The sequence below is a fragment of the Tubulanus polymorphus genome, chromosome 5, assembly GCF_964204645.1.
Source record: "Tubulanus polymorphus chromosome 5, tnTubPoly1.2, whole genome shotgun sequence".
In the NCBI taxonomy this organism is placed as follows: domain Eukaryota; kingdom Metazoa; phylum Nemertea; class Palaeonemertea; order Tubulaniformes; family Tubulanidae; genus Tubulanus; species Tubulanus polymorphus.
In genome coordinates, this window is record NC_134029.1 from 22,366,801 (window position 1) to 22,905,009 (window position 538,209).

Below are 538,209 nucleotides of genomic sequence, written 5' to 3' on the forward strand. Positions count from 1 at the left end.
GACAATGTTGGATATTAGCCCTGACGAGCTGGAAGCTATCGAAATGCGGCGAAAAAAAACGTTCGGTCCTATTTACGATTCGATCGATGTTAAATCGAATAAACGTATCAAATCGACTAGAATTAGTCGAGAAGGAACTCCGCCATTGCCTCAGAAGTCAGGAGGAGGTTCTCCCGAACATCGCAGCGTAATAACTGAGTCGATAGAGCCAGTGCCGATGGAGCTTTGTTCGCCGCAGGTATCGCCGAGAAGCAGTCGAGGATTACACTCGAGAACTAACGACGACGGCTCAAATCAGTATTCTGATGTATCCAGTCAGGGAAGCTTCGATTCATACCAAAAAGTCCCCGATAACAATGAAAGACCAAACCAGTATTCACCTATTTCTAGTGTCTCCTCATCGAGTTCTGCTGTCGCGGAAGTAGATTCTGCTAACTTGGCAACAGTCGGAAACAATCCTGGTAATAGATTTGAGAATGTATATCTTACTCAACCAGTGCATCGTGGTTGGGATGGTAATGGCAACTTCCAGCATTTTCAAGCTCCATATACTACCGCACCTGCTGAATCGTATTATTGGCCTCAACAGAATACATGGGGGGACTATAACCACCAACCGATGTATCAACCGTACAGATGATTTTATATGTGCATGCCTTTTTGATATCGATAATTCAACTGAAGTTCATAGTCATATTTCACTGCCCGAATTTACTTTAACTGCGAACAACTCACTGTAAATAGTTTGTTATAGAATGATGTAGAGATACTTCTATAGGGGGCCATCATTAAGTAAGTACGCATCCATGGGGGAGATGCTAAAAAAAGGTTGCATTTGCCTATGGACGTAATGTTAAAAAAATGCACATTAGTTTGGAAAATCAGCAATATTTTACGGACATACTTCTTCATGTGCGGCCCCATATGATAGTTTTTAGATATGAAATAGATATATTGTAAAAAGTTAAAAGTCACTTGTTACTTGTACATAAATTGATGAGTTTATCCAAAACAGTAGGAACAATGAACAATACATGTGTAGTCTTACATCTGACCGATCCTTGGTGAGGTTCTTTGAGGTGCCTTAATCTCTGCTTATGTAGACAAATTCGGATTTTAAAAACCTTTTTTCGTCCCTTCGAGTCAAGCCGAAGCACTGAATAAGACAAAGTATAAACGATTTTGATTTGAAGGGTTTGAATTACATGTTCACCTTTAAACTTGTATAGTTCATTGTTGAAAGTTATATATATATATATATATATATATATATATATATATATATATATATATATATATATATATATATACATATGTATTGTGTGTGTATTTTGTTAACCAGAGTTTTACTTTTTATTTTATGTATAATCACTAATAAACCTGGGTTCAAATAATAATATTTCAACCCGGGATTATTTGACCCCTTCGCTTTGAAGGGTTTATTAAACCTGGGTTGTGATCTCAACTCGGTTCCAACTTGAAGTGTATGTAGTATTTTGGTTTGAAAATCCTGTAGACACGCGGCAATAGTTTTTCAAGTAATGCTTGTATCATGAATAATAGTGGACTGTGCCTGAAGAAGGTCGTTATATGCAACAACAATGCCCTCTGTAATATACCGTATGTTATCTAGTGAAAGAAATTCTTATACAGAAATATTTTTATAACTGCGATAAAAGTGATTTTTTAATGATTTAAACAGTGCCAGTATTCTTTGATTTAAGACATTCAGTAGTGCTTTTCCTAATATAATGAAATATGACGGGCTTTATTTGTAGAATGAGCTATCGGTACTTACAATGTAATATGTAATATATGAAATTAATTTTGTAAAGCTAAAAAAAACAAAAATTGATACCTTGTTTCTCATTTCTGCTGAGCTTAAAAGTTGACCCGGCTGGCCACCTATAAACCCTGTTCAGTGTACATTACTTAATAAAAAATCCTGATCAAGCTAACAATATCAGACCCGGCAGTTTAGAATTGCATTTTACAAAGTGACCCGGTTGATTAGGAGAAACAAGGTATCATTTTTGTCTAGCCTAAAATTGGGAATTATCGGTAAGAAATGATTTCAACATTCGAATCTACATCGGGAGTAATTTTTGTTCGATGCATTTTGTATTTCATTTTCGAAAACGAATTCACGCTTCTTGTACGTGAAATGGCTCTCAAAACAGAATACAATTACTGGCATTAGAAACAAAACGTTGCAAGTGTACGTGTGCATTCATAATGAAATAATGTAGCGCAGTTGCAGTTTCCTATCTCAGGTCATTGGAAATGTTACCTAATGCTATGAGATGCGTGTATTCGTTTTATTTTTTTAATGATTTTCCCGCTTATGTTATGTAGATTAAAAGCTAATTCAAATTAGATAATTCAATATGATGAGAAGTTGTGTGTAAAGTTTTGTATTAAACACACACGTATTAAGTAGTAAAGTAGTACATGCGCATAATCTATCAAGAAAAATACTCCATCGTTGACCGACTTGATGTACGATACTTCCAGCGCTGTGTCAGCCGGTCACAGTTGCGCGGTAAAGCCTTAGATTTAGTCTCTCAATATCTCTTTTTTAAAGCCAATCTATAAAAAACTGTTTTTATGGAATATTACTGTAGCTTTCAAACCCTAACCTTCCTGTTAGTTTTTATCTTAGAAAAATTCTTCCAAAAACATATGTTTTGGGCTTGGATTTTCTAAAACTCAAATAAAGATCAATTAATTAAACCAACTGCTATGTATTTATTACATGACATATTATCAGAGTCTTTGAACTGTTCTCAACTTTGAGATGTTTCAAGTTCTTTACTTTTTTATGCATACACCTTCACATGTCGATGAGATGTTCATTTATTCAACAATATGATTTTGCATTAAAACAAAATAAAGATCCTTATATCATATACGGAGATGTTAAATGGATTTCTTTGATCGCATTCAATCAAGAAAGAAACAGTAGTCGGTCCTTCTGTTGCACTTCCATGATATTCAAGCTGCTTTTCGCTATGGTATATTTACAAATACAACGGTCTTGATCTACGTGGAAATTCTCTGCTTATATAGTTTGTTGCAAGTCTACCTAAGTCTACTTACTTCGTAATTGGATGCTCGGTGTTGATCAAATAATCAAAAGCTAAGCACACATCACTTCGCAGCTATAAAATATTGATTACCATAATTCAAGTTCTGAAATTCGTGGGGGATTTAATTTAATTTGTTTACCAGAGAGCACCTCCCTGCCATAAATCGAGGATTTTATAGCGTGCTCATCATGTTCATCAGTCATCTTTCTGTGGATGTATGATAGTGTCATGATATATATATATGATACGGTATATACTTGATATATATATATAGTAACTGATCTGTGGTATTAACTGACTAATGGTTTGATATCATCAAGGAGGTGTCACTTTAGTTTCACAAGCGGACATTTACGGACCAAAAGCTCATTCCTATGACCTGGATCCATGATTGGTTAAAGCTTTATCCCAGTTGTCAGATGCGTTGGTTTGAATTAACCATCCCAGTTGGCGTCCGTCCCGTCCTAACTAAGGGTCAAAACACTAGGAAAATCTCCACGACTGAGTGTATTCTACTTTTACTGGAAAATATTCTATCGCAATAAGATTTTGTGAATTTTACAAAACTGATCTTTTTACACGCAACAGCCAATGAGCGATGAAATGAAGGTCAAGGCGTTTAGACTTTGGCAGACGAAATGGACGCAATTCATAGACAAATTTTTAGCCGAAAATCGTTTCAACTAGCAAGACTTCCATCTAAATAGAGCAGCTCACCACCGACACACAAACGCTCCCTATAGCACAGGGATTCAGAAATATCAAACCGACATCGTCATTCGATAGAAAACATTCAAGATGGCTGACCGACGGGATTCTAAAAATGTGCATTTTGGCCGATAGTGAATGCATTGATTTCAGCGCATTTTTCATTTGAGAATGTACGATGCCTAATCTATCAGTTGATGAATCTCGGCCATAATGCCATTCAATATGGCTGACTGGCGGCAATCTTTAATTTTTTAAAAATGTTTATTTTTGCCTTATATTGCGAGTGAATCTTATATAGAGCATTGATTTTTCACATGTGGATGTTAGATGCCATTATGTATCAGAATCTAGGTCGTATACCAGCGACGTGAATTTCTAAATTGCACATTTTGCCTCGAATAATTGTGAATGTATCTTACTAGGACATTGTTTGTTTTTCAGTCATAATGCCATACACTGATGGCTGATAATGGCCATCTTTGATTCTAGACTACGTTATCTATCTCAGTTTCATTTTGTGATTTGGTACCGTGTAAGCAAAACTAAGAGAAGAAAATAAGAAAGTTCGGAACTGGGACGATATATTTGACCGAACTACATCAGTCGATCATCTTTACCAAAGGGTCTCACTATTAAGCCGGTTTCCGACTGGTGGAAGCCAGAGTTCGGCAACGATACAAATTGCCGTGGTTTATGAAGATTTAAAATATTACCGGTGGGCGGGCGGTAGTTTTAACCCAGAGTTCAAAACTCCCCGGCCCAAGTGCCACCGGGCCAGCCGCAACATTCCCACGGTTTGACGAACGATTGAAGAAAAATTAACGTAGCTTTCACCCCCAGTAACCAACTATTTGGACACCCTCCTATTTGATTAATGGTTTTCCTTATCATTTCTGCGCGCAAGACTAGGGTTCGGCGTCTTGGCGTTCGTACGAGTCCGAAGCCGTTAGATAGCGTCAATTCTATTCTCAACCGGTTTATAGCGTCACTCGTATTGCACTCCGCGATATCCTGGTCGTGTGGATGAGGAAGTAAAAAGTCTTTTCGCAGCTTCGCGCTTTTGAAATCTCATCAAACTCAACATTTTCAGCTGGCTGTCAATTCGCATCAATTCGTTCTAGAAGAGCCCGCGTTGAAGTGTTTTATTTTTTTTTATGGTGAGTGTTTAATGATAGAAAACCGTAGATGTAGGAGGCTTTTAAGAGGAAGAAAATTTACCACCTTCGCCGCTTCGGCATTATTATTACGCTTTCGCACCGCACTGACTGACTGTTCCACTCTAACGTCTGTCCAACTTACGTCACTGATATTATTTTTTGTATGATGAATCTAAAGGTGAAGTCTGTTCCTCATATTTTTTCAAAACATTTCCTTTCCTGCAAGAAGTAGGCCTAACAATTCGCGCCCACACAATTCGCCATGTTTGATGTTGGGATTCTTCACTTTTTTTCTTACCATACCGGTAAAGTACACTACTGCATGACTACTAAGTGATGAGTGGTGGCTGCTGTTGGTATTCGGCCTACTAAAGTCTGGCCTTTTATCTGACATCAATTTTTTGAAAATATATAGAAACATACATAATAATATGCGTTTCGAATGAAATACAATGTTCTAGAGGTTTTCTGAGGATCGTCGAGCACATTGTAACTATCTTTCTACACATGTTCTTAAGAAAAACTCACAACTGAAAGAAACTACACAAATTATCTTCCCCTGATATCTTTAGTAGAATACTAAGCCACTTTCAGACCCGAGTTGAAATGTTGAGGTGTTTCTCATGTAGTTCCATTTCATTGTGGTATTTCTCCTCAAAAACTTGGACAAATATTATCTAACAAGCGGCCTTTTAGCCTACAAACTTTGCGTGCGGCATACAAGCCACAAGTCAATCAAGGCTAGACGTTGGACCACTTTTTTCTGGCATAATAGGGCCTATAATACTAAACCTAGAACCAGATAGACTTAAGAAAATATTTCAAAATATGATGATATTCAATAACTATGTGCAGCAATATTAAGTGGAGTCTGACCTTAATCCTAACCCTAACTAGTTTTACGCCCAGATAAATACATTTAATCCTCTATAATACCACTGTTGAGACTGATGAAAAATATGGCGCAATACCGAATTTGGCATTATAACAAAAATTTCATAAAATTTTAGTTAGATTGAGCAAATTTGTTCTCTGGAAAATGTTGGTAATTATAGAGCAGTGGCATTGAGAAAGATAGCATTATAACGAACTTCGACTGTATAGTCACTATGATTTTAAAACTGCTAGTATGTAACATGTATCCAATAGCAGGGTGGCTCCAAGTATATCCTATACATGGTAGGTGATCAGATGACAGGTAAATTAATTAACTGTGGCATGATACATATTGACAACTGTGTCAATAGTGGTTTAGTACTTATGAATAGACAGATATTTTCCTACCCTGCCACACTAGACCTGGTACTGCATGAAAACTAAAGGCGCCGATCAGATTGAACCTGCGCACTTGGTCTAGTGTGGCAGGGTTTCGATGCTATCAGGTTTGAATCCCTGCCGGTGGAGGATGGCATTCCGATTCATATTCCGTCTTACAGCGCTGGCTTCTCGAAATTTAAAACGGTAAATTCAAAGTGATGATAGATCGAATTTGAGAATCGTCGGATAAAACTCATCGTTCAATCAAACATGAAAGGTCTGCGGCCTCCTCGCCGAGTCTTTGCGACATATCCGGCTTTTCCATAATCATTCAAAGTTCCGTAGGTTTTTGCACAAGATTAACCTTCAATGCTGTCTAGACGTAACCAAATTAGTGTCTGTCTGTTGTATAAAACGCTATCTGTCATTCTAAAAGCCATTAATTCCCTTATGCTAGACGATAGTTCTTTTGACATCAATAAATCTTCTCTTGTTTTATGATTACTGTGTTTTATCCTCTGTTTTGTCGCCGTTTCGCTGTTTCCTGGCTGTATAATCCGTCATCATCATTCGCCCTGCTGTTTACTGTTGCGCCGATTCCTATAAAATCCTTTAGAATCTATAAAACGCAGAGACCGGGGATTAAACCAACTTTACAGTCAGTCTCTGCTCTAAACGACTAGCTGTGTGTACGTGGTTTATGGATTCATGGACTGTTGATTCAGCTGAGCGTGTGCGTCCTGCATGACTGAGATTGTCTTTCATATTTTGATATTTCAATGAAAAGCGACTCGAGCTCAATGCCAAGGGAAACTAATTCTACGGTTACTATTACTAGTAAAAGCTTCCGTGTTTTTTTTTATTTCCATAGAGCTAAACCAAAAAGATCGATGAATTTTATGTGATGGAAATATTGTGTAAAACAATATTCTGTGCTTCCATGCAAATGAAAATAAAGAAAAAATTGGCTGATGAATTTCTTGCTTCAGAGATTTTCCTGATCGAATAGCTAAAAAATCTGCAGCTTGTTTTTGCCTCTTGAGCTTCGACGCTTCAAAGGAAAATATCCCTTGTCACGGAGCGAAAACACCTTTTGAAGTGAATATCTCGAGCTTAAGGCAATTCAGGCCGTTTCTTAACGATCGATTTAATTTGACCATAAGGCTGAATTTGACGGTTAACGCTTCGTACACACTACGTAACATGTACCACGCGTTGCCTCTCCATTACATAAACACAACTAGTCAATTTATATCGGTGTCGCTGTATTGAATATCAATGATGAACTGTCTGGAAACTGCAATTGACCTCGGCCTTAATCTCTATTTATAGTGGTTTCGTCTGTTATTCTATGGTGACTGGACCGGCAATCCACTTTCCAAGTCCGATTCTATCTACCGCTCACTCTCTGAATCGTTGTTTCCATTGTCGACGCGGATTGGATTACGAGTTCCCTCGTCGATTGTCGTCAAAAACGACGGGTTAATAGGAACGACTAATATCCGCGTACACGCGGGTCTCTGATCAAATAATAGCTGACATTTCGAGTCGCTTTACCCGCGACGACGTGGAAATGGAAAGATCAAAATAAATTTCGCGTTTCATTTTGATGTCGCGCTACGGGTTTGATCGTAGACACGAAAGCTATCGATTGATTTTTAGCCGCATTCCCCGGGGCTCGGGCATTCCGGTTTCTTTCTCAAAACCGGTGTGACGTACTTTTTCCGATTTCAAAGAATTTCAACGAGCCAGCGCCGAACGAGCTAGTATCTCTACATTTCTACCTACATTTTCGTCAATTCAGTTTCCTGGCGGTTTCAATCAATTTCAGAAAATACGTCATCGGGAATGTGTATTATACGAAGATGTCGATAATCAGGGCACTGTCGACGTCGCGTCATTATTGAACTTCACAAGTCTTACATTGCGCGCGCGCGTTGTCGTCGGTGAAAACCTAATAACCGGTTTTTTTTATCGACATAATTTTTGCGCAAGGAGATGTCAGAGAGAAGAAATTAGATGCACATTAGTACCTGAATGTGTTATTACCGTCGACAGGGAATCAATAGTTATCAGCAAAGAAAAAGTAATGCATTTCAGCAGAGTGCTGTATCCACTGCATATTATACCCTTCCGCGACTAATTTCAGTTCACCTGGAGAGAGGGAGAGAGAGAGGTGGAGGAGGGAGAGATGGAGGAGAAAGAGAGAGAGAGCTCTTTGCGATCGATTTTTCTCGTACAGTTCTTCTAGAAATTGTGCACTCCCTCTGGGTACCACGGTCAATAATAATCTCAGGGCCTCTTTTCTCGAGGGTTAGCTTTTTTCTAAAAAAATTAAAAATCTAGCGACGCACCTAATGACTACTTCTATTCGTACAAGAATCTGGTCAAGTATTTCTGGTCTGGCTATAAGTGATCTTGATATAGTCTAATGAGTATTATATGAAGGATGGGTATAATGATGAGTGTGACTATGTAGAATTACTAACAGATTTATGCAAACCCAACAATTTCATCTCTAATTAATTTATCTTTAATATTCTTCCTTTCAATCAGGGAGTACCAGTATTTCTAGAAATATAACTGTTACATGCAAGGGGATCGAGCCTCAGTTCCAGACTACTTCTCAGTGCAGTATCACAGCACCACAGAGCGATGTGTCCTGTACTATCAAAAACTTTGAATTTTTTTCACTAACAGATACAATCTGAGCATCTGTTGGAAATAATCTGTGTATATATTTGAGCTTTGTTCATCGGAGACCAGAGGCAGTAACAATAGTTCATAATCTACGTCATGTTGGGTTCGGGTTTTGAAAAAAAGATTGAGAAAAGTTTTTTTGTGAGTGCCACGTCGAGAACGCAGTGTAGACCGCAATGCTACTGGTGCTGCTGCTGCTGCGTTGGTTTTGTAATCAAACATGGATCCGATGCACCCGCCATAAGCTATCGATCAATAAAACGTCGTTGGGTTACTGCATGCAGTCGGCTCTCTCTCAATGAACGGCGACGAGACTGACGACGACGTCACAACGCGACAGACACGCACACAACAACAACAACAACCATCTATTAAATCACATTTTCATGTTAATTCCATGTTTTAACGGATACACAATCTATCATTGTTACAAATACCATCGATTTTTCTCCGATTCATTGCATAATTTAGGTAGGTCGTCATTGTTACTACGTAGGAGATCTTAGATTTATATATAGAATTGCTTTAAATGGTATTACATGATGAAGTGTATCGTCTATAAGTTTCTGATGTACGAATTCTGTATTTATCTATAAGTAAAATATCTATAAATAAGACTCATATCAAATGTTGAGATTTCGCTTTATCTGTTTTTGAGTAGAAGGTTTCTGAATAGAAAGTTATTACCAAAACAAAATAAGATTTTTCCATTATTTTCCAAACATTGCACTTAGGATATTTATTTCACCTATGCCATGGATACTTAGTGAACTCTTTCAGGGTCTTGTTTGGATGAAATGTGTCCTGATGATTTTTAAAGCCTATCTCAGGAGGCATCTGATTAAATATTGATGTTTATTATTTTTAGGAGTGATTTTTGGACTAATGAAGAAATCACTGATGAGATCCTTTCTCTAAATCATCAAGTAAGTTTCGTATTGTAGTACTATTCTCTGTAGTATGTAAGTGTATATGTTTCCGTGACTATGAGAAAACTCCATCATTTTCCGAGGTGTGAACTATCCACCCTTGGGCCCAGTATTTCAATTAGCTGATGCTGTCTCGGGGCACCAATTTGACAGCAAATAAAAATCATTTGTGGAAGCTGGTAAATGATTTCCGCATTACGTGTTATGGCAATGATGATCTTGATCTTTTGACCTTATCACTATCGTCGGCTAATGTCCATTAACGCAGTTCAATAGCAAGGTTTGTGTAATGACAGTCTTACCGGTAATGATACCATTACCAAAACATTTTCGAACTCTCATCGAGTCCAGCAGGGATTGTATCATGTTTGTCTTGCCTGTGATTAGGTTTTCTAGGAGTGATGGCTTTACGTACCCCTAAAAGATTCAGAAGTTTTGCTGTTTTGTCCCCACCAAATTAGGGCCTATGAAATTTCATGATTAATGATACATGCCTTTTTACCTCTAAAAAATATTTGGCCCCAGACACAACCCATACCGACCAAACAACTTTGTGCCTCTGGTAATTTTTGTCTCCTTATGGCTTAAAAAGTTTTTATTTAGGGTCAATAGTATTGTACCAAACCGATACAGGTATTCCTGTGCAGCTACTGCGGGTAATAAGAAAGATATTTCTTAGTCCTTTGATGGCTAATAACGTGCACTGTTACACGTACTGTGTCAGACATGATTTGCAGCACAATATCCGTTGATTTATTGGCGATCATTAACTTTATTAGTTCTGTCTGTCTCCGAAAACACAATAGGTATCCAGGGTTTTACCTGGCGTAGATATTGCTGTTGTGTCTGATCTATAAAACAGCAGTTGTCTCACAGTGTCTAGGATATTTTCTAGAAGATCGAATAGTTTCTTCATGAACTCTAAAACGGATTTCTAACTTCGGTTTTTGGGTTCGATTTTTGTTTGAATATGTCATTTGAAGAGAGTTTATCTGTAGGTGAATGTCACAATTGACAGCCATCCGACAGACAACAATACGACAGTCAAACAATATATGAAACCTCTCTATTAAATACATTTTGGTATAGAATATGAAATAAAAGGTGATAAGAATTTTCATAATTTTTCGCGACATAGTTATGTATTTTGTATATGAACACGTTGAACAGAAAGTTCTGTATGCCACTTATCCTTAGCCCGATTAGAAATTTGCTCCTTAATATTCAGTACCCAGTCTTATCTCTTGGAAGAAAGAACTATGTAGTTTCTTTTGCCGGTTTTGATTGGATTCTCTCTTCTTTTTGCGTTCATTTTGACCGGAATATGCTCTACTTATTGCGGAGTAGCATAATCTGTAAACCTGATTGAAGCGGCCGGTAGAGAATTTGTAATCCAGAATTGCTATTTCTAAAACAGAGTGAGTTCAAACGAAACCTGGATAGATATAATGAAGTCATACGTCGAAGCAGCTTTGAATGTGAAAGTCGAATCTACCTTTAAAATCATCGCTGACTGATCCGGACCCGGGGGAAAACAAAAATTGGCTTAGTCATCTGTGTCTCATGAATGTTTGATGATTAGCGGAATGTAACTTTTGAGATCTCTGCGCAACAAGGCAGAATATCAGTCGATTGCAGAAAAACCAACAATAAAGAGGGTAAGCATCGTCGATTTCGTTCGTCTTTGAAGTAAAAATCAACCGGCAACCGTAGAAGAAAGATTAGTGGGATTTGTTGATTTTAACAACGGCGGAAAAATGTTAGCCGGTATTAAACAGGGATGGTGTATTATTATTGATGGGCTAAAGAAGCATCAAAAGACGTCGAGGATTATCAACCGAGTATCAACTATCAATCATTCATCATCAACTGGACCTGAAATGATGAAGTATTCTTATCTTCGAGTAAATCATTTTTTCGATTGATCGCATTTCTTTGCGGGTCAGTTCATGTATCGTTGTTGCCAATCATGGAATTAATTCTGCCTCGTCGCGAGGGAAATGCTCCTTCAGTAACGCGTCTAGAAACTTGCTCATCTTTTATTTAAACTTTTCTAATCGTATTTGGTCTGATTTAGATTAACCAAGTCGGCTAAGAATTTATGTTATGAATTTTGATTTCATGTTCATGGTGATACAGAGAAACCGTATGGTTATCTCTTGAATATTGCGTAATAAGTACTGGAACCTATGAATTCAATGAATTGACTAATTTGATGTAACAAGCCTAGAATGTCATCCGAAATGAGCACATTTTAGATAATTTTACCTGGATGCAATGCATTATTGATTATGATGAACAGATTTGCCAGGGGTGCGTTGAGGTTTGTTGTTAACAAGTTACCGCTATAGTACTATTTCGAGTAAAAGATTATTTCTTTATTTCGATAGCAAGAACCAGGTTTATTCATCAACATCATTTTGCAGTGAGATACAAGCGACGATCATACAAGTATTTTTGGCTGGGGCGAAATTTGGAGCATTTTGAGCGATTATGATTATGGGCAGTGAGTGATTTTTCATGTGTGAACGCACTCTCTATATTTCACTAGGGTTTTAGGCTGAATTGCCTCTGTGAGATTGCAGATACATGTTAGTCCGGTATACATTAATACGGCTGCAGTGAGAATATTTTGCTAATTCGCTCTCGTGCTGTAGCCGGTAGTTCTTAGTATAAAAAGTGTTCATTGCTTGACGAGGCGTTATTAATTGTGTAAATTGAGCTGGTGAATCAATACTGATGTCTAAGCCAGATATATTAGATGTTAAACGTTCATCGATGTAGTAATATAATATTGATCGATTGCATGATTGATAATAGATTCTCTAGAAGAGAAAGGCCGAAAATGTAATCAGCGCGCGGAAAGTTATTCCCCCTTATTAATAATTCTTCCTAGTTAGAATACTAAGCTGAAGCTCTAGAAAACACTGGAGTGTATCATGCATGATTTCCCCCAACCCAGTTTTAAGTTGTTGAAAACTGACGGTTTAGTGTTCTCAATGAATTTGGTCAATGTTTCAAAACTTTTTGGTCTCTTCATTGAGCTGTTGACATTCACGTCGATATTGCGTAAGACATTGCGAATTTCTACCTACAATTCATGAGAAAACCGGACAATATCTAAAACAAATTTTTGAAACGGTGTTAAATTTTCTTGATTTTTTCTGGGCAAAACCCTGACCTTGATGCTAATGTTCTGGGATAAGATATGACTCCAGAATCACATAAAAATTTTGGAATGAACAAACAACTCAGGAGTCCACAAAAACTGTTGTTGGAACAGTTGTATTCTGATCTGGCTGCCTTCCCAAATTTGCTCAACCACTCAAACCACGATCAATTTTATCTTTTCATTTGCTTTGTCGAAATATCTGTCTTTTTTGAATGAAATCAAACTTTTGCTCGTTCGTTTTTGCTAATCATTCACCGATGCTGTTAGTTAAAATAAATTGATCGGATCTCGAGTGAAATTGATGATAGTTTTCCGTCTTAACGAAGTTTAGTTTTGAAATAATTGAAAGCGATCGTGTGTTGAGGCGGCGGCAGCAGCAGCGTGCACCTGACATGGCGGGACACGTTCCAAATCATCATCAAACGAGAGACTAAAACCGCATCGGCTGATCGATCAAACGGTTTTTTCCGGTCATCGGTCGTCGCGTCGGATTTATTCGTCGGATAGGGATGTAAAAAAAGAGCAGGGCTTCGCGTTCAGCGATGGCGATGTCATCACGGTGTATACACAGACGCAGTCGTCTCGGCGGTAAAAATAGCCTACGTGATTAGCGTGAATTACAATCAGCGAGCGCGCCCGGAGAGTTCACGAGCGCTGGGAAAAATTAGATGAGCGATGATGTCTCTTATGTTTCCTTAAAAGGCAGCCGTTCTCGTAGAACGATGTCGTCTTTCGGCGGTTTTATTTTCGATGACAAGAACGAAGCAGGTGCAATGAAAATAATGCAGGGAATAAAAAAACTATTTGATTTAGCGCGAAATTGACGATAGAAGGAAATCTGAAAGATAGAAACTGACGCTTGTTAAAAAGGTTTAAGGTCTCGTCAGTCGCGATTACACGGAGATGATTTGGCGGAGAGTCAAACTGGCCCGGCTCGGACCTGAGTTCAATTTGGCCCGTGTCTAGTAAGAAAACGTGTTCACGTTTGAAATACTCCCTTGTTACTAAAATGGTATCCAAACGCTGCTGTGGCAAGTGAAGTGCGTCACTTGCAGAACCAGTAAGCATTCACTTGCAATAATTTGACCCATTCTAAAATTTGGCTCGGGCCTGGTCAGGTTTTGGCCAAACAGGAACAGACTCAGTTGACGTGGAATGTGAATGGGTGGCCTGGCCTAATCTGGCACTAACCAAATTTGGCCCAGGTCAAAAACGCTTGTGTGATCATTGCTTTTGTGTGGAATTAAATCTACGTAACGAAATTGGAAACGGAACGTGAGTTAGAAAAATGAATCTCTTCAACTGAAAGTGAGCGATTTCCAGTTTGTCGCCGGAGCAATCCATCACGCCCGTCTGGGGTAAGGTTAACCCGGAAAACATCATGAAAATAGTCGATGGAAAAATCAGATGTTCGCAATAATGGCATCATTCACATCAGCAACTTGGAAGATGGAGATAAACGAGCGCGGGTTTCACGTTGACGCTGTATCTTTTCCCGGCCTCTATTTCCCCGTTGGCACCTATTTTCAATTTGGAAAATGAAGCTTTATCTCAGATGACTACGAGTCGTAAATCAACTTTATGATTTTTGTCGGCTAATCTTCTCCCATTGTGGGTTTACATAGAAATATGACTGTGTCGGAAAAAATCCACTGTAATCCTTTAGAGGCAAATTGTTTTCAAAATTTGAATTTGAAATCAAATCTCCGAATAAGGATTTATTTCGATGTGAATTTGAATTTTTTCTTGTAAATTCCATATATGGAAAAGTGCGGATTTTCTTCAGCTTAGGAATCTTTTTAGATATGATTCCTGACAAAAACCTAAACTCGAATTGCGCTTTGAGTTTGGTTTACTTTCATGTTACATCATGTTTCATCTTTATTACTGGAATCTTCATAAATGAAAGAGATCACGCTTCTTGGTATTCTGCAGCTTGGGAATCTATTCTAAATACTATTTCTGATACAAAATCACACTTAGGTGCCATTTAGTTAATATCAACATTAGACGCCCGACAACGACGCCCGAGGCTAATGAAATAAAGCTCTTGTATCCTGAATAAACAGGAGGCTGAAAATCAATCGACGGCCTAAAAATAATCATCCGTTCTACGGAGAGGAGTGTTTCGGGTAAATCTGGAATGAAAAACGATTTTTTCCGGATGACACAACAAGTCAATTTATCGGCGATCAGCGCGTCGGTAGCATCAACGACGGTTGCTACTGGTGACATTGAGAAAAACATGGAAAAGGTGTATAAAGTTTAAATGATGATTTGTATGCAGACGACGAGGTTACCGTTAAGTGAATTAAAATACAGTTCGTGTCGGGATAAAACTTACAATGTCTTCCAAATGTTGATTTATGGCTTCTCCTTCTATTGACCTCATAACAGATTCTAGACGTTGAAATATCATCGGAAAGCAAAAATATATCTTTCGAACTTCATAGTGTTTACATGAATCATAGTCATTTATGTTAGTCAGTTCAAGTGAATATCGGAATTCTGTTTATTAGGGTTATCTGCACGTTTGTTCGACAGAAAACCCTTATTGTTATTCTTGTGATTTTGTATTTCTTATTTTTTTTCATGAAACTCAAATTTGACAACTAATCATTAAATACACGCTTTATGAACGCTGTGAAAAATGAAGCGGAGTTATGCACTTTTTTAGAATTTTCTGAAGTTTTTCAAAATATTTTCCATCAAATATTTTGACTCTGATTCAATTGATTGTCTCGCCAGAGAAATCGATTCAACTTTTTGTCCCGCAATAGGACCTGATTCGATCCTCTGAGAGGACCCAATGCCAGGATTCCCTTCAGTTTGACTGTGAAGGCTGTTGCTCGGCAGAAAACCCGTTATCGCTGCCTCCGCTATATCTGATGCGATGTAACTGTGTATAGAAATGTATACGTGTTTTAGCGCAAGGTTAAGAATTCAAATCGAATCACCGGTGTTGTGTTTCCCCCTTCGCGAGAGAATCTCCATGGCAATAAATCGACCTCGGGTATTTCATCATTCTTACTCTTAAAAACTACCTGATTGATCAAGAGCTTAAATAACTACTGATTACAGTCAGAAAACAACGTCAAAAACTGAGCACAAAAATTGATCAGCTTGTTCCATTCAATTACCCTGCAATAATAGCAGCAAATGTACTATTGATCGCAAAATTATTTGTTTTTTTTTCTATTGTGTCAGCGAATGCCACTTGTGATTTTGAAACGGCATTTGAAGAAAGTTACTGCATGTATTCTGAAACCAGAAAAATATAAAGTCTGAATATGTTTCCTTGAGCTTTTTCTAGTAGTTTATTCGACGTTTGGACTTTATCCTAATAGTCATCTTCAGAAATACCGAGGTATGCAGATGATGTTTTTATTAAGGTCGTATCTGAACTGGATATTTTATGGGGTATAGTCCTATCTGAACTGAAGACGTCGTTTGGATTCGGATTACATCGTCAGTTCACTGGTGCTACCCGGTAGCGTCAGTCATGTTTTACGAGCGCTCATTAAAATTTCTTGTCGTCGTCACCTTGAAAAAACATAAATAATGTAATCAAACATCGTTACGTCACAGGAAATCCTGTTTCTCTCGTTGAAGATTTATGAAATTTTAACCACACAAATATAGGAAGTAAAATGTGAAATATGGGAAATTATATTACAAGAAAATGATTGTGTTTGATGCGATAAATTTTGTTAATCGCGCTAGAATTGACAGTGAAATGTCTTTATCGATGATTTCAGTTGTAGTTGGAAAGACTTGTTTGCATAACTGATAAAATCAGGAACAACACTTATAGAGTCCAAGATGTGAAAAATATGAAATGATTTGACTACCAGTTTTAAAAAGACCCATCAGGGGTATCGTCAATTACATTCTGTATTCACTAGCCACATTCATACTATCGCAAGTAAGTTCGTTCTCATTTGGCCTGTACCTGGGACGCACCAATTTAGAACTGACTTTTCATTGGTGTGAATGCTACGTCTATTCTAGATTGGAATAGACTAAATTTGTAACTAGTCTAGATAACGTAGTGTGTACGCGGCTAATGAAGCAACTAAATCGGAAATTGTTACGAGTAAATTAAGGGGTTTGTTATAAGAAGGCTGTACTGTATATACATCATTGACGGAACCCCTTTTGGAACGCGGCAATGGCGTCATTTACTACAATCTTCCGAGACGACGACAACGGCTAGACGAAAATGAAAATGTGTACGGAATTTATGACGGCTTTTTATTGCCGGTTATCAGACATTTCTCATGGGTATTCACCCCTAGAATTACGCCACATTAACGTCCATTGACGCAACAACTTCGGCTTCTCGATCATTACCAACAATGAATAGCGTATAGTCAAACTGTTTATTACGAGCTGCAGCTAGTTCCATACTTGATATATATTCAACTCCTTCTTATCATTTGTGACAATTAGGACCATATTTGCTCGATCTTGAGAATATTCTTACATATTTCATCAGTTTTCATCATAATATTCCACTAGCAGTATCTAACAGACTAATTGGCTTAAGTTCGGTATGTTCAACATGTTCAAATGGCCTTGGGTGCGCAGCATGAAACCTGAAACTGACTTTCAGTCATTGCCAGTCATTTTATGACGTTTCGTCACTGTGACCAGCAACGGAAACGAGTGTTTCACGTTTCACATTCGGAAAAGCGTTTACATTTCATATTTCAATTTCAGGAAATGCATCGTTAGTAAATACGAGTTTGAAAAAGTGATGATATGATTCAACGTGTATACGTCGGGCGTTATAGGAAAACACTTGTGTTATTGTGTAGACCCGGGTTGTATTATCGTCTATCTCATATCGGGCTATTAGCGAATGAATGAATGAGTGTAAACTGAATTTTTCGTCGATGATGTTTTAATGGGTTTTTTTTTTACGTCATTTATTGACGGTATCAGATTTCTGATGGTTATGATTTCAAGCGCGTATACATTTACACTAGTCTATACAGCCGGTTGATTCTCATACGCAACCTTGTCTGATTATCAGGTCTTCTAGTTCAGCGGTTTCTACATTTTCACCTTCGTTCTTGTGTCTTGTTTTAATTATTTTAAGTAGACATTTTTTTCCGTACGTGGAACTCATTTGGCAATTGGGAGAGACTCTTCGGGAGGTGGACGCTCCCAAATTTTCGGGGGTTTGTAATGGATATCGAATCAAAATAAATCGAACGAAATCCTCCAATCAAATGAATAACAGGGTCAGTCCCTATTTTAAGATCGAAGGACCTATTTGAGTATGAAAATAAAACAATTAAGCGGTTTCAATAGATACTAATGAATAATTCTAGTCAAATTGACTCATTGTTACGAGTCGTTTTCATTCTTCAATTTGCGGAGAAATGTTAACTTCTCCCGGTCATCGCTGTTACTATGGAAACTGGGCCTTTCTTTCGACTTGTTGCTTACTACTTTTATCGCCATCGCTCTCTACTCCGCCGCAGAGTGTAGTATGCTAAAAGTGCGTTATCAAAGTCTGGCGGTGAAAAAAAAAATTAGCGCGTTACGCAATCAGAGCGCGAGAGGTTGAAAGGCCCCAATTACAGTTGATTGCAGCGTTGTCATAAATGGCTCGTCGGAGAGAAACGGGCGAGAAATTTGCACTCGTACGATGTGTCAAAATAACCTGATTTGCGAACACGGAAATCTCTCCGAAATGTCACGGAACTGTCTTCGTATCAGATGGCGATGTCTTTCGTTCGTATTAAAGATTTATACGAGAACCGTCCTCGCCGATGTCCGTACAGACAGTTTCGCCAAAAAAAAAAAACGACGTTCACTTCGCTTTGGTATTCTAATGAATAATGCTATTTGATGTAATGTCATTTCTGGGTTTTATTTCATTAAAGAAGAACTGGTTCAGTAAAGTCGTCGCCGGCTGTATTTCAATTAGATAGCGATTTCGCTCATTTTTCAATTCCGTGCTCGAAATCAATTCGATGCGGTGGCTTTGGGAATTTTCTGTCACATTTGTCGGATAAATCTGTGCCGCTTGGGTTTCTTCATTTGAAATCGATCGCGATGTTGAAATCGTTCTCGAGGTCGGCTGCGGCATCTTCAAATCTCTCACGCTTCGCTAGACATGTATATATATATATATATATATATATATATATATATATATATATATATATATATATATATATATATATACATCAGCAAGTGGTATTATTGATGTGTTTTGATTTTCAATTTAGAATCCATTTGCGTTAGAAAATTGTTATTTATAGCTCAGTGGTATATTCTGCATGATGAATAAAGTAGGAAAGTTGAACAAGTCAACCAGTTCGAAATTGCAACTTTTTCATCAAAATATCAGATTTGTTCTGCTTTAAATTTGTTTAGTTTTTAACTGTTTTCATGCTAAATTTACCCGTAATTTTCATTACATCTCTTTGTTCCGCACAATGTTCATCCCATACTTTGTTATAACACTAGTATGATGACTACAAGGATGTAGATGAAATGTCAAATAAATTAAAGCTCATGGAAAAATTTCGGACTTCTTTCGTTGTGTGGTATTACAACACGGACTCAGCATTTCACCAATTGTTAATGAATATTTCTGATTACTTTTGAGTCTAAGATCTGATGAATGCGGTAATTTTTTCTGATCGATGGAGCCTTAATTAGTCGCAGTACTCGATTGCAGACTGCTAGACAAACATCACCTTACAATGTACGAGAGAGTAAGTGTCTGTACCCGGTATATACGAGAAAAGCATAGATTTAATGTAAGTGAAAATCGATATTCGCGACGACGTTAGCCATTAATCGGATGTGTGATGCAATTTCTACGATCAATCGTTGACCCACGTATCACCACTACTTCAGTTTATTGCGTGTCTTGATCTGATACTTTATAATCTGTATACAGTAATTATGAAACCAATGTTCATCGCGCTCTTGGTATTATTGATGTAATGATAGTCTCTATCTCTGACTAGTGCATCTCTAGTCAGTATCACTGACTACTATATCACTAGTCAGTATCGCTAACTAGTACATCTCTTGTCAGTATCACTGACTACTATATCACTAACTATTACGTCACTTTTAGATAATATCACACAATTCTTCACTCTATGCTGTTTACTTTCTTCAACTAGTCTTTCAGCGCTCCAACTGAGAAAACTGATATCTTATCGGATTGTGGATAGCGAAGAGCGACTTTCTTTCGACACAATAACATAATTCCCAAATCATCTCAACTATACACGGAATCAATACTTATACAAATAATGAATCACCATGATACATAATTCCGATATCAACGTGATAGTTTTTCTACTCGTCAATATTTTTGTATATCGGTTCATTTAGCATGTAACTATCCCTTGAGATGTCTCTTATTCGAGTAATCTGTTGTGCAATCTTTGCAATTTTCTGCTGCGGCTGTAAATGTTTGCCGGTCTGATAAATAATGTTGTTTGTTTGAAAATTTATCGCGGTCTTTGATCAAATTCGTTCGGTTCAAAGCGAGTTCATGTTTGCCAGTGTCTGAGATGTATCCGTCGGTTGCATGGGTCAAATTATTGGAGTGTCTCATCTTCAACTGGACACAAAATCGTGTTTGTGGCAAGAACTAGGAAAAAATGCAAATGGCGCCACTTCTTAGATTGATTATCTTTTACTGTCTTGTACGAATATGGTTTATCTGCATAATTGGATGTCCATTCATTTGAGGGATTTCTACAGCTAACCTAAGGGTCCAGTCAATCGCTCATTCGGCGTATCGAAAATGGTCGAGGATAAAATGATAGCATGAAATGGTGTTTACCATAAAAAAGAAAAACTGTACAAACTGCAGGCATTTGTTATGCAGTATTCAACAATCTGTTGATTGAGCCATGTAAATGTGATTGTCAATGTCATGTTCTCAAAACTCCTCCGGTCACCTTTCTTTTTGTCGATAAATATGAGGTTTATTACGATGGCTGAGAAGTTGTTGATTGGTGAATGCGAGTTCAGGATGATCTCTATTGTTTGTCAGCGATAGCGTGCTGGTTTTTGTCATCGATGGTACCTCGGCTGATAAATAATAAATATCTAGTTGTCGTGTTAGAGAACGACGTACAAAGCGATGATTACCGCTAGCCTAATACCGACCAACGAGAAGAAATCGAAGGCAGCTCGAAAATGCATTAGGTATCTCTACAATATGTGCAGTGGCTCTTACCGAGCTCCACATTGCCATCAGGGACATTGCTGCGCATATCTTATGATTCGTCTTGGGTAACCGCGATGTCTACTCTATGCTGGGAGGTCTGTGGCCGGAAAATGTGCTAATGATTGATGAAAATTGAGGGTCGGTTTAATTCCGCGTTTGATTTCCTCGGACGAACTATTAGCCGCCGTCCGTTAAATAGATCTGTCGGATTGAAAACACCGAAAATCACTTAAAAACTGTTTGCTATATAAAATAGATCGCTACGAGTCGATGTTTAGTTTGTCGTGTACATGTTCTCGTGACGCTGTCGGGAAAAAATACGCGTGCGCAATTAGAACCAGGGACACGATGTCGCCGGGCTCTCGGGTTACCAGGGGTAACAAGAAAAAACATTCATCGGATGATGAGTTCAAGGAAAATTACAGAAATTCACTATCGATATTTCTGTGAATTCTCCTCGGTATGACGCATCCATTATTTCAAATGAAATTCTCCAACAAAAGTTTCATGAATATTTCATGATAGTTATTTTTTGATAGCGTTCTAGGTATCTTCTTAATCAATGACAAATCTGGTTGCTGTATACTTATATCAAGAAATGTCTATGATTAGACTTTTAACTTTTACAGGTATCCAAAGAACTTGTGCAGGTATCCAACAAAAATGACCCCCATTGAAAATACCTTCGCGCATTTATATGCCTTGAATATATCTCATTCCTTTAACTTGTCACTAACTTTGTGTCCTGCATTCATATTATGTTGTTTAAAACATTCTGAATTTTTAGTAAATTCCAATTTAGTTGGGTCGAAGCATTCACTTGAAAAGCCAGTAAATTAATCCGTTCCATTTTACATTTGACCAATTTATACTGACCAAAAAGACCAATCCAGGTCCATTCTCAATTTAAGAACGGGCCATTTCTCTGTGTGAATAGAAACTTTGCTTTGATATTGTCTGTCACATATTGAGTCTAGCTGGACCAGTGATAACAGTGTGCCACCAGCATTGATTTGGTCTGTTCTAAAATTGGTCCGTTCCAGGTACGGGCCAAATTAGAACGGACTAACTAGCAATAGTGCAGGTTTTTATCATCACATTCCGATGAATATGGAGAAAAAAAGAATGATCAATTCGATGACGTAATTCTGGAGCCAAACTCTATAAATCTAAAGAGAGACTGATCTGCATCAGTTTGACAGAGTCACCACGCATTCAATCACCACACATTCACCACGCATTCACCACGCATTCACGAAATATGTAGATGAGACTATAATGGTAAGGGCGCGCAGTAAAGTTAATTACAGATCTTGCTCTTCCCGTGTGTTGCGTGACCTGTTTATTGTGTGTGGGATTTGCGTATGAACTCGTAGAATACCGATAGATCGAATGATATTTAATTAACCAACGGTATTATCGAGTTCGCAAAAATTGATTGCATCAGTTTCTGATATTCTACTCGCTGATAATGAAAACTGCTGATTGGAAGATTTTACGCTATTTTTGAAAAGAATCTGAACCGTGTATGGTGTGTGTGTGCGCTACCAATAGTTTAAACTCAATCCCAGGTGAATGTTTGTGGTGTTATGTATCAAAATCTCATTAATGAAGTATGAATCAGTATGAAATAAAATATCACGATATGTGTGTGTGTGGTTTTTGTGTATGGTAGTAATTTTCTGTGGGGAAAGTGGAAAAAATAAAACGACCCTGTATCAAATATTTCTATCTTACGCCACAGCCTTTTTTGCTAGTGTGAACAGTGGTTCCATTCTATATTGAAACGGACTCAATTTGAAAAGTTTTGAATTATTATGTGAATGTGGCTTATTACGACAATGTAGAAATCCCAGTAAAAATGTAATTCATCATAAATTGCAGTATTTGGACTATAAACTATGTCTAGAATAGATGGATCTAGAATTAGTAGTTTCTGATGTGAGACGATATATGATGATATATGTATATATATTAATGATTTGTATATTTTTTTCTATTTCTGTAGGTTTACTCAGTCATGTGGTAGATACAATCTCTATACATCAGGTATGTTAATATCTAATCGAAATCTGGGTGAATGTTTTATGTGTGAACTGGTGACTGACGTTGGAGTCGTGTTTGTAATTAGTAATTACCTCGTTGAGACTGGTTTTAATTAATGATTAATGAATCCGTAGTAAAATTAGAGCCTGAAGTAGTATTGGAAATTGTATCGATGCATTACTACCACCCAACACCCAAACCTCCCCCTCCCCCGGAAATAAATACGCAGAACTACTGATTCTCAGTTAGTTGGGGCATTCTACGCATGTTTGAAGGTGCTAAATTTAAGTAAATTTAAATGAGCTTCGAGAAATTTGGAATTTGTAACTTAAGTCCAGCTTTTGTGAATTGGTGGCTGGAATCCCCTACCAACTGAGCCATCAATGCCAGTTAACCTAAAGCTAACCTTCATAGTCAAGACATAAGTCCAAAAGTGGTCTTAGATATTAAGATTGTTCTTAAAGTTGGGTCCAATTAGAACCAATTGCTACAAAAGGTTTTTTGATTGATATCATACCTGCTAAGCTGCTAGATAGGTAATAGAACTAAGATGGTCTAAGACTGATCTTAAGTCTAAGCCATTGCTGTGGAACCAGCCCCTGAACCCTAGACCCTAACCCTCTAGACTCTAAGCCTAAGCCTTACCCAATCCAATGCCCAGCAGATGGCGCTAGTAGCAAATTTTATGGATAGGGCCGTAAGAATGTTGTTTCATTAAAATGCGTGTATAGGTAAGTTCATTAGATATCAATTCAATTCTGAAAAGCTTGATTTATTATTTTTCCTTCTCTTTCTCTCTCGTTTCAATTATTGGAATTTTCAGATTGATCAGTTTCTTGTTATTTGCCTAAGAGCGTTCGGCGTATTTGAAACGAGCAAACAAAATATCCACATACGCGATGACAAGTCAACGACGACTGTAATCAAACTAATGTATTAATGATTTTTAGTGTTGACGCGGTCGTGTTTGTTTAGAACTATTTAACCGTTTAGATGAATTTATTTCTCCTATTGTTTGCATTGTTTTATGCGTTGTTTTACCCAACGTTTGTAGAGTGTTTCTGCCGTTTGCCGATTTGCAGCGTTTATAGCTACGTATAGAAAGTACTCTGTAGAATTTGTAATGGCAGCTAGTAATAAAACAGCTCGACTAGCGCTGTAATGAGTATAGTGGGATAACAGTTTCAGAGATGTACTGATCAGCCAAGTCATACGCGGTTTTGACCTGGGGCACATTGGGCCCGTGCTAGATTAGGCCTCCGCCAACCGTTCACATTGGCACCAAATTGTTGGACCACTATAATGTTGGACCACTGCAAAGTTCTAGCACTGATCAAATTATTCCTGATGCTTGAAGAGACTCAACTCACTTGCCACAGTATCAGCGAGTGAGAGCAGAGGAGAAATTCGACTCGGGCCTGTTCTGGGCTAAATTGTCTCTGTGTGATAGCGAGTGAGGTTACAGGAGAGGGCTGTTTTAGGGAAAGATGGGGGTACCTTCCGTTCAAAGGCCACCCTATACAATGTGGAAAGAACTAAACGCATCAGGCAAACAAGATGATTTGAGTTATGCCACTGCTAAAGGTCATTTATTTACTAACTACAACCACTATTACCTTTAGGCTATTGCAGTATTCAATGTTACTAGTGTTACAGATATGACAATGATTTTCAGCAAAATGGCTAATTCAGTGTAACCGATTATTAGCTGCGAATTGATTCAGTCACGAGCAGCTCAAGTTTCGGGGCTAGAGAACAGGGTCGATACAGCGTCAAATAGTCATTGATAGTACGATGAGAGAAAGGAAGGACGGACTGAGGTGGAGTCATCGTCGGAGGTGCAGCTAATCCTGTATATACACACCTTCATCATATTCACATCCAGTCGATGTTGAACTAATAATATAAGAATTGATCGGAGATTGTCGATAACCCTTTGATCTTATCATCTACGTTATTAAATCTGATAGATCGGCTCTTTGAGAAAATGAGAACTGTAACGACTAGCGTTTTTTTTTACCGGCGCATTTAGATCCATGGGGAAAACGTAGAGCTCGATAATAGAATTACTTCAAGGTCCAGTTTTACTAATAAGTCTATCTCTCAAATCGATTTAATTTGCTCATTATTTCAGTCTATTGGTTTAGGAGTTTGCGAATCTGGAACCTGATCTTCACGGTCTATTAAACCCACCACTCAGGACAAAGGGAAATGCAGAACAATGTTTCATCTAGGAAATGTTCCCGAAACCATGTTCTCATTCTTGTAAACACAGGGAAACATATTTCTCTCCTCTGTTTCCATGTTTCCACTCGTCGTGTGCGTTTGGCTTAACAGTCTAAACTGTGAAAGGTGTACCTGACCTTTTGATAGAATATGTACTTTCAAAATGCAGATGATGTCAGAGTTTTCATTATTATCTGCATCATTATTTCCCTGGTTTTTAAGTGGTTTTTTCACCGATATTTCAAGAATCTCTCTACATCACAATTCACGCTGTTCAGACGTTTTGAACAGTTTCAAGTGTTGATACTGCAGTTTACGTCATTATACTGTCCACTTGACGGGAAAAAAATTGTACAACGTCGAAACATGTTTCGTATCAATTTTCCCGTCTAGAAATATTTGCGTTCAGCGCTTTCATGTGAAATGGAGAACCTAGTTCAGAGCAAAGTAGCGAGAATTTAATGGAACGAAGTGAATGACGAGATCACTTGATACGCAGTACTTTTATCGACAATCCGCGCTGCCGACTAACAAACGATTAAGACAATAGAAATGAAAGCACGGAGGAATAATCACTGAATCGATCTTTTTTGTCTTTGTAGAATTCAAGTACGAAATTTCACGCAATTTCCAAACATTTTCCGGGGTTGGACCACCAGACCCCCTATATTCCGAAAAACGAACTCCCCCAAAAAATTCCTGGGGACGCCTATGTATAAGATAATATTGCGTAGAATTCAAGTATACGATGATATTGTTAAACTCGTTAAGAGGGAGTGGTTCGGGATACTGCGTATTGCAGCCTGTCTACTGCATCGCCGGTGTATACCTTCAGGAAATTTGTTTTCATACGTCGATAAAAATTCGGCTACATTTGTAAATCATGTTTTGTGAGCTCGCTCCCCGCGGAGGTGCGTCAATTGATCTCGCTGATTCAAACACCGTCAGACTCGGTGACCGGTAATACATTCCCTCTTGTTGATTTCCGCGTCTGTGAATGGTGCTTCGAAACGATGTTATTTCGGTCCGAAAAAATCGCGTCTTGTGTCTCGTAATCATGAATATTTAAATCATGTATTTTGCGATGATAGCGGATCCGGGCAGCGAGTCTCGTTCCGACCGGGAGAATTGCGCGGTATTCAGTCTAGGCGAGATACTTGGTCTACTTCGTCGAAAGCCTTTGAAGCGATATCAATCGGAAGACGTCACGATACCTCGTGCCGCTGCAATATTGTCCGCGCGATTCGCATATCAGACGAATATTTCGAGACACGACGAAAATTATCCGGTATCGCGAAGAAACGAAGTCGCTTCAGGGGATTTCGTTCCGAGATTTTTTTCTCTCGTTTTATCCGATATTCTTTCATCTGATTGTGCAATGTTGTTTTCAATTCGCGCAGCGTTTTCCGACGACGTCGCTGGAAAATCCTTCGAGATATATCGTTACGTCATACGTCGGTCTTGGCAACCGTATTTTTATGCTCGATGAGCGTGATCTTTAAGACTTTTCTTATTTATCTTCGGCTCAATGATAGAAAATGGCGGCGCATGATGTCGAGAAAGTGAAAATAATTTATGGCTTCTGATGTCTTCGCCGTGCCTATAAATAAGTCTTTGACTGTTTGCTGTTGACATCAGCAAAAGGGCATTTGGAAGATTGTATCTCGGATGAAAAGAACGTACACAATATTTTCGCTATTATTGGGTCGTGTTGTTGTCAAAGCTCTTCTGTTGAAGCCATGCGAAGTTATTGGTTCGCTGATTTATAACGGCTCGAATTTTTTCATCATCATCATCATCATCATCATTGCCAGTCAAAACACAGTCGTCTATGATTTCATCGTATTCAATTTCTTTCATTTATTTTCAATTATTGCGTTGTCATCTTCCTCGATTAGTTGTTTCGAAAGCTATCATAATGCGATAGAAAATCGTTCTGATTTTTCGCGAATGCGTTCATTAAATCATTCAGCGAAGAGGAAAAATTCAATTGCTCCTGTTTTCGCTGTTTGTTATTGCAGTTCTATGGTGATTACTGACTAACTAATATTTGATTCGCGGAAAGTCTTCTGAAGTAAATAATACATTCTACACGAAGGGTCGAAGATGTAATTGTATGACCAGTGCAGTGTTTACAGTGGTAAAACTCCGCGACTCTCCGCGCCGGTTCAACGGCTTCATTTCCTTCAGGCGCGTTCTACCGGCATACGGCATACAAACATTTACTTTTTATTTAGAAAAAACTGCAAGCGGTGACATGCACTTGATCCAGTATTATCTAGCAGTCTCCTATTAATCCATTAGTGCCGATAAAGAGAAACAACTTTTATGTCTCCGTTTCTTACAGTATAGAGCGTGATAAAGCTTCGTGAAAGCGATCGGCATTAGCCTTCGTACCATTAATAGAAACATTTACAAATCATGTCGTTTCTCTCTCGGAAATGGAAAGAAATCATGCGATTCTCTTCATCTCTGTTGAGACTGTTAACAATGCGTTTGTTGATGTGTCGCACGAATTATCATTAGAAAAGCAGTTCTAGGAAATGAACATGGTGACGTTAAGTCAACTCGTTCTGTCGCTATATAGATATCATATTCATATATTTTGTAGTCCATTTCCATACAGTAATTTTTCGCGCTTGCAATAAATTCTATCACTAGGGAATTCGATGAAATGGCATCGATGAAATGACATTTTATTGTGTGATTGTTTTTTTTCATTCACCTCTGGCGGAAAGCATTCTTCTGTAACTATTAAACCCGCTGCACTCGCACTCTGCTGTATCATAGCAATGCCAGCATCACAACGTACAACTCAATGTTTGTGGTCAATTATGTCGACATTTCAAACATGATCAATGAATGATTTTTCGTGTTTGTCAGATTCATTGATGTCTGATGTATCGATCTGTTTGCAATTACAATTACAATCACAAAAAGCGACTTTTTCCTGTGTTAGTAATTTTTCAGGCCTGCTTAAAACTCTGAAATCATTGTCCCAAAGGACGCTCTTAAAGACTCTTCCTGTTGAAATTTCTAAAATGATTTCCAATTACTTTTATTCTGGAAAATCTTATCCTTTAGGTATCACGGTCAAATTCTTATTTCGAACTATCGTTACAGTGAGATATTGCCATTTTTCATTCTTGTCCTGTTCAACAACTGGTTTTGGCTGAAGAAAGACTTATTACTTATTCATCGACATTTCAGCCTCTTGTGGTTATGTACTGATGTCTTTTTGTCATATTTAAGTTGTAATGAAAGGATATTCTTCGTGCGAATGGCCATCGAGCGTCCAATGACATTTCACGGTGCCTACGCGCGTATATTTCTGAGAAACAAACGAAGTCGACCTGGCAAGTGTTTTTACATAAGAACCGACGTTCGAGCTATCGGATCTCTCGTTGTAAGACTGAAATATGTCACCGTTAGTTGACGATAAAGCGGGCAACTGGGGCTCCTTGAAATGGGTCGGGTTACCGGTTGAATCCGATATAAACGTGATAATTTATGCATAAGATAGCGGTCAAATGAAGTAAGATTGTGAATGTAACGTGTATACTGTGGCTTTATTACCAATTCTCTAGTGAATGTTGATGATGAAATATGCATAAATAGAATATTGAGTGACGATTTACCGAGAGATTCTCTTCTGAATACATCAGAGGCGACAAACACTATTCCTGACCTGTTGGCTGCGTCAAACATCGCGGCCGAATATTTGTCTCTGTTTTGGTATCCATAGATAATTAACTGTCTATGTGTATATTATAGAAATGCCTACAATAGAATGAAATACTATTAGAGTTCTCTTTGACTCAAATACCATTCACCATTTTCATGGTTTTTGGAAAAGTGCTAATTTTTGGAAAAACATTGTTAAGGCCCTGATATGTACTTACCAGTACTTTTCACAAAAATATCAATAAGTGCTGAAAAAGTGCTAATTTTTTATTTTTAAAGCTAGCTGAAAATCAAATAATCACACGTCACTTCTGGATAATTTGTCAAAAATGATTTCCAAATCAGTTCTAACAATAGTTGTTAAGACAAGACCTGTAGCAAGGATATCATTTGAGAGCCGCAGTTAATTTTGAGGGATGAAGTTAGATGTTCAAGTCTCACTCGATAGTTTCATGCGTATTCTAAATTTCGATTCCCGACCATGTTTCATCTACAAACAGAAGAATGAATGAGAATTGTTCTTCTCTCGAGCGAGATTTCCTGCCATTTGGGATGTTTCTAAAAGTAAATGAGATATTAGTTCTGTCCAACATCAGATGTGGATTGAATGTGAACTGTATCAACTGGTGTCTGGAATGCTTGTTGACACTGGTTTCAAGTCGCCGGTTTCGCCGGGCGATTCATGCCAATTAGGCGCAAAAATGTTATCGCTGTAAAAGAATCATGTGGCAACTTTTTAACGGACGGACGGACAAAGCTTCGTAACTTGATGAGATGTGTCAGGCGATTCGGTCGTTTTTCATGAAAAACATCACTTGTGGCAACGCGATTTGCATAACCACGTCCGATCTCGGTAAACAAAACATCAATAATCGAGTCATTGCTCGGTGGCTTCCTGTGTATCGTTATAACTTTACTGTGTCTATACGGAGAGAAAAAAACTGATTTTCCATCTTCGCTCTCATTTCCAAATCATAAAACATTCTATTGACGTTTTATTCCAGCCACCGATGTTATAGAAATCAGTGTAAACTTACGTCAGCTAACAGCAATAAATATATGTATATAGTTAGAACAAGTTTTTTACTAACTCTGTCCACCGAAGTACAATATGAAAGCCGCGATCACATGAGAGACGATTTTGCCTAGGCCAAATTGGCACAAGATCGGGCCTGCGTCAAGTTTGGCCCGTGCCTGATAAGAGAGCCAAAATTGCCCATGTGATCGCGGCTTATAGTACGTACTAATGCAAAATGACCCCATTCTTTATTTTCTATATAATCGTCCCTCTTATTTATTTGATTGGAAGGTTTGATTTGGGGTCCCTTACAAACCCACGACACAGGGTTTGATTTAGTAATCAGAAATCAAAGTTCATAAATGGTCGGGTGGTCGGTCCAATTTACAAAAATTTTTGTTTTAATCGAAGGACATGATTGGAAATTTCAAGAGGGCGCACCAAGCGAAGATGAATACGTAACCTACTTCCATATGTAACCTTTACCTAGTTGCGGTGACTGCGGTTTGAAAGCGAACACTTTTTACGAATAATCAGCCTTCTACTTTTTATTACATTCAAATTTATTCCTCGCGAAAACACTGACGACTTCTTCATGTTTATACACCTGTACACAGTGATACCTCTCCAGGGATGTCGATATCTTATGCTCTGTAACTTATGCTGATCAGCAGCTGCCTTCCGGGGAATGAAAACTGTCAGAACTGTGAAAACCCCCGACTGTAAACAAGTCCCTTACCTCGGTTTAACAGATTGCGGAAACGAATGTCATCGCGTTATCGGCAGAAAGGGATTCGATATCATATCATGATTAGATAGATACATATCGTGTATTAATGCATGGTTTGAGACGAGACCCATCCCTGTTTCACACACACGAATACACAGATTCGAAAAATTCATTTTGATAAAAGCAGTTTTCATCGGAATTATCTATACAGTTTATGATGATTTATAGCAGTCACGTCGAGGAGACATCCGGGCGGTGCGCGTTCGATGTAGCTAAATTTAAACGATGTTTGCGCCGCGCGTCGTGGTGTTATATCAGAACTTCAAGGTAAAACCTGATGGAGTAGAATAATGATATCGTACACCCACACACCCGTGCCATATTATTACGACTTATCATCATCGCTGGCGCTAATTCGAAACAGACAATAAACCCGATGGTTATATGTCACTTTTATATTAATGCGCTTTTAGCTAATTCTATCGTTTTATTACGCCGTAGAATCTTCGCTGACATTTTCATATTGAAACGGTGCCAGTGGGCAGTCATGACTCTATTTCTATTTTCACCGATATCTTTTTCACTCGGATAATATGATTGCGCTGTATAGATGGCACACCCTGATAATCTTTTCCATAAAGTGTCACTACGAAAAGCAAAACATGGTATCTGTAGCTGTGTTCACATTATTAATAGTTTATCTGTTCTAATTCGGCCATCCCTGGAACGGACATATTTAGAACGGACCAAATCAATGCTGTGCGCTCACACATGATTTCAAATGAGGTTGTTTTTACTGGTCCAGCTAGATGCAACACTATAATTGACCAGCTGATTTAAGCAAATCCCTATTCACAGAGAAATGAACTGTTCTAGAATTGAGAGCGGACTTGAATCGGGCTAAGTCGGACCGTTCTAAAGTGGAATGGACCAACTTAGGAGATAACTATCGCTGGTCGGTTCGAAATTGGAACGGACTTAATCTAGAAGTTCCAAATAATGAAGCGTGAACGTGGGCTATTTTACTGCGCCCTCGGTAGAAGTGAACATCAAGTAATCTTTGGCAGCGGATAAATGCATGTAGATGTATATATACTTGTTATTCTATGACCGCCCGGTGTGTCATTAGTCTAACAATCTACTGTAATTGTCTAGCAGACAGTCTCAGAATTGCCGATCATCTAATACTATTCAGGTGATTATGTACTTCCGTGGTATATATGTATCTCTCGACTCGGAGAATCATCCCTGACAGGAATTATACCCCTTCACATCTCGAGAAATGTGATACGCGATTAGACGATACCATATTTCATGTCTGCGCGTGTTACTTATTCCTGACGTTGCGTGACGGCGAAATTGAAATTCTGTCTTGAAAATGATTCGTTTTGAAACTGAAATGTCATCTTAACCCGCTTGAAATAACTGTATATCATCAATGTCCTTGGTCGTTCAGTTTAACAGTCCCTGGTATTTTGTCGGATTGCTTTGCGATTAGGAGATAACATAAGAGATGCTGGATATAAATATCTGTCAGCTTTATCTGACACTTGTTACTGATGTATCTCCAGCATAGAATTTATTATCATGTTGTCCAATTTGTGGATGCTGTTGACACAGAGCTTGGACCTAATGAACAGAAGCATATTCGGTTTATTGCGCTATTCTGGATATTGCTCATACTGAAATATATGAGCTTAAGTAATCCGCACCGACTTCATAAGATGACCAGAGAAGATAGGACATAGCTTTCTAGGATATAATGCATAGGTGTCAGATAGAAGCCTCTCCAGATTCCGAATGCAGTAGCCGAACATATGTTTTTCCCCTCCCCAGATAAGTCTGAACCTAGATATTGTGTTCTTATGCGTAACATCAATGTCATGAAGGCTTATTGGACCTACCGGTAGTTGATTGGTTTAATTGTGTAGTCCGTTATATAAAAATTGAAGACATATTTCTAAATGAGCGACACTTTGGTTATACTGTATATTGCTGGCTGTCATTCGAAAATCTATACAAGCTGGGATAACCCTAATGTAAGGAATAAACGAGTGGACTTGGACACGTCATAAATAATCTCGTAGCCCCGAATCTGAAATGTGTTCAGACACCTATGTAACAATCATGGAGCATTGGAGCAGGTGTACTTAAAGCGTCAATTCCAGAGCTTTTCGCCAATTTGCTGTTATCGATTGTCCGCGATTAACGGCTGGACAAAACGAAGTTTAATTGCTTCACCGACAAAACTGGGAATGTGTTCAGTATCAACAACATCGTCATCAGTAGCCGTAATCATTATCGTTTATATTACTTAAGGTTTGTGTCTGCGTCGTCGAAACCGGTCGTAGTTCGGGGGCCATTTATCTGCATCAAACAACGATAGCGAATTACCGGTTAAAGAGGTTTATTTCACGCTTCGTCGACGGCCGTTTCTCGTATGAAATAACGACGACGACGACGATGATGATGATGACGATGATGAAGCGATTGTTCTGCGTGGATTCGATAAGATTTGATTACGACGACGAGGTCACCGTGTCGGCATGACGATACGGTCGTTTATACCAGCGCCGCTCAGCCATCCTCCCTCGACTCGAGGACTCGAACCTGATGGCATCATGAGACTCTGTACAAACAGTACAAACCCCTGCCCTAGTAGACACATCCTCCCTCGACAGGGATGCGAACCTGATGGCATCATGAGACCATGTCACAGTACATCAAACCCCTGCCCTAGTAGACACATCCTCCCTCGACAGGGATGCGACCTGATGGCATCATGAGAATCTGTCTTTGTACAAACCCCTGTCCTAGTAGACAAATCCTCCCTGGACAGGGATTCGAACCTGATGGCATTGTGAGACTCTGTCACAGTACAAACCCCTGCCCCTAGTAGACACATCCTCCCTCAGCAGGAATCCAAACTTGATGACATCATGAAACTCTGTCACAGTACCGACCCCTGCCTGGGTTGGTACTGTGACAGATTCTCGTGATGCTATCAGGATGGAATCCCTGTCGAGGGAGGTCGCGTGCAACAAATGACCGTCATCAAGCATTCTGATTGAAAAAAATGGGAAATGAATTAACCAGTGCCAGAGAGAAATGATGTTGTAACGATGATACGCGGTTATCGGCGATAAAGAATGATCGGTCGTGCTACACCTGAAGAATATTTCATCATCTTTGCGGCGTCATCGAAGGCATTCTATTCTGATGCGAGTGAATGATAGTATCGCGCGTTGACGTCGTCTAGTGGTTCATTAACTGCGTGATCAATCACGTGTTCCGTTATTCCTCCTCTCTTAGAACGGTTAATGATGTTTACAAGTTTTTGATCTGCCGTCTGATTTCACACGATCCTGTTGCATTTCGCTCTGTCAGCAAATCTAGCAAATCTTTTCATTCCATCGGTTAAATGAACAATGCATTTAACTCGATGTACAATCGCGGTGACATTTAAGGCATGAACTTCATCACGTGTTTTTCAGCGTCTAAGCATAACTTTCAAAACTTTAGAATGGTAAGTTAGGCGCTTAGTATAGAACTATTGAAACTAAAAAAAAGGACTAAAATTCGGAACTTTTTTTTCTGATTACTAAAAATCTACTCGATTTTCATCTTCTATTGTCTGATTCTCTAATTTCGCTACAAAAATGCTGTTACTCCATTATTGAAATAGTTTCTTCGACACTCTTCAAATATTTGTATTTGCAAGAAGCGACCGGTTCCCGGTGGCACCAGTTATTGTGAGTTTGCTTACCAGACATGATAATAATGCGCGTTACGCTTTCGTTAAATTGATTATCGTGAGTTTTATTACATAAAAGAGAGAGAGGGTGTAGACACTTGAGCCTTGTGAAATTCGAGTATGTTTATCTAAATCAATACAGTTTTGCAGTTCATTCATCTTCAGATGATGAAAATGATCAATTGTAAAAAATTACATAGTATTCATACATTATTTGATCTTTTGTCTATGGATTAATTGGATGTCATACTTTTAGATATATGGTAATGGGAATCCGCAATAAAGATGAGAAAATGATAAAGTCCGAAAATGTTTCCTTGAGTCGGTAGTTTATTCAACGTTTCGACCATAAACTAATAGTCATCTTAGTTCATAGTCGAAACGTTGAATAAACTGCCAGCTCAAGGAAGCTTTTTCGGACTTTATTATTTTCTCGTCTCTATTGTGGGATTCATGTGAATCCTGATGAACATCAATATTAGAATACGTGTGGCCAATGACGCAGCCACTTAAAACTAGGAATATTGGAATTAAGTGGCTTTAGGAAGCGATCGAGGCTGACGGAATATGGAGTGAAAACATTTACCAACAGTTAGATAAAATTCTGATGGATTGAAGAAGTCAGTAATGTCCTTGAGGCTTCCACTGTTACTCATTAATCTTCGAGAATATATCGCTATTCACAACCGCTGCCATCACAGTATGAAACATCTACTCCGTGATGGAGCTCTTGCCTCGGGGAACTACGTCTATTGAGGAAAAAAATTTTCACCGGATATTGGCCTCTATAGAACTAGGGCTCCCTGAAATCTATATTGCTATATAATCCCGATGGTATTTTATAAATATGATTATCGTCTCATAGCCATTAGCGATCAGGGCGCCAGTGCGGATATTTTTACGCATTTCCCTGAGCGTGCTGACAAGATTAATCTATGATAAATGACCTTGTAATTTAGTCGTCTGATGTCTGGAATCAAAATATTCATAGTTTCATCGTTTTGCGTATAAATCACTCTATTCAGTTCATTGATAGCGTTAGAACATGTCACGACTCCAGCAGCCATCGGTTCAGACTCTCCATCAAAATATCAACATTGTAACAAAAAAGTTTTGAATTGATCATGAATCATTCTTATCACTATAGCTGCATTTACACAAACATTTTTGGCCAATACAAAGTTTGGGCGCGGAACAACTGTTCACAAGGGTACCAAATGGGAAAAATTTGGCCTGACTTAGATTAGGCTTGAGCCAAATTTTAGCACGGGTCAAATTATGGCAAGTGAATTATTTCAACTGGTTCCAGAAGTGATTCACTTCGCTTTAAGTATTGTTTATGAATGAGTGATTTACATGTGAACGCGCTCTATAATTAGGCACGGGCCAAATTTGGCTTTGGCCTGGTCCGATCCAATCTGGTCTGGGCCAAATCGTGTGGTGTGTGATGGTGGCTACTATCGCTAGTTACTCGATTCTGATATGGTCCGTACCTGGAATGTACCAATTTAGAACGGACAAAATCAATGTTGTGCGTTCATACACGTTTTTAAATTGATCAGTTGTTATCACTGGTCCGGCTACACAACTCATTGATTGATGGACAGTAAATCGAAGCTTCCATTTACCTTGGAGTAATCATTTGACAAGATTACTCCAAGCATTTACACACACAGAAATGTTCCTTGTTAGATTTAAAAGAGAGCTGATTTGTTCTTGTGGTCAGTCTAAATTGGTCCATTCTTAAATGGAACAGACTAAATGATGGAATGTGAATGATGCTTACATCTTCGACATCTAAACATCGTGCGCCATCTACTGGAATGAGTAACAGAAAGCCGATGATACTGGTATGGGTGACATCGTGATTGGCTTTTCGCCAAATTATAAGAGATCCTCCAGGACACAGTTTCACAAATGAATCTTTATTTGTTGTCGATGAAAATGCCTTTAGAGAAATGTTCTAAAATTTCCAAACCACCACAATTCAATTTCGAGATTCCGATAAACGGTGTGAGAGCATAGAACGATAACCACACTCAAACGTGGATGACGGATAATGAGATAAAGTCCCACTATTTATGTATTTGTCTTTTATGTATTTTAGTTTGAATAAATAAATCCTGGTTTTTAAATTCTTTTAATCTGTAAATAGTGGGATTTTATCTTGGTGTTAGCGCATGTTGAAAAGTCGATCTGTTGAATAATCAGTTTCTGAAATATTGTTGAATTATGTTTTGATTAATGAATCTAATTTTTCATGAGTAACGCAGTTGTTTGTCGGTATATTTTCAGATTCGGTTGAAGAAGAACCTACATTCCGATAGTTTGTCACATTCCACTTGTTCGAATCATATCATCATCGACGACAATGCAAGCTCAATCCTCGCACAGACTCGACCAGTTCGCCAGTAAGTATGACTACCCTCATAAACTGGCTGATGATTCATCAGTGATCCGAATTAAACAGGTTCTACTGTATTTTGTAGGCCATAGTTGTTTGATATAGGCCTAGTTAATGTGATTCTGTTTCGGAAACCTGTGATTTATTTTGCACGGCATTTATTTATTTTTTCGAAATTATCTTTTCTTTTATTATTGCATTGTGTATATAGGTTTTTCTCGTGTAAGTAAATGGAACTATTTTCTCACAGAAATGCTTCTTTATTTTATCTTCGTTATTCTGGTGATGGTTGGGGTTTAGAATTCCTTGTTTTCTTGGTTGAAGTTAGATGGCACTCGATCAGTTCGGCTTCAAAAGGTTGCTCTTTCTATTTCCTCTACTGTCTGGTAGATGGCGCCTGATGCTTGAAAGTGTGATGAATACTTTAAAAAGGATTCTCATCATTATGCTTTTTCAGTTAATCCAGGGTTTTTTCAAAAGTCCATTTTATGGCATTATAATCTTGAAAAAATATGTGAAAATATGTGAATGCACTTAACGAACTATGAAAAAAGAAAAATGAATTCTTCTGATAAACTGATGATGTATTCTCAAAGATGAAGCGAATGAAGAATAAGATGACTGTTTCTCTAAGGATTGGATTGAGATAAATCTCGAATTTTTCAGATAAATAATATCTGAAATATGATCATCGCCGAATTATTTATTATAAATTTGTTTCTGTTTAGGCCCAGATCTTCGGCTTTTTAATTATTTCTCAAATCTAGTACATTAGGGCACCCTTGGTAAAAGACATGAATAGCTTTGGTTGATCCTTTGATTTGTGTTTATCGCTCGCAGTAAGAATATCAAGTTGCAATTAAAAATGACACCACACCCTGCCATAATATACTATATACTATACTACATAATGCATGAAGTCTCTTCTATCTGTTGAATAATTTCTATCCTTGCCAATAAATCTAAAAATAGAATAGTTCATTTCAACTTGTTGGTTTACGAACATTAACTTTTATGTGGAACGAAGTATAGAAAACGAAAACTCTATTTTATTGATTTAAAAATCTGTATTTTATATAATTTCAATTTTTGCGCCGAGGGACATAATGTGGAAAAGTTGATATTTGAAAAAGATTTGACGAACATTACAAATGTTTTGCTACTGAACATCGTTATGGCTAAACAAAAACAAACTATCAACTTTTATTGTCAAAAGCGAATTTGTAGTAATTCATGCTATGGACTTGGTTGTCTATGTTTATACAATTCATCACTGAATTTCATATTGAGGAAAGGTTGGTCTGATATCAAAAACTTATCCCTAAAGATAGATTCTTAACCTAGCTGATGATTTCCGTAATTACAATTTGAAATACCTGTATAATTCGAAAATTTTCCCTAAAGTATACCCCGATCTTTTAAACTGAGCAGGCTCTGCTACAGAGCGCTATTGAATATCATCAGTTTCAGATGACAAACTTCACAATAGAAGCTTTAGTTTTCCGATGAAGTTCATTATTTTGTGATACGCATTCTTCTTCCGTCTTATTACCCGTGTTTAACAAGCCTTTGATGATTTTAATCACATCTTATTTGACTAAATCATCAAGTTAGTTCACACGCGCTCAGGACTCGGGGAATGTGTCTACTCCAATGCAAGAATGTCGAAGCCGCTTCAACTATCTTTGCATCGGTGTGAATGGAATGTGATATGAATTTATATGAATGCTGAATATCCAATCTAATTGAGACCGGTACTTTTATGTCAGGGAATGCTATCGATGTCGTTCGCGTTCTGGAGCACAAAGTGCATATTTGCTTCGACAATCTCGTCGCAAATGAGACATTACTGTTTCAATAAAGACGGTTTTATACGCAATATTCTCATATTTCTGCCCTATCTTGTCATTAATCCTGTCGATTCTATGAACTTTGACTCTCCGAGCGTGTTGTTGATAACTATCTACTGACCTGATATTTTTATTCCGGAAGATGTCTCTCTAAATGAATCATCTAATACGCTTTTTATCGGAGATCATAAAAAGAAAGAAAGAAATTATAGTCCATGCAGGGGATCCATGTTTTTGCGACAAGCTCTGCTATTGTTTTGTTCAAAATCTATCGAGTGACCATTAGTTCGTATTGCCACTTGTAGTAAAGAAATGGAATAAGTCACTACTCTTTTTATATGCTTCTTATGACTGTTTCCAGTAGTCAGATTATGAAACATCTATAGCAAACGCGAGTAATAAAGAATGTGGTGGAGCTGACGAAAATGGCCACCGAGCATTATCGCTGTTCGCATTGAGTGTATATCATTTTTAAGACGAACTATGAAATATTCATGTCGCCTCGCCTCAAACTGTCAACGAGTACTGAAATGAATATACCCTAGTCATTGCGACAAGTTAGAAACTTTCGTTAGTTCTGACGTCGTCGCGGTGTAATATTTCTTACACTGATTTGTTGTTTCGTGTGTAACTTTGTCTGTTCTTGAAGATACCATGCATTAACCCGGGCTAATATTACAGTATTCATCGTCCTAGCAGATTTGTCTTAAGTTCCAGGCCTTGAAGCAGATTTGTTGTGGCATTTTAGTTTAACAAAGAGCAGTATTTTGATACAACGGTTAATAGGTTTAAAGACTGTATCCTAATCCGGTTGTATCGAGGATTTCTAAGGGCAGAGGTCCCACAAAAAAGAGAAGAGCAGAAGTCGATTACAAAGCAGCCAATGCTTTCGATTTTTCCGAAGACACAAAAATGGTTTGTTCTAAAATTTTGAACGCACCTGGATCAGTCTTTCTGGTTGGTCTGAATTCTAAAATTGAATAAGCGTGAACGCTTGGTCCAAACTACAAAGACAAACTAGATGTAGACCGTTCTGATGTTGATAACGTAGTCTGAATGCAGGGCTTACGTTAGTATTGAGGGTCACACGTTGTCAAAAAAAGGGACCTACAAAAAGGTGGAGAATCAGAGAAAGGGCGTGCACAATCATGTAGAGATATTTGTATAGTCGCCGCCACTGCGAGTCTCTATTTGCAATAGCCACTTTTCATTTCACTTCAGCGTTTATCGAACGCGCATTATTCTCGCGACGAAATGTGTAATTTAATCAAAATCGATTAGACTGAAATGTGTGCGTAGTCATAAATTAATATCAATCAATTTCTCAACTTTTCCCTCGATGTTGAATTGATTCAGCGCCGGTTTTGATTCTGTTTACCGACGACGTCGATTCAGTTCGTTTTTCTCGATTCATCGAAAGTTTTTCGTCGATTTTTACGCGATATTTCCTGCGCGTATTCGACAATGTTTATGCCTAGTCGGGAGAGTAGTAAATTAACTTATATTTCAAAGGAGAAAAGATTCGTACACACAGGGTCGAATTCCCTTCGGGCTCGACTACGGAAATTAAAATGGATGGTTGACCTTACGCAACGCAGCCAGAACGGCCTAATATTATTACATACGATGGTTTTTAATTAATCAAATAAGTTTGATAGACAGACATTGTTTCTGGACTGGAGTGTTTGTATAGGGGAGATTTGCTGCCAGTCTATATTGCCAATAATGAATCATTTTGCCAGCAACCTTTTAACCCAGTTGATGATGAAGGTTTAATTCACTGGAAGAGAAACTGATTAGTCCGTTAAAAAGCGCCGAAAGTTTGCGAGAAATTTACTTTCACTACTTATCCGAAAACGAAAGAAATCGTTTCAATCGTTCTTCATGATTTTTGCGTCGGAGCATAAACCAGAGAAATCGATGATATAATTGAAAAAAAACATCATATTTGGAAAGCCAAATCAAATTCAGAAGTACTGATAGTTTGCAAGAAATTTACAAGATTATTATAAATTTACATTTATTTTTTATGTGTGTTGCGCTGAAGCATGAACCAGAAAAAACAATGCTGTGACAGAGACATTGGTTTCATACGTGGAAAGCCAAATCAAATATGTATTTCCATCGGTCATTCTTAGAATGGGTCAAGGCACCGATAATGGTGTCTGAATGTTGTGACAAGTGTCTCGATGTAGCGACTAAATCAGAGGATTTACAGTCGAAATTAAATAATCGATAGAAATTTCAAACGGCTCGCGATGAGATGGTTATATTAATGTGTGGTTGATAGAGCATATGTGAAGGGAAGCGTGATGCAAGCCCAGTCTCGTGGAATGATAGGCTTCGTAGAGCATGGCTAATAGAACTTGAGAAAGATGAGCAACAGGCTATAACTTGTTAAAGATGAAATCCTCGAGAGGAAAGCAGCCGCAAATGACTAGAGATGAACGAACAGCTTTTCTCGTGGTTGACTTCGTTGAACTGACCAATCAATGTCATTAGGTTCATTGAAAGTTGAGTCATTTATGCAAATTATGTAATTGTTATTCAAAAATCCTAAATTCTGACTGCATAAGTAAAAGTATCTGTCAGTAATGCGTGATAAGTGGTTACATTTTGTATAAATGTTAAGTCTTTATTTTTGTGAGCTTTTCGATCCACATGTTTCTCCATTTTGCCTGATCCAATAATTTATAGATTGATCTAAATCGAATGTTGTTTCATTATTGTCCGGATCGAGTGTATTGGGAAAAAAAAGCTTTCGACAATAAATCTATTACCATAAAATTGTTTATGTTCACATCAATGATTTATTCGTCCAATTAGATTTCAACTGATAGCGTGCGCGCGGGTGCGGGCTGCGTTTTTCAAAGCGATGCTTTGATTCCCCATGACTGGCATCGAAATAAATATATCATTTTGATTGGTTGACTGTGGGTTGATATCGTCTATCCCGGGAATCTGGATGTCAACAAAAACCTGAAACCTTTGATCAGTCGCTTGCTGGTGCAGGCTGTATGCAATATTGTTTTCCGAAACTGGAACTGATATTTCCATTTATGTGTTTCGATTTGAAATTCTGTGAATTCGTCCGGCTATCCATCTTTATTTCGTACTTAGAATTCCGATTTCGAAAACATATAGCCCCTGTTATATTCCCGGCAGGTATGGTGGGTTTGCAAGTGCCACGCTAAACAGATAAGATCGTAAAATCACCTATACCCAGTAGTGAAATCAACACGCATTTTAAGTGTTGTAAACATCGCTTCAGGTGTTAAAGTGTTTTAAGCTTTAATGCGAACCTAAAGTTGATATAATGGATTCATGAGAAAATGGGCTCGTTTCATTTATGAGGCCAGCGTAAACAGTCGTACGCGGGTTTGGTCCTGTTGCGTCAACAGTCGTACGCGGGTTCGGTCCTGTTGCGTCAACAGTCGTATTTCAGTCTCGGTTGTCTGGGTTAAGTAACGTCGCGTGGCTGTACATCATAACAAGAGGAAATAGCCGGACGCTTCAATCTAAAACGCTACGGCTGGCGGTGAATATGAAATGACCGTTAACCACGCGTGTATACGGGGATCGCGATAAGTTTGTCATTGTTATGCCGACTGGTATCGGCCATTATGAGATCCAAGCACCATCCACATCATCTGTCAACATAACAGACATGAGCAAAGAATGTCAACCGTTTTCCTCAGCAATAACTGTTGTGACATTCTTTTTTTCAGCTTTGTCCAGAAATCTATAATAAAATCTGTCGTACACTTTTTATCATTAGATGTACATCGAACATGATATAAGCATAACTAGATTAATGGCGTCTCATCTCTATTTCAGTTTTTAGATTAGATTCGGGTATAAAAACTAGATATTCATATATGTGCAGCTCGTAATGAACTGTAAGATAGTCCTACTGTAATTAACTGAATGATATACTTCTACAAATACTGAAGCCTTTGCACTGATATTTTTATATTGACCAGTGTTATGAGCAATGTTTTGGTAAAAACGTCGTTCCTTGCGATGGCTATTAATCAATGGCTATTCGTGCCGTAGTGCTGGCAGGCACGTCGTCATCATCGCCTTGTCAGGGCGAAGGAGGAATTTCATTTTAAGATGACCGATATAGCCCGACGTGTCCTGGGAGTATTTATCTTCATTATACCCTCATTAATCTTAATGCTTCGATACAAAAATATTCACTTATCATCCGAATGTTGACCCAAAAACATCCAAAAAACTTTTGTGAACTTGCGCGGCTTTTTACAGCGTTTCTAGAAGATGGCAAGAAGTTGATGTTTCTTTATTCTTGCACAATAACGAACGAGCTCTTCAATACATTTAGGTATCTATTTTTCATTGTGGAAATGTCAGATTTGCCTGCGTATAGATTTATTTCAACGAGCCATTAGCTTCATTGAAATATATTCGCCTTCTCTCGCGCGCGTGCGGAATAACGTCGAATAATCTTTAGAATTCTTGGCGAACAACAAACATCTAAAATCAATCTGAACTCGTATATAAAACGTTCGAGAAGTCTGAGATTCCACTGATAGTTCATAATTTGCTTGCTGTCAGGCACTTTCACTGTCGCATTGACAGCTCGGGAGCAATAAATTTCATTGCAATTATCCGTGGCAGCAAAGCGACAATTTTCTCTGAAATATGGATTTTTGCGGGCGTGAAGAAGCCGGGAGGATGCAGAATATCCCGGTAGCTAAAGCGTCGTCGCGAGGCGTGCACATGCTCCTTACTGATTGAAAGGCAATGAATGTAATGGAAATTCAATATGCGACTTAAATGAGAAATATTTTCTCGATCAAGTGCAGTCTTTTGAAGTATCGCGTCTAGAGCGTTGTGTAGCGTCGTCTAGCGTTTTGCTCGTGGGGTGGATTTTTTTTAACTCGAGCCGTCTCACGTGACCTCAACGTTGACTTTATTCTAAATTAACTTTACGTCCGTCCGTGCTATGTTGTTTTTTAATACCGCCGTGTAAAGCTCGGCGTATCGCATTTCCCTAAGCGCGCGCACGCCGTTCGGTCCCTTGAGAATTTCGCGCGAAAGAATATCATGTCATTTTTAATTCGAGGATTGTCAGTAGTAGGATGCTGCAGCTAGCTCATCTATCTGTTGCTTGCTTACATTAGTTACTTTGGTGACTGTGTCAAGGAGATTAGTGCGCTGACTTATGCCGTCGACTTGATGGCCGGACAGACATTTTATGGGCCACCCGTGTTTGGGGAAGGTAGTTTTACGAGGGTCGTAACTCGCGTCGTTTTTCCGCCGGCAGTCGTTGGCATATTTAAGAGTCGTCTATATTCACCTCTGGTTTTTACTGGTGAAGTAATGATGATTGAAGGACCTGAGTCAGTCTTTATCTAACGGACTGTGACTGTGACATTGAGGTTATGTGTGTTATAGGTGCCTATAAAATCGACATAAAGTCTGCTTGCTAACACAATTTAGTGATTGTGTTCAATATCCGAACAAGATTTTTTCGATACGCCCCCAGAAAAAGATGATTTAAGTAACTATATCTTGAAAGCGAATCAAATTTGGAGATATTTTTCTTGTATATCTTTGCATACTTTTAAGAAAGGGTAAATCCATTACCAGATCCATGTGAAATGTCATGTCAAAATGCCCCTACCCTTTATAGATGAATGGCAGAGTGTATTTATTTTCTGCATCGGTTTTCTCTTTTATTCCGAACGCAACTGGTCGGAATAAAGCAGCGGATATTTTGTTCGCCGAGGACAAAATGGCGGAAAAATCCGGAACTCTTCTCATCTCTCTCGAGAACTAGTTGTATGAAGAGTGTGAACAACTGACCGATGTCACAGCCTCACTCTAAAGTATTTAGTTCCAGTAAGATCAGTATTACCATCAATGTGCAGGAAATCTTTCATGTATGTCTGAATAGAGTCATCAAGCATGCCTTACAGCACATGCGAACACACAAGTGCTTCACGAGCAAAAAAGATCTTGTGACAATACCGTTGGTGAAGTGGAAGATATGTTTTTAAAAGAAATGCTGTCAGGACGAGAATCGTGGTATATTCTGAATAGATTACGATATATTGTAAACCCGAAAGTAACCAAAAACTGACTCGTTCGTTATTGAAATAGGAATGGCAGCATAAGTGAAATAGGCTTTAAGGTATAGCAGGGGAGGATCCCAAAGGAGGAACTCATCACATCCCTAAATGGTGATTTGATGTCCAAAAAGTCAGTATCAGGCATACCCCTACTAAATGTGCCAATTTTCTTTGTTGACAAAATGAAAAAGGGGGTCTCACGAGTCCCCCTCGATCCCCCTCTAATTGTCTGATGTATGAATCTGGCAGGGATTTACTTTGTGGCTTAAATGCTTCTGTTTAGTGGATGACACTGTTTTATCTCAATTCGGAAAAACGTGTTGGAATTAACCTGTTCATACGATATTCAGATATATAAGTAAAGAGTCGTGTATGTAGAGACAGAGCCACGCTGTGAGATATCGAGAAATGCCTAGATTTATCCGTTTCTAGGAGTGGCTGGCTGGCTGATGTCGGTGAGGTATTCCGAGGTAATCTGCTTATAAGGGGTGACAGTAGCGCGATGCGATGGCTTGATTTGACTTTTTCAAACCACTGCCGATAAATAGTCACCAGGTGTTCAATTTAATCATACATGGTAGAAAATAGTGTTTGAATAGATGTGAATGACAATTTCCAATTTAAAGCGATGCATCCAAAAAATTATTCATTTTCTGAGCTCATTGCTCATACAGTGAACAAGAATTGTTTCAATTCTGCATTTTTTCAAAGATATTTCGGATGAATTCGTTCATTTTTTTTTAGGGCTGAATCCGTTTGAAAAAGGCTGCGAGTGAGAATTGGGGTCAGCGCGCCTTTGAACTTCCGAGCGAAAACATCGGATTGCTTTAGTTCGTCGGTGCAAAAGCAATTACACGAAAGATCTCAGAAAACTCGATATCAGTGCCGGCGAGATTTGTCCATGAGGATTACGATAAAATACTATCTTGATTAAGTATCAGTCAGTTCTATCTGATGACTAGATAAACCACTGCGTGTATATGAACTGCACTAATAACCTAGTTTTATGAGAGAATTTCTTTCCAAGGGTTTTTGGTTGGGACCACAATTTGGACCCGAGCACCATGGTCCAGGTTCACTAAATGATTAAACTTTTGAATCGAATTGATTACTTCATTATCTTAAATCCATTTAGGACTTAATAGCCGTGATCGCGCGGAGATGATTTAGCCCGGGCCAAATTGGCACGGATCAGGGTAGAGTCAAATGTGTGCCTATAATTAAACAGCGCAATTCACGCCTAATAATTTGAACCATGCTGAAATTGGCCCTGGCCTGGTCCAAAGTTTCTGGTTGGGCCTAACTCGGCCCTCACCAGACAGGCACCCGTGTGATCGCGGCTAATGCTTTTTGTGAAACTGGGCCCTGTGTCGATGAAAGCAGCCAGAAATTTGATGATTTTCAATAGAATGAAACATTGCCGAAGAATCCGATATTGTGTTAATATTGAATATTTAACTTGCTTCGCTCAATGAAAGTGTTGTGTTTGTTTGTGAACCTTGAACTGTGATTAAACGCGATGCTTTAGAACTAATAATGTCGGCCGCCCGTCGCTACCGCGTATTCTCATTATGTTCTCAGTCGGGTTCAGACGAAACGCTGTTCTTTTCAACGTCGGATAATTACTTGACAAGTTTGCGATTATTGCGTGTACGAGGTGACAGGATGAGGCGTAAAGACGCAGATCTACTGCACACTACTTACCGGCGTGTAATCTACCTTGTAACCTCCGGTCCAAATTGATTCGACTCCGAAATCAAGGATATAACTAGATTTGTGCGTGACCTTTTTGAACTCTTCATCCTGAATGCGATGAATCGTCGAAAAAACTCAAAATATTGCAATTTGCTAATGCATGGTGACCACTTACCTGGAGATTAGGAAAAACTCGGGAAATTTTCTCTTTCTTCAGAAAGGTCAGGGAATAGTCAGGGAAATTTGTAAAAAAAAGCTGAAAATCAGGGAATTACTCAGGGAAATTAGTTGAGATTGCGTCTAGACCCTGTGTAAAATCATACAGTTTCCGTCTATGTCCTACGTATTTTACTGTGTTAATTGATTGAATTCTTAACAGATCAAGTCAGTGAAAACAATGGGCATCATATCAGCGATAAGCCACGGGTAAAGCAATTCAAAAAAAATTGGCCACCCTGTAATTATTGTAAGAGAAAATTGCTCTTAAAATCCAATTCAGGGCGTTTGGAGCCATCCCACTTTATAGTTTGGAGGGAATTTTGATCATTGAAACTTTGTTCATATAATTCACACATTAGTGAATTTATTAAGAACATGTGAAAATGTTCCGAGAGTCATTTTGAAAGTACTTTCATCAATTTGTCCGGTCCGGAAAAATAATAGCTTTCTATCCGTGGCTCGTGAATTACTCGCAATTGGTCGTTAACTACATAAAAACCGGGAGTTGACTAGAAATCAGAGATGAAACAGCGAAACATCAAATGTTATGTAGATTCAACAGTTTCGTTCGATATTGAACGAAAGAAGTTGATCATGCAACTGGCCACTTAAATAAATCTGTGATGGGATTTCGCCTCATATCGAGTATCCGCAAATGAATCAAAGATTGAGGAGATCTCTTTGACGCAAATCCTATTTTCGCTGGCATTGTCAACGGGCGGGCAATTTCTGAAGTGAATTTGTCGCCCATTCAGCGTAGAGAGAATATCATATCAATATATCGACGAAGATGAGAATGATGAGAACGACGGTCATCGCGCGAGCGACAACCGACTTTTTTTCGTCCGTCGATGAATCGTAGATTGACGTATTTCGCAATCGGTCGTAGATAAGGAATCCGAAGATTCATTTGTGTTTCCGACGTGTTAATACAAGATTATTTCGCTGTAAAAACTGATTGTCGATTCACGGCTGATTCATTTATACAAGAAGAAATTATTTTATTGTGAAATAAGTTCTATTTTTGTCATGAGAAGTTTGCCGTCGACACCGTGCGCTAGTGTCTGCCAGATAAAGAAAAATGATCTGTACGAAAAATTCCAATTGCGATAACGAGAAAAGCTCTCAAAGATCTCCATCAACTGGGACGATATGGCATAAGTAGATGAAAAGTGGTCTTTCATTTTCCTCGTGTTCCTGAATATTTGAAACCCAGACACATAATCTTTTTGTCATAATGCAGATTTTAAGCCCATCGAGCACATGGCACTGTATATTCTTTGTCTCTAGCTTAACTGTATACTCATTGTCTCTAGCTTTACTGTATACTCCTTGTCTCTAGCTTTACTGTATACTCCTTGTCTCTAGCTTTACTGTATACTCATTGTCTCTAGCTTTACTGTATACTCCTTAATAAGATAAAATCCCACTATTTACAGATTAAAAGAATTTAAAAACCAGAATTTATTTATTAAATCTAAAATATTTAAAAGACACGACGTTTCGATCTCACCCTAGAGGTCATCGTCGACGATGATCGCTAGGGTGAGATCGAAACGTCGTGTCTTTTAAATATTTTAGATTTAATAAATAAATTCTGGTTTTTAAATTCTTTTAATCTGTAAATAGTGGGATTTTATCTTATTATCCGTTCACCACGTTTGAGTGTGGTCATCGTTCTACCTGTATACTCCTTGTCTCTAGCTTTACTGTATACTCCTTGTCTCTAGCTTGGCTGTATACTCCTTGTTTCTAGCTTTTCTGTATACTCCTTGTGTGTAGCTTTACTGTATACTCATTGTCTCTAGCTTTACTGTATACTCATTGTCTCTAGCTTTACTGTATACTCGTTGTCTCTAGCTTTACTGTATACTCGTTGTCTCCAGCTTAGCTGTATACTCCTTGTCTCTAGCTTTACTGTATACTCGTTGTCTCCAGCCTTACTGTATACTCGTTGTCTCTAGCTTTTCTGTATACTCCTTGTCTCTAGCTTTTCTGTATACTCCTTGTCTCTAGCTTTACTGTATATTCCTTGTCTCTAGCTTTACTGTATACTCGTTGTCTCTAGCTTTTGCTTCATTGTTATTCGCATGCTACGTCTTCATTATCTACTTAAGTGGACGTAACTAATTTAGGAAAATAACCAGGTTTTCTTCATCAGTTATTTTGTCGCGTGACAGATAATTCCCATCCTCGGAGAGGCATTTGTGTAATGACCGATGGGCAGTTAATTTCACACTCGATGTCATGCGTTTTATAAATTACCCAGTTACAAACCTACACTTCGTCTATATATAGAATCAATTAGGATCAATTAGGATGGTTTTAAGATTTTGGGACTAAGATGTGCAATCGCAAGATCAACAGTTTCTGTAGCCAAGGCATTTCTTTAATTTCTAGAAAGGCGTCTTTTAGGCAAAACTAGAACATGAGTGCTGGGAAAAATTTGTTTTTTGATTTATATGAAGGGGTAGAAATTTCACTGAAATCATTTGTAACTTTTGATAATCCCTACCTCACAGAGTCTTGGTGATTTGCAACGTTTGGAAGTTTTTCTTGTATTATGAGATTATGGTCAATGAAGTGAACAGTTAGCTAGGTATGGGAACCAGTCAGGCGTGGTGAAGGCATACTCATTAGTTGCACAACTCTCATCATTTCTATGATGAGAAGAGTTTCTTAAGGGTTCCTAATCAGACCTATTCCAGTTCATTATTCCAAAATGACAACTTCTCCATCAATAGATTCATCTCTTTCTTTTTTTACCTTCAACTACATTTTGAATGACAAAAGTTTTAAACACAAAGTCCTATGAAAGAGGAAGAAATGTTCAATTTGGACTCATTTATTAAACAGATTAATCGGCGTGGTTGTGTGGATTATACCGATGCATAGATCTGTTTAATTTAACGACTGTTCACGACCGTTTCAGCCAGCGATCCCGTGATTAATGGAGACACATGCAGGTAGCAAGACTATTTCCACCTGAAAACACCCGACTAATAAATGTCAAGTCAGTTGTTATTTAGCGCCGATGAAAAGGCGCGAGAAGTCATAGATATAACTGTATTTACAGCCGGTTTCTCGCTGGTAATCAAGCTAATATATAGATAGCTTCTCCAAATGGTCATCTCGGGCTGTTCATAATTGTTAGTAACACACATCGGATAAATTCATTAAGACATGACATGATTTTAGAGGTCGAATATTCGTCCATGACATATAAACGACATTTTTCTAGTTCAGCACAAGCTGTAGTACACTGGGCTGGTCGTTTCACTCTGCAGAGTACTCCGAGCATTGCGGGAGGCTCCCTGATAACTGGACAGAATCAATGAAGGTATTTTCAAATGACGGTGCAAATGCACAAAAAGGGAGCAAACACAAGAAAAAACTGATGATCAACTGTTTCCAAATATAACCATTAAATGCAGACTGTTTCTAAATCCACAATGTGTAAATCTAGATGCAGAACTAATGGTCATTTTCGCAAATTGAATTCTGCTGTTTCCAATTTTTATTAAACTTCTGATCTGTTTGATCGAACACCTTGATCAATCGACACTCCCCTTGTTTTCAGTAAAGGCAGTATAGTAATCAGTAACATCGGTTAATCTGTCTACGGAGGACCCACGTTCCGGGCACAAATTCAAATTAATCCAATTTAACAATGACAACAGCGATGCTACACGATGTGACCTGACTCACTGATGTTATAATCATTTCTAAACGGTACAAGTTTGATTTGAAGTCGTCAGAGATGCGATGAGTTAAAACAAACTGGTATACACTGTATATAGAGATTAGTCTCGCCTGTACGCTTGCTGCTCCTACCTTACTGCCTCATTTGTCAAGTGTCTTAAGTATTTTTTGATCAGGCTGAGGCATCCTTATTGTCGCCGATCACTGCTTAAGTTCCCGTAGTGCTAATAAACTTCATAACAATCGATGAAGCACTCCGTCCTTGTTGTTGCAGTAATATGAAATCCTGCGCTTAAAACAAATATCATCAGATTTCGCAATGTTTCCTTCGTTATCCCTGACTCCTATTTATTAACTTCATACCAGTAATATTCTTTTAACTTGACCAGTATACACTTGGAAATGGTGTTTTCACATTCGTAACGTGTAATAGTTCTAAATGCAGGTATTTTGATGAAATATTTCCATTATCATCTATCATTTTTCATGTGTAAGACTTGTATTTTGAGGTCAGTGAACTTGTTGCAGTCCTTCATGATTATTGACTGCTGCGTATAAAAAGAAATTGGCATTGGTGGGATGGTTTAGTATTCGTGATGGTATGTTTTATAACTGTCGTTTTGGAATGATTTATGGCCCGATGTGAGGTCTACTTGAATTATGTGTACAGGTGGGTCAATATTGGGATTGTGTGTCACGACTTCTAATCATCTTATTACAGATAGATGGGAAAACCAATCGCGCGAGCCGCTGGTCCGCTCTGATGCAATTTCGCAATCATCGCTAGCAAAACCAATTCATTTTTAAAGAAATCCTTAATTGAGCAAAATCAATTTTGCGCTCCCGCCTAGGTCAATAGCCGGATTGATTGTTTGTATTAAACATACATTTGATTAGCGTTTTAGATTACGAATTTATGAAGCCCAGATTCATAATGATTTACTATTCATATCGCAGTCCTCAAACATCTTCACTGATTCATCTCGCATTACTTGTCATTATCACATTTCAGCTTCCTCTACTGGCAACTCATCATCCTGACTTATCCACTAAAGCATCGTTTACTCTATTGCTAGTTATAGTCTCCTCCTGTTCCTGCAACAGACCACTATAGAATGGACCAAACTGTTATCACTGGTCCAGCTAGACGTATGATTGTGAAAGTTTCTATTCACACAGTGAGAAATAGTTCTTTCTTGAATTAAGAATGGCCCTGGATCAGTCCTTTTGGTCTGTCTTAATTGGTCCACTTTGAAATGGAATGGACCAATTTAGAACATAGTTTTTGCTTGTGGGAATGCTTGGTCTGTTCTAAATTAGAAATGACTAAATTTAGAATGTTCTAGATAATGTGGTGTCAATGTGGCTTATGTTCACGATCCACTGATATTGTGAGGATGAGCAATTTCCAACGTTTCACCTATGCATCTTTCACTCCATTCTCGAGCGGCGCTGCTGAAGAACAACGCGAAAAAGACAAGTTTTCACTTCCTGACGTCTGTAGCTAACTGCAGTGTTCATTAGGGCCAGCCTTTGAACTGTATTACATCGGTTGATAGCTCATTTGGTCGCGCAAATTTCGTTTGCCTAATTGCATGTATCGAATTCTTTCATGTTTCAACGAATCCTATAATTAAAATGTCATCAGATTGTACCCAGATTTTCTCTGCTGATGATAGATTTCGGGATTAGACTCTTTATTCTGCATTCACTATCTAGTAGCTGTTATGCTTTTCTGCCCGTTATTTGGGTTTAATTTTTTAATCCTGCTCACCAATGATTAGTATGCAGCAGTGTGGTCTGTTGACTTCACCGAATGATTTCAGTCATTTAAAAGTCATTACTGTAAATCTTATCCATGAGTCGTAATCTTCTATTAATGATGTGCTCGTGCACGTCATGGATACTGTGCATACTCGGCATATTCTGTGCGTTGTTTCTTAATAGAAAAATGACCAACATCGGCAAAGATTAGGACTTATTTAACAAAATACAGATTCTTTAGTGTAATCAAGGTGTGTCACAATTTGTAGAATGAAGTGATTTTAAAATGTGTCAGTTAGCATTGTGAATGTCAAAATGCTTTAAATCTTGGGAGCATGCCAAGCGAAAAGCATGAAGACTTGCAACACTAACTCCTCACCTCAACCTTCAACTAAACCACAGGGGCTAAAGATGTTATCTGTTTCTTACAACTAGGGACTAGTTTATAAGTCCATGATGAATCTAACTTAACTTTTGGCAAACTATTTCAATAAACTGTTGAAACTCATTATCGATGCGTCCTGAAAATTTATGAAGACACACGAAGAAAAGGGATAGTGATTCGAAGCACACAGTTGAAAGAAAGTTCAATGCTGAAATTAAGTCTCCCAAATGTGGAAAATGTCACAACTAATGGACATAACATTATTGCTTTCGTTTTTAGAATATATGAATAATGTTGCCTTCATGAATAACTGCTTTTACTTACAAAAAATTGTCCTGAATAGATCTTGGAAATTAGATATTCAAGTTTTCAGGGACATAGAAATAATGTTTATCCTGACTTCTAGGGACCGTGAGTTACCTATAACCTGTGGTAAGTTTTTCCCCATCATAATGCGCACCAGACCGGTACTTGTCACTGCAATTGTATACAGTTAATCAAAATTTACAGAAACTCCCACATCTTATGGTTTTTCTTCTAGTTCATCCGTTGTGTAGGCGACATTTGTGCATGTCGAAAATCTAATCTTGATTAACATTGACTTTGCTTCGGAACAAGCAAAAAAATCTGCCAAAGACAGTTAGTCAACGGAAAGGTATTGATGATACCATGTAATCTATTATCCTTGGATGGCATAGGTATCTTTTTCTCTGCTTTCATGCAATGAATATTACGTTCATTTTCTTGCCATTTGCAGAAATTACCGTTTGAATTTCTTTCTTTGTTTCATCCATTTTCTCCCAACTTCATAAACGTGGACCTATAATGAAGATAAACACATTCTATTGAGCCTAGCATAAGGAGGTACAAGCAATTCGCTGTTCCTTGAACTAGGTCCAAGCAATTCGCTGTTCCTTGAACTGCAGTGCACCTTCAGGTTAAACAACGGTAAACCATGTGATATACTTCAATTACATCAGTAACAAAATGACAAAATTAGCAAGAGTTTTATACCTTTGATGAAACATCAAACATAAGAACGTCTTATGCGATAAATATAGACAATGAACTTCTGAGTGACCCGCACAACCAGGAAGTGACGAAACATTGGACAGTTTTGTTTACAGTCGCAAGAAAATCGGCATTTGTTTTCGCTTTTGCCGACGCAATTTTCTTAAAATCATCATTTTTCGATTCTTCAAAGCGTCGAAGCCGTATTTGACGCTATCATATCTCGACGTTGATCCGTCGTTGGAAGTTGATGATCTCCGGGGACTCGACGAGCTAGCACGGTAATATCCTGTTTCACGCGGCTCATCATCGATCGCGAATGAAATCGCGAGTAAAACGCCAGATATCGGATCGATCTACCCAGTGATTATAGATGGTAATTTGAAACATTGTTCCATAGGACCGACCTCTGATTGATTGTCAATATGGCTTCAGAAATTCATCTTCACAGGTCAATAAATTCATGACGTACAACATCGTTATTCTTTCCGCACACGGCGAACGTGTGAAATAATTGATTCATCAAACGCCTGAAGCAAAAGTTGACTCCAGGTTTCTAATTCAGTATGATAGCTATAGAATAGTGTAGATTTTTGCCCTGGCACATTGTTCAGTTGGATGCCAAATAAACCCATGCCTGTTTGGGTGGCCTGACCTAAACTTTTGTTAGCCGGGTCAAGTTTATTGGTGTGAATTGTAACTGGTTCTGGAAATGTTTCACTTGGCTTTGTTTAAGCATTGTTTAGTATAGAGTGGTGGTTTACCTATGAACACAATCTTTAATTAGCACGGGCTAAATTTAGCTCGGGACTGATCTGTGCCATAAAGTCTCTGTGCGATCTCAGCTTATATTTACATGAGGGGCTTTTCTCAGTTTGTTTTCAGTTTCAGTTTTTCAGTTTGCAACAAGCAGCGCTGAAGGTTCACGGGTCTTATGAATTCTACACTTTTACCCGGACCAATTGCAGCTTTTGTATCAACTGCCCCATACTGTTGGACTTCGTGTGACCTTTTCTTCAATTGTTGAAGATACCGTTTGGCTGATTATCATAAGGATAATTGAAGCTATTAGCGGACCGGTTCGTGATTAAGTAGTTATCTCTCGGTGTTTGGTCTCTGTCGTGTATTTTCATAGATTTGGTCATCGTTAATGATCTGTATCTGATGATTCGATGTCCCGGGTGATGGAACTAGACAGCGAAAAGTAAATACTCAATAGGACGGTTTATAGCCGCAATCGAGTGATGACCGATTCAAACTGGCCCTGACTAGACGGCAGTCTAATTTAGTGTGCATTCACACGTAAATCACTCACTTGGTACTAAAATGCTCCAAATTTTGCTGAGGTCGAACTGGGCTGGAGCCAGACAGAGTTAAATTTGTTGTCTTAACGCAAACCACTCACTTGATACTAAACAATGCCGTAACAAAGAGAAGTGAGTCACTTCCGGAACCAGTTAATAATTTGACCTGTGCTAAAATCTGGCATAGGCCTCATCCAACATTTTTCAAAAGTGTCATCGATCAGTCACGTACCCGTTTGGGACCGGTGTGAATGACTGACTCGGGCCAAATTAAACCCGGGTCAAAAACTGTTGCATGATGGAGGCTCTTACTGGTTCTCCAGTGTAATACTGCTGTATCTAACTGCTGCAAGTATTCGAATCTGTGTATGTGATCGAAATTGATTCGTGTTGCCTGTTTAGTATTCAAAGCGTTTTATGGGTTTTGATTGTTTCGTTAGACTTTTCAAATCCTCCAGGACGTCATATCAGATTCAGACTATTTCAATCTCCGGTGTTGGGTGAAAAATTTGCGAACGTCGTCGACGTCGTCGTTGTACGGTAACCTTTCAGCGAAATGACACAATGTAGGTCGACGTGACATCGATGCAATTCGTCGGCAATGTATTTCAATGATTGCTTCACACATTCATGCGAACCAATCTGTTTGTCTAGACATGTTGTTTTTTCTCTAAAGTGACACCGACTTCTCGAATTTATTCAAGTCGAATCAGACTAGCGGCGAATTTCATTTCATTTCGCTGAATTCTTCTATCTGATAACACCTACCGAGAAAAGCATTTGCATAAATTCATCGATTTATCCATTTAACAATTATTTCGTATATATAACTAACTCGTATATATAACTAACGGGTAATGAATGAACGTTTAAATGTCATCGTTTTCTGCTATTTTCTAGAACTGAAGATGAAACCATCTCCTATCGATTCTACTGAACAGATTTCCGGTGAGTTTTTTGGTCGCATGAAAATCGTGGATACTCTGCAGATCTTCAGCCGTTGCTTAGATTTGAATCACATTCATAATTAACGCGTTTCCAATTCATTATGTCGCCCTGCTGGGGGTGACATTCTATCTTACACCAACGTGCGCCAGCAGCTCTTCCCTCCCCTTAGCGCTCTGCACTCTTCAAATTACGCGCAATTTTTCAATAACTTGCTAGGTCTTATATGGAAAGTCCATTGATTACAACAATTTTATATCAAGTTACACAATATGGCTACCACAGAAAATATTTTGAATATCTTATTACTGCTCTAGACGCTATAAATGATGTGTGATTTTCTTGAAGGTCGGTAGGTATCAATAATGAGCTAGGTCCATAGATTACACCTATCAAAAATCCAGTTTCTCACTCTTTCAAAATGGCCGCCATGGTGGAGATCATTAGAATATTACTAATATACACAATACAAATGACCTGTGACTTTCTAGACACTTTGTAGATGTGATGGGCTTTGTCCATAGATTATATCTATTGAAAATTAAGAAACTCCCGGGGGGGGGGGGGCAAATCACGTGCCAACATAACTGACTCTAAGCGCTGTATTTCGGGAAATTCGCCATCACACGAGTACGCTACTTCAGAAGCCCAGGATCTTGTGTGAACGCCGCTAATGATTCAAAGTTTGAATTCAATTTTCCCGTAGCGAATGTGTTATAACTGCGCCCGTTTTGAACATCGTTGTTATCATAGAATGTGTGATTAAAATTCAATATAAGCACATGCATTACTGTCTTACTGGGCTGTAATTGGATTTGCGGAGCGTGCGTAACGGCAGGGGATTCCAGCGCCAATCGGGAAATCATTAAACATGAAAAAATCCAATATTACCCTCGTAATATGAATTTTAGTTTGGTGGTGTTTTGTCGTTACTTGAACCGATCCCGCGGCGTTACGGCTAAATAGAATCAAACATCAAATAGCTTCATCTTTTTGAATGAAGCGCCGCGCTTTGAGAAACGGTGTATTTACATATTAACACGCGCCCCGGGCCATAGTCATATACCGGTTTAAAGTAACAAGTCATTTTATATGTAGTCGACCAGTTACTATAAGATATCGATCAATTCAGAAACCGGTTCAACGGTGCTAAGTTGGATCAAACTTAACAGTTCGAATCCGTTCATTTTCAGAATTCAGAATCAAATTTTTATCCATTACTATCACTAGGACACATGTGGACGCCTTACGTGGTATTGGGGTTTCCCAGTTGTTTTGTGTTCTCCCCACCAGGGGGAGTTAAATATTGAATATACAATTTTTCTATTGATATTAGTTTTTATTATTGAGTATCTGTATTGCAAAATGTTTATTTTGGTCAGTTTTAAATCACAGTTTGGCTCCTTGGGCCAGTTGCACTGCCGTTCATAAGTGGTCTTAAATCATAAGACTGGTCTTAAGTTGTTAGATCGGCTATAGCACTAAGTTGATCTTGGACTGGTCTTAAGTCTAAGCCATGACTACGCAACTGGGCCCTGGTCTCGTATGGTCTGAAACTTCGTGAATCAACGCTATTCCGATAATAGTTTATGACGCATCGTAAATTAAGAGAAATCATTTATCCTGCTCTGATCGTTTCACATGCACACACGCTGTTTAGCACTGATAAAGAAATCATATTTCAAACATGAGACCGATGAAACAATAGTAATCTTTGTTTATTAGTCAGTTTTTGTAATTAAGTCCCCGGATTAAGTTGTTATATTCGATGCTGCGATGATAATCGGGTTTTTATTGCCGATTTCGTCCAATTCGTCCGGCGTTGTTAGAGACGACTTTCTTCGAATGATATGCCATCGTTTAAGCGACTGTATGCAAATTGATTTTTGCGTAATATTTAGATCGAGTGATCCATCGAAAAACTCATCTCACATATTTTGCAATCAACTAGAAATATAAATTTTATTGATACAGGGTTCACTTATCAGCATTAAGGAATGGGGAGATGGTTAGTGAAACTGCATTATGTATTGCGCTAAGAATACTGGCTGATCATGTTACCAGAGAAAAGTTAAGATTTTCTGCATATGTGATATATGAATGATCCCGATGCTTGTTCCATTCATAGTGATCATAGGTGGTGATTGTCTGTCTTGAGATCAACCATGAATTCTGAAGGGAATGGTACATATTTTCACATCAACAAAGTTTTTGACACAGAATGAATCTTTTAATTTCGTTATAGCTCACGATCGCACAGAGGCGATTTGGCCCGGGCCGAATTGGCGTGGGTCAGACCCATTAGAGAGCGCACTCTCATGAAAATTACTCACTCGATACTAAACAATGTTTAAACAATGTGTAAACAATGAGTCACCAGAACCTGTAGCAATTCACACGCGATCATTTGAGTCACACTAAAATTGGGCCCGGGCCTGGTCCAACATTTTTGGTCGACCCATTGGGAAACCATGTGAACAGTTTTTCCGAGCCTAAAATGCTCGTGTGATAGCGGTTATAGTTCATATATTTGATAAATTTGTCTTCATTTTGTGGTATGTTTATGTGGTTCTGTTTGATATTAGTGTTTGCCCCCGGAGGATACAGTATGAACTGGAGGACATTTAGCTTCGTATCTCATCTAATTTCAAGCGTATCGCAATACAATGTATGTAGATATTTTAGAATCATTCATCAGAGAATTTGAACCTCTGTTTATATGTCAAACATACCAATCGCGAATACGACAAATCATTGCTGAATCGAGAAAAAAAATTAACTTTATTTACGTGATACAAAATAACTTTAACGAGCTGATTCTTCAGTTTTTACGACAAAACACCGAAATATATAGGATTGAAAATTCCATATACGGTATTCTTGGCAACTCATTTAGTTACTGGTTTATAGTGTCAAGAGTGACTATTGAATACTTTAAAATTGAATAAAAGTGTACATTGATTTCTAAAAATTGCACAATATATTTCACTGATTCAGCCTCATCAGGCATATCACTGGCCTGGAAAACCTGGAAAGTTCAGGGTCCAGTTCCACAGTTCTGAGTTAAGATTTGACTCTCTGAGTTAACTCATCGAAAATGAACTACATGTATCTTTAACTCAGAGTTAACTCAAACTCACAACTGTGGAACTGGGCCCAGGTAATCAGAAAAATCTAGAAAATAATCAGGGAAAACTCTGAGAATTTGACAAATTACCAAAAACCTGGAAAAGTCCAGTGAAATCGATCATATTTTTTGGAAATATTTAGGCGATTATTCAATTACAAAGTTTGTTTAATTGACGGGATGTTACAGCAGTTTTTTCTGGTTTGCGATCAATGCCCACGCACGCGTCGTGCTTGTATTCAATAACACGCTATTAAATCTTATTCACAATAAGCATTTGTAAGTCGGAATTAATGCCTACGTGAAGCGTGATCATTGCCCGAGGAAGAAGAGAGAGAGAGGAGAGAGAGAGAGGGAGACGAGGGAGAGAGAGGGAGACGAGAGAGAGAGAGGTATCATCGATGTGTTTCCGATCTCGTCTGATCGAACACGACCGACGACGACATGTAGCTGGCTGCTCTTCGCTCGATCCGCAGCATCGTCGCATCAGTTGCAGACGCATCTCGACGTTCATTGGATGCGAGCCGTCCGTTTATCGCCGGATTAATAGCTACTATTACGGAATGTGTTACCGGTGGTAACTCGTCACCCGGCTCCAATCGAGTTTAAATAGAACTCCAATTAGAAAACCGTGCGAGATTTTTTTTCGTTTTTTTTTCTTCGTTCGTCGCCGATGGCTTCGAATCGAGACGCGTAGTATATGAGGACTATCATAGATAAAACGGGACTCTCTCTCTATCTCTCTTTGCATCTACGGAGTTCATCGGAGTTCTTTACTCGCGAGAAGAAAGAAGAAATCAAATCGACTCCGAGTCTAGGATCGTACGCTTGCAGCGAAGACCAGCGGTAATCGTCGAATTTCCAGTTGGTTTTATAAATAACTCACCTCAGAAAACGAGTTACACCTGAACAACAGAGTATTTGATTTAGCCTATAGTTTAAAGGTGATACGCGCCGTGCCGTGAGCCGCTGCTGATATACATATATATATATACGCAGTAAACTGGATTGTATTCGTAACTAATGGATGAAATAGCTGTATTTTGTTCACATTGCTGCCGGGAAAATCATTACGCATAGTGTTATTAGTAGCAATCTGCGTCGGTAGTTGTTTCGTTAATGCGAACAAATATCACCTCTTCTATACGCTGATTTCTATTCGCATATTCCGGTTGGATTTTTTGTTCGCTCGTAAAAAAGAAAAAACGTAAAGATCGGCTGCAGTCGTTCTGGTCTCGTCATCGTGGTCGATGAGGGTTGATGAGTGTCGGACTCGCTCGGACCGTAAACACCGGCAACAACAACGTTGTTGAGATCTGGGAAGGAATTTTTTGACTCATCAGAGAAACACTTGTTAGAGCAGTTTTATACGGCTGTGAGGCAAGGCAGGGGATACAGCGGCTTCACCGAGTGTTGTGCATATGTGTATGAGAAAATTATTGCGTCATAACCAGACCTTCTACTCATAGTTAGACCTTCTGCTGATAACATTGAAGTTAGACCTTCTACTGTTGAAGTTAGAACTAGCGTTAATTCGCTGCCAAATAAAGGATTAAGCATTTCAAAAGGGAGGAATATTTTAAGAACAAGTTTTCTCGATTTTTTTCGGAATATCGAAGGACCATTTTCTGTGTGAGAAGGACTAACCATTCTGTAGGTTCACCACAAGCCGATTTGGGTCTTACGATCCGAACGCTCTCGTAGATAAGACGAAGATTATCGGATCAGCGAGCGACGAAGCGACGATATTTTTGTCGAAGCGATAGAAGCTTCCTAGAAAAATGACACCGGAGTTGGCTGAAACGGTTAATTGCGGCTGAAATTCTTCAGACGTGTAATATTGACTCACTACTCCTGTGTGAAGTCTAGTATACAAATCAGGAATTCACGTCGACACGACGACATATTTTTAGTCAGGTGATGATTGCCGTTTCATGTTCGTATGAGTACTCACCGCCCGACGTTCAAAAGTATCAACTCCACAAACCGGCGTTTTATCCACCTACAACCCGAAGCCAACGCCTTTTGGTGACTTTCTAAAATTGGCATAAAATCAACTCAACGCAGGAGAATCAATATACACTGAAACCGCTGTAAGAAACAAGACAATTGTATAGACAGTAAATGAATGTTCAGATATTGCAGCTGATAACTAACATCTCGTTGCTAAAATAAGATTGATATAAGCATTACTTATCTTTTATGATAAACCTTCATTCTTATCGTCTTAGCATCATCCGTCTGCTGTTAGAGAGAATAGTTTCGTCGGAACGCGGGGACGATAATAGCGACTGGATCGGGTACAACTGACTGGGAATAATCATCTTCTGATTCGTGTAAGGATTCTAACTTCATCTCGGAGCGATTTCGAAAAAGGAATTTTCATTAATAAAGAAAAACCGCCGAACGAAGGTTTAACTAAACGCGAACTCGAAGACCGGATACAGAAACACCCGCAGACACCCGAGAGATCGATATCAATAATCACGTAAAGCAATATGACCTTACAGAATCGTAACTATCTGATCGCGAAGGCTAGGTACCTTCGGTTGACACGGAAACTAAACTCACAAATGAACAACCTGAACAACATGTTCTGGAACGGAACTCTTTATCGAAACCGACGCTGGGAACAAGGATGGGAAATGGATAATAATCCGCTCTACGGTGAGTTTTTATATATATATATGTACCATTTTTTTCTATCGAAGAAAGGTGAAAATCTTACGTGAAGAGCGATTTTCCAACACTCGAGAGAAATGTATAGCTAGCAGATTTCGTTGATGAAGGTTAGCGGTGGTTGCTGGCGTAGTACTTCACTTCGCTGAGGTTGAAAGCTACTTACGTCTGTTGACATTATTTCAAGGTTGCGAAATTCCAGCGAAGAGCTTGAAATGTTTACTCTGCAATACTGCGCCAGTGAAAATTGGTGTTTTTCAGTTTCTGTCAAAATCGATGTTGTTTTCGCTCAAATTAGATCTGAATGTTTTTCTCCGAGATTTCCCATACTGAAAATCGACTCCAGTGGGTAATTTCTCTGTTATGTATAGTCTAGGCTGGTTGTGAGTTATGGAAGAGGTTTTTTTCAAGGTTATTTTCGATTCGTAAGGATTTGGCACAATATTCATGAATACGCTATTGCGCCATACAGCTCTGTACAGCTACGATCCATCGACGGCGTTTACCACTAACCGCCCATTTTGTGTGTTAGCTCTCCTATTACATTTACCAAAAAACCACTCGCGCTCGCAGGTATTCACGAAAAAATCGAACGACATCAAATGAACAATGATAAAATGCATCGAGCTCCGAATTTATTCATACCACATTTCAGACTTCAATCTACGTCTATACGTATGATGTTATTTCGTCTTGCTTTCTAGATAGTTATTGCCCGTATCAGTGACACAAATTGACTTCTGATGAATATCGTTGGCTGTGTATGAAATCGTACCCTATCACCTCGATATTTTAAACGTCGCGGTGATTGTTTCATTGATTCGTTATTTTCTGATCTTTGATTTGCTTCCTCTGAGGGAGGGATGATTCGTTTTAAGATATTGATGGGTGTTGGCGTACACGGGCATACAGCCAAACCCGAGCGAAAATATAACCCTACTATATTTGGCTTTTAGTGAATGCTTTGAATGATGAAATGGTATGTCTCGTCTCGACCATAACGAGCTTTCGGAAGCAGCGGGTTGCGGTTAGCTCCTTTGATCGCTGATGTTTGTCAATAAAAATCGCAAAGGGCAAATTGAGAAAACACGACAAAATTAGAATTCCATTCCTGCCGGCGGTAAAAATTCAAATGCTATTTCGAATATGAAGAGACGGCGATATAAACACGATATAGTCATGATTTGACGTGGGAGGTGAGATGGTCAAAACAACAAGTTGCTTTAATATTCTACGATATGCATGTATGGTCTGATTTCGGCGTGAGAGCTGTCAGTGGTTACATTATGCTAACTATTCTCTGCTACTAATGGACAAATAATGGCATGTAGATAATGATGAGAGGGATATATATCCTACATCTAGTTCTTGCTCTTCTTTTCTCTTACCAGCAATCATAAAAACTGACTTCAGGAGTTATATTATTTATTGAATCAAAATGTAGTCATTAAACGCCACTTGACAGAACAAAAAATAAATTCGATTTTGACAATTCTATAAATAATCGATATATGTAAAGAGATATCACAGTTTGACATCATTAGATATGGGCAGACAGTAACCGCGATCGCGATGGAGACAATTTGGCATTGGGCTAAATTGGGACGGATCAGGCATGAGTCAAATTTGGCCCATGCCTAAATAGAGAAGGCGTTCACACATAAATCACCCGCTAGATGAGTGCCTTAAACAATGCTTAAACAAAGCGAAGTGAGTCACTTCCCGAAACGGTTATAATACAATAATTTGACCAGTGCTAAAATTTGGCCTGGTCCAAACTTTTTTGACGGGCCAAAAGTGCCCACTTGATCACGGCTAGTGAATTAGGGTGACTTATGACAAACAATCTATTAGCTTTAGATTAAATGTAGTAGAAATGAATTGAGTGACATTTTCGAGAAGTTTTATTAAACTTTCCAAAGCGAAAAAACTAATTCGCGAGCATAAACGTATACCACCGAATACCTTCGGATTCGGTGGCTCGGTTTTTACGTAGTCATTTAGTCATTAATCATTTATTTCGCAATAAAAAAGATCCGTGTTGAAGCGAAGTCTGAGAAGCTGAAAATGGATTAGCTATCGTTAATTCTACGGGTTTCGACGTGCGGTAAAATGTCAGCGACGCTTAACCAAGTGCGCGTGTAATGTATCTACATCTCGCCGTTATTAAAAATCAGCGCGTGATTAATTATCGACGACGATGTTTTCGAGATGACGACATTTCGTAAAAGGTTAGTGTCATCGATTTGATGAATCCGTGTTTAGGAATCCGTTGAAATTCGTGTCACCCGAACGCGATGACGGAACTGATATTAACTCATTACAATTCAATCAATCGCGATTGTTTTTTTTTTCGTTGATAAACAACACAACGACAAGATGATGTAAGGTTGTTTTCTAATTGAAGTTGAGAGTTGTCTGCGCGAGGAGGATATTTGAGAAGTACGACCGGTACCCGGGAACATCTACCAAACAGATTTTTGCTTTTAAGTAGTTACTATCGGATTGAAGTGTTATGTTCATTGCATTCGAGTCCCTCGAGTCTTAAGAACTCTTTTGACATTATTTGGGAAATTGCATAAATAGGCCATATTGGTTCTCGAACGTCCGTAAGGAACCTTATTCTAGTACAGTCAGTCTGTTTGTATGTGTGTCTGTTTGTGAGTCTGACTTTCAGCATCTTCGCTTCATTTATAGTGGGTCGATCTTGATGAAACTTGGGTACAATGTTAGTACGGGGGTCTAGCTGTGCAGTGCAAAGAATGGGCCCAGTGTACCACCTAGCGTCGAAACTAGGCACTAAAACTTATCCAGCAACATGACCTCGAAGATGACCTAGTTACTGAGGAACAAGGTCAAAAAGTTGTCTTGACAGAATCGGCCCTAGATACAATTTATCTAAAATGCAATGGGAACTAATGCAGGGCAGTTCCGGATTTCGAGTCTGAGCCCGAGAACCGTTGTCACCTATGGTTTGTTTGAACTAGTATTCGTATATGAATGTTGCTCGGTTTGTATTGTATTACTAGGTGATGAGCAATCCCTGGCGGTTTCTTTGAATTTGATTCGTCTTTGATATGCGTGTCTCACATCGGCGTTATATTGCACTCATATATCCGTAACCTTCTTTGTATTCATGAAAACAAACTGCAGTTGACATGTTTGATTTGGACCCCTTGATTGAAATCGAAGACGCCACCGCCGAGCCCCGGTGCTCAGGTGACGATCGAAATTTAATGACGGCTGAAATCTGATATCTCCTTCATTTCATATTTCATAATTTGAGCATTTGAACGAAATCATGAAAGTAATGCGTATGACATGTGATATAATTGTTTTTCTAAAGGCGCCGTAGGATTCGTATATAAAGAAATCGCAATTCCCCGCGTCACGATTGCGTCAAGAATGTTCTCCTGTTTAGTGAAATATTAAAGATCCCTCGATGATGGCTCGCTATAAACAGTCTGAACCCTGATCTAGTTATAGATGTAATACCATATTCCCTGTATGTATTACGGAAAATACTATACATCTCATGAGAAATAACTGGCGTAGACGTCGGTATATTTCAGTCTCTGGGACCCTGCACTTGTCTGTCTTCATCTGTGTCCAAACATCTCGACGCTGTTCGCTCTACTCTCTCCCGCAGCGACTGCTGCCGAGACATTTTTGCCCGTTAACGAATTCGTTAATTCGACGACTCGCGTTTGATTAGAAAGGCGAACGACATGAAATATTTACCGGACGACGTCGAGAGTTAAACCAACTACAGCTGCATACCGATGTCATAGTCGTCGTTGTTGATGTATATGTTAAATACACTCATTTCATGACCTGCGGTCGTGTCACATGAAATTTAATATCACTCTGCGGAGAAATTGCTGATGGTAAATGACTGACTGGGGGTTGTGTGTGTAATTGTGCAGTTCAGTGTTTCAGCTGTGAAACTGTTCATGCGGTTTATGGTTAGCAATAACGCTCGACGATACGACAACCGATTTGATGTCCGTTCTCTGAAATTCTTAAGCCGTCGTTCGTCGTTGATCTGAACAACAAGTGATTCGAAATATTTCTAGTAATAATTCTTCGACGAATGTTTATACTGATTTGTGATATGACTTTTCGCTGTTCGTAACATATTTTTATCCGCGCGAGGTTCTTGTACTCGTAATGCATTTCTGAGAATCTTGGGTTCTCAGAATGGTAATAATAAAGTGATCGGCTCTTGATAATCCCTCTGAAATTATTTCTTGAAAATATTTCTATGCTAGATAGATGACAGTCGTCAGAACAAGTGGATGAATCTGAATAGCTGCATTCACATTCAACTTAGATGGTTCCAATTTGAAATGGACAAAGTATTCACACTAGTAAAAGTCCATTCCTAATAGGCTAACAAAAAAGATTCATCTTTGTTTGTTCAAAATCTCAGAACGGACCATTTCTCTTTGCTTGAATTGTCTGTCAATCACATGGTTGTGTCTAGCTGGACCAGTGATAACTGCTGAATTAAAAACAATGTGTGAATAAATGCACATCGTCGTTTGGTCTGTCCAAAAGTCCATTCCAAGTTCTGAGAACGTTGCTCATCTGCAGGAGTTACTTCTGCCGTTATGTGTAATTCATTTTCATTAATTCGACATAATAAAACTTCTTGCTCTAGGAACTGGACCCTGTTAATCAATTTCGTTATATCTCACACTCCTGAGGATGAAGTTTGGCTCTAATTCATCATATCAATGATATGGCAGAATTTCAAACAATAGATGATGAATATAGAAACAAAAACAGTTGTTATTTATGTATCAATGTATGGTGTGTGTGTTATCCCATCGTCTGGTCTCGTACGGTGCTTATGGCGGATACGTTATGCATTGTATCTGTCTAATACTACTCGATTCATAGTCGATACATTTATCTCCGAAAACAATTAGTAGATATTGATGATTTCTCGTAGTTATACGGTCGTCCATAGCGCTGCGTGCGATGCGAGGAATTGGTAGCGTGATGCGAGGACATTGCGGCGAAAACTTGTCATTTCACCATTCACCGCTTTCTTCTATTTGATATCAAATGAAACGTGCAACGTGCGCTACTCGAATTCATCCTGAATGTCAAAGCGTTAGTTCTCACTTGCGGAAATGTTTACTTGTTTTATCAAGGATTGTCGTCAGACACCTCGACGTATTGAGTTTCAAAAAACAAGAGTTAGTCATTGAGTTCACGGAAGCTCCCTTTATTTCTGTCCGGCATTGTCATCATGAATCTTTATACGTTGACTAAGTAGACAATATCTGTTTTATTCTCGTCACTGATCCGTCGAATTTGAAAGAAAAGCCGCAATTCGGCCTGATTTTAATGCAGGATTTGGCCAGAATCGAGACAAATTTGGCTCATGCGTGATTAGAGAGCGCATTCACATCTAAGTTGCTCACTCGATACTAATCAACTCTGTGGCAAGTGAGGTGAATCACTTTCAGAACCAGTTAGCATTCACACGCAATAATTTGGCATGGACCTGGTCCATTAGTTTGGGTCAGGCCACATTTGGCTATACTTTACAGACTTTCCATTTCTGATGCAAACGACCACAATTGATGAGTAGTGTTTACATGGCAGCGAATGTGTTATGAATCATAGATTAATATTGTACCGGATGTCATTCATTTTGATGTGTAGAGAATCCCACAATAATAACGAAAACATGATGTTAAGTCCAAAAATGTTTATTCAACGTTTTAACTATATCCTAATAGTCATCTACAGGAATACTGTATTCCTTGAGCTAGTGTAGTTTATTCAACGTTTCAACTATATCCTAATAGTCATCTACAAGAATACTGTATTCCTTGAGCTAGTGTAGTTTATTCAACGTTTCAACTATATCCTAATAGTCATCTACAGGAATACTGTATTCCTTGAGCTAGTGTAGTTTATTTAACGTTTCAACTATATCCTAATAGTCATCTACAGGAATACTGTATTCCTTGAGCTAGTGTAGTTTATTCAACGTTTCAACTATATCCTAATAGTGATCTACAAGAATACTGTATTCCTTGAGCTAGTGTAGTTTATTCAACGTTTCAACTATATCCTAATAGTCATCTACAAGAATACTGTATTCCTTGAGCTAGTGTAGTTTATTCAACGTTTCAACTATATCCTAATAGTCATCCTCAAGAATACTGTATTCCTTGAGCTAGTGTAGTTTATTCAACGTTTCAACTATATCCCAATAGTCATCTACAGGAATACTGTATTCCTTGAGCTAGTGTAGTTTATTCAACGTTTCAACTATATCTTAATAGTCATCTACAGGAATACTGTATTCCTTGAGCTAGTGTAGTTTATTCAACGTTTCAACTATATCCCAATAGTCATCTACAGGAATACTGTATTCCTTGAGCTAGTGTAGTTCATTCAATGTTTTAACTATATCCCAATAGTCATCTACAGGAATACTGTATTCCTTGAGCTAGTGTAGTTTATTCAACGTTTCGACAATAGCCTAATAGTCATCTTCAGGAATACTGTATTCCTTGAGCTAGTGTAGTTTATTCAATGTTTCGACTATATTGTAATAGTCATCTTCAGGAATACTGTATCTTCAGGTGTAAATCTGAAGATAACTATTTGAATAAAGTCGAAACATAGAATGAACTACTAGCTCAAGGAAACATTCTCGAACTTAATATTATTTTTTCGTTATTATTATGGAATTCTCTATAGATTATCGTCAATAGTTGTCAATAGTTTCGTCAATGGTTGTCATTCACTTTATTGCAGCAAATTCTAAACCTCATGTTTATTATTCATTAACTACTGATAATTGATCATTTTCTTGCTGCGCAGCCATAAAAAAAAAAACTAAACTTCTCGATGAACCAGATACGCGCGCTCTCAATTTACTGATTTATGCCTCGAAGCCGTAGAATTCCGAATTAGAAATGATTTTCCGTTCCGATATCGATCGTGCGAAAAATATGCGGTCCATTTCAAATAAAAACTCGCAAACACTTTAACGACACGTTTTAATGGGCTGCATGTTCCGAATAATCTATCGATCGGAATTTTCTTGAGAGTCGGAAATTGCCTCGAAAAATCGTCGTAGTTGAGAAGCGTATAGTGGCGGCGTTAATTATAGCGCTGAATGCGCGCAATCCGATTTCTTTAACAACTTTCAATCGTCCGATTTCGTTATGGAAATATAGCCTGAAACAGTAATTTCCTATTCGCGACCCGCCGCGTTTTATTTGTGACGAAGTCGCGATTGACAAACCGAGCAGGTCGCGCCGCGGTTCCCGTCACTTCGAACGGCGCGCATATGAATTAATGACACGTTCGAGTTCGTCGTTGCTGTGTAAACATAACCGTCTTCAGTTCGGGTGGAAGTTTGGGTTTTTTTTGGTTTTTTGGGTTTTGAAAGATGTTACTGAGGGTCATATTGTATACTGATTGATTTGAACGTTTTCTTTCATATTTCAATAAAATGTTCCTGAAAAAATTCAATGTGTTACTGATAGCACTTGTAACAAGTTGGCAGCCCTGGAAATGTTGAGGCTAAGGTTTCGATACGAAAGTTCGGGCAACTTTCGACGCCGGGCTAAGAATCCATAATTGAATCGATGAAATTTATTCATTGCGCAATAAGCAGCAACAGCCGGCAGTAAAAAGTGCCGTAGAGCTGTGAAGTTATTTCGTATGCGCGACTCGGCGCGCGCTCGTTGTTTTATAGCCGACCTCTGCTATCTCTCGTTCCCATTCACTCTTTAAAGTCGACTTTATGGCGCGGCAAATCGACTAAGACGTCATCCGTTCGCCTGCTATATTACACCTGACTGGATAAAAAGAGATTATCCACACGTCGCTAACGACTTTCTCTGTACCGGTGGTTTAATGATAACCGGCGCTGAGGAAAAAAATCTCAATTCTCGCCCATCGAAGTTCAGCTTTAGAGATGTTTTCACTTTTACAGTTTTTTTCGCGAGTGTTTTGGTCGCGTGCCAAAAGAAGCGAAAGGTGAAGTTCTCGAGGCAATTAGGATAAGATTCACCATCGGAAAGAACATTTTTGTGGTGTATATAGAAACTACTGTTGTACTGAATAACTGCTGCTGAGAATATTTTAAAAAAGTAACTTTCTACTCAAAAATTAGAAACCGAAAAGAAAATACGGGAAATATGAAAGTACTTTCAGCAAAAGTTGTGCTGTTTATAAATTTCGGTTTAGACATTCAAAAACCTTCGAGAAGCAGAGATCAAAAACATCGATCTCTTTTTATTCATCAGGGTCGTTTTTAATGAATAGTTAATGCACTTCTCGCTGCAAAAAAACAAAAACGAAGACGAGACAAATTTCGTTCAAAAGCTCATTATTTCGCGAATTCATCTTAAGAAAATCAGTTTGCGTTCGATGACGTAAGATAAATCTGTAAATGGAAGTTAGACTGGCGCGTAGTTTTTCGCCCGTGGGGACGCAATATGTAATTGTTGTGCGGCGTGTACCCGGCTCGCGTCGCCCGGCGTCGCCCCGCGATCACGATAATAAATGGGATGTGATTTAACCGGGGTTTAAGATTTATGTGCTAGGGGTATACGAGTCAATAGGATTAACATTGACTGCTTTATTAGCTCGTTAGTATCCGTGCGCAACGTTCATGAATAATTCCTACCAAAACACGTAAGGCGTTTACCGAGACTTGTCTTCTCGGTTTGTGTCATCGTTTTATGGCACGACGATGATACATTCCTCTACATCGCTCAACGTTCGACGATATCGAAAAGGGGCTCATTCAACTTTTCAGCTCAGCGTAAATCGAGATGGTGCTAGTTTCGAGGCAGTTTTCATCATTAGAGTAAATATATAGACAATCCGACAATATAATTTAAATGTCTTAAAATGTTTCCTTGAGCTAGTGTAGTTTATTCAACGTTTCAACTTTATCCTAATAGTCATCTTCAGGAATACTTATTCCTGACAATTAGAGTCGGAACATTAAATAAACTACTCAAGAAAACTTTTTTCGGACTTTATATTACTTTTTTCTCATTATTAACATTTTACCATCACAACGCAGATATAGTGTTTTATCAATGATTATTAGGCAAAATCTGATTGCATATATACAATCAGTTGACTGATAAGATACGTTCTATCCCCAGTTGCAGCTAGTGGCTCATGTTCTACTTTCAGGCCTAAAACATTGGACCAGGGGTGTAACAATTTTTACCTTGGGTCAAATTATTGCATGTGAATTTTACCGGTTCAGGAAGTGACTGACCTCACTTGCTCCTACGTCTTTTTGATAACATTTTAGTAACAAATGAGTGATTTACATGTGATGATTATATATATTATCGTCTGAAAATGTTTCCTTGAGCTAGTAGTTTATTCAACGTTTCGACTTTATCCTACGTGTCATATTACATCTTTTTGATAACATTTTAGTGCTCAGGCCGATTAGGTTTGGTCCGAGCCATCCTCCCACGGCAGGGATTCGAACCTGATGGCATCGCTACACTCAGCCAAGGCACGAACCCCTGCCACAGTAGACTGGGTGCGCAGGTACATGCGCAGCTTTGCCGCGTGAAAAAACTTGCGGCACCAATCAGATTGCTTGTTGTATAATCGCTGAGATCAATTTCACGGAAGAACTATAAATGGTGAAACCCGTGCTCAAATAAAATGGGATATCTAATTGGCTGATAATGACATCATCTAAGCTGCGCATGTAGCTGTGCACTCGGTCTAGTGTGGCAGGGTTTCGTACCGTGGCAATCTCGATGCCATCAGGTTCGAATCCCTGCCGGGGGAGGATGGGTCCGAGCCAAATTGTCTCTATCACGGTCTCCTTTTTATCTTCAAATAGAAAAAGCCGTCTTACGAAATCAAAAAGTAGTTGCTGTAACTGACCTATATCTGATGCCGGAATATACTGGTAATGTTTAATTCATTCAAATGAGCATTTTAAAAAGAAATCTGCTACGTGTGAATGCACGTATGCATTATTAATAAGGCCCGGATTTTGACGTAATTCCAAGAATTTCTTCCGATATATCGTTACATTTTTCAAAATTCCATAGAAAACGTCGTCGCAGTCGTTGAATGAACAGATTTCTTCGATTTGTATAACGAACTAATTTAGTATTCATCGTGTGTTGAGACGCCATCGATTGTTTAGTCAATCTAAAACGAACATTGACGATATTTTTTTTTCGTATGGCTCGGCTGTCGGGCGAGAAATCGTTACCGATCTCGTCGGGCTATCGGCAAAAACAACCGAGGTCGATATCTGAATATCAACGACGAGTAGATATAGGTTCGATAAAATATGGCGCTACTGTTATTAATTGGCATAAAATGATCTGAATCGCGAGGCAGCGAAAGCCGGGATATTAATTGGTCGATCTGTATCTAGAAAAATGGTGTATTTGCACCGAGAGGCGAAATCTTACTGTAATGATGTCATTAGTTACAGCTAGAAAAATAGAAAGAGCATTGATTAATGTCCGCGTGACAGTCATTTGTTTCAGACATTGGAAATGTTTTAGACTTGACCTAGTTTCGAAGGTTTCGAAGACATGCCTGCTTGATTTATCATAAGCCACACATAAGTTCAAACTGGTGGCCCATTTGGTCCATTCCATTGAGAATGGTCCAATTTAGCTCAAAAGGGCCATTCTTAATTTTAGAATGGACCATTTCTCAGTGGGAATAGAAACTTTGCTTGTCTGTCAATCATAGTGTTGCATCTAGCTGGACCAGTGAAAACAGCTGATTTAAAAACATGTATGAACGCACAACATTGATTTGGTCCATTCTATATTGGTCCATTCTTGGTGCAGGCTAGAAATTAGAGTGGACTAACTGGCGATAGTGTGAACGTGGCTCACTAAGTCATCATCACATTTAGTACATCTGAAATGCTCTATCCCATTATATCTACCATCCAGCTGTTTGGTTGGTATATATAGACAGTATGGAGGGTGGTATAGACAGTATAGAGGGTGGTATAGACAGTATAGAGGGGGATACAGACAGTATAGAGGGTGATATAGACAGTATAGAGGGTGGTATAGACAGTATAGAGGGTGGTATAGACAGTATAGAGGGTGGTATAGACAGTATAGAGGGTGGTATAGACAGTATAGAGGGGGATACAGACAGTATAGAGGGTGATATAGACAGTATAGAGGGTGGTATAGACAGTATAGAGGGTGATACAGACAGTATAGAGGGTTGTATAGACAGTATAGAGGGTGGTATAGACAATATAGAGGGTGATACAGACAGTATGGAGTGTGATACAGACAGTATAGAGGGTGGTATAGACAGTATAGAGGGTGATATAGACAGTATAGAGGGTGATATAGACAGTATAGATGAGTTAAGACAAAGACTGCTGGTATAGCTGATCTGATTAACAGCACTGTTTCAGACCGAGCAATCTACCGCTGTATTCATCTAATGCTACTTGACTCGTGACTGTGGCTAACTAGCCGGCGGTCATTCGTAACTCTGTAATGACCGATCGCCGCTAAGTCAACAATATTGTCACTGACATTCATGGCAACAGCGATCGCTAAGCTGCTGTTTGTAACGGAGTTATCGAACCAACTGAATCAGTTTCCGAAACTTTTCTCGTTGAGGTGGCTCGAGATATTCTGAGGTCGTATAAGTATCTTTCGCTCCGTGGTCTGATAAACCTAAGTATATTTATTACATGTAATTATAGATATGAAAATATGACGAAATCCGTGGTTTTTTGGCGAATGTTTACTTTTGATCAACATCCAATCAGGCTTAGATCGATGGATACTTATTTGATGGTTCGGTCGATTAGAATTTGCCCAATTACATATAATCTAAATGGACCGATATTTGGGTTATCGGTTGTCTGAGATCGGGAGTCTAATGAAAAAATGTCTCTATTACTATCGCGAAATATTTGATGAAGGAAATACCTCGGGAGCTCAGTTTGAATCTGGGTGCATTCAATCGACATCGCATCAAGGATTCTCTTAAATCTTGTTTTTAGCGCTGTAAGCTTTAAATAATTCACACGCTATTAGCATGATCGGTAGAGACTTATGAGTGGGTATCATCATCGCTGTCGTCCTTGGAATGTCTCATAAATTCACTCGTACATCGCGTATTCGAGTCTGATGCGTCGAGGTACTCGGGTATTCGAGTGACGAACACGGCGCAATTTTCGATGAGCTTTCCGAGTGAAACAACGAAGGATTAGGCATTTTTTAGATACCTCGGATGACAGATTTTAACGACGACGTTTCCAGTTTAGGAGGGAAGAAATTCTAAAAAGAAAACATTTTTTAAGTGACGTAAACCAGCGGACAAAATATCTCGGGAGAAGGGAAAATATTTCAAAAATATTTCAAAGAAATTCGGATGAAAATATTTATTTTAAACAGAATATGTATATAGTTGTGATTGCTCTCATTTGTCCGCAAGTTGCAAATTCCTTTCCCACGTCAATGCGTATCTGGCACACGGTCAAATATTTATATATCGACTTGAATGTGATGGATTTTCACTGGCGACAAATGTCACATTTCCAAAAGATCTTGGTTCATTGATTCAAAAATTGCCAGCGGCGTAAATCGCCGGATCCAAGCCTTAACTGGTATTTGATCGAAGATGCATTCTTTTCTCTAGTCTGCACTTCCAAACGTAGCCATTGACGTTATCGATGTGTTAACTAGAATAATAGATTTATGATATATTCTAGACAGACTAAAGTGTAATGACATTATTGAATTGTCTATTTATGGTGTTTTCGGTAAACGTAGTGTTTACGTCGAGAATAGATTTTTCGCTTTTTATCATTTGTAACAAGTGTTTATACGGTAGACAATGGCTTTACTACGCGTGGTTTCATAACTCTGCCCTCGGGTATGAAATCATCCGATCGAGTTCCGATAATCAGTACGTCTGAATTAAATTTAGAACGTTTTCCGAATAGTAAACTTGATGTTAAACATAATTTCGTTAAAAAGAGGCGCACACTTCCATTTTTGGTAATAAATACATGCATAGTTTTCATTGAAAAATCTGCCAATCAGTTCTGATTTGGGTATTGAATAATGAGGAAGTGAGTGTTATCAGCCTCAGCCATTCAACATGTGGTTTGCTTCGTCTACAGGTTAGTTTCTTAAGCTGCATTCACGCTCTTGCTAGTAAGTCCGATTCTAATTTGGCCCATACCCGGAACGGACCAATTTGGAATGGACCAAATCGATGTTGTACGTTCATACACGATCACTGGTCCAGCAATACGCAAATTTGTGATTGACAGGCAATTGAAGGAAAGTTTCTTTTCAAAGGGAGAAATAGTTAGTTCTGAAATTTCAATCATACCTAAATTGGTCTTTTTGGTCAGCCTAGATTGGCCCTTGAACTTTCTTAATAACATAGTGTGAACACGGCTTTTATTTCATTCTCTCATTTGATTACAGAAAATTTTAAGTCGGTTTGATAAATTTATAGACCTCGGACAAGTTGACCTTTTCATACTTTCTTTCTGTGACATATCCATAATTCAAACGGCATTTAGGGATAAAAATGGCAACTCTAAGAATGAGTGAACACACAAAGATTGGTCTAAAAATGCCACATTTTATAATGATCGTTACAATGATTGGTTGTTTGAACTGTGTGATCGATCTGATGTTTATTTGAACGGTCTTCATGCACTACGCATCGCTCTCGAAATCTAAACGACCATCTTAAAAAAGAGCTTAACTACATGACAGTAGTTTGTGATGAATCGGCGAATGGCAACTTCACAGGACGGCGAGATTGTGCTGTTGCATAAATGGTTATCATTTCAGTTTATTTGAAGTGATGGCAGAATGAGATTGGTTTAGAGATGACGACCTATGTCACGGTCTGTTAGTTAGGCTGGATGGAATTCTTATGCCGACGTGGCTGACACTTCCACCGCCTAGTATAACAACCTACACTACTCTTCCATGATTCGTATGATTAGAATATCGGAATTGTTTCAGATGATTATCACAAAACTTTCAAATGTTTCCGTCGTTGTCCTTTATTCTTTAATAATTCAGAATTTTAATTTCCCTTTCAAAGTTTCTCTTCCACTTGAAATATGGAATACTTCACGAGACGAAATGAACAATGGTTCGTATTACGAATGGCGTGATTCCGATTTCAACGAACATCGGGTTGAGTTCTTTCGATTAAAATCGCATGATTTTCATGTGATTAATTTCCTGAAATGATGCACGTCTTTAGACATTCTATCTTGCCCCAGTACGTTATATCGTAGGCAGTTTTATCAGTGGCATTTCCAGAACAAATTGTCCTTCGGCGTTCGAAGGTAATGTCTCAACACGGGTTCCATTAACAAAAATCTGGAAATGTCTCCGCGTCCAGTGAAATAACGGAGGAAGTGAAACAGAAGACATTCCCAATAGCCGAAAGCCTTTGTAATTTGCCTCCTGAATGGATGCGTATTTTCTTTTTTCTTCAATCATCACCTGCCGTGTCAGTACTTACTGTAGCCGTATAAGGTTCATACATGCAGCTGCGTTTAGAAGGTTTCGGTTTATGAAGCGAGGATTATAATGATATACATAATCAGATTTTTCCTCTCACGCCGCCGTGCATCGGCTCAAAACATTCCCGATGTATCGCATTACTTCTTTACAGCGTGTCACCACTCACACGGTATTCGTACTCAGCAAATGGCTTTTTGGGACTGCTGAGGATTTGAATATACAACTGGGTCGCCAGTTACCTGCAAATCGGGAAAACTCAGGGATTTTTCGCTCAAAAAGTCAAGAAATTTGTCAAGAAAAAGCTTAAAATCACGGAGAAATCTGTGGGATTTGTTGAGATTGTTAGATTTCCACCTAGAATCAAACAGTTTCCTTCTATGTCTGACCCATTTGACCGTGTTAAATGATTGAATTCTTAGCAGATCAAGTCTGGGAAAAGAATGTGCACGTCAGAGAATAGTCTGGGAATAGTCAGGAAGAGAAAGGCAAGTCAATTAAAAGTGGCCGTTCTGAAATGACTTTTTTTACAAAAAATATTCCAAACACAATTTTCCATGTGATGTTGAAGATGGCGTACACAACCTCAAATGGCTTCACATCTCACATCAAAGACTCGCTCGGCGGTTTGCGTCTGAGCTGAGGAAATAAAAATTGTAGCGATTAGAAAAATTGATGATGAGATTTCGCGATATTTCGTGTCGGGATTAGCGCGGTTTATAACCGACCGACGATCGGCGATCGCTTCATTCTTAGTTAGTGTCATCGGGTTTATATCGTTACATGATCGTAGCAGACAGTCTGGCATCTTCGCAAATACGCACTGATCGTTGAGTTTTTTCCACGCGAGCCCATCATAATCTCGGGTCTTAGGCATGTAATGTCATTCAGGAAATGATTATAGAGCTGACCGCCGACATAATTACGTAATAACTTCCTCCCTAAAGAAAATGTTTCTCATTTTTTTCTCATATTCAGCTATAACGTGTATGTACGCGGAGAAAGATGAAAAGTCACTGATTCTTATTAATATCTCATCAAAGCGCGGATGAAAGGATCAAAGATCGGAATATGGAGAAATACTGTCGACGAAGAGCTTTTTTCTACGGTTTAAGAACTTTGCAAGCTGTGGATAGGATCATCCCATCTTTGATACTTGACATTAATTTCGCTTTAGATGATGTCATACTAACCACTGATGAAACACTCTTTGCGTTGTAACGAACTAGGATAGAAAAAAGAATCTGAAAAGATTGATTTGCAACGTTTCGACTTTATCCTGATAAGCATCTTCAGGGTAAACGGAATGTTGAAAATAAATCATTTACTTAAAGCCCAAACGACCCAGGAAAACACGGAAACAGGAGACAGAAACATGTTTCCAAGCATTTCCATGTATGATGTGCATTTACGAGATACGAGACACGTTTCCGAAATCAGCACTGCTTGATTCCATGTTTCTCTGTTTACCTGTATTACGTGTGTCTCTACCTTTTCGTACTCTTGTTTCTTTCTTTCTATGTTATTACTAAAAGGAGGTATTTTCCGGATGTTTACAGTATCGCCCGCGCCGGCGGAGATTCAGCTCGTAAATGTTATCTACGATAGCAATCTTAATCAGAGTTTATTCAATGTTTAACGTCGAGCATCTGTATCTATGCGAAATTATGAACGTTGTTTCGAACCGATTACGGACTATGATTGGTTTTCGTTGGAAACGGATTTATATCCAATTTCAGCGGGATGTTTTCAGCCGGGGCCGTTTTCCGTCCCAAAATAAATATATCGCGGAATCACGGTCGGTATTGGAAATAGATAGACGATGTAAGCGACCGGCTGTCGGGGGACAAAAAAACAAGCAACAAGGTGTAGGGAAAAACGACGTGGAATCGGCGGAATATTTCCCTGAAGGATTGCAGATTGATACCTGTTTCGAAGAACAACTCATTATCGAAGACAAAACCCGGAATGACGAAATAAAACTGATAGAGGATTTCGACATTTTGACTCAAATGCCATGAGCCGCTTTCAAAACATCTCTCGCCTCAGCAGCTTTTTACGTATCAGTTTAAACACATCCAACTCACGGAACATGATCACGGTATTGTCCGAAGTCATTTGGTGGACGTGCATTTTGGGACTTAAGTATCCATCTCATGCTCAACTCCTCCATGATATTGATGCATTCAATGCACTACACAAGACATTTCTGTTCAGTTTTGAGAATGAATCATAGCATTTGAGTTTAAACGTCATAATCCTCTCATTAGTTGAAATTATTGATTATGGATTTTTTCGTCAATTCGAATAAGACAGTCAGTGTGTCTATAGTAAACATTGCATCATGTTCACCAACTTTTCACGATTCAGCAGAATTACGTCAATCTGGGAAATGAATATTTCATGACATTATCGCCCATCCGTGCACCATTCTCATGAAAAATATAAACGCTTCAATTGGTTACTACCTTGACCATTGGTTCATCATACCAGAGAGGTTGGACCTCCGTGTGTTTGTACTAAACTCATTGATTCCGCATGGGGTTTTCAGTTACAGTCGTAGTCGTACTCATGGCTATTCTCCAATTTCAGACAGTGACAGAATTAAAAACACCACGTTAAACATCGCTCATTAATAGCTGAACGAGGGAGGAATAGTCTCTCTCACATTCTGAATACTAATCAACAGCCCTTCCCTTCAGAAATTTAACTCAGTCGTGGATATCGCCGCTGATTTTGTGATGTTTGACTTGCGGATATTTTTCGTCCGTAAAATACGATGCTTGAAGAGATGCTCGAAGAAGACGGTGTATGTCGGTAAACTGGTTTGCCCATGAAACGAGAGACCGAAGAAACATTATCCGTAGCTATAGGTCGTTGAGAATAACTACGTTTGCTGAAAGATAACATTCCCTTCTGGAAACTTCCAGCTCCCAAACCAATCACGAAATCCACTATGTTGTGCTCAGGGTCTTTTTCGTATCCGAGTATATACAATGACGGGCCGCGTAGAGACAGTAGTTAAGTGTTGATAGATGTTGAAGAAGATGCTTTTCTCTCATTGCTCTTCTATTGACTTCATTGAGCAATTTCTCCATATTGACTAGGGAAAACTAGGTTATGGCTGAAAGATGGGCTAAATGGTCGTCGCTAATAGCGTCGCTGTTTGCCGCGGCGGTGCAGTGGTGTGCCGTGACCATTTTTCCTGATGAACAAACATCGATTTGACCAGTTTCCGATTACGTACATAACATAATGAGATTGCGTCATCGGTTGTTGATATCGGAAAGTGTCTGAAGCTCTGAAGCTACGGACATGGCGCAGCGGTGGAGCGCGTGTCTACTGGTCGGTATTTTTGCCCACTGGCTTCCGCGTCGATGCGTTTAGCCTTGATTCGATTTGACGCCCGTTTATAAGCCTCGGTGCATTGAATGATGGCATCAAAGCCTACATTAATCACTTCATCGATGGATATTTCATGGGCGCAACGAGTTACATCGAGTGGCCATCGTAAATTTTACAATTTCACCGAAAATGATTAACGAGACAGGTTTAGGAGCTGATGAGACGAATGATGTTTGTACGACGATGACCGCTGATGACCGTTTCGCCGGTGACCGTCACGTCCATCTTCCACGTCACGCCGCATTTTATTCACACTGATCTCGCTTATGATAATGTTTTCTGTTTGTCTCGGTGATTGTTTTTCTTTGGTCCGACGATAAGCCAGTTTTGCGTTTCACCGGTCGTGTTCAATCTGGCCGTTCGCTTGCTACGTTGTCATTTCTGGTCCCGACGCAATTACACGCTTGACTTCAGCGCGGGCGACGAGTTGATTTTTCACCTCGCGAACTTCATTTCATCCCGTGTCGATACCTTTGTAGAAAATCTGACATAGATGCGGACGCCGCGTTAGAATAAACAATGATTCGCTTTATTCATTTCGTAGATGATCCTACGAAATTGGTGTCAGTACAAGGACATCGGTAATGTGATTGCTGTTGACCAATGTTACAGAGCCGACGAGGTGAAGGGCTTGCATGACTCGAATCGTAATGGCCGACAGCACGGCCCGCAGTTATCGCTGGTACGCTAACCGTATTAGTGCCTGTTTATGTTGTGTACCTCTCTCTGGCACATCATGCAGAAGATTCCTCGATGAGCATGTTATAGGCATCATCAACCAACATCACCATATTGAAATTGAGTGTCTTTGATATCAAAGCGATGGAACCACTGTCGTTGGCTAACAAGTGTTGCCGGTAGCCACGCAGTCAACGCGGCATTCTAGAGGACATCGCATTCCTCGTATGTCTATTCCACTCCTCAAAGATCGTACAGGCTGGCAGATAACCGCGACAAAATCAATCATCTTCATGTTTGAATACTCGATGAACTTGTGCAGGACAATTCTCCACTCCATGAAGTACATTTAAAAAGAAAATCATCTATCATTTATGAATTTATTACTAGTTGTCTGGGAAGATTGTCAATATTGCTATTATTGCTGGATAAAGCGGAGGAGTTGGTTGCGTAATAGAATGTCTGCGTATTCGTTTAATTAAAGATGCATCTCTGGCGGCGCTTAATTGATCTCTAATAGACATTGATAGATCTGAATCCTATAAACACTGATTTTATCTGTACGCAGTTTCCCCGTGTTATTTATCTACGAGCTTCATCAGTGAAACGTTCTTTGCATTTCGCTTGTCAGAAACAAGTTTTACCAGATTTACGCATTGATCAGCGCCCATCTACATAAAATGATGAAAAGATATAATTCTACTATCAGTTTTCTATAAAAAGAACTCGCAGTGATTACTGATTTTGTAGTGTTTTTTTCCTGGTGAATGTTCTGTTGGTGTTTTTAGTGAATTCTTCGGTCTACAGTTCGCAGTTGGCGTTTCTCACAGCATCTTACCGATGTTCAACTGCTAGTCGTAATGTAAGCAACTGTCTCTAAGGTGTAAACACCGGTCTAAAACAAGGTGAAAACCTAATACCGACAACTAGTCTTTTTGTAACAGCATAAAAGTAAACCAGTTGAAGATAAATTTCAGAATCTTGAAGAAGCAGCAACTACACAAGCACGATATAAACTATAAACTATAAACTACGAAATGAGCTTAACATATTCCATGTTGTTTACATAATTCAAAGTTGTTAACATATTCTCCCTGGCGGTTCACTTCCAAGCAACTGTGGTTGCCTTTGCTCTCCAAATCAAAAATCGATCCCTTCCTAGAAATTCTTCACGTTTTGAAAACACCTCTATTTCCAAAGTCTATGGTAAAAATTCAATCTTTTACTAAGCAATCAAGAGGAGTATATACTACTTCTTAAATCATTGATTTAGCAAAGGCCTTCGAACTGACACTTTCTGCACTCAAAATATCTTGCACCTTTTTGATGGATAAAGAAACTAATACAGGACCCTTTTTGAAAATCACAGATATTACCCGAATTTTTACCCCATTTCGGGTGAACGCGGATGCATCCTGATAGGAACTAAACCGCCCAGGCGTATTCTATATTGTAGCTTCATCTCAGTCGTATTCTCTTCTTTTCATTTATGACGATAAACGGCTAGAATTACATTAGAAACCATTCGCAAAGATGATACATCATTAATTATTGAGTTTAAGATTGTATCATCGGTATAATTGTATTGACCTGTGGATGCGGGAGATATCTTCCATCCCAATCATTCTCAGATCAACCCGAAGATCTACGAACCGAATTGCTGAGTCATTTTCAATTATCTGCACTCGTATAAGACGCTCAATTTTGAAGTGTGTTCAGGGAGAATTCGTGCTTTTCTCCGAGAGATGCGACGACCATCAGCATCAGATGAATCCGGTGTCTATTAGTTACAAATTGCTGACTCATAATCAATTTTAGAAGATGTTGCACACGCTGTTGTCGCTGTCGTCGAGGACTGCAACATCTGATGATGTGCTGCAGCATGTATTTTTATGAAGTTATACAAGTTTGCGCGGAGTTTTGCCTGATTTAATTTTCGTTCCGCGCCTCGATAATAGAGATAAACCGGTTTATTCATGACTCATCATGTTTTTTGCATTCTGATGCAGCTGAAGGTGTATTATCACACCGATAACTGTTGGACAGGTTTTCGATGTTGCATCGATGTTTAATTCCGACTAACAAAAACATATTGACTGTTTTTCCAGCAGTTTTCCAGCGATATCCAGGCCTCGACGTTTTTCCAACGCTTTTAAGATACTATCAATTTCGTTGCTTTCCTCGAGTCTTTCAGCAGTTTTTCTAAGTCTTTCAGTAATCATGAATACTTTTGTACCGTTATCTCGGGTTCAGCCGACGCTCTCATGTCATGAAATCCTGGTCAAGTCGTTCTAACGACGACATTTAGAGTCGTCATGTCGTGGGGCAGTTGACCGATACAAGTGCAACATAATCTTCAAATTCTCTAACCTACACAGACGACAGTGAGTGAGTGTGAGAGAGGGAGAGAGAGGGAGGAAGAGAGAGAGAGAGAGGGGGAGGAGAATGAACCTAGAATAAGGGGAGGGAGGAAGGGAGTGGAATGGGAGGGGAGAGAGCAAGAAGTGAGGGAGGAAGAGGTAGGAGAGGCTGAGATAGGGAGAGGGGACAGAGAGCCTAGAGAAAGGAAGAGGGAGAGAGGAATGGGAGAGATGGAGAGGGAGCATGTATATATATATATATATATATATATATAGCTTGTAGGATGTCAAGTAATTTGTGACAGTAGTTTTTTCCGCCGGTGCTGTTTTCCCCCTGGATCAGATAAACGAGTTACAACAATCAACGACAACGCGTTCGATTCTGCTAGAAATGTTTACAGCTCATCTCCCCGTCGTCGTTGATAGACTCTACTGCCCGGGCGATGATGATGATGATGATGATGACGATGAAGATGATGCACACGTTCCTCTTTTTTATTTCTCTTCGACTCATTATCTAAGTCTAATTACGTAGTTGATTATGTATAATTGCCCGAGAGAACGAGTCGGATATAATCAACTGATTATTCGCAGGATTTGGTAAGGTGCTGTCACGCGTGTGCGTAAACTACTGTGCACCACCCCGCAACCTGCACTGATTTAATTATTATCATCACCACAAATATAGACTCGCGCTGCGATTTACTTCTTGTACGGTGAAAATAATGAATCATAGCTTCAAAATCTGTATGCAATACATTGAAAGATGACAAACCCCAAAATTGTAAATGCCTGATAAAATCCGTAGTACATATTGAATAGTAATACTGATGTTAATATTGTATTTCTTTTTTACATGAATTATTTTTCTTGGTTTTCTCTCAAATTGTGAATATTACAATGTTGACCCTCTGCTGCACCAGCTATCCCGCTAGATGGCGCGCCTATCAATAGGACGATTCAATCGAAATCATTTTCGATGAACTTTCATCCAGATTTTTAGCCTCCCGCATCACGTCTCCAGATAAACCTAGATGGATCCTTAGGGTTCATATGTAACACGATTTTCATTCATCATTTATAGAATTTAAGAAATATTGGAGAGATTTTGTTTGAATGCGGGAAGAAATCCAGGCGTCGTTGTCTGAATGTATGCTAGCGACACCTAGTGCAATTTCAATTGCCACAGTCAAACATTTTGTCCCATCTTTATATTATCATGACGCATCAAAAAAATAAACATTGAGAATTGAAAGAGAACTGGATTGAATTCTGTAATTTCAACTTCAATATGATACATAAAGGTATAAGGGAGCTGGAAGGTGTCAAATTAGAAATCAGATGAAACAAAAATCTTGATAGTTTGCACATTCTCGACTGGATTTTTTTTTCGAGAAACTAGAACCACTAGAACCCGACACATTTGTCCAGACGACGACGGCGTATAATGATATGAATATTTGATACTAGTAGAACTAAGAAGCTATCAGTTCTCAGCCGGCTACTGCTGTTGCTGCTGGTGCTGCTGCTGCTGCTGCTGTTGCTGCTTATTCGCTGTTATAATCACTGATACTTGCCGGTCACCAAACGCACTGTTACACATCGCGTTGACATCGACAAAAATGAAGTTATCCCCGAGAGACAGATATCGATATATCGTTGAATAATCTCGCTACAGCCAGCGTCGTATTGGATGCCATGTGGCACGGCTGAAGATGAAGTAATAAATAGGTTTTTGACTGAAACGTTCAATAACGCGATTCTTTATGCGCGTCGTTCTTTTTATCCGTAAACGATTTACTTAGAATAGAAAATATGCCCGAATAATGACATGCGCTTCTAAAGACGACGCAAGATTTTTCGTTTTAAAGCAATTTCGTGAAGGGTTTTGTGAGAAGTGTTTCGCAGGTAGAATATTTTTTATGATAGGCCTATGTAGTATGGTAAAATCCCAGAAAAAAAGGAAATATGAGTTGGTAAAAGGTTTCCTAGTGCTAGTTCCCTTATGAACTAGTTCAAGGAAACCTTTTCGGAGTCATCTTTCTTTTTGTATATTGTACATTTTAACATTTCGTCGTTTCAACACGGATAGTGTTTCATCAAGATTATAATGACATGGTATATTCTATAGAATACGCAAGATCTTCATCATAAATAAGCTTTAAGGCAATTTTGATAAGGTCATTTTTTCCAGAGCTGATGATGCAAAATTTTCATTCTAAACGAGTTTAAAGGCAATTTCGATACGTGTTTTTGTCGGAGGCATTTCACATTTCAAAATCTGTCATCGTGAAATTGTCCACGACTCCATGAACATGACATGGTGCGGTGACATGACAGTGACCTGTCACCATTTCTATCCCTAACGATGACACCAGCGCTAAGGATAAGTGGCTGATATGTTTCTAATCACGGGATAAGTAGCCATTGATTGATACAGTATCCTACGGCAACTTACGGGTCTGTAATATGCCTCCTCACTGCTCGGCGGTCGGTACATTTGTTTGCGCGGAATACATTACCACGGAGATGAAAGACCACGACCACTGCTGCTGTGGTACCGCGCACGTTTCCAACCACCACGGTTTCCTCCAGCAGCGAATATTTGTCCTGTCCTCCAGAATTCTTTTTGCAGATTGATAAACGCTTGCTTTCCAGATTTCTAATGGCAATCACTTTAGAAATCGAATTACGTTTCTAACCAACAGAACTTTGAATCTGTCTTTGTATACTTATTATAAATCACCTACCCTTAATAAGATGAAATTTCTCTCTTATATTTTCAGGTAAGTGTAATATGAACGCGAGTGCTATGATGTCTAGAGGTGGTAGGTCTTTTCGAAATTATCATTTTAAATGTTGAACTCGAGTGGAGACCTGTTTCCACACCAGCTCCAGTGAACCCTGTTTAAATTGCTAGTGCGTGTGCATCCTGCGCGTAATTTTCGAACTAATGAAGTTGTGATTTCCTATTAGTAAATCGAAATCGAATGTGTGACAAGTCGAACCGTCGAAGGTTCAGGATAAAATCTTATCTGCGCGTCGCAGTGCAGCTCGGTCAGCGCAGCCAATATTGACCAGCCACGGCCATTGGTCAGGACCCGTGGGACCGCTAATAGGGTTAACGACTTCCACTCTCAACTCGACTGCCAGTGTATAGCATCGCGATATATATATATATATATATATATATATATATATATATATATATATATATATATATATATATATATATATATTGATATCTGTACGTAACGCGCCTGTGATTATTATGAATGGTGATGGACTTTGAAGATTGATGTTCCCTCTCCGCCGGATTAGTAGCAGTCCTGGCGTATTCGTCTCGAGTGAATTTATCCCTGAGTTAGAACTTATGCAATCTATATCACTCACTCTCACTGATAACGATCTAAAAATTCAGCGATAAACAATAAAAACATCTATCTAGTTCTTACTTAATGCCTATTAATGATAAAAAGAAGATATTTCTGAAGCGTAGGTGTAAAGCACTTACGCGTTCCAGACATTCCTTTGGATGTTTCAGCCATCCGATGTGAAGCTTATTACGTAAAGCCTTAATCCTTATTTTGAAGATAGATTCATTCTTTAGCTGATCTTCATCTCGTGATCGATCTGTCTAAAAACCTCTAAGATTTAAACGGGCTTAAAGAGGCCAATATCAGCGTTACCAAAAACACCTGAGACTTGAAAGTTTTTTTATCAGATTTCCTCATATTTATGTTAGTTGCCACTTTTTTATCGGTCCAGCATCCACAATGGAAATTCAGCGGGGACTGGCTGCGAGTAGATAACAGTTATCTGTATAGACTCGTATACAGTTGATTGGACTGTGTTTCTTCGCTGCGAGTCGGTGAAATGTTTCATCGCCGAAAAGCCTCTATTAATTTCCTTGGCGAATCGCGCGAAAACGACCGTCGTTTCCGTAGATTCGATTGCCGCTGTCCAGTCGAATCAGCAAAACTGACCAATTGTAGAATGATCGATTAGTTTACACGGTTCTCGTATGCATACACATTTTGTCTTTGATCGATGGTATTCAATGTTTTGCTATGTATTTTTCATTCCTTTCCTAGTTTTTTTTTTTTTATGATAAGACGGAATCTCCAGTATTTCTGTATAATGGACGTAGATGTCATTATTTACTCCGCCGCGCTGCTCAGCGTTTTCGCGTAGAAAAAGGTTTTTTTCGTCGAATAAAGAAAATGCACTTATTAGTGAACTTGTGAATTTATGCGTGCGTCTACTTCGGTCGTCGAACATACTTCGCGGTAATCGCCTGTTGTCTTTTGATGATAAAGGGAACTGCTCTCCAGCGCAAGGCTTTATGTTTCGGACTTAACTTGCAAATCAGGCAAGAACACTTAGGATAACGTGGTCAATCCCGGGAGTAGCGGCCTGTCTACAGCTAGAGAAGTACAAAAAACAATCTCCAAACAACAGTTAAGAGACTCTAGAGCCACGGTCGATGTTTGATCCAACGCATGAGAAAATACCCTCGTGTTAACGCGACAATATTTAATCTGTCTGGCCAGATTCGTATTGCCGAGTTAATATTTTTTAAGGGTGACTGCGATGGATATAATTTCCGGGCAGTCGAACGTCGTCTCAAATAAAGACATCTAATTTGGTCGGACGGGAAGGAAGGCATTACTTCTATATGAACAATGATCCTCGCTGGCTATTTGTCAAGATCACATGGCCCGCTTAACGATAAAAAAAAATCTGTGTACTTGTTGCGGATGATGACTGCATCTACAATCCTGTCAGCCCTTTTATTACGAGGTTGTATCGAAGGTTTGCAGTCAGAAAGGCCCTGGACTCAGGGTAGCCTTTGACCACACTCTACTTGACTTCACCAAAATATGAACGTCGAATCATATGTTTCATTGTGTCCAACATAAAAACAATTCACACTTGTCACATTTGCATATAGAGAGTATTGACTGTGTAATAAATGTGCGCAATCATCGAACCTGCCACTAGGAACCGACCGCTATTGTCTCTAAGTAATGTTTCTCTTGTCCAAAATGATTAATTTTATTGCAGCTCCCTTGATTAAAATTTTGACATCGCTCCGTAACCAGTTGGTTGGCGTTAAAGGTTGGGTGAGAGCGATGATGCTGGCGATGGATTTCAGCAACTATTTACGTATTGAAGCGAGGATTTTCTATCGAGCATCGCGCAATATTCGGATACATGTAACCGTATACCCTGTGGATGTGATCTTTTCAGCTGTCTGATCTTTACGAGGTTTCACAGTATTCAGTTCGTTTTGCGCTTGGACCGTCGCGACGGGAATTTTTTTTTTTGTTGAAGGATCCGGTTCTAAACCTTAAGCAAACGACCGTTAAAATGGCTAATGTAAGCTGGGACCGGCTGATAGATGGTGATTTCTGATTTATGCGGTTTTGATGACCGCCGTAATTCTTCGGATGCACGAAGCTTCTCGCGATCATCGTGTTCTATACGTGAATGGTAAATGCGTCTCTCGTTAGATTAGGTATTTCCTACCGACGACGAGACCGAAACAATAACACCCTCGGACCCCCGCGAGACTCAGACATCGAAACCTAAACCAGTCACGTTCGCTTTGTCTCTCCCGTACGCAATGAGTTGACCTAATGCGCTGGAAAGTCTCCGTTATTTATCTTCATTGTCGGCTTACCTCGGCGTTCGGCTCCCGTGAGATGACGCGATGTTAATGGTTTAATTCTATACGTGATCCGTTGTACGGTTTATCACCTTGCGACGATTGGCCATTAGTGAAGTATATATCGCTATTACCGCTGATGAAACCGTCCCATTCAACAGCCGAGATGCCGTCCCCAAGGCTCTGTTCGGCCGATCCCCGTACCTCTTATACGCCTTCATTACCCTTCCAGTAAGAGTGAACTCCGTGAACGCGATGAATAAAACAGTGCCAGTTCTACCTGAGGAAATCGATATGTTTATTTGAATCACGTCTTTATGCATTTCCAACACTATCCCATCCAGTAAGTAGCTACATTACGATAAATCATACCCTTTGATTATCATGCAGTTATTTAACAGCATTTTCTTGAAGTAACGACTCTACATTTTCAACCGATTGAGGTTAAATCAAGTTCCATTTCATCTGAAGGTATTGCTTTAGCCGCAATCACACAAGCAGATTTGTCTCAGGGCCTGATCAGTGCCAATTTTGTACAGGCCAAATCGTGATCGCAGCTTTTTTGGAATCAAATCTATTAGTACCGTGTATTTGTATACGCGGTCGAAAATGAATAAACATTTCATCAGCTTACTAACATCGTGTGTACATTGCCGCAGTTTTGGTGTGTATTTATCCTAATAGGTTTCTTTCATATGTTATCTTAATCATGCTTCGCTGGAGACGTGTTATATTGCCAATATCAGGAAATTACGGAGTTTGATATGTAATATTAATTTGTATAGTTTCAGCGCTCTCTGTTAGGTGGCGTGTGAGCTGTGCGTGGACTTCGGTTCGTTTGCTACGTCGTTGCTTAGCTCGAAAATCCATAAAATCTGATAGCCGGGAAAATAGATTCTAAAGATACCTTCCAGCGTGCCAAACTATAATAGAAAGTTACCCGATACTAACCATTAATAATCAAATAATCAAGTAAATCTAAACCCCAGGATTCACAGGCATATTGTATAGAAAGTATCGAAGTAAGGTGATATCATCGTAGACGGTTTTTTCTTCGAGCTTTTAAGTGATACCCTGCTGTGTCTTTAATTAGCTTTAGGCTGAGGATATTTCCACGACACTTTTCGCTATTCCGAGTTATCAGTAGCTTCTGATATCAGACGCAGTTTCTGTGAAGAGCCTGCTGAAAAACTTCCTACACAGTATGTTGATGAAGCAAAACATATAAATTGCCTGTTGGCTTATCAGATAATTGCTTACAGACATCGGCTTACCTTAGCTTACCTAAGATATGAATACTTCAGTCTGAAAGCAAAAGCGAGCTACAAGTGGCCCGCGAAAATCCCATTAAAACGTCACTTGGAATCAAAAAAATAAAGCGAAGTTGTGGCTTATATCATATTATCTGTGTGCAGTATTGAAGTTATAATCGGTTTGTGAAGTTTTCAACCTGTTTATCACACCTGCGTGTATGTTTATAGTGAAATTCGATGTTTTTCTGTTTTTACCTTTGAGGTAAAACAACTTTTAAACATCTGTTTATGCGTTTGTTATCTGTTGCATCGAGATCGGCTGTTCGCGATTGTCGAGTAACCCCGATGATGCCGGAAAGTTCGCCCGGTGTTGTTGCGAGTCCAGACAGAAACTTCTATCAGATATTCAAATATCCGACTTCTGAAGGTTTTCTATGTATATATTCGAACAGTTCTGACTCCCGACGTATTTTGGTGATGGTCCGATGAAATCCCTAAGAGGATTAACAGTCACGCGAAGAACCGCTGAGGTGGGAAGTGAACCCGCTCAGGACGAATATGAAATTTGTTATTTTTTCAGCTGGGAATGGTGATTAGTATGCTTTCCACGCGAGCATCTTTAATATCATCCTATTTATTCATGCGGATGTCCATAAATCTGGCTCGGTGAATTATTGGCTTTTCTGAACTAAAGCCTATCTCATCTCGGATCATATCTTACTGCATGATATCTCGAGGGTTTGATCAACTCGTGCGAGGGTCGTTTTTTTTTCAATCCGCTTGTTACTCGTCATTCATGTTTTATGAGATATCGTCGCGTCGTCGTTAAGATAAAATCGTCGATGGAAATAAATCGTCCATTAGAAGAAAATTAATAGCCGATGAAACTGTAATTAATGACAGGAAATGCAATAATTCTTATCAGGTGAAATCTTCATTTGTTAGTCTTACTGAAGTAGGATCACGTGGAAATGATCAGAGTTTTCTATTATTTCCTATTAGCTTATTTAATCAAAATTCATTTAGACATAAAGATTAACAAATTACACTATTTTCCATCGATATAGCTGCATCACTATATTACTAGTTAGTCCTTAGCATATACCCCTGGCGCAGACCAATTTGAGAACAGACATTTTGCTAGTCTATACATTTTGGTCCATTTTGATTGGAACACAGGAAGAGTCTAACTTCAAACATTCTAAATTATGCTGGTGAACATAAGTCAATGAACATAAATATACTTATTAAAACATGAAAGTTTGAATCAATGTCGAAAAAGACTTGTAATTTGAAACTATTTTCACCTGTCTGAAAAGTTCTTTAATAAACAGCCTAATAATCGACTAATTTTGGTGTGAGAGCGAAAAGTTCAATTATTTATGATATCGAATCGGATATTCTGGATGAATCAGATCAAGATCCTGAGGAAAAAGAAAAAGAAGTTACTAATATTCGTGATTCAGACTTTCCTACGCGAGATTTGTCATCATAAGCTGCGAGCGAGAGAGAAAGAGAAGAGAGGAGAGAGGACAATGTTGGTAACAGCAGTTACTGCGTTCTGTCACCCGAGCATCTAATGACGCATCGATCTCTCGACTGACGTATGACTAATAACAGCGCCAACTACACGCATGATTTCCATCAGAGGATAAACTCTGATGAACATTTTCTTTATAAGTAGAATCGTGTTGTCGTAGTATCGTATACTACACTGCGCAAGTGCCTTTCAGTCGTGTGTACGCACCAGCTACGAATCCCGAATCTCATCGACTCCTCCTCGTGCGCAACGATGACGAAAAAATATTTGTACAAATTGTTCGCAAATTCGTCGGTTGTGTGTAAGTAGCTGCTATAATATAACGTATCATTACTAATGTACGCGAGTTCGGATGTGAAAAACAATTCAGAGCGACTGCATGTAACACTCCCCCGAGGAATAGAGTCCGTTTAAAAAAAGTGTTATATCCAAATTGAATCCCAATAGATCCGACCCTTCCTCACTTTGATGAACTTACACTGTCTCGCCTAGTGTCAGTTCTTGTTAAATTCAGTTTGAAAAAAAATTATTTCCATAACTATAACGTTAGCGTTCAGTAAAAATAGCACTATATTTCGAAGCGCTTGTGAATGGTTGTGTTGTACATTATAAACTACTAGCCACATCTGATTGATTCATCATCTTAGTAAGTTATCTATGGATGCAGGTGCGTCTACACTACCTACCTATGTACAACTCGGCTGGCTACCGTTAGGTCGAAATAGAACTTCAACTTTCAATAGTTTATACAGCTATCGATCAGACTACATTTCATCGCCGTTTTCTGGGATTGTTCGGGATAATTTCGTCATCGTCGCTCATGGATTCAACGATAGAAATCTCGCAAAAATGAAATTCATTTCTGGATTATCGTAATGGATTCGTTCGTACGGGGAAACGACGAGGAATAAGAAATTCGTTAATGAACATTTTTCAAAGGATGGTTTTATATTGAGAAGCACGATTCGGGATAATATTGAGAAGCATAATTGAGCGCTTCGAGGTTGGAATAAGGGCGCATACAACATAAGTACGCGATTAGATTCTGGCATGTTACAAGTAAATCAATTAAACGCTGATGACTTCCTGGAAATGTGCCGCATGCATAAATGAACTTATTCCATCGTCAAACCATGAGAGAGATTTCCATCGGATGATTTGCTGCAAAAGTGAATTACTGCAGAAATGCTGCTGCAGCAGCTGCAATCACCATGGTTATCTGTACATCATTGACTCATCACTAAAAACAGCCTTGTATCAAAATATAACTAGTGCCTGGAAAATTCAGAACGGTTTCTGATTCCATCAACTGTGGCCTTTTCTTTTTGACGTCTTCCATTTTCTACTGATTTTTTGATACGCACATAAATCGATGTTTTACTTCGGAAATATTTTTGATATTTGTTTTTACGATGAAACGATGAATTCGCCGTCGATTTTTCAAACTTACGGAAAGTTTTTTTATAAGTATTAAACGACTTTGTCGATATCAAACATGGACGTCGAAACTTCAAACTTACTGTTTAAAGTGCTCGGATGGACTAAGCTTCCGGGATTTAACAAGAAGGATGCCGATCCTATGGAACCGGGACCTGATATGAAAGGTAAGCCGGTAATCAATTATTCAAGATCAGGCGAATGTTCTATGATTCATTTAGTACATTTTGGTTTATTATCGCTGGACAATCGGTCATGAATTCTTATGAGCCCGCTGTCCCTCACTGGTCATCTCTCTCCTCTTCTCTCTCTTCTCTCTCTCCTCTTTCTGCACTCGTTTTTTTCACCTGCCATTACTTCGCTCTCCGCCATTATGAATAAAGGATGAGCCCCGTACAAACACCGGCAGGTTTTTCTTCCGAGAAGAATAATAACGATCAGAGCTTATCGGGTCGGTGTTTGTTTGTGGTTTGTATAGTTTCGGTCAGTGTTGATGCTGGAATTTTCTCATAAAGATGGCAACACCACAAACACTATGTAGCTTACATTCATGCGTCTTGTATCGCGATGTTTATCAGTCATATTCTCACATTATTCTAGCTCAGCAGTAACATGTGAAATATGTTGCTTCATCTAGTTCACTAGTTTCCCATACTGTGATCGTTCGGGGAAAGTCTGTTTCGCGATTTTTCAAGATCAACATCATCCAGAATGTGCCGAGCTTCATCTTACTGAAGGTCGTTTCAGATGTAGGTCAGCAAAAATGACCTTATCATAAGAATGGTTTGGGACCGATCGAACATACTGAATTAGTCGAGGTCGACTGCGGTTGAAGTGATACAGTTTCCCGTCGGTTCTGGCCACTGCTAGAATAGATTAGCTAAGGTTGAGTTGACATCGTCAGGAGATATTAATGAGAACTGAAGGATGGACAAAGAATGTATAATGCTTTGTATGTACGTCATGTACATAATGTATTAGTTTTGTGCGATTACGGATTCTGTACATGTTACTTGTGTAAACCAATCTTCTTTACCATTCGATCGATAACATATGTACGGGGAACCGGTATAGTCCACAGAGCTGGTCGGCGTCCGGCGATTAGGTCTGATGCTGCTTTTCCCACTGGATATGCATTATCATATCAGGGAACGGCCTCTAATGCCACAAACTTGTCCGATATTCTTCGGTTGATGGTCAACGGAGATTTCGATGACTAGACGTATCCAAGAAGTTGTATACATCTAAATCGCTCACTGGCGTATTAAGTAGTCGATCCCGTCATAAACTCTGTATATATATATATATATATATATATATATATATATATATATATATATATATATATATATATATTTAATATATATATATACATATACATATATGTTCTCATGCGTTGGCAGACGAATTAGAAATCAACATAATTCATACATATGTGCTTATCCAATATTTTCAAGGCTTAAGTCAATAAAGTCGTTCTTCCTGAAAGGAACTATTATTACCCTCTGAACGACCATTTCACATCGTCTTCGGTTTCTAATGGCACTCTATTCTCCGCCTCGGTTTTTCCGACTGTAATCTCCAAGACAAACATTCGGTATTCTATGACCGTTTCGAGCGGCTATCAACCGCGCGTTATTACCAACCTGGACCTAGATAAGTAGCAACTCGAATGATCTTTATCGCCACGTTCGGCTTCAGATTTCCGATAGTTCGGACGTCTAAGGTGGCCACTAGATTGGTTAAAGAATCATATAACGAACGGTATAGATGCGGTGCAGCTTTGCAGTAATTTCCTGCGCGCGCTGCGCCGGTATATTACGACGTCAACATCACGTCTTAAATCACGGTTTACCGTTGACAAACTGATACAGAAGAACTTCTTTTTTTCGAAGGTTATTGACCGACGAGTTTCAAAACTTTCCACACTTCGGACGTTGATCGGAAAAGGTCGAAACAACGTTGGTTCCGAATGATAATGTTAAGCTGTAAACCGTCCAGCAATCTCCAAATGCTGAAATCACCAGCTCTGTTGACAGGCATTCTCAGTAGCAATTTCACATTTAGATGCATTAAGATTATTGCGAGATGCTGTAAGTAATGGCCGTGATTTACTCGAGTAATTGATGCGAATAAATCATGTAATTGATATGCCCGGAATTGTTCTCATGGCAATGATACACATTTCATCTAGATTTCCCTCTTCACGTGTCATCTACATACAGCTCATTTCAAGTCTTATGATGAATGTCTCTTATATGTAGCGCGTTCGGTGCTGAAACTAGCTCGACATCGTGCTTCAGATGATAAAGTTTGGGCAGTCGTCGCTGATGAAAATGTGTCGATTGTTTGGTACGGAAGTTGTGGGAAGGGATATTGATATCTGGAGGTAATGGGCGATATTTTTACGACTTACGACGAAACCCGGCAGAAAACGGGCTGAAAATCATGATTAATAGATTAATGATATTCGCGTGTGTCTCGCATCGATAAATACGAAATAAAGCACGCACTGAGCGGACAATAGTTTTATCGCTTGTATTTAATCTCTCTGGCTCCATATGACTGCGTGTCAGTTCCTCCAGCACTTCCTACCCAGGTAACTGTAGCTAATACGACGAATAATATTCCATCCGATAACAATATGTTGATAAATGGTTATTAAGTCGAGCGCAGCTGGTTGTTGTTAAGCTCGTTACTAGGGTTATCCGGGGGCGCCTTTATCTCTCTTTACGATACGTTCGAGATTTATGAAATTGGTTTTACCTCCGATGATTATCGATCGATCGTCGGAGGATAGAAAACTGGATTGAAGCCAATTTAACGATGATTCAATACGTCGCTAGTCGGAGCGGGGTGAGTCAAATCAACAGGTCACCAGCCGTATATCAGCCGTACTCAGGACTCGCTGATGACTAAAGGTAGATTCAATAGTCTGGGATAAGCGGGTCGTACGGGGACCTGTTGAAGCAGCAGCAGCAGCAGCAGTGATGGCGGCAGCTGATGAATCATACCTCTGCATTATTATTACAAGACGAAACCGACATCAGCGACGGCGGGACAGTCGCTGATTCGAGTTTATTGAAGGAAATATCAGAGGAGCATTAATTGGGTACTTGGAAGATAGCAATCTTTGAATGGGTAAAGTGGTGGAAAAAGGGACCAGTGGAATTCTCAACGACGGAATGAAAGCTGAATTCGGCCGCGCTATGATGTTCTAATGAAACGAGCAAGAAGAAACCTGTTGCTTGATCATCGACTACTAAGCTGTGACTCAGACGGCGGATAATCTTGATTCAGGTTGACGTCTGACTGTTTTTAGTCGCACAGACAGGAGCAGACGGGGCGTTCTTCATGCACTAACACTACTGCATCTAATCTACTGCTATCATCAACACCATCTTCATCCAAACCATTTTTCCTTTTCTATCATCATCTCGGTGAAAATCTCTTCTTCACAAAATTTTTCATTTATTCACGAAATTTCTTTCTTTTACATCCAAATATTGTCTCGATAATTCATTCACGCGTGACAGGGAGATATTCCTCGGGGAATGAAAATACTGCAAATCATTGAAATTCCGGTATATCTGCGCGTGCACAAACGCGCCACCGCTGTCGAGGTTTTGCGTATTTTCATTCCCGAATAATTTTCATATGCGTAAAATCATAAGGAATTCGCCCCGAGTGGAAGGATAGGCGTTGAACGCTATTACGTGTGGACTAAGTAACCAATCAGCTCGATGTGGCAAAGTACTTGTAATTTACAGTGGAACTTCATGATGGATAACAGAAACATGTATTCAAATGAACGATGCGGTAAGGACGAATCGTGAGGACTTTTTAAGGTCCCGAAATGTTACTTATCTATACTCGCCTTTCGAATTATGTTAAATGTGTTAATTAGGGCGCCAGTTCTAGAGTGGCTGCGTTAAAAGACTTTTTACTGCTTTCGCATTTATTTCTACTTCTTTCCGTCATTTGCATGTTGCAGCTCGGTATTTTAATGTATTTAGATTGGTTGTATATCGGTGACACGCGTCGCGGTTGTTGCTGTTTAATGAACTCGTTCAGTAAAGCAGAATTCTGCGCTAATTGATTTATCCGAGATACGAGCCGGGTTTATTTTGTGACAGATTTTTAAGGCGGGGTAATTAATTTAATTATCTATAATTGATGAAGGTGGCAGTTTTTCTGCGGGAGACCGGCCGAGCAGCGTGGCGGCAATGAGTGTAGACAGCAAGAAAGCAGCATTACCTGCAAGATTTATTGATATTGGTCTGGGCCGGGGAGGTTTATGACTGTGATTCGCTGTCTAGAGTCAGACTCACTAATCACTGAACCTGTCTGACTATGTCTGGTCGCGCTGTGCTGATAAGACACGGCATTCTTTCACCCGGTACGTGGGGACCTGCGCTGACTAATTAATGTGGCCTTCAAAACTTCCATGCGACTGGCACAGTTCGCGCGCGGCGCGTATTGCCGGCACGAATAAGCCATTTACACCCGGTAAAACATGAATAATTCGTGAAATCATGAATATATCTGTGACCGCACTTTTTTTCGCGTTCCCCGAAGAATCGGGTATCCGGTTACTGGCGGGTTGATTCCCGATTCGTCATGTGATGAGTAAACGCCGCAATAAAATGATCAACTACGACATGTTCGGCGCCCACCGTGGCGAACGTGTCGGATTTCACACCACCTTCAAACCCGCTATGACACTGATAATGTCATAGGGAATTTCACCGGAAAATCTCCGAGCGTTTCGAATTTCCGTGAAGCTCACTGATATACAGTAGCGGAATTCGATAATATAGTGGTGTTTCGGTATTGGTGCTAATTGCAGTTTTCACGTGTCCAGCTGCCGTAAAAAGCCCCGTTTAGTCGCAGTGTGACATGAAGTAGCAGTAAACAGTGCCATTACTCAGAACCTATACGGTATTCAAGTGGTTGCAAAGTTAAGTGGTTTCTCGTGATTAGCCGTTGTATGCGGACATTCAACAAATGACACGGCATCGCTATGATACCAACAGGTCTCGAGGACAGTCTGTGATATCACCATCAGGACACAACTGCCGAGACTATTTCCAGTGCAAAACTATAGACAATCCCGCACTCAAATAGAAAAACGATTCCAAAAAGGTTTTATTTCATTAAAGATTTATTCTAAACGTTTCTGCTTTAAACGAATCTTCAGGAATACAGATACAAAGCCGAAACACTAGAAATGAATCATTTACGAACGGAAACCTTTTCAGACCCGTTTTTCCTTTCTGAATGAGGAATTTACTATATTATCTTTATCACGGACAGAGTGTTTCATCAACGGTTTACTGAATTCTGAGCCTTCTTTCGCTTGATTCGAATGCTGTAATGGTCAACATGAGGGATTTTTTACTTCAAAGATCGAAGACAGGTACGATTTTAACAGAAATATTTACTCCTTTTCAGAACTATCTTACTATATAGAAGAATTCATTGTTTTGATTTATAAAACTCGGTAGTCATTTAGACGTAGGATCGGGTGTATAGCGATAATGATTTGTGACGTTATTACATCGCCGAGGCATTGTTTATAGCGAGATCTAAGCTGTGGATTTGATGTCGGCGTTATTACAGTCTTAGTCGCGTTCCTGACCCGGTTACTAATCTCTCGCAGCGTGTCCCTGCGTCATCGTCGTCTCCGGTCGGCGTCCATTTTTCGTCGCCCGTTTAAATTTACGAAAACCCGTTTCGACCCGCACGATCTTTCACCGCGTCGTCGTTAAACATTATTTACATTTCATTCCGCCATCTTTTCGTCGAGTTCGCTAATGAGATTTCGCGCCGTTCACCGCGGAGTATGAAACGAAACTCGTGAAATTTGTTTCTCTCCGAGAGACGGCCGTTTCTTATCGCCTGTTTAGGAACATCGCCGCGCGTTAGGTTCTATGTTATCGTTCGGTGCAGATATGGATTTTCTTCATGTCCATCAAAAACGTTGTTTCGAAATCTTTCGCGAATGAGGCGCGCAAAAATAAAGACTTATTACACATCGAAGGAAAGATTTATTGCGGCGATTTGTTGATTGATGATATCGAATTGTTCAGTTGAGAAAGTTTCAACTCATCGATCATTTTTCAGTCGGAAATACAGGTAAATTTTGATGAATCTAGTTTTCCCGTTTTCGGATAGCGGAAAAGCTCAATCAGACGTCTGCTCAGGCTAATTCGAGCAATCGGAACAGAAATGAACAACGAACTTATTAAAAAAGACATTTTTCAAGTCTGCAAAATAGCTGATATACATAATCTTTAGTTGATACTAGAAAATTTCATGACTATCAAAACTAGTCCATTTATCAATTGATAAAACTTATTTAACTGCAATATTTTGCTTAAATTTTTGGGTAATTAATACCTCATTCAGGTCTTAACTTGACCCCAAAAACCACGAACACCTTGACTGAATATCCAATATTATACCAGTTCTGTATGGATTCGAACAATTGCCAAACAGTTCTAGTGTTCAACTTGAATAAAAAGATTTTATGCTAATTCTTCAAATCAGGAGATAACTTGTATGATATCAGATGATGTCTGCAATTTTCTTCTGGGTCAACTTAAAAACTAGATGAGATATGTACCCCGGAAATTAGAAAAAAAATCGTAGAAAAAACAAGTCTCACTGATTAACAAATGGTCTGTCGAAAGTAATTTGCATATGTTAATTAAGGCAAGCGCGGGCAATTTGGAGTTATTTAGTAATGTTCGATTATTACTGACGCCGGTTTCTGTATGGCTTGACGAGGGGAAATGTTGTGAAAAATTGATGCCGACATAATCAATGCGAACTGCGGCCGCGTTCTAGTGATATCCAGACTAACTATACTCGAAGGACCTCCGACTGGCTGCAACAGTTCAACAATGTGAGCCGCGACAATCGCCATAGTAACAGGTTGTTCTTGTTTCGTTTTTTTTTCAACGAAACTGCTCGAATCTGATTGGACGATTCGTCCTATAATTACGCAAGATTAGAACGTTGAAGTATTGTTCGGAATCGGGTTTTTTAAAGCGCGACTGAGATTTTCACGGTAAAATGCGTGAGAAGGATTTTCAGCGAACGAATGCTCGTCGAGGTAAGTTACGAATCGCGAGGTACATGTTCCCCGTGTTTTCTTTTTTCGAAGATAAACGATATTACGTGGATAATGCATGAAACGCCGCGGTACGAAGGGCTTTGATTTATCAGTTTCTCGATTTGCGAGATTTGTTTTGATAATATACGACCTCTTTAAACACGGAATTGATGACGATGTTTTATGTAAATTCTATATTTGATGAGTATTTCTCCTTCATTCTTCGTCGTCGATAGATTCGTATTTTCCGAGGAAATGAGGCGATTAATTATCATGTCATTATCCTCTATTTATCATATTTTCACATGATATTCATTACCAGCAGTATAAATATTATTCTGATAAATCTTCTGTATCGTTACGATGAATGATGATACAGTTTATTCTGACAGTATCGAAATCTATCTTCCGAGAAACGGAAATGAATGATATTTTTAAAAACGGAATGATTTCGTCGTATCATCAGCAGATCTGTCGTGTCATCAGCAACAAGTTTTTAACTATTCTGTATTGTTTTTATTGAGACCCATTTCATTCATAAGAGGTCATTTCTATTGATTATGATGGGATCACATTTTTATTGGGATATTGACTGATTTTCTTAATGGTGCAGCTGTGATTGCGCTGTCTGTACCCACGCCCTCCAGACTATTACCATCCGTTTACAGAGCTGATTGTCAAGACCGTCTCTACTCAAAAGGCATTTCTATTTGACGCAAATTTAAGTTTTAACCTGACTTCAGAGACATTAAATCACCAGATTAATCCCTGCTTGAGATTTTAGATTTGATAATTTCACAAATTAGAAGTTTTTTGGACAGTTGAAAAAACCTAGTCAACCACGTTGATAAAGGTACACGGAAAATTTGTGAAAGCTTTTTAAGACTTTTTTAGAAACTGAGACTTCTGACTTCTACATTAGCGTTTGAGATAAGATTGGTTCATTCACAATCATTCCAATTCTAGGGAGGAATATATCACCGGTGGAACTGACAATCCACCATTGAGGTGGAACTGACTATCCACCATTGAGGTGGAACTGACTATCCAATATTGAGTTGGAACTGACTATCCACCCTTGAGTTGGAACTGACTATCCACCATTGAGTTGGAACTGACTATCCACCATTGAGTTGGAACTGACTATCCACCATTGAGTTGGAACTGACTATCCACCATTAAGGTGGAACTGACTATCCACCATTAAGGTGGAACTGACTATCCACCATTGAGGTGGAACTGACTATCCACCATTGAGGTGGAACTGACTATCCACCATTGAGGTGGAACTGACTGTCCACCATTGAGGTGGAACTGACTATCCACCATTGAGGTGGAACTGACTATCCACCATTGAGTTGGAACTGACTATCCACCATTGATAGAACAATACAAAAGCATTTTTCTCAGTTACTATATTATTGATACATGTATTGTGTATCGCGATCCTCGTCCTCCGTATTTATGCAAGTATGATGATAAATACCATCACCGGATACATACACCACTCCGGTACAACAATTTGCATCGATGAAATCCCTGTTCTAGATACGAGACACCGTCCATAGAATGGGTTGAAAGGAGAGACGTCGACGCAACATTTGTCATCGTTCGTTTTCTAAAAACACACATGAGACGTCGCGGTTGTGCATCATTAACGTTAAGTATATTAGATTTCACGGGTTTACGTCGCGGTGAGCTAACTTATAGCAAAGCCATCTATATTCACTATCTGCATTGTTAAATGGAATGGATTTAGATTTGATTAATGATCGCTATTTATTATGATCGGCTACCGAAGTATCTTCGGTTTATTTCACGCGAAAGTCATCGGAATCTTATAGATTGCCGCGTTGTTGACGCGATGACACTTTCGTAATTAGTTTTCACAAAACTTGTTGAAGCCGGAAACACAGAAACGCAACTTAGATTGATCGCGAAACATCGACTTAAAACATCGAGCTGTTTTAGATTTCCTCGATCGGATCGGATTATGAATTTGTATAGCGTCTTGTAAATTGCTGATTTATCAAAGTGCTCTCAGGAAACAGGTGATGACTTGAGCTGTCCTATGAATGCCGTGAAAGAGTCGGTATCATCGGCGAGGGGTTGGGTAGGGAATTCCACACGATAGGTGCAATGCAAACGACTCCAGACGATACGATCTAACCGAGGGAAGGTTGTCTGACTCGAAGAGGTTATGCATTATGATAATGTATTTCATAACTAACAGAAGAGTTTAGTTTTTTCTTTAGTTCGTAGTTTCAGTCTGAAGTCGTTGAGATAGCGCTGTATCGATGATGTACAAGTCGTATGCCAGACACGAAACAGAACCTGTCATCTTGTTGCGTTCGTCTTCCCGGATCCGATCTTTACTTACTGTTCTAAACAAATTGTCTCGTGCTCGGCCCGTGTTTTTCCACTCGCTTCTACAACTAATAAATTAGATTTGCATCAATGATTAGTAGTTTTCCTCTGCTCGGTTACTGATGACTAGAATTCTAAGATTGGGAGTCTCTTCGGAAGGACTGTTGTCCGTAATTTTCCGCATTCTCATATCATCTCATTGCAGAGTTTTTCAACTGCTCGCGTTTCTGGTTGAGTGAAGGGTTTTATGCGATTTCCGAATCGCCAATCGAACCCGATTTAATATGATGGCAGTTTGCCGTGAAAGTGCACCGTCTCGATGTCGTATCGTCGGAGCCAACCGGTGTAGAAGATGTCCGAGTGTAATATTCTGGATCATGTCCACTATTCCGGCAGGACGGAGTGGCTCATAAATTCTGGCCATTAATAGCGCGCATACGAATTCTCATGACGGTTTTGTCAAATAATGCAATCATCTGCAAACCTAGCAGTCTCATAAATTACAGCTCGACAGACATTGCTGGGATGCACACTGATTTAAATAGCGCAGTCCTACCGGTAATGAGTATACATTCATCACAGCCGTTGTTAGCTGTCAGTTGATATGGTGCTCGCGGTCCAAGGATATTATATTTTTTTTTTCAGGAAAAAAGCGCCGTTTGATGGTTTATTTCGATAGTCTATGAATGAATGTCTCGACCATTTATCTAAAATGCTTATTGATTCTCATTACCGACCATAAAAGCTTCGACGCTTCGCTTGTCGGAAGTAACACTTCCCGAAATTCCTCGTTATAATTATACGGCAATCGGATTCCAACTATCGGATAAGTTATTCGTTGCACACACATGCGATTGCCTTATATTACTTCAACCCATATTTTCTTTCATACCTCGTCATAATTGCCCGCAATTTCATATATACCGCGCGCTGTAAGTAGAAATTATTACTGCAAGTAACATTTGCATAATTGGCCATGAAAATTCCAGTTGGACAGCGCTTACATGAAAAATAAAAGCTGTTATCAGTTTATCCATATGATGATTAGAATATTGGCTCGATAGGATTTAGGGTAGATACCGCGCAAATATTTCAGCCAGTCTGAGCTGTTTAAGAACATTATACCCCTCTATTGTGTTCATATGTGTTCATTTAAGTCCGGTGATTTCAAGTGTAATGGAGGGAGGTTAGTGTATAGTCTATCAATATATGTTCTGTTTGAGAGCCTTAATTAAATTTTTTGTGTTAAGCCCGAGCCTAATCCGGCTCGGGCTTAACACTAAAAATTCAAACATTCACACTGGTGCCAAATGGGCCTTTGCCTGTTCGACGCAGGTCAAATTTGGCCGACCTAAACCAGGCCGGTGCCAAATTCAAGCACAGGTCAGATTATTGTGTGTGTGAATGTGAATAAGTTCTGGAAGTGACTCACTTCGCTTTGTCACAACATGTTTAGTATGGTCATGGATGTAAATACGTCCATGGTATGGTATACATGTAAATGTGCCCTCTCATTAGGACTCGCGCCAAATTTTATCCGGGCCAATTTGTTCTCACTGTTTTCGTTGTCTTGTATTTTCAGACAACGAAACGTTCACCAGTTTCTCGAATCCGAACTACCAGTTGAACGAAGATGACGCCCTCAATTCGAACATCGCGTCCCCGATCACTCCAACATCCGTTCAGTATTACGAGGGACAGCTATACGACGATATCAGTCCCGATATTCTATCCACAACTCGGACATCGTCGTCGACCACTTCGAACAACACTTCAAAACGTCGCCGAAATTATGCACAATTGGACATTAAATCAATGGGAATAAACCTAACGGATCCCTCGTCACGACCGACGAACTGTAGCCGTACGAGATGCGGGGATCTGAAAACCCCAGATAGTGTGTGTTCCATAGATAGTCAGCGATCGGATGACGACTCATTACCATATGCGGATGATAGCTCATTAGCATATGCAGATGAGAGTGCCAGCGATCGCCAGACGGTTGAGTGTTCGAACAATCAGGAGACCGACGATGACCTCGATTGTAATAGTCTTACTCCATCCTATGCAGAAACGAAATCTGGGTTCTTGGGATATTACGCGAGTCTGGAAAAATCTCTGAAAGCCGCCGAGACGGAGCGCCATCGCGAGGCCGTTAGTACGGACGAATCGGAAGGTGAAGATGACGAAGACGTAGATGATGATGATGATGAAGATGAGGTGGAAGAGCAAGAAAAAGAAGAGCGGGCTGATGAACGAACTCGATTGTTGCCTCCCGAAACAAACGTGAATCAGACAGATACGGATAAATCCAATAATCCAGAAAGGTGGGCATCAATTCACTTTTCAAAACAATTTCCTTATTATTTGAAATACTATGAATTAAAGTCTTGCCGAAATACAAAAATTAACTATAAACAGAAAATAAATATTCAAGCAACATTAAGATGGGTTCACCAGTGAAACAAAGTCATCTCATTATCGTAGTGATAATTCTTACGCAACCTTAATAATGATAATGATAATGATAATGATGTAATTGTTAAATGAAAAACCTCGTTCCACCGCTTGCTTACTACCTTTATCATCATAGTCCATACCGGTTTCAGCTATTTTTCTATCATTACCTAGATTGTGATGCCTATTCTGTACTTCTGAGATATTGTAGATAGTTTTCCTTATAGCTTTCGCTTATTGGTGAATTCCATGTTTGATGCTTTGATAGCAGTCTCGTGTATGTTGCTTAGCCGTATATCTGATGAGTTTATTAGATTGAACTAGGAGGCTTTGGTGGTTGTTTATTTTATGCTTTTTGTAGAAGGTTATCAATTTCCACTCAATTAAACAAGTTATTGTATGAAATCCATGAACGGAAATTTCCAACTATGTACTTACTTTCGATTTCAAACCCTCTGTAAGGGAAAGCAAATAAATAACTGTAGAAATGAATGAGGAATATTGACAGGTGCTGGCATCTTTCATTATTGATGAAAACTAATTACCAATTACATCAATACACCACGGTGCAGTGTACTAGCAAAGTCCACAATGTTTACACAGCACTGAAAGGGTTAATATGATTATAGGTTATAGCTTAAAACCAAATGTCAGCTTTTTGATGAAATGTACTTTATTTTTGAGTGGAGATTGTACGGTTTCTATAATTTCTATACTCTACACAAACTTACACTGACACAAGCGCATATCACTGTGTTCCTTGGTCGTCTCCAATAGCTACTGCTTCACTCTTGCATTGTTGCTCCACTTTTGGTGTTACAGTTTCTCGGACAAAACAAAGTGTATTAATTCTCCCGACTCCAATGATAGTGGTATCCAGGCTGACCACCAGGGGGAGCAGCGCGAACTAAGCAGCCATGATCTCTACCAACTGTCGTTGAAGTCCGCATCGACGGCCAAGGTGAAATTGCGCAACCCGGCGAAGACTGCGACCAACAACAGCAACAAAACAAGTCCAACTGAAGATAATAATTCTGCTGAGGTAAGATTCAAGTGTTTTGTATAATAATTAGCTCATTATTAGTCTGTCAGTACAAGACAATGATCTATCACTATCGTACATATCTGTTGATGATTTTCAAATTGAATATTGAAATGACTTTTTAGATTAAATTTTCTAAATCGATATGTGTTGTTTATATTGCTCTGGTGAGGCAGCAGCAATAGAGGCTTTACGTGTGTGTATATCAGTCTTCCATCGGTATTCCTGATATTAATCGCAACTTCTTTGAAGATCAAAACATTTTGCACTGTTTACTATTGACAGTATTCTTTACATCCACAATGTTTTCTTACTCGATATTGGCATCGGTATGCGGATCATCGTGCTTTAGGAATTCCACTTGACTCTTTGATGCCACTTCGTCGGCTTGGCCAAGGTCATTCACCATTTTTAATACATATTGAGCCCTTTTATAGGTGTACTCCATTAGAACCGTGGAATTTTAGTGGACATATCAATATTATACATTGTTCTGAGGGTTAGTAACGAATTTACAAACTATCGAAGTCAATTCAAATGAATATTATTAAATTGATTTCACTTGGTTCATACAGACCAGGTATGATATGTTTATCTGGCGTATTCTAGGAATTTGTACAGATGTCTACGCATGTTCAGTCAAGTCGATGCTGATGAACACGTTTGGTTGAAATATAGGTTGTTTTTATCCCGACGTAGAGTAAGAGAGCTACTGATGCACTCTTGAGATACTAAAAGCCTCCCTGAATACGAAATGATCTCATGAATTGTGGTGCTGTAGGAAAAGTGACAGAAATTGATACAGAGATTGAGAGTTGGTATATGTTTTGCTCTCTTGTAATAAGATGGTTTGGACAGTTTATGGATGTAGACAGTGTTTATCCATTGGAAGCATCCAGGACGTTAGCACCTGAAATGGAAACCTTTTCACAATCTGATGGCAAATTGTGATGCATTTCTGTATTCAATGAAAGGAGGCTATCGGTTGCATGGCTTTGAATACGAATGAATCACGAACGAACCTGCGTTGGGTTCTGGATGCAAGACATCAAACGGAATAATCTAATCCAGCTAAATTGATCAGGACAGTGCAACAAGGTTCATAGAACCCACAAATATTATTATGTTGAATATCATCATTTGATTCATCAGACTCAGTTAATACGGAAAGCCTCTCGGCTGCTAGGGTGTAATTACCACCAGTTGTACAACTGTCTAGACTTTACACATAGTCTATAAATATTGAGATAACTCATCTTACAATGGAGCTTTACTGAATTATATTGAAGCGTTACTTCATGCTGAAACAACCTTCTGCTATTTCATACTTCTTCAATAAACAGCACTGCCAGCTCTACATCTGAATGTGGGTTATCGTTATATTGGCCCATATGGTTCAATCGTCTTAACTCTGGAGTTTTCTTATCCTGGTGGTTTCGGAATGTATTCACTATAGAGGCACTAGGAGTTCATAACATGGTTCTAATTTGTCAGCTGTAATTGTGCTGATGAACGACAATTGATGGATAGATTTAGAAAGCGAATTGCTGACGCTCCGTATTTCAAGCGCGAAAGGATTTTTATTATGTATTTTTGTCGATGACTTATTTGGTCGGGGATGAATTGGATACGTATCAGTTTTGCCGTTGTTCAGTATCAGTTCTGGTATCTGTGGTCTAGTATGAACCAATTGGATGATCACAGCGAATGTTTAAATTACACTTGAGATTTGAGATAAGTATCTGTATGCAATATAAGCGATACATATCATGATGCTGCAACTATGAAGGAAAGCTGTTCTGGATTCACATACGAATAAAGATATCTCTTTCTCCAGATCATAAAAACTCAATCTTTTTTCGTGCATATAACATTTGTATTTCGGAAAGATGTGGTTGCGTATCTTTGTTTTTATCATGGGATTATGAAATCATTACGAAAGTCAAAAATTAGGATGGGATTTCCAAAATATACTTACAAGGTATATAACATGTACACTATCGAATGCAGCTTATGTAGGCATTATAACCTACAGTTGTGTGTTTTTTATATTTTCAGCCTGAAGCAAAAGAAGAACTGCCCCCTGGATGGCAGAAACATGAAGGTAAGATTGTTCTACCAGGTTTTTATTTCTGTAAGGAAGATTTACCAATGATATTGCCTTCTCAACATGCTCATTAGAAATACCTTGCTTAATACTTATAAGATTGTGGCCGTATTGCATTTATCAGTGAATAAGTTTCGTAACTTATTCAGAGATCAGTAATCTGTACCGTAACTTGAGTGTTTTAGTAGCGGTTTGTGGTTCATATCCTCCCAGGAATGTATAAACAAAAGGGGAAGGCGAAGTAATTGCGGAATACCTAAGTACCCTGACAACTGACTTCGCAAATGTTCATGAAACTCTTCTGACGTAACAAACGTCTGCATTTCTTCTCACGTCGACTTAAAAATTTGTCGATGATGAGTGTTTCAGTATTTAGAAGATGGTACTGTTGTAGCTATTGCTGCGATACATAAACAGCTGGTTAATTTATGAAACTTGTCCAAACAGTAAGAAGTCTCTCTGCTTCTAAATTGATCTCACGGGTAGCAACAATGTAAATTCACCTGTTGCTTGCTGTAAATCATGTATGAGGATTTACGGACAGTAGATTCAGGTAATTCATAAATGCGCTCGTGTGAGTCATAACTTTACTCGGATAGAAGTCAGAAATTGTGACGTTTTGAGGATTTTTGAAGTAAAGATCCATAGACGTCTCAGCTTCAGAGATGACTGAGGACCTGTTAGAAGTGGTGATGTCTTTGATTATTTACCTATGTGTTCAATGCGTATATATTTTCAGATGAGAATGGTCCTTACTACTGGCATATCAAAAGCGGTACTATACAGAGGGATCCACCATCAAAACACCAGCGACCACTTTCCATAGCTAGTGATATTTCTATCGTAAGCATTTCTTTATCAATTCACTCGAAAAACACGTCTGCAGTTCATCAAAAAGTGGTAATCATCGATTCGTTTCTTTTTACAGAGTTCAACATTCAGTTCTTTGACATCTCCGACATTCCCCGAAACTCCAGGCAGTTGTACGTCTGGTCTTTCTGAAGATGAATCCGATCATCTCAATGCTTTAAAAGAACACGCTTTCAACTATATGTACGCGTCGGAATCATTGAGAAATCTGTAAGTATCTTCTCTTCATTCGCTGCCATCTTACGACGACTTCGTGAACCAATAACCATTACACCTCGGATATTATCTCTAGGTATACCCCATCAGATGATTCCGATGCAAGTTGCGGTTCGGACAAAAGCGAGAAGAACAAGTTTAAGATCAGATTCGCCGTACGTTCGCTCGGCTGGGTGAAGATTGCCGAAGAAGATTTAACTTCCGAACGTAGCAGTAAAGCAGTGAATAAATGTATCGTCGATCTGTCATTAGGACGTAATGACATCAATGATGTGGTCGGCAGATGGGGAGATGTAAGTCTTTGAAAACATTTTAGATTTAGACTACGTTCTCGATCTTGAAAAAAAACCCACCACAACTGCCAGAAACCGGAAATTGAAGCATAAAGTCGGATGAACAGACGAACTTACAGAATGTTTTGCTTTAAATCGAAGAAGTAGATCATAGGAAATTTCAGTAGAATACTCTCTTAACTATTGATTAGACGAACTCGATTTGAATTCTCATTGTTTCAGGGTAAAGATCTCTACATGGATTTGGACAACTCATGTCTGACGTTGATTGATCCGCAAGACGAAACAGTTCTCAACAAACAAGTCATACAATCTATCAGAGTTTGGGGAGTTGGTCGAGACAATGGCAGGTCAGTTGAATTTATCAGATCACTCGCTTTCTGTGATTTGGGTTTTGTCTGCTATATGAAAACTTTGAGAACTTCCGAGCGCGTGTGCGCAACTTCTCAATATTTTCATAGGCAGATGGGAAGTATTTGTGAGTGAAAAGTAGATACCTCGTGTTAGAACCATTGATAACTTTCTCGCTTCGGGAATCTGTGTGGATCATGCTCTTTGAATCATTCTGTTTCTTCTCTTCATGCTTTCATCTTAATAGAGAAAGGTAACGATTAAATACTAATCATTTTTCATCGCTTTTTGTAGAACTTTTTCTATTCTTGTTGTCGTTATCGTTGTGTTGTTTATTCGTTAAGTCAAGATTTTCCTATCTATTCAAGTTTTTGTTGTTTATTGTCGTAAAATGGCGATCATCTCACTGAAAAACTACTTAACACATTTTACATTCTAGACAGCAGTTTTCTACGATGAATTACCGAATGATTTTGTGTCCCGTGCAGTCGGGCGGTTTATTATTACGTAGCTGATGACCATTTCCTATGTAGATTCGCGAGATGTCTCGTTTGTATCGGCGCGAAACTGGATAAAAGCACCAATTACCGTCTCGGGACAAATGGATACAAATAACCGCCCATTGTCCAGTTGATTGGGTATTGTTGTAATTGGTAAAGCTACGTCTAGAATCAGCAATACTATTTCGCGACTAAGTTCGCTGATGGCCGTGCCCTAAATGGTGAAAGTTTTATAGACTTGCTCGCTAAATGAAGATTGATGATGTCTGGCTTTGCTCAGCATGTTGTTCCTGCTAGCATCGAGAATCGGCCAGACAGTGTTTCTTGACACTGAATCTATCAGCAATCTTCATTAACTACAAAAAGATATTTCAGCATCTACACAGTTGATACTGCATATTGTACAGTTGACATGATGTCGTATTTACCAATGATACGTTAAATTCATGCGCGTTATGATTACTGGATCACTACCGCCATCTATCAGAATTACTGAAAAGTTATCGCTGCAGCTTTGAGTATCTGTAATGCGATATAACCGTTTCTACAAGAGCGTAAAGTGATCTTTACTTTTTCCCCATGTCATGAAAACGAAACTAATGCATTTTTGAATGAATAGCTTGTCTCGCGTTAATTCTTATCAGCTTACAGAATACGGGCTTTAAGCTTCCATTTCGGAAACATATAGATTTCATGAAATGTCATCAAACGCGTGCAGCTAAATCACTATTTAATACACCGTATGTTTATCAATGTTTATTATCCTCTTACCTGGTGTCGTGTGAGTGTGGGGGTAGATACTGCTGTCTGTTGTGGCTGCTCAGCAACATGCTCGTATAGACATATACATTTAGATGAATTTTGTCAGTTGCGGTAGCAGGAAACGCAAGCATTCTCTTCAGTTTACGGGTCGCTTCGTATCGACAGATTGTTCGATCATTAATCTATTTATTATTCACGGAACGATTGATCCCGTGCCAATATTGATCGATCAAAAAGAGCGAACGTTTCATAAGAGACCTGATACGCGCTGAAATAAAGCGGATAATTAGAACAAAGAAAATATTAGACATCGTCTAGATTCGAAAGCACGATCGCCTTTGGTTAACGGTATAAAGACCTGTTTGAAAATCGACTGTTTTGAAATATTTGTAGGGATTTCGCGTACGTCGCTCGTGATAAGGTATCGAGGAAGCATATGTGTCACGTATTCCGATGCGACACGCCTGCCAGAGAAATCGCCAACACTCTACGAGATATCTGTAAGAAACTGATGTACGAACGAAGTATGAGACACGGCGACCCGTTCGCGTCTGCTCAGCGCTCGTCAACGATACGTCCGAATAATCTACCGAATCTAGAGAAGAACAACGAACCAAACGGACAGAGTTATACTTTCCAGAGTTTATACAAAAGTAAGTAGAATCTTTTCAATTCGCGATCGGTTCTAATTAAATGGTTTCATTCCAATTACATGTTAGATTTAGATGTTGTGCATTTTGTTGAAACTTCCGTATCATGAGTATACGATGTTTGCTTGTGGTTCTCCTGTCAACCTGATCAAGTTATGCATTATAATCTATAATTTGATATCGAAATATTCATAATGCTCTATATATTTTACTACATGAAATACATAATGATACTGGCAATCATGATAATAATCATAATAATAATAATATGACATCGTTATTATTATTGATATTAGTATCGTAAAGTATTTCATCTATTAAGATTTATAAAGTGTTATGAATATTTCGACATTGAATTATAGATTCATTCCATTATAATTCGTGCGACTCGATCAGGGTGACAGTTCTCTTGACGGATCGGTGAAAGTTTTCGAAACATGTCTGAGAACTGTTCTGCAATTTCAATTCTCTTATCGTTCATGTTCACTGTTGCCGACACTGAACTAATTTAACGGATACGTTGATCTGTAATTAAGATTCAGACGAGTACGTCGCGCTCCGTCGCGATGTAAATCCCGTCATGCCGTCTGAGAGATCGTCATCAGTAATTATTCCGAGTCAAAGTCAAATGATTGCTCGGAATCAATTAGACTTGCATATCTCGATATAGCCTTAAGTCGCGGCATTCTATCAGTAGAAATATCTTAATATTCTCATGAGTAAAGGCAGATTTGTGCATCCAAGGATAAGGTGCATACAGTACTTTGAATATCCTCAAGGTTGATTGTCTAAAACCTGTAAGATACGTATGATGTACAATCGATCATCAATGTGAGGTTTGACTTGTTCTCAGTCCCTAGGTATCGGTGAGATATTTCAAACTTTTTTCCAGAAACTGAATTATTCATGAATCTGCGTTGTTAGTGCTCTTATGAGGATGATTTTGTCGTCGGTCGTTTTGATCAATTCGGTGATTAGCTCCCTATGAGCTTTCTGGATCGTTTGAAACTACCTGAGCGTTTCGCATCTGGCTAAGATTGCGGCTCCGGTTCTGTCTGCATAATTCATCATCGGAGTTGCCTCCTCCTCCGCCGCCGCCAAGCTGTCGTCTCAATCCCGCGTCCCTGAGTATAATGAGTCATCGCTATTTCAGGTGGTGACTCCTCATTAACCGAAGCAATGAGTCACGAATCGCTGCAACAAGTGTCCCCTCCCCCCTGATAGACGGTCACATCGTTTATTTGACTGCACAAAAATCACACTCGTGGATAGACTCATCGCGTTCTCTCTAAGTCAATATGTCAATGTCGATTGAATGAAGGAATAAAGACATGTACTGAATTGAATGATTACCGATTGAAAATGGATGCGAATTCTTTTTCGAGGAGACAAAAACAATCTATCCAACTCGATTCGGCGCGAGGCTCGGTCGCGAGAAGATAAAGCGCGAAGATTTCACCGTCATTTATAACACGAAGTTAACGATGCTTTATGAATTTGAGAGAGAGCGAGAGAGAGGGCTGTAGATGATGTTCCGCGAAAAACAATGATGCGTGGAAAGTTAAAACAGATAGATCGCTTTTGAATGGGAACGATTTATGCGTGATCGGTCGATTTTCATAATAAAAGTGCAGAAAACTCATGAAACGACGTGACATTTTTTCGCTAACAGGAACATGCGAGTGGGCGTTTGTGTAGGTAATATCGTAGAAGTCATATGTCACAACTGAGTCGCAACTGATCGCATTAGAATCGGATTTCGTTGATTAATGTCAGAGACATCTCAAAAACGCCTGCGTGCGCGTATATACCGTCGCATGAGAAATCTCACAATAATTCAGCCAAAGATGTAGAAATTTCTAGAGTAATAGTTTTATATATTTGAGCAACATTTCAGCTAGAGATTATTAGTGGTGTGTCTGGCAAATATTGTTCAGTTGAAATGTTGCTCAAATATATTAACCTTTTACTCAAGAACTTGATACATCATTGGCTGAATTATTGCGGCAATTTCTCTCGTATTCTTCGCCGATTTTGTGCGTCTTGTCGACTTATACCACAGCAGTCCGCAATATATCGGTTATGCAAAAAGAATTAGATATTCAGTAGGCTTGTCGTCCAGTAGGCGGTCTGAGTGCGAATAAGACAACATCTTTAGTGGGACTAACAACACCGGCGGTATTGATCCCGGGAATGGTAACGTCTTCGTCGCCGCCGACAACTGGCGCTGTTTTGTGAATGATAGCCGAGCGTATGCCCAGATAAAAAATGATAAAATATTTCCAAAACCTGAAATATTTTGACGAGATCGATCTAGAAGGTAAATATCTCTATTGATTTATCACTCTGGAAATTTCTCAGTCGTGGCTCGTTCGTCTCGCAAGAAGACATCGATAAAAGGAGGGTTTTTATGTGTGCAAGTGTGAAAGCGGAAACCATCGGAAATGTTTGTATGTTCCCCGCCCGATGTTCCATTGTGAGTCTCCTAAAGCGAGAGGCTCAACGTGTCTGCTGATTTGAAATCAACAATACTGGAGGAGACATCGTGTCTGGTACTGCTGCAACTTACTGCAGCTGAGGGACATCAGTAACACACACTATATGTATCGATACTGGTGCAGATACTGGTGCATCATCGGGATGATGCTGATGAGGTTGATGGAACTGTATTATCACGTATCAGTTGTCCTGGCAATTTTATAACAGCAAGCTGGTAAATGCGACACTTATTTTCGCGCTCGCGCACAGGAGTTACCATACATACGCGATGTACGATGAACGCATGCGGACAAATCAGCACCGTTAAAAAACTTTGGCGCATCGGCGGCTAATTCTCAGTCAGTCCTAGAGGATCATGGATTTATATCAGTTCCTACAGGCAACAAGCAGTGAGACGTTTTTCATACATTTATCTTTTTTTTTAATTTCACGAACACTCTATCGGGTATCAGCTAGATGCTTGCGTTTCACTGGCAGTATTTCAACGATTATTCAGTTTCAGTAGCTCTAGTGATGTTTTATTCAGTTACGCAACGATTATCTAAAAAATTTGCCTTACTTTAGATATGTATAAATTGCGTATATCGTGCTTTCTATTCATTTAGTAGAAAATCATGCGACAATTTCCCGATATTTGAATGAGGCACTTCACTATTATGCGCCATTCATTATAATTTCGCTATGATTGGAAAGCTTCCCCGTGCTCGGGATAATTTCTGTCTAATTAGGTTTCTTTATACCCTGGGAATACTGCAACTTCTCGCAGACTTGTCAATTATTTAGATGCATTTACAATTTTCAAATCCCTTCGGTGGCTGTAACATAAAACGTAGAGGATAACATCGAGAATGCTTTGGATTTGCAGTTAAATTTACTGAAAAAGTCAAGACTTATGATATATAACCTGCTGTCGCTGTACAAATTACAGAAAAAGATTCGAATTTGATAAACATCGTTTGTTGAGGTGACAAGTTATGCAAAATTGACGAAAACTGTTACCATAAGCGATGAATAATGATTTCCTGTTTTGAAAGCTGGTGCCTGGTATCAAAGTTAGCCCCTGTCTGTTTCGTAGGGTCCCGCATTCTAAATTACCATGATTGAAATTTTTCCGATGTCATTTCGGGAACGACGCTATAATACAGAAATCTCATTAAGCGATGAGCTAAAAGGCGTAATAAAACATTACACGAAAATCCCATTATGATAAAAGCGTCAAGGTTGAGACCGGTTTCTATGAAACGCCTGCGTCCTCGTCTTCTAATCAGTTTTTCTGCAGCCGCTTCGTGCAAAACATTCTGGCTATCGGCTAATGTTCATCTTTGCTATCAGCTTTCCGTAAGTCTAGCATAGCAATCGCGACAGCCAGTCTACCGGGGCTTTGAATACATAGCCGCCAATATCGCTTTATGCTCCGCAGTCGTCTGATCGCGCTGCGCTTTCGTCGTACCTGAGAAAATAGTCGGCGTCGCCACACGGAATAAATCTAGTCTCATTTCACTCAACAGGTATCAATTTTCAACAGTCTGAATGTAATATTTATCATGTTTGATTGTCGCCCTCAACCCACTGAGCGTCACATACGGCATTATTAGCGGGTTTGATGTTCATTTTTCCTAATCAAGAGGAGAGAAGAAGCTTTTGATGATTGTCACCAGTGTCAGGTACTGTTTTATTACAATCTGATGATATTCGTGATATTGAGGAGAAAATCATTTATTGGTGTGGTTCCAGTGCCTCGATGTAACATCAGTACGGAGGTTGATTTTATGATGCACATGATATGAATAACACTTAGTCATCGCATATAAACAGTTCTTTGTTTTGTTTCGCAATATCGTGAATCACTCAGGTAACAAAACAATCAGTCTCACCTCGACAATTTCATTTACGATATGATCGCCTTCCAATAGTTCTTCTATTACATGTGTGGGCTTTTGAATCATTCCGTGACATTCAAATCACTTGGACTTTTTCTGTCGAAAACGTTTTCAAACAATCTCAGATGCAGTCGGATGAACCTCGGAGTACTCTAAGGATGAACTGAGTGCTTAGATTTGTGTCGTCAATTCTGGTCGAGTGATCAACAGTCGGAACGAGAAGTGCCGTGAAGACATCCGTTCAGTGTCTATTTTCACCAGTGAGTAATTGGCTCGGATTAGGCGTCGTATCGACGACAGGAAATTGGTTTGCTCCGGGGAAAATGGATCGAACAGTTGTGACCGGTAGTTTATATGCGTATCCGTCAGGTTCGAACGGTTATTTATTCTGCCACGAAAATCTGGCGTGATGTCTGAGCATCACTGGGTGTCATAGTCATGTAGTCGACTTATTTCATGTTTGAAAAACCGACTTCGTAAAATCGTGTGAATTGATATATTTCTTCGGCTCAGTCGGGAATATCAGTTTCCACGCGTTGCTCTTGTTATGAATTTATCTTTTAAATTGTATCTTTTACTCGTCTAATGCTGTCGGTATTAATCTCTCATCCATCACGATGCGATCGAGCTCAGCGGCGGATTATCATCGGTTTTAACTCGGTCTTCGTGCGGCGGGATAATTTTTTCCGGAAAGAATGTAAATCGTTCTCCGCGTTGGTAACGATTAAATGATTTCGGTTGTCACCGATCCAGACGGCTGTAACAAATTATGCATTAGCCGATGAAGCCGAGCCAGACTGGCGCTTTTCTGATTGATAATGATGTCAAATCATTTATATACCAAAGAAAACTTGGATAACTTATTCCACAGGCAGCGTTGGGCATATGTCTATATGTATTTTGTCGTTTTTCAGTTCAACTGATCGGAACTATGTCAATTTGATTGTCATATTTAATGTTTAACCAGTTTTTGTACTTCGATAGTAGTCAAATAAATCAAATCAAATCAATCAAAGGCTTAATTGTGGTTGGCGTACCGATCATCGATATCGTACTAAAAACCTTCGATTTCATTCTCATTTCAGAAACTTCATTCCCGACTCCGATGGAAGAACCGAAGAAAGTCATCCGTGCGCATTACGTCGGACAGATGCAGGTGTCCAAACCGACTGGAGTCGATATACTCAACGACGCGATGCAGTCACTTTACAACACAGTTCCACCCGAGGAGTGGGTCTTCGTTAACGTGGGAGTGGCACCTTCCACTTTGACCGTTACCGAAAATGCGGTAAGACCACTTCTAACTGATCCATACGATAAAATCCGGCAATATGGAAGAAAGACATATCAGAAAGGTTTCCTTGCTGTAGTTTAATTTTGACGTTTCGACTATATCCTAAAAGACATCATCTTCATGAATACTAAGGTTACAACAAAACTACGAAATATACAATCCTAAACAACTTTGAGGCAACAAGTGAACTGTATACTATGATTATGTGTATATATTTCATAATCTTGTTGTAACCCTAGTATTCCTGAAGATGACTATCAGGATGTAACGGTAGAAAGATGGAATTAGTTGAACTGCAGCTCGAGGAAACATTTCAGACCGGTGAAAGTGGGATAAAACGAGACAAGAGACGGTTACCAGACAGAGTGTTTCATCAAGATTACTCGTAACCGAATTAGGACGAAGATGAATTTTTAATTCGTGCTACCATCGAGTTAATCATTTCTTTAATAATAAATACATCTCCGCCGGCGCTGTATAACATCCCGCCCGCGTTTTACAACCAACAAAGTTACCATCACCATGACAACCAGTTGAGTATGAAGCTACGGGGATCGATATCATCGCCGACTGCTAACGCAGATGAAGTCGCGTTGAATTCCCCTCCGCTTTAACCGCGGTCTGTTTTTAAGCGGGTCGTAAATTTTTTCTCCCCGCGCGAGTTCTATAAATCTGATAAACCTCTGCGAGCACCGATACATTAACCCTTTCACTGTGAAACGCGTCGTGAATGTATGATATATTACGCGGTTATTGATTCGAAAGATGTTGTATATTTTGTAGAATCCTGATAACCAGATTTGCGAATGTCGTGTGCGATTCCTATCGTTCATGGGTATAGCCATGCAAAATGTGAAGTGCGTATCAATTTTTCGAATCTTCAAATCTATCAAATTTTCGTGTTGGTTTCAAGTTTTCATTTGAGTCTAAAAAACACGACTTTTCAATTTCAGATTGTGTGCTTTCATCATGCACAGCGCTCAAGGATCGTTTGTTGCTCATGTTTTCCATTGTGAGCCTTCAGCAGGTGCTTTATGCAAAACCATTGAAGCTGCTTGTAAGGTAAAGACCATTTGAAAAAAAATACAGTCCACCCATCCTCACAGTTGTCTAGAAATTGAAATGCTCTTGGAAATGCATCACTACATTTCCCTCTATCCACCCCTGTCTTATCGTAGTAAGTTTAGCAACTTTAACCCTTTCAGTGCATCTACACTGCAGTGCGGTGTATAGATTGGTGATCGAATTTGCTTGTACACCGCATCGCAATGCATTTATGTTATCAGTAATTAGTTTTTATCTCTGTTGAAAGATGGCAGCACCTGTCAAACATAGTTAAATCGGTAACTAACGATACACCACACCATGGTGTAGCACACTGTCTTAAGCAGTATGCCCATTATTCCACAGCCTAGGGTGTTTTAGGGAATTTTTTTAAATCTTTGAATTATCCAGCACTTTTGGGTATTTATTAGTCGGTACTGGAAAAGGGTTGAGAATTTTAGTCCTCAGCCAGTTGTTCATGTCATTTCTAGAAGCTCTTCGCAACTAGACTCGAGAATTATTTCTTTATTTGCAGTTACGTTATCAGAAATGTTTGGACTCGCATCCGACTACACCCGATATCAAACGACAACAAATGATGCAAAGCAAGGTAAAATCGAAATCATGTATTTTTCTAGATATTGTGTTAGCATATCCCACAGTGGCTCATCTGTTATAAATAACAAAATGCCCGATTTTAGCTTCGATGTTGATTTAAATCCGTTCATTCAGAAATTCCTCTTTATTCAATTGAATAGCTTTAGTTCGTTAGTATATAGATGTTGTTCACGACAAATCATTTTTTCGAAATTTTGCAGCAACATTTTTTATTTTGAGATATTGTCACCGGTGTGAAATTTGTTTCGATAGCCACTGTTTTTGTGTAACCTTTTATTTGATTGCGTGGTTTTATTAACAATCGCAAATTGATTCATTTATTTCGAAGCATATTTCACGAGCAGATACCGAGAATTTGATTTAATCGATATAACATCTGCAACTTATATGTTTATCAGGAAATTTTAGACCAATATAAGTAAGAAAGATATTTCTATTTTTTTGCTATAAGCTGAAGGCAGCATTCGGCATGTTTCTATCATCCTAGATATACAGTATGTTCTCGAGTACAGAGCCTGAGTGGATTGCTACTAATCCATCTGAATCTATTTCTGCTTCAAAAAGAAAGTTTGCCTAGAGCATCGGGCGACTAAATTCTTTGATTAAAATTGAAGAAACCTTACTATCACCTTCACCAACACACCGCTGATAGCAGAAACTTTAGCATGGGAGCAATGTATTCAGTTTCTTCTAATGAAATCTGTCAATGGATACTGATTTTGAAACTTACTTTCTATAATACGCCAGATTAAACTATTTTCACTGAGACTTGCTTGAATTCATTACTAGGCTGTATAAGTTCGATTCTCCGACTAAGCATTTATACGAAATTTGTTTCAATCTCAGAATCGACTGAAACGATGGAGAGAATTGTTGACGAAAGTTCCCGCATGTCGATGTCTTATTGTGCATATTTCTGTCCACTACTTTTTCAGGCCGGTCTAAGGGCTAGTTTAAAAGCCGGCGTGCAGAACGTGTTCGGCATGTTCAAATCCCGAAAGACGGAAACATAACTGATCTGTGTATAATAAACCTGACCAGGTAACAGCCATCGATGCGAAAACAAACTTCCGAATATGCATCATTGTTTTATAGATAAACTACTTTATTCATTCATTCATGTCTTAATTTCTTATCCCGTCATTAATTTTTATATAAGATTTTGTTCTCATCCGTAAAAAGAAAACTTACTCATTTTCTATTCATTGTATATATATATATATATATATATATATATATATATATATATATATATATATATATATATATATATATATATGTCTTGTACCTTTTCGGTTATCGAAAAAAAAATCATAATCAAAATGTCACATATTCTCCGAAGGGCTAAATTTAGTATCTAACCTTTAATGAACGTATATAGGGCGTCGTCATTGTAGCTGAACATACCTATCGGTACATGCATTGCATGTTAGCTTCCTTTGCGTTCATAAGAATATGCTTTACATAAGGAATGCGATATTGAGTTCTATCGAATTTGCTTATGATTTTCTATCAATGCTAGTTAAAACACTATCTATTTAGAAATGCCATCCATTCTGTTAAAAATCATATTTGCATGAATGGTGACAAGAGCTTTCGAAATAATCTGACCAAATTCTCATAATTCTATGGCTCATTCACTGAATGTTCGGATGACACCTTTTTTTCGTATGGTTTTTTCAGGGTTTACGTAACAGCTTGAAGAAAAGTATGGCGACCGTTCTCGGACTGCGAACTCAACGCAACGGCGGTAAACAAAGTTAGCAGACTCAACGCTCGGAGATCGCAATCTCTCCCTCTGTCTATATATCGACTCTTTCGTTCTGATGGTGCCATACTCAATTATTATTGTGAAGAAAAGACTATATCGCGGATGTTCATAAACCGAAAATCAGCCCCTGGAACTTTTGTTTACATTATACGATTTATATGATATGTATATGTATGTATATGGGCAGATTATGTGAAGCTTTATGTCAATGAGATACTTTTGTCGAGAACGAGTGTGAATACGTACTTGTATTTATCGAGAATACACGAACGTGTATTCAAAAAAAACTTGAATGTAGTTTACTATCGAAAACTCCTAAACTGTGGGCAGTTTGTCGTATTATTTGGTGTATATTTCCGATCGATGATGATGTGTCGGCGTCTTTACAAAAAAAAAAACCATACGTGTGGTAAACGAACTCCTGTATATAAGCCATTGATGTAAACGATGTTGTTGTCTCGTGTAAATGGACCGGCAGATATCTTCTTTCATAACGCTTTGAACGCATGAGATCGCTTAATTTCGTGCGCTGTGACTAACGCGGCGAGAAACGATGTGCTGATACGATGTTTAATATGTCACTACTCGATGGATGGTTTTGATATTTCCTTCTTCGATAAGTTGATCGAATCGACAGTCTGAACATGAGAGGGCGTAACTATATATTATATCTACTAGTGTCTATTGTACAGATTGCGAAATATCAGTATTCAAACTTTGAAAGAAAGAAAAAACTAATGAATTTCGTGTGTAGGTGTATAATGAATTTCCCGGTTTAACTTTTTTCTTGTATACATTTAAAATGGTTGTCATCGTAGTACTGAAAACTGCCTGTAAAAATATATATATATATATATATATATATATATATATATATATATATATATATATATATATATATATATATATATATATATATATATATATATATATATATATATATATATATATATATATATATATATATATATATATATATATATATATATATATATATAATACGCGACTCTAATACATAGCAATGCATTGGAATTGATACGAATTGATGTAAATATTGGATAAAATATATAATTGTACGTAACATAGATGTTTTAGAAGCGAATCGAATGGACAAAGATTTCTCACGTTTTCAATTTTGCCGTGTCGTCAAATTTGCAACGCGAACGAGACGTGAATGGAGATATTTCGGACTCGTATCATCTTTGCCCGCGCGATAGTTTCTTCAGTTGCATATCATCGTCACATTTGAAGCAGTTCGTCGCAGAAGATTCTGAATTCACGCGTTGTATCTCTGAGCACTTCTTCGATTTTCGTCTTTTCCCTTTTTCTGAACGCTTCCACGCACCGGGGACATCAGAACCGGGTTTTCTAATGCGTCTATCTCGTAGACGAAGAAGATTCACTTCTTCCTTAGAGATATTATTTCATCCATAGCGTTGTCCCTGACAACATATCTGATAGAAATTTGAGAGAACGCCGTGGAAAATAATGGGGTGTGTCAGATTGTATTCAAATGTGAATTTAGTCATGTAACGTGCAATATTTATTGTGGATAGTACTTCCAAGATACAACCACTTCTATATACGAAATATGAAGTTCATCAAAATCGATGTATACTGAAGTTAATTGTATGCGGTTTGTACTGGGTACGATGTACATTGTTATGCGTGAGCTTTAACGGATTGATATTTGGAGAGACCGCTTTTTTCAAAATTGTGTGCGTGTAATAAAAATTGCGGCAAATTCTGCTGTAGCATCATCACATAGGCTGCTGAATATTTAAATATTGTGTAGTTTGATGAATAAAAGATTGGTTGCCTTCGTCTAAAACCTTTTAATACATGTCGGCTACGATGAAAAGAATTTTAAAATTTTCAAACTCGCGGAACTGTTTACATCTAAAAAAAAAGGCAATCAATCTGAATAACTGATTTCAGAAAGGTGCAATAAAACTGAATGCTTACAAATCTATTGATTCATCTTGGGGACATTTTTTCTTCGAAATAAGACTAATCATGGACTATTTTCGAGTCCATCGTCGAATCCATCTCCTTCCCACTCGGGGAATAACGTTTCAAAAAATCAAATTATAATGGTAAAAAGAGAAAATGTCGCCCGGTGTTTTCTAATGAATTTGTACAGTTTCACCAGCTCGGTATTGTCTGGGTTATTTTGTGAATGTTGAATTTATGCAATCGTGAATGACATCATCATGCGTGTAAATACCCATCATAACAGTGGCAGTGAAAGAGGCGTGTTGTCGTTGATGTTGGGAGGGGGTGGTGAAGCTTGCTCAGGTCGTCGTAATTGGGACCGTCGTTCATTATGTTGACTACTTTGTAAATTGAATTGGAATATAAATTATGACTCAAAAAATAGAGTTTAATGACGTGATCAGCCGGGTTGGATCCAGGGGTAGTCTTCGACGGGAGCACGAAGAAATGGATAGGGCATATATAGTGAAAAAGGGCAAGTAAAGAATCCACACAGCTATAACAAGGGTCTGAAAAATTATGAAACTTCAGCGCATTTTCATACTATTTCTAGGCACTTGAGGGGCATTTAAGGGAATAAAGGGTAAATCTTGGGCTGCAGATTATGAGGTGTGGGTGGAAAAAGTGCCCTGAAAGATATTGCCGTTGTATTTTTAAAAAGGGCGTGGGAAGATTACGATGGGAGCGCGTGCTCCTTGTGCTCCCATCTGGATCCGACCCTGATTAGCCTATCTGAAGGCGACTTAAGCGAGTTTGAATGTAGTTTTTCATAGATTCTAATATAAAACTAAATGCGTCTAGCGTGGCTGTGTGTGTTCTATTAGCTATATGTAGCACAAGATTAACTTAGCACTATTAGTGTGAACGAAACTGAACTATCTCGGTTTCGTCATCGTAAAATGTCGTCTGGTGATTGAAATTGTTCGTTTTTTGCTTCGTTTCTGTTTTGTGCCGTAATAATTTCACGCGCCAGATGCGACATTGATTGATAAATAAATACGCACTAGCTTCGACGATTATGCGAAAACTACTTATCCGATAATACTTGCCAATTTAAACATTCCTGTCATAATAATCAAATACATTGATACAAATGTTATATATATATAAATGTAGAAATTGTTCGCGCCCGTTATAAACCATTGAATAAAATTCTGTGCCGTAGAAATTTTATGGCTCTTCAAAAACAATACTAAAAAAATATTCTTTTCTTAATTGAGAAAAAAAGATGACAATGTTTCCTTTTTGACAGTGTTAGACATCTATGTACATACGCCTAGAATGTATGAAGTTTAGAAGTTACATTTATGAAATGTTTTCTTTTTTGTGATTGCGGGATAAGCTCGTCTTTGTGCCGCCAAGTGGGGATTATCTATATGGGGATTATCAAGCCGCAGTTATCGAACCCTTGATAACTTCTTGACAAAACATTCAAATGAAGACTCGAATGAATTTAGAAATATTTGAAAATCCTGTTCGGGACAGTATATCCAGTATATCTTTCACCGGGTGATTTTTGCGAGGGTTTTTCTCATCAACTGCGGCTAAAACAAGAATGTCATGACAATTTTACTGTAAAAAAAAAACAAACATTATCGATAGACTCATAATAATCGTCATAATCTGCCATTTATTAAAACTATAATTATATCATGACTATTATTATTATTATTATTATTATTATTATCATTATTGTTGTTGTTGTTAAAAGCCAGAAAACTAGCGATAGAAAATAATAGAAAATAAGAAACTTCGTTGTACGTGTTTTTCAATTTGTTTTTCAATGAAATTAATGGATTACTCGAACGGCTTCTCAGCTCAAAATGCTTCAAATGAAATAATATATGTAGCCATAATTTGTATATAGACAGAGACACACACATATATGATTATATTGTAATATAGTTGATGACTTTATTTGCATGTAATGCATCCCGTTACAGACACATTTCTAAATCAGCACAACATCAGTAGTTTTCTATTTTGAAGGGCACGTATTATTTTCTATGTATTTCAAATTTGTGTTTAGTCGTTTATATAACGGAAAAAAGTACCATGATTTCTTTCGTTCGATGACGATGACGTTCTTGATTACAAAATTGAAAATGATTTTTTTTCTGATCGGCATTTATCTAAAGCGAGCACGCTTATTTCGAATCCAATCCTGGGTAAGAAGAGCTTTGATACCAATGCAATTTAATACGGCCAATGTTAGAAATAAAAACAAACTTTTTGCTGTTATGCAACTTTAAGGGCAGGTGACTTTATTCGTTTAAAACTGCAATAGTTTTTTTCTAAGACTCAGTTCTTGAATACATATAAAAATGTACATGTATATCATGATGATTTCTTCAAACACTTTACACAGTTGTACTTACAATCTTACATGTGTAATTTACTATTTAGAGCAAACTAAATGAACTATATTAAATATGATTGTTTCAACCACTACTATACTACTACCAACAAGAGTTTGCAAGTAGATTTGCTGATAGATCGCCATTTTTGTGGTGAATACTGACCATCGCAGAATATATTATGTTTGTTATTTGCAATAAATGAATATGATGTCAAACAGCATTCTGCTCTCATTGTTCATTTGTCTTTTGTCTTCGAGGAATTATTAAGTAATTTGTGACGGTTTTGGAACATGATTTTAAGAAAATTGACCAAATGTATGGGTCCTTAAAACCCATTCGGTGGGGAATGAAAAAAATAAACTTCTATCGTCCAAAGAATCCCGCCACCTATCAGTGTTTGGGCATTTCAACGACTGTTAGACAGCCCTACTGCATGCCAGTAGTGCAGTTAGAGCAGCCATCTTCGACTAGTTCGCCATCTAGCGGGCAACTCGGTCAATAATGGTCAGTCACGCCTGAGGTGACCACGACCATGCCTAAATATTTTCACCGACACGCCCAACGTGACCACGCCACCGAGTGGTTTTAAGATGGTGGATGTGATACCATTACTATAGTTCCCAGCTACTGTGGTATATGTGTACATTAGCTATTTGCACAACTTCGCCATCTATTGGAATTTTTCTGAACTATCAAATTCTTTTATCGCCAATAGCAAATAATCTCAATGAACGACATTTCACATACGCCATCTATCGAAGAATATGATTAATGCCTTTCATTTTGAATAAATGGGTATGTCCCATGTTCGAATTTGGTCTATTGTTACTGATTCTGTGTAACCTGTATGGTGAATAAGGAATAAATATGGGTGTCCCAGGTACTGGTTCTGCCCTCATGCTGAAGAGAGGATGCGTCAGGATCGAACAAATAAACAAAGAGTCTTAAGGCTGGCTGATGTCGACAAGCAACGCGACGCCTACCGACTCCTACCGACGCAACTGAGGGCAACCGCGATCGCAGCCCAGCTTATGTCGACTGCGCTCCGATTCGCAGCAACTGAGGCCGACTATCGGGATACGAGATCCTCCCAGTTGCTTTCCTGCTTATGTCGGTTACGATTACTGGCAACTGCAACGGCTCAGATGGTCACGTGATAAGCATTTTGAGAATAAATTTGATTTATTTTGAATTATTGGGAAATATATTTCTGTTAGAAAAGCTATTTCTTTAAGATCTTTATCTTTCTGATTCTGTTTTGAATACAATGTGCTAGCGACATCATATAAAGATGGCCGCTCACACCATAATTCTACCAATTTCGCTTCTAGATTTTCGGTCCAGTCATCTGCCGTGCTGAAAGTTTCGTTAACGTTTCGAAATACTTTAATTTGAAAATTTATGACTAATTACGAATGACGCTAACTAGCGGTCATAATTTGTATTATGTATATGCGGTCTCTTATTGGCTGGAACCCTTGCGCTCAGTTCCGTCGCGTCGCAGATGAGCTTATGTCGGTTGCGATCGAAAGCAACTGTCCGCTTACCGTAGCCCGGAGTAGAACATGGGCAACTATCCGGATACGGCTTGCGACGAGTCGGTAGGCGTCGGGTTGCCGTCGCAAGCCGGCTTATGTCGAACCGATAGAGCAGCAACTGGCGGCCTCTCGTAGGCCGCTAGTTGCCGCTAATCGGCGATAAACCGAGTTGCATCGGTAGGCATCGCGTTGCTTGTCGACATAAGCCAGCCTTTAAAGGCGGGCGTAGGTCGGCCTTGCGACGCGACGCGATCGTCGCAAGTGGGCGCGTAAGTCGGTTGCGACGCGATTGTCAGCGACTGTGTGCGGCTAGTTGCTGGCAGTCGCAAGGTAGCGTAGGTCGGTGAGTCGTTGCGACGCGATCGTCGCTGGCGGTCGCAGTGAGTCGCGTCGCAGTGAGTCGCAAGCCGTCGCAAGGCCGACCTACGCCCGCCTTAAGTGACCACGCCACCGAGTGGTTTTAAGATGGTGGATGTGATACCATTACTATACTTCCCAGCTACTGTGGTATATGTGTACATTAGCTATTTGCACAACTTCGCCATCTATTGGAATTTTTCTGAACTCACAAATTATTTTATCGCCAATAGCAAATAATCTCAATGAACGACATTTCACATACGCCATCTATCGAAGAATATGATTAATGCCTTTCATTTTGAATAAATGGGTATGTCCCATGTTCGAATTTGGTCTATTGTTACTGATTCTGTGTAACCTGTATGGTGAATAAGGAATAAACATGGGTGTCCCAGGTACTGGTTCTGACTCATATGCTGAAGAGAGGATGCGTCAGGATCGAACAAATAAACAAAGAGTCTTAAGGCTGGCTTATGTCGACAAGCAACGCGACGCCTACCGACTCCTACCGACGCAACTGAGAGCAACCGCGATCGCAGCCCAGCTTATGTCGACTGCGCTCCGATTTGCAGCAGCTGAGGCCGACTATCGGGAAACGAGATCCTCCCAGTTGCTTTCCTGCTTATGTCGGTTACGATTACTGGCAACTGCAACGGCTCAGATGGTCACGTGATAAGCATTTTGAGAATAAATTTGATTTATTTTGAATTATTGGGAAATACATTTCTGTTAGAAAAGCTATTTCTTTAAGATCTTTATCTTTCTGATTCTGTTTTGAATACAATGTGCTAGCGACATCATATAAAGATGGCCGCTCACACCATAATTCTACTAATTTCGCTTCTAGATCTTCGGTCCAGTCATCTGCCGTGCTGAAAGTTTGGTTAACGTTTCGAAATACTTTAATTTGAAAATTTATGACTAATTACGAATGACGCTAACTAGCGGTCATAATTTGTATTATGTATATGCGGTCTCTTATTGGCTGGAACCCTTGCGCTCAGTTCCGTCGCGTCGCAGATGAGCTTATGTCGGTTGCGATCGAAAGCAACTGTCCGCCTACCGTAGGCCGGAGTAGAACATGGGCAACTATCCGGATACGGCTTGCGACGAGTCGGTAGGCGTCGGGTTTCCGTCGCAAGCCGGCTTATGTCGAACCGATAGAGCAGCAACTGGCGGCCTCTCGTAGGCCGCTAGTTGCCGCTAATCGGCGATAAACCGAGTTGCATCGGTAGGCATCGCGTTGCTTGTCGACATAAGCCAGCCTTTAAAGGCGGGCGTAGGTCGGCCTTGCGACGCGACGCGATCGTCGCAAGTGGGCGCCGCGTAAGTCGGTTGTGACGCGATTGTCAGCGACTAGATTGTGTGCGACTAGTTGCTGGCAGTCGCAACAGCGCGCAGGTCGGTTGCAACGGGTGCGACGCGTCGCAGAAAGTAGAACATGTGCGACTTATTGCGCTGGCAGTCTCAACCCGTCGCTGGCAGTCGCAAGGTAGCGTAGGTCGGTGAGTCGTTGCCACGCGATCATCGCTGGCGGTCGCAGTCGCGTCGCAGTGAGTCGCAAGCCGTCGCAAGGCCGACCTACGCCCACATTTAAGCCACCTTGCGATACGTCGTGTGGCGTCGCAAGTGGGGGCTTAAGTCGGTTGCGACGGTTGCGTTGCGTCGCAGAAAGTAGAACGGTAGAACGAAAGTAGAACGATCGCGTCTCAACGACTCACCGACCTACGCTACCTTGCGACTGCCAGCGACGGGTTGAGACTGCCAGCGACTGCCAGCGACGCCAGTCGCAATAAGTCGCACGTTCTACTTTCTGCGACGCGACGTGACCGTCGCGTCAAACATCTTCTGATCTCAACACGTCTGACGATGTCTTTTGGCGGAATATATTTCTCTCGGTTGTTTATAGATGATGTGAGCTGAATGTAACAGTGGCAGTCAAGGGATTCTACCTTCTGGCAATCGAGGATCTGAGAATATATCAGGATCTAACGTACAATTCTTTATTGATTATTTGGAAAAAGATAGTTGTCCTCATTTAAACAATACATATAGAATAAGCTGAGGTGTATCAGGTTCGACCCCGGTCCATTGACGCTGATTCAGGAGTCTGCGTGTAGATCAGATGTCAAACAAGGATGTCCTGGGTTCGATTCCGGTTAATTGATACCGATGTGAGCGGTTTAGATGCTGAATAGAAGACACTAGGACCATTATCAATTTATCATCTATCTTCTGTAATCTTCACAAAGCGTCACTGCGATCTTTAGTTCAGGGAGACAGAGCTAGGGGGCTAGAAGTCAAACTATAGAAAATTGTTTTGAAGAAACGAAACGAAGGGTGATATTAAGATGCACCCATGACTTCATAACATATCAAATTACTTCTAAATGAGCTAATTATGCATTATTCATCTAAAGCCGAGCGTAGGTCGACTTTGCGACGCGACGCGATCGTCGCGTTGCGTCACAAGTGGGGGCGCAAGTCGGTTGCGACGCGATTTCCAGCGACTGTGTGCTACTAGTTGCTCCCAGTCGCAAGAGCGCGTAGGTCGGTTGCGACGGTCGCGTCTCGTCGCAGAAAGTAGAACATGTGCGACTCATTGCGACTGGCGTCGCTGGCAGTCGCAACTCGTCGCAAGGTGTAGCGTAGGTCGGTGTCGTTGCGACGCGATCGTCGCTGTGAATCGCGTCGCAGTGAGTCGCAAGCCGTCGCAAGGCCGACCTATGCCCGGCTAACGTCATTGAACTTCTGTGGAAACGACTGTCTTTTTCCTATTCGCTCATCTCCAAGGGATTTTACCCCCTCTGGTAGCATTTCCGTGAACTAAACTCTTAAAGGTCTTCCTCGAGTAACAGCGACTGTAGAACAAATTCCGTCGTCGATATCAGTTCTTTTGTTTTCTCGTTTTTTGTCAGTAAAAAGAAACACGTAAACAAACTTGTAAACCATAAAAACGCTTTATTACAAGGAATAAAATTCAATCAAAAAGCGAAATTTCATAACATGAACTTTTAACGATTTACATGATATCACTAATTACGGGTACAGAATTTGATGTCAAACTCCACCGAAGTCGGATTTGACGTCGAGCTCATCCGATATACGAAGTATTTGCCATCTAACTCCGATAGTCAGACACATTTTCGTAATCCAAAATGATCCCCGACTTGAGCCAAGTCAATTGTAATGTTTGTTCACGGGACGGAATTAATCGAGGATATTTACTGTCACTGATATCCGATCCTGAAATTGCCATGTCTCTGATTCGATCATTCGATGGCTGGAACGCTGTCAGTTTGTTTACTTGGCGAACAAACACAATTGTATAATCGGTATGACGTTCAATGTAGTGAGATCCGCTAAAACAGCCTGTTTAGAACGAGAGAGATAGAAAAAAAATACGTCGTAAGTTATTTTCTACAACAATAGAATCTTGCACAGAAATATCGACGGATTTCCCGTCCTAGTAAAAGATATATGTAAAAGTTGACCACATAATTACACAATTGGAACTGAATGAATGCATCGTATAAAAATGCCTTTCGGGCAGGTAGGATTGGTAGGAATACAGTAACAGAGGAAGGTAGGGTGAAAATTGCAAACGCAAATGAAACTGTTACGAGCATTATTGTTGTACGTTTTGCTTTCGTAGTTGTCACATGGATGAAACCAATTTTGAGCCCCTGAATAACTGAACTATTATAACAGAATTCGATATAAAAATCAATGTCAATGGTAGAAGATGAACGTATGAAACGTATATGAAAAAAAGTAAGCACATGTCGGATAACTCGTAGTAACATCCGTGATCGTTTGAGAATTGCATCATTACTGCCGGGTGAATACCTATCAGCGATGCATTTATTGTGAAAATGATTACAATCGCGCATCGGGCGAATCTAGGCGTACATATGAAACGAGATGTGAACGGGTAGAGCACAACTGCCGAACGTTCTAGAGATATCGCTACTATTAACCAGCAACTATTGGCGCCCAAAGTATTCATCAGAGATTCGTAGATTTGACAACTGATGACGGAATTCATCAAGAATATCGCACCGCCAGTATTAACACGCAAGAACGGGCATCAGCGCAAAACTAATACCGAACACAAAATCACATAAGGATAAAACGATCAGATCAGTTAGCGTAAGATAAACTGCGGAATCTGCGACTTATCATTATCAGGAAAGTGGCCGAATTTCCGAAGGTCCCCATCAAAAACAAAACCAGTAAAATCACGAATGAAATTATACGCTAGCTTCCAGACTTGTTCTCGACAGACATGATAGTGATGTGACTGGTGTAAGTCTGAGCGATTTGTATCGCAGTGTAATTCTTCATCATTGTGTACATTTCATATTCATTATCGAGTTTCTTGTAAGCATTCAACTTTTATTCACTTCTTTAAGCTTCACCGGAATTGACTGTAGCAAAAGAATCTTTATAAGTTATTATTCATCTATTTGAGATTGAATTGTCATTTCAACTTACAATTTGTAAATTCGATTCCCGCAAAAAGATCAGATTTGTCAAATTTTTATCGCACAAAATTTAACTGAATAAGATGTAATTTCCGGAGAGAAAATAACAATAGATACTAAAATATCTAGAGAACAGGTTGTAAATTTGATTAACGAATCACACAACTGCATGTTTATGGAGTCCTTGATACTGTGGGTTTAGGGAGTCCAAGGGCGGACCAGAAGCGGGGCAGTTGTGGGTTTAGGGAGTCCAAGGATGACAAGAAACGGGGCAGTTTCACAAACAGCTATTTCTTCCTAAACCGCAATGAATATCAATATCATTAAAACTGACCCGAGTCATAGATACAATAGAAACACATAACTACCTCTGCTGCTGCATACGACTGAACTTGAATCAGGTTGTTCTTCCGGAATGAGAAGATAGCGTAGGCCAACACTGAATAGTGAAAAACATAATTGAATTCATGAAAATCTATGAAAAAACAAAAACACACTTATATGAGGCTACTCTAAATGGATTCAATTTTTGTCACTGTTCATCGTCTAAAAGGAGTTTTGGAGGGTTTTGAGATGGTTCACTAACCGGGTAATAACTCCATACTGCCGTAGGCGAGAATTCTGTCCCATAATAGAAGAACCTGATCACTCGACAAATATCCCGAAAATGCTCTTATCAACCACTTGAACGCCATCTTCAGACTGAAATTGGAACAATAAAGAAATTAGATCAGTCTCAGACTCTTCAGATTTTTCAGACTCTTCAGTTATACGGATTGAATACTGACGGCTGGGCTCCGACTGATTTCAGATGCGCGAATAACTGAGGTTCATAACACTGTAACAACGACTCGAACAGTAGACACAAGCTTACTATACCCTGAAAATAATCACACTTACACGTCACCGAACACTCGACTGCCTCAAGCGTCCTCAAAAAATTTTTTGGGGAAATTTTGATTAACGTCTGCCCCAGAAAATGCGTTGATCCGGTCAGTATTAATTCCGAACTGATCCGTAATTTGGAATAAGTGTCATCAGGGTTCGTGTTAGGTTTTGTTAGGGATATGTTTCGGTTTAGGAATAGGGTTATTAAAGGATTAAGTTTATATCATGATGAAAAGATTTGTACCCGAAAGGGCCTTGGCAATTCTATAATGCTGGGTTTTAGTTTTGAATCCAAATTTTCTTGAAATTCGCTTTAACACCACTTTGCGCACGCACAGAATGTTATTGGATTTTTAACAATAACCCGTCAGTCCCACGAGATCCGAGACTAGTGCATTCTATAATGCATATCCTTTTCAACTAGATCAGTCAAAAATACGAACACCGCGTGTTTTGATATGAATTTTTCATTACCTGCGGATGCGATGAAATGCAGTGCAATCGACAGAAATATCGCGTGTACATCTCTCGAAACACGTAATACAGTTTAACAACATCGTTGTATATGAAACACAGAGGTGCAACTGAAAATAGACAGCAGAACAAGGGTAGGGTAATTGACGAGTGATAGTCTATAGTCGTGTTCACACTATCGCTAGATAGTCCTTTCTAATTCGGAACGAAAAATTTAGAAAAAAATTTAGAACGAACTAAATTAATGCGGTGCATTCACCGCTATTTTTAAATCAGTGGTTATTACTAGTCCAGCTATATACAACCTACGAGCAATCATCTCAACTCTTGAGATAGTTATCTCAACTCTTGAGATAATCGCAACACTGAGATTGACAGCAGATTCTATTCACACTCGAGGAAATGGTAATGATCCATTCTGAAATTCACGTAAAAAATGGACCTACATCGGTCTTCTCGGTCGGCCTTAATTGTCCGTTCTAAAATGAAACCAATCTAAAATGGACTTTTCGCTAGTGCCTAGTGTGAACACGTCTTAGTCAGTTGTGAAATTGGAATGGACTAAATTCAGAACGTTCTTGATAATGAACGTTTTTAATATCTTATGAACGCGGCAGCTGATGAAACAGATCTCCGCACAGTCGTCGAGTTAACCCTTTCAGTGCGTCTACACCGCAGTGCGGTGTACGAATCAGTGATGAATTTTGCTTGTACACCGCACTGCGGTGTATTGATTTAATTAGTAATTACAAATTATCTCTCTTGAAAGATGGCAGCACCTGTCAAACATAGTGAAATACTAGTAACTAACGATATACCGCACCAGGGGGTAGACGCACTATAGTGCTATTCCCTTTATTCAACACACAAGGGTCGAATTTTTCAGAATTTTCAAATTTCCTTCAGCACTATAGGGTATTGATTAGCCAGCAATGAAAGGGTTAATATTCGAAATACATAAGATTCTCTCAGCCGATCTATTAAACCGTTATACACTCACCATACATTGAGAATCCATGAAAAGGAATGACGCCATTAGGAGGATAATTAACGGCGAATTCATTGATTCCCAGTTTGCCTCGGATGTAAGACTTTGCCGGCGTCGCGCTCAGATTCGCGAAATGTTCCAGAACGTGAGTGTCACGAGAAAATGGCAGCAGAACCTGAGACACAATGAATTACGTAGTAAACGAAAACAATTTTTGCAACTTTGAAATAATCGCTTCCACGAAACCGCTTAATTCGAAGCCCTACCTGATAAATATAATCTTCAAACACAAAATACTGGTCGTCGTTTGAAGCGGTTAATTTCACATCCTGAAAAGTAATTTATCAGATCGAGTATTGATAAAAATTCAGCATTTTTTACTCACATTTGTTTTGAACACTACAGGCCAGACAGTATTGATGAATGGCTAATACGCAATCATTGATTCTCGTCAGAATTCAGTAACTGAAAGCTGTTGTTATCATTAGGAATAGAACAAAAAATATCGCGCGATCAATCATAGAGGTGTCAATGAACTTAAAATCTACGGCGGAAAAGAAACAACATCAGGGATATTGTTTTCTTGTTCAGGTAAGCAAACTTTATGAGCGCTACAACTGTTCGGTGTATGTAATATACCTTGAATATAAGAGCATCGACTAACAAATCATGTTGTAAAAAGTAGTGCTTCAGTTGTTCGTAGTACAGCCGATCCTGAAATGAAACAGTTACAAATCTATTTATTAGTTATTTTTTTCAAGCCTTTTCCGCTTTAGATACCACAGTACCACACGGGCACGCTCCTAACAAGGTTTTTATGTGATGCCTTGATTCAAGGTGATTATTAACCCCACATCATTGAGGAGTCAGCTAAGGAGTCTTAATAAATTGCCCATGGGCAAAGTGGTTTACCTTGAATAACTGGAGCTCATTTGCCTATGAGAAATCTTTTTAATTCTAGAGTTCTAAGGTCTTCTTTATACTGTACTTTTTCTGTCAAAGAAGGAGTCTTAAAAACTCTGATTTCACAGTGAATTCCAACCTACCAAAATCTGAACACTCTGATCAAAATCTGGCACTCCTGCCTCCTTTACTTTTACAAAAGACTGCACAGTTTCAGTGCTCCTATTTAGATAACATTGTGTTGCAAAAATTAAGAGAAATATTCTTTCAAAAAATCGATCCCAGACAAAAATAGATAGACCAGGGATTAATTAATAAGCTAGAATTTCAGGGTGACTTTGATGACAGTACAAGCACATACATGGCTTATATTATAGGGAAAACAGGAGACTTGGATTCAATCCCGAAATTGGTAGACAGACAAAATTGACAGACAACTGCTGTAGAGATGCATATCTGAAATGAACCAACTTGAAAGTCCGATAATCTCACTTTTCGCAGCTCGATAAAAGCAGAAAATGATGATGAAAATCTACGACATCGTGACAGCGATAGATCACGACGACGACGGCGCTCATGAGCGATGATTTTTCAGATATTTTCGAGGCGCCCCCGACGACATACCGGAATGATTCATAGTTTTCCCAAATGTCAGAAACCGAAAAAATTGTTTTTACGGAATAGAACGAAGATAGCGCCAGATCAAACGCGGTTTCGATCGATATTTACGAGCCGCGTAAAACGACTTGATTACAGCTGGTTATTCAATAACAACACTATCAATCCGAGGGAACGCGTATTTTTAACCGTAAAAATGATATCACCCACTGACCGAGACGATGACACGAAAACAGAGCAATCATTTTTTCACGGATGTAATCATAGCGAAAACATTCAGCAAATCATTTCTGGTTTTATGAAAGAATGAGAGAATTGTAGTTGGATATTATTACCCTGGGACGCGGGTTAATCGGTGCACTATCCTTCGCACGATCAATTGATATTTCGCAACTTCAAATTCATCATTGCCGGTGATCGATCACGACTGTTAGTGATATGGGCTCGCCAACGGCAAAATAAGGTTTATGACTAGGGATTGGCCTGCAGCACATATAGACACAAAAGGAGACAAGCGATGGTTACGAGATGGTATAAATTTTACACAACATTTAACAATTTCATCTATGAATAATGAATGAAAAGTATTCCTTCATTCGCCGAGTTTCTTCAGCCGGGATTTAAATACTCAATGAATACAAAGCGTTTTTTAAGCGAGATAAACTTCTGAAAGCCTTTCGCGGTTTGTTGTTTGAATAAAAAACCCTAACCGCGTCTAGTTTCGGCTTAGCTCAGCGAAAAAGATTTTTTTTCGGTTTCCGGCGAAGAGTAACGCAAATTTCTATCGACTGAAGCCGACAAGTTCACGCCGCGAATGTGACTAAATATTTCAGCTTCATTCGTGGACAAGGGTGATAAATTATTTCTGTTTTCATGCTGAAGTCGGTGTCTGAAATGAAATTTTTCTGAATTATAGAATTATAGAAACCGTTGCGTAGTGAAGAAAGCGCTAGCGTGAGAAATCGGGTTCTATTAAATAACGAAATTGGACAAGTAACCCGTGGTTGATAACCAGTTATTTAGTGGATTTCCAAGCAATAACCGTTTCGACATTTCACCGTTAATGTACGTTTTACTTGACTAATGGCCGATTTAATAGAAATTCTGCATTTTAATTCACGCATTTCCTACGGCTACCCCGCAGTCTCCACAACGCCAGATTTACATATAAACTTCTGAAAAGTAATGATAATTCACGCGTGAAATAGTAAAACGCCTAAAGCGGCCCTGAAATCCGGCGCGAGCGTAGAGGTTCATTTCGATTGGGGGTAAGACAATTAGTTATGAAGAAAGATAAAAAGGATCGAATTATGACAAGTGGATGAGAGCGAGTTTAATGATATCCACCTGTTCAATACCCGGTTAAACTAATCAATTATAAACAAGAGAATGAATATTATATATTCATACTAGATAAAGTTCGTCTGATCGTGACGAACTGCATTTAATCTAATAATAACTAAACAAAGATGAGAATAACAGAACAAATGAAAACTAGCTTCAACCGAGACGGGAAACGTACCGGTATAGAGTTTTCGATCTGACACGCTCGAATTCAAACTGACAGAAAATGTCAACTCGAATTTGTCAGATCGTTACGAATAAACCGCGTCGATCAAAAGACGTATCGAACGGCGATCGAATGAAGTCCGGTTTATATTCGTCGAGCTGATCGCGTGGCGCGGGCCGGATCTCCATCTATCCGATTTCCTATTCGAGGAGATGAGTGAAATAGAATGCGACTGCCACGTATTCGATTATGACAATCTTATTTACTTGTTGCCGCGTCAACGAAATGGATTCAACGTCTGACGACGACGACAACAAAATTCACGAAATGAAATAAACGTAAAAGCGGATTTCGATATCGCTGGCGAATGAGTCTGTCGAGACCCGGCGTGTGATCCGAGTGAAAACAATGCCGTAAGCGGAATCGACGAAGAATCAACAGCGAATCGACGATGAAATGCTTTTTCTCGAAGACATGGAATATTCATCAGACACATTCGTACCGACAAGTTTGTAACACCGCCTGCGAACTTGTTCGTCGATTTCTTACGATAAATCTATGCGGAACTAGCGGGCGTGAGAAGGTCAGACCTACGGCAATAAGGAACGAAAGTAATTTGGGCGTCATATTGAAAACTGAGTCTCGAGGTGCAGTCGTGGAAAAGCTATCCGCGAAGTATAGCCCTTTCGAAGATAATCCCTTCATCCGACGTTAGTCTCACCAGAAACGAGTCTCTTCGCATGATACAACAGTTTCATCATCAGACGGCATAAAAAACTCGTAAGGCCGAGTGTCAGCATTAAATCATTTGGAACAATTCCAGACCGACAATGCAACCGGAGAAATGATCAATGACGATCCAGACGCAGCAGCCTGATCTGCGTCTGACATTTTGATAGATTGATTGACCAGCAACAAAACCTGATCAGTTCAATCTACCATAAAATGAGCCGATGATCACAAACGGTGGAACGGTTGATCAAGTATTTTCTCTACCTTTTGCAGACACCGGTGAAGATTTCGGTCGCAGTGCTTGGCATACAGGTGCGGATCTAAGAAATTTTGAAGGCCAGGGAGCGAAGATAAAGCATTTTCAGATAAAGCTGCCATTCCGTAATCGGGGTCCCACCCTCGGTATTAGGTATTTTCTAAGAAATAATCGGGATATTTGCAACTTCCTAAGGGGTTGAGTGTCAAACTTGCAGGGTTTTAATGATCTTTCTCTTGACGAAAAGGGCAACCTCAACGGGAAGGCAAGGTTCCGGAGCCCCTAAATCCGCGCCTGATATATCCTGTAACTCTGCGAAATTTAGCCCAGCGATCAAATTCATGCACTGGCAACTTGTTATTCGCATTACAAAGGGTAAATTGATCATAACAAGGTCAACAGAGCCTTAATTGCAGTGTTAATCATTAACGCCTGTTGTAAGGTGATAATCAGTGGATTTCATGTATACGGCATCTCACATTAGACATTAGAGAATATTCTTTATTTTATCAGAGAAATTTCCTTCTAATGAAAGCTCAAGACCTCAAACGGTCTGAGAACACATCAGCCGCAACGCCGGCGGGGCTTTATGCGAAAACTTGTCTGGTTTCTTTGTCGCGCGAAAAACAGCATCATCGCTAGTTTTTAAAATTCACGCGCAGTGAAGAATAAGAAAACCAAAAATCAAGTTCTAACGATCACAGGTCTAGAGGAAGCCGTAGTACTACGTTTGTGGGCTACGATAAAAATCCGTATTAAGGATAATCTTTTTGGTGTATTTTCGTGGCTGCCGACATCAAATAATCGATTGAGGTTCGAATTTTCCAGTCGAGACCACCTCATCCGGATCGGTTGAATCCAAATGTTGCCGTAACGTGGGGATCATTCCCAATCTGTAATATGATCTTATTCCCAAATAAATAGGCTACCGTATATTTTAAGTAAATAGTAACGAAATATTCTCAGGGTGCATCAATTACCGTGAATATATTTCAAATAATACAACTCTAGTAATAACACCAGTATTATTTCTATGTAATTTTGGCTTCAGTTTATGTTAGTTACACTTAATCGTAACTGATTCATATTCGAGTTGTAAACCTGAAGAGGATGTAATGTGTGAACATCGAAATTGATTGTTACGTAAAATAAAGCATCGTCGTATATATTTATCAAAATTGATTGCTGCATTTTCATGGATCCTCAAATGCGCGCGAAATCTCCACTAAAAAGTGTATATTCTAATTACCTGAGGCTCGAGTTTAGTAATGCATATTTATGAACACTTACGATTTCATCTACCGTAACACCGAGAATTTGACTCCATATTTCTGCTCGGTGCGACGTGTTGCAGCCTTTCTTTGCGAATTCCTGCGCCACGGGTCCGTGGTTATGGGCAATAACTAGAAATGAAATTCGAATAAAAAATCAGATCGTTTATCAAATACCGTTCATTCCGAGGCGAGTTCTTCGGCAAAGCTTTTTGTTTTTATACCTTTCTTTGCGAGCTTTGATCGTTCCGATTCGAACAATTCTTGCGGGATAAACGAGCAATCATCAACCCCCGCCTGACATTGATTTATAGACATTTCGCTGTACTGCAGTCTCTGAAACAACAACAAGACGATCATTATTCAATAGATATCGCCGAATTTAGTAAAGTGACCTCAGTTGATCCGATCAGGGAGGTGGGAGTGTGACCTCCCTGATCCGAAGGAGTACTCTAAAGATCTGGATATTGTACGGGCGAATAATATGCATTTACAGAACTGGGACTAAGTGGATCGCATCAGATTTCGCTTATGTTCGTGACACGGAAAAAATCCCTCACTACGTTGACCAGAATACCTGATCACTGTAGGAGTTTTCACCGAAAATCAGAGTCATTTTACATTAGAAATAGTAGTTTAATTGAAAATGAACTAGAAATCATTCTGATTTTGAGAGTATTTTTGGGAATGGTTGAAAGTTAAACTACTCTCTTAATTGAAAATGAACTAGAAATCATTCTGATTTTGAGAGTATTTTTGGGAATGGTTGAAAGTAAAACTACTCTCAAATAGTAGTTGTTGTCACGTCTGTTCAGGTGACGAGGAAAGGAGTAGAGAAAGGTACAGCTACATGATCAACAGTGAATCGAGCCGAGAACCACTGAATTCATGAATCTGAATGGATAAAATGCTCTCTGTTCCCACAGTTTTAATTGGAATTGATATGAAAATGAAACACGTCAGTCTAAACGGATTACCGCACGGAAATCATGAACGAATTTTCATAGCAAAACAGACTCGTTAGTTTATATCCCTTCGATCCCTGCAGGCGACTTTAAACCGAGACGCTTCATTCAGACGTCATCGATACAAAACTGATTTCATATTTCTATCGATGAGATTTGTTTATCACGTGGAGGAATATGTCCTTTAATACAACACGAGCTAATTCAAATCCTGAATTATATGGCAAAATATGTGTGATCATGCGCATAGGCTTTTGCTTGAAAATTAAAATTGATGGGATTTGCTATCGTTTGAATTCTAGACCAAAATATAAAGCCTAGTTCGAAAGAAATAACTATAAAGTCTTTGCAAATCTTACAGTATAAGAAATCTCAGTTGATTAAGCGAAAATTTCCGGGACTTCAGTTAATTGTTCGAAGTTTTCTATGGCTCTGCATTTGATCGCAACGAGGTTCTATTCCTAATCAGACTATACGTTTCAACCGGCGACCTTTCAAGGTCTTCTACAAATTACTGCAATCGATAATAGAACGAATATCAGTCGGAGAGAACAACAAAACCGAGAAAAACAATTCCATAAGAAAATCAGAGCCATTTGAAAAGTTTTCCGACAATCGATTTAAAAAATTTTCTTTGTAATTAAGAATCTTAGATCTTCATCCGTCGACAAACAATTCATAGCTTGCGGCAGAGTAATCTATTTATAAAAATAAGATCGTTTAGAGTTCAGATCCGTTTGCATCACTTATCTTGAGACAGAACCTATACCAGCTACAAATACAATATATATATATATCACCGAAATAAGTGATTCACACCTGACGATGGTCTTTAGAAAGTTTCTAAAATGTTGTGTATTTTGGTTTTAATTTCTTGAATAATAAAACTTGATTTTAATCTTATAAATTTTGTATATCGTGTGGGTTTTATACTTCGGATCTGTTCTCCACGTCAGAGTTTGATTATTCTACCGCAATGATCGATTTATTTTCTAATTTGAAAGGTCCGCGCAGTTTTTCGAAGCCCTCATCATAAAACCGTTATGCGACTAATATTTCAGTTCACCAATACTGAACAGATTTAGATACGGCGTTCATTTTCATAAAGCGACTCGAGATTTCAAATGAAAAAAAATCAAAACTACTCCAGAAACGACGATGATTCTCATTAAAGGTTGATTTCATATTCGCTTCGTCGAAAGCTTTTTTCTGTAGTTTTTATTGTTTTCTTTGGAGCTTCTGAGAAAACCGTCGGCTGTACGCGCGATTTAATATCGATTACATAGGGGAAATACACAGCCAGCTGATTCTCAAATTTTATCAGAATAATTGAAAAATAGAATTTATTTTTATTGCCAATATCGTTACAGTTGATTCAACCGTATCACGTATCAGCTCGCGGCAGGGCACGCATTGATTTCACTAATGATGATAGTTTGAATCGGAACCTTTAAAACCTGGATAATTACGCGTAGTAAGCCCAGGAAATACGCATGTTGTAAAAAACATCGGAGACATAAACGACATTCCAGTTTCAGTGATTTCAAAGATTTTTCTTTGACCCGCGCATACTGGTTCAATGTACTTAGTTTGATCTTGTCCAAAATATATTTGCAGTAAAAAAACGATACAATGCTGTGTAGTAAGAAAGACTAGTTTAGTAAAAGTAATTCTAAGAAACAAATTAACTGAACGTGTTTTATCATCATTTAATGATGGTACCTGCTCTTCAACTGGTTTCGAGTGCCTTTAATTGTGGAAATTTAAAATCTGTATTATACGGGGTTATGCACTTAAATCATAGTTTTTTTTATGAATAATAGTTAATTTGTAGAACTACAGATTATCTGTTATCATATCCATAATTCGTTATCAATACTCTGCAAAATCATAAAAACATTTTCTACTCACAAGTTCATGAATGTTCTTTATTTTAAGCGGTACTTGAACCACACCCCAGAAATGCTGAAAACTAAGGGAACGAAATAACATTAATGAGAGCACATGAATAATACTCTGACGTTGCGTAACATATTTTGCAGAAATACCTCGGTGCATCAGCAAATGTACAGTTAGGGTTTTTCACACCGGCTAAAACCTCTAGAAAGTCTTTCGGCGCGTACACTGGGCGAAACTTACTTAAATCCACTGAAAATAAATTCAACAGAAATGAAGAGAAATTGTGATAAAATTTCAGTGAATAGAGATAACGGTGTTAGCACTTACCGGGCAATTCTTGGCCTAATTCAGTCCATCTACCTAACAAATCTCTTTGCTCCCTTTCAGGTCTCTATAACAAACATGTCATTATAATGAGAGCTCATTATGCTACTATAATCATCCAACACGAGAATGAAGAATATAGTCTTGAAATGTGTCCTTTAGCTAGTTGTTTGCACATACTTGATTAATGAATTAGTCTCTTTGCCCTTTATGATTTCATAATTCAGAATTCCTGAAGATGAATACTAGGATACAGAGGAAACGTTGCATGAACTACTAAACATTTCGGACCTTACTTTTCATTCTAATTGTGGGATTTTCATCGATGGTTGTCATCATGCTGTTTCTACTAGAAATCCTTTTCCACAATGCATGGACTAACTTAGTTACCTTTTTCGCTAATGGAATGTTTAATTCAGTACACATTGAATTGAGACTTTTCAGTATTCGTTTTTCCCAGTTCACTTGCGCTTTTCTCATGTACACAAGCGGTTCTTTATAATGTTCAACCGGTATGAGAGGTTGAGGAATCGTCGCGTTTTTCTGCACGCATTTATAAACTTCATTTCGTAGTTTTTTCTCCCAACCTGAATAAAAAACCGACGCAGGTGTCGCAGTGAGATGACCGTAACAAGTACAGCGGCGAGCTTTTTAGGATTTGATATTATTACCTGCATTGCTGAGAGCAGTCTTTACGCCCTGTTTCAGATCGTTCAATTTTAATGACGGTTTCGAGACTTCGAACTGGAAAAGCAAGAACCGCTTTCATTAGCAATTCTGTTTAACACCTGTGAAATTCGCATATTCAGCGCGTTACTTACTCTGGCAGCTTTCTGTAATTGTGAATAAATCGGCAGTTTCTGTATATCCTGAACAATCTTTGATATAAGAAGAGTCAGATGTTCCTCGTTTGAAACACTCATGTTTCTTAAACGACGTCGGCGAAACTGTTTAAGCGAACTATTAAAAAGAAACCAAAAGATATAATTGAACAGGTTAGGTCTTTATCAAAGCAGATGTACAATACTAACTATCTGATAGGGTAGGAGAAACGTGAGAGACGTGTAGACTACTGTTGACCCTCTACACTCTATACTGGCTACCCATCTTCTCGACATGGAGACTGCCACACAGAGGTACGAGACCGTGCAATGACTGACTGATTAGGATCCACTGATTGGTGGCACAGGGACTCGTATCAGAGTTGTAGGTAATGTAAAAACGATAATCTGTTAATCCAATGTCTATATATATACTATATACATTGGATTAAATAGATTATCGTTTTTACATTACCTACAACTCTGATACGAGTCCCTGTGATCGGTGAGGTTTCTATATTAAAGCATCGTTGATGATAGCACAGTAGTGCGTCAGCAGAGATGTAGGCTTCTAACTTCTAGGCTAATAAACTAATCAAGGAATAATACCTAACCTAGGTCCTGTCCTATCCTAGGTAATATAAAAATGGGTTTCGACTTTTCTAAAATTCACACATCAAATTTACCTTCTTATCTTTCATCTGCAAATATAAACCTAAGATCAGGATCAGGGTTTGAACGGTTAAAGATTTCGAAAAAGCAATCAAAGAATTTTGACATTTCTCGTTGTTTACTTCCTGCTCCACACGTCCTCTATCGCGCGACACACATTCACATACTTCCCGCCGTCCACTGTAAACCAATCAGATTCACGACCACGCCCTGACTGAATTAATCCGATTGGTTTAGCTTTTCGCGGTAAGCCGCTGATTGGCTATTAGAATTTACAGAGATAAGGTTAGGGATATTTCACAACCTCACCTTAACCGCAATGCGCTCTGTATCGGTTTCGAATCCCAATGATTGACCGTTCGATATGAGGCCGCCTTTCGCGTGAAATTTGGCGCGGGCGTATCCCATCTATTGTCAACCAAACAATGTTGTTTTTGCATTTTGTGGAAATACTTGCGAGAATACACTCTAATCCAAAATCAGGGGATCAGTACACGCGGGGTGTAGTTATAGTTAGAACCGCCCGTAGCTCTGGCACTGAGGCATCTCATTTTGATTTGGGAACTCTTCAATTGTAATTGATTATCAATTACAATTAATTCTAGTTACCGAAAAGCCGGGCCTTCTCATCGAGACGTTTTTAAATTTGGCTCGAATTTGTCTAGTATTTCCCACTAGTGCGGCCGATTTAATATCATTATTCTCCCCATATCGCGTTACCGCTCGTATTAACCCAGACCTCTCGTAATAATTGCCGCATAACTGTGTTTGTTGCATGAAATAAATCAGCTGTCAAATGAATAATGATCGTCCTCAAAAAATTGTTTCTAATTACACTACTAACATAGTAGGCCTCCTCATAGGCGCGCTCGCATCAACTCGATGTAAAATGATACGGCTGGAACTCGGCAGTTGGTAAGTAAGTAGGCCTATATTGATTCCTCATATTGATGAATCGTGTACGAAAAATAATCGATAGATCAGCGATCAGGAATCCATCATCTAGAATATCATCTGTTTGACTCTGAAAGGGAGGAAAAAACGTAAGAAGACCTGGCGTTACCATTTTGTTACCGTCGACATGTAGATATTCCAATCAGTTGATGGGAAAAATGAACTTGATCGATTCGTTGAATGAGCATTCAGTCTCCGTGTCGGGTAATTCTTTCATGGGCCCATTCTGTTGTCACTTCTCACAATTTCTACATGCTATATATATGCCTATGTGGCAAATATCTGAAAAATGATACTGGGAAAATTTGCGGGCTACGTGCAGAGAAAAACATTTCACGTCAGACGCTCGTCGATGAAATGTTAATGTAATTTTTCGTGAACGCAACGTCAAGCGGGCCGTTAACGTAACATCGTTACTCGATTAGAGGTCCTGTCTTTAAATTCACGCATAATCAAACATCTGGCAGGTGCCCGTTTATGAACAAATCATTGACAATTTCGCAATATATCTTCTTGGAAAATTCTCTTTCGCGCCTCGCTAGGCGTCGGTGACAAAATCCAACCCTTACAGGGAAGAATAAAGCGTTCTGGGTCCAGTTCCACAGTTCTGAGTTAAGATTTGACCCCGGGTTAAAACATTGAAAATGAACTAACTTTAACTGAGAGTTAACTCTAACTCACAACTGTGGAACTGGTTCCTGGTCTTACTTGTCAAATTTCTTAAAACTCTACATAAAAAACTGTAAAACATTATAAATATTATTTTTCGATTTTCTGTACTTTTTAAGCACGATCAATTATAGATAACCACGTGGCTCTTATCGGCTTCGTTGATCTCGGACAGTCGAATAAAAGGCAGGTCTTACCAAATACGAAATGATTGATCAGATATAGAACGTAATACGCTGAACATCAATCATTTTAGCTTTTTTTAATCAGTTATTGTATACGTATCGCGCGTGCAAACTGAGTTCGGGATCGATTCTTTATTTATTATGCAACGCAACGTTAATTTTTAACAAAAAAAGAATCAACCGACGTCACTTAGCTCGATTGAGCTACCAGGCCATTTTCAGAAAGAAAAACAATACTTGTTTACATGTAAGGTATATACACAATTTCAATTATCAATTGCACGGTTTAATGAAATGACAGGCAGCAGGAAGTGTTCCTATGGGAGATTACGTTTGATTTGTCATCGTTATTGGAGGTTTTTATTCCAGTGTGTTCCGAGCGAGGGACGCGACCAAAGTATGGTCGATGCAATATTCATCAGCAGTCTCTATCCAGACATTAAGCGTTTAGATTCACAATCGAGTGCGGTTTTTAAATTCTAACTAAAGCCTAGCGCACATCGACACTGCGATCGGAGACAACTAGTTGCAAGGCAGTTTTCGGCGCATGAGAGGAACTGGCTGGATACGATCAGTTGCTTGAATGTGTCGATGTGAGCGAGCTTACGATTGGTAAGCGTCGATCTATCTCCCAGTTCCAGCCAGTTGCCCATGTTCTACTTTTGAGCAACTGGTTGTACTCAATCGCAGTCATATCCGTCGATGTGCGCGCTCTGGATCTCGACGATCGACACGCGCCATGCAGTTGCTGCAACTGACCGGTTGTAACTAGATTTCGATGTGCGCGGGGTAATCGTTCGGTAGCAACTAGTTGTCTCCAATCGCAGTGTCGATGTGCGCTAGGCTTTAGTCTTACATATACCTATAGAGCGCACAGGGGCTCGTATTTGAAGTTTGGGTATAGAGTGGTTCGTGCAGTTGGTACATTGATTACGTGTTCTAGCAATAGGCATGGATCATTTGGTCAATAAAGGATATTTGAACGCTTAGATCAATACGGCGATGTACATATTATTTCATAGGCTATATTTCAAGTTCTACCAGTACTTAATTCTTACGTTTACAAAAAGACAAAAGATACAAATCATTCATGATGATATGTATACACTATATCTAACTTTATGGGGAACATATACTATCTTACGTTTATTGTCGAGCAGTAAGTGAAGTTACGCCGAAAGAAATAGAATACTTATAGATAATTTACATCGCTCCATCACGCGTAGATAGGGACTCCACCATCTCCTAGGTTCAGTAAATTTTGAGATTATCTTGACTTCATTTACACGTTGCGGTGGATTGTACTGAGGATAGTCGCTCGGCGAGTGACGTCGTTTTGCAGCGGCGTTCACTGCGCTATACCCCCACACGCGAGCACACTGCCGTGGAACTATTGCGGTAAGTCGAACTTTCAACAAGTCTTCGAACGAGCGTGATTTGAGTTAGATCATCCCCCAGAACATCGGGCTATCCTCATCATCTCTTCGAGGATCGATCAGCGGATTTATTGAATCTTGTACGGATGGACATAATCTGTAATATATGTATATATAAAGCTAAATATTGACGAAGCGAGACTTGATAAAAAATCACGAACACTAAAATCACCTTACGATGTTATACAATTAAGGATCTACTTGTGTTTATCCAAGCACGAGCTTTTTGATGTTCAAACACAACTGCGTAAAATCATTATTAAGGTAAGATTGATTGAATTCGTTAATTAAATGTGTACAATTTGTTTTCTTCGCGCCGTGGAAAGTATTCAGTGAAATCTCAATTAGTCAGAACTTCCATTCCAATCATAAAACCGTTCAATGGATTTCATACATGAGAAAAAAAAAAATTTTGTCATCTTGAAATAGGATATTGTTCGAATTATATCGAAAAGTTAAAATTCATCTCCACACCCGGTCACAGACCTTGCCAATATAAATCGGAAGTTTTTCTCTCTGACAGGATATCGAATTTATCGAACCATGAAAACTAAATCATGGCTATAAATTAGAAAAACAAAGTGATTTTATTGTTTAACGATTAGACGTATATAACATTGGGAACATTAAAGCTGGTTGTCGCCAAAAATCGTTTAACTGTAAAAGGCTGTTTAAATTATGTCATACGACTGTAGAATTTATAAAATATTATAGTTTTTTGTAGCAGTTTTTCTTCAACATTTGAAGCCTAATCATTTATCAACCCGTTTTGTTATGAATAAACCTAACAATCATTAGTAATGAAAATGATTAATTCACAAGAAGCAGTTTGTCAGTAACTAAGAAGCTGTGAGTTAGGAAAACTAAGAGTTGAATTTATAGATGCCTTGAAAAATGGTATTTCTTAATATTGTCGAGAATGACTAACTCAATAATAGAATAACAAGAAGAATTTAACGAATATGATTCCTTGACTCATCCCGCGCCTTCGGTACATTGCGTACCACTGTCATTCAGGTTTTGGAAGTATCGATAATTCAATTGGATTGCCCCAATATTGATTACGCAGTGCACATCGACATTAATGATATTATATGGAAAGATTCATGAAATTTAATTGATTAAAAAACAAACGCCGATATACACAATCGTATACGTTATTTTGAAACGCCAATATTGATGACGTAGTGCGCATCGACTCGCACACCAGCCTTTACACAACGTCGAGTAGTTAGCGATGAATAAAAAAACGTATTCGTAATGGTTTTTATTTTAGTTTCTTCAATTATTAACTGTTTGAATATTTTCTCTAATCCAAATGAAAAACAACATAAACTGAATGAACAGAAGCCAGATAAATTGAAAAGCTATATGAATGTGATTACAGCGCGAAATGTCCGTCAGATTGGTGCTATTTGACTAAGGGAAGGGTAAACTTGTTGACACTCGTTAAATTTCCTATTTGACAAATACGTATAAACAGTCGACACGACAGTGGCATAACTATCGATGGTATACAATCCGGTAATCAAAACGACCATCGCGTTTAAAACTGCACGTGTAATGAAACTGACCGTTACAAACAGACAACAAAAATGTGTCTCGTCGGCACGAAACCGGTAGTTTGACGAGAAAATAAGTCCGATGTAGTCGAAAAACATAATTATCGAAAAACAAACTCTGATATGTTGTTTTTCGAGTTATTCCTTGACGAGAGTTTTAAGTTGAAAACCGAAAATTCGGATTAAAAAAATTCTAACGTTTCGCTATTTTAAGTTTTTCGACTTCGTGATTGTGGGACTTTTATTTTACTCGTCTCTCGCGACTCGTCAACATAGTTTGAATATACGGCTTCCTGGAAAACTGTTTTTCCATATTTTCACACTTTCCGAATTTCTCATTTTTTCTACCGGTTCATAACGAATATATCATTTGATAATTGCTTTTGATGAAACTCGATAGTTTTCCCCCGGATACTCATAAAGAGAATCGTTTTATATCCTCGTCAGCCACAATTGATAATTCAATAATAAATTACGGTCCATTAGCGAATGAGATCTGATGTGAAAATTACGAGTCTCGCTTCGGAAGACACTGTCAAGTCATCGTGTTACGTACATTTTAAGTTTATTGAAGTTCGTTCTGAAATATCTTTCGATACAGGTTTGATCATCTACGATGTGAATCATTTAAACAGATTTCTCTAACTTAAAGATATTAGGCTAGCCTTAAAGGGGTCTATTTACACCTTAGTTACTTAATGAAACTATGATTTCCTTGAGGAAGTGACGCACATGCGACGAATTTCCGTTCAGTTCAATCAGTGCCGTGCGCTAAACGTCCACCATTTTTCTTAAATTCCAAATAAAAAATGATTCAAGAATTCTAATCACGTACACATCAAGCTGAAGATATGTTTGAGTTTGAATCAGGTGGATTAGAAAATCATTACTACCATAATTGGAAACGGTAGTGAACGCACGTCTATAAAGACTAACATTTCAGTTATTATGAATTGCATCCTGTCTTCATACAGCTGTGTAATTTGAAAGGAATGATAATCTTTATTGATAGGTAATCAAACAGCTGTCGGATCAATAGTGTACGTTTTTTATTTACTGTCCCGCGTGTTTATCAACTGCCGACGTGTTGTTAAAATCTGAATACTTCTGAGAAACCACATGATGCTAATTCATCATCACAGCCGAACATCGCCGGCTCGGAGTCGCTTTTAATTTCGATGGGTTTATTTTCGTCTGCTTTGCCGATGGGAATTTTACGTACGCGACGTAAGTTGTGTTTTGTCGGTAAACATTTTGATAATCTGTTTCCTTATTCCAGTTGATCCTAGAAAACCCCGCACTAGATTTACGAACACTATATTTCTTCCCGTTACTGGAGCTAGCGTTTAAATTGTTTTTGATTTGTTCTGCCTACGCTTAATAATACACCCCAGGAGTGTTACTGTTCTCAAAAAAATATTTTGAATAATTCATTTCCTTTTTTGGTGTTGCATAATTCATGCCGAATGAATTAAGTTTTGAATCTTTCCGAGTAAAATGACCTCTGACTTGTTTAGTCAAAACACGCGAATTAGATCAAAAAGGCATTAAACGTAATTTACGACGGCGATATTGAATATGATTGAGTTCTTGAAGTATATGTAATCAGCTTGTTTGAACTATGTATTAACTTGCACGCTTTTATTTACCCAACGTCGCCAGATATGAGATAGAAGTCAACAGTATTATTTGATAAAAAGATCATTATTTCGATGTCAAATTCAAATTACTTGACGGGAATACATTCTGGAATAAATTCTGCATTAAATGTGCGTTATGATTTTTAGATTGTATCTGAAGGTATCTGAAGCATCTCTTATTGACTTTCCGCTATGATTACAAAAATTCAGTTAACTATATAAATAAAGAGTTCTGTATCGAGAGAGATTATAGTAACTATTTATTATGATATCTAGGTGGCATAGATAAAATGTTGGCTTTGGAATGATCTAGCTAACATCCAACAACCCCTTCAAATCTTCCTTGAAAATATCATATGTCAATTATCATACATTCGACTATCAACGGAATTCAAAATTGCGCTGCCTGTAAAGGTTTAACTGCAATTCGAAATTGAACGCTTAGTTTCATCTATATACGTGTGAAAATTAGCACTGTGGCCTTGATACGTTTGTTAATGGAGAGAAACTGCGGCTTACATAACGTGCAATTAACATAACAATAATGACTTCAAAATTGATGGCGATAGACTTTAAATATCGAATATTTACGAGTTTCACTTCTCTTTGCGCTGCGGTTCCTAATAGTAACCTTACTCAATTCGAGTAATATTCAACCAATTACATTGATTTCTTCTGACAGGAATTCTCTAAATAATGCATAGCTGTTGAAACTCGCATTACGATGTGGCTCTTCTGAGGCATATTTCACCGAACACAAACACAATTTAATATTCTTTAATATTTAATCGAAGTGTGTACGTTTTAAACGTGCGATTTGAAAGTGCTAATTTCGTATTTGGTTACTTACACTGGATAAATCAATGGGTAACATGATATTTTCAATGGCGCGCAAGACCGCTAGATTTTGGTAGAATATTGGAATATCTATAGTTGGTGACTTTTATTTCTAAATAACGTAATGACATGTATTTGTGATAATTTTTTGCCTTTACAATTTCAGTTCAAATGAAAAGGGGAGCGACGTGAATTGAGGCGATATTGTCTATTCACGATTTCATCCAAAATTGTTCGGATCTATGATTGTATCATGTTGACGCTTTTGGGAATTTAAACGATTGAAAAATCGTAAAGGAGTTAGAAATGGCTGCGTTGTCTACTTCGAGTACTTTGATGCCTACGCTTTCAGACATAGTCGACGAGAAAGGAAATGTTTCCACTAACTTCACCCGGAAGCGGGTGCCGATTTCGAATATCAGCGACGAATTACTGTTAACGTTCTATAGCCTGATATTCGTGTTGGCGGTCGTTGGAAATTCGTTAGTAATCGTGACATTAATACAAAACAAAAGAATGCGTACGGTTACGAACGTTTTGCTGTTGAATTTGTCGATCAGCGATCTGTTGCTGGCAGTATTCTGCATGCCGTTCACATTAACCGGATACTTACTGAGAAATTTCATCTTCGGTCCCGTCATTTGTCCGATGATTTTCTACTTACAAGGTAAGACTTAACCTCTCAACCTGTTTATCTTATAAAGCCCCGTCTTAGTTCCCTAAGCTCCGTTTATAAGTGGAAAATGTCGATAATTACGACAAGCAACCGAGGCAAATTAGCACTTCGGTGTCTGATGTTTGGCATTGAAATTACTTGTTGGTAATAGAAAAAACAATATATCAATCAATATTCGAATTTTTTTCGGGACTACCGTTAAAGCATACTCGGATGAGGAATTTGTAACATTTTTCCTATTTGGATTGAGGGCTTTTTTCCGTAAAATTGCGATGCTTTGATCGAAGAGTAAAGTAAACAAAATATAGATGAATATACTTTCAATTGGTAGATAAAACTGAAAATGTTTGGATGGTTCGGCATCTCGGGGACCATGCGCGATGAAATATGTATGTGAAAATGATACTCTTGCCTGAAGAAAGGATCGATGAGTTTGTATTTCAAATCCCCCGAAGGATTTTACTTTTACTCAAACTTATAACGAAAAACACGTGAACTGTAAACGTCGGCGATCAGCGAGTCTGCTAGTATTACCCCCAGACAGAGATTCAGCGATATCTGAAAATCGAGTTGGATTCGTAATTGTTGACGTACAAATCGTACACATAATCTATGTGTTATCGAGAAGTCTCCGAGCGATTGATGCGATCATTTTTCTATTCGCAGTTCAAAATTCGAATAAATCCCACTGAATAAAAATATCCTCATAGCCAGAAATTCGAGAATTTAAAGTTAGATTGTCATCATTTTGCAAGTAGAGAACACGATACATACAATAACGAATTACTTTTAGCGTCTATAGAAACGTTTTCGTACTTTTTATCATGTAGGTGCCGTATAGGTTTCCCTATGACGACTTATGGAATTGAAATATCTTAGATCTCCGCGCAAACTGAATAGCTCAAAATCGTTATAAATGCACACGTTCATATTTCACTAATAACGGCAAAGAACTATCGTCGTCTCGTTTCTTTCTCTCGATAAAACCTCTCGAAAACGTAAGAAAAGACTCTTGCCTTTTCAGCGACTGCCTTTCCGTCCTTGATATTGATTCGAGTAGAATATCATTTCCAATCCGCATTCTATTACACACGGCGCGGTGATCTGTCGTGTTTCTGTCTCGGGCAGGTTCGTTGCGAGCGCTGGGGGTTTTCTTTATCCCGTAGGCAGTTGTGTATCTGGCATTAATTCAGTGAATCGTTTTCCATACATGATTGTCGAATTATCAGAAGGTATGATTTTGTAATTTGGCGCGTTATTCTTAAGCCGGGCGTAGGTCGACCTTGCGACGCGACGCGATCGTCGCTGGCGGTCGCAGTGAGTCGCAAGCCGTCGCAAGGCCGACCTACGTTATATGAGTTTGTCGCGACAACGGCTTCCCTGAGACAGGCGAATTGTTATCATTCCCGTTACATTAGATGTGTGAAAAATGTCCACAATAATTAGGTTAAAGTGCGATATTGCCGTGTCTGAGGACCATGAGACACTTCCTCCGTCGGTTAAGTGCTTACGCTGAATGGATTCTCCATTTTCTCACGGGAAGTACCTCGTCAATTACTGTCACGGTGAATTGTTTTTATCGATGCTGTAATTACCTGTTCACCTTACGAACAGGTAACCCCTACAAACTGGATCCCCGAGGTATTGAGTAATGACGCCCCCGAGGTTCTACAATATTTGTTTATCCGTCAATATCGCTTGAAATCCTTTCTACTCGGTCCGACGTCGTCGATCGCCATATTGGACCGTGGAGGAAAAAGATCATTAAGATCTGTCATCATCTTGCGAGATAAAAAGTTGAAGAAAATCCTGTCCAAGCCAAGCCAATATACACGCACGTCGAGCAGACGCGATTCTTTATATATGCAATGGATCTAAATCCACCCAATTACGTTTTGCAATCAACTGGTGCGTGATTATGCAATTACTCCGATCGATTGAAAGTATGTCTAGTTCCCTGATTTCACCGAGTCCCGCGAGGTTCATCTACATCGAAAACTTATTTCGACGAAACGGCGCGCGGTTTCCGTCGATGCAGGTGATATGGACTGAAAAGGTCAATTCTCGCAGTCGATCTCTTTGCGTGCGATCGCGAATAACGCTATCTCGTTTTCGCTGTTCATTTGAGCGTATACACGTGAGACTCAGTAAATTTTTCATTAGCTTTTCCAGAATATTCAAAACCAACTCGTACTAATTGCGATGGTTTTGTAACGACTCTTAAAGAGCGCAATGATGCAATACTCGGTGCATGGGAAACGACTGCTCGAGAAATGCACTACTGTAAATTGCCACGCGCGGAGAAAAGAATATTGTTAATGTTTATAACCTCTAAGAATACCTACTATTCCCGATTAACTGAAACGAACAGGTGGTCAACGAAACTAAAAACTTCTACTGAGATGTATCGGTTCGCTTGTTTTGTATCAATAAACGACTGAACTTTCTCTGAGAGTTTCAAAGAATTTTTCTCACCCAACCGATATGCGCGACGACCTACAATTCATCTGAAATTTGTCCAAGGTCATAGATTCGAATTTGGTATCGTCTACTCAAATTATTCCCAGAATCTTTGTAATAGTCACGATAATCTAGAGCGATCCTTCGTATTCATGTAAATTAGCGCTAATGCGTGAAAATTAAGTTAACAGTTGTCGACTCGTTTGACCATCCTCCGGTATGTGTACTTTAACCAATCGCCTACATCGCGGGTTTTAAAAATCAACATGTTTTTCTTTTTCTAAATCTTTAGTATTCATCATTTCATCATTTCGTTTATTGTAACTTTGTACAAAGTACAGTATACAAATATCGTTCATGTAATACATAATATAATATAGTGGCAATACATACATACATATATATATATATATATATATATATATATATATATATATATATATATATATATATATATATATATATATATATATATATATATATATATATATATATATATATATATATATATATATATATATATATATATATATATATACTATATTATATTATGTATTACATATTACATATATTATATATATTATAATATTTATAATATAAATATATATATTTTATATTATTACATATTACATATATATATATATATATATATATATATATATATATATATATATATATATATATATATATATATATATATATATATATATATATATATATATATATATATATATATATATATATATATATATATATATATATATATATATATATATATATATATATATATATATATATATATATATATAGGGGGATACATCATGGAGGTTCAAAGGCTGCTTTCAGAAACTTACATAATTTGACAAGAGTATATTTTTTAAAATTTAGTATTTTGTAAAATCTCAAATAACAAACCATTTTCGAGCCGGTATATCTTTTTAAATGTTTGGAACTAGACTATAGTATTCTGTGTTTCATCCAATAAGAAGTAGGCAGTAAACATTTCAACGTGTTTAGAAAACAAAGCTTTCAATGCATATTATTCTTTTAAACGGTATACAATATATTGCTGAAAACGAACGTTTGATAAAAAAAAGAATTATCTATAGCTCGGATAACTCTTTGAACGCAGTATGAATATCAAACACGCCAGTTTTTATAACTGTGGTTACGAGATTCGATATAACTGCAATCATTCAGCATAAGCAAGGTAAGTCCAGCCACACGCAATATAACGCTGCGGTAATAATGGAAAAGAGTCTCGCCTGAGATCTCCTTCCGTCAAACAAACGCTTCAAGAAACCTACCCCGGAGCTTTTCGCTTCTTTCTTAAAATCAGCCGATGGAATGCGCGCATTTTCGTAAACTATATGTTATGCGATGATATACGTACAGCCGTATCCGGTCTCTAACTTCGAAGAAATCTACCAGAAATTGTGTATTATTTTTACGAAATATGATTACAACATTTCGCTTTTATATTTTCGCTCTTGCAGATTACAAATTCGTGTAGTCAGTTCTCTTTGGAGATTTCCCGTGACAATAAAGAATACTAGGAACGACGCTGTAATAAGCTAATTTGCATTATTATTTTAAGGTATGCTAATCCTACGACTAGACGAAATATAAAACTAAAATTCATATGCGACGACGCACGCTATAAACAACGTAGCCATCTTTGATTATTTCTTCATTTGCATATAACGTTCACACAAGCGGCGCTAACAGTCAAAAGACGTAGTGAAAATGAAATCTATTTATCTGTTCGTCTGAAAAGAGATACGTGACATGGACCAGTTCATCGTGCGAGTTCGCTTATTTCTTTTATCAGTTGCAACATCTATTTCATCCATATACTTTTCATATCATAAGCCAGTTGATGCTACCTTACCTTGTGTGAGCTGCAATATTTCATTTAATGCCTTAATGTTACACTTTTAAACGAGGGCGGACTTGTAAAAAGTCCTAAAACCGTGGTTGCAGTCGCTCACCAGGTGGCGAACATGTTGAAAATATGCTATAAGGAAGAAATAAACTTAAATCTAATTAAATGAAATGTCTAAATCAAATCCAATTGAACTAATCGACTTAGTATTGCTTGGTATTATCTTAACTTCTATCAAGGACAATCAAAGCCTTGACTTAGATTTATCCGACTATATATTACACTTTCCAATATGGCAGCTTTTAGGCCGCCGGTCAACGAGAGTCATCATGATGTTCAGCCGTCGATACACATGCCATTCAGACCCATTACAACGCACCGATCTTCCATCACAGCGTCCTCTCTTCATTCAATGGTCTCCCCCGACAAAAATTCAAAGCCACGACCAGGGGCCGTTCTCGATAGCGTTGCGTAGAGCTATCGGATTTATATCGTGTTAAACGCATCCCGAGTGCTGCTGAGGGACGCCGTATTTACTGCGACCAGGAGGAAACAATCGTCGCCCAATTGATTTACGACGAATGAGGTCTGATGAAAAAGAGAGTGACGTATTGAATATACGATTCTGAGCACAGGCAACAGATTCCCTAAAACAATTGGCAGTTTCCTCGGTGCTCAATTAATCCTATTGAAAGTACACGCAGAAAATCCAACTTCAACCGAACGAACGTCTTAATGTTTCAGCCATTCTTTTAAAGTTGAAAAGCTATAATGTATAAGTGAATGTAACAGGTCGAAGGTATGATAAATACTTCGACACGAAGAAGTGATGTGTTCACAATCGTTTGCCAATTATGTCAATACATGTACTGTCTTTGCCGGCTAGATACAATTAGATGAGACAACATCAGAACCATTCATGCCTACACATAAATGAACAATCGCTCCTGGCGATGCGTCGTTATTTTACTGTTCTTATCAAAGGCGCGACGGTTACACAGAGTATCGAGCATTCTCGGAACGTTTCAAGTTTTACAACAACTGCAAAAACATTGGTTTGGTTATTTAACATGGATCCGAGAACGTGAGATGATTTTCAATTGTCGATATTGATCATGATAGGGGGTGCATTGGGAATATAAAGTCAGTCGTGTCTGGCAGCGAAGTTGTTTTTCTATATTAGGAAAATATACCGACGACAAGTCACGACAAAACAAAGACATGTATTCCAATTAAATATGGCGTACATTTGTTACTGTTCGACGATATTCTCAGCGGTTGTGACGAATGCCGTAAGTGGCCCTTTAATGTACCGTCTGACGTAGAAGTTGTTGTTGCCAGCGAAGCCGTTTTTAGAAGTATAGATCCGAAAATACGTTACTTGCAGAAAAAAAACTGTTATCTATGAAGCATTGTATTATACCTGAACAAACAACTGGACGGCGGCTACACAGGAAAATGTGTTATCCTTATTCCGCTTACCGAATGCTTGTAAATCGATATTCTCCACTTAACATTTGCTGCAGGGTCTGTTTGTTTACCGAAAAATATCGATGGATGTGTAATTATGAATGTCTTATCAGTTCTTACTGTGTTAAGCATACGATGCGTTTCATCGCGTCGAAACACATTTAAATGTCTTTGTGTCCCTTTTGCTTGAATTTGCATGTATTGATTGTTCGTGAAATGAACAATATTGTAATCCTCTTGCCCTCCCCGCAACCCTGGATCACTATCCAGACGCACTACCGAGCAAAATTGAATTTATAGACTGTGGAATATTTTAGCGCGCAGATTTCATCGCATTATCAGGCTAACTAAAAGGCTCTAACGATACTGCCCGATCCCACGGGTCGTCTTTTATCAAGTTAGGTATTCCGTCGTGTGACCTTCGTGTCAGTGTCATTTAAAAGAAAAATAAACTGTCCCTGGTCGTGGCTTTAAATCTTTGTCGGGTAGACTATCGAAGAGAGGATTCTGTGTTGGAAGATTGTTGTGACGGAATGCGTTTGAATGGCATATGTATAACGTTCACCTCAGAGGCTGCAGCAAATCGAATAATGACAAATGATCGCGGGTGATTACGAACGCACAGACTAAACGATTACTTCTCTTGTCGGCCCAAAGCTACGAGAGAGCTCATGGTCATATTTAGTATACAACTAAATATGAGCCTTTGCAGTTGATTCACTTGAAAAAATCTCCGAAACGATGTTCGGAAATGGTGCCAGTTTAGCGCTGGTCGGAATCAAAATATGGACTTAATGCGTAGTTTGTTTAAAAAAAAAGCTAATCACAAATTACTTCATCAAGTTTGGCTGTGATTCCTTTGTTATTCCTAAGCGTTTTTATTTTCGTCATTACTGAAAGCGACGGAACCGACGGAATTACAATATTCTCCTGTACAAACACGTCATCTGTTATTCCAGCCTTTGTTGCGTTACGAAACTGATACCGCAAAATATGGACAGAGAAGAATATCGTGTTGAGATAGCGTATCGTCTAAAAACCGTTGATCTAAATATCGTATCGGAAAGAATTCTATCCAATAGATAAGAAAGAACTTGATGAAAAGAACACACGTGCGAAACCTGTAAGGGGAGAACTTATGTTTCTAGAATTACCGAGTTCGGCCGCGCAAACCATTCATAGGAGTGCAATTGATTCGAAATCTGTGAATGTTGTTACTGAAAAATACACTTTAATTTAGATTAGTTCGTTGACATGTAAACAACCTGTCGTTTTGTAAACTGCGTTTGAAGTTTATCGTTTCTTCGCTTCGATAAAACATATCATAGAACTTCGATACCTCGTTAAATCCCATTGATTATAATCGCTGAAATTATAACTATCTTTAAATCAGATTTTCATTAGATGGCGACAGTTTGGTCCGGAAAGGTCATGTTTTGCAGGAGGTTTAATTGCTTTGACAGGTAGAGATAAGTTATCGATATGGAACTGTGTCATCTGCGATGTGGGCTTCATCGCCTCCATTCGTTCGAAACTAAATTTCAAGGTTTTCAGAACAACCTTGAAAACTAGATTGAAATTCAAATATTTCGACGTGCCTTTTTAACCTTGAGCGATTACTCACACGAGGAATTACTAGGATTAATTGAACTGGTTTAGAAGATGTTTCATCTCTGGAATGTCTCAATGTTAAATCACCTTGTCACATATCGGCGTGCATCAGACGAGCATGGTGAGTGACAATAATCCCGCCAATATTTTCCGTTATATAAACAGGTTATAACCGGTTATGGCATTTTAATGGCATCATTTGTCAAGACGTACCGCACATTTCTGTCGCTATTGTGACATTCCTGCAAAGGTTCGACATAGAACAAGAATAATTTGTATTTCTTCAGATGACGCACATTGTATCAGATTGTCTCGAGATATAAGCCCGATGACAACAAAATCCTTAGCACGTTTGTATTTTTGAGTAAATCCTTTTTGGTGATTATTTCATCGAAATAAAACGTCCGAGTTTGCATTATGAAGCCAATTCGTGAATATTTTTAGATATTTTTCTTCACAATTTCAAGCGAGATTCATCGGCAGTGTCAAGGTCACGCAGTAGATGCAAATCAGCCAAATTTCCGCGCCGAGTACTCCAGGCGAAACGAAACGAGACTAGTAAAAATAAGTCTTCCGCTCATCCTTTGATATCTAAATGAACCACAGCAGTCTTGTATCTCGATCCACGCTAATTTGAATCAGAAATTACCCTTCATTTGCTTTTTTTTGTCTCGGATTGAGCTTTGAATAGAGTGTGACGCAAAACGTCTGCTTGCTTTCAATGAGTTTTTTCAAGAAAAATTAGGTACGCAGGTTTGCATAGGAAAATATATTTTCATGAAATAAGGATTGCCTAGCGCGCAGCAAGTCTCTGCTGGGCTGCTAACGATTAACCGTATTGAACTTCCCGGAACCCCACCCAAGTTTACGATGGCTCCGTAGAAGGCTTTACTTCCTTGAAACGTTATCGAATCATTATTTTTTTTTCATTCGTTCGTTCGTTTTTCTAGTTCGCATCACACGACATTGTCAACAATTCACGAAAATACTTCTTACTACGCCGTTGATGGATCAATCACTTTAGCGTTTCGTTTTTCTCTCTTTGAGAATCGGCGAAATACGTGTTTTAAAGAACGAATGAGATTAAACGTGAAAGTGATTTACGCGCCGTGAAGACTACTGAAGACTACTGACGACTACTGACGACTACTGAAGACGACGAAAGAAGCCGAATCAAGTGTGTTTTACTGTGTCGTCATAATCTTCAGCTTTTTGACTTTATGAAATGTACGACGGTTTTGATTTTGCACGGTGAAGATTTCATCGAAACGAACTCATTTTCAGGTAACGGTTCGCGATGATTCGGTTACTGCAACAGTCGTATATTTCTGTACCGAACCGAGAATCGAATAGAGAGTTCGGTGACATTGTAACATTGTACATGCAAAACGTCGCTTTTTTATAGCATTCTCTAATAGAAAACAAAATCCAGCCCGTAATAAATTCATCTTTATGGCTGAACGTGGTACCTTTAATTAGTCAACTGGGATTATGGCGCTTTATAATCGATCATAAATCATTATTTTTGGTATTAGTTCGTCATTGATATTATGGGTCCTGATGGAAACGCCGGGTCGGTATCTTCATCCGTGACAAATGGCTCTTAACAAGCGCGTTAACAACGGTGGTGTTATTTTGACTTATCACATATAATCATAGCGTTCTCGCCGACACTTTTCTTTTTAAAAAAAGTAGCCGACATAAACAAAACGTTAATCGCCCTTAGTCGGAGTCGTGCGTAATGGGCCACGGGTCGATATGGACAAAATGACTACAGAAATATCACAAATTGCAGTGAAATTTCGGTTGTGGTTCTCAGTACGAAAGCCGTACAAGTAGAAATAGTTTTAGTTCGTATTTTCGAGTAGCTCATTAAACATAGACGCTAGCCGAAAAGCTGCAAACAAGTTTATAGTTTCACCAGGCGGGTACTAAGTAACTTACACGAAACCCTTGTCATAAAATGTCTGAAAATAAATCTGACTTTCCCAACCAGCGACCACTGAAATACATATATACTTATTCAGTTTAGGTTGATTGATTCGGGACAGATGGTGGATCCATTATACAATGATACACGGAATAGCGCGGAACTAGTGTGATAGATGTATATTCTATGGTTGTCTGAGCAAAAAAAAATAATACGCGAAAACCAGCCACCAGTAATAATATTTATACCGTAAATACACGAGCTATTGTACATATGTACCCCGGTGTTTTACATCGGTTGCATACGCTTCGTTTATGCGCGTACATCCTCGTCCATCGTTGGTAGAACATGATTTTCTGGACAACACTTTCATGTCAGTTTTAACAGATCAATCGCTTTCGATTACTTGAAAGTTAAAATCTGACGACGTTCATGTTCAAATGCATATGCAGTCCTACTCGCTGAAGTTGTTGTGAGACGATCATATGTCGACAACTTATCCATATGACGATTTACATATAGTAACTTGAACTGGAAATACAAATTAGGACTCACAAACAGATGGAAAAGCGACGACTTAATCGAGTTCGACTCATTGATAGTTGAATATTCTTTTCAGCTGGCATTAAATACGGGGAAAAAAGCATTGGAAATTTCTACTTCACTAGATAGATACTGATAATGATGGTGTTGACCATATTCGTCCCTAGCGAAAAGAAAATAATTTTCTTTTTATCGTTTATCCACGTTCAGAGAAATTACTTTTGCCGACAACGAGTTGTCTGGTCTGGGTCTCGTTGCGTACTTGCGTTCTCAGTTATTGATATGCTACGCGGCGTCGCGAAATTTCCGATAAGCCATAGAGCACACCATCCCATCCCGAGTTATCCCTTCCAGATGAATAGTCTCACCGGAGATTCCCACTCACATAGATTATGCACTACGATGATTGCCGAATGGGTATAGGACGATTTCAAGCGAGTCCGGCGAGTTCCGAGTTCGAGACCTCCCGGCGAGTTCCGAGATCGATACCTCCAGGCGAGTTCCGAGGTCGAGACGTCGTAATGACCGCCTCTAAGACGGGTTCGTTTTGATCGGGTTTCATGATTATCTGTTAATTAGCTCTTTGGAGTTGACGCAATTTAATTGATACAATATACAGCATGTCGTCTGGCCATATTTCACTAAAATTTCGAGTAACCGTTCATGTTAAACTACTGAAGTTTGAATACCGACCGCGCAGTAAGATGACGACGAAATAAATCATTTTAGTCGATGCAATTTGAATATCATTATAATTTCGTCACGAAAATTAGATCAAGTCAATAAGCTAAATTGCGTAATTTGAAAACTACAGCCTGTACGTACTCAATATGAAATTTTCCTTTCGCGTTGAATGATCGAATTTGATAATTTGTCTATCATCAGTGTATTTTGAAAATAATTCAATTTACTTGTCGTCGAATCACGAATTTCACGACGAACGTTCGTTACCTCTTATCTCAACTGATTTGTTTCATGATGAGATATTTCCCTTTTTTCGCGATTGTGGGATGCTGCTGCGGCTGCTGCTGCTACCGCTGTTCGGTTGTCTGCACGTACGCCACTTTTCACGTGGATCTCGGGGGAAATTTTATCATTTAAAAATGTGTGCATTCCTTTCAAAACGAGCCGAATTATTCTTGACAATCTTCTGCAGTCGCTATCTGTGAAATCCATTGTTATCGATGGCCCGATAAGTGGCGAATTTATTAATCATTCCTTCTGAATTGAAGTTCTTGTATTTGTAATTAAGGACAATTATTTTTTTTTTCAATTGAATTGATAACGCTTTCTTGCAATGTAGAGATGAGACAAAGATCTAAGAACTATACTGCTGCAGAGCAAGTTTATATACAACGAAATTATACAAGATTTCCACGAGGCTTTGATGGAGATTTCAAACCCATAGTGATTAATCAGTGATTAGTGGATTTATGTTCAAATTCGTGACCTTTGAACGAGACAAGCCCGCGCTGAATGTGACTACACGAACCCGAGGCCAAGGAAGCAATAAGCTTAGCAGAATGTATCCGATTCATTGCCAAACGCCAAAATCTATGACTAGAGCTGTATTGGTTGCGGTGGAACGCTTTTGGAAGCCAGGACCCAATGCCTGAATCTTGATAGTGTCTGAGGCATCTTGATTTACAGTCGATTTCGGCATCGACAACATGCTCGGAATATCGAGAAAAAGAAAGATGCGTGATAAAGTTTTTTTCACAAGATTGCTTGTCTTCACCAGAATTTCTAGTGGATGGTCGACAAGTTGCGTATGTCGGATGTCCATCAATTGCCGCACGCTGAAGTGGCATTTCACTTTCGCTACCGGTGTCTTAAACAGGATTACATCCTTAAGTCGGGCACCGGAGTTGAGTAGTAGACAAAAAAACATTACAAATCTCATTGCTATTTTAGTCTAGTATCCAGCGGGCTGAGATAACGCCTGACGTGACCAGAAGTTCAAGTACGCGTATGCAGTACTTTACCTATTTGCTATCTGACAAGAAAACGACGATAACGTGAGATACATTTAAAACAAAAGCAACGAAAAACCGATGCCTCTAAAACCAATGAAAATTCCATCAAGACGTATCAATATCGCAAAAACTATAAAACAATTTGGTAAAATGTTTGGTAAAATTAAAAGTTATAGAGGAATTCTATGTCCTTCACTCTGCACCAAAATGAGCAAATTGCTTGACTTATCGACATTACCGACTGGACAATGAAATAGTTATGATAGTTATCAGGAAGGTGCGCTATATTCTCTGGGCTAGTTCGGCAGTGCCAAGTTGGTCGGCGCATCCTGACATTTTTGTCACTACATTCCGTTGCACCACGCATCGGGGCTCATTGGATCCTTGGAGTAATCAGGGTCGCTCGTAACCGTATTTTGAAATCGAATTCGTTTTCATGGATATTGCGTAATATGTATTGGTCGCGTAAAATAGATATACATATTCATAGATACTTATGTCGATTTGGTACCGACTAGTTTAACATTCTGTGGACAATTTCCCGGTGAATGGCCACGCACTTGTTAGGACCTAAAATGCAACACCGAACAATCTGATCATCCATAAAATTGAGTTGTCCATCCTTACACGTAGAATTTACGCCATCAATTCAGGTTTGAATATAGAAGACGTATAGCTATCGTCTAGGGTTGGACTGGTCTATCAGTTTGCAGGCTACACTTTGCACCGTAAATTCCACATGGTTGAACAGATGTGACCGACATGACATCCCCTATACTGTCGCTGCTGCCGGCAGTGTTAGCATTAATAGACGCAGTAAGAGGTCGGCTGGTAAGACGTCTATTTTCCCTTTATAATGAGGGCCTGGTGCGAAGAGAGACGGAATTCCGGCTTGCTGACAGCTTTTCAAAAATGTTGTCATTTCCCAAAATATTGTTCGTTCTCTCGACACGTGGCTCGCCTCGAACTACAAACAAATCCGACAATACTTTGAGGCAATTCTATCGATAGAGCGATTTCGTTTTTATCTGAAATGTATATTTCTAAGCATTTTTCTATTTTTGAATTGCGTTGGAATATATTTTTTGAAGTTGTCGATAGTCTACGCACTGAGATACAATTTCAAACGGGAGCTGCATGCGGGAAACGGAGACAATTCTAACCGATCGAAATCGACAAATCGCTTGGGAACACTAGATCGTTCCCTTACACTGTTTTATCAAATATTAGATTTGCAGAAATCGTTGAATTACGGCGAACAAAAACCAACGATAACAAATTACTGATGTTATCTCAGCTAAAGTGTAGAATTCTGTTTATTATTTGTTCAAAACGAGCGATATTTCCAAATGAACGAGTCGAGGGAAAATCATACAGTCAAATCACGGAGTTGTTAGTGTATTTCCCCCATATCGAAATTGTTGCGACACGACTTCGGGGAGGCATTAAATCTTAAATAATCTGATTAATGGTTCTCCTTAGGTGGTTTGCATCAACTGATAAGGCCGTTTAAGGCCATTTACTGGGGACTGTAAACATAAGTTTTATTTCGTTAATACGCGAAATTGATTTCTTAGCGCGAGAAAATGATAGCATGAAAAATGAAAAATGTCTATAGCTCATCGACGAATAACGATGATTAAGCGACGCATGAACATCTACAGAACCACGCACAACAAGCAGATTCTTGTACAACAGAAAGATCAGCGATTTTGATATTAATAACAAAGCTATACATGGCCGGGTATGAGATTCTAAAATTGCAGAGGGACTGAACGGATTATTGAAACGAACATTTAATCACTTAGCGGGCAATGTCTTCCATTATTCGAAGATTCTGTATTCATGTCTTAGATCTTGGACAATAAGAAATCTCGAGGGATTGAAGTTCGATCTTTATTATCACCACTATTAGCAACTACTGAAAGCGCAATAAGTTTCCAAGAATCCGATACTATAATTGGATATCTGAGACGATATCCGTATAGTCAGTACGTGTAGTTTATTGTGTCTCCAGTGGTTTGAGCTGACCGGTACAGGCTAATCACCAGTTTTCCATCAGTCGTGATACGGCATAATTGGCCCCAAGACGATATATATAAATATGATTGTGCACCGTGGCGTGACATGAACGGGCTTCTGAATTTTCCGATGCCGGGACTATAACGAGGCTAAACGTCCGACCATCCTACTGCAGGTTCGTGGCTCATCTGTTGAAAAATATTCGTGACCTGTAGAACGGGGGTAAATCTAATTCATCGACGCAGTAACGTAATATCCTTAACCACGGCTAATCAAGTGAACGGAAGGAAGACTTTCTGGTGTTGATTCAACCGGAACTGGTCACTCGTCTAATTTGATTATACACTGCGGTGCAAATAATAATTCGGACTCGAGTTTGCATCATCCCGACACGATATTCTATTTGTATCATGTAAATATAAGGATAAACGAGACTCGATTATTTATACAAGGATCCACACTCGTTTATACTGTCTGGCTCTGGACGTCACAAAAGACAGTATCTTAATGCGGCAGGATATTGGCATGTGCTTCGCAAAAACGGCCAATAGCCATGCGCTAATTGAAATCTGATATATCGGGTTTGGTATAAATCGCGACAGGCGGTTAGAAACATCGTCAATCATGAGAAATACTTAAAAATCTAAAAAGAAATTCTACAATCGAGATCTATGAATGCGCGTATATTCTTCAATATGACAAATATCTAGGAATGTTTTAGCGATTTTTCTGAATCAGAAGTTAGGGAGAAAACATTAAATATCCTACCAATTTTGTTCTTTTTATTTCTGATTATTAAAAGGAGAAATAACGAATGATTGTCTCCTTGGGTTCATATAAATGACATAAATTGACGACATACTCTATGGTGGTCAATGGAGTCCGGTTTCTCGAGAGTCATTATGCACATCCAGTTTACAAGCCGCCATCAATCTTATTTATAGCCCATAAACACTTATCTGCTTACACCGGCACTAAATAACTTTGTAGCCCGGTAGCATTTCGCATTTCGGTTCAATATTCGCACCGTTGCGTCAAAACACATGTAACACTCAACGCCGTTTACTTAAAACGGCATGAAAATATTTTGCCGCTGCGATGATTCTATTGGTCAAAATGCAGTGACGTCATCTGGCATCTTATTGAATACGAATACTACAGGTACGACTTTTGTTGTTAAATCAGCGAGTCGACCGGCGCTGATATGACTATGTGTCCTTGCCTGAATAGCATGGTTTCAGTAGGACTTGAACCCGCAACCTCTCGATTTTGAGTCGAATACCGTATCCACTAAAGTCACAGCACAGAGTTTATCTATACTTCAACCATTTTCATGATACATGAAGGGAAAATATATAGAGTAAACATATATTAATATTTACAAAACAACACTTTAGCGATAAAATTTAAAGAATAAAATCATTACAAAATCATTAACAAAAAATACATTAACTACTTACAATAAATACTATTGGAGGGATCTAAGCCTGTTTCAATGAATTGAATGGTCAGAACTGATCGGCGCTATCTGTACCGCAGACGAAAACGAATATGTACATTTTTATGTCAGCTTGCTTCGTTTTGAAATGATTCAACGCAACCTAATTGCAGTTGAAGTCGGCTTTAATTACAAAAGACTCCCCTGAGAGCGGCCAGATTCGGTAAATGTTTTTAACGTAATTAGCTCAGGGATACGCGGCAGTTTTCTGAGAAGAGGAGGAATGTAACGTTTTTCGATTATTCAACCAAATCAGCTTCTATTGATGAAAACTTTTAAAGTTTTTTTGCATCGATTCAAAAAGCCTAAAATCGTGATACGAATCTGGATTGCCAGCAGGATTCACAAGAATTGAGTTACGTAATGTTGATGAAAGCACTTTGCGTGGGCGAGCGAAGTGTAGAATAACTCGCTTCACGTTCAAATTCGGAACTAGCTTTAAAAAAAAAACTAGAATTCATATCTAAATTGCCTTTCAAACGTCGTTGATCGCATATGAAATTTAGTTCGCAGATTGATATTTTTGAACGAATACTGCGTAACACAATATTACATAAACAATAGGTATCAATCTCGTTCGTCAAAGTGATCATTCGTTCCACAGTCTGCTGCCGATACCTAAACGAGTCCCGCGGCTCGACACACCTCGCTACACGTTGTATTTCATCCCCATTTTGCTACCGCGTTCGTTTATTCGGTGTTTCGTTCGGCTTATAATCCTGCAATTCTAGAGTCTTTTTGTTTCAGTAAATTGTTATCTTTACGGCAATCAACGCTGCCTATTTGGTGTCACAGTACACCTCGATATCTACTTATTGCAGCATTTCTGACGGCAGTTACTTCACTAATAGTATATTATTTGAGTCTCCAACGCGATGGGGCTTATTAATCATCATTGTTCAGTTCGATATTTTCTCCTGGGCGGTAGGTAATTGCTCTACCTGCAAGTATCCGGTGTTCTATAGAAGAAAAATGCATCTTAAAGAATCGTAATGGTATCAAATTCTATATCAAGCTTTTCACACCGACGCGCGAATAGATAACACCATACATACAAGTTTCATATTTCCTCTTCCCTGTTTATATTTTGAAATGGACTCAAAACTATTCAGAGTTGATCAGTAATTTGATATTTCTTAATTCCTGTTAATGAATATTCTGTTTTGACACGAGGTACCAATATCGGGTGATGTTATCACGTGCAAGTGATGATATCGAAATGAAAATCAAAGCCCATCATTTTCGTGTGCATTAATTCACGGATTGAATTCTCAACCCACGCACGCGTGACCCTTCAATCTAATTTACCGCGACTTTCTTCAGATGTACACCGTTCCCTAGATGACCGGGCTGGATACGTACGAAAGGTTCAGATATGGCTAATTATCAGCGCATAGAACATTTGTTTCCGCGGTCGATCGTGTTTAAAGCGCTTGTTTTATACCCGCACCGTGAACTGCTTTAATGACCAATTAACCGACCGACGGACATTTGTAATGTCGTAAACGTGACTGCGACTGAACTGTCGTTGTCAGGGTTTAACCCAGCGGGAAAACTACAAATAAACCTCATGATTGAGATGCATTGATCGACTAAACGGGTTCCCGTAGACACTATACGCGTCATTGCGTTTTGTATTACCATCCTTTCCGCTGTCTCTGCCGCCGCCACATCGTCTCGCTGCGTGTACCGCTCATCGAGCATCAGTACGTATGCGGACATTTTTCATAAAGGTATATCTTTTCAAAGGTTCCCTTTTGATAAAAGAACACGTAGCGAAATCTACCCAGAAAAATAATACCTACAAACAATTCTAATCCTTTTATAATCTGAAATATTCGCCAGACGTTTGAAGTTTGTATTCCCGCGATAAGGCAACAATTCCTCGACGCTGACGTATAGTATTCTACAAATGCTTCGATAAGTTACTGACATCGAGAGCGCACTTGAAAATGCGCTTAACCTTTAAGCCATCGTTCTTTCAAAATATATCTTAACTTTCAATTTAGCAAAAAAGATCTGGTGAATTACTATTGTATCTGTTAAGTCACGTAGTCTATAAGAGTTGTTCCTTTCGAATGTCCTTAAATTAATCAGACTGAAATTAGGTTTTTTCCATGTGGACATGGATATTTTTGTATTTTTCTATTCTCGTTTTGCTCAACTAGTCAGTACTTTCTGTAACGAAACAAAGACCTCAAAGAAATCAAGTATCCACATTCCTGACATTCCAACGTCCTTGTAGAAGGCCTTTCAGCATTTTGGTCGTTATAGAGAATCGAAATCGCTGGTTCCTTTTTGGAAATGGGGCTTATCATTGCAAAACTGAAACTGCCAAAATCAGAGGCTCATCAATCTCAATACGAGTTTCTCAATTTGTCGAAGGATTGATAATATTGAATAAACAAACGTCGCATATCTCCAAAGAGTTACAGAGCTCTTTCTCATCGATCGGTGAATTCTATGAAAAGAAAATATTCCGATGATGCTCGTATATATACTCGTCTATTGATCAAATATGGAACCTACTTCAAAGTTACTGCAAGCGCTTTCTACATCAAGTCAATTGCATGAAATGAATTAAAATCAATATTACGATAATGAGAAGCCGTATTTCAAATGCAAAATGTCTATAACTGTCTGTTTGTTCAAGAAATTGCCGAGGCAATGTCGTAGAGAGCCGTCCCTACGTCTCGAATACAGTTCGAAAAGGTTACACCCGGTTATAATCGGAGAGTTGATAGGTATTTGGAGTATCGCGTGTTACCGAGTCAAAGATGATGATTATCCTATCAGAATCTATGACAGGACGGAAATTATCCGAATCCCCACATGGGTCTGAAATAGGAAATCGTTTCGGTATGTTGTCTTCTGGTGAAGTCTTCTACAAATATTTCATTGATGCGAGCCAGTTTTTAACTGTGCGTCGAGTTCGATACTTATTCACCTAATGCCTTCTGATAATTATAGGGAATTATTCTATTTTACAGCTGTGGTATGCTATATTTACGAATGGTTTTTTCGGTCCGTGTGAAAGTGTCTTAATAAAACAGCTGGGAAACCACAGCTTATCTAATCTATATGAAACTCATGCAATCTTATTGAAATATTGATGAAAAGGTTCTGAACTGATATAACCCAGGAGATTGTACGTGTTCAAATACTTGCAACTTATTAGTTCATACATTTAACATATTTCCGTACAAGAAACTGCCCGAAGCGTACGAAAAGAATAACAGTTGTTCAAATTGATTTTGTCGGTTTGTCTTGTATGAATAATATGTAGAAAATCCCACAATAAATAAAGAGAAAAAGACGAAATGTTCGTCGTTTCGTCGTCATCATCAGGTTCAGTATGACTGATGATAGCTGAAACGTTGCTGCAATAAATATATAACAGAACATTTCGTCTTCTTCTCTGGACCAATCATGATATATTTCTACACTTTCAACTTGTTCTTTTGGCGTTCGCTATAAGAAACTTCGGCAGCAGTTCTGGTTGCAATTAGATCGGCTGTGTACAGGTAAGCAGAAGCAGAAAAATTCGGCCTGTCTTTTATTGGCTACCACATCGACCTGATAATTCTTAAGCCACAAATTCTTGAAATCCCTGCTATAGTTCGCTGAAGGATTTACTTATGTCGATGAACTTTCTAATCTGACGGGATCATACCGAGGAGCGCAAAGCCCGGAGGGACGCGTAAGATTAAAGTGGATGCTCTGTACTGTCAGAAACAGAAAATAATCCAACCTGGCAGTAAGAATTCCCGGTGAGCGCTGTTCATCTATTTGAATCATTAGAAAGATATCAGGCGACTCTAATCAAGGAAATTACATATCGAATTACGGCTAAGACGCGGAGATGTTTCAAACATCGCGAATCTAATGAAGTCCTGATACCATCTTCTTTCGCCATTTCGCTACCTTCCGGACTTGCCTGGTGAGCAGGAAATCAACGGTCGCCATATTGTAGAAAATTTAATTTCATATCATATGATAATCTGAGGCGTTTACCATCGAGCTGAATGTGCACTATATCACCCTAAAGCACTCGTTACATGGCTCAATCAGAGCCAATTGCTCGTAATCCATACAATTTTATTGTTATTGCGCCGAAGACATCAATTGAATTAAATCCTCTGGTAGAAATATATTGTCTCGACGACACACTGAGGCGTTTGTAGTTTCCGCGCAGACAGCTATACCAGTGCTTATCAATCGCAATAAAAATGGATAAATGCCGATTCCATCACTTTATCTATAGTCCCCACGCCTCCCCAGTTCGCCATATTTGCACGCGCCTTAACGTCGTGTTTATTGCCGTAAGTGGGTATTTACTAGCAATCATGGAGTCAGGAAATAGTGCGATAATCGCAGCCAGACTACGATCGACGCGCCAAGCGATCGAATCAGCCTCAGCTGGACACAGCACCGTTATTATTTACTTCTGCAATAAGCTTTCACTTCGTCTTGCCAGAAGTTAATCAGAAACCTGACTGCCATACCGTTGATGCACGCATTACGGCGTCTCCCACTGGATCGAGCACTCGAGTTTATACCTCAGCGACGCGTCGTCGTCACGGCGTAATCATACTGCAACATTGATTCTCGTCGTTCGTAAAACCTTGAAGCAGTAACGCCACAACCCGCTAGGTCGGTGATATTGCCAGTCACGAAAATATAAAAGCCGATTTTCTTAGTCTTGATTCAATTAGCTGAGGTCTCTACATCCCAGGAATACTAATAATAAGACAATTAACAAACATATTCGTCTTCCATATACTATTGTTATTTCTTTATCACTGATTGTATCCGCGAGGTGAGTTAGCGTGGAGAGAATGTAGGCGATGAGAAAAAAAGGCTGCAGCTTTCACCGTCGAAGATTACTTATGACCATGTTTTGAAAGCTGATCAAGACCATAATAACATATGATGAATGAGATTATAGTTGAAATCGATTATTGCCGAAGCGATTCGTGTTAATGATCACGTTTATTATAGACTACGATCTTCGTAAGTCGAAACGAAACAAGCTTAAAATGCGTCCAGGATGATTCGGCCGGTAAGTCCTGAGTCGCATGAACATATCTGAAAAGCCAACAGGCTCTGTCTGTATCGAGAGTGACGTTCGGTTCTATTACCCAAATCGTGTTTCTACATGTAAATTAATTGTATTAGCGCGCCAATAAACGGAACACTCCGAAGATATGACGAACTGATACGGTGGCCTGTTCTATGATTCGATATCTGCGGTGATGTAAAAAAAAAAGCGATACCGCGGTACGAACGAGCTGTAACTGGAAATTGCATTAAGCTCGTACAGCCAAGTATTGTCAGCATCATTTGTTTAAATCTAAATCGAATGCGACTTCGCATTCGTATTTTCATCAATTCGTGTCGTTTTTATTTTGATCGTTGCCCGATGTAAAATTGAATTAATTCAATCGCGCAATGATGAATATGCCATTCCGACGTCGTAGACGCCGCAAATGAGCATCGACCTTTCAATAGGCTAAAACTACAGAACTGCTTCATACGTAGAATTAGTTATTGAGCGGGATGACATTTAATGATAATTTAGTCCTGTGTTAAAAAACCAGATGAGAAACAAGGAAACGCGCAATCAACGATATTTCGATCTCGGAAAATTTTTTATCCGAAATCATCTTGCTCGTTTCTCGTAAACGCACACGACACAGAAAATCGCTGGGTAACATGTTTTTCTGTCTTCTGTTTCCGTATTTTCCTGCGTGTTCGTTGACTTTAGGCCCTACTTTACAAGTGAGCCCGAATTCTCCAACAGAGAAAGATGCTACCCGCAGACCTTTCAACGGAGAAATATTTATAAAACATCTTTTCAAGTTCGTTTTGAAATGAATGTAGCCTATCCTTTGTTAGATTTCCATAGTTGGATATCAAAAAGTGTCTCTGCTTAAGAATGCCGGCGAAAAAAACAGGCGAATACCTTTAGAAATATAGCATTCTTTTTCATACATTCAGCAGATTTTTACCTTTCGATTAATCCAATTCCGATTCTCACAATAAAGAACGAAAGCCTTTTTGCTGAGATGAAGTATTAGGGGATTATGTATTTTCGGCGATAGGTTTTTTGTGCATTTGTGGTGCCGAACAATGATCGGATTACACGCGGAAATTGGAGATGATTTCACGCTAGTTGCTGCTGCGTCTATCAAAAGACTCAACACTATCGGTGTTCCTTCAACTCATAAATGTCCATTTCAGATTAAAAGACTGGACCTGGTGCATCGCAGCAATGAAACGTGGGCCGAACATTTTATCTTCTCGCTACCGGTTTCTTATTCGCTTTTGATGGTATTTACAGGAATACGGACGGTGTTACAGCAGTATCTTTGCAAGTTGTTAATGGAAACAAAATCCCCAGTAATATCCTGGTAGACCTATGATAAATGACTTTTCATCAATCGCCAGAATGGGCAACGATTACGTTCATTTTATTTACATTGAGGACCTGATTCGCTACTAGTTGTCCGCAGTTAGTCACAGTGACAAGCGATGTATTTGTACAATTCTGCGCTTTTCCTGCCATGAAGGACTACATAGATGTTCAGTAAACAAACAGGAAGGTTCGGTCGACCCAATAACTCATCGACTGCATAGATATAGAAGTCGTTAACCAATTATGAAAGTTTCTTTTTATTGAGAATGATGAACCTCGATAATTTTGTCAAATTTGCTATAAGCGTCTTCAGAATTTGTTTTATCGCATTTTCTCAAACAGTACAAACTACGATGAACTAATGATAAAATCGAAATTATTCATTTATCTCGGAAACTCCGTTATGCCTATTTTGAATGACGACTTTTGAATGTTCAAATGCGAAATAACTTTCTAGAATTATTTTCTTATTCTGTACGTATCTACATACCATTCAAAAACAAACACCTGCAGAAGCAATGTAACCTTCATTAGGTTGCCATGTGACTAAATGGAAATATTATCACGTCATGACCGAAGGCTACGACCGAGATAAACTAATAACCCCCGAGAAACTATTATGATGAAAACTACGTCAGTAATTCCAGAGATCTGGCACAAAATGCGGTCACGAACAGGTGGGCGGAAATAATCTATTGACAGAATTCAGACGTCGTTCTGTCCCGATGTTCCTGGGCAGTAGCTGAACTGCACCAAATCATATGATACGCCACCAATCCCACGAAGTTTGATTAAGTCTAGACAATGATATCATTAAGAAAAACTTCAAGCATAGAATGTACTGTGCCTAATACTAAAAAACAAGACGGGGTATTTTTACGGCGAGAAAAATCTAATTAGTCGTGGATGAAGTTTTGAATGAGTCCGAAAAAATGGCAATCAGTCCGGTAATGTTACAGTGTAAGGAGAATCCGAATCCTTGAAGAGAATTTGAGAACCTAGGCCCGTTGATTAATAACGTAAATAGGAATTCGCTGTTTAATTATGTGGAAAGGAGGAATCAGGATCTGCATCATAAAACTCGGCCGTAGATCATGTGATCGACGCATTTTTAGCGTGACTGTAAACTACGACGATGTAGCGTGACTCGAAATAACGTAATTTGAGTCCTGTCGTATATTATTCGATAACGATTCGAATGGACTCAGCATGCGTGTACTCATTTCGGTAATCTTTATCTTCTATACCTCACTGTCAACGTACAATTTGACGCCATATAAGTCCCCGTAAGAAAGAGCTTAGCTGCACTGCGTCAACTCGTTAGCGTCAAAGAATAATTTTCCAAATTGATACTTGATCTTTCTGGGTAGGTAAACTTTAAAACACGTATACCGAAAGATTCTTATCGCGTTGAAACACGAGTATGGTATATCAGATTGGTTTAAGATTATGCGTAGTGTTTCACCTTCTTTTTCTTAAGTGCCACTTACAGGCTTCAAAGTCGGGTAGAAATGAGTCGCTAGAAGCAATATTACATATAACATCTTTCCAATCTGTATATCAATCTGGCGCGCGAGGAAATTGGATATTTTGAGATTTTTTCTTTTAAAGCGCGTTCAAATCTACATTCATACTTCAAGTGCGCACTCGGCAAAAGTCGTTGCCGTGATCATTATCATCACCACTAAAGGCAATTATCAATCGCGACGACGTTAAAGTTAAAGACGACTTCTCGCGAGCATAACGACTGAAGAGGCTTCTCTCGGTTATTTTCTGCCAGTTCATAAAATTTCTAACGGCTTCAGAGAAAAGAACGAAGAAGGAATATCGACGACGATGAAAAATAGATCTACGAAATAAATAGGATAAATTTGGCGACAATTTTTCATAGTTTTCTTAATCAATAATAATTGTAATGTAATAATGTTAATGCAGATAATTCGAAAATTATTTTATCTGTAGCTTATAAGCGAGAAGATGTTGACTTTTTAACGCATTTTTGGATGTGTTCAAATGCACTCCTATCCTAGTCTGATATGACGAATATAGAAGTCGTTTGATTTCACAAATCTCCGAAATATATATCATACAGGACGAGCCATGCATACCGGCTCATCACCTCTAGTCTGTAAGCTGCGCGTGCGGTATATTTCGATCATTAATTCGGATATTTTACTTATGAATAAGAAAAAATGTCTGGTGTCTGAATGTCTGATCCTTCACGGCTTGTTTTGGATTTAGATATTCATGAATTCAATATCTATTCATCCATTATATAGATCATTGCATAAGATTCGATCGTCAAAAGCTTAAATAGATTTTGCTCGGATTTCGAGCGTCAGAAAAAATATCCGATTGTAAATGAATGATTTGATTCAAATTGAAATCGCGCAGTGATATCGATAGAGATCGTGTGCAAGCGAGACTTTAACTTTCCGGTTTCAATATTTCAACACGGATGCTTTATCCAGAAAGTAACACAATCTATAGCGAGCGGGTTCGAATTATAATCGCTTTAAATATTGATTCATTAATTTGTTCGGCAACAGAACGAAATGACATGCGCTGAGCTTTTTAACCGCTTCGGGTTGTCGGATGTGATTTAACGTTTTTGACACGTTTAAACCACCTGACAACGAATATGCAGTGGGAAATACGTCATCAATGAAATTGTCACTTCTAATTAAATATAATCGAAACTCTAACTGTGAACAAATTCAAAAACCATCAAAAATTGCTTCGCGTCATTTTTAATGTTCGATTTGTTTCTCATCTTAGATTTGTGAGTTTTTAATTACCCACGTCCGATTGCGGTTATTCAACTACTGTAATTACTTGTAATACGCGCTACTGTTAATTACGATGCGTAGGTTATATATTCCCATGTGGAGGACCCTCTCATTTTCCCTGAACGAGATTCCTCTCTGGTGATCTATTGGGAACGTGTTTCGCTAGGTATAGAAATAGCAATAAACTCCTATTCACCTCCCGGCTGGACTATACCATTAATTCGCAATGGCCGTAAAACGAACTATCGCTTCAGATCAAGTTTCTTATCGTTTGATGATGGAGCTAAAAGGCGTCAGTGAATGGAGCTGAGTTGTGGTAATGTCACGAGCTTGCATTTCAGCTAATACCCATTCAATAAATTCGCCGACCCTGCAACTGTTATCTAACGAGAAAAAACCGACTGGTGACTATTCAGATTGGACTATTCGTCGACACGTTTTTCATATTGCGCCGCTAATAAAATGTCCAATATACGACCGCTGAATCCTCTTATCGAAGAAGAATTTACTAAGCCAGGCTGATGTTTATTACTGAGTTGTGCTGTTTTCTTGTTGTCCTCCGGTTATCGAAATTGTCACAGGGGAAGTCGACATTGTCGTATCATTAGATAATGATAATACTGAGATTTTTTATCCATCAAGCGAGTCATGGTCAGAAGACAGTCAATGTATATCTATGTTCTATCAACCAATGTGCTGACACTCATTTCATTTTCTCATCTACATCATTAATGATGAAAAGATCATGAAAGTTTAAATATTCCCTGTTTGGTTTGTCAGTTATACTTCTATCGGTTATATTAGGTAAATGCACGGACGTCTGGTCGACGAAATGACAGTCAAACTTGACTGCTAACTTCGGTTAGCTGCTTGCGCTTGACGTCCAAGATGACGCGCTGTGACATCAGGTGTATACCTTTCCATACGATCCGTAAATCAAAGTGCGTTGGAATTTGCAAAGTGCGCTGTGAATTTGAGTTGGAAATGCCTCCCTGAAACAAAGAGCGAAGATCCATATCGAAAGTGGATCTGTGTAATAGATACACCCTTTAAAAAACTGAAGCAATATTCATGTCGAACATGAATCAATCCCCGCCTCGTTCAACTAAACCCTGTAATAAATCATAAACATGCTGCATTCAAAGACTGCCGTAATCTGGTATGTTTTATTAACTTCAAACAGATCCTTTGTGACATTTTGTTAGCTTTCAGCAATTCAATCTCTCCAGCGCCGGCGCCGCTGTTTACGCACCAATCAAACCGTGTCTTTTCAAGGACGGACGCATTACGTCATTAGGGAAACTTTTTCGCGCACGAATCTGTCCGTAAGGTAAACATCGAAATAATCGACGAGATCCCGCGAGAGTAGATTTTCATCTGCAGATAGCTTTCTTGAATGTGAATGAATGCTGAGAAAAACGCACACCCTCATATGGAAAATTAAAACCGAAATAGATGACACAGAAGACTGACGCAATATTGAAGTTGATATCAGAAAAATTCTGCAGTCAATGTATGGGAAAATCAACCGAAAGGTCTATTATTATTTATATGTATAAGTGTATATTTATGTTGATGATGGTAAATTGAAGAAGATTTGTCTAGGGATAACATACACCAGGCCCTATTAACATGTTTCACCATTCTTTCAATTTGCTTATTGAAGACGATACCTCGAGGTAATTCAGATCTCGAAAAAAGATATATTCCCTATTATTTATTCGATTGATTGATTAATTTGATTTGATTTGATTTTGGCCGTGTCGGATCCGACTTGTGTGAATAATTTTCCTGACGATTGGGGTTGCATTTTGTTTGCTGCTTGAGAACATAGAAATTTGTTGGAAAAATTTAAAAAAGACCATTGTCCATTTGTACATGTTCCGTGGTCGATTTATCAAGTTCCAGACAAACAAACATAAGTACTCGCACCACTATTCCGTGAATCTATTGGAATTGTAGATTAACGACGTTCGTCTGATCACGATAGTGAACGGCCATATTGTCTTCCAACATGGAAGTCATTTGTCTTCGTTAATGATTCTCAGCCAGCATTCTTTAGTTAAGGTTTTTGGTTTACCACCTCATAGAAAGGAGATTCATTTCCTTCTTCATTTGCAAATCTTAATTTACTTCTTTTCCAGTCGCTTCTTAATTCGGCGGAGTTTTCGATCGATTGTCTTTGAACCACTTATACCTTGGGAAGAGTAAAATGAGCAGTTGACTGTATAATCAAAAAGGTTAAACGAATATTCGCAGCCAGCAATAGACTTTACTCAGGATCTTTTAGACCATAATTATAAGGCTGTGAACAACTACAAATGAAGAAATCTTTACTCAATTCAAGCTCAAGTGTCCAAAACCGCTTCGTGATTTCTTTTTTCATTATGGATTCGGTAATGAATTTTCTACCAGTGAAAAAACAACGGGTAAAAGCGCATTACCGCCAATTGTGGTAATTAGTTTCACCACCTGCAACATTTCTTGTTGAGAGAGCCATTGTATCATAGCGAGGCGGTATAAAGCCAGTGCGCACTCCCGGCTCATAAACTGCGTTTAGAGCCATTCGTAATAATCTGATGCGACTAAACCAATACAAGATCTCTGAAAAAAAATCTTCTTAATGAAAAGAAATATACCGGGGTACAATTCTTTGAATTATTAGGTTAGTACATGATAAATTATCTTCGGAAAGGAGAAGAATGCTGATATCTCCTACGAAACATGATGATAACAATAAATTCTGAAAAATGAAATTGATAAAATGATTTGAAATAAGCTTTACCATTTCCATTCAAATTTGTCTAACGACAAGAAATATACAACAGCGGTTCATTGATGCAGGCCGACTATGTTCATAGCTGGGGAAAGCCAAAAAGCACATTTCGCATCATAGAACATACGACTCGAGTATATTAACTTGGATATCATTACTCTAACGACAACGGCCCTGACCCCGATGTCAACAAATTCGCCCGAAACCGAGCTCAAGATTTTCCTCCGTGGTGTATATCATGTTCTTATCCTATCGCTTATCATCGAAGCTCGGTTGAATTGAACCTTAACGAGAACACGACGAGGGCACTTTATTCGTCGGCTAGAAATCTCATCGATAAGCGTCTAATTAATTCTCAGGCGCACTTGTTAAGTCGACGAGTGAAAGCGTATCAGGGTGCAGAGTTAAATCAATGGAAAATGAAGGGCGGTTATCTGAAAACAAGAATTTAACGACGAAACGTGCGCAATCGTAGTAGAAACACACGTCGTCTGATGATCTGCAGTGTACAATCTTAATTGGATATAACTCCCCTCAATTATTCGAGACACCCGAAATCTTGAAATAAACAACCCGTATAATCAATAATCATTAGTTCAATCAAGTCACTGCCGTTTCTAGGAAAACGATGGTCAAAACAAAACTTTCTTCGACAATCCTTTCTCGAATTTTGTTTTGAGATACGTGTCTATACACCGATAAATCTGTGTAAGAATAAGAGCGACTGGAGATCATTTTACCACGTCAGGCCAGAAGCTCATAAGATTATAATTAGCGCCGCTGACGATAGCTGAAAAATAATCCACAGTATTTGAAATTTCTAACTTATTGCCTATAATTAGAACTATAAAGCAGTCAACGTACGGATCCTTAGCGGTTAACTGGCTAAAATTGATATAACAGTGGATGATTTGGATTAACATTTATGACACAGTCTGAACTGGCAGGTCCGTGTTATCATAAGATTGCATCCACGTAGTTAGATATTTTGGAACTATCATTCGTATCCGTCTGATGCACCGAAAAGAAAAAAATGAATTTAAAATGAAAATCAATGCTGGCAGCATTAGATCTTCGTCGCCTCGGGAAGATGTTACCGATTAGTCGTAACAAACTGATATTGACGCGCCGTTAAAACTGAAGCTGACAAGAACAAGAACATTTACGAGTGAAGTTCATAGTCAATATAGCGACTACTCGGAGCCGTGTTGGATTACTTCATACGACACGACATGTGATACATTTAGCGTCAGGTAAACTATAAAAAAAAAGTTACAAAATTCACGAAGAGCAAGAAGATAATGTAATTCTCAACGGTACAAGTTTTTTTAACATTTGACTTATCGGAAGCTTTTGCCAGGCGTCGATCGATCATATATTCCGCATATTGACCGACAGCCGGAAGTCGATAATCTAGACAAATCGGCATCAATTCAATGTGACGTCATGGAACGTCTTTCAAAGTTGTCTTTTAGGCGTCAATAGCGCGTACAAGCATTGATGTCCAGCTAAATCCCTGTGCTGTCATCCGCACCTATCATTTCGGCTGGTAATTAACGATCGCCCGACGCATGTGGCTGTATGAACGAAACTCGAATTGACCTCGTCCCTTTATCACATTCGTGATGGAGGTTGCGATGCGCGAATATGGCACTTGTGCTTTTTTAGGATCCACAGCGAGTCTCACAAGTACGGAAAGTGCTTACTTACGAAAGAAAAATTAGCATTAAAAACTTCCTAAATACTTCAAAAAGCTTACTTTTGACTTCGGGTATATCCCGAATTATTTTTTGGACATGACTCTGGGCTTCGACGATGTATTTTGCGGACTTCATTACTAAAAAAGTGTCCTCTTGCCTTACAAAAGTGCCCTAGAAGTGCTTCATTTTGCCTCAGTCTTACTGCATGTACAAAGAACCCTGCTTTTGTCAGTTGACGTATTTGACATTGCATTTGCCTCTATTGACATTTGTTCTAAGAAATGCCATGTCAATTCATCTACATGGTTTTTGTCATAATACTAGAAAACGTACTGTAAACAATAATTGTCCATATCCTAATTCGGAATATCCTTTCCTGGAAAGCCGATCGGGAATTCGATTGATCGTGAAATGATGTTTCGTGACGCGAACCTGATCGGCGACGATTTGGTGTATAGGTGAACTGTCACTCAAACAGTATTAGATCCGATGATCGAACGATGTTTAAGCTCTGGCGAACGAATCCTTACTCGTCCTGAATAACATCTGCATTTTTGTGCGTTTCGTGTAGGATCCCGTGAAGCCTTGATTCCACGTTCGCTTGCCAAATGTGAACGTATAAATCTATTAGCGTTTCAATAAATCCTCGGCTTAGACGTGTACTGCATACTAGTCGGTGTGAATTAAAACGTCGCCAGTTCTGGGGTGAATATTTTTGTCCCATTCCACGTTCTTAAATCCTATGGCAAGATATTTCATTCTTAATATCCCATATAGATATACGCGTTATTTTCGTACTAATTCTAATGAGTTAACGAACTAATAATTACAAGTCGATTCACCTTCATCTATCGATATATCAGGATTCAATAATATTCTAAAAGCGAGAGAGGAGTATAAAGATTGATGGGGTGTAGTGAGAAATAAAAACTCATTGTACAACGCCAACGTCGTGTATCTACGGAAATGGGGTTTCGGGCTTCTATGATATCCTGTCAACAATCTTATTAACTTGGCTTGCAGCGTAATGTGTTCTCAATAAGCTTCCGTCTACTGTCGACATCGGCAACGACGATCACAGATAGTTGGACGTCAATACGTTTCCGCAACAACGTTTTCTAGTTGCCGGTACACGGTGTTCATTAGGGCCTGCCTCGGGGTTCGAACAGTCGCGCCAGCTTTTTACGCGTCGAAGCTATTCGAGTAATTGTCTTTACCTGTAATGAGAGGTGGAGAATTCGTTAATTTTTCTAGAAAAAAAGTTCAAGCGGACTTCTTTTCTTGTGAACATGATTTAAATGTGGCGTGTTTCGCCGATTAAATGCAGCCCTGATGCAGTGTTTTGTGTCAGGATTTTAGCGATATTCTAAAAGCGAGGGGGTGATGTGTGAGTGTGTAATTATCGACTTTGCCCAGAATATCAAATCGCTAATAGACACCCGCGAATAATTCCTTAATGGACGCTAACCAGTCGCATTAGAGTATCAACCCACTTGAAATCTGTAGAATTGTTAAATATGAAATTTAACCAACCCACCCAACTGCAATTTGAATTAAGTTCCTATAAACAACATGAACAATTGGTATTTAATGTTATTCTTATATATAGTTGTACTTTTTGTATCTATTTACAGCTGTTTCTGTTGGTGTGAATGTCATTACGCTAGTCGCAATCTCACTGGAGCGTTATTTTGCCATCTGTCAGCCTTTGAGAAGCAGAAGATGGCAGACACTGTCGCATTCGTATAAAATCATCGTCGCCAGTTGGATCTCGTCTGGTTTGTGTATGATACCGATAGTTATACACACTCGACTCATCGAACTAACAAACGGCAGTCACAAATGTCGTGAAGTGTGGACCGACTCCGTTTTCGAGATGTTCTTCAGTGTATTTTTGATTCTGGTCCTACTATTGATTCCGTGTCTGGTGATGTTTCTCGCTTATTGCATGATATCCTGGACGCTGTGGAAAGGGATCCGTATGGACATGAAATCGCAAGCCGGTACGTCATTTAGCGTTACCCTATATGTTTCGAATAATTCACAAAAATATGACCTTAACCATATCAGACGAAATCAGCCATCCATATTTAGTAATATATGTCAGTTTCATAGATTTGGAGGTCATTAAAAAAGATCGTATTCAGGGCTGGGTTTCATAGATGTGGAAGAAAAATAGTCCCTGGGAACATTTTGAAATTTGACAGTTATAACCATGGTTTCTCATTGTTACTATGGTGGTTGTCACCCAAATTGTGGATTTACCCCTAGGGATTACTTTGAAACCAGTCTATGAAACCGGGCCCTGGAATTCAAAATTTGTCGGAGTATCTTTGCAAGATTCTCTCGAAGATTAAAGAAGTTTGAAGATTAAGAAGAAATTAAGAAGTTAAATATAAGTCTCATATTGCAAATGAAGAAGTCGTGAGTAAGAAATCAGTAATCTTTCAGAAGCAGCGGAAGCGAAGAACATGAACAGCAATTACCAAGACGAGGAATACGAGATGACTGTGGATGAAGAAGATGAATACAGTCCTAGTAAAAACACGCTGATGACCAATGGTCGCATGACCAGACGACAGAAATCTCGTTCCAATATGCCAACTGTCAGATGCACCCAAAGTGAAAAAACTCTGGCTGCAAAGAAACGAGTTATAAAAATGTTGTTCGCCGTAGTCTTAGAATTTTTCATATGTTGGACCCCTCTTTATGTAATGAACTCGTGGGAACTATTCGACTATAAGACCGCCCATGAGCACATTAGCCCCACCGGTAAAAACTTCGTGAATTTGCTATCGTACGTCTCAACCTGTTGTAATCCTATCACTTACTGTTTCATGAACAAAAAGTTCCGTCAAGGATTCATTGCCGCGTTCAGGTGTTGCAGTCGTCGACGATCGGGCGTGTCACGGAAAACCAGCGACTACTCGTATAGCCAAACGAACAACTCTCGCACAGGTAAACACGTCAAACTTATCCTTACCAGAAACGGTGCGCATGCGCATGTGTAGCACGCATTTGACAATGACAATGACCTTGCTTTTTTACATCACGCAGGACGTGATTCTGAGTTCCAGCTGAGATAAATATAGATCAAAATGAAGGACATTGCAGTTTTCAGTGTTTGTGTAATAGTTGATAGGCGAAGTACTAATATGAATATGTATACGTATATATAACTACTTATCTCGCACTTGCATGGATTAGAAATATTGCACATTTTTCTGAATCTAGGTATATATATGTATATATACGTCTAAAATCAAAGAAATATTGTGAAACAAAAGCGTATCGAAATTGTCGTATATTGTCTTCCAGTTTTGCTATATGTACCACATTATGTAGACGTTACGAAAAAAAGTATGTCTCGATTTTCATGAATACGAAGAGAATACCGACGAATATCCGATATATTTTAAACAAAAAGAAAAGCATGCTAGATTTCTACATTCATACATAGGAAATTCATTATCAAATTCGTTCATAACATCTCCATGAGTTATTCGACAAGAAATGAAGAAAAAAATATTATGAATTTTTTTCTATAAACGATGAAGATATACAAATATATACACGCAGTTAAATGTCAGTAGGCCTGCTCCCCAAAATTCTATCCAATCGATGAGATTTTACATGAATCTTAACAAGTCCCATATCATTGTCGTTAGTGTAGTTTTTATAACAATTTACCTAAGATTACTATGATTCCTAAGTATTTTGGGGAATTACTAATCAAATCAGGAAGGATGTGTTGACTAAATCTCGCATTAACTTCAATACGAGCTGAAAACCTTTATCATCGAGAAAGAATAATGACATATCATTAACGGGAATATTATACACTATACGGTTTCTCAATACTCAGACACGCTTATTCCATCTTCTGATTTTGTCGTCTCGTGGCAGTGTTTTAAGCTTTCATGAAGTATCCCCGTCTGTTTAATTGCCTCTATTCGGTTCGGTTTCTGCAGCCAATTTCTAAATACCTAAGCTGAATTCAATTATGCGAACACCGCTGAGCCCCACGGAACTCGGCGAATATGTACGAAACGTGTGTAGTTGAACATCTTGTGTTGATTAAATCATTAACAACCTGCCCAAAACGGTCACGTAAACCACGCCGCATGCAAACAACATGGCGACGACGACTGGTGGTAATGCCAGTGACAGGGGTAGTATATACATACTCAACTGATGGGAGATCAATGGGGTACTGTCACGATTACGCAAATCTCATGTAACATAAAGTTTCAACGAGATGCCAATTCCTGGGGGTGACTACCTGCGGGTGAACCTTTTTATCATTTCAGTGTTTTTATATGTGCGAACAAGCAACAATGTTTTCGCCTTAAAAGCTAAAATTTATTGCCAAGAATATTTGAATATAAACTTCCAAAATAATTGATCGGTTTCAATTGTAACTCGATTCCTCTTCTTTTCAATAAGAAAACGTAGCTGATTACGTGTAAATGACATCACAGAAAGAATCGCCTTTCATAACAAATTTATTCGATCATTTTAACCTCGTTAAACCAATAAATTAATACAATTCAATATCACAAAAAAATGTAACTGACGGAATTCATAAAAAGTAGCGATTTTAATGGACGAATCTGAAAGAAATCCGCATAATAAGACTTGTTGTGTATCAATAGTATCCATAGATTCGAATAAAACTCGCAGATAACCGAAAAATATGAACTAAAATTAAGTACATGATTATATTAAAAGTATTTCTATTAAAGCAAAGATATATATTATGGATGATTGATAACGATAGAGTGGCTGTGATCTACCCTATCATTAATGTTAACATATTTATCATTATTACATAATGTTAAGCTGTCAATAAATTTTTTCGAATTGAATAAGTTAAATAAATCGATGTTTTAAAAAAAATACCAAAGTCTTTCTTCTAAAGTTTTGAGCATCTTCAGCTCCTCAAAGATTTCCCGCGTTTATGTTTTAACAGTTGAATGGCAGCACCGTCTGGTCTAAAAAAAAAAATCGGCGGGTTTTACATACAGAAAGGCTCCACGCGGATAAGCTTATTTTTCTCGCACAATCCACGTCAAAAGCATAACGGCTCGATCCATTTGACTAATACAGTCAATTCCAAAAAAATCTTATCTCAAAGCTATGTTCAAGCCATTAATTTCATAATTATCAGATCATAGGTACCCGAGTGACTACGATCCCAAACCCACATTTTCTTTTTTGATTAATGTCGTCGTTTTCATTAATTTATAGCTTTGTATGCTTACTGTGATTTTTTTCTCTCTCTCTCTCTTTCCTCAAAACTCCTGGTCACAGCTGGCAAACTTCTTACACGGATGCATCGAGTTTTAAGGGAATTCTTTGCCAACAGGTATAATATGTTTTACCTCGAAACATAAGCAGGAATGTTGCTTTTGTTGTGCTGAAAATCCCCCCCCCCCAGCAGCTGACTGTTCACCCTATTACAACCCTCCTGTCTTTAATCGCCCGACGGTTGTCTATTCCATTCTTGGTCGGTATTTGTGAGTACCGGACTATCTTTGATTTCAATAAAACTACAAATTAATAAATGGATATATTTTCGATCTCTACCTTATCATCATGAATTTGTGCTGTCATTGCCCGGAAAACCTTTCATGTCGTGTTCGTGTTCTCTAATGCTTAGTCGCGCAATCTTTTTATAACCAGTTTATACACGTAGCCTGCTTGTATATACATATTTACATCATTTGAGTGCAATAGAAATCGCAACTACATCACAATTAAGTATTTTCACCGATTTTTATTAAACTTTTTCAGCACCTTGATAACAACTTATTCACTCGTACGTTTATTAAAACATATCTTATCAGATGCAAAAAAATTTGGGCTAGTATCCCTTTTGATCTCATACAAAGCAAATGCTTATTTCCTGCCCAGTTATTTGCTATAATGTAAAATTGTGTTGAGATCGGGGAATGGTAATCATTATTCTTCCCTGTTGAGATTTAATTCAATGTTTTGATGGGAATACAGTTTTTCGTCATTCTATGTTTTCAGTGTTCACGTCGATACGAAGTCACAGCCCCGGTGAAGCATCCACATCCGACAAATCGGCATTTCTATAAGAAGGCCCTACTTCCACTTGAAATTTCGCCAAAAGCTGCTTCGTCATACCGTAAGACAAACGACTGATCTTAGTATCTGTCTTAGCGATCTTAATACGGAAGTGCTGATGACGTGATTTTCACATGGGCATATCAAAGGGCGTAAGGCGAGCAGCATGCGTCGAATCAAACTTGATAATGAAATATATCACGTGTGAAATGAAATATATTAATTACGAAGTCGTTTTCATCGGCAGTATCGAAAGGCGAAAGTTGTCCCCGATGTCAACCTAGTCTTCATCTACAATATCAAAAGGCGTGCATGAGTCAAACTTAGAATATGCGATATGATACGAATCACGCCGACCTGCGTAAGATGTTGACGAGACACTCGGATACATCCTTAGTATCATTTCACAAAGTACGTAAGTTACGAAGTAAACGGTATGATATTCGCTTTGTAACGTCAACATAACACATTGTCAAAGAAGACTCCTCTCGACTCGGTCAACAGGGTCAAATCGTTCCTCAAGTCAGTGAATCTTATATGAAAAACAATTGATGCACATATTTGGAAAGCATTCTTTTTCCCTCAAAAGTCCAAACGCTACCGAGCGCACGTTTAGTCATATTACCTCGATACAGGATACTAAATTGTATTTTTTTGTAAATATGAAAAGGCTACGCGAAGTACAGTTTATCATTGTTTCTAATCTATTCTAGTCGATTCCACAAGAGTTTTGTGAAGATTGTGAGTCGTGGTTTTCAAGCCATACATAAAATAGTCGTAGTGTTAATAATGAAAAATATTGTGGTATTTTGTGAAGAGTCGTTATCTATCTATAATACATATATATTGTTGATTAACGAATGCATAATATTCCCATTAGACGGAGATATAGATTGTTATGAAGAAAATTAAGTCGTCGAATTTTGGGTTACAGATATTTATATGGTATTCATATTGTATTATACATCTATTGTTTTTAATTAGTGTATAGTATCAATAAGTCGTAGAATATACATATGTATTGTAACGCCAAGGTTGACATGTTAGTAATAGGCTCCATCATTTAATCGTATTTATCATGATTTATTGAAGTGTTATAGATTGATCGTGAAAGATGGACCGCGATAATCTCCCAATTAACAAAGTGATAAAATGGCTACTTATTTCACTGTTTTATTATATAATGTGCTGTACATCGTGTGTAAATTAAGTGTAAGTTAAGTGTAAATACGTAGTTAATAAAGCGAAACAAGATTTGTTCAAGCCGTGATTTTATCGTGAAGGATCGGTCGGTATTTGCAATAACATTTCTCTCCCACACACCTGCCTGATCTGACGTCTCGACAAACGCTACAGGTAGAACTACCCCAAATGATCGCCATCAAGATGACGAGGTCCGCTATTGATATATGTGACGTCTACGGAGAATTCGATTGTGTTAGCTACTGAAGAACCTCCATTAAAATGGAATCTCACGGGTCCTATGTATGTGAAACCTTAAACTGCCTGTTCCTTTTTAACTTTGTTAATGGAAAGTTCCAGGATTAACAAGTTTACCCTGGCTTTTATCGAGAGACCGGATAAACCCTTTAGTCTGGCATTGAAGAGGATTAACCATCACGAGAATATACTTTATCAAATAGTAAAACCTTTGAAGCGTTCCATTTTCAGAAACTAAGACATTAGTGATCTGTTAAGAAAATTGAGTTGGATCTTCGAGTACCCTCCCCCAACGACCATAAGGTCACCAGGATTACGACAAACTAGGAGACTAGAATAGCGTCCTCAAAGAATAATGGATAAAGATGTCATCATGTACTGATATGGACTTTATTTGTTTTGAAGACGATTTCAAGATACAGTGCATACAAATACAGTTCGATTGAAATATCCTATAAAAATATGACACCTAACTACGATTTATAAATGATATCAAAAAAGCACTACAATACTATTAAAACAGTCTCACTTTCCACAGTCAAGCTTCATTAAAAAAGTAAGAAAAGGAACTCTATCAATTTATTTTTTTTACAATATATCCTACGTTTATCAAATCAGTTATCATAAAACACAACTTCTTAACATTCTGTATCAAAAATTTGTGTACCTAATCTAAAATACAATTACAAGAAAAATCAAATGCAAAAAAGAATACATGTAATTACCGTGATTCATATTCAAGAAAACGGTTTTTTAAAACATAAGAAAATAAAACAAATCGAAGATCGTCTACACTACCGTGCATGTGTATAACCTACGAGCTATTATGATAACAGGTATTACATACTTACATACCACATACACGTCGTACCGATATAACTTGAAAAGCACAGAACTTTCATTAGCTTTAACAGTGGTTCATTATACACAAAGAAAGTCATGTCGATTACAGGTAATAGATAAAAACATACATCGTCTCAATGACTGGTTCATGATTAAACGTATTGATTTGGAAGGAATCCTACTACTGCCAAACTTTGAAGCTCATCGTTATTGTTAGCAGCCTTTCTTTGACGGTATTTCACGAGTTCAGGATTCGCGACCAGCGTACGACACAACAACCATAACTTCTTTCCTTGAGATGCTGAATATAAAATAGCGAAATTTTTCATAAAACAATCTCAAATTGAATCTGCCAATCTGATAAGGAAGCTTTCATTTTAGCGCTGTACTTTAATTATTATATCCACCACTAAAGTGCTCATTGAAAATAATGGGCAGAAAGAAATAGACGTTCTAGTTAAGATGTTGTAATAATAGTTTTAAGACGTTTACCTGGATGTAAGACAGGAGGCTGCTGCAGTAGATGACAGAAAGAACGCATTATAGGATTCGTGTGTGCGTGGTCCAACAACAACATGCATACATATGAGAAGTATCCTGAAATTATTAACATTTACAATCAGCAAAGAGAAATAGCCAGCGACCTTCAATTTGGAACTAAATTCATAGGATGTAAACTTCGAAGAGGTAGAATTCCCCAATAATCACTGCAATGTCAAACAATCGATCAACCAACAAGTTTTAAAACATCGCAAGTTTTGTGAAATTTGTCGAGGGGTGGGTGACAACTTGACGAAATTCTTCAATTTCTAAGGTGAAGCATAGAACTCGGGTGAAGTGACGATTCTATGAGATACACAACGATATTGCACAGGGTTAAAGATAAAAGTATTTTTCAACACCTCCGAATTTTCGGTAATTCACTAAAACCATTCATTTTCAAGGAATGAAAAATATGCATGATATGAGAACATTACATACTATTGCATACATGACTGCAAAATGATTAATAAGAGTTGCAATTAACTGTGACAAAACTACACAACTCCACATATAACCTAATATATATTCACCTCGATCGAATTTCTCCATTCCTCTCATTAGAACAGATCTATGAAGACGCGAACTGAAAACTATGCCGATTACAGTTCCATACAGCAATCTCTTAACACTCGACACCAAACCGATGTTCACATTGAAGAACGTGAAGTAGAAACTAGCGTTATTGTACCACATCCTGAAAATCAAAACGAAAATTGAAATCGATTTCAAGAAACATCATCAATTCAGTAGTAAATCAGTACGAGCGAGAATTGACTACCTGTGCCGAATAGCAAGTGTCTTACGGTCGTCAAGCAGATATCTGCCCAATATGTTTTGCAGATAAAACAGTATTATCAAAATCAGAAATGGAGCGCTGAAAAGATTTATTGTAAAAAGAAAAAATCTTAAAATGATATTTTTCTAGCCATTAAATATTCATATTCATGAATTCACATTGTAGACCAGTTCAATGGGGTAATAAATTGGTACTTACAAGGACTTGGTCATTACTTGTTTGAAATATTCAGCATCTCCCAGAATGATCGGACGGATGACACCGAAGTAAAGCAAAGAAGCAAGAACTGTCATCGATACTTGGAATATAAGATATCCTACGAAGAAAAATTATGCAATTCACTAAGAACATCCTTATTCCGGAAATAAGATGAAAACACAAAACTGGGAATTTTAAAACTTACCCCAAATAATACTGGCAACTTGATATCCCGGAAAACGCATGGAGGCTGCCTATAAGATAAATACCTAGTTAAATCTCAAAAGTTATTCAACCATTGCATCAGAATTTTGCTTGTGTTTTTGCTTACGACAATTGCTGCTGGATTCGGTATAAGGCGTTGTTGAGGTAGAAATGATCGATCTCCGCGACTGATCTGTCCGAAATGTCTCCTATAGATGAACATCAAATGAGCCAAACTGACCAGAGTAAGCAGAAAACCGATTCCGATACAAATGAACAGAATGCCTGAAATCATACATATTTCTTCCATTATTCATTCTAAAAACTATCGCGAGAAAATATACATCGAGAATCAGAACTACCTGCAAATTCTTTCATAATAGGAATCCACGTCGGCTGATTTTGCAGCAATATAAGACATTGTTTGCTGAATAAGTCAATAACGTAGATATCCAGAAACATAACCTACAAAACATGTGTTTTTTAATCATCAATATCATGTATAATATCAATGCCAGTATTACAGTATGTTTTCATCATTCAACTTACTTTGTAAAGCATCACTAGACTGAGGAACAAAGTCACCAACATCTTCGTCGAGTAGCGGAAATTCTTGTGGAAATATGTCATCTTCAGTTGTCGAATTTTAGCATCGATTAAGAGTCGGTCGATCTTCCGACCGATATTTACATGTAAGCAAGAATTGTTAATCGATATGCAAGGTGCGGCAACTGGTTCAACTAGATGTTCACTATCGATGTCATCATCACTGAAATATAGCACAAATTTATAGAATAAAATTTCCTAAGATTAGTTAGACACGTGTGGTTGATGATATAAACTTTACTTTTTTACAATTCACTTTGAAGATAGCATTTCCATAGATTATTAGGTTCTGAATGTAATGTAAGCCCTTATATATAATTATAGGTTTCATCATAAAAAATAAGCCATAAAATAGCAACTATTCACCGTTTGGCGCTGTTTAGAAGACTGCCCACATAACGCATTTGAAATTCACTGGTTACATGAGAAGCCTGAAATGCAAGTAATGGGTTGAAATTACGACATACACCGGGATGAAAAACTACAAAGTGTGAAGACATTGATTTTAATTTGTAACCTCGTCATCTCTGCTGTAATTCTGAGACATAATACAACGACACAAAGACATCAGAAAACCGATGACAACACCTCCATAGCAGATCATGGTTGGGATGTTACTTAATGCGTCCATCAATGACTTATTCTGAAAAGTATGTAAGATAAGTTTAATCAACCAAATAAAATCAATATATATCCACCTCTTCGATTTATAGATCATATAAATGATTTTATATCAATACATGTAGTATTTGATTATTTCTTAACGTTTTTTTCGCATATAACAGTTTTTACAGTGAATAAACCTTATATTAGCAACCATAGTCCTTGATAAATGAGTTCCAAAATATTCAAAATATTGGTCTTCCAAGTCGAATTACGGCCATGTTCGACGAAATTGTCGGGTACAAATTGATCCGACTTAGGCAGAGTTTACTGTACAAGATCTTACCAACATATAATTGCTGACTAATGGGTTGTTTGTAAATCGAGAATCAGTATGAATGTCATCAATTGGCAGTTCTTTATTCGTGATCAAACTCAACAGATAATTCACCTACAGATAGACAAAACTCATAAAAATATTTTAATTACAATTCACAATATGAATAATGTATAAAAAGAATATTTACCAATAACACAGGACGACAGCTGAACTGCATCATACTATAGACAAGTACCCTGAAAGAAAAATAGATTTCTATCAAACAGCTGACAATATAAGCTGATCAATTTCAGTTGTAAATGATCTGAAAAACAAACCTACCAAATTCCAGAGTAGAATATTCCAATAATCGAACCCAGAAACTTGTACGGTGTGTTGATGCATAGGAAGATCGGATACATGTATATTGAAATAATCAACATAATGATCGGAGTTAATAAAGCTGAAATAAAGAGATATAAAATACATTCAAAGTGTAATTCAAGGTATCAGTTATTCTATTAAAAGTCAGATTGCGTGTATGTTGAGAATTCAAGAGTAAAAGCTGAAATCGAAATTAAGCTAACGCTCATTTCTGTAAAATATCAGATAAACGATGTCATTCAATGTTATAAAGAATCGAATATTTGCAAAAGTCGTACATTCCTAAAATAAACAAAACGGAATTCAGCAACGGTTTTGATACATACCCATACCCCAATTAGGGATATTAGCTATACGAACAGATGTTGAGAAGAACAACAGCTCCGTAATAACATCAGCTACAGCACCAAACGCAATCGCATTCCTCCAACGGTTGTGCACATCATCAATGAAATTCAACGCACTGAAAATCAATTTCAACATTTTCTCGTGCAAACATTTCATTTTATATGACTCTAAAAATCTTTTTAAACACATGTATCTAAAAATTCTATGAACAACTAACTAATTAAATTCTATTCTTAGTATCTGCTGTTCTTATCGATGAACTTACATAATGATTCTTGTCAGTCCGATATCACCATCATGTTTTCCATTTCGCCATTCAAGCCAAGAAAATACTGATATGATCAACAACTGAAAAAAAAAACAAAACATGAAAGTTTTTTTGAAAAAATCTTGATGTATAGCGTTAAGTTGTATATTTACCGATAAAGTTAATATAGGGAGTAAAAGTGGCGTCCAGTTTCTGATGACAGGGTCGCATTGAAGACTCGTATTGAATTCCATCTCATCAGTATCTTAAGTATCACGACCCTAAATAAAAACAAACTGTGTATTATAGATTGATTTTGTAGATATGAAATTAAGAATAGGTTGAGCCACGGGGGGCACTTCTTGTTAACTTTTTTAGTAATATATATCATAAAACAGCGTAATATGTATCATAATACATGTGGATTAAAACTTGAGGTCTCTAGCGAGACTGTGAAACGCTATGTCTTTTGGTTTTAATTTTTTGACCCCATCTGCCCATCTTATGCCACAAATGTTTTGAATAATAAAATTTGCTTTTAAACTTATAAATTTTGTATATATAGTGAGGAGTTTAAACAAAATGTATTCAAGTAAAAGTTTTGCTTACCTAAAATCAACGATGATTGTAACACAGAGTACTATAATAAATACACAGAGACACCAGAGCAGGTTTTGTACCACACAAAATCTCAGAGCCAAGTGAAGATCAGATAGACCCTGATTCAACAGGATGACTCCAAGCACCTGCTGAAAATCCTGTGATTTCATTGGACACAATACGTCTCCTTAGGTGAAAATGCAGGTTTTAGGGGCGAAAAACAGGAAACAATGGATACCCAGACAAACTGTCTCAAGAATCTTGACAATAATTCAATACAACCGATCCAACACATCAGCACTTCCACTAATCATCTGATTACACATTTAATTGGCTGATTAGTTGCTTTAGTAAAGTTACTATGAACGTTCATTAAACAAATCTTAAGTGAACATATGGAAGTTTATTATGAATTGATATATTTACTAAGTTCTTAAATATCAAACAAATATCTAAATAATGTACCAATAAAAATAATAAATTACTATTTATGTTTATTTAACTACGTACATTACAAAATAAGATATTACAAAATAATATAAATATGATCATCATTTTTCACTACACAATTATCAGTCCACAAATAACTGATGATATTTGTGATATTTGTCTGTCCGATGTTAAACTGTTATGAGGCTGGATATTTTTTCCCAACTTAGAAATTAGGACATTTTTGCGCGTAGTTTCACTAAAAAAAATGTCATACCAAGCATCTACTAACATCATACATGCCCATACAACAACTATGGTCTGGGCATGTGAAAGGCTAACATCCTTCCATTCTATTTACTATTTGTTAGAAAAACACTACTGTTGATCTGAAGTGTTCTTTTGCTACAACTAAGATTAAGAATTCTCCAAAATTCAAAATTCTTTAAACCTAATGTCCTATACAAATTCAATTGTTCATGTGACATAACCACTTCCTTTATTGGAAACTGATTGACATCTAGCTGCTAAGGTTTCAGGGCATCGAACATATTAACTGCTGTCAGACAATACTAATCTGCCTGTTCTACTTGTAGTCAGGGCTTCAAGATTTTGGACTAAGCAAACTCTCTGTTGTTTTTAGACCCGTTATATTTTATCATGTGACCAGTTTCGCCTTTCAGAGTAGCTCAAACCCGAGTAGTCCACTATCAGTTGAAAAGCCTTAATTTCAAACTCGAAAATGTTCGATGGATACATGACGATATATGAAACCTTTCTTTTACCTTTACAGATATTCAACTATTTGAACAAAGAATCTACTAACATGACTAATGACGATTGGGGTTCGACGATTGGATACCTGGTCTTCTACCTATTGTTCCAGGGCCAGGCGATTCGAACCAGTACGTAGTCAGTACGCCTGATGATGGCTAATAGTCTTTAGCCGAAACGTTGCGCAAATATATATATAACTCTTCTATTCAAGTTTCTCGTTTTGGCTGAACTTATTGTGGGATTTCTCTTGTTATCAGTACGTAGTCTGTTATTCAGACTACTGGGCCCCTTTTCTAATCAGTATCTGTCTATGTTAGTTTTACTTTTACTATCAGATTTTTTAAGTATGATCGCAAAATTTGTCTCAAACGTCATAATTTTTATAGATGAATTTTACCTACTAACCACGCTGCTGCCAACTGCTCCACTGTAAGATGCATCGACCTGTATTCACTAGCACATCTGCCTAAGCACGTGTTAAACATGTGGGGGATTTCCAAATATAAGAACCGCTATTAACTACAGGAAACATTTTGATCCAAAACTAATCAAAAACAAAAATGAATTTGTTTGACAAATAACATCCATCAGTTTATTTTCTTAATACCACAATGCTGGGTACATACAAGCTAATAATCATTGGTAAGCTTAACTTTTAAGCGTTGTAATTTTTCAGGATGCCTAAAAACTAACTGAGTCCGATCGACATTCGATCCACCTGACAAATAGCTAGATGTACAAATAATTTCAAACTTACCAGACATACATCACATACATGTACTTGGCACTTGATTTTTGTGCAATTGGAATTAAATGCTGAACGGAAAAAAGCCCACCGCAAGAAATGCCACCAAATTTTGTAAGGTACGTAGGAAAAGATACCACCGGCAAAATTTCACTTTTGCACATCGGGTAAAAGATACTACTAGGAAAAAGAAAGTAATTTCAAAACATAAATTTATGTTTAACGGCAACAATGATAATCGAGATCTTCAATCTCCAGTCAATAGTTTGTTGTAATTAGGTTTCAATGCAATGACTACTAATTTCGATTAATTACATAATCTTCAATTAGATAATTCATTATGGCAACATAAAGTGAGTAACTGACTACTGGACAGAGGGTCAAGATGTCCTAAATAAAGTCCAGTAATATCTGACAGCATAAAATTTGCGTTAACACTCATTGTGAAACAAATAAAGATGATATGCGCTTATTTGGATCAAATTCATAATCTAGTTAATTATATTTTGAGCATGTATAGAATCTGCATGGATGTAGTCTGCAAGAAGTCCGAAAATGAACTGTAGCATTTCTCACTATTTGTTCATTTTAAATTGAAGAAAAACTCATAGCTGGCATTTTTTCCTACTATCATATTATACAGTGGCATTCTTTATTACATTTGAAATCAAAAGCATTTATATTTCTGGCTAGTGATTTGATTGCATTTTGGAGAATTACACTAACTCCAAGTTTGAGCGTGAGAGCATGGTAGCTTTTAAGGCCATATCCAATCCGGTGTCACTAAAGATGGAAATGCTCTTTTGTAATACTAGACTAATTTACACAGAATTGATGGTTACGAAAGTCAACAATCAGTATTTCTACAAACATTTTCGAGGAATTTCTTACAGAATGAACTTCATCCTAATTTTTATCACAGGTTAAAATAACACATCTTGTATTTTCTAAACAGACTTTTGTCATTAAATGACGCACCAGTCTACGAATAAATTAATGTCGGGTCCCGCAGTGCTCAAAACACCCACGATCACGTGGCGGTTAGAAAATCTAGTGCTTCATCTCTGTTGTTGCTATGCAGAACAAGCGCTTCTCTTATTTTATCAGATTCGAATCCGAGCTCCTCAAACTGTCTGACCATCTCGATATATTCACACGCCTGTTAAACAAGAAATCAAAACTAAACAGCCAAATCTGGTATTAATGATGCTTCACCTGGTCGACAGCAATTTGGAAGAATGAATGCCTGAAGAAAAGGTCGATTGATACCTGCATAGATGAGTTATGGTTAAACCGACATATTATTTACCTTCGCGAAATTATTGTCAAATAAAGCAAGGGAAAATTCAGCTTGTTCATCTTTGTAGCCTTTTTCAACAATTCTATTCACAAGACATAAATGATCTATGACCTGAAAATAATGCGGTAAAAGAAATAGCTTTTACTCAAATAATCACGAATACAATTTGAGACAAAGTTAATGAATGATATTAATTACTGACCACTTTGTCATCGGGGCCAAATTTTTTAACAGCTCTCGCCACTTGTGAACGAGGAAAGCCCATATCAGCGAGTGCGAGTACGAATTCCTGTTGACCGATCGGCAGACTACAGAATGGATCTACAGGAGTTGGTGAACACGGTGTCGACGATGAATCGCCGGTATTCTGTTGTTGCCAGTTCGGTAGAGGAGAATGTCTATTCCAATCCTAAAATACAAATTATCGATTATGAAATGCAATTAGTAGAAATTAATGAATTAATTCTATACAGTTAAGTATAAGTAGATATATGCAGGTACCAATCTGTCACAACTCCTCGGGTGTTCAATACTTTATCGTCAACTCAATCTTCCCCGATGTTTTATCATCAAGGCTCCGTCCTTTGTTCAGGATTTTGCCTGTGACAATATCTGGCATTATCTGTCGATTAAATTCAATTTTCAATTGAAAATAGACTACAAATGCCAGACATTAGATAACCATATTTTCACAAAGTTGCCATCAAGACGGCTAATTAATGATTTATACCTGCATATATAAGTTGATTGAAGAGGTAGAGGTACCTGTGTACTAGAAGGACGAGGTGGCGGTGATGGTGATAACGGTTTGAACGGCGAGACAGAACGATTATTAAACGACGCCGACGAATCACGCGTAATATCCGGCGTACTCAGAGCATTACGCAGCGGATTCAAAGTCGGCCATGATTGATCATTCACCGATGAACCGTCCGTGAATTGAGAGTTTTTATCGTGCGTAACGACGTCTAAATCGACCGAATTTAGTCCGTTTATATTCACCGACTCTTTATTGCGCTTGAAATAACACGAATACGGATTGAAACTATTATTCGTCGTTTTAATCTGATTAAATGAACTGTGTTTTGGATCTTTAACGTAATTCTCCAGTCCGGCGATGCTGTGTCGCCCCTCCGGGAATAAAACATGCTCGCAGTTTGTCGCGTTGGATTTTTTTGAACCGATAGGGGGCAGCACGCTACGAGCGCCGAGTTTTCTACCGATAGAATTATCACAAACATTTTCATTGTCCGATTTCAGCATTGGATTGTCCGAACCCCCGATAGTGATAGAACCGTTTGGTCGATTTCTATCACATACGTTTTCATCGTTCTGACCAGTGGTGGCGCCGTCTAGCGACTGAGATTGAGCGACTTGCAACACGTTTTTCAGTTCTTCCATCGTGTTGATTGTTTTTAATTCGAGTTTGTCGAACGGATCTTCCTCGCGTTCGAAATCGGTGAGATCGATACAGACGTGTTCGGCGGCGGTCGGCGACAGTTTACGAACCGGTTGTATCGGGGTCGGTAAGAGTATTTCGTTGCCGATGTTGAACAGGAGATTATGCCGCGGTTTCGCGACGTTTTCATGACTAGAATCACACTGATTATCAACAGTAACAGCACCGGAATCTACAGCGTCAGTATCACAGGTTATATCGTTATTTACAGCAGCAGCAGCGCCGGCTGCCGCGTCTACGCTTGCGCGAGAAAAGTCTTCGATTTCGGCACCAACCGAACGAACTTGAGCCTCTTGTTCGGCGAGTTGCGCGAGTTGATGTTCCTCGTACGACTGAATAACTGCATGTTCCAGACTGAAGTCAATCTACAAGATTTAAAACACAGGGGTGGATTAAGCGGGGAGGGACCTTAGCTAAGTTTAACGGAGATAAAATTTTCAGAAACATAAGCTTAAAAAGGTTACACAAACAGTGGCAAATTATTTCCAGTCATTTTGGTTTCAGAAACACTCCCGAATCCTGATGTTCAGAAAATGATCAATGTTTTCAAATTTTCTTTGAGGACCCTAAGCCCTCGAATAAGCTTTGCACCTACGCCACTCCCTCTTCATAAGTTTTGCCCTTCCCTATTCTGGATTCATCATCTTTTATCAACCTATCACAGCTTTATCGCGAATTTGAACGGCAGAGTTTAGTTCATCGAATCGGATTGTATATCCTCATAAATCAAAACCTAAAAGTTTGAATGAATCAAACGTATTTTGTAAATAAATTTTTTTCCTCCCAAGGGTGGAGGACATTTTTTTTAAATTCAGCCAATGGTGTTTCCTGTGTCTGTATGCAGTCTATATATTGTTACATATTACAAAATGGAAGTTAAAGCGTTAAAAAGAAACCTTGGTTATTAATGGTACAATAATGAGAGTATGATGATAACGAGAGAAATCCCACAAGAACGAAGCCAAGATTAAAAAATTCTATATCAGAATGATTATATTTGAGTAGCGACGTTTCGGCTAACAACCGTTAGCCATCATCAAGCGTAATGACTCAGTGTGTCGCTCCTCAAATATAATCATTCTGATAAAGAACTTGAAATTTTCACTTCATTATCGTGGGATTTCTCTCGTTATCTTCATACACGGATATTGTGTATCTTCTCGTCTTATTATGGTACAATCTTTATATACTTACATCTTCATAAATAATACGAGGAGGTTGTGCATTTAATACACTAGCAGGTAACGATACCTGCGGCAGTTGTTGAAACTTGTTGCTGATTACTAATGGTATTCCATCAAGACTTGAAGTTGCAGTGTCTGACACTGAAAAACATTTTACAAACAAAAACATTAGGCCTACCTCATAATAACAACACTTACTAGACATAGACATACTTGTCTAAAATAAGAAAAAATTATCTTATGACATTTACCACTCCAAGTCCTGTTAATTCCACTATGGCCATAGGACATTTTCAAATCTCACTGGATTCACATTTTCCGATAAACTGAAAGCAGCAAAATAATATTAATATAACGAAGCATATTGTAAGAAAACGAGTGAGTGGAGTACACACAGAGTATTTCATTCCAAAATCGAACGCGTCTTCCAGACTAATTCAACCGTTGTAATAATCCTATCGACAGTGATTTTAATGCCTTCCACTTTAAATATCATAGATGTACACATTAAATATTGTCTGAAAGGACAAACTTACACTGGGAACGACTTATTTACTTTTATTTAAGGAAAATCGCGTCATCTTCAGATGACTTACTTCCTGGTTAATACGCGATGACACTACCAGGTGGCAGCAGCTTCGCGGCCAGTTTAGGCTATGGCGACGAATGACAGGTTTTTACATTTAAATCAAGAAATCAGCGAAGCTAGAAGAGAAATCGATATACTCAGGTGTGTGATTAATTTGAAACAACCTAAACAGTCGTTTAATGGGATTTTATTATGATATTTTCACTTGTCATACGTGGAAATGTGTGTATCAATTCAAGCAAAATATTATTTTATTGTTAGAATTGTCTTTCAGAGAGATGATAGATTAGAAAATTGCATTGTTAACGTATCATCACGATAATTTCAGGAAGCAGATCACTGGATTAAGAGAAACCAACAAGAAAGATGTCCAAAGATTGGAAAAGCTTGTAAAGCAAATGTGCAAAAGTAGTCTGGCGTCTGATAAAACCACTGAACCATTTGGTAAAGCCTTGATTTAGGTTGTAAGGATTTAGCTGAATCTAGTTACTTTGATGATGACAATATGCTTGCGTTTAATTTTAGTTGATCTGTCATGTAAACCTATCGGTTATTTGCGGTCGATATTCAAATTCAAGAATGGAATTCCGAGACAACCGAGTGTTTGTCAACAGGCTCGAGGATGGTTGACCATTGAATCTACAACTTACAATCCAGAACATTCGCTAGAAGGTCTTGAGTCATTCAATTATCTGTGGTATGTTAAAGTATCATATCTTGCATTACAATTGTACATTTCAAACTTGTATTGTCATTATGAGTGATTGAAGATTAAACCCACAATATGAAGTAATGTCGATATGACGTTTTGATATTTCAACTCAAATGCTATTTTCAAAAACATTTTGGGCTTTTGAAATGTACTTCTGAGTTAAAACGTTAAATTCCTCTATCAGTTTTACTTCAATTTGTGGTTTTTTCTTCAATTGAATTTAACGGTCACACATCTCTGGAAACCATAGTCAGTAACCTGACTGTGGTTTAGTTTCACGATCGGATATTTTCACAAACCACAAGGTTGGTATAAGCCCATCCGATTATAAAAAGCTTACCACCAACGATTAGGTAACTAACTATGGAAACCATTGATTATGAGTGGTATATTTTTAGGATCATATTCGTGTTTCACAAGAACAACAATGAGTATACTAAAGCTAAAGTGAAACCGCCGCGTTTGGATGGAGTCAAAGTCGGCCTGTTCTCGACGAGATGTCCCTATAGACCCAACCCAATCGGTTTAACATTGGCCAAGATTGAAAAAATTGAAGGTATATCCACTGAAACTTTACATGAAATTATCTTATTTGAGAAAAATGACTAAATTTCAGATCCAATATATTTTCTACAATAGGAAGTACTGTTTACTTGTCGGGTATTGATATTTTGGATGGAACGCCTGTTCTAGATATCAAGCCATACATCTCGGATTATGATCAGCCAAATCAGCTAGCATTTACTATAGAACCTACATCGACATCGGACATCGGTGGCAAACAAAATCAGGATGATCAACTGGATGTGAAAGCTTTGAATGATCAAGAAAATGGAGATAAAACAGAGAATTCTGTCGCTGCATCTTGGATTAGTCAACCACCGATAGATGAACTCGATATCAGGTTTACAAACTTTGCTGAAGAACAATTGCGACAGTTCGATGCCGTGAATGACAAACCTTTTCATCTGGAACAGTTAAAAACTTCAGCCGAATTAAAAACAGCAATTATCAACATTTTAAAAGCAGATCCGCGATCTGTTTATCGGCGAAATCATTGTCAAGGTCGTCTGTATTTTTTCTGTCTCGATAACGCTCATGTTACTTGTTGGTTTGATAAAAACGTCGCTGAAGTTGTAAGAATTCAGCCTATGGCATTTAGAGACTCAAATTTAAAACGAAATGAATAAACTTTCACCTGTAAAATGAATAGGTCTTGGTTTTGATTTTTGCCAGTAATCTGCTCTTCATTCGGATTGCAGTCAGTTATTTCTCAGGGATGGAAAACTAAACCTCAAAAAAGCTTTAGCAATCGCCATAAATCACAACACTTCATATTTTACACAGTTATCAATTTATATTATCTTTTTTAAATACAAAATAATTTATTTTCTGTACAATAATTCATCCTTCTATTGCACGTGCTTTCAAGAAAGTATTAACAACATTCTATTCCTAGAATTGTTCTGTTCCTAGAATAATTGAACTTTGTTAATACGAATCTTGTGGTTACAGTACTGTGAAATTGGTTTTGTATTATCAAAATCTATCGCGGTAGACGTTATCATAATCAACAGTTATTTTATGTAAAATGAATCGTATTAACAAGGTTCAACTACATATACATACTTATATATTTATCTAATATCCCAAAATTGAAAGAAAAACTTTTAATGGCTGCAGCCCTGAAAATTGTTACAATTACAGTTATTTCTAATTCAGAAACCTGCACGATAGCTAATAAAAGTTTCAGCAATGATTTGAGGATGCATAAGACCCCTTCATACAGGTCTATGGCCTGATATCATTGTGCAAATTATCAGAATTCTAACAAGTACAAGTACTGTTCGTATCCTATTTTTGTTGGCAATCATTTTTCGATTCATTTGAAAAAGTTTGATTCGATATCGGTTTCCATTGACTGGAAAATTTCTCAATACTGAGTTCGTAAGACTAGCATTCCTAGTACATTTGTATTCCTCGATATTTGTAGTTCACCAATTCCACAACAGTTATTATAACTATTAATACTTTAAAAAAAAAAACATTCATTATTTTATCACAATTCAAGTAACACATACACGCCATAAAAAGAAGGATATTTTATAGAAAAATTAATTGCAAAATAATCAATAACAATAGAAGTGAAAGTATCCGGTGAAACTGTGACCAGTCTTTTTTAATATTCCATAGTTGATAATCCGCTTCTCTATAAGGGATCTTTCATTTATAGGCCTTATGTATGCATAAAACTTGAAGTTTCCGGCCCGTTTTTCCTATACTTTTAAGCATTTAGTACGCAATTGCACCTCCATCTCTCCTTTCCCTATCCCTTAATGCATAGGCCTACATAATAAATGAATGAACCCGAAATGAAATATAATTGTAGCTTTATAAATTCTATTCATTCATGCGGCTGCTGAATTTGGATAATACTGAATCATTTTTTTTCAAAAATATCTACTTGCTAGATAACAAAGTCACTGATAATAATGATCTGGGCATCAGTCACATTCCAATTGTTATTTTCAATTAAAGTCGAATAATAAGATATAAGCAGAACAATCAATTTCTACCGACTTGATCTGAATAAAATATGCCACGTCTATTGAAACAGTGTATAAATCTATACGATGTAGACAGATGTACCTGATTAATCACAGTCAACTGATATACAAGAAACTGCACTATACCTAATCTAATATACATAGAAATGCCTCGATTTAATGAAATTGGATTGAACAAGCATATTTGTCCAGTGTCCTGATCACACGGAGACCTGGGTGAAATCGGCCTGGACCAGACAAAAGTCACATTTGGCCCATAATTAGAGTGTGCATTTGCACGTAAATCATTCATTCGTTGTCAAAATGCTATAAAAAGATGCTGTGGCGAGGCATAAACCAGATAGCATTTACATGGAATAATTTCACGCGTGCTATAATTTGGCACTGGCCTGGTCTGCCAACATTTGGTCTCGGTAAAATACACATGTGTGAACCTGGCATTATTTCAATCAGGTTCCACCGTACTGGCTTTAAGATCAAAATAAGTAGTTGAAAAATGAAATTTCGAGGAAATATACTTTTTACCTCGGGGAACAATGTCAAATGTTATCACTAATTCAAAATAAGTAACAGACTTTCTCCGGAGGCTATACAAGTAATAGTCCGACGTCATGGTAACGCAGAAGGCATGAGACGTCAGTTGGAAGACATTATTTCTAAGAGTCTGCTTTAAAGCCAAATACTATACATGCAACTAACACGCATACGATAAAATATTCATATATACCACGTATACAAAATACAATGAAAACTCAATATAGTGAAGCACAATATACTAGCATTTTAGAGCAGAATGTAGGCACATTTCAGAGTGAATCAGCTCAGATGTGATAACACAAGGAGGTCGTTCGAGCTCAGATCTTTAATCCGCAAAGCATCAACTTTCACCACAAGAACGCTGAATGCAGGTACTGAATTTGCTATGAGCGCGACATTATTTGCAGAGTCGGACAACTTCCAATTCTTCGCGTCTTCTCAACTTAAAATAGGAGATGCTGGAGATAGGCAGTGATTTTGTAATCAAACTCTTTCAAATGTGTCGACGGCTAGACTAGAAATACTCCTTATCGAATATGTACGAATGAATTCAGCGGTCGATATAGACACTGCTCAATCTCACACAGCAACAAATCTCATCTCGATAGCGAAATCTGGGTAGGTGTTTCGTGTGACCGCCTCCCGGTACGAGTTTAAAATGCGCAGTACAAACAAGTGTAACGACGACGCTGCTATTGTATCACACATGACGCTGTATTCGGGTTGCAACATACGCAACGTTCGTTGAATGATTTCGGAGGAATTAGATCCAAGTCTTCATCGTCCGGCTGTAAATCTAAATTATATCCATCTTTGATCAATTGTTGCGTAATATCCTGATTGGAGATTTTACTGAATATCGGCGATTCAAATTCATCCTCGCTGAAATGAACAATTCAATATTTTCAATGCAGTATAAGGAAAAATGAATTATGCTTGACTTCCTAACACAACCATGTTTACACGCTAGAATGGGTTAGGGTTTGGGATGGCGGGGTGAGATCAAGGCGTGGATGTGAAGATTACGGTGTATGAGGGATTGAAAAGGTCGACGAACAAACGAAATAATTTCGATACACACCTATCATCTGATTGTATGGCAACTAAAGGCTGTATATCGGAATGTAGTAATAACGTGTGGCCACCTTTCTGCGGAATCTTTAATCTGAAAAGATAATATCAAAACCATTTCATTGAATCATAATAAATCAACCAATTGACTTAGTATATTTGAGTTAGAATTACGTGCAGTGAAAACCCACCTGCTCATTGATAGTAAGCCAGGTTTTCTGGTTGGTTGATCAATGATTGCTGCCGATTTTCTAGCAATTTCCCTTTGTTTTTCTAGAAAAAAAGGTATTGAGACAATTCAAGATTTGAAGAAACTACAAAGAATAAGACACAAGGATTTTTCGGCATTCCAGAATTTATACGCACCAATCTTCTTCTGTAAATCCGATGGTCTTCTAATATTGATTCCAGTTCCTTTATTGGATCCTTTCGGTGATACTGGGCTGTGATGCTGAAAATGAATCGTTATAAAATGGCTATTATTATAAAAAAGGAACCTTCACCATTCGAAGTGTATTTGTCCATCAGATGGTGGAGCCTTAATCATTTAAATCTAACACTAGAAGTTGGTATAAAGGAAAACACAAAACTGAAGAGATGCAGATTTTTGACTCGAAAGATGTTTACCCAGACTACTTTTCATCATTTTTTAGTAAAACATATGTTAATTCTGAAAATACCTTAACAGTTGTTGAGCCATTACTGGAGGTTTTAGGATCGCTATCGAAACCGCTATCTTCCATGCTATCCATGGATACGATCGGTCCAGATACAAACTAAACATTCATGATTTTCGTCGAAATATTGGGTTTCGGCGAACATAAGCAAATCAACCGGACTCCATTTCGTTCCGTGACGTCAATCGGGGAACCCGTTTAGAGGACACTCGATTCTGTTCCGTGACGTCAATCTGGGAAACCTGTTAGGAAAACTGAGAAACTGAATGACGAAATATGGAAAATAAGTTTATTCAAATTATGATGATTAGATATATAGTTGTATCGTTTTTTGAACAAATATCAAATAAAATAAACATTTTATTGTTATAAACTAAACATTTTTTCACAAAGCTTAAGATTTTTAGAGTAAATTTATTTCCGACGTGCCACCAAGGTGTTCTACCTTTAATGAGGAAGTATCAGTCGCCTTGGATACACAAGACGCCATATCACAGGCAGAGTAAATTCTGTCGGTGTTCATGAGTTTCCAGAGCAGAATTGTATCGAAATAAACTCAGCAATTATGCCACCAGCAAAGCAAACAGTCCGAATAAGACAGGTAAATGAGGGGTCAAAATTTGACACATCAAAATCGGTAGTTTGTCGCTGGAAAAACGATAAATTCCGTTGCTAGAAACTGAGTTTATGTTTTTTTTAAGTCAAATCAATTGATTTTATTTAGTCTTCTTAAATTCTTAATATTTTATACGATGCAGATATATTGTATATCTATTTATATAGTCGTAAAAGTTAAAGAAGCCCAACAAATAAGTTAAGTAGGTTTCAAGAAAAAGTAGTGACTATAAAGATTAATTTTCAATCAAACACAATTGTTTCACAACAAAATCTCTGAAAAAGAATACCTCGCTAATGAAAATTGTTGATGATGTTCACAATAAAGTTTTTTGCATGTTTTTAGTCAACAGTTTTAACCAGCATTCTTCAGATTGACATTTTCAGGATTTGAAACGACCATCTCTTATTGATTGTCAGTTTAAAGTAGAATTTTGCTCTTTTCATTTCATTCAATTGCAATTTGCACGATCATTTTTCAAGTTCTAGATTTAATTTCTTATTGAGAAAGAGGGATGCGTTTATTGAAAAAATATTTTATTAGAACCTTTTCTGCCCAATGGGATTTTAGTCGCTTTTCGCTGATAAATTTCAAAGTAAATAAATAAGTAAATGTATGAGTGTACTTTGAATTTTAAAGCAGCCAGGTACTGGCGCTCCAGTAGCCAAAGGGAAACCTAAAAGAGTAAGTAGAACCTGTGATTGAAATTATGGTTGAAGGTTTTGTTGATTCTGTACTTCTGAAATCAGTAGTGGCTTTTTATTCAAGATGGAAAGAAGCGTTTGCTTTGAATCCCTCGTAGGCTTCAGATCCTCTTAGATACCATCAACTTCTTCTGTCAAGATGATTTCAGGGACATGGAATCGGTCTCAGTGTCATTTAGATTAACATGAAACATCACGGTTATTAATTCAATTCAAAAATTCCCGAAATAGTGATGCGTCATTTTAAACTTTTTGACCGTTAATGTTTGGTGAAGTGAAACTCAATGATGTATAGGCCTATTGAGTTTCACTTCGGTACCCATGGTAACCAGGGCCTTGTTTCACAAAATCAGGCTATAATTGTTGAGATTGAAAACGTGAAACCGATAGCGACTAAACCAAGAATTTGAGCTTTTTGTGAAACTTGGCTCAGATCTAAGACTAACCTGCATATTCTGGTTGGTGTTGGAAAACTGTGTTGGTACAACTTGCACAAACTTCCCTCAATATGTTCATCTTGAATGTTAAATCAATAGACTTTCTCGGCATTCATAAGAATATTGAGGGTAAGTTTTCTCGACCCAGCCAACTTATTATTCATAATTCCGCACTAACAATTAATTCTACCTGAATTATTTTCATCTTTAGCCACCTTCCGGTGCAGGAGGTGGCCCGCAGAGGATCCACCCCAGTCAGGCAAGAGCTCGGCAAAGTATAGCTGCGCCGCGACTAAGCATAGCCCCGACAAGACTGGCCAGGGTAAGAAAGGTCACCGCCAGTTAAGCAGAACGCGAAATCCTGGCAAAAATACTTGATTTCAAATGCTAACTTAAGTTTTTATCAAAGCTATTCTTGTGGACTGTAGAATATTTCACCAATGGTAATGTAGAGTATGACATCAAGAATCTCTACCATACTTGTATCTTGTACATGTTCCCACTCTTGCTTAGAAAAAGAAACAATTTAGCTTTCTCCTACTAACCGGAAATGTATTTATCCAAAAATATGCACCAATTAAAAACTTATTTGTTCTTAAGGGTTACAATTTCCCTTCCAAATCATGTACTAACATGTTTAATGTAACAGTTAAAAAGATAATGTACTTATTTTAAACGCAATCACAATTAGATGGAAAAGGTAGCTCAGCTATCTAGCCATGCTGAGGTAAATTTTAAGCACTTCTTTGTTGAGAAAAAGCAGTTCTTTATTTCTACTAACTCACAATTTATTCTTTACGACACATATTCTTACAGATTAAACTTCACATACTATTTTTTTCTGAATTTTTACAAAAATCTTCAATTTCTTGGACTAATAAAGATCGAATTTGCTGATTAGCAGATTCATTACTTTTAGCATTTCTTGATAGATTCACCAGGTATAACTGCTAATCTATCTGCGGGTTATGGCACGTATTCTGCCTGCTACATCGTGCAATTTATAAGTCTTCTATATTTCACTTAATTTCAAAGATTCTTTATCTACCCTTTATCAATAACTTTTATGAATTCAAATTATCACTTATGAAATAAATTGAAAAAGAAATATATCTTTTATTGCTGCTAAAAACTATGAATGGCAAAAATCTGATATTTAGTCCATATCATAGAAACTACAAGTTGATTATGTGTAGGACGTATCTGTCAGATTCTTGTCATGAAGGAAACCGATTTTTATAAAATGCTAATTTGATATTGAACAGGAGGAAGATGATGCAACATCGATGGGTGAAGCTCGTGAGGATGACTGGATGCAGGTATTGAATTCATTTTCGTGGATTTTAAAAAGATGTCTTTCACGTGCGTCGGTTAAAACTTCATTTGTCTATGTTTTCTTCTGTAGCCACGAGCGCTTATTAAACCCGATGACCAGCTACAGTTGAGTGAAGCTGTAAGTTTCAATTTTCGTTTCTGAAAACGTTTCTGGTTTGTAGGTTTTTGGAATAGAAATTCCATATAAATTTTGTTTCTCCAAAGATGAAAGGAATAGAAATTCCATACAGGTATATGCTTTATTTCTCTATTTCTGTCATTATGAAATTCTTATTCCGTTTGCAGGAATTGAAAGAAGAATTCACACGTATTCTGACCGCTAATAATCCGCATGCTCCTCAAAATATCGTCCGATATAGTTTCAAGGTAAGGAAATATTTCCAAATATTCATGAAATCTCTATCCATTAGCAAAGTTTGGTATTGAAATTTTCTTTTGAAAATGTACGTATTTGCAGGAGAAACAATATAAACAGATATCGCAGGTCGATCAGTTGGCAATTCACTTTTCTCTTGATGGTAACATGCTACACAAAGAATCAGATGAGGCCAAACGTCAATCTATGCGTTCTGGTCAAGCTGAAGGTATGGCAGTCGAGAAGAATACATTATAATCATAATTAGCTTTAAGTTCTGCGGCCTAAAAAACGTATTTATAAGCATACTGAATGAACAATACTTGTACCCAGATCAAACTACAATAGATGATCTGCAATCAGAAGATTTACATCATAAAACAGATGAAGGTATCATTTTGATAGTTCTAATTTTTTATTGAGCTAAGATAATACACAAGCTTACACCTAGGAGATGATTTTCAAATTCTTCTGTAATTTTTAGATTGTTGGATTTTTTGATGCATCACGCATGAACATCTTTGTTTAGCTTTGACTTTTTAAGCTAATTTCAGGACACAGAAATACGATTTTCAAGCACCGTATCATTCAAGATTCTACTGGGTTAGTTTTCATTAGGCTTAAGTCATGAATGAATATGTTTCTATTACTTTTTAGCTGCTACAAGTGACCAGGCGATCAGTGAAGATGATGAAGCCGGCGCAGATGCAGAAAAACCTGCTGAAGAACAGAAAGAAGGAGAGGTAAAATTCACATCCGATGAACGATGTTAAAAATTTGCCTATTTTTTACTGGTATTTTTTCGGTTCCTAATCATTGAAAAAAAAGTTCGTAATTTTTAACGAAAATTGTCGCAAAGATTTTGAAATAAATATAATCTATAAAATGTGCAGCCATCGCGACCAGGATCACAGTTAAGTAAAACACAGAGCACTGACAAAAATGAGAAGGTAATTTTACACAATACTCACCCTTAAACAAGTACTACAAGCATTTAAGGACATAACACGAAGTGATATCTTACATGCATATAAATCATTGCATGGTTTTAAGTCCCAGGTAGTTAACTCGTCTGCTTTTGGTTTCAAAGTTGGATGACCATGAGCAAGTTTCTCATGATGAAATTGATGATGATGATAATGAAATTGATGATGATAAAGAATCATCACTGAAAAGTCATGCATCATGTAAGAGCTTGACACCGAGTCAGGTCGCTGAGAACGAGGTAATGCATGGAAAAATGCATGAAACAGTAGAGAAATTAAACACATCGGTCAAATTATGTATATGAGTAGTACTTAAAGATGACATTCGTTCGCTTTAATATGAAGCTTACAATCAAATCATCGCTAATCAAAGGTTTACCATCATAGCTTGAACTCCTTTCAAATCTCTCAAGTTACTCTTCAGTTGAATTTAGTTTAATATCTACGAAACTGTTAGTCAGTTATAAGAATGAATAGAAGAAGGCTTTGAGCCATCGAGATTAGATAGAGAAAGAATTGATCTTATAAACATTTTACGAACAATTTTCTAAAAATCCCCGCTGCTATGAAGGTGACAGTAGAAGATGTAGCTCAGTTCAAGCCACCGCCGGTGGTTCAGAAAACTAAACAGCGTCGGCGACGAGCTGTTAGCGTTGATGACAGTGACGATGAATTCACCGATGAGGTATAAATCAATCACACTTTTACATCACGCGAACTCTTGCATATCACGCATACCGGTACAAACACTTTTAAATGCATGTCGCGAAGGGAAAATATAAAACAGCTTTCGAGAGCTTTCGATTTTCACGCATTGAAACTTTGGAACTGTTGCAAGGTAAACGAAAATCTGGTTTTCTGTTTCAAATAATGTTAAAAAAATGAGACAAAAAGGTAAACTCGGACACTTCACCAGTTCATCAAATGTGTAACTTATAGAATCACTGTAGGAAGTTAGCGTGTATTGCATTGCAAGTAGTGTACTTTCTAGCTTGACACGGTAGGCTATAAAGTCGTATCACCTCGAAATGATATATTGATTTCATTCCTAGGATGAGGGTCAAAAGGAAGAGGCTACTTCAAGTGATGGTAAGAAATTGACAAACCAGTTCAACTTCAGTGAACGAGCTTCACAGACGTACAACAATCCTTACAGAGTAAGTTATTCATGAAAATCATTTCAAGAAAAAAGGTGTTAATATTTGTGTAGGCCGGAGAATTGAATCTAATTTCTGTGATTATTTTCAGGAGCGTGGAACAGCTACTGAACCGCCGCCGCGAGAGACATTTTCTGGAAATGTGACACAGTGGGAAATATATGACGCTTACCAAGAAGATTTCGAGAAACAAGTAAGTTAAAACAGTGGCTAACATATCCTTTATCGTTATGAATGTGAGATTTCTTTGAGTAATTTTTGTTCCCTAGATTTTCTATTTCTTCTTAACTTTTCTTATGTTTCTTAATCATTGCCAGAAAGACAAGGATATTCTTGATATGAAGTTTCAAACGTACATTCATAATCCTAAATATCGGCCAAAAACTGTTAAACGTTTGAAACCTATATTTGCCAGAACGGTAGGCCCTTGTATCGCATGCCTCTCTTTTTCATAACCACCTTGTATGTTTACAGATATACACACGAAATACAAACCAGTTTCAGCATTTACTCTGTACATCGATAAATAAAACATTCACATTTACTTCTTTCACTTAGGAATAAAATATACATTCCATATTGATGTATTCTTAGGTAGCTTTTATTTACTGCAAATTTTTATTTTAAGCCGATATTTTTGACATAGTGTAAATGATCAGTGAAATTCTTTTATTACTTCTACGTTGTTTCTTTCAAATTAAGCTGAGCGTTTTAAGTTTGCCTGGATCAAAACCAAAGGAGGTAATCAATCATTGCGGCCTGATCCAAATTACTACGATATACATCTCTTCTCTGTCCTATCCGTGTATTTGAGTTTATTTCAACGTTTTTCTACTTTTTTTTATTTTTTGCCGTCAGTTTTTGAATGAGGACTGTGATGAGGTATTGATCAATGCATGTGCATATATTCAAATAGACTGTTGTGTCAAAAACCATTCAAAATCCAAGATTGAAATCTGTTAGCAAACACTAACGTTTTCAGCTGTATTTCTAGGAGAAGAATAAAGAAAAGAAGGTCGTCCCTGGTAAGAAAGACGATGAGAAGATGAAAAAGAGATTGACAGTAGTAGACAGTCAGGGAGATGATATCAGCAGAGTTCAAAGAGCCGCTCAAATAGTTGAGAGAATGGTAAATCAGAATACTTATGACGACGTAGCACAAGGTACCTTTCCTTCCGATTAATTTCACTAACCAGCCGAATGAGAAAGCTTTTGAACGATGATAATGTGTGTTCTGTCTGATTCCAGATTTCAAGTACTGGGAAGATATATCAGATGAATACAGAGACCAAGAGGGTACATTATTACCGCTATGGAAATTCCAGTACGACCGCGCTAAGAAACTCGCCGTGACAGCCGTCGCCTGGAGTCCAACTTACAAAGATTTATTCGTCGTTGGCCACGGATCTTGTAAGTTGTCTAGAATTGCGTTCACATCGTTCAGAATTTTTCATACAATATCCGATGTTTTTTTTTCTGTTGCCAGATGATTTCTTGAAGCAGACGAGAGGAATGATATTGTACTATTCGCTGAAGAATCCCTCGTTCCCTGAATGGATATATTCGACTGATAGCGGCGTAATGAGTTTAGATATTCATCCCGAGCATCCGTATTTAGTAGCTGCAGGTTTTTATGATGGAAGCGTCGGTGTATTCAACATCATCGAAAACAAAGCTATGCCGATTCAAATGAGCACAGCTAAAAATGGCAAACATACAGACCCGGTCTGGCAGGTAGGAGAAACACTAAACATGAAAATACCTTCCATCGAACATTTCAGACTCGAAAACATTTTCTAAATGTATATTAATGCTGGGTGTTTGTTGTTGTAGGTGCGATGGCAAAAGGATGATATAGATAACAATATGAACTTCTATTCAGTTTCCTCAGATGGAAGAGTTGTATGTTGGACCTTAGTCAAAGTACGTATCAATAGAAATAGAGAGGCTGTGTACTGCTATAGTCAAACACTTGTTTATACGATGAAATTTGTTTTGTAGAATGAACTTCACTACACAGATATTATTGCACTAACACTAACTTCTGACCCATCTGAAGGTCCAGACGGAACTAAACTTACCACATCAGGTTTGTTGAATATCTCATGACCTGGATCAATTTCAAATGATCAGGAGATATCTGTATATTTCTATGTAACAAAATTTTGTCTTCTATTTTACTTTTAGGTTGCGGAACTGCATTTGATTTCCATAAGCACACAGACTACCTGTTTTTGGTCGGCACAGAAGAAGGCCGAGTGCACAAATGTTCGAAAGCATATTCAAGTCAGTTTTTGGATATTTTCGAAGCACATCACATGGCCGTTTATAAAGTAGCCTGGAACACGTATCATCCTAAAATATTTATCACGTGCAGCGCTGACTGGAGTGTGAAAATCTGGGATCATACCTGCAAGTAAGTGAAACACTCCAAGAATATCTCATCTCGGTCTTAAACCAATTGAAATTCTGTAACTCACTTTTTTATCTACGATCTTGCAGGGATCCATTGTTCACGTTTGATTTGAACAGTTCAGTTGGAGATGTAGCCTGGTCTCCATATTCGTCAACTGTTTTTGCAGCAGTCACAGCCGATGGCAAGGTATGTTAACCTGATCTTCCCTATGTTTACTTTCGTATGGGAACATGAACTGTAGCGATGAAATATTATTCGATACTAACTTTTCTGATTTCGAATCTTTATCATTCAAACTATAGGTATTTGTCTATGATTTGAGTGTGAACAAGTATGAACCGATTTGTGAACAAGCTGTTGTGCAGAAGAAGAAGACAAAGCTTACACATTTAGCTTTCAACCCGACGCATCCTATTCTCATTGTTGGTGATGATAGGTAAGCATTGCTGCCTAGAAAATTCCACCTTATACTCGATTATGTCTGATTACATGCCGGGTTATCAATCTATCTTTCCAGGGGGCACGTTCTAAGTCTGAAGCTTTCTCCTAATTTACGGAAAATGCCAAAAGTGAGTAGTTTACTAAATGTATGGAAGTGAATTCATGGTTGATTTGTGATAGGATTTTTTTAGTTAATCAGTCAAAATACAAGCATTTTTAACAAACATTTGGTGTGTGAAAACCTAACCTTTAAATCCGCCTTGCTTTGAGTTTACTAATGAGGTGGGATTAAGATGTGTTTTACTTATGCAACTTGTTAAGTACATTTCTAGTACCGGTAGTTGTCACTGAAATTTATATTTTTCTAACCATATGCATTTACAGACAGGAGGATTCTTTAGTGCAGGCCAGGTATAAATAACAAACACTTCTCGAGTTTAGGAATCAACTACAAATTCATAGCGTATTCATATAAGAATGTTAGAAATTTTAGTTGAACATAGATGAAATCGTTTTGAATCATTGTTTTAGTCTGTATAATACGGACTAAAACAATGATTCAAAATACTATTAGATTCAATTTCGATGTATGTATCTATTGAAATTATAGTCAGATTCTATGTAGTATAATAGGATAGAACCGTAGAGAACAATCTAGACATTTAGAACTTAGTTTGAGATAAACATTTACCTTTCACTGGCCCTGTAGAAAAAGTATCAGGTAATCCACTTTTATCATAGAAAATTACTGTCGCCTTCTATTTTAACTCAAATTTCTTTGACTCTTTTCTCTTGCTGACACAAAATAGCAAGCACCTAGTTCTAGTCTTAGCACTGCTGGAAAAAAGGTCCAAAAACGACTGGACCAGGTAAGATATCACCACAATAGCTTATCCCCTTCTGTCTATATATAATACTACCCGGTATATACTTCTTCATCGATGTTGTACTATTATACGTCATTCTAAGTAACATTTGGAGGCTAAAAAGAAAAAAAGATGCACTGATCATGATTAGGAAAAAACAGTTTGAAGACTTTGCTAAGTTCGATATTTTATTAAAAATCGTAGTACTTACCGCACTAATTTATTTAGCCAGCATCTCTACCTGCAGTTAATGATCAGTCAACAGAAGAGGTATGCGCAGATGGATATTCACAACCATATAAAGTCTTCACTGTGTACATAAACATTTATAGGACGATTTACTGATTACTGAGTTATTTTCATAAAGAGCAGTGTTGTTATACTATAGCATGAATTGTACACCAGTTGAGAGTACTTTCAAATGAATGTCATACGTATCTAAAGCAAATGTAATTTCAAAATCTTTTTTTCATATGTTTTTCTATGAAAAATGCATGCATCGCGTTCAGCTCTATTTATGTGTCATTATTTTATAGGCTAAAGTCACTGTCTTTTCATATCAACTCGGTAACACTGGAAACATGTACAGTGGAACCTCGTTATGACAAACTTCGGGGGACCAGAAAATCAGTTTATTTTAACCGATAATTTGTTATATTGAGTACAAAGTTATTTGGGATGAAATTCTAGGTTTCTAATTACAACCAATAGATCGTAATATCCAAGGTTGTTATAACGAGGTTCCTCTATGAATGACATGTAAAATGTATTTTACATACCTGTATCTGTTTATTATTACTGCGTTCATATTGTGTCCCTTTTCGTTGATTGTCTACGATTTGAACATTTTCAGGAAAAGAAAGGTGCTGAAGCGACGAAAGGACCAGAAGTTGAAATCGCTAAATTGGATAAGATCTTGGCGTTAGTGCGAGAACCGGAGAAAAAGAACTAAACCGCTAAATGAATTGAAAACCGACGAGGACAATTACAGTTTGAACTGATGAAGTCTTTATAAATTTATGCATCGAGATACAAAATTAAACAATGGCAATGTTTTCAGTATCGAAAACCTTGCTTACCTGAACGAATGTGCATTGAATTGTTCATTAATATCCGTCCAACTGTTATTTACTGTTCAGAGCCCGTGCTGTGAGTATTGTAGAATTGTCCACACAGCCCCAGTGTTGCGTACATTGTAGTTGTTCATTTGTTAAATACTACGTAAAATTTCTACCAAAATCTGTTTCGTCCTCTATTGATCAGATAATTATGTTTTATAGGATATTCTGAAGAAACTTTATTTCTATTCACAATGATTAAATAGAATCTATTTATTGTTATGATGAATTACATGTATTTTGTATGTTGAATAAATTTATTCATATATGACACGCATTTTAAGCAGTTGGATTTTATTATTGGTTCAGTCAAAATGAAGGCATCTTGTTCTTTTTATTGGTCGACTTCGTGACTGGGAGTGGTTAGTTGAATACAAATTCCGCTCCATTGTCCATTGATTAATTCTCAACAATGTCAGACTAGCGACGCATAGTCCCTGTTGGCATCACTATTACTTCGGCCAGTTGCTCAAAAGTTGGGTTAAGTTAACCAGCAGATAGATACGCACTTTTAATTTTCACCGTGTCAACTATATTCACTGGTTAACTGCGACCACCTTTTGAGCAACTGCAGCCCCTGGTCCTTTTGCGTTTCACACTATCTTAGTCAACTATCCACTGGTTAACTGCGACCACCTTTTTTGAGCAACTGCAGCCCCTGGTCTTGTGTTTTACGCAATCTTTAGTTGACGTCACTAAAATTAATTTCCTAATCAAATGCATCAAGTCTGTAAAGAACAGGACTGATCAATCCCTGTGCATGTTAACAAACGTATCATATCCTAGTAAGCTGACCACAATAAGACTGAACTTACTTTTACTGTGTAGAAAATTCATATTAACAACCGCATTTTATTCAAACATGCACAAAGTAAGAAATGTACAAACCTGATCAACAAATAGATAAGAGATAAAAGAGAACAATATAATTACATATCTCGGTATCTGACAATTCAGCCAGTGAAAGCGGCGCTTCTTTTAGTTATTTACATTTCAGTATGATTATAATGGGTAAAAGAGTCTCTTCAATATGATAAACACATTATATTGACGAATAAAAATCATGATAGATTGTAGAAATTATCATCTAAAATACAATGAGATAAAATTTGCTGACCACTGATATGCAGGTTTGATCAAAATGTTGACCGTATTTCAGAAAGCACAACAGAGACTAGGAACGATTACAATAAATGGAATGCTTCTCATCTCATGGCACATGTTTTAAAAATCTCGCATTCCCTTAACCCTTTCAGTGCTGACTAATCAATACCCTACCTTTAAAAAAATTCCACCCTAGTGTGTTGAATAACAGGAATACCACTATAATGCGTCTACACCGCGGCGCGGTGTATCGTTTGTTACTAGTATTGCACTATGTTTGACAGGTGCTGCCATCTTTCAATAGAGATAAAAACTAATGACATCAATACACCGCAGTGCGGTGTACTAGCAAAATCCATCGCCGATTCATACACTGCACTGCGGTGTAGACACACTGAAAGGGTTAACCAGGGTTGGTATAAGCATATTTTATACGTTCTAAAATCTATGAATTAATATCCGTATTTTCAGTGATACGTATCTACTTGTTTTGAATTCGGATATTTCGGGTTTTCGATGACGCCGGCGCCGAATTTATATTCGAGAAACTCGCGTACGTTGTTCGGCGCGCTGGCTTCGATTCCGGCGAATTTGATTTTCGTCATCGGCTGTAAAAACTTTTCCGGAAACTCGCGATCCTGCCGATGCGATTTAAACCAGTATTTCTTCGTCATGATTCCGTTTTTCGAATAAAACGGAAATATGTCGACGTGCAGGTGATTCGTTTCGCTGTACTGAACTCGGAAAAAATGTCCTTCTTTCACGTCCGACCGTTGCCAGACGTAATCGTTCTCGTCGACGATACCCCCGTCGTCTTGGACCGATTTCAAATTTTTACACTTCGGAATATCTTCGAGATAGATCCCGATATCGACGTCGTAATCCCACGGAATGATGTCCTCGTTGCGAGCCGCGCCTAACAAACTTCCGCCTTCGAGCCAGTATCGAACGCCGCTTTCCTCTAAAGCGCGTATCACGTAAGCGGCCGTTTCGCGTAATCCCTTCAGACAGCACGGCGGCGTCCACCGATTCGCGTATATATATTCGGGCATGTCGTTTATGACGGTTCCGAAACAACGAGCCGTCGTTTTACCGCAACCGAACATCTTCTCGTCGCCGCCGACGTCGATCACTTTTTTAACGCCGAACTCTTCGTAAACTCTTCGCAGACGTTCGGCCTCGCGAGTTTCGTGTTTCCACTTGACGTGCGAATCCGCCGCGTACAGCTGCCTCGGTTTACGTTCGAACTCGATTCCGTCGGCGATGTAGACTTTCCAACGATTCAGACTCGTTTGAATGAACAACGCGTGTTTAATCGGTCTCAGAAACGGATTCGACAGAGCGAGGAAATCTTCGCGTCGCATCGCGAGAACCGCGTCGCTCAGAACGCTATCGCAAACCGAACGATGACACAACGAATGCTGCAGCGTCCATCTCTGTAAATCGAACTTCGTTCCGGCCGGAGTGAGAAACCCGGGCGTGATTCCCGCCGCTGCGATTCGGATATTACCGAAACTATCGACGAATTTATCCCTCATTATTCGTACGAGTTTTTTCAGATTTTCCCGCGTGTCGATCCGGACTCCGTCGGGAACGAGAACCACGTTGCTTTTATGGATGAAATTTTCGGGTCGCGTTTCGAATAACGGTAATCCCGGCGAATCGGGCTTCAAAACGACGACTTTCACGTTTTTAAACAGGTGTAAATCGATAGGCGGGTACGGAAGTTTGTCGGCTACGACGAGGATATCATCGCGCGGAAATGTAGCCGCAATATTGCTGATTATCGACAAAACTTCATTATCAAATTCTTCGAATTCTCGAATAATAAATGTGACGCTGTCGCTATTTCTGTCGGAAAGCGCCCTCTGTTGGTTATTGATGGCTTCGTTTTTATCTATCTGCAGCTGTAGATGGTATAGGTAATAGAGTACACCGACGTTGATGAGTAAAATTGCTGCCAGGAAGATTCGCAGCGGAGTGATCTTCATTGTCTTCAACAATTGATTCTCATCAATCCTGAAAATCGTACGAAATCATTATTAATAAGCCAACGAATAGGCCAGTGAGTGCTCAACCAAATAAAGCTTAGCATTTACTGGTCCTATCTAAAAGCCACGGGTATGGCGGCCCCGGCACAGCTTTTTTTGCCATTTAGGATTTGGACTGGATGATGTCGATGACGATGCCCAGTTCCAAGTATTTAGTTACAGGTACCTAATCGTGTTACCGGTACCTAATCGTTGGTGGAAAGCTTTAATCGGATGAGCTCAGTGGTGGTTTGTGAAAATATCCGATCGTGAAACTAATTAGCCACAGACAGGTTACTGACTCGAAGCGCAGTCTGCCTGGTTTTTGGTAATAGGCTTAAATTAAAGATCATAAAGGAGAGAGGGCAAGAAGTCAAGTCTTACTTAATCTTTTTCTACGAGGAATCGAGTAAAAAGAATGCGCATCCTATGCATAGTCTGTTCTATGGGATATGTGAGCACTGCCGAGATATGGATGCCCAGATTTGGATATTCTCGGAGCTACCCGTTATTGGTTTGAGCGGAGCCATCCGCCTCTGATGCTGCCACCAATGTTACCGAAAACTCAAGGTCGTTGCGCTTAAAAAAAGACGGGAAATTTTAATTTACGATCTTAGCTGAAAATGTCAAGTACAATCAATGAAAGTGATTGTGATGCGTCGTGTTCGAAACTTCAGAACGATTCAGGGGTGAATGAGTCAGGAATTCAATCCCGTTCTCGAATGAGCTGTCTGAGAAACGCTGTGAAACGGACTAATTCTAGATGTCTCAAAGAATACAAGTAATCAACCATTGCCAGATTTGACTTTTATTCAAAAACATATACAAATTTGAATTCCAAGAAGGACTGGGGGACAATATGGATGCAAGGCAGTTAACAGAAATCAACCAAGTGGTTCAGAAGTTATATGGGTCGAACTTAATTATTAGATGTCAAATCAATTCATTCATATATAAATTTATTTTTCCAGGTTTTCTGTCATGGCTAAAGCCTTTAAACCGATTTACAAGAAGAATCCGACAAAATTCAAGGAGCAACATCAACAGTTTCTAGATGACGTTATAAAGGAAGTCGATGTAAGCTTTTAATTGAGTACATTTATTTCAAGAGGTTGTTCTTTAACTCTCAAAAACCTTACTGTATTATTGATATGTATTAATAATTTATCATTTTGCCTTTTTTCTAGCGAGAAATGGACAATGTTTTAGCCGTGGAGAACCTGCCAAATCTAATGGATGGATTGGAAAAGATAATACAGGAAACATTTCTAAGCCGTGAAACAAAAGCCTGGTACAATAACAGGGTCCCTACAACTTCTCCTTGATATCTTAAAAACTCCTTCTAAATACTTTTAAAGGTGCTTGAAACTCCTTCGATTTGAGAAAATGCGTTTACCAAATTACCCAATTGCAGTTACCAAATAGAAACCAGGTTTAGTGTAAAGGATAAAAATTGCTTACATAACCAATGATTTAATTAATGGTTTACCGAGATGAACTGTACTGATTTAGGAGGAGGAAGGAGTCAATGTAATTGAGATATGAAAGTGATGCAGATTCTTTCTCAAAATTTTAAATTTTCTCCTTAAAAACCCCTTGAAAACTACTCATATCCAGGAATGACTATTATTTAGACATCCTGTATTTTGCTGGAGCCAAATATATCTGTTTCAAACGTTCCTAAATTCTTAATTAGCAGTATATCGCTTGTTTCTAGGCGTCCCACAGAACCGTCGAAAGATGTGCAAGCACACCTCGTTCCCTTATACAGGAAATACAAGAACTCGTTAGAATTGATGCTTAATCAAATGGAACGAGAAAATAAACAGCAACAAACAGAAATTCTTCATAAACGCAAATACATTAATAAAATTGAAGATCAAATGCAACAACATCTGGATATGTTCACTGAGGTAAAACATGTTGTTAGTTATCATATATTTGTTTCGTTTAAGAAATAATTGTTATCAAAAATGTTAAATTCAAAATTTTTCAATTCAAAAATTTCAGGCTGTTGAGGTATTTGAAGAATTACCCACTGAAGAGATGGGAATTGAAGAGAAGAATTGAATTAAGTCGAGAATATGTTTATATTACTGTTTATTATCAAATATGTGAAGTTGTATATTAAAAAGAAAAACTGAGAAGGAATGTGGTCAATTATAGTCTTTAGTTTAGTTTTTCCTCTATCTTAGTTTGAATTATCTTGAACTCAATTGAACTTTTATTGTCTCCCCTTTGTTCTTTTGGCTCCTAGAAGGATTTACAAGAAAATGCCAAAATAGAAATATCACAGTGTATCAGATATTGACCATCAAGTGCAGTTTCCCATGCATAACGTTGGTGGTAATTACAGGAACTCGCATGCCAGAGCCTATGAATTGACGTCTCTGTAGTCAATTGCTGTTCAACTATAGCAAACAAGTAATTAAACTATCTCTGTAAGATGATTTCAAACTCGCTCATAATGCCGCACTTCCAGAGTAACTTTCCAAATAAAAGCCTCAGTTCTCGGAGAGATTGAATTGATAGACATACAATAAAATTCAGAAAAAAAGATTTTGTGTAAAATTCTTTATTTTTATTACCAGATCAAATTGCGTAAGGTCAATATATGAACAGTATAACCCTTAATTGTGACTAATGCCTTTCACACTCACACAATGTGGAGTTCTATACAATAGATCTCTACAAAAAATGTCATCATTATATGTTTTTAAATATTCTACAGTATATATAAACAATATAATGGGATAAAACGAACCACTACTCTCCTCGACTCTCGTGTCAAAGTTCACGAACAATTTTCATAATATTTTTCCTTCATTTCAATGATTCATATATTTCATCAACAGTAAAATATTCAGCGCTGGCAATGTATATAAGTACACGAAGAATTGTAGCCAAACTAATTGCCATATATTAAAATCCATTCATTTTCTTATTACATATGATAGATGGACTAACTCAAATTTAAGCAACATAATATCTATGAACCACACTCACTGGTGAACACTTCTCAGGCCTCACCATGGCATACACAAGTTTATTCAAATAATCTGATGGTAAAATTTTGAGAAAGCCTGCAATCATGTACCCTACATATTGTATATATCAATTTGTGTAAATAAAGTATACCCCTGGTGACAATCGGGGAGTGTTTGAAGGAGAATTTTGGAAATATTCCTTTTGACAACTAGTTTTATTGTAAGCATTGATTTCAGCTTGACGTGATACTATTCACAAGTACACCTTACAGAGCATTCAAAAAGCAATTACAGATGAAAGTGTGGCAATCATTCCTATAACAGAAGGTTCACTAGTGTAGAATGTGTGGAAACCATTAACACTCACAAATCTTGTGGAAGTTTCCTGAAGTAAAGACTAATTGAATGTAGACACTATTGTTATTTAAGGTTGCCGGAATATTTCCTAAGAGAATGGCGAATCAGTCGTACCTAATAGAATATGCCTTGTAAAAGGCGTGTATATATATGAATAAACGATGATAGAAATTTCAGAAAATGATTCACATAAATCAGCGACAAAAATAACGATAAACCATGAATAATACTAACTACATAAACACGAATACTATATGTCAAAGTGTCTGTCGTACATATCGAATGTATCAAAGAATTAAATAACAGGATATCAAGTTATAACAGTGGCAAGGTCAATGTATAGAAAAAGTTCACAGACATCATTCATTTATTGCTATTTATCAAGAGCGACCCACTGGGTCGAAAATAATGTCATGAGATAATAATCATGGCAGTCAAACTGAGAAGGACAATAGTAACAGATTGTCAGAGATGAAAGCAGAAAGGAAATCAACAGAAATTGCTTAACCCTTTCATTGTCTACGCCACAGTGCTGTGTATAAATCAGTGATGGACTTACGGGACTACAAGCAATTTTAATTGCTCGGCGTTCGGAAGTACACCAGCAGTTATTAATTTTTATCTCTATTAAAAGATGTCAAGTACTGTGAAGTATTAGTAACTAATGATACACCGCACCACGGTGTAGACACTATAGTGGCATGCCCATTATTCAACACACCGGGGTCGAATTTTCAAATTATCATCAGCATTTTTGGGAGTTAATCAGTCCGCACAAAAAGGGTTTATTACTCTCTTAAATTTCCACATTGAATTTCAGTAGCTGTTGTTTTGAAAATACAGCAAATACGGTAATTTTTGCAAACTGGTAGCTGTTTTACAGAAGCCTTTCTTATTTCTATTTGTTGTGCAAAATTTCGGATCTGAAGTATCTCAAGCTAAAAGCTGCTGGTCACTTAGGGATCATACATTAAGTTTTCACCTCTATAATCATTTCATTTAACCCCTATGCTACACAGCGAGATGTACCTGCTAATGTACATAATAAATGGATGTGGACCCTGTATTCGTTCTGACACTCCTTACATTTTCGTGTACTACTACAGATGCAGAATATGCCAAGTTTTATAGGAAAAATATGATTCCAGGAAAATGTAATCAATAGACAAGTCGTATGAATGATAACAGGTGGTCTCTGCGGACACACTATAATAGAACTCTGAAGCACTCTACAAATAACGTTAAGCAAACATGTTACAGCCACCAGTGAATGCGCTATATCTATATGAAAATGCATATTTCACTATATTTGCATTTCATCTAATCATTATTCCAGGACTGTTTAATTTCAATACGATTTACTACTAGTCTAATAGCACATATCATATCGGATTCAATTGGATTCATTTTGCTGTGGAAGACAATCTGTGATGATCATATGTTACTGAACCATGTCAAACTTATTCACTGAACAATTTCACACCCGAAGTTAAATAGCTTGATAGGGCTTTAATAAATCAATCTTACATTCGGAAGAACAGAGAACAAAGAAGAAGTTTTACAGCTTGATATAGGGATGATAAATCAGTCTAACAATCAGAAAAACAGAGAACCAACCGACTTGCAGCTCCTACCAATGAAAGAAGTATTGTCCTTGATCAATTACCAGTGTCTTCAATGAGGAGACACTGTCTATGACCATTTATACTTTCAGTAGGTAATCATAGCCACTGATTCAGTTCATCAGACATTCACAAGCAGACATAGAGATACAATAGGCAAGCCCTTTATGACCAACTGATCTTGTCTCAACAAGAATATTCATATTATAGAATTCTGTTCTATATAAACAAGACTTGTACGGTCAACTATGCCAATGACTAACTTGATGAAACGATTTCATATATTCTTCAACATATCGTCATCATATCATAACTTTCATATCATCTACAATACGTGAAATAAATTACTACAAACTAATACAAATTTTCACAACCTTCAAATTCCAAGATTAAATACACATAACAATACGTATATCCTCGCGAGTTCAAATATGAGAACGGTGTAAGATAACATAACAACATTTCTCATATTCAAAGCAGTAAATTGATTTAGTTCTATGTAGAAGTTTAAACATGGTATGAGTAATAAGTGCTTCGTTAGACAGGCCCATGTGGCACTGGTTTATCGGATTTCAAAGAATATCAAGTTTTTAAGTATATTTTCAAGTGAACACTAGTGTCCTAGTTTTGTATATATATATATATATAATATGAAGGTTCCATGCAACAAAATCAATGAAATAATCAATTCTGATATCAAACCACTGCACAATATGTACATATGTACTACCGGTATACCAACCCGTACAATACTTTAAATACAATCAGAGAATAGGAGTTCAAAGGTGAATTTCAGAAATGTTCGTATACCTTAAATAGTAAAACGATTTTGGTTATATTGTTTATCATATTGATTCAAACTTTAAAAGTAGAAATGTATGGAGTTCAATAAGTAAAATTCTAAAAATGTCTAACATGTTGGTTCGGCAGCAAAACTTACAGAAACGAATGGCATATATCAATTATTGATACAGGAATGAACCTAAGCAGCAGAGAAAAACTTGAGGTTGACCTGAGGTTTTTTAAATTCAACTACGCCTGCTTTCAATCAAGGATATCTATTATCAAATTAACGCGTTACAACAACATTCCAAGATCGCAAATCAAAATTAAACTCTTGATCCAAACCCTAAAACTATGCACGCAAAACCTTAGAAAGATGTTATATTTCATATTCATATGTATGACCATCCCCACTTTGATCTAACCCTAACTGTCATGGTTAAATTGTCTATTAACAACAGTAGATTAATAACTGAACTGAACTGAACTGCAATGCTATACAATTTCAAGATTAATCATTAAGACTCTTATTTATTCATACATATACATGTTGAAAATGGAATGTTTTATATCATACTTTGAAATACATTTCTGCCGTATTCGCTCAACGTCATAAAAACTTTTTTTGGTGAAATTGCGATAATTCCCGAATGTGCCAAGATAGAACAACAGGTACATCTGATTCGGTCGAACTTACAGCCTTAATTAGACATGAAATAGAAATGTACGAAAAACCAACAAGTCCCACCTACAAATAAGTAGAGGAACGTTTGAAAGTTGAACGTGTCCTCGAAACAAAATTTCTAACGGAAACAATTTTTGCACAAGAATTAGATACGAAAACAACACCGATTTGGCACAATATGCACGGTTAATATTCATCTTTGTCAAAGACACGGTCAACATTCTAAATTAGCACCATCCGGGAATTATCAAATTCTTCTAATGACAGATAATACAACTTCGCCTGCTTTTTAATTTTCCATTGTACAAGGATAGGAATGAATCTTTTAAAATGTACAGTAGCTCTACTGGTAATGTATATCAACCCTAAAACCACTTGTCAAAGTATATAATCATTGGAATGGTATGACGATAGTATTGACATTGCACGCAGTACACTTAATCCACAATCAGTAACTCATTCAAAACTCTGCCGTGTCGTTATTCATCTGTATATCTGAAATCCTGGTTTTAAGAATCAATCTACTGCAGCTGCTGTTGTCATCAATGATGCTGATTTGTATATTACTATTTCAGTACGTTTTCTGCCACCGTCTAAACTTTTTATTTTCTAATAATCCCGTCAGTCATCTTGCGCGACGACGACGAATCACAATAATTGCGTTGAGATATACACTTTATTTTCAACATAACAATAATCAACAGGGTTCAGTTCCGCAGTTATGAGTTAAGAGAGTTTGAGTCAAATCCTAACAACACAAAACTGTGGCACTGGGTCCCGTAATTTTCTACGAAACGATCGAGTCCGATCATTTCTCGACCATGGCCGCCTCCATGCCTTCGACGTCGCAGTCCTTTTCCGAGATATTACTCTCATCTATTGAGTTGTCTGATGATAAATCGAGTGATTGAATATCTCCGTCTTTCATTAGTTTTATGATTGATACAAATAATTCCGGATTTAATTGGTCCGGATTTAGCCACGGTTTCCAGTGAGGTCTGTTCACCGCCTTCCACGCTTTGTAATCTCGTGCTGCTTTATGTAAGCGATTTGTCACCTGAAATGAATCATTTTGATAAAAAGTTTAGAATGATCACTAAATTGGAGCACTGACGAACACGCATCAAAATAGATCGAAGGAATATGGATGTTTAAGCAATAAAACGTGTAGCTCGCAACGTAGAATGGAAGATATTTCGTAACTCATGTGGACATTTATGCTAAAACAAAAAAAATCAACTGTCATTTTGTTATCATTTGTTTTGTATGTGTACTGTGACTTATAATTCCTATTGTGGACCGGGCACTAATAGTAGAGTCACGTATATAATCAAATGAATAATAGTAATATAGTTCCTGGTAATATATGTCATTTCTAGTGAAATACTCCGGTTATCTGAGTCCAGACTATTTCTGATGTATCGTACTGATACTACAACAATTACTGCTGAAATAACCAAATACTGCGAGGCTAAAAGACGGTTTATTAGATTATTGTTGCGTGCCGCCAACGAATGGTTTCCACTCGAAGCTATCTACAGAGAAGCCGCTTCCACTGAATGCAGTGCAACGAAGTCCTATACACAAAATCGGCGAAGATGATGGAAGATTTTTAACGGCTAAAGGTTTGCAGATTGAAGCAGGTTTAAACTGCGGACCGGGCTTACCTTCGGAGCTACAATTGTCGAACCCTTATCTACTATACGATGCGGAAGTTTGCCTGGGAACAAAAATCGAAAAAATTACAAGATCAGTAACAATAGAAAAATAATCAAAAAATGCTTTCGTAGCGATGCGGGAAGGTGCAGTTTTTAATCAAAAGTGTGATGGATTTCGACGTCGAGAATGTGGGAGTCATTTCATACAATATCGGATAACGTCACGTGGAACACACCTAAAAAAAACCTGCATATCGACGTGTTTAAAGATCGGATTAACGTCTGCCACTCCTCGGGAAGAAGAATGGATTCAGGTAACCGCACGCACACCGGTGCAGTTACCTTCATTTATCTTAGCCTTCGGACAAAAAGGGCAAGTTGGCGAAACACTCCTTCCGCTGTTGGGAGTCTTACCCAAGGGAACTGATACCGATCACGCGCGGAGTCTTACCTTTTAGATCGCATTGCGTAATGTAATACATTTTAGTACCGGCGCCGTCTGCTACTACATAGTAACCCGTCAGGTACGATATTCCGCGGATAAACTCTTTGGTTGCGGGAGCTGCCTGTAAAAAAAAAACAATAACAATGATATTTATCAGTCACTGATCCATGAAAAATTATTGAAGAGTAAAAATGAAAGAGCTTTTTCATGACGCCGCAACATTATTGCTGATTTAAACGTGTGCGAACGCGCATGATTTGGTACATTCTTAGGTTGTCCATTCCAGGTACAGACAGACGAATTAGAATGGACTAACTAGCGTTAATCTGGTAGCATTGCGACCGATATGAACAACCGAAATAAACTCTTCAATTGCTTTCAACGAAAATATGATTAATCATTCAGTACATTGTTTAAAAAAATATCATTCATTGATTTCCCTCGAAGGGGTTCTTCGTGGATTTCCGTTGAATCACACAAGATCTATCGATGTTTTCGATCAGTCCAGCCCCCGCCGACCGATTCACGTTTGATATTTTCTCAGAATTTTGACGATGACGAAGCGGAGAGAAGAGTTAATCGACTCGACTGCCGTGACATTAATCCACCTCGTGACGGCCACCAATCCATGACGCGCGCAGATACGCAGCAGCTCTACATATATGTATACTGAATTCTCGATCTAAAAATAGCTCGGTCATCGCCTACTCATTACCAGCAAGCATGACTCCCACACACAAACTCAAAATGAAATTGATTATTAATATATTATGGTAGTATAATAAGTGTAGATAGCGTATCTAAGTATCGCCTATCGCTACAAGTATCAATCGTTTCGAAACTACGATCTCGAATAGTTTCGAAGCGTGGGAGGCGACTTCAAATCATTAATCAGAAACGAATCTCGAGAAAATATCTAATTTCCAATCAAGTAAATAGAAGAAGGAGTGGAGTCTGATGATAAGAACGTAGTTCGCGCGTTTCCGCGAATATGTTACGATATCGAAGCCTCTGAAGATGTACCGGTACCGACGCGCCTCACAGACCAATAGAATCATAATGATACAGGCAGTCTAGAAAGAGTGAATCAATATCATACAACGACGAATCGTGTGAATAATATAGTTTATTCGCGGCGAGAGTGAAATGCACAAATTATTATTCTCGCTCATTATTAATCAAGCGTTATGAAATATCGATTGTATTTCTCTGATCACCTGGCGTGCCGATGCTGAGAGCTTGTAGCTGCCATAGCGCACTCAATATTCACCGCAGTCAGCGAGATGAGCTCAATTGATGTAGCAAATACTAATATATATAAGTGAGAATACAATCAGCTGCTAGTACTACGCGATATTCTTCCTATCTGTCCGCGGTTTATCGACTAAATTAATATGATTTACCAACCGCGAAAAAGACATTACTGCTATGTATACTGACAAAATGAATAGTCTGATATCCAGCACTTGAACATGTGTTTATATGGTCTGATGGTCCTTTTCTGTGGCAAAACAAATTTGTTGACCGGTCAATAACCTCTAGTTCCATGAAATATATTCCGATAATATTCGTACTAATCGTATCATAATACGCTTTGGAAATTAGATTCCGTGAGATCCCTATTGGGGTTTCGACCGTTGCTCCCAATGCCATGTCGGGCCATTTACAGTGGACCTCAGCTTTTAAGACTTAGTATAGATGCTGTGATGGTCGGTGCTAGGTTTGTCAGTGAAGCGTAGTCTTTATATCGAAATCGCTGTGATTAAGCGCGCGGCCCGTGACTCTATACGGATTGAAAGAGCTTGAAGGAATTCTTTGTAATTGCTGCAATGATGATAAGAGATGGACTCGGCGTGAATACTTACTACATGATTGACGGAGTGATTCATTATGATAAACTCTTCTCTCTCCGTGTATAGCCATGAACGTTGCGTTACAAAATCTCGATTCTTCAACGGAGTTGGCGCCCGAACTGAAAATAGAAATATACGACATGACGCTAGTAAATCTTCAACAGAGGTCTGTTTTATATAACCATAACTACGCAAGGTCTCTGTCGTAGAGAACCCACAAGGGAATGCATATCTTCAAATGTATCGTTTAAAATCATGTAGTGGGTGACTATAAGGATTGTGGTATCATCTCGATACGGCCCCTTACGAATGTCTTCAGTGACACTTATAGTATATCAATAAATACCAGTCTTATCACTAATGGAACACGAATTTCGTTTTTTTTTTTATCAAACAGCCATTGATTATGAAGAAAGTTAGATTAATGGCCTAAAAATGAAAAATCTGGCGACGTAGTGCAATCTCCAGATCCAGATCGTATTGATCTAATGATGAAGATAAATATTAGAACCAGTCACTGGGAATTTATAGTGTTCTGTGTTTCCCCTGAGAGCTAAATCTTAAGCCAGACAAAGCAAATCTCTGCGCAAAACAATTCAATGTATAATTCACAAGCGAATGGAGACGAAGGTTGACACATCGAGGTGAATTCAGTCCGAAGACCAATTCACCGATCAAATGTTTGACACCGGGCGATTTTGGCGGTGATCACATTTGGCATGTTCGATTTGCTGCCTAGAAAATTTGCGATGCGTCTCGTCGCACATTAGGCAAAATTTGGCGAATCAATTTAACGAGTAAATTGGCTTCGTCTGTGACAGGTTTTAGCCGGAGTTGAATAAACGAGTGTAGAATCTATTTGCAGTAACATTGCAGATATATATATATATATATATACATATATATATATATATATATATATATATATATATATATATATATATATATATATATATATATATATATAGGCTATATAGCGTGACCGATTGAACGGAAAATTTCGCTGACGTCATTCAGTTATCACCAGTATATGCACAGATGTTCCAATCGATATTTAATCGTTGATGTTGAGGCCTAAACTCCATCATTTGCTACAGGTGCTGATTTTACAACTCATTTCAAAAAAGACAATAGACGATAGGCCTACATAGTACAACCATTTCTCAGTTAGCTATTAACAATCCTATCACTCATCTATCCAATAATTCATTCAGATAACCAGGGAAGAGATAACTTATCATTATGCCCAACTGAAAATGGGGAAAAAATTATGAGATTTTTGTCATATTGTGCAGTACTAAGTAATCCTGGAGATGATTATCAGGATAGAGGGCCTAGTCGAACCGTGGAAATAAATCGTTAGTTCAAGAAACCGTTGTTTTTCGAGGTTCTTGTTTTCGAGTGTGGGATTCCTATCGCACAACTCCGACGGAGCATTTCATCAGTGGTTAATACATTCTTCATTGTTCTTGCTGAGTTTCATCAGGATCATAGTTTCAGAGCCAATTATCATTCCTTCTTCTAAAGTTCCCTTAGATGTCAAATAAGATTTTCTTACATAGTTGCCATCAAAACGGGACGAAATTAAACCAAAACAGTACGATTGATTCAGTTTGTTCGGCCAATAAAGCAGTACCATGATCATACCCTTATCTACATCTCGTATGGCGTCTTATTGTCATTACCTAATCCAACCACCAAACACACAACAGCTGCACAGATGAGTGAATAAAGTCAAGAATAGTAGAATAACTATAATTCATTAGGTCTACCGGGTATACAATATTCTATTCAAACAGGACCAGTTTTCATTGGACATAATGGAGAAAAATAGTTTTTTTTCAAGATGTTACAAGTAAATGTGTAATGAGTCCGTGTTCCATGTAAGACCTATCCTTTCAACTGGATAAGAATGATGGATGTGCCTCGCATATGCTCAAAAAATCAAAGCCATTAGGGAGAATTTTCCGCCGTGACTTTTTGACATTTAAGTATTGAAGCATCAATCCATACGCCATGAATGTTATTGGTCTAGCTGTCTTCGATCAACTGATGTACTGCTGGAGACCGCGTTTACAGAACGGCGGTCAACAGAGAGACAAGCGAATACAAGCCAATACTTCAAACTCATCGCTTAACAATTCAACGCATCAATACACATCGTTCTAATCATCACATTTTGACACTGATGTCGAATATGTATCAGGAATCGCAGTAGCCCACACCTTCTACAATACGATATACTCGTTCGAAGTAACCCCATCCGTTACCGACAATATAGCCATTCAATATTTGTCGACTTCAGATTCATTTTGTCACTAGTTTACAATAGACAATCTAATATTAATCAGCAGTGAAGCCTATACTCTCACATCAATGAATACGTGTGAAGCCAGGATTTGCGGCTTACCCTAATTAAATCTAATTAGCGTCGCCCTGAAATCTAATAAATCCACGGAAGACCGAGAGAGTCGCTACGCCGCCGAGTAGAAGCCTTGAAGGATATCATCACAGTTGTAACGAGTATGTTGAAAATGGTAAAACCGACACTAACCGGGCGTACTTGTGAGCAGAAAATGATTAACCGCTAGTGTGGTCTTACCCGCCTGGGGAGCTACTTTACATAATGGTACTCTGCTGCCACTAATCAGTTTTTATTCATCAATGTTTAAACATATATTCGCTATATGTATGTAACAATGCAACCGGGTATACATTGCCATCGGCATGTCGGCTCTATTGGATAAAATTAAAACTGTTTTAATACGCTAATAGACTATTGAATATTTGACGGATATGATAATTACTGCGATAATTGCGTTCAAATGTATTATTGATATCGATCATCGAAAAAGAAATTAGATTTTCAAATTACATCGTCGCGTTCGCGAGACGCAGCCAGCCCGACTTCATTCTGGGCGAGGACGACAATTCGAGCAGCTGCTACTTCGATCGTTCGATATCTTATATTTAATATTATTCCATAACAAGCGGTCGACGTTCCATACATTGAGAAACCTGCTACACTACATTAATGTAGTAGAACTAAAATGTTCTATTCTGTAGGCGTTTTTCGTCTCGTAAGACAATCGAGGCTAAATAGCCTTAGATTTAAAGCTTACGTATTTATTAATCAAAAGCGACGTTCATAGGATTTATTCTTATTAACATTTTTATGGCGAAAAACTGAATAAGAATTGTGAACAGGGACAAGCTGTCGCACGTATCGGTCAATGTGAACTATAGTTTGAATAATACTGCCTAGACATAGGCCTATATCAACTTTGAAAACACGGTATAAAACCGCCACAGTTCAGAGAGAAACAAAGTCAAAACTGGGAACACTTTGAAATGAATAATGTTTTTAATAATTATGAAGTTACCGGTAGGCTAATGATTTCTGCAATCGCGTTAACATAGATAAAAATACTGCGACTTGTTTAATTATTTAATTCATCGCATGACACGCTCTATGAGAGGGCCATGCAAATGAAACAACGAAATTCTATATATCGGAATCGATCGGTTTTTTATTTCTGTATTACGAACGCGTGTGTATGATAAACTGTATTGCTGTATGATGGAAGTCACGCGGTATATCGTCGCGAGGTTCTCGCCGGCTATCCTCGCAAGAATTCAATTGAATTATCAAACGACGAAACTATCCGATTAAAACATCACGTACAACGATGTCCCGATTTTGAAAGGAGAATTGATTGTGAATTATGAAAAGCCTTCCGAACGAGATTCATGAAAGACTCGCCACAATAGGCGTATATGTATATTTAACAATATGAAGTACTATGATATTGTAAATGATGAGTCATCTAATAAGAGCTGGAGTATAATAATTAATACTAATAGATGGATAGATATTGAACGGCAGACATTTAAACCACTCGTTCACATTCATTAACCTGCACGCTCCTATCGTAGGCCCCTATTTAACTCGTTCAATTCTGTTGCCTGACATGTGATGGCTGTTAAAAATCTTCCGGCTGAACGCGACTAATTAGAGGCATATTTATTACTCATATAATCATTTCACTTTACCGGATTCGAAATAGATTTTTCTGTATAGATTTTAATGATAATTCAACTCAGTTCAGAGTTGGATCAAGTGGATACACGAGGAAGGCCTCGAGCCAGGAGTCACTGAGCGCAAAATAGACACGATAACATATATGTAATTACCTGCATAATATCCGATGTCATTATTTGCGTTAATGTAGCATATTTCTCGGCCAGAGATCATGTGTTTATCCCACACCGCGCGGTAATCCGGATCATGAACTACATCGTACAGGACATCGAGTGATATATCAGGGAATGTAGCTAGCACCTGAAAAAAAATCGTTTAGATTTTATACGATTCGAAGGTCGGTCCGAGACACGATAAAAAACGGATCAAAACACGTTCGAGAATATTCTTGGTGTTTGGAATGAAGCCAAGTTTAAGGGCATTAGATTGTCTCTTAATTTCAGGGGGTTGGAAGAATTATAGGTCCTATATTTTTGTGTTAATTATGATGCAAGGCAAAACTGTTAAGGAAATGGTTTCTATTCGAGAATCATAAACAAACACAACACAGTTCACCAGGGTTCACAGTTTGAGAGAGTGTATGAGTACTGCCAACTCGAATAGCAAGCATCACATCTACTTTACTTATTACACCATTGATAGCCTAGGGGCCAGTTCAGCTGTAAACTGGTACAACCTTTAACCCTGGGGCTAACTCAATTGAGAATGTATTAGAGTAAATACCAATCCATAAACCGGGCCCCAGAGCATGGGTTTTTGATACATACAGCAGGGATGAAAAGTTATCTTAACGACTTGAATTCGAAGAAGGATTAGAGACATTAACTTTTCATCTGCAGATATAACATCAACCAGGAGCATGTCCCGACAAAAACATTCTTGCGCTTTATCGACTTGACACTTGTCAGTTGGCTGCTATATGACCAGCACTTGCCAAAGTATAGCAAGTCAGCAGCACCAACCAAGCCAAGAACGAAATGACATTTATTTTTGTTTTGGATCGATAGGCCCTATTCTAGAACATGATAACAAGTGCCTAATTACAACACTTTTCAGTAGACATGTAGTCTTCTAGGGTTTGTTAGAGAATATGCCTGTGGTCTGTGGTGACACGCGTTGCCACGACGTCACCCGGTTGGTTGTAAATAGTTACCTTGATTTGTTTCATGTGAGAGTTTTCGGTTTTCCTCGTCCAAACCTTCGTACTCGATTTCTTATACTCCTCTTTCCAGTCATCGTGCTTAACACAACTGTTCTTAAAATATGCAAAATCGCTATCCTCCGCTATTTTTACCTTACCGACCTCCATTCTGTTGAAATAGCGACGAGAACCGTATGAATAGCTACTATAAACTGAAGAACGACTGAACAATTAGGAAGGGCTGCTCCGAGAATATACTTTTCGCGGAAGCGGACTTCAATTCAATTCAACTTCATCGCCTGGCATGCCACAGTAGGAACCCGATCCCATAGGTTCGAATCCGACGTTTGCCAGTATTTAGATTTGTTTATTTCACGAAAAGCGATAAATAGAAATACATACAAAAAGTAAGAATACATAGATCTTTCATGGATCCTTTGGTTATTGAATATAAAGCGATTCGTTTTGAACGTTTTGAATTGGTTTCGAAATGACGCGTTTGAGCTACAGAAATCCCGAACACCTCCGGGTTTCCCAAATATTAAAGAATTGATCAAAATGGAGTTCGATACAGGAAATGTCATTCTAGATTCAAAATTGAAAGAGTGGATACTGTGGGACAAGGTATGACTGAATTCATTTTCTCTTTAAACAATTCCTAACCCAGGGGTGTAACGTGAAAAACCTGCATTAGAAGCCAAAATATTACACTTCATCAATGGCAGTAACAATAAGTATCGACGAAAACCGATTTTCATGTTATTCGTTACTACAGATTCTTTTGAATTTTCAGAGCGAAAAAAGCTTGTCGGAAATACAGCAGTTATTGGAAGGTAAAGAATATGAAGAACTTGAGAAGAGATTATGTAAACGTATGGAATTTGGGACGGCAGGTGAGTTATATAGAATTAACTTGGTCCTGGTCCTGGACCCTGGTCAACTGCTCAAGTCACTAGTAATGGACTGTGCACAGTATTTTCACATTTAGATGATTTCACAAACCACTTTGTTGGAATAGACCCATCCAATAGCTTATTAACTAACAACAATCGGAGTCACTATAACAAAACTGCTATAACTAACAAATTCTTGTTCTATGAATTTCTAGGCCTGCGAGCGAGAATGGGTGCGGGCTACTCAATGATGAATGATCTGACGATCGTTCAAACTGGGCAGGGATTGGCTTCATATTGTGAGAAAGTTTTCCCGGATATTCATCAAAAAGGAATAATTATTGGATACGACGCGCGTTACAACAGTTCAAAGTAAGAGATTAAACAAAACTTTTCTAAATTCACTGCGTATTTTTCTGAAAATCACCGACCGAAATACCTTTTTCTCATCCGTTTAGATTCGCTTGGCTTACTGCAAGTATTTTCCTACAAAAGAAAATTCCAGTCTACTTATTTTCAAGTATAACTCCTACTCCTTTCGTTGTAAGTATAAAATTCAATCTCATTATCGACTATTTTCTTGTTCTCTGATAGGCCTATATCTTTCTTTTCCGTTCTAGCCTTACGGAGTTCTTCACTATGGCTGTAAAGCAGGCATCATGGTGACTGCTTCGCATAATCCCAAGGAAGACAATGGATATAAGGTAAGCTCTTAGGCCCTATATATATGTAGTTATTCAATTCAGCTTGGGGATATTCTTTAGTCTTCATATCATTATGTAAATCGTTTTTTCTTCTAGGTTTATTGGGACAATGGTTCACAGGTAAGAATTCATTCATTTATTCGTGTATCTCGCTTTATGTCATTTGGATCTTGGTTTCCTTAGATAAACCATTTGTGGCTGTGAGGAACGATAAAGAGATGTTTGAAATGGTTCTGTCAAAACCCTGTCGTTGTAAGTTGTAGGTTTAATCTCTCCGCATAATTACAGATAATTCCTCCACATGATTCGGGAATCTCTGCTGAAATACTCGCAAACTTGGAACCTTTAGAATCGTCGTGGGATACCAGTATCGTGGAAAAAAGCCAACTTTGTAAAGATCCGTACACTACGATAAAAATCAATTATTTTACCGATGTCACAAAACTCTGTCATCACAAGTAAGTATATTCATGTTGCTTTCAGTGTTATCAAAAATTCATAATAGTCTTTATGAATTTTTGGTGTTATTCATGCCAAATTGAACCTGAAAACCTTTCCTTTTACTTAAGGGGGCTGAATGGAATGACAAAGGTAAAATTTACCTATACCGCAATGCATGGAGTTGGATGGCATTTCTGCGAAGATTCATTCAAAGCTTTTGGGTTGCCTCCGTTTATTCCAGTAACTGAGCAGGTAAATAGTTAATCGTAATCCTCTCTATTTACTGGGGACACATGATTTCTTATTGACTATTCACTTTTCTAGGTAGAACCAGATCCTGAATTTCCAACAGTTCCCTTTCCAAACCCCGAAGAAGGGAAAAGCGCATTGGTAAATAATGAATGAATTTTAGGAACTCAACTTCACTCCTTCTGTTGGGATTTCTTTCGATTAATTCCAGTATTTTTTTCAGAATTTGTCGATATCAACTGCTGATAAGCATGGAAGCACTGTTATATTAGCTAATGATCCAGATGCTGATCGTCTTGCAGTCGCTGAAAAACAACCGGAGTCAGTATTCATTGTCATTTCATAGAATTTAGACTCGAAAAACGATATTGATGTAATTCATTGAAAATGTATCATTTTAGTGGAAGCTGGAAGGTATTTACTGGCAATGAAATCGGAGCTCTTTTAGGATGGTGGATGTTCAGATGTTTCAAAGAAATAAATCCCGGTTCATTTGGTATGAAACATTTTAAACGAAGAGACAAGCATCGTGTTTCATTGTCTACTCGATGATGATTAAAAATACTTGCATTCTAGGACCTGATGTTTACATGTTATCGAGCACGGTATCATCTGCTATTCTGAAGTCTATTGCTAGTAAGGAAGGATTCAGTTTTGAAGTAAGCATGTATAACAAGTTGTCAGATTTCTTAGTTTCTGCCAAAAGTTTCTTTCAGTTGGTATTTTGTCTATTTTCAGGACACGCTGACAGGTTTTAAGTGGATGGGAAATCGAGCCGATGAGTTGATCAAAGATGGAAAAACGGTTCTGTTCGCTTTCGAGGAAGCCATTGGTAAATGCTTTGAGGCAACTACAGTGGAACCTCGTTATTACGGACTTCATAGGACCAGATAATCTGTTTAGATAGTTCGTTATATCCAGTATAGAATTTATCAAATTTTCTTGGTAAAAAATTCTATATTTGTTATATCCTATGAATTCAAGTTTGTTCCAACGAGGCCCAAATCAAATCTGAATTATTCCCGATAAGATAATCTAAAGCTTCAATTCTGAACTTGTTAAGGTTTTATGTGCGGAACTAATGTGCTGGATAAAGATGGCGTCAGTGCTTGTGCTGTTATGGCCGAGATGGCTACATGGTTAGAAGATAACGGGTTAACGTTAACCCAGAAACTGAATGAAATTTATACGACGTAAGACGAATTTCCTCTAGCACACCCCCCGAGATTTCCGTAGTTGGTTCCATCGACAAATTTTAAATATTTTCAGTTATGGGCACCACAAGAGCAACAATTCTTATTTCATTTGTCATCATAAACCAACGATCGACTCATTATTTAGCCGCCTTCGAAATTTTAGTGGAGAAAATACTGTAAGGATATAGTATCCCGAATTTTGAATCCAATCACGATATTTTTGTGGTTCTTGCGTGTAAATGATGTTTGTTTTATTCTTCAGTATCCCACGCACATGGGAAAATATGCTATTAAATCCATTCGAGATTTAACGACTGGTTTCGATAACAATTTCTCTGATAATCGTGCTGTAAGTTCGACCACATATTTGGTAATAGCTTTTCTACAAATGTCTTCCAACTCACTGAAATTCACTATTGATTATATTTTTGTAGAGATTACCTGTTAGTAAATCCAGTCATATGATCACATTTCAATTTGAGAATGGATGCGTACTGACCCTACGTACGAGCGGGACTGAACCAAAAATCAAATTCTACACGGAGTTCTGCGCCGATCCCAGTAAAAAGTAAGTCGTATGTCGAGGCGAAAAGCGATTCGAAAACAATTCGTAATCCGAGCCTGATTATATCTTTATCTCGTATAGTTTAAATCCTGATGACGTGGTACAAGAACTGGAACTAATGGTGAAAGCGTTGATCGACGATTTCCTTCAACCGGAAAAGAATAATTTGATCTGGCGAAAATCTTAAAATATATACTGTATACCGGTATATGTATGTGTAGATAATTATGATCTCAAGACTATTATCCTCAATGTGCTATAAAGTCTATACGTTTCAACATTTTCGCTTAACCCTTTCAGTGCTGACTAATTAATACCCTATAGTGCTAGAGAAAATTTGAAAATTCTAAAAAATTCCACCCTAGTGTGTTGAACAATGAGAATACCACTATAGTGCGTCTACACCGCAGTGCGGTGTATTGTTAGTTACTAGTATTTCACTATGTTTGACACTTGCTGCCATTTTTCAATAGAGATAATTACAAATTACATCAATACACCGCAGTGCGGTGTACTAGCAAAATCCATCACTGATTTATACACCGCACTGCGGTGTAGACGCACTGAAAGGGTTAATGGAATGTGGTGTTGTTGATATTTACATATATCTTTGTGGTTGTTAACTGTTTTTGATTTTCTTACATACCGTATTATTGTTGGTGTAGATTGCATTTTTATAGATTTCCCCGGTATAGTATGATCGATACACGACAATCTTATGAGTCTCAGCCTCGCTGCACTCCTAAAAAAAGGCTACCGATGATTCTATTTTCATACGTACTTAGTCTTCCGTTATATTTATTAAATGCGATCAAATTTCTTAAACTCTGAATTTCCATCGAAAAGTATACACATCAGCAACATTCCTTTAAAATGAGTTTAAGTAAATAACAGTATTCTTAGGAATAGATACGTTGTAATTAACTGTACTAAGATAACATGTATCCTAACAAAATGTTTTAACTTCTGTATTATGTATCCTATGTCACCGTTAGCCAGGACCCGGTTTGCCTGTGAGGAGTTTAGATTTGACTCGGAGTTAACTCACTGATAATCGTAGCTCGCGGTAAACTCCTACTCATTCCTGTGGTACAGGATCCAGTAGGTTTGATATGTGGTTGTTTTCAATTCATGCGATGTGATAATGTTAAATCATCTTGAAATGTTATTTATTTCATTAGATATATATATAAAAGTTTACAATTCATCAACGAATGCTTTTGACTGTCAGTATTCTCTGGCAGTGATATGTGAAGTAAAACTATAATTTCAATCAATCTTGCGACATCATTTTTTGCTGCTGCTGTTTTTGTTGTAATGACTGCAGAAACCTTGTTTTATCATATGTCCGTTGATAGGCTGAAATGTGAAATAAAATTCTATAACTTAAGATAAAATTTGTCAGTTTTGAATCAATGGAAATTCATTCGTACCATAAGGGAAATACCTAACGATCATTTCTATGTTCGTATTCATCTTTAGAATTCGCACAGCCTAATAGACAAAATAATGTGATTGAATATATTATTCTAATCATTCTGATTGATCTCTTGATGAAATGGTTCAGTTATTTTACCTCTGAATGTGCGATATTCTCAAAACTCTGGTCGTTCACTGACATTATCTGATCACCTTGTCTCAATCCAAGTTTTTCCAGTCCACTTCCCGGTACGACTTTAGAGATGAAGACACCGCAGTGAAATTCTTTTCCGCCTCTTACATTAAATCCCAGCTGGAAATAAGAGAAGTTGAGTTACAGAATCTGTATCAGTTGTAGACATAAAGGGAAGCCAAATCGGCCTACATACCTGGTCAGATGCTTTGCTCCGTTTCAAAAATACTGTCCTCGGTAAAAACTGATGTATGTTGCTCTCATATGTCGGGTTATTTTCACGCTTGAATTAAGATGGATATGATTAAGAGTTTTTGAACAGTAAATTAAATACTCATCGAGGTGAAGTCGAGGATGAATTGATTTTGTCAGCTTTTCTCCCAGTAATTACCTGGTGCGATGGAATCCATGCAGGTGGATGCTCATACGGTGGTAAATCAGCTTTAATCAATTCTCTATGTGAGGGATACATTTCAATTAGTCAAAGTTTTAGCAGCGCTTCATTTTTGACAGCTGTTTGTTTACAGCGGAAAGGGTCTTATTTCCGGTAACATACACGATCGCCCTCTAGTGTCGAATACAGATAGCACTAAAGGTTTTTCTAAAAATATTGATCTCAAAACGGAAATTGTATACATTGATATACCGGTAATATACTCTTCGATAAAAATTAATTTCATAATAGCCAAATGTGATGACTTTGTCTGAATAAATCCTACTTGGATTGGATTGTCCCCATTCTGCAGCGCCCTCCAACGGACTTTCTCTTCACTAACCGAGTCAATCATGGCTGTGGGCAAGCAAAAAAAGACTGGAAAAGGTGGCAAAAAAGGTGGAAAGAAGAAGATGTAAGTTGACGCTTTTTACTTTTTTATAAAGAGCACGATTTACTTATTTATTCGAGTGACGTTGAAATATTTTGGAACAATGGTTCGATCGATGTCGGCCGATTTTCAATACCGGAAGTATCGTTTCTGTACATATATTTTTGGGTGTAAGCATTGGTTTTAAACTGCAATGACGATCTCACATATATTTTTGGGTTCAAGCATTGGTTATAAACACCATGTTCGTTTGAATATAATTAAATGAATTAATATGACCCACTGGTACTGTTCTTTTCAGTGTTGATCCCTTCACCAAAAAAGATTGGTACGATGTCAAGGCACCGTCCATGTTCAACATTCGCCAGATCGGCAAGACTTTAGTCACCAGAACCCAAGGAACAAGTAAGACTCTCGTTATTGCTTAACAGTTTCATACATTGCTCAGATTCAATTAATCATTTGATGGTTGCTAATTTTTAGGAATCGCTTCTGATGGTCTGAAAGGACGTGTATTCGAAGTTTCGCTGGCCGATCTTCAGAACGATGAGATCGCGTACAGAAAGTTCCGACTGATCGCTGAGGAAGTTCAGGGCCGAAACGTATTGACCAATTTCCACGGCATGAACCTAACTACTGATAAGCTGAAATCTATGGTGAAAAAATGGCAGGTATGGAGTCTAGCTGTGTTAGCGTTAATGCATGTATTTCTTATGTATCAACTTAGACAGATAGGATAGCTATATTATACCTGCTTAAGCACCATCTGCAGGGTCACCACTGACCTGAAAAACCTCGCATATTTGACAAATTTTACCAACAACCTGGGAAATTCAGGAAATTCGGATAATGCTTCTGACCATGTCATGTTTCTTGATCAGCTTATGATTCTAGTGTTTCTGTACAACAACGATGAGTAAATTGTAACATTTTGAACCAGGAGATTTCTCTTATTTTCTCTGGGAATTCTATATAATCACGTGGAAAATCAGGCCATCCTGATCTTAAATCTGTACGCTTTTGCTGAAATAACGCTCTTCATGAAAAATGAATTTATCATGTTCTTGTATGGAATAAAACACTAGCTCAAGTAACTGCCAGTTGTTTGAATCTTGAAATATAAGAAAATTGTCGTATCGAAATTACCTGCCATTGATTTAATAAATGTTTGAATATATTTTCAGACTCTCATCGAAGCTAACATTGATGTCAAAACTACTGACGGATTTTTACTGCGATTGTTCTGCATTGGATTCACTAAGAAAAGAATGAACACAATGAAGAAGACGGCTTACGCTCAGGCTACGCAGGTTGGTTGAACTACAAATATTTGAATGTCAATTGCATACATCGATTTTTCTCATCATTATTGTCGTCATTTATCTTTTGTTAATAGGTACGAGCTATCAGAAAGAAGATGGTGGAAATCATGACCAGAGAAGTTTCTGCCAACGACTTGAAGGAGGTTGTCAACAAATTGTAAGTGAACTTTTATATATAATGAACTTTTTGGGAAGACGTAATTGAATGATTCGACAAAATGAGCTCGCTTATTTTTTGTTGTCTTCAGGATTCCAGACAGCATCGGAAAAGATATCGAAAAAGCATGCCAAGGAATCTACCCACTTCATGATGTATTTATCAGAAAAGTTAAGATCCTCAAAAAGCCCAAATTTGATCGTAAGTAATTAATGATAATTTGTTAATTTCATTTACTAACGTTCTTATAGTTACTGACTAGTCAAAGTGATAATAATCATAGTGAGGCTTGTATCAATGTGCTGTCTGTGCCATAGTGGCGATGCGTCCTGTTGGGAGGGTAAAAGCTCAGGGGTTCTCTCAGCAGTTTACAAACCTGACTCCCATTCTTAATCAGTGGGTAAATAATCCAATATTGGTAATCAGATCTGCTTTGTGTCTTGTCTTCATCTGTTATAGGTCTAACTTCGGTAACAAAATATTAAATGCGACTTATGCAGGAATTTGACTGCTTTTGACTGGCTTAACTTATGGCAGCCTCGTTCATCACCATTTCTGAAGGTGTCCTCTTAAGAAGTATTATATGAAATTTGTTTGTCTATATTTCAGTTGGAAGACTGATGGAATTACACGGAGAAGGTTCATCTACGACAGTTAAACCGACTGGTGAAGCTGGCGAAAAAGTCGAGAGACCCGATGGTTATGAACCTCCTGTATTACAAAGTGTATAATTTGTCAATGGGAAATAAAATGTTTATATGATTCCCGTGGAGAAATTTGTTCTTGAATTTTCTGTTGATGATGATGATGATGATGATTTCAGAAATTACCCAGACTTGGTATATATCAATCTCTCGACCTGTGTCTAGAATGGTCAAAATCCTGGATGGGAGCTGCAAACAATACCCTAGGCTCGAAGTGGATGGAAAATACCCAGTAGGTTGGATCTCAATCAGTTTGTATAAAAATGTTATCATTTTTTTAGATCCCAGATGAATATAAAAATACCATGCAGGTTATTTACTAAGGCCAAAAAAAATTGATACCTTGTTTCTCCGCTCTGCTGAGCTTAAATGTTGACCCGGCCGGCCGCCTATCTACCCTATACATTACTTTTTTTAAAATCGTGATCAATTTCACCATAACAGACCCGGCCGCTATAGAAATGAACTGTTTATAAATTTAATCATATTTTACAAAAATGACCCGGCCGCTGCGGAGAAACAAGGTATCATTTTTGTTTAGCCTAAAGGATCATGGAAAAATAGAAGTGGGTGTATCGATCTGTGAAATCAATACATGTACTAAGCAGAAGTGTTTTACTCCCTCTCTGACCAAGTATTAGTATGTAGGATTAGGACATTTTTACACTCCATTTCTATGGTACATGGAGGAAGACGTATACAAGTCTAAGTATACAATATTTGCAATTAACAAAGTATAAACGTGTATGTCGGAATCACATTTGCGTGACGTCCTGGCGATACATACTATAGAAATGATCCCTAGAATCGGCAAGTGCTGCCCCCACACACCGATGACGGTGAATACGTGAACTAACTTCATGAATCGCATGCCAGAGTAGCGATTTCATTTTTTCAGTAGACCGGCATCAGCATACCGTATACACACATTTATCGTTAGACGTAGAAGATGTAGTCAAGAGAATGGTATTCGAATGCCTTCGATTTTCAAATGAATGAATTTACAACAAATTATCTGTATTACTAAAAACTGTAATGAACTGTATTCATATTTGTATTGCTACATGGATTTCTAGGCTTTTGAGCAATGAAGGCATAATTACCCTACCCCCCCCCCCCTAGACTAGTTTTAGTCAGAGTTAAATGGTTGTTAATTTCCAGGCAAGTCGCTGCATTTGTTACGGTGTGATTTTCATTCACTTAGTATACATACGGATACTTGTGTCAGCGGAAGGCAATTGTAAAAAGATCATTACACCGCGCAACCTCGTATAACGAACTCGGATATAACAAATAATAAAGATTTTCGTCCCAAGTAAGAAAACTTAATTAATTTCATACTGGATATAACGAACTTCGGTTATAAGGACTATATTTGCTGGCCCCGTAAGCGGTTCTTAGGTTCCAGTATCATGGCCTTGATAATTGTGACAAAGAAATAAGATACGGATTTCGCCGTTTGACTGAGATAATCGTACAGAACTACCGTAGCGATTGGGAAATTAGAGTGAAAATATAGCTGCAAAGCAGCGATAACGGGTTTTTAGAATCCTTTCAACGGTCAACACGCAAGGTCGACAAACAGTCAATTATACCTACTTGAAACGTTATCAGTAGACCAATGATCAAGTGGTGGACTATGGTTCTTGCATGGCATTGGTCTACTGGTAAGCACGATAACGTCTACGTACGAGACGCGGTTCGATCCCAGCGAGTCCTATATGCGTAAACAACCAGTCGAGTACTAATAAACACTAGTTTCAAAATAAAGCGTTAATAAATTATTAGTTTATTGTATCTAAAATAAAATTGACATTGTATCTAAAATACAATTGACACACACCACAAGCACACGTATACTAGTCAGTAACCTGTCTGTGGTTTAGTTTCACGATCAGATATTTTCACAAACCACATATAAGGTTGGTATAATCCGATTATAAAAAGCTTACCACCAACGATTAGGTAACGTATGGCGGATACCCGAACATGCTGAAGATACACGTTCAGCCGGATGTGTGTGATAATGGTACGTGAATTGACAAAACATTTATCACGTTACATTGTTGTGATGACTAATTTCTTCAATGATCTTGAAATAGGGAATCATCCTCTTATATTGATAAATTTTGACTATATGACCTGTCAAAACGTCAAATAAATATATCAGTTCAAGGAAATGTATACGCAATCGTTTTTTCTTCGTATTGATTTTGTACTTTCATCTGATATTCTTTTCTTATGTATGAACCTTATTTACATTATCAGTTTGCATGATTTTCTAGAGTTCAATAACCTTAGATGATATTGCAATACAGATGCATGCATCACCGGGAGACTGGTAACACTGCGCTATTGACGTCGGGGCGGCTCCAAAAGTTCACATACTCCCTCGGCAGGGATTCCAACCTGATGGTATCGCTACCTGGCCACAACACGAACCGTGGCAATCTCGGTGCCATCAGGTTCGAATCCCAGCCGGGTGAGGATGACTAGGGAGGAGCACTAAAGAAGTTGGACCCACAATCCCGGGACAAGAAGGAGAACATTATTCCAGAAACAATGCGCTAAAAAGGCTCGGTCCAGAATTTCTCCCTGACACTTTTGGGGAGCACGTGACCCGGTGCTCTAAATCCGCCCCTGCACGTCGTACACTTTGTTGATCACAGTTGATATTTTTTCACCATACGTCAATCAATCTCGAACTGAATAGCATCAATATATCATATATAAAAATCTTTATTCGGTACAAACAATTGAAGTGGATTGATTTGCACCAAAGTATTATCAAAATCACAGTCTTCAATCAGTGCGTCATACGCAAAGTTACACTGACTCAACACATTTTTGAGCGCTTTTCGTCAAGCTAGAATTAACGCGTGCATAAGTTAATTGTTTAAGCCGACGATTTCGGGCCTAACCCACTGACACCGGGATTTATTCAGAAAATAAAAGAATATATACATGTATGTCTAATCACAACATTTTGGTCATGGGTGGCGCTGGTTGCGTTTTCTCCAGCTTACTCTTATTCTACGAAAATAGATTATTTATGTAGAATTACTTAGTTATGTTGGTTTATATAACAGCGTTCAAAATATACAATGTCTGTGAGGTCTTATCTACACGGCCGGCGTAACTTGTGTTTCCTCGGAACTGCCGTAGTTATGTTTCGCCTTCTTCTCATTTATAACGAGAGTTTCCTCGGATGGCTTGCCCTGAAATATAGAATCGTCCCCATTGTTGAATAATACGGATCGTCTAGTTACATCAGAGGCGCATTTGTTTGAATTCGGTTTGAGTCAGCTGACCGCGGAAATCTGCTTACGGCCGTGTTGAAAAGTCTGTTTGATGTTGCAAACCGCTCGCAAAGCGGTTTAGACGGTTTGCGCGAATTGCGCCTGAACAAAGACGCCGGTTTACGCAAACCGGCTCAGAAACCGGTAGCGTCAAAGACGATTTTCCCACTAACCGGTTCCAAACAAATGCGCCTCTGGGTTTACAAAAGAAAATATTTCATGTTTTCATTTACCCGACACCAGACTTTGCGCTTGTAACCATAAATGATTCCGATTGTAGTTATTACGAAACCAATACATATCATACAGATTTTCACCCAGAAACCGATAGTTAACGGTAATACCAGTTCATTTCTCATTTTACTGGCTAAAGCATCTGTCAACGTAGCACTCTGTGGAAAGAATAGAAAATCGAATTGAAATATGAATGGAGATAAAAATTGTGAATTATATAACATCGAAATAAATATATCTTGATCTAAGAACCTAATATACATGATTATATAAATTGTATAAAATCGGAAAAGTTATTTAGTATCAAGAAATCTATGTTGCCAGACAATCTCTCGCGTGAAGTGGTTAGATAGAGCCCCATGTTTATTCACACGCAAATCGAAAGAAATACCCTGAACTTGATGATTTTTATCAAACATTTGCACACAACTCAGGAACACGTGAATCAATTTCTGCGTCGATTCTCGGAAATATATTTTGAAAAATACTGACCGCTTCGAACCAGGCCAGTGGATAAAACGTAGGTCGTAGATTCTTCATCGAACTAAAACGAAATTATCACTTGGAAATGTGCACAATCGTATCTGATCCACATCTTTGCGGTGCATGGATTGAAAAATTCGACTTTGGCAACTGAAACTTACTCAATGCCTTTGTAGTTCTCATAATAAATATTGATTTGGAATTTCATCTTGGCAGACATTCCTACTCCAGTATACTAGAAAATATTCATAGAATAGGTTGTTGCCACATGACGTGATCATGAAATGATAAATCGTGTTTGGATATATTTTTTCACTGACTGGCTCGACGTCGATTCTAGTAGCATGGTTCTCCTTATTCGGATGGATACCGATAATAGCGTCGATGTATTTAGACGCGGCATTGTAAAAATGCGGTTCCGACATGAACACCGGAGCGCCTACAATAAATAAATTAGTAAATCAGGCTCGTATAAGATAAACATATGATTTATGAAATTAGTCCACTCATTGATTTTTATGTCTTCAGATATGTGCGATTATAATTCACTTCATGGAGCAAAGTTAAGATTAGGTCAATGCCACGTCTGAGTGGTTTAGAAATTTGAAAATATGTTTGAAGTTAAGTTGACAATGATAACCTTGTCTACAGTGGCTGACATTCAACACTCCTGAGTCGAGGCAATGACCGTCGTCAGGCATACAAAATCCTATATTATCCGGATTTATCGTCGCGTTGGCGTAAACGCTCGCTGGCTGGACAAATCTTAATAAGTCGACCCCCTTCAATTGAACTCGGCTGTCGAATTTTATATAAAATGACCTAGGAGAGAATTCAAATCTTATCACGTGACCTGCTGTGGTTTCTTAGAAAAAATACAACCTTAGTGTACACGAAAATGAACGAAAAACAGTGAAATGGCTTTTTAATTGAAAAGAGCACTCATGAGCGCGCTTTTTGGATGTTTTTATCCGATATATTAAAATCGATAACGAATTCAAATGAAAAACAAGAGCGCAGCAAATAAGAATAAGATTTTTTGTTGTAAATTAAGAAAGATTGTAGGCCTACAAAATTTATTTCCGACCTACCTGCAAACTCCCGAATTGAAAATATAAAGTGTTTCCGATTCATCGATAAATGGATGCCACATCGTTCCATCTGGTAAATTTGAAAAGATTAAATCATTCATATTAACAAAAAATTCATGATTCACAGCCAGCATTTTAGTCTAAGATGAAACAGGCACCTGTTGAACCTTGTATTCGGTTACAATACGGTGTCCTCCAAAAAGACAACTCGCTGAAACAGACAATAAATTCCAAATTATAGGCGGAAATTCGTTAATATTGGATGGGAATAAGGAATTACATCAAATCACCTTTGACCATTATATCTGTCCAGTGTATTGAACTTCATGATATCTTTGACGCCGGTGTATATATTATGTACGCCATCATCAGAACCATTTTGCTAGAATAATAAAACACTTGAATGATATTTACGAATCAAAAGTCAATCAATCTAAAGTGGTTTCTCTGTACTTAATAATCTTCCGATTTCTGTTTATTACTTTATTACTCTTTATCTCTTACTCCGATAAATATTCCTATCGTTTCGGGAACATCGACACCAATCGCTTTCATAAGTGGAGCGATTTTCTTCAAAAACGGATCTTCGTATCCCCAGATCATATCTTTAACCGTCAAAGTTCTAAACATATTCTCTCCTGCCAGCTTCAGAAATTCCTCCAGAAGCAATCTTGCCGCCGGCCCAAGTTTCTCGAAAGTTTTTTGATATAGATCCGCCACCGTCTAAATTATAATAATGATAATCATCTATTTCCTACATAGTATAATCTATGCACCCTTACATAAGATAAGACACTTTTTTTAAATTAATAAAAGTACAATACTCGGTGAAATGCAACACATTAAGAAATTTGAAATTGGCCCTTTAAATTAGAAATTTGACGAGAACATACGGGTATCGTCGCTTAAGCAAATGACAGAGAAACAAATATTACCGCAAGGACCATGTTGAGAGCTGTGAAAGTATCATTTTCTTTTCCGCCCGACAATTCAGGAACGAAAACATATGTAACTGGTTGTGTATAGGATACCGTCGAATTAGGATTAAACGTCACATTCGCCTTCGATATCAACTGCCTGAATTCAAAAGTAATGCATACATCCGCGGTAACTGCGGTATCTTCTTTGAAGTTCACGGCAGCTGATTATTCAGTCATTTTCTACAACTTTTTTCTCGTTTTTTTTTTTCATATCAAACTTGAACTTCGATGCTAGGCGATGTAGTGGTAATTGAGTTTAGAGTTCAAAGTGAGTCTAATTGAGCCTATCCAAATGCCTGATTAGTTTCAAACAAATATTCATAATTTTTTCTTTAGAATGGAGTACCAAATCTATATATACACCACGTCTTATAATCACCTGTAGACGTATGGCCCTTTCTCCAGCACGCTCGGCTTCGCTCCTGCCATTGTTTCATCTTTATTCAATAGATCGAATACGTAAAAATTCATATAAACCGGAACAGGAGGGTATTCCCACGTTTTGACCGCCTCGGATCCTTCAGCGAACGGAATATCCTGATGATCAAGAGAATATCATCGAATTGTGAACAAATGCATGCGACAAAGAACGTTTTAATAATAATCGATGGCAAAACAGAACTAGCACAGAGAAAAGGTCTATATACCTTATCCATTCCGGAGCGTATAACAGCTGGTATTACTGGGAATAGAATTACGCCAAACGCTATCAATGCAATCCCAACAATAACAACTACCACAGCCTTAGCCAAAACACTGAGAACCATCTTTTTAGACATACGAACGATCGAATTATGCGTGTCCTATATGTGCGGGCTACATACATATAGTCTGTGATGAAGGTATAGTGCCGAATGTTGTGTAATCGCGGAAGTAGTCTATCGATTAGCCTAATAAAGCAACGAATAGTACAAATAAGTAACGTCGGCCTTGGCCCCCTTTTTGTATGTTGAGCTTTGTCATTCACACGCTCGCACGCACGCACGCACGCACGCACGCACGCACGCACGCACGCGCATACACGGAGTCGATGTGCACACGACATCAATATTGGCGTTTCAAAATTGAATTTTGGTGTTTATTTTTTAATTCGATATATTTCATAAATCTCATTTTGTTTTTGATAAATTTTGATAAATTATAACAATCATTTTTGAATATATAATTTGTTGTCGATAACGATAAGCAATAACGGGTTATTTTTCAAAACGTCAACAAACTTTAATCTTAGTCGTCTTATTTGTGCAACCAACGAATCTGGGTGTAGGAACATGGTACATACCTTGGCAGTGTATCCGATTTCCGTCTGGCCGCCGTGTCACGCTTACTGAACAGACATAATCATAATGACGTCGCAAGTTTGAAAGTAAAGTTGAAAATTAATGACACGAATTTACCACTCATAGCGACCCCGGAGAAATGAGATTACAATTGCGTGCGTGCTTCGTTTTATCTTGTACCAAATCGAAATCGCGGGAAAATGGTTTCATTTTGTAGCGTTATCTTTATTTTACCAATCGTTACTTTCCGTCACCTGCTACATGTGCTTCATTAATCGGTATGGCCCGAAATTGAATCATAATCATGATCATGATCTCGTTGACACGTGGTAAAGAGCCCGGTCCTTGTGGAATAAATCCTTAATTTCCCATCCTCCGAAAATTAACAGGTCTTCTAATGAGAGAGTCATTCATTAAACGATTTAAAACGAAATGAATGGCGCCTGCAATAATAAACAACACAATTCATATATAAAAATTCTTTATTTGCATAACTGATTGGTCTGCAATATAAAATGTGAGGACTGTTAGGAGACTGAGATATATTGTTATTAGGAATTTGGGGTAAAAAGCTGAAAAAATGCGGTCGGCAGTGAGTCCCGGTTTTACTCTACATTCGATAATTTCAATTGCAATTTCAATTTATTCATCATAAATCCATATGTCCCCCTTATATACTGTGGTTTGTTTTGACTACAGCTGATGACCAAGTTTGAACACATTTCATTAATAATCCAAGTATTATGTAAAATATCAATCCACCCTATTTGAACAACTAATTCCTCAACTAAATAAAATTATGTGATCTGACGTGAGTGTTACCTAATACGTCACATACTCACATGAACTGTCATGTGTAAATTTATATAATAATTAAATGACCCAGTGACCTAGTACCATGTTTCAGCTTTCTACCCCAAATTCCTAATAACAATATATCTCAATCTTCTAACAGGATTACGGGTCCTTTCTCTTTAAATCATCTATTCTAATAATTCTATCTCATTTCAGAAAGGAAAAATATAACACTATCTATGTTTAACCTTTAAGAAGTATATCCTGAAAATTTGATCAATGACAGGCGCCATTAAGTAACTGCGCCACGGAAAACACGTTCTTGACGCGCGAGTTCTGGGGGAATTTATGAAACCGGACTAAGAAAAGTAAGTGAAAAATCGGGAATTGAAACATGGACTTCGTTTTTGAGTCCATGTTTGATCCGATTCATTTACCCTCTGCCAGGAAAATGCACATTGGCGAATCCGTTTAAGAGTTAATCATTTTTGAAGGAAAATATCATGCATGGCTAAAAATAAGGAGGCCGTTCTGACTACTCATCCGCGCCTGATCTAAATAGGAACTACCAAGTTTTTGTGTGGTGGAGATCTTTCCCAAGGCGGGGGTTCCTGCCAAGCAGCAACTCCCTCGGCAGGATGCCATCAGGTTCGAATACCGGCCGGGGGGATGGCCAAGGAGGTCAGCCATCAATTTGCGATAAGTTACGTATCGTAAACTGTACAACGTACGGTATCGACCGACCATATGTGACACTATTGGAATGACATATTGTTTTCAATTAAATCTATATGGTCTAATAAGGAAAGAATTCAGTTGAGAAAAGTTTATTTACCAACCACTCAAAAAAAACGAAGGCGTGCTAAAGTCTACTCATTATTTGAAGATGAACTATATGTTCATAAGAGGGGCATCGATTCTTGTCGATGTAGCACATAATTGAAAGATAAAAGCCGCGTTCACACTATCACTATAGACCGTTCCAAATAGGCCCGTTACTTGAACGGGCCTATTTGGAACGGACCAAATCAGAGTGTGCATAAACACATGCGTCAGCCTATACATTTATCTTTATAGGCAATATAGAGATTATATAAAATTTGAAAACTTTATTAATCAGCTTGATGACGAATTAGTGACAAGTTTATTACAATTGAATTCATACTGCAGGGTATGACTTAGAATGGTACCAGTTTCTGTCCACAGGTATTATTTACACCGAATTTAGACCGGCCTAAATAACGTAGAGTGAACGCACCTATAGATAATAATAATAATCATAATGATAATCGATCACATCACAGCAATTTGAACTTATTGTTGAACAGGTCTTTCTTCTACTGGTGAACTTATCACAGGTCAGGTCACACTTCTACTGGTGAAGAGTTATGATCTTTGATCGTTCCGTTTTGTATATTTTTTTCTCCTTTTAATAATGATACTTTTTCTTCATCCTCAGAGCCCTAAAATACAAGCGGATGTGTTGTTAAACATAAATTGAATATTGGTATGTTTGAAAAATCTACTCTTTCGTTGAATTCATGCAAAACTTAAGTAGACACAAGTGACTTAGGTTTAGTATATTATATATACATAGGTATCACTAAACCATAGATCCACAAACTTAAGACCTAAAACCAAATCGTGATTTGTGTACTAAGGACAGTTTAATATACATAAGTAACGAGACGAGTAGTACTGTATAGGTTAACTATTTATTTGACGCACGAGCTTTGGCTTCTAATGAATAGAAGCTTCATCAGGTGAATGGAAACTTGATGAAGCTTCTATTCATTCGTAGCGAAAGCTCGTGCGTCAAATAAATAGTTAACCTATACAGTACTACTCGTCTCGTTTCCTATTTTAAGCCTGGTTAACACGGCTACTCTACGAAAATTCTAATATACGTGTATCAGTTAAAATGAGCCAGCCATTTGATAGCCAATCTCAATTTGGTTTATTTATGAGAGACAAGATATTTTGGGGTCTAAGGTTTAGTATATCATATAGGTGTCACTAAACCTATGACCCCCTAACCATAAGACCTAAAGGGTCTTAGGTCCTCGGTTTAGAAGTTAGTTTGGTTAAAAACCCTTAATCAAACACATATCATCAGCTTCTTACCCGATTGAAAACACCCTTCACACACCCATACATGAAAGCTGCCATCATTATGACAAGGCCTAAAAATATCAAACCAAACTTGATCCATTGGAAGATCATCAGTGGCACCATCAATTGCTGTTTGAACTGGTTAGCAGATGGATCATTGAGTGAGGCACTCTAAAAACAATGAATCAACTCTATAAACTATAAACTTCACTGTAGTTTTAGATAATGAATGAGAATAAATACACGATTCATAAAATACCTCTTCAAGCCACAATACCGGATATATGGTGGCCGGCAGCTTTTTCATTGCACTGGAAAATGCAGAGACACATATTGCAATTAAAGCTACATGTATTCAAATCCAATTTTCAACATAAGCGGGTTCCAGAACAACTTACTCCAAACCCGAGTAGTTTTTATAATGAATATTGATTTGAAGTCTTTTTGCTGCATTCATTGCTGCTCCAGTATACTGAAACGAGAGATATACCGGTATTCAAAGATTACAACTTGTAGTTCAGTATTCATGGAGAAGAATCTGTTCAGTAAAATTTGACTCACCGGTTCAACATCTATAAATGTAGAATGATTTAATTTATTTGGATGTACTCCATCAATTGCGTTTATATACTCAGGAGCTGCTTGGTAGAAATGTGGCTGTGAGACAATAACTGGGGCTCCTTAAGGAAAATATTCATGAAAAGACATCAGTAAAAATAGTTATTTAGTAGAAGTGTATTTCAATGCTTTTATTCGAACCTTGTTTGCATCTAGTGATGTTTAATACTCCAGCTCCGAGACAATAATTAGCGTTTGGCACACAAAATCCAATATTACTGGGATTAAACGAAACATTGGCAAATACATCGGGCGGAGGAACGAAACGCAGAAGGTTGATTCCTTTTAGCTGTTTCTTACTATCAAATGTTGCATAGATAGATCTGCATATATCGGAGGAGAAAACATACAAAGTTTCCGACTGATCTATAAATGGATGCCACATTGTTCCATCTGTAATTATTAGAATAACAATTAGATATATAATCCACAGCACCTTTCGGTTTCTATTTCCATTTATTGCTCTTAATCTAAGCTACCTGTTCCTTTTATTTCATTGCTGTAAGCGCTATTCCAGTAAGGTAGGCTCCTAAATACAAAAGTCATATTTTTGGGTACTAGTTAAACAAAATTACTTAAGCAGAATTATACAGTAAAGTAGGTTTTACCTATTGCCTCGATATGTGTCAATCACATTGAACTTATTCAAGTCATTCACACCAGTAAAAATGTTATAGAAACCATCATCAGTTCCATTTTGCTGAAGAAATCAAAACAAAATCCATGCATGAAAACATTGCAGAACAATAGTGCCCTATTTATTGAGAGAACTCCCATCTAAACTTACACCTGCGAATATTCCCACCAAATCAGGAACATTAATGCCAAATCTTTTCAGTATAGGACCGATCTTGGACAATATCGGGTCAGGATAACCCCACAGTATCTGATAGACTGTAAACTTTTGGAAGATTTTCTCACCAGCCACCGCAAGTATTCCATCGACGATTAAACGTTCCGCAAAATTTAGTTTTGAAAATAGATTTTGATATTGAAATGCTAATGTCTGAAATATACAGTAATAAACAATTGTTAAGACAAGTCAATCCCTTCGGTAGAAATTTTACCAGGATGGAATCTTACCGCGAGTGCTAAGTTGACAGTTGTAAAAGTATCGTTTTCAGTTCCCGCTGAAAGCTCAGGAACAAAAACGTAAGCTTTTGTTTGCCTGTAACTGAGAGTCGAATTGTCATGGAATGCCAAGTCTAACTTTGGTCGAACCTCCCTAGAAAAGTATAACGTATTTTCATCAAGGTTGGTAGCATAGCGCATCGCATGAGAATCAATGCAAATGCCTACCTATAGACGTAGGGACCTTTTTCGACAACCTTAGGTCTGGCCCCATTGAGCGTTGCGTCCTTATTTTGTAAGTCAAAAACACGGAATTTCATATATACAGGAACTGGAGGGTCTATCCAGTTTTTAAAACCCACCGAACCATTTCGCAATGGTATATTCTGCAAAGAAAATAGCAATAGTATTTCATCTGTCAGTTCTGCAGCGGAGGCTGAAATGGCTGTATCATGCTGTTTTGCATAGCTTACCTCAGCGACTTGGCTGTGTATAATTTCTGTGGATACGGGGAAGAGAATGCCACCAATAACAGCAATGACTAATCCGACAATTGCTGCAATTATTACTTTTGTTAGTTGAGAAAGGGCCATATTTTGACAAATTAACACGTATAGCACCGATTATTACGACGTAGAATAATTTGAATCGTCGCCAAAAATTACTATAAAAAACGGGCTGATGGCAAAGACGACGCTTGATTAAGAAGGGGTCTAAAATAATGAATCATCACGTGAAACGAACGCAAAAATGAACTGTGCACTTCAACCCGGAAATCAACAAATCAACAGTAAACACATTACGCAATGTCCTTAGCGTTCCCTAAACAGCGGTTCAGGACTTACGAATTTAATTCGATTCTTTATTGATCTTTGCGTTACAGGTTACATATCGGATTTCCAATTTCAATAAAGTCATAAATTTTGAAATTAATTAGTAATCAAGACATAGAAACACCAATTATCTCGATCCGATCTATGCCTTTTCCGTATTTTAGATCAGCCGTAACCGTATTTTACCGGCACATTCTAAAATGGCGGCGCCCATGAATCGAAATAAATCCCATTTTCGTTAATTTGTCGGGGTGTATTCATTAGATATGGCCCATATATCCTCGTCACCGAATTGGTATTGTAGCAGAATCAGTGACTGTAGTCTAGATGGAGTTTACGCATACGGTGCACAAAATAAAATCCATCTTTTCGTCGCAAAAGGCTCGAAATGCGATGCAAATTTACTTCCGGGTTTTCTAGGATGTTTCGAAGCCCACTCAGAACGGGTGACATCTGTCTGTTTCTGTCCAACTGACAGTTCAACCTGCTGTAGTGGTAGTGACGACGGTTCTGTTAAGATATGGGACATCAATAAGAGAACTAATTTGAAGGGGCATGTCAATCACCAGGTATATTTTTAAGGGTGAAGAAAAACAGATTACAGATTAAAGGCTACTAATTTTGGGCTAATATATTAAATATTTTAGGTTCTCTGTAGCTGCTATGGATGATCATTTACTATTCATCAATAATGAGATAATGCAAATCAGGGTCAAATAGAATATCGTCTTGAAAAAAATATTCTTCACAATTTTTCATATTACGACAGCCCGGCAAAGTGACTTGTGTATGCTGGTCTGCAGTCAATGAATCACTGATTGTTAGCGGCGATGATAGAGGAGATATAGTAATCTGGAGAACAGATTCCAACGAACCAAAAATATTCTCACCAGAAAAAGGCCACATTCAGGCTTTAAAAACTTCACCTCATAATGAGAACCATGTAGCAGTCGCGTAAGTTATTGATATTTTTGTAAAGTGTTACTCATAAGAAAAGAAATTTGGTGATATTCAACAAGAAGAGATTTTTTTCAGGTACAAATCAGGGTTGGTTCTGTTGATCGATGTTGGCAATAAACTGAGCGTGATTTACAAATTGAAAGGTCACGATGATGAAATACACTGTCTCTCCTGGTGTCCATCAATGGGTGAACAACTGCTGGAAAAGCAGTCGTGGAGAAAATCAGGTACGTTGAGTTACGTTGTGTTTTGGCAAATATTTCATGCTGATACAAATCTTTTTTCTTGCTAGTATGAGATAATCTCCCTGAATACAAAAGAAAAATAATTCCTCTGAAAAGTTTCCTTGTGCTTATATTTCATTCAATGTTTCTCCACTATAGTCTAATAGCCATCATCAGGAATAGCACGAATAGATGAAGATAAGAATATTATCTCAAGGAAACTTTTCAGACTCCTTTTTCGTTCGTATCGCAAGATTTCATCCAATATCATTGTCACAAAACGGACAGACAGTTTCAAACTTTATTCTCGAATATTTTGTAGAAGATGATTGCTTTTCACCGGCCGACGATGATAAGGATAATACTGGAGGTTGTTTACTCGCGTCGGGAAGTAAAGATAAGACGATTCGAGTGTGGAGTTCTTCGCTGGGGAAATGTCTGTTCGTGTTGCGTCTGCCGACGAATACGAATAATCGTCGCGATCGAAACGACGAGAGCAGAGCGAGAATTTGGCTGACATTAGAATGGTTGAAAAATAAACCTAAACAGTTTATTTCCAGTTCCTTCGGGTAAAGTTTCCGATGAATAATTCTATGACGCTTTAAGTAACTGACCTTACTGCTTTCATATTGAAAGTTCTTTTTCTTTAGGGGAGAACTTCTTCTATGGGATTTGACAAAGCAGACCAAGCAGAAGTGGCAGGTATTTGGAACGAACGGAAACAAGGGACACAATCGAATTGTGTTTAGTATTTGCCCATTGAGACCATCAGAAAGTGGCCTAGCCACAATATCAATGAGCCGACAGGTACTTTTCTGTGTATTATTCATAAACGTTTTTGTAGTTTTTCAATATGCGAAGATTTTTTATGTTTTGCTAAGGTTCTGTTTTGGGACATCGATACAATGACATGTCAATCTGCTCTACCAACGTTGGGAGGTTTTCTATACAGTATCTCCTATTCGCCTATCAATCCAGGTAACGTTCGTATAGAAAAAACCCTCGAATCATTTATTTCTAATCCTACATTTTAATAGATGTTTATTGTGACAGGTTTTTTGGCATTCGGCGTCGGAGACAATATGATCCGTGTATGGAATACTGGTAACCCTTCTAATCTGTACGATGTCACATCTCTGTGGCAGGGGATTAGATCTAATGTAACAACAGTTTGCTGGCATCCCGATAAAGAAGGTATTCTGGCCTATGGCACTAAGGATGGACGTGTTGGCATCTATAACATTCTTTCAAACAAGTAAGAATTCATTTGATAATGATAATTAAATTCTAATTATTATGTCCAGTGAGTGCCTCAAGGTTTATCAGGAATGCTTTTAGAAAATCAATTCTAGTCAATATAGGTCTTGCTTTGCTTGAAAATTGATCAGTTTATTAACCATTTCACTATGTATATCAATTTTTGATCACCAGATCACCAGAGATCTCGGGTACTTATCACAGAGATACAGTTTATGTTGTAACCTGGGGGCCCTGCTGTTCGGATGAAGAAGGTAAGAATTTGTCTCTTACAGTACTTAAATATTTAATGTCAATTTACTGGTCACCGTTTTCCTGATTTTTTGTGAAGGTGAAGATTCAAGTGAAATGGATTTATACAGCGTCGGTGATGGAATAATTTTCCAGCATAGAAGATCTCAGTTTCAGAAAGAAGCTTCAAATATCAATGATCTGATGAAAAGAACTAATAGACTCTCTGTAAGTAGATTTCATAATAACTGTGCTAAAAAACATCTTTTTTCGAATTGTGTGTTTTAATTATTGTCTTGTATTTCGGTATCAGCATTGTCCTCAAAGGAGTGAATTTAGTTGGAAGCCTGATTGGTCAGTTGTAGCTATTGGCAATGAAGATGGGTCAGTTATTACTTGCTCACATTACTTGAATGCGCCTTAATTCTTACAGATAATATTATGATTGTATGGGTTCATTCCATTCTAGATCAGTGGAGATCTGTAGAGCACCAAACCTGCAAATATTGTGTACGATATGCGTTGCTCGAAAATTAATCAACTGTCTGCGTTGGCATCCAAAGTATTCAGGTTCTTCGCCAGATGGTTCATCACTCCATTCTTGGTTGGCTATTGGTTCGAATGAGCCCGCAGTAAAAGTAGTCGATACAATCTCTGCATTAGGTAAGAAACGTCTTCATAGTTTTACTTACCAGCAGTTCTCTATAACAAATTTCTTGCTCAGCTATCTTTGTAATTTCCTACAGATAGGGAGGCTTCTCAAACTGCCATAACATTGACTGACTGTGCACACGAGCTGGTCGGACACACCGCTCGAGTTACTAGTCTATCCTGGAGCAATCACGTTGATGGTATGTTAGTGTCAGCTTCTTACGACGGAACAGCTCAGGTGTGGAATGCTATGCTTTGCGAGCCAGTTGTAAACTACCGGGGTCACACTGAAAGGTTGCTCGCTGTGCAGTGGAGTCCTATATCTGACAATGTTTTATATAGTGGTGGTTGCGATTTATCATTGCATAAATGGAATATTTGTGATCAGCAGTTCAAAACACCTCCGAAAGGTAGGCAGTCATTCTACGCAGATTTGTTTCTTTACCAAACATACGCACTGCATCAATTACTCGATGTATTATCTCCTAATTGTAGAAGGAAATACAACCTATGCTTGGAAGGAAAAGGATGCATCGAAGAAAAATAAAAAAGGAAAGAATAAGAAGAAATCATCAGCCGAAAAACCTAAAGAGTTGTCAGCGAATCCCCCACCTGTGGACGCTGCTTCAAATAGTGAGATTAATGAATTGGAAGTGTTGTTAGAGAAGAAAAGGCAAGAGTTGCTAGCAAAGGCTGAATTGAAACAGATAAATAGAACCGAAGAAAGTGTAAATACTGTGGTGCCAGATACAAACAAACATTCAGATGGTGAAGGTAACGTCAAAACAAGCTGTACAAAACAAGCCTTATTTTTGCAACATTGGTAACTCAGTGATCATTGATAGGATCGATATATTTCAGTTATACCTGATAGAGATGAGGTTATTGATGCTGTCTCAAAATCACCGCAAATTCCTGACAATATCCAAGCCATTTTACAGAAATCATTAACCGGGGCAGTCATTCATATTCCCAGACGAGGTGAAAACATTTACGGGTACTCTTTATTCGATCTCTTTCTATCGTTACCAATCAACATTTCATTGATGAATAAGGGATTGTTTATTCTAGAACTAAAAGATAAAAAGAAACGTAAAACGAGAGCGTTTCTGCCAGTTTGTAGTTCACTGGAGAATAGAGGAAAAGCATTTCACCTGCAGGACTGTCTCGATTTGACAGATATCCTGTATGGGTCTGACGGTCAGTGATTAGTGCACAATCTTGTGGATCGATGGAATTTATTTATTGTTCATTGATTGGAATTTTCTACTGTCTCTTAGATGAATGTAAGGTTGGTGGAGTTGGAGAGTTTACACACCTTGGAGTGTTCCTCGATTACAGAGCGATGTGTCGCACTCTGCATACAGAAGGTAAGTGGATAATAGTTTGAAGTGCCGGAACTGAACGTTTTGTGGCCATAATTTGACCTTTGTGACGGTTTATTTACAGCTTTGTACCAACTACAGTATGGTTTGTTGGATTATGTATTTTTGATTGATATCTGGAAGGGTGATATCGGCGCTGTTCTGAAAAAAGCTGAAGAGAGCCAACAATTAAATGATTGGCTCATTGCTCTTGCTTCATTTTGTAAGTTCAACATGTACCAGTACCATTAAATTTCTTCATGGCCTGCCAGCGATATCTTGTTTCATGTTTGTTTGTTCCTCTTGTATTTCTCCAGCTACCCATCCAAATTATATCAGTATTTGTCAGAAGTATGCTTATCAATTGGAATTTGATGGTCAGATTCACAAGGGTGTCGCATTTCTATTGGCTAGCGGCAAGATCTACGATGCGATCGAAGTTTTAAAAAGGAACTCAATGTTTCGGTGAGATAATTGACTGTTCTTTCACAAACGATACTTTTCAACTGTCAAATGGTTTAATTTATCTTGTATCTTGTTGATCCATAGCGATGCACTGTTATTGGCTAAACTGCAGTTGTGTGAAGATGATCCATTTATCGTGACTATCATTCAGACATGGATCGATTACTTGATAAAGGAATCCCACCTGGAACAAGCAGCTAAGTGGCAAGTTACTTTTTATAAAACGTATGTTATATAAACGACGAATCAATTAATGATTTCATTGTTTTGTAAACACTTGGTATTTGTAGCTATCTTTCGATAAATCATCCTGAAGATGCGGCTAAGCTGTTGATGAAACGAAATGATAAACAGGGTCTAAAAGTCGCGTTTCATATAGCGATGAATTCACATTTGACCCGCCTCGCTAAAGAACTGATGTACAACTTGATACAGAAGTGTTTGTTATCGTTTGACTGGCAGCTGAGCTGGGAAGTAGTTGACAAAGCAAAGCAACTGCAGGTATTTCATCGTAGGCATATTATTTGAGTATATTATTCCGAACCATGCCCTTTCTAAACTTGCGTTTCATTTACAGATCGAAGAATTGAAACCTTTTCTTGTCATACATGAGTTGTTAGCTACAGAATTGGAATCGTTTGGAGCGATCAATCTTCCAGATGCAGTCTCTCGATCTAGTCAAGCTGAAATACCTCAAGAAACCTCATCGAGGCCGAAGTTTCTACTGGATCTGACGATCGCCGATGATCTTACTCCGTGGGAGTTATATACTGTAAATGGTCGCAGTTTTCTCCATAGCCTACTCGATCGTCTGTACGAACGCTGCGGAATATGTACAGAATCTAAAAATCTCAAGGCTTGTTATTCGGCTTTACAAACTGTTCCCTTGTCTCAATCGCCCCAATTGAAGATGCCTTTACCACAAGTAAGAGATAAGTACATGTAGTATCATCATTCAACGACTCATGAATTCATGGGAAATCTGATTCAAATTTCAAATTGATGAAATCGTCACTTCTATCTTTTTTCAGACCTTGTTTTATGCCGGTTATCACCTCACCCTGTGCTTGGTTCAAACGTTGAGAGGTTCGTCGATATCTGCCGGTAAACACTTGTTATCCGTAATGAAACTATTCTCTACACAGAGTCCTGTCTTACTTCAAGCATCCTGCAGCATTTTATTCCCATTGGGTGAGAAACATTTTCATAAACGTCTTATTGTCCTAGTCGCTTTGTCACTCAATTTTTGTAATGTTTACATATGGGTGTTGATCTCATTACAGGACCTGGTTACTGGACGAAGTTTCAGCGTGAAATAATGGCGCGAACTATTGCCAGACGACTGTCACACGACTATGTGGATAGTGACCATGAACGAGATGCCGTTTCAGCTTCAATCCGTCACGCTTTGAACGCCTGGTATTACTATGCCGTTCTACATTGCATTCTACTTATCATAGAGAAACTGTCTCCGTTAGTCGAGACAAAACAACAGTCTAATTCTAAACTCGATATCGATGAAATATCCACCGGTGTAAAACTCGAATCTGAATCTGAGAACGAACCCGACGCTACTATTTCACATCAGAGTAACCGAGAAGCTAGTGAGGGTTCTGATGTTATACGCTTTCACCGAAAACAACATATCAAATCTGATATAACCGTTCTATTCAAAGATAAATACACGTTGAATGACACTAAGCTCGTACAAATTTGCGCAAATTTGTTGTGCGATACTTACACCGCCGAGACGACTTTGACGAAGTGTCTCGAAATTATATCGTCTCGCATCAAACAGTTAAGAGACTCGTCTGTTTCGCAAAAGCCCGGCTGTTCTGATATCGGCGAACAACCAGTTATTGCCCAAAAATCTTTGCCTAATGAGAAAGATTCGGTATTCGAAACGTTAAAGCAGCCAACTGAAAATCTTTCGTCGAGTAGAAATGAAAGGTTCGATGAAGAACAAATGAATGGAAGCGGAGATAAATTGATGGCAACTTCATCGAGCAGTGATGAAAATGAATACGTCGTTATCGATGAACTGGCAAAAGCGCCGACGGTTCCGTGTGATGGATGCTTCGAATGTCAGCCACCCGAATTTTCGGCATCCACTGATGAATCAACGAAACAAGATTCGGCACAACAGCGATCGCACTCGGATTCCTGTTCACTGATGGATGAATTCGATATAATTCTCGCGAATAATACGGTGGCACTTCGTACCAGATATCCAGATGTCGGGAGCGCTTGGTGTTCGTTAACACTACTAACGCGTTACCACGATGAGAATGTGTCGCTGTCAATCTTGCTAAGTGAGGAGAAACGAATTAAAGAGGAATTGAATGAACTTCCATCAACGCTACGGGTAAATGCATTGTAACTGGAACTCAATTGTCCGCGCTCTTGATTTGATTTCAATCATTCATTATTTTCTTTTTCAGGAAACAGAGTACCCTTCGATGGAGGATATTTTGGACAAGCTTTTCTATGCTGAAGAACACTTGTGTGCAGTCGGAATCAAAACAGATCTTTTCAAACAAACTCTTTCAGCTTTTTCGAAAAGAAGTGCTGTTCATCCTCAATAAAGCTATACCAAAAAATAAAAAACTTAGAAAAATGCAGTTTGAATTTTCGTCGCTTTTTATGTAGAGGATATCGATAAGTCTGCATTTATTTCTCTATTTACAATAAATTGAGGTGACCCGATAAAAGATTATATCTATCAAAATATGACCTGGCCCAATTGAAACAACTATCATATTCAAATACATGTAAAAATGAAAATTGCAATCATATCTGATTTTTGCCGGAGGCCTTCTCTTCGATTCAGGAGCGTATATAATAGCAAGTCGCAACAAAAGGTTTGCTTAAAATGAAAATTCCTTAGTTTCTTTTTTTAGTTACCGGTTTTCATAAAGGTTGACATCGGGGTTTTTTCGCTTAGACTCGACAGAATATTTCAGCTCCGTAGCCAGCCATGTCTCTGCAAAGTGGACTGCTTGTCACGAGCACAAAAAAGGCAGAAAAGTTTTGATGCATTGCGCAATGAAGAGCAATTTCACGACTTAAGTAATATTGGGTAAAAACGGAAGAAAACTTCGCTTCTTTTTCCTGCAATTTCACCTCGAATCACGTAAGTTTGAATGAGAGTTAAAGTGTCACCAATGAATTAATCTTTTTCGAAATCGATGATCAAATTGCGTCATGGCGGGACCTTTGTCAATTCATTCAAAACCCAAAACGCCCTAAATACGGGCCTAAGGTTAAATCTTATAAAGTGGGCCTAACGTATTGATAAGTCCTGTTATCATGTATCACTATCTCAGGCTACTGTAGACCTAGTTTCTCAGACTTTCAAAATCACTTGATTGATCTGATAAAGGCTGATGTTTTATTTTGGAAGTTTATCAGTATTGAAATGGAATACCTTCAAACCTTTTCGAAATTTGATCCGGCTACGTCTTTTTTATTATTGGTATACTTAATAGAAAATAAAAAAAGATCAAAACAAAATCACAATTCTAGTGTCGCTACCAAATCAATTATGTTTTATGATTTCTGGTACCTGGGCGAAAACTCTCGCCACCAGCCGGAATTGAGAAAATATATTTAGTTTATCTACTTAAAGATATCTTGAAAGCAGTATTAGTCAATTTATTGTGTATAGACTGATGCAATCTCCTTTACCTAATCCACGCCCCTAGGATTAGCATTATTGTTTTATAACTCGGATTTTGCGTCGTTAAAGATTAGCCTACATGGGTCAGTTAGCATTTATGTTCCAGGAGTCCGTTTCGAAGAACTAATCGCTTTAACAGTCGAAACTACGTTCCCTCGGCGTCACATAGTGTCGTCGTGTTAGTACTTTACCAACTTTAATCAAACGTGTTCCTGGTTCGTTTTTAGGATTGATCCTTCAGGTTTTAACATGGCTGTGAACGAAGAACATTCGAACCAGGAGGAAAATCTACTCGAAAAAGCAATAACTAAAGAAGCTCTGGTAAATATGGATGAAAGCGGATATAAAGACTGCGGTTTGGGACCTTTTCGACCGACTTGTTTGAAAAAAAGACGCAACGTTTTATCGTTTACGATCGTTGTATCTATTATGCTTATAATCCAAGGTGGAGCCGTAACGTACTTGAATGCTTCTTTAACAACGTTAGAAAAAGCTTTCAAAATAACGAGTGCCAAATCTGGATTCATCACTAGCGCTAACGACATCGGGTTTCTTTGTTTCGTTGTTCTTGCCAGTTATCTCGCTAGTCGTTCGCACAAACCTCTAGTTATCGGAATTTCGAACATAATCGTCGGATTTTCTGGGATATTTTGTGCCCTACCTTACTTCATATTTGGTGGTTCTATGGAAGATATATCAACAAACGATAGAGAGACATTTCCCATCTCATATAATTCATCTTCGCAAAATGTTTCGATATTTAACGTTAGTAACATTGATGCTGAATCTTGCGATATTAAGCAGAGTAACGAGGCTGATTTCAGAGGTACCGCTAGCTATGGTATGATGATATTTGGCCAGGTTGTGGATGGTATTGCTTCATCCCCGAGATGGTCTCTCACCATGTCATTTATTGATGAAAATGTGAATTTGTATGCAGCGCCATTTTATTTGGGTAAGCTGGTCGAAAACAATTCATATATTTTTTGACAGATTTACCTTTTTAATGTATACATATATGATTCGCTTTGATAAATGACTTTCCCATTTGATCTAGGCATCTTATTTAGCTTAAGAACATTGTCTCCAGTTGTTGGGTATGGATTTGGTGCTATTTTCACCCTTATACCAATTGATTTAAAAGGTAATTGTAACTGATATATTTACACGTACATTTTTCATTACAGTAAAGTTTCCACGTCCTAACATCCAAAAATCCACTATGCTAATTTCAGAACATGATATTTCTCCGTATCATCCACAATGGATTAGCGCATGGTGGCTCGGATTTTTGGTCATAGGAATAGCGGTCGTCACCTCTTCAATTCCGATACTCTTCTTTCCGAAACATCTTCCAGTGGAGGCTTCGAAACCGAAGAAAAAGAAAAGTAAACTGATGATGATATTGTGCTCGTCGGGAGAAGCTGAAACGCCTGCAATTAATGCTGAAAATGATATTGATTCATCACCAGCTTTACTGACAACAAAATCAGAAACAGAGCATATCAACATTAAAGGTTACTTGTGAAACATCTATGACGTTTGTCAGGCTAAATGAAGGTTTTCGGTGTCCCGTTTTAGAATCATTTTTACATACTCCGTTTCGTATTTCAGGATTTCCCAAGGCTTTATGGCGCCTCTTCTCGAATCCAATATTCATATTGAAATTGGTCATAGGATTTTTCAACGCATTGTATTACATGGGTTTTCATGCATTCCTACCAAAATATCTGGAACGTCAATTTGAGTTGACAGCTTCTCAAGCAAGTTTGATAGTTGGTGAGTTGTCCCGAAAAACATTTTCTAACTCTTTCTCTCTCACTGGTGATATTGATCGAATTCATAATTCGCTATTTCAGGTATCACTGCTGGAATTCCTACCGCTGTCGGAACTATTCTGAGCGGTTATTTCACAAAACGTATGAAACTGACGCTTATACAGATGGGAAAAGTTGAATTCTTTATCTTCCTCGTCGCATCAGTAATATTTACAGCGTCGATTGGTATATCTTGTCCAAAAAGTCCCGTGCATGGTGTCAACAGTGATGAGAGGTAGGATAAAGAGAGACAAGATCTCTGTTGTATTGCAATCTCTGGTTTGTACTCTTACTCTTGCGATATTTTACAGCATCAATATGTCAGAGCCATGTAACATTGACCTCAACTGCCCAAAACTTACGTATAATCCTGTATGTAGCGTATCAACTGGCGAAACATTCTTTTCACCTTGTCAAGCTGGATGCCGGTCATCTCCAATAGATAAGGTATACATCATATCTGGACATTTTTTGTCGTCCTGAAGTTTTTTGAATAACTGTATTGTAAACTTCTGTTTCAGACGTACTATAACTGTACCTGTATTCCCGATGGAATTGTTACTCAAGGAGTTTGTAAATCTGACTGTAAAATGATCTACGCATTTTCTGCATTGCTTATGGTATCTACGTTCATCATCGCGTTGGGTTTAATGCCTTCTATCATGATACTGATGAGGTAACAATACACATTTCTGAATTTAACTCTGCATCCAACAGTTCACAGTTTTCCGAATCTACGTTTTCGCATATCATTTACAGAGGCGTGGAACCAAGAGATAAAGCATTATGTATAGGAGTTTACACGTGTTTTGTCAGTTTGCTTGGTAAGTTCACTTCGTCCTTAAGTTTAGAAAAGATTTCTGAAAATTCAGTTCTCCGTCTTCAATCTTTTTGTCAAATTCATTTACCAGTAGATTGTTTTCTTTGATTTTTTTAGCGAGTCTTTTCCTTAACATTGGCCCCCAGATATTAATCTAATAATGCTATACATAATCTATACATTTTCAGGAATAATATCTCCGGTTATGTTCGGTAGCGTTATCGACAGTTTTTGTTTTCTGCACGATGCGTGTAACAAAGATGTCTGTCTTATTTATGACATGACTGATTTTCGTTTGAAGTATCTCGGCATGGCGCACTCGTTTCGGTTACCGCAGCTAGTGTTTATCGGAGTGTTGTGGTACGTTTTCGAAAAACGTTATAAAGGTATCGTGCAAGTCGGTTTGGATAAGGAAAAAGTCGCCGACAATAAAGACAACGAACCTGAAAAAGAACTACTGCCAATGTCAAATATGTAGTTAAAATGTAATTGTCCTTACAGTCCTTAGTTAGAGAACTTGTACAGATTGTCAATGCAGATCATAATATTTATATACATTATAAATGGAACTAAGTTATTTTCAAAGATAATGAAAGAATTCCCTTTCCATGAACCATGCAAGAACGTGGTATCTTCAAGCTTACTTAAACACCGTGTACTAGTTTATGTGAGTAATGTTAATAAAGAAAATAATTTATCAGAAAATAGTGGCGTTTTATTCGTCTTTTATGTACACGATTTTCTTCACGAGAAGTATTGTAAGATTCTGTTTGCCTCTGGTCAGATCGATGCACAAGCCAGAATTGATAAATATTGCGCTCCACCTCAGCCAAATAGAAAAAAAACTAGGATCATTTTTGTCTAGGTCTTGTTTGTTGCATGGTATAGGTTTTCGATTTAATTGTTGTGGATTTAGAATTGATTGATATTCAATCAATCAATAAACTCTTTCTAAAAGTCAAATTACCTAAATGGCTCGTGGTCCCCAAGGTGAACAGAATCGTACTGTATTTTTGTTATATTATGGTTTCTTTTCTACGAACCACGACTGGATTGTCAATTCCTTCTGCGGAATCGTTTATCAACGAGTTTGATATTATAGCGATGTTGACGGATTTAGTATCGCTATCCTCCTCATCACGTTTGTTCGCTTCGTCGTCTTCCCCGTATAACGGCTGATTTCTACTGATATACCAAGCCAAAAACATGAATATCGGCGAAAAGAATTCGATAGCGAAAGACAATATGTGAAGTGTAAATCTAAAACTGGAGTTATCGTAAAGGAGGCATCGAGTTTGATCTGATCCACACGTCTGCTCCGGTCGTTGAACCATACACGTGGCGTCGATTGAAGCGCCATAAAGCGCCGGAACTGGGATCACTACAAAATAAAGATATGACAATGAACCGTTTGTGAATAGTTTGTAGTTTAGTACGGTAGATTCCAGCTTTCTACTCGGTGTCAGATATGGAGCAGCCGAGTAAGATGAGAAATAAGGGTTGATAGAATTGCTAGGGGAACCGCTGTTTAGGAGGCCACTGCATCTCTTAATCCACTGAGAAAGAAAAAGTTGCTTAAACTTACGAACGATTGCTACCGCTAATGATATTATACCCATCGCCAACGACTTGTCTCTTGGTTCGATGCAACTAAAAATAAACGAGATTACGGTAACTTCAAGTGAGATAAAACAGTCAAAGTCCCTCCCAGATACATTTAGATTGGACAAAGTGACAGCTCATTGTACCGTCGAATACAGATATTTCAAACTGATGTGGTTTTTACTTTTTTATTTCGTTCAGCAATCACTGCTGATTACATACCGCAGAGAAAACATGATCCAAGGCATCGTACCAAAAGACGTAGTAAACACGAATAGAAACACGATGAATAGATACGGAGTCAACGTGTGACAATTCGAAACACACACATCACCAGTAACGGTTCCATTTCCGGAAATACAGTTACAATCTGAAAAACCCTGCCAATCGAAAATAAAAGCACTTGCAATCAGAAGACAATATCGCATAATCAATTCATGAAACTGATTCCATTTTCCGTGAATATGAAGGTATTTATTACGTTTTCAGTTTTTAAAGAACATCCAGCGAAACAGGGCGAATAATAAATCTGTCCATTTCCGCACACTGGCTCATATATATTTATTGTACAATCACAATTCTGGTTACACCTCGAATTGCTAAGAGCGCCAACATTCGGGATGAAATTACGACTGAAAGATATTTAATAAGGTAGAATCAGGCAATATTTTAATTCTGGAAATTATTTCTGTAAATCGTTTAGTCAGACATTTAATGAGAGTTACTCAGACACTTACCTGTTTGGTTGAATACCTGACATCTGTTCATTCGGGCATCCGAAAAAGAAAAGCAACACGGAAAACACGAGTCCAATAGTCGAAATGATACAGCCCCAAAATGTTGTCCTCCTCAAACCCCACGGTATTCGAGAGGTTATAAAACCGCTGAGAGCAACTCCTATCGCAGCCGTCAATGCCAATGCGATACCTGTTCATTTACGATACATATACAATGCATATGCATATATCACAAACTTCATATGGTTTATGATTCTGATCTAAGCACAGTGAAATTGAAGATTCGTTTACCTGTAAGGAAATTAGCCACGTTGCTTGGCTGTTGAAACTGCACTTCTATATATTTTGGTAGGTAAGCAGAGAAGCCGTGTCCAGCCGCTCCTTCTAGTGTAATTGCTACAGTTATCAACATGAAAGCGGGATTCGTCAACAGTCGCCAAATCGCTTGAAGCAACCCTTCATAAAATAACATTAACATTGAAACTTCTTGATTTGTTGTTTTGCAGTAATTCGGACACTTTACTTTACTATACGAACCTGTGACAATTTCTTTCAGCGTTTTCCGAGTTTTATCCGGTGTAGATTCGTCCGCTGCTCGGGAACCAGGGTATTTTCTCGGGAACAGAAATAGTGGAATAGCGGACAGCATGGTCATGGTGCCGATAATGATAAACCCGAGCCACCAAGCGCCAAACCACTCAGCATCGCCAGGTTTATAATCGGTCGCTATAGAACAATCGAAGATACATTTCAAATATATCAACTGATCGATTGTGAAGAAGCCTTTGTGAAGAAATTGAAATAGAGAATTGTTGAAAACACTTACATGATAGATCAATGTATAACGAAGATGTCAGACTTCCAAAAAGAAATCCGGCAACAGGAGCCAACGTTCTCAAACTGAACATGATACCTGCAATAATCGCATATCAAATTACATTCACACGAATAAAGAAATGTTGATTAAGTAGACATTCTTGCCGTGTATACTTACTGACATAAAAGGACGAACTTTTACCGATAGCATTATCGTCAATGTAGGATATACCAAGAGTCCATAGAGTTGTTGGTCCAACTCCTGCTATCGCGAATGCAGTTGCGAATAAAATGAATGCAGGCGTGTTGTGTGAACCACGTGCGAACAGTGAAGACATCTCCGGACATATTCCCGTCTTCCCGTCGTCACTGGAAACGTTTCTATCCGCGCATATGCTCTGATATGTGTAAACGGCTGTTCTGTTGTAGGCTACTTTATCCTCATCGGGACGAGATAATTCAAACGACATGAAATTCGGCAAAGCCATCAGAGCACCGCAGGCTCCGACGACCAACGCGCCGATCCCGAGTAATCTCGGCCGATGCGCCGTGTGCCCGAAATACCCGACAAAAACAACGGCCACTATATGACCGATTTCGTAGCAGCTTATCATCCAGCCAGTTTCCTGACTGGAAAACCCGAATATCTGTTCCAATGTGGTGAGTTGCGATACGAAATATGTCAACAGCATCCCGTAGGATAAACCGAATGCTCCCAGACATAACGTGAATGCAGGTAACGTGGACAGAGGCTGCAAACAGTTTATCATACATCGATGATCTAACGGAATTTCATTCACCTCTTCTTCGTTAGTTTCTTCGGAATTCGCAACCATTCTGTCTCTAGCATTCGGTAGCAAATTAACCAGTAAACTACTTAACAACAATTATATATCTTTACGTATATTCTTCTAGAGTGCTTTTATGTTAAACATGGTGTCCCTTAAGGACTGATATGAATGATATCAGATCGAATGATCAAATTTACCTCTGGTCACTGTTCAAGTTGACAGGGCCTCGATTGATTTAACGACCTGAATTGAGGTTTTGATGAGGGAAAGTACGGCGTTGATTAAATTTCAAATCCTTTCGGGCGGACCTAAGCTATTCGAAGAAAACTATTTTCTTTAACTTATCGATGAAAATAAACAATTTATGATAAAGCTCAAATTGCGCCACCCCGTCCAACGAAATCGACGGTCACATTAGATTGGAGATCGTGGTTTAAAAGTTCTAATGTTTTCTGTATATGTATTTACCGTACGCAGTTTATTATTGAAGATTATGGAGGACAATTTTCTACTTCGTATTATCTGTCATCATTTTTAACGCATTAGAAGAAAAAGGAACACAGGGAGGTGAGGTTTTCGCAACTCTTCTAACCACGCCATCTAGTGGCGAGGGAAATTCTCGAATGACGTCAATGGGCGAGACCCTTTTGACAGCTGGGACAATTAATTTCTATAAATTAGCGAAATTTTTGTCCTGTTGGAAACATTTGAACGATATCTTGGCATGGCTTACTTCGTAAAATGGATATTTACAATAGTATGATATCTAAGAATGATGAGAGTAAGAGATGCGTTGTTCGTCCAAAGCGTTATATTCCACGAATCGATGAATTATTTTCTTCATGCGAAAATGACAATTCTCGACTCTCATCGACATCGGCGCCTACTACAAATGATAATGATAAGTCCATTTCGGGAAAAAATCCGCATCAACAAAAAGTTGACTGCGATCTGAATAACGCGTCTAATCATTTAACACGGAATTGTGCAACGCGAAAAGAAAATTCAGCCGTGGATGGAACTAGAGTAAATTCAATAACGACAGAATTTAAAGCGATGGAAATTAGGGATAATCGCGACCAAGATTTACCGGTATACGCGCAAGGATCAGTTTTGGACGATGAACTTCTTGCGGCGAAGTTGCAGCAAGTTGCCTCGGAACAGGATAAACTATCGGCCGCCAGATTTCGACATATCGATTCACGAAGCTCTTTAACGTCGAGTCTGAACGAAGACGGCGAACAAAACACGTTCTACGTTAACGAAAATTCGCCGTTAGTTTTGAACGGTTCGGAGAATTCGAGCGTCAGAGAGATAGACACGACGATCAGCAGCCCCGACGTCGTAATCAGAGGTACGTTCGCCGGACGACGAGATATTTTGAAATGTGGCTCGACGTTCAGTAATGGAGAATGCGAGATACGCAGCCCGAAAGGAACCGTGCGTGGGTTCAAGAACCGCGTAGCTGCTGGTATCGCTACATTTCATTTCGCTGCTGAACAAGTAGCTGGTAATGCTCAGGAGGTAAGATACATTCCGTCTGAATAGTGATTTGTTCGAATTTTGTCTGTTGTCAGTTAAGGTAGATTCTATAGAGTTGAAATTAGCTCATTTCAATTTATTTTTACCCCGCCAAGTCTTAACCTACATCTGTGGACAGCGACCTGGTCTTTCTTAATCTGAAAGTCAATTTATCCCGGAGAATATACTTTCAAAGACTCATGAATAATAAATTTCATCATGAAAATTAGTTTAGAGGCTCAAATGCACGTATACTCCGCGTGAATGTGATTTAGGATTTTGGGGAGTATGCCTCTCTGTACTTGTAAAACTATGATTATGACTTGTTCCAAGACAAAATACAGATGTTCTGTTCCCAAAAAAATGCTGGGCCTAGCTGCACAGCGGTGACTTGAGTCCAAAAGTGGTCTTTAAATCTTATATTGATTGACTATAGAACTCGAAGTAGAAGTTCGTCTTTGCCATGGCTGTAACACTGGCCCCTGGGGCTAGGTGTAGGATGTTGGTTTATTGTGGGTTGACTGTTGTTATAACTAGCCTCAGCCATATAATTGACTACGATTTCTGGTTTGCATTTTTAGGTGGATTACGCTGCCATCGAAGACGGCAAAATAATCATATATTCTACGAATCTAACGGTGAATCGTAAAGTACATCGAGACTGTCACGTTGTTCGCAGTATTCTACACACACACATGGTTCTCTACGAGGAACGCGATTTATGCATGAACAAAGAATTGCAGAAAGAATTGAAGTCTCGTCTGAACGGGGAAATCATTCTTCCCGCTGTATTCGTGGATGGAAGATTTTTGGGGGTTAGTTCATTTAGCTAATGTAGTAAACCTAGCAAAATTAGTCTTTAGTTTTAGTAAAACTAAGTCCAAAGTTAAGGATTGGAAAAATATGAGATGATTATCGGAAAATGATTTCGATTTTTTTCCTTAGTCAAAACTCTGATTTACTGTATTGAATTTCAAAATCTCATTGAATCAGAAATGAAAGTTTCCCAAGACCTTCAGTATTCGAATTTTCTGTTGCTATCTCTAGCTGACACTGTTTCTAAGGTGTTTCTAACAGTAGGTTCCCTATCATGTTATACAATACCAGGGTGTGACTAACATTATCGAAGTGCCGTCATTAATTTGTCCAGTTGTCACCTGCCCTGACAATTAAACTGTTGTAGGTAACTGTTGAAGGATTTATCACTTCTATCTGACGATATTCATAATTAATCTACGCGGCAAGATCAGGAATAATCTGCGGTAATGAGATGTGTGCGGTTTTTGACTAATTCGCGATATTCTCTAATGCGATAGTTGCCAGCCTGATGTTACACGGAGGATAGCCTCGATACAGACAATAAGATTATTGTGTCATTCAAACTTTCAATGTAAAAACGCACCCATCTTCTTTTACAATAGAATGTGTGTGTAACAGCTTTGATGGTGACGAGTATCAGTCATATCTGAACCACCACAGGGAACTGTTTTTCAATTATTCCTGTCTCTCAAAAGATCACAATATCACAATAATGCCATTTTCACGGTTTCTTTAATGTGACTGCGTCATGTAATATTGAATATTTCTTGCGCGGTATAGATAAAATTACAGAGGATTATTGCTATTAATAGAATGATAGATTATTCATCCGATTAGTTTCTGATTACTGGCGCAAATGACTTCCTCAGAAATTATCTCCTTATATTCCATACTAAGCCTACGTGAGAAATGTTTCCCCTGGTGACCGTTCTAACCTCAAAACAAGTTCTCCAACTTTCTTGTTATATCCTTTTCCACGGAATCTCCAAAGCTTCTTGTTCTATACTTCTAACTCTGGTGAGTTGAGATAAATCAGGAGCGGCGATTGCTTTTTGGGACATCGAGGTGTCCTTTTGGGATGTGACAATTCCTTCAAAATTGGCCTCTGGATCCACCCCTGAAAATTTGACAAAATTGTTGATCAATTCAATGTATATTTCCACCAAAAATAAATAAAAATGTTACGTCGGGTCTGGTGACAAGGTGTCATACATATTACACTCAGAAATACAGGCTCGATTATATTGATGAATAACAAATTTGATATCCGTTTTTTGTTTTCACGCGCAGCGCGATATTGATGCTGTTTATGATTTTTTTTCGCTTTGTTTCAGAGCGCTGAAAAGCTCGAAATACTGAATGAAACTGGAGAGCTTCGTAAAATATTCACTCATTTTCCGGTAAGTGTTTGGTTGCTATAGTTACCCAGTCTCAAGTGTCATCGCACATCCTGTTCAAACAATTGTTGACCTGTTTTGAAATTTAATCTTTTTTTTCAATGATTCTGAATTGAAATTCATTATTTCTGATTGTATTAGCGATTTCCAGTGTGTGCGCTGAAAATTCGATGATTTCATTTTGAACTACGTATACTATAGATTAGGGATTATAGATTTTCCAGTGCTGCATTTTTTGCTCTGTCCAGGGAGGTGGGAGTGAACTACCTCCCTGCTCTGTCAAGTGTTTGTTTTAAAAAGAAAAACTTTATAAAGTTTAATGATACCTTAATAATACTTTGCCAATTTCGCATAATTCTACTTAGCACTTTTTTTTACTAATACATAATAGTTTTAGAAATTAGTATTTTGAATTATGGTTAACTTAAAAAAGTGCTTAATAAGCGGATTACTTTTGCTTCAGATTTACTGCTATGAACTCTTTTATTTCATTGGGATACTTTTGCTGTATTTTAGCTATTTTACTAATCGATTATCTGTTTATTTGTTTCAGTGTGTCAGTGTACGGTCGGCCTGTGAACGTTGCGGCGGCTATCGTTATGTTCCGTGCACGATTTGTCACGGAAGTAAAAAATCGTTACACCGCAATCACTTTACGGAAACATTTCACGCGCTACGCTGCACGATTTGCAATGAAAATGGTCTCATTCGCTGCGTAGTTTGTCACAACCAACCTCGTTAGATACTTAAATCTAGTTACAGTTTGGTAGATGATTTCTCATAGTTTTTCTAGGGCCTAGAAGCCCGTATTGATATTCATTTAGAATCTCTTTATCGTGGTGCGAACTATTTTGGCATTTTTGTTTATTTTTTGCACTTGAAATATTTTATTTATTTTATAATGTTATATTAATCGTATTCGTATTCATTATCAAGATTTCTCGAATGTAGAGTTAAGTGTTTTTTCGTCACAAAACTGTGAATCCAAATGACAAAAATAGGTCTTCATCGGGTCAAATCAGATAGATTTCAAATCATTTTTTCGTTTTAGTAGAGCTTCGTGAATATTCCTAAATAATACGATACATGTTAAGATGATTCTATGAATGGTCATTTCTATGTATATGACCCTTATTCCGTATGTGTTAAAACTAATTTGTGGTTCTTTGATTTGTGATAATCAATTGCGTTTAAATCGTGAAATAAAACATTCACTTTGTTGGCAGTTTATAGAAATATTTATTCCGCGAATAGAATAGTGAATCATGTATGAAAAATATGATTTCCAGAAAAGGTTTTCTTGTTTGTTCTTAGTCTTTTCTTGGAAATCATTTCATTGAAATAAATCAGTCGATATCGTGTTCATTTACTAGTCTTACTTTAAAAGTATATTGTATGAATATAAAGCTATTTTGCTCCATGACGTGCCTTTATCCCTACTCTAAAAACATTCCAGTATTCGTTTCTTGACGTTATTATTATCTTTACTGTTATAAATAATTAGGAAATAGTCTAAAAACTGTTGAATATGGAATTTCGTGGTATATAGTTTGTAGATATAAATATAGCTCAAAGTAAACGGTTGTTTCACATTCCGGATTTGCACCGTCCATTTGGAATATTTAAGGGAATATAAAAACATTATTCATAATAACAAAAATATCATTGTATGTATTTCTTAAGAGGTTTGTTCGCATGCGCAACTTTTACCTGCGCTGTGACGTCACCTTCCTCGATTGAATGGCACTTCAGTGGAACTTTGTTACAACGAACTTCAAGGCATCGGTAATTGTGTTGGTTATAATCGATAGTTCATTATCTTATGAAGGTATTAGAATTGTTCTATTTTGGCACAAAATGCAAAGTTTCCGCTGTAATCGTAATGAGGATTTTTTAAGAACATCCGCCCAATTAATTTCTGGAGTTCAAGATCTCAAGCCTTTTTGATCTGTTTTTTTCTCTCCTAGTCAGTATGTTTCAAAAAGAGAAAGAAAAATAATTGACGTTTGCGTATTTTAATTCTAATGGTAGGAATATATATATATTGCCAGCTTATGTAACATTTCTATTGAGAACCATACATACATATCAACGCGATTTTGATGTAAATAAATGAATATTTATTTGTCATTTTGTTGTTACCTAAAGCGAGAATAAAGAATATGCAATGTATACAAAAACCACTATTTTCTTTCATTTGGCTGTTGTACTTTAAGCGCTCGAGTTCTATTGGTGACCGACAGCTGAAAAAAGTCCAATTTCTTTTGAATAGACAGATTCCATCGATAGAAATGTCCGTGTTCATACGGATAAATCGAACTGATGATTATCTACATTGGAAGCGTTAATGATTAACCTCTATATGAATGATAATTAGACACTTGTCGATGAGGAATGCTGTATATTATATCGATGAGTGTTTTGTTCGATTGCACTCCGCGATTGCGGATCATACTGATGGTGACAAAGATGGAAACATGCCGGACACAATCGCGTGTCTAATAGATGACAGGAAAGACAATTCAACACGTGGAAACTGGGACAACTGTTGCAGCGATGATCGTTGCGTGATTACTTTAAGAGTTCGATTGATGTCCAACAGATACGGATGCAACAGGCTACCAAAACAAATTCCATTCAGTATCTATTCACTCAACTAGATTGTCGAATGTACCTAGTAGATGCCTAGTAGATGCTCACCGGCAATCTGCGTGTTCATGAGAAATAAGGCGAGCTATCAAAGCTAGTGAATTCTACAAAAAAAAATTGGAAAGGATAAGCATACGGTGATAAAAATGAATTCCGGGGTGAATATGTCGTCATCTAGTACTACGATGATCGCACCCACGTCTTTAAAGTATGGACCACAAGATCAAGACTTGCCGAATATGACATGGGACGATGCCACGTGGATTTTGACCAGTTCATTTATTATCTTCACTATGCAGTCAGGTACGTAAAAGGATACATAAAAAGTATTTGTATTCGTGCATCTGAGAAGCCGATCTATTTTCAATACGAATTATTTACCAATTTTAGGTTTTGGTCTTTTGGAGGCCGGTGTCGTTTCTTCAAAGAATGAAGTGAACATTATGGTGAAGAATGCTGTTGATGTTGTATTCGGTGGTATCACGTATTGGTTGTACGGCTATGCGCTCAGTTTTGGAACGGGACCTCTGAACAACCCATTCTGCGGAGCTTCCTATTTTCTGGTAGACGCCTCTCATTCTGATATGGGTATCGTTTTTTCGACGTACATTTTCCAGCTCTCCTTCGCTACCACCGCAACTACTATCGTCTCGGGTGCAATGGCAGAGAGAACTAGACTAAGCGCTTATATCATTTACTCACTTCTGAACACAATAGTGTACGTACTACCTGCCCACTGGCTTTGGGGTAAAGATGGCTGGTTGAATGATTTAGGAGCAGTAGATATTGCTGGCTCTGGAGCTGTCCACTTGCTAGGTGGTGTATCTGCTCTAGTCGCCGCCTGGATGTTGAAACCACGGATGGGAAGGTACGACAACGAAGATGAACCGTGGCCTTTGGGAAACCCGTCCAATATGATGATCGGTACATTTATGCTTTGGTGAGACATTTGCAAAGTCAATCTCTCTCAAAATCAATGTTTGTTAATTTGTTTCCATGATTAACACGATATTTTAATTCAAGGTGGGGCTGGTTGGCGTTTAATTGCGGCAGTACGTTTGGTATTTCAGGGGGCAAATGGAAATTGTCTGCCAAGTAAGTTAATTTTTCTCATTCCAACAAAACATACTTTTCGACAAAAACTCAAACAACAATTTCAACTGACAAAACGGATTAGGAGCTGTCCAAGCAATTAAAGACACTCCATACATTATCATTAAAAAGATATATCGGAACTGTTTCTCCTCTAATTCGAAGCAGAAGAAATCAACCATGTGATGCATTAAATGATTTTCCAAACACCCCTTCCCTCGTTTACTAAAGTCCAAAGTTGACTACTCCCCTCGACCTGAACGTCTAACAGCCCCTTATATTATCTTTTATTGTTACAGATCAGCAGTTACAACTATAAACGCCTCAGTCGGTGGAGGTGCTGTAGGAATAATATTCACGTTAGTATTCAAATTGCTGATATCGATATCCTTGATTTCCATGCTTGTAGCACATTCTGACGATCTCTTGCTTTTATTTAGATTTGTAAAGACTCGCAAGTTTATGATACCAGATATAATAAACTCGGTGCTTGGCGCACTGGTTGGTGTCACGGGTAGGTCCGAATTGTTATCAACGTAAGAAGAATTACAATTGATACTTTTCGTAAGTCTTTATCGCAATCATTCTAATTGATCCATTTATAGCTGGCTGCGCAGTTGTCCGACCATGGGAAGCTATCATTATCGGCGCAATTGGCGCTTTGTTGTCATTGCTTGCTGGTCCTTTGCTTGATAAATTTCACATTGATGATCCTGTCGGTGCCACCGCTGTACACGCAGTCGGGGGACTATGGGTAAGTAATTTCTTTTTGCTCCAATCAGAAGCAATACTTTTAGAAAATGAAATAAATGATTTATAAAAATTCGATTTTTAAGGGTATGTTAGCTGTTGGTATTTTCGCTGATTTCGACCCACTGGAGGACATGACAAAAGGCAATGTTGGGTTAATCCATGGTGGAGGGTTGAAGTTTTTTGGTATCCAATTAGCAGCATCATTGGCCATCATGGTCTGGAGTGCTGTAACTTCATTTTGTCTCCTCTTCGTAAGTAGCTGATAATGATAATGAATATAATAACAATAATAATGATAATAATTAATTTCCATAATTCCATCTAAAATCTGCTCTTTGGCTTACGAAATGAGATGCATATGAATTTGAATTGGTAAAACAGCATATAAGTTAAGAATAAGCTATGGTAAAAAGTAGCGTCTTCAATTGAGATGAAAAAAACATCTAAGGATGGACTAAAATGTAATTGGTAAGGAAACTGATCAGTTCAGAAGTCTTCAACATTACCATACGTTATTCTGGACGATTCCCTAAGGCATCTTTAATTACGACCTTTGAAAGAACCCTCAAACTCACAACATTCATTCACATTATACATAGGCGATAGATAAAGCGGTTGGTATCAGAATGTCGGAGGAAGAGGAAGAATTAGGAGCAGACTTTGTAGAACACGGTATCGGTCAAGGCAGAGACATTCTCGTCGTGAAAGAAGCACCGCAGCCGGGAACCTCTGATGATAGGCCAGTGACTGCGGTTTCGTTAGGTCGTCACGCTTTCAATCTCGGCCGAGGAAGTGTTGTACATCTACGAACACCATCCCTTCAAAATGTCAACAAAGACAATGTAGTTCATATCGAGGTGAAACCAAAAGACGAAGGTCATGTTAATAAATTATTCGTTAATGATGATGTTAACAAAGATACATAAATAGTATTTATTCATTTAGTCGAATGTATTGTGTTAAAATATTGATATTCATGAATCCCAGTTTTCCCAACACTGTTAAAAACATTTTACTTTCATTATAAGACAATTATTTAGAATAAATATCAATTTACCATTTTACACACGTGTGTTTTCTTTTTGTAAGAAAAATAAAGACAGATTTATTGTTCAAAATATTCTTCTTCAATATCTCTTTCGAAACACTGTAAATTCTTTTGGGCGAAATCCAATTTTTGCGACATGGATGCACAGAGAACGTCACATCCGATGGAGGTCAAAGCCCCAAGTTCCCATCCTGGGCGGTTTGATTTCTTATTATATACGAGAAAAAAATCATAATCGGTAGCGGATCCAGGATTTTTTCTAGGAGGGGTTCAAAAAAATGTTAGACTTCCGACTAAAATCTCTAATGATAGCCGGGGCCTATAACATTTTGGTAGCTGAGCGGGGGGTCACAACCCCTGAAACATCCTCTGGATCCGCGCCTGATGATACGTATACTAAGTTCTGTTTGGTATGCAGTAGACACACACAAAAGGTACAATAGCACTCACAGAATGTTGGGTGTAAACATAGGTGGAACCTTGTTATAACGACCTCGGATATAACGATTTATCGGTTATAACAAACCTGGGATTTCATTCCAAATGGGACAATTTTGACAATTTCATACTGGATATAACTCTCGGTTTTAACGAACATATCGCATTCCCTAAAGTTCGTTACATAACGAAGTCCCACTGTAATCTCGCGCCCTTCTGCCATCTCCAATATTGATCGCAACTCCAGGATTGAAATGTTAGTTTTTGTGGATCTGATGGTAAAATTTGACAACAATTCTTACAATTGTCGTATAGTGAAGTATAACATTTGAGAAATAAAAGGAATCAAATTCATAAGATATATACACGTAATTTTATGATAATGAAATAACGATGGGATAACGTCACGACCATTCGATTAGTAGATCAACAGAGATGAGGTTAACCGAACTATCCTATACATATATACGTAGATGACAACCATTCACAGATCAAAAAGCTTTTATGTTCGCATGGGGTAAAGTTGATGCTGCTATCTATTCTGTTGTATACTAGTCATCGAAGTGATAATTACTGAAGCTGTAATCACTTATCGATATTTTCTCTTGAGATGATAAAGATCAGGTCGATATAGCGATGGACATTGCGACACACTCGATTAATCACCTTTCCATATTTCCCGGAAACATTTAAACATTGGTGATCGGAAGGGGAATACCTCTGTAGATGGTTGAATCTCGATTCATAGTATCAGTTGGAGTAAACTACTAAAGGTATATAGAAATTTGTTTATCTATCTTTAACTTGACAGGAAAAAAAACGATTACCGAACTTAATTCTCGTTTTCTACGAGGTCCAAATCGAGCACTTGCCAGTCGGACTAGAACTGAGTGAACGAGACAGGTATGGCGTCAAGAGTCTAAAGACAAGAAAACTAGAAGAAAACAAGAAAGTCTAAAGATTCGACATTTTTCTATCCTATTGTTCCATTAAGAAATGCATAATCACCTTTTTCTAAGTTTGTAATTCACCGTTTTTGTAAATGTTATAGGACAGTAAGATGGTTAACAGCAATAATTCCACGATGGTGACTACCGCTTACAAACCACCGACGATCAACACTGCTTTAGCAGATGCGATGTCTTGGGACGATGCTACTTGGATTCTAACAAGCTCATTTATCACCGTGCATTTATCATTTTCACCATGCAGTCAGGTACAGTCGTAGGTTAACAGTAACCCATGCACACCAATTGTTAGATTCCACAACTTGTAGTAGTCGAATTAGTCTAATGTACATACCAACATTTGCTATTTCTTTCAAGTGCTATATATATATATATATATATCTACATGTATCTAGGTTTTGGTCTCCTGGAAGCTGGAGCGGTAAAGTCTAAGAATGAAGTGAACATTATGGTAAAGAACGCCGTTGATGTCGTATTCGGCGGTATCACGTATTGGATGTACGGTTACGGACTCAGTTTCGGAACCGATCCGGGAAACAATGCATTCTGTGGTGTCGGTAGCTTTCTCGTTGACGCCTCGACTCTCGAGATGGGGAACACTTTTTCCACGTATATTTTCCAGTTATCGTTCGCTACGACAGCTACGACTATCGTATCCGGTGCGATGGCCGAGAGAACGCAACTATCGTCGTACATCGTCTTTTCACTTTTAAACACGATCACTTACGCGATTCCAGCCCATTGGATTTGGGGAGAGAAGGGATTTCTTTATGAATTAGGTGTCCTCGACATCGCCGGTTCCGGAGGTGTCCATCTTCTTGGAGGTGTTTCGGCTGTTGTGGCGGCAATGCTTCTCGGTCCTCGAAAGGGTCGGTATGATAAAGGTTGGGATACTCCCTGGGAACTCGGCAATGCTACGAATTCCATGATCGGAATGTTCATGTTGTGGTAGGTAATTTTTGTATCTATTTCAATCTGTTTCAGTTTGCTGAATTCACTAAATAGTTTTATCAACTGATTCCAGGTGGGGCTGGCTCGGCTTCAACTGCGGTAGTACGTTTGGTATATCTGGTGGAAAATGGAAACTCGCTGCAAAGTAGTTCTTTTTTCTAATTTTCTATTTTCTAATATCAATATCCCATCACTTTCGTTAATATCAATGTTAATAAGATATTGAAATGATTTCATATTTATCTGTTTTCATCCAGATCCGCTGTTACAACAATAAATGGTTCGGTAGGTGGCGGACTAGCTGGAATTGTTCTCAGGTTTGTCCTTTGCCAAACAATCTGTCTAACTCGTGTAGCTGTGTATATATATCATCAACATCGATCATCCATGTTGTTTCTTTAACCTAGAATTATTCCCACCAGAAATAACTTTAATGTATGTAAATTTCTACTTGATATTGAAAGAAGTCATTAATTGTAATTTGGATATATTCTGTAGTTATTTCCTACATAAAGGAGTTTATGATATTGGAGATATAGTGAATTCAGTACTTGGTGGATTAGTTGGAATAACAGGTAAACCCTTTTTCAAAGTTTCACTTTCAGTGTCAATTTTGGATCGTCTTCCATGGATGATTATTTGATATATATATAATGAAGTATATCTGTTTTATATTATAGCGGGTTGCGCTTTAGTCCGTCCATGGGAAGCATTTATAATTGGTTTGATTGGTGGAATCATCGGAGTATTGGGAGTTCCTTTGTTCAACTGGTTTAAAATCGATGATCCCGTTGGGGCAATCGCTGTGCACGGACTTGCCGGGTTTTGGGTTCGTACATTGACCAATAACTATTACTTCTCTCGTAGTAAACCATCGACTCAACGTTAACCATTTAACTATGCATATCAATGGTAACATTCCGATTCGTTTTTCTTCTCTAAAGGGAATGCTGTCGCTTGGATTTTTCTGCGATGTTGATCCTGTGATTGACGCGAGTGGTGGACAGGCTGGATTGTTCCACGGAGGAGGTTTTCGTCTGTTGGGCGTACAAACACTTGCGTGCGTTTGCGTCATCGCTTGGAGTGCAGCTACGTCATTTATCATGTTAAAAGTAAGTGATTCATGTCCAGGTTATTCCGAACTTGTGAAAGTTACTCGCGAGTCACAGTAAAAAGTTGTTTTCTTTATAAATCATTTTAGTCAATAGATATGGTAATGGGTTTGCGCATGTCCGAGGAACATGAACGTTTAGGAGCGGATTTCGTCGAGCACGGACTGGGTCAAAATTCCGATTTGGTTATTCTCCAAGAAGCCGTTACCACTAAAACAGCCGAAAACCGTAGGAAATCTATGGGTGGGGGCCGCAAGCTGTCGGTGTCGTTTCGAAGTCCTAGTCGCCACGGAGCGTTCAGTTTTCAGAGAACCGTAACGATGGAAATTGATCCTGATGTCGACGAAGAGGAGCCGGCAACTTTATTCGAGAAGGTTCCTCCCAGTTACACGCGGCCAGGTCTACTCACTGTAGATAATAATCACGCAAGGGATAATCCGAACTATGTTCCAGATCCACATGAGGACAATGTGAGTAACAGCGTTCGATTCTGAAGACTGGATCAAGTGATAATAACGAATAATTTCGTTCGTAAAAAAGTGAAAAATTAGTCGAGAAATCATATTACAACGTATTGTTTGCACGACTTCATTAAAACGTGAAAAATTAGTTGAAAAATCTTATTCTCATTACACATCGTATCCTCACGACCTCAACACGCGTTCAATTTTAAAATGCATCGATAAAATTGATTTTTGTTCAATGTTTTTGCTCTGTTTGAAATGATTGCTTACATTCCTCCGCTACGAGTTTTACAGCACTGTAGATTTGAAATTGTCAAATAAACTGGGAAATGCTTTTGATACAGTTGAAAAAGAGTTGTTTTATACAGGGTACTACTAAACCGAAGAGAAAGTAGGATAAATGAGAACATATTTTACAAAAGAAATTTACGTATATATAGTATATGTACTGTACATTTATATATTGCATATTGAAAATTCGGCACATACTGTTTCGAACTTTATATTGCATTATGAAGCTCATAGTCTCAGAATTCATACGTCACATCCTCTGATTAATAAATCTCATGAAAATACTTGTTTCAATTATAATTGATCCCGCTTAGAGAATGTGACACTCTTCATCTTTCTCTTTCGTTTGAATCTGTTTCGTTTTGATATCCGGATCCTTGTATTCCCCATCGAGATATAATCTGTAATCGAGAAACATAACACGATCTAACATACATTATCTACCAAAATGACGTCACTGTGGCTTCTTTCTATTTACCTGACGTAATATAATAGTTTAGTAGGTCGTGGCACCTGGTCAATTACTTCTTTCTTGTTTTTACCAGTTGTGCGTGTAAAATACCATTCGCCTTTGCATTCTGTCACTTCAACCCCGATGGTTAACGCGACGCGTTCAGCTACAGGTCCAGCCCATTCACTACACAATACAACCGCATCTACAAACGCAAAAAAAATGTGCTGATTTTATTTATTGAAATTAAAAACGGACCTGGGTTAGTCATAATGGTGGGTCTAAATCGGTGCGTTCTAAAAAGAGAGGGGTCCTATTTAAACTGGTATCTACGCTTGGTCGAACATTCAAAGACAAATTCTGAGGGCGCTCTACCTGTTGCTTCGAGCCAGATTTTAATCCGCTGCATCAGATCGCTCATCGACTCGAAGTTTTTATCGCCAGCCGTTTCACCGATACATTTGGGTACGAATGTTTTGTGAGTGAGAAACGGAGCCCGTAAGGACGGTCCACCTCCGTCTGCCCCTCCTTCGCTATCGTCCCTCAAATACGTTACTCTCAGGAATTGTATATGCGTGTACCTAGATATCTTATACACGAACATATTACCAGACTCAGTATCGTGCTCATCTGAAAGACATGAAAAAATTACTTTAAACTTCTACCAGAGACGATATCGAATGCAGAAGGTTCGTATAGAAATTATAGATTAGATTATTCACCTAATTTTGTCTTTACAAGCGGAGTCTGTAATGTTTTCATGTTTATGATATTTATACCCTGAAAAACATACGTTAATACATGTTACATATATATATATATATATATATATATATATATATATATATATATATATATATATATATATATATATATATATATATATATATATATATATATATATATATATATATATATATATATATATATATATATATATATATATATATATATATATATATATATATATATATATATATATATATATATATATATATATATATATATATATATATATATATAGGGTTTTTGTTTCAACATTTTCCACAGGCGAGTAAGTTCAGTATGAAATCGGAATATCGTGCTTTCGGATTATTTGGTAAAATCTTTTTTTTTATTCACGACTGAGGATTCTAGCGTATTCAAGTTACCTGCTTCTGATGTTTGATCCAATCGCGAGCTTGTGAACAAACATTATGGAATGGACAAAATAACAGTGGATTGCCAGCACAGTTTGCTGAATTCTTCGAGCTAGATGTGCGATCGGGAACGAAGTCTTTAAATCCTGATATAGAAATTCAAATACGCTTATCTATAGCACAAAAGCAAAATATTCGAAACGATTTGCAAGTAAAAAAAATAAAGTGATTATTTTCTTTGTAGAATATAATAGTGTTGTACTTTGAAAGAAATCTAATTACAGGAAGAAAGGGGACGTAAAATCGCTAACGTCGAAATTTTTAAATTATCAGCATTGTCGGAAATCGCTGCCTGCTCCAGAATGTTGAAGCAAGAGAGAGAGAAGAGAGAGAGAGAGAGAGAGGGAGGGAGGGAGGGAGGGAGGGAGGGAGGAGGGAGGGAGGGAGGGAGGGAGGGAGGGAGGGAGGGAGGGAGGGAGGGAGGGAGGGAGGGAGGGAGGGGGGAGGGAGGGAGGGAGGGGAGGGAGGAGGGAGGGAGGGAGGGAGGGAGGGAGGGAGGAGGGAGGAGGAGGGAGGGAGGGAGGGAGGGAGGGAGGGAGGGAGGGAGGGAGGGAGGGAGGGAGGGAGGGAGGGAGGGAGGGAGGGAGGGAGGGAGGGAGGGAGGAGGGAGGGAGGGAGGGAGGGAGGGAGGGAGGGAGGGAGGGAGGGAGGGAGGGAGGAGGGAGGGAGGGAGGGAGGGGAGGGGGAGGGAGGGAGGGAGGGAGGGAGGGAGGGAGGGAGGGAGGGAGGGAGGGAGGGAGGGAGGAGGGAGGGAGGGAGGGAGGGAGGGAGGGAGGGAGAGGGAGAGGGAGAGGGAGAGGGAGAGGAGAGGGAGAGGGGAGAGGGAGAGGGAGAGGGAGAGGGAGAGGGAGAGGGAGAGGAGGGGAGAGGAGAGGGAGAGGGAGAGGAGAGGGAGAGGGAGAGGGAGAGGGAGAGGGAGAGGAGAGGAGAGGGAGAGGGAGAGGGAGAGGGAGAGGGAGAGGGAGAGGGAGAGGGAGAGGGAGAGGGAGAGGGAGAGGGAGAGGGAGAGGGAGAGGAGAGGGAGAGGGAGAGGGAGAGGGGAGGGAGAGGGAGAGGGAGAGGGAGAGGGAGAGGGAGAGGGAGAGGGAGAGGGAGAGGGAGAGGGAGAGGAGAGAGAGAGAGAGAGAGAGAGAGAGAGAGAGAGAGAGAGAGAGAGAGAGAGAGAGAGAGAGGAGAGAGAGAGAGGAGAGAGAGAGAGAGAGAGAGAGAGAGAGCTAACGTAAATAATACTGTACCTATGTGGTGTCTTTGAGGTTGGCCTTTGATGTAAAAGGCTCGTAAGAAATAAAGAATATGTTTATCGTAGTCGTCTTACCAGCTACACTGGTCCGGATTGATATTACCGTCACAGGCCCGCCAAATATATTTGGCAATCCTTACCGGTACTTTCTCCACGGAAAATAAGCGACCTACAGTGGAGACAGAATAAACCCGAATTTCACAAATGATTTAGAGGCCTGAACATCAAATATAGAAGGCAGAAACAAGATGAACGCCAAGAAAACAAGATTCCATCACGTCTAAAAATGAACTCAATGACAAGGCGGAATGATAGAATTATATATTATACGTACATATCATTTCAAAAAGGTTATGTAATGTTCGCTCCGGTGTGAAAATATAACGGAAATTATTTCAAACATCGGATCTGACTCATATATTACAAAGGCGTGTTCTAATAAATGTATTGTATTTCGACAAGCAAACTTAACCATTTACCACATGATTGAATGCATCAATTTATACCTGGTAAAGGTTGACTTTTCAGACAGCTATTCAGTCGACTCGTCATCTCTTTCCAGACTCTCGTATCTGGGATTTTTGTCGCCTGGATTCAGACGTAACGGCATCACATTGACAAATGCCAGTTCCGTGGGAGTTCTCGTGTTGTATCTTTCGACTGAGCACCAAAGCCTAAACGAGGGGCAATTCAATTTCATAGCATCATCACGACAAATTATTAACGAGATAATTTTTTCGCTACATAATTCGAAACAAACCTCAGGCCTTTGACGTAAGCGGCTGGAGAATCTCCGTTGCGAAAAATGCATTCGTTCGTTGTAAAACGTGGTGAATGTGCGACACTTTCTTCTCGACGGTTTCGCAGCTTCTCATTGTTACATTCGGATGCGATGAAATCCAACTATTCGCTCTTTTGACAACTTCGCTGAAATAATTCATTACGTCATGGTATAGATATAGATTAAAAAGCGAGTGATTTAATTTTTGAAAATGAATCGCCTGAAAATACAATATCGTTGTTATACTACTTACTCAAACGAATCGAACGGGGCCTGTTAAACTTCTTCCGATTTATTGTAACAGCGCGGCCACACGTCGACGTACGCAAACCTGTCAGTAGGGGGCACTACCGATTCGTACGCAGGGGGCGCGCTGGTAGTTACCTCGCTGAGACCCTCGTGAACGCTAGATTTACCACCAGATTTTCCGCAATATTTCAGAGGTGATGAACTGTTTCGGCGTTGAAGTAGTCGGTTTCCTCTGGTCGGAGATCTGTTCGGAGAACGGTTAGCCATCGCTCACGACTACTCGAGCAAAAAATAAAAAGAAATTTACACGCTATAAATTTTCAAACGATTCTTTTCGATTGCTCTCATCATTCGACCTGAGGGACTGAAGCAGGTTAACAACGAGTTATAATATAGTGTACACCACGCTTGAGTTGATTTTTTTTTCGCTTGTTGAACCAAAGTCGTCTATACACTTATTCAGCAGGATGCTTAAAATATTTACAGTCTCGTTAAGAAGGCTAAATACAACAATTTCTACAGCAGTTTCTTACGTCGGTTTATTCAATCCAGGCGCCTCTGCTTGTGCCACTAAATTATCCCCTTCGTTAAGGTAAAAATGACAGGTGAAAGAAGAACTAGCTAAATTCTATTTCTAGAGTGTGGAAATTATTTATATAATTTGCCAATTGGTCAATTGCTTATTTGATCGAAATACACTTTTTTCTCCAAAACTGTTCAATTATTTAACAAATTTATCCAACAGGAAGGTGGTCTCGTGCTAGCCACTGATCCGTATAACATATTGAAACCGTTCGTTGTCAGATGATGGTTGAAGGCTTGTTAGTTCAGCTTGCTATAACTTATAGAAAAACTTCGTTCGCGGAATCCGTTATAACAAGATTGGGATCTCGTTTAAAGCGTGCCAGAATAGCTGTAACTATGATTCGCGCTCGATGATGGTTACAACATGTTCTTATTCCACGCGGAGTTGCTGAATCTAAATATCAGACGTTTTATATATGAGCATTATTGCGGATTCATTCCCGGAAAAGAGAAATAAATAGCTACCGAATCTCAGACACGCGTCAAAAAAGCCCTCTTGTTTATATTTATATATACATGTATTTTTTATTTGAATGCACGTGAAAACCTTAAAGTGTTTTGCATGTCTCTCCGGAAGTCGAATAGCCTACGTCGCTTTTAGACAATTTTTCTGATAACTGCAGTTGACTTAAATTGCTGTAAAGGGAGATTAATGCTTACGGGTTTAGATCTTCCAGTAAATGATTTATGGCTTTTCAGACTATTCTAAAAATACTCGTGAATTCTATCGGTCATTCTACTATTCTAATGCATACGCTAAACAGATAAAAGCAATTGGCGATGATTATAAAAGAAACGCTACAAATCTATTTTGGTTTATGTCGTTATTATTGGGTTTTTGGGAAATTTGGTAATTTTTGAACGTTTAGAACTACTCAAATTACAAACCGATTTCGAAAAAGTGATCATTTGAAAAAAATTAAATTTACCTTTATATCACCGGGTTTATGTCGCTGCCATCCAATGTTTTCACAAAATCTAAGTTGGCACAAACGGCGGTTCGTTATCCATCTGCGCGGGGATGGTCCTTCGATGTAGAAATCTTTGTTTCCTGAAGTTCTTGACTTAGAGGCTCAATATATTCTCCTCAAGACCTTTCTGTCTACTAAACTAAGCTCTATATCAAATATTGTTTGATTTCTAATGCTCCGATGTATTTGTAGGCCGTGATTTTCAAGATGTGAATCGGCAACGCGCCTTCATGAGCAGTTTACTTCTTTACAGCTGATAATACTGTTTATCCGAGAAAAGATCCTATTCCCCTCTCCGCTCGCTAGCTGTGATACAACCGCTGTTTTCTATATTTACTGGATAATCGGAGACCTAGCTTACCGTAAACTTCACCTGTAACATCGCTACACGAGTTCACTTGCAGATTTAACAACTTATAACCTTCAGGTGCATCTATATACATCAACTATCATTCAACCAGTCTCTATTATCTTAGCTGAAGATCTACGTACCTCCATAACTCAGTAGCCGCTCCTCATTCGGTTCTGGATATCACGCCCTTTGGCAGTTTGATTTTAACTTGAAATGGTCTAAATTATTCATAAGATATCCTCTGTAAATCTCAGACAGATGAGGCAAAAAATAATTTTCAATTCTCACTGCTATGAATCATGCCAAGGAAGCAATTATCGAGAAAATGAAAAAGAATATATATTATTATATATACATATATATTTATGGAGACATTTATTGAAGAAAGCTTTCTCAATTGGTTATCATAAGTGGTGATACAATTGGTAAGTATAAGTTCGTATCTGAACAAGGCGTTGTCAATTAGCGTAACATGATTTCGTGCCCTTTGGTTTACTTGTACATATGTGATATGTGTCTATGATTAATCTCACGACGAGAACTGCCCTCTGCAACTCAGCAGCAGCAGCAGCAGTCGCACAGATAACAAATTAAACAGGATGCTCACGACATTGTTGTGTATCATCGTGACAAACGCGTCACAAACGACATCTCAACCAGACGAAAAGAACCGAAAGCATGAAACGCAGTACGAATACGTTTTGAGAAATATACAACGAATACACGCTATATAAGCATTTTTCAAACTCACAATCGCGGATTATTCGTTCATTTGTTCGAAAATGGAAATATTCAGCATGTTAGATAAAGCTGGAGTTGGGATGGCGGTGGCGATTTTCGGAATTAGCGCTGTAGCCATCGTCGGGAATATCATCGTAATCGTTGTCATTACCAAATCGAAAATAATGATGAAGAAAATCACGTCGATATTTGTGATTAATCTAGCCGTCTGCGACTTGTTGCTCGGCGCGTTTGTGATACCGTGTATATTGTGGAATATTGTAAATAATATCAAAGAGATGGACCGGGTAAGAAAATAGCAATCATTTTCTTGAATGTTTTCCTGCGTTTCACTGTGTGGCCATGTACGTATAAACATATTTGATATATAGATTTATGAACTTTAAAAATTCAATATTTTTCTACATTTTTCGACTCAAATGGGCCTACGAGCAATTATTTGAGATGATTGCTCGTAGAATGGGCTTAAGATACGAAGACATATTTAACTGGAGCTGTTATGTATATATACATGATGTACTAGATTAATTTCGAGCCATTGTCAATGTTCCTGTTGATGCGGGCGTTGTCAACTCAAAGATTACTTTGAAACTGCGCGTTCAGCATGGTGCTAAATCCTTCACACATACACGTACAACGCTTATAGGATCATTAAATCGTCATCATCGATACGTAAATAAAACTCTAATGAAATGTTTGTATTCTTTGTATTCTAGGCGTTTTGCGTTGCACAGGCGTTTCTGTTGAATTCGTTACCGGTATGTTCAGCTCTGACCGTGGTAGCCATAGCCGTCGACAGGTACCAAGCTATTATTCATTGTCTTGAATACACGTCTAAGAAACAAATACCTTACGCGATGAAAAAACTATCGTGGGCTTGGTGCCACGCGGTGGCCTGCAGTTTACCGCCAATTTTCAACTGGGGCCACGTTTCTTACAAAAGGAATCAATTCGCGTGTTTAATGGAATGGACCGGTAGTTACGGGTTGTTTATGGTCCTTGTTTGTTTCATGGGGCCGGTGGTGATTATAGTGTATTGTTATATGCGAGTGATACGTGTTGCCCGTCTGCACGCCCGACGAATAACTGACATCAATCTCCAGTTACGCATTCATCGTGAACGCGGTAGTTCATCATTAACGCTTGATGGCGCACTGGCTCGGTCTTGCATCGATGGACCATTACGCAGTGCCGGACTATTTGATATCGGGCCCCTGAACGTGCTTATCCAACAGGAAGCCAGTTCTAATTTGTGCGCTACCTACCCTTGTGAAATGAACGCTAGAATGACAGAAACGAATCAAACTAAAGCTATATTACGTTTGGTGATTTTGGTAATTGTTTATCTTGTTTGCTGGCTTCCATACGTGAGCGTTCATCTTCATCTTATCATACACGAAAGTGTCGAAGTTACTAAGGAATTAGAGCCGTATGTGACGGCGTCGTTGTTGCTTATTTTAGCATCGAGCGCTGTAAACCCGATCATCTACTCTGTCGCGAACGACAGACAGTTCCGACACGCGTTACGCAAAGTGTTTCGCGTGCGACGGTCGCGGACGGCTACGGTTACACCGCGATGTGTTACCACGACGAGTCAGCGTGTTCAAAATTCGTGCGGTCGCGGAATTACACCCGCTGATCCTGCCATCACTGAGAGTAACGACGTCGTTCATCAAGAAGCGGCGGCCACTGCGCGTACGTTGACATTTTCAGAAAATATCGTCCATCGTTCAACCGCGCCGAGTAACCGGCGCCTGACCAAAACAACAGTTACCGTTGAAATTGATAATGAACAGCGCGTAGATCACGGGCGTGAAGAAGTCGTATTGAATCCGTGCTTACTTCTACCAAACACCACAAAAACACACGTGAAAGTCGTTCATTTCGCCGATGACAATCGAAGTGACGCGTAACATTAAAGAGATAAAAATCATACATATGCGTTAAACTAATCTTTTATTTTTGAGACCTATCATGATGAAATTACAAGTGATATTCAACAGTATTCAAAACTTCGAACAGCTGCTCAAAATGTGCATTTAACAATCACACCCATTTAAACCTGACGGGGGTTTTAGCCCTGGCGATACTGTTTGCGGTCGGTATGCTCTTTCTGGAACCCATGAATCGTGCGTGTTGTTGACGAGACAGTTTAGGTTTAGGTTTTATTTTTGGAGATTGCGGTTCATCGACGATTTGCGAGACAGATTCGGACGGTAACTCCGGCTCTTCTGAGGTAGACCGATGTTGTTCAATACTGGTGTTGATTGATTCCAATATATTGTGTTTATGGGAATTACGTCGACTGGCTGCTCTTGACTTGACCGCTTTCCCGGGTAGAGACATTCTCCGTTTGTTGATGATCGCATTCTGAAGAGACTGCGCCAACTGAACCGGTGATTTCTCTTCGTAAAAATCCTCAACTATCTCCGGACTAGTTTTCACATTGTGAACAGCTTCTAGTTTTTCAAGCGTGCCGTGAAGTTCGCTGAATTCGGTTTCTAAACTATTCACATCGCTCGTAAGACCGTCGAGTTCTGCCTTCAACTGCGCGTACGAATTTTCACTTTCTGCACTTATTTCCAATAGCCGTTGTCTTTCCGACTCTTTCGTGTTGTAATTCTTCTCGGCGTTCGAGAATTGTTTACCGACGTCCGTCAGTTGGTTGTCCAAGTAGCGAAGCTGATTTAATATCTTCGAACGTTTCGATTGAAGCGAATAATTCCGTTTAAGTTGTGAAATGCTGATTTTCAAGAAATCGGCCATGCTTTCTTTCTGTTGTAGTTCTACGGATTTGTTGTGTTTTTCTCTCTGAAATATCAGCAGTTGTTGTTCCAAGACCACCAGATCTGTCTCCATTTTGCGCAGTTTATTTTTGTTCGCTTCGCAAGACGCCTGGGCGGTTTTCAGCGCGTCGGCAGTTTTAATCTTCGTGCTCCTTTGATGGCGAAGATTTTCCGCTTTTTTGAGACTAAGGGAGCGCACTTCGGCGATATGCAAATTAATCTCGTTGACGTACGTCTGATCCCTGTTCACCCAATCACGTGATATAGCGCACATACATTCCAACTTGGAGACGACTTCGGGGAAAATCCGCACTACTGGGAAACAGTCCCATTCGCAACCGTTCATCAGCCCGTCGAGTTTAACATCGTTCTGCCTGAATAAATTCGCTTTTATCCCGTGATTGAAACTTTTAATCAGAATCTGCACTTCCATGATCTCCGTACTTAAATCCCCCATGAATTTGAATGTTTCCTCTCTGTATTTTTCCGATAATTCGACCGAACTTTCGTCCAGACTACCGCTGAGACACCCGCGTTTTAGTCGCCGGAAAACTCTCGTTTTAAACTTGTTTTTCAACGAGTTCGCCTCGTCCAGCGAGTTTTTCAAATTCTCCCAAAATTCGGTAATAAACGCTAACGACTTCTGGTCCGGTTTTGGGTCGCCTTGACACATTCGTAAGTTGTTCAACATTGTAAGGATTTTAGACTCGCTGTTTATCAGTTCAGGTTCCACCGAATTCACGAGCAAGATGTCGGAGCATTTAATGAATTGGTCACTTACAGTTTTGAGATATTCGCGTTCTTTATAAACCGGTTGATCGTTAGTGTCGTCACTGCCGATCGCTGAGTATGGCGACTTATCCGTTTCAACCCACACCGTTGTCAACATGCTTTCCTCCCCTACCATGTAGAAATGGGTTTTCAACCGATAGATATCCGCTTCTATGTCGCTGATTATCTTTCGTAGGTTGTTCAAAGCTTTCGTATAGTCAGTTTCATCAGCGAATCCGCTGTCTACGGACATGCTCGGCTCTCTGCTGCCTTCAGTCAGGAAAACATTGTACACGGGACTGCGACTCATCGTTGCGTCGAGACGACCACACTTCCCGTTAATGGAATTAATCTGCGTGAAAGGAAAAGCGAATACGTGTTAATATATTGGATGTGCTCTCCTGTCGTGTCGTTGAAAGGTGTATTTCCGATGATGATTAATGCAAATTTAGCGTGCCCCCTCAGTAAAAATCCATCCAGAAACATTAAGTATACATACTGATATTCTATGGTATGGTATACGTAATTTTATACAGATATTTTCAAAAGTACATAAACTTTATGTATTTTCGATATCTTATATAGAATCTTTGATGTTTTTCTTTTCGATGTATCGATTAGAGACTTGACTTCATGTTTGATTTCGTACCAACTCATTTAGGAAATATCACGTATTGGTATGGTATGTATGTGAAAATATCCGCATAATTCTGTCAAAATATAAAAGTAAATACACGTTCTTTATGGTTGCTAATGATATGGTACGTACCTGCGAGTTGTATGTTTTTACGCTTTCCGTTGTCTCTGTTAACGAAGGCGTTTATATACAAGCATATGCATATAAACACAAGAATGACTTATTTCGAAATAGAAAATTCGCAATTATTTCGTATCAAAATCTAAATTAAACCATTTTCCAGATATATGCGTCACCGATGAGTTTCTGAAAATAAACTCCCGAGACAACGCGCCTTAGAAGACAAACCGCAAATAGACCAATACACCAAAACTCAAGTTATATATATTGTGAATAGATTTTAGCTTGTATACCGGAATCGAAGAAAGTTGTACTGGTTTTGCTTGTGTCACCCGGGGTATTAATTGTGCATACTTCATTAGAGACAATATTTGGTTGGCGTTCTACCGTTTGCCGATGTGGTTAGAACGCATTCTTTCAAACAAATACGGCATTCTTCTATTCACCTGTTGTCCCGGGCGGAGATCTATAGCACTACGTACTTTCAATAATATTCCAGATAATATAACGATTGAAATTCAATAGTTTACTTTCCTGTTACCCGGCACCCACAAAAGAAAGGGCTTGATCCATAAAAAAACCCATTTCATTCATTAGCTGTTTATATAAACTGCACGTAAACTTTCAACTCTTGTTCTTAGATTAATGGTCAAAATGTCAACAGGTACTTTTTTCAATTAAAAGATCGCCAATATTGTTTGATTCGGCTATATTTGTAAATGTTAAAAAACAGATTTTGGAGCAGATTGCGATTTAATGATCAATAAATTCCAATTACTTTCTTTCAATCGTTAGTCCTTTCGATTTACATATTCGGAAGAGATTCCCAGCACATAGATGCAGCGTTTTATGCTACGCAGTATTATGGGCCCCTTTGTGAAATAACGTTCAGGTGTGAAGCCAATGTGGAGGGCTGTGGAAAATACTTTAATTCTAGGACTATTTCACAGCTTAAGTTTAGTCTGTTTAAAGACTAAGGTGGTGAATTTCAACGTCAAAAACCTGATCGGAAAATATCGTAGGGCACGCGAGATTTAGACCGCATTGGGGAATACGGCCTGGATCCACTCCTGTAACCACCCACAATTAAACACGAAAACTTAAAACACGTTTAAGAATGCAACAGTATACATGTTATTATTTTATTTGTCTTTATATAAATAACAAGGTGTCATAATTATATATATAATACACTATAGTCTAATATTTGAAATACTACACGATGTAGTGTGTATCATTATGATGCGATAATATATTCATATGACGTAATAGTAGGTAATTTACATACGTAGATATCAAGAGTAAAACAATCGATTGAAAAACCCGACCAAAAAAAAAAACATAAACGTTCTTTCTTCCCCGGCAACACCTGAGAGATAGGAACCAATCTTAACAACAATTCATCGTTTAGAGATTAAATTGGACATCGGAAATTCAGCCAGGTAAATATGTTACCCGAACATTCGTGATATCTGAGGAAAATTCCACAATAAATGAATTTATCTAAAAAGTCTATTTGAAAATTAAGAAATATTTCGGGTGGTTGCTACCACCCTTCTTCAGTCTACGATGACAGTCCAAATAAGGGCATATTTGGCAAGTCATTTTAGACAAGAAGATAGCGACTATAAACTTTTAAGATCAATTCATTTATTGTGGAATTTTACTCATCGTTTTATCGCGGATATCGTGATCTACAACTGATTTATTCGTGATATCTTCTCCTTTTTGTATGAATTTCGTTCATGATCTAGATTAGTGAGACATGATATGCAAATCACTCGAATTTCTCCGGTTCATTCTCCACGATTAAACCAACAACAGCGTTTTCAACTAATCATAGAAACATAAAACAATGACACTGACGCCGCCGTATCCGTAAACAACGCCGTAAACAATCACATTACACATTATCTCGAAACAATCGAGAGAAAACAATATTCAACACGTTATTTCATAAGCAAAAACCTTCTTTAAACAATAAGTAACCTGTGGCTTAAAATATCTATAGTATAAAAAAATGTTTATAAATTAACAAAAATCCACAATAACATACGAACCGACGAAGTACACAGATTATAGAAATAACAATAGACTCTACTTAAAACCAGATATCAAGGGCAGTGGATAGTGGTAAGAAATGATGAGGTAATGGGGTATGCACATAATTTGCGTAAGTTTCATTGAATTCTATCAACTCTGCACGCTCCATTTGACTAGTAAGTAGTTTAGTGACAGAAAATATCTTGACAAATGACTATCGCATCACATTACATTCTACCGAAAAAACGGTATTTTGTTACATCGTAACAAAATTTTCATCGTAACATTTATGAAAATGTTTCTGTTGCTTGGAAGAACGGGAACAGAATATCAGAGAAAAATCTATGCGAGCTGATAATTTTACCAAGTAAGCCTAAATTCCGACAAACATGTACAAAACATCGCAATTAGATTTTTAAAGATGAATTTCAGTTGTGCGCGTGTCACGATACAAAGCATTTTTCACTTTTTCAAGAGCTACCGATTTCAAAAACGTCATACATGTATTTGTATTGCTATTTCATTCTGAATACGAACGCGATGACAGGTTTAAAAAGTACTAAACGTACGTATTAACAGAACTCTCTCACAGATTGTAAGTAAATGCAAAATAAAAGCAGTTGAATCGAGATAGAAACAGTGACTAGACTCTAATAATCACAACTGTTAATTAAAAGTTGAACACGTTCTACAAAACGAGCATAAGGATTTACACACACACACACAGATAAGTTTCTAAGGAGTATGTTTGACTAGGATAACAATATAATCATCTTAAATACGATAAAACTTTCTTCGAGAAATACCGATATTACATTCTTTCCTTGAAAATTACAACTAAGTAATTTTGCCCCGAGTTAAGCCATAATCGCTTCTTTTATTTCATATTTTGATGTTTTGTTGAAATGACAACGTGCCACGCAATAGCGACCTCGAAACGGAAATATGTGACGCGATTGCTTATTCAGATATTGAAATAAGCCTGAATTTGTATCAAACAATGCGGTTAATTGATGAGATTATTCAACGAAGTTATGTATTATCATTCACATTTCAACAATCCATGTATTTTTCGTTTAACTCAGTTCAATCTAATATTGAGTTACGACGGAGGAATGAACATGGTAATAATTTGACACATTCAATAATTTCAACCCAGAAAAAAATTTCATTAATTGAACTTTAAACTTCCTCATAAAGAATTATGTATTGTACGATAAAAAGTAAAAGGACATACGTGTACACAGGAAAAAAGACGTCACAAATTTTTGGCCTTTTCTTCGAGAAGACTTCCCAACACATTACAAATCAGAATCTTTTAAAAGCATTATACGAATTACTATATCCGTTCATCTTTGAAAACATACAGTTCCAAATGAGTTGCCAAAACTTACCGGAATATCTTAAGCCAACGAAAAAAAAAACCTTTCCATGCACGACTCAATCATTCCACCACAATATCATATTCAAATTCAACACGAAAAGAATTCAAATCGGTAACAAAACTAAAAAGGATCTACATTGATAAGACATCGCAAAAAAAATCATCCCACCAGACAACGAGAGAAATTTGAACATTCGACGCCAACACGATACGAGAATGGATTGAATGAGATCTAAAATCATTGATTAAGACAGGAGCGTAGTTTGAGACGAGATATAAAAAATGTTTAACAATGATGAATATGGTACATACGTATAATTCATACATACATATATATATATATATATATATACATATATACATATATACATATATACATATATACATATATATATATATATATATATATATATATATATATATATATATATATATATATATATATATATATCCATCCAATCAAAAGGTATATATATCGTCATAAAAGACAATGGCCACCTTCTTCATTTAATCCAAATAAAATGATGAATTAAATCTTTTCTTTTTTTTAGTCCATAGGCGAATTCAAGTTCAATGCTGGATTTTTGATACAAATGCATTCCTATTCTCACTGCTGTTAAATGGAACGAAGACAGAATGTGTGCTAGTAAAATCTCCGTGGCCGAACACCGCCTCATTTCATACGTTTACACGTAATTAGTTTTCGAAGTAAATGCACATTTCTTCGAAAGCAATAAATCAACGATGACGATAGTGACACAGACGTGGAAGTAAAAATGTCGAATTTGAATACCTTACACGACGTATCTCTTCACATAACCCGGTAACGCAGTAGTATCTACATAGATTGTCTTAAAAGTACAAGAGCATACGAGTCAGTAGTAATGACGATGATTTACTAAGAAGCAGCCCTTTAAAATGAATGTATAATCAACCACAGTTTCACCAAAGACTGGGCTTTTTTCTTGTTTAAGATAATGCCCCGTACACAAATCAATCAAACAATACCCTAGCACATGTCTACATCGAGATTCTTCCGAATATTCAAGTAAAGATTCTTGTACAAAATACCCATATTCATCTTCTACCGTGATCTGATGATTCATGGCGACAGACTTCATCGTCAAATTGCTTCATTCCGCAGCCTACAACCGCGACGTCTTCCACGTCGGGTTACATGTTTCGTTTTTCGTCTTTCGATGTTGAAATACGGATGAAGCCAATCTCTCGAGTAACACGCATACATTAAATATACCGCAGTGCCACGTATAAGATGACGAATGTTTGTGCAATCGGCTATAAACAGCCTGGTAGTAGTTTTATATATGATATATCGTTGGTCAGACAATACACTAGATATGACTAGTCCCTGGAAGATTTTATGCCCAAACCTGCAACATGAAAATGAAATAAATGAAAACCTCTTTACAGTCGACTTAACATCAATCATTGATAATGTAGACGCTAATATTTCACTGAGTTACATATCAAGCAATTTGAAATAGATCTAATATTTTTAATTTCTCTAAATTACTATCTTAATCATTCAAACTTCTTTGTTCTGTCTGATTCTTGTAAAAATATTCTGTTATTTCATTTTGTTGTCACAACGCCTGATGATAGCTAATAGTACGTTGCTCGAAATATATATCATTTTCCATAGAATTCTTTTTTTTTTGTCTGTATTTATAGTGGGATTTCTCTCGTTACTGATATGAAATAATTTTGCAAAAGTTAATTGGCACCACGAGAAATTCGTTTACAAAGCAACGATCATACGTACTTCTTTCTTCGAATAAATTCGACATAGACGCAACTTACCCGTAAGGTATAATCCCAGCTTCCCGTGCATAGAGCAGTACCGTCAGGTGAAACAGCTAAACAACTCACTCTGTTATCATGGCCGTAGAGTATAGCTATACGATTGCCTTTCAATACATCCCATACGTTCACTGTATGATCATCATAACCAGCAAATAGAAGACGACCTTAAAATAACCAGAATCCTGGTGTTAAATTTCGCTCGCGGGGACGGCCTTGATGAAACTTCTCATATTCATCGGGAGCTAGGGAAAATTTGAAAGCCAGGGTCAAAGGCCTCTATCAGTTCCACCCTCGGGTTTTAGACATTTTTAATACATCCAAAAGATTGCAATTTCCGAAGTGCTAAATTTACAGGCTTTTATGATCTCTGTCTTGATGAAAGGGTCACCTCAATGGGAAGGTAGAGTACTGAGCCCCTGGGACCGACCCCTAAACCCGCAACTGACCCGTGTACGTAGTTCAAATGTTGTATGTAAATACACTCACCACTAACGGAGAAATCTACAGAATTACACGCGAATATGATACTCTCTTTTTTGTAATGTGACACTTCACGATCGGCTCGAAGATCAAATAAACGACACTGAAAACAAATTGAAACCAACATTAACCCGACATTCCCTGCTGACTACCGAGATATCTCGTATTTCCAGTTCTGCCATCATAACCAAATACGAGTTAATCTTTCCTATTCACTTTTAGATATTTGCACTCAGACAACTGGAATGACACAGTTTCTGACAATGTGAACAAACTCTGCTTTCTTCATTCTCAATAATCTGTGGTCAATTTCATACAAAGGCTGACTATGTAATTATAGCTCTATTGCCAACTACACGATAACTCCTAGCAACAATTCGGAAGAAACACGGCGACAGGCAACATGTTAGAATTTGTAAGAAATCATGTTTACTAGGTGCACAATGAAGCAATGACTTTATAGACACTTACAGTTGAATCATCGGATCCAGAAGCGAAAGCGTCTCCACTCGGGTAATATCTTACACTGTTGATATCCGATTCATGACCTTCGAACTGTTGAACGCATTGACCGGTTCTCATATCCCAAATATTAGCTGAACGATCACAACCCTACAATAATACATTTGATCATTCATAAACAACAATATCTACCACTATTGACACCAATGTCTTCTTGGCAAATAATCTTATGGATAACTGAACATCATTCAAATTAACCATGAATTAACAAACTTTTTGTATGCAAGAAGGTTCCTACAGATAAGTTATTCCTGGCTTTTGAGGAGTTTTCAAGGAAATAGAGAAAATCTTCAATTTCAAGGAAGCATCTGCATTTTCATCACAATCATTTCATAACGTACCCCAGAAACAAATGAATGACCAGTTTCAGCCGGTGACAGGTGAATACTCATCACATCACCCATATGACCGTGGAAACTCTGAATCATCGTCGAACTCTCCACATCCCAAAGCGCGCACGTACCGTCGCCGCTACCGGTAAGTATCTAAATAAATAAACATCATCGTTCGAATCAAATATTCACGTCACAAAAGACGTTTCGATTGTTCAAACGCGATGCAACCCACGAACCTGTTGATCCGAATGAGTGAATGTGCAGCACGATAAATAACTAGTATGAGAGGCTACCGTCTTCTTTTTCAGGGCAGGGTCTTCGTCTAAGCTAAGCGGATATAACGTGCATTTATTATCCAAGCCCCTAAAAACCAGGAAGAAAAAAGAAATGGAATTCGTGTATATGTTAAACCGATTGAAAACAAGGCAGTTTAATAAATGAAGAAATCCCAAACTTCGAATTTAAAATTATTCAAATTTATTATAATGAAACCTCAAAAGACTTTTTATTGCTTGGTCTGTTTATCTTTAGTTTTGACACACTGCTTCTATTGTAGATCCTGTGAGTTTATATGCTTGGTTACTTGTTTTTCTGGTCATTCCACCTGATGATGGCTGTTAGTCAACAGTCGAAACGTTGTGGTTCCATTATAACAAATTTGATCGTATAATTTTAAATTCGAAGTGTGGGATTTCTTCATTTATCTACAGTATACACGGATTATAGTGTTCATTCGACAACTAAGGCAGTTTAATATATATGGATTTGAAACGTATCATTCTCAGATATCTAACAAGCATTTAGTAATGATATATGTAAAATGTGCGTCATAGGTAACTGGCTTCCTCCGGACGATAATACTAGAAATTGATCACTTCTATTCTGTCTGGATAAGATTATACAATATCCCGATGAAGTCAGATAAGTATCAATCATATCACAGAATATCAATCAACACTACTCAATAAATCAATACATATATCAGTTACCGTGGTTACTACATAAACTACGCTACACTAACGGTCAGGTAACTGTATTAACGATAGATAATGGGTCGGGGATAGTTGGACTGCTGAAATATTGATCAACTCACTATCGATAGAACACTTCGTTATTTTCAATTTTGACTTCACAAAAAAATAACTGATTTTAGTTGCACTATTGCCGAAAATAAGACGTTTAAATCAGCCATTTCATGGAAGTTCAACACCATTCTCTCCATAATTACATACATGCATCGCGCTACTAAAGATTAACATCTTTCCGATGGGCTCAATGAATATGTGTACATCAAGCGATAGATTAGGAATAATATACTTATAAAGAAATATTTAGTAGGGCATTTGACTTTCAAATGCCAGTTATTTCAAATGTTAAGTGTACTGATAATGAAAATGCATTGTTCGTGCGATTCATACTAACCCGCAGGCAACTACAGATCCCGATGGTCCATACGCACATGCCATCACCCATGTTGTTGGTATAGTCACTGCATGTTCCTAATAATAGAGATTAACATTTCCATAGAATACGAGTAATGAAATTTACTGCGATAACGCGCGAGACCATTCATCGACATTAAGGCAAACGTCACTTTATCACACTCACTTTATTGGTTGTAAATGCATCCCAAACGATCATTTTCCCATCCTAATAAATAACAAAAAATGTTATGAAAACAGTTCACAGTCCACTTTCACTCATTATCTACATATGGATAAAGAAATGCGTCGTCAATGACATAACTGAATCCCAGAGTTTTCTAGGTTTTTTTTTGTTGAATATTTGTAAAATTTCTAAAGTTTTCCAGGTTAGTTGCTACCCTCCAATTATTCCAGGTAAAAAAAATTTAAACAGAAATTTTGATTACTCGAATGGTCAACCTGAGATATTCTGATGAAGGTTTACCTGAGAGGAACTGACAACATGTCGTTTGTCCTGACACCAGTCCATACACAGCACCTTGCCCTGATGACCTTTCAGTGCTCTTCGTTGCTTGATATTGAAGTTGCTTAAGCTGTCCAACTTTTGAGCAACGCACGTAACTGAAAATAGATAGAAAATAGATGAAAAGATTTTCAGCAGCATCTTCTCCAACGGACAACGGCTCGAGTAACTAAGTGATCACGGCGACGCTATTGATTCATTATGATAATGGAGTGACAAGCAAGTTAAGAGTCCTGCTGCTCTTTATGACATGTTGTAATTTTATTGTGGAAATAAATTTATTACTATTTTATTATAAAAAAAGAGTCCTGCTGTATCATCGAGGTAAAATTACCATTTCAGTATTATCCGAATGACATAAGGCAAAACTGCAGTTTTTAGAGGTGTCCAATCAATGTAACATAATATTCCATTGTAGAAAACAAAAGGTGACTTAAAACTGCAGTCTAACCCACTTTGTCGTATATCACACATCACCAAACCAAAAGGACTACACAACATACTCAGATACTAAGGATGACAGAAGAAATGTCATGTCAGCTAGGCTTGTGCATACACTGAATTCATTTCACTTCCGGGTTGATGTCGAGCAAATATAAGAGATTAAATCACGATTTTTTACAGATTGAATTCAAAACGAAGCCTTTAATTCAAACACCTACGATCTACATCGTTCAGTTTCCTCTTTTCCTCGTCTAATTTCGCTTTGAGGGTCTCAGCTTCGCGACTCAGAGCTTCGATCGTGTCTTGCTGATGTTCGACCCTCAAACCCTCGGCAGCCATGTTTCCCGTCATGATGACTAATGAGATGTCAACATGGAGAAATGTATGGGAATTCGTTAATCAGGCACCCGCATTGAAAACCGTCTAGAAGATTTATTCATTTCATCGAGATAGTTAAACAAATGAATAATAACTGAAAAAAAGATATCGATTCTGAAAATGATTTTTTAATAAGTATTTATTTCTCTCGTGTTTAATTGCCAATTCCCAATTTCACGGACGTTGCACGGGTTGCTCTGAATAGACTATGGTTGAAAATTCTACTCGAAACGGTGGTAGTATTATGATTATACAAAATATCCTCATGCATCTTAGATCAACCAAAATATATACTTTACATTATATATAGATTTTTAGAATTAGTTTGTCCCATGATATGGTTTAAATCTGCATATGAAGTTACTTTAGTGATTAAATTTTCGATAGCTATTTCGGGTTGCGAGTTCGCAATTTAAGCATTGCCTAATTGATCACATGATCACGTGACCATTTACTTCCGTGTTTGCGATTAGGGCAGAGACGATCCATTTTCTGCAATTTTTGGGCTTATTGTGACCCTCTAAAGCATCGTGATGGGTTCATTTAACGGGTACGCTTTACTACCGGTCTTTGTGCTTGCAAGCGTGTGTGCTGGACTCGGCGAAGGTAATTACGATGTTTTTAATCCAAGCTCAAATATTCGGGAACTATTGAATTTTTGTTCTCTACTCACATTCAGTTGTTGAGGAAATTTCATCATAATCATTGAAGGTTGAATAAAAGCTGATTTATTTAGTACGATGGATCAATTATGGGAAAAGTTTTATCCAAAATATCAGAATATATAGGGTGTATTTAAGGCTATTAATACTGGACTGAGTCAGTGTGTGTGTACTGTGTGGTGAGATGAGAAGACTGCACTCACAGTCACTGCACTGCGAGGTGGTGGGATCTACCAGCAGGTTTCTCCAGGGGCTATTCTAGCATAGGCTGCTCTTAAGATCTGGGGCTGATAGAAGTAGTTCACTGAATATTCATATTCCAATAAGTCGAGGCCCTTAGTTTAATCAATTTATATGAATTATTTAAGAATTCTGAAATGCTAGATATTGAAATTTCCTATTCGTGAATCATGGAATAAAGAAGCATAGAACTATAGGCGGAACCCGCTGATTTTTTCTATCCTTTGGCATATTTTATTCTCACAAGTTTCAACACAATCTGTACCTAATGCTTTCTATTTCAGGCTTATTAGATTAGTATATTATTGTCTAGCCTATAATGAATGACTATTATTCGGTCATGTGAAGCATGCATGATCCAAATCATAAAATGGGAATTAATATCCTTATATTTCCTAAAGTCAGCTATTTCTTATTAATTCCCTTTAACTATTCTTTATAAATATACTTATCCATTAGGCCTAAGCGAGCAGGGACCAGTAGCTCAAAGATATTTTATAATCATTGAATAAAGTGAGGGTATTAAAGGGTATTATAAAGTAAAGTATTAATAAAGTGAGGGTATTAAATCAGGGTTCATAGCAGTCCTTAAATGGGAAAGGGTCAATTCAAGGCCTTCAATATCATTGATCGGGGTCTTAAGTCCTCAAATCATTGTCACGGTCTTTGTATGGCATTGCCTCACCACACGATAACATTTTGAAGCTTCTGGTCACATATCATCTGTTTCAATTATCTGTAGATGGGCCTAATGTAAATTGGAAATCTTCATGAACTATTCAAAAGAGCCCTGAAATTGGGAGTCGAAAAAGTCCTCGAATATGAAAAAAGTCATTGACAGTTATGAAATTGGTCATGCGAACTATGGACCCCGTTAAAAATTACTTTGCATTGAAATAATTTTTGAGCGACTGGTCGCCAAATATGTTCAGTCTATCTCGATATGCGTTGTACATCCAATTAAGACAGGCCTTCGACTATTAACTAGACAACAGCTGTCTAATCTGACTTTCCCAATACCTTTGTTCAGTTCTAATGAAATCTACCTAAAACACTCTGTGGTTGAGCTGAGAGCTTTTTCATTTATTCCTTTAATTTATGACAACGTTGCCTTTGTGCTATAGTGCTAGCTAGATCTGTTCTTTGTTATGATATGTGTATATCCAAATACATATATATGAATTAAATGAATTTTCGTTTTCAGCATGTTGTTTTTGCATGTTCCTGATCTGTGGAACGAACTGAATTTGTAACAACCTCTATTTCGCCTGTTACTATGACACTAGTGCATGACATACCGATATTTGACTAATTTAGGGCATGGGAAATCGCTGATCTTCATTAACAATCACTTATTTCATTTTTGCCTTAAGTTATTCCAGTTTTTGCCGAATTATTGAGTGAAAATACCAGCCAGTGTTCAGTTTCGAATTTCTAATGAATCTCTGATGATTTTGATTTATCTAATTTGAAGGGTACTCGTCCAATAAATGAAACATTTTGGGTTTTTTTTTGTTATGTCATGCACAATTTGTTATTTCCCCCGGAACCCAGTTTTAAATGTTGTCCGATGAGCTCTGTTTCAGTTTTGAAGTATTTTCCTTTTATTTCGTTGATTCCGAGTCTGTTCTTATTCTTTAGAAAAAAAAAACGCGACGTTGTTTATTTTTCAAAATTTATTACCATCTCGCAAAGTTCTCAGCTTCTGTGGTTAAATTTCAGAATGTTGAATAATGGGTGACCTCTCAAGTCGAGGCGCTTAACATAAGCCGTATATAGATCGGATTAGATGATACATATATATATATATATATATATCCTACGAGCTGAGCATATTTTGATATTCAACATCAAACTATAAATAGGATCATTTCATGATAGATACGATCCGACCAGCTAGTAGTTTAAGTATTCCCCATTTGGTTATTTTCAGCTGTGTCATTACTTCCAATTGGCGGCCAAATAGTGGTTAAAAATGGTACAGCCTTGGATATCATTTGTTCGGGCGATAAGGACGTGATTCTTAAACACTTCATACAAAAAGTTACGCTAGATCAAAACGATGCGGGTTGGAAATGTCCGGGCAATTGTAACCTGAACATTGACTCAGGTGCCCAAGGTACCAAGTACACTCTGAGCATTAAAGACGTTCAGGTTGATCACCAAGGACAATATGTTTGTGAAAGTACCCAAAACCAGAGCGATCAAAAAAAGATTATGGTATATGTTGCGTCCAGTAAGTATCTTGTAAATTTACTGGAAATTTTTGCTGCAGGTGATAAAAACTTCTTTATAAAGAAAAACAAACGTCTATTTGGAATTAACGTCTTGATATTTCTGTGCGCGAACGTGACGATCTTACGGTTTGGATTCGAACCCGAACAAGTTTTTCCTGCAGCAGATCTTTCGACTAAGTCTCCTCTGCACATTTGAAACCATCTTTGATTCTTTAAACTGTGTTAAAATACAGCCAAGCATGCACGTAAATTTTCCGTATATATTTTGTCCATTAGGTTAAAAGAATCGAACAAAATTCAAATACAGCAGATTTAGATATTCTCAACACTTTGTCGGCGAACTATTTCGATGGTTCGATGAGAATTGAAACTCTGTATTCCAATCTTAACTTGAGTCTTGTCGGTTAAAAGAAAAAACTCCATGTCAGTGTGAAATTCTGAAATTTAAATCACAAATTTTTTCACATTTTTTATTTTATTTGATGTCTTTTTTAAATGTCGTTTTCGATGCTTAGCTTGTCTGCTTTTTCTCCTACTTGAATATTGTTGTAACCCCTTTGCTTCGCTGTTTGCGTCCACGTTATGTTTTTAACACGATCCCCAACTCACCAGCTTATTAAATTCACCAATTTGTGTGTTTCACTAAATATTCATATCGTAATTTTGTATTTTAAATGCACACACTATCAAAACTTCATACAGACTATGAATTCTTGGTATTGCGTGCGATAAGCTTCCAGCTCAAGATTAAAATTGTCAACGTCCTACTCTAAGATAGGATGGTGTCTTAAGAGATAAACAGACCAGCTAAGATCCTGATGACTGAAAAACATTGTGAAAATGTTCGTTTCAGAAGATTGGTTGGTGACAATAATCCAGTCTTCGGATAAAATAAAATATTTGTGGGATAGGTTTGTTCAAGGACGTTTGGGTAAACATCTGAAAGGTTGAAAATTTCGTCGAATGAATCTTGCGCTGGATACTTAGGAAATCTCGTGTGAAAAACCTCGACCATCGCCATATTTAAAAAAAAACAAGAAAGAAATATGACTTCAATTCGTCGATCGATTGTTTGTACGACTCGATCGTGAAGAAAAAATTACCAAATTTTATGACTACCCAAAGAAAGATGCATAAGAAACTTGTTGGACTTGAAATGTCCATTGACATTTGGTATTGCGATTAAATTTACTTTGTTGGTTTTTCACATCGAGTTTTAGTACAATGATCACATTAGTTGAATTAGTGCACATGTATACATAGATGAAGAATCATGTGATTTGTCAAAATTGATGGATATCTTTTAGAACATTTTCGATCGCGTAGATTACCTTTAAGATGTCCTTTGTCCATCCTCCGATCTCGTTAAATGATTATTGATTCGTCTAATTTCAAAGAACAACATCAAATATCAGTAATCGATGCACATCATTAATTAGACATCATTTTAACACATTATGCACCTTTTTTACTGACACGATATACCAGTCTAGACGATGGCTTTGCCAGCAACTATATATTATGTTTTCTCAGCTAATCGTTCTAACGATACAAATTTACAACCGACTGAATAAGAGTATATCGAATCGAGTGAATTTTCCGACGGATATTGACTATGAATTTATGAATTTATTTCAGTTATCCCTCATAACGGTACGCTGGTAGACGAAAGCGAACCGGTGACGATATCGTGCGATATGACCGAGTTGAACGGCGTATCGGTGCAGTTCGCTCGCGACGGCAAGATTCTAGAGACCGACGAACACTACAATTTCTCACCCATAAATCAGTCGTTGACGTTCCTTAAACCAAGTAATTTTTGCATTTTCGTTCGAAAAAACAAACGATTGAACCGCCTTCGTTTAACGATGATCATCGTCGAAAACTGTTCGTTTTGAATTTTTCAGCGAGGAAAGATGTCGGTCCTTACGAATGTATATTCACCAATGATTTGATCAAGTCGACCGGAAAGGAAAGCATCAACGGCACTGTATTTTTATTAGGTAAAATATAACCATATTCTAGCAAATAATTAGTAGTAAACCTTAGGTTGATTTGTCCCTTCTCAGGCCGTTCTACAATGTGTTGAACTATTCTCTCAAATCATCACCCCCGAACCCTTGATATTAAACATAATTGCTAAAACTTTTCAAGAATGACGACTATTGTAACATTGCTTATTGTTAAAAAAGAAAGATTATTTCAAAGTCTACAACGCAAGCAGTAAATTCCCTACGTAAATTTAATAAACAAAGTTGCGTACATAAAAAAAAAAATGAATATAAGTTTGATGTGCAGCTGCAGTAGTCAAATTCAAAGTCTATGAAATTTCTGCGCTTTTTGGTCTTAAAACACCTCTTTGAAAGATATCAATTTAGAATATATGCACGCTATGTAGCATATATGAAAGACCCCCAATATCAATATGATTGAAACGTATTGATTTCTGAGGATGGTTAGAAGCATTCTACCTGAAAGTGTAACTCAGTACTCTGGGTCTTTTATACACAGCTCTTAGTAAATGCCTTTTTGAAAGTTTTAAACTGTTTATCCCATAACGCGGCAAACTTTTCTTCGATAGGAGGACCATTTGTCGATAAATTCGAACGTCCGTCGAAGAACCTGGTCGAAGAAGACAGCACGGTGATTAACTGTAAAGTATTCGGTAAACCTCTGCCATCGATCACCTGGTGGAAAGACGGAGTGAAACTGACCGTAAACGGCACGTTCAATTTCACCGCGTATCAAGGAGTTCCGAACGCGACTCTCGTTATGAAAGATCTGAAACAGCACCATCGCGGCGACTACACGTGCGTCGCTGACATCGGTGGAATTTCAGCCAATGCGACTCTTCTTATTCGCGTAAAAGGTGAGAGTTGAAGGACTGAACTTTACACTACAATGTGGCTGGCCACTGATCTGGAAAACTCAAGGAATTGGAAAAATTGGAAATGTTGGCAAAAGCCTGGAAAACTCGGATATGCTATCGACCACGCATTTCCATTCTTTATTATTCATGAAAAAAATTAATATTGCAACGTTTTGAATCTAGAAACTGTTCGCCTGCAGATTTTGTGTTCTAACGAGGAAAGCTCTGGGAATTTGTGTCGGGAAAGTGGCCACTCAGTGCAAGAAACGATTTTGGGAGTTTCTTCCTTCCTTTATACACAGATTATAATGAGAGATATATGTCTCCCTGCCCCATCTGTGTACATCACAAATGGATGGCCCTTAGCAAGTGAACTCTTGATATTCTGATATCGTGATTTAACCTTAAATCTTCTATTTCAGACAAATATGCAGCATTGTGGCCTTTCCTAGGAATAGTAGCTGAAGTGGTGATAGTTTGCGCTATTATTTTCATTTATGAAAAGAGACGTGGAAAGCGTACCGATGACGATGATGTGCCACCTACAAAGTAAGCGGTCATTTTACGTAGTTAGATTTTCCCGTTCTCTACAAACATTCTGAATATATGTATATCGCATATTTAGTCGATATGAGCCACGGTCTGTAGAGGGTTTTTATCAACGGCTATACTGAATAATGTATAAAGTCCGTCGAACTGATTTCGGTTAATTATAGCATTCTTTTGTTGTCTGTTTATAAGTGTCGAATGTATTACGCATAGATATCGCGTATGTTGAAATACATATGCATAATCAGCTGTTTCCAAATGTTCATAATAATTATTCAATGATTAATTCTAATTGAAAGCTCGACGTGTTTTGCTTCATCAAAATACCGTGAAATTCTGCTGATTTCACTTATATCTTTATGCTGAATGTATAATATAACCAGCCTAGTTCGGTTTCCACTGGGTTTAGTAAAAGCTATTGTGCAGTATGTGCTATTTTGAACTTTGTCACTGCAATGACGTCAACCAGATTACCTACATACATACTGGTGCTGATATTTTTCTATGTAAACGGGTCAATCCATTTTGCATGAACAGTGAAGATCAATTCTGTGGTTTGGTTAAATTCTAATCCAGTCCAAGTTTCATAAACAAAGAACATACCCTTAGTTAAATTTGTTCTTCAGAATTGTGTAATATTTATAAAAAGTACATCAACTATATTTTTAGTGTTTATTATTTGTATTTTCTATTCTCAGGACCAACGCGCATGATGCAAAATCCGAAGAAGTTCGCCAACGCAACGTCAAAACATAAGGAGACCTCAGTAATGTGATGAAGTTTTTTTTGGACTGGACATAATAGATGAATATCAAGATCATCCGGGCTTTTAACCTTACATTATGAGAAAAATTGATAATAGAAATTTCATTCGGAAAATTTAGGACGAATTTTGGATAACAATACTCACAGACGAACTTCGTGGTCTCACACAAGCTGAGATCATTTGTATATAAACACAATATATATAAATGTATATTGCGCAAATTATTTTGCGTGTTTTTGAAATATGACTTCCATGTTTGTTTTTTTTCTATACATTGTAATAATACTAGTAGGCTGCATACAAAATAAGCGTGTTGTTATGCTCATCCAATATATATAGATAGGTATGATTGAATGTGTTGGATGCGCAAGTGAGTTTTTCTCTGTCTATGTACAGTACAGGATTTGATTCTACTAGGCTAAACGACGGACACGGGTTCTTTGTGCAACTTGCTGTTGGGCACTGGATTATACAGTTAGTTCACTGTGAAAGTACTGGCCTTGATTGTGTGTAAAAAGAATTTCTCAATAATACCAGTATTCATAACCGATTAGGCCAGTATTTTATTCCTGTGAAAAAGTGTTGCCTGCTAGCGCTTCAACCATGGTTAGAAATGAACGTACGTGTAAAGACTTGATGCTAGTTTCTCCTTGGAATGAGGAAGCAATTTGATAATTCAAAATTTGGATCCTGACATTCAGAATAGATTCTACTACAATGACCTCATGACTAAAACAAGTTTTATTTTTGATTTTACTGTCGAGGATCCTGTAGAATCTTTGAATCTAATGATTGGATAAATGATCTCAGTATGTCTGCGTGATTGGTGATTAACTCTATCATTTACATTAATGAACATTTGTCGATAAACAAACATGCGCATGTTTGATACATATATGTATATGCTTGATAGAAACATGTACATGTTTGATACGTACATGTACATGTTTTATGAAGTTTAAGAGCTTAACAAATATTTTTGGTTTAATTGATACAAAACAAACAATATTTCAATTTAATGCATGCATATCGATTAATCTCTTAGTATCGATAGATTAGTGTATAAACAGCAGCTCTAAATGATACAGTGGACACTCGTTATAACAACCTCAGATTTAACAATATATCGGTTTATTGCAAACCTGGAATTTCGTCCGAAATAGGACGATTTATTGATTTCATACTGGATATAACGTACATATTTTCTCCCCTTGAGGTACGTTGTTTGAGGTTCCGCTATCACAGGGTTGTGTTAAGTCTGCGATGTTCTACTCTTAATAATTTAAGTGTTTCTGTTTGTGAAAGATTATTTATCCAAAACGCTTTATTATTTAATAATTAGATTTTACCTACTTGGTATTATATTATAGGGCTTGCACATTGATATGTTTGTACTAAATAATACGGTGAAATTGACGTTCAATATTGAAATTGAGTGAACGATTTAATCAATGATTTGATTCATTCAGTGGCATCATCATCGTTATTTATGGGGTTTTATTTCGTATTTTATTATTATTGTATGACGATTAATTTTGACTAAAGAATTTCTGAAGGTGCCAGCGTTTATGTTGTCATTATGGAGTTATCAACGTTTTGCTTTTATATCATTATTCACTTTACGCAAGCATATTAAAGTTAAGTCTAACTATGTGTGATATGATATCTAGTTTAAGACCATTTGACTTCATGTAGATAGTTGTTGGGTAATCAATTGATTGAACGTTGATAGAAATCAAGATTTAAACACCAATAAAAAGAATCGCAATGTATATTCTGTTGAACCAACCGTTCTATGTAGTTAATGAATGTTATTCACTGAAGGGAAAAATCGCGCCCAGAATTTGGTAATTTATACACTGAGAACTAGATTTATGCATATATATGTTCATACTCTAGTGAATCCTACTAAAAGGCCGCTATTCCATCTTTGTCGATCTTATAATACAAAGCTGTTTTGCGAAGTAACGTAGATATAGAACAATTGCTGATAATCGTTTTATACATAGTTGTGTAAGAAGAGAGTGAGCCGGGTGCTGGGTATCATCAGGATTGGCTGTCACATCGCCTTATCTGTAGTATGTGTATGCTGTCGAATGCTGCTACATAATAATAAAAGTTTTGTTGGAAATTTAATTCAAAATATGTTCGTTTATCTATTAGTCTCTTTGAATTAGGTAATCGATCGTTTCTACCTTTAGTGGATGAAGTAGATATGACTTAGAGACCCTCGCGACTGGTTCAACATACGCAGTGAGAATGACGTTTTATTGGGATTCGAACTCACTTATTTGACAATCCCATAGCGACTGTGATTAAATATCGTAAACACAAGTAGTTGCGCAATGTCAGGAAGCGAGTTTTGTGATGGATTTTTGTTGTGTTATTGCGCCACTAGATGACAATTAGCAGCGACATTTCTCTATATTTAGATTATAAAGGGCCCACTCAAGATTCCTCGCCTCTGCTTTCAGTTGATTTGAGCTTAGTTTAAGAGGAAAGTGTTTTTACTGTCCCAACTCCAATCACTTCCTTATTTATCGCACTATTTACCGCACTAAAACGTTGGTTTCAATTGATTTCTACATTATTTACTATTGACTGATTGATCGAACATGGCTGATGAGGAAGAAGGGATGCAAGATTTGATTAAGCTTCATCGTAATCGCCCGAACTATGCGAGAATGATATCATGGGAGTTGCTGGCAGAAGAACAGACTGAAGAATGTGAAACTGAAGGGATTGATGAAAAAGATTCAGGGGTGATGACTGGACTGATTTTTTCGGTGAGTGGTGCTTCCATCCATGAGGTGGAGGTATGAACTGTCAGACGGTCGATGTAAGAAACAAACATTAGTATTCATTGAATTTTTCAGAAAAGCGACGCTGAATTTACATCTGGTGATGAGTATTTTTCTGCAACTGAAGGAATATCCGACCCTCGCGGGCGAGGAGGGGCTGCTCGGGATTCCGTTCCTGAACCCGCTCGCAGCGAACGTAAATCGCAATCGAAAAAACGTCGCAAACAGAATAAACTTCGTCGCCTTCAAGAACACGAGTTTTCGGCGCCGTTCCAAGATATTCCGTCGGACATTCTGATAAAAGATGGCGACGATGTTCGGATCTATCGCAACGTGCCGTCGTTGTCAGAGTTATGTTTACACGTGTGTAATTTCGGTCGTATCGAAACAGTGCCGCCCGGATTACGACCAGCTGTCCACACTTATAGACAAAAGAAAGCTTTTCAAAGTCGACATCTGAAATGGCTTCACAGTATCCTCGCGCACTTACAGAAAGAACACGAAGAAGAAAAGAAAAGACAGATGAAGAGTAAAAAAGAAAAGAATTTCGAAATCGGCATATGCGGCAGTATAGATTCTATTTGGAAGCCCTTTGAGGGAGATGATGGATATGATTTCCCGATACGGGCAAATGTTTATTTGAGATCAGATACATTCCCGTATGATCCTTATCACTACAATGATTGGGTGCCTGAAAGTAAGGATATTTCGTGCATGATTATAATAACGATCTTTCTAATTCTCATGAGCTTGACAAATTTTTTTTCTGTGCGTCATTCGATTTGTAGTTTTAGGACAGTGTATTGAACTTATGTTACCGAGCACTGTCAGACGCCGACACGCTTCCACCTCTAAAAAGCCGACCAATGATGAAGATATCCTCACTGAAGCGATAACAGCAGCTATTATCTCTGTGAAAATGGCTCTTATGAAGAGGTGATAATACTGTAGATGTGTCTGTAGCATATAATAATATGGTGGCCACGTCCCTGGAAATTAGGCCCAACAAGTATATTCAACAAGCCCATCTAATTATAAAAAGCTTACCACCAACGATTTGGTAACTAACTAGAATAATGATTACTTGTCAAATGTATATTTCTCAATACCACTACAGATATTTGTATATTTGGACTAAGCTTTTTTTTTAATGATAATTTAGGTATCCTGCGCTAATTAAAGATTTCTACCCGGTCGCTTTGGGATATGCTTTATGGAGTCGAGGTGTTATTTACGGAGCTGCTCAGGCGTTTATACTTGCGATTGAATCGAAGTCACCTGCTTTAAACCAAGGTGATCTATCTGTAGCCGGTTTGATTTACGGTATATGATAAGGATGCACTATTTGTTGGTATGTTGCATAACAATGTTACGCATTAAATTTTTCAGAATCGAAAGGTTTTCTACATTGTGAAATCGGTAGAATGTATGCAATGTTTGGTGATCTGGAAGAAGCTGGTAGAAGCTTCATGGATACGGCATCTGTATCTGTGCTGAAGAATGATGCCGAGCAAGCTTATGATGAAAGATACAGACCAGTTGGTTTTCTCTTACAAGCTTTAGTAACTGAATCAGGGTAATTGAATTAATATCTAAATTGTTTTGGAAAACATTTACAGTTTGGTAGATTTTCAGCTATTCTTAGTGGAAAATGCAATACCGGTATTGCTTTCCAGAACTCTCGATGAACACCGAGCTTTGAACGTGAGATTGGCATGGAATAGTATGATTGAGAATGATTTCTATTTGATGTATGAAGATGAGGCTGGTAATTCACAGCACTCCTTTTATTATAACAATGGACATAAGAATGTATTGTACGCACATGCTGCCAGTTCTCTGATCAAATATACAACAGGATACGCTGACAGTAAGTTGACTTAATCATCTACATTCTCTCAATATATTCTATAAATGGCTCATTATTTTGTAGCCTCTTTTTGCCCTATCTCGTAGATGGTAAATTTGATATGGACGAATGGTTCCATAGCGTTACAAAACTGCTTCTGAAGTGGGCTGAAAGAAGTGCAGTGTTCAGATTTTATTTGACTTTCATCAACGCATTGAAAGGTCGAATACACGAATGTACACATCAATTTGAATACTACAAAATGGAAAACATGTAAGCTTACGATATACTCTTGACTGAAGAGAAGGGAACAAATACGTACTTAATTCTTAATTGGTAAAATTGATTTGAAAATCTGAATATAATTCTTTGTTTTAGATATGAAGGCTTCGATGGTAGTGTTTATTCTCCATCAGCTGCTTCTTCTGGAAATAGGATTTCAATAAATCCATGGCAAGCTGTTCTTGATCAAGCTGTAGAGCAAAAACGCACTATTCGTCCCATCAAGTTATTGTGGCGTAAGATGCTTGTATTACCAGCTCAATTAGATAGCATTGAACATCTGTAAGTAACCATTATTTTGGAAGACAGTACCAGTACGATAGTCTGTTAAACTTTTTAAGACATTTTCAATAACACCATCTCTTTATTTAGCCCATCTGATCTTTGCTTAAACTTAATCGACATGCGACTGACCGAAGAAGGGCTTTTGACTGGTAATATCAGTTTGCATCGACCAGCATTACTGTCCATACATTTTGATCCATATACTGGGTACGTTTTTGGTCTGAATTTAGTTATTTAGTGCTTATTGGAATCGTCTGTTAGTTCCACTGATATGAATGCTGTTATAATGAACTTACTTTCTTCATTATTACAGAAGACTCATTTTTCCCAGTATACCAGCACATAGTCAACCACTGCATGATTTGCCATATTTGTCATACTTTCATGGCATGTCATATAGCGGTAAGCCATCATTCATATGTCCATTCGAAAAAACACCAGTGTTTGCAGTACAGATGACTAATTTTCGAAAAGAATTTGACGGTTTAAGCGTTGGGATGATTTTTTTCTTCAGAATATACGGGTCCTCTTTGGATAAGGTTGATTGAAAGTAGTAATTTCTCTTTTGATTTCTACTGCGTTGTATCACTTGACTTTGGCCATCGAATTTCTAAGTGCATCGAACTGATTTGGTCGACTCCAGACGGACACAAAACGACGATTGATCTTCGAAAACTTTTGCGTCTCAAACAGAAAGAGGTATTCTATCGATATACAGAAAACCAAATCAATTGGAAATCGTTTTCAAGCACCAAATGTTCATGTATCAACCAAATTAATGGCTTTTTGTATACCTTTGTTTAGTGGAGTTTGGAAAAATTACAGAAAGCATGCTCAAAAGCGCTAAAACATTCGCCTTTCCGTCCTGACAATGAAAAATACCTTTTATCCCTCATTGAGGATAATTTTGAAAATGGTTGGTCATGTGCATTGAATGATATAAAAGTAGGTATTCTTAACCAATTTGCTCCTACATGGCACCTGTTTTCAAATGTAATCATTACTATTTTTTTTTTTCAGAACGTGGCAATGTTCCTGCCTAGCTTCGAGAAGGAGATATCTAATCCTAAGCTGTGCACGAAAGAGAAATTAAAACTAAAAAAGCAGTATCTTTCACGACACAGAAAACCGTTTAGCGCTTATTTACAAAGATGTGTAACCTACAGAACGAATCATATAGTTTTAACCTTTAATATAGCCACTGTGGTTAGTTGATATCATGATTCTGCGATCGATTTACAGCCAAAACTTGTTCGGTGAATTTTGTATATCACGATCATCGCTTTTTCCAGATAATTGACTGTTCCTCGCCCGAAACTATGCAACAAATAATTGTGAAAGAAGATTTTGGAAGTGATTTTACGGGGCCTCCTACCACCCGAGTTCTAAACGATTTCGATACAAGTTGTCCATGGTCCGATATCTACTGCGTTCTAAGTGGTAATAAAAAAAGTGATACTGTGTAAGTATTGTTAAGGTACATGTATACGAGAGATATTTACTAGGCTCTTGCACATGGCAGTTCATCTTAGTCTTTGAAATTTCAATCAAATGTTTTACAGATGTGAGATGTTTGACATTAGAGGTGACAGTTGGTCGGTGATGAAAGAGGTTGATCCTATCATATGTCATGGTTATGGTTGTATAAATTGGAAGGCTTGCATCAATAGTACAATCTATGGATGTTGCTCGAAGAATGAAAGTAACATGTACGTATCATGCATATCGAAAGTCGATTCGTTCTATTCTGCATTTGAACCTCGGATGTGTTACCAGTAAATGTTAGAACACTCGTGCTGAATTTGATAAGTTCCTGGTAATGATTGATAGTTTTACTTGTAGGGTGTTTGCCGCTAATAGAGATGGCTTACACACAAAAGCGTTTGTCGGTGATATCTGTGATCTTCGGCAAGTTGAAGATTTTTTCATCCTGGTGACGCAGAATGGATTTCATGTCATTGATCCGACATGGATCCAGGCAGCTCCAGTACACTGCACTGACTTCAGGTATGTATATTGACGAGGAATACTAGGGTTTAACTGTATCTTCACTGTCAAAGTCCATTTTTGCCCCAAATCTATTGGGTAGCATTCAAATCTTTTAATTCTCGTATTATTTTTATGATTTTCAGCAAACTGAGCATGAAGGTCGATACTGATGATATGTTGATTCAGAAACCTCAGCATCATGAGATAACGGTAATAAATTCTAGATTGAAAAATCAATCGAGCAATCGAGTAATCAGTATGGGAATTGCCTGGTTTGGTCATGTTCTGTTGCTGGAAGCACCGTACGGAACCTCTTTGACATCAACGTAAGTAAATTACTTGATACTGATAGATTGATCATTGTGTGCCAGGTGAACAGTACATTTCAATTGTTTGATTACTGAATTGAATATCGTTTCTAGTGATAAGAAATTGGAGGTAGATATTGTATTAGAAGTAAAGGTTGTCGGATATCCACGAGAATTATGCTTGATGCCTAATGAAGGTAAGACACTGATGTTGATGGTAATTCGGAGTTAGGTGCTACATCCAACATTTCTGTTATTTTCAGAAATATTGGAAAATTCAAGAAAAGTATTTCAATTTGAATAATTTTTAAAGGCTGGGGTTAATTGGCACCTAGCAATTTTCGGTAAAATATTTCAGTATACCATAATTACGGAAATTTTCAGTCTCTGGAAAATATAACAGTTGATGGGGGCCAGGGTGACTTCGTAATTCCTGGGTTAGGGGTTTAGAGTGGGGTGATTACCTTGCACTAATTTATTAATTCTACATTTGTTACATATCATTCCAGCTGGATTTCTAGTAACTACTACTCTAGTAGAAGACATGTTTGCAGAATTCTGGCAAGATCTTTATCAGTTTAACTACGATGGTCAACTTTGTCGTGTTTTAACCGGTCTTGGAGGAGAAAGCTGTATGTTCAAAACTGTTTACTTGGAAGAAAATTGTCAACTGAAAAAAGACAACGATCAGTTTGGAAATGCTGGTTGGCATGTATATTTCTGTGATCACGCAGGTGCAATTGCTTGTTTTAATGCAAGCGACCGATTCTAAATTTAACTGAATTCGTGGAAGAAATAAAACCGTTATAGTTAATTGACAAAATTAAGGTCTACATCCTGAAAATGAAATTTTCATGGAATGAATGCATTAAATAGAAGTTTGTACTGATAAATCAATATTATTGAGTTGGTACTGAAACAAATGTATGTTCAAACCTTATATCAAGGAATGTACATGATTTTTGATGGATCAGAAATAGTATCTGTGATATTTCAAATTATCATTTTATACACTTTGTTGATTTATAAAGCTTAAAGATTTTAACAAAGTTGAAGTTTCTAAGAATAAATTACATTTTCTTGATAATCGATGTGTGTTTTTCGATTATTTCTTTGCAAAATATTCTGCAACAGATTTATCATTCGTCGCTATTGAAAGGGGATGAGAAAAATTCCCACAGGATGAGAAAGATCTCAAATCAGTTAATCAACAGATTGCTTACCACGGAGTGTCACATTGATTCGTTCGCCATCTATCGTTAATGGACGGCATTACTAGATATCGGGTCCTGAAATACATGGTAATAGGAAAAACCCGTTTAGGCTAAACGCTATCATCAGAGAGCGAAAGATGTTGGTGTTTTTAATGTTGATGGCTATTCTAAGCAAATTTGGCTGTTGTTATTATCCAAAATTCCCAATTCTCGCAAAGACTGCTGTCACTCCGTATAAAACATGGAAAACTTACTACATCCCGATGAAGGTATGAAATATTTGTGAGTCAGAAATTTCCGTTTCTATTGACACCCATCAGAATAAGGACTTCTATTCATTTTTTTAAATTAATATTTTAAAAACGGATTTTATGACATAATTCTATGTCTTCTTGTTGGGTAGAATTACAGCAGAAATAATTATTTGTGAAAATTAAAACGCGTAGGTAAATTTCTGTGAGTCGGATATATTTGTCTCACACCTGCCTTCAGAAAACCCTTACTTTTACAGAACTGTAACTAATCTAACATTGAGATGATATTGTTTGTTTGATCATGTCTATTGTATGGAGAAGGTCACTTGAAATATATACGAAATCATACTACTGATGGATATAAGTTCTCAGCGAAAATTAGATAACCGAAACCGCGACCTGGAAATCCCTCACATGAATTGAATTGAATTGTTGTCACAAGACTGAAATCAAGTGTTGGTTTCAGTCCGGGACCCTGGTAGTGTCTATTTGGATGAGGAATCAAGATGCGAGCTTTCTATAATTGTGCAGTGGTGTTTATACTGAGTGTTTGTTGTGTAATTTGTCGATCAGGGAAGGCATCGCCACATTTCATAAAATATGCTGCTTCTTCGACTTCCACCGATGTCAGGAATGACATTAGATATAAAACATTATATCGTGAAACCAAGGTTAGCAATACACAAATAAGGATGTCGGTTTGAACATTTTCAGTGATTGGCTTCTTCGGGGTAGTCTTAAAGCTAGATAGTGCTGTTTTTCATAAACGTCACCTTTTTAAGGAGTTTTCAGTTGGGCGACTCGGTGTAGGATATGAAAATCTGTCTTGGGAAAAAAATGATTTCCATTTTGGTTACTTCACCATTACTTAGTCCGGTGCCTGCGGATTTAAATGGAATAGATGCAATTAATGTAATTAATTGGCCTAATCAATTTCAGGTGGACCATTTTGGATGGTCAAATCAACACCGCTTCAAATTGAGATATCTGATAGCTGATCAGTTCTGGGACGTCGGTCATGGTCCTATATTTTTCTACACTGGCAATGAAGGACCAATTGATACCTTCTGCAATAATACTGTAAGGGATGAACAACTTCGCAATGAAATTCTCTCGATTAAAAAAAAAAGTTTTTCACACTCCTACCAATACTACCAATACTTTTTTCAGGGGTTTATGTGGGATATCGCTCCTAAATTTAAAGCACTTTTAGTCTTTGCTGAACATCGATATTACGGTGAATCTCTGCCATACGGGAAGAAGGCTTACGAGGTAAAAGTCTGATTATTACATCTTCAACTTGAAATAGAATTCAAAGTGAATGAACCTATAAATTATTCCAGAATATAGAAACTATGCAGTATTTTACATCGGAACAAGCTCTTGCTGATTATGCCGAGCTGATTAGATATTTGTGGACTCAGTACGAAGTGAAGAGCCCTGTGATATCATTTGGAGGCTCGTATGGTGGAATGCTGACTGCTTGGTTTCGTATGAAATACCCTCATATGGTCGCTGGGTAGGTTTCTGCAAGGTTTCTGCCTCTATCTAGATGTCAATTCACGGTTTAACTTTGGAATTGTTTTTCATTCTCTTACAGAGGTATTGCTGCCTCCGCTCCCATATGGCAATTCACAGGCTTAACCAAATGCAACGTTTACAACGATATAGTCACAAAAGATTATGCTCTCGCCGATAAGAATTGCCCTGATAATATTCGCCGAACCTGGAAGTTACTAAACGATTTATCAACTACTGGTAAGAATACATTGATTTGTCAGCCTCCCTTGTCAGGGATTCAAACTTGATGGCATAGTTAGAGTGCAGGGGCCAGGAGTCGGACTGGTCTTAGTCTAAGCCATGACTATGGAACCAGCCCCTGATGTCATCTTAGGTTTGAATCTCTGCTAGGAGAACATACGACTTCAGGGGCCAGTTGCACAGTCGTGACTTATGTCCAAAAGTGGTCTGAAATCTTAAGACTGGTCTTAAGTTGTTAGATTGGCTATGAGTTGGTCTTACAACTGGTCTTAATTCTAAGCCATGACTATGCCACTGACCCCTGGACATTAGACAAAATTTGCTATGTATCTATATATAATACTTGTGCAAGTCAATGAACTACTATCCATTTCAGTTGCTGGACGAGAACTGATCAGTAAGACATTCGGTCTTTGTAGCCCATTAGAAAAACCTGCCGATATCAATTCTTTGAAGGACTACTTGAATGAAATCTGGGGCAATATGGCTATGGTGAATTATCCGTATGCAACTAATTTTCTTGCTCCGTTACCGGCGTGGCCAATCAAGGTACATCTCATTCATCCAGCCATATCTCAAAGTCTGTCAGTCACTTGGAGGTCTGGTGCTATTAATTAAATCTTAGTTTTATAGAGCGTGATTTCTCTGTATTCAATGTATAAAATGTATAAACGCGTTAAATATTTATTTGAAGGTTGCGTGTAAGCCATTGAGCACTCCTAACCTCGATGGACCCGTGTTGTTAAAAGCTCTGTCGCAAGCTGCTGCTGTTTATTACAATACTACCGGAACGGTGAAATGTCTGAATACCAGCCATACGTCAAATATTGGAGATCTGGGCTGGGATTTCCAGGTAATGATCAAAATCTGATTTTAACATAACATAACATAAATGTTCTTATATAGGGTACGCTTCCAACTTGTTGTTCAATGCAACAGCTCCTGAAAGGCCACTCTAAATTTCCTCCTTGTTTACGTCATTTATTTTCGTTCTTTAATCGAATCGGTTTCGCCGTTGTGTGTATAGGCTTGTACTGAGATGGTGATGCCGATGTGCGCGGATGGTAAAAGCGACATGTTCGAACCGAGTCCGTGGGATTATAACGCGTTCTCAGTCGGCTGCACGAAACGATGGAAAACGGTTCCCGTATCGACGTGGATTACAACGCATTACGGAGGCAGAAATATTAAAGCAGCCAGTAACATTGTTTTCAGGTACGGTATACACTAGTTAATGACTTTTGAAACATAAAAACCTTTCTTCGGGGTTGACTCCCAACTCGGGAGCTTCTTCCCGAAGATTGGCAGATGAATGCAATTGAACCATACAGGACTATGAAAAATATGTTTTTTGGATCTTTTTGTCTCTAATTAGGATTTTGTTGAAATTTTTTCGAATGAAATAACGGCATTAAAAATTAGATTATGTACAAAATGTTTCATACTAATGAATTTCAGTAATGGTGAACTAGACCCGTGGTCGGGAGGTGGCGTGCACGTGAATGTTTCATCCAGTGTTTACGCCATATCGATATCGGATTCGGCGCATCATCTCGACCTTCGCAGTTCCAATCCAGCCGATCCTCCATCCGTGAAACAAGCGAGGTTATTCCACGAAGCTAGAATTACTGAGTGGATTAAACAGGCTCGACAGACGGACAGTCAACGTGATATGAAATTGCGATTCCAGCGAATGAGAAAATTTGGACATTTGTAAAGTAACGAGATGCATTTTGTATATGATCTTGCTCAAACGTGGCATGTAATATGGAAGTATTTATAGATTATGATTGTACTGTGGTGGTTTTGAGGACATTCTATAACTGTACGTAACATATTTATGAGTATTCATGTTTATGGAATACTGTTTATCCTTGTAATTGAAATACATGTATCTGTCAATACCAGGTGCTGTATATTAGTCAGCGCTGTAAAACAGTTCGTTGTAGCATTATGATGATCAACTTCCTACATTCAGCACTTTTGTTGTTCACACATTTTGTACTGATTCTATTTATCTACCAAGTATTCAATAAAAAATGTAGTTGATAAAACTGCATGAATGTGAACATTAATCGGTTTAGTTTCCTTTCCAGTTCAATCTGAACATTTCATGTGGAGTTGGTGTAGTGAGGAATCTACTCAAATCTGTGATCAATTGCATCATAATAGAACTAATATTGAAAGCATTGTCTGGCACTAGGCTTAAGTCAGCACACAAAAAGTGGTGGCACTTATTTATAAATTGTGCCTGTGATAGACATTGTAACTGCTCATCATTTATTTAACCATCATCATAATCTTTATGGATAGACTATGAATTGGTGATTGAAACAATTTACCCACCACATTAAAAATAGTGATCTCGACTATCTGGTACTGCGCTCTAATGATAGTAGTAGTTGGCACTTTCTTCAGATCTCACTGGACCATGCACTAAGTGTACTTATAGTGGACTTGCTACAAACCATGGTAAGGAAGATGAAACGAATTTGATATACACACACGGGAGTTTATTGACCACAGCTTTAACAATCCTAGATCAAAATCGAATCATTAGAGGATGTTTTAGAAACGTTTGCTTGATCTAAGCTAATTGAGTAAATTCATCGGCGAGTCGTGTAGCTTTCAAAGTCCTTTCACTCCATTGTTTATACAATTCTGTATTTCCATTAACCATCTCCATAAAAAGGAGAAAGTCTTTGAAGAATAATCCTAAAAGTTGATCAAAATCAAAATATATGAAAGAATCAATATAAAAACATTTAGGGAAAAAGGAAGCGTTCTATGTTTACCTGGGGTAGAAGGTTTGTAAGGAGGCATTTCATCAAGGATTGATCCATCAGTGAATTTGAAATTGATCGATTTTCCACGTGATAAACCCTCGGCTCTCTCAATAGACAGGTGGACGGGTCTGCAAAATAGATGTGCAAATTGCACCAATGAAGTCAAATCAGACATTCGTAGAGGCTTTGTTCTCCTTACTTGTTACAAGAAGTCCTCATTTCAGCAGTTGCTTTGAATCCTTTGCCTTCAGTCTGGATAATGCTCGACATCACAGGTGTCAAATCACTAAACCATTCCAGAAGAGTGTGAAATAAGTTTATGTTACAAATGAATGGACTTCCCGAAGCTTTGAAATCAGAAATCCAGGCATGACTCAAAGATGCTGAAAATAACCAAATGTTTTGCATAACGGAAAAAGCTGACACAGAGGAACGCCAATGGTCAACTCAACTCCAATTTTACCTGTAAATTTATAATAAGCAATTTCAAGTTCCTTTTCTTTCAAATGGTCTTTGATAATGTGCGTTGAGTCCAGTAGTAAACTGAGAGACTCTTCTTGGCAGATCACATCTATAATTTTGGATATGTTTATGAATTATTGTTTGTCGCTAAGAATGACAAACTAGTGAAGTGCTGAACGAAATTCTGGCTTACTGTTCTCTTTTGCCAATTGATGAAGCTGTTCAACAACAGGAAAACTTCTACCCAGTGGATAATCAACTAAAACATGCTTTTTTGCGCAAAGGGCTTTTCTGTAAAGTTAATAGAATCAAAAAATAATTCCAAAAAATTGATTGCCAGGGCCATGTTTTATGGATACAAGCTTGTAACTTCTCCTGGTGTCCGTCGATTTGAATTACGTACGTATTATCAATTTATTACCTGTAATTTTCTTGTGTAATTCGTGAATAAAAAATAAATACATAAAAAACGAATAAGAACTACATGTACAATCCCTTATTTTTCAAATATCGTACTACCTGGCCAGTTCTTCGTGGCGTTCATTTTCTGTTGATATAATTATGATATGAACATCAGCACGTGTAAATGGATCATCGAGCAAGCGTTTAGCACCTTCAATCTCGAGTTCCTGTCTAAATGTTTAAGGTGTGTTGTTAATCATTTTGCAGATAAATGAAAATATAGAGATGGTCTTGAAACTGGACTATGAAATGAAATCGCACAATGAAAATTCATACCTTGTAACGTATCCGATAAGTTGTACATTTTTCATCTCAGGAATATCTTTGTAAGCGATAAGGTCTCTAACACGAGCCTTTCCAGCTATTCCCATTCCTATCACCACTACACCTAACTTCTCCATTTCTCACTTTTTGTATATATTACCGGTATCTAAATTAGGAGCATATATTGTTATCACCTTAGAATGAACTCATTTCATTTTCTATTAAAATGACTAAAAAAACGTTAACAATACTCAAATTGGCCCGATATGTAAAGCTCAAAATACAGAGTGAAAACATGGAGTTTTCACGGTGTGAAGATCAGTTTTAATATCCTAATGTACAGTAAACATAACTTAAAGGATATTCTATAGAATCGGGCAATTTGCGATTCATGCATGAGCACGAGCTGAATAATCATTTATATCCAAGGTTTATTATTATCATAAGGGGGTTCAAGTTAAAGTTATGGGGTGCATTAGTTGTAGAGTAGCCACAATTGTCGTCCTGGCGATGGTCTCTAGATTTTGAAACGCTGCCCCTGATATTTATCTTGGATACCAGTAAATAAATCTAGCTTTCAACCTTTCAAATTTGTATTTCAACCTTTCAAATTTGTATATAGTGGGTTTGAATCTTTAGGGGTGTATATCACTCCTGGAGGAGAAGGGGCGTGATGAATCCCTTTTGGCGAGACACTGGTTTTCTCGCCACCAGTAACCATTATCAGTAGTCTCTAATCTCAACTCATTTGCTTTTTTTTTATTTTTGGACCCAGTGGAACTTTTAGAATTAGTTTGACTTTGACTTTGTCAAATCTCAACTCGCAACTGTGGAAAACCGGATCCTGTTCACTACTCCACTCAATGCTTAGTAAACATTGCCAGTTTATTTCTTCTATCACGGAAAGGAATCTGAGGGAAAAAAAAACTCCTTGTCATGCGATTAGCTTCGATTGATGCTGCAAAGATCAGGGCTCAGGATAGAAACAGGATGCCAAGACATGCTCCATAAGTGCGAAGCCAAACCAGAACATGCTCATAAAATCCTCGAAACAAAACAAAGATAAGCATCAACTTTTTAACATATCAAGGAATATATTGTATATTCATATATATATATATATATTTATATGTATATATATATATTTCCTAATGCCAGGTCAATCCATACATGATTCATATATACATGTACATGTACATGTTACTCACACATCACATGTACATCACTGGAAGCAATGGATGTGATCAAAATAAAATTACATAATAAAATATTATCATACACAGAATTAACGACTTATAATTAGATCAACATTGATTTATAATCTTTTTTTTCGGAAAAAGTAAAGTGCCATTTCGTAATATCTATAATATCTATCTATATGCATTTTTTTCGCAGTAAACTTAAAACGTGAGAAATTACGAGTTAAAACAAGTGAAAATTCGATATCCTCGAAAATATACATACTTTGAAATACGACTAAAATTTCAAGTCTTTCGTAAAACATTTGTCTCGAATCTCGTACACTTTACAATATCAATGTTTGTGAATACATATAGATTTTCCATGCAGTGAGTGGGTTTACAAAATATTTTTCAGGGTAACTAACATATGTCTTCTTATTTTTTGATGAAGGGCATCAAAAATACGAAAGCAAGGGATCTTTGACAACAAATTTGTAAGGTACATAACATTTAGGCTTCGGTGTTCTTTTTTCGTTTTCAGTTGGAAACTGAACAAAGCAATACATAATTCATTTTATGGTAAAAAATTTGAAAATAGTTACGCAAATATTTCGATACAGAAACTCATTTCAGTTATAGAAAAGAATATCGTCCCAAAAGAAATGTATAAGTACTACAATTAATGAAGTACTGTACATTCTGAGTCTTATGCGTTTGATTTTGTGTTGATAACTGAGCCTTGCAATAAAACATTGATCAAACAGTTTTCAGGGACAGGTTTAATAAAGAGGGCGCCACAGCAGCCCTCCTTATACCTAGTTAACGAGGTGAATCTTGGAATAACCGCAGAGGCCGATGTAGGAGATGGTCTCGGGGGTCCTCATGGATTTCTTCAATGGATGGACCCCGCCGGTGGCCTTTGGCTTGGCTGTTTTAACCTTTTATTTTCTTCTGGAACCTGGCCTTTCAATTTTCCTAGAACGGCCCGGAACAGTTAAATCTAGTTAACCCATCCCGTGAAAGCAATTAGTGCGGTATGTAACAAAATCTTAGGGGAACGAAAAAGGTGAAGAAGTTACACTGAACTCAAATCGGTACTGAAGTAAATCATTTCATCACTAGATTGTGAACACGCTTAGTGAGTACGTTTCAAAAAATTGGAAGATATACAATATCATTAGTAGTACAATATCATCCAGCGTACAAGTCATCTAAACGATGTCTTTTCTGGTTATAATCAATTAGACATTATAAATAACCATGATCGGATGATGATGATGATGATGATGATGATGATGACAATGACGACAAATCTTAACAAGAAAGAGCTAGAAACGGTTTTTCGTACGACCGATAAGTTGGTATATATTAATCATACTCGGTGAGGCATATATGGATCGACTGTAGGGTAAGTTTCAACAGACACACGCGCACGCACATACTCAAACGGGTTGATGTGGTCAGATCATCAAGGACGGGTAATCATTATTATTATTATTATTATTATTATTATTATTATTATGTTTCAAACGCATACGTATCATACACGCGATGAATAATTCAAGGTTGGGAATCGGTCTCAACTAGCGAACATACCCTACGGGTGACGTACACAAGTGATACAAGCGACAAAAATACTGTACAATATCATTTTTAGACGGCGCGAACGTCGAACGAGGTTGGGTCGAGAAGAAAATGATTCCCGATTTCATAAATTAGCGCAAAGAAAAATGTAAGCGGCCAGTTGAAATGTAAACGAACGCTATTCCGTTGACGATGGAAACCGGAGTTTTTGATGTTTTTTACGAACGGAACAAAAAACCATTATCAGAAGGTCGTAAAATTGAAATTTGAAAAAACCGTAAGTTTGGCGCACATAGTAGAATCCTAATTCGCAGTGGAGATGTCAATATGTTTCTATGTAGGACACCGTACTGAGCGAGTGAATGTTTTTGAAGTGGCATTGTCGATCGAGGTGGTGGTGGGTAGTAGCACAGTTGTGTATAAAACGGCGTGTAATTCCTGCGTTAACGCCACGTTTCTGCGGTGCGTGTGTATGTAGATGTCACTACTGACAACGACATGCGAAAGAATACCTTGACAACAACTTTCACCGAAAACGCACGTACAACAACGGTCGGTGCCGCGGATACTGTCGCTTAGCAACGCATTACACCGTTCAACTGCAGTGTTGTTGGTATCACATTTAGACTAGGGGGAGAGAGGAGCTGTTATCCCAGCGTTCCTGTCCTGTTTGTCACGTTTTGCCGCCCATGTACCGTTTTTTGTGGTCGGTTAAAATATCCGTAACCGTTATGAGTCGTTTGAGATTAGGCTGCAAAACGAAGGAGAAAAAAAAAACCGATATCGTAAATGAAATATTCGACCGAATTCGACCCGATCGGTGAAGTAAGTAACGGTAATTCTTACCCGTGTTTGAGACATGTTATTGAGCTGTTCAATTTGTGATACACATATACGATGAACCGTAGCGAGGTCTCGCTCGATTAAACAATTCTGAGGTTCGTTCTGTGGACTTTCTTTGATATTCTGAAACGAGAATCGACGTATATAAATTCCGATGCTACAATTCGAACGAATAATTGTGGAATTTCACTACTGAATTGCGTAAATTCACTTACTGATAAATCATCGATGAATTTTATCATCTTATCTTTATTGTTCTTTATGAAAGGAAGTACGGCTTGCATCGTAGAATCCTGAAATTTTATGTTAAGCAATTATTCCACTGAATCTCAATGAATAAACAAATGCGTGCAGAATGTATTACAGGGTATTTGTATTACAAATCCATTTCCCCCCTAATTTTCCACGTGATAAACACAAAGTTCCCGGAGTAAATCGGAGAAATTTCTAGGTTTATAATGTTACAATGCATTCAATTTTCATTGAATCCCATATTGATAAAGAAACACGTTGCCAAAAGCATTATTCGAATTAGCGAGTTTTCCAGGTTTTTGGTAAAATTTGTCAAATTCCCTCTGAGTTTTCCCTGATTTTTTAATTCCCGGTGTTCCCTGCATAAGAGATGAAACTTACGTGTACTTTCCCGCAGTCTACAAGGTTACCGAGATTGAGCAGTGATTTGGCAACGAGTTTAAGAGTGCGGACTGCAACTTCTGATGGCGTTTCTACAAAATTGAATTCATTCGATGTCGATGAAGCAAATTCTTACATACAAGAAATTGAGAAGATCTTTGAACAAGCAAAGTCACGCGTACCTGTTAGTATATTGAACATCTTTGGATTCAGGATAGCCGGGCAGATCAATCGCAAAAAGATAAACCCACTGAAATAAATACATTAACTTTAATATCACAATCTATTCGCACTTCATCTCTATAATACGAGTAATCGTGTTGTTCAATTGGATTTATTGTACTACGTACCTGACAACCCTTGATCGAACATTTTCGTCATTTGGCCATTTAGCTTGAGCACTCTCTTGGAGACAACCACAAATATAACGTAGCACCCTAAAATATAAATACAAGCAGCATATTCGGAGTGAACTTAATCACGATTCCGGGCACGCGTGTCGCTCTGATGGGCTCGTACCCGCGGGTACTTGCTACTTACTTGGGACATTTTTCAGCGGAAAGGAAAATATATTCAACAATTTCATTCAAAAGCGATAACAAATATTCGGTATTGGCACTGGCATCAGCAGGATTCTCTAAACTACCAGGATTTAACTGAAAAATCAACATTGGAAAAATTGCGAAACTCGAATGATTGATGGCGGCAGATTGATAACCGGAAGGACTATAAGTGACTAGTTTTACCTCACAGACTTGCTTGCTTTCATGTATTCGATTGATTGTGTTTGTTAATGTGCTTTTCACGAAGTCCGAAGCCGTCATTTTCATATATTCTGTCATCAGAGTCGTAGCCAATGATGTACCGCGAAACAGACCAGGCGCCGTTTCTGAAAATCAACCGATCATCAAATAACTATTGAATGGGCAGAAAATACACATAAAAACATTGAACAATAATCTATCAGACGTTGAATGTTAAAAATACGCAATTTTTGAGAAAACTCAACAGCGCTGTCGATCCAAATCCACGGATTGACATCAATGAGTTGTCTCAGAAACTAACATCTAACAAACAAACTTATTTAAATAACAATTGAATACCTTCGCGATGAATCTCTAGATCGTTTAAAGTCTTCATGAGTAAAGCTTCCTGACCGTGATATCTGAATACCCGTAGTAAAGCCTTAGCGAGCGGGATTCGATCGTGGCCACAAGATGGTAACAATGCATCCAGCGCAAATACCATATCGAAATCCTTATCCATTAGAAGCTACAATTAGAGAATGAACGAATGAAGAAATGTGTCAAATTTCAGAATCAGAAATTCTCGGAATATTTTCTGTTTTTTTTTTTACCTCGGTGAGTGCCGAGTATTCCGACAGCGGCATTATAATCTCGTGCAAATATCGACATCGCAGACGTATCGTGGCGCCATCTACGCGTATCGTCGGAACTACGGAACTGAGATTGAACCATTCGTCGATCGTTTCGCCTTCCGGGAGATTCTCTAAAATCTGTGTTACTTGAACTGAAATGAATCGTATGTTGCTGTCATCATTACGCCCCTATTGATATTAGAATCAAGAAGACTGGACTATGATTGAATTTTCTTTAACATTCTTTTTGAACTGGCTCTAGTTCGAATCAACCAATTTTTAACCTAATTTACCTAAAACTACAAGTTTTGACTTATTTTACGGTTCATTTAACAACCTGGAGCCACTCGCGGAAAAGTTGGTTGGAGTTAACCAGTGAGGATAGTTGACATCGTAAAAGTTCATTGTTACTATGGTATGTATCTGCAGGTTATCTTTAACCAACATTTGAACAGCCGGCCCCAGGTTTGTTAATTCATGTTCCCTATTTTAACTTTCGACGATTCATCTTATTTCTAAGTGGTGCCACCAAGCATCATGCAGGAAATGATTAGTCTTACCTATTTCTGTATCTTTAGATCTGCGATTCTTATTATAAACTGTTATCGTAAAGCTATCAATATCTGGCGGTATTTCCCTGAAAACAAAAATTACATTTTAAAAATATATCAATACATCTTAAGAGATCTACGTCTGCACCGTCCAAAAATACTTACTCGATAACGAATTCTTCCTCAAACACAGGGTCAAGGCCATCTTTGATTGAAGTCCGACACACCTTGATATCGTTCAACATGATAATACAGTAAGGATGTGGAGCCGATTTCGGCAGACGATGTATCTCAAGAATTTCTATGTTCAAGCTTCTCAATTCTTTCAGTTTTGAAGACGCTGGTTTGTTCTTGATCACCGTGTTCACACAAAATGGCTTCAACGCTTGAATCCAATCCTATTAACAGATCAAATGATGAAAAATTCAATCTTGGCGTAAAAAGTAAATCGATATTTCGATGAAGGGACATCCTCCCTCGGCAGGGATACGAACCAGATGGCATCGCTAGACTCAGCCACAACACGAAACCCTGCCTGACAAGCCCAAATGCACAGCTTTGATGATATCACTATAAGCCAATCAGAAATCCCGTTCTATTTTAGCCCAGGTTTTTTCCAGTTATAGCTATCTTAGAAATTTACTTAAGCAATACACAAATCAGGCAATGTGATTGGCGCTGTTTTCATGCAGCAAACCTGCGCATGAACCTGCGCACTTGGTCTAATGTGTCAGGGTTTTGTAGCGTGGCGAGTCTCGATGCAATCAGGTTCGAATCCCTGCCAGGGGTGGATATTGAGGGACCGCTGTACTTACGTTTGCGAAATCGGCATTATCGGCAAATAGATAATACTGTGAGACATGATTTAATCCACGCATCAGTAACTGGAAACAATTCGGTCTCTCAAAGAAACTGTCATGGACTGGATACATCGAGGTATAGCTCAGATCAATAAGTCCTTTCGGACGTGAACGCTACAACATAGAAACAAGTATTCATTTAAATCACTCGTCTAATTCAAGCGAAAGGATACGAAAATTTTGTTAAAAGCTTCCACGTACCTTCACGCTCTCGAAGAAATAAAGCTGCTGATCAGTTTTATTGAGCATGAAATAAAAATTCTTCCACTTTTTGGTTTTTTCGCCTAGATTCAAAACAAAAGTAACGACTCAATTATTGCCAAATCCATTTTTATCGATCGTAGAGATTCTATTTCATACGCGATTTCAAACTTACTTCTTTTGTTTAGATATCCTCGCATAACAATAGTATCATTACGACTGGCTAAGAAATTCGGGCCGCTGCTCTGACGAAATGACGCGTAGATTTCACGACCGTTGAAATCGCACAAGTCGGCATTTTGAATATCGTAACAATCCTGAAAAACATTTACAAAATCCGATCGCGCATCAGAAAACATTGGGAATTTGGTTTCCGTTAACAGGGCCACTTTGCGGCCATTTACAAATCCCCCGAAATTCCCCCCCCCCCCCCGATTCTGCTGTGTGATTACACTCAAAGAGAAATTTCTACGTTTAGAATGTTACAATTTATTCATTTTCATTGAATCACATATAGCATTATCCGAATTCCATGAGTTTTCCAGGTTTTTGGTAAAATCTGTCAAATTCCCAGAATTTTCTACGATTCGCTGAGTTTTTCAGGCCAGTGGCCACTGTGGTTAATGTATAGACACTACAACATCTATCATTTTAATGAACGATTCTATTTAGACTGTTGAATAGAAAGCAAAAGGGCTGATGATCATTCTTAATTCAAATGAGTACAAATATAATCTATTGAAATTTCGACTATGCGATGAATTGGCAACTCAGTGGTCATCGAAACCAAGCGTGTCATCGTATGGTATTCACATTATTGTCTATTGTGGTCAGTCAATATGGTTCACAGAATGGCAAGGTCCAATTCCGCTGAATTTATAGATTATTTCCTAGAAACCTGGCGGCGTATCTAGTTTCGCGTATTATCGCAGCTTCAGTTGTTCGTATTATTCTGACATTTGCATTCTGATTACAACTCTGTAACTTTCACAGAAAACCAGCCATAAAAGTGGCGTCATAACGTATACCCGGTACCCTCCCTGGTGCCCTTGACCGACGCATCGCGCACTCAGCTACTTGTGACATTTTTCATGACACGACCATACTATATCCATCGCCATACGTAAATAGACTCGAAGGACAACGAACTAGTAACATTTTAACCTTGCGAATTACTTGAGATGAAATACTTATATCGTGACGATGTAAAAATCAGAAGAAAAATGCTATCAGGAAAAATGAATAGTTTCAAGAACTCCGAAGAAAGCGTTTAATAAGAGAGTTGACTAATTTTTGGGATTAGTCTATCGTGACCTTAAACATTCTAGTTCTAAAATCTTACGCTTGAAAATTGCGTCGTCTAAACTCTAACAACTGTTTTTCCACCGTCCATCATAAGGTATTTTTCCTAACAGCACTCACCGTGCAGCAATTACAGATCTTGCGAAATTTTGTTGAAATCATATGAAAATCATATATACATCGTCATAATATGAGATTTTAAGATAACGAGCAATTTACAGCCACTACATCGAACATCAAACATGTACCTAATGATGAGTCATAGAATTGGTCCCACTCCACAATATCAGACCATTCACCAGCTCCTCACCACCGTTATATACAATTATTGATTTTTTGGGATTTTCCAAAAAGTGAAAACATAAATCTTTTTATCAAAACACCTTTGTTATTGGCAAATAATTGCAGGACACGTAAATCTGGCTTCTTCAAAGTTTTCAAAAATTTCCGAATGATCATGTTTGTATATGAGAAATAGGAAAGACCTATAATGAGGTGTATGACAGAAGTAAAGGTGAAGCTTAATATTGTCAAATCATTACGTCATGCCCTCTACTTATATACAATATGAAGACAATTAACACGTAGAACAGCGTAGAATATATGAAATGCGATAAACTACGAAATGTACTTTTATATTAATCTCGGGGCATTGCTCATTCCTCTATTATAGTTTAGTTGTAATAATCTTTCATAACCGACGAGTAGTTAGTTCATAGTTCATGGTTCAACGTGACCATGATGCAAGACAAGACACTCCTTCCCTCCCTCCTTCCCTGTTAATTCGAAATATTTCGAAAATATTCCCAAAAAAAAAAAAAAACTTCAGGGTGACCAAAGATTCAGTAAAGTATTAATAGCAATGACTTCATTATGATTAATTATGATTTTTCTGACCTAAGTTCAACCATTCCGAAAGTTGAACAATGTTTACACAAAGCGGTCGATGTCCATCTACAATAGCGGAACCTCGTCTCAACGAACTTCAGGGGACTAGAAAATGTATTCGTCATATTCGATAATTTGTAAAATAATTAAAATTGTCCCATTTGAGATGAAATTCTAGAGGTTTTGAATAACCGACAAATAATTATCACAACGGCGGTTTTACTACTGTATTTACCTGATAGAATCCCATAACTTGCAATCCGCGATCGTTCTTCATATTCCGTAACAATAATTTGCACGATTCGATAAACGGCGATGATTTCTTACCGAACGCGCATAACATATTACAACAATGAGATACACGACGATAGCGTCGTCATGACGCGCGCGCGATACGACCTCTTATATACCCGCAGAGATCGCGCAACAATGTCCACGTTTACCGGGACTTCCAGTTAAATGCCATTAACGCGTTAAGATGAAATGAGTTGACCGATCTAGGATAGTATCAATTCCTAACTAACACGAATAATTCAACATACACATATATGCATACATTCCATGAACTCAAGACCTAATTCGCGCAGGACATCTGGTCAGTGGTCATACGCGGCTGGCCACTGGCCAAAAAACCTAATTCTATTATTCGAATATAACAATTTTCAGCGTTAACAGATTTATAGGCTCGTAAAATTTTGAATTCCGACTAACGCGCTGTGAATGCAATTAACGCTTTCGTTGGTTTCAAATTTACGCATATTGTGCCCCGATCGAAATTAATATTCATACGCAATTCGTAAATTGTCATATATTAGCACAATAACTAGCATTTTTAAAATTGCACGATAAAAATGTAACCGGTGAATAACCCTGAATAAACGGGCAAACAATTCACGCAAACGAATTGAAAATAACTGAAATTCTAGAATCACAAAATCAACTTCATCGGTCGTTGAACGGTTTGAAAGGTAAATATGAATCAGTCTTCATTCAGCGGGCAGAGACTGATTTATACGAAGTACCATATGGCTAATATGCTTTTTCGCGAGAGTTTTTAAATACTTCACAATTTCGATGAATCGAAAAAAAAAGAAACGCTTCAACTTTATTGTTAAAGGAATAAATCAACTGAAGCTTTTTAGCAGTTATTCGATACTAATATCTTTTTTAATGTTAATCGAACATCAATGAAATCGGCTATTTACTCGATAAAGCGCACATTTACTCTGTAGAATACGAAATAGTTACGAATACTGAAAGGTTTTCGATTCGCGTATTCACGATTTTTTACCTCAAACTTCATCGGTGAAAATTGATAACTCTAATCCGCGTATCGGCATACAATCCACAGGTAGCCGTTTTTGTAGAAATTCAACTATTCAGTCGACGCTTCGATGAGTTTTTCAATGAAAAAACCATTGAAATTTTCGCGGCTGGACATTGGATGCAACATGTGTCGATCTAAAGAGGATCTAATCCCGTCATTCTACACTGTAGTATCAAATCATGAAGTCACCGAGTACGAATGATAGCGAGAAGGCGAGTTCATATATAGAGAGGTCACTCGGTGCAAACGTCGCAAATTGGAATATCTTTGACGAATAATGTTATTATTGCCATTACAAAGTCAACATTGATTTGTAGTAGATGGGCGAGAGTGTTAACCCGAGCAGAGAAAATTGTTTAATTCATTCATTCATTCACGCGCTAGACATAGAATTGTCGCGTGTCAGATCATCCATACACCTACGAGACTAAGATCTACACTTCGTAATCTTTATTTCGATTAGAATTAAAATACGCGGTAAAACTTCATTCCGAATATTTTCCAAACGGATATAAATTCCTGGTTTTTTTTTTTGCCTTTCAAATACGGCGCAATAATTGATTTTTGATCACTCGTTCAGTCGCGGAAATAAAGCACGTGTCGTTTTAACGATCGAAAATGATGATAGTTAACACTTACTTTTAATACGGGATATTGAAGCGTAAAGCCATCTAAAATCTCTTCTTTTTTGTATCGCTCCACGATGTCATTTATACTGCAACAGATGACGGATAAAGTTGACTATTTCATGAGTTTATATTGATTGAAACCGGTGGCGCACCAGCTTACGGACATGAGTAATTTACACATTTTTGCATATTTATTCAAAGATCAGATCAGTTTTAACACCTGATTGAGAACAAACAATTTCGTTCATCGGTTAACAAACAAAACGAAAAGAAATAACTATATTCAGCGATTTTAGAATCGAGCTGAATTTTGTCGCAACTCTGGGGACCCGGTCCAACAGCAAACATGTGTTTATTCAAAACCGTAGACCGAATTCCATCAAAATTGGTTTAATAAAAACTGGATAAATCCCTAGGATTACTTCAATCAGAGTAGAATTTTAAATCACTCAACTCCAGGCAGCTGCGAATATAAAACTTAATCCAACAACCGTATTGGACTGGTTTGTGGTCGTTTTTAGCACATTAAGCGCCGGCTATAATCACTTAGCTGTACCTGTTGAAATAGCGTCCTCCCATCATAAACTGGCGACCTCGTTTTTCGATACGGAACTTCTTTGGTTTGTTCCCCGGTAAACAGTACAGCGAATAATCTCCCGGGTTGCTGTCGCTGGGCCGCACCAAAAAGCTTCCCAAACCGGCTGAAAACATAGACACGAACGCAAATATTGATTTCGACGGGTTGATGAACCGTTATTAAATAATAAACCAGATATCAGATAACTGAGTGGCATGAATTTAAAATTCACTCCCGATTAACAATGATTCTGAGATAAACGGACGAGATTGATTTCAATCTGGTACACTCGTTTATTTCGACACAGTGAAAATGGTAAACTGTCCGAAATGCGTGCCAAAAACTAGAAACGTCCAATAACATTCGAGTAAATACTCAAACAATTCATTCTTTACAAAAGCAGCTTTCATCAAGGATGTCAAAACAGAATAGCAAATTTCAAAGGCAACCTGTGTCATATATGCACCTGCATTTACATGTGCAGAAAAAGAAACTGCCACATTCATAATAGCTGCTTTTTTTGAAAAAAAAAAACACTTCTCCCTCACCTTCCTGAGCACTCTGAATAGGGCATGTATATATATATATATATATATATACGCATTTATCGGAAAAAAGTCAGACACCATTTAGAAATAGACAGATGCAATTAGCTTTTTCAATGACGACTTTGTCCATGTGGTTTTGGGCTTCAGGCGGCTTAAGTCATACAAAAGCCGTCTGCTTTTTCTGTGGCGGTTATATACTCGTCAATTAAAACACCCAAAGGCCAATTTCGTTCGTTATCTCATTTTGCCCCGGTAAATAGAATCGTATTTTAACGAAGATAAGAATCGCTGCGAGAAATGAATGTATTGTGATCTGAAGCGCACGCGCGTGTCGGGCGATATCAGACAAAACGAAATCTGCCCGAATTAGAGAGAGAAAAAACATGTCGATTCGATGGATATTTCAGTAAGAATTTGAAATTTGTCTACGTCTCGTGGGGATCAGGGGATTGGTTGCTAGAAACTAATGAATGATATGATTGCGACAGATTGACAAAGTCAATGAACAATGAACTTGAACCCGCATTTCACCGCAAGTGAAAACTGACCGAGCCATTCATCAGCATATCGTATAAATATTATCTATGAATTCTGTTTAATCAGAGTTTTTGCGGTATTTACTCAGGTGCCTTGTCGGCTCAGTGTTCAACACTTACACGAGTATAACTTGTTGCTCGCCTGAGCTTTTGTAATGTTACTATGATAGAAATCGAGCACTTCCACCGGGTCAATCTTATCCTGAAAAAGAAAGAAACAAGAAAACTAACTTGAAAGTTTAATTGACGCCTTGAAAAACAACATATTTATCACTTAATATTGTCGACAATTAGTCTTTAATATTTAATTATATAATTAAATATTAATGACTATAAGTCCTTTTAGATTTCAATACATCAATAATGTAATTGAATTGACGGGCAACCAGTCTAGCCCTGATATATTGATAACGTAGTCCACATCCTCGCAAAAAAATAATTATCAAAATCTATCAAAGATAGATCTCGGGCAGCACGAGATAATGACCTTCTAATATTACTGCTCTGTAAAATAGCTTATAAATGAATGAATTTATTTCGACTTTGAAAGATCGTTGAGTTTGCGAAGACCAGGCCCGGTTAAGTATTCTAGCTACGTACAAGTAGCCTCCTCTCATATTCAAAAGCTCGCACATGTACCACACACAGTAATAGGTTAATTATCACGAACGTTTCAACGATGAATTAATCAATGATAATTGATTAGCCCGCGCCTTATTTAGTACGTTTGACTTAGATTTGCAGGCTTTCCATACAATTCACAATGAAATGAAGATCGTTCGTATACACTTCATAAAACGCTCTACGCAGATCTGATATTTCATTTATCAGTTCTATTCAAACATTTTTACGAACTATGGACATTGACGTTATTCATCAAAACCAATTCATGAAATACTCATCGAGTCTCAATCGGAGAACTTTACCATACTTCAGATTTAAACTGGAACAATTTAAACATATACATGTAAACACCATTGGGTGGAAATCACTGATTTACGCACGCAATTTATGACGGACGGACGATCGGTGAATGGGTTACATCACTATATTCATAACAAGTAAACTGAAGCAAAAACGACTTCTATATTTCACAAACAAGCGATCACCACCGAAAACAGTCATTATCTTCCAACATTGAATTCGTCAATTTCGTCTTTCAGTTGAGCTCGGGTAAATGTCAGTCATCTATAATTCAATAGGCTTCTAAAAATGCTGCTTTTAAGTACGATGAAAAAGCAGTATCATGTCAAATATCTCTACAGAACGAGTACGGAGTCTCAGGTCAAATGAACTGTACTCTTTGCCCCTTGTATTTGAACTATTCATTCGATTCAAGGTTCTATTTCTAAACATTAAATCAAGATATGAGAAAATTAATACGCTTTGCGGTTGGAGTAAATACCGCGTAATCTGATAATCAAATGTTAATTATTGATGAATATACAAGGTCGAGTTTTATACGAATATTTTGTTAAGTCGCAGGGGGATGATGTCTCCTCAGTACCATTATAAAGCTTCGATTAGATTTTCTTATTATTTTAACGCAATATCCAATTGGAGGCATTAGATGTTAAATAGCTGTCATGTACCGCCTTCAATACGGAGCAGGTACGCACTGAATTCAACATTACAATATATTATGTGCTAGCTTACACACGAGTTGACGTTTGTTTGACCATGAATATCATTTAGGGTTAGACTGTAAGCATTAAGTTCACAACAACTGGTTACCTGTACTTGTCTGGCAATGCTTTCTGATGATAAGGCCTGGTAGAAACACCAGCAAAATAACATTTCAGTATTCATTCATACGGTAAAAAAAAAGATATTTGATAAATACAAAAACGACGATAAAGAAGAATATTCCCGGCTTAGAAAAACAGCCTGTACACTTTGAAGAGGAGAATAGATAATTAGATTAAAACCCACGATATACATATTTGAAAGATTTAAAAAAAACAGAATCTATTTATCAATAATTTAAATAAAACGATATAACTGTTTTTGTCTTTGTTCACACCGGATGTCGGTCTCTAGAGACACTGACACGCCATCAAACAAATAAACTTTGTTGTCAATCTTTTAAATTTGTAAATAGCGTCTTTCGATCTAATTCCCAGCTTCATCTCGAGCCAGTCGAATAATCTTCCGACTTTTTGTATTTGATCTCTAGAATTTGAATATATCGACAGCGGAACCTACCAGATCTTCGACGAATCCTGTATATACGATTCCACTCTGACCGGTACGCTCGGACGTCACCCATAACCAACCGTCACCGAGCTCGTTCCGTACGACAAACTTCTCTCCTTGCGGAAAACTAAAAACGGAGAAAAGTATTTTTTTTTACATAAACACTGGCTGTCCGAATAGCGCGAGTGCTCACGAGTGCTCTCGACTCGCGAGGTTCGAAATATAATAAACAAAGTACATCTTATAACAACCTGTTTCGAGGATATGTACCAGATGTCAAACACATCTGCGAATGTTCCACTTTATTATCTCAATGACACATAAACTGCGCTACCTCTTCGAGCGTTTAATCGATATACGCGTCCAGAAAAACTAGATCTCATCAAAAACTATTCACTTCGACGATGATGAATTCATCAATTTTTTGGTAAAGAATCTATTCCAGTGCGAGAGGAAATTCTGCGTCAAGCCGAGCCCTTATACGACGTACCGGTGTTTAGCACATATAACAATCAATATATATTCTATTCGCCCAGAATTCAAATATCCTCGTTTTTTTTCCGCAATCATTCGATTTAAAATGAATAACCGATATAAATTACTCCCCCTATAATTGCGGGGAATCCCTGATAAACATGAATCATTAACAAAAATTGATTTTTGTCTTTTGTACTTCGAAACTGCAATTAACTTTATATCTATAACAACTAGGACATTCATATCAATATCGATTGAATTGGAGTAAAATCTTAACAAAATTTTTCAATTAGTTTATCAAATTACAACGGTACGAATAACGTTTATATATGAAATGTTCCATTTTGACGCGACAGGTCGAAGACCGTTGAATGACACACGATTTGAAGTTCTATGTCAAGCACTACTCAACATTATATCGTAGACTATATGAAGACAAGTCTCTTCACTGGATGCCCGATGGTGAATACAAAAGAGCTTCAGTTACAATAGCCTTTAACCCGATGTTTAATTATGCGTCTAGGATGACTTGACACGCGTTAATAGAATCGTCTCATGAAGGGAAAACCGAAAATACATTTATTTTTGGGAAAACTTATCAACGAATTCATATTTTTATTCAACCAGGAAATACTTCACTGGTATTAATCTCAGTAGTTCAGGGTTAATGAGTACAGTTGACGAATTAACAATTCATTCGGACAGTTTTCCAAGTTTTCGAAACTGTCGGAATAAATTGTTAAATCATCAACTGTGGGTTTAGCTCATTAACTCTGAATGAAATACTTTATTTTGAATTTTTTACCTTAGTTCATCGGTTTCCGCCATTCCGCGATACGACAACTGGGCTATCACCCGCCTTCTGCTATCAACAGGCTGCAAAACGAAACAGAAATTCACATATGAAATTTCCAGCGATAACCGTCACCTGAATTCATCTCGTAAACAACTCGACTCCGCGATAAAAACATTTCCAATTATCGAAATTGTGTGATTATCTCGAAATATGCACAATCATCAACTCGAATTCAAACTAATCTCAAAACTGTGACGATAAAACATGGCAAAAGTGTCCACAATTCGACATTGCGAAAGAATTGAAGCTTTTACTGGTAACTGTTGTTGTGATGAAAACATGAACTAACTTAACCCTTTCAGTGCTGACTAATTAATACCCTATAGTGCTGGAGAAAATTTGAAAATTCTAAAAAATTCCACCCTAGTGTGTTGAACAATGGGAATACCACTATAGTGCGTCTACACCGCAGTGCGGTGTATCGTTAGTTACTAGTATTTCACTATGTTTGACACTTTCTGCCATTTTTCAATAGAGATAATTACAAATTACTAATTACATCAATACACTGCAGTGCGGTGTACTAGCAAAATCCATCACTGATTTATACACCGCACTGCGGTGTAGACGCACTGAAAGGGTTAAGTAAATTCTGTAAACTGAAGATTACGTTGCCAAACTGGACCAAAATTTTATGATAAAACTCACAAATTGGCGTCATTTTCATCATAAATTCGGATTACGTTAAATTGATTTAGCATTTACCGACTTGAAATGGACTGATTTTCCAACTTTTGGGTGACACTTAACCAGGAACTGTAGAACAGGGACGAATTCTGAATTTAATTTGAATTTAATTAGCTGTTTTTATACTTTTGCTAGTAATAGTCTGTACTAATTTGGCCCATACTTGGAAAGGACCAAATCAATGCTGTGCGTTCAGGCACTTTTAAATCAGTTGTTATCACTGTTCCAGCTAGACTCAATACTACGATTGACAAAATTCAAAAGTTTTTATTCATACCCAGAAATGGTTTATTCTTAAATCACAGAACGTAATCAGACAGACCATTCTAGACCATTCTTTTGGCAAGTGTAAATAAACGCTTGTTTCGTTCTAAATCGTACCGGACTAAATTTTGAACGATCTAAATAACCAAGTGTGAACTTTCGCCACTCTCGGTTACTTACCTCTGGCGGTGGACATGGTACGGTTAGACGTTCTCCCTTCAGTAAATCAGATACGCGTGTATAATATCCGATTAGTTCTGATAACGAGCTGAACTGACGACCGCCGATGTAGAAATCACCACAAAGTGCAATTATCCTATAATTCAACAAAATATAAATACCAATGAATATACACGCTAAGGAAATCAGAATTGAAAGTAAAGTGATCATTTGTCGACGTGCGGCTCTTTAGTTTTTATCGGTTTATTATCAACTGTTAGAAATTACGTAACCGAAATCGTTTTATCAGTTAGGGCCTACACAAAAAATATCTCGAGTGCGTGACACTAAATTTAGACGAAACTCAGATTATGAGTAATCAGGTCACCATGTATAAAACCTGAGCCTCTCCTCACTGATAGGAATCGATATCGCGACAAGAAAACGAAAGTCAACTTACGACGACACGATTTGAAACATTATCGAATTGAATATAGAACTCGTGGTTTCGCGCCCGACTTGAAACGAGCGCAGATGATAAGCCCAGTTTAATATCGAAAGCAGGAATGAAGACGATATCGTCACGAGACGATTCTTCACCACCTGCGAATCACGATAAATCATACACAGCTGCATTTCAGTGTTTAACATTATTACGAAGATAACGTTTATTTTCGAAATGCGTATTACCAGCGAATAGGAAGAAGGAAGTTATTTTTCAATCAGTGGGCGTTTTGTCAATTGCTTTATCATTTGATTGTTCGTTTATGGGACAGATTCGCCAGGACTAAATACGTAATTGCGGACCTCAGATAACCCTCCCACAAAAAATGGGAAAAATCGAAACACATCAGTATAGTTTGTAAAACGAACTAATTATTGTTAACTATTAAAAAAAATTGATTATTCATTATAATGTATTGTTCTAAAAATAAACATTTTCATCATCGTTAAAGAAACTTTCAATATTTTGGTTTTCTAATTTATAATAGAAATAAGGCGGCTAGCAGTTTATTTCTAATTTCCAATTCAATTCATTAGGTAAAAACTTGTTAATGTCACGAATAAGGCCGGTCGGATGCTAGGCATGAGATTTGGGATATGCCTGGCATGTGGAGTCATTCAAGTGCTTAAAACACATGATTTCACGATTCAATTCATGATTTCAGATCCTAGAATTTCTATTAAAGGTACTTAAGTCTAGAACACTCCGCACATTCAACCAAAAACATAAACTCACATCTAGGCCTATGTATTCATGATTTGACCCAGAACTTACTCAAATATTCGGAAAGTGCAGAGAGTTGAGGAATTAATAATCACATATATAAAGCCTGGATACTGGTTGTTGTGAAGATTACCGATAGCTTACCTAAAATGGCTCATGCCAGTTTTACCGCAAAATGAGAGTACAAATGAACCAGGCCGGCGGTCACTTTCTCTGATTAGATAAAGACCTGGTTCTCCTTTCACTCGCAATCGTTCCTCTGTCGTTTCTCGGTCCAAACGTCCGTGAAACCATCTATAATTAACAAACATATTTAAATTCTAGCAATTGACAATTACATCAATAGGCTACATGTGTGATCTGTACATGAGTAAGGTGTAGAATATCCACCCCTGGCAGGGATTCGAACCCGATGGTGATGAGACTCTCCACGGCGGCACACAAGACCGGATGTGCAGGCACACGCGCTGATCTAGTGCGGCAGGAGTTCGTGTCGTGTCTAAATTTACCGACATTATTTATATATATATAGGATAGTAGGCTAACTAAAAAATCAGTAAGTAGGCCCTAAAAGACCGCAGTTTAAAGTGTAACTATGGGTTCAAGCAATAGTTAGGTTAGGATAATTACTATTCATTAATTAGGGATTATTTAATAAACTGCAGTCAAATCAATAAATCAGGAGGAGGGGAAAGGTACATTTAGCTGTTTCGTGATTGGTGAGTTTTGAGGAGTGGTTGAGCTGGAGGAAGCGTTTTTTCGATAGAGAAACTCACTCTTTTTCGGGAGGTGCATCCAAATCTACGTTTACAGGTTCATCAACGAGTTCTACTTTAGAAGAGAAAGGGTCGAATTCATCGATATCGTTCGTGATTAAGGTCGTATCATCTAAATTCGTCGAGCACAATTCGCTCAATTCCGCCATCATCCTGCCATGACAGTTTTGTCAAAAGTTAAATCACGGATAGCGAACTGTATGCTGGATGCACCCTCGCGTGCCAGAGTCTGAGTTCAGACCCAGAGAATAAACCCGGAAATGATTTCAGTGACAGCTCCCCAATGCTTTGTTGTTTTCTTCATTAAATTGATTGTTTACATGGTTTAAAAAGCACCAACTTCACGTTTTAATGGAAAGAAAATTATTGCTAGTGAAATAAAAAGAAATTTGGGGTGTGTATTCTTTTAAATCTTGCATCACAATCACTCAAAATCTTTCTGTTTTTAATCTACACCTTCGGGCTTCTGGCTTCTTCAACAACAAATTTAATTCAATTTCAAATATATTTCATTGACATTGGACATTGTTGTATTGACTTAATTTCCATTTTCAGGTTGATAGTCGATAGAAATGGATTGTTGTAACGGATGGCGAGGATGGATACGCCCTCTCGTCGTATCTATATACTTCGTTATATTAATAATCGCTTTACCGTTGAGCGTTTGGGAACTCACACGGGCCGAAGCTCCGCCGTACGTCCTGGCGTGGTTCATCGGTGGAATATTTGTCATGCTCAGTATCCCCATCTCTGTATGGGGCATTCTACAACATCTTATACACTATACTAAACCAATTCTACAGAAACCGTTAATTAGGTAACAATCCAGCGTAACAGAATTTAAATTTTTCATTTTCTTTAGCCATCCATTTTATTAGTTAAGTGATTTCCTTTGTATTTTAGAGTGCTTTGGATGGTTCCTATTTATGGTCTAAATTCAGTAAGTTTTTGTCGGGCCATTATATTTTCTAACATAGATAATTTGTAAGTTAACATTGTCTATAGACTTTCACATCAACTATACGCATTGTTATTCTAAACCCGTGTCATAATCTAAGCTTGTTTTTATTTTCAGTGGTTTGCTTTGATGTTCCCCTCAGCTGCTATATATCTAGACACTTTAAGAGAATGTTATGAAGCCTACGCTATTTACAACTTTATGACATTCTTAATGAATTTTCTACACTCGGAGTTTCCTAATTTCGAAGATGTCATAGCAAATAAGGATCAAGTTAAACATCTGTGTCCAATTTGCTGGTTTCCCCCTTGGCCGATGGGAAGGTATGTTGTGAGTTGAATATCTCGAAATACATCTTTCATTCCTAGAAAACCGTTGAAAAAATGTTAGAGAAAATATCTGTTTCAGAACATTCATTAATTATTGTAAACATGGCGTCCTACAGTACACAGTGTTGAGACCAGTGACAACCATCATAGCATTGTGAGTCTGCCACATTTCTGTCTAAAGTCCTGTAAATGAATACTTGAAGTAAATGTGGTAATATCTCCATCGCCATTCTTCAGATGTTGTCAATGGGGAGGTGTTTATAATGAAGGTAGATTTGGTATTGATTCTGCCTGGAGTTACCTGGTCGTCGTAAATAACATCTCGCAAATTGTAAGTCTTCAAAAAAAGTTAAGATACTACAAAGAACACATAGAAAAGTTTCTGTAACTGCAGTCTGTTTGTATGTTTTCAGTGGGCTCTCTACTGCTTACTTTTGTTCTACACCGCTACTAAAGAAGAGCTCAGTCCTTTGAACCCAGTATCAAAGTTTTTCTGCGTCAAGGCGGTTGTGTTTGCAACGTTTTGGTAAGTTCTAACGGTCACATATTTGGTCCAATTCGTCTTATCGGAAAAAGTTGATTATTAATTTGACATGTACCGGTGTTTTACAGGCAATCAGTTTTAATCGCTATATTAGCCAATACCGGTGTTATACAGTCAATTGATGCATTAAAATTATACAGTGTGCAGGAGATTTCTTTAGGATTACAGGTAATTATAATAATGATGATAATATGATTGATAGGTACTCATTAACGAGCTTACGTATATTTGAATATTGAGTTACGATTCATTGATCATTCTTTGTGATATTTTGACAGGATTTATTGGTCTGCATCGAGATGTTTGTGGCGGCTATTGCGCATTATTTTTCATTTTCATACGAGCCGTACGTCGACCCATCAGTTGGTTCAGTTCCGTGCTGTTTGTCATTCATGGCTATGTGGGATATTTCCGATGTACGCGCTGATGTTGTCGAACATGTTCGAGTAGTTGGTAAGCGGAATACAAATAGTTTTCTTGCATTTCATTTTCATATGATGAATACACGGATGTTTCAATTGGTTTTAATAGACCAGTGACCTGTTACTATTTTGAAAATTACTCGAACGAATCGAGGATAGGTATTGAGTCAAAAGTGTCTTATGAACCTTTTATTTTTTCAGGTAAAGGAGTGTCGAAGCGGGTTCCAGGCCGAGCCCGACGTTTGGATGGTATTGAAGAACCCGTCGAAGAGACTGAACGAACGCCCTTATTGCATTCAATTAATGTCAACGATGAATTCACTTACGCGCAAACTTCGAATCTACTAAACACTAGCAGCGATTCTATAAATCGCGATTTATTGTCGAGTACGAGTTCCCTACAAACGGGAAGAGCTTCGATAAGCGACAGCATGACAAACTTTTTAAGACTCGGATCGAGCGTTGAATCAGGATCGGATACAGGGATCTCGAGTGGATGTACGAATACAACAACACCTCAAACTAACAACGGTTCATTTTCACCTCAAACGACTCAAAGTGGTTTATTGCTCACTCATCACAATGTGAACGATATACCTGTAACTGTGGTTCGTGATCCGGCCGGGCAGAATCATAACAAACAACACAGCACTTCATGATAATACTCATGTGTAGCTTTTTATGTGCGCAGTATTTTATACAGGGTGGCCACTTTCCATCCATTCCCTGAGTTTTCCATGATTTTTCCATGTGATTACCAGTACTCAAAATCTCCTGCGTGAATCGGAGAAATTTCCAGGTTTAAAATGTTACAATTCATTCAGAATCATACGTACTGATTAAGTGGTCAAGTGGACAATACAAATTCCCAGAATTCTGCAGATTTTTTTAGTTTTTCTAGATTTTTTCTGATTCCCTGAGTTTTCCAGGTCAGGTGGCCACCCTATTAAAGGTCAATTCCAGAATATGATGTACTAGTATGAACTTAGTACCAGTAAGTAGCAAGGGACCATTGCGCCGGCTCAATTTGTTTACTTAATTTAGGTACCGCAATTGCCTTAATTGATATAATTTTTACGAGTTGTGTTCAACTAATAGATTGTTTTAAATGTATTGAGTGGGTAACTGCTTGTGAATGACTGCACAATGTATCGTTTCATGGAATCATTTAACTAATTGTGTAACCTTAAGCTTAGCTGTGATATGAAAGTTTCCGTGGAAATTCTGTCATGATTTCTGATTATAAATATGAAATTTTTTGTTTGGTCAAACCGAGCAAATAAGTTTCTTGATAAAAATTGAGATGCAGAGTGCCATTGAAGGTAAAAAACCTTATTATTCAGGGATGAATTGATGAGATATAATATTATCGTCTTTTTTGTAATTCACCATTCAAAAACTTGTATTTTTAAATTGCATGTACGAACGTGTTTCTATGCGAAATAAAAATTTTGATGTTTGAAAAGTTGGTATTACTTCCATTCTGAAAACTGGCAACAACTTCGGATTTCTTACAACAAAGTTCTTGTGGGTTTTGGAAAATGTGAATTTTTTTTTTTCAGGCCCATGAAAAGCTATGGAAATTCAGAAAATGTTCCCGATATAACATTTTCCGTACTTTTGAATTCAAGGCTTTATATGGAAAATCGTCTTAACTATTTCAAAACGGGGAGTTGCTACTTTCCTTCATGGCCACTACATATTTGGTGAAAATCTTTAAAACACTATGTGAATGGTATAATTTATGGAAGCCCTGAGACGACATTGCCAGTTGCCAGTTGCCAGTTGCCAGTTGCCAGTTGCCAGGTGCCAAATGCTTCTTGTTTGCTAGCTTTCCTTGCTTGCTTGAGTGCCTATTCTGTCTTCGAAAAGAAAGGCTCAAATAAATTTTTTCCCTTACCAATCTTATCCGTAAACAAACATTTACATGTTAACGCCATTAAAATACTTTGGAGAAAAACAGATACTATCATTTTAAGACTGAAAACAAGAAACGAAATTCTTAATATGGACTTTCCTAGATTTACATGATGATGTACCGTTTAATCCAGTATCAAAATTAAAGAAAGAAATTTGGGTTTTTCAAATTATGAGTGGTAAGCGCAATGAAGTTGTTGGCAGAATTTCCAGAGGATCCACGCTGCAAGTAATCTAAAAAGCCTAATAATATGTCTCCACTCAATTGAATAAGAATTTTTATGAATTAAAATCTGTCTATTGACGGGGTTTTTGACCCCAGTATCCTTTGGTAGGCCTACTATGTATAAAAAATAACCCAGACTGAAACATCCATGCTGGGCTAACCAGGATACAAGGGATACTTTTGCAGCGAGAGATACAAAAACAAAGAAACTCCATCGACAATCTCCTTGCCTTGAAGTCTGCTGAGGAAACCACCAATTAAGCATTCAAAACGCTAAGAAAGCCTGGGTATAGACAAATTCGAGAAGTCAGCATGCAAACCCAGATGAAATTTGGTCAACCTTCCGAACAATGACTAAACAACAGTCTAAGACGAAAGACCGCAGTCATCAAAAATCTTCTTAATAATGAACAACCAGGGCTCATAAACATAGGGCTGACCGGGGACGTTAGTACGGGACGTTTGTGTTACGAACGTGAATTGACTGAATTGAACTGGCGTATAGTAAATTCCCTGAGATACCCACCCACGATCAATCGACTGTGACCATGTGAAATCTTTACAATCGCGTCAATGTATTACGGCATAGGCTACTGAATGAAACAATGTGATTCATACCTTCCACAGCCAAATCCCCACCCACGATCATTCGACTGTGACCAGTGAACTCTTAGCACAATCGCGTCAATGTATTACGGCATAGGCTACTGAATGAAACATAATGTGATTCATACCTTACACAGCCAAATCTCCAATAGTTTACAACAAATTGCAAACCAACCTCCTTTGGAATATATCTTTCAGGGTCGGTTTTGGTTTTTTAATGAGAAATATTGTAACAGGCATACTTTCGATATTATTGAAACTAATGTTCAAAACATGTTTTTCTTTTAAATCAGATGTATTTGCCTTTATCCATCGCTTCCTCAACGGATTTCTTCCCAAGATTCTGATAAAATGGCCACCTGTCCTTGATGTAGACTTCAGGTGCTCATTTTTATGGGACTGATTGAGTTTGATGAATCTTGACGTGAACAAATCTACGCAGTGTGATTTGAACTTCTAGACATTCCCTGAGATGCTATACTCTCTCATTCGACCACACTGTATTAAGTCTAGCAATTGAAATTCGGATTTGCATAGATCTGACCTCGTGGTGTAATTAGCTTCAAGCCCAAGCTACTTCAGGCATGTGATATCCTGCACTTTTGATATTTTCCTTCTCGATTTTGTTTATGTTGCGTCAAGGCTTTTGTAGTTGGATAATGCATGGACGTATAAACTAGTTTATACGTCCATGGATAATGTAAGCCTAGTGGTCAGGCCTACGATCCTAATTACTTTTTCCATTACGGTACGGTAACGCAATTAACCAGGCCCTGAGAGGATAACCTAATCCTTTCTAACATTTATTACCCGAAGATTGTTTCGCTGCTATCTTTCAGTGGGCCAACGAGTTGTTGTTTGTGAAATCTGAATTTGAACATAATTTGTATTTTGAATTTTCAAACTATTAACTTTGACGTGGAGAATAAATAGAACAATCTACTGTTCGGATAATAATCATTTAATTATCTAGCTCTACCCCTGAAAATGGATCCAATATGATCTATAGTCTTGGGATGGATATCACAAGACACGAACGACGTAAACTAAACAAGATAAGTAAACGGTAGGCCTCATGTACAAATACGGGTAGAGTATATTAATCGATTAGTTTATGTATTCGCCACAGTATTTAGGGGCAGCACTAGACGATTGAGATTTGACAGAGCTGTGGCGTGCGAGCACGAAATTTATCCGCGATCCTTTTATCCTACCCTCACAATTAGATATTAGTCAATAATCCTAGGTCTTAAATCTAATTTGTATTTAAAATAAACATTAAAACATCGATTAAAACGGGTTTTCAACTGACGTGGACTGAAAATCAATTCCGTTCAATAAAATATCTACATTTATGTTTGCATTTGATAATGTAAAATGCGGAATTTCTCCACAATATCGTTCAATCGAGTACTAGTCTTTGACACGATCAGATGGCGTTCTCTCGAGCTCTTCAGCTTTTGCTGTGTTTCCTGGCGATCTTGTGGCGCGGTGTTTTTCGGAGTGGTGGCGTGGCGCCGGTAGCGGTGGATGGAGTTATGTGTGCGGTGGATGGAGTTATGTGTGCAGTGAATGGAGTTGTGTGCGCGGTGTGTGCAAGAGGAATGAATGGAGTTTATATGTGTCGTATGAATGTGTGGTATATTTTATATCTTATTTTTTTCATTATTTTTCTATATTATTTTTGTTTTTTCATTTTTTTTTCTTTCATTTCATTCGCCCCCGCCCTCTCAATCTCAGGGTTTCAACTGGCAGCGGCAGAGTCGGAGTTCTCTAACGTGGCCTCGCACCAGCTAGTGGCGGAGTGCTGGTGATGCAGATGTTACTACGGGGGACCTACAATCAGAATAAGATGGGGGCGGTAGCAATCTTCGACTGAGGGGGCTGTTGGATCTTTAGGTCCCCAGTTTGGTCCATTCTAGTCTGAATCTGCTGGTTCATTGCCTAAGGCTACCCATTGGCATCTTGCTGATGGGCTCCCCGTTCACCCAGTTTTTCCTCTGTCATCTGGGTGTCGGTTGTCTTAGGTGGTGTGCTCAATTCTCAATTGGGTCCCCAGTTAGGTCCATTCTGGTCTGAATCGGCTGGTTTCTTCGCCTAAGGCTACCCATTGGCATCTTGCTGATTGGGCTCCCCGTTCACCCAGTTTTTCTCTCTCATCTGGGTGCCGGTTGTCTTTTGGTGTTGATGCTTGAAGATCGGATATCCCCCGAAGTTGAAGTTGTTTGTCGCTTCCCGTCTTACTCTGATTGCGGGTCCTCCGTAGTAACACCAGTGTCATCGGCACCCCGCCACTAGCTGGGACGAGGCCACGTTAGAGAACACCGACTCTGCCGCTGCCAGTTGGAACCCTGAGAACCGGACTTTGCTGTTATCAGCCAGAAGTTCTGTGCTGACTTCTTTCTCTCGGGTTAGATCGAATATGATGTAAAGCCGTTAAAACTATGTATTACCAGCGTCTATATGGTTGTACTTCAATTTAAGCCGTAAAACTGTGTAAATTTTATTTTTCATCCAAGGTTCTTTCCCCTTCCATCAAAATCTTTCCCAATTTTTCTTGTCGCAGCGGATGATATCGTCTATATTGTTTTCGTGAACTCTGTAATCTCGAGCATCTTTTGTGTACTTCAAATACATCGTAAACTCTGTATCTTCGATTTCTGATTCAGACACCTCATCCTGGCCTTTCATCTTTTTCATCATCCACTAACAAAGTTAGATATAGTTGCAAATTTTGTCTTGTTAATTAATGATTATGTACTATTTAATTTCAGCTCATTTTAAGCAAACTTGGGGAATAGTGGTATATCAGGGGTTGATTTTTACTAATTCCAAAATACCGGTGTTTGATTCTCAGAAAAAAAATCCTGGCATTAGGAGGGGCTAGTGGTTATTTGGTGGTCATTTCTTACTAGCCTTAAGGCAAAAAAATACGGACATTCTGTTCTCAAAAAACACTTATTGTGTGGGGAAGAGGTACATGGTTTGGCTGTATATGTACCTAACCCAGACACGAACGGAGCTGGCATAAATCTGTGGCACGATAATAGTTAATACTATTAACGATAGGGATGGTTATGAGATAATTAAAGTTTTCTCAAACCACAGTGGTCAGGCTCTGTCTGACAAACATTTTGACTTAATATATAATATGCTCTCTTCATCTTGTCATTTCGCTAGCCAGAAGTCAAACTCCGATGATGAGAAGTCTGGTGATACCAACATCCATAATCCGACTCTGGGACTCAGTCCGATGGCACCATTGGACGTTCCAAGAACATCATTACCTAGTCAAAACGCGGGACAAAAAACTTGGAGGATGAGTAAGGATATAACTAAGGTGAATTACTCGTTAAGGTATTACTTAGATATCTACAATTAAGGTAAATTCAATGATGTGAAATTATTTTTCATTCAAGTACATAGACATCAAAAAATGTAGCTGATACAATGTGTATCTGAGCACATTACTTATTTATCTGTATCTAAGTGAACCTATTGTGTCTTCATACAGCTGTATTAGTTTTGATACATATTGCCAAAATCATTTAATGCAGATTTACTTCTGATGGAAGGGAGATAAAACAAATCTGTGCGTGCACAAATACATTCCTGAATTTGTGAGGGGGAATATTTCAATTTCACTGTGTATGTCAGATTGAGAGCCTTATTCTGACAGGATATCCTGAACTTAGGTCTTATTCCTCTCGCTAATAGCTCTCTTTTACTAACCCCTCTCCTTCAAACTATATTCCAGCATCATGTCTTGCACCGCACCAGGGAGGTCCGGTCATAACAAGGTCTTTTGATCCTTATACACAGTGTACTGTAAAAGGGAAATAAAGATTATATTGCAATTCGGGTAAGGGAATTTCTAATTTACCACTAAAAATGATTTTATCTTAAGTTCTGATCAATTCAAATAGTGATGAATTCACCACATCTGAAATTCTACTCGTGTAGGTTTTCAGGCTCCATATAAATGTTGTTCGACTGACAATTAATTGTGGCTAGTATGATTACTAATTAATGGATCGCTTAGATATCAGAAAATTAGTTAGAATTAATTCAATATAACGAATTTAAATTTATTAAAAATAGCGCAGTGGATGAGACGACTGTATCGTGCAATGTTGTCTGCGTCTAACTGGGCCACATGTGTGTCGGATCTGTTGAATCAGTTAGGTTTTGGGGAATTCTGGGTTCGTTAAGCTAGTTATATTATCATAATCATAAGATCATTGTATATATTTTACCAGCAATATTTAAAATTACTGAAATGGATTAGAATACCATTCACTGGGCACAGATGTCTGTGGGAAGAATACATATCTCTTAAAAGTTTATTAATTGGCGACGAAGTTAATTTAATAATACGAACATAGTTTAGCTGGGAATCGAAATGTATATAGGGGCATTATTACTAGCAGGTTTGCACTATATGATTCTATTAATCAACTAGTCATAAAATTTACAAAATGATCTTCAACCTTGTAATATAGATATTCCAAATCTCGATGTATCAAAATAGGCAGTCCCCAATCAGACGCTTGCCAGTTCAGACTGGTTGGAAGATTAATTGAAGGCACCGGAACCGAATTTCCCGTTATGTGCTTGGATTTCAAGAAAAGAAAATTTATGTAAAATGAACCCCCGATCACGCAACTATATCTGTACTTCGATTTCCGATTTTGAAAAAACTTTACACGGAGAAAGCAAAAGTAAAAAGTAAAACTTAGACAAAATTATCTTAACCTTGTAAACTTTCGGACTATTTACATGAAAAGAAAAGCAAAGAAATGTAAAATTAGACAAAATTCAAACATTGTAAACTTTTGGACTATTTACACAGAAAAAACAACAAAAGATATGTAAAATTAGACTACCAACTTAGGAGACCCTCGCCGATAATGAACCCGGCAATCATAAAAGGTAACTTAATATAGTTGAAATTATTGCGATAAATTCTAAATGAAATACTTTGTCATTACAGGATATCTTCTTTTAATCATTGCAGCTAAATTTCAACTATGAGAAAAACCCAGTTTGAGATCAACTACTCGTCCAAAATCGACCAACTGGAACAGCGCTCAGCCAACTAGAATCAACCAATCAACTAAGATGATCCACGCCGATAACGAATCCAGCAATCATAAAAGGTAACTTAATATAGATGGAGTTATTTCGATTCATTCTCAATGAAATGTTTTGTGATTACATGATATCTTTGTTTACTCTTCAGCTGAATCCTATCTTCATCAAACTGCCCAGCTTGAGATCAACAACAAATCATGAATCTACCGATAAGAACAGCCCACAACAATTCAAGCTTAAATCAAATGCATCAATGAACTTAGAACATTTTAACTGATACGGAACCCAGCAAACTTGAAATGTAAGTTGATATTTTATGGAAATGATAATGATGAATTCTAAATGAAATAATTTGTCATTACAGGCTATCTTCTTTTAATCATAGCAGCTAAATTGCAACTATAAGAAAAAACCCAGCTTGAGATCAACCACTCTTCCAAAATCGACCAGCTGGAACAGCGCCATTTGCCAAATTTTTGTAGTCTCTCCTACTGTAAACAGAGGGCGCATGGGTCTGCTGGCATAGCCACTGACTAGAGACAGCCACTGTTGTCACTGTTGATACAGTACGATGTGACCTGGCTACAAAGTCAAACGAGCGCTTGAGGTCAACAACTCATCTAAAATCTACCGATTAGAGAACAGCGCACAGAAGGGGCCAATTTGAATTGATCTCAACATCAACCAACCAACTTAGGAGATCCTCGCCGATAGCGAACAAAGCAATAATAAAAGGTAAGTTGATATACATGAAATTATCTTATATAATGATACTGAATTGTTGTACCGACTGCTCCATCGTTACTGGATGTATTGCCCTGAAAATTTGCCCGGCGGTAGATCTCGACGTCTTTTATCGCTTGGACATGGTTTCCATTCAAAATTATTCATTTTCCAAATTTTTGTAGTCCTTCCTACTGTTCACAGAGGGTGCATGGGTCAGCTGGCATAGCCACTGACTAGAGACAGCCACTGTTGTCACTGTTGATACAGTACGAGCTACTGCTGCCTTTGTGACCCGGCTGCCGGGTCACGAAATTCATACATTATGAAATGATCATATCGGTACTTAACATATTTGTTTCTATCTATAGTTCTGTAACCTTGGGCCTCCATGGGCAGAAGGTCAAGTGAGTCCTGAGATCCCGTATGGTCTCTATATGGGCACAGCTGATCACACCACATAAATTAGGCAACTTTGAAATACCCAAATACTCAATTAACATGCAACGAAATAATAAGACGGAAGTTCTTCGTTTAGAAATCACCCGTGGTTTCCACTTGCTTTCCACTAGTTACGATTAATTCTGAATGAAATATTTGTATTTACAGGATATCTTTGTTAACTCTTTCAGCTTTATCCTATCTATGTGAACCAGCCGCGCTTAAGATCAACAACTCGTTTGAAATCTGCCGATTAGAGAACAGCGCACAGAAGAGGCATTTAATTACCAAAATCTATGCAACGGTCCACATTGCTGATCTTATATATATCCGGCCGTCATTAGTCAGTGATGAACTAATGCTACTACTACTACAAATAATTAGGCAGTTGGGGTTCGAAACTAATGTCCGAACACACCGAGTATCCAAGCCAATACCGAACAAAGCAATCGTTAAAGGTAAGTTGATATACATGAAATTATTACGATTAATTCTGAATGAAATATTTGTATTTACAGAATATCTTTGTTAACTCTTTTAGCTTTATCCTATCTATGTAACCAGCCGCGCTTTAGATCAACAACTCGTTTGAAATCTGCCAATAAGATAACAGCGGAAAGAAGAGGCATTTATTTACCAAAATCTATGCACCGGTCCACATTGCTGATCTGATATATATCCGGCCGTCATTAGTCTTAAACAGTGATGAACTAATGCTACTACTACAACAAATAATTAGGCAGTTGGGGTTTCGAAATTAATGTCCTAACACACCGAGTATCCAAGCCAATACCGAACCTAGCAATCGTTAAAGGTAAGTTGATATACATGAAATTATTACGATTAATTCTGAATGAAATATTTGTATTTACAGGATATCTTTGTTTACTCGTTTCAGCTAAATAATATCTATATGAAACTGCCGCGCTTGAGGTCAACAACTCGTTTAAAATCTGCCGATTAGAGAACAGACTTAGACAATCCTAGCCGACACTAAACCCAGTTATCACAAATCACATCTATAAGAAAAAGCCCATACTAAGATCAACTAACCATCTAGAATCTACTGATTAAAACAGTCGACAGAAGAATGCAACTTGAACTTAGAACCAACTTAGAACTCAACCAACCTAGAACTCCTAGCCGACACTAAACCCAGTTATCTTGAAAGGTAAATTGATTTACATGGAATTTATTATGATTAAAGCTATATGAAGAATTTTGTATATTGTAAGATATTGTATAATTACAGGATATCTTCTTTTATTCATTTCAGCTAAATCACATCTATAAGAAAATGCCTAAGATTAACTAGTCAAAAATCTACTGATTCGAATAGCCAACAGAATACTCCAACTTGAATTGAAATCATCGACTACCACTGAACGAATTTAACTCATGAACCAACTTAGACGATCCTAGCTGATACTTAACGCAGCAATCTTGAAAGGTAAGTTGATTCACATGGAATCTATTATCATTAATGCTATATGAAATATTGTGTGATTACAGGATATCTCCTTTTGTGCATTTCAGCTATATCACATCTATAAGAAAAAGCCCATACTAAGATCAACTAACCATCTCGAATCTACTGATTAGAACAGACAACAGAAGAATGCACCTTGAATTTTACTAATTAACTAACTTAGAACTCCTAGCCTACACTAAATCCAGTTATCTTGAAAGGTAAGTTGATTTACATGGAATTTATTATGATTAATGCTATATGAAAAATGTGTATATTGTAAGATATTGTATAATTACAGGATATCTTCTTAAAACTGCCAACAGAAGATTCTAACTTGAATTGAAATCATCAACTACCACAGAAGAGTCCAACTTGAATTCAACTGCGTAGGCCTAGAAGTCCAGATGAGAAATTCAGCCAGCAGCGGTTAATCGCCCAATGACGGCTTTCTTCTACAGGTGGAGCAGAGACAATGCGTGTGTTATATATAAACAATTAATCAGGAGCAGCAGAGACAATGTATATATATTGTGAACATTTATTCAGGAGCAGCACAGACAACGCGTATCTTATAAACACTTATTCAGGAGCAGCACAGACAATGCGTACCTTATAAACACTTGTTCAGGAGCAGCAACGTCAGTAGAATATGTAAAGTATTGATTTATTTTGTGTATTACCTTTTTACAAACCAGTCTGATGTGTAACATGGGTTTCAAAATGCGTCTTAAAATGCACTGTCTATTTGAAGAGGTGGAAATAAAGAAATAGTTTTAATGTTGATTAACGAAAATTGAAGTTAGATAATTAGGGCTCTTGGCCTGAGAAGGAACTATTCATATTTGAATATTTCAATAAAATGGCATCCTAATTCTTTCATATTGATTAGGCAAACTGTTTTCGATTTGTAAACAGATGTGTCATGTCCTTTGTAATGTGACAGAAAGTTCCTTCTTGGAGTCTCATGAAATCTACGCTCCATTAATTGATGGTATTGATCGCATTCAGCGTCACGGTTCTACTTAGGTCCGTTGAAATACACCTAAACTGAGATATGATATCAACAGGATAGTTCAGATAATCTTCATACTTAAACATAGCTTTGCATGATTTGTAATAATGACATAGTTTGGTCTCTTAGAAACAGTCATTCATTTTATATTCCCTGAGAGTGAAAATGATTTGCATAGCCTGAATGTTCAAAAGGGAGAGGGTAGTCAGTTAAACGGTTGAAACTTTTAAACACAATAAAGGAAGTTGATACCTGATTAGTTAAACTCGCCCAGCAAGTTTATGGGCTTTGAATAAACATGTTTTGAAAATGATTCCTTGGCCAAAAAGTGGGCCTTCAGTATAGACTGGCTACGCCCTTGAATATCATCACGTAGTTAAGAAAAATATAGACTATAATGTTTGGCAGTGTTCTGTGTACAAATACTAAGTTTATATACCAAAGTGTTGATGTATTTGTTGATGCCATAATTTTTTTCCAATGCCCATAAAAGCGATTTGACTAATGAGTAGAACATCTCGATATGGAAGGTATATGAAAACTTGTATCTTAGTACATTGTATCCACAGAGGTATAAGAGAGGTATAGCTAGGAATAATGTGATATAAAGGAATAAATGATAATGGCCAGCAATAATTTTGATCGTTTTAATTCTGTTTATAGCTGTTTAAACTTCTTTCATCGTCATCCATATCATAAGGTTGAGTTGCTTTCAATGATCGCTTAACTCCAAATCGGGGTTTTTAATGATAAACGATTATCTAGGAGCAGCAGTGAATTTGTAGCACTTTTTAAAAGTGAGCCCATATTTCCACCGGTAAGAAATTCCTGATGATGTAAATAGTAAAAAATAGTACAAAATACAAAATACAAAATACATAGAACATAATTAAGGAAGTAAATAAATAAAAAAAACAATGAATAAAAAAAAACAATGAATAAAAAATACATAACAAAATAAATATTTAAAAAAAAACAAATAAAATCATAAGTAATAAAAAAATAAACAAAAACGAACAAACAATTAGTTTACTTCTATAATTATAATCATCATCAGGAATTTTTTTAAAATAACTTAATCTAATCATTAAAGGTTCTTCTTCACATGGAACAACCTTCTCTAGAGTTTCCCAAACTCTTATGATCATTTCTGTTGTTGTTTTAAGCATTCTATCGGACAGTTAGTAATAAACAAAACAAATAACCATAAACCTTAACTAAACCAAACACACTAAAAAAATAACTGATTTGATAGAATGCTTCAAATAACTGATGAAAGATCACCCGCCCTTTTACCTATAGCACACCCTGTCACTGCTGTTACTGTTGATTGTTTTAGGGATAATATCTGGGAGATTTTACATTTTACTCTTTTTTAGAAAGAATGTTAAACAGCTTTAAACGTGATTAGTTATCGATAGTTAAATTATTGTCATGTTTTCAAATAACTTTGTATTAAATGTATTAAATGAGCGAACTGATAATGTTTGAAAATCATAAGTTAAGACGAGGGGCAGCGGAAGCGGGACTTTGTAGGTTTTGTCTCTTGTTTAAATGCTTTTGTGTCTAACTGTTATTAAAATACAGTCCATTTGTTAACAAGGAACTTACATGATAATTCCTCGAGTACGTAAATACCTGTCATTTAGCAAGGTTTTGTCATGAGAATAAAACGACACATGTGTTCATTATTCATCTTAAAATTTTTCGACTGTTTAGTTAGGTTTATAGCAACTATCAAACTGAGGTCCTATCGAATATAGAGGAGCATTCTTTTCTATAAATGAGGAAATATGAACAGTGTTGATTAGTAAATTGTCCTAGCTATGTTTTGATAGCTATATTGTCAGTTTTACAATATATGGGGCCTGATTCAAATCTGCGCATGATGCATTTCCGATCTCGAAAAAGTTATCGAATTCAGCTTAATTGTAGATATCTCAGTGATCTGTTATTTATAATTTACCTAGATATATGGATAGATGAAATATCTAAACGATGATACTCAATATATCGTAATTAAAAAACCTTCAAAATACTTTGCATTAAACATAAAAATGTTGAGAAAATAACATTGATTATGTTTGAAAACCTCAGGCAAGGTTGGCAAAACTCTAGCTATCTTACTTAAAACTCTAGTTATCTTGTAAAATAATGTTAATGGACATGAAAAAATTAAGATTGATTAGTTAATCTCAAGCTTTCCAGTTTGAATCTGTAGGTATTATTAGTTTTAATGCTTTTATGTTGAACTGTTTTTCGAATACAGTTTACTCATGTGTTAACGAGTAACTTACAATTCCTAAAATACCAAGCAAAGTTTGCGAAATTTCGGTTTTCTTTTAAGAATAATGTTTAATGAAATGAAATTAGAGATTGATTATTTGAGAGAGCGAATTTGTGGATTTATGTAGTTTTAATGTTTATATGTTGGAGATACGTTATGTAGTTCTTTGATGATTGATGATACATAAACAGAGTATCCTAAATATCTCTTACATTGTCATTTGAAGAGTTGATATGGTAAAATGCTTCATATTTCATGAAATAGCCAAATGTCACTTATGCCTGGTGACTTCATGAATTGTCAAATTAATAGTCTTAGACATTCAGACTGGTCCCAATTGTCGGTGTTTTATGGATCAAAATTCACAATTCTTTGTGTTATTTTATTATTATCCTATTGATTCAAATTTTCTGAATCAGTTGTAGTCGAAATGTTTTTGGTGAATAAAAACCTTGAAAAACCTTGCAGTAGCAATTGTGATGTTAAAGGCTAGAACGGTAATCTTATTTTTTGGATAGCTCATTATAAGGCTAAAAATGATACCTCGGCCAGCTGTCATTTTGTAAATAACAATGATATTTGTAATCAGTTAATCTCTATAACTGCCGAATCTGTTATGGTTAGCTTGATCATGATTTTAAAGTAATACCTATAAGGTAGATAGGCGGCTGGCCGGGTCAACTTTTAAGAGCAAAAATGTAAATCAGATTGGTTCAACATTAAATCTTACGCTTTCCAGGGTAATTGGCCAGGTTTACCTCTGGTTTTAGTGCGGGGAGCCATGGACTCTTACAGTTTAGAGCCCATGGTTGTGGCCCATAGACATTTCCGTTTTAGAGTCTATGGTTGGACCATGGTTGTATAAACTCTAGTTTATAGTTTATGCATCCATGGTTGGACTGTTTATGAAATACAGTCCACGTGTTTGAGGAACTTACGGTATAATTCCTCGAGCACATACCTGGCATTTTGTATAATTGTTGTATGATAATGAATATGTTTGTTTGAAATTCTTTATTTTATTTGTTTAGTTAATTAGCTATTCTGAACTTTGCTAGTTGACCAGTCAGTGGTTTTTTTTGCAATCTACCTCTTTTTTTCAACCCAATATTTCCACCAGCATTGTCCGGAGACGAGGATGTGCGGAAAACATGATGGTGCGATTATATCAATGGCAATACAGCTTAAACCGGACACACTGACACTTGTTGACCGGTTAGAAGCAAGTGTTTAGCTGCCGAAGAGTATTGTGAAATCAGCAATCTTTTTGATTGTCACTATAGCCATTCGTTGACCAAACAGGCTTTAAAATATTTTGGAAAAAAACAGATACTATCATTTTAAGACTGAAAACAAGAAACGAAATTCTTAATATGGACTCCTGGATTTACATGATGATGTACCGTTTAATCAAGTATCAAAATTAAAGCAAGAAATTTGGGTTTTTTCAAATTATGAGTGGTAAGCGTAATGAAGTTGTTGGTAGAATTTTCAGAGGATCCACGCTGCTGCAAGTAATCTAAAAAGCATAATATGTCTCCACTCAATTGAATAAGAATTTTTATTTCACCCAGTTTTTCTCTCTCATCTGGGTGCCGGTTGTCTTTTGGTGTTGATGCTTGAAGATCGGATATCCCCTGAAGCCGAAGATGTTTGTCGCTTCCCATCCTACTCTGATTGCGGGTCCTCCGTAGTAACAACCGTGTCATCAGCGCCCCGCAACTAGCTAGGACGAGGCCATGTAAGAGAACTCCGACTCTGCAGCTGCCAGTTGAAACCCCGAGAACTCTGACTTTGCTGTTATCAGCCTGAAGTTCTGTGCTGACTTCTTTCTCTTTCTCAGGTTAGATCAAATATGATGTAAAGCCGTTAAAACTATGTATTACCAGCGTCTATATGGTTGTACTTCAATTTAAGCCGTGAAACTCTGGAAATTTAATTTTTCATCTAAGGTTCTTTCCCCTTCCATCAAAATCTTTCCCAGTTTTTCTTGTCGCAGCAGATGATAAACGTCTATAATGTATTCGTGAACTCTGTAATCTCGAACATCTTTAATGTACTTCAAATACATCGTAAACTGTGTAGCTTTGATTTCTGATTCAGACCCCTCACCCTGGCCTTTCATCATTTTCGTCATCCACTATTAAAGTTAGATATAGTCGCAAATTTCATCTTGTTAAATTTGTATTTTTTATCTTTTTTTCAAAATACAGGTCATGTTTTTGTAAATGAGGCACTTCCTCAAGTACATAAATACCTGTCATTTAGGTATAATTGTTGTTGTTGGATAAAACGACATGTTCATGTCAATTGAACCATTACATGGGTGTATAAACTCGTTTATAGTTTATACGCCTATGGTGGTTGGACTAGTTGTTTTTTAAAGTCGACGTGTTTGAGGAGCTTACATTATAATTCCTCGAGCACTCCTGGCATTTTCTAAAATTGTTGTACGAGAATAATTATGATTGATTTTAAAATTTTTCATTCTTTTAGTTAAGTTCAATATAGCAAATCCTGGATTGAGGCCTATCGTTTAAGAAAAACTGATTTAATGAAGAAATTAAATCGATTTAAGAGTTAAACCTTTTTATGAAACTCCTGTGTTTTATTCTTGCAATCTACTTCTTTTTTTCAACCGAAAAAAATAATCCCACCACCAACTGGTCTTCCGACAAGCTTAGATGTGATTTTATCTACAGCACAAAAACCATACATTCCGACACTGCACATTAACATTGGGCCCGTTGACAGTTGTTGACGCTCAACTCGCAACTACTAAAGCAACTGGCAATGTCATCTCAGGGCTTCCATAATAATTGACACTTATTTATTTTGATTGGATGGACTACATTGGGTGTTCCAGGTTTTTGATAGGTAATTTAAGGGTATGGCAAATTTATAATCTGGGTATGGAAAAGGTTGGAAAACGATATCCGAGACGAAGCGACCTCTACCAGAAATTAAATAAATGAACTCTTCGATTTCAAATAGATACTGATTTATTAGCCATTTGTATATCGTATATACACGTATTTCATTTATATATTATTTTCATCTAAACTTGAAAGAAAAAAACTTTATCATCAGCACGATGAAACTAACTGGTTGTTTACACATATACAAATACACGCACACGTTGTTGGCACAAATAAATCTAATCGCACAAAAATACACGTCGAGTCTAGTACGAGATTGAAGGTGCGGTATTTTCTCCGATCATGTGAGGTTTGTGGAAAACTTTTCGACGCAAACTTTATAGATAGTCGATTACTACAGTATCTAAATCTTAGCCTGCTTGCCTTGATTCGATGAGAGCGGAAAAATATGATAACAAGCAGTGTGTGTCATGAGAAAGATGGCGGACGAGTGACTATACAAACATCCACGCGCAGTATTAACAAACAGGGTATCAAAATTACCGGTTGTATACCGATGCCTTACATAGCTACTACGTACCTATATTCAAACAATTTATATAACCTTAAAACTTTATCTACCCAGGAAATACGATAATTCATCATTAAAAGTAGTTTTAAAGGTAGCGTATCCACCTCAGTCGTCAATATCCTATTTATCAGAAACAACTTAAACAAACGTACGAAGGAACTGAGCAGCAGGAAATAAATATACATGAAAATGCTTCGAGTTATAAAACAGTGAGAATCAAAATCAGTTTTGAATCATCGTTTTTTAATTCCACCTATTAACACACTGTATTCAGATATGTTTGTCTAATACAATCGTCGAGGTGGGTATAATCGAGTAAAATAAGCAGCTGATCTGATACGATACACCGTGCGTTTATAGTAAATAATTACAACATGCCAAAACCTTTAGCGTAGGTAATAGCTTTCAGCAAGCGTTCGCGAAGTTTGTCCTTACTCGCGTAGCTGGGTAGAAGCAGTACATTGAAACACGTGTGAGACGTAGGCAATCTGTAATTAAAAACAAATCTGCAATCAAATTTTCATTCATTGACGATGTAAAATCATGTATTAGTCTATTCCCTTTTGAAAGTTTTTTTCCCTTGAAAACTCTTTATATCTAGGAATGACTGATTCGTAGGGATCCCGCTGTATAAATACCTTTCAGAGTCGGGTCCATTTTTTGAGATGATTAGTTTGAGTTTAGATAAACCACCGACCGGTACTCGATCGCTACCCGTAGTGAATTGTAATAGTTTACGTTTCTGTTCATCGGTGAAGTCGTGTACAACACTCCAGAAATCCCTACGTGAAAATAGATACATCGATATAGAGTTACAACTGCTGTTAATCGTTCGGACCCGTTTTACAAGCGTTGAAAATCACTACAGTAAACCTTGCCTTACTCAGACATGACCAACTCGTACATAAACGGAATTATTTTTTTCACTTCCTAATGTATTTTCCTATCCTCGGACTTCCCTTACCTTGGATCAATTTTACGGGTCTCAGTTTGTTCGAGTTAGGCCAGGTTAAATGTATATGACTTAGGCAGAATTTAAATTAAAAATCCAGCTTTAAGTGTTATTAATTTTAACTAGGTTTACTGTATAAACTACTTTTCTATAAAACTCACGTACTTTATTGTTTGTGAATCAGCAGTAAATCCACCATCGTACTCGGCAGCATTTTCCAAATCGTAAAACTCGAAATCCTACAAAATTAACAATCCCAAGTCACAGAGAATCGAACAATAACCAATATCGACATATTCTAGTTACAGTACCTTGCTTCCGCAGACTAACAATTCAACTTCTTCGGGTCTGAACAACATTTTTATCGGGCTTTCATCGGTCACCATCGCGAATCCACGTTTAAATGCTCCGAACTGGCGTTCAATAGACTTGTTTAATAGAAAATCAGCGTACAGGTCAACAAATTCCTTAAAAGTAAAAGAGATATCTTATGCCATGAAATTTCTCGAGATTTAAATTTCTAAACTCTTTAATTTTCACACCCTCACTATTGGCTTTTTCAAAACGTTTTTTTCTTACAATTTTCTAGACATTTCAAATCAAGGTATAATATACACAGGTAATAACCTAAACAGTTATGGACCACTATCTGGGACAGATAAAAGTAAAATTTCTCGATCTTTTACACAGCGTGTAGTTGAGTTCTGAGCGCCATGGGATCAAAACATTTTGACAATTTTCTGGAATTTCTCGCACATTTTTTGTGATTTTTCAAATTCATTTTACTAAAAGAATTTTTCACGTCAATCTGAGCCCTGCTATATATACAAACCTGTCGATTTTCATTTGTGACTGGTATTTCATCTCCGTTCTCTTTGAGGTCATGAGTCAGATTATTACCAAACACGTCTTGGTATCCGATGCGGTAATTGTGCATCACCGTCTCTTCAACGTTGCCCTCATAATCGAGCAGTTCTTGTAAACCATTCGCTAATGACTGAAACCAGCAGTAAGTAAATTAACAAAGTGGCTAAACATTTCACTAGCTTTTCCCCCCCGACTATTCCCTGACACGCACATTGTTTTCCCTGACTTGATCTGCTAAAAATCCAATAAATTAACACAGTCCAACATGTAAGACACAGACAGAAACTGTTCAATTTTATGCGCGATCTAGCAATCTCAGTAAATTTCCCTGAGTTTGTTCAAAAAAATTCAGACTATTCCCCGATTCCCAGGTAAGTGTCCAACCTGTGGAAATAATGTCCAGATTAGATCAAAATCCAGATTAATCTCAACCAAATCATGCAGGTTCGGCTGTAATCGTTTAGTCAATCTAATGTTCTCAATCACTTACAGGGTGGGAATCTTTCAAATCTTCGAACGTTCCAATTTTACCGAGCAGTTTACGATAAACGACCATCGGAAAATGAACGTCGAGGATGACGTTGTTGTAAATCGCGAGTCCTAATACGATTCCGATGAGAGTAAATTGAGCGTCGCTTTCATACGACGTAGAATTAAACCAAAACTGCTGCAACTCCTCGCTAAATGTGAACATGCCTGAAATTATAACAACCAGTGACAGATTTTATCTATTTCAGTTTCCATAGCCATTGTATTTTGCTTACGATTACTTATTGCTTACGTATTATTCATTGAAGGATAACCCACAAAATGAAGAAAAGTATTAGTAATCTAGCTCCTTCAGGCATCATATAAGTTTTACCAGTAGTAACCTGGTTTTTTATTTACAACTGCTTTCGCATTATGAATCAATTTTGAAAATGGCTCATAGAATTGAGTCACATACTCTCATAGCTTTTCTACATATTTGTGGGTTGTTCTTTAAACTAATCCCATTCGTTTTCGAGTTAAATCTATCGGACGTTACCTATATCCGGATTGAAGATTTCTTCAACGATGAGCTGGAAAAACTCTTTTTGCACACCGCCCTCATCGATTCCCTGTTCGCCTTCAAATTCGACGTAGAGTTGTTTTTTTAAGTCCTGAGGGTTATCGGAAGCCACCATTTCTAACTGCATAAAAACACCCGAGAAAATTAAAAACTGATCATTTTTAATCATCCCAAACCAGGCATGGACCTAGGGGGGCTAATAGCAGAGTTGCCACTTATGTAAAGCTAAAAATCGGGAAAATAAGTCGGGGGTCTGGGGGCCCTCCCCCAAAAAAATTTTTGAAATTAGAACGCCAGCAGATGCGTGGCAGCACAATACGGCTTTTTCGAACCCTCTACGGAGCCGTCACGTTTTGATGTTTAGGGTCGAATCCTGAATTGATTTTATTTTTTTTGCGATGTTTTCTTTTGTGGTTATTTGACTTCTCCCGAAAATCCGGAAATGAAATTGGATTTTTTTTAAATCCGGAATTCCGGAGAAATCCGGAGAAGTGGCAACACTGTAATAGGCTTTGATTTTGGTCCTTTTCAGAACTCTTTACTGCCTTATTATAAGGATTCTTATCCACTTCCATTGCGCAATTGGTAATGACAAGTTTTCTTCTTTATGCTGTAGAAATGCATCAAACCTAGATCCTCAGATTTTCAGAGGCAATGCCTTTAACGCTTATACACGTCAAATAATGCTTTTTCAATGACCAAAAATAACCTCGAATGTCACAAGACCTACAAAAGGAGACCTTGGATCCACCTCCGTGAACTGATGTAAAACAAACAAAAAATTTGATAATAAATTGAAACCAGCATTTGACGCCGATAAAAACTCAACAAATTTGTCTTGAAACCGGTAGGTATATTGAGGATGATGTTTACTTACGCCGACTAATGCGTCATCGATGATGTGATCCCTTCGTATTCGCAATCTCAAATACGGCATCATCGGAGCGCCGGCCGCGTGACTCTGATACATCGACCAACGACGTTCGTTAATCATACGAATCCGATGATCAAAGTACATACCCAGATTTTTAGTCGCCGTGTTCAAAATGAACGAATGCGTCATGAACGAGAATTTGTCAGTTTCGCTGCGATAATTCGTGTAATCGCGGTCCATTTCGATTTGATCGTTTAACGGATCGTTCAAGAACTCCTCGTACGCGATCAACGGTTTCCGACAATTGATCGCGTGTACGTTCAATATTTTTTCGATCGGATCTTCCGCCGTTTCCTTGCGCTCTTTCGGCTCGCGCGGCGAACCTTGAAAGAAGTCCGTTAAATTGTTGCCGACGTTGAGACTGAGTTCGCGTTCGGCTTGGATAACACTATTGGCGTCCATCGTTCCGGCCATTAACGACGCGTAGAAGACGCTCTTCATTAATTTCGTGGCTCCGGTGATCGCGTGATCGTCGTTTAAACACTGTATAAGACCCCACTGACCGGTTAAAACGCGCACCGTAATCAACTGATGAAGAGACTGCAACATCGTGCGTAAACGTTCCTCGCCGAACGTCGACCACGTTCGCGCGAGTTCCGCGAACGCTTTCATCGGCAGCGTTCCGGCCGCCTTGCAATACGCGGGGAACGCGTCCTCCAGATATTCGGGACTGCTCAATTCGGGTATTTCCATCACGATCACGAACGCTTCGAGCATTTTCGGCTGACGTTCGTACATTTGATGGTATTTCAAATCCATTTCGAGACTACGCGATAAATAGAGCAACGCGTTGATCAACGCCGAATTGAACGGCAAATCGGGAATACTGAAAAGTTTCGCGTACGACCTTCGTAAACTGTCGAAATCAACGTTTATATCGGTGAACTGTATTTGCTTCGATTGCGTTGTTGTTTGCGAACTCGGTTTGATGACGTCGACTTGTGAAATATCGACGTCGTCGTCCTGACTGTCCATACTCTCACCGCGACTACTAGACGATAAACAGATGGCGCTGTCATCCTCCGTTTTTTCCATCGAGTCGCAGCACGCGTCCAATTCCATCGATTCGTCTTTCGTTATTTTGAAGTTTTTACTCGCGTCGTCCGACTCCTCCCCAGACGCGAGCGATTCCTGTTTTATTTCGTCGCTCGGATTTTCCGTCTTTTTTGCATTTTTCTGAAAACTTTTCATCAACGAATCTGAATTATTGTAAACCATCCCCAACGTTCTTATCAGTTTTGACCAACTTCCGCAATTTTTAGCATCCTCAATGATCTCGGTGACTTTTTCCTCGTCCAAATATGGGATTTCCTTAACAGCTGAAATAAAACGACGAAATTCATCAAATTGACAAATGCCTCAAGAGATATTTGGGACACACATGGGCTTTAATCCATCCATCCTAGCTTTCTATGGATAGAGTCAGTATTGTCCATATGCTGTGACTTTAAAGGGGCTGCATTCATTGTTATGTGTATGACAGCATCACCGCTGAAGAAGCAAGGCTTCCGATCCCCCACAAAATACAGACAATTAGGCTTAATTTTAGTGTAATCTTCTATTTCTGCTAGGGCCAGCAGATATTTAATACAAGCGGTAGCTGATTTTCAGAGGAGTGGATGCAAAAACGAGGAATGGCGGCCACTCTAAAACGTGTCGAGGAGAAATAACATTGAGAGTTGTGCAGGAGGAAACTAAACCCTAGCAAGCAAGGATGGAACCCGCCATCCAAATACCCGACCCAGCAAGCTGCAAGATTCAGAATCTTACCTGGTTTTATATTGATATCTATGGCAGAATCTGACAGCGATGTTGACGCAGCACCAGATGACGAAGTCGCACCAGATGAAGAAGATGAACACGCAGCTGATGTATCGCTACTAGTCGGCACCTGTTTAGCGACCTTCGGCGGTTTCGAATCGCACAACTGCGCGTGTTCCTTCAGTAATTCGAGAGCTTTGATCGCTGCGTGGTTCGGGTCTAAGTCCGATTTAAAACGGAACTGAGCGCTCGACCGACAATACGGATTCAAACATCGATCCTGTCCGCAACCGTCGATTAATTGATGGTAATATTTTTCGATTAACTGTTTAGCAGCTGTACGCTTCCTACAGAGATATAATACGGGTGAATGATCTTACGATACATATTTACGTATTAAAATGATTAACCCTTTCAGTGTGTCTACACTGCAGTGCGGTGTATGAATCGGCGATGGATTTTTCTAGTACACCGCACTGCGGTGTATTGATGTCATTAGTTATTAGTTTTTATCTCTATTGAAAGATGGCAGCACCTGTCAAACATAGTGAAATATTAGTAACTTACGATACACTGCGCCGCGGTGTAGGCGCACTTTAGTGGTATTCCTGTTATTCAACACATTAGGGTGGAATTTTTCAATATTTTCAATCACTATAGGGTATAGATTAATCAGCACTGAAAGGGTTTTAAAGAGATGTTGCCAAGAGGCGACTTACATTTCGTCTGAAGAACTCGAGGAGGCTGTAGCTTCAACAGGAATAAAACTGCAAAAACAATAAGGAGCCAATGTCAAACAAGTGGTTATTCGTAATCTATCAGAAACAAGGCTTTCTTCAAATCAAGAGCCGTCTTTCATTCGATGCTTCGTTATTTGAATTTGATAACTCGACTCAGAAAGGGTAATTGGATGTATTAGGCAGGCCTGGTAGAGGGAGAGGCTCATTAACACTCGACTCTACATTAGTAGCAAAGAAAAGCACCACGAAAAATATTTTGGGAACCACGGTTTTTCGCATATTCAATTGTGAAACCGTCATTTATTGATTTAAATGAAATAAATTTTGTGAATTTGATTGACTAGAAATAACTTACTGATCCACCCCTTGTCCAGCTCCTCTGCCTTCTGAACTGTCTTCGTTAGAACTCATAAAGACCTCCGAACTCTGGTGAATATTTTTTTTGATTGTTCAATCGATATTTCGATCTCTAACGACTGAAATGGCGAAGTTTTAGTAATGAAGTCGCTGAAAATATTCGTCAAATCGAATAGTGGCCATGACAGAAAACAGGAAGTCAGTGGTGGCGCTACTAGACGGTGGTGATACTGGCTCAATAAATACGAATTGAATTGAAATATGTTCCCGTCCCACGTCCGAACTGTTCCGCACGAACCCGGAAATAAATATAGATTTATTCAAAAATCTTCATAAAAACCTTTAAAATCTATCTGTTCGCGATCCCTGCACGACTAAGATTGATATATATCCTCAACCTGTTTAAACCATGAAGATCGATGTCAAAAGTGAGTGATTTTTTCGCTTTTAACCCGAGATATTGCAAATAAACTAATCGATGATTTCACAATTCAATACCAATGTAAATGCGATTTTATTACATTATTTCCGTTATTTTTTATTTTCATGATTCTCATCGATTCCATTCATATTCTAATCGCTGTGAATGATAAAAACTAGGGTAGGTGTAGTTTTCTGTTCATATAGGAATGTTGGCTTTTTAGTGTGCACAACTCATGATAATTCAATCAGTTGTATTTTGCCTGCAAAATATATTGTAGTAACTATTGGTTCCATACTTTATTTTCCAGTTGGACCGCTGTCGCTACCTGGAGATGGGTCGCCAATGACGAGAACTGTGGAATATGCCGTATGCCATTTGATGGATGTTGCCCGGACTGTAAACTCCCAGGGGATGACTGCCCATTAGGTTCGTTAAATTTTCATGGGCTTACAATAATTAATTTCTTTGAACTGTTTCATCGTATTTCAATCAGAGAAATGGTTTCGTTTTCAGTGTGGGGTCAATGTTCACATTGTTTTCACATACACTGCATCGTGAAATGGTTGAATTCACAGCAAGTTAATCAACAGTGTCCGATGTGTAGACAGGAATGGAAATTCAAAGAGTGATACAGATTATTCATAAACTGCCTGATAACATAGTTTTCTGACGACACTCTTCAGTGACGTTTTGATTTTTGTAATGAAACTGACCGCATTTATGTACATATATTTGACGATTTTTAAATAAAGATATTTTCATATATAAGTACCGGTATTCTGAAAAGTGCTGTCTTTTTTTCGAGGGTGTGATTAGCTGTTATCTGATGAGAGGTCCATATAGTCCATTGGATTACTGAATCTGGATTGAATATACCGTAGTTGGTCATTTTAATGATATGGTATCACACCGTGAATGGAGCACACCGTCCCTGACTAGTCACCAATTAGTTTATGATTGACATGCAATACAAACCATCGAAATCCTGATGAAGTTGTCAGCGCATTGGTTTTAAACAGAATAATATCTGAATGTAGTGCGCCGACAGGAACCAATTCTTGCGGGTGAGGGAGGGTTACTCTACTGGGTTAGTAACACGGAGCCTTGCTCGGAAGGATATCACCGAAGGTGCTGTAACGGTGGTCTTAGGTTGTTTCCATTCAATCAAAGTTTTGATTAACTGCCCAGGCTCAATGAAGACAACCTATTTTAGTATTGGTGTTATTAAGGTTTAGTTTTTGTTAAATCGATGGTTTTATCGCTATCAATAAAAAATCTTTAGTAATACCATATCCCACCGCCAGTGCACCTTACCATATCTCGCACCACGTCCGAGCGCGCAGTCAATTTCAATTTGCATTTTGCTTATAATTCACGTTGATTTCGCGTCACTTTTTCTTATTACCGTATAAGCAGCTAAATTTCTATTAAGTTTGCCTTATTTTCCTGTCCAATCTCATTGTTATCATCCCAATCTGTTGCGAATATCAATTCTCGGCTGTTTTTATCGAATTATTCGCATCGGTTGTTTTTGAGTCATGGATTTTCATTTACTATCGCGGTTTGGCAATAATCAAATATAACGCCAATAACTTGCCATAATTTCAGTTAGGCCAAAACGCTGAAACTGTTCTGATAGAAAAACTCTGCGATACCGCTGTGAGTTCAAATAGAAACCGCATTGAATTGTGTGCCTGTGTATTCATTCAGCAAGCAATTGGACGTGGTGATACTTGCAAATATTCCAACCCTTTTTTCATATCGTCAGAGTAAGTTGATGACAACATAATGTTTTCAAAAAAGCCTTGCTTTCGAAAGACGTTTTCATGTTATGTAATGCATACGTTTGCAATTTGCAAGGCATGGAATTAGCGGTAGAAGACTTTATCTGAAATAGAATCCCCTAGAATACTTTCATTGGCGTTCATAGGTTCCAGGTTCCGCATTTTTTTAGTTCAAAATGTTTGGTTTTTTCACATTCCGGAAATTTCATAAAAATCTTGCCTTAAAAGGTCCAGAAAATACCCTGCCAAGCATCGAATTTAAAAAATTAAGACTATTTAAGAACATGCAATCAATTTAAAGGATTTAGAAATGCTCGTTTGCCTTCGGCGCTCGGCGGAGACGGTGCAAAGTATGGCACGTATATAGTTCCGCTTGTGTTAATTCCGACCCCCTTTAGAAATCCCTAGGGACACCCGCATGAGTTCAGTTCATTACAGTAAAGTAAAGTAGAAACTTTGATTTTCTTTTTCGCGCCTAAAACTTGGTTTTCTACATTGTCATCGCGATCATTTCCAGTTTTATGAAAGTATGATGGAATTAACGCAATACAGAAATTTCTGCTACGGCGTCTTCCATTCATTTAATAATAATGCCTTGAGGCGCCTCGGTAGAAATTTGCTTTTAGTTTAGTTTTTCTGCTAGGCTGAAGCTCGTGTCAGGAAGGTTTCTCGTAAATGAATTCGATTCATTTCTATCAGATTTCTATCTGCTGATTTCTGTAACATAACGCGATATCATCTCTCGCATAATCTGACAGGTATACGCGCCCGCCGTGTTTGAAAATCGTGTCCCAAATACTGCCCGTATATAACATAATCGGAAGAAAACTTATTGGACGATGATATTAATGACATTAATTGCTTCGTCTTATAACATTGAGAATCTGCATGAATCCAGGAAATTGAAGATATACCACAAAACAACCGATAATTCCAATTATAGTGGGTGATTTAAAAAGTCATAATTGGAAAACATCTAATGAAATATTAATCGTTAATGTACACAAAAACGCAGGTAAGTATAGTTCCCAAGAACGATGTCGCTAGGTTGGTCGTGTTTTGCTTGGTGAATAATTATTTTCCGCTCGATCTAATTAGGGTAAATTTGTGTGAATTAAGCGCGCTTATTTGACAGATCGGTGTATCATCAAATCGTTATTTTGCGGCTAATATGAATTTTCATGCAGAGCGCCGCGTAATCCATCTAAAGTTGAACCATCACCAGAATCTTCGAAGAAAGATGGACCATTGAGGTAGTTAGCCGAGGCCTCCAAGCAGACAAACTTGTTCAATCCATTATTCTGTAACACTCATTATTTTCAAAGATTTGCAAAAACATGAACAAACCTGAAAACCATCGATACCATGAAAGATTCAGATTTCACTTCTTAGATCGACACGATATTAGAAAAGGAGATAACCTCTTCACGGTATCGTTGAGATTATTAGAAAGATTACGGGAATTCTGTGACTTATTCAGAAAAACCGAGGCTGTGGATAACAGGTGATATGATTGATAACAGCCATTTCTGAGCACAGTAATGACGCATTAATCCAAAACCAACCTTTTCTTCTCGTTTCCCAAACAAAATCACATACTGTCTTAATCAATCTGCGCTTATCAAATTTATTATATTAATACGTTCGTTTTGCGGCGTGTTAGTGGAGTTGATTGGCCACTAACAAGCTCCCCGGGGATATTCTTTGTAGCTAGTTAGCGGTAAGGAGTTGTCATCAGATAGTTGAACACTACATCATCGTAACACCCGACGTGTGCGTACGTATGTGTGCAAGATTGATCAAAAGTCTCCTGATTCGAGGTTATCTGTTTGTCAGGTGTTGATAAATTCGACTTAAACAAACTTTCGACCAGTTTTCTACGTTGTTGTTGTTGTTGGCAGTTTCCAAGGATCAGTGGGAAGGTCGTCGACATGCTCTCTGGTAACTGCGTAGTCCACGATCCACAATCTGACCCCCCTCCTCATCGGCACACCCAGGACATCCTTGGGGGTTAGCAGCCGATGCTTACCTCTTACTGCGTCTCCACTGGAGGACTCAAACGCAGCATTACTTTTCTAATGTTTCCCCCGCAAAGAATCATTTTTGGGGATTTATATTTTTCAGAAAAACCACATAATTATCATCATGCCCGCGGTGTCCGATGTTTCGGTCGTGGTCACTCCTCAACATCGTTATAAAACCGAGATTAAATCAAACTAATGAACGCGCTATTATTAAACATTAATTTGAATCTGAAACTGAGGAGGAGCTGCTGCTGACTGAAAAGACGACACTTTAAGATCGCGCACTGATGGCTAATCACATAAAGATCAAGTAAACCACAGCCGTCTGGTATCCGCAATTAATTATAATCAACAACACTCACCGGGGTCGTATCCGACGGAACTCTGATTAAGATCGTCGATTCTTGAAAATCGCGAGTGTCTATTGGTGATTTTGTGAAACGCTCCCTCGATGACCAGTTGTCGTGGGCTCAGATGTTAATCGAACATGATTACTTTCATTAAATCTAATCAAATCTGATGCAATCTTAGTTTTCGTCTTGCGTCCACCTGGGGTTCACAGATCTACTATTGTTAGGATCTAAAAAAACTAGTATATTTCCTCGATAGTTTTGGAAATGGTACTTTCATATATTGTTTTTTGCCCAGAAATCTGTAACTATCGAAAGTTGATGAAGATGACCTTTTTTTCGAGCAACGTATGAAGCCGCGTGCTGCGATCAAACTGTGAAAAGCAAAAAAAAAGAAATCCAATTTCAATTTCGAAAAAAAAAACGCTCGGAGGCTTTGTCGTCGTTTGCGGCGCGATCGTGTTCAAAACTGCGTTTACACCAAAACGACCGCACTTAGTATAGATTAAAATATGAATAATTAAGCGTTTAACAGTTACTGATTGGTGGACGGATATAGAAATAAGCACCGTTTAATCATGCAACCGTGAGCATCAGATGAATTAATTCACTTGCAATTAAAACAAATTGTCTGGCTCAACCATGAGCAAAACGAAACCATCAATATTGATACGCACAAAAGCAATGATCTCATGAATCGTAAACCGTCGACGATGAATAAATTATAAAGCTCCGCTAGTTTTAGTTGTTTTGGACAAAATTTTAATAAAAGCCTATACCATTACGGTAACGAGGACCGGTGAGATGAGGGCTTTATGAATTATACATGGCCGTATTAAACGACGGTTTCGCCGATGAGTATCCCGAAATCGTTCATCGCTACTGGACACGCTTCTATGAATAAAATGCTCGTAAGAATCGTAAATTTTAACGACATTTTTACTGTTTAAGGTGCAGGCGTCGTAAAATACATTCTCCGAAGTCACGTTTGAATACATTGCGTTATTTCAACATTCGCATTAGCTTCATAAAACTGGAAACCACTAGTTGAAATTGAAATCATCGAGTCTATAGCAATATCTCAGCGAGCTTGAACATTTTGAAAAATTGTCGAATCTAAAGTCGAATTTACAGAAGTTTTTGTATAAATCGATTGATTCGAACAATCTTCCAACCAGCCTGAAACTCCTTTTCAGCCTCAGTGCAGATAAATTAAAAACATCAATATTTTCGGGGGCATCTGCCGGCCGAATTGGGCATGTCGGAGTCAGTGTGAAATAACTGGGTGATATGTCTATTAACGAGGCAGATGGGTTTGCATATGATGCTTAATTCGATGGCATATTCATATTTAGAACGATTCAATGATTTTGCGACTGCAGCGGCGCAGGTACTCTATAGAAAGTCATCACCAGGGCACAATAGGTAAATTCTGATAATCGGTGATTAGTAATTGTGTCTATCTCATCATACATTTATAACTCTTGTTCATGTGTGGTCATTGCACACTCTCTATATAGATGACTTTATGTTATTAAATAGATTCAGTTGTTGATTATTAATTAATGAAGCCACTACTGGCCGCGGCATTCGTCCTGGAGCTATATATATCTCAACCACTTCAAGTCTTATGAGGTTGAAAAACTTGTTTTTCTATTTGCAATAAACGCTACAGCTTTAGAGGTACACAACCAGACACATCGCATCACATCGAGATCTGAATCGCGAGACTTTTGTTTCCCTTTTCGATGTGTTTTGTTCATTTAATTTTGATACAATAACTAATAAAAGAATGGATTATTTGTGAAAGAGGGAATAGACGTGAATTACATACATACATTGACAGAAGGTGATCTTTTGTGTAAACCCCTCATTGGAAACTGCAATTAAGACTACATTATATTACTGTATCACAGATGTAATTTGATTTATCAAACCAGTTTGGTATCATTTCATAGCATAACCATTGCACGTGTCCAACATCCAGGTGAACGTGTATGAATGTCGCGACCGGAACATGGACAGGAACTGCCGCGTGTCACCCCGACACCGTTCAAAAGGCACCATCTGTTTTACAACTGTTTCCAAAACATGACAGCTTCTGTCCGCATCTCCGAACCGAGCTCCGAAAGCGGAAAAGTGAACAAGTTCTCGTCGTTCAATAGATTTTCGTAAGCGATTCACGCTTTATCTCTTTGGGCGGAATTCGCGAAAGGGAAAGTGTTAAATAATGAAATATGACCCCTTCGGGCAGGTCCAGAGACCGTCTCAATAATTAACCGGTCGTCTTTATTGTTTCTGATAATATTGCACCTGATCTTGCTCCTGAGGAGGCGTGTTTTCTTCCTTTGATAACAATTGATTTGCGTGACGTCAAAACGTATTAATCATTCTTCGGTTTATGTGTGCGCGGGCTGACAATAGATAATCGCAGTGCGCTTATTAATTCAAACAATTGAGATTTCCTGGTGGCTTCAGCTCCGCGGACGCGATGCGGGAAGAATAGACAATAAAGCACGAGACTAATTGGGTTTAATTAGCCGCACTGAGTAATTTAGGTAAACAAGAAGAAAGTAACCAAATTCACGCGTTTGAAGTGTTAAATATTGTACTGGCGCAGCGTGAATCGTTTTTCAGGTCGTTGTCACCTCATTCCCAATCGATAAAAGGTGATGCTATTCATAAGGTTTTCCTTTTTGGTATTTTCAAAACATTTCAAGCTTCATTACGATATGTATGAAATATTTGAGAAATACCGGTATCGATTATTTCCATAAACCCCGTGAATGAAAACACCGTTAGTATATACATTTGTATATTAGGCTATGGTTTTCGCATTGTACTTTTCTCCTTACTTCTGGATGAAACGAAATCATAATTCGCACCGGAATATTCAAGATATCCAAAAGAAGTCCAGAAACCTTCGATAAATAATGTATGATCGTCGATACTTTATCATTCGTACAAATACTGTTACACCTCAGGCGTTATGGTATAGACCCGATCTGCGGATACGATTCCGCAAAGTCAAGGGTTTATTGAATTTGTAATGATTACTATTTAGTAACGCGTGGAGACATGCGTTATGACTTTGTTTGCGATAATTATATATTTGCCATTAGTTCGGCGGTTTTGTAGAGGAGGAGGTGGTGACACACGAGGTTTGAGATATCGTGTTGATTTTTATAAAGTGCAAAGCAATCTATAAAACTGAGTGTACATTTTAAACGATGATCGGGTATTAATCATTAGTAAAAACTCTACAGTTGATGATTAAAACATCTGTTGTCTGAAAGTTTCGGAGTTTGTAGAATAACCACACTCAAACGTGGAGAACGGATAATAAGATTAAAACCCACTATACATGCAGATTAAAAGTTAGAAATCGAAAATTTGTTCTAGAAAACTTATTGAAAAAACGCTCAGAAGAGATCATCACCAGGTGTCTCTCGATTTCGGAGTTAACCTAAACTCCAAAACCTAAAATGGAGATGAGATAAACTCCGAAACTATCAGACAATAAACGTTCTAATCATCAACTGTGGGATTATACTTATTAAATCTGAATACTGAGATTGATGTCCCAGTCATGATGGTATCGTCTTGAATATCGTTATCCCCAGTTTGAGCGTGTACTCTAAAACAACCCGTTTTGTAGTCCATGGTTTGAGAGATAAAAGATATAGTGTGACTCTGGCGTCGCTTTCTATCATATTTTTGCCGTTAGGTAAATGTATGCCCAATCTATGGAGTCATCGCGGTACAGAAATGTATAACGTCCCCTAAAGCACTGATAAGGCCTATCCCGAATGAAAAAATTGTTTCCAACTCCGAAGATCTGATGAAGAACATAGAGACAGTGAAAGACATCTCGCTGCATCTAAAACTGATGCTGGGATGATGGCGACGATTACTGTTGTCGCAGCCAGCAGGCGGGTAGGCGTGTCTGCATAATCAGCTGCAAGTTAGTTATTGGATGGATGTCTATTGAATAACGAGTAATTGTAGTGCTATATAAACCCGCTTTAATGTCCACAGGAAGCCACAGATCATCAATACTAAATACCTGACACTGGCTCTTTCAATCTCGCACATAACCGATAGGAAATTCTCGTATCAGCTTTTTCTCAAGTTCATGTAAGTAAATATATGAATTTCTGATACTTTCAAGTAATTTCTTTGCTAATAAATACGTATGTTTTTTGGTAACTGTGTTTTGAACAATGTAAAAGTATGATTGATATCATCGATAATATTTATCTAAATAAAGCTCACTTAAATTTGAATGAAATCCATGCTATGCATACATCCTGTAAAATGTTTTCTTCTTTAAACATTGCAAAAAATTGATTTAGAATTAAAATCTGATAGAATGAGACTTAAATCCTGTTCAATTGTCGAGCGGTGTAGTTTGTAAATGATTTTTTCGCTCAAATATTGTTTTACTTTCATACAAATTGTGAGATGAAGAGTTTTGGGAACATTGGAAATATATGTTATTTTCATTTCAGTGATAGTAGAGAGTTAACGATGGAAACTCCGCCACACATGCTCAGTCGATCGCGATCCTGTAGTCCGGATTCGTCTGGCTCGTCGCCGAGACCGACGAACGGCGAAGATTACCGAATATCCGCGAATCAAGGGGTTCTCGGCAACCAAGCGCAAGAAAACTGCGGCGGCAACGAAAGCCGTCAGAACCACGTATCTACAGTCGTACTTCGTCGGGTTCCGATCGTCAGTCTTTTCATCGACGGAAAAGAACGACTGTGTCTGGCGCAAATATCCAATACGCTTCTTCGAGATTATAGCTATAATGAAATACACAATCGTCGCGTAGCGTTAGGCATCACTTGTATCCAGTGTACCCCTGTTCAACTGGAGATATTACGGAGACAAGGTGCGATGCCCGTATCGTCCAGACGGTGCGGTATGATCACTAAACGCGAAGCCGAACGACTCGTTAAATCGTTCCTCGAAGAAATCGCACCCCCGAAGTTACCGGAAAATTTTGCTTTCGACGTCATCCACACTTGCGGCTGGGGATGTCGCGGTTTCTTTCTGCCGTCTCGTTACAACAGCTCCAGGGCAAAATGCATCAAGTGTTACTACTGTAATATATTCTTTTCGCCGAACAAATTCATATTTCACTGTCACAGGATGCCGACATCGACATATCGACCTCCGGACGCGGCAAATTTCAATTCTTGGCGTCGACACATCGTACTTTCCGAAAAGGACGCTAGCGATGATTTGGCATACGCGTGGGAGGACGTGAAAGCGATGTTTAATGGTGGAAGTCGTAAACGGGTGGTGAGCGGAGGAGGAACCGCGACAGAAATAACAACTACCAGATCTCCAGTAGATGACGAACAACCCGAGGATAGTAAGCGACCCTGCCTGGAGACAGTTCCCGCATTACCACAACGTGCAACCTACCCGTATCACATCTTCCCGATGGCAAATCCAAGTTATGGTTTTTATGGGAACTTTTTCCAACGACAACCATCATCACACCCAGCGTTTCCGTACTTAACGATGGAGCGTCAAAGTTTCGGTCACGCCGCCTCAGCAACATCTCCGTCATCACCACCGCAAGAGCGATGTAAGTTCAACATGGCAGATATACTTCGAGGTTCGACTGCTGCTGGTGTGTCGCCGTATTCGTTATTCTGGGAGAAAAACTTCGAAAATCGCCAAATGAACTTTCCATATTCTCCGAAAGGCGACAAAAAGCAGTCGAAATATTTGGCTCACGCGAATTGGTCGAACGAATCGTCGGTGACCTCGCAACATCGCGACAATAAAACAGAACTGATCAAAGACTTTTCTCTCAAAAATAGAAACCAACAACAAGCGCATAGATCGTCTGCATTTAAAGCCGTGACAAATTCCGATATTATAATTCAAACGCCGGGAAAACAACACGCATCTATCGTGAAATCATCAGAATCAAAGGATACACATGATAATCCGGGGTTACCGGTAGCAGAAGATTTAAGTGTTCACGACGTTCAAGTTGATGTCTGCACTCGAGACAACATCCCGGAACCTTTAGACATCAAAGCCACGGCTGCCGAGAAACTAGTAAGTAAAGTGTAATACATCATCCCACCGTAGAAAGTAATTTATAGCAGTTAATATATTTTTTGTCACTTGCAGGGCCAAACAATGGACAATAGGAAAGAATCGCCAGTTTCTGAAAGTAAAGAAGCGTATAAGTCAGGTAAGCTATGATCTAGTGATCGGTATTGACTTAAAGCGTATTAAATTTATCGTTAAATTTTAACGCATTTTATGTTCTTTTCAGACGCTTTCCGCGAAGAAATTCAACGTCTCGTCGAATTAAGAGAAAAAGCCGACCACGAATATAAAATTCTGAAAGGTATGCGTATCTGATAACCCTCCGATTACACCGTTTATTCTAAGTATGAAAATATTGATTTAACCTCGTATTTCGCCCCGAGGGACTCGTCATGAACTGTCCTCAATCTTAACTAAAGTATCTAAATGATTTATGTATAAATTCGATAATTACAATAAAATGATGAAATCTATATTTCATATGCTATGAATGAATATTTTTATCACGCAATGCGGAGTGAATAAGTCTCCAGCATCTTTTCCTAAATGAGTTCACCATTCGTCGCTAACTACGGAATCGAATATTGATTAACTTATTGTCTGACCACTCGTCGACAGACAACAATACGAAGATACTCATAATTCCTATTATTTATTTTTAAGAAACGATGTACCAGGGTGACATGAACGCCGAAGACATAAAAAATAAATTATCAGGTAAATGAAACGTAACATTTTGTCCAGGCAAATTCACGGTAGTTACTGCATCAGTTAATTATTATATTGAATAATCTGGTTAATTTTTTTACAGAAGCTCAAAACGCACTACGAGAATTTGCAGCACGGATCGATGCTATTAAAGAAATTTCGTCACTTAATTCATAATCTGAAGAGGCGCTCGGTGGGCCATGATCGCTGCCATTTTCTGACTAGTTCATCACAAACATTTACTTTGATTGGCTGTTGAATTAGTGTTTTTGTATATATTTAAACGTCTTTTGTAAGAAAAAATGAATACAATTTTCTGAACATAAGTCTTCTTTCTAATACTTGTCTGATTTGGTAATATCTTCTGAGTCCGTAGTGATTCCACTATGTCGGAGCCCTCCCCGTCGTGATGATTGTTTCATTGAAAGTCCGGTATACACGTCCGCATTGTTCCGATTGCAACCCGATCAGTGCTGCCATCTCTAAAGACCACGTGATTTCTATACGGACCAATCAGAAGCCGTACTTTTAGCACGAAATAGGAATTTCTATCCGTTATTTCTCTCAGTCTCGCGCGTAGCAAGCAGCTTACCAATTTTTTGCTCTAAAGACAGCAACTGCTTTTCCCACATCAATATGAGTAGTGCAAGCAAGAATATTTACTATTCAGAAAAATACACTGATGATGAAAATGAATACAGGTAAAAATTGAAATCTCGCTCTGCCTGCAGTCGCAGACAGACTACTACTGTCCCCCTCTGTCTGTGTCTAATTTTTCCGAGCCTTCTCTATTATTTTTTTCAAAGTTCTCAATTCTCCGGATTTGCATTATAAATAATGATTATTTCAGGCATGTTCATCTTCCAAAAGAAATCTCGAAACTTGTACCGAAAGATCGACTGATGTCTGAGAATGAATGGCGAAAAATCGGAATCCAACAAAGTCATGGATGGATCCACTACATGCATCATAAACCTGGTAATGTCCATAAGAAACTTCGAGACGACGTTGGACGCCATAATTCAGTCGCTTTATAATTTCTTGCCTGCAGTGATGTACCTGATAAAACATGATTTTTGGTCCATTTGACACTGCGAACATACTCTTTACATTGGATCGAGATTCAACTTGAGATAACTTTTTGGCAATCCGTCAATACAGTTCGAAATGGATGGTAAAATCTTTACATAGACTGTGCTGGTTATTTGAAATCTTCATTAGGTAATGCGTACAGTAGACTCCCCCAATTCGGATCTAATTGACTCAGATTACTGATCAACACCATCTTTTGAAATGTTTTTTGTGACACTATAGGGCGTATACGAAATACATTACATCCGATTCGTATATCACTCTCAAGTCGGGCACATTTTTTTGTCCCTCAACTCTGACTTGAGCAAAGTCCGCTGTACTACTTAACTACCTTATGACAAACCAACATCCACTCAAACAAGTTATACAATATCCGTAATGTCTTTTGACCGTTTCCTAATCTCTTTCTTTTGCGCATTTTCAGAACCGAACGTTGTGCTATTCCGCAGACCGCTGTCAAACACTCAAAATCAAATGCGATAATAACGATATGAAACCGTCTGGAAATTTGAGTGAGTCAAAGCAGCTTGGATTCTGTGATCAAAGTAGAGGCCTGTTTATGGACCGTTAATAGTTTTGGTGCGCTTATACGACTCGAGACTACCTCGCCTTTAGTTGTCAGTTTGTGTTTAGTCGTAATTATTGTGCTGGGTGATGGATTTTTAATTATCGATTAGATCTTCTGTTCATGGAGGAATTTTTTTAATTTCACACACACAAGGCCTGTGCGTTTTTGTTTTGGTTTAAGCTAATGTAATCCGCTGTATCTCGTTAACTTGTTTACATGAAACTGATTTAACTGAATGGAAGTTGATCTCTATAGCGTTGACATCGTCAGGATTCTCTGCCAGTGTTGTCCGTTTGTGTTGTATGACTGATGGATTTTTGTATATATGGAATATTGATGTATGAAACATGGACTATGATAATTGGAGTATGTATTGGGTTCGATATTAACTCCCGAGACTTTTCTTGTGTAGAGTCATGATACGACTTGTTTCATTTTATACACTTTGTCAAAATAAATGTCTGTATATTTGAACTATTTTATTGAAGTTTCTTCATTTTAGATTCAGTTTTATCATCTGTATTGATTAGTACCGGGTGTAATACTCCCTCTGTACTGCAGCGCAAGTAGTATAGACTTCATCACCGGTCACACGACCATGTATTTCTGCATACAGTAAACGTGACCGTTGAAATTTAGGATCAAAGGTACCGACTTAATTGGAGAATAAATATGTTCTGTCAGGACAAGGGTGAGGTTTACTTCGTAATACTGACAGGTCAAGGGAAAATCACATTCAGCCAACCTGCGTCATATCGTGGACATGTATAAACTAGTTATCAGTCTGATTACTCTCAAGATTGAACGATACGAGCTGGTACAGTTCATCAGATGGTGCACTAAGGACAAATGCCGTCGAGCGTCTACAGCTGGGGTTTCTCATCATTTCTAACATTCGTAACGTCACCATTCTCCGCCTGCTGGCTAACCTTTCAGCAGATTGAGCAGTCCATCAAATTGAGCTGTATCTCTTAGTAACCTTTGGTATCATATTCTACATACAGTATTTTAAATTCCATAACTCCTTTTCCAAGTTAAGCCCTAACCTCATGTATCACAGGCAACAATTCAATCATTCTCATCTGGCTTTTGGTCTATGCAGAGCCTGTTGTAAGTCTGAATTCACCAATCACTGCATGACCACAAAAATCAACGAACATAAAATGTCAATTTGAAGGGATATTTATTTTCCATTTGATAAGATTTAAACACACATTATGTTTGGTGCAGTGCTTATTTTTTGCCTCCCTTTCCCTTCTTGGTTGGCTCTGCCTTCTTCGCCGTCTTTCCCTTCTTGGCTGCCCTTTTGGCGGCAGCACTTTTCTTCTTTGGGGGTTTTTCAGTTGGAGCGGCCTGAAAATATTCCAGAAATCATTATTAATGTTAATTCAACATCGGCCTCACGATTGGACCCAACTCATTTAGGCTTATCCACTTTTCCCAGATTCCCTGAGTTGCTGCGTTATTATAACGTCAAACTTGTAACACAAAATTCCACGAATGAATCTGCCATGGATTAATGCAGAAATTTCTTGGTTCAAAATATTCTATTTTTCATGTATAGCGCTTAAGAAGATGTGTCATCAACGAAAATAGCATATGTGAATTCCCCAAGTTTATAGGTCCGCTCTACCCTGACATTACATAATGATTTATTGACAATCAAAACTGTTAAATTATTATCGAATATGTGTCGGGCAGAATGAACATGACACTTACACCACGTTTCTTCATGATCTCCAATTGTCTGTTCTTGCGTTGTCGTTCCTGAGCGAGAATCGCGTGTCGTTTCTGAACAGACGCGTACGGATTCAATCTGATCATCGTTCTGATGTTCTTCAACGGATTCTTCTTCAGAACCTTTCTCTGAACGCGAGACCTGAAATTGATCACGATACAAAATTAAATACAATTCACTTAATTAACATATTTTTCTCTTTCAACGTATTCCCCCTTACAGATCAGGGAATCCAAATATCTGATATTTCCTCAACCAACTAAAATACTGATTCACTCAAAAAATATGCCGAGCTGTTTTGTAAGAGGCTATCTGTGCAACGAGACACCAAATATTCATATTCCCTGCCAGAATCCTGATCCCTAAGGAATACCAAACTAATATCTTACTTTCTCGGTCGAAGGGCGCTCTTGATTTCGTCACTCTTCAACAATCGAGCCAAATCGCTGTTTGTCATTTTCGGCATCGGTAAGTTGTAGTCGGTCTTTTCCTTCGAGGGTGTTTTCCAGGTTCCGTAAAGCTTGTCGAGACGTTTAAAAGCGGACTCGGTCCAGATACAAAATCGTCCGACGTGACCACCGGGGGCAATTTTTAAAAGATTCAAACGATTGACATTGATTAAAGTAATACCTGAAAAAAAAAGAAGATGATTATATTTAATTTGAAATTCATCATCATTAGGTCAAAAATATAGATAAGTTTAATCTTAACTAATTCATAAATTCCATCCCGACCTCTGGGTACACAAATATTGCTTAACAGCCTGGATGGAACCTTCATATAAACTGAGGTGAGGGAATAGATCTTATAACACATTCATCAGTATCATATTTTCTTGCACTAACCTGGGATATTACGGAAAGCTCGGCAGATTCCATTGTCCTGGTTATAGATAACAAGAGGACCTCGTTTCTGGATGCGGCGACGATTCCTCATTTTACCTTTACCGGCACGGAATCGTTTCGATTTGTAAACCTTTTCGATATCGGCCCACGCCTTGAAACTCTTCAGAACTTTTACGGCCTCTTTCGTTCGCTTGATTTCTTCGACTTTGTCGGCGATGACCAACGGAACTTCGGGAGTCTCTTCAATTCGGTGACCTATAACCAGACGAGGGAACACGCGATATAATATCAATTGGACATAGGAGTGAGTCCAGGGGGACTTAACTTGTACAAGTCCATCAAATTTGCCTAAGATCTATCCATCTATTAGTCCCATTGATAAGATTTCAATTTATTTTATTTGACCATACACCCTTGAAAATCATAACCCAAGTATGGGACAATTGGATCCTGGGCCCATACTATTAATCCTACTGAAGTGAACTCAACAGTAAAATCAAACCAAGAACATTCAAACTCTGATGTCTAGACTCAATATGTTCAGATATATACCTTTAGACATGACGAGAGCTGGGATACCAGTAGCAGCGATTGCCGAGCACATGGCGTATCTCCTCTGGTTGATGTTGATACGTCTGTGCCAGCGTCTGTAAGTCTTAGTTGGAGCGAACATACGTCCTCCTCGGCACATGTTACCGAACGCACCCTGACCAGAACGATGAGTACCACCACCTCGTACACGAGGAATACGAGCTACAGCTCGTCCTGTACCCCATGACTCAGCAGATGTCTGGTGACCTATAAACAGAACATTCATCAATGTTTACAACAATTTTCACTTCTTCGACAATAATAAAATTCTAAATATCATTACAGGTTACTTCTCAATTAATTTACAATCTTCTTACAGTTGATCTTATTTCATTGAGACATCATCTTGTTGACTTACCGGCATCTTTGCTGACAGCGTATGGTTGTCTGGTGTTCTTCAACATTTGGAAATGAACGAAGTTGACGATATCCGGCCTGATCGGGGCTCGGAATACTGCCGGCAACATAATGTTACTGTCGGTAGCTTCATTTTTATCACTATACACCGATATCAATGGACGGGCAGCCTGAAATAGTAATTCAAGAAGGGGATGCTTAGTTATAAAGTGATGGTCGAACTTACTCAGGCGGCCCGGGCAGCAAGCAAGTGCCGCCTTTAACATCAACTCAAGCCGCGCCGCCGGACCAGAAAATAAAATCGCACCAAAAACTACTCAAAATAAACGATGTCTCCATCAACCCATACATCAATCATTTACTCATCACACAATTAAACATTTCAACTAATTTATAAGAATAATTACGAACTAATTAAGGCAGAAATTACCATTTTATTTGGAGAATTATTTTAGCGTGACCGCTTCTACACGTGTCCGACCGCAAAAGGTTGAAAGCCTGTTTTGGTCGATGGCTAGTGACGTCATCAAGATCGCCTTTTTGTTACTCCCACAGCTAAACAACTCACTTTTAACGGTTAACCGCTGAATTTGAATTTTCTGTCAAGTGTATTCTTGCTGGCTGTTGATTAAAAGATTGTGAATCATGTTTTCCGAACGTGTTAAGCTTGTCTCCGGACCAGTTGGTGGGAATATTGGTTTGAAAAAAGAGGTAGATTGCAAGATTATAAAAAACTCACTGGGTAACACTGGTGAACGCCGCGAGGATCGTACACGGTGGTGCAGGCGAGGCGTCGCGACCGCGCGGCGGCAGGGCTTTTTAATTTTGGCTTTTGCCAGTTTTGGAGTCTTGTTATTGCCACCACGGCCACGTTACCACCACACTCACATTGTCGCTAGGCCTACTGTACTGCCACTACTTTACTTGCTTGCTACTTACTCGGCTAAATTAATTTGTCTTCATCCACGCTTACTTCCCCCCTCCCCCCCCCCATGTTAACAAGTAATTTCTGCCAACCGAACCACCAGTCGCAGTAGCCGTAGGCAGTATACTATAGTGCAGTAGTGGGTACCCAGTGGCATGCCATTGCCATGCCACTGGGTATAGGCCTATGTTGCCCGTACACAGTCACCACCTACTAATGTCTATTTATTAATTGATGAGACCTGTTTTTCTTGGATATTTTGCTTACTTTTTGGGGTACATACCTCATTTATGTCTTAACAGAATGCCAAAAATCGCGGACAACAACTGAATATCCGATATATTTCCAGTTCTGTACCATTTAGATGGATTGGCAAAAAGACTCCTTAAGTCCAGTTGAATGAGAGAGAAAATCCTCCATTTTGTGAAATTTCTTGAATTTTTACATTGTCACCATGCCTACGAAATTAAGTTATATTTCTTGTGGGGTCTCAACAACTAAATCAGGGTGGCGTAGGCATGGTAACAATGTTCAAATCCAAGAAATTTGACAAAATGGAGGATTTTCTCTCTCATTCAACTGGACTTAAGGAGTCTTTTTGCCAATCCATCTAATTGGTACAGAACTGGAAATATATCGGATATTCAGTTGTTGTCCGCGATTTTTGGCATTCTGTTAAGACATAAATGAGGTATGTACCCAAAAAAGTAAGCAAAATATCCAAGAAAAACAGGTCTCATCAATTAATAAATAGACATTAGGCCTTAAATATTCCAACAACCATTCCAAATCCAGCAACAAAAAATAAACAATAAATTTTAAGGCCTCGAAACAGAAGAATGGTAGTTCCCTGTATTCAGAGTCAATGAAAATGTATTTCTTGTTGCAGATAGATAGCCTAACCAATTTCAGGATAAGTACTTTTCATTCCTTTATTTATATACGTAGCCTAACTGTTTAATCCTGGCCCTGGCCACTGAGGGTGTATGCATTAGGTCTGGTCCCAGTTTCACTGAGCTAGTTAGCCAACAATTAAGCTGAGAAATTTTGTTAATTTGATTTAGAGGAATCTTTTAATTTAGTGCCTGATGTTAGGCCTTCCACAGCCTGGTAGAGGTGGTTTAGGTGAACAAGTTAGTCTTCACACTGCAGGACTTTTAGGTGAAGGTGAAACTGGCCCTTGTTTATGCATAGGCTACTGTGTGTGCACGCTTATCTTTATGCTTATTCAATTAGAATACCCATGTAGCTACCAAATAAGCACCGCTTCAGAGGATTTTAGAAATTTTCACTTCAATAACACTGTGTTCTATTTTTGGGCACTAGCTACTATTATGCACAATTTTTTCAATCAATTCTATCACATTGATATACATATATGTGTCACTTCTTTTGCATGTAGTAGGGTCTTACAGTAACCAGTGTGCTCTCTCACACCTCCCTGTGATATTGGCCTGAGACTGACAAATAATCTTTTTTGTAGCGTATTGGTCTCGTAGCAGACAGCATTTTAAAGTATGCTGGGCTAGATGGTGTAGGCTTATTTGAATGGACAAGGATCGTGTGCCCCGGAGGAACCATTGAAACATTGATGGAAGGTAATTTCTCGGTTCAGTACTGATTTATATTGTTCATTTTCATTGGGTTACTGATTAGTTGTATATTACAGAATTGAAAAAGGTGAAGATGCTGAATGTGGAACAACTAATCGTCCATGTTGGAACAAATAATATGACGTGTGATGTCCCGCTTGAGATTGTTCTGCGAAGACACGTTGAATTAATTCGATTGTTGCTCTATAAATGTACTGGGACCATCATTGTACCAGCTCTTTTTCCTCGATGTGATGAGTAAGTATCAAGAATAGATTTTTCTTGAAGTACTATATTTATGATCGATGTAATGATTTTTAAATTTCTTTCTTTTTTAAAGTTTCGATGCTGACACAAAAATATTTCATTACAATGAAATGCTGCACCGCGAATGCTTTACACTTGGTGTAAAGTTCGTTGATTTTCACTTCTCAAGAGATCTCCTTTCACCGTAAGTAATCGTTTAATTTTAATAAGCCCAGTAGGTTATGTGCATTTTTTCGCGATTTAAACTAACTTGTTTTTTTCTAAATTTTGTGATCTAGGACTGACTTGTTACACCCCAGCCGTAAGGGAAATCAGTTCATAAATAACAGGATAATGGAACTACTGCTATTGAAAAATGAAGATGAAATGTACGTAGAATTGCATTATTTTATCCAATTACCAGGTATGCAAACTACATAAATTTTATGATTGTACTGGAAATAATGAATGATTCTTAATCAGGTGCCCTCAATACTTTCCATATGAGATTGAAAAGATGCAAAGAAGTAGAGCAGTCCATCGACGAAAGGTAATCATTTAGCATTGATATCCTAGAAAATGAATGATTTGCAATTAGTTTTTATAACTTGAATACGAAACCACTTTATTCAAAATCCTTGCATTGAATTAATGAATCATATTGATAGCTGATAGCAAAAAACAAATTGAAGGATGATCAAGCAAGAGCATGGGATGATTCAACAATAGTGGTAAAGTTGTTTTCCTAAGTGATTTGTACGTGATTTATCTTTATAAAGTTAGATATATTTTAACAGTTTTTTGTATCCTTCAATCCAGTATAGCAGTTTTGACGTTGCGCATCATACAAGGAAACAATTCTGTTGTGAAGATCAAAGAGCCTTTTTCACATTCGACCAGGTACATATCATCTCAAGAACTTATGATTTAATATTAGTTTGGTCACTTTTATTTCACAATTACCTAAAGGCTGTGCATGCACAAATCTGTCTTTTTTTTCCAGTACATGACTAAAATTGATGTGGCTGGTGTTGCTATTTGTTTAAAGCCTCAATTATTTACTCCTTTTTATCAGACTAAGAACGTGAGTAATATGTTTCTCGAAATGAAATTATAGAAATTCATTGGTATTGGTATGATTTATGCTGTAAAGCTTTGTTTTCATATTCAGGGATGCTACAATAGAAGTTGTCACAATACTAAAAGATTTAACAGAAAAAGGAAGTCAGTGGAACATGTAAGTTTGATGCCCTTTCTGCGAGACGCGGGTTCATTTTTGTTATTTTTGCTTAGATGTTGAAGCAAAAACAGATTAATGTGCTCTTCCACATTAGGTTATTCATCCACAGACGGATCCTGCTGACTCGACATGTTTTTGCGGAGTTGAATTCACCAATTGGAAAGATCTTCTAGACCATGTTAGTTTAAACCATACTGAAATGTAAGTACAACATAATTCAATTAATTTAGTACCTACAAATCTAAATGACTTAATGCAAATGACTCAGAGATACCCATGTTTTATGTTAGGCCTATATGGGTAATTTCATACTCTATCTATTCATATGTCTAAAAAAAGTGAGTTGATAATGTGTATTTCAGGCGGACAATGGAGGAAGAAGGAAAGGACGCGGCTTGTGACAATTTCTCGGAAGGAACGATAGAGGAAGCAGAAAAGATGCAGGAAGATAGTTTGAAAGAAAGGATAGAAAGATTAAAGATGCAGGAAGATAGCTGGATGGAAAACAAAAAACAGCTAAGTATCACAGGTGGTGGAGGTATCGAACCAATCATAATTGATGATAGTGATGAGAATGATTCTGATGATGAACATGTATGTAGAAGAAATTTTAGTTACAATCCAACAGAAATGTGCCTCAATGACTATCAGTTTTTGAAAATTCCTCCTGTTATGCCATCAAAGGTCACGTCATTCAGAATTTGTGACATGTCTAATTCATGTCATTTGGCTGATGATGCCCCCACTATGCCCCACAAAAATCAGTTGGAGGACATAAAAGCACAGATGCAGTCAAGGATTGTCCGTGACCCTTCCATTAATATCCATGTGAGACTCGATACAGGCTGCTATTCTATTGATCAGATTAATAGGTTTCTTTTCTTACATTATGCTAAAACCAAACAACAAGATCTTTTTGCCATGAATCTTTGGGTAAATAGTAAGCCTTTAAGCCCCACTGATTCAGTCGATTGGGAACAGATTCAAGCATTTTCAAATATGCTCTTTTCCTTAAAACCCTCTCAACAATTTCCAGTTGGTAATAATAATAGCGTATCTGTATCAGAACTTCAGACGATGACTAATCAAAAATGGTTTGAAGGATCTGTGTTAAATGCTTTTGCATCTATGATAAATGAACAGTACTGTAATATTCATGCATTTATGATGCCACTTACATTTGATGCTAAGAAATATGTTTCAAATTTATATAAAAGATTCGGTCCTAATCCACTCATAAGTTGTGATAAACTAATTTTTTTCCTGCATGTTGGCACCCAAAACGATTTCGTATTTCTAAATTCTTATGGACATGTTGTTGCCAATCATTATGCACTAGCAGTTTTTTACCCAAAAAGTAACAAACTGTGTTATGCTGATACACTAGCATGGGATTGTCCAAGGGAATTTAAAAATCATTTAAGATCTGTTTTGAAAGGTTTGAATTGCCCTGATCCTGTTTATATCCACCTCCATGATCCTCATTTTGTTACTGAAAATTCAGTGCATGTATGTAGTAATAATTGTACTAGTTATTACCCACTCCAATCATGTTCATCTGTCTGTGGCCCTGCTACATTAATTGGTGCTTGCATTGCAACCTATTATGAAAAGGATATTTCAAGTGTATTTTCATCTCCCAATGAATTATCTTATCTTAAGAACATTTCTAACTATTCTGATTTTGTTAGATTGATATTGATTAATTGGCTTATGAAACATCTAATTGATATTACTCAACTCTTCTCAAAGTCATCTCAACCTACTGCTAATAGTACTACTTTCTCTAAGATATCACGATTATCTCGCAGACAGAGACATAAACGATCAACTGAGTCAAATAATACACTAGCTAGTTCTGAATTAAAGATGTCAGACTCTTATATTGCCCCTAAAAAAAGCAAATCAGTCTTAACTACAGCCAAATCTAAATCTACACCAATTTTGAATAATGAATCAACACTTGAATCTACACCAATTTCGAATTATGAATCTGCAGCAATTTTGACTAATGAATCAACACCAATTTCGAATAGTGAATCTGCACCAATTTTGACTAATGAATCAACACCTGAATCAACACCAATTTCGAATAGTGAATCTGCACCAATTTTGACTAATGAATCTACACCAATTTCGAATAGTGAATCTGCACCAATTTTGACTATTAAATCTACACCTGAATCTACACCAATTTCGAATAATGAATCTACACCTGAATCTACATCCTCAATTTTGAATCTTCAATCCTCATTAACTCTAAATTCAGCTGAACCATTAACTTCCCATATTAATGGTTCTAAAACTACTATCTCCCATCGCATCAGGAGAGGAAAGCATTATCTTGAAGTTGCTTTTCATTCAACTGGCAGTAAGACGAAGTATAAAAGTTTTCATTGTACAGACCAAGGTACAAATGACCAGGTAGCCATTGACACTATCAAGAAATACCTCAACAACCAGAATCCACTTAGTGATGAATGGGTTGAAAATGGGGAAGTAATGACTGGTGCTGACACAAAATATTATTTCGATAGATTCACTTTTGATTTTACAAAAACAGTTCGTCTGCATAAGAATGTGCGGCCTTCATTTGTTGGTAACCAGACAACGATGAAAGCTTCCTTAACATTAAAAAAGAATTGGCAAACCCATAGATTAGATAATAAATTTGAATTTATTGAGCCAATTGTTGAGGATACTTCTCAATTTGTGGCTGCAGAAATGCTCATAAAATGTTCGTCAAAGTCTTCAGTTTGTAAATCATCATGTGGATATTATCTTTCAAAGTTGAATATGTCCAGTAACATCACTAATTGTCCCTCATGTCAAATTGACGTTGTTTTAAATGATAAACAATGTATTCATTGCTCCATTACCATGTCTAACAAATGGAGGAAAAATGCTGATGGTGAAACACTTTGTTCCAACTGTTACAACTATAAGCTGAAGAATAAACGTGATCGTCCTGTGAAGTTAAGGCAGCAGTTTGAGCCAAAAAAATTAATTCACCCTCATTTTATGTGTTATTGGGCAACGAAACTTGTATTATTTAGTACTGATTTATCCAAGTGGAGAATCTTCAGCAAACCACTTAATGGTCAATATCATGACAATATTCCTTTACAAATTAAAAAGCGACCTAATTTATCTACTAGAGATAGATGGGATGAAAATAGAGTCATGATGAAAGCCACAGCAATGAAGGTTCTTTCTGCCACCAATGCTCACAATAACCTTCATGTATCAAATGTAAATGATGGCGCCGGTCATGACCATACCCTAGATCAAATTTCAAATAGATTGAAATATATTGATAAATCTTCGATAAAATTACATATGAAATCTCAAGACGAAATACCTATTCTAAGTTCTGATTGGAGAAATACTGAAAAATTATTAGAGGGTAACTATGAATCTGTCCTTTTATTTCAACGAGGGGATGCCACACTCAAACGTAATTATCACATTATTCTCTCTGATCCTCGTTCTCTGGAACATTTATCCAACTTTGGACAATCTGTCATTGGTATTGACGTGAAACATGATTTCAATTCGTGGAAATTCAAAACTTCATTTGTAACTTTTGCAGACAACAAAAATGAAGGACGTATTGCTGCTGCATCAATTAGTAGTGATGAAGGGGGGCTACTCATGCAACTACCATCCAGTTAGTTCTAGCCAATACACCATGTAAAGACGAAAAATGTAATCATCCATCTGAATTCTATATATTTAATGATGGCAATGGTTTTTTCAGAATCAAGCCATGTTCATCAACATCTAGATTTTGTCCTTTTGTACAACATGATAAAGATGCAAGTCTAAAGCAAGGAGCATCTGACAATAATCTTAAATCAGTACTATGTAATTTTCATGTCCTGCAGTGTATTCGTCGCTTCATGAATGAAAATCAAGAACTTCGCTTATTTTGCAAGCCTCTAGAAACTGGTTTCAAATGCATTATGAGATCATGGGATGCTTCCTCTAGAACTGATATAGCCAATTCATTTATTAGTTTTATTGAGAATGATATTTCTTTAGACCTTATGTCGCAAGATACAAAAACATTATTTATTGATTACCTAAAGAAGAATTGGTTTAATTCCCAAATTTGGTCTGATGCATTCAATGCTGAATCAATTTATCAGTCAGACCAATCTAACAGAAATAACCCTTTGCTATTAACTGATAATATTACTGAGCGCAAATTCAAACAAATAGATGATGTCTACTTAAGTGGACACCTAAATAAACTGATATCATCTTTTGTACGATTACTGTTTGAAAATGTTTTTAATGATGAGATCAAAGCGACAAATATGAACAATCTCCAATTTAAGCAACTTGACCAACGAGTTAAGAATATACGTCACCTTGAAAAGATAGAAAAGTGTTGCAAAAGAGCCTTTGATTTATTACAGAATAATGAGATTTTAAAATATGATGAAGAAACTAATTGGTTTGTTGTGAAGAGTTCTTCACGAAAGAACTTAAATAGGTTAGAAGATAATGATAATTTTTTCAATGGTGATACTCAATATACATTCAATCAGCTTGATGTTTTAGAAGAAAGATTCCCCGATAAAGTATCAATATCCGAGGAACATTCATATGACATTTCAAAAAAATGCCGAAGGTACATAGGAAATTTAGATTCAATATCCAGTCGTATCTTATTCAATTACGTTATTACAATCGTTCCTGAAAATTGTCTTTCATACGTAGATGGTAATTGCCATTTAATCAATTTGAAACTAGGTATATGTACTTGTGAAGCTTTTATAATGATTGGACAACCATATTTTTGCAAACATCTTTTTGCCTGTTTTGCCCAAAAAAACAATATAACCACAACGAAGGCTTTAATTGATGCATATAAATTCCACATTGTGGAGCCTCTGCCAACTTACAATTTTACTCGACAAAATATTTCTGTTTCATCTACCCTCATTGATAAGTTAAAAGATCATTCCCACATTGCTAGCTCGAATGATATCAATGCTGCTCGGAAAGGGCACATTCTAAGTATTTTACATAATGAAAGCCACTGTGGAATTAAGTTAATAAGCGGACGACCTGCCAAACGACAACCTCACAATATGGCTCATAGGCGTGCTGAGGGTCCAATCAAGGACAATCAGGTTGCCATAAACCTTCCTGAACTTGAAGTGATAGACCCTTACTGCCCTAAGGTTACAATGCCTAAAGATGCTGAGAATGCAAGACACGGAGGGCGAAAGATAATTAGACCTGCTAACAGAGGTGTATCCTTTTCTGCTATGGTTGAAAATGCTGCTATCAAACTAGGTAAAAAAGCTAAAATATCAGAAATTGAAACCATAGACTCCACTGATCCAGATCCTGGCAATGATATCGAATTTTCAGCAGATATTTTAAGTCAGAATAAATCATCCTTACCAAAAAAATCAAAAGATACCAAACCAAAAGATATTAAGTCAATACCAGTTGTTAAAAATGACTCGAAGTCTGTTTTATTTGAAAAAAGTATTGTCTGTTCCTTTTGTATTAAAGACAAAATAAATCCTCCATATCTTTGTTCATGTCGCAGGGAACTAGATAGGCACATATCCACTTCTCATTCATCTTTGAAACCTATCTCATGTGCTATTTGTTGGGCAGATGGGGTTATTAATTCATATGCAAGTGAAACATTCCTTCAAAAGCACATTCGTATTGAACATAATCATCATAAGAAAAAATCTATTGTAATCGATTATAATAATAGAGATGATTATCTCAACAGTTCTCCTATTACAGAAATCAATAATTCCAATTCTGAAAAAGAATTAGAAATTCTTATAGATCAACCTGGAAATGCAGGCCTCCAAAACCTAGCAAAATTGAAACTAGATAATCTTTTGTCATCAAAAGTTGAAAAAACCCCTTCTCAGTTAGTTGCTGAAACCTGCCCTGTCTGCCACAAAAACTGCAATGCTAATCCTAAGAAAAAGTCCACATTCTCAATTGAATGTGATAATTGCCATAGATGGTATCATTGGAAATGTGCTCCAATCAATGAGGCTCCTCCTGAACATATCAGGTGGTTTTGTTTTCATTGTGACCCGATTTCCTAAATAGTTTGTATAGAATATTATTGATCGGGTTTCGAATGAATTCCTGACGTTAGAAATATTTTCATTTCCCATGGTGAACGTAGAAGCCTATAATGACCGTCACTTAGTCACCTATATATTTACTCGATTATATATAAGGTTAAGAAGCGATGTATATGCACTGGTGTTTATAGTGCTCTATTTCAGGTTTTTTCTTTCAGGAAAATATATTTTGTGAATAGATTACCGCTTGATTTTTTATGTTACAGGTTACTGCAAAATCATCAGTTATTGTGATGCGTGCCGATGTCTCTGGATGATTCTGACCATGTCTAGAACTTCAACATCCTTGACTTATCATCAATTGGCAGCAGTATACATACATGCATGTTCAGAGAGTGTATGAAGAGAGTGTATGGACACATCAACCTCGGTTCAAGGCTGTCCCTGATTAAATTGTATAATCCATATATAATATATATAGATTGGTCCCATTTTAACTTACTCAACTGCTTGAATGTCTTGTTTGTTATTCGTAAATTTTCACTTATTCATTGATTGTTTCTGTAGAATTTTATATGTGATATATAAACGTGGAAACCAGGGCCCATTGCACTATGAAAGACACTTGACATTTTTTTGGGACAGATCTTTCTATATGTTTATGTCCTCGAGGCATCTGAAGTTAAGAAAATTCCCTTTGAAAACTGGAAATGACATAATGAAATAAGTTGTGGAATGTTTACAAATGACAAAATGAATGAATTTTGCATTCCTAAGGCCCTATATATTTACTGCAGTTAGTCCTGTATGTCTTTTTTATCGCAATTTACTGTGGTTTATTCCTGTTTGTCCTGTATGTCTTTGTGATCGCGATCGCAATTCATTGGTTGCATTGTTTACTGTTAGTCCTGTATGTCTATCGCAATTAAGTTAGTCCTGTATGTCCTGTATGTCTTAGTTAATCGCAATTCATTGGTTGTTGAATTGTCTACTGTTAGTCCTGTATGTCCTGTGGTTTAGTCCTGTATGTCTTAGTTAATCGCAATTCGTTGGTTGAATTGTCTACTGTTAATCCTGTATGTCCTGTATGTCTATCGCAATTAAGTTAGTCCTGTATTTCTTAAATAATCGCAATTCATTGGTTAATGAATTGTCTACTGTTAGTCCTGTATGTCCTGTGGTTTTGTCCTGTATGTCTTTGTGATCGCGATCGCAATTCATTGGTTGCATTGTTTACTATTAGTCCTGTATGTCTATCGCAATTAAGTTAGTCCTGTATGTCCTGTATGTCTTAGTTAATCGCAATTCATTGGTTGTTGAATTGTCTACTGTTAGTCCTGTATGTCCTGTGGTTTAGTCCTGTATGTCTTAGTTAATCGCAATTCGTTGGTTGAATTGTCTACTGTTAATCCTGTATGTCCTGTATGTCTATCGCAATTAAGTTAGTCCTGTTTGTCCTGTATGTCTTAGCTACGAGCAATTATCAAACTTGATAATTGCTCGTAGGTCTTAGTTAATCGCAATTCATTGGTTGCATGGTTTACTGTTAAAGCTGTATGTTCTGTATCTCTATCGCAATTTCATTGGTTGCATTGTTTACTGTTAAAGCTGTATGTTCTGTATCTCTATCGCAATTTCATTGGTTGAATTGTTAACAGTCCTCTGTATGTACATGTAAAAATAATTAAGGTTCTGACAACAGGTTTGTAAAGTAATCAGCTATCTGTTTTGTCTATCGTTGCTTAAATTGTTAACTGTTGTTTTAGAGTTCTGTATGTCTTTGTCGATCATTTTGTCTGCACTCAGGGGCGGATCCAGCATTTTGAAGGCAAATGAAAGCAACAACAGATGGCTGTAAGCCATTCCAGAGCAAGCACCGATAACGCGAAGACCCTCCCTAAAAATTTTTTGGAAAAATAGATGCAAGCAGGTGCATTCTGAGCATTACTTAATAGAAAGATTTCATTCGGTTTTTACTCAGTAACGCATAGATTTGCGGCTACATCGGTAAAAATAGAGGGGTGGAACCGCCACTGAATAGCTATTGTTTTGTGTAGGATTGTATCTGTGAATTAAGTAAAGTTACTTACTCCAGTCTGATGTTATTGCTTATTGCTCGTATTTTATTGTTTTAAGTGTGCGAATACTTTTCTTAGATTTATGGAGATCAGGATGACGAGGGTTCGATTTGAACCAACAAATAAACAAAAACATTCAAACCTCAAATTAATCCGTTTACTTGTCTTTATTTTTGGGGAACATTTTTTTACCTAGTTCAGATTTGATAACACAGTAGTCGCTTGTTCCAAAGCGATGTGCCGTTGAAGACAGACATGAAGGTCTTTGCCGACAGCGATGCTATCCAGGATTTCAAAGGATGTGAAGAAGGTGCATCTTCGACAACCATAGTTTGCAGTTTTAACAATTTAAAACAATAATAGTTTCATTAAACAACTTAAAATTTAAAGATTTAGTGGACTTACTGTTTAACCAGGGCAGGGATTTCTCGCAACCGTACATGATATATACATACACTAGCAGTAAATACAATGTACTTCTAACCCTTATAAAACTTAAACTATTTTTAGTTATTTTACAATTATTAAACGGCAACGTTGAAATGCGATGTGCGCTCAGAGCGGCCGTAGTGATTTTGGCGTATTGTGGGATTCGAACCGCTCGGAATTTGTACTAGTGACGTCACTCGCCATCGACCAAAACAGGCTTTCAACCTTTTGCTGTCCGACCTGAAAAAGAGAGAAAGTAGATCGACGAGGTGGGCGGTGAACAGGGTCTGAGAAATAGTTCAAAATTTCACAGCAATAACAGCTATATTTCGTTTATACTTCTTATTCCAAGCATATTCTATTTGTGAGATAGGAAATTTATGGACATTCCAATTATATTTTATATACATGAGATAAGAACTTAACATGCCAATTATCTTTCCAATTAGCGTAGGGATATATTAATTGAAGAGGGCAGCACCAGCTGGGAATATAAGGACTTACTATCATTAACTGGCGGGCCGCTACAACGGGTCCACCGGAATGTTACTCCTAAGACTGCATGAAAATCCTTTTATATGAATGAAGACGAAATATAAGTCCATATATAGTCTATATAAAATTTATTTTATTGAAAATATATAAATTATCTTCTATTGTTCTTAGTTTACTGGACGGACAAAGTCTAGGTGCTGCACCAGGCTCGTAGTCAGGCTTCATTGGCAGTTCCATGAGATGCAACAGTTGGCAGATTACTCATCCAAAAATCAATTACTTTGATCCTGCTACTGGCTTGCTCCGACTAACTATCGATGAAAACCTTGGCCGGTCAGACAGAGGAGCTTTTGATGACATTCTATCTTTCGCCGCAAGATTAGGGTTACTGATAAAAAAACAAGACAGATATTTCAAAGTTAAAATCAGTCCATCATTTACAGTAGTATCTCAGTGAATTAGTCGAATATCTGATGAGAAATATACATACGCCAATAAGACATCAATGTTTGCCTGGGTCTCTTTAGTTTTCTTATGATTACTACCATACATCATGGTTTGAATAGAGAGACACTGGAAAGAATTTAAGATGACAATGATTTCAGAGTTAAATATACGAGGCAGGTTTCGATTCAAGGAATTCCTGTTTAGGAATACTGATTCCGTATCACAAACTCTCTACCATAAAGAGATATTAGGTTTACAGATTACGCTATGCCAGAATAAGTAAGAGCATATTCTGGTTGAAACTAACACGCTGGATGAGAAATCCAGAATCTGTAGAGACCAATCAAAACCTGCCATAATGACGTACGTGTACTTATTTGACTCCTTACAATTATTCATCATTACCTTCCTGAAAGCCTTTAAAGCTAGTTCCATATTTCCGTTCGAAAGATGAATGGACGCGATTAGTTTATTTGTATCGGCAGTCTCGTCTGAAAATTCTCCAAATACTTCTTGTTTTGCTGGTATAGTCGATTTCAACAATGATATCGAATCCTAAAGAAACAAGCATCGTCATCATTACTGGAGCATTTTCCATATCAATTCACCTTTAACGAAAAATCTCTTAAAATATTACCGTTTTTCTATCCGTCCTGATCATAAGTTTTGCCAGTTCATCGTGAATTCCAATTGTTTTTTCGTGATTCGGTCCGTAATGCAGTTGATACATAGCCAAACATTCGTTCAAATAACTTTCAGCAGAGGCTGTAACACAATGTTTAAAAACCTCAGGCTAGAGCCAGTTTTATAGACAGTATTGGGTCTAACTAAATCATTGTCAATTGAGTTAAAATATTTAACAGGGTGAGATTAACACCCTTCTATAAAATAGGTTTCATATGGGAATCAGTGAAGAACTCATTATATCTTAATACTAACCTTCTCCATGGGGATCAGCTGTGTTCGAATAAGCCGATGCTAAGGCTTTAGCTGTTGATGCTAGTTCTACACTATTAGTCTTGTAACTGTAATAAATAAACGCATATGGAATAAGACTTGAACATTGAAGAAAGTACGGGTAACTCTATGGTTGTACTTACTGAGCAGACGCAATTGAATGACCTTGTAGATACATTTCAATCGCATGTTCCTGGTTGGCATGTTTTCCTTTAGATTGTTCTACGTAAAAATATGTGTTAAAGAAAACCAAGAGAGTCGCCGTCATTAAAAGTGTAAATTTATCAAATCTATAGATAAAAGGATATTTGTCCCATTCCTTGGTAAATCGGTATCAGATCGAGACTATCGGCTCCTTTAGATTTAGTGATTAAATCTTTCGCGTGTTCGTAGTAAGTCATAGCTCCAGCTTGTTTCTGCTGTCGCAAATTCACTCTAAATGGAAAAATGGAATATGGCAGATGTTACATGATGATCAGTCATGTTTACCGGCGTCTGTAAATTTCGAGAATGAAACAAACTTTGCTAGAGCGATGGCAATTTTGATATCCCACACGCGAGAATCTTCAACTGAGACAGATGGAGATTTTAATCTTTGTTTGGAGATTGAATCGGCTTTCAGGAATGCTTGTTCGGCTTCATTTTGCGTACAGAGAAATAAAATTAAGGATACTGACATCTAATAACTATAATCTGGATGAGTCTAATGTTACTCAGTCGATGGAAAGTTTTCAACCGATTAAAAGGATATTTTTTCAACACCGAACAAGATCGTCCCATTGTGTAATATATGTCCATAAAAGTCGATAACATGGCAGCTTTATCAGAATCCGATTGTGATGTATGCAGACCTGACATCATTATATTCTTGGCTGTCTCAGCGTGTTGGTATGCCTGTGGGGCATAACCTAAGATAAAGAAATGTTTATAGAGTAAAATAAGGCAGGATTACCGGGTATCTGGTATGACGGGTAATGCCGGAACAAGGCAAGCATCGGACCGACCACAGATAGATTTCCAAGCTGGGGTCCCCCGCAGAAATTCATTTTAAAAATTCTATGAATTCTGACTGCTTCTAGATTCGGTATCCTCTCACTAGTCACTAGTGTACTACAGTCACGCGTGCAACAAGACGTATCTGTCAGTTTACGGCTGAAGGTCGAAAGTATAATCAATTTTTGCCCCAGTGGTTCCGACACCCCTGTACGAGGAGGAAAGGACTTTTCCATAACGGTGCAAACCTTTCAAATCAAAGTATCCTTGCGCTAAATTGCTGTAAGCCTGAGCATGTTTCCAATGTTTATCACCGTACACAATACGTGTTAGCGCTACGCATCGAGTTAACTGACGAATTGCTTCATCATTCTGAAATAAAGCGACAACAATATAAAAATAGTCCAGATCACATTCATCAAAACTGTCAAGTTTCTTTCTTTTTTTTCTATTTACCTTTTCATTGTTTGTCAACTCTTTAACATCTCTTTCTGCTAATTTCAGTAGTTTTTCTGGTGGTGTCATGTCGATATGCCGCAGGCCGTTTCTCTTCTTCTTCTTTTTAGTCGTTTTAATTTTTTTCTTAGTTTTCGGGGCTCGATTCTCCTCATCGCTGATCTCGTTGTTTTCTGAGTTTTCATTTTCATTTAAATCCTCCTCGATTTCATCTTCTTCTTCCTCAAATTCATCAGAGCTGAAATACACGATTTGATTTGTAGCATTATTATTGGGCACCACTAACTAACAACAACCATTATCATCAAGTTCAAGTTCATATTCTTCCCGGATAGAATCAAACAAATATCATTACTCACTAATCACCCCCATATCCTGGGACATCAACTATTGATAAAGCAGGGTCGTCCATCTTCACGGCTTGACAATGGTATCAATAAACTTAACTTTGAATTTGTATTTGTTGAACGTTCTTCGACACTAACACTCGTTTTTGAGAATAATCGCCTAAAATTTGAGTTTTTATTTAGTACCAATAATTATGCAAGTGCCGGCACTTATACTAAAGCATACGAAATTACAACCATTATAGCTAAGGAAAAGAGGTAAAAAGAAACAATATTTACCAAGCTGACAAGTCGTAACTAGGAAGTAACTTGTTGGGGAATTCCACACTTTACTTCCGGGTTCCGGTGCCTTATTAAACCTTGGTGCCCTATTGAACCTTGGAGTGTCAAATGATTACCCCAAGATTGAACTGACTTTTTACGAGATTCGCCAACTGCATAAGAACATTTGATTTACCGGTCTGCTTTATTCATTTAATTCATTGTTTTAATGTTTAATCTTAGGCCTAACTTTAGGGATGTCATTGTAAAATCTGTTTTTAACTCCGGTGTCGACATAGAGGGGTTCATTTTTCAGTATCCTGCTGCTGTCTGGTGACAGCTGGTGTAGAACATAAATAGATCATTATAATTCAATATTGATTCTCTATGTACTAGGGTACAAGTACTGTCTGCTGTGTAAGGTCTCTTGTTCTGGTCTATTGGCATTTATAACAGTAGGCCTAACGGCTAAAATAAATGGTTTGTGAAATTTTCTTACACCCTTTTTTAACTTGCAGCTTTCGGACTATTCATTGATCAAGAATGGCAACAAAAAAAGTTCTCATCACTGGAGCGTCAGGACTGCTAGGACGGGCACTATTTGAAGTTTTTTCGGCTTGTCCTCAATGGGAGGTGCTGGGATTAGCATTTCGACGAACGAAAGGAAATTTGAGAAAAGTTGATCTCACTGATCGCGATGAAGTATCATCGGTCATAAATAGCTTTAAGGTAATCAACGTTTCTTGAAAACCCGAGTAAATTTTAAATTCATAAACTGAATTTGAATCTTTATATTTGTAGCCAGACATCGTGATACACAGCGCGGCTGAGCGAAATGTTGATAAGATTGAAAATGAGCCCGTCGGAACAAAGGCATTGAACATTACAGCAACTCAAGTTATATGTGAAGAATCCAGTAAGTAAATAGCAACATTGTCATCGCAGAATTTGTTGAATTCAGTTAACTCGAATCCATCTGAATCTTTTAGAAAAGATTGGTGCTTGGGTACTGTTTATCAGTTCGGTCTACGTATTCGATGGAAAAAACCCTCCGTACAGCATCGACGCTGAATGTAATCCTTTGAATAGTTACGGTTTGTCTAAACGCGAAGGAGAGATAATTACCTTAGGCGTAGATCCAAGTAAGCACTTCTTTTCATCTCTCAGCTAAACGAAGAATTTGGTTCAATTTTTGCATTAAAGCTAACTTTTTCGTATTTCCAGACAACGGCGTGTTGCGCATACCACTTTTATTCAATAAAGTCGAGTATTTGGGCGAGAGCTCGTTGACAGTTTTATTTGAAAAAGTGAAGGATACGTCAAAACAATGCGTAATGTCTTCCTATGAGCAGCGTTTTCCTATACACTGCAAGGATATCGCTATGACTTGTAAACAAATAGTAGAACGCCAGCTTCAGGTATGAGCAGCTCCTTAATTCCTACCTCTGTAAACTAGTGATTCAGCTCTTCACAAATTTTTCGTTTGAAATCTCTAACATTTCAGAACAAAGATATGTGCGGTTATTTCCACTGGAACGGCAACGAACAAGTGACAAAATACGATATTGCGATAATGATGGCGGAGATTTTTGGAATTTCAACCGATCACATTCAAGCTAACCCAATTCCTTCCACCAGTGCTTCACGTCCTCATAAACCCTGTGTAGACTGCAGCCGTTTACAAGCTATGAATATCGGTGTTAGAACTCCGTTAAGGGAAGGTATTAAAGAAGTATTGGAACCTTGGATGGATAAGTGATCCCAGTCTTTCCCTTGAGTTTGCTCCGATTTGATGGAACTTTAGATGAGATTTATGTTGAAATGTATCAAATCACTGGTTATTAAGCGTGATGCATTCACAATGATGCTTTAAGCATATAAAAATTGATGTTGTGGGACAAGGTCTTGGTTAATGAAAATGTTTGAGCTTAAATCAGTCAAGTTTGAATTGTGGTCAAATAGCCGTTTAACCAAAAATTTGAGGTAAAGTGTTTCATGAAATTGGACCCTTTATTTGAAATTACAATCTATCCACACTAGTGATCCCTTTTCTGCTGTTTGTCACGTGCCATGATGCCTACTGCATAATCCATAACAAAAAGTGAAAATGCGCTAATTTTTAATCTATGAAATAAATCTATTTCTTGATATTTCAATGACTTAGTTAACTCATTTATTTACATCAATTTAATCATTTCATTCAACTATACACATCCGGATAACTGTACACAAATATTCGATCGGTCCATATATCTCCGCAGTGAATTGTGTTCTTGTGTCAAGTCGAAGCTCTGTAATCTCCTGATTACTCTTTTACAGATTTAACAATTCCATTACCGAGAATTATAAAGTCATTCAATATCGCTTTTTTGTTAGGAACCGACATTTCCTTTTCGACACTCCTTAACAGGTCGATTCTACTGTAATTTGCCTTTTGAATCTGAGAGAAAAAGAGTAGAGAGGGCTTGTAAAACGTAATGTAAGCTCATGACAAAACACTGCAAATGAATACGGCTTACACTTACTTTAAATGGAGTTGGTTCAAATACATTTGGCTTCCACAAAACGGCAATTGTGTCGCCACCATATTTATCATAGAAGAACAAGGCGATATCTCCAAATGATTCCTGGAAAATTGATGGAAAACTTGCTTAAAAATCGATTATGTTGAAAGGTTTTAGAAAGTTCGGAGATTTTAGACTTACTTCAAGAGTCCTGATATAATATTCAACTGGGTCAAAATCTGTGACTGGAAACTGAAACTTTTCGGTCCATTCATTTAAAAATTTCGGTAGACGGTACATTTGTGAGTGGTTTTTTGCTTCGAACGATTGAAAACCTCTGGTTAGACTTTGGGGTTGAAGTTTTATGAGCAGATTGTATTGTTCTAGAGGTGGTCTGAAAATAGCCTGAATGAAAAAAACAACCACTATCAATTCACAACATCCTTGAAACTTACTTTTAAACATTAAACACTATTTGAGAGTAGTTTCAACTCTTTTTAACTCAATCACTCCCAAATATATCAAAATATTCTCAAAATCAGAATATTTCATTTTAACTAGGGTACTATTTTTGATGTAAAATCGATCTAAACATTGCCGAAAACGACTACAGATGGAGATATCAGGTAGTCTGATCAGAATCAGAACATTTTCAATCAATACTGACCTTTAAATTGGCAGGTGAAATCATCGCGGTTGTCTGTAGTTGAGACTCGAGTAAATTCAACGATTCTCGTGCGATAACTGTGAGCAGATTCAGCACAAGAGCAGACGGACAATCCTTCGTCCACAACGACGTGAATTTATCGAACGGAGTCGATAGAAACATCAGCGGTAATTTCGCTCGATTCTTCGTAAAGGTTGATTGTATCTCGTTATAATCTTCCTCTGAAATAAAACGAAAACAATCGATACGAGCTCGAAATTGTGTTGATTTTCCGTAATGTGCGTTACTGAATATTTACTTGTAAGTTCTGAGTTGATGTTGATAATCAAAGGGGTCGCATTCCAATCGTGAGTTGAAAGCAAGTATAGGAACCGCAGAAAAACAGCCAACGGTGAACTGAAAATAGTGAGCAAGATTGTTTAATCCAAGCGCATTTCGTACATTGATTTAGATAAAACTGAACATTGTCCAATACTTACTTCGATACTTGAAATGGAGCTGGATCTACGAACAAACTGGCAACTAACAGATCTATAGCTTCATCTGGTATTTTATTCGATAACAACTGTGCATTAATCCATCGTTTAGCGAAACACGTGGCAGCACCGAAACTACTATATTTCTGTTGTAACCTGTAATAATATATATACATTCTTTGCATTAGCTGAATTATAGTTACAACTTGGCTTCGAACATGAAAATAATGAATGTTAATTCACTTTACCCGTGCAAGGCACTCGTTAATTTAGGTAATTTCACTATATCAGTTTCTAACTTCAACGATTCGTCCGTATCCAGAGTTTTAACCATTCCTTCCGGAGTCGTAACTGTACGAAGCACTGATATCTCCATCACGTAACCGACTATAATCCTGAATACATATCCATCCTGAAAATAATACAATATCAACCATGAAAAATGCACATTTAAAGAGGTCAGAGGGCGAGAAAAAGGGAAACGAAACAACCTCACCTTTAGAACATCTACATATTCTGGATTTATGCGCGTTTTTAATGAACATTGTTCATCTAAAAGTTGCCCAATCTTTATGTGAAATGCAGCTTTCATTCTACGAATGGCCTCCTTGTCGTCTGGCCACTTACCACTACCCTCTAATGTGCACACCACTGGAATACATTACAAGATGCAATATTCACGTTCCATAGGGATAAACTGAAGGGCTGCCAACCTCCCAAAAGTGCTATCAGTAACAAATTGAACTTTTTTCAGTAACATTTCATAGAGATATGAAAGAAATTGTTCAATCAATCAGTAATTAACAATAAACCCTCAGTAACAGTTTTCATTTTTCTGTAAGTATCATAGCAAAACAATATTTCTTGTTATTGTTATAGAATAGTAACAAATACTGAAAATCACGGACAGTTGTGTGACAGCTCTGATTATTGTGTAGCAGTCAACAGGAATCTTGCTGTCTGAACAACATACCTTTAAAAGTTGGCATCATCGGGGAATGGGGTCCTGATTCTTGCACCATTCTCACAGGTGGAAATACCTAAAGACACAGAAGGTAACAACATCGCCATCAAAACAATATACCTGACTAGAAATGATAAATAAACGAATAATCATCGAAATTGATGTACCTCAGTGAACCTGAAGACCGGTGATGTGCCTTGAATTGAGTTGATCGTTAGGGGCAAGTCTTCTAGCTGTCGAAGTTGTTTACACAGACTATCATAAACTTTGATCAAGTCAATTGTCTGCTCTTCGCCAGTGCCGTACTTAATCGAATACCTTTCATCCGATGTTGGTTTCAGAATATCATCTAACTGATCACAAATAAACTGGATTTTCTTAGTTTCGAGTCCGACATGCCTGAAAATGGAAATATTACACGTAGGAAAAGACTTGATAACTTTTTGAACTAATTCTCTTCAGAGAAACTTACAGATGGATGATATATTCAACGATTCTTTTTACCACAGTTCGTCTTTCAGCGATAGTCTTACTCGGCCAAACGACCGCCTCACAAATACTGCTGTCTTGAAAGCGACGTAAATCTGACTTTTCGCCCCAAAATGCCCTGAATTCTGCAGCCTGTTCAAACAATAATAAATTAGTTATGACGTTAATGCTCTGAGAATTCAGCCATGTGAAATGTATAGATCACCTCATCAGTATCAGCGCCAGGTCCTCGGTCTAACACGCTGTAGCAATGATCTTTATCGAGCAGTAACCCGATTGTTAGATCCTTTCTTACTTTGGCACCGATAGGTTTCATAGCTTCATAGAGATCCCACTGAAAAATTTCATATCAATTTCATAATTGAAAAATTTCTTTAACGAAAGCCAGAAGAAAGGATATTTCTAATGAATTCGTAACTTCACCTCTTTGATGGGCTGTAGCTGACATTGTATGAGTTTCACTCTGTCTCCTAAAGCCTTTTTCAGCAAGTCAATAATTGCCGGAGTCATCGCTAGTTCCATATCACTGCCATTGTCGAACATTTTACTTTGAACATTGAGTTTGTGTAAATACATCTTCTTTTGGAAATGTGACAATCTACGGAAAATGAGCATTCAAGTTATAAAACAGGTGCAGAATAATCTATACTTGCAACTGAATTCACCCGATACTTACTTCACTATGTTGTCGAATTTGTGATAAAATGAGACCGGTTTCATAAACAGCGCATCAAATCCGCCGTTCTGTGTCTGGTTTGATAAATGCATCACCGACAACTCTGCTTCGTGTTTTACCTAGAAAGAAAGAGTTAAAATCATGCTTAATCTTAACACAGAAAATAACGCAAAAATCTATCAGTGCAGTTGTTTTTTATTCGATCAAAAATACCCAAATAGCATCACAGAATACATGCGTGTTCCATTAATGCAGAATATTTTTACTTACTCTGTGAAATGTACCGATATTCATGTACGCGCAAATGTTCAAATATCCCGAGTTATCGACGAAAGTAATTCGGAAATGATCGGTAAAATCGTTCAATAACGGACACTGTTGATCTGATCCATCCGCCAGACTAATCGGATGATTTATCCAATCAGCTTCAGCTGTGACAGTAAAGGATGACAATGAAATTAAAGATTGTTTCATGTCAGTGGTAGAGCAGGATCCAGTTCCACAGTATAGTGAGTTAAGGTTAACTCTGAGTTAAAATCAGTTAATTTTCAGTGAGTAAACTCAAGAGTCAAATCTTAACTCACGAATGTGGAACTGGATCCAGTAGATTACCGCTACATACCGAGTTGTAATAATGTATTGCGCATGATCTGATAACTACTCATTTGCCGATTTAATTTCCGCTTCTTTAACAGGTAACAAACGTACATCGACATGACGAACCCGCTGAAACTACCCTGTCCCTGAAAATCAAACGAAACCCACCATTGCTATAGCACGTTTGTTAAATTCATATAAGGATTGAATATTTTTTCTCAAGTGTAACAAACGAACGCTTACGATATCGAGTTCTCGTTGATGTAACCACACTTTCAATAGAGCGATTCCGTCTCTGATACCGTGAGAATTATCAACTGCATCTTTTATCAATTCTAGATGATTCATATACAACAGATCGACCAATACAGTTGTATTATAGTACGGAGTTCTCATCTTGTTACCTACAAATATTCAATAGTCATAAATATTAATGATCAGGATCATCAGGCGGATATTTCATCAACAGGTTTCATTACCTACCAGTAGTGGTTTTTAGATCGCGATGTTTTTCGAAAGACACCCTATCAACGCTGAATTTGTTTAATTCAAAAATGGCGGGATCTGCTGAAGCGTGGAGATGTATTTTAAATTTTCCACTGGCTAAAATAAAGCAGATTTAAATAATAAAGTATTTTATTTTCATTTAGAATATTCAGTAGTACTAATGTAATAGCTCAGATCTTAAGTGAGCGAAAGTCACACTATTTCCTTCATAACTTACAAGCAGTTGTTTTAATGACAAGCATTGGTCTTAAAATGTTTCCAAGATGATATGAAAATTTCACGCTTGCGATGCTGTTCTTGTATTTATCACTGGTCAACATGCTGGCAATAATTGACAAATAAAAGGCTCGTTTCCACGAATAGAGTTTATCATAGAAATCACCTTCATTTACCAAACCCTAAAATGAACAAATCGAATTGGTTTTGACTCTTGTCAGCTATAGAAAAGGGTAAAAATAAATCTATCCCCATATTTTTTATTCACAGATCAAAATCAGACATCCATGGATTGCGAAAGATGAAATGGCATTTGACTCAATCTTAACAGTGTCAGTAACTCAGTGGGTTAATGCTAATGCTGTTGCATTCACTGCTGAGTGGGTTCTCCACTCCTCCTAGTCAGTAACCTGTCTGTGGTTTCGTTTCACAATCGGATATTTTCACAAACCACATTCTAGTTGGTATAAGCCCATCCGTTTATAAAAAGCTTACCACCAACGATTAGGTAACTAACTCCTCCTGGCTGCTTACAGTGGACGGGCAAGACTTGGACCGTGGTCCCATTTTGTGGTCAAATTTACAATACAATGATGTTAGTCTTGGGAAACCAAGATCCTAATAACATTTAAACATGACCAGTAAACAAATACCTCAGGAATTTGAACGACCATGTCGACATGGGTGTGCGGTTTGACAACTGTTCCTGTGAGATAACTTCCTATAACTCGCACTTCGTCTGGAGCTGTAAATCTTATCATTTTCACAGCTTTCATATTCGGCGGCTTATGATGTATAGGGATAGCAATTCGGCCGTCATTGATCGAAGAATCATCTAACTGAAATATAAACCAGTAATTCAGCATTTAGAATGATTCCCGATGGAATTCCAAGCAGAATCTCAGATTATCTCGTAAGCTTACGTCATACTCTTGTTCCGATGACAAGTTCACCAAAATATCCTTCAGTTCGTGTAAGAATTTATCAATTTTAGCATTTTTTTCTTTCATCATCACTTCCTTTAACAGCTCTTTTATCTGAAACATTGAACGACAACGATGAATTATCACAGATTGCTGATTTGTATATTTCTGAGACATCGAAGGCTTCACCCGTACCTGCATTCGAAATAAACTCGAATGAAATAAGTTCTCCGTATCTTTCAGTTGATTCAATTCTTCATTCGTCGGAGGTTTGTAGAGAAATCCCTTTGAAAGTTTCGGAGCTTTTGCGGCTGCGTCAGATGAAGGGATACCTCCGCCCGATGGTTCCATATCTGTGTCGCTCTAGATGACAGTAATATCGTTCAAATAACTCATTCTCATACATCATAACTTACAATCGATGTGATGAAAAAATTAATTAATTCATAATTGCATAAGTGGTAAAAGAATGCTTCTTTGACTTTGAATTTTTATGTATTGTATGTCGCTCATATTGTTGTTGTTGTTGGGAAAATCTTAGAAATTAAACGTATGTTTGTTTGAAGAAGTCGATCTTACATTTTTTCTTTTATTGGCCATGTTTAATTCTATATCATTTCTGCATCTAGAGATAACTAAAATTGGTCACTGGCGGGTTCATTTAGTCGGGAAAAACTCAGAAAATACAGCCTAAAAATACACGTGTGGAACAATAATCGCCGGGAGTGCCGCCTGGCGGATAGTCAAAGTGCAAAGATTGCGCAATACCAATTCAATTCAATACCGGGAACTAGTAGATGGCAGCACAAGCCGGTAGAGTAAAAAGCCTTCCACATTTATCAGCTGTCCCTAATGTTTTGTTAATCAAGTTTTGCTTAAAACTTGGCTGTAATTACGTAAAATAAGCACTGTCACATCAAAAAATGGACGTCAATACAGCAAGAAAAATGCGGAAATACTCGACCGCACAGATGCTACGATATCCGCTCGTATTTGGAGGAATAATAGCTACTTTTAGTGGGATGTTTTACTACAGGTAAGATTTAGTTTGGTCTTTTTTGCTTAAAGCCTAAGCGTAAAGTTTCTTATTTATTCACGTTCTCACAGTAATGATGCCTCTCATTTCGATTTCAGACGAACATTCTTTGCAGAAGATATTAAACAAGTTCAATCTAAAAACGCTGAAGAACGAGAACGATCGAAAGATTATATGGATAGATTCGCCGCTACTAATCAGGAGCTGATAGATAGACAGAGAGCGAATAAAAAGAAATAGCAATGAACTTTCGTATATTGTTGTGCTAGCGATCGAAGTCCACATTGTGCTCAGTATTTGGAAAGAAATTTTTTAATAGCTAGTCTTTCCAGTGACTTAGAATTGGGATGTTATAATATAAATGTACATGCATAGGTACTGTGATTTTGTTTAAATAAAAAAAAAGAAATTGAAAATTCATTGATGTTAATTTTCCATATTTCGTGTTTGAAACTCTAGGATGATTTTTCGGTTGAGGTTCTCAGAAGCATAGATGAGTGTGATGCTTCTCTGTTTGCCGTGTTCTTGCTTGATCCAATGCGACGGTTGAATGCAACGTTTTTCGGATGAAATCAAATCGATAATAATTCGTTTCAACGAATAAGTTATCATTTTATTATCGTTATAATCAACAACAAATAAGTTACAGATTATTATCACATATCTATATAATCTAACTCGCAAATTATAATAATCAAAATAGACCTGAACGAATTGATACTTAACAGCAGTTCTTAACGCACTTTTATGCCTTAATCGTTAATCACAAGTATCTACGTCCGATTCGCTTCAGTTTCGCCGATAGTCTAAATCATCACCCCTTTACCCACAACAGCATGACTTCCATATACTATGGCGCGCACGAGTGTCTCAGAAAAAGTGTTACCGAAGCTAAGATAAGTTATCCGTTAACCCCAGTGAAGTTTATTACTTGTTGCTTATTCCGTTACTTATTGAGAATTCATCTCCCAATAAGGAACAAGTTACTTGTTATTGGGAGTTGAATTCTCAATAAGTAAAGACGAAAATCTGAATAAGGAACAAGTTACTTGTTCCTTATTGGGAGATGAATGTAACTATACCTTTAATTAATTTTTTCTAGGGGGGGGGGGTGTCGTGGGCCTGGATGTTTGCTTGGGAATAAAATGTTAAAATGCAATGATTCGCCACGCATGGCTGAGCACTAGCGTGTTTTCCAATGGTCATATAATCAAAAACAAGAAATAAAGGATTGTTCCATTCTGAACATTTATTGATAAATGACCAGCTGCTGTTCGAGATACGACGATAAAATCAACTGAGACAGATTTATCCTTAATAAAAATTATTGGCCCTCTTACTTAGTCACGCTGCTCGAGAACTTGTGCTCGTGACCTCATTTACCTCACAGAATGTTGACACATCAGATTACAGTATTTCTCAAAATCTGTTACTTTCCGAACACTAAAGTCCTTGATTCGTATTAATGGTGTTTTGAAAACCTTCGATTTTACAATTCCCACTGGAAAATATCACAAGCAGTGAAATCGGGTGATTTATTGTTTCCAAATCGACGTCTCAACTGGTCATTCAACAATAACGAACACAATGGAGAAATCGTTATTTCATATGTTTTTTTTTCGAGAATCCATTTTCATGGCCATTCAAAATCACGGTAGCGCTCACCCGAGCACGGCTTATCGCTGCATTTCAACATTTCATTCTTGAGCAAACGTCCAGGTCAACTAACCCCCCAAAAAATTAATTACATTACAATTAAAGTTAGTGAATAATTAATTTCAAAACTTAGTAACATATTTTCTGGGACACCCTGTATATACTGTAAAATTGAAACTAATGAACCAATCAAGGTTTCATATTGTACTTGTCAAAGTTACATATTTTCACAAGTAGAAAATAAAAATCAAATTTACCCGTCAAAACATTTGACGCGTCAATTCTAATCGTGGATTTCTAAGCTGGATCGCTATATAAACTGCACGCTTACTTGCTTTCTGAAATAAGGAAAATGCCGTGTTAACATGACAGTTTGACTTGTTACTGGCAAATATGAAGTTCCTCTAATCCTGTTCATCTACGATAGCGATTTGATGAAACAAATATATAAATATTTAGTCTTGATAGTACATGTATATCCGCAATGGGATTTGATGCGCGAACATCATGATGTTTCGACGAGCATATTTCTGTAGAGATTCGACGGGTGAATTAAGAACTTTGACGGGTAGAATATGAAACTTTGACGGATAAATTCGATATTTCATTTTGACAGTATATCCATGCCATAAAAAACCTGCGTTGAGAAAAATTCAATAGTGTCAATATCAATAAAAACTCTAGACTAAAGTCTAGAAAAAGTTGGCTACGTAGAAAAATCTTGATATGCGTAACACAGCGACTGAAATCCGTTAGCATTATTTACGTCTTTCATTTGAAATAGTATCAATACATTTAATCTTGATTATAACATGTTGTTGAGATCGACTGCTTAAACCAGCGGCACCTAGAGAATCATGTCGATATCTAGGACCTATCACACTCGTTAGTTAGACCTTGGAGAAGCAGAATCTCCAAGCTTACACTCTCCTTTACACGTAAGAACCTCCACGGTCTGTAAGCGTTGACTAGTTTATTCTAGAGTTGCAAACAGTAGTGTTCCTCGTTGGACTGCGATGGATCGTTGTCCGCGGAACTGAGATCTACGTACGGCTGAATCCTTTCCAAGATCGCGTCGATTTTCTGTCGTAAATCAGTGAACGTTGGTCTACACGTAGGCAGAGGATGCCAACACATCAGAAGCAATTGGTAACTACAAAAGAAGCGATATTGAATATGAATTGCATACAATTGTAAATAAACGATTGTATGTCCCAGGACGGGGAGTAAAACAAGTATACCCATTCTCTATGCTCTATTCTATCGTATATAAAATTGGGGCCGCCAAAACTCCCACCGTGTAGCTACGAAGCCTTCTAGGGGTATGGGGGGGGGGGGCACCTCAAGATGATCTAAACGTTGATTATTTTCTGAGCATCTAGACTGACTAGCTTCTAAAACAAGATGACCAGTAGTTTACCACTGATTATATAACATTCTTTAGCAAGGTATCGGGAATCTTAGAAAAACAAGGGGCCCACCGGCAGAAAACATCCTTGTTCTAGTTACTCACATGTCATCTGTACAGTTTATTGGTTTCTCCATTCGGTAATTGTCCCGCAATAAAGGGATTAATTCGTCATTATTAACACCTGGGAATGGAGAGCCCCCTAGTGTCAAAATCTCCCACACGAGTACTCCGAATGACCACCTGTATAAACATAATAAATCATTATAGAACTATTATTATTATTATTATTATTATTATTATTATTATTATTATTATTATTATTATTATTATTATTATTATTATTATTATTATCATTATTATTATTATTATTATTATTATTATTATTATTATTATTATTTAGAACTCTTGATCTATTCATGTTATCAGTTCCTTCGTATTCTTAAGTTCTATTAGTTCACAGACTTTGCTTAATTTTTCGTTTGCTTAATTAATCGTTTATTAAAAAACCTATCTGTAACATTTTAACATACACATCACTTCTTGTTGTATATTTCTGTTCAAATATAGCTTCTGGTGACATCCATTTTAAAGGTAGTTTTCCGCTCGTATTTTTGTGGTAGTAACTCCGTTCGTAGACATCTCGACTGAGACCGAAATCGGATATTTTCACGATGTTTCGATCGTAAACTAATATATTCCTCGCCGCTAAATCTCTGTGTACGACAAACTTCCGAGACAGGTATTCCTTTAAATTGAAAATATAACAAAATCAAAATAACGAGTAGTTTTGACAAAGACAATTGATTTGTAAGGCTCGATGCATATGTCAACGAAAATAAAGTTTTTTTCTGATCGTGAAATACATTTTCTTAGTGTTTCGTTTTGCCGTGTGCGTTGAACGTTTTATCGTTTGCGGGTAAAAATCCTAATCAAAAGGTTTTGTGAAAATCTGTAGATGCTCAAAATATACATACTTACAAAAATACATTAAGAGGCCCTCTTTATGTATTTTTGATACTTACCATACCAATGGATATTTGTCGAGCAAAAGACATCATTACCCTGGTAGACATATGACTGTTTGTTTCGACGTAATCATCTACAAGTATGTTTTTCAAAATATACAGCATGCATATTGCAATATTGCCACATTGAAATACGCAGTACACCGAACATACCTAGAATAATATCTTTTTCGTTACTGTTATTTTGCGTGTCGTTCTGATAGATATTGGTATCGTTTTCGTTGGTATCGTTTTCACTGTTTAGATTATCGTTTATTCGATTTTCGACTACTTCAATCAGTCGCAAATCATCTATGAAAATACGCGGAGATTTTAACGGGCAGAGGAAAAACTAGGGAACTTGTCGCACGAATGGTTCAACGATGCTTAGTTTTCTTTGGAAGAAATGATTTCGCTTAAGGACATGATGAGTAAATGTTACCTATAGATTGAGATTGACTGCTTTGTGACGTATCTGTCGTGACCGGCGTGTACTGCATTTTAATGAGACCCGTACGATAGAAAGGAAATACTCGATTTCCCATCTGAAAATAATACAGATCAGTGGTTCAATATACAAAACCAATTCCTTACAAAATATAGAATTGTTTGTTTTTGGGAAGAGTCTGATTGGTGAATCTGGTCAATTCTGTGAATATACATACACTATCATGGATCTTTCTCAGATAGCTCTGTAGATCTCCGTATTGACAATAATCCATAATAAGCGCTAATTTCTGACCCCTCGTACAACATGCCAGTATACTGACCACGTTCGCATGTCGTCCTAATTCTTTCATCAAAGCAATCTCACTTAACAAGCTCACTTTCTCCTCGTCCGATGCAAATTCTATATTCAGATATTCATAAAACAAAAACCATGATTTGATAGACTATAATCTAATCTAATGACTTCAATTAATGATTATCATATTGTTATGGCAATCGCTCCATCCTTTTGTTATTTTTCTTTTTCTTGGTGATCATTTTTACTTTTTGAATTCATAAGATCAAGTATCAAAGTGTAGCTGATATGATGAAAGATACGCTTGAGTTGATGACTGCTGACTTCAGTGAAATACGAATATTTTGAGAAAGCTTACCTTTCAGGGTTTTCACGGCTACTGTTTTACCGAGCATCAGTTTAGCGGCATCGGGAGTAACGACTTCAGCTTTCATGACTTTACCAAACGCGCCTTCACCGATGACCGCAACAGGTTTTAGACAACTGTAGTTAATCTCATAAACATCAACGAACGAATCCGTGTAACTTTCATTGACGCCGAATTCTCCCGCGTATAGCTGATTCGTTTTCATGCATTCAACCTAAAGCAACGAAGGATGATAAATTTCACAGCTCTCGGAAGAGTGCAAGGTTTTGTTGCACCCTATTAGAAAATTTTCAAAATTCTTATGTTTTAAGATGTCCGCCCCAGTTTCACAAAAAGGATTAAGGCCTAAATCGATTTAAGATAAACTGAATTAATGAAGAAATTAAATCGATTTGAGAATTAAACCTTTTTGAGAAACTGGACCCTGAAACATCTATCAATCAATGCTTCAAATCAGTAGACATATTATAATGCTACAGAAATATTTCAGGATTTTTCACTTGCCTTACGTTTAAGGGCGTGAGAGTACGCGGGCCTTTTCCGTTTTTTGTAACATTTATACGAAGTAAATGCGAGTATTCCGACTAAAGCAGTCACACAAAGAAACAAACTGCCTTCAATTACATACGCGTATGGATCATTTGATATTTGTGAAGTTTTCGTCTCAATTATTTCTGTAATAGATACGACAAAAGTCTATGGTGTATGAACAAGTGGTGCGATTAACCATGTTGCAATGTCTCACCGATTTACCTTTTTCTTTGACGAAAATAGTGATGGGTTTAGGTGGACCAGAACCAGCTCTGGTTTTAGGGATGATTATAAATCTGAAGCGGGTTCCTTGTGCTATTTTGGAAATCCGCAGCGTCGTTTCGTTCTGAAAAATGCACGTTTTCATCAACATGAAAAATCTATTTCACTTGAAAATATCTGAAATAGGACACGGTTAGATCATACCCCCGGGCGTGTTTGTTTTTGGTCAGACATACTCGGTTTTGGTGTTCCGATTTCGTACCATTCGAGTGAATAAGTGAGTAAATTTCGACTGGTGTTGATATTTCTGGGCGCCGTCCACACCACTTCGACATCGTAAAACTTCGTCGTTGCAGTACCATTTTCAAATTCATCCCCATTTGTACGAGGATGCAATGTATACGACAGAGATTCTACTTTACCCGGCGCTACAGGAAGAAAAATTTTTTGGGTGACAAATTGGATGATATTTTCCGATATTAAACGCACGTGAGATGATACAAATAAAGGCGGCACTAGAGAAAAGTAGTTTATGTAAGTTTAATATATTTTTAAGTGCCGGATTCTGATATTTATTGAACAGTCAACGCTTTCTTATTCGATACTTACGACACAAATTGAAGTTAAAGTTTGATATGTTTAGACAATCAGCACTTTTGAACGAGTCTCTGAACTCATTTAAATAGTGATCTACATCTCGAGGTTTGATTCTAATACGGATCGTGTATGTCTTATCGTAATTTAGACCTTTAAAACTAGCCGACGGTTTTGTTACTACCTGAAATTTGAGAAGGAAAAGTTGAAATCATATGTTTGTTTATTCTGATTTCCCCGACTTTAACTCTCGATGTTTTTCTTTATAACTGGTTCGAATGTGATGTACGTTTTTACGGCTTTATGGAGCAATTTTCAAAAAGTGTTTACCTTCCTATTTGGTAAACATGGTCGGGTTAAACATTCCACATCATACTGAATACCACCCGATCCAAAGTCTGAAGAGAAAATCTGATCATGAATCCAGGTTATACAAAACCGCAGGGGCCATAGGGGAATGAATAATTATATTCATCACTTATTTATATCAAGGGTTTTACGTGCGCTTAGCCTACATTTTGATAACAGAGTCCATATGGAAATATATATTCATTGAACTAAAGCAGTAGATTTATAACATTTTGAAAATAAAATCCCGACGTAGCATTTGTTACTCACCGCTTACTGGAGACCACGATAAATTGACTGAGATGCCTTGTTTACCGAGGTGTTGGTCGACGGTAAAATTTTCGATGGTAACTTTCCTCTTAGTATTAATCGTGGACACCGTGGGCACTATCAATGAATATACACGAACGGGCAAAATTACACAATGTGCATGATGTTTACAAAGATCAACTTAATTTCTACTAAAATTACCAGACGTCGTGTGAGGAGTTGACGTCACTTCTGGCATTTTGCTACACATTTCAACCGATAAACTATCCTTTGTACACTTTTTGACGTCCGCTGAAAAATAAGGTATCAGCACGTATTTGACTTTTCAACGAAGAAAAAATGAAGAAGTTACGAAAAACAAGCGGTTTCGTCATGAGTTTGTACGCGTTAGGACTATGAAATTGCAGGTCTATTATTCACCATTGCTAGTAACTATTTCCCCCAGTTTCGCTCTAGTCGCAGCTGTAACGACGTAGACTTCGATGATAGTACTCAACGACCGATCCGTCACTGCAATTTTAGTCAGAGGTGAATGACTCTGAAAAGGATTTGAAAATAGCTAAAGGCATTGAGTCTCTTTTCGTGCGTTTTGCCGTTCGTAGCTTTCTCTGATACTTACCGTTATTATATGAGTTGATGTATTTCTATTGTGACGCGCATTTGTAACCGTTAACAGGTAGACAGCAGGACGCTGATTAGTAACGGCTTGTTCGACAGGCCCGTGACGTAACCACAAATACCGATATTTCCCCTTTCTGGATTTACCGCCTCCGCAAACTATTGATACGCTGGTGTTAGAATGCGGTGTTTCTGCGTCTAATCCTCCTAAATCGAGGAGAAAATTGAAAAGTCTTTATTTTGGAGACTATCCGAAATAAGGCATTGGTAATTAATCGACGGTTTATACGGGATGAACGGTTAATCCGACAAACCTAAATGCCCGGTGGAAGAGTATCTGTATATTCTATTACACTGATTGTAACACGGCGATAGTTGTTCGTAAGGCAAATTTAATTTCGTCTGTGAAAAAAAAGAAAAAAACAAGATAGAAATTCTATTCTTATCATCTTTCAGCGGATTATTTCTACCCGAATGATATGATCTGTATTATATGTTTATAAATAAACTTACGCAGTTTGCAATGCACGTCGGTCTGTCAGATAATGGCCATTTACACCAATAGCGACACTAATTTTAACAAAAGAACATATTTATGAATATCATATATTTCTATCAGCTTTAACTTATTTTCAATTTTTTCATATCATCATAATTAATCATTCGCTTTCTCGCAGCTGGTTAGTATCTATTTGCATAAATAATTAACTACAGAGCAAGATAAAAATCTGTAAATGCTAAACATTTCATAGATCATGCGAAAGCAAGTGATACCGGCCGGAAATACACCAATGAATCGGGATAATACCTTTGAGCATATACTAACTGCACAATCCCAATTTCTCGTACATGGTTTTCCTTTGAAATTCTCAATACGTGATCTACCGAACTGGAATAGATGGACATCTTTATGATATGTTGAACATTACATGTAATCGTAGTCAGAGAATCGTGTATGTTCCTAGTTTACATTCATTAAAACGAAATTGAACATATATATGTCAAAACGAAAAAAAAAATTAGTACGGTATAAAATCCCGTAATACAGAAAGAAAAACTATAAGAGTCCGAAAAGGTTAGCTCAAGTTATTTCAACGTTTCTAATATGATATGATGTCATCTTGAAACTATAAGGAATAATGGAAACTTTAAGGAATAATGTTAGCTTTTTATTTCAGACTAATTTTTCTGTTTTTATTCTAGGATTTTTCAAGTGTATCGTTTCAAGTTTCGACACCGAGTGTTTCACCTGAAAAAAAAGAAAATAGGAAAGTTCGCGCACCGGTTCAGCATATGGTTTTGAGGATTCATTAAGATTGATTCTGATGAATATATACATATAATATGTGTGTAGGGCCTAATGTTTCAGGTGTGCAAACATTTGAACATGACATGAACATGTTGTTTTCCGGATGAGGCAATCCCTTCACAGCTGTCAAAATCCCAATTTCCATAAAACATTTATGTTCTCGCAGACTTTCAATAATTTAAAGGTTTCGTCCTTGAATTTTTATCACGTTTTGAAGGTGTCTGAAAAAACCATGTCAGTTCACTTGCTGTCAGTTGCTCTTAAACTAGTTAAGGGTGTTTTTTGAAATATCAGCATTTTTATCAATATCTATGCTGTCGATAATATCTGACCTACGGCCACACTGTTTGTTGTCACAAAATAAATCGTAAATTTTCGTTGCATTTTCCACTCGACGGATGATGAGTTCCCAGTATTTTAATTAAGATACTCTGTGTGTTGTCCAACTGACAGCCGGCGTGTGCGGGGGTGGAATATTGTTAATCCATTTGTACGTGTTCTACTTCGTTCAGACGATATTCATTCATAGAAAAACATCTGCCACATTCAGTCCCGTACTATGACGCGCGCGTTACAGGGAATATATATTTTAGTTCAGAAATCGGTACGCATTTAACGCTGTAATTTCAGGATATTTCCTGAACAGGTTTCTCATTAAAAATCACCCTTTACATTCGCCTCATAAATTACTTCGCATAAGAATACGATGAAAGATTTTGATAACCTTTCGCGTTAGTTTTATCGGCAATCGAAGATATCTTTTTGAACTACATTCATTTGAGCGGGTCTTTATCTTCCATTATTCACGCGGCGACAAAAAACCTTTGATAATAAATAACACGCTTTTGATATTGTATCATATTCTTGAGTTTCTGTGAAATGGCGTCTGAGAATTATATTGAGACTAATCATTTCATCTATATTTGAGTATATTCCCTTAGGTTTTTGAAAATTGATTTCATGCTTTGTCCGCGGCTGTTGTATAATTCCGGTTTATATGTTTTCCGGTTTATATGTGTATTCGGCGCCAGCCTAAATTTGATTTGTCTGTTGTTTTGTACTGTCTAAAAACAACGTGGATTTTGGAGTTTGTCCTTTTTGCGGTGATACCCTTGATTTGGCATTATCGAGCATTTTGTTTTTGATTTCCATATAGTTAGATGTGGCACTGTTTCGGTGCCGAAGTACCGTGCGTTTTGTTTTAAGTAAACAAACCATTATCAAAGACACGGGATTTATGCGGAAGTCTATGAAACCTCTGTAAAATGATCGAGATTATTATTTTCGTCAACTTCGGACAATCTTACCGATTATTAGGTACTTAATTAGGTACTTTTTGTAGGTATTGAAAATTTTAGATTTGCGAAAACAAGGTTTGAAATTTGATTAAGAAATTTGTTAAGAATTACGCAACTTAATAGGCATAACGTACGTAAACGTGTTGAAATATTGAAGAAAACCTTGAAAACTCACCCTTTCCAGGCAATAGACATCACACGATGCCCAGTGTAACTTCGCTACGATGTCCCTCGAAGAAACGTCGAAATTCTCGGTGTAGATTTTTTCCGCAATCACCGAAATCGTTACGAGTAGCAAAACTATCCAAGACATTATAACGATTCTGACGAAAAGCACGCGACAGGTTTTATCGTCGATTGACAGATGTCGATCTCTCTCTCTCGTTCTCGAGACTATAATATCACGCTCAACTTACGTCAGATGACTGACTACTGACTGATGAAAGCGCTACAAGTGCTTTATAACATAATTTCAGCAAATGAGATTGACAACTCGATAGTCTAGTATATAGCTAGCAACAGTTGGCATTTGTTGTGACTGCATGGTTTTTTTTCTAAACGACACGAAAATAATGAAGTGTTCTGTGATGTGATATAGATCGCGCGTCTGATGTTGCGTTGAAAAGAATAGTCAGTTCGATCAATCGAGGTCCCATCTACTGCCAAATTCTTCCGGGTATTTTTGAATCATCAAAATATCGAATGATGATTTATTTTGACTCACTTGTCGGTGAGCTATTTCCTGGAATGTTGCTGTAATCAAACGTGAATATTGATTCAAGCAGACGCCAGCTGAAATCGCAACAGGATCGAGAGAATGTGTGACAACTATATTAGAGCTACATCGACATATACACGTGAACACGTGTAAGCTTTCATAAAACAGCAAAAATCCCATTTCTATTTCAAAGATATTTATATTTATCGAATGCGAGGATGTTGACTTTAATATATTAATTGTGACGTCACATTATTTGGCAGTCAGTCTAACCAATGGGAGGAAACGAATGGATCCGATTGGATAATTTCAATGAATATTGATATCATGATTTACAGGACATGTGCGTATCAGGAAATATCAAACTAATCTATCTTTAAAAAGTGTTACTCCTTGAGGTAGCAGAAACAAGTCAAAAGTCATTCTTGTTCTACGTAATCAGAAAAATGTCGTTGGTCTTGTAGAAACCCGGTATATGACTCGAAGCTAACGAGTTAATGACATATGACAAACAAAAATTGGCGATTAATTCAAAAGCGGATGATCACCTATTATCAATGAATGAAATGTTGGCCGAGTATCAAAATCAATCTACCTAGAAATCCCAATAATAGGACACCCCTCCACGTGCGTACGTCGCAATTGAAATCGATGTGTTTATGTCCAATCCGTTATTTGATAGTGCTTTAATTGACAATTCAGCATCGGTTTACATAGTCCAATATAATGAATCCAAACAAATACCTGAGCAACGTGGTTTCATGTAATTAAGTTTTCCGCCACGGCAGCCGAGAGTCGTACCAGTTCCAAGAATATGCGATGTTGCCTCGTTTGACAAGTTGTGTAAGATCACAACATCGCAAATGTTTCCACAAGGGGTGAGAAAATGTTGTAAAGCCAGTGAAAGTTACAACTCTACTTCCATACGCTATTCCTTTTTGATTTAGGTTGTCACTGAATACATATACAATGAACTTCAGTTCCAGAAGTGACGCAAACAAGTTCTTCCTCGTATTCGAATTATCAATGACTTGATCCTGGGAATTTTAAACTTCATATTTGGATTTCCCGGGTCTGAGATGAACTTCGATATAAAGCACTAATACAATACAATCTAAGTCATTCCACGAATTCAATTCACTGCTGTCATGAGACATAATCACTAATGTTCTTTTTGAATAAGATTAAAATGGAATGTAAATGTTTCGTTCGGAAAATGATATAGAGGGAAAACAAGATAGCAAAATGCTTGAGTTATCACCGGCCTGTTGATGGCTGTGAGCGAAAGACAAAGCTTTCTTCATATTTCTAATTTTCACATAGTGAATTGTTCCGATTTTTATTCATGGATTTGTGTCTTCAAATGATCAGTTATGAAAAGCAAGTTTAGATAAAATTATTCTATATTGAACGAACTCGTTGATAAATTTGAAAGCGTTATTTCTCATACTGGGTTAGAACTTCGATGTTCATATCTTCCATTTTCGCGAATATTTTGCGGTGCGTTTTCGCTGTTAGTGAACGGCACAAGGCGAGATCTGGTCGATCGCACCTTCGAACTGATATACGCGACGGCAACGACTATCACCTCCAACAGGTGTATCACACTTACAGCAGAAATGCCAGCAAGAAATACTAGAATCGCAGCCAAATCACCTTAAAAAAAGAAAAATCTAGATTTTGACGTTATCCTTCGCTGACAAAAACCTTGGATTTAAGTTAGAATAACGCAATTATTTAACTTTAAATAAGTCTTTGAAACCTTGGAAATATTTAGCTAAATTGCTTCGTTTTACAAGTTACCTACAGAATAGATCATATTCGTCATAGACCGGAAGCATAGTTATCTGTTCAATCATCAGATCTGGTAGAAATATTCTGAGACTCCGGTGTGACCTGAGAACAGAGATAGAAAACATTTAAAAAATTCTATTCGACAAGGAAAAGTTCTGAAATAATGTTTAGCAATTCATATACAACTCAGGAAGTGTGTCCTTCAGTCGTTTTTGTCTACTATTGGACCATGGACGTATAAACTAGTTTAGGATAGATAGTTGACTTCCAAGTTATAACTGACATTACAATATCATAAAGAAATATTCCTTCTGGCGAATAGAAATAAATTGAAACGGCTTACTTTGGATCATGGTTTGGTTGTCTGGAAGTGCGAATCAAATATTCAATCCTTGTACACTCAAAAGGACAGTGACAAAAAACACCATATTCAAGTGATTCTGAAGTAGATAAAACATAAACTAAGTACACCATAGATTGCTATGAGTGATAATATATCATTTATAAAATGTAAGAAAAGATGAGTGATCTGTAATCACCTAATATCCTTGATGCGCATTTCTGTTCAGATTGTGTGATGCACGGAGCAGAATTACCTACAAAATATAACAAGATACAACAAAATATAATGGCACATTTAACAAGAACAATGTCATATTTCAGTAGCACATCTAAACAGTTTAGATATGATAGTAACCTGGATGATGATGAAGTCTACACCCACATCCACGATGAACCATTTCTGTTTCACACTCGACGATACAACGACTGCGAGTGTATTTGCCGTAATGTCGTAAACCGTTCGAATATGGCCCCTTGGATGAGCTGGTACAATTACTAAATGGCATCGGTAATTCTTCAATCTGCGAAAGGCAATGAATGCAATAAGAACCATCGTTTTGACTTCTTTCGACGTGAAGTAAGCTTATATTCAACAATCGAACACTCGAATCAACTTTTTCTTATTTAGAAATGAGCTCTGCTTTCCACAAAGATAACTGATACCTGTCGAGATTGAACTCGTATGGCTGTTTGCGATGAGGCAAGCAAATATTCGGAGAAATCTTCGTTTTTCGCAACATCGTCCTGAGCGTATATATACACCTGAAATGTACATGTAAAACCTGTCAAAACATTGGTTATTCGTGGTCCGTTGTGGCTTACTCTAGAATAGATTCTCCTACCGTTGCAGTCAATATTTCTGGTACAATTTCAACATCCAAGCCTCGTGATGAACCAGCTACTGAAACTTCGCTCGAATCGTTGAAGGTAAAACATATTCGTTTGTTGTCAAACCCAGTCCAAAATAGACCACTGCATTCTTTGACAACGTTCTTCCATCGACAGTGAGTCAAGTATGCGTCGACTGTTTTCGCAGTTCGATTGTTGGTTTTTGCTTGGTCGTCTGACGTAGACGGCAAGCAGATTCTTACAGCTGGGAAGAGGATCGATTGTTGTTGGTTGAAAGAGATTCGAGCATGTGTTTCCCGACGCTGGAGTCGACTGACCAGTACGATAGCGAGAAAGATCGCCAGAGCCAGGCACACCGTTAACAGGCCTATCCATAATGTCCTGAAAAAGAAATTGTTAAATTAGATTATATATGATATACCGGTAGATATTGGTGTTATCAGAAATTAGTCACCTTCGAATAGTTGTAGTTGAAGACTTGTATAACACACTTGCTCCGTGAATCGAAGTTATCGAAGAGCATCCTTCAAAATATTCACGAAACGAATCGGTCGGAATGTTCTTGACTTTAGGTCGCAGAAACCGCTTGAATTTCACGTAGTCGAACAGTTTCTCTTTGTCGGAATCATCGTCGTCGTGGAATCGTCGGGGTCCGAGTTCAGGAGGCTCATCGTCGTCCGGACTTTCCAAATCTTCGAAATGATGATTCCTCCATGAAGTCGATTTCGCGGTGTCATCAGCGGGCAAGAAATGAACGCTACGATGGACGGAATTGTGCGAGAAAGATGTATTAATGCACGGCGCTGCTCGTGGATTAGGATCACGCTTTCTACTCGCCGTATTGATATTCTCTGATAGTTTCTCTTCGTTCACACGTTTCGGTTGTTTTCTGGGAGTTAGCGTGTATTTCGGTGATGCCATCGCTAACTCTGAGCTTTCATATGTTCCGTACGTCTGCGTCAAGTAGCTACGATATTTGCCAAGTAGTTTATCGGCGGTGTTCGACAAACTCGGAATTTTTTCGCTTGTCTTTTTCTTCGGTCGTTTTTCGGATTGCCTCGATGAACGCATACGAAATAATCGCTTGGTTCGAGGACGTTTCTGTCCTGCTCCATCGCTCTCGTCCTCCTCGTATTCGATTTGGGAGCGTTTCGATTTTCGACCCGTTTCGGTGACATTTCGTCTCTGTTTACGTCGCGATACTAAAGGAGAAACCGTTGCAATCTGCCGTCGGTGGATGGACGGACTGTGTTCATTTGTAGAAAGCGCATCTTCGGGCTTGTAACCGTTATGACGTCTAGCATTTGTTCGACTTCTGAACGTTCCCACGTAAGCCATGCTGTTGTGGATGTCTGACGATGTGGACTGATTCAGCATTGATGCATTTAGGGTGCGTAACGACCCTGTATCCCTAATAACCATGACTGTATGACTGTATCACCGGTCGGTTGACAGACTCTGCTGGTCTACCATTTGGAACAAAATAATCAGCCTAGCTTGCAGTAGCTGATGTACTACCAGGTTGCGGTAGCTGATGTATTGCCAGGTTGCGGTAGCTGATGTATTGCCAGGTTGTGGTAGCTGATGTATTACCAGGTTGCGGTTGCTGATGTATTGCCAGGTTGCGGTAGCTGATGTATTGCCAGGTTGTGGTAGCTGATGTATTACCAGGTTGCGGTTGCTGATGTATTGCCAGGTTGCGGTAGCTGATGTATTGCCAGGTTGTGGTAGCTTATGTATTACCAGGTTGCGGTAGCTGATGTATTACCAGGTTGTGGTAGCTGATGTATTACCACGTTGCAAGAGCTGATGTAATGCCTGAATGCAGTTAACTGTGTTGCACAAGGTACATTTCTTTGTTGTAAAAATCATCTGATAATTGACTTACCGGTAGACACCCGATCAGACTAATAATAGTCGCCCTTTATGCCCGAACTACTGCTCCCAATGATAGAGCTATGTCCGATGTTTTTCCCGCCTTGGTCTGTAACCTTATCGCACACACATGCTATAAACACTGTGGATCGTATTAAGGTTTTCTATATTAACTTGTTGTAAATCAAATTATCACGGCACAGGCTCATTGTAAATTCATTAGTTTGCCCTCTTCGAATGTACCGAACGTACATTGGATTCGCATAAAATATTTACAAAGATGATATTTATATTTCCACTCAAAGAACTCAGGGTTGAATGTATTTTCCATTGCAGGCACCGATGACAGTTCAATGGCAATCTCGATCTCGCCAGCCGTTATTTTCAGTTCAGTAATCCTTCACCTCAAATAGTACACCAGACAATGTTTGAATCTCGCAGTTTATCATAGCACTGATAAAAAACAAGTTGGCCTAATTCAGCTCGGTATTCCGACGATACTCGGCTCGAAAGCTGATTTGATTAATAATTCAAACTGGAGGAGACGGTAACTAATGGTGACCAGGGAATAACCACTCCTGGTGGTTATGCTTTCGGACGCTGAGTCGATATCCAAAATCCAAAGTAGCATCGTCGTTGCTAGGAATCAACATTACAACTGAACGCAGTACGGAGACTGCATGGCTATCGTTGCAGCGCCGGCCGGCAGATTCACAATCAATGCTAATTAGTTATCATGTGCAGTACCCACGAGCTGTGGTAGAAACAATCAACACCCGCTGTACAGTTCACACCCCGGCCTCAAATGGTACCTTTTGGTATGGATTTCTCCTTGGTCCAGACCGAGAGAGCGTGAGAAAGGAACAAAGAAGGTTCGAATTGAAATCTAATAACATCATATGGCTCTATCTCACACTTAAACATTTATTTGCGGTTGATTCCATAAAACTCGAAGTCTATCGGTCGCCGTGTTCATTTTTTTCTCTACATGTATTTTGTATTTCTCAACCTGCCAGGTTATTGTGCTAGTAGATGAATGTTCCTAAAACACAAAGAGTCCAATAGACAATTTTGTGCATGAAAAACTTGATTTATTACATAACGATAACTAATTTCGGTTAATAAAGCGTTATGGCGATTTAATTCAATAATTCCCTGACGGGTCCTCGGTTCGCGGCTCTCCGACACGGATATTCTCGGTTAGGATGAGAGTGCTGCCCCGATGTGGATGTTTTCGGAGCAACCCATTTTCGGTATTCCGTACCCCTTCGCTGTGTCTTACCACTTCGCTCGCTCTGATCAGATGCACTTGAATCTGGACTGAGAATGAATTGATGAACCGAAGGAAGGCCTCACACAGTGAAATTAGAGTTCAACGCGGTGTCGTGTGGGGCCAGAGAAAATCCAAAATGAAACGAAAAGTTTGCCATACCCGAACTACATATATACATAATGATGGTACACACAGTCACGGTGGTCGTGCCGGAAAATTCTCAAAATTAAATAAAATTCTGATTTTGTCTGTTCCCAATTCTATTCTATCTATTCCACTGGCACCAGGTGGACTTGTCACTGTTGATAGTGAATGAATAAAACCAATGTCAATGACCAGCTCCTGTATCCCTGAAAAATAAAAAATGCTCTTTTTTTACTTCACTTCAGTTGGTCTGATGTTGGAATTCATTCACTATGGGAAGTCCCCGGCCATGCCCATGGTGCTGGCTGGGGTCCTGAAAGTGGCCATGCTCTGTAAGAACTTGCATGAACTACCAGTGGTCACAACAGCGATATTTCACTGGTGACTTAATTTTTCAGTGAACCTCCTATAGTCTTTTTTTTGTCTGGGATCGATTTTTTGATATATTTCTCTTAATTTTTTTAGACCAAATCGAGGTGTTAAAAAATCGATCCTTAACAAAAATAGACATTAGGTGTTAGAAAGTTACACCCCTTGACTTCGGAAAGCGGTAGCTTATGAAATGTTATGTTTTGAAATATTGCTAGAACATTGATGAAATAGGGTAGCATAAAATGCTCTCTTCTTCACTTTCAGCGAAAAGCGTTATCTATCAAAGTTATAGATGTGTTGTATCATTGAATGAATGTTTCAATGATGTGAGTTTTAAAGATGATGATGAGGGCTTCAACAAGTAGGTATAACTCGAGGATTCAGGTCAGCTTCAAGGTCTTGCATGAGACCAACAGATTTCCTAAGAAAATGTTCGGTTCTAATTGTGCCTGTCATTCTAGATTCGTCGAATATATGAAAACCACCCTGGTCGCGACAAATGAGCCAAAGAAAGTTCCTTCATTCGCAGACGCTTATAACGAATCAAAGCCGACAAAGAAACTTAAAAGTCTCATATGTGGACTTATATATGTAAGGCTGTATTACAGAAATAAGAATTCGTGTAGGAAATTGTGCAGATCATGAAATATTTCATAGGACTTTCCTTTTCATATCCTCATTTCAGGATTTATTATTAAAAAAGGATTCTGGTGATAATGTGCTGACGTTCGCTGAAAGCAAAAGTAGCTCATCGGTGATTTCGGCTAGCAGTCCTGCGGATTTTCTATTTACAAAACCATGGCGGATTCTCCATTCAAGGTATCAGTTGAATTGGAGAGTTGCATAGCGGTTTAACATAACTTCTGTTAGAAAAAACTCTTCACTTTTGATATTAACAGGTTTGGGGATGAAGCGGTATACAATCTGATTTCAAAGTTTTCCATTTTTGTGAAAGATGGTGAAAACTACTTTCAAATTTCTGGTAAACCTATCATGCAAGTTGTCAAGAAACCCGGTAAATTCAAACAATCATTTATCATGTCCCTGTGTTGTTATCGATATGAAACCCGTGAATTATGAACGAATTTTATACAGTCAAAGAAAAGCGAACAACGAGGAAACGAAAGCCTGCATCAGACGTGATACAAGATTCATCTGTGAGACCGAAAAAACGACGTCGTAAAACTGTAGGAAATGATCATCCTGTGAGCGCTTGTTGTTCCGCTATTGGCTTCAGGTAAATTATTTTAACAGGGCAGCCACTGATCTGGAAAACCTGGAAACTCGCATTGTAACATCTTAAACCAAGAAATTCCTTGGATATACTCAGTGAATGTTGTGCTATGACGTCGAAAAATTAGGGAATTTGTAAATTGGTGGAAAGTGGCCACCCTGTCTAATTCTATTTAGTCAATACCCTGGTAGAAAGAGACTTGAATGGAATATGATGGTAAAAGTTTGTTTATTTTGCAGTCATTGCTTATTGATTCAACACAAAGGAATGTATTATTGTCGAGATGTCCGCGAAAAGTTTCACCCCAGACGTAAGAATGAACCAAACAGAAGAAAGGATTTTTAAAGACGCATTAGTTTCGTTCGTACCTATTTTTGTTTGCAGACTTGATGTCGAAAACTGATGTTTCACCAGCTCATCTTTGGAATGATATTTCGCATACATGCGTTACTGTTGGAGATCTGGGCCGAAAGAATAAGTCCATTCCTGCCGCGAGTGATAAGGCACTTCAGATCCTCGCAGATTTCATCAACAATCACAAAAATCAGTTGAGTAAAACCCTACCGACGTTTGAGTAGTCGCATAGAATATTTCGGCGTGTTCACGATAAATGAAAATTGTTTTTTTGAAAATAGGCATCGGAGATGGAAGTATATCATAAATAACTATTGCCCGATCTTAAGCAATGATTTATCTGTCGGACAACTTATAGAAGCTTCGTCTGTTCACGGAAAGGTATTGTACAAGCTGTAGGTTACGCGTACTGTCATATTTTGTATGTTATTAACTGATAAAATGATTTTTCAGGTTTTTCTGTTCGTTCGAAGGATTTTGAAACGTGTCGTTCCACCGGAATTGTGGGGTTCCGCGCAAAATCGAAATATTTTCTTCAAAAGTATCCTTATATTCGCTATTTTACTTTATTCTTTGACGTTAGTCACCTGTAAATCTGAGTAAGGATTAGGGTAGGTACCTCTAGTCTATCATGTTATAAAAAGTCTTAATGAAATCAGATTTGCAGCGTTTGATTACCATGAAACACTATCAGAAGTTTGTTCTCGGTGATCTGATGAATAATGTAAAGGTACAAAGATCTTTGACATTTCTTGCTCCTACCCGGTTTGGAATCCTCTACCCAAATGCTCTACCCTTTGTCATGGAACCCTATTTGGACCTACCTGTTTACCGGATTACTTTAAAGCGCCTTTGAATATTGAATCGGTGAAATTGGCGCTATATTGATATTATTTTGTCATCATATATATTGATATTTCAAATTGTTTTTCTCATGAAGGTGTCTCATATGAAATGGATTCTAAAAACGACGTGTTTACCAACTCGAGAGTGTCTGGCGGCTAAGATGTATTTATGGATGCTGTATTACGTGTTCTCGGTGATCAAATCGTACTTTTACGTTACCGAAAGTGAGGTTAGATCATCGAAGAAGAAAGCGGTTTTCTATAGAAAACCTGTTTGGAAAATAATCAAGGCTCAAGCGACTAAAGGTATTAGAATATCAGGTTCAGTCCATGTGTACGTGATCAGATATTTTAAATGTCATTTAACTCTTAATTTTAGATCAGGTGGAGAATGGAGATCTGCAAAAAGTACCAAAGGTAAAATTTCATCTGTATTTATTATGCATACAATCATCAGGGAATGGATCTAGGCGTTGGTGTCTGGAGTCCAGATCCCTGCATTCCTTCCCATCGAGGTTTCCGTTTCTGTCATAATGGAGATTTTTGATGATTGTCTTCAAAAATATCTAACTCCTACGCGGGAAGCCGCAGCAAAATCAAAACTAAACAACCCGCCTTCCAATTTTCTAAGATCTGCACTTGATCATCTCTTTCATCGAATGTGTTTGTAAATTTCAATATCCATTTCAGGAAATGGTGTCTAAGATACTCCGTGAACGGAAAGCGCTTGGTATTTGTACGATGCGATTTGTTCCGAAATCTGAAACGACTAGAATGCTTTTGAATCTTAGCAAGAAATTACCCGGCGAACGACTGACGATAAATCACCAGATTAAACCTTTATTGCTCGTTCTGAAGAGTATTGTCGTAAGCGTATAATTCACTTGTGCCAAATCCTAACAGTTTTAAGTGTAGAAACTTCTCATTTATATCAATGTCATTTTTTCAATACATTTACAGAAAAAGAAGCCGTCCCTATTAGGTTATACTGCTGTTAATTTTAAAGAGAAATTTCGAGAATTCAAGGCGACAAAATGGAAAAGGTAAAAAGAAAATATCTTTAGTTACCGGTGTTTAGTTTTCGCTTCTGATTTGAAATTATCAGGATCGGCTCAGGACTTATCCTGGAAATCAGGGCAATTTTGTAAAAAAGCTTAAAAATCAGGGAAAAGTCAGGGAAATTTGAAGAGATTGCTTCTAGATCATGCGTAAAATCAAACAGTTTCCATCGATGTCTTACGTATTTGACTGTGATAATTGATTGGATTCTTAGCAGATCAAGTCAGGGAAACATCGGGCATGTCAGGGAAATGCCCGAAAAGTCGCCAACCTGATTATATTTTGACTTGTTTATTTTTATTCTCAGCCACGAACCTCTCTATTTTGTGAAGTGTGACATCAAGAAATGTTTCAACAGTATCAGACTACAAAAACTGCTCGGCATTCTCGAATCAATTCTGAATGAGGTAATATATTCATCCCGTGTAGAAGTGAATGTTGATGGAATCTATTCGTAAAAAAAAAAATTCATCGATAATCAGTTTTCAGAAGAGATATTCTACACGAGGAAAATGTCTACGGTTAGAATAAAAAATCAACGACGTATGATCAGATATATACAAGCCGTACAATCATTAACGGATCTCAGTACGTTCTCGAAATTCGTCCAGGAACAAAACGTGAAAAACTCCGTCGTCGTCGACTTGGTTTCTGGATCGCATCGTAACGGGAAATCTTTCATGAATTTAGCGCGATTGCACCTACTTTTGAACATTATCAATGTAAGTATGATTTGGGCATGTCGGGTTATTTGTTACTCTAGTCTTGAGGAATTTGTAGGCTTTTAGAAAAGTTTGATCCTGTAAAATTCTTGAAATACCAAATACAAAATAAATGTATTACAAAGTCGACTAATGTTAGTTTGACTTACATAAGTACATAATTTGACTTACATAAGTACATACTTAGATACTTGTTAATTCAACTGTTAAATATTTCTTTTAAGGATGGTCAGGAATATTACGTAATGCGCCGTGGAATCAGTCAGGGAGCCGTGACCTCGACGATGCTAGCGAATCTGTACTGCGGAGATATGGAAAATCGTTTTCTGCAACTCGAAGATGACGAACTGCTCGCTCGATGGGTAGACGACTATATCTATATATCGCCGCATCGAGACAGAACTAAAATGTTCCTAGAAAAGCTGCAGAAAGGTAAATTACAATACGGTGCATTCTCCGCTGGCTTCTCAAGTTCTCGTGTTTATTGAAAAAAGTATTTCTATGAATTTAGGGATTCCTGAGTATAATCTGTTCATCAATCATGGAAAAACACTGACAAATGTGCTTCAAAATGAGATACCTGATGTTGGTATGTCTGGTAGGTATGCAGTTGATGTTGATGTCAATCGAGGTTTTTTGCTTAGTTTAAACTGCTTGTGCTTGATCTAGTATATTACCTAGGAACTTTGATGTAATCATCTTTATTTCTTTTACAGAAAATGTAAAATGGTGCGGCGTCACAATTGACTTGATTAAACGCAGATGTAGATGATTTTCCGGCGATAACAGATTAGTCTGTATTCTGGATGATTGCTTAAAAAGAATATGATGTAAATACTAGTCATGAGCACATGCTTGTAATGTTCAGGGATTCGCCTTTGTTGAATTACTATTTGAAATAAAGATGGATTTAATGTTGATTTGTATAGTTTGTACTGGTCCTATCAATCTTCGATTCATAGCATTCTGTGGCGACAGTTTTTGGTTCAGGGCTGATCGAATTAGTTTTAAGAGTGCAAAAAACAAGAACAAAATACACATTGTTACATGTCAAATAACTTACGTTTTATTATTTTTAACTTTACATACACTATACATAAATGTCTATACACATTATTTACACTATTTACAACAAATTGTTGGGATAGTTTTTCGTTATATTTGATTTAATCATCACACGCACACAAACACGCATTTTTAGATCCTTGCGATTTGAATATTTGAATCAATCGTCGTTTAATATATCAATTCATTGAACAGAACTTCAATGAAGAATTGTTTTAAGCAATATGCATAGGTGGTTAGCCATTCAACTGGTTATTACGTAACTGGACTAACTTTGAGGTCTGTAAATAAATCTTTTCCAATTCAAAAGCAACAAGTTATTATTCATTTATATCTCAAACATTTACAGCGGAACGTAAGCGAACAAATTTGATATTTCATACTAGATACAGTGGAATCTCGATATAACGAACTCGGATACAACGATTCATCGGATATTACAAACCTCAAATTGTGTCCCGATTGAGAGACTTTAATCATTTTCATACTGGATATATCAAACTATTGGTTATTATGTGGTCCCCTGAAGTTCGTTGTAACGAGGTTCCACTGTATAGGGAACTATCAGTTCTAAGAAAATTGATATTCTGGTCCTCAGAAGTTCATTGTTACGAAGTTCCGCCGTTTAATTTTCTCGCAGAAAGAAACACTGTTCTTTTTCAAACTCAAATGATGTTACGAACTGAACCCAATTCAAAACACTCGATCGATCTTATTCCCTAATATGGTTTTAATAAATATATGCATATGAACTGCCCGATCTTACTAATCTAAAAATCTCGAACAAGAAAAAACACTACGAAGAAAATATAATTTTTGGGTGTTAATTAATGAATATATAGTAGTAACGAAGTAGTTTCTATGTACATGAGAGTGGTAGCGCGCAATACGGTGAAAATGTTTAAGTCCTGTCGTGAGACCGAGGCCCAGTTCCACAATTGTGAGCTAGAGTTAAAAAATCAGTTCAAATTTAACTCACAACTGTGAAACTGGATCCGAGACATTTTCATTTCGTTATTAATATAAACAGGTTCAACATTCAATGACAGCAGCAACAACAGCAAATTAATAACAGAAAAGAAAGGAAAAAAAATGTTTGAGTAATGAAAATAATTGAAAAGCCACGAAGAATTGAAGAAGTTCCATCTAATAAAGAGACTGTTTAAATGAATGATGGTGATGTGTGAAGTTGATAATAAAGTAATAATTTTCACCAAACAACATAATCTTAAATATACTTGTATAAATGAAGTGGTTTCTTGCCACTACTTTCATTTGATTAAAGTAAACAATTTGTTGTGCAGATGATCACATCATATAGGTTTGAGTCCCTGACTGTTTAACTGGCACACTAAACTGGCATTTGAATTTTACAAAAAAATATATGGCAGTGACTGAACGAACCAGCTACACGGCAACCTGTGGCTACAATAAAGGAAAGGCAATCAATTACAAATCATAGTCAAACTTGCTCGAGTCTTTATTGGACGTCGCATCTTTTTTTTTCTTTTTGCATAGCATCGCAATTTGTATTTTACCAATTCAATTCACTTCGCATTAGTCTTCATTTGGATAAGACGTCAACATATATATTTATGATCATCCAAATTACGACGGATTAAGCAAATTTGATTGTGCATTTTGGAAATAAATGGGTTGACCGGCAAAAAATTAATATTCGAAACACAATAACCTACGCTCGGCCCCCCTATTTCAGACGTCAATGCATCAACTGATAATTCATCAAAAGCACCAAATAATATTGTTGAACCAGTTTATGTAGTTCATAGTTTTACCATTTATAGAACCATAAGATATTAAACACACTCGATTAATTAAGCAGTAATTATGAAATTATCACAAATGCTTAACAAATGAATATCTGCGAATAAGATCCGACAGTCTTCAATCGGAAAGAATTACTCATCTAATTGTACTCTATACCTAAATCGTGTTAATTCTAAAATGTAGCTTTTCTGTTGTTTTAGCTATTAATATTTCTATGTGTCGAATTCGATTTCTCTGTTCTCCAAAACAGGTTTTAGAGGGGCATTTCATTTTTACATCCACTCCTCTGAAAATCAGCTACCCCTCATGAAACATCTGCTTCCCATACCAGAGTGAATGTCAATATTCAATCAATGCCGAGCTATGAAAGATTACACCAGAATTGAGCTTAATTCTCAGTATTTTTTTGGAAGATCGAAAGCCTCGCTACTTCAACAGCCACGACGTCGTACACATAACAATGAATGCAGCCCGTTTAAAATCCCAGCAAATGGAGAACAATGAATGATCTTTAGGCGAACGCAAACATTTCTGGTAGATCGATCAATCAATCTCGGTGTTACGACATAATATCAACACAAACACTTAAGTACTACTGTAGTTATATACTAAAGAAAGTTAATGCGTGTTTATAAATTTTGTTTATGAGAGAGTATCGATTATCTTTCAGAAAGTCAGTGAACACCGGGTAGTTCGATTTTCCATAGCCACGAGGTAAAACAACACAGTCAAGTCACTGGTGGTTCCACAGTTCGTGTCTGTTATTTTTCTTTCCACGTGCGTCCGATGAAGTATATATTTGTTGAAGAATTCCACGTTTGGAGGGTATATCGAGTATGAGCAATGAGACAAAAAGAGCCAGTACAGAAAGAGAGATCTGGCAGATTTCAGTCAAAACAGGTTTCAGTAATCGCGTGATTGATAGAAAAGAATATATCCCGACTCTGAGTTCTTTTGCAGATCTGACGTCAGGCCATAGAAATCTTCAATGGCCGTAGCATCAATTTTCTACAAAAAAAGATTAGTTAAATTATTTAGGGTAGGATAGGAGTAATGTAGTAAATAGTAGAACTATCATCAAAGGCAGAAATGTGTTGATATGGGAGTTAACACCACGCAGAGGTTAGGAAGGGAATTCCACATGATGTGCGCAATGTCCCGAATGGACATCTGCCAAATGACTTCAGCCAATATTTTCTGACTGCTGTGAAGTCTGATTCTAAGTCGACTCTATCCTGTTAACATTCTATACGCCTTACTATGACATTTTAGGGTTTCCAGTGGTAAGGCCAGGGTAAAAAGAAGTACTAAGAAAGACTTTTTCGGCAATTTTAGACCCAAAAGGAAGGACTTTTTGACTCCGATGTACTATCCGGTAAAATGAGGGCCCATAAAGGAGCATTTTTGCAATGCCTTTGCCCGAATACTAGTCATGTAGACCAGTCATATATTTTAGGGTAATTCCATAACACTCTCCTGTAGATTCAATCTTACTGATAATTGAATTACCAGTAATTACCAGGTACTGAATACGGAAATACTTCAACGGTCGAATTCGCGACAAAAATACATAGAAATCAAATTTGGAAGGACTTTCTTAGCCAAAGGAAGGACTTAGAGTCAAAAAGAAGGACAAAGATTATGTTTGTCCAAACTTTTTCCAAAAGAAGGACTTGGAAGGACCGCTGGAAACCCTGTTATTGGATATAAATGAAAATATTAAGAAAATATTAGTCTTCTTTGTAGATTTAATCAGGACGAAGTTTTATACCCAGTAGTTCTCAGTCAATACTTGACTCCTACAGTTATATCATTTAAATTCAGAACTGGATCCTGTAGTTGCAGGGTGAACAGATACTTACATCCACTATATCATCATCGAACAACAACCAAAATCCATGACTTTTCACAATACTGATATAGTGACCACGATTAGGTCCGCTACCGCAGTGTATAACCACAGCTACGAGGTCGTACATTCTTTCAGGATTACACGCGTCATCTGACTGAAATTGTGAAAACTGCTGCTTATCATGTATCTGTCTTACTACGGAACCCTGACTTATAATGGCAGCTGATATTCAAATCTCATAAATCATTTTAACAGTTTTCCAAAACGTTTTTCTACAACTTACTGTATTAAATAGTCGTAATTCCAACGGAAACACAACTCTATATGAAAGTTTTGTATATCTGTTCAGCTGCTCCATGTATTTGAAGCGTTTCAAATGTAGAGCGAGAATATTTGGCAGTTTCTTGACTCTCATTCTGAAAATGAGATGAAATTGATATATCGACTATGAACTCGGCTTGTCTAATAAACAAAGCCTCGACGATTCTATCCATATCTCTTTTCAGGTACTCCACTGACCTCGCTACTTTGCCAAGTATCAAAGTTCATGTATAATAAAACGAAAATCAAGGCCTTTAAAAATGTACACATCTTATCTCTACATGGTCTTAAAGCCAGGTGTAGGTCGGCCTTGAAAATGCCAACTGTTGCAAATGATCACATAATGCCACAAGCCAACTTTCTAAAGAAACCTTACGTTTTTTAATACGTAAATATAATCTTTTATTACGAATACGAACCTTTTTTGTGCCTCTTGCTTGCTACAACAAACTTCACAGTAGTATTTATACTCCGCGCACAATGTCTCCGTGCTACTGAATCCGCGCAGACAATGCGTTATCGATGTATTCTGTTCTACATCTACTGACAAATCCAGAAAATCTTCATCTTTGCTACTGACCTAGAATCGAATAAATAAATTCCTTTAATCCCCTTTCATTTGCATCATTAATCAGTCACTCATTAGTTGAATATATCATCGTATTATTCATGGGCCTAAACACTAGTATGATGTCCAATATAATCGCTTTGCAAAATGCCAGAAAGGGGAAAAGGCCCCCGAGTAAGATTTTATATTTTCACTTTCATACTTCACTAATTTTACACTGTGCTCAAATCAGTTTATCTAATACCCAGTAAATACTGTAACTAACCGTTTCACAGTTAAGGCATCTTGTTTCGTTAGTTAACGTTCCTTGAAATATATCGTGAACCCACGTCGGATCTGGTTTTCGGTTACTGTTATTTGTGAACGTATCCGTGTTCTTTGGTTTGATAGTTTGTTGTTTTTCAGCTGGAAACCAATGATAGATCGATATTAAAGTGATTATCAAATAAAAATTTCTACGTTTTTATCATTGCTTACAGCTCAACTGTCATCCAAGGTTCCTACAATTCCTGGTATCCAGAATTCAAGGACTTTTTAAGGAGTAATTTTCAAAATTCAAGGAGGTTTTCGCGGTCATATATAAGGAAAAAAAGTCGAAAATTCAAAAACAAAATCCCCGTTTTTCTCAAATTTTGATCAGTTGTGTGTGCCGTTTTGGTTTTACATGTCTAAATCTCAAAGTGAAACAACTTTCACTCACAAGTCACACAATGAGGTATAATAGAATACACTGTCTTCTGAAAAGGACCTTTTGAAAATTGTTAATAGGACTTTCCCAGAATTTAAGGAGTTTTAAGGAGTTTATGGATATTTCTCAAAATTAAAGGATTTTCAAGGACCTTGAAAAATATATTCAAAAATCAAGGAGTTTTCAAGGATTCAAGGAGTTGTAGGGACCCTGAAACCACTATATTCGCTGATAGTCCAATACGGAAACACTTACCCTGTAAAATATCAGCTACTGTATTCAGGAGATAGTTTAAAAATTCGTGCGCATCTTGTTGCATATAATTATCGAATAGTTCTGAAAATTAAGGCGTTTTTTGTTTAATTCAACACAAATTCATGTTACAGCGCCTTTAAAAATCAGGGAATCCAAAATATATCCTGCTATTTCCGCGTCCAAAAATTCCCCGAAGTGGCATCCTCCCTCGGCAGCGGGGAACCCGATAGCATCGCTAGACTTAGCCACAACCCTGCCACACTTGACCGGGTGCACAGGTGTGCCAAACAAAAACTTGCACCAATCAGATTGCCCATTGTGTGATCTGTGACTGAGGCAAATTTCACGGAACTATAAGTGAGAAAACGCGGGTATAAATAAAACAGGATATCTGATTGGTTAAAAATGACATCATCTAAGCTACCCGTCTACCGGTCGGGTATGTGCGCACTCAGTCTACTGTGTGGCAGGGTTCCGTATTGTGGCGAGTCTCGATGCCATCAGGTTCAGATGATCCCTACCAGGGGAGGATGTGAAGTGAGTGCTGTTTCCTTTCCAAGAGATCTCTTGTCAATAGTTACCACCAAGTACAACAAGAGAAGAAAAAAGTAAGTCTGGATTTCTCAGATCTGTAAGAGCCCTGATATTCATATTTTTCATTTTTTTTGTGATTTGCGACAACTATTTTTTAATTACCATTCTCTTTCCGTAATCTTTGGATGAACTTTTTCGGCGCGATAGTGCCAACCTTTTTCTTCTGAGTGGCGATGTTGTAGAACAAATCAGCCAGACACGTTAATAACGTTTCCTTCTTCTGGTTTTTCTGCTGCTGTTTATAATGCAAAACTTTCTCCCGAAACGGGCGACAAAAATATAAAGCCTGCAGCACAGAATTACAGTAACACGTGTTCCCGAACTGAAAAACGAAAGTGAAACTTCGACAATTGATTTGACCTAATTTATAGTTGAGCGAATAATTGAAGGAATCTTGAAATCCCAGCTGAAATAACTTACATTCACCAGCCCAAAATAATGCTCATTGGCTGGGAATTGTTCTGATCCTATTTCCTTCTCCAGCTGCGAGGCATTGGCTCCCTAAAATAAACATGAATGAAGATTATAGCAAATAATCAGCCATTATTGATAGGCTAGCACGGCAGTATTAAAAGGTAAATCACACTTTTGTACCCCCTCCCAAACATTTTCATTTCTACATGATATGAATCAAAGGAGTCTTTCTACATGATATGAATCAAAGGAGTCTGGAGAATCAAAATGAATTACTTTTAATCAAAAACTTAACATCTTTATGAGATTTTAGTAATTTTGGCTAGCCTATACTAATGAGTAGGCTATATAGTACTACTCACTCTATCATCATTATTATACACTAAAGACTTTGTAGTAATAATAATTTATCTGAAATCTATATTGATCGGGTTCTAGAACATGGTATTGGTAGGGTCAGGAAAAAAAGAGAAACAGAAAAGAACTAAAGAAGTGGCCTAATTGACAAGGGAAGAAAGTTCAGGATTTCATCAGTTTTTTGCCTGTTTTCACCCTTCTAAATCAACCCTATAAAACGGGTCTTCAAAACTTTCTGTGTATCTTACGTATATATTCAACGATGGTGCCCATTGCATTTGAAGTGATGCGCACCAATTCCACCCAGATCAACGAGAACTTACCATTTTATTTCGAATGCACGAAAGCATCACAAGCTTGCGCTCTTTACGTCGATAGTCGCCATCTTTGACATGTGTTCTCGAGTACGGATTGAACGCGCCAGGATTCCATAGTCTAAACAACACCTGGGCCGTCACCGTATAAAATGAGAATCCCTTTACGAAACGAGTGTCGCGCGCCCGATCTCGCTCGCTACGCGCCCGGACGCGCGGTCGGTGCGATTAATCCGGCGCCCCCGGCATTGAAGTACCATTCGTGTGGACGAACGCAATCATCGACCATCAATCACCATGGCAGGTAAAATCTTCGAGCAAGTGTTCGATGAATATCAGCTGGACAAGACACAAGAGGAACTTCGGCGTCATATTGAATTCTTCTATACCATGGACGAGGATTGCAGCGAATATCTCTCCAAAAAAGAACTCATGGAATTTATACCCACAGCCACCGTTGAGGTAATATTTTTTCCGATTTTATAAATCCTTATCTATCTTTTCAATAATCGTGATAAAATAAAAAAAATTCCTTGCGTCTCTCGATGGCCATAAATTGGTAGTAGTGTTTCCTGGATTTGTATCCTGCGCCGGGTTAAATCGCTAGTATAACTATTTAGATATAACTTCAGAAATCGTTCCCCAAAGACGACAAAGACGGAGACGATAAAATTTCTCTGAAAGAATTCCTTCAAACATATTTTGAGTAAGTCACGATAAAATAAGACACTATAGATTCATTTTGACTTTTTTCAACGACCACTTTGGAATTTTCTTAATTATTTGTTCATGCCGGATAAAACATTTTGAATTATTTTAGACCGTTAATCGAAGAGAAATGGAAAGACGTTTACTCAAAGGAATTTGACGACGGTGAAAATATGAAATTGAAGCCGGCTGAGTTGGAAACCTTTTTCGCTATCGTCGGACTAGCGGGTCCCCGTAGTGACAAAGCAAAAACGTTTTTCGAGAAACACGACCTGAATAAAGATGGCGTCCTTGATGTCAACGAATTCGTCAAGTATCTGAAATATGATTTGAGCGATCTGTTGGACGAATTGATCGCTCAGTTCAAGTTACAACTAGGCGATTGATCGTATCGTAAAAGTGAATTCTCGGGACCCACAACGTAACTGTGGAACCGAACTCAGGCGGCTCCTGGTCCAGCAACCCCTATCAGCCTCTGATAATGTGTGTAACTACTTTGAAAATGTTGTCATAAATAAATAAAATGATTAATTAGTGCATAAACCGCGAAAGCCTCTTATTTATTCAGATTCAAATGGTGTTTAAATGAATGTTGTGTATTGATATTCAGGCATGACCAACGACAAAGAATGTATTCTTTGTTAGCGCGATTCCCGCTGCGCACTGAACCCAGTTGAACTTAGTTTGAACACCATGAGCCTGTAACGACCAAATAACATCTTAATTGTCTTATTGCTTATTGGTTTTTAAGACCTGCCCTTGTCATGAACTCGGACCCTTCGCTTCGACCACATAGACCTTCATCTTCCGCGTGGCATTGACTTCTATGATAAAGGGATAGAAATTCAAAATAGTCAAAATCGTCCTATTTATTACATCGTCTGTGCGACACTATCAATTTGTGAAACGTCTTTTAGTGGCGATGTTGAGAACAAATGAGGGGCGGATCTAGGGTCTAATTAGGGAGGGGAGCAGGAAAACTAAGGACACATCTTGGTTTATAAGGGCACTCTTAGAGACGAATACTTCGCAAATTTTCTAAATTTGATGCAATTTATGAGCGATCGAGGCTTTTCTGGTGGAGAGTTACCGGAAAAGATCAACTATATGTTTTAACACCCAATACGGGTGGTTTAGTTTTAGAAAAAGTTTACTTAGAGGTTTAAAACAAATCATTCGACAAAGATGGAGACGGAGAGCTTTCTCTGAAAGAATTCCTTCAAGTATATTATGAGTAAGTCATGAGAAAATAAGATGCTGAATTTATTTTGATTTTTTTTTTAACCGCCACTGATGAATTTTCTCAATTATTTGTTCATGCCGGATAAAGCATTTCGAATTATTATAGACCGTTAATTGAAAAGAAATGTCGAAAGACGTTTACACGACGGAATTCGGAGACGAAAGAATGAAAGTAAACCAACATCAGTTGCAAACTATTTTCTTCAATGTCGGATTTGACGGTCCCCGCGCCCACAAAGCAAAAGAGTATTTCAAGAAGTCCGACCTGAATGAAGATGGCATCCTTGATTTCAACGAATTCGTCAAGTATCTGAAATATGATTTGAGCGATCAGTTGGACGAATTGATTGCGAATCTTCGAACAGGAGGCTCTTGGTCCAGCAACCCGACCTCGTATTCAATGTGTGTTACTATTTTGGAAACTATTGAACAAAAATAAAAATGTAAACCACGAAAGTCTCTTTCATTTTTTGAACGGTTGCTGTGGTATTTTTATTTCAATTTCATAGAGGCGTGCGTGACCAGACATGGACGAACGACAAAAACTGTGCGTGATTCCCGCTTCACTGAACACAGCGGAACACATGAACTTGTGTAACGACCCATTACATATTTATATTTGTCGCCTGATCAAAGTACTAGAGTACTTAAAAGTACTACATTGGATATTCACTTATTACGGATTAGTCAGGTTATTTAAAATTAACATTTAACATTATTCGGACAAAATTTTCCAGTCCCGACATGTTCATCCGAGTTCAAAACAGGTGCAGTTGAAACCCATTTGAGTGACAAATATGACGACATTTCCGCTCAATTAAATCTCCCGCCATCGTTTCGTCTGGAGTATTTTGGTTTTTATCTTAAGAGTAACACGGCAGTTTTGCCCAACGCGCCAGATTATCATCTACTCTAGGCGGCAACGTCGAAAATGATGAAATTCAAATAATCTCAAATAAATCACAGCACTTCAAACCATTTCTAGTCTCGTAAAACGCATTTATAGGTAAGGAAACCACTGGTTATTTCATGATTTAATTTAACGCAATTCACAGCACAACCACATCGATTCTCATCATCGTCGATAGGCCTAAACAGTAGTAAAAAGCCACTGCGCTGCACATCACAAATTCAAATGAAGTTTATTCTTATTCTTATTTACTACATTATGTGTAGTTTATATCTTCATTTCTTGAAAAGGACTCGAAGAGATGAGTTGAAATCGATTGAAAAATGTAAATGAATTATCTAATCATCATGGAGAATTTGATTGTGGATAGTTGCGATTTTTCTAACTTTGTTTTACTAAAAACTACTACTGCTCACTGCTGGATTGGATACTCTTCCGGTTACAGTCAATCATATACTATTGAAAAAAAAGAGAATTGCTGTAAATGTACGGATCATCACCTCTCATGAATTATGACAGGATGCCATGACAGTTTTTTGAAAAAGTGAAAAATGAATAACATTGATATGCATCAGAAGAGGTGTAGAATAATCAAGTGTCAGTCAGTCATGTGGTCCTCCTTGTTGATTTCCTTCTATCTAATTTTCCCTTTAAGCTTGCACCGAAAATGGCCTCAACCACCGCGAGTCAACAACAGAAGTTCTCAAATCTGCGTAGACGTCTCGACCAGCTCGGATATCGGCAGCCGCTCGGAATAGAGTCATTACCGCTCGTCGATCGGCTATTCTCCGATCTCATCCACACGACGGAAAGCTTGAAAAACGCGAAACTGCAAAGTCACCGCGAGTTGAACGATCACACGAAATTCGAGGCTCAAATCGAACCGTATAAAACTGACAACGCTAAATTAGTGAAAGAAAACAGCGATTTACACCAGAAACTGTTAAAACTACAGGATTCAACTGATGCTAACGTTCGAGGTAGGTGGTGCTGGCGCCAATTGCTCAAAAGTTGATTAGAGTTAACCCTTTCAGTGCTGACTAATCAATACCCTATAGTGCTGGAGATAATTTGAAAATTTTTAAAAATTCCACCCTGGTGTGTTTAATAACGGGAATACCACTATAGTGCGTCTACATCGCGGCGCGGTGTATCGTAAGTTACTAGTATTTCACTATGTTTGACTGGGGCTGCCATCTTTCAATAGAGATAAAAACTAATTACATCAATACACTGCAGTGCGGTGTACTAGCAAAATACATCACCAATTCATACACCGCACTGCGGTGTAGACTCACTGAAAGGGTTAATCAGTATCAACCGGTAGTTGACAGCGTGACAATTAAAAGTTCATGGTTACTTGGTATCTACCTAGCCGCAAGTTATCTTAAACCATCTTTTCAGCAACTGACTTGATTATGAACAGTGCTGGCTTGACCGACGCTAAACAACCCTGAATACGCAATAAGTGAAAACTTTGGATATTTCATTGTAGAATTGAAAGCATCGCTGCGTAAAATCGAACACGAAAATGCCGACTTGAAGTTCTTGAATAACCAGTACGTTCATAAAGTACGACAGCTGGAGAAGGAAAGCAAAAGCAAAAATGACAAGATTATGCAACTTCAGGAAAAGAATTTACACGCCGTTGTTCAGACCCCTGGTAAGTTGTAGACAAACACTCGATGTGAACATGCTTTGAAATCTTTGTATAAGTTTATCTAGATTTTTATCTGTTAAACACTATTGATACTGTTAAAGGCGTATTGTACAGTGGACTCGTCGGAAGTGTAAAGATATATTTCACTGAGTTGAAAATCAGTGAGATAGGTAGAAGGTTCTACTGTTGAAATAGGATTAACGGTTGTGGTTTTTATAAGGTTTGCAAAGACCCCAGCAGGATGGTTAGTTAGTCTACAGTCAACAGGGTGGCGCCACTTGTGTGGAAGTCAGGAAATTTTCCTTTCTTGAAAAAAGTCGGGGAATTTTGTAAAAAAAAAAAAGCTAAGAATCTGTGAAGTCGGGGAAAATTTGTTGATATTGCTAGATTGTGCATAAAATCAAACAGTTTCCATCTACGCCTTACGCATTTGACTGTTAGGCCTAATGTCGGGGAGAAAAACGTGGATCAGGGAAAAGTCCTGAAAAAAGCCAGACAAAAAAAAGGTGGCCACCCTGGTTAAACTCACTCAAGTCGTCTTAGTTTATTCAACGCGACGATCATTAATTAATTTTGAGGGTTTATCCACCTGATGACTAATACTTAGTAAATTGAATTGAAAGTTTAAATTGAGCACGTTATTATTGAAAGACTGAAGCTATTTAATCAGGTGGTTTTCTCGGTGAAGTTAAAAAATAGATGCTCGATAATACAACCGGTGATTACTGAATTTACAGGAGGCAGGAAAAAGACGATTCCATTCCGTCGACAGAGAATGGAAATCGACTCGGTTCTACCGCCGGAATATTCCACTCCGAAACGTTATTCCGCGCAGCCCGAGGACCCGTACGTCGCCGACATGCTCGGCGTCGCCGACTCGAAAATCGCCGATTTACAAAACATCGTCGAACGATTGAAAGACGAATCGGAAATATCCGACCGAAAGAACGCTCATCTTCGAACTCAGGTTAGATTTTGATAGTTATTTCTCCTTCGAGTAGAATGGAAATACTTCACGGTTGGATCCAGGTGCAGACCTGACTTACAAGTGTTTGCTGAACTACTACCAAAAATATGAAAATTATCTCAAAATCTGAAAAGTCGGATTTTCGAATAATTCACTATTTTGATGTCAAATTGTTCTCATTTTTGGTAAAAACTACTTATACTTAGGGAGATAGTCTGATCTGATCCGGGTGCCTCACATGATATGATATGATATGATTTATTTGCATAAAAGATTGTTACAGAGTTTACAAATGAATACACAATATATGGAAAAAAATAAATAAATTTATATTTAAATTTAAATTATTTATATTTAAATTTATAAATTTACCAATAAATTATGCGAGGAATTAGGAGAAGCCAAAGTTGGCTTAATCTAGTCCTAATCCCTCGTCCATACACTCTCACATACACACAGACATATACACCAATTCACATTCATTTCTAGTTTACCAAACAAACCATGTGGCATAAATCTGAAAGTCTTAAACCTTTTGTTGAAGAAAGGCAGAAAAAAATCCAAGTGGTTTTGAATTTTACCGTCTCTTTTTAAGAAGGACATTTCAGGTATTTTGATTGCGTCGTGTGTCAGGGACCCTGGATCCACCCGTGTAGACTATGTAATTTTGACTGTATATAATAAATCAATCAAATTTCAAGCCCGATCGAAAGGTATGCAGAATAATAATCTCAATTCTTGTATTCCTCGATGTTGTACTTGTTATCGTTTGACAGTTTTAATTAGCCTAATTGATAGAATAGTTTGATCGACGCGAGTTATAATTTGAGTATTGTTAAACGCGCGCGCGCGCCCGGTACTTTATATCCCTCCCTGTCGGGAACAATGATGAATTTTGTATGAGAACTGGTCGTTTGCGCGTTGTCAGAAAAGAAAACACTATAAACTCCTGACGCACACACATGCTTGGTTCGAACGTTATTCTCATCATTCATTTTAACACAACTTGCTCTATTGTCATATCTTATTGATTTCATAATACTATATGTGATAGTAGCGTATCCCGCGTGCGCGCGTGTGTCTATGTGTATCATCCGACTGACTTTTACTAATTCGAATGCATTACCGACTAAGTTGTTAGTGAGTGCTCAATTGTCAGGTGGCCCATGACGCTTGCGTGCTCAAACCTATGCTGCAAATAAAGTAGTTACCGACTACTGATGTTATTCGTGGTGTGCATTGAACTGTAAGACTACCGCTGTGTCTCTGAGCGCGCTCACTCGTTCATTCATTCATTCATCAAAAAACATTAGCCGCGCTAATAACTAACTGGGTATCTGGATATCATCTACGCATGCAGGAAAATCTATAAGCCGTGTTATTATTAGCTCAGGTAGGATGGGAGAAAGTGATTTATAAATATTAGGAGTTTGTTTGATGTTTGCCTCGTATAAAATGATGGATCTTAACTCTTTAAGTATAATAATGCGGTTCAAGGAGTATTTAATTATCACGGGATCGACATCCAGTATTTTAGAGCAAGCGTTCGTCGTTAAACTGTTCTATCGTAATTGAAATCTAGATTGGATTTTAAGGAATTACAGAAAATCGAATATGTAGGAACATAACTTCTGTTCGATCGCATTCAGTTTATTGGCTTTCTCTGAGAGATGGTAATTTCTTTAGAATAGAGATTCTTTCAATGAAGAATTCAAGTTGAAATGGTTTTAAGAATCTATTCAAGTGACTGTCGATTAAAATCAATGTTCTTTTGAAATCGAGTAACTTTATTCAATGGTGATAATTATCTCTATGCATTAGTGGGATACCGGTAATTGAATATGGGACCCATATGAACGTTATGGTTCATGGTCTTGTCTATTCAAATTGTATTAAATTTTTCATATCCTTCAATGTTGAAAATTTTGTAAAGATCTTCGGTTCCTAACAATGAAATATGTAAAAAAACGACAATAGATCGAGTAAAATTGATAAAAATTGCTTACAAAAATGAGGAATGTGACAGGGTTCACACATTAGCGCGCTATACGCAGTGTGTACACCGGGCCTAGTATCGGTGTAGTAGTGTGTGAATTGTAGATAGAACATGTTTGGATCATGCCCCGGTTTGCTGGCATTATTCCAGTCATTCAAACACCGGTTGACAGTCGCTGATTTGTTGTTGGTTTCTAATTGAATTGGGGGAAAGGTAGGCGTTTTACCCGAATGTTCTCTACTGGATATTCTACTGATTCTTACGATTTTTACGTTATAATTTTTATATTGTTTAATCAGCGAATGATTAGTTGTGTTGCGTAAGGTCGGGAATTTACTGATTAGAATTTTTGAAAAATTCTTCGTTGGTTATTTGTACCGGTATTGCTATTGTATGGGAAAGCTAACTCGTATCGGATATATCTAGGCACATATTAGGCCTATTCCACAGTTTTATCATATCATTCAAGGTATTTCTAGGTTTTTTAGAACGTTAAATCTCATCGGTTCATACAGTAAATTAGTACTAATTATCGTCACGGATGTGATACGTTCGAAGCATACACTTCATCACTGTTTATTCCATTACTCTCATGAATATTGGAAAATTGTTTTTTAAAAATCCGATATATGCATACTCATATTTAACGTGAGTATGATGGATATTCTCGAGTGTAGAAATCGGGAAAATTTCTAGGTTGTTGTGACAATTAACCGGTTCAGCCACCGGTGGACTCCAGGGGCTGGTTGCATAGTCATGGCTTAGATTTAAGACTGGTCTAAGACCAACTTTGTTCTAGAGCCAATCTAACAACTTAAGACCAGTCTTAAGATTTAAGACCACTTTTGGACTTAAGTCACGACTGTGCGACTGGGCCCAGGTGATGATAATTAACTCATCGTGTATATCTGCATGTATTTTACTAGGTGGATTCTTTGAACACTGAAATAGACCGATTGAACAGAATGTTAGAGGGAGGTCGTCCGTACGATGTTGTCTCATTGGAGGCGCGAAATAAAGCGAATGAAAGACTCATTTCACATCTCAATATTCAGGTATGTATGAATTGGAAATTCATTTCGATTTAGATGTTACAAAATTTTTTCATTATCTACCGCAAAAATATAAGGGCGGAAAAATTGAACTAGATAATGCGACTACTCTGTCGATCTAAGCTGTATGCTTTCAAATAATCGGAAAAGTTATTCGACTGATAATGAAATGATATCGTTCTCCGTTGAATTCTAGGTCGATTTCCTGCAGCAGAAAAATCGTGATATGGAACGACAATTGGATGATATGAGAAAGTGCGAGTTATCGCAATCGACGCGACAACTTGATCTCGACGCAAAAAATCAAGTCTTACAGGACGAGTTAGACGTAAGATTGCATTCAATACGTTCATATAGGCGCCACTTACCTCGAAACGGGGGAAAATCTGGGAAATTTTCTTTTCTTTGAAATATTCGGGGAAATTTATATTTGAGAAAAAGCGAAAGGTCGGTGAAGTTTGTTGAGATTGCTAGATGGGGCTTTTTAAAAATCGAACAGTTTCTATCTATGTTTTACATATTTGACTAGATTGATTAGATTCTTATCAGATCAAGTCAGGGAAAACAGCGCGCATGTCAGGAAATAGGGAAATCGTGATATCGTGAAGTTTAGTAAAATGAAGCCGACAGTAGCCGATTAATCCCGTAGTTATATCTTCTGTTTGCGAACGAATGAAAAGTAGATTTCGACGTCTATTCAATCCCGCGGAAAATCTTAAACAAACTTTCATTGTAAATTCCTTATCTGAGAGAATGCTTCACATTGTTTGCCGAAACTCTGTTTAACCTACGAAGACGACGATGAGGGTCATTTTTCTTTGCTTAACCGAATGATTATATTTGCCATTCAATTCAACCCTTCGATTCTGAGTTCAGTTGTTGATTCTAGAATGCATGTTTGTTGTCCTGTTTGCGATAATAAACCACCGTCATCAATTTGTTCGACTACTTTAAATGTAAACATGTTGTTATGTAATTTAGTACTAATTGAAAACAGAATCATCTTTATTTCTCTGCCACTGGTTCAATATTAAGCATTTGTCCGGTGTTGTTTTTGACTAAGGGATAATTGTTAGTGGGAGTAAAATGATGTAAGAGCGTGAGCCAAATGATTTGTTGATGAAGTACTGGAAATGTCTGAAAGTGTTAGGGGGTTTTTCTAAATCCTCTGCACCCAACCTTAAAAGACATAACTAGTGTCTGTGGGTTATGGACCAAGAATTTTTCAATGACTGTTGTTTTAGTAAAGTGTTATAATGTACTGTACTGGTAGTATTAATACGCCAAGTTTCTTCCGCAAATTTGTAGGATGTCGATCGATTGGCCAAACAGTTGCAGGACGACAAAAAACGCGCGGTCAATAACGCCGGACTCGAAGTCGCCGAAGCTCACCTCGAACTGGACAAATCTCGACATCAACTCGACCAACTAGAACTGGAAAACGCACAGTTAACTGTGGTACGTGTTCTAATCATTCACACAGTATTGGTATGATGTTATACCATACTCACCAGTAAGCGATATTTCATGTTTTATAAACGTAGGAAAAGGATAATTTGATCAGCGAAAACGAAGATATCAAATCGCGATTGATGGCGATGAAATCGGACTACAGCAAACTGGAAGCTCTGCAAGATAAAGTTCAAGAGGATAAACGTAAACTGAGCACTCGGGTCAATAAACTAACGGCTAACGGTAAGTACTTCTCCGTTTAACATCGGGTGGATCATATCTCTATTGAAAACAGTAATAAACCTTTTTTAATGGCGGCAATTAAAACGTTTGATAAATGTGCAATTAAACGTGTGAAATTTTCTACTTACAGAAAGGGAACTTGTTCTGGAGATTGAAAGGCTGAAAGCTACTAAAGGGGTCAGCGCTAAAAAGAAGACTAAAGCAGGACATTTGGAGGCATTCATAAAGGGTTTGGAGGGTAAGTTTGATAAAAATTGTTTCTGTGGTATGAACAATGCGCCCTTTATCGATGAGTTAGTTTTGAAATTTCTTGAAGTAAATCAACATTCATAGTTCCCACACATCCAGGAATATGGAAAAAAGTTAAGCTTTTTTAGACGGCAACGAATGAATAACTTTGTCAAATTCGATTAGGATGCTGTTCTCACGAATCGACCTTACAAATAGATGATTTCCCTTGGAATACTTGGGAAAATTTTTGCTTTTTGATTAATAATAATAATGATAATAATAATAATATGTGTCTTATATAGCGTCAAATCCAGCCAGGCCGCTCAGAGCGCTTTAAATTTTCGGTATTATAACCCCGGCCAATTCTATACTCTAACATGTATCAGTCATCTCTCCCTGGGGAGAAGTAATACCGAGCTGCTAACAAACGCTCAGGAGTCATCTATCAGTCCAGGTACCAATTTACTCCTGGGTGGAGAGGCAATGAGGATAAGTGTCTTGCCCGAGGACACTGCGGCAATGTACGGGGTTCGAACCCACGACCTGGCTTCCCAGAGCCGAACGCTCTAACCATCGGCCACACTGCTCCACATTGCACCCATTGTATCATAGTATAGGAACTTTCAATGATATAATTGTAATTTTTATAACTCTCAGGTGAGAGGGATTACTGGCGAGCGGAGGTAGAGACGTTACAGAAGATGTTGAAGCTCGGAGCGCGTAGTCCATCTCGTTCGTCTCGTTGTCCGTCTCGCTGTCAGAGTCCGACTCGTAGTTCCAGTCGACCGCCGAGCCGAAATCAAAGTCCAACGCGTTCTCCGTCGAAATCGCTGAAAAACCGTACTCCCAGTCCGAAACCGTCTTCTACACCTACCCGAGGCAAGAAAAAGGTAATTATAACGAGTTCATTAAAAATGTTTTGTTATGAAATTATGAGACTTTCAGTTATGACAGTAATTAGTTGACAGTAAGTTGGTATGGTTTGAATCATATTGATGTTTGTTTCAGAATGCTGCTCATTATGAAGCTCTGATCAATGTACTCGAAGATGAACGGGATTATTACAAGCGAGAGTATGAAATAGCCCGAGGATCGCGCTCTCCGCCGACTAGCGACAAGGTTTGTTCAGTTTTAACTCAAACAGCCCGACCCCGTATAGGAGTGATGTTTGTTTTCTATTAGAATGTGTTATTTTTTGTGTAGTGCACCCACGACGTATCGGTGATTCACAGACTGCAGAGAGAACGCGATGAACTTCAATGCTTGCTGGACAAGTTTGAAAGACACATGGCAGAGGTAGCTATCATTAGAATTTCCGTGTCACGGTTTTACCTAGCTAAAACTGCTTTATCCGAAACTTCTAAATTGTTTCATTTAGATCCAAGCCAATGTGAAGATTCTCACTTCGGAAAGGGACAGTCTGAACAGACTTTATGAGGAGGTATGTATCATCAGTTATTCTCGATCCTGTTACTGGTGAATTTAAGAGTTTGAGATAAAAGATTTTGATTCCATAAAGCTTAGCCTGACCGAGGCATATAGAATTGTAAAATCTAAAAATATTGTGAAATTTGGATTTTTAGACGAAATCAGAATTGCAACAGTTACGTCGACAGATCGTCAAATCACCGAAATCTCCGAAGGTTTCACTGGCCGCTCAGTCTGTTTTACGTCGCGTTGAATGCGAACGAGATGACGCACTCGCTGACCTCAGACGTATGATCACTGAACGTGACAGTTTACGTGAACGATTAAAGGTTCGTGATAATCGCAGATAATTGTTATTTTCGAAATGTTAATACAACGGGGTGGCCGCTGACCTGGTACACCCTGGGAATTCGACATATTTTATGAAATACCTGGGAAACGCAGGAAATTCGGATAATGCAGTTGACCACTCGATTCAGTGAAAAATGAATGAATTGTGATATTTCAAACCTGGATATTTTTCTAATTCAAGTCTGATAATGTCTATAGAATTAAGGTAGACCCCGATTTATGCTTACTTTTCCGGTGAAATCCCAAATGTACGGAACAGTTCTTAATTTTATTGCTAAGTATTTCGTGCTGGAGTCTTTTCATAAAAGAAGTTTATGTTAATTTTTGTTTAAGATTGCGACCGAGTCACAGTTATCAGATAGAGCCCACCTTGAACAACGTATCGAAGATTTACAAAACAACATGAAAATCGTAAGTATCTAAACACATATAATATACAGGTACATGTATATCCAATGATTTTCATGATGGTAATGATTTCGTTTCGTGATATATTTTTAGATCGAAGTCGAAAGAGATGATCTAGGCTCGAGGGTAACGTCGTTGAGAGAACTGTTAGGATCGCTCGAGGAGAAACTAAAAGATCAAGTTCAACTTACGAACGCCGCGCGAGACGAAGCAAACCAGAACAAAGGAACAGCCGGACACATGAAGTAATTTCAATTTATCTCGGTTTTAAAACGATATAATAGCGATGAGATTAGAATCAGAACTAGGGTCCAGTTTTACGATCAAAAGTTTAAGTAAAATATTTGGTTTAGTTGCCATATTTTCAATCACTTAATCAATTTAGGCTTAAACTTTTAACTGGACCCAGGACTCAATAATTCCTTTACTGAGTACACTTTTGAGTGGGTTATAAAGCCTAGTGCTGAGAATTAACTGAAACCAAAAATCATAGTTATGAATTTACCAAAGGAAAATTGTAAGAGGATTTTGACATTTCAACTAAAATTCTAAGAGCTATTTTCATAAATGGATTTATTCTCCCAATAGCAATATAGTAACGATAAAATAAGCTGTAGCAGCTAGAATATACGGGTTATTAGTGAGCAGTTGATTCAAACTGATAAATTTTAAACGTATCATTATGTTATTATTATTATTATTATTATTATTACTGTTATTATTATTATTATTACTACTGTTATTACTTCTATAATTATTATAATTTTTTCAGGTGCAGTGACTTGTACAGCCTCTAGGCTTTCACTGCTTCCTTCATTTACTGTTATTTCTCTTCACTATTGTCGTTATTATATCTTGTACTTTAAGTTAAATGAAAAATAAATTATTATTATCGTTGAACAGATTGTTAGCGGAACAAGCAGAACGTTCCCTGGACGAACAACAGAGACGAATGATTCGTCGAGAAGCCGACCTACGATCGGCGCAAGATAAAATCAACCTGCTCGAAGATCGTATGAAAGATATGATTCGTATGCAGGAAGATTCGCGCGACGAATCGATCAAACTACGACAAACGATCAGCGAACTCGATAAAGAGAAGGACATGTTACAAGTAGCGGTCGACGAGAAAACGGAACGACTCGCGGGGGCCGAGGACGAACTGGCGCAGAAAAATCAACTGTGCGGCGATCAACGAATGCAAACATCTGAGCTAGAAAATAAACTAAAGTAAGTGGAAAAAAAAAAACAATTTTCATGTTCTACTCCTGAAAACAAGAGAATTTTATGATCTCTGATTGGAGAAATATTCCCATAAATGTAATTACGGCTCCTACAATAATGGGGAAATTAGTTTGGATGGGAATTTGATAGATAATTTTTTCTAATCTGGGAAATATTTGGGATATTTGTTTTACACATCGTGTGTTCATAGTTCTTGGGTGTCAATTGTTTGCCTGCACAGAGCAACTTTTTCAGCGATTTTCTCGAAAATTACCGTTTTGTCAACCAATCACCATTAAAAATTGTACGACCATATGTACACTTTTAATGAAGGTCTCTTTTCCATTTGGAATAATTGAAAAATCACCCGGATGATTCTTTAATAATTTTGAATTCATGTCCCTAAATAATGTGAATTATACGTATCTCTGACCTCTTTGCTTCAGACATACGAATGAAGGTCTAGCTTACAAAGAACATGAAATTACCAGTCTACGCCGACAGTTAGACGCCGCGCAGCGCGATAATTCAGAATTGAGTCGAGCTCGAGAGGGTGCGTTACGCGAAAACAGACGACTACAGGAAGATCTCGCCGTCATGACTAAAACTAATCAGGTACGTAATACTTTATTTTCGGAAATAGTTTTGTCTTTGTACCTTAGATTTTGAGAGACTAATATCGCGTTTGAATTTGTAGGGGTTGAACACTGATTTAGACGATGCTATGGCTGAGACTTCAGAATTCCGAAGTCAAGTTCAGGATTACGTCAGTGAAGTGAAGAGAGTCGAAGAATTATTAGCTCAAAAGGTAGATTTCGTTTGTTTAGTATATGGTTCCCCCAGGGGTCATTCATTTATTACGTACGCATTAGGGGAGGGAGGTCTGTGCAATTGCGTACTGTAATGCTTAATGTATATGAAATGTATATGAAAAAATGGCCGATTTTGGGTACAGAGGGGGAGGGGGGTTGAAAAATTCAAATTTTATGCGTACGTAATAAATGAACGATCCCCCACAGTACTGGGAAATGGAGGGAAAAATTGGGGAATTTTGAAATGGTATTTTCGAGTTCAGAAATATTTGGCAATTTCATCGATTTTTCACAATGATTAAATTCACCTTTATTTTCTATTTCTAGGAGGAAGAACGAAGCGATTTATTGGAACAATACCGACAGTTGAGTCTGGAAGCCGATCGATTCCAAGCGGAAGCTCACCAGCTCGAGAGCGAAGGATCGACGCTTCGTTTAGAGGTTCTAAATAAAGAGGGCGACGTTCGTCGATTGAAGGATCGTATTGAACAGCTGGAGAGAGAGATCAGCGAGGTGATTGATTCTAGGAAATAATCTAAAATTGTTCAGACTTCGCACTAGACTTGTAAAACTCTACAAAAATGTGTCTAAATATTTGCTCTCCCTTTTTATGCCATATCCCTTTTTATGTCCAGAATAGACTTAAATTCTATGCACCACAAGCTGTGTTAAAAGAGTATGAGAAATCTTATTTGAATCTGTCCAGATTGTGATCAGTGTGGCGCGTATCAGTTATTGTATTTTGCCATGAAAAAATGTTGAAATCCTGGTACATAGTTTGAAAAAAAAGCCAATTGTAAGGATGTTGAATAATATGTGAAAATTCCTGACTTCCACAATCTGACCCCTGATATTGCTCTAATCAGACACATTTTGATTTCAACTTGAATGGAGTTAACTTATACAAAATATTATTCTGTATACAAAATAAAATTATATAATGAAAATTCTGTATATGAAATTTATGATTGAGCTATTTGCGAAGCGTTTCAGCTAATCTACTCATTAAAACGTAACATATTGATTTCTCCTTTTCAGAGTCGTCGTGCTGAACAGCAATACGAACTGCAGGTGTCGAATTTGACGAAATCCGTCGCGAATCTGGAGGGAAATAATCGCGACGTTGAAGAAGAGAGACACGGTCTGTTACGGGACGTCGCTGCTGTTCGAGATCTGTGTTCAAGACTGGAAGCGAATAAAGATCAACTTCAGAGACAACTGAATAACAAAAACTTAGACGTCGAACAGGTAAAAATATCTATAGCGAACTCTGCTTTCTTTATAGATAGGTTTTAGAAGGGCGACCAACCCATGAAAACCAGCCACCTCAGTTCAAAAATCTGCTGCCCTATTAGTTGATGTCAATGTGTTATCTATCTATGCCTAGTCAGAACAATAAGGGATCATTCATCTATTACATACGCATAAAATTTGAATTTTTCAACCCCCCCTCCCCCTCTGTACGCAAAATCGGCCATTCTTCCATATACATTAAGCATTACAGTACGCAATTACACTGACCCCTCCCCTAATGCGTACGTAATAAAATGAATGACCCCTAATAGCCTTGTTAGTGGTGGGTTAATGTGAGTTTGCATCCGAAATTAAGCTTCACTTCCCATAGATTTGTTGTAACCTATAACCTCAAAAAGCTTTGCGTTTGGTGTACACAATATTACGCTTGAAAATGAATACGGCTACTCTAAAATCCCAGCATAACGAGAGCTAGCGTTTGAGTACCGGTAAAACTTGTTTCACTTCATCGATAAGTATGAGAATGTGCGACTAAAATCTGAACCGAATTTGTTTTAATCGCAGTTACAAAACTCGATCGATGAACTGAACCACGAAATAGACGTAATGAAAGCTCAACTGAGCAGCGAGAAAGCGAACGTACAAAACCTCGAGGATATCATTCAGAATAACAGAGAGAAAGAGTTCAGCGCTCAACTGTCGACTCAGGAAAAATCAGCTGAAGTTCAACTACTCAAAGACCGATTAGATAATAACGAAAGTAAACTGTAAGTTATTCCGCCGCTGAATTTGCAGCTCAATTTTTTACGACGTTGCTCTATATTTCGATGCATTATTTGAAAATTCGTATTTTTTTTCTAGCGACGCTCAAAGTCGGGAATTATCGCAGCTGAGAACGAGAAACCTCGAAATTGAAACCGAATGCGAGAGTCTTAGACGTCAACTAACTGCTGAGAGATTCGAAAAGTGAGTTTCGCAATCATAGAACGAAAATATGGGAACTAACCGTATTCTGATGAATATTATCATTATCGTTACTACAAATCATTATTACAAAGCACTTTATTCAAATTAGGCTCCAAAGCGTTGTACATAAAATCACAAATTTTAGATTGATTATCGACCTAACTTGTATCACATTTACAGACAAGGCAACTATTAACTTAAAAAATGTCTTAAATGAAAATGAGTTTATAAAGCAAGCTTAAAGTCATGAAGTCTGCAGGTCTGCCTTATGAAACTGGGAACAATGTTCCATAAAACCGATCCTACTTGGGGATAATGATCTAAATAATATATCCTTTATGTATGATAATATTGGACAGAAGAAAGACCTTGATCCGATGACCGTAATATGGCATACATTTAATGGAAAACTATTCTTTCAGAGAGAGATGTATCCAGGAACTGAGACGTACGGGTATCACGCCACCGGCATCGGCTCGTGCGCCCGTATCGACGTCACGAGGATCTTACAGTCCTGTGAGGTATGAGCCCGCTGAAATCTCCACTATTCGCGATATCGAAGCCTCCGCGTCCATTACTACTACTGCGCCCAAAGAATTGCCCCCAGATCTTTATAGGTGATATATTTTTTTCGAATAATGCATACAATAGTCATCCAGCACGGTGTAGGTGCTACAGCTCACTGTATTATAATCCTCGGTATTGGTATAACGGTATGTATAGTCACTATATCACCTTCCGATTTCCAAAAAAGTGCACTCCAAAATTTTCGCTTCTTGAAGAAATGTTTCTTAATATTTCCATCGAGTACTGTACCCTTTCCTATGGTTTTTGCCAATATTTTCTAAATTTGGATTTATCGCCAATGGTTTTTCTATACGACCCGGCCCTGCGGTATTGCATTTAGCCACCGGCGAAATCCGCCATCTTTTTTCTTGGCGTTCTCGCAGTAGAACGCGTTGGATTTTTTCGCCGTAAAAATCTGGGAATTAGGATATTAGGGAGTTTTCACTCTCGTAACGGTGAGTCCGTTCGGTTTGGGGGTTATCCCTGATTTCTTTTTTTCCGTAAGAATTTTATTTACAAATATAATTTGATTGAATTGAATTGAATTGTTTTGATTTGTAACAGGATAATTATGCCACCCCCTCCTAAGGGTCAGCATCGTGGCGGGGAGGGATGCGGGCATTTGTTTGGCGCCTGGGACAACCACGATTCATGTGCGTCGTGCAGGCGCAAATCCGGTCAAATATGTGCAAGGAGCAATCCTTGCAATATTTGCGTCGTGTGGTCCGAGGACCTTTGGCTTCGGGCCGATAAGGCTCTTAAACTAAGAGATCGTCGTCGAGTTAGCAGGGATTCGTCGGTTTCGGCCGATGTGCCAACCGACGTTTCTAATCCTGTTTCTTATCGTAAAGCGGAGCGGTCGCCGGTCGTTCAGGTACGATCGGCTTCCCAACTCCGTTCACCGGGGAAGAACGCTGGTTCACCGGCACCGGTCTCCGGTCATTCACCGGTCTCTGGTCGTTCACCGGTTCGGCCGGTTCGGCCGGTTCAGACTACATGTTCGGAACCGAGCGCGCGCCGCGGTAGTCGCGAACGGCCCGCACCGGTTCGGTCGGTACCGGTCCGGTCCGGGTCGGGCATCGGTCCGGTTCGGTCCGGTTCGGCCACCGGTCCGGTCCAGACGTCGTCCGGTACAAAACATCCGGTACGTTCATCGTCTGATTCTGATCGTCGCTCCGGGGATAGAGCTCGCTCTCCCACTAGATTTAGACGCCGGGAGCGTAATAAACGAGCAAGATCTCCTTCTCGCAGATCAAGGTTTGATCGCGAGAGGGACTACGATCGTTATTGTCGGAAGTTTCGCCGTCGGTCTTCTCATCGTTCGTCGACGTCGGTTAGCGATGAAAGCGATTCTTCTAGTAGGTCACGATCCCGTTCGAGGGACCGTCACCGAAGTCGGCATGATCGTCGGGATACTGGAAAATACCTGACTCAGAAGGATTTCCATGTATTTGAGGAGAAAATTTTAAACTTGTTATCTTCGTCGCAACAAGTCGCTGCAACTTCTACAACAGGTAAGCCTATTCCTGATTGTCCGGTTAGAAGTTCGCCAGCCCACTCAGTTTTTCGGAATTCTGACTCTGAATTCCTGGATGCTGCGGTAGGGTCTGATTTCAATGAGGATCCGGTCCCAGAGGCGGCAATTCCTTCTGGGGTCGTTCCTGTCGCAAGCAATTGTGGGTTGCCCCAGACGATGGGGGCTTCCCTGGCTCGCAATGTATCTCCGTCCCGTTCAGTTTTATCCGAACCAGCGGGGGACATGCCATTTAGAGCGATGATAAGTGAGTTCTTTGTCAAGCACGGGGCAACTCGCGCTAAGCCCACAGCAGCTCCTCTGGTCGGTGAGTCAATGGAAGCTTATCGCCCTCCGGACTCCGATCTTAACGTTTTACGGGAATCGTCAGCGGTTTCAAGAGAATGGGCTCGATTGGATACGCAATTATGGGGTGAATGTCGGCCTGGAACTTTTTCATTTCCCCCTCCAGAACGGGGTATGAAATCTGGGAAATATTTTAGTTCAACCGATCCACCTATAGGCGCATTTCGCTCGGCGTATTACGCAACTCCAGGTGCTGTGGATCACAGTCATAACTGCCTGGATGCTGATTATACTTTGATCAGCCCGGATACTGTTACAGCACAGTCGGGTATTCGTTTGCCTAAGTCCGGTTTGGTGGCCATGACGTCAATCCTGGACAATCTTACCAGGGTTGGTTCGTTTCAAGATATGGCACTTAAGGTGTTGACGGGTGAGCTTCGCGAGACTCACGCCGCCGTTCATGCGGGCTCCGACCCAGAGTCAGTTGCCCTAAAACTGGAGGGAATGGACCGGATTATCCAATCTTTGGCTCGGTCTGTTTCGCATGTAATTCCGTTGTCGGTTCGGGGTCAGGCTAATCTGGTGTTAGCCTCCCGTCAGTCAGTGATGGACTCCAGTGCCAAAACTCGTCTACCGGATATGGTGTCCAATGCTTTGCTGAGAGCCCCATTGGGGACGTCTTCACGTCTCTTCTCCGGTTGGTGCGCTCCGGTTTCCGCAGAGCTGAGGAAGATTCGGGAGGTTCAGGCCAAGTCCAACCCCCGAACTCCGTGGAAAAAGCGTTCTGGTCCGACGCCGGCGGCGCAAGGTTCGGCACGGACGCAAACAGGACCATCTCAAACTTCAGCGCTTTCTCAGGCGGCTTCGGATGCCGGTTGGAGAACTAGCGCGCAACTTCAACAATCGTGTCAAGCCTCGTCCGGTCGTAACAGTTCCGGTTCGTATCGAGGCAAGGGGAAGGCTCCAAAAAGGGGCTCTTCCTTTCGGAAAAACTCGAAATGAATTCTTGGGACCAGTGGGAGGTTGTCTGCAGCAGGCAGCAACCCACTGGTCCGACCTCTTTGGAGACGGTTGGCCCTCCCGGGTCGTCTCTCGGGGCTACCGTCTCTGTTTCCTAAGGCGACCGCGCCTGATGAGGTCACCTCCCGACATGCGGCCAAAACCAGGTCAGGAGGCCTTAATCTCTCCGGCTCTCAAGGAACTGGCAGAGAAGGGAGCGATAGAACCAGTTTGCAACGAAACTTCTCCCGGCTGGTTTTCTCGAATATTCATGGTACCAAAGGCCACAGGGGGTCAACGGACAGTGATAGATCTGTCATCCCTCAATCGGCACCTAGACATTCCAAGGTTCCGGATGACCAAGCCCAAGGACGTGATTCAAGGGCTCCGTCCGGGTCAATGGGCGGCTTCATTGGACCTGAAAGATGCTTACTTTCAGGTTCCAATTCACCCAAAATCTCGGCGATTTCTCAGGATAAAGTGGAAAGGCCGCCAGTTCCAATTCAGGTCTCTTCCATTTGGCCTCAGTACGGCCCCGTGGGTTTTCACCAAGTTGGTCAAGTCAGTTCAGAAGGTACTTCAGTCAAGGGGTGTTCGACTGTTCGTTTACCTCGACGACTGGTTAATAGTCGCGAATTCGGCTCAGGAATGTCGGGAGGCAATGACCTCAGTCTTGGACTTAGTCCATCAGCTAGGGTTCCGCGTAAACAGGGAAAAATCTCAGTTGACGCCGGCCCAACAGTTCACTTATCTCGGCATGGACTTCGATCTCCGAATCGGCAAAGTCTTTCCGTCTATGGTTCGAGTGGCCAAACTTCAAGAAGCTGTAGCGGGAGTGTCCACAACCCCGAGAACAGCTCGTTACTGGTCACGGCTTCTAGGCTCCATCAGCTCCATGGGTCTGGTGGTGCCCTTAGGCCGCCTCAGAAGCAGGCGCTTGCAACAATATTGGAAGGTCTTCTGGTCTCAGTCGAAGGGCAACTGGGAGGCCTTGATTCCCGTACCTCCAACCGATCTAAGTCCGGATCTTCAGTGGTGGGCGGCCACTACGAATCTTCGGCTCGGGGTGTCACTAGCCCCGTTAGAGGCTCCAGTTCGTGTATTCACGGATGCCAGTCACCAAGGTTGGGGGGCACATCTGGAGAACCGAGTCAAAGCCGGGAAATGGTCTCGCTACGAGGCCACCAACCACATAAATTTCCTAGAAATGCTGGCCGTGTGGAAGGCCCTGAAGTTCTTTCACAGGAGAGTGGAGGGCCACCACGTTTGGTTAGCCACAGACAATTCAACAGTGAGGGCTTACCTTCAGAACCAAGGGGGCACTCACTCAGAAACCCTCACAGGTCTGTCGGCCAAAATTCTTCTTTGGTGTCAGACAAAGGGCGTGTCCCTGACTGTGGCACATTTAGCAGGGAAAAGGAACGTGATGGCCGATGCTCTGTCTCGTCGAGGTCAGGCTATTGCGACAGAATGGGTTCTCCACCAAGAAGTAGCCGATCGGGTTCGGGGCATTTTTGGCAATCCGCTGCTGGATCTGTTTGCCACCCGGTTCAATCGGAGGTGTCCTCTGTTTGTGTCCCCGTTTCCAGACGCGGAAGCGTGGGGGGTCGATGCCTTCTCTCTGGACTGGTCGGGGATGCATGCGTATGCGTTCCCGCCCACACCAGTCCTGCCGCGCTTACTGGATCAAATAGAGAGATCAGTCAATTGCAACATAGTTCTGGTAGCACCATGTTGGCCGGCTCAGAAATGGTTCCTACCACTTCTCAACCTACTGTGCGACAACCCCAGGATTCTTCCGAATTTCCCATCGCTTCTGTCTCAGGGGATCTTTCGGCATCATCCAAACAGCCAGTGGTTAAATCTGCTCGCCTGGCCATTGTCCAGCGATCCTTGTCAGCTTCAGGCTTTTCAGAACAGGCTGCCTCCTTTATCGCAGGATCTAAGCGGCCATCAACAAGTACCATTTACGATGCCAAGTGGAGTCATTTTGCGGATTGGTGTGCTGCAGGGGAAATTGATCCATGCTCACCCTCTGTAGCTCAATTGGCAGATTTTTTACTGCACCTATTTGTAGCAAAAGGTTTACAGGTCATAACTATTAAAGGTTACCGCTCCGCGATTTCTCATACATTGCGTGCTTCTGGATGGCCAAATGTAGCAGGGGATCATCGGATATCCCAGCTGGTTGCTGGGTTTTCTATTTCCCGGCCTCGGGTAACAAGGACAGTTCCACCATGGGATCTGTCTGTAATTTTGAAGAAGTTAATGGAGGCTCCATTTGAACCTCTTTCGGCAGCGTCTTTTGCAAATTTGTCAAAAAAGACTGTATTTTTGCTGTTCTTGGCTTGCTCGGCCCGTCGCTCTGAGATTCATGCGCTTTCAGTCCGACCAGGTCACATTGTCTTTGGGCCAGCGAATGAATTTGTTTCGCTGCGGCCTGCTTTGGAATTTTTGGCAAAGAACCAACGACCAGGCTCGGTTGGGCGTCAATGGCGAATTGAAGCCCTAAAACATCGAGTGGAACCGGGCATCCCGGACAGGACTTTATGTCCTGTGCGGGCGTTGTGTTTCTATTTAGATCGCTCTGCTTCACGGAGGGGTTCACGGGAGCGGTTATTTATTCCGCTGCTGGATCACCTAAAGGGTGATATTTCGCGGGACACAGTAGCCCGATGGGTCTCTTCAATGATCAAGGACATTTTATTGAAGGAGAATCTTTCCTCGGAGGGAGTCGTTTCTCATCAAGTGAGGTCTATGGCTACTTCCTGCGCAGCCTTTTCGGGTGCTCCGTTGGAGGAAGTCTGTCGGGCCGCCTTTTGGAATTCACCGTCGACATTCACGTCATTTTATTTACGGGATGTTTCAGGCCAGTTAGGCTCATTAGCTTCACTGGGTCCTGTTGTCATGGCTCAAGGTGTCCGTTCTTTCCGATCGGACCCTTTAGTGTAGAATATTTATGTAGCATTATCAGGATCACAGGGGGTGTATCCTTGTACATAGTTTGGGCTCATATCTGCAAGTATTAATTTCGCAAAATTCTGGGGGGGGCCCCTGAGCTGGACGGACTCACTGTGGCCAACCGGTCTTCCCTGTGCTACAGTGCTCCATTCCGTGCTTGGGTAAGTGCTCTCTTTTTCCCTCTTACCTTGCGTTTGAGCGGTGGTTTTTCTATCTACCTTTCCCACCATCCTTGTGCTAGGCTAGTCTAGCAAAAACCATAGGAAAGGGTACAGTACTCGATGGAAATATTACAATTTTTGGAACTAAAATTTGTATTTCCGAGTAGTACTTACCCTTTCCTATGGTGGGAATCCCGCCCACCTGCCCCGCATAGCTGTTTTTTTTTTTTTGGTCTGCTATGACGAAAAAAGATGGCGGATTTCGCCGGTGGCTAAATGCAATACCGCAGGGCCGGGTCGTATAGAAAAACCATTGGCGATAAATCCAAATTTAGAAAATATTGGCAAAAACCATAGGAAAGGGTAAGTACTACTCGGAAATACAAATTTTAGTTCCAAAAATTGTAATTTTGTTGCATTTTCTGGAAATACACAGCAATTTTTATCACCCTGTCTATCTCTCTTATCTTCTAACATATATTTAATTATCTGTCGTATCTCTTGACTCCTTTGATCCATAAATGAATTATCCTTCATTTCGTAACGTTTCAAAATATTCTTCGGTTTATTCTAGTACAGGTTTGTAAACGAGTAACAATTTAGATATTTCTTTTAAATCGTTTTTATCTGTTTTCGTATAATATTTACCTATACTTATCATAAGATTTTGAATATTTCTCAAGAAACAAAATAACAATACACAATTCAGGTTTCAAAGTTAATGAGCAAAACCCACAAATGATGATTTAATTATTCTGATGGTTTCGAAGTTTTGACAACTTAATCATCAGAGAAAAGCAAAAATTCTCCCTTTTAGTCAAAACCTAACAGAATAAATTGTTAAATCATTAACTGTGTGTTGTGATCATTAACTCAGTCAATTTGTGCGTTTCATTTGACTTAATTAAATCTTTATTTCTTGTTTTATTCAGATCTCCGACACCGAACAGAAGATCACGATCTCCGTATTCTCCGAGAGCTGACGATTTCCAATGAACGAAACTTTAAATACTAATCATTTCAATAATGTACATAGAATTACATAAAACAGTGTCAAATATTGAAGTCATTCTCCGACGATGACGCGGATTGTCTTCAGAATTTTTAAGCTATGTATTATTTACATACTGCAGTAGATTCCGCCTTTCTTACTAGAACTTCGGAAATGTTTGGGGCTTACGTGGAACCCAAAGAGATAAGGCGGGATCTACTGATAGATTATCGTACCCCGGTATTGTTAATGGTTGTTCTTCTGAGCCAGGTAGTTTTGTAGTATCTCGACGTTTACGGCAGACATTCCTCGCGACACATTCCAGACGCGTAGAGAGAGGAATTCGGTTCGAAATTTTGTACGATGTTTTGTAAAATTTGTTACAATATTTGATGCTCGAATGGTTGAAAGTAGATGCGATTTTTAAACGTGGCTAAAAATAGTATTATTACATATCGAAGTAACGACCTGTACATAGACACCGTACAATCAGTGCAAGCCTCCCAACTTTATTGTTATAGCTAGCTTTTGAAATTGATCGTAGATAAGGCGTAGTGGGTAGTTTTTAGTCATGGTTCGTTGGGGCTTTACTGAATGAATCTACAGGAGGGAATTTTTAGACTACCCTTAGATTTTACTTAGATTCTTGGTGGTGTTTCTTAATTTTCAAAAGGCAATTATTTGAATTAGTTAATATCATTATTCGTACAATATTAAGAATTCAATACATGTGAAATGACGTGAAGTGTGGTGCATATCGGACCAACGGGTATAGACTATTGTTTTTACGTGTAAACGCTAAGAAACACCATAATCGTATTGTGCATTTAAAAGAGTATTCCATCGTCATCTTTTCATTAACATCATACAACGCACAAACAAGTCATTTATCACCAACCAATTGTATCTAAGAAGAAAAACGTGTATTTTTTTAAAATCGAAACCATTGTCATAAATGATGCGTGTAATTCAAAGAGCAGCTAACAAAACTTCCAGCTCAAATTGAAACATTATTCCTGTAGACGTAGTTCCTTCGTTTGATGGCGTCGCATTTTGCGAAAAACTTTCGATATTGTCGGTACTGAAATACAGAATCTACGTACAGTGAACTTCATGAAGAAGGATTTACAATTTACTGTGCTGATTGTGAAGGTATTGTTTACCAGTTTTTTCGGATTCATATTTTCATCATTCGAATCCTAGACTTCGCCGAAACGTTTAAATAAAACCTCGTATTGGTGTAGATAAGCGCAATGATACACAATTCAAATATAGTTCTAATTGAAACTTAAGAAAGCTGTATGTTGATCATCTGGCTTCATAATTGTTCATATGATTACGTAATACATGTAGGAAGTTGCTTCAAGTCTTTGCTGGTCAAAGACTGTGTTTAGTTTATTTATTACTAAATTACAACAATCTTATTTTGCGCAATCGATAAAATGATGATAACATGTCCTGTAGATTTCTAAATGAGCTGTCGCCATTCCCGATTTCGTTGATTTTGCCTTGACCTAATTGATGAACACTTCCTTTCAATGTGTGATAGGATTTTAGTTTTTGTCAGTCGGTTCGATGGCTCAATGATTGAGTATCGAATATATTTTCTTGTTATCGAATAAACTATTTTAATAGATTCATATCGTAGACTGTATGGTTTTTACCAACGATTTTGTAGCGTCATTAATGAAATGAGTTTCCGATCATAACAGACGTGTGAGTTTGTTCTAATGTATATGTAACTTTTTATTTTAATACCTAAATAAAATCTGTTGAAACGTATTGAATATAAAAATAGCAGTTCGTCGTTATATTGTCTGAGGTGGCTAAAGAAAACTACATACAATAAACCTCACCTAACTCGATTTAAAAAATGATTTCGTCTTTTTCGAATCGGTCTAAAACCTGATTAGCAATGTCCGAATAAGGTGAGGTTTGCTGTTAATTGAAGAAGATGCGTCTGAATTCTCGAACTATGTGCATAGCAACGCGAACATCCAATCACCGTCATCACTAAGATCCATCACTAAGGAGACCGTTGCTGCCGAACTTCACTACGCTGAGACTTTCAATGAAGGCAAGCGTTTGTTCGACTTGTTTCTAGAAAAAGTTGACAAAGTAGTAGTATAAATTCAACTCTGAAATAACGTTTTTTGTTTGAGAATAGTTATTTTCTAAAAACCTGAGAGAAAACGACTACAAATCAAACGTGTATTGAGAATTTCTGACCACTCAACGACACTGTAGAATAAAGAATATTTGAGAAAGAAAATGGGTGTTAAACAAAGTAAGATGATTCGTCGAGGAATGACCAGATTAACACGCCACAATAAAGGTACACATCAAAAACATTTCAATCGGTTCATTTCATCATAACTAAAACTAATTTTTTTGAATAAATTCTTACGAAACTCGGTCTGGATTTTTCAGTTTTTCCTCATATGGAAGAACGCGTTCCGACTGAATCAGCAAAACCAAATACTGATCAGAAAAGCATATCCAAGTTGGAGAAGGTATGATCGATTATTAGATTAGAAATTTATGAACGTGGCTTTTAACATAATTTTCAAATAGATGCCTGGTATCTTACAGATCAGCAAACCTGTTGGTGAACTGGACAATATGGAGGAAACAGCGATTCACATTAAAGATGACACAGATGATGACCTTTTGGATGAAATCGATAGCTTGTTAAAAGAACTGGACGAAGAAGGCGTTAAACCAAAGGAGAAAGTTGTCAGTAAAACCGTCGAAACAAGCCGAAAAATTACCAGTGAACCTGCAATCATAGAATCAAAACCATATAAACCAGCAGCAAATGTCTCAACAATACGTCCAAAACAATTAAAGAGGAGTCCAACAATCAGAAGAAGACGATACACACCAGCATATCTGTCGATGTGGCAACCACACCGGGTACATTCACAACCAGAAACTAAAACAACTGAAGTAACTTATCCACAAACCAAACAGTATAAAACTCCAGTACTCGATCCAGTGAGCAACAGCCGATCAAAACCAGACCTCGACAGAATTTTAGCGTCTAGAAAACGATGGCAGAAGAAATAGAGTTGAACGCCCCGGGTGTCGGACCTCCGATGTTTGGCTATACTTGTCGTGATATCTCGAATGATTCGGGCCCATTCGAGATTCCACGATTTGTCAACCAAACATCGGAACATCCACATCGTTAATGCGTACCTTAACCTCCATCCGTGATCTCGTATATACTCATACAACAGTTCTACAATTGTTTTGATAAATCTGAAAAATAGAGGTTCGTAAAACGTTTTTCTGTTTTGGGTTCAAGACTCGGAATAAACTCTATGCTCTGCTTTCAGATATGCTAATAACAGTTTAGTAAATGAAAATCATGAACGTTACGTAGACGCCCAACATTTCAAGTAAACGGGTGGGTATAATCGGATCATTAATTACAGACTTCGATAAGCTGTTTCGTCCTAGACACAAAATATGATAAAATATATACGTATGTTTACTTTGTCGTGTGAATATAGCCATTAGTTACTGTTTCTCGTTGTTTTTCTCCGTGGGAGAAAGTAAACATGGTGAACATTATATCAAACTATCACCGACATCTCGCGATAATAACAAATTAATTTCTATCAGAATTTTGCCTATAAAAATGCCATTGCTCTCAGGTGAAATCAGTTCTACAATAATTGCTTCACGAAAGGTAAGTCCTGTGCGATAGAGGATAAAATAGGCTAAAATAGTTGCGGATATTCAATAAAAATATGGTTCAGTTTCATACGTATTCACAAAGTATCTGGCGGCTCGTTTGCATTCTAATTTCCATCATAGTTTTCCGATCAAAAACTTAGAATTACTTTCTTTTCATTTTCAGCTTGCTTGTGCCATAACATCAAATACAAAATGAAGGTTTGTCCTGTATTAATTTCGAAATAATAATTATTCAAAAGCAGCCTTGAATTCAATGCAAATTCAATTGCAATCTTCTTCAATTTGCAAGAGTTGTACATGACAAACTAGATTACATACATCAATGATACCGTGTATCTGTGTAATCCGAAATTGACGCAGTTACTTGAAAACTAAAGACAAATCTATTTGCGATATTCAAAACTTTCAATTTTTCCCTTTCCGTTTCAGGTGCTGTGTATTGTCCTTGTCGCCATGTTGATGGTCGGAGCCCAGGCCGATATAACATTTACTAAATGTATGAAGACTTGTTGGGATGACGGATACGAGTGTGGAACCAACTGTATCGCCGGAAACCGACCTTCTGCTACTGTCATTGACTGTTCCAAAACCTGCAAAAGAACACTCGATAATTGCTACACCAATTGCAAATATTGAACATTTCTTAGAATGACAAATAAATGAATTGTAAATGATTTTCTGTCCCTGTTTTTTTTCTCGTTACAAATGGCGAAAGGTCAAAACAAGATTGTAGGACATGCTCGTTTACAGACATACAAAAATGACCCTTAAGCCCAGTTGAAAAATGGCTTGTTTTTTAAAAACCCATGGAGTCAAATTAAGAAAAAAAAACACATACAAATTTTCAAACGGTTTCTATTATAATATGTAATTTTTCAACCCTATTCACCGCTATCTGGCAATCGAAAAGTAAAGTAACCGGCACAGGAATCAAAATGAGAAATTCTAAGGCGACGGTAATATGATGCACTGGGTTTAAGTTGCTGTCAGATAGATTCTATTCATAAGATAACTCTATCATCCTGACAATGTATAAGGATTTAGAAAACATGCATATTTATACACTATGTAAAAAACAAAATATCTACAGAACGTTTCAACATATCTATAATATTCATCAACAATAGCGGGTCCTTTGTATTCAATAACTCGTAATATTTTAGCTCGGTTGGATTATCGCAATAATAACTAGTTCGGTATCTTCTTCTCATTTTGGAGGGTTAGCGTGATACGCCACCTGTCATACCGATCCTGAACCATTGATCCTTACACTGGGTGAACGATTGAACTAAAAGAGAAGACCGAAAGACAAATGACTACTTTATGCCAGATAAACACTCGGCCACCTTTCGTTCCCGGTTGGTATTCCCTAAAAATATACGAACGTTCTTCAATAGCCCACGGGTCATGCCGGCTCTTACTCTAAAGTCAGTAAATAAACTACTTCACTACCGACATAACTACTGTCAGATTTCAAATCTGGCGCGACCTAAGCCACCAGAGAATTCATCACCATTTCATGCTTTTAAGTCTGAAGGCTGTTAGTTCATGTCGAGCTGCGATGTGAAACCGGATGCTGACGTAACTGAGAAGAAACGCGATCGTAGCCCCCGCTTGATTTGCTGCAACTCGCGGGATGTCATCACCCGCCAGCTATTATCGGTTACGATCACTGCTAACTGAACTCACTATAAATGGTCATTTTACCAATATGGCTTAACGACCTTGAATCAAGTTTTGGTTGTTAAGAACAGTCACTTGTATTTCAAACTTGTGGTTCTGTGGTACATATTTTTGATATAGGCCTATTAGTCTTAACTGCCCTACCTGGCCAAAAGGTTCCCAGATTCTGCATGAATATAATGAATGCTGGTAATTCTTTTGCGAATACAGGAATATATGATGGTCCCTAAAAATGATCACATTTTATTTGAGCTCTCTCAATGTAGACAGCATTGGGTTCACCTGTTAACACAGAACATTGCAGGCATTGATACCGGAAGAGATTCTCTGTAGCCGATGTCCGAGATTTGTGCTCGCAAGCTGCGCAAACGTTAAAACGATTTTATTTTCTAGTTTTTATGGAAATCAAGCGTCAACACGGAGAAGCGAAATAGAATCAAATTAAAAAATTTTATGATGGTACATTTCATGTTATCTTGTTTGTTATTTTTCAAATTTATTGCGTGAAACGAAAACAAACAAAAAAGATTATAATGACTTGGCAAACATGATAGCATGAGGCCCTAATGGACGTTTAGTTTGTTGATTTTGTATGGGAATAAGTCAACATGCCGAAAATTTAACCAATCTATCTCAGACATCTAGAGATAAAGGTATAATTCATTTCAACTAATGTCTGACTTTCGCTTATAAAAGACCAGTGTTCGGTAGGTGAAGTCACAGTTTCACGTGACAACTTGCATTCATTCGAGGTAAGTTAAGCGAGGTTGTGTGTAGGTTGAATCTCTGCATTACGGACGGAACGGAACGGTTGCAGAAAATTCTAGACCAACAACTCAATATTCGAGAGTTGATTTGAGTGAGATTATTATGTATTTTCTATGGATCATTGACTGCGTGAAAACGAACTTTCAAACATATTGATGTCATAGATTATTGACGTTGTACATGAATAATATCTAAGATGAATATTCCATTTCATATTCAGCTTCCTTGTTCCGCAAAACATCAATCAAAAATGAAGGTATGCAGTTATTCGCTTGTATTTCAAAATCACCAGCGTTGATATTTTGTTATTCCGAGGGCTGTAATTCGCACAAAACATCGAAGTTCTGCTCTTTTCAAACCCGATAGAAATACTTAAGCGTAATACGTAAAAGTATCATTAGCATTAAGTATGGCGGCAAGAGCTGACCCAATCCCCGTAAAACAGGTCTCATGATCATTTTCTCGTATTCGCAGGTGTTGTGTATCGTTCTCGTCGCCATGTTGATGGTCGGAGCCCAGGCCGAAACATTCATTCAATGTATGAAGAAATGTTGGGATGACGGATACGAGTGCGGATCCAGCTGTACCACCGGAAACAAAGGTTCCGCTACTGTCATCACCTGCACAAAAACCTGTCAGGGAAATCTGTCTACTTGTTACAGCCAATGTAAACATTAAAACCAACGAGACAATGCATTAAAACTTGGTGAACTAAAAAATACGTTTGCTTAGTTGTTCATCTTTGTATATTGCAATTTTCAAAAAAAAAATCTCAAATGGAATTGGTTGAATTCAATAATGGCGTAAGACCATGGTGTTTATAAGGAAGCACCGGCCAAAATAGATTTGACCATTGATAGAGAACTGTTATGATTTGACCACCACTATTCGGATGACGAGGATGGATTAAAGCATGGATTAAAGCATGGATTAACGCGCTCATTGAAGGAACCACTCGGCCAACCTATACCTCGATACGCGCCTTTAACGTAATGAAGTTTTAATGAGTAAAAATTGGATTGTGAAAACACGTTTTTATTAGTAGTTTTGATTTTAAAAGTTTCTCCAGTTGAAAACCTAGTGTAAGGAAATGAATTCAAAACAATTTTATTTAACTTATTCGGCCTTTTTAAAATCTAGAACACCCGCTAAGACTGAAATGATAATGTATTTCTGCAAATTAGTCACGGGTATTACCTACATGGCCGAATTAATTTGAATACACTGGAATACTTTGTTAAACGTGGGGCGTGAATTAGACTGGACGCTTCATCGCGCGGAACCCCCACGGTCCGACTGAAATACGTGTCAACAATCATCGGGGAAAAGCCAAGAGTCTTCTTCGATAAGAGCGCAAAAATAACAACCCCAGCAATACTAACAAATCTGATTGTAATATTTCTCCAGAAAATCTCTCTTCGAGATCAGTTACACTGGACGATATAGGGTAGAAAAAATATGGTGTTTCGTATATTCAATTCTAACACAACGTGTACGATTTTTAGTGGAAAACTCGGATTAAAAAAAAATACTTTTCAACGTTTCGATGTTTTAACTTGTCAGCTTCGTGATCTTATATTCACATTCGCCACGGATAGCGAAGTTTTACCTCGTCACATACGTAGGTAGTAGGTAGCATCAGATGGAAACGAATGAAAATATCATTAGTTTATTTACGATACATATATATTTGGAGATTTATTTGCGGAAAGATTAAAACGTTTCCCCGCGGAAATCATGAACAACATAAGTGCGTCCGAAATGAACTTACAATTCGTGTCTCAGTAAACTGAATGTCAATTTCACGGTTGGCACGTTTAACGCCTCGGGGTTGATTAAAATCGAAAAAGATAACAAATATTTCTCATACAAGACCACTGATTAATATCTCATACAGTTAACTGATGATAATTACACGTATTCATGTTGTCCGTCAAATAAAACCCCCAAAGCCTTAATAATATGGAATTACCGTATTATTTTCTTTCATGCCTTTCTTTTTTCGAGCGAGGGGTGCCCCCGAAAATAATCTGTTCGCGATATCCGTACATATCTACCCGTCTATACCCTGGTGGACGGATTAGATATATATATATATATATATATATATATATATATATATATATATATATATATATATATATATATATATATATATATATATATATCCACTATATATATATATATCCACTATATATATATATATATCAAAGTGCTTCCATCAGTAATGCTGGCAATGGTAGGTTTACAATGTACGGAGGGAATTGAAGAGATAATCTGTGAGCGGCCCGAGAGATGGAACTCAGCTCTTTCGTAGCGTGGTATCGATTCGGCATTATCATCGACTGCTTCAAGCCGCTACAACAGCAGCAGCGGTGGCAACGTTTTACGCTTTACCCGACACCACATCAGTACTGAAACGCGTATACGCCATGACGACTATGACGTCAAACGTAGCGCCGGCGCACTGGCGCTCTGTCCGTTATATCTGGCAGCATTCGAGCGCAGGATTTTAGACGGATAACTTAAGAATATCATGGATCTATGGAAATGCGTTTATTATACACAGAAATCTGAAATAATTTCGAATCGATTCGTTAACCAACTGTTAAACAGCTCACAATCATCATCAGCTCCATCTGATATTATCGGTTGTATTATCATGTTCGGTAATGATAGTTGATGCTGTATCGGGCTGTTAATAATGCAACATGGATTCCGTCACCAAGCTCTTCATCATCATTTCTACATTGACTGTGTCTTCACACGCTGCTACGAACCTGGAAGACTCGAGCAGCAGGTTGCAAAATGTATCTCTTATTATCAAAGCGCTACTGGACGACTACGATATTCGACTTCGGCCATCGTTCGGAGGTAAGAATGAATTACCCGCGATGACGTTTTACAGAATTATTTATCATTTCTCGCCTTCTAAATATTTTCTTATCCAACTCACCGTGGTTTATCTGAAGTGTTTCCTCTCGCTTATCATTACCAGATCTATGATGATATCTTTCCAGAAGTTGGAGTTAAACGTGTCAAAACGTCTTCTCTGCACTGTTATCAGAATTACATTCATGGCTCTTTTTCTCTATTGAATAGATTCTAATCAACAAGTGAATAAAGCCAAAATAATTCTTTGCCCGGTCCAAACATGAACGAAAACTTGATGGCATATGCAAGCTTTCATCATCTACGCATTAAACCTTTTAGAAAATACGATCCCTCGAAGCGTTGATGTGATGTTGAGACAGGAAACCACTTAACTATCTAATCATCAGTAATTTGCCATAACCTCCGTCTACAAGAGAGGAAGTCATAACGAGCACCTCTCACTCGGGATCAGCTGATTCATCATACAGGTCCGTCACAACGAGACACCAACACTAATTAATTCCTACCCACCAGCGATGCTAGTGTGACACTTCAAAAATATATTTTTTCAAATATTTTGGAATGCTCATCACCGAATGTTCTAGTTTGATGGATACGCGCGTGTGTAGTGACATGGCATGTTTTCGCGGGCTCAAATTATAGACATTTTGCTTCGTAATTTTTCGAAGTTCTTTTGAAAAAAAATTCTGTTCGCAATAAATACTCGGTAATGATGTATCCCATGACGTAATAGATGGTAAAACGTACGTAATGGTTTTAATTTTAGAAGGAATCATGCCTATTTTTTCTTCAAATTTTTTCAAGATTCTGTTTTCATACGTTAAAGTATAAAGAATTTCAGTTGACGACAGTTGTAGCATTGAGGGAATTGTGTAACCGCTTTCGCGTGGAGTGTACATCGATTGAAATGAGTGTCCATCCTGTTCACATGATTGTATAGACTGAGGGCGAGAGAGGGACGAGGACAATAGTTAAACTTCATTACGTTAAACCATCATTGCATATCGAGATATCAGATCTTATTAGTGCAGTTATATGGGATACAAATCAATGGGGCGATAATCATAATTTCGACTGACTGCCGCCGAAAGTATTCAACTCTTGTCAACGAATCTCATTCTAATTTATAAAAAAAACTGTCATAAAAAACACGTTATTCATTTTTGCCACTTGCTGCAAATCACCCTCCAGTTAATTGAACAAATAACTTTATTTAATAGTTACGTCTCAAGCTTAGTGTGAATTTTCTTTCATATCGAATTTGTTCCTATAGTACATGTAGTAATCGTCGAATCGAGGCACAAAACAAAGTAAACATTATTTCCGAATTTAGAGCTAGGTTTATTTGTTAATGGTTAGTGTAGGCTAGTGCTGTTATTTCGCGCCGACGAACAATACTTAATAAATTAGAACTGTAAATATACGAACAGCTCGCAATAACTGAGACGGTGCAGTGCGTCGCATATTTCAATACCATTAAGTTAAATATTTTACGAGATTCGAACGAGTCGCATGAACAGACTCTACCGCATCGCCGCAATGAAATTGCCTTTAACGTAGATCGCAAACTTAGATTAATTGAAATGTGAAATGGAATACATTAGTACAGAACGGAAGGAAAGTGCATTGCTTGTCACCGAGTCGAGTGGGGAAAAAAATTCACAGTATCGATCGATTTACTGACGACCGAGAGCTGCACTGTTCTCAGAATGTTCTCAATCTAACGATGTCATAAACGCCGAGTAATCCCGAGATGGGGTCTATGACTGGATTCTAGAATGAAGTCATCAGGTTCAACCTTGAGTTTATGCCGAACTTCACAAATTAAGGCCTGACCTGGACAAATTATCGGTACGACGAGCCGGTACTTTAACCTCGACGACTAATAAACGAATTAAACTCGGGGTCAATTATATATGTGGTCGGTATTTAGGGACATAGGTTCGGGGAAATCTGTATCTCAACATAGTACAAGCATAAACAACATTCGTCAAAATTCATGTAACAGTAATTCTACTTTATTCACGCAACTATGAAAAAAAAAATCATTTTATTCTAAATTTTCTGTGAATTGATTTCTTCGTACGAAATCGAACACAAGGATTTGAAATGAGACGATTGACACCACAAGTGTTCGAATATGAAATAAATCTATAACATATGTTAGCTATAAAACGAACCGGTATATGCAAAGAATTTGTTCCGCGACGAACGATTTTATAGTTGTGAATGCCAAATCAGGGGTAAACTCCCGATTCTGTTACCGACACTTCATCATGATCGACTCAGCACCAATCTTGCTTCCATCATCCGCTGGAACTGGCCGAGAGCCTTTCCACTGTCTACGGAATTTGCTCGGGCGAAAATTAAGTAAATAGCAACCACATTGAGCAAGCGCATCCTTCATGGTTCTGCTTACGTATATAATACATACGATTCTACTATGTTGCGATGAAACTAAACCAACTTTCGATCTATCACCACTGACTCTCTCTCCAAATCCATAATTATCGGTTGTGGCTTGATGCGTTTGGATTTATTTCCGATTGGGAACAACAGCTGATATCGATGATTTCGTAATAGTTTATTTATTATGCGGCGCGTAAATTCATTGACGCAGTTTGAGACAAATTGTCGTTATCTCTTTACTTAATGTGTCACATTTGGTTACTATTACACGCAATCAATGTCTGGGACATCAGATACACAAGGTTACACCTTTATTCGGATCAAGAATTGATAATCAATGATGCGAAATTTGAATTGTTTCATCATGTATCGGTGCTGAACGTTATTTCAATAATCACTCGAGGGTCTTAACCTCCATATCCTCAGGGAGAGCAAAGCTGATGAAAAAATTTCAAGAGAAAACAGTTTTCAAACGAAAGAAATCTAAGAGAAATTCATTTCCGTTCGTTCTTCATTCGGAAGACAATATGAAGTTGAAACGTTACACTTTCAATAAACTACCATACTACGTGAATATTAGATTTGTCTATTTAGTCCTTCGCTATAATAACGGAAATCACTCAGAGCCCAAATCTGAGCGTCAAATTTTCAAAATATTTCTGTCGGATGGCCTCCAGACCCCTTCAGTTCCAACCACGTTTAAGACGAACGCACCCGCATATTCCTCATGCTCAGAGCCTGGAAAGTTTACTTAATTTCTATGTTTACTTATATACGTTTGGTTCGCCGTAATTGCATATATTTCGTTATAAGTTTATACGTAATATTCAGCATGGTGATCAAGGGCTATTATTTCATAAGCGAGAATGAAGGCTTTCATCAGTCGGTATAATTAGGAATCTTGTCGTAATCGGCTCACTCCAATCCGAGTTGTGACTGACGAGCCAAGCGAATGTTTGAATTCCCATGATTTTTCGTGTAAATATTTTTCGATCGTGTGTTGTGTTCGCAGTATGCGCCGAGGCCGTTATAGAATATGATTATCTCCGTATTGACGCTTTCTGTAATTCGATTTGTCGCGCGGGAGGCTTAATCAAAGATCTAGCGCCTTAAACATCTGTATATAAACATTTATGTACGTAAACCCTGCGGCGTATAAATCGCTGATACGGTTCGCAATATAATCTCAAGGTTGACGTTCGACCGACATTTTTATTCATTGTTCCTCAGGTGCACATACAGGCTTGACATCTTCTACCGGTCAATCCTCGATTGTTTCTCGCTATATACAAACAAATATGTCAAATTTACTCGGAAAATACGTACGTGTATATGTAAATAACATGGGGTCCAGGGACACCATGCCCGCTTGGGATGTGGTTTCAAATGTTCAACGATCTAACAATTCAATATACAATGCCCCCTGGTGACCATAAACTGTAATTGATGACCTTGAAACTTACCACAATCATCGAATTACTAAGTTATTGTACTATTCAACGCCCCCTGGTAACAAAATGATTTTTGGCATATATTTAAAGAGTCAAATCTTCACATATTCTGAAAGTTGGTTCTTGATTAGAAATCTTTGATTACGTGTCAATACTGTCAGATGTTAGTAATGGTCCGAGATGTGACTCGCGATATACAATGAAGTATAAATACCCCATGCAGTTCCTATTAAGAGATTCGTGCTAGAAATGTGCTACGGATTAAAAATAGAAATACTTATGACTTTTATTTTTTCAGGTGATCCTTTATACATCAATATGGATATAGTGATAGCAAGTTTTGATAGCATATCTGAAGTTAACATGGTAGGTGTGCAATGTGTTCCCAGTCATAAACAAACATCTTAGAAATGAAACAATTCTCTTCTAAATCTCCGTGAGGATTTTCCTATATTTGGCGAATTTGAATTCAAAAATATTCAATCGTTTCTGTCAATGTATGAAGCCGCCTGACTAATACATCAGTGTATAAATACGATATACTTATTTATTGATAATGTGTATATACATATATGTAGCGCGTCTGTTAAATATCGAAGTTGCAAGTACGAAAACAAGAGAATATTTGAGGGACCATACATCTGCCCACTTGGCTATTGATTCTAACGGCGCTACTGTCTGAATAACATTTACGCTTTCAGGATGTTACAACTACTGCGCTGATCAAAAGGAAATAATAAATGTTTAATTTCTTTGTCGCCTTTCGTTAGACTAACGCCTTCGGCTGGTCAAGATACGTATATCCCGAAATTATCCCTTACAACGACGAGAACCGCGAATGACACCGACCGAAAATGAAATATCGCCGATGCGTCAGATTCGCCATGTGTATCCACACCTTCTCGTTTCATGTTATGCGCGGTTTCACCAAATACATTCGATTCCTTCGGGGCTATTCTTGTCTCCATGGTGATAAGCAAAAAGCTATATCATTTGACGAGAGTTGATATGAAATACACCGATTGTTTTGAGAGTGTTTCTGCCAATTTTCCGGATTTGGTCTCATTAAATGTATTGCTATATACATGTGGACCTGGCAGCACTACAAACAGCAGCAGCTGAATCGGCGGGCCGCGAGCAGACTACACGCAAAATGATCGATGGAACTGAGATCCCGTTTAAGCCGCTTCTGTAGACAACAAAATCGTCGTATTTCTCAGAAAATACGGCATTTCCTTTTGTTCGCCACAATAATGAAATTAATAACAACCATCCCATATATGATGCAAATGTAGAAGGCGCTGAGTCAAGATGTCAATCCGGTCTCCCTAAAAATAGCTTTCCGCGAAGTATGAATTGAATATCAAATCCTGATTGATAGCAATTTGTTTCTTTATTTCAGGATTATACAATAACGATGTATTTGAACCAGTACTGGCGGGATGAACGACTCAGTTTTTCCACTGCCGACGAGTACATGACGTTAACCGGCGATTTTGCCGAGAAAATCTGGGTACCTGATACGTTCTTCGCGAACGATAAAAACTCGTTTTTGCACGATGTTACCGAAAAAAATAAAATGGTTCGTTTATACGGCGATGGTAGTATCGTCTACGGCATGAGGTAAGGGTCGTGGTTCTTGTTAGAGATATATCAACGTTTGGTCAATACAATAGTCCAGGTCAGCTAGCAGGCGAGTGTCGGCGGTGTTCAAAAAAACAATCTAATATCAATTACTTCTACATTTGATTTTGTTTGGAAGATTAACCGAAGCGTTTCAACGAAATCGGAAGGGTTAGAATTTAAATGTCTATGAATTGTTCACAGTTACTGTTGTTGTGAAAACTTATTCCAGGCCATTTACCTCGGTATTTAAGACATTAGTTCAGGTACCACGTATATAAAAAGCCTCCGTAATCCGCATTAACGAAGCTCCAATGGTTTTTGTTTATGTACCCTTGTCCCTTTGCCGGATAAACGCGAATGTTATATTGCGAAGATCCTCTAGAATTTACCTTAAGAATTTACAGTGTTTGACCATTAGTTATCTTTATTGCCTTTGCCCGTGTCGTTTGAATGGACTTATCGCTCGATCTCCGTTTGACAAAATCGTGACAAATTATGACTAATTCATATATGGCAATAAAACTGCAATAATGCCATAAATGTTATAATAAAAACCGAAATGGATCATAAAGATTGTGCACTTTAAGTTAACGTTTAACTATTTGGTAATCAGTTTAGATGTGTGATATGTGATATGTATATATTTTGATATGCGTGATAAAACTAAAACTAAAAGCAAATCCAAGGTTCTTCGTTGGAAAATTCTTCTCTTTGTGAAATAAGATGAATTCTAGACAAAAATGGCTAGCTAGGTTTTTTTGTGTGGGAGTCCTACAATTCTTTGTTACGTCATCTATGCTTTCGCCACAACGTCTCGATGATAAGATGTTTTTTTATATTTCTATATACTTATCATTCGTCTAGGTTTCCTGTGGGATATTGGAAATTTGATAGCGAGCATTTTGCTTCGATAAGACGTTAGTAATCTGAAATTCTCTTGTTTATCATGTAGGTTTACCACAACTCTAGCCTGTATGATGGATTTACATTATTATCCACTAGACGTACAGGATTGCACTGTAGAAATAGAAAGTTGTAAGTATACACAAACAAATATTATCAAATCGCTATAAAGCACCAGAAAAGCGCCATTTTTCCACATCATTTACATCATCTCTGTATAAAAAGTCTTAAGAATGAAAATATGCTTTGCAAACTGAATGACTACTTCGTAAATTATTCAGGCGTCATCGAACATCAGTTTTTAAACGTTTCACCTGGTTTTGTAGTAGTTCACTGAACTAGAACGTTTCGGAAGCGAGCGAGCGAGAGAGCGAGAGATCAGGTGGAATCGAGCTATCATTAGTGCAATGCTTAACACATGTTAAGAAGATATTTTTTTGTTCGCTAATGACTAATGAAAATATCGAAATGTTTTCTTAATTTTTTTTCACCACTCGCAGGGGTTTTGAATATGTCGTTTTCTTTTTAGACGGTTATCCGATGGAAGATGTGATAATGAACTGGACCAAACAGGAGGAATCAGTCCAAGGATTGAGCAAGATAGACTTGCCGCAGTTCAGCTTAGTAAACTACAAAACTACCGAAAAAATCGAGAACCTCACAACAGGTTCGTAACTAGATATTTTTCCAGAAAATGGGTATCTATGAAACATGATAGTTTGTGGTGCAGAAATGTCAGAAGAATTATTAGATATCAAAATGTTGTTGTTGGCGACATGTTTGCCGACAACTCGTTGGGTATATTCTAAAGTGTTACCATGGACACGATGACCGAATCAATTTCTACCCAAATAGACGTCGAGCATCTATTTAACCTGATCAAGCTTTGGTCCATTCATCCTACAAATCGCTGTTCAATTGGTAATCCGGACACGATAATCGAGATAGAGATATTCGCGAAGGTCAATCAAGACGGAGCCGATGCATCTGACCGCATGCGAGCGTCCTCTAGTCAGTAAATTGACTTTGATAGATTTTCTCATACATAAAACATTTCCTCGCTATTGTATGAGTATATTCTGTATCATGAAGGCGTTCTGTAAATTTGCCACCCAATTTGTCCAAAATAACGACTTAGGTTGTTTTTTGTAAATATGTCTTCCACTCGTACCTATCAATGCTAGCTCACTTCAGCGACCACTCAACGACCACTCGTGAGGGTAAATTATCGTTCGGTTGGTCCAAATATTGCCAATATATTCCGCCGGGAATAATGATCAACGTGAACCACGTCTGTTTGTGAATATTCAATATATGATCTACCTGGTCCTGCAGGCACGATACGCCGCTCTTCATTAGCCGATGTGCCTAAACCTTGAATATACCGTGAGCGAATTGTTTTATGCTTCGGCCGTCACGGTGGAGGAAAATAGATCCCAACTCGCATCAGATGCGGCACGATTTAGATGTTCATTTATCGCTTTGATGCGATCGGATCGAAGCGCGAGCAAATCACGTGGAAGTAACGCATAACTAATATGTTTGACCGCCGGGTGAAAGAATAGATAGAGTTCATATCCACAGAAACACGAAAACTAAACGAAATGAACGATGATATCAAACGAGAATAATTATATTCTGAAATAACTTACAGTTTTATAAGGCACGGGTATATATATATATATACATAAACTGAATCAATCATAACTATAAAAGCTGTATACATAGAATGTGAATGCAATATCGATGTTATATGATTTTATATCGGTATGTTATTGCCCTCTATTCGCTATACGCAAAATATCGAACGACGAATAGATTGGTACCGTTTCCGGATAGCAAAAAAATGCATATAATTAAATAATGCCAGGTGCGTATGAGATGCTGTATCAAGTACCATTCCGCAGACGTATTACATATATACTGAGTTCTAAACGAATTATTGCGCGGGTTTCTAATACGAGTATAGAACGTAATTAGAAGCGATGAAGATTTCGTGAACGGGGTGATGATAATTTGCTGCGGTTAATTAGCTATGTAAGGTTATCGAAAGGTGAACAATTTGGAAGTATGGAGGATTGTGATAATGTTCGGCGGAGTTTGCTTATAGTTTCTACTTCATAACATCCATGAAAAAAAATGCAATTTCTCTGCTTTCCCCGGGGCATATAAAACGTACGGGATCTCTTGCCTTTTTGTATAATTTTCATGGTAATAATAGTACCCCTGGGCTTCGTAGGCTTTTAAATATGCCGTACAAAAATTCAACAACTCATTTCATTTTCATCTTCTAGGTTTATACCAGCGATTGTCACTGGTGTTCAAGCTCGAACGAAATATCGGATATTTCATATTTCAAACATACCTGCCTTCCATTTTGATAGTGATGTTGTCATGGGTATCGTTTTGGATTAATCATGAGGCCACCTCTGCCCGAGTAGCTCTGGGTAAGTCTATACGTCTATATAACCATTTTGCACGCGGTAAAAAAAAAAAGATACGCGAAACTCACTAGAGTGTCGGTTTGATTGGATACGAGAACCGAGGAAAATAAAAAGCTGCGCATCTTGGGAATTGTGATGATGAGATGAAGAACATTCACTTAACATTCTCCCTCGAGACGCGAACAGTAACTGAAGTAAATTAGATTTGTCAAAATTTGATTCTTCTTCTGGTTTATTTAGAATAGCACGCATGAGCTGGCTTCGTCTATTCCATGATTAACTTTTCGCTTGAATTTAAGAGATTACAATTCGTTGCACCAACGGCCCTCCCCTCTCGCGAAATTATTGACTTAAATGTTGTTACATGACTATCATTAATGGCTATCTAATTACAGGGATAACTACCGTTCTAACGATGACTACTATTAGTACTGGAGTTCGGTCTTCGTTGCCAAGGATTTCATACGTAAAAGCCATTGACATTTATCTGGTTATGTGCTTTGTGTTTGTGTTCGTGGCATTACTGGAGTACGCCGCAGTGAATTATACGTATTGGGGAGCTAGGGCGAAAAAGAAAGCGAAAAAAATCAAAAATGCTGAAAAATACAACGCGGCAAATACCGAGGAAAATGAGTATGCCGTAAGTGTAGCAGCTTCTGCTAATTAGAAACAAGTGCTCTTCCCATGAAACCCTCCTTGTCTATAGGAATAATGTATTTGATATTTCTGGTATTTGAATAGATCTTTTTATTGTTATCTTACAGAATGAAGCAATAGAGATGCAAGATATCCGAATGTCGCCGATACTTAGTCTACGAAACAAACAGAACTATAACTTCGACGAGAACTCCGTGCGAGTTACGCCTACGTATAGGATGCCGACGATGGTACCGCGGGCGTCGTACCCGGTGCGACCGGGACATTCGCAGCTTATAAAACGACGAAATCAGTCCAACTTTCAAAAACGTAAAAGAGTATTCTCTCAAATTAAACGCAGAGCGCAGGAAATCCGTAGAAAAATACCCGTAGTCAGGGACGTGAACAAAATCGACAAGTACAGTAGACTTGTCTTCCCTTCATTGTTTATATTGTTTAACATGTGCTATTGGTGTTTTTACTTGATTAAAGATAAGTAGTAAGCGGAATTGTGTAATAACGTAGGAAATGAAATGTTTATTGAAGCGGAAGAGCGCGTCTTGCCACGCGCGGTGGTACACTGTCGAGACAGCCGGAGTTGCTGCAGTATCATTCTTCCAATAAATGCCGAAGAAATGACGACCTGATGATGTTTTGATAGTCGAACTGATACATCATCGATGAAAGAAGGTTTTTTGAATGAATGCGCTGTGATGGTTGTTGCAGGCTGAGTAAAAACATCTACGTATATTTTGTAAACGAGAAAATATTTCTAAAGTCTCTTGCAGTCATCGCGTCTACTGAAGCGTCTATTAACTTGTTGTAAATAAAACGTTCGAGAATACCTGGCACTTGCAATATGAGCACAAGAAATCCGCCCGGCGGGCACGGGACGAGTGGAGCATAGTTTTAAAAATGTCGTCCTGTTGTTCGGTGTTGTACGTGTCCGTTATTCGTAGTGTTTTCGTCGCCGAAACGATTCCGGTGAATTTTACAATTTCATTTTGCTGCCGAAAGTGTGAAATACTTACGATCGCACAACAAACAACACAATAATTCACACAAGTCATGGTAATTTGCCGGCGAAATTTTTATGCTGATCGTCTATATCATGAGAGATAGACATTATACAATGACAACGACTTCCGAACATCGATAACATCGTTTTAGCTGTAATATTCCGTCTAATCTGCATATCGAGGCCCTGATTGGTTGTTTTCGGGAATATTTAAATTGATCCGAATTGATTGCGTGTAATAAACATAACATTTATTTAGTCGACATGAAAATATTCTGTATATAGTTACTATACATAGATACTATACCGATATTTATTCATTCTTCCTTGTGACAAACACATTTTGTTAATTTTCATCTGCTGTTATGACGATATTATCATAGATTTTATGAGGTTTTGATGATTAAACTGTGTATTTTAGCTATTGTGAATATATTCTAGTATATCGATTCGTTTTCTTTCTGTTGGTTGGATTTCGATCTTTTCTCGTGTATAAATAAATGTTATTATTATAAGGATTATTATTCATGAAGTTTTTTGATGAAAATCCTCCTCGAATCGTGTGTAAAAACAGTCGTGCGAAATAATTTACTCGTTATTGATTAAATTAATTAATTATCTTATTATTGAAATAGAATATAACTTAAAGTTCTTTTGAATTAAAAGCTCGTCTAGTGTATTCATTTATCGATGGGACGTTGTTTCGGTGCCGATCGAAGGAGAAACAAATCCATTCACAGGAACTGGTATGAATTCTGTGTTTTCGAGTTAACCACATGTGCCCATACCAGGTCCAAGTCTGCGGTCATCTGAAGCTTCGAGGAGCACGCATTTGTAGAAATCGGCGATGTTTGTGGTCTTTTTTTAAATCCTTGGCTGCATCTCACAAGTATCATATGTGGCAGATTTCTCTAATGCGCCATCTGAGGACTAAAATCTGAACTGATGAAATTATAATTTCTCTACTTCATCGCGAGTGTCTGGACTACTACACCGCAAGAACAACTCAGAATTCACTCTAAGGATATTGTTATTATAACTGACGTGATAACATGTATATCTAGAAATTATTCAGACATATCGAGAAAGTATTTGGACTTGGATCAATCTGATAAAAACGTCTGAAAGACAAATCGTGCGTTTCGTAGGCAACTGATTTGAGAACCGGAAGTAAAGACTAGACATAAATCTGAGTATATGTTGAAAAACAATGTCATCTTTAATAATAATCATAATAATAATAATAATATTCCGGTATCTATACATCACACACGCTGCCGCACTCCCTTGTCATAAAAACTACATATAAAACGAATAACCTATCCAGTAAAGTATGTTGAATATAACAAATGTAATTGGAAAGGCAATCCTCGATATTGTGTCAATTCGGCTTACACTGTTCACGCCATTGCACTGAAACCGTTCAACTTCCCGATATCTTGTGTTTCCTTTAAGGCAATTGAAAAACATATTCCAACACGAATCAGGCGTACGCTTTTTTAAAAGTTTCGCGTGTCCGTTTCGACCCCGACGTCCTGCCAAACCATCTGACTTTTGGCTATTAGGCAACAGTGGTTCCGTTTGTTGGTCCTGAAACAAGAGTAGACGATGTTTATTCATTAGCAAATAATACAATGAATAATAATAACATCCTTTGTGACGAGTTAATATAAATATGCAGCTCATTTTGGTGCTATATATCGGATGTTATGATGAATACATTTCCCGAGGCAAGAGCCCAGTTTCCGGTCACCTTGACCTTTGCAAGGACACATTCCAATGTCATTGATTTTCAACGCGCGCGCGTACCTCATCATCGCTGTCCGGTATGTCAACTTTGCCAGTTTTCGTGAAATAATTAACGCCGGCATATTCGACTAGAGCACCGAAAACGAACAGGAAAGACACGTGAAGAAACAGGTCCAAGGCGGTCGTGTACGGAACTTTCGGGATTCCAACTCGACCAGTAAGCACTATAGTTGATGTCGTTAAAATCGTCGTAATTCCTGAAATAAAACGGAAAAAGTATGAAATAAGCTTCACTTTTTGCGCGGTTCATGGAACAACTCATCTTATCATTAATATTGAAAAAAAGTGGAAAAACCTAAATTGAATATACAGTTAACTAGTATCATATCTTATAACGGCATTTTTTTTTTCAAAATGTAAATTGCCACAATCATAACTTTCAGATATAGTTACCAAATATATAATTGAAATGATGGCTGGCTGTATACTGTTGGTCAGTGGCTCAAAATAATTGGCGCAAATATGCATACATTACATAACATATGCCACTTAATAAAGCCGATTTTCATTTCATACGCTGACATAAGTTAGATACTCGATTTACCGCGGCACTACAGCGCTGTTGACTAACTTATTACCGGTGTGATTCGCATGTTTGATCAGTCCTGATCAGCCGTATTACTGACAACAAATACATATTTACGTCTTTTGCCGCGAGTAATTGCTACTGGCAAATGAGATTAGTCCGCGCGATGCGGTCTCGCAATCGCCCCATAAATAGTTCATTCTCTTGTGTAATTATTGAAGCTTGTTCGTCGGAATTCGAAATTTATCCGGGGTATTTACGTTTCATAATCGAATATGAAGCCACCGCAAGGTATATTGGGCATTACACCCCCACGAGATATGTACATATATACGTTCATATATAGTTAGTTTACATGTACTTAGTAATCAGTCACGTTTCCAAACGATTTACTCATTTTCATATTAAATGCCGTCAAGCGTCCATAAATACAGCAGAAATATTCGAAGCTGTCATATCATATTTGGTATTCATGAACACATCAAATTCCTGATACGCCGTGATTTTGAGACGTCAATAAATGGCACTTAATAATAAGCTCGTAATTTACAACTTCATCGGTGACTGAATGTACGACGCAAGTTTTATTGCTAACTCTACTCTTTCCAACCATTTCCCAAATGGTGTTTCATAATATTATCGGCCTCGAAACGACGCTAAAAGAAAGTTCTCGAAAAAGTATTTCTGGCCCATGAATGTAACAAGTCCGGCGATTTATTCGAAAGAAAAATCGCCGATTAGGGAACGATTTAGCGAGCAATCATTTTATAGCGCGAACGGCTTATTATTTCTCGCTAAAATATTCCCAGAACATATTACTCCGGTAAATTAAAACAGAAAAAATCGTGATGCCAACACACACGTTGATTACTGTCATAAAATTACAATTTACGTAAACGAACCACGCACAATTCCTCAAACGTCCGCGCGCATCCGCCACACCGCTACAATTACTTTCGCATTGCGACTGACGACTTCGGTTAATGCATTTATAGTGGCAAATAAGAATAAATAATTCAACCGGAAAACAGCCCCGAGGAATATATTCAACAGTTTGAGGTATATCAGTTCGCAAAAGTGACAAGTAACAGAAATCCGCTTCCTCGACAAGACGTAGTCGTCGTCGATTTGAATTCGTAATTCGAATCGGAGATGTGAGGGATCATTGCGAAAAATCGAACATTTTGCTTCTTCAAAATCAGATGACGCAACTGCAGAATTTATTCATTTCTTACGATAATCACACGGTTTATTACGATACGGACCCAACGCTTAGCCTAGGTGTGTCGTAGGTTTAATGTTGGTCTTCGTGCGAGTCGTGTGTCCTGACACGGGAGAACAGTATCTATACAACCTGAATTCATTTATTCATATAGGCGGAATAAGTACAAGGTACCTGAGTCCTTACGTAATACAATAATGGTTAATTAATGTTTGAATGCCAGCGTTGATATCAATCATATTCCCACAGCTACAAATTCGAAACACTTGCGAAATAGTAATTACAGGAAAGTCTGAGTAATGACCGTTACAATTCTCAAAAGAACGAGTCACGGTAGGAGAGACAGTGGATTTATCATTGACGACTGCGAGGGAAGCTCATTGGTATTCCCGTTCTATTCAAAGAATTCTAAATGACTTATGATCTCATATAAATATTTGATGAATGACAGGAGCAGACGCGTCCCCACGTGACTAAGAGTACTGCGGGCTGTTTATGATTCACGGATTATTTGTTGCTCGCATAAAAATTCTTGGACAATAACAAACTACAGGTCATTGGAAAGCGATAATTTTGACGGAGCTGTTGTTACATAATAAACCAAAACATGAATATAAAATTAAAAGGACATGCACACAGCAATGGGGTTCCGGCACCAGATTACACAAAAACATACTTGGTTATCATTCTTAGATGAAATTAGCTCATTTTCATTGAAATATGAATTGGATTTTAGGCTTCCAAATCCTACTATCATCAAACTAGTCATCGAATAGATATTAGATTAATTTTCCCACTCGATACATAGTTTATTGATTCAATAATTTTGTTGATTCGAATTCAAATGAAATGTAGAAAAACATCTGAAGCGGTTTGCACGAGCTAGCCCAGTTAGCACGAGCGAACCTGGCGGATTGTCGCGAAATCCTCGCTTGCCACAGTAGCGGTGCCGATACCCCATTATACGAGCAGTATAGCTTACCAAGAGTTACTCTGGCAGGCGTGGCTTCCCTGTTGATCCAAAATGAAACCCACGATATCACGACTATCAGATAACAAGGCAGGTATACTTGTAGAATATAGTAGCCGATACGACGCTGTAGAACGAATTTCACGTGCAATTCGGAATATTCATCATCTAAAACGGAAGGAATTTCATCCCCATTATCCACCGAAACCTTGAACAGCCCAAATAACGCACGAACAGGAGGTATTCGAGCTTAGATAAATAGTGCGCTGGCGTGTTTCATATTATCTTATTCGAAAATTGAGCTCGGTTATTTACAGACAGACTCTTTGATTTGGTCATAAGAACTACAGGCCTGTCGATCGAAGGCACTACAGTTCTCAAATGCGTAAAAAAAGATTCCCTAGATTGAATTTTTGTAAATTGCGAAACTTTAAATTTTAGAAATTTGTTTTGACAAATCGTTTCTGAAATCTTCGAATATTTATTATCGCTCGAATACCTTCCGGAATTTAGGGCGGATTAAAGACGCAACAGCGCGTCTAATCTCGAAGCGATCAGTTCGGAATCGAAAATGTCATCCTACGGGATTAACAGCTTGAAAATAGCGCGATGTCCACAGCGGAAGTCAGATTAAACCGCTCGTCTGTCATATACCGTGACGAACTCGTTATAATTGCCTTATACTGCCTTATTTGAAATATCGTCTGATAATCGAAACCGTAAACAGAGAAAAATGTTAATATCTAAAAGGGAATGATGATGTTGATATATACCTGCAATTTGCATGGACATAACGGAAAATATCGCGATCATAATGATGTGGTCATAATATGGGTTAATTTGACGTCAAATAACATTTCAGTTGGGGATTTCGGTTGTACGGATCATTCGTATTGTCACCTATAATCTAACAAAAAAAGTATCCAGCGCGTAGCTTCCATTAGGCAAATTGACACCCGAACCAAATACGTGCCAGGACTGTGACTACGACTTAAACCGGCGCCGTATTCTGTCTATAGCCTATCATCTCGCCATCAATTCCGAGAGCGATCCCTCTTTCCTTAGATATTAACCTTTCCACGACCACTTGGACACCTACCTCCGCGAGAGGAAGACAGGACATGCTTGCAACGCCAGCTCATCAGAATAAACTGAGCCATCGTGACGCCGTCGGCGAGTTCAACCGGCTGAGCCTTGATATCCGTCATCCAACGATATTCAACATCTTTATTAGAATATGCATCTACAATGTAGTCAAATTGATTAGAAACAGAAACTTTGATAACATTTATTTTGATAGAAATTGAACGTCATTTCGCGGTGTACTTACAACTACCGATGGCTAAAGGGCAGGTTTGGTTGTCCATTGGATATTTTTTTAAATTCATTGGACAGTTGGCTTTTATGGTCAACCTACAAATAAGGCATTTTCTCGCATATTACGTTGAGGTTAACTAAAGAAAAAAAGTTGCGTCATAAACATGACATAAGGCAGGAATAATGACGATCATTAGCGAATGGATACCTCATAGATAACAAAACACCACCAGAACTGGTAATCCTGAGTAATTTGTTCGGATAAGTGATCATGTGAAGATACGAGCCTTGTCCGTTCACGATAAAAGTGTCCGGTTTCCAGATTTTGTCCAATAGTTTGATGCTGACTCCGAGTTTTTCGATCGTACGATTCGCGATTTTCGACGGGAATCGGAGCCGACTGTCGTTCCATTTCTGTCGGAAATACACGTCCATCGTGTATTGCTAGAAATAGAAGAAAATCACAGATTTGCAGACTTTATTCCCCATACTTCATTTTACGTAATTTTACATGCATACAATATTGTAAGTCGTAAATGCAATTTTGATTTGGAACAAGATAATCAGGAATTGACTTTTGAGCTGCACTCGTTTTGGTGATAAAGAACCAAAGTAATTCCTCGCGTGTGGTTTATGTAGTTTACAAAACCAGACGTAAATGAATCGGAAGTTCCTGGAATCAAACCACAGCAGAGACTAGAGATTCAATGTTTATAGACTCATATAACCGAACGAACGACCCATCACATTTGGCAAAAATACGTCACAACACGCGACATGTTTCGCCTTTATTTCATTCATTTGCTTTTCATTCACCTTTTAAAAATAAGACGCGGGCAATAAATTAATTATCAGGTAATTTTGTAATTTGCCAGAACGCGACGAGAAATGACGCAACGAGAAATTATTAATGAAGAGGAACTCTCGTAAATCAGCGACTAAACAAACAGTTAATAACCCACCGAGGAGGGAACGAACGTACATAAACATCCGTCATTAATTTCACATATGGATAAATCAGGCAAAATTGAAATTAAGTACACTAAAGCGACTTCATCGTCTGTACCTCATCTCGACGTTTTCTAACCATTGTCTAAAAGCGATATCTAGTACGTTTAGAATATATACTATATAACTGTAGTGCATTTCATTCTCATCAAATAACGCTTATAGACAATGGTCAGACATCAGACAGTGTTATTGTTACGTCGTCGGGCTGGAGTGCAACTTAGACGCAAGCAAAATGTTTTTCATCCAGTCATTTTTCAAACATTGTCTGCAAGCGATATTCGAAGTGCGCGAAAGAGTTACGTACTTTTATGTGCTAGACATAATTACGTGGTGAAGGACTAGAAGATCCTGATACAAACTATTGGTCTTGGAAATCAGTGGTATTGGAATGCGTCAGGTGGAGTGCCGACGAATCAACTTCTCGATTCAAACGATACGTTTTCTCAGGAAGCAAAAGAACATGCTTTCTCATCTAGAACCATTGTCCTAACGATGTCTAGTCTGAAGGAAATGCGCTACTTTCATAGAGTTATATATGAATTTGTAATACACGCTAGACATGTGTGGTGGATATAGCTTAGAAAATTCTGATAAAAACGATTTCCTCAAAAAATCAATGGTTTATTTGAAATGTGTAATTGTTTCGCTGTCAACTCGAGTGCCGACGAAACAACTTCGATTCGAACGATATATTTTCGTTTTTTTTTAGAGAGACCGGAACGGAAGCAAAATTGATTATTCGTTAGAAAACTTGAATTTTCAGCTGCGCTTATTGCCGCAAAACGCTCGATCAAATTATAAAGACGACGAAATATGCTTCATACAGTTTGTAGATTCCATAAAGTCATCAATAAAAATCGTCGCGTCTATCTAATTCTAGTTAAGTTTTGATCACGCAATTCCTAACGGGTACGTCGCGGTAATGATGATTGCGGTGAGCTGCGTTCCCCGTTCACGGAAACGCGTAATTTCACAAATGGAATAATTATAAAAAGAGACGTTATAGTCTGGGAGAAGAGAAATAAGACAGAGACAACCGGGCGAACATTAATCAAGAAAGATGAGACACGAGCCGTAAATGAAAAATCAATTATTTCATTGACGCTTTGATTTATTTTCATCCGCGGAACGGTGCTTTTCTCAGTCAGAAAAAGCCGAGTCGCAGACGTCGTCGTTGTCTGATACAGTGTGTAAAGCGTCAATTTCACGACGTTACTGTCTGGTATTCGAAGATTTACGGCTGCTGTAGATGGGAATATGATACTGAATGACCACCGAGCTCAAATAATATACCTAACGGCTGTATTTTCACGACGTAACAAATTCAGAGAACATCTGTTGATCACGCCTCTCTACTCAACGAAGGCTTTTAGTGCATGGATTAACTCGGTGTGCAATACCTCGGGGAGGGGGAACTCATTTCACGCGTCAATATCACCTTATCCCTTCCGACACTTTGCCTGTATGTAAGGGAATTGCTTCCAAGCCGATGAAAAATCTAGTTAAGAACGATTGAATTGGCTGGGTATTTTTTTCATCAAAAAGTTCTATTACAAGTAAGTACCCCGGGCTTTTCAGTTCGTCGTTCCCCATTGTTTTCCGTAGCACGTCCCCGAGAGGTTTCGGTAGCCGATGAACGTAATTGTCAAAGTCGTTTCTCAAAACTGCCCGGTCACAATCGACGGTTGACAGTGACATACGTTGGCAGTTTATTTTACATTATGTGCAATGATGTGCACCGAAAGATGAAAACAAATAGCCGCCTCAAACGAGATAGCATACCGCTGATTTATTTCACCGACTCTCGGCAAACCCTAACGGCAATTGATAATGGTTTTGCGGCTATCATTTGCGCTCGGATGTGAAAAAAAACTCCGCAAAACTCTGAAATGACAGTCGTGTGACACCGCAGATATCAGAGAAACACTCGTAAAAGAACGTGGCGTGACTTTTGTACACCTTATAACGGGCCGCGTATAAATCAATTCGGCGAAAATGATCGGTGCTCGCTTGTAGAAGAACTGAAGCATGAATGAACGCACATTTTTTGCTTCCGAATGAGTAAAACCGTGGTTCACGAGATTATTTCTAGCTGGTCGGCGATGAAGTGCCCAATACACTTCAAAGATCGCTAATACAACCGCTAACGAAGTTTCCGAACCGATTTTTAACGTGTGACTTGTCGCAAATACGCAAGTTCTCTTCAAAGCTTGATGGTTGTTAAAGATGTAGTATGGGTATAACGAAGTTTCGGCTATTTTTATGCGATGACCTAATGTGAGCTCCGTCGTAAATCTATGCTTAGTAGATTAGATATTCGCTCATGGTGTCTATTAGTATAGCTCAAAGGCTTCGTAACGACGTTGACCTTGTAGCTTCGAATCTATCATTTTTAATCAGGGTAAATTGGCTGTTATGTGTAGACTGTCACCCAGCGCCTTAAGCTACAAAATAAATGTCATACGAAGAAAGGAAAAATCAAAATTTCCTTCCTAACCTCGATTTACATTTCATGAAAATCATATCACGTTTGAATCATAGTAAACGGCTTTTACGATAAACGCGCATTTTTGATAATAACTCAATACTTTTAAGATTCCCATAGTGTATTTACCCTTCAGATACACGCTCAATGTATTAGGTCCTAGGATTTGCCCGCGGAATGAATTCTCAAACCCCATTACTCTGCGCAATCGTTAAGAGCTAATTCACTTTTAATGAAATTTCATTTATAGATGTTGCGTCTCGGGATAGAATCTAAATTGATTATTTCGATCGGTTGGGTTCCTTGAAAAAGCCTGAAAAATCCAGTCGAAATAATTAGAATCTTAAAAAAATAAAACTCAAGGGTCACAGGAAGACAAAAAACTATATAGACCAATGTGTCATATAACGGGTTATGGTGCATGAAAATTGAATGAATGCTTTATTTTCAAATGTAAATTGTTGGTAAGGTCATGGCTGCCAAAGTATTCCCGAACATGACTATCAAAATGTAGTCGGATATAAATCATTAACTAAAGGGAACCTTTTCGGGCTCTTTTTTCTTTCCCGTGTGAGGAATTTACGGATGATTGTCGTAGGACGTTCTTCTAAAATAATCATGACAAGATCAAAAAGTAAGTTCGATGTCTCATGTGTCTCGCAGTAACATTGTTCTACTCTAAGGCGAAAAGGTTAAAAGAAGCAAGCGTAGATAGGTTAACCGCGCGCGTCGTAAAGAACACGATCATCTGAGTATCCCGAGGCATGGCCCGATCGCCGGTCGTCATTTCTGCGGGTCACTGGCGCGTACAAATATTACCGTCTGCGTGATTCACTTGCCAGAGTACGCTACTATCGCAAACATGGCTAATGGCGCGAAAAACGCCGCAAAACACTCATATTTTGCAGGTTATAATCACCAGCTACCGAAGCGATCTACCAAGCGTGTACGTACACAATCGTATATCTCAACTAATCTTGAATAAATCAATGATAAAATCCGTTCAGTCTATTCAATGTCGCTGCATCTACATAAATTAATGAAATGATTGTTTGGGGTAATAAATTCAACTGCGGTTCTGTAACTAGTAACCGGTAAATCACTGGAAATGGGCGAATCATCAAATAACGCGTGAATGAACGTTGTTTTATGTCGCGCCAGACCACTTTTGGTTGTATGTTTATTTCATCGAAACATTGCCGCCGAGACCACAAAGCAAGCCAGCATTTCGAGCCAATTTACTCAGTAGGTAGTGCGTCGGTATTTTTCGTTTAGCCAGGCCATCAAAAAGAAATTACGATTGTTATTCAAATGTAATAATGGTTAAATTCAGCCGAGTGGTTAATTCACTTTTATGACGACTCGATTTCATTTCGAGCTCAATCGCAATATTGGCATTGAACGGAACGTAAAACGTCATTAATGGCATATAGAAACTGTTTTATGAACGGCAGAAAAAAAAAAATAAATTCGTTAGTGTCACCCATAGCGAGGTGCGACGCAATCAGGTCCTGTTAAACACAGCAAGTGATCAGTTATAAAGCTACAGCAATCAGGGTATCAATGGCAAACGTATGAATACGTACCACGCCATGCCACCCATTAGAATACTGAAAAATAACTTATCAAACTTTCAATCAGGAAACTTTTGCGTTTACAACGGCACCCCCCGAATCAACAACAAATATTCATTGAAAGCGTGACGACAAAATTAGACGTTTATTTACGCAACAGTCGAGGAAGAGGAAAATGTGATCGGGCTTTTTTTCTACTAATGGGGATATTTAAATCGTAACCACTAGACGCAAACATAAGTTATTATACTTGTTAATGGGAAACCAAATCGCTTCGTTGCTATATCATTTGGTTTGACGAGCCACGAAAAACAGAAACAAAACATCATTATTATTTATCGAAATTGGGATTATCCAATTCATTTCGGTCAGGCGATATTTCATGACCGTATAATTCAAACTCGGTTTTGCCGCGTTATGAAATAATTGTTCTTTGCATATTTAAACGAAATTCGTGCTCCGAAGTCGATATCGTATTCTGAATGTTTATAAGTTTTAAAAAAAGTGAGTCCCTCGCGCATCGTAGTCACGCAACGTGCCCTAATATTGTTCTGTTAAATAAAACGTCAAGGCTAGATTACTTTTACGTAACCGGTGGTTTTGAGTGCGCCCGTGGGAAGGCGGACTTAACTCGAAATCTTGTCTATTGATGTATTAACCGTACGCTTTATTCGGGCCATCTTATATACATTGCGTATCTCCACCGTGCAAAACGATGCACCAAGGCCCCAGAAAAAAAAGATAATACGTTCCTCGATTTTCTCTTGTCTAATCAGCGAGTTTATCGGTCCCTAGTCGATGAACGCATACCAGCTAATAACCGGTGAGAAATCTATCTACACATATATATGTGAAATATTTATACATGTCTGCAACAAGAAATTGTCGAAAATATTACGGCAACCCCGCGAGTTCGTATCAGATACAACGATTCCCCGGATGACGATCTGTGATCGTATGTAAGATATTCCCAGCGAACTCTCCTCAATAAATATGAAAATGTTGGCTACATCATAAAACATGATGTCACCTATTCTCGACTTACATCGTGTATATATGAAATATCATATCCGAAAAAGTACCAGGCCACCTGCCGATATATACGGCAATAACTTACAAAGAACCTGATTTCATAATCCCGCGTTCATTAGTCTTGCTTCAATTTAATCTTCTTACCAAAGTTCGAAATCATCAAAGAGTCGTCGTCAACATAAAACCGACTAATGATTTTCTTCGTCGCAAATTATTATCTTTGTTAAACTGATGATGATGATGATGATTTTTACCGTAATAGTACATACGTACCATCTGTTCTTCCGAAATTGGTCCCATGCTTTTTATGTAGATGTTAGATTCGACTATAGTTGGTCCTTCTGTAATGAGAAAGGAGAATTGGAGTTGAAGTAAGTTTTCTGTTTCGTTGATTTTCGATTATGTTCAATGTCAATGAATAACCTAATACAATTCCCAGTTTGGCGTAAAGATATATTTTTGGGCAGAAATTATGCAAATACGCTCTTTTGAATGCCGCGAGGTTCGGTATATAGCTGTCAAATCGCGCGCGTCACCGGGGCCAGAATAGTGTTTATTCTTCTCTGACCCGTTGATAAACGCCGACTGAGACGTCAATCTCTTACGACAGACTGGTAAGCTCGAAAAACAAAAGACAGATTATAATCGAAACGCTGAAATAATATGAAAACGGCCGAGAGAATACGACTAAACCGGTTAGGGAAAACTGCATGATCTAGCGTTACTGACAGATCGGTTCTGATGACGCGTATGGACTTCCGTTATTGCGGCTAAACGGCCACTTGAATGCGGACTTTTATGTCACGGAAGAACAGCGGCCATAAATATCCGTTTCACCTGACGGGGACATGGCTGCAATTATTATTTTTCATCTCGTGGGGAAAGTTTTCGACGTAGTCCAGCGGCACTTACATATTAAGTAGTTAAACGACTTTTCGTGTTCGGGGCAATATAAACTGTATAGCGCGAACATCGTTAAACCAGCAACAAAATGATGTTTATAATGTACGATTGCGATAAAACAATACCGTACTTCAACGATACGGATTCGTGAAACGCATTTATGTCTTTATTCGCGAGCGCTTTCGATTTCTGTGCCGTCGCTGAAATCAGATTTCAATTGATTCGCTGGGTTTTAGATGCGAACACGAGAAACCGTGTCGTCGGTAATACCACGGTTTTCGCGAGAATCAAATGCGACATTTTCGTTTAAACCGAGCAGCAGTCGTTTTAATTGATTTGACGTAGCGTTTGGGGAATTCGTCAAAATCCATTTTGTCGCATTCTATCTGACGTTTCTCCCATTCAAGCCTTTAATTTAAGGCTTATACCTGCTCCAGTTTTACCGCTAGTCTTCCATTATACGGTAGGGATTCTATCGCAGTGTATGGTAATTCTCTAGCTCACTATCTCTGAAGCGTGCTGGGCTTCTCATAGCTTAGAGGCAAGAAACCCGGCAATGCTTCACTTATTCCGTCCGCTTATTGACCACTAACGAACGACAGATTACACGATGATAGAGATTTATTTTCTCGATTCTCACAGCGATTGAAAAGCCATTTTCCAACACGATATGATGTCAAACGATACGTGTAGTAAATACTTGCAGTCGGCGAAACGAACTTATTCATACGCCGTAGCAAATACCGAACTCATAAAACCAATGAATCAGGACACGGATACTTGTCGAAGCTAAAAATCCGAAATGTCACCAAATTTCAAATACAAAGTAACGCGAAGCTCGAATGAACATGCTTTAGTGGGACATATCGACTTAAAAATCCGTACTAGCAAAAACGGTACAAATTTCATTTTCTAATGAGAGAATTTATCTATTGTAGTATTTTTTGTACTAAGCTTTGTCTTATCTTATATAAATACCAGAACGACATCAAAACGTAATCACTTGCACTATTCCTGAAGAGGGGATTATACAACTTCTGAAAACGTTATCTATATCAACTTTTTGAATTCCTTTTTATCCTTCCCAGGCGACCAAAAGTTATGTATGATGAGTATATGTCTATAGTGACAAACAGCACGACGACCTTGACTAATGAGTTTTACCTGTATAAATATGATGATACAACTCTCATTTGATGGCCGGATTATCATCGAATCGATATTAGATACTCGATCATACACCGGGTCCGTATACCGCCATCGGGTACACGTGCAATTCGATTACCTTCGCAACTTACTAATGACTGATGATCCATACGTCAATACTATTTAGTGACTCTTGGGTTTACATTACTTCAGGTGCATATTGTTAATTACGATGTGTTATACGTGTGTTGGGTATTTTTCACGATACTTTAACTGCGGTTTAATTCCAAGTGAAATCGAAGTGAAATTGTAGTGGTGCTTGCGAACACTTCGATTCATTCCGCACATTTATATTCTGAACTGTAAAATGCGGTACATTTTCTATATTCCGTGTCCTTTATAACATTCAATATGACTATTACATCTCGTTTTCCGATGAATTATTCATTCGAAATTCAGTGTTAATTGCAGGACCGTGTAGAAAAAAACCTACGATCCCCGATATAAACTTGGCCCGCGTTTAAATACTGCTCGGAATTATATGCACGAAATTCGTCAATTCTTCTCGGAATCGCGCTCTAACTTAATGTTTTTATTGGACCCTTGACAATTATTGAAATAACGTAATTACTCATATGCAATCGCAAACGTCTTTTCAATTTGCATATCGTAGTAAATATTGTGAGATGATACCGATTTAGCCGAACTAATTTCTACTAAAAACCTCAATGTACATTTGGTGACCTCGTAGACAAAATCAGGGGTGAAACCAGCCTCAGTTTCCGAGACTGATCACTATAGTATCACATACCCACAAAGGGGGTGCAATAAATTTGGAATTTTACAGCCTCCAGATGCAATCTGAACGGCGTTTGTGGAGATGTAAATTTAGATTTTCCACACATGCAGAATAAGGGGATCCTATGATATTACAGTCACGTGCGGCTCAAGCGGTAACGGTATTTCTATATAACATTTTCTCTGTACGTCGTTCAGAAACTAATCATTGATCATCTACTCGACTTCAATGAAAATATTTCACAGCATTGGTATCGTTTTCTAGGGTAGTTTTAATGCCCGATTGAATTTTTCCCCCAGAATTATCGCAACGCGCGCTAGATACAAGCATTGTGTATCGTGTATTGTGTATTGTACTCGGTATTCTGCCATGTAACGGATTGAAAACCTTAGCAACCATCTTCGGTAAATAATGTCTTTAAGGCGTATTGTTGTGGGGTGGATACATCATTTTGTGGCCCGGATTATTATCTATGTTTGTATATGACGAGTCGTCTCTCTCTCTACATGTAGTGACAATTGGAAAATAATGGCCAGATTTATCAGTATACAGGAGTATAGCGCGTTAAGAGCCGTGTCGGGAATACGTGATAATCTGATCGAGACAATGTCGATATCATAACCCGCTCTTAATAGCACCATCTCTGCGCTCCGTTTCCTAACGATTCTGCCGAAATACTGAAAATATTATCCAGTAGGAGACGGAGATATATGAACAACGAAAAATGGATCTTGGATAACTTCGATATATTTCATATGACGGAATATAGAATAGCCCCGGTGCACTCTGACGTGGAGAACAGAACATAAGTTTAAAACGCTCTGTATACAGAAGAATTTAGAAGATTAAAAACGAATTTCATTTATCAAGAATTAAAATCAAAATACACTACGTTTCGAATTCTCACTAGAGATAATCGTATAAGGTACGTATCTGACGATGATCTGCAGTGAGAATTCGAAACGTCGTGTATTTTGATTCTAATTCTTGATAGATGAAATTCGTTTTTAATCTTTCAAATTCTTGGGTTTTAGACTTATTTTCGCAGGATACATATTGTGTTAGGTATATCTAAACAAAAAGATGGATGTCTTACCAACGCAAACAAGAAAATGTGTTTTGGTTTGTGCCTGATAACCTTAGAAAACTGATGAAAAACTCGATGCGAAGTATTTTCTTCAATTATTGGAGAACCCTTTTTACTTTTTAAGAAGATCCTGCATCGGTTTCCGATGCCGGATATTTGATAGGGCAGTCATTTTCACGATAGAATCGTTTTCTGAGTCAAGAAGTAAAAAAAAAAGATCGCAAGTCACTGGAGTATCGCAATCAAAAGGTTTCGCGAAAAAAGAGATGAATTCGTAGCCTGCAGTGAATTCAATAGAGCACCAGATGAGTTTAAGAAGTCTCGATAAAATGCCCGAAAGCGATTGGTGACAGATACTACTGAGAGGAATAACCTTCGAGAAATTACTCATTTTATTTATCCTCAATTCAATTTAGTTCATCGGCGCCTACGATTCATATATTCATGTAACCTTTCATAAGTTTTGACTTGACCAATTGAATGATTGAATAATAAAATTTCATAGGGAAATATCCAGAATTTCGAAAGAAATGCTATAACGATTCTAAAAGTATCCATAGTTGCAAAAATTCATAAAGCCTTTATATAGTCTTTATGAATTTTTGATAGTTGCCATAAGAAGACGATCCCGGCCAACATATTCTTGTCTTGAAAAACTGTGTAGATATTTCAATGGTTTTTTCTATTGGCATTATTGGGAACTTGATACCTACTCATTTCATAAAAACAAATACTTATAATCCTGGCAGGTATATCGTAATGACGGAAAAGCTTCTATAAGTATTAGTGGTTCTTACCTCCGTAGCCTGGCCGTATGTCTTTATTGTAACGTTGGTCGTCGACTAGCTTCGTGAGAAGTTTCGACACATTTTTTATGTACCAGTAATTTGACGAGTTTTGTGGGTTGAAAAATCGCGAGGGCCTTATTCTGAAAAAGAGGAATAAAAAACCAACGATTTAAAATTCGATAAAAAATTCTAAACGCATTTCAAGACAATTTTTTTAACGACCAACCGATTGCATTATATCAGAATTGAGTCTAAATACGACCCTTTTTGGAATCTACTTCAAAAAGTACAAATTAGAAATAGTGAGTTCGAAAACTGCTCGAACATTCCTTCATTTCCATCACTATTGCAGGATATTCAAGAGCAGTTGGCTTGTAAGCTTTTTACTAACAGTGGACACTCATTGACAATACAATACAATATACGCACTAAAATATAAATAATTCAATTCAACAAATGTGTGTACAGGAAATATTATGTACGTACGTGTTCTCTAAGATTAGTATAACAGAAACATAGCTATATCGACTTTTCTAATTCAGATATTTGTGTTCGAAGTTCAGCAGCAAAAAAAGTGAATGATTTACATCAACACGTCATTTCATCGTATCCGTTTGTTAAAATGCAGTTTACAAATAAATCGCAATAAAAGCGGCACTTCTCATAAAGGATCAAATGGATATCTATTTCACAATTGTTGGTTTAAATGACATCAAATCCTCATTTGAATAATACATTTTTTGCGGTAATTCGAAAAGAAGGTTTAGAATTCTATTGATCTTTAAAGAACGGTGATTAGAACTGACACAAACGATACCGAACTAGAAATCGATTTATCCATCAAATAAAATCCATCCATCATTTCGATATGTACTTTAGAGAACGCGTGTTTCAAGTTATGAATAGAGAACAATCAATACAGCAAATCCTATACTCTTTTAATGAAAAATGAATTCTGAAATGTTCCTTGGGCTTACAGCTGAATTGTGTGTTTCTGAAGATGGCTATTGGGATAAAGTCGAATAAACTATCAATGAAAAAATCATTTTCATTATCAGTATGGGATTTTCCTATACATGTATTATCATTGTAACAGGGACAGAGTGTTTTATCAATAGTTAAGCGGACATACACGTCGCGTATAGATTACTGTTCTTTCCGAAGGTTTTATCTGTCCCGAAAACAAATCCGGCAATCGAAAACAAAAGATGTTGAAAATGTTTACATATATTTCTCTGGGAAATAGACTCGTATCAAAATTCAATTTAAAAATTGTTTTTGAGGAGTGGGGTTATCAATGAGAAATCTCGCAATCGCTTCAGTAGTTTTCGACGATAACTGAAGCTCATAGGGTTTGTATGCCACACACAAACACAAACCCTCGATCGAAAATGTATTACGGGGGAGAAGCTCGCTGATGTTATGCAACAGCGAAGCCGTTTATCCGTGTTGTTTTTGAGATTAGCCACCGCTTCCAAATCACGGAACTTCAAAATTACGTTATATGCAAATCGGAAGCCATGATTAGTTTATAAATGCCCATCCGATGACAGAGCCTCGAAAACACTGTCTCTCATCTGACAACGGCCATTATTCTATACACAACTAGAAGAAATCGTTCGCAGACGAGATTAAAACGTCAACTGGAATGGAAGAATTGATGCACTGTGCTCACTGTTCATTCGCCTAATTAACTCTGGTACGCGTATAAATTTGACGTCGAGAATTGAATTCCGTAAACTTTGCACGAAGACTTGTGGCAGCCAGACAAAATGAACGCTGTCACAGGTCACGGTATAAATCCTTACATATTTTATATTAGCGCGTAAAAATATGCAAATTGAAATTTTCGCCCGGTTGCGCATTACTTTGGCTAGATGATTGCGACGGCGTGGTCTTGTAAATCTTAACCAAATTGAATTACTCCCGATAATACCGACGCACTATCGCATACAGGAAGGAAGTTAAGAGTTCTGTCGTCACCAACTGAGCCCAAAGACAAGGAAATTTGACAACCGTCTGAAGCGGCACTGTAAACCAAAGAACTACATACACAGCGCGCTTGGCGTAGATTCGCAGACCATCAAGCCATTAGGACAATGCGTACATGGCATCGGTTAAAAGAGCCGACACTTAACCGGTGTACGTCGTCAAAAAGCTAGCCGAGGGCGAGTTTCTATCGTTTGCTAATGTCTCATCTAGTTCGGTATGGTAAATTGCTCCCCGGCGAATGACGCCGAATATTGAAAAACACCGTATTAAGGTACCACTTACTACGGTACCACAAATGATTCATACTTTACACGAGCATACTAAAAAATGTTCAGTTCCATTTCCTTCTCCTGTTCACCAAGAAGAAAATAAATAACTGTTGTTAAAGACGAAAGAAATTGAAGATACTTAATTTGGCATTTAAAAAAACTTCGTTTTCGGCGAATTTAAAATTCATTACATCGCGAGATAATGATTGCGTTATTGCCGAAGTAAACCACGTAGTTCGGTCGTTTGTTGGATTAATTGTTTTTTACCCAAGTCCTAAACAACGATAGAATAATTAATACGGCCCTCGCGAGTCTCCGTAATGAGCAAACGTGGAGATGGATGAATTTTTCAAAAGCAGAAATTCGTGAAACGCAAAGTTGTAAAATAGCCATTAAACACGAGGTCAAAAGATACAATAGGACACAAGAGACTCCATCGACAAACGAAGCCTTCGCTTCATGCAAAATGTATGTGAGAAGCATGATATCAAGATTAGGGTGATATGATCTGTTGTGAGAGAATTCTAATGCGTTTACGATTTTTAAAATCTTTATAGCTGATGTTTGATGGAAAAGTTTGATTTCTATTTTCAAAAACGCTTTATAATTGGCGTTCGTCGAGAGATGGATTCATCAGGCTCTGACGTGTGGCTGATATTTCGCAACCGATAACGTCACTATTGACGTATATCTTTGACGCGAGGTTATACGGCGATAGTCCGGACAGCCAAACGACAAGTAAAGCCGGCAACAAACGTCGGGAAATCCCGTCGTTGAAGCTTCTGGTAATGAGGTCGAACGAGTCAGCTACAAGCGCTCGACGATACACGAAAGAGTGATTCGATAATGAATCCGAATATCGGCAAAATACTTGATAACATCCAGAAAGAAATTACACGGACACCAAATCGCTCGATGGACATCGCAGTAGCAGCGATTCAAGTACGATTGAGGACTGCGAAACAATCTAGGGGTGCATATTTCTAAAAGAAAAATAGAAAAGCTTAAACTTTTCTCATAAAACTTCGTCGAGGCCTACAGAGCTGTCTACGTATCATTATGTATGTTGATTAAGTCTTCATTTCTATCACTGCATACAATATATATAAACGTCGCAAAAATATGGTAAAATACCACAATAACAAGAGAAAACCAAAAGGCATTTTTCAAATCATTTCATACTTTTTGCTGTAATTAAAAAATTCCCGAAAATGAATATTAGGGTATAAGTGGAAACGACTACTAGCTTAAGGAAACATTTCGGACTTTCGGACTTTTTCTCTTTGAATCGTAGAATTTTACTATGTCATCACAGGCTCAGAGCCATATAGTGTTTCATCAAGATTGACGCAAAAATTGTTATCTCATTTTTTCATCGGACGCTAAACTGGTTTTAATAACTTTCGATCAATCGTAAATGATTGCGCCAAGTGATGTAAGTCGACGACGGTGGCCGTGACAAGCGGGGACGACAGTGGAAAAATCCATGGAGGATTTACCAGAAAACGGCGAGTCCTCGACTAGCGTTTCATTCCGCTACGACTAACTGAGAGTAAATGCTTTCGAATTATTTGCGTAGCTTGCTGCATTAATGGTAGCGCATATTTAAACGGACCCCATGTCGACCGTAGGCAACAAACACAACCACATACAGGGTCCCCGTCACTGTCGCATAAAAACAAACCACGGAGAATATACCTTAAAAATAGATTGCAATAGGCGGCGGGATAACGCTAACACATTTCCTCTGAATAAGTGCCGGTAAAATTGCAGGATCTCGATCTTCGGTGAGAACGCTTTCTTTTAATCCCACGTGAAAGGTCAATTGTCTGAAGTGTTCCGGTCGGCGACGGTCGATACGAGGTTGAAGATCGGGAATGCTGATTTCCGTACATATAGAATATACAGCTTATCGTCGCTAAGAGCAGAAGATATAGATTCATAGAGATACAGTACAGGCGACATCAATTAATTTGGTTATAAATGCACCAATCAACAAGTGCTGACTAGAATTGTGAATGCGAATGCTGTGAATTGTGAATGCTGAACATCTTGACCCAGTTCCACAGTTGTGAGTTAGAGTTAACTCTGAGTTAAAGTTAGTTCATTTTCAATATTTTAACCCAGGGTCAAATCTTAACTCAGAACTGTGGAACTGACTTTTGATCATCATAAAAACATTGCCAGCGCTGTTCACTTCGCTTTAACAGCTACTTAAGAATTTCAAATTTTCATCTTCAGATCCGCAGGCTAAAATGATAGTTTTCTTAATCGGCCAGGTCGTTTTGTAAACTGCAATAAGACTCATGATTTTAAATAAAAGTAACGTGGGGTTGATAGGTGGCCGGTCGGCTCAACTTTTTAGCTCTTCAGAAATGAGAAACAATGTGTCCATTTTCTTTTAGCCTAACCGATGGTTGTATTGAACATATATACATTTTTCTTTTGTTTATACATATTTTTGTTTGTTTGCAGAATCTGATTGTCTTTGGCATTGCCGAAAGGTTGTATCTTTTCGAGTTTCAATAAAAAGTCTGGCATTGAAAATTTATCGTAGCCGTCTCGTAAAAGCCGTCTCACAAAGAAAACGTCTGCAAATTCCCTTTCTTTCTCCATTACATCATTCATCAAATTCTCATCTACGTCAATACAGGTGAGGAGCGAACAACATGTGCTCCGAAAACGTCAGGTATTAACGAATACAGAATACAAGAGGTAGCCGTTTGTACCTGTTCGTAGATTAGTTGGTATGCGCTTGCGTCGTGGTCAACGAGCTACTCATTTTCCGCTTAACGATTCCGTTTCCGTCGTTTGCGGCGCGACTTATCTCGATTACACGTTTTGTTCGGAGTCGGAGCCGTTTGAATTCGTTAAGCCGTCTGCTATACTGTACGGCTATTACTGTCCGGCAGACGCGCCGTAAAAGCTTTAATTACCTCAACGATAAAAATCCGACCGTTTTACATCGATTTGATATCATTTAATCCGATGCTTATAACTTCAATTATAAGCGACTTCACTTGACACTCTTATCTTACTGTTACAGCGATTCAGCCGATGTGGTTATTTAGCGAGCCATACTACTCAATTCTGTTTGAAGCGTAACCACCACTTACACGTGAAATACGTCGTGGAGTTATTTTGCGTTCGGATCACCTGTCGTTTAAGAGTCACGGCACGAACCCCTGCATCAGTAGACCGGGTGCGCAGGTACATGCGCAGCTATCCGAACGAAAACTGGCGGCACCAATCAGATTGCTCGTTGTATAATCGTTGAGGCAAATTTCAAGGAAGAACTATAAATGGGAAAACCCGGGCTAAAATAAAACGGGATTTCTGATTGGCTAAAAATCACATCATCTGAACTGCGCATGTATCTGCGCACTCGGTCGATTATGGCAGGGTTTCGTGCCGTGACAATCTCGATGCCATCAGGTTCGAATCCCTGCCGGGGGAGGATGTTTTAGAGTTATCGTTTGATAGTACAGTCAGCGAGGCGGCCAAATTGGACGTAAACGTCGTCTAATTTTTACACGAAGCACCGAACGAGAGCGCCAAGTTAAGTTCGTTCTTTAAAAAAAACTAACGGCGATTACACCGTGTTTCGTACACTTAAATGTTGACTAATTTGCACATCCCTTGACAAATTGATCATTATCTCGCCAGAATGCGATTAACACTTGACTGTGAGGTATAGATCAGTCTGCTACAACAGGACGAGACGCGACTGCTGCAGATTAAAGAAGTCTAGCCAATCACGAGCGGCAAAAATGCAAATGAATATCTTCGTAAATCAGGATAAAAGTAATGACAACGTCACGATCTGACGTCAAAAATGGTTAAGATGTCAAGTACGCATACTCGCCGCCGTTATCCAATCTAGAAATGAATCTTGTTTATCCACGAGACTGATCGATCATCTCTAGTTTCATTACTATCACCACGCTCATAATCATTGTCCATAAAAGAAAGCCATAGAAAAGCGAGTATCAAATATAAAGCAGAGCGTCCCGAATCTAGAAATCGGTCGAATCGTCGCTGGTTTACGATTACCGCGTATAAGCCAAGGACAAAACCTGCCGAGTTATCCTATCTTATTCATATCACCGCTAGGTTTATCAATATTAACGATAAACAATGTCGGATTCACGTGAACCTGTGCGGTGATAATAATCTATCGCAACTCTCGGCGTTTCTACTGGAAGTTCGCAGTCACTCATGGGAAGGAGGTCTGCTGGATTAGTGTCGTAATCTTTCAGCGCACAGCGCACAGCTCACAGCGGCGTATTATCATTCGATTCATGGTGTCTATCAGAAAGTCAGGGTCGACCTCCCTGACAGTGGTGGCAAAGACTCGTCGTTCCCGTCTGAGCGTTCTCCAGCACTAACCAAGCAATCTTCTGAAATTGTGTGTGGTTATATTGTACATTTTTATCGGAAAATCGTAGAATGAAGTCGATCAGCTTTATTAGATTGTTTGAAAATTGACGCGAAGAATGTTTCATTTCTGATGGGCGGCAGTATTGGGCGGTCATGTTGAAGGAAACTGATAAATTGCATTATTTCGCGCTTATCCACTCGGGAGCCTTCGCCAAAATCAGTAGCATTATTCGGAATAGGGACGGACTTTTTATCGAATCCGCCGAATCAGTCTAAGGGAACAATTCCCCAATTATGGTTGTGGCGGCAAGAAAGAAGACACCGCAATAACTGACTGATGTGTGTATCGCGTTAGCAAACTTGAGACGCAAGAAGGGAAGATACAAGATATATTTGACTGAAGTTCATCCCCTCGGTTTAACAACAAACTCCAAACAACAAACAACGTTTCTTGATTTGTTTATGCACGGACATCGAAATGCACGATCGTTTTCCCGTTCGAGGGGTCAGAGTGCGGGCTCTCAAACAACCCGAAACTCCTCTCGAAGCCCGCACACAAGCCGTGAACGAGTTTACGTTCATCTGCATATGTATGTATCTGAATGTCTTATATTTCCTGGAGCAACTCCGCTATATAAACAAGCGTATATCCGGATGGTAAGCCTTGAAACATCCAAAGCCATTAACGCCATTACAGCGACGACCTGACCAGAACGTGGCCATTAGTTATTGCCGTATATCTGCATACTTATTATTCGTCACGTCTTATGATCAGTTTTATTGTCCCATCTTAGCCGTAGTATTAAAGCAGTCTGGTACTAGATAACTGTTCGACACAGTGTCTTTCAAGAGGTACATCCCATCGGGTATAGCTCGGTAATGGCATAATTTCACACTAAATGGAATCGTTTAACGAAAGTGAGGTCAGCTGAGAGTAACGTACCCATTTTATATAAGTTGAGTAATTTCTATTCTGCATGATTTTAAATAAAAGTCATTTGATCATCTTATATATATATATATATCAGGGTAGATTTAGGGGGTGGTCACGGGGTCTGGATCCCTGATTTCAAACCTGCAAATCTGACGCCCATCCTTTCAGACTTTTTTTTATCTTTTAGGGAGGATTTTTACTCCCAGGGTAGGAGTTGGCTAGTGGCCTTAGACACGGCTGTTTTATCTGAGAGATGCCTTTTCTTTTCATTTGGACCCCTGTCTTACCATTTTCCTAGATCGGCCCCTATATATACCCCGCTCGCTTAGACCTTTCTCCCGAGACACGCGCAGTTTGAATAGAAAAAAAAATACAGACAAAAATATACAACGCTTACTATGTATCAATGTATATAAACGTTATTGTAACGGCTTTAACGGCGTCAAAAGAGCTGTAGACAAACCCCCGCTGCTTCCCCCGCTGTCCACTGACTCGAGACTGAAAATGTTATGTGGGCGAAAAGAAAAATAACAGACCGCATTGCGTAATACCGAAACCGGAAGGTAATCAATTTCCCTTAATTCCACGGATGATCAATTCTTCGCAGTAATATGTTCCTCGATATCCGTATTTATCGCAAACCATTTGTCAGGTTAAGCAGACTATACGTGGAAAAACTCTTTAATACGGATTAAAGTGACAAAAAGCGACTTTCAAACTCCGCAAACGCGGACGTCATTTCGTTTTTCGGTGAATACTGTCGACAGTGTTGTTGAACGTGTTGCCGAGACGAGTGGTCCTGTAAGGGAGGATAAACATGGAAACAGGCATTTTATATGACAGCACGGCGAGTGGCCGCATGAGACAAACTAAACAGGATGTTCGACGTGCTAACCGCAATAAAATCATTTTTGCTTTGAATTTGTGACAAGAATGCCAGACGCCAACCGAAGAGAAACTATATCCATTAAAAGCGACGATTTGGTCTAGAATTACACCCGCGATCCCGCTGCATCGATTAGAAACCGCATTTTTCCAGACCATACGAAATGTCGGACTAATTCCAGTCGCGGATCATAGCGAACCAATTTCGGGTGGATAACAGCCTCCATTTGTAATCGATAAGAAATCGAGCAAAATATCGGCAATAACTTCAACAGGTAAAATGCAAGCGCGAAAGAATAGAAAAGAGCTAATGGGCTACGGGGGGAAATAAACGTTAATGCAATTAGAGACGACACGTAGGAAATGAAAGAATACTCCAAAATGAATTATTCACAATTTTGTCTGTATTCGAGTCAGTAAAAAAATGCCATAGCTCCTATATACAGAGAGATGACCTTGGTTCTCGAACCACTCAAAACCGCTGAACATTTTTTTGAATTTGCTCTGGCCTTGAAAATAACGGATGATACTTTGAAATACTGGTAACTAATGATATCATCGCAATGAAAAAAGGTACAATCTTATGCATCACTTTTACTTTAGTGCGCTAAATACATAAAACGAACCTATTCATGTTGTTGATTACATTTCATGGTTGATACATCACATTATTAGACTCGATATAACGGTCTGAAGTAGATAAAACGGGCTTCTCGCGTTTGATTATTCCGCTTAATCGTTCTCTTAAAAGTAAGTTAGTTCGCTATTTATGCACCGAAAATGTTCACCGTCGTCTGTTGAATTCGTATCTATGATTTAACGATCAGACAAACTCTTAAAGATAACCGCCACGCAGCCAAACCGAACGACCTTTTCGACAACTATAAATAAATAATAAGATATCCGTGAAATGTATATCGACTTGGCTTGATATGACAGTTACGACTGAATTATAGAAATCTGACTAAAATCAGCAGCCACAATTCGGGCCGGATCGATCACGATTGACGTAGAGCGATCAGGATATATTTGATCATGTCTGTTCTCATAAACCACCGCGAATCCGACATCGGGGAAAAAAAGAAACGTGGCCAATTCGAATTATTCAATAATCTCGAAAAATCGGAGACTAAGTCTTCAATTGTGTTATTGTCCACCCGTATGAGCTCGATAAAAACTTTCAGAAACTCGTAAATCTAGATTATTAATATTCCTGCTCAGGCCAATATCAATGAATGAAATCATGTATTTCTTGGTAATTTGAAGGAATATATTGTTTTCGTGTTACGTAATTGCTTTGAAACATTATAGATGAAATGTTCATGAATATTGCATTCAATTCAATAACTCTAATGTTTCGTTTTCGTAATGAGCGATAAAACATTTACGAATTGAAATCGCGGTAGGTGATAGATCCCCAGTTGGATTGTTAAATCAGCAATCCCCACACCTCGCATCTCGCACACCTCAGTTTTACTATATTACTCGCGGTATTTTCATTCATACGTTAATGTCAGCGCGGTTTTTTAAATCTTGCGTAATGCTTCGTAAACGCACCTGTTTTCACGCTCGTGAAAAACTGGTCAAATTTTACGTCTCGGGATGCGACAAAATTTTATACGCGTTCTGTCACTTTATTCTATGCGTCGGCAAAAACTGGGTGAATGTTGTCGTTGTCACTGTGTGTGTGTGTGCGTATCCGGGTCGATATCGCATCAGCTACAGTGTCAGTGTGTCATTAAATAAAACATCGAAATGGGACGACGAAACGCTGATACAGACACCACGCTAACAAAAACAAATAAACGTTTTTCTCTGACAGCCAACAGCGGCCCGTTATCTGAATTTTACGGCCAGTAAATTTTACTTCGGAACGAATTTGCGACACATCCTTCGGATATGTATATATATATATATATATATATATATATATATATATATATATATATATATATATATATATATATATATATATATATATATATATATATATATATATATATATATATATATATATATATATATATATATATATATATATATATATATATATATATATATATATATATATATATATATATATATATATATATATATATATATATATATATATATATATATATATATATATATATATATATATATATATATATATATATATATATATATATATATATATATATATATGGCCAGTCGTAAGGAAGGCGATAAGCCGGTGTAATAACGCCTGGTTAAGACGAGGATTCGTATTAATGAAGTGACCGATGATCATAATTGGAGCATCATCGATCAAATCGTATTTCATCTTTCACGATGACAAATTGGCGCAGAATTTACCAGTGGAATTCAAAGTCATCGCGAAGGACGAGTTCACGGACTCCCCGCGAACCGAGGAGTTATCAACGACCCGAGATACGAATTCAAATTATCCCCACGCGACCGCCGAATAAATATTTGAATTTATTCACGATACATCAAAACTAAATATTCTACAGCTTAAATCGATTTATACTTTATTTGTACAAAACTGCAACAACATTCGCAAGACTGGGTTCTATATACGGCTACGTTCTTGTGACCAGTGATAAAGTATCGGACATTGTATACACAAGATCCTTAAACAGGAAAAAACATGTCAGCCTCAAGAAGTACTTCATTAAAAAACATTGGCACTTGAAATTTGGACGCAAACATTCGTTCAGTGTTAATTTCCGGTGTCGTGTTCGCTTCCGTGTCCGTGTCTGATAGAAGCGATCGTGTGTTTTACCCTGTCACTGCCAAAACCCGTCTCCAAACATCGATGTCCGGTGAACAAACAAACTTCTCGTTCTATCTATTTCTCGAGTGCAGACCCTCTTTCCGTGTACAATCTATTCATTTAGCTCAGCGCATATCTATGACTTTCCACTCAATTGCATCTAAATGCTTGAAACTAACAGAGCCTAAGTAGAATTATACACTACGCCGTTCAACTCTCATCAAGAAATAAACTTCACGATAGTACAATTTTTAGGAACTTAACGAACATTATATACATCCATTATTGTGAATATCACTAGCAAAGAGTTCACACAGAGGACGAAACACTGGGGAAACATTGTGACCAATCTATATTTCTAATAGTGAGATAAAAATGTCCTCTCCGACAACGATAGCGGAGATGACATATCGCCATTTCCATAATTTGTTCAAATGAAGATGTCATGCTGGTAATTGCTATCGAAAAATTATTGTATACTTTCGACGCTATCGTGTAGAAAATGTGGCGACGACCGCTTCATTGATGAACTCAATCTATAACCTTGGAAATATTCTCAGGGAGCAGCAGCAGCGGCATCGCTGCGAACTTTAAGCGATGCTTTCAAAAGCTATTCTTCATTCTTCAAAGCTATATATAAATTCATTTTTACGGGGTTTTCTGCAGTTCGAGTATCGTCTCGTCTGTTTTCTGGGATGATACTTTGATTTGGATTCAACGCGTTGTTAATATACGTCAGGCACTAATTATTCGCATTATTAAAGTGCGTTTTCAGACGAATCGGTCGATGCTATTTTACCGCCTTTTTAATGAAATGAGAAGCAGTTGCTCTTATATAAATATTTATATGTATATTGATCATTCGATATGAAACCTTTTTTAATAATAACTAGGCTATACTGGTTGGTAATGTCTTACGCTGTGGAATATACAAAGCTTTTATTTATAGCAGGTTTACACGAACATGTTTGATCCCTCGGCAACATCTGATAAATCCAGTTTAAGCGGTATAATATTGTTTATATGATCCAAATAATGGGCGAATTTTTCCTCATTCCTTCTCATTTTTCCGGCAATTTTCCGTACAAACGACTACGTGTATTAATGTATTGTACACACACGGAGTGAGAGTTCGTTCGCGTTTAATACGTCTCTGGTACCGATATCGAAGTGTCCTTCATGCGCTTCGGCTCTGTCGTGTGTAAATGATCAAGTAATCTCACTCGGTGGTGAGCGTAGAGTCAAAAAGGTACGAACAGGTAGTTCGCGGATACTCTGGATTCATTCAGTAAGGTATCATACGAGCCGTATCTGAGTCCCACAGACCTGTAACTTGCATCCGTTCTACCGTGGACTATTATCGTTTTTAGAGTCAATGGTTCTACGAACTCTCGAAGAAGAAAGACTGAATTAGTTGCTATAATTATTACCAAAAATACATAAAAGGAGGTATTTTGCTATTACTAGTACGGCGATAGTCCGAGTATTTCAGCCATTTCAACCGAACAATCAAGATACCCAGTTTAGAATCAGATTATTCTCGTAAAAAGAAATAGACATTACTACGCAGCTTTTGTTTTCTTAATTCTCGTCAGAATGTTTTCTTATAGTTTAGGTGCATCTGATGTAATTGTCTAAATGCATGTCGCTCAATATCCGTATCGTAGCTAGCGATTTCAAAAATGTTTTCTCAATCATTTGAGCCGTTTAGACTTGTTTTCTTATCATCATTTCATCTCCGTAACAAATAAAAGATAAGTCGCTTGTGTACTCCGTACTCGACTACTTCGCTTTGCTTTTGCACAGGAAAACTATAGGGATGCTCTACGCAGACTTCCATTAATCATTGAAGTCCACATTTTCAATTGACACAGAAACCGAAATGTCTAAAGTCATGAGACGCAGGTCGGTGGCAATCGCTAACGATAATCATTTTGCACTCTAGATGCAAACTAATACTTTTCGAAAAATTACATCTTTAAACGGAACACATACGATTGGTGTACGATCGGGAAAGCGTGCTTAATTATCGGTGCTGGAGACGTTTATTTCTTCGAGTAGGATTTGATTTAATGTTATTTGATATCGGCGGTATGGCGCGCGCGTTGCGGAGATGGTGTGATGCCGTTCAAATAAATAAAGATGAATGACACCGCAGAAACGACAACTACATGTATCAGTTTGTAAGGAAATGATGACATTTACACCAGTAGCGTGTTCGCTATGTCGGATTAGTATTTTCTTTGATTTATGATTCAATAATGGCTATTGATGCAAAACCGATGCACGCGTAGTTCGGATTTTTTGCTCGTCGCGGACAGTAATAGATAGACCAGTCGTTATTCGGATCGAAACGATCCGAGGTGGAATAAAGGGTCGAGGAACTGATATGCACTCGTATAATGGTAAATTCGTTCTCTGACACAATAGATACTTATCGGAAAAATCTCCAAACGATGAAACATTGTTTGAAATCAACGTTCAGACCAAAAAAAAAAACGATAGTTTTACGCACACGATATGTCGACGAGCAAATTTATCGAGCTTTCGACAAAATCGGGAAATTTTACAAAAATAAATAATATAAATGAATTAAGATGAAAGACAGTTTACTATTGTTTTCAATTGTTTTGAAATAGTGGAAGAACACTCAAAATGAGCATAAGCACGTTTTAGAAAAATTGATTTAAACCGTTTTAGATATTTTAGAAAAAAAATGTTAAATGGTACTTACGGAGGAATGCTGACGACTATTAGCACCAAAGCAAATACATTCCGGAGGCACTCGTCTAGCCGTATAGCCATCCCCGACACCTTGTTATGGATAACAACTGCATTACGATTCCATCGTTTTACCTGCCAATATACATAAATTTGTGGACTTACAAAACGACAGTTACTAATACCATAAACAGCGTCTCGTGAACACAACGCTTAAAACCTGTATAATTAATGTCCAGACGAATCAACAGTCCCGGGCAAACACGCGTTACTCTCTGAGTTTGCCGCGAACGTTCTAACAGCGTCACTCGCTCATCCGCAAAAACTGCTGTAGATTATAGAAGTGCTTTGAAGAAGCGGCGCTTTCATTATGTTGTCGTTTGATAATTGGCCGCAGGTTCATCATATCGTAGCCGCATCGACTCTGCGTAACGTCTCTACACTGGTCGCGTACAACACGAGTGAATCCGGTGTGTCATTTTCATCGCGTTGGTGGCAAGTTCTGACCCGCGTCGATTATCTCGCGTTGGTTTAGAGACTTCGCCAGTATCTTCGCGTCGTTACTTAGACCAGTATAGAGCTGCTCTCGCTGCATCAGAAACAAGCGGAAAAGTCGCTATATCGATTGCCGGGCTTTTTATTGCGGTGTAGATGCATCAAAGAGACAACCGGCACGACTGTTTCATTGGTCAATTTAAACTAATTGACAGCAACATTTTCGAGGCGTAACTTGGCTGCCGATCATTGCCATTCTGGACATGACGGGTAAACAGATTGGTGAATGGAAATTTAGTCCAATCAGTCAGATTTTGGCCCTAATATCTGTAATCTCACCTCCGTATCATGACACCAACGAAAAACGAAGTACACGTAGATTGAAGTGCCTCTTTATTACTCTTTGCCAATTACCAAAATTCTCGACCGAAATTTTAGTATCGCCATCAATAATTACGCGTACTTATTACAAACGTTGGAAAGCAAAATCAAAAAGATCCACGAAGAAAATTACCTGCAACCTTCTTGGCTTGTTAATTTCAATATACCATGAGGTAACGCGTCGTAACTCAGTTCAAATTGTTAGAGCAGGTTTTTCATTCAAAAACCTCGCTAACGATTGGTTGAATTTCGACGACAGATGTCGCTAGAGGCTTCGTAAACTTTCGCGTTTTTTCTCAACGAAAGTGATTGGCTATGATTGGTTGTACTAGCGAGCTCTGCGATAGGGCAACGGAAACCCTCGGCATTGGTCAGTTTTATCAACAATCGATCGTGGTAGAATATTTTGGTCCGGCCGAATCCAGAGCTTAATAGTTTTTTACAAGTTCTAAATGTTCAAGGCGGCGCCGCTATTCTTGTTAATGCAGACAGTGACGAATTATAAAAACGTTGTTACTGGTGTCTGCGGTATCTGCAATGGTTTGATCTTATCATTATTTCCCTACTGTATCATGAAAACTGATTGCCATCCCTGCGAGAAATTCCTAATTATTTCTAATTGCAATAGACTAATTTAACAACCCGCTTACGCTAGACGAGGAATAATAAGCAAAATTCGGGCATCCTCCATCGGCAGGGATTCGAACCTGATGGCGTCGAGATTGCCATAGTACGAGACGTGGAGTGTAGCGATGCCACCAGGTTCGAATCCCTGCCGGGGGAGGATGTTCGGGGTTCATTTTACCAAGTTGCTGCGGGGAAGGAAAGCACTCAGGAAGCGATAGGTCTGTTGCCACAAGATTCCACACACCTTTCAACATACTGCCCTTTCGATTTTTGCTAGCAGGTTTAATCTCGAAAACAGTGGCGTTGAAAGTGGAATTAAAACTGTTCCAAAGGTGTTTTGATTTGTTTGTCAGTTTCCACCACGTAGTTCATGATGCGTGAGTGATGAAGTGTGAACATAGTGAATCAGCTGTTTACGAGGCATTTTGTTTAATGAATGTTATTCGAGTATCTGTCAATTTTGAACACCATGAACGCCCTATTAATTAACTAAATGGAGAACCCGTAAAGTCAACACTTTAATTCTTTGCTTTGATCTTATAAAAGCAATCCTTTCAACGATTTTTCGTTGTATTGGGATAACATCGATGAATGTTGTTGTCGTTAAAAAAGATTAACCTTATTCTGTTTTGAAGCTGAAATAGAGCGACGGACAAAACAGAAACGATTTTCAGAACCGTTCAGTCAAGATCGAGTCTTAACGAGACGTTCATTTTCATTAATTTCATAAGGTATTTAATATTGAATAAGGGGCAAAATGATACGGAAGAATCGTGTTCTACAATATGATAAGAGCCTCCAAATCTAATTTTTGTCGATTTTAGCTCATTTTCATAATCACCTGCACTACTAAATTCAAACCATTTAGATGAATTTCACAGAATAAAACTGTAAAAATGTAATAGAAGGTTTAATGAAATAATAGGTATGTTTATGTACCAGCTGAAACACTTAGGGGCATGAAATATATCGTTTAATGAATAAAATTCCACCTATAAATTGTTTAATAAGGTTGAATATTTGATCGAATAATTCATAGTGAAGTTCACCGGGTGTAAAATCGAGTCAAAAACTATACCATGTGTTGCTATTTCGTCACGTGGCTCTGGAGAAAATGCGATCGTATTTCCGCCGTTTAGAGATAAGCCGAATTTGAATAAATTCAATCAGTTTTTTCTGGTGTTTTTCGAAAGTTGTCTTTTCGAAAGTTGCTCTTTTGGACAAGAGCGAAATCAGATATACGGAAACTCCTTTACAAGCTAATATCCGGTCACATGACCCGAACAGATGCACGCGCAGACGACAGCTGTTTATATTTTATATAGTGTATGTGAAATATAAAGTTTTCATCGCAGCCATTTTTAGTTATTAGGCCAACAAGTTATGTATTTGGTCACAATTAGTCTAAAGCGGAAATCTATCACATCGTATTTGATTGGATCAACCGGCAATACGGCAGCGATGAGTCCATTGAAAATATATGAATTCATTCTTAAATGCGACTGACTGGAATAAAGTTTGATTAACAGCATACTCAGACACATAGTCTGGTCTGTGTGAATTGAGTCTGATTTTGAATCGTATATATATACGTCGATATTAGTGAAAGATTGATTATTTTCGCCCGTAAATAAAAATCGCTATAAATAAGTATGTTAATGATGCCTCCGGTAAAATGGATCTACCGGCGATGAGATTAGAATCTATTGATTAACAGTTTAATTCCTACATTCAGTCATCGGTCGTTTGGTATAATTGATTCGCATGTTTTCGGAAACGGTGAAGTATTTATGAAGAGTTTGTCTCATCATATTACACGCATATCGAAAAGCGATTTTTGCGCGACATTTATGATAAATATGGTATATAGTGATGAATGTTGAACATAATGAGCCTTGACGTTCAATATAAGTAACTATATGTACGTAATTTTTTTCTCATTTTCTCGAAAATTGCTAAGAATGAATTAAATCTAAACCTATACATTATGATTTACTTTTAAGTCATTATAAATGTAGAAAGTGTATCGTCATTTATACATCGAGGCCAGAGTTTTACAGGACAAGTAAAATCATGCCTTGGACTTTAATACACTAATAATGGATAATTACATGTGTATTTATTTTACCACGTAAATAAAGCATTAACGGAACAAAATACTGTTTCTGTTTAATAAGGTATTCGCGTAACCGGCACGTATTCCAGGCATAGTCGTCGAACTTTGTCTGTCGATCAGCCATGAGAGAGGTAATTACAAAAATGCGTGTGTTTCGTCTGAAAGGCGGGATATCTCAGCAAAAAGATGACCGCGTTTTGGGCACGGTCAGCGGGCGCATTGACTTATTGTTCGCGTTTCGGCGAAATTGACGTTCCACCAAAACTGTGGATAACCGCGGAACATTGACGCGTGTACTCCGGCTGAGAGCACGAATATGACCGCCGGAAATTTACTGGGCCATTTTTACCGATCGCCACCGAGAATAAAGAGCTCTACAAGACTCGAGTATCCACTTCAGCTCCTCTTCGCTGGTTTTACAATATAGTTTCATTAAAGGTTTTCTAAAAACTAACTAAATTTCATACAGCGATGAATTCCGACAAAACACTCCGTATGACACCTTTAATTGTATCATTAATGGCATAAATTAGTTTATTATCTGAGTTCCCGTTATATATACGTGTCATATGCTCATAGATTATCAATAGTTCGGCTTTTAGTATAGATATTTTTATATTTATTCTGACACGCTATAAATTCCAATGAAAACACCTCGGACGTTGCTAAGATCTTAGAATATATAATGTCTGCAAGGAAAGATTCATCATTTTACGCAATAAAACAGATTCACTTTATGAAATTGGCTAAAATCTTTACAATATTAATCACATAAAATGCATTGAAACTTCGTCACGCAGTTCAAAGAACATCGTAGTTTTAATCTATTGCACGATTTCAAACGGAATAAATCGTATTTCGGATGGATTTAAGACGCAGACAGAAATATAAAGAGCTCGAAGAACATTCCGGATATCGCTTTTCAAGCAAAAAATCGTAGAATTTATATTCAATTCATTTCCTCTGAAATATCATTCATCATTGGGTATCATTTATGAAGTTTCAAACACGTCGAACCGAGATAGAGTTAACAACTCATCTATCATTGGTGAGCGATAGTTCCGACCGACGCTGATAGTCGCGAGGCAAAACCTGTCCATGTTCAGGTATACGTGATAAGTTAAAAATCGTGCAAAGTGTCGAACGATCGCGAAACGGAATGCAAAATAATCAAAAGTGTCGCTTGTGAGACCAGATTTCTTGATACGATTTCCCTAATGAGGTTATCATATAGCAATACGTCATAGCGGTGACAATACAGATACCAAATCCCCCTAATACTAATTCACGTATTGGAGCTAACAAGCTTCTCATACTTTATGTCAAAAATAACTTTCGGCGACAATTTATAAAATCAAAACATTTCATCTCAAGTGCGCGGTTGTGGTATGGGGAAAAAGATAAATTGCCCGGTGGTGATTTGCGGTTGATCGCTACTTTAGCTCGCTGGATGATGTAAACTAAAATTGGCATATAGAGTTCTGCGAGTATAAAGTGATAGCGAATGAACCGACGTCGAAGGTGGAAAAGGTTTGTAGAGGAAGAAATTAGCAGTGCTGCACGGTGGGAAATTACGTGTCCACGTCACTGAATCATCCGTCTATTTGCCCCGAGAGCGCTGCAATAATGAACGTAAGAAAATACCAATTTCCATATCATGTGCCTTGGAAAAAAATGGACTTGGATGCAGAATATACGTAACAGGCATGTATCCGCGCCATCTCGACTTCTCTTGTGATTTGTGTGATTGGTTGATTTGTAACGACGCCGAATACGCCAAGGGCCATTCAATTGACTCCAAATGGTGATCGCCTGATGACAGCACGCAAGATGATTGAGCCAATACCAAAAGGATTAGACCCAATTTTTCCTCAGTACACATTTACATGTATACATACGTAATCAATGCAAAAAAAACAGATATCGACGCGGCGGTTATGTAATACGAGGACGATTTAAGCAGACGTTTCATGCAGGGACAACCAACAAATGTTATTTACTGCCGAACAGATTCGCTTGAATACATGTAATGATCATTTGATACGGACACCAATTTGCTATGAGACGATGTTAACAATGTTTTGTATATGATTCCAGTTGGAAGATGGCACGGACAATAAGCACAGATATGACTAAACGATTTAAGCGTCTGGAACTGAGAAACGAAGTTAAGTACCAAATACGACCAGATGAATAGGAAGTACGTCAGAAGTTTCGAAGAAGCTGATCATTTTAGCTTTAAGGAGACGAAGAGAATCGTTCATGTTATACGTCGAGTAACAAATACCCGATAATCAAAAATGGTGAATTTTGCAACTTTTAAGTATATATCAATTTTCAAAACGTATTCGAGGGGGGTAATGAATAAATTCAAATTAGCGTACTGCACATACGGTTCGCTGCTTAGTTATTGTTGCTTGACAGATCGACATTCAAAACTCTTATGAATTTCCAAAGACCGTTTGCTGAATTCTATAACGACACGTGTTTTATAATTGCTAACGTATAAATACGCGGGACACGCTTCGTAGATTAGAGCGCCGCTGTCAGAAATTAACTGATTATCATTTTGACAAAACGAATCCTTACCCCGTACGGTGTTTTATGAAATAAAAGTACGCGTGCTATATGATAACACACGGGGAGGGAAAGAATCTCCTGCTGATTCTGTGATTGTAAATTCATCAAGAGCAATGGAGAAATTCAGACCGATTTCATACGGAATTTTAGATTCAGATTCATTAATGACGACGAACGTTCACAGTGATTCTTGTACGGACAATTCGTACTTAACATTCTTTAATTCTTTCTTTGGTGGAATAGCCGTCAATTATTTAAGTCATCGGATGTTCCCCAGGCGGTTTAATGGGAGAATTTTGAAGTCAGTATAGTTTTTGCTGGAATGCTCCGGTAGTTCGCTTTCTAACGACATGTTAGATTTCATAACAATTTAGTGAAACGTGCGCTCATAGTTCGGTAATTGCGGATCTTCTCGAACCGAATCAAGAAAATAGGCGCCACTTTGATCGATGGTTAGAGAGGTATATGACTTTTTATCAAAAATTCTGTTTGAACTATCGCCTTAAAGCTACGCTTAAAGCTAAAAATTTTAAAGAAATAAACCCGAATTCATGAATGTCAGCGTTTCGGAAAATATTGAATTAGTCATGTTCTGGATATTGATTAGCCTGTTTCTATACTGACAAAGAATGGTGTCCAGAAACGAGGGTAATTCTATTCTGAAACAGTATGTGTTTGACGTATCGGGGGCTGAGATGTTTGAGTGGTTTGGTTAATAAAGATTTCATATGTAAATACGAATGACATGTTTTCATATCCTGATCCCGAATCCGAGGAGCGAATAGGAAATATAGCGGATGATAAACTCGATGTCTCTACTCAACTCGCATTCACAACAATCTTCGACACTTCTATGCCATTAAAACAAAAAATGCAATACTCAGGATTCGCTCTTTGACGAAATAAAATGTAAATCATTTTATTTTAGATGTCAAGCTCTGTATTGATATTAGGCTACGCTAATGGAATACTGAGAATGCCACTTTTTTGATTTTCCACAAATAGACATTAGAAAATTCTGCTACGCGCTACGCATCGTGTGTTTTCCTTGTCAAAAGGTCAATTCAGTATAGAACTGAGATAGGGACCAATTAAACGAACAGCTTGAAGAGGTACTTATCAGAAAATGTTCCCTTAAAAACTTTTGTATATAGATTTACGCGAAATGATGAATTTATTTAACGTGCAATTAGTATATTTTCATTCATTTCAACACAATACGAACTTTATTGCCGTTTAATGCAATTTAAGATGGTCGTATTAGTGCGAAAATATCAGTACTTAAATGCAGGATTCAACGGCTGAGAAAATGTTCTAATTCTATTAACCGAGGTTAACAAGTTGGGAATGTGAACTTTGATGTGGGCACGTAGTAAATCCTATAGGATTAGCGAACTATTCCCCACCGGGTGTCGGGTTGTTGATGCATGACCACCGATAAATAAAAAGATACAGATCTTATTTTTAATGTAGGCCCTATCTTTGCGCTGTGGAGGATTTGTTGGTGAAACCGGAGTAACAATATTGATTAAATGTTTACGTCGTGTCACTTTTACTGATCTAAGTTCTCCCCACACGTTTGGTAACTGAATGACCTTAGTTGCAAGCCACAGAAATGCCTCCAAATTAATGGAAGCGTATAGTCGACACCTTTTAAAAATATCTGCCGCTTACGATCAGTGACATTTACTTATCCAGGCAGTTTTGATATACCCGACTGGATATTGTTCAGGATTAGTCGGTATATTTTTTAGAAGCCCTTATTTGCAGACGAGAAACTCGTGAAAGAACAGTTTGCCACTGAACAGAAATAATGACTGAGTTTTTCACATGTGTTCGCTGTATACACGTACAGTGCAAGTACTCATCAACAACCGATCGATTACAGATCTATATACTGTAGAATTGATAGAATTCAAATAAAATGGAAATAGTCGATCAGAAAATAATTACAAGAAAATATATACGGTATGAATAAAACTTACGTGGTGTGTGGTGTATGATTCCTGTATATTATCACAGCTTGTCCATACGTTTTCCACATATAACGTATAGAATCTCCGTGAAATGCGAGATCAAATCTTATTTACGATGAATTGGTTCCGCGAAAATATTTATTCCGAACAATGTAATTATCTTAGTGCACTTTCAGCCAGTCCACGTATAAATTCCGTTATGGTCTTCTTGCAGAAAAACTGCTGTTACGAGTAAACAAGAGGCTCTCGTCCTGAAATACGCGGTCAGTTTGTCTAGATTCGACGAGGTTTTATGTATAGCTTGGCCACTGAAATCACAACTGGAACTGTTAAACCGTAGAGCTCTGTGACTGTTCGCACCGCCCGCAATCAGCTAAACTGTAAATTACGCACACCCGCACGTCCAGCGGTATTTCATTCACAGTGCACAGTTCAATCTCTAAACCCGTTTTAATTCTTCAGAGCATTTCCAGGTGGTCACTAAGCAAATTAGTCAAGTGAACTTCAATAATTTTTTGTAAGTCAAAACGATAGAGAAATAATAGCGCATTGTTCAAATATCCATAAAACATGTATATACTTCACGTCGTCATTTATTGTAAAATTACATATTGCAATGATAGGTTATAATCAATGCACAGTCTGGCGATTACGATAGATCCTCTAATACTAAAAATGTAGTCCTGGCGCTAACTATTAATCCCAACCTTCAATAACCACACGATCCGCCAAACGTTATCGAAACTGCATTTTGCGCTCAGTACGATTTCTATTCATCAAAACATTGATAACAACTTATCCGAACGATGCCTCATTTCGTGATTAAAAACGTGTGTGGTTCAATGTTCGTAATCCTGCTATTCCTGTGACATCTCATCGTTCCTAAATCTATTATGTTCTCTGCAAGATGAGACACGCATTCCTGCGCCGTTGCCTGAGGTCGGCTTTTGCTGGCTATCGATTCATTCCCTTCAAAAATGATCCTTAGGTTTATCACTTCGAAATATCATTCTTGTTTTTGGATCTGTACGCTGTGTGCCGTGTGGAAAAACAATCCTTTGAGAGAGTTATGGATTTTAGTAAAAAATTCTGACTTCGAAAATAGTCGAAATCATCAAAAATAAAACTGCAAAAAAACCAATTGCACTGGGTTAAACAAATTTAAAACCTTTTAAACAATTTTTACGAAGAACGAAAGTGATCCGAATGAATGAACATCGGAAGAATTTTTCTATTTATTGCATGTATCAGTTTTGATTGCAATGGTTTACAGGTGATAGCTAATGATACCTGGGCAAAACATTTCTCCATCAGTAGTTTGTGGAGACGGGAAATGGAGACCCCCAATAGCGTGAACATCCCCCGTATCTAATGCAAAACATATTTTCCTAGTCGAATTATAAAAGTATTTACATACGAAATCTCTCTATCGTTCTTGATAATTCTAAAGGATTTTATTAGTTACTCACTCGGCGTAAAGCCCTTTATCGGGAGGTTATTATTCTATCGTCGACTTCAATTTTCCGTCGGTTTACTCGTAACTGTCGCCTGCTGTCAAATTTAATTCCATCTAATTTAGATCTCGAAAAAATCGGACTAGAATTATCCCCAAAGTTATTTTCCTCAATTTGAAAATTTTCGAAAATATAAAAGGGCAATTCACAAACGCTCATATCATCAGTCGTTTCAGAATTATAGAAAATTGACTTCCGTTGAAAGATTGCAACGATTTCAACTTCGAAATATTAAAAGAATATATATTTTTCTATCCGATACGTCATCGGGAAAATTCGGTATTACATAAATCTGTTGATGATATACATTAACGCGGCTAATTCGATGAAAGGCATAAACGATTCGAGAACTAAATTAATTACAAGTCATATTCGTTAACGAAGATGTAAACCGAATACGGACAATATCTCAGCCGCAACAACCATTAAGTAATTGCATTATCTATGATATTACTATGCATAAGGAGACTAATTTTCGCTCAGAGCTGTTCATAAACTGTGACCGTTGCCAATAGGTTGATTTGCTATTTACCTCGTTCCATCATGAGCCCACTGTACATTATATAATTGTAACCCTTGCAGGCTCATCAGTACATAATTCCTACAGTACAGTTGATGAACCTAAATAATGATAATATACGATAATCTACGGATGACGGTAAGCTTTATGTACATCGTTAGAATTGCTTTACTGCCATCTTCTACCATCCAGAGCTCTTCCAAATGCTCGTTCCAAAGTTATTAGCCATTCCACCGCGCGAATTTATCGATATGAAACGAAATGTTCGCAAGGCCCGGTTAAATTCAAAAGTATTTTGTCGAAAAGAAGAAATGTGAGACATACGTCAGCCTTTGGTCATACGAGTCATAAATCACATTCAAATGAAATAAATTCATCGCTCTCTCCCGAAATGTCGGAATGACTGATCTACATTTTGCTAGGTCTGGGTCTCACAGAGATTGATTCGGCGTTTCATTTCAGGAAAATTTATGGCTCTTGAGCCATCGTTCATTTTGAAGAATTTCTAGGCTTGAATTTTATACAGACGGAATGTGAGAGAGAGAAAAGAGAGAAAGAAATCGATCCATTCGGCTGCCGTCTTTAAGTGACCTGAATGGTAACCGTTTTGTCGAGTGATCGTTCTCTTCGTCGGAGCAGACTCTGAAAATAGCGTTGATTTTGTTTTTGATACGAGCTAAATTGGATAACTTCGTTTCTCCGACCAAAATGAAGCAATTCTATGAATGTTTCATGATTCTAGCGTAGTCGCCGCGGATTCGGCTTTTCAATGAATCTTCTTTCACTGGATCGTTAGGGACGACGTCGCGCGCTTTCTCATCTAAGTAGATTCCAATCGGGCGGCTCCATAAAGACATTTACCTTCAGATCAGACGTAATCTTTAACCGGCAAATCTTGAGCAGGCGCGCAATCGACGGGCAACATGACGTCACTTTTGCGGTTACCGCCGCCATTACGTATCAATTTCAGATGTCCAAACAATGTAAGATCATCGACCGAAATCTGATCGTAAATGTGATTTTACGGATATCAGAGATGCCGTTTGGTGACATTTATATAGAGACATTATGTCTGTACTCACATCTGGAATCTGAATGATATTTCACACACGAGTAATTGGGACCATAGACAGCAATTATTCGGGATATCAATTTAACGGGATATCAAATCATTTTACTTAACCTGACGAAAATGTTCCCCACAAACCGAACAGCGTTGAAAGTGTTTTTCTTTGGAGAATTCAATGAGAAAAACGATTTTAAATCTAGTTACTGGTTCCATCCTGTTTTCTAAGAAGTTGGATTGCCCCTTTAATTCCATAGAGAGAAAATTATCATCAGTCTCTCATCTTAGCGTCTTGAGCAGAAAGTCACACTTCTAAGATACAGGTAATAGAGGCTTTATTTGTCTTCTTAAAAATTGCGTTTTGATCTTTAGGCGGCTGGTTCATGCGGTGCGAGAAAATATACACTTCAAAAGGTTTCGTATGGTTACTGATTTTGCCAGCGGTTCTGATAAAAGTTTTATGGCCAAATCTGCAAAACTAACTGTGAAAAAGGTGATGGAGATTGTAATTGCAGAGATTTTATATTTTCATCCAGGTACAAATGGAAGTTTGTTATTGTCAGACTATTCACAACAACGCGGTGTGAGGGGTGTAAATACAAATGCAAAGCTGAAAAGTGTCTGATTATCTTAATTTCATCCGTAATGAATACTACCCGGACACGCGTTAGCAAAACAAAGATGGACGTCTGAAACAACATGACTGACTCTGTAGGAAAGCAAACAGCAGAACGGCATTCGAGAGAGGTTCGATCATCGCAAAATTGGTTCGTTAACTTATTCCAGATCGGCTTATTTATATACATGATACATATTTTTGGCCACGGAATCTTCGCTGAAGCGCGAGTCGTTATCAACGCTAGAAATGTCTAGCAATGTCTAGTGTCACTGTCAGTAATTGGAAACACGCTCTCACGATCGTCCCTGAATTAGGTAACCAAGGAAATGTTCAGATTTGGTCCCTTCAAAGAGATGTTACGAGTGGTAGAGGATTAACATATTGAGCTCATTTTACCTGATGACCTTCACCTCGATCGACTGACGGCGGTTGACCGAGTTTCCGGTCAATAACTGACTCTAGTTCGACTCCACTGATAAATAGGCAAGAATATGTAATTGTTACGAGTGATTTCAGAGAGCAGTTGATTTTTTGACGCAGTAAAAACCATAACGAATATGTTTTCGTATACATTATTAACTACGTTACGTTATTCGAGGGATAGTGAGTGATTCGATGTGCACTTGAAGTCATCTAATCTACGATTACATTTGTGAATATTGGCATTTACTTTCTAATGAATTTGATTTCATGGCTCTCATTTTCTATTTGATGAATTTTCACGTCTTTTTGATAATTAATTGTAATGGAAATTAGGGTAGTGTGGAGGTGAATGCGCAATACGTCATCAATATTGGGCCTAGACTGGTATCTATCTATCACCATTTTTCAAATGTCGACAATTAAATCGAATTAAATTGTCGATATGTCCGGCGAATATCAGGCCCAGTGTTGACAGTGAAACGCCATGCACCGCAGACGCGCTTTTGAGTCTTGGTATCAAATCCGTCTAGTTTTCCCTGTTATCTTATTATGGTCATTTAAGATTTATTAATTGTCGACGATATATATGTTATGTTTATCTTTCAGGCGTCAATAAACTTTTTTGAAAGCTTGTTTCTTGTTTACTAGATTTAAGCATATACTACAACATAGCCAAGGTCGTGTTTATTAGATTAATAATTAACTTAATTATTGTCGCGAGTTGAAAAGATCATAATTCATCAACTTTCCCATAAAGTTGCGCGGTCCCTCGAGCATTTTTGATGTAAAACTATTGCGACTTAGGAGTTATCTCAATCGACGAATCTAGTTGACGCTAGAAGCCCTCCAACAAAATCGAATTAATTAGTTTATTTGAACGAATGTCGACAAACAGTGGAAGATAAAAGCAGCAAAGACTGAGGAAATCACAGGTAAAGAATTTCACTTTTGTCTCGGTCTAATCGTATCTTGTCGGAAAATGCCCCGAAATATTGAACAATATTGAAATTAACTGAATTACACGTCACGGCGGCACTCGTGAATTTGTAATTGGTTCATAGAATCACAACCACTGTATAATTAGTTTAATCCAATATCTTAAAACGACATACATCTTCAAGTTCGATATCGACAGGAGAGGGTTCGTTGACCGAAATTGACTCGAATCACCAGCGTGTTTAATGACATTACAACCGCAGCCGGGCTCCTTCTCAGATGCGATGATCCCTACATGATTGCTTTACTTTCATATTCTGTATTCATCGTTTCAGTGTAATAAACTGGATAACTTTATTTGACGCCGTAAAAACCGTTACAATAATGTTTATATACATTGACAACTAGTATGAGGGGTTCTGTGCGAGTCGATGTGCACTACGTCATCAATATTGGCGCTTCAAAATAACTATTACAATTGTGAATTTCGCCATTTATTTTGTAACTAAATATATTTCATAAATCTTATTTCACTTTTGATAGATTCTGATAATCATTTTTTGAGAGGATTTATACTACGTCATCAATATATCGGGGTTAGACTGGTTGCCAGTCAATTCAATTCAATCATTGATATATTCGAATCTAAGATAACTCGATATTACATGTGTATGTAATTGATATCATCTTTCTATTGTCGACCGTATTAAAGTGTGTGTTGTTTTTCAAGGCGTCTATAAACTTTCAAGTTAGTTTAAGACTTCCCATCATGTAATGTATATACGTATACATATATACCATACAGACAGTTTAAGAGCCGATCTCCTTGACAGTTTCTGAAAAACATCCGTTGGAACCGTTTGAATAAATTCCTCAATGATGCCCTCTTACACGCGATGTCGGACGTGTCAAAACGACTATTCTTCGAAACATCAGATGAAACGAAGGATATGAATTCGCATAAAACCGATATCTTGAACTGCTTATTACAAAATGTATTCGACGATTTTGTTTTTATATGTCAGTGGAGACTTCATCTCCACAGTTATCTATAATGATACGACTTTTTTGTTCGTAGATAGACTGTTGCCTCCGCATCACTATAGTCGCCCAGCATAACAATCGGCAATTACCGGTATTCCGTCATCAGAGTTAACTTTTTGAAATAAAAACATACCAAAGGCATTTTGAAATGATCTCGACATTTCACTACCGGATTTCTAGGAGACGTTTTCTATCGGCAGTTGATGGCGTCCTCGATATAGATGTAGCCTCACAATGAGGAAGTCTTTATTCTGAACGGTTCGTCGCTGAAACGTGTAGAGTTTCGAACTCGTACGTAGAATTTCAAGAGCTCTCAACATCGGAGCCGACATCCATCGTAGTTCCCCTGAGGCGAATTGCAATTCAGTTCAAATTATACCGTTCAGCGTCGGAGAAAAATCGTCGCCACCCGTCAAGTGGCCAATCGTTTCACAGCACAATACGATTTCGTGTCGGCACCGATTACTGCGCTGTGGATGGAAATCTTTAAATTTTCGTAGTCTACAAAGACGCGTGAAAGTCGGCGATTTTTCATTCGCGTCACCTAACTTGCTTACCTTATACATCGACTTTCTCTTGCGACAATAATCATCTTCGCTGTCTTCTCAATCTGCCAACAAATTACATTTGTCATCACTACGCAGCTAACCTCCACCGCTATAATATGGACGTAATCAAATTCCTCATCTGTACGGCTTTGATTTTTGCATCTATAAGCGCGCCCGCGTGTAGTCATAATATAGCACGCTCTGTTGCAACGTTATCAGAAACCGAATTGTACTCTGGTATATCTTCATCAGGAGCTGAGATAATAATGTAAGTAAACGCTCAAGTAGGTAGCCGACAAGAAGGTTTCGCTCGAATGCTGTTACGGGTACTGTGCGACAAATTATTCGAATTCGATTTGATACGTACTTCACTGGGTTCTGATGTTGTTGACCTGCAATAATATGGCCAAAAGCGCTGACCCAACCGGCTTTAGCGATGAAATACGGACTGTTTTTATATTTTGGACACGTCTTCATAATCATGCCCATAAGGTATATAATTGTCGGACGTAAATCAATATTACGTAGCTTACAATTTTGCGGAAGATATCTCTATTTTTAAGCGTTAGTCGTTAGCCCGCGAAATTTGCAACCAATCAGTGACCTCGAAGGAGTTGAATGGAAAAATACGGTCGATATCCCGCGAAAAAAATTGCGAGCCAATCAGCGAAGAATACGAATCCAGCCAATCGGTAGCACCGTTCGGTTCCAGGTTTTTCGGAGACCGAAGAACGACAAGCTGGTGCCAAAATAGTCCGCACTAACGCGACTACATTATATATTGATAATCTATTACCAATAGGAAAGACTTGTTAATACAGCAATAACAAGGAAATTGATTGCTATCATTAGTGGCCTTGATCGATTATTCAACCCAAGTTTGGCACGTCATTAAAGCGCCGAAGAACTTTTTCTCGGCATTAGTAAACTAATTTGCTATCTAAAATTAAGAGGATATACTTTCTATAAGAGAAGGTAATCTGTAGCCTGACATCCATTTGATAAACTACGATGCATCGTAGCTTAACCGTCAATAAGTTTCGTTGTGTTGACATATCGGATAATTCTCGAAGACGCGGTGTGAAAATTTCATCAGAATTCTTATATCGTATTATCTCTAATAGTCACGTTTTTAATATTTCAACGCTAAAAAATTACCTTTTCAAACAAGTCAATTACCGCGACACAACATTCGTCCGATCGGGCCATTTGCATATTCATAGATCGCGTGCGGCTTGCGAAAATGCGGTTAAGATAACGTTCATTAATCCGCGAGACGCAACAAGCAGCGGGACCTTCGTGTCATCGCCTGATGATTGATGGTACGGTAGTTACGATACGTGGCTTAAACTGGCGTCGTTTGAAATATCACCGCGTGGATTAAACCCTAGATTATAAGACCAGAATTTACTACGCAGATTTTACTAGTAATACGTTAAGATAACGTCAAAGTCTGGGCTCATTTTACAAGTTCGATTTGCTTCAAAGTTCATAAAATCCGAAATTTGTACGCGAAAAAAAACCTTGGCCTTTGATATCAGACTTCTCTCGTTCAGCGCCAGTTTGCCACCAATCTCATGATACGTATCGATTTCCATTACGGGGCTTTTCGCCGGGATTTCGTTATCTAAGTATGATTTTAGCACATTGTGATTACTCTTTTTTTCCGGCGAGGATGTCAGAATTGCTCGGTATATGTATAATGTACAACAACGACGACGGCAAACAACTCAAACCGTCCGACGAATAATACACGTTCAGACTGATTAGAAAAGTTCTTTTCGTTGCTAACATAATTGATCCCCGAACAGTAATTGTAGACAAACATATCTAAGCACTCCGGTTTCGTCCGCCACTTTTCTTATCGGGATTGGTAATGAATCTTCGGCTTTGAAGCGATACAAAAGAAGAACTGAACGAGTAGGCCGCAGGAAAATTAGTATATTGTACCGCCGATACAGTTAACAATGGAAAAAAACTTTTCGTGTGACTGATTTGAAAAGTTGTTCGCTGTTTAGCTGTTGTTAAAATGTATGCGACAAAGAAACTATTTTTCGTGGAGTCCTGAACGAAACAAATGATTAGCCAGGAGACGTCGTGATAACCGGAAATTCCGCTGTAATTACAGTTACAAAATGGCGGATCGACGGGGAAATAACAAGAACTCTCGTTGTCGCTAAATAGAATTCACAATTTGATTAAATTAAATCCATTCTACGCACAATACACGCAATTATTTCACTCTTAAGTTTTCCCATAAAAATGTTCGATCTTTGTAAAGCGGAAGTGTTGACAACAGACAGCTTTACACGATGCTACTTCCGGTACAATGCACGCAAATCATACACTCGACGTGTTGCGATCAATTAGTCTTTATTCGACGAAAATCTTCTTATTAAAATTTTCTCGTGAGTAAATTGAATGATCGGCCTTTTTTCGATAGCGAATTATCTGTTGTGATTGACGCGAATTCTAACGGCATAGCAGCGGCGGATTAAACGACGACGTTCAAAGCGATCTTAGGATATCGTGAATCGAAAATGAGAATTTTCATCAAGGATATTCGCGTAAAACTCATTGAAATTCATTTTTCATCGACGTATCCTTTTAAAGAAAATATTTAAAAAGTTTTCGTCGACTGTGCAAAGTTTATTTACTTAATGTACGTTTAGTTCGCGAGGAAGAAAATGAGATGATACAAAGACGAATATCGATCGAGATTCAGTAATACGAGAGAGAATGTTGAACGTCAAATTTAAATAAATAAATATTCTACCGAAACGATGAAGAACGATGAGTGGAAAGAGAGACAGAAAAACGACAGGCTAAAGAAACTAATGAGAGAGTTGCGACTCGATTGCAATGAAAAGAATAAAGATTGGCGACCGTGGCAAGAA

The 538,209-nt window shown here is 38.0% G+C and overlaps 47 protein-coding genes and 3 long non-coding RNA genes across 65 annotated transcripts; 27 read left to right on the top strand and 23 right to left on the bottom strand.

Moving 5' to 3' along the window:
• Positions 1–4,829: 4,829 nt before the first annotated feature.
• Positions 4,830–121,422, top strand: LOC141905801 (amyloid beta precursor protein binding family B member 1-like). 6 transcript variants are annotated; one of them, XM_074794841.1, is made up of 18 exons: positions 4,830–4,957; positions 9,783–9,840; positions 23,242–23,282; positions 36,987–37,102; positions 56,024–56,071; positions 103,825–104,569; positions 105,522–105,741; positions 107,800–107,845; positions 108,588–108,691; positions 108,777–108,928; positions 109,011–109,227; positions 109,450–109,577; positions 111,234–111,493; positions 116,955–117,157; positions 117,947–118,020; positions 118,117–118,225; positions 118,743–118,817; positions 120,509–121,422. In XM_074794841.1, exons 4-18 carry the CDS (start codon positions 37,063–37,065, stop codon positions 120,587–120,589), a joined length of 2,502 nt encoding a protein of 833 aa, XP_074650942.1. In that variant the 5' UTR covers positions 4,830–4,957; positions 9,783–9,840; positions 23,242–23,282; positions 36,987–37,062; the 3' UTR covers positions 120,590–121,422. The 6 variants fall into 6 exon arrangements, with proteins under 6 accessions (XP_074650942.1, XP_074650940.1, XP_074650939.1 ...); XM_074794839.1 differs by lacking the exons at positions 4,830–4,957; positions 9,783–9,840; positions 23,242–23,282; positions 36,987–37,102; positions 56,024–56,071 and adding exons at positions 61,515–61,862; positions 119,224–119,243; XM_074794838.1 differs by lacking the exons at positions 4,830–4,957; positions 9,783–9,840; positions 23,242–23,282; positions 36,987–37,102; positions 56,024–56,071 and adding exons at positions 61,515–61,862; positions 119,761–119,866.
• An 8,458-nt stretch (positions 121,423–129,880) lies between these two features.
• LOC141905391 (TBC1 domain family member 19-like) lies at positions 129,881–143,776 on the bottom strand. Its single transcript, XM_074794236.1, has 17 exons — positions 143,672–143,776; positions 142,986–143,124; positions 142,836–142,908; positions 142,555–142,751; positions 142,168–142,231; positions 141,990–142,089; positions 141,853–141,913; positions 139,201–139,312; positions 138,996–139,108; positions 134,326–134,400; positions 133,953–134,015; positions 133,699–133,861; positions 132,699–132,808; positions 132,125–132,216; positions 131,923–132,038; positions 131,705–131,775; positions 129,881–130,221 (listed from the first exon to the last, which is right to left on the bottom strand). Exons 2-17 carry the CDS (start codon positions 143,085–143,087, stop codon positions 130,153–130,155), a joined length of 1,581 nt encoding a protein of 526 aa, XP_074650337.1. The 5' UTR covers positions 143,088–143,124; positions 143,672–143,776; the 3' UTR covers positions 129,881–130,152.
• Positions 143,777–146,762: 2,986 nt separating this feature from the next.
• On the top strand, positions 146,763–187,982 carry LOC141905293 (cholecystokinin receptor type A-like). Its single transcript, XM_074794124.1, has 6 exons — positions 146,763–147,165; positions 151,107–151,607; positions 182,329–182,697; positions 183,146–183,652; positions 186,008–186,062; positions 186,731–187,982. The coding sequence occupies exons 2-6, from the start codon at positions 151,247–151,249 to the stop codon at positions 186,762–186,764; spliced, it is 1,326 nt and encodes a 441-aa protein (XP_074650225.1). The 5' UTR covers positions 146,763–147,165; positions 151,107–151,246; the 3' UTR covers positions 186,765–187,982.
• Positions 187,983–189,222: 1,240 nt separating this feature from the next.
• On the bottom strand, positions 189,223–193,572 carry LOC141906325 (stimulated by retinoic acid gene 6 protein-like). Its single transcript, XM_074795572.1, has 15 exons — positions 193,492–193,572; positions 193,337–193,419; positions 193,050–193,186; positions 193,002–193,005; positions 192,682–192,802; positions 192,367–192,471; positions 191,784–191,848; positions 191,361–191,580; positions 191,174–191,276; positions 190,939–191,096; positions 190,813–190,861; positions 190,608–190,725; positions 190,144–190,307; positions 189,563–189,667; positions 189,223–189,371 (listed from the first exon to the last, which is right to left on the bottom strand). Exons 1-15 carry the CDS (start codon positions 193,570–193,572, stop codon positions 189,223–189,225), a joined length of 1,662 nt encoding a protein of 553 aa, XP_074651673.1.
• A 2,141-nt stretch (positions 193,573–195,713) lies between these two features.
• Positions 195,714–200,415, bottom strand: LOC141905503 (ubiquitin-associated protein 1-like). 2 transcript variants are annotated; one of them, XM_074794374.1, is made up of 7 exons: positions 200,369–200,415; positions 200,064–200,138; positions 199,823–199,953; positions 197,935–198,993; positions 197,372–197,578; positions 197,179–197,280; positions 195,714–197,028 (listed from the first exon to the last, which is right to left on the bottom strand). In XM_074794374.1, the coding sequence occupies exons 2-7, from the start codon at positions 200,101–200,103 to the stop codon at positions 196,900–196,902; spliced, it is 1,668 nt and encodes a 555-aa protein (XP_074650475.1). In that variant the 5' UTR covers positions 200,104–200,138; positions 200,369–200,415; the 3' UTR covers positions 195,714–196,899. The 2 variants fall into 2 exon arrangements, with proteins under 2 accessions (XP_074650475.1, XP_074650477.1); XM_074794376.1 differs by having other exon boundaries at positions 200,349–200,415.
• Positions 200,416–200,441: 26 nt separating this feature from the next.
• Positions 200,442–202,316, top strand: LOC141905638 (tRNA (adenine(37)-N6)-methyltransferase-like). Its single transcript, XM_074794596.1, has 5 exons — positions 200,442–200,542; positions 200,730–200,845; positions 200,927–201,098; positions 201,512–201,669; positions 201,753–202,316. Exons 1-5 carry the CDS (start codon positions 200,469–200,471, stop codon positions 202,301–202,303), a joined length of 1,071 nt encoding a protein of 356 aa, XP_074650697.1. The 5' UTR covers positions 200,442–200,468; the 3' UTR covers positions 202,304–202,316.
• Positions 202,317–202,461: 145 nt separating this feature from the next.
• Positions 202,462–206,140, bottom strand: LOC141906417 (protein FAM219A-like). Its single transcript, XM_074795706.1, has 5 exons — positions 205,969–206,140; positions 205,655–205,739; positions 205,480–205,561; positions 205,299–205,382; positions 202,462–205,099 (listed from the first exon to the last, which is right to left on the bottom strand). Exons 1-5 carry the CDS (start codon positions 206,038–206,040, stop codon positions 204,910–204,912), a joined length of 513 nt encoding a protein of 170 aa, XP_074651807.1. The 5' UTR covers positions 206,041–206,140; the 3' UTR covers positions 202,462–204,909.
• Positions 206,141–206,456: 316 nt separating this feature from the next.
• LOC141906414 (dynein intermediate chain 2, ciliary-like) lies at positions 206,457–216,625 on the top strand. Its single transcript, XM_074795701.1, has 19 exons — positions 206,457–206,566; positions 207,934–208,044; positions 208,988–209,041; positions 209,128–209,175; positions 209,343–209,423; positions 209,515–209,641; positions 210,070–210,155; positions 211,451–211,555; positions 211,647–211,748; positions 212,550–212,718; positions 212,804–212,965; positions 213,042–213,289; positions 213,389–213,478; positions 213,557–213,644; positions 213,743–213,971; positions 214,058–214,157; positions 214,274–214,407; positions 214,489–214,540; positions 216,132–216,625. Exons 1-19 carry the CDS (start codon positions 206,531–206,533, stop codon positions 216,228–216,230), a joined length of 2,121 nt encoding a protein of 706 aa, XP_074651802.1. The 5' UTR covers positions 206,457–206,530; the 3' UTR covers positions 216,231–216,625.
• Positions 216,626–216,831: 206 nt separating this feature from the next.
• LOC141906415 (ribitol 5-phosphate transferase FKRP-like) lies at positions 216,832–219,979 on the bottom strand. Of its 2 annotated transcripts, none has more exons than XM_074795703.1 (2): positions 219,915–219,979; positions 216,832–219,519 (listed from the first exon to the last, which is right to left on the bottom strand). In XM_074795703.1, the coding sequence occupies exon 2, from the start codon at positions 219,489–219,491 to the stop codon at positions 217,968–217,970; it is 1,524 nt and encodes a 507-aa protein (XP_074651804.1). In that variant the 5' UTR covers positions 219,492–219,519; positions 219,915–219,979; the 3' UTR covers positions 216,832–217,967. The 2 variants fall into 2 exon arrangements, with proteins under 2 accessions (XP_074651804.1, XP_074651803.1); XM_074795702.1 differs by lacking the exon at positions 219,915–219,979 and adding an exon at positions 219,737–219,898.
• A 78-nt stretch (positions 219,980–220,057) lies between these two features.
• On the top strand, positions 220,058–221,655 carry LOC141906416 (polyamine-modulated factor 1-like). The gene is made up of 5 exons (XM_074795704.1): positions 220,058–220,311; positions 220,502–220,607; positions 220,718–220,821; positions 221,248–221,443; positions 221,541–221,655. The coding sequence occupies exons 1-5, from the start codon at positions 220,154–220,156 to the stop codon at positions 221,598–221,600; spliced, it is 624 nt and encodes a 207-aa protein (XP_074651805.1). The 5' UTR covers positions 220,058–220,153; the 3' UTR covers positions 221,601–221,655.
• A 434-nt stretch (positions 221,656–222,089) lies between these two features.
• Positions 222,090–235,322, bottom strand: LOC141905098 (START domain-containing protein 10-like). Its single transcript, XM_074793854.1, has 6 exons — positions 235,116–235,322; positions 234,115–234,262; positions 229,933–230,039; positions 228,074–228,188; positions 227,632–227,684; positions 222,090–227,021 (listed from the first exon to the last, which is right to left on the bottom strand). Exons 1-6 carry the CDS (start codon positions 235,269–235,271, stop codon positions 226,773–226,775), a joined length of 828 nt encoding a protein of 275 aa, XP_074649955.1. The 5' UTR covers positions 235,272–235,322; the 3' UTR covers positions 222,090–226,772.
• A 294-nt stretch (positions 235,323–235,616) lies between these two features.
• On the top strand, positions 235,617–240,108 carry LOC141904948 (phosphopentomutase-like). The gene is made up of 18 exons (XM_074793586.1): positions 235,617–235,727; positions 235,897–235,996; positions 236,212–236,368; positions 236,455–236,539; positions 236,617–236,700; positions 236,797–236,820; positions 236,989–237,158; positions 237,270–237,393; positions 237,466–237,531; positions 237,614–237,711; positions 237,792–237,886; positions 237,967–238,049; positions 238,129–238,222; positions 238,454–238,583; positions 238,660–238,762; positions 238,849–238,935; positions 239,021–239,154; positions 239,233–240,108. Exons 1-18 carry the CDS (start codon positions 235,662–235,664, stop codon positions 239,336–239,338), a joined length of 1,806 nt encoding a protein of 601 aa, XP_074649687.1. The 5' UTR covers positions 235,617–235,661; the 3' UTR covers positions 239,339–240,108.
• Positions 240,109–240,319: 211 nt separating this feature from the next.
• Positions 240,320–241,318, bottom strand: LOC141904949 (PDZ domain-containing protein 11-like). Of its 2 annotated transcripts, none has more exons than XM_074793587.1 (5): positions 241,155–241,318; positions 240,960–241,046; positions 240,728–240,883; positions 240,585–240,645; positions 240,320–240,510 (listed from the first exon to the last, which is right to left on the bottom strand). In XM_074793587.1, the coding sequence occupies exons 1-5, from the start codon at positions 241,233–241,235 to the stop codon at positions 240,425–240,427; spliced, it is 471 nt and encodes a 156-aa protein (XP_074649688.1). In that variant the 5' UTR covers positions 241,236–241,318; the 3' UTR covers positions 240,320–240,424. The 2 variants fall into 2 exon arrangements, with proteins under 2 accessions (XP_074649688.1, XP_074649689.1); XM_074793588.1 differs by having other exon boundaries at positions 240,337–240,510; positions 240,599–240,645.
• Positions 241,319–241,500: 182 nt separating this feature from the next.
• LOC141905235 (small ribosomal subunit protein eS1-like) lies at positions 241,501–243,842 on the top strand. The gene is made up of 7 exons (XM_074794050.1): positions 241,501–241,611; positions 241,889–241,992; positions 242,071–242,258; positions 242,772–242,897; positions 242,984–243,066; positions 243,158–243,267; positions 243,676–243,842. The coding sequence occupies exons 1-7, from the start codon at positions 241,550–241,552 to the stop codon at positions 243,795–243,797; spliced, it is 795 nt and encodes a 264-aa protein (XP_074650151.1). The 5' UTR covers positions 241,501–241,549; the 3' UTR covers positions 243,798–243,842.
• A 1,694-nt stretch (positions 243,843–245,536) lies between these two features.
• LOC141906440 (platelet glycoprotein 4-like) lies at positions 245,537–251,339 on the bottom strand. Its single transcript, XM_074795742.1, has 14 exons — positions 251,140–251,339; positions 250,505–250,747; positions 250,237–250,394; positions 249,813–249,954; positions 249,382–249,600; positions 249,168–249,259; positions 249,036–249,088; positions 248,878–248,947; positions 248,427–248,608; positions 248,107–248,225; positions 247,948–248,021; positions 247,796–247,847; positions 247,303–247,461; positions 245,537–246,988 (listed from the first exon to the last, which is right to left on the bottom strand). The coding sequence occupies exons 2-14, from the start codon at positions 250,634–250,636 to the stop codon at positions 246,893–246,895; spliced, it is 1,548 nt and encodes a 515-aa protein (XP_074651843.1). The 5' UTR covers positions 250,637–250,747; positions 251,140–251,339; the 3' UTR covers positions 245,537–246,892.
• A 281-nt stretch (positions 251,340–251,620) lies between these two features.
• Positions 251,621–256,488, bottom strand: LOC141906441 (platelet glycoprotein 4-like). Its single transcript, XM_074795743.1, has 12 exons — positions 256,207–256,488; positions 255,962–256,119; positions 255,746–255,887; positions 255,450–255,668; positions 255,271–255,362; positions 255,142–255,191; positions 254,804–255,055; positions 254,606–254,724; positions 254,443–254,516; positions 254,304–254,355; positions 254,057–254,215; positions 251,621–253,395 (listed from the first exon to the last, which is right to left on the bottom strand). Exons 1-12 carry the CDS (start codon positions 256,324–256,326, stop codon positions 253,297–253,299), a joined length of 1,536 nt encoding a protein of 511 aa, XP_074651844.1. The 5' UTR covers positions 256,327–256,488; the 3' UTR covers positions 251,621–253,296.
• A 287-nt stretch (positions 256,489–256,775) lies between these two features.
• On the top strand, positions 256,776–264,446 carry LOC141904912 (gem-associated protein 5-like). The gene is made up of 24 exons (XM_074793526.1): positions 256,776–257,135; positions 257,336–257,520; positions 257,602–257,753; positions 258,073–258,319; positions 258,401–258,557; positions 258,632–258,728; positions 258,804–259,005; positions 259,182–259,261; positions 259,339–259,466; positions 259,552–259,622; positions 259,708–259,901; positions 259,985–260,299; positions 260,385–260,663; positions 260,751–260,870; positions 260,961–261,089; positions 261,170–261,259; positions 261,339–261,476; positions 261,571–261,718; positions 261,803–261,922; positions 262,009–262,219; positions 262,296–262,643; positions 262,750–262,909; positions 263,002–264,083; positions 264,160–264,446. Exons 1-24 carry the CDS (start codon positions 256,833–256,835, stop codon positions 264,301–264,303), a joined length of 5,100 nt encoding a protein of 1,699 aa, XP_074649627.1. The 5' UTR covers positions 256,776–256,832; the 3' UTR covers positions 264,304–264,446.
• A 43-nt stretch (positions 264,447–264,489) lies between these two features.
• On the top strand, positions 264,490–268,696 carry LOC141904913 (solute carrier organic anion transporter family member 1B1-like). The gene is made up of 11 exons (XM_074793527.1): positions 264,490–264,579; positions 264,663–264,851; positions 265,625–266,352; positions 266,455–266,541; positions 266,633–266,914; positions 267,012–267,176; positions 267,257–267,449; positions 267,526–267,661; positions 267,736–267,890; positions 267,974–268,038; positions 268,223–268,696. The coding sequence occupies exons 3-11, from the start codon at positions 265,647–265,649 to the stop codon at positions 268,510–268,512; spliced, it is 2,079 nt and encodes a 692-aa protein (XP_074649628.1). The 5' UTR covers positions 264,490–264,579; positions 264,663–264,851; positions 265,625–265,646; the 3' UTR covers positions 268,513–268,696.
• Positions 268,697–268,727: 31 nt separating this feature from the next.
• On the bottom strand, positions 268,728–272,045 carry LOC141904914 (solute carrier organic anion transporter family member 2A1-like). The gene is made up of 9 exons (XM_074793528.1): positions 271,368–272,045; positions 271,200–271,286; positions 270,911–271,099; positions 270,665–270,829; positions 270,374–270,563; positions 270,118–270,268; positions 269,859–270,016; positions 269,620–269,684; positions 268,728–269,415 (listed from the first exon to the last, which is right to left on the bottom strand). Exons 1-9 carry the CDS (start codon positions 272,023–272,025, stop codon positions 269,051–269,053), a joined length of 2,028 nt encoding a protein of 675 aa, XP_074649629.1. The 5' UTR covers positions 272,026–272,045; the 3' UTR covers positions 268,728–269,050.
• A 606-nt stretch (positions 272,046–272,651) lies between these two features.
• Positions 272,652–277,863, top strand: LOC141905596 (glutaredoxin domain-containing cysteine-rich protein CG12206-like). The gene is made up of 4 exons (XM_074794531.1): positions 272,652–273,504; positions 274,083–274,316; positions 275,655–275,720; positions 276,271–277,863. Exons 1-4 carry the CDS (start codon positions 272,722–272,724, stop codon positions 276,457–276,459), a joined length of 1,272 nt encoding a protein of 423 aa, XP_074650632.1. The 5' UTR covers positions 272,652–272,721; the 3' UTR covers positions 276,460–277,863.
• Positions 277,864–278,644: 781 nt separating this feature from the next.
• LOC141906326 (putative ammonium transporter 3) lies at positions 278,645–281,137 on the top strand. Its single transcript, XM_074795573.1, has 8 exons — positions 278,645–278,669; positions 278,757–279,306; positions 279,390–279,461; positions 279,758–279,817; positions 279,899–279,972; positions 280,064–280,212; positions 280,295–280,462; positions 280,811–281,137. The coding sequence occupies exons 1-8, from the start codon at positions 278,660–278,662 to the stop codon at positions 281,135–281,137; spliced, it is 1,410 nt and encodes a 469-aa protein (XP_074651674.1). The 5' UTR covers positions 278,645–278,659.
• A 1,751-nt stretch (positions 281,138–282,888) lies between these two features.
• Positions 282,889–285,222, top strand: LOC141906327 (putative ammonium transporter 3). The gene is made up of 8 exons (XM_074795574.1): positions 282,889–282,913; positions 283,061–283,613; positions 283,690–283,761; positions 283,874–283,933; positions 284,115–284,191; positions 284,297–284,445; positions 284,561–284,728; positions 284,818–285,222. The coding sequence occupies exons 1-8, from the start codon at positions 282,904–282,906 to the stop codon at positions 285,220–285,222; spliced, it is 1,494 nt and encodes a 497-aa protein (XP_074651675.1). The 5' UTR covers positions 282,889–282,903.
• A 344-nt stretch (positions 285,223–285,566) lies between these two features.
• Positions 285,567–288,943, bottom strand: LOC141905848 (uncharacterized). The gene is made up of 7 exons (XM_074794911.1): positions 288,880–288,943; positions 288,369–288,542; positions 287,086–287,219; positions 286,657–286,714; positions 286,310–286,564; positions 285,962–286,139; positions 285,567–285,884 (listed from the first exon to the last, which is right to left on the bottom strand). Exons 4-7 carry the CDS (start codon positions 286,694–286,696, stop codon positions 285,794–285,796), a joined length of 564 nt encoding a protein of 187 aa, XP_074651012.1. The 5' UTR covers positions 286,697–286,714; positions 287,086–287,219; positions 288,369–288,542; positions 288,880–288,943; the 3' UTR covers positions 285,567–285,793.
• Positions 288,944–294,027: 5,084 nt separating this feature from the next.
• On the bottom strand, positions 294,028–296,266 carry LOC141905961 (uncharacterized). The gene is made up of 2 exons (XM_074795091.1): positions 296,259–296,266; positions 294,028–295,961 (listed from the first exon to the last, which is right to left on the bottom strand). The coding sequence occupies exon 2, from the start codon at positions 295,917–295,919 to the stop codon at positions 294,099–294,101; it is 1,821 nt and encodes a 606-aa protein (XP_074651192.1). The 5' UTR covers positions 295,920–295,961; positions 296,259–296,266; the 3' UTR covers positions 294,028–294,098.
• A 3,984-nt stretch (positions 296,267–300,250) lies between these two features.
• LOC141905464 (guanine nucleotide-binding protein subunit beta-5-like) lies at positions 300,251–305,689 on the bottom strand. The gene is made up of 10 exons (XM_074794331.1): positions 305,564–305,689; positions 304,863–304,999; positions 304,563–304,604; positions 304,377–304,453; positions 303,191–303,317; positions 302,961–303,104; positions 302,569–302,709; positions 302,104–302,200; positions 301,615–301,781; positions 300,251–301,184 (listed from the first exon to the last, which is right to left on the bottom strand). Exons 1-10 carry the CDS (start codon positions 305,682–305,684, stop codon positions 301,173–301,175), a joined length of 1,065 nt encoding a protein of 354 aa, XP_074650432.1. The 5' UTR covers positions 305,685–305,689; the 3' UTR covers positions 300,251–301,172.
• Positions 305,690–306,165: 476 nt separating this feature from the next.
• On the top strand, positions 306,166–314,668 carry LOC141905311 (basigin-like). Its single transcript, XM_074794148.1, has 7 exons — positions 306,166–306,329; positions 308,559–308,861; positions 310,501–310,674; positions 310,770–310,865; positions 311,444–311,731; positions 312,154–312,280; positions 312,979–314,668. The coding sequence occupies exons 1-7, from the start codon at positions 306,257–306,259 to the stop codon at positions 313,034–313,036; spliced, it is 1,119 nt and encodes a 372-aa protein (XP_074650249.1). The 5' UTR covers positions 306,166–306,256; the 3' UTR covers positions 313,037–314,668.
• A 729-nt stretch (positions 314,669–315,397) lies between these two features.
• Positions 315,398–321,532, top strand: LOC141905618 (uncharacterized). 2 transcript variants are annotated; one of them, XM_074794568.1, is made up of 19 exons: positions 315,398–315,832; positions 315,923–316,544; positions 316,636–316,783; positions 317,010–317,140; positions 317,237–317,423; positions 317,524–317,717; positions 317,804–317,969; positions 318,075–318,260; positions 318,351–318,470; positions 318,577–318,665; positions 318,778–318,962; positions 319,068–319,208; positions 319,284–319,469; positions 319,556–319,725; positions 319,826–319,972; positions 320,106–320,270; positions 320,396–320,578; positions 320,675–320,757; positions 321,070–321,532. In XM_074794568.1, the coding sequence occupies exons 1-19, from the start codon at positions 315,662–315,664 to the stop codon at positions 321,330–321,332; spliced, it is 3,537 nt and encodes a 1,178-aa protein (XP_074650669.1). In that variant the 5' UTR covers positions 315,398–315,661; the 3' UTR covers positions 321,333–321,532. The 2 variants fall into 2 exon arrangements, with proteins under 2 accessions (XP_074650669.1, XP_074650670.1); XM_074794569.1 differs by lacking the exons at positions 319,068–319,208; positions 319,284–319,469.
• Positions 321,533–321,903: 371 nt separating this feature from the next.
• On the top strand, positions 321,904–325,871 carry LOC141905022 (lysosomal Pro-X carboxypeptidase-like). 2 transcript variants are annotated; one of them, XM_074793729.1, is made up of 9 exons: positions 321,904–322,043; positions 322,968–323,108; positions 323,199–323,300; positions 323,372–323,547; positions 323,629–323,786; positions 324,166–324,338; positions 324,484–324,642; positions 324,817–325,004; positions 325,248–325,871. In XM_074793729.1, the coding sequence occupies exons 1-9, from the start codon at positions 321,912–321,914 to the stop codon at positions 325,504–325,506; spliced, it is 1,488 nt and encodes a 495-aa protein (XP_074649830.1). In that variant the 5' UTR covers positions 321,904–321,911; the 3' UTR covers positions 325,507–325,871. The 2 variants fall into 2 exon arrangements, with proteins under 2 accessions (XP_074649830.1, XP_074649829.1); XM_074793728.1 differs by lacking the exon at positions 321,904–322,043 and adding an exon at positions 322,388–322,699 and having other exon boundaries at positions 325,248–325,870.
• A 425-nt stretch (positions 325,872–326,296) lies between these two features.
• On the bottom strand, positions 326,297–328,424 carry LOC141905970 (biliverdin reductase A-like). The gene is made up of 7 exons (XM_074795098.1): positions 327,776–328,424; positions 327,557–327,670; positions 327,231–327,328; positions 327,039–327,146; positions 326,775–326,958; positions 326,585–326,703; positions 326,297–326,504 (listed from the first exon to the last, which is right to left on the bottom strand). Exons 1-7 carry the CDS (start codon positions 327,898–327,900, stop codon positions 326,377–326,379), a joined length of 876 nt encoding a protein of 291 aa, XP_074651199.1. The 5' UTR covers positions 327,901–328,424; the 3' UTR covers positions 326,297–326,376.
• A 497-nt stretch (positions 328,425–328,921) lies between these two features.
• On the bottom strand, positions 328,922–347,597 carry LOC141905704 (ras GTPase-activating protein 1-like). Of its 2 annotated transcripts, XM_074794679.1 has the most exons (23): positions 347,445–347,597; positions 346,813–346,962; positions 345,462–345,597; positions 344,280–344,350; positions 343,007–343,124; positions 340,922–341,003; positions 339,697–339,841; positions 339,151–339,226; positions 335,170–335,311; positions 334,995–335,077; positions 334,749–334,907; positions 334,099–334,331; positions 333,943–334,019; positions 333,362–333,534; positions 333,108–333,276; positions 332,751–332,893; positions 332,545–332,660; positions 332,355–332,441; positions 332,187–332,254; positions 332,005–332,096; positions 331,587–331,664; positions 331,375–331,494; positions 328,922–331,279 (listed from the first exon to the last, which is right to left on the bottom strand). In XM_074794679.1, the coding sequence occupies exons 1-23, from the start codon at positions 347,594–347,596 to the stop codon at positions 331,202–331,204; spliced, it is 2,748 nt and encodes a 915-aa protein (XP_074650780.1). In that variant the 5' UTR covers position 347,597; the 3' UTR covers positions 328,922–331,201. The 2 variants fall into 2 exon arrangements, with proteins under 2 accessions (XP_074650780.1, XP_074650781.1); XM_074794680.1 differs by lacking the exons at positions 344,280–344,350; positions 345,462–345,597; positions 346,813–346,962; positions 347,445–347,597 and adding an exon at positions 343,249–343,387.
• A 106-nt stretch (positions 347,598–347,703) lies between these two features.
• LOC141905600 (transmembrane protein 184C-like) lies at positions 347,704–351,085 on the top strand. Its single transcript, XM_074794536.1, has 10 exons — positions 347,704–347,838; positions 348,000–348,261; positions 348,348–348,384; positions 348,520–348,725; positions 348,811–348,885; positions 348,969–349,062; positions 349,145–349,257; positions 349,344–349,443; positions 349,554–349,728; positions 349,899–351,085. Exons 2-10 carry the CDS (start codon positions 348,017–348,019, stop codon positions 350,354–350,356), a joined length of 1,503 nt encoding a protein of 500 aa, XP_074650637.1. The 5' UTR covers positions 347,704–347,838; positions 348,000–348,016; the 3' UTR covers positions 350,357–351,085.
• Positions 351,086–356,948: 5,863 nt separating this feature from the next.
• Positions 356,949–364,909, top strand: LOC141905887 (uncharacterized). Of its 2 annotated transcripts, none has more exons than XR_012619283.1 (10): positions 356,949–357,378; positions 357,464–357,605; positions 357,689–357,841; positions 357,905–358,275; positions 358,896–359,162; positions 359,246–359,518; positions 359,603–359,875; positions 359,981–360,154; positions 360,241–360,393; positions 360,474–364,909. It is a non-coding gene; the product is annotated as an uncharacterized LOC141905887 (long non-coding RNA). The 2 variants fall into 2 exon arrangements; XR_012619284.1 differs by having other exon boundaries at positions 357,926–358,275.
• Positions 364,910–367,150: 2,241 nt separating this feature from the next.
• On the bottom strand, positions 367,151–373,764 carry LOC141905595 (ubiquitin-protein ligase E3A-like). Its single transcript, XM_074794529.1, has 11 exons — positions 373,585–373,764; positions 373,209–373,256; positions 372,499–372,836; positions 370,672–372,047; positions 369,771–369,915; positions 369,234–369,439; positions 368,709–368,873; positions 368,188–368,343; positions 368,042–368,115; positions 367,563–367,706; positions 367,151–367,412 (listed from the first exon to the last, which is right to left on the bottom strand). The coding sequence occupies exons 1-11, from the start codon at positions 373,638–373,640 to the stop codon at positions 367,292–367,294; spliced, it is 2,829 nt and encodes a 942-aa protein (XP_074650630.1). The 5' UTR covers positions 373,641–373,764; the 3' UTR covers positions 367,151–367,291.
• A 112-nt stretch (positions 373,765–373,876) lies between these two features.
• On the top strand, positions 373,877–374,741 carry LOC141905965 (anaphase-promoting complex subunit 11). The gene is made up of 3 exons (XM_074795095.1): positions 373,877–374,013; positions 374,316–374,436; positions 374,524–374,741. Exons 1-3 carry the CDS (start codon positions 373,996–373,998, stop codon positions 374,637–374,639), a joined length of 255 nt encoding a protein of 84 aa, XP_074651196.1. The 5' UTR covers positions 373,877–373,995; the 3' UTR covers positions 374,640–374,741.
• Positions 374,742–384,487: 9,746 nt separating this feature from the next.
• Positions 384,488–385,145, top strand: LOC141904918 (uncharacterized). Its single transcript, XR_012619222.1, has 3 exons — positions 384,488–384,550; positions 384,913–384,966; positions 385,061–385,145. It is a non-coding gene; the product is annotated as an uncharacterized LOC141904918 (long non-coding RNA).
• Positions 385,146–385,462: 317 nt separating this feature from the next.
• LOC141905721 (cyclin-dependent kinases regulatory subunit-like) lies at positions 385,463–387,091 on the top strand. The gene is made up of 3 exons (XM_074794709.1): positions 385,463–385,658; positions 385,808–385,935; positions 386,474–387,091. The coding sequence occupies exons 1-3, from the start codon at positions 385,594–385,596 to the stop codon at positions 386,530–386,532; spliced, it is 252 nt and encodes an 83-aa protein (XP_074650810.1). The 5' UTR covers positions 385,463–385,593; the 3' UTR covers positions 386,533–387,091.
• Positions 387,092–387,783: 692 nt separating this feature from the next.
• On the bottom strand, positions 387,784–390,677 carry LOC141905874 (large ribosomal subunit protein uL4-like). Its single transcript, XM_074794951.1, has 7 exons — positions 390,579–390,677; positions 390,150–390,318; positions 389,753–389,998; positions 389,201–389,455; positions 388,745–388,985; positions 388,337–388,496; positions 387,784–387,970 (listed from the first exon to the last, which is right to left on the bottom strand). Exons 1-7 carry the CDS (start codon positions 390,579–390,581, stop codon positions 387,851–387,853), a joined length of 1,194 nt encoding a protein of 397 aa, XP_074651052.1. The 5' UTR covers positions 390,582–390,677; the 3' UTR covers positions 387,784–387,850.
• Positions 390,678–392,193: 1,516 nt separating this feature from the next.
• LOC141904894 (uncharacterized) lies at positions 392,194–400,730 on the top strand. Of its 2 annotated transcripts, XM_074793502.1 has the most exons (11): positions 392,194–392,671; positions 392,743–392,923; positions 393,006–393,116; positions 393,211–393,300; positions 393,395–393,461; positions 393,580–393,642; positions 393,731–393,811; positions 393,915–393,995; positions 394,083–394,148; positions 394,246–394,352; positions 394,514–400,730. In XM_074793502.1, exons 1-11 carry the CDS (start codon positions 392,665–392,667, stop codon positions 397,824–397,826), a joined length of 4,167 nt encoding a protein of 1,388 aa, XP_074649603.1. In that variant the 5' UTR covers positions 392,194–392,664; the 3' UTR covers positions 397,827–400,730. The 2 variants fall into 2 exon arrangements, with proteins under 2 accessions (XP_074649603.1, XP_074649604.1); XM_074793503.1 differs by lacking the exons at positions 394,083–394,148; positions 394,246–394,352; positions 394,514–400,730 and having other exon boundaries at positions 393,736–393,811; positions 393,915–393,981.
• Positions 400,731–403,354: 2,624 nt separating this feature from the next.
• On the bottom strand, positions 403,355–406,753 carry LOC141905118 (tetratricopeptide repeat protein 23-like). The gene is made up of 13 exons (XM_074793886.1): positions 406,713–406,753; positions 406,446–406,593; positions 406,087–406,324; positions 405,879–406,002; positions 405,389–405,545; positions 405,159–405,284; positions 404,946–405,072; positions 404,781–404,863; positions 404,620–404,705; positions 404,318–404,445; positions 404,086–404,235; positions 403,724–403,806; positions 403,355–403,621 (listed from the first exon to the last, which is right to left on the bottom strand). The coding sequence occupies exons 2-13, from the start codon at positions 406,496–406,498 to the stop codon at positions 403,510–403,512; spliced, it is 1,467 nt and encodes a 488-aa protein (XP_074649987.1). The 5' UTR covers positions 406,499–406,593; positions 406,713–406,753; the 3' UTR covers positions 403,355–403,509.
• A 3-nt stretch (positions 406,754–406,756) lies between these two features.
• LOC141905120 (methionine adenosyltransferase 2 subunit beta-like) lies at positions 406,757–408,850 on the top strand. 2 transcript variants are annotated; one of them, XM_074793888.1, is made up of 6 exons: positions 406,757–406,892; positions 407,213–407,423; positions 407,496–407,610; positions 407,684–407,836; positions 407,919–408,112; positions 408,199–408,850. In XM_074793888.1, exons 2-6 carry the CDS (start codon positions 407,238–407,240, stop codon positions 408,451–408,453), a joined length of 903 nt encoding a protein of 300 aa, XP_074649989.1. In that variant the 5' UTR covers positions 406,757–406,892; positions 407,213–407,237; the 3' UTR covers positions 408,454–408,850. The 2 variants fall into 2 exon arrangements, with proteins under 2 accessions (XP_074649989.1, XP_074649990.1); XM_074793889.1 differs by lacking the exon at positions 406,757–406,892 and adding an exon at positions 406,998–407,091.
• Positions 408,851–408,922: 72 nt separating this feature from the next.
• Positions 408,923–415,440, bottom strand: LOC141905119 (nucleolar protein 6-like). Its single transcript, XM_074793887.1, has 23 exons — positions 415,293–415,440; positions 414,909–415,076; positions 414,714–414,827; positions 414,444–414,629; positions 413,792–413,972; positions 413,551–413,670; positions 413,311–413,471; positions 413,093–413,213; positions 412,741–412,901; positions 412,471–412,589; positions 412,218–412,392; positions 412,000–412,128; positions 411,778–411,926; positions 411,473–411,704; positions 411,315–411,381; positions 410,838–410,992; positions 410,590–410,753; positions 410,345–410,497; positions 410,164–410,261; positions 409,866–410,086; positions 409,400–409,603; positions 409,220–409,321; positions 408,923–409,134 (listed from the first exon to the last, which is right to left on the bottom strand). The coding sequence occupies exons 1-23, from the start codon at positions 415,311–415,313 to the stop codon at positions 409,000–409,002; spliced, it is 3,336 nt and encodes a 1,111-aa protein (XP_074649988.1). The 5' UTR covers positions 415,314–415,440; the 3' UTR covers positions 408,923–408,999.
• Positions 415,441–416,372: 932 nt separating this feature from the next.
• On the bottom strand, positions 416,373–426,729 carry LOC141905260 (uncharacterized). The gene is made up of 21 exons (XM_074794086.1): positions 426,298–426,729; positions 424,324–424,404; positions 424,029–424,085; positions 423,830–423,917; positions 423,517–423,722; positions 423,318–423,435; positions 423,099–423,188; positions 422,898–423,014; positions 422,610–422,677; positions 422,295–422,463; positions 421,890–422,113; positions 421,686–421,809; positions 421,437–421,606; positions 420,924–421,146; positions 420,486–420,670; positions 420,263–420,365; positions 419,995–420,132; positions 419,839–419,915; positions 419,347–419,561; positions 418,919–419,056; positions 416,373–418,558 (listed from the first exon to the last, which is right to left on the bottom strand). The coding sequence occupies exons 1-21, from the start codon at positions 426,433–426,435 to the stop codon at positions 418,384–418,386; spliced, it is 2,904 nt and encodes a 967-aa protein (XP_074650187.1). The 5' UTR covers positions 426,436–426,729; the 3' UTR covers positions 416,373–418,383.
• A 1,555-nt stretch (positions 426,730–428,284) lies between these two features.
• On the bottom strand, positions 428,285–431,163 carry LOC141906328 (acid-sensing ion channel 3-like). The gene is made up of 8 exons (XM_074795575.1): positions 430,280–431,163; positions 429,819–430,206; positions 429,640–429,738; positions 429,332–429,497; positions 429,174–429,230; positions 428,978–429,074; positions 428,648–428,736; positions 428,285–428,496 (listed from the first exon to the last, which is right to left on the bottom strand). The coding sequence occupies exons 1-8, from the start codon at positions 431,161–431,163 to the stop codon at positions 428,285–428,287; spliced, it is 1,992 nt and encodes a 663-aa protein (XP_074651676.1).
• A 1,790-nt stretch (positions 431,164–432,953) lies between these two features.
• LOC141905589 (telomerase reverse transcriptase-like) lies at positions 432,954–438,608 on the top strand. Its single transcript, XM_074794522.1, has 20 exons — positions 432,954–433,158; positions 433,754–433,850; positions 433,951–434,080; positions 434,175–434,308; positions 434,389–434,504; positions 434,585–434,726; positions 434,963–435,033; positions 435,108–435,270; positions 435,359–435,458; positions 435,531–435,618; positions 435,737–435,807; positions 436,018–436,228; positions 436,302–436,339; positions 436,613–436,789; positions 436,883–436,965; positions 437,289–437,388; positions 437,464–437,703; positions 437,928–438,135; positions 438,215–438,301; positions 438,420–438,608. Exons 1-20 carry the CDS (start codon positions 433,035–433,037, stop codon positions 438,473–438,475), a joined length of 2,436 nt encoding a protein of 811 aa, XP_074650623.1. The 5' UTR covers positions 432,954–433,034; the 3' UTR covers positions 438,476–438,608.
• Positions 438,609–438,756: 148 nt separating this feature from the next.
• Positions 438,757–445,992, bottom strand: LOC141905586 (ubiquitin carboxyl-terminal hydrolase 12-like). The gene is made up of 9 exons (XM_074794517.1): positions 445,929–445,992; positions 445,255–445,335; positions 444,937–445,156; positions 444,241–444,321; positions 443,563–443,702; positions 443,149–443,309; positions 442,692–442,824; positions 442,419–442,562; positions 438,757–441,564 (listed from the first exon to the last, which is right to left on the bottom strand). Exons 1-9 carry the CDS (start codon positions 445,953–445,955, stop codon positions 441,460–441,462), a joined length of 1,092 nt encoding a protein of 363 aa, XP_074650618.1. The 5' UTR covers positions 445,956–445,992; the 3' UTR covers positions 438,757–441,459.
• Positions 445,993–446,076: 84 nt separating this feature from the next.
• LOC141906150 (16 kDa calcium-binding protein-like) lies at positions 446,077–447,126 on the top strand. The gene is made up of 3 exons (XM_074795366.1): positions 446,077–446,381; positions 446,552–446,625; positions 446,740–447,126. The coding sequence occupies exons 1-3, from the start codon at positions 446,217–446,219 to the stop codon at positions 447,011–447,013; spliced, it is 513 nt and encodes a 170-aa protein (XP_074651467.1). The 5' UTR covers positions 446,077–446,216; the 3' UTR covers positions 447,014–447,126.
• Positions 447,127–448,793: 1,667 nt separating this feature from the next.
• Positions 448,794–472,102, top strand: LOC141906138 (centrosomal protein of 135 kDa-like). Of its 2 annotated transcripts, XM_074795347.1 has the most exons (25): positions 448,794–448,875; positions 449,435–449,759; positions 450,275–450,442; positions 451,177–451,406; positions 454,329–454,457; positions 454,651–454,782; positions 455,763–455,912; positions 455,999–456,149; positions 456,280–456,387; positions 457,038–457,270; positions 457,389–457,499; positions 457,584–457,676; positions 457,759–457,821; positions 457,964–458,137; positions 458,493–458,570; positions 458,661–458,812; positions 459,471–459,797; positions 460,238–460,406; positions 460,489–460,599; positions 460,931–461,116; positions 461,642–461,851; positions 462,422–462,624; positions 462,719–462,823; positions 463,246–463,344; positions 470,263–472,102. In XM_074795347.1, the coding sequence occupies exons 2-25, from the start codon at positions 449,447–449,449 to the stop codon at positions 470,324–470,326; spliced, it is 3,759 nt and encodes a 1,252-aa protein (XP_074651448.1). In that variant the 5' UTR covers positions 448,794–448,875; positions 449,435–449,446; the 3' UTR covers positions 470,327–472,102. The 2 variants fall into 2 exon arrangements, with proteins under 2 accessions (XP_074651448.1, XP_074651450.1); XM_074795349.1 differs by lacking the exons at positions 448,794–448,875; positions 449,435–449,759; positions 450,275–450,442; positions 451,177–451,406 and adding an exon at positions 452,741–452,799 and having other exon boundaries at positions 463,246–463,440.
• A 1,859-nt stretch (positions 472,103–473,961) lies between these two features.
• On the top strand, positions 473,962–474,700 carry LOC141905879 (uncharacterized). Its single transcript, XR_012619282.1, has 3 exons — positions 473,962–474,018; positions 474,190–474,224; positions 474,456–474,700. It is a non-coding gene; the product is annotated as an uncharacterized LOC141905879 (long non-coding RNA).
• An 8,835-nt stretch (positions 474,701–483,535) lies between these two features.
• Positions 483,536–490,238, top strand: LOC141905479 (gamma-aminobutyric acid receptor subunit beta-like). Its single transcript, XM_074794346.1, has 7 exons — positions 483,536–483,598; positions 484,635–484,855; positions 485,811–485,893; positions 486,291–486,428; positions 488,056–488,208; positions 488,601–488,845; positions 488,970–490,238. The coding sequence occupies exons 1-7, from the start codon at positions 483,551–483,553 to the stop codon at positions 489,339–489,341; spliced, it is 1,260 nt and encodes a 419-aa protein (XP_074650447.1). The 5' UTR covers positions 483,536–483,550; the 3' UTR covers positions 489,342–490,238.
• Positions 490,239–491,080: 842 nt separating this feature from the next.
• LOC141906087 (gamma-aminobutyric acid receptor subunit alpha-1-like) lies at positions 491,081–506,636 on the bottom strand. Its single transcript, XM_074795280.1, has 8 exons — positions 506,538–506,636; positions 502,079–502,146; positions 495,912–496,147; positions 495,717–495,799; positions 495,486–495,629; positions 494,399–494,554; positions 491,669–491,865; positions 491,081–491,449 (listed from the first exon to the last, which is right to left on the bottom strand). Exons 2-8 carry the CDS (start codon positions 502,103–502,105, stop codon positions 491,159–491,161), a joined length of 1,134 nt encoding a protein of 377 aa, XP_074651381.1. The 5' UTR covers positions 502,106–502,146; positions 506,538–506,636; the 3' UTR covers positions 491,081–491,158.
• Between the last annotated feature and the right edge of the window lie 31,573 nt (positions 506,637–538,209).

What these genes read in the sequence shown, in the direction of transcription:
- LOC141905801 (XM_074794837.1), top strand. Translation starts at nt 61,694, where the DNA reads ATGACCTTACAGAATCGTAACTATCTGATCGCGAAGGCTAGGTACCTT. An exon ending in TGGATGGCAGAAACATGAAG is followed by an intron (nt 107,846 to 108,587) that starts GTAAGATTGTTC and finishes ATATATTTTCAG; the next exon opens with ATGAGAATGGTCCTTACTAC. An exon ending in CCATTGAAGCTGCTTGTAAG is followed by an intron (nt 118,226 to 118,742) that starts GTAAAGACCATT and finishes CTTTATTTGCAG; the next exon opens with TTACGTTATCAGAAATGTTT.
- LOC141905391 (XM_074794236.1), bottom strand. Translation starts at nt 143,087, where the DNA reads ATGAGTGTTTCAAACGAGGAACATCTGACTCTTCTTATATCAAAGATT. An exon ending in ACATTTGCTGATGCACCGAG is followed by an intron (nt 141,914 to 141,989) that starts GTATTTCTGCAA and finishes TCGTTCCCTTAG; the next exon opens with TTTTCAGCATTTCTGGGGTG. An exon ending in CAGTATGGAGTTATTACCCG is followed by an intron (nt 131,776 to 131,922) that starts GTTAGTGAACCA and finishes TTCACTATTCAG; the next exon opens with TGTTGGCCTACGCTATCTTC.
- LOC141905293 (XM_074794124.1), top strand. Translation starts at nt 151,247, where the DNA reads ATGGCTGCGTTGTCTACTTCGAGTACTTTGATGCCTACGCTTTCAGAC. An exon ending in GGACATGAAATCGCAAGCCG is followed by an intron (nt 182,698 to 183,145) that starts GTACGTCATTTA and finishes GTAATCTTTCAG; the next exon opens with AAGCAGCGGAAGCGAAGAAC. An exon ending in AGGGAATTCTTTGCCAACAG is followed by an intron (nt 186,063 to 186,730) that starts GTATAATATGTT and finishes CTATGTTTTCAG; the next exon opens with TGTTCACGTCGATACGAAGT.
- LOC141906325 (XM_074795572.1), bottom strand. Translation starts at nt 193,572, where the DNA reads ATGGAATTCAATACGAGTCTTCAATGCGACCCTGTCATCAGAAACTGG. An exon ending in GGACTGACAAGAATCATTAT is followed by an intron (nt 193,187 to 193,336) that starts GTAAGTTCATCG and finishes ATTGATTTTCAG; the next exon opens with TGCGTTGAATTTCATTGATG. An exon ending in GTCTAGTGATGCTTTACAAA is followed by an intron (nt 191,277 to 191,360) that starts GTAAGTTGAATG and finishes CATGTTTTGTAG; the next exon opens with GTTATGTTTCTGGATATCTA.
- LOC141905503 (XM_074794374.1), bottom strand. Translation starts at nt 200,103, where the DNA reads ATGTCCTATGGCCATAGTGGAATTAACAGGACTTGGAGTG. An exon ending in CTCGTATTATTTATGAAGAT is followed by an intron (nt 198,994 to 199,822) that starts GTAAGTATATAA and finishes TAAATCTTGTAG; the next exon opens with ATTGACTTCAGTCTGGAACA. An exon ending in TTGACAATAATTTCGCGAAG is followed by an intron (nt 197,029 to 197,178) that starts GTAAATAATATG and finishes CTTGTTTAACAG; the next exon opens with GCGTGTGAATATATCGAGAT.
- LOC141905638 (XM_074794596.1), top strand. Translation starts at nt 200,469, where the DNA reads ATGGCGACGAATGACAGGTTTTTACATTTAAATCAAGAAATCAGCGAA. An exon ending in TAAAACCACTGAACCATTTG is followed by an intron (nt 200,846 to 200,926) that starts GTAAAGCCTTGA and finishes GTTTAATTTTAG; the next exon opens with TTGATCTGTCATGTAAACCT. An exon ending in CAAGATTGAAAAAATTGAAG is followed by an intron (nt 201,670 to 201,752) that starts GTATATCCACTG and finishes TTTCTACAATAG; the next exon opens with GAAGTACTGTTTACTTGTCG.
- LOC141906417 (XM_074795706.1), bottom strand. Translation starts at nt 206,040, where the DNA reads ATGGATAGCATGGAAGATAGCGGTTTCGATAGCGATCCTAAAACCTCC. An exon ending in ATGGCTCAACAACTGTTAAG is followed by an intron (nt 205,740 to 205,968) that starts GTATTTTCAGAA and finishes ATTCATTTTCAG; the next exon opens with CATCACAGCCCAGTATCACC. An exon ending in GCCATACAATCAGATGATAG is followed by an intron (nt 205,100 to 205,298) that starts GTGTGTATCGAA and finishes TGTTCATTTCAG; the next exon opens with CGAGGATGAATTTGAATCGC.
- LOC141906414 (XM_074795701.1), top strand. Translation starts at nt 206,531, where the DNA reads ATGCCACCAGCAAAGCAAACAGTCCGAATAAGACAG. An exon ending in TTATGACGACGTAGCACAAG is followed by an intron (nt 212,719 to 212,803) that starts GTACCTTTCCTT and finishes GTCTGATTCCAG; the next exon opens with ATTTCAAGTACTGGGAAGAT. An exon ending in ATCTGGGATCATACCTGCAA is followed by an intron (nt 213,972 to 214,057) that starts GTAAGTGAAACA and finishes ACGATCTTGCAG; the next exon opens with GGATCCATTGTTCACGTTTG.
- LOC141906415 (XM_074795703.1), bottom strand. Translation starts at nt 219,491, where the DNA reads ATGAAGATCACTCCGCTGCGAATCTTCCTGGCAGCAATTTTACTCATC.
- LOC141906416 (XM_074795704.1), top strand. Translation starts at nt 220,154, where the DNA reads ATGTCAAGTACAATCAATGAAAGTGATTGTGATGCGTCGTGTTCGAAA. An exon ending in ACGTTATAAAGGAAGTCGAT is followed by an intron (nt 220,608 to 220,717) that starts GTAAGCTTTTAA and finishes CCTTTTTTCTAG; the next exon opens with CGAGAAATGGACAATGTTTT. An exon ending in ATCTGGATATGTTCACTGAG is followed by an intron (nt 221,444 to 221,540) that starts GTAAAACATGTT and finishes CAAAAATTTCAG; the next exon opens with GCTGTTGAGGTATTTGAAGA.
- LOC141905098 (XM_074793854.1), bottom strand. Translation starts at nt 235,271, where the DNA reads ATGGAGGTCGGTAAGGTAAAAATAGCGGAGGATAGCGATTTTGCATAT. An exon ending in TACGCAATGCGATCTAAAAG is followed by an intron (nt 227,685 to 228,073) that starts GTAAGACTCCGC and finishes TTTTGTTCCCAG; the next exon opens with GCAAACTTCCGCATCGTATA. An exon ending in CGACAATTGTAGCTCCGAAG is followed by an intron (nt 227,022 to 227,631) that starts GTAAGCCCGGTC and finishes GATTCATTTCAG; the next exon opens with GTGACAAATCGCTTACATAA.
- LOC141904948 (XM_074793586.1), top strand. Translation starts at nt 235,662, where the DNA reads ATGGAGTTCGATACAGGAAATGTCATTCTAGATTCAAAATTGAAAGAG. An exon ending in AGTGGATACTGTGGGACAAG is followed by an intron (nt 235,728 to 235,896) that starts GTATGACTGAAT and finishes TTGAATTTTCAG; the next exon opens with AGCGAAAAAAGCTTGTCGGA. An exon ending in TTATTCCAGTAACTGAGCAG is followed by an intron (nt 237,394 to 237,465) that starts GTAAATAGTTAA and finishes TCACTTTTCTAG; the next exon opens with GTAGAACCAGATCCTGAATT.
- LOC141904949 (XM_074793587.1), bottom strand. Translation starts at nt 241,235, where the DNA reads ATGTATCCCTCACATAGAGAATTGATTAAAGCTGATTTACCACCGTAT. An exon ending in CATGGATTCCATCGCACCAG is followed by an intron (nt 241,047 to 241,154) that starts GTAATTACTGGG and finishes TCTTAATTCAAG; the next exon opens with CGTGAAAATAACCCGACATA. An exon ending in AGAATATCGCACATTCAGAG is followed by an intron (nt 240,646 to 240,727) that starts GTAAAATAACTG and finishes TTTGTCTATTAG; the next exon opens with GCTGTGCGAATTCTAAAGAT.
- LOC141905235 (XM_074794050.1), top strand. Translation starts at nt 241,550, where the DNA reads ATGGCTGTGGGCAAGCAAAAAAAGACTGGAAAAGGTGGCAAAAAAGGT. An exon ending in AAAGGTGGAAAGAAGAAGAT is followed by an intron (nt 241,612 to 241,888) that starts GTAAGTTGACGC and finishes TGTTCTTTTCAG; the next exon opens with TGTTGATCCCTTCACCAAAA. An exon ending in AAGGAGGTTGTCAACAAATT is followed by an intron (nt 243,067 to 243,157) that starts GTAAGTGAACTT and finishes TGTTGTCTTCAG; the next exon opens with GATTCCAGACAGCATCGGAA.
- LOC141906440 (XM_074795742.1), bottom strand. Translation starts at nt 250,636, where the DNA reads ATGTCTAAAAAGATGGTTCTCAGTGTTTTGGCTAAGGCTGTGGTAGTT. An exon ending in CTCTCAACATGGTCCTTGCG is followed by an intron (nt 249,601 to 249,812) that starts GTAATATTTGTT and finishes ATTATAATTTAG; the next exon opens with ACGGTGGCGGATCTATATCA. An exon ending in GAGAACTACAAAGGCATTGA is followed by an intron (nt 247,848 to 247,947) that starts GTAAGTTTCAGT and finishes ATTTCGTTTTAG; the next exon opens with TTCGATGAAGAATCTACGAC.
- LOC141906441 (XM_074795743.1), bottom strand. Translation starts at nt 256,326, where the DNA reads ATGGCCCTTTCTCAACTAACAAAAGTAATAATTGCAGCAATTGTCGGA. An exon ending in TACACAGCCAAGTCGCTGAG is followed by an intron (nt 256,120 to 256,206) that starts GTAAGCTATGCA and finishes TTTTCTTTGCAG; the next exon opens with AATATACCATTGCGAAATGG. An exon ending in CATCACTAGATGCAAACAAG is followed by an intron (nt 254,725 to 254,803) that starts GTTCGAATAAAA and finishes ATTTTCCTTAAG; the next exon opens with GAGCCCCAGTTATTGTCTCA.
- LOC141904912 (XM_074793526.1), top strand. Translation starts at nt 256,833, where the DNA reads ATGGCCCATATATCCTCGTCACCGAATTGGTATTGTAGCAGAATCAGT. An exon ending in AGGGGCATGTCAATCACCAG is followed by an intron (nt 257,136 to 257,335) that starts GTATATTTTTAA and finishes ATATTACGACAG; the next exon opens with CCCGGCAAAGTGACTTGTGT. An exon ending in CTGGAACAAGCAGCTAAGTG is followed by an intron (nt 261,923 to 262,008) that starts GCAAGTTACTTT and finishes TGGTATTTGTAG; the next exon opens with CTATCTTTCGATAAATCATC.
- LOC141904913 (XM_074793527.1), top strand. Translation starts at nt 265,647, where the DNA reads ATGGCTGTGAACGAAGAACATTCGAACCAGGAGGAAAATCTACTCGAA. An exon ending in AGAGCATATCAACATTAAAG is followed by an intron (nt 266,915 to 267,011) that starts GTTACTTGTGAA and finishes TTCGTATTTCAG; the next exon opens with GATTTCCCAAGGCTTTATGG. An exon ending in TCAAGCAAGTTTGATAGTTG is followed by an intron (nt 267,177 to 267,256) that starts GTGAGTTGTCCC and finishes TCGCTATTTCAG; the next exon opens with GTATCACTGCTGGAATTCCT.
- LOC141904914 (XM_074793528.1), bottom strand. Translation starts at nt 272,025, where the DNA reads ATGGTTGCGAATTCCGAAGAAACTAACGAAGAAGAGGTGAATGAAATT. An exon ending in AAGTTCGTCCTTTTATGTCA is followed by an intron (nt 271,287 to 271,367) that starts GTAAGTATACAC and finishes CGATTATTGCAG; the next exon opens with GTATCATGTTCAGTTTGAGA. An exon ending in ATTAGCGGTAGCAATCGTTC is followed by an intron (nt 269,416 to 269,619) that starts GTAAGTTTAAGC and finishes TTTATTTTGTAG; the next exon opens with TGATCCCAGTTCCGGCGCTT.
- LOC141905596 (XM_074794531.1), top strand. Translation starts at nt 272,722, where the DNA reads ATGGATATTTACAATAGTATGATATCTAAGAATGATGAGAGTAAGAGA. An exon ending in TAGCTGGTAATGCTCAGGAG is followed by an intron (nt 273,505 to 274,082) that starts GTAAGATACATT and finishes TTGCATTTTTAG; the next exon opens with GTGGATTACGCTGCCATCGA. An exon ending in TGGATGGAAGATTTTTGGGG is followed by an intron (nt 274,317 to 275,654) that starts GTTAGTTCATTT and finishes GCTTTGTTTCAG; the next exon opens with AGCGCTGAAAAGCTCGAAAT.
- LOC141906326 (XM_074795573.1), top strand. An exon ending in GCTGTAGGAATAATATTCAC is followed by an intron (nt 279,818 to 279,898) that starts GTTAGTATTCAA and finishes GCTTTTATTTAG; the next exon opens with ATTTGTAAAGACTCGCAAGT. An exon ending in ACGCAGTCGGGGGACTATGG is followed by an intron (nt 280,213 to 280,294) that starts GTAAGTAATTTC and finishes TCGATTTTTAAG; the next exon opens with GGTATGTTAGCTGTTGGTAT.
- LOC141906327 (XM_074795574.1), top strand. An exon ending in ATCGGAATGTTCATGTTGTG is followed by an intron (nt 283,614 to 283,689) that starts GTAGGTAATTTT and finishes AACTGATTCCAG; the next exon opens with GTGGGGCTGGCTCGGCTTCA. An exon ending in CTAGCTGGAATTGTTCTCAG is followed by an intron (nt 283,934 to 284,114) that starts GTTTGTCCTTTG and finishes TATATTCTGTAG; the next exon opens with TTATTTCCTACATAAAGGAG.
- LOC141905848 (XM_074794911.1), bottom strand. Translation starts at nt 286,696, where the DNA reads ATGAAAACATTACAGACTCCGCTTGTAAAGACAAAATTAG. An exon ending in AATCTGGCTCGAAGCAACAG is followed by an intron (nt 286,140 to 286,309) that starts GTAGAGCGCCCT and finishes TTGCGTTTGTAG; the next exon opens with ATGCGGTTGTATTGTGTAGT. An exon ending in AAACTATTATATTACGTCAG is followed by an intron (nt 285,885 to 285,961) that starts GTAAATAGAAAG and finishes TCTCGATTACAG; the next exon opens with ATTATATCTCGATGGGGAAT.
- LOC141905961 (XM_074795091.1), bottom strand. Translation starts at nt 295,919, where the DNA reads ATGAGTCGCAGTCCCGTGTACAATGTTTTCCTGACTGAAGGCAGCAGA.
- LOC141905464 (XM_074794331.1), bottom strand. Translation starts at nt 305,684, where the DNA reads ATGGCTGCCGAGGGTTTGAGGGTCGAACATCAGCAAGACACGATCGAA. An exon ending in TCACTCATTCGGATCAACAG is followed by an intron (nt 303,105 to 303,190) that starts GTTCGTGGGTTG and finishes TTATTTATTTAG; the next exon opens with ATACTTACCGGTAGCGGCGA. An exon ending in TGTAGATTTCTCCGTTAGTG is followed by an intron (nt 301,782 to 302,103) that starts GTGAGTGTATTT and finishes GGTTATTTTAAG; the next exon opens with GTCGTCTTCTATTTGCTGGT.
- LOC141905311 (XM_074794148.1), top strand. Translation starts at nt 306,257, where the DNA reads ATGGGTTCATTTAACGGGTACGCTTTACTACCGGTCTTTGTGCTTGCA. An exon ending in TATGGTATATGTTGCGTCCA is followed by an intron (nt 308,862 to 310,500) that starts GTAAGTATCTTG and finishes AATTTATTTCAG; the next exon opens with TTATCCCTCATAACGGTACG. An exon ending in GATGATGTGCCACCTACAAA is followed by an intron (nt 312,281 to 312,978) that starts GTAAGCGGTCAT and finishes TTCTATTCTCAG; the next exon opens with GACCAACGCGCATGATGCAA.
- LOC141905618 (XM_074794568.1), top strand. Translation starts at nt 315,662, where the DNA reads ATGGCTGATGAGGAAGAAGGGATGCAAGATTTGATTAAGCTTCATCGT. An exon ending in AAAATGGCTCTTATGAAGAG is followed by an intron (nt 316,784 to 317,009) that starts GTGATAATACTG and finishes ATGATAATTTAG; the next exon opens with GTATCCTGCGCTAATTAAAG. An exon ending in TTAGATAGCATTGAACATCT is followed by an intron (nt 318,261 to 318,350) that starts GTAAGTAACCAT and finishes CTCTTTATTTAG; the next exon opens with CCCATCTGATCTTTGCTTAA.
- LOC141905022 (XM_074793728.1), top strand. Translation starts at nt 322,535, where the DNA reads ATGCGAGCTTTCTATAATTGTGCAGTGGTGTTTATACTGAGTGTTTGT. An exon ending in ATACCTTCTGCAATAATACT is followed by an intron (nt 323,109 to 323,198) that starts GTAAGGGATGAA and finishes TACTTTTTTCAG; the next exon opens with GGGTTTATGTGGGATATCGC. An exon ending in GCCAGTAACATTGTTTTCAG is followed by an intron (nt 325,005 to 325,247) that starts GTACGGTATACA and finishes AATGAATTTCAG; the next exon opens with TAATGGTGAACTAGACCCGT.
- LOC141905970 (XM_074795098.1), bottom strand. Translation starts at nt 327,900, where the DNA reads ATGGAGAAGTTAGGTGTAGTGGTGATAGGAATGGGAATAGCTGGAAAG. An exon ending in CTTATCGGATACGTTACAAG is followed by an intron (nt 327,671 to 327,775) that starts GTATGAATTTTC and finishes TTAAACATTTAG; the next exon opens with ACAGGAACTCGAGATTGAAG. An exon ending in TTACAAACCTTCTACCCCAG is followed by an intron (nt 326,505 to 326,584) that starts GTAAACATAGAA and finishes ATCAACTTTTAG; the next exon opens with GATTATTCTTCAAAGACTTT.
- LOC141905704 (XM_074794679.1), bottom strand. Translation starts at nt 347,596, where the DNA reads ATGATGGCGGAATTGAGCGAATTGTGCTCGACGAATTTAGATGATACG. An exon ending in GAGCAACAAGTTATACTCGT is followed by an intron (nt 339,842 to 340,921) that starts GTAAGTGTTGAA and finishes CTATGTTTTCAG; the next exon opens with CCGGTTTGGGAAGCTTTTTG. An exon ending in GATGTTCAATATACTAACAG is followed by an intron (nt 332,097 to 332,186) that starts GTACGCGTGACT and finishes TCAATTTTGTAG; the next exon opens with AAACGCCATCAGAAGTTGCA.
- LOC141905600 (XM_074794536.1), top strand. Translation starts at nt 348,017, where the DNA reads ATGGATTGTTGTAACGGATGGCGAGGATGGATACGCCCTCTCGTCGTA. An exon ending in GTGACAACCATCATAGCATT is followed by an intron (nt 348,886 to 348,968) that starts GTGAGTCTGCCA and finishes GCCATTCTTCAG; the next exon opens with ATGTTGTCAATGGGGAGGTG. An exon ending in TAAATAACATCTCGCAAATT is followed by an intron (nt 349,063 to 349,144) that starts GTAAGTCTTCAA and finishes GTATGTTTTCAG; the next exon opens with TGGGCTCTCTACTGCTTACT.
- LOC141905595 (XM_074794529.1), bottom strand. Translation starts at nt 373,640, where the DNA reads ATGAGTTCTAACGAAGACAGTTCAGAAGGCAGAGGAGCTGGACAAGGG. An exon ending in TCACAAATGAAAATCGACAG is followed by an intron (nt 368,344 to 368,708) that starts GTTTGTATATAT and finishes TTTACTTTTAAG; the next exon opens with GAATTTGTTGACCTGTACGC. An exon ending in TGTTAGTCTGCGGAAGCAAG is followed by an intron (nt 368,116 to 368,187) that starts GTACTGTAACTA and finishes TTAATTTTGTAG; the next exon opens with GATTTCGAGTTTTACGATTT.
- LOC141905965 (XM_074795095.1), top strand. An exon ending in AGGGGATGACTGCCCATTAG is followed by an intron (nt 374,437 to 374,523) that starts GTTCGTTAAATT and finishes TTTCGTTTTCAG; the next exon opens with TGTGGGGTCAATGTTCACAT.
- LOC141905721 (XM_074794709.1), top strand. Translation starts at nt 385,594, where the DNA reads ATGAGTAGTGCAAGCAAGAATATTTACTATTCAGAAAAATACACTGAT. An exon ending in GATGATGAAAATGAATACAG is followed by an intron (nt 385,659 to 385,807) that starts GTAAAAATTGAA and finishes TGATTATTTCAG; the next exon opens with GCATGTTCATCTTCCAAAAG. An exon ending in CTACATGCATCATAAACCTG is followed by an intron (nt 385,936 to 386,473) that starts GTAATGTCCATA and finishes GCGCATTTTCAG; the next exon opens with AACCGAACGTTGTGCTATTC.
- LOC141905874 (XM_074794951.1), bottom strand. An exon ending in AGCTTTCCGTAATATCCCAG is followed by an intron (nt 388,986 to 389,200) that starts GTTAGTGCAAGA and finishes TTTTTTTTTCAG; the next exon opens with GTATTACTTTAATCAATGTC. An exon ending in AGCGCCCTTCGACCGAGAAA is followed by an intron (nt 388,497 to 388,744) that starts GTAAGATATTAG and finishes GATCAATTTCAG; the next exon opens with GTCTCGCGTTCAGAGAAAGG.
- LOC141904894 (XM_074793502.1), top strand. An exon ending in GAGCAGTCCATCGACGAAAG is followed by an intron (nt 393,462 to 393,579) that starts GTAATCATTTAG and finishes TCATATTGATAG; the next exon opens with CTGATAGCAAAAAACAAATT. An exon ending in AAAGGAAGTCAGTGGAACAT is followed by an intron (nt 394,149 to 394,245) that starts GTAAGTTTGATG and finishes CTTCCACATTAG; the next exon opens with GTTATTCATCCACAGACGGA.
- LOC141905118 (XM_074793886.1), bottom strand. Translation starts at nt 406,498, where the DNA reads ATGGACGACCCTGCTTTATCAATAGTTGATGTCCCAGGATATGGGGGT. An exon ending in AGTTGACAAACAATGAAAAG is followed by an intron (nt 406,003 to 406,086) that starts GTAAATAGAAAA and finishes GCTTTATTTCAG; the next exon opens with AATGATGAAGCAATTCGTCA. An exon ending in CATTCAATTGCGTCTGCTCA is followed by an intron (nt 404,706 to 404,780) that starts GTAAGTACAACC and finishes TATTTATTACAG; the next exon opens with TTACAAGACTAATAGTGTAG.
- LOC141905120 (XM_074793888.1), top strand. Translation starts at nt 407,238, where the DNA reads ATGGCAACAAAAAAAGTTCTCATCACTGGAGCGTCAGGACTGCTAGGA. An exon ending in CGGTCATAAATAGCTTTAAG is followed by an intron (nt 407,424 to 407,495) that starts GTAATCAACGTT and finishes TTATATTTGTAG; the next exon opens with CCAGACATCGTGATACACAG. An exon ending in TAGTAGAACGCCAGCTTCAG is followed by an intron (nt 408,113 to 408,198) that starts GTATGAGCAGCT and finishes CTAACATTTCAG; the next exon opens with AACAAAGATATGTGCGGTTA.
- LOC141905119 (XM_074793887.1), bottom strand. Translation starts at nt 415,313, where the DNA reads ATGGCCAATAAAAGAAAAAAT. An exon ending in CTGGCGCTGATACTGATGAG is followed by an intron (nt 411,927 to 411,999) that starts GTGATCTATACA and finishes TTGTTTGAACAG; the next exon opens with GCTGCAGAATTCAGGGCATT. An exon ending in GTTGAATATATCATCCATCT is followed by an intron (nt 411,705 to 411,777) that starts GTAAGTTTCTCT and finishes TTCCATTTTCAG; the next exon opens with GCATGTCGGACTCGAAACTA.
- LOC141905260 (XM_074794086.1), bottom strand. Translation starts at nt 426,435, where the DNA reads ATGTCTTGGATAGTTTTGCTACTCGTAACGATTTCGGTGATTGCGGAA. An exon ending in CTCTTCCACCGGGCATTTAG is followed by an intron (nt 423,723 to 423,829) that starts GTTTGTCGGATT and finishes TCCTCGATTTAG; the next exon opens with GAGGATTAGACGCAGAAACA. An exon ending in CAGTCAATCTCAATCTATAG is followed by an intron (nt 420,133 to 420,262) that starts GTAACATTTACT and finishes GTATTTTCATAG; the next exon opens with ATGATTTGCGACTGATTGAA.
- LOC141906328 (XM_074795575.1), bottom strand. Translation starts at nt 431,163, where the DNA reads ATGGCTTACGTGGGAACGTTCAGAAGTCGAACAAATGCTAGACGTCAT. An exon ending in TCAACTACAACTATTCGAAG is followed by an intron (nt 430,207 to 430,279) that starts GTGACTAATTTC and finishes TTTCTTTTTCAG; the next exon opens with GACATTATGGATAGGCCTGT. An exon ending in CAACCAAACCATGATCCAAA is followed by an intron (nt 428,737 to 428,977) that starts GTAAGCCGTTTC and finishes CTCTGTTCTCAG; the next exon opens with GTCACACCGGAGTCTCAGAA.
- LOC141905589 (XM_074794522.1), top strand. Translation starts at nt 433,035, where the DNA reads ATGAACCGAAGGAAGGCCTCACACAGTGAAATTAGAGTTCAACGCGGT. An exon ending in CGAAAAGTTTCACCCCAGAC is followed by an intron (nt 435,034 to 435,107) that starts GTAAGAATGAAC and finishes TTTTGTTTGCAG; the next exon opens with ACTTGATGTCGAAAACTGAT. An exon ending in AAGGCGACAAAATGGAAAAG is followed by an intron (nt 436,966 to 437,288) that starts GTAAAAAGAAAA and finishes TTTTATTCTCAG; the next exon opens with CCACGAACCTCTCTATTTTG.
- LOC141905586 (XM_074794517.1), bottom strand. Translation starts at nt 445,955, where the DNA reads ATGCTTTCGTGCATTCGAAATAAAATG. An exon ending in ATTATTTTGGGCTGGTGAAT is followed by an intron (nt 445,157 to 445,254) that starts GTAAGTTATTTC and finishes TTCGTTTTTCAG; the next exon opens with TTCGGGAACACGTGTTACTG. An exon ending in AAGATTACGGAAAGAGAATG is followed by an intron (nt 444,322 to 444,936) that starts GTAATTAAAAAA and finishes CTTAATTTTCAG; the next exon opens with AACTATTCGATAATTATATG.
- LOC141906150 (XM_074795366.1), top strand. Translation starts at nt 446,217, where the DNA reads ATGGCAGGTAAAATCTTCGAGCAAGTGTTCGATGAATATCAGCTGGAC. An exon ending in TACCCACAGCCACCGTTGAG is followed by an intron (nt 446,382 to 446,551) that starts GTAATATTTTTT and finishes ATATAACTTCAG; the next exon opens with AAATCGTTCCCCAAAGACGA. An exon ending in TTCCTTCAAACATATTTTGA is followed by an intron (nt 446,626 to 446,739) that starts GTAAGTCACGAT and finishes GAATTATTTTAG; the next exon opens with ACCGTTAATCGAAGAGAAAT.
- LOC141906138 (XM_074795347.1), top strand. Translation starts at nt 449,447, where the DNA reads ATGGCCTCAACCACCGCGAGTCAACAACAGAAGTTCTCAAATCTGCGT. An exon ending in ACTGCTGAGAGATTCGAAAA is followed by an intron (nt 462,824 to 463,245) that starts GTGAGTTTCGCA and finishes CTATTCTTTCAG; the next exon opens with AGAGAGATGTATCCAGGAAC. An exon ending in GGATCTTACAGTCCTGTGAG is followed by an intron (nt 463,345 to 470,262) that starts GTATGAGCCCGC and finishes TGTTTTATTCAG; the next exon opens with ATCTCCGACACCGAACAGAA.
- LOC141905479 (XM_074794346.1), top strand. Translation starts at nt 483,551, where the DNA reads ATGGATATAGTGATAGCAAGTTTTGATAGCATATCTGAAGTTAACATG. An exon ending in CACTGTAGAAATAGAAAGTT is followed by an intron (nt 485,894 to 486,290) that starts GTAAGTATACAC and finishes TTTTCTTTTTAG; the next exon opens with ACGGTTATCCGATGGAAGAT. An exon ending in CCGAGGAAAATGAGTATGCC is followed by an intron (nt 488,846 to 488,969) that starts GTAAGTGTAGCA and finishes GTTATCTTACAG; the next exon opens with AATGAAGCAATAGAGATGCA.
- LOC141906087 (XM_074795280.1), bottom strand. Translation starts at nt 502,105, where the DNA reads ATGGGACCAATTTCGGAAGAACAGATG. An exon ending in CAATTTCGGAAGAACAGATG is followed by an intron (nt 496,148 to 502,078) that starts GTACGTATGTAC and finishes TTCTATTTCTAG; the next exon opens with CAATACACGATGGACGTGTA. An exon ending in GCCTGCCAGAGTAACTCTTG is followed by an intron (nt 491,866 to 494,398) that starts GTAAGCTATACT and finishes GTTTTATTTCAG; the next exon opens with GAATTACGACGATTTTAACG.